The sequence below is a fragment of the Cnephaeus nilssonii genome, assembly GCF_951640355.1.
Source record: "Cnephaeus nilssonii genome assembly, chromosome: 13".
Lineage (NCBI taxonomy): Eukaryota > Metazoa > Chordata > Mammalia > Chiroptera > Vespertilionidae > Cnephaeus > Cnephaeus nilssonii.
The window spans coordinates 78,646,217-79,222,932 of NC_137084.1; the positions used below are offsets into that span (position 1 = coordinate 78,646,217).

General features: G+C 47.7%; 1 protein-coding gene across 3 annotated transcripts; it reads right to left on the bottom strand.

Moving 5' to 3' along the window:
* Positions 1-25,610: 25,610 nt before the first annotated feature.
* CADM1 (cell adhesion molecule 1) lies at positions 25,611-388,698 on the bottom strand. 3 transcript variants are annotated; one of them, XM_079787621.1, is made up of 11 exons: positions 388,561-388,698; positions 99,229-99,375; positions 97,116-97,268; positions 82,362-82,499; positions 80,330-80,488; positions 66,546-66,645; positions 63,432-63,604; positions 58,909-58,989; positions 48,122-48,154; positions 30,336-30,467; positions 25,611-28,477 (listed from the first exon to the last, which is right to left on the bottom strand). In XM_079787621.1, exons 1-11 carry the CDS (start codon positions 388,688-388,690, stop codon positions 28,359-28,361), a joined length of 1,365 nt encoding a protein of 454 aa, XP_079643747.1. In that variant the 5' UTR covers positions 388,691-388,698; the 3' UTR covers positions 25,611-28,358. The 3 variants fall into 3 exon arrangements, with proteins under 3 accessions (XP_079643747.1, XP_079643745.1, XP_079643746.1); XM_079787619.1 differs by lacking the exon at positions 48,122-48,154; XM_079787620.1 differs by lacking the exons at positions 25,611-28,477; positions 30,336-30,467 and adding an exon at positions 39,268-39,585.
* Between the last annotated feature and the right edge of the window lie 188,018 nt (positions 388,699-576,716).

Sequence of the window (576,716 nt, forward strand, 5' to 3'; positions counted from 1 at the left end):
TGCGGGCTGGGCTCTCCCTCTGGCCTGGGCACTGTGTGGATTCTTTATCTAGTTCATTGATTCCTCACAACCCGGCTGTGGGGACTAGTGACCCCATTTTTACAGATTAGGCAACTGGGACTCAGGGAGGCGAGCGTATGCAGTTTCAAAAAGCTGTGGTCCCAATTATGTCTGGCTCCCAGCTGCATTCTCTCCTCGCGGGATGACTCGCAGACAGCCTTCGAGGGCGGAGGCAGGTTCAGTGTCACTGAGTTTTAGGTGGAGCTTGCAACTTGGTTTGAGCCTTAGAAACTGAGCTTTAAATGAGTTTGTATGTGGGGCAAGAGGGGGGCTCAGCTCTCTCCACCCTCTTCTTCAAGCCATGGCCCCAGCCCAGCCCGCCTCCAGGGCCCGGACTCTGGTCTCTGCAGTCAACAGGTGGCAACGCTTTTGGTGGGAGAGCCTCTCACCATAGCTGGCATGCCTCCTCTCCTCCACCAGAAGCTAGGTGCAGGGCATCCTGCTTGCACAACTCCAGGGGGCGCTATTCACATAGAACACAATCTGCAATGACCACCATGGCTGCCCAGACACAGCCCAATCCCCAGCCCCGTCTTCCTCAAGGGCGCTGTTCTTTCCCCGTAGGTCGTATAAGGGAAAACCGTGCCCAATACAAGGGGCAAAGAGGGTAACTCCAAGTGCATTTCGACCTTTGGGATTCCAAGGGAGCCTAAGGTGGGCAGGCAGGGAGCAGTCCTTAGGGCAGTAATACTCACCCGCATCCTAATAAACAATTTAGTCCAGATCAACAAATACTGATTGAGCACCTGCTCGGTGCCACAGTCTGCGCTGAGCATTCCAAGAGGAACAGGGCAGTCCTCGGCCTCGGGAAGCCACTCGCAGTCTAGTGAGGAGACACAAGCGGGCAGCGTGGTTTGCAATGAAGAGAACTTCATCGTCTCGGTAAGTCTATTTCCCTTCCGCAAAGCTTCCCCTGTCCGTTTTGCATTTCCTTCCCACAAAGAGTAGGTGTTGTTATTCCCATTCTGGATAAAGAAATCCAGGGCCACCCTGGCTGGTTTGGCTCACTGGATAGAGTGTTGGCCTGTGGACTGAAAGGTCCCGGGTTCGAATCCAGTCAAGAGCACATGCCTGGGTTGCGGGCTCGACCCCCAGTGGGGGGCGTGCAGGAGGCAGCCAGTCAATGATTCTCTCTCATCATTGATGTTTCTATCTCTCTTTCCCTCTCCCTTCCTCTCTGAAATCAATAAAAACATTAAAAAAAAAAAAAAATCCAGAGCCTAATGTGGTTGTAGGACCTGCCCAGAGCTACCTATCAGCCCGGGGCAGCTTTGGTGCAGCCATGGGGGAGGGCCAGGCCTCTCCCTCAGCCTGGTGGCTGCCTGGTAACTCCACTGAGAGCCACGAGCCTGCTCTTGGTCGCTGGCGACCCTGGAAGGCTCCTCCAGGCCAAGTCACTGACCTGGCAGTTACAGCAGAGAGGCCCACTGAGTCGGGAAGAATGAAGCGTCCGGAACAAGTCCCATCTCCTGGCTCACTCCCTCCATCCTACTGTCCTTGAGCTCCGGGGCAATTGAGCAGGTGTGTTTGCATCAGTCCAGCAATTTCTGACGTGAACTCTACCGGGGCTCTCTCGGGCTTCCTCCCCTCTCTGACACCACCTGTCCTGGCTGCAGGAGACAGTGGGGGTGACACCTGAAGCCAGCGGGGAGACTGGCCCACTCCAAGCCTGACTATTAGGGAGCAGCCTCGTGGCTCTGGGGGTGGCCGGGGCCGTTGATAATGCACTTGCATTGCTTCCGAGCATCCTAGGGCAGGCGTGCCGAGGCCCTTTCACAAGGCCAAACCGTTGCACAAACGTTGCCTGACACCGGGATGCTGCCCACTGATTCCCAGGTTCAGGGTTTTTCCACTCTTCTTTCCTTTTTTCCCAAGAGAAAAAGCAGGACACCCCCGTTCTTCTCCAACAAAGCAGAACAAATGCTTTGAGGCCCAATGTGGCCCTGAAGGCTGCCCCCTTGAGGCCAGGTTAAACCATTCAGTGCGTTCTGTTCACAGGGAGGTCTGGGCCTCAGGGGAGGGGCCGGGCAAGGGGACTGGGGCAGGAGTCCATAGATATCTTGATACTTGACCAACTTACAGTCCTGCGGCTGCACTGTCAGCCCGGCCTGAGGGCGCTCCTCCTCCAGCAGCAATTGCAGTCACACTCTCCCCTCCCTCCCTCCCTCCCTCCTCTTCTCTCTCATTCTCTCCCCTTTTTCCTACACCTTTCTCTTCCCTTTTAATATAAAGATGAAAAAAACGACGTGTTCTTTCCGATAATTTGAGATCCCTCGAACGGCGTGAGGACATGCCAGGATTTGCGGGTGAGCAGAAGGGAATTTTCCAAGAGGCTGGAATGACTGCAGCCTATTAAAATCAGCCGGGCTGAAGCCGTTCTGACTAGCGGACAGGCCTGCAGCTCCAGGGAAGTGGTACTTAAGGGAATTTGCAATTAAGAGAAGCCTGGAGCCTTGCCACAGATTGCTTCCCTTGCCTTCTTTTTTATTACTTAAAGAAACACACAAGGCAGAGACCCAAATGGGAGATGACAATGATGTAAGGTGACAGATGCCAGTTTGGCAGAAACACCAGGAGGACCGAGGTCCCTACCTGTAGCCCCGTGCTGCTGCCACCCATCCCGTCTGGAAGGCAGAGCCTTGGTGCTTGTCCAGGGCCAGCGGTCCAGAGTCCTGAGAGCCAGGCTCAGCACCCCGGTGCCTCCAGCCCGCCGGGGTAGACACGGGCATCTGCAGGCTGGACCCCAGCCCCAGCGGGCCTATGCCAGCTGTCTGCCACCCACACCAGGCTTTCCTGGGACTTGGCAGCCTGGACTGCCAAGAGCCACATATACCTCTGAAGAAGGCTGATCACTCTTCAGAAGCAGTTGACACAGGGGTCTGGGAGAGATGGTTTGCAATTAGGGGCTGGGACACTCGGGAGAAAGGGGGGCTGCTCGAGAGGGCTGGGTCCCGAGGTAGCAGTGGCTCCTTTAGGGGCCCCGCTGGCTGTGCATCAGAATCCTCGGGGTGCGGTACGAAGGCCTGGCTTGTGGGCCCACCTTCAGGCATCTCGAGCCGGAGGAGCCTGGGGAGGAGCCCTGCATCCGTGTGCTCTTTTGTTCAAAACTCCCCAAGGGGTTGTGTGTGCAGAGAGGTTCGAGAACCAGCGGCCCCTGTGACAGGAGCTGGCGGCCTTCTCTCCTGGGAGCTTCCCCTCATGCCTGTTGCCTTAGGGCCTCCTTCTCTGGGTGACACGTGGTTAAAGTGGAGGTACCGTGACATCTCGATGGCCTTCTAGATGCTTTTCACCACGGCATCTGGCTGAGGCTGGTGTTGCTGGGGGGAGGGTGTGTGTGTGTGTGTGTGTGTGTGTGTGTGCGCGCGTGTGTAGGGGAAGGGGCTGACCACAAGGGGCGCAGCAGGACACTGACACGTGCCCCTCCCTCTGCAGCACCTGGCCTCCCGGCATGCTTCATGGTCACTTTGTTGGCCCCGCTTCGTCACCTCTTTGTGGCTGTCTCCCTCCGTAGCAGGCCTGGTCCTCCCCTGGTATCAACCTTTAATATCCAATCTTAGGCACAGCATCACGGTTTACAAAAAAGCTTTCACAGACATCATTTTATTTCATCTTCATGGCATCTGCTACGGACTGCAGTTCATGCGCGCCCCCCCCCCCCATTCCTACTTCGAGATCCTAGCCCAGTGTGATGGTATCAGGAGGCAGGGGCGTTGGGAGGTGCTTAGTTCTCGAGGGTGGAGCACTCATGCACGGGATCCGTGCCTCAGGAAAGTTCCCCAAAGCCCCACACCCCTTCTGCTATGCGAGGACACAGCAGCAAGACTCATCTATCAACCAGTGAGCACGGCCACACCGGGTCGCCAGCTCCTGATGCACTTCCAGACTCCAGAGCCGGGAGGCATCCGTGTGGTTGGGAGCCGGCGGTCTCTGGGGTTGGTTGCCGCAGACCGAGGGGACTAAGCATCTGTAGGGAAGCTTGCATCCACTTCACAGGGGAGGACACATGTTCGGAAAGGACAAGTGACTTGCCCAGGCCACATGGCAGGTAAAGGGCCTGACTCTAAATGCTGTGTTTTCTCCACAGATGGTGCAGGTTCGGATCAGGGCTGGGGCGAAGCGCTCCGCGGGTGGGAGGCCTGGTCTACCAGGATCAGTGCTGGCGTTCACTCCTAAGTAACCAGAGCAAGGGCCTCCCTCCTCTCTCAAGGAGACAAGAATCACAGGAGCATTCTAGCTCTCGCCTTGTCCCGAGGAGAGCAGCCTCTTGCCACAACCTGTGACCCTTAAGAAGGTTCTCAACTCATCCATTGGGGCCAGAAACCATGGGGCACATATGGCTGCCTCTGGCAAAGGGACGCCTCTTGGGCAGTGAGAGGAGAGAGGCTCGGGGTGAGGCCAGCAGCTGCCCCCACTTCTGATCATGACTGCTTCCTTGGAGAGCTAGGGCTCAGTGATGGGGCGGAGCACACACATGCACAAGCGCATGCATGCACACACAGGCATGCACACACATGCATGCACACACACAGAGGCCAGGCCTCTGGATCTGGGGTACGAAGGCTCTCCCTTCACCATACAAGAATCTCTGCAAAGACAAAGGCTCAGCTCCCCTCCCAGGCAGAGGCACGAAGACTCCAGGCTGCCGACCTCCATGTCCTGGGAGCGAGGTCCTGTCCGGGACTGGGGTGGGAGACTGGCTAATGTAGACATCAGCAGGCTCCACGGGGCTTACGGGCCCCGGACTGAAACCGGCCTCCGTGCCTCGTCAGCTGCGTGGCCTTGCAGTGGGTGCTGAACCTCTTTCTGCTTCAGCTTTCTCAACTGAAAAATGTGGTTTTGCTAAATGTTCTTTCAGGTCCAACACAGCGAGTCTAACTACTCCATAGCCTCTCACTTAAAAATAACAGCTACTGCCCAGCCAGAGTGGCCCAGTTGGTTGAGCGTCATCCTGTGCATTGAAATGTTGCCCATTTGATACCCAGTCAGGGCGCACACCTGGGCTGAGGGTTTGATCCCCAGTTGGGGAGTGTATGGAAGGCAACCAATTGAAGTTTCTCTCTCTCTCTCTCTCTCTCTCTCTCTCTCCCTCTCTCTCTCTCTCTCTCTCTCTCTCTCTCTCTCTCTCTCTCTCTCTCTTTCTCCCCACCCACTCTAAGCATGTCTTGAGGTGAGGATTTAAAACATAATAACAGCTACTATTTACCGAGCCAACTCTGCATACTAAGTGCTTTGTGCGCGTCATCCCATCTAATGCTCACAATGAGAGGGGCCTTTCACTAACCCTAGTTCGACACAGGAAGCTCAGAGGTTCAGTAACTTGCTCTACAGCGAATGGCTGTCAAGTGGCAGAGTGGGGACACCAGAGCTCTGGGTCTTACTTCGCCACCACACTATACTTTTTAAAAACTGCTTAAGGAAAGTATTTATTTCTTTCTCTTAGAAACAATAGTTCACTTCACAGAAATAAAATTAGTTTAGGTAAGAGGCCGGAAACTTACAGCATAATTAAATCCAGCGCTACCGTCCAGCCAGGACTCTTGTTGAAATGCACATGCCGACGCGATACCTTGCCTTCATGTTCTGTTCACAAGCCTCTTCTCCCAGAGTCTGTGGTGATGCCTTTTGCTTTTATGAACCAGCAGCCATTCAGCCTCGTTTGCGGGGAAGAACCCCAGTTTCCCTCCGGGGAATCACTTCTACCTCTGCTTTGGGTGCAGCTGGCTGCATGGAGTGGGGTTCCCTGGAAGGACAATCACTTCCCTGGCTGCAGCGATGGTTTCTGAGATGTCCCTGCCACCTAGACAGACCCAATGGGGCAAAAGGCATTGAAAAATCTGTTCATGAGCCTGTTGAGACTTTTCTCTCGGTGACATCGGACTTGGCCTTGGCAGGATGTGGCTCCGAGCTAAGGCTGGTCATCGCACCACGGCCTCAGTCCCGCCTGAGAGCAAGGCAGGTGAGTGGAAATGGCCCTCACCGCCGAATGCAGCGGCTCCCGAAAACCTGCATCTACCCGCTGGGATTTCAGCGACGCAGGCCGATAAAGCCCTCTCTTGGTTTTAAGAATATGTGAGTCTGTGGTCTGCCCAGGCGTCCACAAGAGTCCTAATGGTCTGGATCCCTGGTGGGGGGCCTGTGGGGGCGGGGGCAGCTGATTGGTGGTTCTCTCTCCCTTTCTCTCTGAAATCAATAAAAATATATTTTTTTAAAAAGAAAGAAAGGAGAAAGCAGAATGAAAGGGGTCAAGAAGCCCGATTACCTGGCTTCAGCCCCTCCTCGTGGCAGGTGAGCCACTTCCAAGTGAGACCTCCATTCTAGGGAAGACCACAGGGCTGGCGTTTCCGGGGATCCCTGCTCCTCTGAACCCAGGGGTGCCTGTGCTTTCTTCCCTGGCAATAGAGACCCCATCTGGGGCCACTGGCCCAACCAGGCTGAAGAGCCTAAAAGCCTGAGGTGGCTGTGACAGCCCTTCCCCGCCCGCAGAGGCGGAGACCGGCTGCTGCTGCCCGGGGGCCGGTGCCCGAGCCACTGCTCCGAAGGCCAGGCCTGGGAGCACTGCTGGAAGGTGATTTTACATACATGCAAGTCTAAGTGTCAATTCATCTGTTATGGCTGAACTGTGCCCCCCCCCCCCCATTCATATATTGAACCTTACCCCTAGTGCCTCAGAATGTGACTGCGTTTGGAGACGGCCCTTTAAAACGGTTATTACAGTAAAATGAGGTCATCTGGGCCTAGTCCACCATGACTGCCATGACTGATGTCCTCAGAAAAGAAAGGATTGGGACAGACACACAGAAGGGAACCAGGTGAAGACGGGGGGAGAAGGCAGCCTCTACAAAACAGGAGAGAGGTTTCGAAGAAAGCAACTCTGCACACACCTTGATCTTGGACGCCCAGCCTCCAGACCTGTGGGAAAATACACTGCTCTTGCTTAAGCCTCCCTCCCGGTCTGTGACACTCCGTATGGCCGCTGAGCAAACAGATGCAATATGGTAAAACCTCCATGTAACAGACTAATTCGGCTGTTAAAGCTGGAAGTCCATCTATACTAATAAAAGGGTAATGTGCTAATTAGACCAGATAGACCGGACGTCTTCTGGACGTCATTCCAGACCTCCTTCCTGACAAAGCCAGGGGTGTGGCCGGCCTGCAAACTGCCCAGGCCCTTCGCCCAGGCTGGCCCCACCCCCCAGTAGGGACCACCACCCCGATCCAGGCCCAATTCAGGACAGGCCAGCCGGCACCCACCCGTGCACCAGGCCTCTATCCTATATAATAATCCTATATAATGAAAGGGTAACATGCAAATTGACCCTAACGGCAGAACAACCAGAACAACCGCTGGGCCAGTCACTATGAGGTGCACTGACCACCTCTTGGTCCCTTCCCCCCCACCCCTCCCCAGCGGCAGACTCCGGTTGCCTGATGGCTACCCGCGGCGGGGGCGGGGCCGGCGAGCCGGTGGGAACAGCCCACCCCTGGGTCCCTCCCGGATTGTCCCTCTCTTGCCCCTCCACGTTGGGATCAAAGGCACAATTCTGTGCGCTCCTCCCCAGCAGAGCCCAGCTGATGGAACAAACAACAGCCTGGAGTTAAAGGACAGCAGAGAGAATAGCAGGCGCTCTCCACAGCAAGTTAGGCATTTAAAGCCAAGCACAGTGCTCTCAGAGATTAAATGCAGTACAGATTTGCTAAACGCCAGGTGAGCCTAAGAAGAGGTAGACAGGTCATTGCCGCCCTTCAGGCGGCTGGGTGGGCGGGGACGCGCAGGGCTTCACGGAATCAGGCCAGCACAAATGCAAGACGTGTGGGCTTAATTTTTCATTTGCAATCAAGGCCACGTCGCCCCTTCTCCCAGCCCCAGAAACGCCGGTCCTTCCTCGGGCTCCTTTCACAGGCCAAGTTGCAGAGAGAAGGGGAAATTATGCAGAGATAATGATGCTGATTATGGGATGGCAAGCGGTTGCGAAGTGCCACCAGCGCCTACAGATGAGCCGGAGAGGGGTACGCATCCCCCACGCACGGGAATGCTCTAAGAACTCCTCTGTCCCTCCGCACCCTCGCCTGTCCCAGCCTCCTGTGCCCCCCTCAACCCCTCTGGAAATGCAGCTGGAGTCACGTCTCTTTCCTGCATGGAGATATGTTAAGTCCTTTTCCCCCTTTATTTCATCCCCACTCTTCTTTTAATCCAAGAAAGTTCTAGAATGCAGAGAATTTAGAGAAGGCAAGCAGGTGGAATTATGGGAGTCAGATTGAGGGAATCTGAGGTGCTGGTCCTGGTCCCCACACCTGCCACCGACTCCCCTGTGCAGGTCTGGCTGAGGCACCAGCTCTGAGACCCACGGCTGCACCTCGAGCTGCGTAGCCCAGAGGAGCCCCGCCATCGGGAGGGGCTTCCCGGCCGGAGGGGCAGGCTGTGCTTCCCGGGGAGTTCAGGAGACGGGGCATCTCTCAGTCTCTTCGGAAAAGGAGGAAAAGAAAATCAACTTGAATTGCAGCGTGAGGGACTCGGGTTAGACTGAAAGAAGAATTACCACAAAGGAGAGTTGTTAAAACATGAAATTGGATACAACAGGAAGCTTTAGAACACTTCCTTTTCTCCAGAATGGGAAGAATCACAGCAATGCAGGAGTCTGGGATAGGCTGTGTGTGCCTCCTCGGAGGGCGTGGCTGGACCCCACCCTGAGCTTCCTGACCAGCCCCATTGTCAGGCTCCTTCTGCCGGCTGGGCACCCCCAGGCGCTCAGATACACGGCTTCATCTGACCCTGGGTTCAGACCCGCAGGTGGGTGTTCATCCCTAACACAAACACACAGAAGCGTCTGGCTTCGCCAAAGTCATGGGGGTTGAATCTGAACCGGGTCTGGCTGGTTTCAAAAGTCACATCCCCCCCCCCCCCCCCCCGCCCCACACACACACCCCCGAGGCACGCTGCCTCTCTCGTGAGTAAGGAGCCGGGAGGTGGGTCCTGAGGGCTCTGGGCATTTCCAGGCAGCCTGTTGGGAGCCAACTGCTCACCACTCTCCTGGAGGGACCGCATTCACGGCGAAGGAGGGGTGACACCTGAGAGGCAGGTCCCTCTCGCTTTGTAGGGGCAGCTGCAGAGCCTGCCTGGGGCTGTGGACAGGGACGCGGGGCCTCAGTGTTCCCAGCGCAGGAAGCACCTGGCCCGGGACTTCAGAGGCTGTAGGCTGCCAGCAGCCACCTGTGATCAAATATTCTTTTGCTCCTTCCTGGGGCCTGGAGAATGCTGCCGCGAGGCCATGTGATGTGACAGCGGGAGGAGCAGGCCGTTAAGCCCTGGGAGCGGGGCGGGGCCATCAGCCCTGGAAGGACCTGGAGTTGTGCTGGGTCCTGGGCAGCCCCACTAATGGCCTGGGAGCTTTCAGTGACTCAGTGGCTCTAAGGACCCAAGCCCTCGCCCTGGCCCTCTGACCAGGAGCAACACTCCTAGATCACGTGACTGCCAGAGAGAAAAGCCCACTGCGCTGGCTTCCTTCAACCCACTGGTTCCCGTAAGAACACATGACAGACATGCTTCTGGGTGCTGAATGGGGCCCCCAGGCCAAGGGCTCAGCGGGAGGCCGGGCTACAGATGAGCAAGGGGGCAGGGCAACTAGAGACAGACTGCAGGGGCAAATCCCCACCGGTCGCTGGCTCTGGGTCTTGGGGACGTGACTTCCTTTATCCTCAGTCTCCTCAGCCATAACTGGCCACAGCAGTAAAGCTCCGCAAGGCTGGTTAGGAAGGTGAAAGGGTCAGGCTCCCAGCTGCACCTGCCGCAGCTCAGCCTCTGTGGGTGGTGGCTGTGATTGCTCTTAGCATGCTACCCCTGCAGCGGCTTCAACAACTGCGCTCTGAAAGACAGCCGCGGAGCGGTACAAACGCAGGGCAGGAGGGACAAGACGTCTCCGTTTTGTTTGTAATGTGATGCCTTCCCACCACCCAAGAACCAGCTCCATCTGGGCCGCCAGAACCAGCCTTGCTCTAAAGCACGGCCTGCTGGGAGGCAGAACTGGGTGGACCAACGTCACCAAGTGGTCCAGGAGCCTCCTTACTTCCAGGCAAATTGGGGTGGTAGGTCATCCTGCATGGACAGGCAACTCTGAGAAGACAGGGTGGGGCACACAGACCATCACCTATGCAGGTGGTTAGTGTCCATCAAGCATGTCAAACTCGGCCGGCGGGCCGCATGCTTCGTCTGCCAGCTGTGAGTTTGACATGCTTGGTGTACATGGCACCGGGAGCCCAGCACCCTCCCTGTCTCCTTCTTCCCTCCTTTCCCCCTTCTCTCCTTTTCCCCTCCCTTCCTCCCTCCCTCCCTTCCTTCCTCCCTCCCCCGCTCCCTCCCTTTCTTACTCCCTCTCTTCCTCCCTTCTTCCCTCCCTCCCTCCCTCCCTCCCTAACCTCCTTCCTTCCACTTTCTCCCTTCTCTTACTTTACATATTTAGCCCAGATTCTCCTCTCCTTTCCCCCTTGATGTGCTTACCTGGCAGACCTTTGCACACACTTGTGCATCCGCACACGAGCGCGCGCGCGCACACACACACACACACACACACACACACACACACACGAAAAAGCAGAAACCAGAGCCAGCTATTAAGAGGAGATTGGGGAGGAGCCTGTTAAATCACGGGGGCCGGGGTGTGGAAGGGGCGCCGCTCAGATTTGCTGATTAATACAAAAGGTTCCTACTGGGGAGAAGGGAGGCAGCATTTTCCACCAAAGTCCATAGTCCATACTCCCTCTGGGTGGTGAAGATGCTGGAGGCCCTGGGCTCCTGAGGTGGCTGAGAGGGTGGGGGGTGGAGAGGAGCTAGCACCCGCCTCCAGCCCACACCCCCTTCCTCCCAGCATGGGTTTCAATATCTGCTAATTTCATAGAGCCTCTCCTGGCCTGCGGATGGGCTGCTTGCATCCAGGTGTCTGTGTGTGCTCATTTAAGAGAGAGATAGAGAGAGGGGAGACTGGAGAGCAAGCCAAGGGTTGGAGTGCAGGAAAGAGCAGACAGGTGTGTGTGTGTGTGTGTGTGTGTGTGTGTGTGTGTGTGTGTGTGTATGTGTGCGTGCGTGCAAGCCGACAGGTGTGATTGACAAAATCTGTGAGCAGAGCTCTCAAACAGTTCAGAGAGGCAATTAGGTGAGAGTGGAAGGGAGAACAGGAGAGGGAGGGCAGGGAGGGGGGCGGCTAGGAAAAGGCTCCAAACAGATGGGTCCCATCACCCTTCCCTGCCATTCCAGGGGTCAGGGATTAAACTCTGTGCCAGGACACTTCTGGCTGAGGATGCAGCGCACAGTAGGTGCACAACAGAGGTTCTGACACTGTCGCCAGGCCTTGGCTGCTCTTCATGCCCCTCTTTCCAGCCTCTCCCACCCTCATGGGGGTTGATGTGTCACAAGAGAAAGGACAAGCACAGTTGAGTGTCTCTATCCCCCTCACCCCCGACCCGCTGCCCAGTCCTGCTGTGCATTGCAGATGGGAAGCAGGGAAGGCATTCCCGAGGGACGTGTCCAGGTGTGCAAATGCGGTCTCCCACTGGCTGTGTTCTCTGACCTCCTCCTTGGGTCCCTGAGCTGCCTGGTGACTGGGCAGGCGGGCGGCCCAGGGGCTTCTTTCCATCAGCCAGGGACACAGCTCGGCCGGAGAGAGCACTGGTGTGTGCCCTCAGCAACCCTCGTTCTCCAGCGGGGCTGGCCGCTGCTGCCTCCTCATAAGTCCGTGATGTCACTCAGACTTCACAGGCAAACCACGCCTCCGGAAGGGAACCCGTGGAAGAGGGAGGCGGCCTCGGTGCTGGGCCATCCCCACAGCCAGGGCAGCCACCGCACGGCCTTTCCCAGGGCCGGGGTCTGGCAGTCAGGCCTGTCGCCCTGGAGAGTGCACGCTCGCCCCATGTCCTGCAGCGGCAGGGAGCTGACCTTGTCCAATAATCTAACCTACCCAGTATTGATTTGCTTTTCTTTCCCCAGGAAAGTCTCAGCCTCACTAGAGCAGGAAACATCCATTTTTTACAACTTCTGTCTCCCCGGCACCTGGAAGAGTGCCAGGCGCATAGTAGGTCTCAATAAAAATAAAAATATGAATTAGGCAGCATTACTATCCCACCTGCCCCCACCAGGTGATGACACTGAGGCAGAGATGGTTCATTAACTCACTCCTAAGCATCCCTCCTAGCGTTAGACTTTTAGGGAAGGCCTGCTTACCAGCAACCCTGGCTCCTGGGAGTCCTTCTACTGCTCTGACCTACTTCCCTCCTAATACAAGAACGGCCAGCAGGGAAGGTCGGCGGAGAGACTCATCCCCAGGGGTCCTCTCTTCACGTGCTGTCCCGGGCTCCAGGGGAGGCTGCCATCTTGGAGGGAACGTGGTCCCTCCCACTGCTTGGCTGTCACAGGAACCGCCTCCCTGCATATCTGCTTTACCGTGTGTGTGTGTGTGGGGGGGGGGGGGGGGGGGCTTCTAATGACTTGAGCCGTAGATCTCACAATTACACCCCCTCTCCGTAATTTGGATGTTAATGTATTAGCTGCAGCTTTGCCTCCTAGGCTAGAAATTGTCCCCCCGCCCCCGCCCTGAAATTATACATACAGATAGAGCCGTGCTCATTAAAGTGAGATGAGGAGAGGATAATACGTGAGAGGTGTGTAATCTTTTGCAAATGGTTAGTAAATTGGAGCTACCCCAATTACCGTCTTGCTCACCACACAGGGCTGCACTTCTCTGCCTGGGACGGAGCCTCAGCCGCCGCGCCGCTCGACTCCGTTTCATGAATATTGTAGACACAGGCACCCGCCGCCACCTGCGTCCCGGTGCTCGGCGCACTTCCTGGCTTTCTGGTTGACTGCGGAGGGGGCAGGGCAGGGCAGGGCGGCCTCCTGCTCGCCGGAAGCCCAGTGAGGACAGCCGCCACCGTTGGTCTCCGGCATGCTCCCACGGCCCACGCCAGGCCCATGGGGTCCTGTCGGCAGGGAGCTGCCCCTGCTGAGGCCTCAGTGTGGCTCCGAGGGCCTCCCTGAGCCGGGGCCTGTGTGCCGTGGGCAGCTCCGGCCGGGCCATCGCTAGCAGGGGCATGCAGCTGCTGGTGGAGGTGACAGAGACGCTCCCGGCCCAGGCTGTGGGGGGTCCTGGCGCCACCTGGGTCAGCCGTGAGGGTCTGCCTCCGCCTTGTGGGGCCAATGGCTATAACATGGGGTGATCCACCGATGGTTCCCCCGGGCAGTCTGCTCAGCGTCAGAGCCTGGCCCCTCTATTCCATTCACCCTTTGGGGTCTCTGATCACTTTGTTCCCCTAAAAATCCCACTTTTTAAAAGAGGCAGTGAGGGGTGGTGGTTAGGAGTGAGGACCTAGAGTCACAGTGTCTGGGGTAAGCCCTGCCTCGCCTCGATATTGACCAGCTGTGTGACGCTGAGCAAGCAGACTAACCACTCCGGGTCCAGCTTTCCCCATCAGGAAATAATGTGCCCCATGGGTGCGGTGGGTGAACACTTAGAACAGGGCCTGGCATGCAGCACCTGCTCACCACTGTGAGCTATTACTTCCTTGCAGGGGTAGTTGGGGTCTCTGCCTTCAGACCTCAGCAGCCACCTGAGGACTCGCTGGAGGGCGCGTGCCGGATGTACACAGTAAGCGGAGGGAACCAGACAGGGATGGGGCTGGAGCCTTCGGTGTGAACAGCGTGCCCGGCACCCTGCTTCACGGGGCTTATTGCATTCCATCTCACAGGTCCTGACGCATATGTACTACTGTGCCCATTGTGCAGACGAGGAAGGTAAGGCTCCAAGCATTTTAAGAAGCAGATTCCCTGGCAGTACCTGTTCTACAACTTTTAGTTTGTCATTTGTTTTAGGGTAAAAGCCCCAATCCTCGATGTGGCCTATACAAACCCTCTGTAACCTGGTGCTAGGCCACCGCGTCCCTCCCGCGTTCGCTCTTGGCTCTCCTACCTCCTTGCCCTGTTCTTCGTCCACACCACGCACCCTCCCCCTTCAGGGCCTTTCACGGGCTGATTCTTCTGCCTGGGCGTGACCTCCCTTTCCCGTTCTGCCGATATCATTCCTCTTCACTCCTTAGGTCTCAGTTTGCGCTTCTCCAGGGTGGGCCTCTTGGGATCCCCCAGACTTCGAAGGCCCCGCTAGTGTATGCTTTGTCAGCGCCCCCTAAGTCTCCTTCATGGCACGTCTTGTGACGGTAACTGAATACTCAGCTGTGTGTTGGGGGGAGGGGGGGTGCTTGCCTGCCTGAGTGCAGCCTGGGGCAGGGTCCATGCCAGTCAGAAAGGCTGGGCTCTGCAGGGGAAGCAACTCCCAAATCCACCTGGAGCTGCAGTTCCCTGGGACCCGCAAAGCCCCTGCTCCACGGGTCACGCAGGAGCCAGGACGGTGGGAGCTCCAGCATCTGGGGCCATCCCGTCCCCAACACGGCTTCCTGGGGCCCACAGTGCACCCCTGCTGCTCAGTTCCCCATTCTCTGCCCACTGCTGGGGCGGGGCATGCAGGGGAGCAGGTGGGATATTTGCTTTGGGAGAGGGACCTCATCCAACTTGTTCCCTCGAGTCTTCTCCATGCCCAGCACCTCGCTTGGCACGTAGCACGAGCCCCAGTTATCTGTGGAGTGAATGAGGGGTCAGTGCAAGTCTGTCAAGATCGCCAGTGAGCACGCGCGGTGTGGCTGGCCTCTGCCCACCACACCCCCACTGCACAGCCTCCATCCTGCATCCCCGCAGGCTACGGAGGGCTCCTCTCAGTGAGGGGAGAACCACTCATCCTTTAGGCACTTGACCCTTAGTTTTCCCTGATGAAGGTGATGGAGGTGGCAAGTCCTCCCATCAGCCTTGCAGTCAGCCAGTCGCTCACAGAGACGCGTGGCAACTCAACACCTCGAGTGCCCACTGTGTGCCAGGAGTGCCAGCGCGCTGTGCGCAGAAGCCAGGCCAGGCGGGCAGCTTCCTCAGGGGTAACGCCTGGCTCCCCTGCAGGTGCCCTGGCTTCCTGCCAGCCCTTCCCCCAGAGCAGCCAGCAGCTCTCCCACTGGAGGCGGGAGTGGGGTCACCTGGAGGACGCCTGCGGCCCCTGCTAGGCCCCGCCCCCAGAACTTAGAATCCCTAACATGGGTGGAGCCTGAAATCCAAATTTTTAATAAGCTCCAGGTGCCTCCAGCACGTAGGGCCAGCGGCCTGCAGTGTGCAGCTCATGGGAGATGGTGAGGAGCGTGCCCCTCTTTTACCTGACTGAGGGGTCTTGGTGGGAAGTGGGGGGGGGGTCAGTCACCGACACCTGGGAAGGGGGGGTCAGTCACTGGGGAAGGGGGGGTCAGTCACCGACACCTGGGAAGGGGGGTCAGTCACCGACACCTGGGGAGGGGGGTCAGTCACTGGGGAAGGGGGGTCAGTCACCGACACCTGGGGAGGGGGGTCAGTCACCGACACCTGGGGAGGGGGGTCAGTCACTGGGGAAGGGGGGTCAGTCACCGACACCTGGGGAGGGGGGTCAGTCACCGACACCTGGGGAGGGGGGTCAGTCACTGGGAAGGGGGGTCAGTCACCGACACCTGGGAAGGGGGGTCAGTCACTGGGGAAGGGGGGGTCAGTCACCGACACCTGGGAAGGGGGGTCAGTCACCGACACCTGGGGAGGGGGGTCAGTCACTGGGAAGGGGGGTCAGTCACCGACACCTGGGAAGGGGGGTCAGTCACTGGGGAAGGGGGGGTCAGTCACCGACACCTGGGAAGGGGGTTTGGTAACAAACACCTCGCCTGGGGCTGGTGTTTGGTCCTTCTCGGGGTGCTGCTGCAGAGAAGGGTGTAAAGTGGGGGTACCAGACAAGCTCCGAGGTGCTGCAGGCCTGTGTTCTGAGTCCGTGTACGTCTCTCCCTAGGTGGGAAGTGCAGGGCGACAGACAGCTGTGCAGCAATCACTGCCAGGAGGTCAGGGATTGTGGAGTGGCCACTGCGCTCAGCTCCTGCAGGCTCTGGGGACTGCGGACAAGTGCAAGCCGCGGCCCTACGACCCTGCGACCCTGCGTGAGGCACAGGCAGCGGAGAGGAACACACACCTGAGGGTGAGGGGGACGCTGCCGGCTAGACCAGGTGCTAATTGCTGCAGCCTGTTCAGGGCGCAGGCAGGGCGGGAGGCCGGGAAGTAGGTTCCTGGAGCCTGCAGTCCGATGACGGCGCAGCATTTTCACCTCCGCGTCCGCACCCCTGCTGTGAGGCGGGCATTTAAGGATGAAGAACACACTCAGAGACTTGCCCAATGTCGACTTGATTAAGTGGGGATGTTGGGATGAACCCAAGTCCGCTGGAAACAAAGGCTGTGTTCTTCCAGAGGTTGGGAGGAGCAAGAGAGAGGGCACAAGCAAAGGCCGCCACGTGGCCCTGCCCCCCCTGGTGGGTCCTGGCAAGGTGAAGGGCAGCCGAGGCTGCGGGGTGCATCCCGCCCCTTAGACCGGAAGCCTGATGCACCGGCACAACTGCAGTCCTTCCTAAGGATGGGGCCGGCGGTGAGACGTGTGAAGTTGCTCGCGTGGCCATCGAGGGGTGTTCGTGCGGAGTGGCCGGGGCCCAGATAGAGAGCGTGCAAGAGCGAGCTACCCGGGACCCCAGAGGTGCTGGGCCTCCGGCACCTGTCTCCAGGCCACCGTGGGCCATCCTGCGTGTTTGTGTGAATTAAAGATGGCATGCCTTCCTCCCGGATGCCACTGGGCACCAGGGCACTGGGCTTGGCTAGCAGAGGGTAAGCGGCTCCTGGTCCCTGTGCACCCCCTAGATCTGACACTCTGGTCAAGTGAACAATCTGTACAACTGTGTCTGCTAGCCTTGCCTCTCTGCGCGCCCCCTCCCCCCCACCCAAAAACACACATACACTCACTCACCTGCAGACCAACACCCTCCCCTGCCAGGAAGTCCACTTCCCTGGGCAATGGGGAGCCTCTGTGACTTCCAGCTGCTTCATGGCTCCTTCCTGTCCTTGCCAGCAGGGCTTCTAACTAAGTCCCTTCTACGAGGGCTGCTGGCCGGGCTGGAAGCCGCTATGAGAATGCAACCCACAAGGTCAGAGGAGGCAGAACTGGGAGCAGCGATGCTGTGTCTGACGGGAAGGCTGGAGCAGGGAAGGAGATAGTGCAGAGAGGCCCTGGCTGGGCAGCGGGGCTCTGGGGGGCTCCCCTCCTTCATCACACTGTGAACGTGGAATACAAAGCTCAAGTCTTTATTGCAAAAAACAAAAGAAAAAAAAGTGGCAGCAGCAGAAGGGTGTGAGGCAGCGAGGGGAGAGGAGCGAGCCGCTGAAATCGATACCAGCCAGGACAAGCATTATCCCATGTGGAACACCTCAAGCCTCTGCCTAGAAAATGTGATTGGATCTTCAGAAAAACCTATTAGTGTGTTGTCAGGACCTTCTGGTGATAACTGACCGGCGCTCCCAATCGATGCTCTGCACTTGTGGAGCTCCAGAGTTTTTAACAGCATAATTGTTTTTTTAATAACAGGCTGGCTCGCCCACTCCAGCAAGCGGGGAGTCCAAGTCAGACGCCCAGCGTAAAACACAGAGAAGCGAGGCGCCCAGCCACCTCTTCCTAATCGCACAATTACTTCGGGGAGCCGCAGGATGGGGGACAGGGTGGGGAGGCTTTTTCCTCGAAGCCAAGTTGTTAGGGAAAAGTCACAGAAGTAATCACACAAGTCAAAATTATTTACTAAACGCAATCCATTCTTCACAAAGGAACCTTTATTCATTTCTTTTTTTTAAAGAAAAAGGGCAAAAATGGGATGATCTCAGCAAGGCAAGGATACCGTAAAGCAACAGTGGAATCAGTCGTCAGTTATTACAGCTTTTACATTTTCAGCTCAAGAGTTGGCAACACGTTTTATTTGGGGTCTTAAATGCACTATAACAGCAGCAGTATTTTTGCTTGTTCCCATGCCTGGATCTGAGATGTCAGTGCACTTCACAGACAAACAACTAACCAATTTGGGATGGAGGCTCTTAATAGATGAAGAGCGGGGCTCTGGGAGGAGGCAATTTGCCCAAGGTCGTGGGACGGATCCAAGCCCAGCTGCTGGCTCCGGGAGTCAGAGCTCATGGCCACCCACCTCCCCTCCCTCCCACGCACCAAACACAAACCCAGAGCTCGCAGCTGCCCCCCGGCTCCCTCCTGGACCAGGTCTGTCTGCCCAGGGTTGGGGTGCAAAATCCAGAGAAAGAGAGAGGAGAGGGCAAGAGGGTGAAAGAAGGAGCAAAAGGAAAGAGAGCCGGGTGGGGCGTTTCAAAACCTCGGCAGGCTCTAGGACCTCCTTTGACAGAGGCTCTGTTCCGAATTATATGAAATACTTTACAACCCGCATCGAATACAATTTACACGTCGTTACCGGTTTAGGTTGGTTGCAGTTTGCTGGTTGCAAACGTTATGGGTTTGTAGGGATTTAATTAAACATTTAATCCTTTTGTTTGATAGTTTTCTTCTCTGCATTTTGGAGCCCTGGCGTGTTTACAGGACATGGGCACTGTCCTTATTGACCTTAATGGGCAAAACAACCCCGAGAGAGAGAAGGAAGGAGAGACGGGGGACACGATGCTGACGAGGACAGCAAGGAACAGAATCAAAGCCAACCCGATCAATGTAACCCAGCAGACAGAGGGCGTTCTGGAAACTGGAGTCGCTGGTTAGGAAGAAGAAAGCAAGCGGCTTACCGGGGTGTTTTCAGGAAGGGACGGACCGCTGAGAGGCCCAGCCAGCCACGGATGAAACAAAACCCTCTCTGATAATTTACTGGGCACAGGCTCAGATCCCGGCATGGCTGTGGGGACTCAGTGGGATCAGACACAATCTCTCCTCTCAAGGAACTTGCGGTTTTATTGAGGGAGACAGAAAGGCAAGCACACAGTTCAGGTATGTGATAAGGACACAAATTAAGGAAAGCGTGACACTCAGGTTGGGAAAGCTCAGGAGCCACGAGGGAGGACTCTTCTGGAATCGTCAAAGGCACAGAGGTGCGAATGGAAGTGAGAGGGGCCTGGGCAGGGGTCACCTGGTGAGACTGAACTGATGGGAGACTGTGAGGATTTGGGTTCATGCAGCCGTCAGAGGTCACCAGGAGTAGTTTCTGATCAGCGGAGGGACCCTGTTTAACACAGTGTAAGCTGGAGGTTGGGGCTGTTACATTCCTGTGGCTGGAGGCAGGGCCTGGGCAGGCCAGGGCCACGGGACTGGCGAGGCTGGGTGGAGTTGGGGGCGGGGGGCAGGCTGTGGGCAGGAACTGGGAGCCAGGCAAAGGGGAACTGGGGAAGAAGGAGGGATCTAGAATGACTCCCAGTTTCCAGGTTGAGTGACTGAAGGTGCTGTTAATGGAGAACTGGGTTGGAAAAGCCTCGTGATCTTAAGGCAGGCGCTGTGCTAGAGGGGATGCAATCCCACTGAGGCCCTTGAACGCCCGGCAGAGTCTCAGGGAGTAGAGTGGGGATGCGGAGGGTCCCTGGTAGATTACGATTTCCTTTTGGGCCCTCCTCGCCAAGGCAGGAACAGGACCCAGAGAGCAAACACCAGTAATCTACTCATTCGGCCTCGGAAGGGAGGGCCTGCAAGTCCACAGGGACCGTGAGGGAACTTGACTGGCACCCCTAAGGCCATGCTGAGCACAGGGCGGGGCGCCTGTCTGACTTCGGTTGGTGGGAGTTTATTGGATGTTAGCTAATGAGAGCGCCAAGCTACCCGCCCCCCCCCAGGCCTGCTCTCCCTGGGCAGTCTGCAATGGAGCAGCTGGTGCAGGGGAGGGGCTGGACTGAGACACAACTCTACCCATCACACCGAACTCGCTGGGGTCACCCGTCACCCGGAGCTGGCCCCTTCCTACGGGTGGAAGTAATGAGCTAGAAGTAAGTGCCACCTGAAGCCGGGTCTAAGTAAATCTGTAATCACAGACATTTCAAGCCAGAGCTTCAGACTGAGCCTTCCAACAGATGGACACCGAGCATGCCGTTGCCAAGATCAGAGAGAATGCTAGTCTAACGCACGTGCTGGGGGAGGGCCACGCGCTCCGTGGGGCTGGAGCCCCGTGCCCGGCCGGGCCCTGCTCAGCATTCACGGGAGGAAACAGCCCGGAGCAAAGCAGCCGCGCTTCCCTCCCGGTCTTTGATGTTGGCAATGTTGGGGACGACGTGAATGAGCCACGCGTGTCCATACATAAACCAGGGGGCCTCCAGACATGTTGCTCACTTGTTCACACAAAAGCCAGGCTGGCAGCCGCTCACCTAGGCATGCTCACAGCCGGATCCTTAATGCATTGTGTGCGTTCAATCAAACTTTCCGTGGGAAACGCTGGGAGCGGAGAGCCAGCTAAGCCCAAACGGTCCCTTTGCTTTTCCCTTTTGTGGCTGCCTGGCTGGGCTCTTACGGGTTTTGTTGTCAACAAACCCCTGGCTGGCCTTTGAGCGCTCCCAATCATCCACAATGACGCCGCTTAAGACTGGCAGGCTGATTGTTAAAAACAGCCCCGGCATTAATCAGAGCTTAAGAGCTTTTGGAAAATGATTCTAATTCAGAAGGGGTGGCTTACAAAGAGGCTTGTCGAAAGCGAAGCAGGCATCACATGTTGAAAGGCAAAATGCCTCCTTGGTCCCCACACCTGGCTGCTTCTGAAATTCAGCTGGCAGAAGCGTGTGGGGGCACCGCGTCCCCCACCAGCTCACCCATGAGCCCCCCTCAGGGTTTTCTCGAGTCCCACAGCACCCCTGCCCTGACCTGGGGCCCTCCCTCGGAAGGACTTCAGGGAGTGGCCAGTTACAAGTCTCACTGGCGGTCCCTGAAGTCAGGAAGAGGTGTGTGGGCGCCTCCTCTGTCAACAGGGGGAGCGCCTCTGCCCAGGCCTAAAATAAGCCGTGTGCAGAGGCAGCTGCGTGGGCAAACACATGGTCAGCATTTGCAGGAAGCCAGGCAGGGCAACGAGCTAATGCTTCTGCCTTTTGCCTGCCTGGCACAACAAAGGAGAATGATTTTTGCCATCAGCATTCTCCCTATCACAGAATCACTGCACAATTTAGTATGATTAATGGATTCCATTTAGGAGAAGCTGAGAACGAAAACAGTGGGGGAGAAGCGGCCACTGGGCTGCAACTGGAGTGGGAGGGCAAGAGGTGTGGCCGGGCCTGCCTCTACTTCCCCTCCTGGCATGGCCGGGGAGGCACTCGGGGGTGAAGAAGCACATGGCTTTGGACATGCATTGGCAGAAACAGCCTGAAAGCTGCAACCTTGTGATGTACTTTGGCTCTTTCATCCTCGCCTCCTCCCAAACATTGGTGACTGAGTGGCCGCGCCCCCTTGGCCTGCCAGAGGGAGCTTCGTTCTCAGAGGCTGCTAACTAAGGCTGGGCCCGAGAGGCAGCGAGGTGATGGGGCTGCATAGCTGAAGCTAGCTGAACTAATGACACCACTTCTTGGCCTTCCCGATGGCCACACGGGGGCGCCACAGAGGGAAGGACCCATCCTGGTGCTGGATGGGCGGGCCACCTGTCTCCGGAGCCCCCGGGCTGGTGGGCCCAGGCTCAGGTCTCATCGGCGGGCTCTCCTGGGCTCTTCTCCGCTCTGCAGCTTCCTTTCTGTTCTACTCCGGTGGGTAGGCACTGCTTCTTCCAGATCTCCCGGCTGCTGGAGGTGAGTGGCGAGACAATGGCGGTCACAGCCAGAGGCTTGTGGGTGCGGATAGAAACCAACCGGGAAAACACAGAGGAGTGAGGAGGCCCTGCGTTTTTTTAAGCAATCGCCTTTGTAACTAAAGGCAGAAAGGGAGGAAATTGGTGATCTTGGCTGGGTCTAACAGGACTCAACGCCTTCTCGATGCATTGGTGTCTCTGCAAGGAAATTATTATTTTCCATAAACCGTCTTAAGCATCTCCCGGGCTACATTTCTGGCTGTGTTAAGAATCAAGCCATCAAGAACAGCTGTGAATGGTTTACGCTTTCAGCAGCAGCAATGAGCTTTGGCAGGGAAGCAGGAGCAAAAACCCAAGTAGGACATTTCAGTTGACAGGGATGGCATTTTCCCTTCCTTGTCCAAACGATAAAAGATTCATGCTCCTAATTGCAACACTATGGCTGCCCCATCACTTTATTCTGGGGGAGGTTAGAGAGAGCAGGCCTAGAGAGAGGGAGAGAGAGAGAGAGAGAGATGGATAGTAATTCGGTCACTAGCTAACAAAGGCTGATTAGTGCGGAGACTTCCTTCCATAGCAACACTTTTTAATCAGGTCTGCAGTGTCTGGGCAAACAGCTTTCGTGGATTAGCTGAACTTGAGCCTGCCAGCATCCCGTGCAAGTTTAACGATGAAATACTCAACTACAGAGAAAACAAACCAAAAGGAGTGATCAAGTCGCACATTTCAACCTTCAGCAACCATTAAGGGATTTAAATATTTGCTTGCTATTAAAGGCTTGCATTAGGCTCTTCCAACACCAGCCCTGGAAGACTAAAATATCTATTTTGGATCCATTTCCCCCCCCTAAGTAAACACTAATGCAGGATAAACAGTATTAGAAGCTGCAATCGTAACATTGCTGACTTCAGGATGCACTCCCTGCTGGTGACAGCAAGTTTACGCCTGGTGGTTCATTAACCTGAGGAAGATGGCACTTAAGGAAGGTGATTTAAGGCTGGAATGTGGCTGTGAGCCTTGTGGGTTTGGAGGGCACCTGGAGAAGTGCTGGGCCCCGAACGTGCCTTCCCCCAGCATCAGCGCCCCACAGCTCAACACCTTGAAGGACTAGGACGGAGGTAAATGGCAGCTGAGGGTGGTTGTGCATGTGGAGACCCCAAGAGCAGGCGACTTGAAGTCGGGTTCCTTGTAGGAATGATTTCCAAATTTAAATGTGAAGCTGGAGTTGTATTTCCCAGCACTGACCACTAGGGGCAGTAGACATTTTATGTTCACTTTGGAATGAAACATAAAAAAATATAAAAATCAGAACAAATATAATTTCCTGTGTACAAAAAGAACCTGGAAGTGGAGGATTGGACCATATGAAACGAGAAGATTCCTGCTTTCAAGCCTTGGTTTTGGGGTGCTCACATTATCCTTGTGCCTAATATCCTGATTTGAGCACATGTTAATGTGGCGGTGTGTGTGCGAGATGTGGGTGCATTAAATCCCATGCTCCTATCAGAAGCATATTTCACAATTTTGAGATAAACACAGGGAAGGCGAGCAATATGGTTTCCTCTCGCATGCCATACCGCCTTCGGAAGGCCCCTCACATGTGCCAACAATGAAGCTCTGCTTACCCATTACCCATGATGCCACCCCCCACAGGCCCCGGAGAATGACGAGACTAACAGCACGAACTCGGGGCTGGAGGCTGATTTCTTCAAGGCCAACCTGAAAGCTGCTTGTGCTGAGGAGGGACTCACAGATGTCAGGGTCTGAGATACAGACTTGGTGACTAAGGACAAGGGAGGCGCGCACCAGGTGCTGCCTAGCCTCCCTGTAATCAATGCCACTCGCTCATGTCTATTATGTGCCCACCGCGGACTTCACATCTGGGCCCCCAAGGTCATTGGATGGTGGCCGCCAGTCCCCTCTGCCTCCTCCTGGGCAGGGTCAGGACAGCCAAGGGCTTCCTTCGGAAACATTTCCAAACTATTCACGTGTGGCTGTGGACACCAATTCCACTCTGAAAGAATCCGCTGCCAGTTATTCATGCCTAAGGGCTGGACCCTTGAGTCCTGGCTGAAAGGTGCATATCTGCCTTGGGCAGGATTCTATGCTACAGCGTGCCCTCCCCTACGCCGTCTGTAGTGTGGAGACGGCATGGCTGCTCTAAGGTTCTGGACGACAGAATCAAAGGAACACCCCTCCGGAGTCGGGCACAGCAGGGTAAGAATTCCACTTCACGTAGACGGGACAGTGAGAGACGCCAGTTCGCATCCGCACTTCACCTGGGGGTTCCAGTTGACTTATTTGGGGAAGGCGAGCAGCCCAAACACTGGAAAACTCCCCGGAGGAAACAGGGCCATTTTCCCTCCCAGACCAAACCAAGGTCCAGGAACGCATTAAGCTCCGCTAACCTGGACTCTTCTGGCGCCTTCTCACGCGCGTACCCCGTGGAACTCAAAGGCGAATGTGCGGGCCGCCGTGTGCCGCAGGGCAGGGACTTCCTGGGTCTCTTTGCCAGGTTTCAGCTGAAACTCCCACCTCACGTTACAGACGGGGCGGGGGGCGGCACTAAACATACCGTGTGACTACACAGGGTCTGGAATAACAGCGCTGACAAATGGTGAAGAGAAAGGGTCTAAGGCAAGTTCAGGGGCACGCAACGCGCCCACAGACCCGAGGTCTCAGCTAACGGGGTGGAGCAGGCCGGGCCCCCTCTCAGTCCGCAGTCTCCATCTCTCCTCAGCATCCCCTCCAGCAGACGGTCCACACAGCTGTGACAGACAGTGCTGCCCGCGGCTCCCTGCCCGCTGCAGGGGCTGGCAGAGGCGCCTGGCATCGCCACGCCTTGGGCCATGAGACTGCCCCACCTCCACACCTCATCCGATTTCCCTTTATTTTCCATGCAAGCCGAGGCCACTGGGCTCATTCCCTGTCCTCGAGACCCCTCTGAGGTCCCGCTGGGGCCCCGGTCCTCCGGAGAGCCTTCTTCACTGACTTCCCTGCTCCAAGCCCAGCTCGCCCGGGGCTCCCTAACATGCTGGCTGGGCCCCGGCTGAGGGCCACCTCCTGCCAGAGGTGGTGGGACGGACGCCGTGTTTCTTGCAGGGGCTCGCCCCTGCACATCTGGGCGACTGGTTTTTACAGACGGGCCAGAGACAGGCCAGGAGGGAGGAGGCCGAAATGAGATACCCAGCCTTTGGCTTTCCTGGAGCTCACCTGGTCTCCCGCTGCCTTTCCCCAGGCCCTGCCCAGAGGAGGGAGAGCGAACCCCGGGGGAGCTTGGAGGGGAAAGGGCACGCGGGGCAGCTCAGACACATCCGCACATTTGTCAGCTCAGCCCCGGGAGCCCGGCCATGGCTCACCCCGGCCTGCAAGGCAAGGACAGACGGGAGCGCGCAGTGCACGGGCCGGAGGTCCCCGCAGCCTAGACAGCAAGTGAGAACGATCTTCCGTGGGCGGCCAGCCAGTCCTTCGCAGCGCGGCTTTCAGTTAAAGGAGAGAACTTGAAATGAAGAAGGCAGAATGAATTATTAAGACACAGAACCCCAAAGTAAGAGACAGGTGGAGCAGCCAACACAGTGAAGTTGGTGGGGGGGGGGGGGAGCGGGTCCACGGAGGGCGGGCCTATCCCAGCTGGCCTGCCGCTGCATCCCGCACCTGCACAAACCGCTGATCCGCGCTGCCAGGCACCTGGCCCGCCTGGCCGCTGAGGGGGAGAAGAGAACAGGACAGGAAGGAGGAGCGGAGGAAGCGGGAGAAGTCAGATCAGAGCAACCCGCTGGCAGGTTTCCCAGCGCCTGCGGCCGGCTCCGGTCCGCAAGGTCCTGAGGAGGAAGCCGGACCGGGCCCACCATCTCTTCGCGCACGCGAAACATCCGTCAAAAAGTCCATAATGAGATTAAAGGATCACTTGGTAACATTAATTTTTTTATTAAGAAGACAGATATCTTATAGTACTTCTTTTTTTCTTTTTTTTTTCTTTTGTAAAAATGGTATACATGAACCAATACAAAATGCGAATGGGACATATGGATATGGAGTTTCTTACACCGTAACACCGTCCATGGACACCTTAGCAACAGAACTGGCCTAGAGGGAGATAGGACATCGGTGTGACTAAAGAACAAGCTTATTTGGCATCAATTATACATCCTTCATTATTTTATATTCCTTTAAAAAACACAAAAAACAAGTTTGTTCTTTCTTCACTCTAAAAAAAGTGACCGACCTGTACAAAGTAATACTCAACAATACATTTCAAACAGTGCACTGTATACTTAAGAAAAATACATGAACCAATATACAACTAAAATCCAGAATTTCCTGTTTTTGCTTTGTTTTATTTTATTTTTTTTCCAATGTGTGGGGCCTACACTTAGCAATCTACCTGAGACAGAAAACACCAATCGAAACACATGGACCTGAGACATGTCAACATTGTAAGCCATAAAGTTACATCAGGAACACTGCACTACTGTACACTTTTCAGAACAGAAAGATGGGCGGTCCCAAAACGGAGATGCCAATTCTGTGAGCGATGCTACGTTTCGTTTTTTATTTTCCTCAAAAGAACGACTGAAAAAACCCTGTCGACAACATGCCCAATGATTCTCACCCTTTGATCTGGTCACGCTAGGTCAGAATGGGAGCTAAGGGCTCGGGAGAGAGCTGCACGTTATAAAATTCCGTGAAAAAGGGACGTGGGTTGTGGCCTTTGTCTGGGTTAGTGCCTCGGACGGGAGAGGGAGACGGGGCTGCTCGGCGGATCTCCTCTTTCGAGCCAGTCCGCTCCCAAAGGCCCCGTATTGCAAATGGTTCTATCAAAGGTTAAAATAAAGACAAGAAAAATAAACACGCTTTCAAATAACAAAGAGTTGACACTTTTCCCCCTTAAATAAATCAGCGTAAGTTTTCCACATAATGTAACAATAGTAAAAATGCACCTTGCAAAATCCAAAGTTACTCACTGAAAATGTTATATAATATATATTTATATATATATAGATCTATCTTTTTTGATGCCATCTTTCCATAGGGACTGCGTTCTGGAGTCTGGAGCCTTACCAGGACGCCTGGTAAGAGTTTCGTCTCTGTCCTTCAGGACTACTTCTAGGTTCCTAGACGTACCTGCCTTTAGAAAATGTAGAGAACAACTGACTCCTCCCCTTTCCCCAAGGCTCCGCCCACGACGCCCTCCGGTGGCTTCTTTAGTAGCTATGCACTATGGCTGCTGTCATGCGAGGATTGGTAATTTTTTGGCAGATGGTTCTTAAGGCTGAGGAAAGAGGCCAAGGCTAGTGTATGAAAGGTAAAAAGATAAAAACACTCACATTTGAGTTTTGATTAAGTAACTGAAAAGCCCTGCATGCGGCTCCCCACCTCTGCGCTGACCTTTTGAGAACGGAGGTCCACGCAGACCAGCGTGAGAACAGCACTGGTCTCCTTCTGGACCTCCTGCCTTTGTCGAGCCCGATCGGGAGGAAGGAAAGTTTCACACGGGTTTGAGTTGGACACCCCAGCATGACAAATATCTGTAATATACAGTACATGCAGGCCACATCCCACCCCTTCCGGGCTGAGCACAAAGGGAAAACCTGTCCCACTCAGTCATGCTCCCATCGCACGGACTTGCTCTTGCCTACAAATTAGTGAGAAGTAAGGCCGACTGGGAAAGGTGGATGGAATCCTTTGGAACAGAAACAGCCGGAGCAGAACTATCGCTCCCCTCCCTGCGTCCCCTCCTGTGGCAACTCACATTTGTCCACTTACACAAAAGGAACAGCCCTCCCTGTCAGGTCTGTCAGGGCACTGAGAGAGGAGGAGCTCTTTCCAGCCCACCCCTCCTGGACAGTGTGGGGGAGCTACACTGAGCCGTCTAAGACACAGAATTACAGACAGATTCCACCTCGTTGCGACACACCTCACTGGCAGATAACCCTGTACAGTAATGTAGTTCCACAGCAAACAGAACAGTTTCTGAATCACAGTCTAAGTTTCTAGTCTTCACTGCTCTACGTATTTGAAACATGGGCAGCAGCAAAGAGTTCTCATTGTTTGTTCACCCAAATCTTTACAACAACAGAGAAGAATGCATATGGACACACTAAATTCCGAACTATGAAATCTAAGCTGTGCTGGTTCTCCTTTTATGAAACTGAATTTTGAACACAAAGCAGTTACTTCAGCAATAAACGAAAAAAAAAAGTAAAAACAATAGCAAAATAGGGGGAGGGAGGAAGATTCTAAGGAATCCCAGCAGGCAAATTCCAAAATGGGGAGATTTTGGAAAAAAAAAAAAAATCAAACAAATTTTTGAAAAATAAATGCGCACAAAGAGAAAATAAGGAACACAACAAACAAAAAAACAAGGCACAGAATTTTCTGCAATCTACCCAAACTAAATCCAAGCATCCAAGTTTGACTTGGTAGGAGGAAATAAAAATTTAAAAAACACAAAAAAAGAGGTGTCAATCAGCAGAGTGTACTTTTCAAAGAACATTTTTTTTTTTTATACAGCAAATCCCAAGCCTTCCAGGTCTCGCGCCTTTCCACCCATTCATAAAAAATCACACGAATGTCTCTCAAGTTCCAATGTCACTGTCTCTTTATCATCTAAATAGGGCCAGCGGGACACCTCATTGAAAGGAAAGGCTGCTCTAGATGAAGTACTCTTTCTTTTCTTCGGAGTTGTTCTGTCCTCCTTCTGCATTGATTATGGCTGTGTCTGCGTCTGCTGCGTCATCGGCTCCTTTGGCTTCATGAGTGAAGTATGTACCTGCAAGATGAAGGGGTAAAGCACCGTGACTGTCTGATGGCCTCTGTGTCAAGCGGTACAGAGATGGCAACTTGCTTTATGGCCATCATCAGCGCAGTGGTGTGCAGGCAGCAGAGGGGAGAAAACAATCGGAAGGAGAGAGCGGGGTGGGTGAGACAAATGGGGATCCGGGGTTCCAAAGGCACCACTCCGACTGAACCGCTGCGATATAATTCAGCAAATGAGACATTAGAGCAGTGATTATGACCAGGGGATGCCGGCAGAGAAGACGTGAATGGGAGCTAAAAATGCAGAAGCTGGAGAGCTGCTGGCTAACACATACACAGTCAACGCCCAGGACCAATGACCAGATATATGCACAGACATGGTTAAGGACCAAAGCAAGAAAGAGCAATTAGCCAGTAAATGAATTAGGGCCCTGACGACGTCACTGCCTCCTCGAGTCGTTCACCGAACCTGGCCTCCTGTCTCCACAGTCACTGGTGCCTCCGGGAGCGAGGAGGCGCTCGCCCTCGCCAGGGTGTCTGATTGGCTCCTGCTTCCGCTGCAGGTGGGTTCCAGGTGCAGAACTAGCCTGACGTTCGTCAAGGCTGGGCCTGCCTTAAGCTGCGGGCGAGTCTCTCTCATAGCAACCCTAGCCGGACCCAGATTCATGGATTTGCTAACTGGCACGGCCCCTTTATAGTGACAACAGACAGGACGGTACAAAGTTGGTGACACTCTTACCACCAAGTCCCAGGAGTTTACGTGAAGAAAGTATGTTATGACATAGGCCTGCCCTGCCTATGTCATCATCAGAGCCCTGCTCCACTGTACACCGCCTTCGTAGGGACTCTGAGGTAAAGAAGGCTGACCCGTTTGCTCTCAGGTTTCCCGAGACCCCCCTTCCTCTGCCTCTCCCCCGCCGCCCCAGCCGAGGGCAGACCTCTGCCCTGCTCTCTGGCCTGCCTTCCTGTCTCAACCCCGAGAGGCGGCGGGCTCTTGGCCAGTCCGCTCCTGGGTGTGGGCAGAGGGGGACGAATGCATAGCCCGAGATCCCAAACAGTTTCACACTTGAGACTGGCCCTTTGGATCCTGAAGGCAGTTGTCAAGGACCTTGGACTTCCATTGCTGAGCTTAAGGGAACCTCTCCAAACCCAAGTTCTACAAGCGAGCAGTATGCAAGCGCCTAGAGTCCATCTACTGGAAGCCCCGCAAGCTCATTGCACAGCACTGAGAAAAACAGCGGAGAGACAAGGGCGGACGAAGAGGAGGAAGAATAAATTACCCAGGGAGCGGAGGGTCAGAGCAGCGGGGGCAGGAGGGAAGCGCTGGAAAAGGTGAGGCCCATTAAGACTGCACAGCTGATAAGTGTGTGATTCATGGCAATTTACATCAATTGCACTGACAATTAAAAAAATACATATGTATGTGGGTTTCCAGGCACATCAAACCAAGGAAGTGTTCTGGCCACTGTGGGCAGGCTACCTGAGCCTGGGGCAGGCGCAGAGCCAGGCCACCGCTCCCCGGAAGCTGTAGGTCACGGGCGTTCTCTCTCCATGTCGGTGTGGTTCGCCCCCACCTCACACACCAGCCCCGACTCTGTGGTTTTCCCTCTATCCCCAATTATGGATTGTAGAGTAACAATCTATAAAGCTTTATATTTAGAGGAAACCCAAATCAAGGAGTGCTTGCTACTCATCAACTCTCAGAGTCCTAATCAGCAGCTGCTAGATTTTCTTTCTTTCCCTCTCCCTGCTTCAGGAATCAAAGAGGCCACACGGCCACATAACCCAAACTGCCCGTCCAGGACAACCTTGTCAAGTCCCCGGATGTGGGCGGTGGGACACGAGGCCCCAGCTGCCAGGCACCTGCTTACCTTTGTGTCTGGCGAAGTAGCGCCCCAGAATGATGAGCAAGCACAGCATGGCGAACACCACCACGGCCACAACGCCGCCAATCACGGCGTGGTCCACTGCCCGGATCGAGCCTTCTTCACCTGCTCGGGAGTCTGCGGAATCAGAAGAGGAAGAGGGATGTAGAGCTCATCACAGACACCAGAAGCCCCGGGGACACGGCCTCCAGGGCCGGAGGAGTCAGAGAGAGCAATCGGGAGGTGGGAGGAGCTACAGGCGGGACCAGACGGACCTGGCCAGTGCTGCCCTGGCCCCGCCGCCCACGGGCCACTTCACCAGAGCCGCGCAGGGGCGCTAATGCGCCTGGAACAGCGCAGGCGGGGAGCGGGGAAGGAAGGGCCCATCGCCCTGGCTGCTCTGAGCGTTCACGCTATCTGCCCGGGTGCCGCTCTACCAGGGCGGCCGCTCTGACCAAGGGCGCTCGCTCGGAGCGGATGGCACCTTTCGGCAGTAACGGGAGCTGTGGAGGGAGGCAGGCCACCCAGCGTCTTAATCTCTGCTGGGCATAGGCAGAGGAAAAGTGAGGCGCTCCAAGCCACAGCTGCCTAGAGATAAAGCGGGATTATGAGACTAAAGACAAGTGGCATGCTTGCTACATGTAGGATGTGTGAGGGAGTAAGCCTCAATCTAAAACCTAAAGACCTATTTCAAAACGACAGCGAGGAATGATTGTCCGTCACCACAGACGGCTCCTATTTTATTTATTTAGCACTCCACAATGCAATTAATTCTCCTCCATAAGCATCACTCCCTCAGGATGTCTTCTTCCGACGGAGGAGTGACGTGCTTGGCTGGGGAACAGCTCGGAATGGACCCGGAGTGAGCGATGGCCGTGCGGAATGGATGTATGGCAGGGTAAACAATTTTAATTTAGGACTGGCGACATCACCCCTTGCTGAAATCCTAATGGCACCCAGGATTTATAATGTAGTAAAAAACAATTATTCTCCCGTTGATTAATACATTAACATTTTGGAGTGGAAGCTAAACCATTGTCTTTCTTTTTTTATTGAGTCAAGTACGACACCTCCATTAAAATGATTTACTAGCTGTACCTTACAATTTAAGCACAGCAGCAACAGAAACGGTAAAAATCTTTTAACTTTACATGATTTGTGAAGTCATATGTGAAGGATTTACCATTTAAATCTTTCAGTACAAGCAGCACATGGCCTATAAATCTGTCCCTGCAGCTGCTGGACGCCTGAGGAATGGAGACCGAGAGCGCAGATTCAAGTCCATTTTTAAGAAAGATTTATCTCGGACTCTCGGCAAAGAACAGAGCAAATCTCTGAAGCCTCCACCTCTAATAATATTTGAAGTTTATCGATCAAGTGTGCGGATCCGTGACAGCTAAAGGTAATGGCGCTCTTCTGAGCCGAAGCCTGATAGCACGCTTTCAGCAGGAGGCATGGTTTACACTTTCTATCGATATTTCCAATTCTGCGCTCAGGTTCAGTACTGACGGACGTGGGCAAATGACTCCTGACCGAGGGGGTCCACGGAGAGGGCTTTAATGTAAAGAGTTTAAATTTTAAAATGAAGTATTTAAAGTGTTTCATTGAGTTACCTTCGAAAGGACGACAAAACCCCCAAATCCAACCCCAAACAGGAACGCCGAGCGAGCGCCGCGGCGGCCCAGGGCCACAGGCGATGCGCTGGAGGGGAGCATGGAGGTGGGTGCCCAGGGCCACAGGCGATGCGCTGGAGGGGAGCATGGAGGTGGGTGCCCAGGGCCACAGGCGATGCGCTGGAGGGGAGCATGGAGGTGGGTGCCCAGGGCCACAGGCGATGCGCTGGAGGGGAGCATGGAGGTGGGTGCCCAGGGCCACAGGCGATGCGCTGGAGGGGAGCATGGAGGTGGGTGCCAGCGCGCCCGCCAGTGAGCCCGCCCGCCGCGTGCCGGCCCCAGCACCGTGTCCAACGAGCGGGGCTCGAAATCGGCGGAGGAACCCGTCCCGGACAAAGCGCTGCCTGCGGCACACGCCACGGCCTCGGAGCCTTGGAAGTCACTTCATAAGACAGAACTCGGCCACGGAAACTTCCAGGAGGCACCAGAGCTTGCCGAAGGGCAGTGCTGCCCTTGGGGTGCCCTGGATGCCGGCACCCGCTGGGGGGCTGTGTTTGCACACCAGGGACTCTCGCCCCAACGGCACCGATTCAAACTGCTCACAGGGAGACACAAGCAACAGGAGAGCCAGCGGACTGTGACTTCCGCGGGGAGCTGTCGAAGCCAGGGGTCTGTGGGAACGAGAATGAGCTCATCTCCAACTGCCAGGAACCTGGGGGACCTGGCGAGGGAAGCTGAGCGGTTCTGGCCATGAGGAGAGGGTGCCCGGCACCGAGGCAAGAGGGGAAGGCAGGGCCCGCCCGGGGACAGCAGAGAGCAGCGCTGATGGCTGACCCAGCACAGACCTGGCCCGCGTGGAGAAGACTGCCTCCTCCACGTCGAGGCACAGGAACATTCTAGAAGCCCAGGAAAAGAGAGAGAGCTGTGGTAAAGGAAAACAAGAACCGCACGGGCAGTGTCTGGGCGTTCTCTCGCCCACACGATTCACCGGGCTCGGGCTGCTCGCGCTCACTGCCCACATCCGCACCTGGTGCCACCGCTCGGCCCGCCCTCCAGGCCAGGCACACGGCAGGCGCTTGCCTAGGAGGGCGATGGCTCCTGCTCGCTCCCGATACTCAGATCGGAAGGTTCACTACCACTGGGTAACCACCGCCTCCGATCACTGCAGATGCTTCATTCCCAGGGGACACTGCGGGCTGGGAGCCCCTCGTGCCTCCTCCCACCCCACCCACCCGGCTTCCTGCCCATCGGCCCGTGGCGGTTCACTAGCACCCGGGTGCCGGGCGCCCCTAGGAAGAGGGGGGCTGTTTCCAGCCTCGTCTCACGCTTTTCTTTGTTCCCATGAGTGGACCCAGGAGGAGAGTTCCCGGTGCTACTGACTTGCCCACGGTGGTGGAGCGGCAGGGTGAGCGCTGGTCACCCATCACCAGGGGAGGAAGAGTGCCTGCACCCGCGCTGGGGCACTGCGGCCGGGGCACCCGGGGGGCTGGTGCCTCGCTCAGTCGGTCAGAGGCACTGGGCTGATGAGTCAGGTGAAACCTGGAGCCTGAAGGAGATACCGACCCCGAAAGGGGCCTGGCTCTGGCGGGGCCTCCAGAAGCCACTTCTCAGTGAGGACTCGGGCGTGTCTGTGCCTCCACCATCACCCACGGATCCTGCTCCTCTTGGCTCAGACTTCGCTCAGGCCAGAGCCTCCCGCTTTCCTGGGGACGTGCTCCCGGTCCCCTGGCTCCTTTGCTCAACGAGACAGAAAAGAAGCCCAGGAGGTGGGCTCTCCAGCTGCCCGGCTCCTACGTGGGAAAGCCAACGTCTATAAAACCTGCTCCTCGGGCAGCAGCCTCTCTCGTCGAGAAGGGAACGTGCTCTTGTCGTCTAGCGGACGATGTGCTTCCCTCCCGGGAGCGGGGGTTGGTGCTGCACTCGGGACTGACTGCCCATCCTGCGGCCTCTGTGCAGGGCGCAAAGGGGCTCCAGCCCCGCAGAGCGAGCACGTGGGTGGCCGCCGTGCCGAGAATCCCATCAGGACCGCAGGTGACAGGCTAAGTCGCCGAGCCTGGTGTCTGCACGCGGTGTGGCACTGTCCGGCCTGCAGTCCCGTCTGCAGCTCGGTGTCACCTGGTCTCTTAGGATGGACCCCACGGACGGGGGAGCGTTCCCAGTTAGCTTTCCTTTCGGGAAAGAGCCGACAATCGAGGTCCCGGGGCGCGTTCATAAGCTGCTGGCGGAAGCTATGCGGGCTCCCCCTGCGCAGCCGCAGCTCCCACCACTGGCCTCGCGCTGGCCTCAGAGAGGGAAAGGACAGCCTGTGTCAAAGGAACGCCCGGGGGGGCCGGCCAGGCTGCTCAGACCTTCCCTCTGGCCAGGCGACTGGCCGCCCCGTCCTCAGGGCACTGTGCGGGGAGGCCTGCAGGCCCTGGCTCCCAGGCCTGACAAGAAAGGTGGCGGCTGGTGGGGGGCAGTGTCCCCCTCCCGGGCTCCCCTCTCCCGGCTGGCTGCCTTTCACCGCTCGTAGAGGCCAGAGCCGCTGCCTGTGTTAGAGCGCCTGCCCCAGGCCCCGGCTTCTGTGGCTACTTTGTGGCCTGGCCGGGGCCGCGGAACATAACCCGCCTCACCAGTGCCCAACCATGGTCTGTGAGAGCCGAGAGGCTCTGCTGCCAAAGGGGGGGCCCGCAGGGAGCCAAGGGCCAGGACACCCCAGACTAGCTCCTGGCAAACGGGGACCTGGGCACCCTGGCACCTTGCAGCCAGGCTGCAGCCTGAGGCTGTTTTTTTGACAAAGGGACACCAAGTCATCCACCTCAGAGGAGCCGAGTACGACACCGTAACGGATACACAGTGCCACACAGTGCTGCTTCCTTCCCCCGGGAACGCGCCCGCTCGGGCTAGCGGCACACTGAAAACTCGGGGAGAGCTAGACGCTCCCCTTGAACGCTCCACGTGTTCTCTCCTGGGTGACAAACGACCTTAGCGGGTTCTGAAGATAGCAGGCCTCCCACTTGAATTTATGGAACAAGTCAGATGCCCCTCCTCCACGCCCTCCTCTGCGGGGCCTGCAGGAGAGTTCGAATCGCTGATTCTTTGCAACTGTCCTGTCCCTGGCCCAGTCTCGTCTCCCGCACCGAGTCTTGCTGGATGGGCCAGTTTAGTGGAAAGCTCTGAGACCGGAGTTTAGGATGGAAAGGCTGTCTCCGGCTGGCGAGGGCTGGAGGGGGGATTAGTCTATCTCAGAAGCAGCTTAATGATCAGGGTGTCACTTGTTGGAAAAGAGAAAGCCTGACAGTGGATTTTCCTAATCTCTCGCAAAAACAAAATCTGACCTCTAACACAAAACAAAACAAACCAAAACCCGGGCACCATCTGAGTCACGTAGCTGCTCATTCTCGTCACCTATCGCAGCTCCCGTCACAACAACAAAAATAAGTGTGCATCTTAAAAGCACAACTTTATTACTCAAGGGGAACAAACTGAATGGCACCACTGACAAAATGCCACATTACTTGCTAATCCTAATATGTTGTTATTCTTTAAGATTTGCTTTTCTCAGCACCAATTCAATTACAAATGCTGCAAATCCTTCTGACATTTAATTCCCTCTTGTCAGAGAGCAGTAAATGCAGCCAGGACGCGCACAGCGCGCCCATTAAGATGTTAATACTCACTGGGCACACTGGCCGCTGTGCAGCTCACCTTCCTCTGCTCAGAGTGACAGGGAGGCGTCAGGTGGGCCAGGGCAACAGGAAGCCTCCTCCACCGCGCCCTGGGCATCGCATCCCTTCAGCTGCATCTCCTTCGTGCAGTGTAACTGCGGCTACACTAACATTTCACAGGAACTGTGTGCAGCCCGCACCGCGTGGTGATGGTGAGCCCGGGGCTCAGCACGTGCTCATTTGGGTGAGAACACCGCACCCAGCGAGCAGGATCGGGTGCACGTAGCTTTTCCTGCCTATGCCAGCCTCCAGAAGCTGGCCTGAGTGGCAGATCCGGGGAGACATTCGGCCCCACCTCCTGCGGGGTCCCCAGGCAAGTACACTGGCCTTGCCATCAGGGCGAAGCAGGGCTTCATCACTGTTCTGTGACATAGGTGGTCTGTCGGCTACTCTGAGCCCTGAGTACCACACATTTCCCAGGGTCCTTCGAGCGTCTGCGTGCTGCTGAGTGTGCTGGCCTCCCCGGCCAGGGCTGGCACAGCAGAGGCACTCTGAGTGTCTGCCGCGTGTAAGCCCGTCCTCTTAAAGCCTGAGGCTCCATTCAGTTCTTACCAGTGATTCAGGGCCAACATCTACCAGCTCTTTGGGGTAAGGTGGTACTGCACACGCGGCACTGTTTTCTGATGATGCGATGCCCATAAACCCCTGCCCAGCTGAAGTCACCACGCCCTTCCTTAAGCGGAACAGCACATGGGACTGTGGCCACCTGTCCTGCTGTGGCCAAGGCTGCAGCCTGGCGGCTGAAGGCCACCTAGTCATGATTCAGGTGAAGCATCCGAGTGCTAGGTATTAAGTACTAGTTGTCAGCTACACATAGGAACAAGTGGGCTTTTAATATCCACTTCTCTCCCTCAAGTGAACGGATGTAGTTAATCCAAGTGGCATTGGGGATGATGTCATGCAACAGGAGTCCCCCCAAGCGCCAGCGTTCCCAGAGACGGAGAGGCGTCGGGAGCCCGCTCTGCGGTCTCACAGGAACAGGGCTTTGAGGATGGGACCAGAGTTCTCCTTGAAGGAGGACACATCTGCTCAAGAGGACAGGGCTGCGGAGTAGTTTCAAGCGCACGTTTCCCGCTAGAATCTCTCTCTGGAGAAGGATGCTTCCATGGACCTCGGGCATTTGGGGGGTGAGGGTGGATTAATGAATATGGTGAAGTCACCCGAAAGCAGTGTCCAACCTGCAGACCTGGGCTTCGCAGTTTGCCTTGTAGCCCGCCAACTTTTTAATTTGGAGGAAAAGTTCCTATTTGATGGTCTCCTTGCTCCCAGTGGGGGACAGCAGCATGTTGGATCATGGGAAGATCAGCAATATGATGAGGTTCCAAGTCACACTGTGAGGACATCATGGACAAGCTGGCGTGGGCGGGCCCAATATGGCTGGTCAGCTATGCCTTGTACTAAATGGGATTTTAAAGTAAGGGAATCTACAGCTGTAACCGCTGCAATCAAGCACTGTCCCATGGTGTTCAGCGCCATCTCAGTGGGAAACGAATCCCACAGTTCAGGAGAGTCAGGGCTTTGAAGGGAAAAGCTGGATTGAATGCTGGGAGACCATCCAGGGCAGTCAGCACGCGCTCTCCGGCTGATGGGTCTGGAGGGCCCGACTCTCCCTCCTCATGTCCTGGATGCACAGACTGGATTGAAAAGGGCCCAAGAGGAAAAGGATTCCCAAGGCCCCAGAGCAGAGGAAGAATGGAATTCCCAGGGAAGAAAACGGCTTTAAACCAGCCTCCATCTCCTAGAGAGGCAGGAGGAACCAGGCGTTCAAATTCTCCCTGCCTCTGGAGTGAATCATTTAACCTCTGGAGCCCGGTCTCCTCATCTGTGAGCTAATGGACACTCTCTCATGAAAACCTCCCCAGGTCTGGCTCATCCTGGCCACGGGTCTTTCTGTTCCAAGGGCCTCCCCTGCCCGGCCCACACTCACTCTGCTGTCCCGCTGGGCTCTGTCTCCCTCACAGTGTTTGCCACGGATTTCCTGTGCTCTGAGCCCGTCTCTCACCAGACCCTGACTGCGCGTGGGCCCTGCGGCAGCTCCAGCGTCTGCTGGGCTTGCTCACGGCTGCATCCCCGGCGCCCAGCCCAGAGCTGGCATGTGCCAGGAGCTCCAACAGTTGTGTTGAGTGAATGAAGAACAAATGAGATCATCAATATATGTGAGAGCTTTCTAAGCTGTAAATACTAGTACTGTATAAACATGAGTAAACAATGCCACATTTTACGTTTATGGGGCAGATCTGACCGCGTCTACACCGCCCAAGCCCAGCTGGCTCTGGCTGTTTTATCATCAGCATTGTTACTAGTCTACCAGTGAAAAGAAATAGCCTATTTGCCAAATCTGAGCCACACGTTAGGTGGGGGCTAGTTAACAGTCCCTCAAAACACATTCACACTAACCAGACGGTCATGTATCCCCGCCCGGAACATCACCTGGATCCAAAGACCTTTAAATGCTCCCATTATCTAAACTCAGGCTCTGTGTGTAACCATGTTTTCTTTGTAGGCCACCTAGGGGACCAGAGGTGGCTCACCTGGCTGGATTCTTCCGCAACACCTGGATGGATTACCAAAGCCATTTAGAACTTGCCCTCTACCCACACTCTCCCATGGAATGCGAGTGACACATTGTAGGATTTTTCCAGATCACGCTCTCGTTCGTAGGGCAGGAGTTGAGAAAGTGTTTTGGGGAAGCAGGGCCGCTCTGGAACTTCCCGTCCACGCCTTTGCTTCAAAACCAGAAGACTGATGAGCTGCTCTAGGCACACGGAGCGCTTGCCACGGCACTCCACTAAACAGTCCCCGAGGCCCGGCCGTTGCTGAGGCAGTTGGGACCAGAGTTTAAAAGTTTTGAAGTAAAACGGAAGGATAAAGATGCTTAAAGCTATTCTATTCCACAGGGGTGGCAATACCCATCAGCTGTCACCAGATGTAACTGATAAAACAATTCAAAACTCTTGTTAAGTTAATACCCACAAAGCAAGTGAAAGGGCTCAAAGTCAACCTGTGTAAGCTCCCAGGTCTGCAACACTCACGGAACTATACACAAGCACAACGCTTAATGCCGAAGGACGAGATGGGCCACGGGCTGGGCTCGCTGTGTTGCTTAGGAAACGGTCGGGAGCTGAGGGGGTGGTGCTGAGTGGGGGGGTGGGGGGGAGAGGAGACAGACTATCATTATTTTGAAGAAAATGTAGAATATACCATTTATCCATATTAAGAAAAGAATGAAATTTCCACCGAGATAGAGCGGGAATGAATGGAAATATGATTCATTACCACAGTTTAGCATTAAGCGGGCAACACCTACTCTAATTTATTGATGGACTGTTTAAGGCAGGTGTTAACCTGTTTGTCTTGTATTATAATTGAATTCAGTCTCTAGGCTACAGAAATTTGAGAAGTTCATCCTTTCTCAATCAATATGCTCCCCTTCACTGACCCATTTCAAGACAGCTTCATAAAAAATAATGTATTTTGTTTTAATAAATTTAAACAGTATGACAGCTGCTCAATTTTTATTGGTTGTTTTTTGCCCCTTCAGATGTCTCTTTGCTGCTGAGTGAAGTCAAGCTCACAATCAATAGTAATTGATTAATCAGCATCCCCTTTGAACAAAGGTGCTAATCAGTTTTTGATTAGTTCATCAAGCCAGATGCAAAGGCAGCCTGGCCGCCTGATGGACGGGGGTGTTCAGCAGGCGCGGGCTCCTGAGCGGCAGGATGGCGCTCCTGGAGGCGGGGAGGGAGCAGTGCGATGATTAATTTAACCGCATTATGATGAACACAAACAGTTGTTGGTTTATCGCTCCCGACTTGGGGTGATTGAGAGGACTGCAGCAGGGCAGCGTCTGACTCGGTACGGCGCTCAGAGACCCAGAATGGTCCTTAATTGATGATGCAGTGGGGAAGGGGAGGATGGCTGCTTCATCCCATTTTCCTAGAGGAGAAAAACGACTTCTGCAAGGATCCTCGTGTGGCTAATATCCAAGAGGGGTCAGGGACAGAGAATCCCTTTCCTAGGACCCTTGAGAAGATCCAAACGCCACGGCCACCGTGTCGGTGTTTTCAGTTAGAGTGGCATAGACTGAGGCAGAGATCTCTCATGCCTGCATTACCTTCTATGCAGGGAGGACTTGTCTGCTCTCATTTTAACAGAAACTCAGGTTAATGCGTTTGCAACTTCTCCAAATATACCCCAAATAAGAGGCAAAAAGGAAGCACTTCCTTGATGGGCTGGTTGTCTTTCCAATCTTCTATTTACTTATCTCTGTAAATTCACTGGGGTTTGGAAATCACTTATTCATCCACGTGTCTTACTATTCATCCACGTGGGCATACTATGGGGTAGGCACACAGCAGGGAGCGAGGCCGGTATGTCCTGCAGCTCCCACTCCAGGACACATCCAACAGCTAAGCTCCGATTGAGATGCGCTACCTAACAGAAACCTGAAGGCCTCCTGGGGGCTGGCAGAGCATAGGAGGCAATACATCTATTGCCTTCGGAAGGATGGGTGGTGGGTGCTGTCTTCCTCTCCCTGGGTGGGACCCATATTTAATACTTTATCTCAACAACCGGCTCTTCAAGGGAGCTGCACGGAAGGGGCAGCACGGAGCCTTCTTCCCAGCAGGCTGGGGGGCATCTACAACGCCAGGTCTTGGTTCCTCCCAGTGAGGAGTGGGGCTCCCCCTCACTGATTCACCAAGAAGTGACTGATCAAAATGTGCACGAAGCCACAGCTGGTTGGCAGGGAAGTCCTGCAACCTCACGGGAGCTCATGAAATGGTTTAGCTCTGACCATTTTAAATGGCCCCCCTTTAGGATATGCTTCTTATTCTGGATTAGTAACACCTAAATCCTGGAATCAAGCATGAAACCTTCTTTTGCAAGAGCTCAGTGTGAGGTGAAAAAGGTCTGAGGTGGATCATTAGTTTACATCACAGTGTGTGACAAACAATTGCCCCCTTTCTTCCTGTCCCTCCCCACCCCACTTCCAAGAACACGATGACAAGGCGTTTCTAGTCTACTCCACGGCAGTAAAAGGTCAATGTGAGTTTTTAAAAATCAAGATCTTGCCTCATAACCCAACATCCTTAAATTGCTTTATAATGCAACAAAATTTCTCCTGAACCATCATATACCGAGGACATAAACTTCAATTAAAGCTACTGAACTGCGTGGCTTGCGCACAACCCCCACCATGACTTGACCTCCACTCCATTCATAGCATCAGCCCCTGCTTGAAATATACATGCCACTGCCACAGGGAAGAGAGGTGGGAGGGAGGAAAACAGTGTGAATAACATTGATTTTTCTTTAGTCTCAAAATCCACAATTGCTCATCGATTGCTCAACAAACCAAATGGGCATTTTGTAGGCGTGGACAGAGCACCCACAGGTCGGACACTGCAGTGCCTTACCTAATGACTAGCCCTTACCTGCGAGGTCCTCACTGTCCAGTTCTTCTGCGGAATTGGGCAACTGAGTAAGGCCTTACAAGTAAAAACAAATCGTTTTTCTTTTCATTCCTCAAGGGACATAAACAAAACACTTAAGAACTGAGGATGAGTGTCTCAAAAACATGAGCCAAATCTCTTGCTATCTCTTTCTTTTTGGATAGCTTGAATGTATTCATAGGTAAGTACATTTCTCCAATCATTTGATTTTGTTATTGATACACAATCAAGGCAGAAGGATTCCTCAGTCTCCACTTTCAAAGCACATGAAATATGAAGGTGAATGTCTAAAATCACTCATTCATAACAGCATGCAAAAAAGAAAAATAAATAAAGCCCGATTGTGACTGTTGATGCCGATATATCTTTTAAATACAAATATATTTACATGTTACATACTGATGTAAGTTTCATTTCACATTTCATTGTAAATTGAAATCCTTTGCCAGTACTGACAAATGCAGTTTATGATCAATTTATGATGCTCTTGTATTACTTGTTTTAAATGGTATAGCATCTGCTCACTGCAGATTGCAGGCTATGCCTTCATCAGAAAATCTGATTTGCAAAGTGGTTTTTTTAAAAAAGAAAATTTCAAAAATCAGAGGTATTCCTGAAAAATAGAACTCTCAAAGCTGAAAAAGCAGTTAGGTCAGGAGATACTCCAGTGGGGGTTTGACATGCCGGTATCCCCCTCACCACCAGTTTCGGCCAGCTGTGATGGCTCTCAGCTAGGCTCTGATTTGAGTTAAAAGAGCAAAGTAGAAAAGGAATGGCTGGGGCTCAGCCAGGAGATGGCTCCCATTCCTTGTGCTTTATGTTTACTAAACACCACTAAATGTTGGGCAATCCTGGAGGCCTTTACTTGTTCTTCGATGTTCTGCTTAAAGTCCTGTCTGTCCGACTGCTCCAGGTCCTCTAATTCACACAAGTCGCTAATATTTCTCTAATGGGACTTGTCACTTTTGAAGATATGTGTGGACCTGTTTAATGGCAAGGTCTTTAAGAGAGGGGACAGCTTGTTTATTTTTCCATCTTTCCCTTCTCTTGTAGCCAAGCACAAAGTACATGCCCAGTGTTTGCTGAATTAAGGATTTGGGAGTAACACTCAGTGAACTACCAACCAGAGCACAAAAGCAGCCAAAAGAAATGCTCGGGAAACAAGCCATGCAAACCGATGGCACTATTTTTGGAAAACCCAAAGTAACAGAAACACTCATGTAAAAATGTTCACAGAAGTTTGGGTTTTGTAAGGTGTTTTCTAAACGAGCCACATGACTATCATAGCTAGACTGGTGCTATCAAAGAAGTGGCCGCATCATCAGCTCTTGAGGCCAATATTCAAGGGCAGGGGCCAGTGAGCATCAGGAAGGTTTTGAGTCCATGAGTGCTCCCAACTATGGATGTAGGCAACTACAGGGAAAGCAGTGAGAAATGCAATGCATTATAGAGGTAGCTGAGGAAAGATGTCATCTATCCATTTGTTCTGAAATCTGATTGGCTCAAAGTGTCCCTGTTTCTAAGTGGCTTGATCCATTGTATAAAGACTGATGAATACAATTATTTGAATGATTGTTATAAATGGGCAACATAAAGTACTTCTCTGTAGTTAATTATGAGTCTGCACTTCTCAGAAGGCTAATCCCTCACGTCTGCGTGGCCAATGAATAGCAAAGCGTTCTACATACGTGCTTGGCGCCCACTGAACCGCCTTAACCAAGGATGTGTCAAGTAGGCAGCGCTACCGCTCAAGCGTGTTTCCTTGGAGAGGGCATTAGAAAGCTAATTTTAAAAAATAAAGACAAATGTGTTTATGAAATATCATTGATATGCAGTTTCCCATTAAAAAGCAACAGACAGTTGATATACACCTCATTAAAGACAGAACTGTCATTTTTAATGGCATAAACTTTAAAATATACCAAGTCATCTGGAATCTACTGCTCAGATTACATCTGAAAGTAGCAAGTCATTTACGTCAGTGGCATTAAATTTGTTTTTGCACCACGATTGTACTTTATGAATCTATATGCTCTGCCATAGTCGGATCATTTCTGAGTAAATATAATCAGGGAGAGTTTACTGAAGCACTGCATGTGCTGGTGAGGACATGCAAAATTTACCTCCCCAAATTGCTGTGACTTAGGTAGTTTTCTTCCACGCTAAAGATTATAGACCTCTCATTTTATCAAAGAAGACAGAGATACGTTTTATAAAGCAGAGACCAGTCTTCAAAAGGGGTCTTCACAGCTTAACAATAAGGGGAAAGCACATCTTGAATTTTCTGTTTAAACTTTTGTATCAATCGTGAAAGCCCTTTCATCACTTCTCATTAAAATCTATTCAACAAATTTCTTGAAATGTTGTTAAACAAGTGAAAGTTTACTTTTGGTCCATGGGATGTTTTTGAGCAATTAATAAAGTCCTAAGGGGCAAACATGATAATTTACTTATCTACACTACAACGGTCTCTTGTGAGGAGACATGGATTGCGCTTCTTGGTGTGCTGCGAGGCACTGCACACAGTCAGCCTCTTCAGACAGAGCTTCTGCGTGCTTATTCCTCCTCTGCATGGAGACTGCTGGCTTCTAAAAGCGCTTTGATTTTTAAACCGGGTTAAGGAACATTTCAAAACTTAGTAACAGCAAGAAATCCTAGATAGTTAAATACATTCAAGGTCAAGGTCAAGTAAAATGTGAATGTTTGTGGGTTCAGTTCATTAGAGTTTCCTTTATCTTTTAAAAAAGAAAATGTCAAAAGAGAATGATCCAATGAAACCTCTAGGAAACAAAACCTGAGCCGTCTGGCCCTGGTCGCATGCCCACTGTGAGAAGTAGCAGACGTCTCTCTTACCTAAGGCCCGCGTCTGCTCCCTGGCAGCCATGGAAACTTACTTCCATCACCAGCCATGAGAGATGTCAGGTGCCCCCGGTTTTAACCTAAAAGCTCAGGCCTCCTGCTCTTCCTGCTTGGTCAGCTTTGTGGAGAGTCCTCCCTTCTTCCCAGGAGCAGAAATTTGGTTCACGGTTGACAGCAGCACAGTTTCCAAGCCGCACGCCAGGGCCGAGGCGTCTGCAGCCTGCACCGCGCCTGACGCCGGCGGCCCGCGTGTCTGCAGAGCCCCGGCTGAACGCCAGCCTCGGGATGCCACTGCACGCGCAGACGGAGGTGTGCAGAGGGGGACACACAGGTGGCGGACATAGAGGTTGTAATAATGCGCACTGCTGGCCGCTTTCCTTTAAAACGGGCTTCAGAATTTCCCCACAATTAGAATAGAAAGGTGAGAATTTCATGTGCTTTTAGAATTTTATCATGGCTTACACTACTTATAAAATAAGTCTGGGGAAGGGAGATTCGTGGGGCGGTTACCTAAGGGCAGTGACTAAGGTATAAACATTTAGAAACTGAAAGGGAAAGTGAAAAATTATTTCAGAGGGGTTCCGAGTTGGTCTTACCACAATTACATGCTGAATTAAAAATATTTAAAAACTCATTTGGGAGATCAAAATTCATGAGATCGTCAGCATCCAATGTGTCAAGAGGTGGAAAGCAAAAGAACAGTTAGATTTGATAATAATAAAATAGGAGGGGAGAGGGAGGGATGGAGAGAGGGATGGGGGGAGGGAAGGACAGGGGGAGGAGGGGAAGAAAGAGGGAGGGAGGGGAGGAGGGAGGGACACCTGGAATCAGGAGAGGCCAGCTGACAGCAGTGCAGCAAAAGCACAAGCACTATTCCAGACCATGGGCATGCCGTCACCCAAACCCTCACACGGGGAGGCGGGTGGGGTGGAGAGGGGACACACAGGGCAGAAAAAGAACAAGGCACAAGACACAGACAGAGAAGCACCCACATTTGAACAGACAAGTAAAGACCGTCGCACGCACCCACACATCAATAACCATCATGACAGGTACACCATCCGTGCTGGAGGTCACTCATGCACTTCTGCCATCAGGTTCAGACCAGGTGGGACCAGGGTGTGGCGGGGTGTGCTTAGCATTGCTCGACATGCACACGTAGCACAGGAGCCTTCCTGTCCAGGCCTTAAGGATGAGCTCCAAAAACACAAAGGCTCAGGATGCTCCTTCAGGGAAACCCCTTCGGCTACCTTAGTCTAAAAATTCCATTCTTACACGCCCAGCTATCTTCCCTACCAATTAGATCCTTAAAAACACAGAGTGGCTGGTTGCTGTTTAGTTTCTTTTTGGAGAAAATCCATTTGATTTTGAATCATGCCCATGCACTTCTAACCTTACAAAACATGCTTATTGTTCCAATCAGATATTGGTAAGAACAAATGGTCAACATACATAAACAACCAGTTTACTTCATACATACTTTAGCAACACAAGCTTGAATAAAGTGTTTTAATGAGTCTTCAAAGGGAAAACTTTTTGTAAAAATATTTTTTTCTTTTAACAGAAGAGAAATATGGAAGGAAATCCAGTATAAAAACTCCTAAGACCAGTAAAGCGGTCACTGGCTGACCTGATGTGTCTTGTCATTTCAGTTGCCACGTTTCCCAGGCCCAGGTCTCCAGAGTGAACATAGTAAGATTGTTCTGAGGTGACTCTAAGTCAGACGGTAACTACACTGAAGTGGTGTTTTAGCCATAATTCACTCAAATAAAATCCGTTTTTTAGCTTCACTTCCTTGGAAATCTGGCCGCTGCTTTGAGGTTTCTACCACATTCCAATTACCATTTCATTCCCAACAGGGGACTTTCCCTCTCGGCCAGTAAAATTCTAAACAATAGTTTGGTTTTCATTAAAGCTCTTTGCCGGAGAATATGCTATTCAAAATAGTGGCCAGACCCTTTTGGGAGGATGCTATGAGGAGTTTAGGTGAGTTGGAGAATGTATTCATAAATGTAGCATATAGGGATCAGCCTGGGTTTTCATTTCTCTCCTGATGTTAAGGAATCATATGTATATGATTAAAATGTCATATATATACACATATATAGTGTCCCAAAAATGTATACAGATATTTTGAATAATTATAAAGGCATTGTTTATTAAAATACATTTCATTTTCAAATTGAGCTATCCACTGTTAAAGTGTGTATACATTGTTTTCGGACCATATATATACATACATATATATATATGTATATGGTTATTCTTACTGCCCGAGGACGGCCATAAAGCCTGCCCGGTGTGCCTTCACTGCACCACATCAGGAGGTCACCAGAGCGGAAGCCCTCCTCAGAATGGTGTCCTAAACTCGGGACTGGCCCTTGAGCAAACTTCTCATTTTCCTGGTCGGGGGCACGTTTCCTACTGTGAACGCCCCACACAACTCCAGCTTCTCCCCTTAGAGGCACATAAGAACAGAGACTTTAGGGAAGGGACCTAGAAAACAGAACTTTGGAGTCTTAGGAGATACATGATCAATATTTCTTCAACGATCTCACAAATTCAGGAATCTTATGGTTACATCTGACCCTGGAGTTAATTATGGGAAGCTCGGAACTCAAAGCATCTTAAAAAGAATAGAGCAAAATCTCTTGAACTACATTAAAATAGCCTTAAAGCTCTGAGAATAATCGATAAAAGTCAGGAAGTGCTCAATTAATGATGAAACCTACAAATAACTGAGCTTAATGGAGTGCGATCCTGGAGATGTAACAAGCACTATGGGGCATTAACCTTAGAAAGTGAAGTTTATACCTAATTGATTTCTCATGATTGTCAGTGTATTTGGCCCTTTAACTTACTTTATGAACTTTTCCCTTTGTGCAAATGGCAGGGAAGAGCCGGGTGAGCTAGGGCTGCACCCCTAAGTTGGGTTTGCTTTCTCAGAATCCCCCACCAGCGCGTCCAGGCACCAAACCTGCCCCTCAAGGCCGGCTCGGAGGACAGGTTCTGCTCGGAGATTTCCAGAGGGCAAGTCCTCCAATGCAGGTCTATGTAAGGAGCCAGTCTGCACGAGGAAGAGCTGTTTCTCTAAAGTTGAATGACCAGCACAGGGTTGGCTTGCCATTTAAGTGTTAGATTCCAATCCTGCAGGACATGCAGAGTGATTTAAGTAGGCCCTTTACTGAGTAATCCCCTTGGATCCAATTGTTAAATTCAGCCCGTTTTAAACGGACACGGCTGTCTGCTGGCACAGCATCAGCCCGGTGAGATCTGCGCTAAGTAGTGAGTAATCCACAGATGGAACATGATTGTGACTTTCTGATTGCAGGAACATGAAAGTTAATAGACTTCTTCCACCTTGTCAGCGGTGGAATGGGGAGAGGCTGTCGCCCTGCCCATCCTGAGCTTCACTCTGCCTTTATCACCTTTGGGTTAAAATCTTAACTAACTTTTTAATATTTTTCCTACAAGATACCTACACACAAATGATTTTTTAAAAATTCCCAGTTTATGCTGTTACAATATACAAACGGTGTCATTCTTGGTTTGGAGATGTTCCCTGCCAAATGCTAGCATAAACGCTTATGCACACAGAGGTGAAGGGTGAACCAGAACGGGCCGTGGAGGTATCGAGGGCACAGTTAACTGAAGAGCACGGCCCTCCTCAGCCCCCCGTGACTGACAGGACGCTTCACCCCCACCTCCAGCCTCAACTGCTAACGACACAGGTGACTCCCCTTCCTCAGGCAGCTGGGACTCTGGCCTGGGCCTGTAGTGCTGGCGCTACAATTTGTAGGCCAGTGTCTGTGTTTTGAAGTCCCTGGTGCTTGAGTGTCGGGTGGGTTATGTGACTACAGTGTCGGGCGGGTTGTGACTACAGCGTCAGGCGGGTAATGTGACTAAGGAACATGTGCAAACTGAGGGTCCTGCCATCTAGCCAGCGAGGAGGCTGCCCTCAGATTGCCACTCTGGCCACTGGGCTCACAACAGAAATGACAAGACTCGCCATCTTTCAAGCTTTAAGAATCGTGGCATGTTTGTGCGATCCGTCTGCTTGGAACACGGTCGCCCTTGAAGACTGCATTTGCTCTTTTCCCAGGCTTGCCTTGCCTCTCAGCAGTGCTGAGCAAGTAGATAAACAGTAATGTGATACCAACCGTGAACTGCGGGCTCTGTCGTCGCCGTTGTGTCTACAGACAGGAACAGAGGATTGGAGGAAGGGAAGAAACAGGAGGAACGGCATGCAAAAAAAGGGAAAATGGAAAAAAATGGAACAGATAATATATGAGCAAGCTTTCAGAGAACATCGCGTGACAAGCAATAATAAATGAAAAGCAAAAAGCATTTGAAGTGAGTTGCACTGTTTTAAGACATGCCTTCAGCTCAAAGCTGCGAGCCAGTGGGGAGGACAGTAAGCCCTTTGGTTCTCGGGTCCTGCCAGGACACGCCTCCTTGCTGGCGTGGTCAGGGAACATGCAACGTGACGAGAAACACCAGTGCAAGCCCAGTAGCTGGCGGACGGCTCCTAACGCATCAGGCTCAGGACTGGACACAAAAAGCTGGTTGGAAGCTGGCTAACGATGCATTCATACATTCAAACATTGCCTTTGTTCTAAACCCACCCGCCGGCACTGGCGTCAGCACTGCCAATCAGGCCTCCCTGAATCAGGGTCCCTGAGTCAGCTTTCGGGTCATCTATGGCTTATGCTCTGGTGCCCGTAGATGAGTATATGGGTCCCAGTTTTGCACTCAGTATTGTTTCAGCAGAGCTTAGCTGGGCAGTTCTGGTAATCGGGAGGCCCTGGCAAGGAACATGGTCAAGGTTTTCAGATTAGTTTATACACGCACACATGCACACACGTGCACACACATGTGCACACATGTACACACACGCACCACTAAGCCATTCCTCACTCTGCAGACCTTATTATGGCACATTTGAAGAGCAGGAGTCTATCATGGAAACACCCATGTCAACTTGCCAGATGCCACTTCTAATCACGTGACACTCCCAAAATTAAAAGTCTCCAGCCAACCCTCGGCTCACAACTCAGAAGCACATGCGTGCTGTGAGCCGCCAGAGTCCTGCCTGCGCGGCTGCGTCCGAAACTGCACGTGGTCTTGTCATTGCCAAGTGCACTTGCTGTGGGAGGAAATGTGGTCTGTCTTCCTTCTAGTCCCGATGCAGGTGCGTGTTCTCCTTCTTCCGGGCCGGCCTTACTGGCTCCTTTTCACGGGAAACTCGAGGCGCTCCATCAACTTGCTCTTTCCTCTTGGCTAGATGGGAAGGGGCATACAGATCTAGAAAATGCACAAGGACATTCTTTTCCCAGCCGCTTTAACACCACTCTTCGTGCCAGCTTCATACCGATGTCAGCCCGCCCGGCCAGCTGCCATTTCCGTTCTACGCCTCACAAGTGCATTTCCTCCCACGTCCCCTGGCGCGGAGGCGGGGCTCTGGGCAACACTGCGGTGGTGACCTGTCCATCCTATAATGCAGCTAGCGGTCACTATTTTCACAAGTTTTGGAGATTTCAAAGGACTATTTCGGACTCAACATAGGCAATGTTTCAATGCACTGGAATGCTACACATAACTTTTTTGTGGTCCAATGAGCCTGGCGCTTCCCATTCCCAAGTACGGCACGTGAACCGCACTGGTGTTCCCCTGCAGTTGGCATCGTTTCCTCAGGATCCCGTTCCATCAAAACACACAGCCCTTCCAGGAGCGAGAATTAACCAGCAGTCTGCGCGGCTCCTGTAGCTCAATCTAACTTTTAACTGGGTTTTTGAAGAACAGGTGAAGGAGAGAAAAGCATAACATTCACCACATAATAACATGATACTTACAAGTCGAGTCTGTAAGCATAAAACAGCAGTAAAAACACCCCAAATTGTACAGTTGAAACATCTACACCAGATTCTCATGACACAGTCCACACGTCTCTTTACTTGAAATACCTAAGTCAGATGTTAGTTTGAGACACTTCCAACTTCAAGGGCAAATGCAATGCACTTTGTGCTGAAACACGTACATGCATGTTCATACATTGTGTAGCTAGGCACTGCTCCTCTCAACGTTCACAAAAGGCAATAAACACCTGGGTTCGTTATTTTCGTAGTAGCGGTTCTAATCTGCTGCATTTTCACCAGGTGAATTGTTAGTAGTGAATGAAAGCAAGGGGGTGGAGCCCTCACAAAGAATAGCTTCGCGTTAACTGGTGACTCCCCAATGTAAATGTACTGTCTCCCTCCATCACCACCTCATGTCCGCTGATGACGAAGTCAGACTAAGTGGAGCTGGCCGTCAGCTTGCAGGTGGGTAGGAGAACATAAATGAAGGCAAGTTCACAGTGCAGCTTGCTTCCCCATTCTGGGGACGGGAAACCCATCAATTGGACCCAAAAGGGCAGGAGAAAGGGCGGGTGAGAAGGCAAAAGCACTTCTCAAACATCCCAGTGGAGCAGCACAGTTTCCGCAGCTGGTAATGGCAGACCCAGATCGGCTGTGAGCAGGGGATGCGGCAGAAAGGCGGCTGCTACAGAGTGTACACGCCCGAGGGGGTGTGCCAGGGCCGCTGGTCCCATTTCTCTAAGAGCATCTGGTATGCTACCTGAACGGAGGCTATTTCAAATAAAGAATTAAAAAAACAATTCTTTAGAAGTGGCTTTGCGCTCCCCACAGGAGAGCACTGTGACAGAATCTAATTCTCCTTCATAATTGCATTACGACTTCATGCAGAAACCAGCCTCGGCTCTGAAGCGGCGCCGCCTGTGCAGCGGGATTATAAGGGGATCTTAATCAGAAGACTGGGGCGATGTGCAAGCCCACTCCTGTGACTCAACGGGCGGGGCCAGGCAGGGCTTGGTACCGTTCTCGGTGTACAACAGGCAACTTGCAAACAGCAAATTCCCAATATGAGTTACAAATGCCGTGATGACTTGAAAAGTGAGAGTGCCTAATTACCCTCAGAGGCTTTTCCAACTTCATTCTGGTGCTGCCTTTCAAGGGTCACCTTAGAGCTGGGTCTACGGGAGAACCGGGCCCCGCGGGCTGAGCGGACTGCGGGGCTGAAGGGCTAGAAATGGAAAAGGCTTTGCCCAGCTACTGTCTCTATTTTAGTTTTTTTTAAATGTTAATTATAATGAGGGCAAACGTATTGTACATTTGTTTTATATGGTCAGCACCAAACAATCCCATGTTCTTGAAAACCCAGCACGTGTGCCCCTTCGTACCAGTCACTCCCCAGCTGCTTTAGGAGTGGCATCAAGGTGTCCAAGGCTGGGCCCACACTGCTATCTGAAAGACGCCATTTCACTAAATGTGGACGTTTCTTCTCAGTCTCCCAACCACACAAGCAATGCCTGGGACCCTAGCTTGAACAAATTAAACATCATCTATATTTCGTGTTGCGGTAGATGACAGTCACAAAAGGAAAGGCCCGACAATGTGTGATATTAGAGACACTAGCCATTTAACCAAGTAGAAAAGAAATTACTGCCTGAGAGGCAGCTGGGCAATATTTAGTTGAAACAGTCATGTGTAAGCTCTGCTGTGGCACATGCTAATCCTTTCATATGGATTCTCTCCAACTTAGAATTGTTCAACGAGTGTGACAGACTGGGGGTTTAAAGCTAATCCATAAATTAGTCCGTGGTCTCAAACACAACGGGGGCCATAAATGAAAATGAAAATCCTAGAACCAAATTAAATTCACAACCTTAAATACCTTCTCTTCTCCAGTTGCTCAGCGCAGCCCCTGTTCCGCCATGCAGCCACTGCGAGGCTGGGAGGGGGGAGGCGGGGGGAGGGAGGCGGGGTACATCACAATGCAGTGTAATAACCCAATCTGCTCCAGAGCAGCGCTTAATTGTAAAGAATTTAAATTCTCCCATTTTGATTGTCATAAGCTTAAATGAAAGCATACTAAGCAGTCCAGACACATTTTAATACACTTTCCCCCAGTTTACTTTCTTAACTAAAGTTAATAAGGAGCCAATGGTTTTCTTAATTGAATTCCCCTTCAGTTTGTGTGAGGGAGCTGCCTTTAATCCAGACCCCAGGGCAGGGAAGGAATCCCCCTGACAATTTTATTTTCATTGCTGTGCTGCACTGGCATGCATATATATATATATATATATATATATATATATATATATATAATCTTTCCTTTCAGTTTATTTATTTGTTTATACTTATTTGAAATCTATTGAAAGCAAAAGCACGTGCTGGAAAATTAAACTTCGAAATTTATTTTCTACTGGTTTTGCGGTTAATTTTCTTTCCATCTATGTTGTGCTTCCATTAAACTCTGATTTCTCAGAGGCGGGAGAAGTAGACAGGGACAAAGTGAAGCTAAAGGCCCGGTCAGAGCTACGACAAGGCTCCCGACTCCTGAATGCACCCCACCTCCCGCCCCCTCACCCCCCCCCTCCGCCCTTGAGTGAAGACACTGTGTCCAGAACAACAGGGCGGATGCTGGTTAAGCAGCTTCAAGTTTTGCTAGAAGCTTCTTCAGAAGTGTTCGCTGGTGCTGCTGTGCCCTGAGATCTTTTCATTTGAAAACCAGATGTTCTGAAACCATAGGAATCTGTACAGTGGCTTCATTTAACCAGGAAAACAATTCCGGGGTCACGTTGTGAGAGCATGCTGGTGGGAGAAAGGGGCAAGGCACAGGGAGGCGGGGACAGGGAGGGTGCTGCAAGGAGGTGATGGTGGGAGCGGGAAGCGGCGGCAGCAGCTGCTGTTCCCCTGGTTAGACCCGGGCCTGGGCCCTCCTGCCAAGTCCTCACTCTAGCTCTCGCCTTCCGCAGCCTGAGGAACCTGCCTGCATGACGTTACTGTCCGCACTGTTGGTAGAGCTTCAGGATGGAAGCATGTGGAGTCTTTATCTCTTGAGTTATTTTTAAACAAGGAGCAGAAAAGTATGGGAATTATGATAGAAGCATTACGTTCCATCTCTCATTCCTTTTTAAAAAAATGCAGAATCACAGGAGCTCCGTCACTATAGTATGCTAATTTCTTCCCTTCCCTCACAATCACTATGGGCCCAAACTGGCGGGCTAGGATGCTATTTGTCACGGGCTTATAATCATCAGTAAAATGAAAATAGTATGAAAAAGATGGTCATGTTCTTTGGGGGCAAAACTTGAAAAGGTGGTTCTTCCATAAAAGGCCGCGTAAGCAGTGACTAGGGTCCTAACAATGCGCCCGGCGGCGGCCACACCGGCGCGTCCGGGAGCTCGGGAAGCTCTGAATGGAAAGCCGTCTTCACAGAGAAGACGGACTCCAGAGGAGGCGGGGTGGGAAACACTCTGGGATGGCAGATGAGCACTTCCCAGCCCCGATGGCAGGTGTACGCCTGGAACAGCGCACACAGCACACACACACACACACACACAGCACACACACACACACAGCACACACACAGCACACACAGCACACACACATACACACACAGCACACACACACACAGCACACACACAGCACACACACACACACAGCACACACACAACACACACACAGCACACACTCACACAGCACACAGCACACACTCACACAGCACACAGCACACACACACACACAACACACACACACATACACACACAGCACACACACTCACACACAGAGCACACACAGCACACACACACACATACACACACAGCACACACAACACACACACAGCACACACACACAGCACACAGCACACACACACAGCACACACTCACACAGCATACAGCACACACACACACAACACACACACACATACACACACAGCACACACACACTCACACACAGAGCACACACAGCACACACACACACACACAGCACACACACAGCACACACACACAAAGCACACACACAGCACACACTCACAGAGCACACAGCACGCACAGCACACACACACAGCACACACACAGCACACACAGCGCGTGCGCACACACACATACACACATACACAGCACACACACAACACACACAGCACACACACAACACACACACACAGCACACACTCACACAGCACACAGCACGCACAGCACACACACAGCACACACACAACACACACACACAACACACACACAGCACACACAGCGCGCACACGCACACACAGCACACACACACACACGGACAGCAGTGCTGGAAGCAGTCTGGCCTTCAGGCTTCATTTCCAAAATGCCATTCTTTCTTCTCCCCCCACCACACTTGCCAACCTTGCTCTTTCTCTCCGACGGCTCACTTCCCAAAGTCACAAGGATGTTTCCTTTGCCAGAACAAAGTCTCTAGAAAATTCGAGTCTGGTTCCCTTTAGGGCGGGGTTTCAATCAGCACTGGGGCCAGATAATTCTTTCCTGTGCATGACGGGATGTTTAGAGCATCCGTGGCCTCCATCCATTACGTGCTATTAGTACCCCAGTGGTGACAAGCAAAGTGTCTCCAGACGCTGCCAACCGACCCTGGGAGGGGGCGGGGCACCGGAGGGGCGGGTGCATTAACACTGTCCTTGGCCGAGAACCCCTGCTTTAGGGGCAGGACCCAGGACCTGCTTAGGGCAATTCTGGAGAGAAGGGGCCCTAAGCGGGGAGGTGCCTGCCATCCTTCCTTATTCATACATACTCGTTCTTGGACCACCGACCTCTGACCCTGGCCTCGGTCTCCGCCTGTGCCCCTCCATCGGCTGACTACACAGCACCCCAACGTGCATGACCTAGTCCCCCTCAGCCAGTGTTAGGGCTACGGGAGGCTCCCGGCCCCACAGGCGCTAGCACAGTGCTGTGCGCATTAGGGGGCCTGGTATTGGTCGATGCATTCCTGACAGCAGACACCAGGAGACCGAGTGGGAGCCAGCAGCCCCGGCTCCGGCGCAGTGGCTCTGCGGGGCAGCCTCCCGCCCTGCAGCGGCCCTGTGCGCCCACCTGCACTCAGGCGTGTTTGAGAGACTGCACACCTGCCCGCGGCCTGCACCGCCCCCGCATCCCGCACAGGTGCTCCGGCAGACGGGCCGCATCACTTCCTCTGCTGATGCGCTGGACCACCGCGCACAGGGCGGCTCGTGCCACCGGACGGGCAGCGGAGGTAGCCGTGGGAACCTGAGGGCGGGACTCACTGCCTCACGGAAACGGGGCTTTCGGTTCTTAGGTGCCAATCAGACAAACCTTGCCATTTTCTTTTACAAGAAACAAAAAATTCTAATTGGATATGTACTTAAAAAACGAGAAAACCTCACTTAGAAATGACCTACGTCATTGCTATGAAGGGAGTTTTCAACGTGCTTCCGAATTTGGCCCCTCATTTCTTATTCGGAGGTGATTTCGTGTTTAAGGTACGGGGTCGCATGCAGTGCGACCTACGGGTCGAAGCCCTGGCCCGAGCGGCCGTGAGCCGGGAAGGTGTTAGACCGAGTGCGGGCGCCCGGCGGCTGGGAGCCCCTCAGGACGCGGCCATGGAGACAGCGCAGTGCGCTCAGGCCTGGGCCGCACGCCTGGAGCACCGAGGCGGAGCGTGACCGCACCGGCAGGCAAAGCCGTCACCGATCACCACGCGCAGAGCAGGACTTCCACGTGGACCTCACATGCAACGCCACCCGCCTTCGGAAAAGTTCAGACTAAACAAACGCGCCCGGCCCGCAGCCGAGGCTTCTGGTTTCTGGGAGGACCTCGCGAGGGCTTCCGACCAGCCGGGCCGTGTCTCTGTGTTCACAGGACTCTGGGGACCACGCCAGTCACGAAGTTTGCTCCTCCACATGAGAGCACAGACCCACCCGAATGAAACCACAACCTGGGTGACTTTTAAAAAGGAGGGGTGCCGGCCAATGGCAATGGTGGGAACAGAAATAGATGGTCAGGACATCAACCCCCATGAAGGACATCAAGACACCAGAGCGCCTCACGGCGGCTCCCTCTGTCTGTGCCTGGGTGTGCGTTTGCTTCTTAAGTGGGAAAGGGATTCTCGTGCCATTAACGGCCATATAGGCTTGGGAAGCCACATGCTCCTCTCAGCTCCAGAGCCTGCACAGACGCCCATGGAGGAGGCTGCCTGCCAGACAGGAGGCTGCACCCCCCTCCCCCGCCCCGGCCGAGAGAAGACGGGGCGCCCTGCTCCTCCCACCTGTGCCTGTGGCTCCCGGGGCCACCCGGAGCCAGACTGGGTGTGCAGCGCTCTCTCAGCGGCTCCAGGAGGAAGCTCTGGCTGTTCTGAGGGAGGTGTGACAGGCAACTCCAGGGCAGCCTGCCTCCTAAACAGGGGGAACAACCTGGTTACAGAAGATGAAAGGTAGCAATGGAATACTTCCTTTCAGAGAAACCAGAAATCAACTATGACCTGTGGAGTTTACAAATATATTTTTCTGGCGAATTTGTACATTTTCTTATAATGAAACTCTGACCTGGGAGTGGGTTTCAGTTATTGCATTCGACGGAGAAAAACAACAGGTGGCTGTGGGCTTCTTCTTTAAGTTCGGGCTTTATGTCACTGTCACCGGATTTAGCTGTTGAAGCTGTGAGGGCTAATGGTGGCTGTAATACACCGCGCAGTGCAGGAGAGAAGAGTGGACATGAACTTGGCAAGGCTCAGTTTGGACAATTTGTAGGAACTGATCCAAGTCCGGGGGACAGCCTGGACTCTATTCAATGGGACGCAGAACCATTCAGCTCATAACCTTTAATGTGCTTGGAGAAAGGAGCCAATGTTAAATTCCACGGGTGTACTTTCTGGGCAAGAGAAACAGACACAAAGCGACTTGTTAAGACACAGCGAGCCGGTAAGATCACACCCGTTAAGGCGGCAGATTCTCCATTGTTGTTTTAGTGGCCGTTTTTGTCGACTGTTCTGGGAATTCATGACCACGAGTGCACTGTGCGTGCAGAGGGGCCAGCGGCCGACCCCCGGAGCCACCGCGCGCCCGGGAGATCACCGTGCACAGCCGTGAACGAGGGGCCGGGAGCAGAGAGCGCGAAGCCGGAACAGGCCCTGTCACAGGCACCTTCGATGTGGGCAGCACATACACTTGTTTCTGAAGTGTCCCTTCAACGCAGGGTCTGCCGCGTGAACTGACAGCAGCGGAGTAAGAGCCGCGGGGGTCGGGGGTCGGGGTCGGAGTGAAGAGTGGGGGCTGGGGACCAAGCGCCTCTCCGGCCGCTGAGACGGGCTGTGGGGAGGGTCAGGGAACGGGAGGGCAGGTCTTAACCAAAGAAAAAGCCTAGGCCGGAGACAGGCCAGCACAGAGGGAGCGTGCCCCTCAGGGAGGGAATGGAGAGCTGTACAGGAGGCGGGCTCGGCCGCCCTGAGTGTGCGCCTGCTGGTTCCCCGGGCCCCGCCCCAGGGAGCTACCGAGGCCGGTGTGGGCCACGTCTACAGGACGGACGGACGGACCGCTGCAGGGCGCCCTCAACGGGCACGGACTCCCTGTGCGGGACCTGAGAACGGGCGACGAAACTGACGACACCCACAGGGCAGCTCCCAGGCTGTGGAAACCCGGGGACAGGAGCGCAGCCTGCGAGGGGCACCCTGGACGAGAGGTCAGAGGTCATAAGGCAGTGGCCTGGTTTGGAGGATGACGGCTGCTCTGGAAATGGGAGTGGGAAGGAGCACCTCAGTCAGTGACCCAGGAAGGGGAGGAATCAGCCAGGACACCGACAGACGGAGCGCCCTGAGCACAGGAGCGGGAGAAGCTGACCAGAAATCCCCAGACAAGGCAGCTGACGGGGGTGAGCTCAGTGACACAAGCACCGATGGACGGATTTCCCGAAGACCCTGAGTGAAGGCCCTGCTGCTCTTATAAACAACATTCAGAACAGCCTCACTAGTGCTCAGAGCTCTCTGCTCCACTGAAGGTGGAGAAAACCGTTTCGACGAGCCACCCTTTCACTGAAGACTTCGACTTTTTCCGTATCCACCTCACGGACTCGGGTGAGAACTGAAGTGTCTGCAGAAAGCCACCGTACAGGATGCGCCACAGCTGGGCGGTAAAGAGCACTGGCATGAAGGATGGAGAGCGGAATATTCCGGGATTTTAAGGAAGTCCAGTGCTAGGGCTGTTTACCTGGGCACATGGCTCAGAGACCTTGCAGTCTCATCAGGCAACGGAATGAAACAGAAAGTCATCTTTCAAAGAGTTTTTCTCATAGAAGGAATTAGGTGTTTCTGTGCAGTGGCAAAGGCCTTACCTAAGGAAACCCCGCGTGTCTGCTGGACACGGCACCCAGCCCTTCCTACCCTGGTGGACAGAGGCCTCCGAGGCTCCCCGATGGGCACCATCGAGCTGTGTGGGAGCCGCTGGGGTCCCCCCTCAGTGACGGAATGGGAGACTGTGAATCTCACTTTGAACAGGAGCTTCAAACGGTGCAGAGAGAAGGCCGTCAGCACAGCCACGGCGGCTCCACCCTCCACATTTCTCCGAGGGCAGCCAGGGTGCCCAGCACCGCAAAGGCAGCGACTCCCTCTGATCTCTTGTCACTACGCAGGCGACCCAAACGGGCAGCATGATCAGCAGGCAGTCTCGGGCAGGAAGGATGGCGACGCGTTGGGAACATGGCCACACGGGCACGTTAAAGGGTGTGCGTTTTCATTCACGTGGATTAAGATGAAGTTGAGACAAGGAGAAGACGCAAGGCCAGAATACTTACCATTCGACAACCATGGCTGAGCATAAGCCACCAGCGTGTCCTCTAAGACAGGCTGCCATTTCCCTAGCATTTTGCTTAAATAGTGATGCTTAAAAAAAAGTTCTCTTATGGGTAAGCCGCAAGATATCTGATCTGCTGTTAAGTGCTTGAATGTTAAAGATTGCCTGAGGTCCTTAAGATTCAACCTAAGAACACAGTCTTTGAGTTCCAAAGTACAGGAACAATGAAATCCCGATGATTGAAAGGGGACTTGGAGGCCTCATTTTATACATACCAGAAAGACAACACCATTCAGGACATTTCCATGGTAATGAAGTACCGTACCTGTGATGATGGTAAGGATGGTGGTGGTGGTGGTGGTGGTGGTGGTGGTTGTTGTGGGAGGAGGGATAGTTGTGGGGGGATCTGGATAAAAAAAAAAAAGGAAAATCAAACCCACAATGCTGAACACAACAATGACCAGTAATGACAAAACAAAGGCACGAGGACACTGAGATGTTTGTTTGATGACTCCCCTTTAAAACCAAAAGTCTCCTCCAAAGATTTGTGTCTTCCAATTAAATCCCAAAGCCCTGGTCGGAAGGGCTAAGAAAAGAATGACGTCAATGAAGATGACGAAATGTGAAGTAGAGAAGGGAGGAAAAATAAAAACATAGGGCACCCCACTGGATCCAGTTTCAAAGTGAGGTTAACCAGCTCCGCAAGTAAGGGTGCGATGGCTGCCGTTCACTTGATGCTTCCACAGACGGGAGGGAGGAAGCAGGTGGGACCGCTCTATCTGCAGGCTCCTGTGGCCTCGGGTGTGCTCCTGTGTCTTGGCTCTTAGGAACGCTAACCCTATTATTTTCATCAACACAGCGCAGCAGCAGGCGAGAAAGCTCTGCTCTCTGCACACTTCCACATGGAGAAGAGAGAATGCCACCACGAAATATCAAGTTCCAGGCACGGGAGATTTTCTTCCTTAAAAGCCAATAAAATTTTACAACTTATCGATACTGGTAAGTTAGTTGCCAATCGATATTGGTAAGTTAGTTGCCAATCGATATTGGTAAGTTAGCTTGACCTAAGTGGATGACAAGGATGAAACCGAGGAGCGCTTTCCATCTTGTGAACAAGAGAAGGAAGAGTCAGTGAGGCCGGACCCTCGGAGCCGGTAACCCCAGGGAAGCCTGTCAGACGCTGAGCGCTGTATATCCTTCTGTCATCTCAAAAATGATTTTGGGGAAAAGGGAAGGGCAGATATGAAAGAGAGAAATTCCAAGCCCAAATGATCAAACCGAATGTGTTAACTGTCAGCAAGACTTTGAACTAAGCCACCGTTCCGCTATAACAGAGCAGAAGATGACTTGAAGGCTTTTGATTTTAAATTTTATCTAAAGCACGTCAATTTTTTCTCCCTGACACATCTGGTGTCCTTTAATCTCCAAGTGAGCTCTCAGATGTCTAATTAATACATCAAAACTTTAATTATACTAGTATACTGCACCTTTACTGGGCTTCGTACAACTTCCTGAAAGTTTACGAAAACATTATCTTGGTTCTTGGTTGTAATGCCTGTTTAAAATGATCCCTACTATTGATCAATAATCTGAGGTTTTAATGTCCCTCACAGACTTCTCTCAGACATACACATATGTACTCATTTGACAGTGAGGAATCAACAGCAAATCGTTCCGTTTTATAGAAGACGTTATTTATTTAAGTTGAGGACACAAGGAGTTTAAGCTATTGTTAAAGCAGCCTCACATAAGACTAGAAGGAAGCCACTAAAAACAAAAAACAAAATCTCATTCTCCTCCAAGCAGAAATCGTTAAGTTGGTGATTTCAAAACTACCTTTTAAGAAGAATAGGCAGCATGCTCAGTCTGGCTCCTGAGACACTCTCAGGGGCCACAGGTGTGACCTGGCAGCTCACCTGGACGCACTGCCCCCCCCCCCCCCCCCCGCACGTGTCGGTGCAGACACAGATGAGCAAGGCGCGCTGGCCCTGAGCCAGCACTGAAGACGTCCGCTCCCTCCAGTCCCCAGCCCACTGCACCCTGAGAGGCGCCTGCTGCCCAGCAGTGGGCAGCTAATGTGCTGGTTCAATTACCATACTTATCACCGAATGGCCACATCTGTACCTGGGGCTTCCCCTGACACCCTAGACTGCTATTTCTGTACCTGCCTGTAAACGTATTGGCACAAATATGTGATGTCCACAAGTCAATCAAAGAGGACCTGAAGGTGATTTGAAAAAATGGTTATAAACAAGGACTGGGCCATCCTAATGAGGGCAGAGACTTCAGGTCAACAGTTCTTTTCATTTTGTGGACAATCACACGTTTTCAATTATTTTCATCGCTGCTGGGGAACACGTTGTCCTTCACATCTGGCTCCAGTGACCTAAATGAATTAGATTCTGCTAACAGGTAAAACCTCAATGCTCAGATCGTGTCCAGCATCAAGAGCAACATGAGCCACTATTTAAAAAATGCAGAGTTGGAGCTAATGAGCTGGGTTTGACACACAGAAGCAACGGAACAAAACAAATTGGGGCTCAGGCACGAAGCAGCTAGATTCTCGAGGTACAGAAGTTACTTCCAGAGAATTAAACATCGTAAAGGCATGTTAACTCTTAGCCCATAAAGTACTTTGTAAGTTAATGTAGTAGCACAGTAAATCGGCTTTGAAAAGAAAATCTATTCACCATCTTCTCAGATTGCTAGAATATTTTATCAACAGACTAGCAACACCTCAGGTGAGTATGCTAGCCTGCTGTCCAAGGCCTGCGAGGGGCCCAGAGGTAGGTGGTACAGTGTAGACCCCACAAGGCCCTCGTCAAGGACAAGGCCCTACCTGGTGGGGACATGTGTGGATGACATGTGCTAACCTAACACGCAGGTCTCTGTTTCTTGGCTTTCCAATAATGCACTCTGGCCCCGTGAGTTCATTCCAAAAAAGCAGTCTTATATTGGAGGGAATTTTTCTAGTGGAAATCAGTGAGAATAAAAGGAACTACAAAGAAAGATAGAAATGTCCCTGTGGACTTGGGAGGCAAAGTACCATGGCTCTGACTTAGTAACCTTGTGAACTTGGACAAGTTACGTGACCTTTCTAAGCCTCATTTTATCATCTGTAAAATGGGATGAAGACAATGCTTACCTCCTGATGTTATTGTGGAGATCAGAGGTGATTATGCATGTAAAACAGCCAGTCATCCTAGGGCGTGGAATAAATACTAGCCATGAGCTAGTACCCAAAATTATCCACATATAGCTGTTCACCAAACCCATAAAGTGTTTCTCATCTTGAGATGTGGGAGCGGCAAGTACAATAAATCAACATTGTTTTTCCTAGGTATTTTGAGTCTTCTGAATCAAGGAAGCATATAATAGACTGGTGGGAATCTGTCACTGCTTTTTAAAATCTGCACTTTTAAGGAGAGCTGAACCAAAGTCTAATCCTGGGTAATAGCAATGTGGGGATCACCTGAGGTTCAAACCCTGACTCAGAGAGCTGAGGGGCGAGTTTGGAAGCAAGAGGGAGGCATGTACCCTCTAGCGCTGCCAGTGGCACATTGTGAATAGTCTGAGGGACGGAGTAGCTCTGTGGATTGTCACCCAAAAGTAGGGCACCCACCTGGGAAAGTCATTTCCTCCACTCTGGCCTCCTTAGCTACTGGGGAGAAGGAATGCTATCGTGTGCAGATCACAGGCAACAGGGGCAGTGAGCAAACACCGACCCCTGAAGTCTACTAATGAGGGGATGAGAAGTGATCCTGTAATTTTGCATTATGCTAAGGACAAAACTCAGGGATGGGCTATAGATTTTATTTTAATATCCACCTAGATATGGTGTAAAGCCTACTTCCATCTCATCAAAAAGAATGCAATTTCTATTTTCTTCACAAGAAGAGTGGCCAGGTTCTAAGACAGTATGCTGTAAATAAGTATTTCATGTGTGCATATGTATATACTTGTACACTCACAGCGGGGTTATTTACACTGCGAACAGAAGGAAGACATGCACTCACATCCTCAGATATTTATGAGTCGCTGGCATTTTCCCGCCTATGGTTACTCATTCTGTGTCCTGTCAGTTCACGGCTCTTTTTCCTGGTATTGCCCTAACCAAGAGACTGCCACGGAGCAGAAGAGACTCGGTTTGTCGTCGTCAGGCTGGAGAGGCGGTGCTCCCTCAGTAAGGGGAACAGCCACCACACACAGCTGACGGGAAGATGTAAATGGGGAAAAGGTTAAAATGCCCGGCACACGGCGGGATGCTCACTAAAATGTGATTAGAGAATGAAATTCATTGTAACATGCTTTAACGATCCTGTAAAAAGATATTAAGAAAGCAAACAAATTTAAAAAAATGGGTCTAAAGCAGTACCTATAGGTTGTTAAGGTTGCTACCACGGACCTTCTGTTTTTTTCCCATTTATTTACTACCTAGCAACTTCTTGTAATGTAATAGGTTCCTGCTGAGAGTAGGGTGGTTTGCTCATCAAAGCAGGAGAAAGGCTAGCCCAGGCACCATAGAAAATACCAACGGGAATAAACTTTCTAAGCTGAAAAGCATTGACTGCTAAGGTTGGATTCTGCAGTCATTAGCTCTCACACCATCTCCCTCCCAGGTGCCTGGGGACACCGCTGTCCTGGCGGGAAGGCCCCTGATTAGAGGGAGAGGACTGGCGCCGCCCGCCCAGGGGAGACACTGGGGTCTGCCCCAGGCCCTGCTTCTTTAAGTTCCTGAAGGAAACAACTGGGTTATGGGTTTTCCACTCGACCAAAGACTTGGGGAGAGAGTTACAAGTAGCAGCAACATGTACCGAGGCTAAGGGAGGAGAGCTGCATCTCACGTACCATATACATACAGCGTATAATCCGAGTGCGCTTTCCCCACGACGTTGTAGGCTTCGCAGCGGTACGTCCCGTTATCTGTTTTGTTCAGGTTATTGATGAACAGGTTGGGCCCGGACAGCACGGCGTGCTGGGGCATTTCATCATCGACTCGCACCCAGGTTACCTTGACAGGCCTGCCGAGAAGAGGGGGGACAGGCGCGTTATCTCCCTCATTAAATCACACGCAGGGCGACACAATTAAAGAGGACTTACTGCAGGTAGTTTAAGTTCACAGAATTACCAGCTGTGAAGTCTCCAAAACATTTGTTTGGAATATAATTTTCTTTAAACGTGATCAGGTGTTGAAAAACTTTCAACACACCACAAGTGGGAGTCTCATTATTTCCAATTTATCTTCAACAAATCAGGAAATAACCAGCCACCCTATTTGTCTGCCCTGCTGTCTGGTTTCACACCAATTCAGATAGGACAGAGCTCACCCATTGTTATTCCTCTCATTAACGAGGGGAGACTGCACCCTTGGCTAGCGATACAGGCATTAATCTGGTGGTGACTGGCACAACAAGACACTTGCTTAGAAGACACGTGTGATATTGAAATGGATTTCAGGTTTCACAAAAAGGAATGGGCTTCCGCACCTGAGGAGCGCTTGCCTTGGGCTCTGCTCTATGAGGATCACCTTTTCTCATTCTGGAAAGATGCGATCACTTCCGCTGCCCTCCTCCAACCCAAGCCGTACCGCCCGCTGCCCGAGGCCACCTGGTCCTGTGCTCCCTGGCGGGCCTCCTCTGAGGCTCTGCCAGGCCCCCTGTCCCGCTCCGCCCTGTGTGCACCCGCAGCTGGAGGCCTCAGGGCATCCCCACAGGATCCTCAGTCCCAGGGGCGAACTCTGCAGGGAGCACGGTGCTTTAGTGATTTAAGTACCACATTCGCATCAATCGGGAAGAAGCACATTTCACAAGATGCACCAGAGCCAAAACTGCCCACACAAATTATCGTTCGACAGTATCTTTGCAACTATCACTCTTTCAGGCGGCTCCTTCGACCTCCAAGGAAATCGGGGAAATCGCGGCCACGATAGGACTCTGCCTGAATGGGGCTGAAAGGAGAGTGGCGCCGACTCCAGTGCAGGGGAACATCCCTGTCCCAGCGCCACCTCCGGGGCCACCTTCGGGGGCAGCGACGAGACAAAGGAGCCGCTGGGGGCGGAGACTCAGGCGCCTGTCCAGCAGCATTCCAACCTCCAAAGGGGACCTGAAGTTACCCTTTTCTTTAATGACACATGCACGTGCCGTCACAGCTGGTATGTCATTTAAGAAGCAGCACCAGTGGGCCTGCCTGCAACCAGACTGAGGTCCTGCACCGGACAGCTGAGACCACCAGTGGGGTGATTGCTGGGCACGTGCGCAGCTCTAAGGGCGAGTCAAATGACCGTTTTTATTCTATGGGATTTCTGGAGGAAGCAAACAGGTCACGTGCAGCAAGGGTCAGCAGCAGCGATGCCAGCTTGCTCATACTCGCGCCTGTTCCTATTTGAGAGGAACAAACACCCTCTCTGGCATCAATGTCCCAAGGAAACGTGTCATTTCTGTCCCCGTGGCACATTCAATCAAATACAGCACCTCCTTCAGCAGAAGAAATAGATAAACAAAATATAATTCAGCAAGCCATACACTGAAAATGCAGTTAATGTGGCTGAACATAGTATCCCAAGTGGCAAGGGCCCGTGAGAATGATTTTCTCTCCTGGGGATTGTTTGGGAGGCGGGTAAGCTGCTGACTAGGGCTTAGAGAGACATCGAGTCTTCCAGCGTTCACAGAGGAGAGGCCAGCCCGCAGCTGGGCGTGTACACCAGCAACTCTGGACACCAGGAGACGAGCAAGACGCCTGCTACTTCCTAAGGTCACCTTGCAAACTCCAGTGGCCAGGACAGAGAGCAGCCAGGCCTTGCCCTGGGAGAGAGACGCGGCCCTGGAGCGGTGGGGTGGGAAGAGAGCCTCCTGCGGCCAGGCTCGCTGGCTCCCGTCCCCGGCCACGGGCCGCTCCTTAGATGCTGTGGGAAAACCCTCTCCACAGCTTCTTGTTCAGATGCTCCAAGTTCCTCACATGAAGACGGTGATAATGACGCTGGTCAGCAACACTGAGAGGAAAAAATCATGCCGGGGGGACAGCAGGGGGAGCTCAACGCTGTGTCTGTTGGGGACACTGGAAGTTTGAGTGCCGATCCCGGCATTGACCCGAGGCGCCCCTTTAGGGTTCCGTGGATTACTTTCCCCTAAGAAGCAGTTAACACCCATCTTCACTCCGCTGGAGAGAGTCCCCCTCCTCCCGGACTACACTGAGGACACCTGCGGTGGGTTTTGCCGCATTAGTGATGACATGTAGTTTCTCTAATTTGCCTTCATTCGTTTAGCCGGGGCAAGCACCTTCTTCACACTTGCGATGAAACTAGAGTGTTTGTTGGTTCTTTTCACATACATATGTAGGGTGTCCCCCCAAAATGTATACACACACTTGGAGTAATTATAAAGGCAGTGTTTATTAAAATACATTCCATTTTCAAAATTGAGCTATCAGCTGTTAAGGTGTGTATACATTTTTGGGGGACACCCTGTATATATCTTGAGAAAAGTTCCTGAATCATTCCTTACTAACAAAAATATTTCCAGTAGTCACTTTTCTTTGCGGGAAAGAGAAGCAAAATTAAAGGTAGGGCAAATTCATTTGCCCCCCAGCTGGCCCTAAACACAGCAGCTTAATTTTTGTCTAAAAACTATCCTTCTAGACATTAACACGGGGGTAGTAGATCTATCATTAGATTGTGGGCACACTAACAATTGATTGGGATTATTTTTTGTGTATGAGAGAAAACAGTTCTGACAGTCATGTTGCTGATTATAAAATGGAATTAGCTGAGATTTCAATCTTAGCTGGTATTTCATTTTTTCCCCCCTAAGGTCACCATTAAGAACCACAGATATTTATTCCACTGAATATTCTTTTACTTCCTGAAAAATATTCCACCTTTACAGCAGGAGAGAGTGACAGGCCAATCTCTGCGTGGTGACCTTTACTGCTGTGACCCCCCGGCCAACCTTGGCCTTGAGAACTTACTGGGGTTTCCCGCTGACTTCACAGGTTAACTCAAGCGCGTCCCCTTCCCGGGTCAGGCCTTGTAGAGGGTAAGTCATCTGAATATGCACCCGAGGCTTATCTGTATGACAACAACACAAAGTACAATGTTTAGCGAATGGTATCGTCAGGCACAATCAGACGAGCTTCTGCCACACGCCCGGAGTGCCAGCCCCCCCCCCCCGGCCCCACCCTCTGCCTTCGCTAACTCCCTTCTAATTAGTTAGTAATCCTGGCATTTGCTCAAATTAAATTGACTAATAACGCTAAGGAGTGAACTAGAACAGATAAGAGATTCATAAGCCAACTGCGCCACATCAAATATTTCCTGTGAAATACATTTTGTTACATTGAAGTTTATCTCCAGACTCACTCAAGCTAAAGGAAACTCATTTGCTTTCATGCTGAGGTGAAGCCGCAGATATTTGTGGCGCTCGGAATTGATACATTTTATCATATATCATATGTTACTATGCGACAATACGTTGTGACACTGCATATTAATAAGTTTGCCTCTTCTAGGCTCCTTTTCAAACGGGAAAGGCAAAATTCCCCATTCTACTCAAACGGCTTTACAGACAAGGAGATGGGAGGTCCTGGCGGCTCGTAGTTACACTCCGACTGCTCCCTTGTAAACATAAACACAAAGGAGGGCTCCGACAGCCTCCTGAGGGCCTGTCCTGGGACCGAAATTGGTGGAGAAACAGCCCCAGTTTTGGGGATGAGAACACTGGTGCGGAGAATGAAGCAAAAATAAGCCTGAGAGAGAGTCCCATGAAACGCATGTTGGGAGAAATTTCTGATTCAAAACCATGCTTTCCAATAACAATCCATATTAAAACCAAGTGTGCAGGGAAGTACTTAGGTAGGTGATCTGGCTATTCTTAGTTCCACTAGCCACTTAAAAACTGAGTTTGTGCCCTAGTGGTTTGGCTTGGTGGATAGAGCGTCGGACTGCAGGCTGGGGTTCCCGGGTTTGATTCTGGTCAAGGGCACATGTCTGGGTTTCGGGCTCAATCCCCAGTAGGGGGCATACAGGAGGCAGCCAATCAATGATTCTCTCTCATCATTGATGTTTGTCTCTCTCTCTCTCCCTCTCTGAAATCAATAAAAATATATTTAAAAAAACAACACAAAACAAGAAACAAAACAAAACTGAGTTTGTAAGCGTATGAGAGCTGAATGAGGGAGGGGCAGGGACTAGGGAGGGGAGAGGGCAAGCTTGGAGTTAAATACCCAAGCAGATACATTTACAAATAAAACCTAGATGAAACTGGGGTTTTATTTTTTGTCTGTTCTGAACAAGCTATTAATCCCTAAATCAGTTTCTCATTTAATTTTGTGACTCTGTAAATGTATATTTTTGAAAATGTTCCCAAGAGTAATAAATGTGAGAGGGCAAGACATCAGTTGGCTGAAAGGTCAAAATAATTTCCATAACTCCCCTTTGTCAGACAATCACAGACCTAAACAACAGCCCCTTGGCCTTTACAAGCAGTGGCTGCTCATTAACATTCATCCTATGGAAGCAGGGAGGACGCGGGGACCGGGGCTCAGCCTCTCAGCCGGGACCCGCTGGCCAGCTGCACACGAGGTCTTCTCCAGGGATGGCTGCTTTCCGGACGCACTGGAGGTCTTGCTTCCCATCAGAGATCTTTCTCTTACGGCTGAAAGCCACGAGGCACGCGAGGCCTTTGGGGAGAGCCCCTGCCCACCCCCACGCTGACACAGTGAGGGGGTAGAGCTTCCCAAGAAGCTGGGTCACCTCTCAGAGACAGGCTCACCGGCCTGAGCGCCAGAGGAGCTGCAGGTGATGGCTCTATTCTTAGACCTGCTGGCGAAAGAGATGCGCAGCAGCAAAATGGCGAAGGTTTCCAGACTGATGACTGTGCAGGAAGGGAATCAGTAAAGAAAGGCGCAGGGCAGCAGGACGACTTTGACCGAGGACTGACTGCTGGTGGGCGCAAGAGCTCCTCTGAGAGCTACGGGCTCTACCGTAGGCTACATCCAACCCTGCCTGTTGGTTTTGGTGATATGACACACACACAGAGAGGCTGGCTGGGGAAGCTGATGAAAAACAAACACAACAACAGAGACCACACGAGACCCGCTCCCTTAGAGTTCATCCTCAGCAACAGCATCAGTGACAGAGTCCCTGGTCGGGAGCCTCTGTCATTCTCACCCGTGAACCATTCTGGGTGAGACTAAATGTAAAGCCCCAAATTCGGGCTGAAATGTAATGTTTGCTTACAGGTTAATCTCTGACTCACGGAAGGGCTACGTATTCCATGCGCTGCTGACTTCAGCCCAGCAATTAAGGGGAAGCAGAGGTTATGTCCAAGGCTTTCTTTCCCCAATGTGTAATTCACAAGCAATCAGAGAGGGTATGTTTTTCAGCATAGCCACTAAGGGTTCTACACGTTCAACGTCCATCCTACATAATAAAAGCCTAATATGCAAATTGTTCGACCGGGAGTTTGACCAGCAGCACACGTTTGACTGCTCGCTATGACGTGTGCTGACCATCAGAGGGCGGCGTGGAACATGGCGGGTGTTGGCAATGCGGCGCTGGCAGTGTGCGGTAGTGGAGGTACTGCTGGCCCCGATGGGCCCCAATGAGAGCGGGACCACAGTGGGATGGTAGAGCAGGTGAGCAGGCAGTGCCAGGCTAAGGCAGGTGTGAATGGGGGCCTGATTGCCTTGCAGAAGGCAACCAGTGGTGACGGCGGGGGTTGGGGCTGTTGCCCCACTCCCAGGCACTGAGGGAGCTGGGTGGGGGGCCCGGCTCTGACAGATTGCCTGGTAGATGGGATGGTGGAGCAGGTAAGGGGGTGGCGCCAGGCCATGGCAGGGTGCCAGGCGGGGCTGTGGGGCTGTGAGGCTGGGGGCGCGAGCTGGGGCTACAAGCCTGGGGGCTTGAGCTGGGGCCCAATCCCCACAGGCCACCCCTAGGGACCCCACCTGTGCACAAATTCATGCACCAGGCCTCTAGTTAATAATAAAGAGAGTGCTGAACATCTAATCCACTCTGCCTTTTCAGTACAACTGAGTTTGTTTTAGGTAAATGTTTCTTTATGTTACTAATGGCTGCTTACCGGACATCAATTACTCACATAAATTAGGAAGAACAAGCTATAAGTTTGCTATATCTGGAACTTACATTTAAAAATCATATACACATGAAAACATGCTCAAAGTCACTAATTATCCTAGAGATGCAAATCAAAATGACAATGCGGTACCATCTCACACCTGTCAGAATGGCTATTACCAACAAATCAACAAAAGACAAGTGTTGGCGAGGATGTGGAGAAAAAGGAACCTTCGTGCACTGCTGGTGGGAATGCAGACTGGTGCAGCCACTGTGGAGAACAGTATGGAGTTTCCTCAAAAAACTGAAAATGGAACTCCCATTTGACCCAGTGATCCCACTTCTGGGAATATATCCGAAGAAACTAGAAACACCAATCAGAAAGGATATATGCACCCCCATGTTCATAGCAGCACAATTTACAATAGCTAAGATTTAGAAACAGCCTAGGTGCCCGTCAGCAGATGAGTGGATTAGAAAACTGTGGTACATCTACACAATGGAATACTATGCTGCCATAAAAAAGAAGGAATTCTTACCATTTGCAGCAACCTGGATGGAATTAGAGAACATTATGCTAAGTGAAATAAGCCAGTCAATGAAAGAAAAATACCACATGATCTCACTCATTTATGGATAATAAAGAACATTATAAACTGATGAACAAAAAGAGAGATACAGAGACAGTAAAGCATCAAACAGACTATCAAATTACAGCGGGAAGGTTAGGGAGAGGTGGGGGAGATAAGAGATCAACTGAAGGACTTGTATGCATGCATATAAGCATAACCAATGGACGCAAAACACTGGGGGGTGAGGGCATGTATGGGAGTGGGGTGCGGGGGGGCAATGGTAAGATATGTACACATATAATACCTTAATAAAAAAATGAAAAAAAAAGAAAATAATCTCCCTGAAAAATAAATAAATAAATAAATAAATAAATAAAAATCATATACTAAGCCATAGAAAAGGCGCCTTCCTTTTTTGGTAACTGATTTTCCTAATTTACCCTTTAGGTTTCTGGAGACACACCACCATGTACTTATGGGTACAGCTGCCACAGTTACCTCAATAGCCAAGTGAGAAGGTAAACATTGATCTTGCTGGTGTTACACAGAAACATGTCTTCCCCTGTGGACACATTCAGGATCCACATTCAGTGTATGACCGACCGCAGGGCAGCTGGGCTCTGCTCACACCCAGAAGGGACCAAGCAGAAGGTCGAGGTGCCCAGACCCCTCCCTGAGTGAAGGAAACGTACAGACCAGTCCGGGTCCCTGTCCCTTTCACTGGGAGAGGAACGTAAGTCTTCTCCACAGGTGCCTGGAAGGAGACCCTGGGTCCCACTGGCACCTCTAACTCAGGAATGTTAACATTTCCCAGAAAGATCCAGACGGCAGTATGACCGTCAAAATACTGAGCAGTCAGATGGCTGACTCCATAGCCCAGGCTCATCAGTAATATTTTAATTATGTTCATAAATCAAATGTTATACCCCACCACATCTTTTCTGAAACAGAAGCAGACACCAAGATTTGTTTTTAAGTAATGAGGTAAGGCCCAGTCCGTTTTCTGGTGACCATTTTACGTATCGGCTGGTGGTGTCGGGCATAGGCTGAAAGCCAGGGGACACGTTCTATCCAAGGGCAGTAACTGTCCAGGAATGTAATGCTCAGATCGGCTTCATGTCATTGCAAAATGGAGCTGCTACTTGAAGTAAGAACAACAGTCAGGTCCACGAACTTTTGGAACTTTACAATTATAGAGATGGCATCACCCACAGCCAACGGGTTAGGTGGAGGAATCTGAGATTTTCATAACACACCGGAATTCCCCCCCCCCCCTTTCCCCCATAAAAGACACTTAGCAAGACTGCCATAGCATCACCGTCCCTTCATCAGTCAGAGGTGCATGGAGGGCTAAATACCGAGGCCTTAGGTCACACCACGGTAGCAGCCAATTAAAAAATAACATTAGAAAGGTGCTCTGATTTGATGAGCTTCCTTTAAATGCACTTTGCTCTCTCTGTAAAGGGAGCGTGTACACATATAAAAGGAAATTCTGAAAGAGGCGAGGATGGCTGCTGGCAGGTTGCAGTGGATGCCACGCCAGCCTGGCCTTGCCGCACATCCTATGATCTTCTCAGAAGATGAACCTCAAAGCCCCACCTGTATTTCACTCTCCTATGCAAATGATCAGCCTCCTCTCCGACCAACACCAACGCATCAGGCCTTTATTTAAAAGGGTGCGATGCCACCATTCTCGCATCCGACCAGCAAGAAGAGCTGCGGCCAGGGGAGGCCTGGCACCCCGGAACTCCAGGCACCCCCTTCTCTCCCTGAGATTCTAGGTCAGGAATGTGGGCGTCAAATGTCCCCGAGGTGCTGACTGAGCCAGGCTCAAGGGCTCGCGTGCAAATCTGCTTCGGGCACTGCGTTTGGGACTCGGGCTCTTCCTTAGCTTCCACCCGATCACCCGATGGTCAGGAGCACCGGTGACGTGGGGCTGGATGCCGTGAAGCAAGTGCCATTGTTTCTGGGCCCAGCGGGGAGAATGAGCGCAGTGTGTCAAGAACCCAAGGGTCCCACGGCTGGGGGGGTGGGAGGGTCCCACTGCGGTACAGCCTGGCCAGGGGAGGTCCCACTGCGGTACAGCCTGGCCAGGGGAGGGTCCCACTGCGGTACAGCCTGGCCAGGGGAGGGTCCCACTGCGGTACAGCCTGGCCAGGGGAGGGTCCCACTGCGGTACAGCCTGGCCAGGGGAGGGTCCCACTGCGGTACAGCCTGGCCAGGGGAGGGTCCCACTGCGGTACAGCCTGGCCAGGGGAGGGTCCCACTGCGGTACAGCCTGGCCAGGGGAGGGTCCCACTGCGGTACAGCCTGGCCAGGGGAGGGTCCCACTGCAGAACAGCCTGGCCAGGGGAGGGTCCCACTGCAGAACAGCCTGGCCAGGGGAGGGTCCCACTGCAGAACAGCCTGGCCAGGGGAGGGTCCCACTGCAGAACAGCCTGGCCAGGGGAGGGTCCCACTGCAGAACAGCCTGGCCAGGGGAGGGTCCCACTGCGGTACTGTGTGGCCAGGGGGACGGGGAGGTCCCACTGGGGTACAGCATGGACGGGGGAGGGTCCCACTGCGGTACAGCCTGGCTTGTGCCCTGCCTGAAGAGTCTCTGTCAATCATGGAGGATTGCCGCAGCTTGGAGTAGGTGACAATGCAAAGATTAACCTGATGTTTGGTGAGTATTAGGGGCTATTTGTGCTCAAAGCAAGAATCAGCCCCTAAGATGGTGCCTAGACTTATGGGAGAGGAGTCTGCCCTGAAGGAGGGCATCTCTAACACAGGTGTGGGTGGTTAGAGAGCAGGGGTGGGACCGGTTAGAGAGCAGGTATAGGACTGGTTAGAGAGCAGGTGTGGGTGGTTAGGGAGCAGGTGTGGGTGGTTAGGGAGCAGGTGTGGGTGGTTAGAGAGCAGGTGTGGGTGGTTAGAGAGCAGGTGTGGGTGGTTAGAGAGCAGTGTGGGACTGGTTAGAGAGCAGCTGTGGGGCTAGTTAGATAGAACACCCTGCCAAAGGCTTGCTTTCTCCTGTCAGACCTTCCCGAGTGATTTTCACGCCTTAGCTTGTTTGCCAGGTGAGGGCCCTGCTGCCCGCCTTGGGTCTGCAGGGCGCACCTCCACTGCTCTGCTTGAGGAGGAGGGCTCCTGGGAGTGAGCGGAGTCACACCTGGTGACGGACAGGGAGTCCTCCTTCTCAAGCAGCCGCATCGCCACAGCAGAACGCAGCTTCCTCTTGTTGCAACTTGCAAGTTGTTTCGTAGATTCTGCAATTACTGCTTACCCAACAGAATCAACCTGTGTTCTGGGATTTTGTGGTAGAAAGTTATGTTTCTGGTGCTTTTTAAATGGTGCACACTCACTACCATGGAGAAACCTTCAAGATTCTGAATGAACAATGGGCAAGATTTTCTGCATAAGACCTTTAGTGCTATAGAAAGAAAAGTTTTCGCGTTTTGTATCCCTGGTGGCACACAGTAGGCATTCAATACATCTTTGCCAAATGAATGAATGAATGAATGAGAAAGTGGAGAAATGTTAGGGTATGTGTTTCGATTCCTAGCTCTGCTAATTAAAACAAACAAGCAAACAAACCAAGCAACCCAACACGAATCCTCCTTAGTCCTGTTATCAGATCAAATAGGCACATTGCAATTTTTTGAGCTGATTTAAGCTCACATCAATCTGAATGGCGGCACAGAACTTAGCACTGTCCTACCGAGTTGGGAAAGGATGTTAAAGAGAAGATGCTATGATTTGATTGGCTGGAGCTGAAGCGGTGCCTGGTCGGTACTGCCCAGCTGGCTGCCTGCGATTGGCTGTGCTGAAGCTTCATGTTCCAGGGAATGCACCTCTTCACTGCCACGGCACTGGTATACAAGGCCCCCCATTTAATTGCTGGAACAGCCCTTATCACAAAATATCATTGTATTTCTCTTTTGGAAGTTCAATCCAGCTCCTAAAATGTAAGTGCAGCTCAGGTTGATTTATATTCTTCCACTTCGATACTCATTTACTTAGCATTTCTGGTGCATCTTATGGTGGCATCTTCAGGGAAATCACAAAGGAGGCCATTTCACCATTCTCTTTAGATTTCATGCCGGCTTCACAATCATTTAACCTTTCACAGAACCAAAATCTGACCTTGAGTTAAAAACCACTAAGTGAAGATTACAAATTAAGACTAGTTTCACTAGTCCCACTGCCCACAGGCGCAGGGACACCTCTCACAGACACACTAGGTGCTGCCCACTGCCCACAGGTGCAGGGACACCTCTCACAGACACACCAGGTGCTGCCCACTGCCCACAGGCGCAGGGACACCTCTCACAGACACACTAGGTGTTGTTCACTGCCCACAGGCGCAGGGGCACCTCTCACAGACACACGAGGCCAGACAAGGAGGCACAGGAAGGCAGTGGTAGGAAGAGGCGCTTTCTCTGGGCGTCTTCCGAAGGCCAGGAGGAGGCACAGGCGCTCTCTCTTCCTTCAGGCCATTCAAGTCTAGCTCGCAATGTGTTTGGCCAAACCTTTGCTCTTTGTGTGTGTGTGCTGGTCCCTCAGCCTCCCGCCTGCTCTGGCAGATGCATCACTGACTGTCTAGGAGCAGGAACGTGTGCTAATACAAAAACTAGAGGTTAAAACAATAGTGTGCTTCACGGGGTCGCCAAGACTTAGTTCTCATGAGGAATAATAAATACTGCAATGACTTCCCTGAAACTCAACGCATTGCTTTACACAAAATGAGAGAAAGGAAGAGTGGGAGGGAGAGTGTATTCCATTTGGGAAAGAGAGCGAGACAGGAGATCGGAGAGAAACAGGCCCGTCGGACCCCCGCTGTCTGCTGTGAAGAGTGCACCTGAGAGCAGAATTGCGGGGCGCGGAGGAGGGGCAGGAGCTGCTCCCGGAAACCGGTTCCACCCGCCATTCCCAACAGGATGCTTCCGATTTCCAGGTTTTCCTCCCTCCTTCCCTGCAGGGCCCCATGGACAGGGGAAATACTTACTCTGATGCAGATAAAGAGCAGGGTTTGACTGTCCCCTCAAGGCCCAATTTCCCCCAGTTGAGGGAATGAAAGCAAATCTAGCCTTCTTGGGACCTGGATGAGCGAGAATATGGGTTTACGAAATACCTGCCTGCCTGCCTCAGTGACATGCGCTTTGAAACCTGTCCACGTCCATGATTGACTGTCAGATGGTAATCAGAGCAGGGAAGGCACCCAAACACCCACTCCTGGGTCTGCTCATGCTCCCTTTCAAGACTCATCTCTTAATTTTTATTTTACTTTTACGAATATGCACACACACAAAACTCTCACAAAATGAGGAGTTCGGCAAGAACATCTTAAAGAGCAAGGCTATGATGGGCGAAAGCAACAGGCATGGCAGTAATTCAAGAGCCCGGGGTCACCTCAGTCCACAGCGAGGCTTCCCCATGGGCGGCGACCTGGCTTCCGCGCTGAGGTCCCAGCGTGCCTTTCAGCTCCCAGCTCAAGTCGCTGTGTGGCCACCTTGATGCTATTTAGACAGCTTTCTTTTAAGGCACAGACAGTGAGCTGCTCTCGTTCACACAGGCTCTTATGTGACCAGCGTGCGCTCCCCCTCGGATCGGAGGCCGCGCTAAGCGGTTACAATTGCACCGGGCTCTGCTCTGCTATAATTAACCGTAAACGCCAGCAACACTGCGCACCTCGCAAGGAAAAACGCACAGAGAACCCAGGGTCATATAGCTCAGAACATTCAAAAGCAAAACCGGCTTCTGCCCAACAGCTAAGGAAAGAGAGCTTTGAATTTCAGCTGGCAAGTACAATTATCTCCTGTTTTAAACATTTAGCTGCATGCTGCTGTGTCCTTGTCGGTCTCCGAACGAAAGCTTGGAAAGCTGAGAGCCCTACTGTATGCTCTTCGTTCCCAGCAACGTTCCTATGAGAAAACCTTACTAATGAGCTTGCAAACGAGCACCCAACAGGGAAATGTCACAAACAAGAGCAGCTAATGCCCCAGAAAATCAAATAACTGAACACTTGGCTGATTGTGGTGCTTTCATATTTATACGAAAAGGGGGGAGGGGCAGCTCTAATTCTCTACTTCTGAAAGGGTCAACACCTTGTGAACAAAACAGCTCATTTATTTATGTTCAGAAATCTCCAGATGATAAATTACACTGACGTTAATCACTTCAATGCATGCTGCACAATTAATATCTACACTCACCAAAAATCTAAGGATTATTAAAAATGTGACAGCATCCACTTCTGGCTGATTTTTCACATAATTGGGCAAAACAATTTCTCCTGATACCACAAATACAGGGTCCTAACAAAAAAACGCTGCAAAATTCTGTGTTCAGTTAATTAGGACTTAAATCCACAAGACAAAAGCAATTCCAAGTTGTAGCTCAAGCCTTGTCTTCTCCGCAGTCTGGGAGCACTGTACGAATTGTATCTCTTCTCCTTTTCCTGGTGCATTTAAAATAAAACATTTAATGGCATACCATGTAGATTCTCATTATTTCATTTCTTTTTTAAAAATAGTATTCTTAAGAGGACATAATTTATATAGAATTTAATCCCTTGTGTGTGATTTAACCCTGTTCATATCCTCTTAGATGAGAGAGAGGTTTCCATGTAACAAAACGGGTCCAGCTGAGCCAAGTGAGTATACTTAATGCTAATCCTATCAGGTCGGCGTTGCCCCCGAGGTAGCCGAATTCACCCGGAGTACAGCAATTCTTCCTCCGAGGTTCGTGGGTGAACTCAGTATTTCCTGGTGATAAGTTAATATTTATCACTAATAATATAAGAAATCTCTTTAGGTGACAAAGGAAAAATCACTAAAACATAATAGTTGTATATCTTTTTAAGTTGTGTATTTATTTAGGTAATATTTATTAGATATACATAGCAAATAAAACTCATAATTTTATAGATCTTTTATATGGGTCTTGGGTAGGCTTTAGCAATAAAGTGACTTAAAGATAAATTCTAATCGGGACAGGAACACAGATAACGTGTTGATATGGCAAAACTTGTGAAAGTGGCCCTCAAATAACTGAAGTTAGGAAAACTGTAGGGTCAACAGACTTCTTAAATTGTGAGCAAAATGTAGTGAATATGTAATTTTGTTAATCTTTTCCGGGTCTGTAGCTATCAAAGGTTTTTAAAGAGGTCAGTGACCCCCAAAAAAGTTAAGGACTGCTGACTCTAAGGGTTTGAGCCAATAAATAGATAACGGTCTAAAGTTACTTCTCACAGGCATCCAAAATGATTCCTCGTCCATGCAGATTGGCTACTGAACCTCAGGCATTAAAGTGCCTCTTCTTTCCTCACGGCCAACCAGGCGGCAGGGCTTGTCTGCGGAGAGAGGACTCCCCTGGGAGAACGGAGCCGAGTCACCAACACCACGGCCAAGGACTGAGAAAGCTTGGTGCCCAGTGACCCAGTGCCGTGGGCTTCTGAGGCTGAGGCTTCTTGTTGTGCACAGCTGCCGGGTTCCGGAAGATGCAGCCGCGGGAGTGATGGAGAGAATCCCTGTGTCTGAGGAAGCTACTGGGGCACTCCTGGGGGACTCAGCAAAGCCCTCAGTCGTGCTCTGGGAATGCAGGGGCGTGAGCCTGCGGGTGACTTTCCTGGGTAGAGTCTCATTTAGGGTGCCAAACCAGACTCTCAAGTCCACGCAGATTACGGTAATGCTTTGCGATTCTTAGCCTTCTTTTATGCAAGAAGACGTTTTTCTTTACAGACATTCCAAATTATGGAGTATCAGGGATAAAATGTTTGTGTGGCTGATGGGGGAGAAGGGAGCAGAGTCTCCCATAAGGAGATGCCGCCTCAGAGTGACAGGATTTTTGGAGGCACTGCAGTCCTTCCCTGCAGCTAGGGGCTGGCAGCACTTTGTAGCCTGAAGTAAAATGCATTCAGATGTGGTGCTTTACTTCTTTTCTTAAGGGACAAAAGGCCACTTGAATCTACACAGTAAGGAAGACACGGCTTATAAATATCATTATCACGGCTCCCCAGGGTCGGAGGGTAGTGCTTGGAATACTGTGCATCGGGTGTGAGTGTCATGTTGTAGGAGGGTGGGTTATATGCTGCTTAGAAGGTATTCTGGGGAAGCTACTGAAAGAGTTTGGGGTGGGAACTGGGTGAGTACCACTCAGGTCTCACAAAGGAGCTAATGTATTATTGAAGCTAATGGGCCCCTACAAGGGAAGTTAATGGATATTAAGTTTGCTTAAGTGAATTACATATTAACAAAGTCAAAAGAAATCTACTAACTGCCAATTTAGATAACATCTGATCATTTATGTTTTTCCATTATAGGGACATCACACCACAATAGTTTTAGTGATATGAAAATTATAAGCAGCTGCCATAATGAAGCTACATAATGAAGTAAGGAAATGAATTAACAAGGAAAACCCGCGTTATGTAATGTTAAATTGAGCCAAGCTCACAGAGTAAATAAGCAAAGCTTGGAATGGGACGGTGGTCTTTTAGAAGAAACTCTTTGTAAACTGCCTAATCCCTTGTTTTGCTCCATTTAAACACATAAATGCTGCAGGAGGTTGGATGGTGGTCCCCAAACTTCCTAACCCCTGGAGCCGGGGCCTGACCTCATTTGGAAAAGGAGTCTTTACAGATGTAACTAGTTAAAAGGATCTAGAAATAAGAATATTCTGGATTTGCTGGGGCCCTAAGTCCAATGACTAGTGCCCTTATAAGAGACAAACAGGAAAGGAGAAGCCACGTCCAGATGAGAAGAGAAGGGAGTGATGTGACCACGACCCAAGGAAGCCTGGAGCCACGAGCAGCCGCAACAGGCAGGATGCGCCTCCCCGGAGCTTTTAGAGGGAGTCCGGGCCTGCCAACACCCAGCTTTCCGACTGCGGCCTCCCAGGACCTGAGACAGTGCATTTCTGCCGGGTTAAGCCACCGGTTTGCGGCAATGTTGCGGCAGCCTTGGGAAGTGACAGAATTCACGGAGGCCAATGCGTTTCCTTACCGGCCCCCAGGCACTGCCACCCCGCCCAACGCTGGCAGCCTTTTCACTCTGCACACTCAGGGCCCCCAGAACCACCAGAGGCCAAGTTCCAGGAGCCTTTTGATGGACAATGAGAGGTGGTGACTCAGACACAGCCTTGGTGTGGGGACAGTTTTGTGCAGAAAACAGGTATTTTTTTCACCAGTAGGAGAGCCCAGAAGAGAAGACGGAGAGAACACCTTTTGTCCGCAGGGCACAGTGAGGAGATTCCTCACTCACCACGATACGGCTTTTATGGGTGAAGCCAGCAGGGCTGTGGCACTGAGCCCAAAGGGTTCCACTTTTAAACTCACTGTATCACGTAAGCTAAAAATGGAAGAGAATGTGCAACTTTAAGCAAACTGCTGCATGCAAATACAATCTCTCCTATAAAAACTTCAGTACTTACGACGGGGTTAAAAAAGGGGGAGAGGAGATTGCCCTAGATTTTGAAGTTGACACAGAAATGATTATAGTCAATATTCAAAAAATGTAATTAACTCATATGCTAGAGCAGATTGGAATCATTTTAAAGTTTCATATTTAGGTTAAATCTAGTATTTTCAAAATCCTCATTGGCACTCAGTAATATGGCTGCGTTTCAGTAAAATAATCCTTTGCTTATTTTTCTACCAAAACAACTAGATAAAAATTCTATCTATACTGCCTAAAGCATATGCATTCAATAAATGGCTTCTGAAATGTTTTAAGCAATTGCTGCTCTGGGCCCTCAGAACAGAACACATGGGTACTGCTATAGCTTGAATGTTGGTGTGCCCCCCAAATCCATATGCTGAAGTCCCAGCGTCCTGTGGAACAGGACCAGGAGGTGGAGCCTTAGGGAGGTGCTTAGGTCATGAAGGCAGAGCCCACATTAATGGGGTTAAAAGAGGTTCCATAGAGCTCTTTAGCCCCTTCTCGGTGTGAGGACACAGTGAGAAGGTGCCGGCTTTCACCAGAACATGACCGTGCTGAGCCTTGATCTTGGACCCCCCAGCCTCCAGAACCGTAAGAAAGACACTGCTGTTGTTTATAAGCTACCAGCCGCTCTGTCTGTGGTATTTTGTGACAGCAGCCAGCACGGCCGCGACAGGTACTCACACTGCACCTCCAGGTACCGCTGGGTCTGCAGGTTCCCGGTGACGGCAGGGTGCTCCACCTGGCAGATCACTGGGACCCCGTCGTCCTCCCTGCGCACCTTCAGCATCAGCTGACTAGTCACGGTGTACATGTCCGACCACTCTTCCACCTCCGATTTGCCTGGGGAGAAACCACACCAAGAAACCGGCAGCTGAGAGCATGTCTATCACTGGGTTCAGACCCTCCGCTCTCCTGCCCAGCCCAGCATTATTATACCAACGAGGATGGAAGCCACTTGGCATGAGGACAATCTGTGGGGAGATGGATGAGAAAATGATCATTTCCTACATTTCAACCTGGCAGGGTGGTCTTTCAGATATATTTCAACTACACATAACATATACCATTTTCACTTAAATACATTACACACGTTTCTTCTGTCCTAAAACCTCCCCCAAAGGCAGCTGAAGGTTGAACCTTTTTGACATCTGACTGCTCAAGGTGTTCAGGGAAGGAGAAGAGAAGAGCGTGCCACCCTACGGTCATCTGAACTTGACCCATCCACTAGGCTGTCATTTGGTTTAGAAATTCCAGGGCATCACCCAGAGCCCCCCAGTAACTTAATCAGGAAAGTATAAACGCCCCTGCCCCACCCCCACCAGCATCAATCAAGGGGGAAAGTAACAAAATGGATTTGCATAATTGAAACTGTAATTGAAATGTTTAAGCTCTGAGACCTTTGAAAGGCCACCACACACGCAGGGGTGTGGGCAGAGCAGAGCAAGCGCGGGCTTCAGGCCAGACGGGAGCCGTGCCCGCTGGGGAGGCTTCCGGACGGGATGAATAGGCCAAGCAGCCATTCCTAAACCCGCACTCCCTGGGACAAGATGCACCATTAACTTTCTTTTAATGTTTTGTACGTATCGGTACACATTTAATGGCTCAATTCACTCAGACAGAAAAGCAGAGGGGAAATGAGAAACTCCTTCCTTTCAAAACCACACCCAGGAAACGGGAGAGTGAAACAGAGCGAGCTTTTTGAAACTTGAGCTGCTGCACAGATTTATCTGGTTCTAGGTAGAGATTTTTACGTCCCCTTTCTAAGGACTGTTCCTTTCCTCCTGGAGCCCTTCATCTGCTTAACAAGCACCTACAGACACTAGCTCCATGCCTTGCGAATATTCACTCCTTCCATCTCCATAAGAACCCCATGCTGTATAGAATAGCAATATCCCCATAAGAGGAAATGGAGGCACAGAGCAGCATTTCTGTCACGTGACCGGGAGCTCAGCCGAGTCCTTTGTGCTGCCTGCGACTCGCAAGGCCACCTCCCAAAGGAGAGAACCGGATGCTAACACGTACAAGGGCTTAGGGTAACTGAGAGAAGGGGCGGGGAGGGCCAGGCTGCACCTCCAGCCGAAGCAGCGGGTAAGGCAGCAGCTCTCTGAGATCTAGGACGGAAGCCTGGAATGGCCGAACCGGGGAGACAGTGGGAGCAGGGTGCAGGGGCCGCCTGCTGGCCACCATACCAGACACTGCGCAAAAGCACAGCCGGGGAAACGGGTGATTGAACGGTAGGTTTCACACGCAAGGTGGTGTCTGCTAATTCACAAGGAAGGTGACCTTCTCTGCCCACTGCTTAGAGGGCACACTGGACAGCTGCCAGGGCAGCCGGTGGTAGGGTGACTTGCAGTTCACATGGTGAAGGCTGACATACATTTTTTAAATGGATAACGTGAGGACTTGGAGTTCTGACCACCCTGAGTCGTCGGGTAAAAGCAAGGAGAACGGAGGGAACAGCATGGACAGCCGGAGCCCTGGGGCAGCTCTAACAGTAGCTCCAGTTCACAGTGACACCCACCACCATAAACCCTCGAACCACAGAATGAGGACACGAGTTGGAACAAGAACACGTGGTTATGCTTTGCCCCCACGCGTATAGTACGTGATGGTAGACCACATCTAGACGAATGTCTTTGTTCTGGGGCATGGGTTGCATTTCCCTCTCGTTTCCCCAAACGGAAACCGCCCCTGGAACCTGGCGGCACCTCACCTTTGAGCTCCGTGTTGCCTTTGAACCACCGGATAGTCGTGGCTGGCTTGCTGGCCATGGCCGTGCAGTTCACTTCGATCTCCTCGCCCTCCACGGCCGTGTCTTTCTGGATGTCGATGACCAGATTACGTGGTGGGACTGCAAAGCAAACGTGTGTGCGTTTACACACAGAATCTACTCCTGCATGCAGCCTTCCATTCATTAGAAACTAGCACCACTGCTCTCAAATCAGAGACAAGTAATGGACATTTATGATGGGAATTTAAAACAAACTGACACTGGAAGGGAAAAATACAAAGTCATCATCAAATAAAGTGAATTATGCACAATCGCTCTATTCAGAATTTCTGTCCTAAAGTATCGTACAAAATGAGCAGTCTCCTACCCCTCAGTTATCGGTGACCAAGTTATAACAATATAGATATTAGATTAGTTACAAAGCAGTCATTTAAAGATTGACCAGAAGAAGAGATAAAAGCAAGAGAAGTACACACAATTCAAGGAATCATCCTTACCTGGAAGTCTCTGAAAGAAATCTTTCTCCTTAAACTCAACCCTTTGATTTCAATCGTCTTATGAAAGAATTTACAGTCAACCAGCAAAGATCAGAAACTTGGAGTCCCTTAAAAGAATCCCTCACCATGAACATCTACAGAAAAGTGCGCCTCAGAACCAGTTCCATTCAATCAAAACCACTCATAGAGATCTAGAATGTAATCATTACCTCCAATGGGCAGCACATAATAAAATCCTTCTATGACGATGAGGTAATGCAGGAAATGCCTGTTCATTTGCAGTAACTTTCCATACTCTAAATGCCCCAGATTTTGGAAATCAAAGGTAGAAAAGACCACTAAGTAGCTGCAAGTAGTTTTATTAATCAGAATTAAAACCACCCTTCTCTAAGTATATTAAACATACATGTAATAAAATAAAAATATTTTGTGGCTAAAATGCTGAATATCAAAGCAAGAGTATGTAGGATGATGACAATGATGAAGAAATCATGTTATTTTTTATGACACTGAGCGACAGTGAAACTTCATATGAGGCGCCAGCTTCTTGAAATAGAAGTCAGTAAGAATGCCGAATTCCGTGGCGTGAAACTAGGAGTATGTGCCCTGACCACCACGAAGAAGCAGGCAGTACTGAGACATGATTAATAAGTCCCTCAACTCAGAAGAGAAACAAGAAATTAAATATGTATACACATGCCATCCCATGATCAAGTTGAATAATAAATCTGACACTGCTTCAAAAAATTATGGGATTAAAGCACGTATTTGTGATTTCCACCTGCTCTGGTCCAATGTGGAAAAAGGAAGACTTCTTTCCACAGGAAGACTTTTATGCTGAGTTAAAGCAGGTGAAAATGCCTGTAGAGGACGATGGAAAAGGAAATGATTTGCTTCATGTGTTTCTCAGCAAGACAGTGTGGTGGGGATGGGTACCTACTAGATCAAAAGCAGGCCTCCTCGCTGTTCCCTGTGAAAGAGAAAAATAGCACATTTGCTCAATTGGATGTGTTGCTAAAGTGATATGGCCCCAATGAGTAGTTAAACATGAGAAAGAACTACCCTAGCTTACACTCTAGGAAAAAATAAGCATAAAGAGAGAGTCTGATATCCAATTTGGAGTTGCACATCTGTTAGCATTTTAGAGACACAGAAAGGCAGTTACAAAAGTAAACGGGACAACTTCAGCTAGCCATTTCCTAAACGTAGTTTATCTCTGCTGGATGACAATCAGGTAGCTTCTAGGTTCTCGTCGCATGTACCTAGACAGTTGGTAGGGAACACAGAATAGATGTCTGGCGCCAACCAAGACTACTGAATTGTGAGTGCAGTACACTAGGGATATTGAAGAAAATGCTGTTTAAGCAAATGTGAGAGGAAAAGTTGTCCAAGCCTAAAGATAATAAGATCTTGGTGAACTATAAGGAACAGAATAAGAAACGATAAAAGGCAAACAACCAAGGAGTAAAAAAAAAAAAAACCTAGCAAAGTCCTCCCCACATATGTAGAAATGAGAGTCAATCACTGTGATTGATGGGACGCCGCTCAGTGTAAGGAAACTTAGATCCAGTTCGGGGTAGGCAAGGAAGGTGGGCCCCTGAGGACATGACAGAGGAAAACAGCTAAGGCTGGTGTCATGCATGGAGCTCGCGTTCCTGGAAAGAGTAAGCCCAGAGTCGGTCAGAGCCTGGTGCCATACAGCTCCGGGAACACGCATGAAGGTCACTCTGTGTGATGGGACAGACCCAGTCGTGTCACTGTCATATCTCAACGGTCAACACGGTCTTTGTCAGATGTCTGTTTTCTGTGTGATGCTGGGTATTCTTCCTTCATTCTCTCCTTTTCTCATGCCAAGCCTTAGATACCTTAGCTTTCCTCATCACCTCCAACCAGCTGTTCGTCTCCATTGGTATTTCTTATGCTCTCCCTAACACTGAGATGGTCGGAACGCTGATGGCTTGCTCTTTCCACATTAGTACATTATCTGCTGGTTCCAAGTAGGGATGAGGAAGGGGTGGATAAAACGAGGCCAGAGAACTACCAATGCCTCTTAGACCTTGCTTGGGGTGGAAGGAGTGGTGGCAACAAACAGGTCCTCATCTGGATCACCTACTGTCAGTATTTTCCTGTTAATGCTTGCTTTTCTAGCAAAAGATATACAGCTGACCCTTGAATATCACAAGTTTGAACTGTGTGGGTCCACTTATCACAGGTTTTTTTCAATAAATACTGTAAATATAATTTATCTTCCTTATGCTTTTAATATTTTCTTTTCTTTAGCTGACCGTATTGTAAGAATCCTTGCTAATAAAAGAGTAATATGCAAATTGACCCTAACTCCGCTACACCTACAAGCCATGCCCACAAGCCACGCCCACCAGCCAATCAGGAGCAAATATGCAAATAAACCCAACCAAGATGGCTACAGCCACAGAGAGCAGGAGGGAGGCTTGGGTTTCCCTGGTAACAAAGGAAGCCAAGCTTTCCCCATGCCGTTGCAGGCCTAAGCCTCCACTCAAGGCTACAAAGTTTCAATTATAGAAGGTAAACAAATCCAAACAGAAATGGCGGCAGCCACTGAGCTGGAAAGAGCGGGAGGGTTGGGTTTCCCCCGGCAATGGAGGAAGCAAAGCTTCTGCAGCCCTGGCTGGCCTAGGCCTCCGCTTAAGGCTACAAAGTTTCAATTATAGAAGAACACAAACCCCAAAAGAAATGGCTACCAGCCACGGAGCGAGCCGGAGGCTTGGCTCTGCTCCAGGCTACAAAGTTTCAATTGTAGAAGATACATAAATCCCAGATACCAGGGCCTCTGCTTGGGTTGCCAGGGGGCATGGCCGGCCTGCAAACCACCACAGGCCCTTCACCCAGGCCGCTCCACACCCCAAGGGAACCCCCACCCTGATCCGGGATACCCTTCAGGGCAAACCAGCTGGCCCCCACCCATGCACCAGGCCTCTATCCTATCTAATAAAAGATTGACCATCACTCCAACACACAAGATGGCTGCCCCCATGTGGTCAAAGATCCTGCCCCCATGTGGACACAAGATGGCCACCACAAGATGGCCAGCAGGGGAGGGCAGTTGGGAGGGACCAGGCCTGCAAGGGAGGGCAGTTGGGGGCAATCAAGCCTGCAGGGGAGGGCAGTTAGGGGTGCCCAGGCCAGCAGACGAGGGAAGTTGGGGGTGACTGGGCCTGCAGGGAAGGGCAGTTGGGTGGGACCCAGGCCTGCAGGGGAGAGCAGTTAGGGGGGAGCAGGCCTGCAGGGGAGGGCAGTTAGGGGCAAACACGCTGGCAGGGGAGCAGTTAGGCATCAATCAGGCTGGCAGGGGAGTGGTTAGGGGGTGATCAGGCTAGCAGGCAGGCGAGCAGTTGGGAGCCAGCAGTCCTGGATTGTGAGAGGGATGTCCGACTGCCCATTTAGGCCCGATCCAACCAGGATCGGGCCTAAACGAGCAGTCGGACATCCCTCGAGGGGTCCCAGATTGGACAGGGTGCAGGCTGGCCTGAGGGACACCCCCACCCCTTCCCCCCGTGCATGAATTTCGTGCACCGGGCCTCTAGTTACTAGAATAATAACGTATACATATGGTTAAAACGCTCAATGTACTGAAAGTAGGGAGCTTTCTTCGAAGATTAGTTTGAAACATAATGTGCCAGAGGCTCCCCATAAGTGTCCCCAAGCCTGCATGCTCCCTCTTTACCTGCATAAAGGGTAAAATTTGCCCCAAAGTATTACCTCACCCTTTGTACCCATGCAGGATGTCTACCATTCAGAGGTTTCAGTGTCTTCACAAATGTAAATCAACAAGCCTCAGCATCACTTCTGTCCACAGAGATGGTTCATTTAAGTAACACAGAAATTCACCTAAATGGTCTACTCAGGATCACCTGACAAGGCCTTTGTGTCATCTGGTATTGGATATTCAAAGTGAAAAAATACCTTGCAGCCTCAATACAGTTCCAATCTTATTGCATCCTTAGCAAGTACTACTGAAAGGACGAATCATCTTCCTTCATCTTTACAACAAGGCTCCTACCACTTGGCCTTCCTCAGTCTCACCAAGAGACCAAATTCCTGGGAACCCAGACTTCAGCCCTCCTCGTTCCTATCTTATCTGCCCCCAAACCTAAGTGAGGACAGAACATGACTATTTTTTAAGATGTTTTAGGAATCACTTTGATTAAATAAATAGTTGGTCATATTTTCTTTTGTTCCCCAAACTCGTTATTAATCCAGTGAACAAATATTGATTAAATACTTACTGTGTTGCCTGCCACTCACTCTGCTAGACACAGGGAACGCTACAGTCATGCTCCTCCCTTCATAGGAAGGACAGACGGTAAACAAGAATCAGCCACACTGTGGTCAGTGGTATGAAGATGACAAATGTGATGGGCTGGGTGAGGCAGGTAGGAATGGAAGCTCACTAAGCAGGTGATATTTGAACTCAGACCTGGAGCATGAGAATAAGTCAGACTTTCCCTCCCTTCCTTCCTTCCTTCCTTCCTTCCTTCCTTCCTTCCTTCCTTCCTTCCTTCCTTCCTTCCTTCCTTCCTTCCTTCTTTCCTTCCTGATTTTCATTTCTAATAAAGTAAACATCAACTTTTAATATTCTATATTTAAAAAAAAGATCTTTGGTAGTCATTTTATTTTTTTTACCCGAGTATAAGGATCATGGGACCAAAAGAGATTTATTCACTCAAAGAACTGAACCATCCGAACATAACAAAATTATTTGAAGTGATTAACACCAAGCACCAAGTCTACATCTTTATGGAATATGCTGCTGAAGGGACTTTACATGAGTATATAAAAAAGTGTGGTCCTCTCTCGGAGAAGAAAGCGCGAGCCCCATTTCGCCAGATCCTGTCAGCAGTCCATTACTGCCATCAAAAAAATATTGTCCACCGGGACATAAAACCCGAGAACATCCTTCTAGACATGGGGCTGAATATAAAACTGGCTGACTTCGGACTGAGTGAAGTGTTTATGGAGGACAAACTAACCACCGTCTGTGGCACTAACCCCTACATGGCCCCAGAATTGTTCCAGCTTGAACTGTACGAGGGCCCGAAGGTGGACGTCTGGAGCGTGGGGATCGTGCTGTACAAAATGTTGACCGGGGTTCTTCCGTTTGTGGGTAAAAACTTAGAACAACTCACAGAGTACATCTTGAGCGGGGTCTTTTTTATTCCTTATTCTCTATCTGTACCGTGCCACAAACTATTACAAAAAATGATAAACATTGACGCCGGCCGAAGACCCACCCTGGATATTATCATGCGAGATCGCTGGGTCAATACTGGGCAGTCAGCGATAATGACACCGTACATTGAACCACCCTGGACTGACTTAGACCCCCAGGTAGCCCAGATCATGAGGACCTTGGGCTATCAGAAGGAGGAAATAGAAGAATCCCTGACGGGGAGAAAATTCAATAACATCATGGGGACTTACCGGATTTTAAATATGAAACTGAACATCAGTGGCCGGAAGGTAAAGGTGAGGCCCTGCTCCTCCTCTGACCCCAACATGAGACTTTCTAGAGCCCAGGGGATGTGGGCATCAGGGAAGAAGGGCAGAGACCCTGTGACTCCACCAATGGGAAGAAGGGCAGAGACCTGTGACTCCACCAAAGGGAAGAAGGGCAGAGACCCTGTGACTCCACCAATGGGAAGAAGGGCAGAGACCCTGTGACTCCACCAATGGGAAGAAGGGCAGAGACCCTGTGACTCCACCAATGGGAAGAAGGGCAGAGACCTGTGACTCCCTGTGACTCGAGCCCAGAATCCTTTGTACCCACTCCACCAGGGAGCCTTGCAAGGAGCAGCACCACTTCCTCAGGAAGCATTCGAGGGACGACCACCACGCCCTCAGGAAGCATGCGAGGGCGAGGGAGCACCATCAGTTCCCCCGGGAGCCTGGGATGGACCACCGACACCCCACCAATTAGAGTGCAGGTGAGGAGGATCATCGTCCAACTAGGCAACGTGCAACCGGGAAGGACCAGCCAGCCAGGAAGTGCACACCTGGAGAGGACCGGCCAGCTGGGCAGCGCTCACGGGGAGAGGACCAGCCAGCCAGGAAGTGCGCACCTGGAGAGGACCGGCCAGCTGGGCAGCACTCATGGGGAGAGGACCAGCCAGCCAGGAAGCAGGGAATTAAGGAGTAAGATACTAAGAAGAGCACTCCATCCATCGTGACAATAAGATTTTCCCTGCCACCCAGAGCAGCAGCAGCCCCAGAAGCTGTGGGGGAGCCCCAGAGGGGAGAAATAATGACAACTGTCAAGCTGGGCCATCTTATGAGGGGACCTCTTCCTCTGGCCAGAGACAGGGCCGACAAGGGGTGGCAAGAAGGGTCTTTGGATTTTTAAAAAAAATTCCTGTGTTGCACAGCAGGACCTAGAAAACAACACATAAAAATAACACAGGTGGCACCTATGTAATATTCATGAGTGGACAATGCTTGGCCAAACTCAGGCAGAATGTAAGAGAGGAGGACAGTTCACCGGTCCAGAGTGAAAGGGTAAAACAGTTCACTTGAGGAGAGAAGGAGAGGACAGTTAACCAGGCCAGAGCACCAGGGGACTAGAGTTCACAGTTCACCTGGCCAGAATGTGAGGGGGACAGTTTACCACACTTGACTCAACCAGAGGATGAGGAGAAGACAATTCACCACCTATCACCTGACCAGATCATGAAGAGAAGATAGTCCACTCGGTAAGAGAATGAGGGGGACAGTTAACCACAGCTCACTCGGCCAGGGCATGAGTACAAGACCCTTCACTCTGCCAGAGCATGAGGGGGACAGTTCACCACAGTGCACTTGGCCAGAGCACAAGCGGAAGAGAGTCCACTTGGCCAGAGGGCTGGGATCAGTTCACTCAGCCAGAGCATGAGGCAAAGACTGTTCACTTGACCAGAGTGCTGGGAACAGTTCACTCAGCCAGAGCGCAAGGGGAGAACAGTTCACCACAGTTCACTCGGCCAGAGCACAAGCAGAAGAGAGTTCACTTGGCCAGAACACGGGGAACAGTTCACTCAGCCAGAGCACGAGGATAGAACAGTTCACCACAGTTCACTCGGCCAGAGCACAAGCAGAATACAGACCACTTGGCCAGAACACGGGGAACAGTTCACTCGGCTACAACACAAGGCGAAGACAGTACACTTGGCCAGAGTGCTGGGAACAGTTCACTGGGCCAGAGAACGAGTGGAGGACAGTTCACCACAGTCCACTTGGCCAGAGCACAAGCAGAAGACAGTTCACTTGGCCTGAAGACTGGGAACAGTTCACTCGGCCAGAACACAAGGTGAAGACAGTACACTTGGCCAGAGGGCTGGGAACAGTTCACTCAGCCAGAGCGCAAGGGGAGAACAGGTCACCACAGTTCACTCGGCTAGAGCACAAGGTGAAGACAGTACACTTGGCCAGAGATCTGGGATCAGTTCACTCAGCCACAGCACGAGGAGAGAATAGTTCACCACAGTTTACTCGGCCAGAGCACAAGCGAAATACAGACCACTTGGCCAGAACACTGGGAACAGTTCACTCATCCAGAGAACGAGGCGAAGACAGTACATTTAGCAGAGCACTGGAAACAGTTCACTTGGCCAGAACACAAGTGGAATACAGAGGTGAAGTCTGTTCACTCGGCCAGAGTGCTGGGAACAGTTCACTCAGCCAGAGCTCTGGGAACAGTTCACTCAGCCAGAGCACTGGGAACAGTTCACTCGGCCAGAGCTCTGGGAACAGTTCACTCAGCCAGAGCTCTGGGAACAGTTCACTCAGCCAGAGCTCTGGGAACAGTTCACTCAGCCAGAGCTCTGGGAACAGTTCACTCGGCCAGAGCTCTGGGAACAGTTCACTCGGCCAGAGCTCTGGGAACAGTTCACTCAGCCAGAGCACGAGGGAAGACAGTTCACTCAGCCAGAGGTCTGGGAACAGTTCACTCAGCCAGAGCTCTGGGAACAGTTCACTCGGCCAGAGCTCTGGGAACAGTTCACTCGGCCAGAGCTCTGGGAACAGTTCACTCAGCCAGAGCTCTGGGAACAGTTCACTCGGCCAGAGCACTGGGAACAGTTCACTCAGCCAGAGCACTGGGAACAGTTCACTCGGCCAGAGCACGAGGGAAGACAGTTCACTCGGCCAGAGCACGAGGGAAGACAGTTCACTCGGCCAGAGCTCTGGGAACAGTTCACTCAGCCAGAGCTCTGGGAACAGTTCACTCGGCCAGAGCTCTGGGAACAGTTCACTCGGCCAGAGCTCTGGGAACAGTTCACTCGGCCAGAGCTCTGGGAACAGTTCACTCAGCCAGAGCTCTGGGAACAGTTCACTCGGCCAGAGCACTGGGAACAGTTCACTCAGCCAGAGCACTGGGAACAGTTCACTCGGCCAGAGCACGAGGGAAGACAGTTCACTCGGCCAGAGCTCTGGGAACAGTTCACTCAGCCAGAGCACTGGGAACAGTTCACTCAGCCAGAGCACGAGGGAAGACAGTTCACTCGGCCAGAGCACTGGGAACAGTTCACTCAGCCAGAGCACGAGGGAAGACAGTTCACTCGGCCAGAGCTCTGGGAACAGTTCACTCAGCCAGAGTGTTAGGGGAAGACAGTGGCCAGAGCGCAAGGGCAGGACAGTTCACCACAGTTTACTCGGCCAGAGCATGCGGAGAAGAGAGTTCACGTGGGAAGAGCATGAGCAGGACAGTTCACCACAGTTCACCTGGCCAGGGCATGAGGATAAGACAGTTCACCCAGCCAGAGCGCAATGGGGAGAGCTCACTCAGCCAGAGCATGAGGAGAAGACAATTTACTCAGCTAGAGCGCGAGGGGGTCAGTTCTCCCAGCCAGAGCACAAAGGGAGGGCAATGTATCACAGTTCACTCGGCCAGAGCACAAGTGGAAGACAGTTCAAATGGCTAGAGCATGAGGAGAAGACAGTTCACCACAGTTCACCGGCCAGAGCACAAGGGGGACAGTTCATCCGGCCAGAGCACAGGACAAAGACAGTTCACTCGGTCAGAGTGCTGGCAACAGTTCATCCAGCCAGAGTCTGAGGCAAAGACAGTTCACTCGGCCAGAGCATGAGGGGAAGACACTTTACATGGACAGAGTGTGAGGGGGACAGTTCTCCCAGCCAGAGTGTGAGGGGAGGCCAGTGTACCACAGTTCACTTGGCCAGAGCATGAGCGATGACCATTTACCCGGCCGGTGTACGAGAGAGGAAGGGGGTTTGGGTGGCTGGGTGAAAAAGGTAAAGGGATTAAGAAATAAAAATTAGTAGTTACAAAATATTCATGGATATGAAAAGTATAGCAAAGGGAATAGAGTCACTAATAACTATGTATGGTACCAGCTGGTTACTGGATATATCATGGGGAACATTTTGTAAAGTATATGATTGTCTGACCTATACTGTATACCTGAAACGAATAGAAAATAATGCTGAACATAAACGATAATCTATAATAATAGAAGTGTAATGTGCTAATTAGACTGGACAGCTGAACGACCTTCTGGATGTTATTTTGGGCATCCTTCCAGATGAAACCGCTGTGGCAGGGGTGGAGGCAGAGGCAGTTAGGGGCAATCAGGCATGCAGGCGAGCAGTTAGAGGCAATCAGGCAGGCAGGCAGAGGCAGTTAGGGGGGTTAGGGGTGATGAGGCAGGAAGGCAGAGTGCTTAGGGGTGATCAGGCAGGCAGGCAGAGGTGATTAGGAGCGATCAGGCAGGCAGACAGGGTGGTTAAGGGTGACCAGGCAGGCAGGTGAGCAGTTAGGGGCAATCAGGCAAGCTGTTTGGGGCGACCAGGCAGGCAGGTGAGTGGTTAGGGGCTATCAGGCAGGCAGGAAGAGTGGTTTGGGATGATCAGGCAGGCAGGCAGGCGAGTGGTTAGGGCCAGCTGTCCTTGATTGTGAGAGGGGTGTCTTACTGCTGGCTTTGGCCCGATCCCATGTGGGATCGGGCCTAAACTGGCAGTCAGTATCCCCTGAGGGGTCTCAGATTATGAGAGGGTGCAGGCCAGGCTGAGGGCCCCCCCATGCATTAATTTCGTGCACCGGGCCTCTAGTACAGTATATAATACATATAACATACAATATATGTGTTAATGGACTGTTTGTTTTATCAGTTAACAGTAGGCTACTAGCAGTTAAGTTTTGACTAAAAGTTCTTTGTGGATTTCCACTATGGGGGGGGGGGAGTGATAGTGGAGGGGGTTGTGATCCTAACCCTGTTGTTCAAGGGTCAACTGTGCTCTAAAGTTCCCTAACCCTTCAGGGTGATTCCCTTAACAATGCTAATCCCAGGACTGCCTTCCTGAAGAGCTGAAGTCATCTTTAAGTGGATGGCTGAGGTAAACTTGTGGAAAACTTCAAAAGTGTTGGAAACTGTGACCAATGTAGAAAAATAAAGGACTTGTTCCTTGTGGACAAGAGCAGCCTGAGACGCAGTCCACAGTTTTCCCAAGACCGTGGCCAGTGTCTCTGATCTTTACTAAGACTAGAAGAAACAGTCAAGTATAGGAGTTGTTTAGTTTACAAACATAAAATGAAATTTGATCATGTGAGTCCCAATGGCTTATATTGATGTCAGTTATAAAGTTGACTTCTCTCAGATTTTTTTTAACCCTCACTCGAGGATATGCTTATTGATTCTAGAGAGAGGGGAAGGGAGAGGAAGAAAAAGAAGGAGAGCGAGAGAGCGTGAGAGAGAGCGAGAGCGGGAGCAAGAGCGAGAGAGAAAGAGAGAGAGAGAGAGAGAGAGAGAGAGAGAGAGAGAGAGAGATTGGTTGCCTTATGTACCTGTCCTGACTTGAAATTGAACCCCTAACCTTTCAATGTACAAGACGACACTCCAACCGAGCCACTCTGGACTCCAACCGAGCCACTCTGGCCAGGGCTCAGTTTTCTTTTCTTTTTATTTTTTTAAAGAGCGAGAAAGCTTTGGAAAATAGAAATGAACTGATTTAGGTATATCTTTCCGAAAAAGGGGGCTGAACAAGAAAATCTTCAAGTCTACTTTGGTCTATTAAGTCTACACTATTTCCCCTTCAACTTCATAATGCCTACTCTAATACAAAAGAGGTTAGCAAAGTATAAAAATCCATTTAGAAAAAAATGAGTGAAAACTGCTACTAACCAGAGAGTACACTTACACATGGTCCCACTAAACAGGCACATTTAGTAAAAACTGCCTGCGGCCATTAATGCAAATAACCAAAACTATATCCGAGGAAGTGCGTGTGGATGAAAACCTGAATGAACGTCACATACAAGGAAATACTAGAAAATAGCAAAGAAATGGTACGGTTTTTCTTAGCCAGCCTCAAATCTATCCGAGTGCCAATTATAAGCATTAAACCTACAGCATTAAAAAAAAAAATCAGCAATTTCAGGATGCCACCTTAATTACAACGAGAGGGGTCTTAAAACTGATCAGCACGTGAAATCGCACTCTAAGACCATTTAAAGTAATTAGTTCCTCCTGTTCCTGGAATCCTAAGAGTGAACACTAATCTTGGAAGGACGGGGTATAATAATACTGGCTACTATTATCAGTAACTGCATTAATCTTAAAGCAGTGTATTTTCTCTCTTGTCCATCTCCTCCAATGAACAGCCGTACATAGAAGAGTCCTACACTGTGAATTGGAGAAAGAAATGCACGCACAACGTCATAGGAGTTTTCAGTTTTCACATGGGTAAGAACATAGACATGACAGTAACTAACAAATACCCATCTCTATGTCTTCTAATGATGCTGAGTTCTTTGCTGATGCTTCAAACGACTAAGATGCACCACAATGAGCATCTTCAACCCATCAAGGCAGGGCATGTGTGCATGGCCACACTGAGGCCTCTCCAGAGGACTGTGGGCAGAAATGGAGATGCTAATGCAGCCTTCTTCTTTCACTGTGTATCTACAAACTCCACGCCGTAGAAGAAAGGCTTGAATATTTGAGTATCAGTGGAATTTGCCAGATTTTGGAAAATGAAAGACTCAAACACTGATGACAACAATTTTACTCCATCAAGAAATCCTACAGTAAATTCAATAGGAAGAATATTAAATGAATGCATAATATCTGCAGAAAGAGTATCTAGTAGCATTACTTTCAAGTATATTTAAGTTAATGCTTCTATACAATCGGCAGGAACCTATTTCTTCTAGAATAATCAGGCCTCCAAAAGCATTACAGGTAGAACTCTCAGAGCCTAGTGCTGGCATGCTGACACCCAAGCACTGGGTGTGCGCAGTCAGACCACCTGCCCAGGGGGCCTGAGAAAGCACTGGGTGTGCGCAGTCAGACCTCCTGCCCAGGGGCCTGAGGAAGCACTGGGTGTGCGCAGTCAGACCTCCTGCCCAGGGGCCTGAGGAAGCACTGGGTGTGCGCAGTCAGACCTGCTGCCCAGGGGCCTGAGGAAGCACTGGGTGTGCACAGTCAGACCTGCTGTCCAGGGGGCCTGAGGAAGCACTGGGTGTGCGCAGTCAGACCACCTGCCCAGGGGCCTGAGAAAGCACTGGGTGTGCGCAGTCAGACCACCTGCCCAGGGGCCTGAGGACAAATGTGCTGGACGCTGGAAACGGACAGGCAGACCCTGCTTCCCGAGGGCAGGTACACTCCTGAAAACAAAGGTGTGCTCTTCCAGGGAAAACATCCGGAAAGCAGGTTCAGGACTTGATTGAAAGTAACCTAGGCTAGAAGACACAAGGTTCTGAGAAAACACGAGGTCTGGGTCAGCCTTTGTTCTTGGTTCTCACTCTGTGCTTGTCACCGGGCAGATGACCAAGCTCTGCTATTACCTTTTCTTTCTTAGAAATAAAGATATTCATACTTAAAGGTATATGTAACAAGACATTCTGAAAATTCAGAATCCGTAACTATATTCCTTTTTTTTGCCATCACTTGTTGAAAAGCCATAAACCATGGTGGGGAAGTGGGTGAATGGTGAAGTTGAGGTCCAGGCCACTAATGACTCACTCCAATCAGCAAACTGTGTTCTCAGAGGCTTCTGCACAAGCAGATGCACAGGAAAGGTCCAAAATACCGGAACAGCCATCTCAGCAAAACCTCCACGCTCCCTCCTTCTGCAGGTCTGCGTGGGTCAGAGCTACAATCAAACAGGCACACCTGACAGCTGCCATCATTAACACAGACCACATTCGAAACTGTATGGACAGACCTGGAACATGGCTTTCTGAAGTCAGTATTCCTCTTATCAAGAACATGTATGTAAGTGTTAGGGACATGTTTTACTTTAATGAATAGAAAAAATTTTCCCTCTACAGCTGTGTTTAAATAAAGTAATGAGGCAGTAGCTCAATATGTACATCAATAAATACATATATGGTCACACACACCAAGCAAAACCGTCCTTCATATTTATCTTTCCTCTTTAATCTTCCTATCATTACACCGAAAGCTGCAGCCTGCCGCCTCAAATAGACTTTGATTCATCACCTCCCCGAAGGTGCAAATCAGAGATCTTGCCTCACGCTGCAGTGTGCGTCCTTGAAAACTTGGTTTCAAAATCTGATCAGCTGGTGGTGTGCACTGGAGTGTAAGTCTGTCTAAAAGAACACCAATTCTGACCTCCTCCAACACAGGGGATCTGCGGATTACCTCAAAACACACACACACACACACACACACACACACACACACACACACACACACAGAGGAACCTGGACACTGGGATTTGCCGAAAGCCACAATCTGGTGACCATGGTGACCACAAGTGAAGACGGGGACTCTCCCGAGGTGCCCCAGCGGCCCTTCAGCAGCCTTCTCGCCCTGAGAGCTCCTAATTCTTTAATGTCCAATGGTGGCAATTCTGGGGCAAAGTATATGATCTCTACAGCATGATCTACAGTATAAGCAATGAACAAGGCAATAAGGAATAGGAGGACAATATTAAAGGAGGTTAACTCAGAAGGATAAACCATTAGGCGGATTTCATAGCAGAGCCCCTCCTGCACAGAAGGAAACAATCCTAGCAGTTAGAACAATGACATGTCCATGGTGAGGGATTCATCTGAGGTTCCAAATCCTCCTGATCTTTGCTTCTGGAGCCTGAGGTCTGCAACCCCAGAGCAGGTGGGATCTGCACAGACTGGTCGTGTTCCTCAGAGTGTTTGGCAAAACAGGTTACTTTAAAAATTCTGCCAGACGGGCGGCAGGCCTGCCTAAGACAAGAACAGCCCCCTTCCCCTTGACGTCGTGCCTCTCACCCAGCACTGTGATTGTGGTGTAGCTCTCCTGCGGGGGGTCGGTGTAGAGCTGGCAGAAGTATCTTCCTTCATCAGAAATGGAGACATTTGTCAGCGACACTTTGAGTTCACTGCTGGAAAAATTCAGCAGCTGAAACCTGCTGTCCTTCAAAGCTGTGAACAAAGCACAGGGTTTGTGACTAAGACAGGGACAGTCTGATTCCCTACCCTAGCGGAGGGAGACGCAGGCGCCTGGAAAGGCAGCGGCAGAGTAGAAACGCCGAGTCTCCCGCACCCGGAGGGGAGGTACCCTTTGTACTTCCTGAGTTACTGTCTGGGCTTCTGTACTAACCACACGTGGACAAATAACTTGTCCAAAGGAGACTGGTGCACGTGGGTGCACGTGTGAGTGTGTATACATACATGCACACACACTCACACACCTCCCCCCCATGCCCTCCGCCTCAGTGCGTCAGAGTTCAGCCCTTACTGAAATGGTTTTGGATGCTCTGTCAGACAGAGGTAAGATGAAAAGAGAAAGAAGGTGGGCCGGGAGTCCCCTTGGGCACTGGAAGTTCAGGGAGCAGGACTTATAAAAATCATTTAAAAAATTACAAAAAAATAATCCAATTTAATCTGGATGTATCTTTGTATTTGGTATCCTATATAATAAAACCCTAATATGCAAATTGACTGAACAGCGGAACAACCGGAGGAACAACTGGTGGCTATGACACACATTGACCACCAGTGGGCAGATGCTCAACACAGGAGCTGCCCCCTGGTGGTCAGCGCACTCCCACAGGGGGAGTACCACTCAGCCAGAAGCCGGGTTCACAGCTGGTGAGCACAGCAATGGTGGCAGGAGCCTCTCCTGCCTCCGCCGCAGGCGGGCGGTAAGGAGTGAGGGGTCCCAGACTGTGAGAGGGCGCAGGCTGGGCTGAGCCCCCCCCCCCCCCCCCAAGTGCATGAATTTCGTGCACTGGGCCTCTAGTTATTGATATGATTTGAGGTGGAACTTCTCAGGGATAGCAGGTGACCAGGTGCCCCCGGAGGCCTTGACGTTGCTGTGCAGTTTCCTAAGCACATTGGGAGCCAATTGGGCAGAACAGAGGAAAGTAATGTATGTGGACTTAACTTGTTTATAGCAAATTAGAGGCCCAATACACGAATTCGTGCATGGGTGGCGTCTGGCCAGCCCTCCCGGATCAGGGTGGGGGGGTGATTGGGGGCGGGGCCAGCTGGGGGAGGGACCATGGGTGGTTGGCTGGCCAGCCCCGCCCCCTGGATGAACTCTGGTCGAACTCCTGGTCTAGGGGACAATTTGTATATTAGTCTTTTATTATATAGGATATTCACGTTTAAAGTCCTCATATTAATATTGGCAAAGGCTAGGTTATTACATAAGGACAAAAATTTACTCTAAGAATGAAAACCTGGCTTCTCTCCTTTTACTCCCCTTTATCCTCTCAGATATTCTTTAGATTATTCAACTGTCCACAGGTCATGAACACTGCGGTGGGATGGAAACAAGGCAAAGGGGACTTTCCACACCTGTTTGTTGGGCACCAAGACTCTCAAACCAAGTTTCAAAAGACCTCTGGCTCTCCACCAGCCCGGGCACCCACCTGCACCCTTGCTGTGATATGTAGGTAAGTGTCCAGTATTCACTTCTGTGACCCTCCATTTGCAAAGGTTTTCGTACAGGGACACCTCCACATACCAGAGGTGCAATGGTGACAGGAGGTTTGGTTTTGTCTTTATAGGTTCAGATTGCCTTGAAAATTTCAATCTTCAAGCCAAACAGATTACCTTTCAGTATGCCCTACTTTCCTGGTCTTCCCCTATTTGAGTTGTTTGTATCAGTGAAGTATTGGGACTCAATTGCAATTCACCTTGAATGACTACAATCAATTCCTATTGCAAAGTAAGACCTCCTTGCTTTTAAAATGGACCATTCAAGGTTTCTATTAAGTAGAAAGATTATGACTGCACATCTCTTCCCCTTCTGAAGAACTGACTAAACTTTAAGCATCTAACATTAAGCTAAAAGGAGGAGTCTTGGCAATCTCTTTATCAAGACAACATGTAGGAAAATCAGCTGCCGCCGAACACTGTAGAGACAGACACTTACGCCTGAAGTCCCTGAAGTAAATGGTCTGCCTGTTGGGATTCAGGAGCTGAATCACAGAGTCGTCACTCTTATTGACTTGGCAGCTGATGGTTGCAACTTCTCCCTCGATAACTGTCACGTCTTTCGTAAACAAATTCTGTCCATCGCCTTAAAAAAAAGAGAGAGAAGATCAGAAAGAATTTTCCATAAATTAAAATTTGGTTAATGGGATCAATTAAAATGGGAAGCAGGAAGCGCATTAGGAATGGGAAGCCAGTGGCAGCACTGGGTCAGGCTCCCCTCCTCTCTGCATGGGCCGAAGCGTGAGTCTAATGTCCAAGTGGGTCTAGGGGCACAAACAGCAGCCTGGAATCCCCCTGCCCCCAGGGTGTGGCGCTCGCGGTCCAGCCCCAGGACCTGTGCGAGGGAGCCCCGTGTGAGTGGAAAGGTCCGAGTGCCGGCTTCTACGAGGAGCTGAGCTGTCACAGTGCGGTCGGGCGGCGTGTGCACTCGGCCTCAGCTCACAGGCCCTCGAGCTGAGCTATTTGGCCACCTCACAAAAGACTCAAGGGACCACCTGCAAAAAGCAGGTAGGACGGCCGGCCCACTGAACAACCTTGTCTTGTTAGTGGCTGTCAGCACTCCCAGTGCACAGTGGTTCCCCCGTATCCACAGGGGTATGTTCCACGACCCCCCGTGGATGCCTGAAACCACAGATACTACTGAGCCCTGTATGTACTATGTTCTTTTCTATACATACATATCTATGATGAGGTTTAATTTATAACCTGGTCACAGTAAAAGATGAACAACAACGGTAATACAATGGAACAATTATAACAGTATACAATTGGCTCTTGAACCACCCATGCAGTCGAAAATCCACATATAACATTTGACTCCCCAAAGTTAACCACTCGTAGCCTACTGTTGACCAGAACAATCATGTGAACATTCTAGTAACATGTACTGTGTATGTTCTATGTATGTATATACATATAGTAAGCGTATATTATATACTTGTAATGTTCTTACTCTGAAGTAAGCTAACGAAGAGAAAATGCTATTCAGAAAATCGTAAGAATGAGAAAACACATTTACACTACTATATGTATTTCTTAAAAAAAATTCATGGATAAGTGGGCCCACACAGTTCAAACCTGTGTTGTTCAAGGGTCAACTGCACTGTAATAAAAGTTGAATGTGGTCTCTCCTCTCTTCCGTGCTCTCTCTCTCTCTCTCCCTCTTTCTCTCTCTTTACATTTCCCAGCCCAAACCCAGTCCTGAATCTGTGACCAGCCCTCACTTGAAGTAAATGGCCTGGTGCCACTCGTTTCGGGGACCCCTTGCTGGTTGGCTCAATGCTTTGTCACAACACATGGCGTCAATCAGAACATGTCTTCCATCCAAGTCTTCCAGCCACAAATTTAACGCCTTTCCCATCCTAACTAATAAGCACTGAACGTGCACTGTGGCCCTAACTTTTGCAGTTGGAGGTGCAACAGCAAAACTAGAGCAAATTTCCTTTTCCTTCTCCACAATCTCAGGGATAGAAGTTTCATTCTTACTGTAGATCTTAGCAACTTCAGCACAGAATGTTTTTCTTTCCTTATGAAGTGGAGAACTTCCACCTGGTCACTACAGGAGGCCTTTAGTGCTCTCGGGCACACGGAATCGCCAGCATCCTCACTCTGGCGCTTTGGGGCCATTAGTAAGTAAACTGCAGTGACTTGAACACAAGCACTGGTGTTGATAGGCAACACCAATGTGACAACTGAGGCGGCTGCTAAGCGGCTGGCGGGCAGGGAGCATTGCGGTGTGGAGCTGCTGGGCACGGGGAGGACGCATGGCCCGTGTGGGGCAGAGCGGGACAATACGCTATTTCATCATGCTTATCAGAATGCTCATAATTTACACCGTCTGAATTGTTTATTTCTGGAATTTTCCACTTAATATTTTCTGACTACGGTTAACTGTAACTGAAACCATGGAAAGTAAAACCATGGACAAGGGGTGTCTACTGTATAAGCAGGTCAATTATGTACTGTGTGGGAATGAGGACCTACCAACTCTAATCCCAATAAAATCCTGAGAAGGCTCACAGTTCCGTTTCTTACAGTTCTGCTTTCACAAAGGCACACCCTCCTGACTTATGTGAAGTCCCAGGCAGTACTGAGCTGTGCCCTTTGGAAAACCCCTCTCAGAACACGCCAGAAAGGCAGGGCTTCTGGCCCACTGGCCTCAGGCGGACCTGCAAACCTGCTTTGGTTTGGTGCTTCTAACCTTAGTATTGTAGTTAGGGTCTCTCATCGATGTCCTAAATGCTCCACAGCACAGGTAGGAGGAGAGAAGAGTGCAACTGAAAAGCAAAAGATGAAGCCGTTGTCCAATGTCCAATCCCGCGGCCAGCATGGTAGGGGATATAGAAGAATATGACATTGTTCTGGCCCTTGAGAAGCTGCAATGTGGATGAAAACTGAGACCTAACCCCCGCATACAGAACGGAAGTGTAGTATAGGCAAAGGTATATGGTTGGTCAGGAAGAGGAAGAGAGAGATTGCCTTTGAGCTGAGGGATCTCAGGTAAATCTTTTTAAAGACCTTGGGCCAGTTTCTCAGCAAAATGGGGATGTAATTAAAAACTATCTCATAGACCTGTTGGGGGATTATGATAGATGAATATAAAGCATGTAGCACTGAGTCTAGCTTCTCATAAAACTGAATCCGTGGTGGCTGCCATCACCATCACCATCACCTTCACCATCACCATCACCATCACCATCACCATCACCATCACCATCACCATCTCCATCTCCATCACCATCACCATCACCATCATTTCTCTAGATGTCAAATCCAAACAGTTATTAAGCAACTAGTATATGTTGGGGGTAGGGTGTTTACAAGAACTAAGGCTCTGTGTCCCTGCTCTCAAGGAGCTCTCTATATAATTATATATCAACTCAGCATAGCTTAGTCACTGCCTTACAAAACTGTCACATTAAGAAACAAAGGTCAAAGGTAAATACTATTCTAAAAAAACAACAACACAACGAGACAGTACAGAAAGAGATGCAATTAGAGTAAATGAAGGGTTTCCACCTGATAACCCTGGTTCTGCTGGGGGACCCTTTTCGACAAGCCACAGTGGGAAAGCTTGCGAAGGGGTGTCTGAGGTGGCTTTCAGCCAAATCCACCTAGAAATAAACCAGCCACTGGTGAGGATCAGAACAGAGGAAACCAGAGGGATAAGGAGAAATTATCAGCTCCACCGATAAATAATTCTGGGTGCTTGAGGAATAAACTGAAATGAAACCCACCCTGAGATCTCCCATCCGGGTGTGAGAACGCGGCCCCCCGGGCTGGGGTGCGTAAGGGCAGGCCTACCTGGCTTGACGCGTAGGGGAAGCTTAGTGGGCTGAAGTATCGCAGCGTAGCAGCAGGAGAAAAAGTGACCAGGAGAAATGAAGGACTGCTTAGTTTTCCTCGGTAGGTGAGAACCCTTCCTCTGAAGGGAGCACTTCATTCCCAGATTTGAGAAAAGAACAAGGGAAGGGAACGCTTGCCGATCAAGCAAGATCCTCAAGGCGGTTCGGCTGGCCCTGGCAGAAGGATGTGCAGGAAGGACAATACCCCTTTTCCTTGGGGAAACCCAGTCGAGTAAGAAAACAAGGAAACATTAAACTGCGCGATTCAAATGCTGCAACGGTCTCAAGCCATGGGACTTGCCTGGAGGAGGTTAGAATACAAACTGGGTCTACTGGGCTGTGAGGGAGATCGCCCGTGTCTGAAGGAAGTTAAGTTTATTAGCGGCACAAATGAGAAGCTTCCACTTAAAAAGGGAACAGGTGGCAGGCCTTACTCACTGCAACACAACCCAGGCTTGCAGACGCCGCTACGCGCACCTACTGTGACTGAAAGCCGGTTGCAATTCGATTATGCTCTTCATACAGAGTTCTTGTGGAAATAACTATATACTCTTGGTCTTTACTTGGGATCCTAGCATATTCTGAGTGGCATGAATATGTCTATTCATATTCAGGCCACAAAATATTTGCCCAAGAGATGAGAGAGGAGTTGACCACGATTTTAAGCAATGAAGGTAATAAAACAAAATCCAAGGGGTTGTTTCTGAGAAAGCCTAAATATTCTTCATTATTACTTATAATGAAGTAATGCAAGACAAGATCACCTTAATGTGTCCTTATGGGGAAGCCGTTCAGGGACAGCTGGGCCTTTGCAGTGCCGGCCCTGGCCGTGCCCGGCACACGGCGCGCTCTGCGAACCCATGGCGGACCATCATTGCTGTATTAATCTTCTGAAATTTCTAAGGCCGACCTGAAATCCTGTCTCGGAAAATGCCAATTCCTAGCTATGTTAACATGGTTGTAAAACTAATCTAAAACTACTATAAGTGATAATGAAATATTTTGCTGAAAGATATCTAACTGCCTTGGCTGATGATGGTGGCCCAAGGATGTCACCAATAAATTACATGGGGCAGCTGGACAGCAGTTATATTAAATAGAGCTCCATACTTTGAGACGCCGCACGATGGCTGAAATGAAATAATGACCTATTTATGTGAGGCAAGGAAGTGAATGGCAGGGATGAAAATGTATACATGTCAGTACTCTGAACTGCCTGCAGCTTTTATGTAAAAATACTTTCTGCTCACATCCTCAAATATTTCTTCCAAACAGGAGACGTACTGTGACGTGATGAATTTCCCCTTGAAATAGATATCATGACAATTAGGTTGTTACAAAACGCACTATGACGTGCAGCAGAAGAGTACAAACAGGCAACTTTGGTGTCTTTCTTAACCCATTTTAAAAACCTTCCTGATTTTCTCAAACGTAATTAGCAGATACAGCACCTGTTCTGAGCAGAGGAAAGCCAAGTACAGACCACGCACCACAGCCACGAGATAAGGCTGCTCACAGCTGCACATCTGTTTTCAGGCTGGACGGGGCCTGACACGTGCGGACATTTCTCACCGCTGACTGGTACAGACGGGCGAGGGTCAGGAGACAGAACCAAACCCACTTTTAGTTTCTATCAGCCACTGTCTTCCCAACAACTTCCCTATTTGCCCCACGATTTCTACAAATAGAACTGTGGTATTGGGGAGGTCCATTCACTCACAGGCAAGTCTCCTGTAGTCAACTGGAAACGGCTGGGCACTCATTACCAGAAAGAAAACATATTATCTAAAAAAACAGTAGCATTTATTCTGACGATTAGAAAGGACCATTTCAAGCTCAGTTGGTGAGGACTGGAGTGAGGCTGGGGGTGTAGCTGGCTCATAAATCCCCTATTAACTCAATCTTCAATTAGTTTAACTCACGGATTCTTTCCTGAAACACCCGTTCATTATACACGCTATCTGAATGACACTACCCGAAGCACTACCATTGATGGAATCTATTCCGTCAACAATATGACCACCTGACAGGGGGAGGGGCGAATCTCCCAGCAGGAGCTGAGCTGAGAAAGGCCTTCTGCTGCACCCCAAGAGAGGAAGGGAGAAGGTTCCCCAGCGTGAGGCGCCGAGCTAGCCTAGCCGCTCTGCTCTGTGCACTCTTCCCTCTCCAACCCCCCGGACTCTTCAACATCCCCACTTTGAGGACGAAGCATCGAGACACGAGCTGTTTTAATAAGTTGCCCAATGTCCTCGGCCAAGTGGCCGCTGGCGTTTGAACTCAGCTCTGTCAGCTCCCCCAGCCCATACAGCCCGTACTCTGGACCCGGCCAGCGTGAGGATTCGTTGCCAGGCTCTCCTGGCGCTGCCTCGGAACATGCACTTGTTTTTCAAGGGGGTTATTTCCCTTTGAGCAACTTCTAGTTTTTTTTTATTTCGATAATTTATCCAGAACACAATTACACACTTGGAGATGACAGAGGAAGTGTCCTGCATGTAAAACGCCTTGTTTACTGCTGCTGCCTCCTCTCGGCCTCAGCACGCTGGGCCAGAGGACACCCGCCCCCACTGCCTGCCCTTAATAAAGCCCTTCATTTATGCGGGGGAGTCTCTCCACGGAGTCCCAGTTAGTGCAGAACCAGGCTTATCCTGTGGCAACTATGGAAACTTCCTGACACGGAGGGCCACCGAGGACTCGTAGCTGGGAAGACAGTTGCCAAGAGAAGGAGCAGGTCAAGTCCCGACCTACTTCTTCAGTAAAAACCATGTTAGGGTAACCTTTGTCCCCTCTGCTGCATGGAAGTCTGAACCCAGCGTACATCAGCACAGTCAGGTTGTCTAAACAGGCCAAAGTCTACCCCAAACTCCCACACTACAGGTACTCCCAAAATCCTCCTCCGGATGAGCAATGTAAGGCATTCATTTTTAAAAGCCACAAGAATTCTTGAAATTTTACACTAATTATTATAAAGGCTCGGGATTATTAAGTCTTTCCCTCTAAGAGGTTATCGAAGAGTCAAAAAACTTGCGTGTCTTTGAAAACCTAATTTTCTACTGTTGTGTGAGCCCTCTGTCTTCAAGCTCCCAACGGCTTTTCACCCACTCCTGCTTCTAGCGGATCCCATTTTTACAACCCTTGGTTATATCCCCAGCTAGAAAGAACAACCCCTTCCCATATCAAACCATCACCAAGGAGGCGCCGCAATTCCTGCGGAGGGTTCCGAGGGCTGGCACCAGAAGTGAACACATTTCAGGAAAAGAGGAAAACATTACGGTTCTGTTGAAAGCCAGAGGGAAAAAGCTTTCGAGCTGCCTATGTCCCCTCAAGTCCACGTAAAGACAGTGTTCACTACAAATCATTAACAAACCCATTAAGATTTGATTTCTATCTAAGCAAGTATTGTCAGCATATTTTGTACATTTCCTTTAAAAGACTCAATCCTATCTTTCAATTCATTAAACTGTTCCTTGCATTTACAGTTTTATATCAAATCAGAAACCTATTTGAATTAATAAGAATTACAATAAAAGTAATTTGAAAATAAATTATTTGAAGTTCAAGCCACGAAAGCTTTTGATGAAAGGATTTAGTTCCATTTAAATATTACAGTAACATTTTTAGCCATCTAATGTGCAGATGAGAGACAGTGAGAACCAGTGTCCGAAAAGAAGGGTCGGCCAACCGTGGATTAAGGTTAAGGGTGAGACCTCTTCAACATAAACACAAGTCTTGAATTCAAAGAGAGGTAGTACATCAACCTTCGTGAACACTTGAGCATTTATTTAAAATCGAAAGCATTCATTCAGTCTGCTGTTTGCAAAGATCCTCTTACCCTGTAGACCCTCCTCCATGGTTTGCCAACCCAAATAGTAAAGTTGAATATGTTGATTGTTTGCATCCAAAATAATGAACGCAAATCAGATAGCTGGTAAGCTTAGAGTTAAGCTAAAACCAACTCAACAAGTAACTGAGTGGGCAGGAGTACGTGACACTGACCAAAACATTTGGGTCACCTTCTTTTTCATAAAATCCTATGAAATCCAGGAGGATGCACGCCTACAACCACATGGCGAGCGGGAGGCGGGGAGGCCGCATCTCCTAACGCAGTGGTCGGCAAACTGCAGCTCGCGAGCCATATGCGGCTCGCGAGCTGCGGTTTGCCGCTCTGTTGACTAATGAGTTTGCCGCCCACTGCTAAGGCATTACCCTTACCCAGAAGTTTTGATTAATGGTAAGACATTTGTACATTATTAAAATGTTTTTTTTAAGTGTTTTTCCCTAGCAGTGGTCGGCAAACTCATTAGTCAACAGAGCGGCAAACCGCGGCTCGAAAACCGCATGTGGCTCGAGAGCCGCAGTTTGCCGACCACTGTCCTAACGGGTCATCAAGGCACTTCTGTTCTTGGCTATTTCTAAATAACCTTCAATGATTAGCTTAATTCTAATTACAAAAGCAATATATGCTCAAGGTTTATTGTTTTATATGTAGTATTTGTAACACCATGACATGGAAATGGTCAGGATCTTATAAGCGTCTCCCCTAATATAATTACTGTTGAGTCACTTGAGCTTAGGGAAGGAAAAAGATACTGACTTTAATCTAATCTCCTTTTATAATCAGTACAAGGTGGGGCACATTTTTGAACTGCAAGGTAAAGCGTAAGGCCTCAGTGCTGGTTTTTCTTCAATTAAAATGGTTGCTGTCCCCTGAATACAAAACAAAAAATACCATCTGACACAACATGAAGCTATTCGTGGATATTCTGTATGCACGTTCTTGTTGAGTTGACTAATGGCAAATTAACGTTCTCTATTTTAGCTTAAACACATACTATAGGTATGTTTGATTAGCACTGAATTCCAAAAGCTGATTACTATGCATGCTCTGATTATGTAATTACATAATAGAGCATAATGGCTCCTTTGGAGTCATTATGATCTATATGGCAAACATGTTTCAGTTTTGCTGGAGTTTAAATACACGTTGAGATGACAGCTCATAACAAGGCCCCACTTCTCAGTCTTATCAGTTAAGTGGGCATTCTCCATCCGTCCTAACATCTTCTCGACCCCAATTAAGCCCATTGTGTCAAGCTGCAAACACTTTGGAGAAATCCCCTTTGTTTTCTTAGCCTTCAAAAAAAGGACATTAATTTTAAAAGCTGCATTAAGCAAAAGGCCTGGGTTAAAAAAAAAAATAGCTCAGATTCCATCCTTCATCCACCTTTGAAAGGTCTGCAGGGAACCACATCAGTTCATTCATCACTGTTCAGATAGCCACAAGGGGGTTAAAGATGGAATTTCACCTTTAACTCCCAAATGCTCACGGGGAGACAGCCAGCACACCGATGCTCCAGGGTGGCTGGCCACTGTGCACGCAGCTCGGGGCTAACGGAGCGTCCAGCTCATCCAGCCATACAGAGGGCCAGCTGCCCAGCCTCGGGCAGTATCCCTTGTCTTCTGCAGCTCCCTTGGAAGAGATAGCTATGAAATAGCACAGCCAGTTCCCAACAGAACTTACCTAGATTGTTGTTAATCCCACCGTCACCTTATAAACTGGGAAGTAGTCAGGTTTAAAAACAGGACAAAAGTAATTTTAACGACCGGGGGAGAGGTCAATGGGGGAAAGGAGACATATGTAACACTATGTGTAATACTTTAAACAATAAAAAAGTTATTGTACCGAATTACGTTCAGCTTCGCTATCCCCATGAAGTCCTTTAGCCTTACACTATTTATCTGCAAGAGGAGCTGCTGCTTTTCCCTTCCAAGAACAGGCTCCCTCACTCCATCCAAACCAAAGGTGACCAAGTCTCAAGTTTGAAGATGAATAAGCATCGAGCTGTTTTTACCTTCCCATCTGTTGGTTTTCAACATTAAGGCTGAAGAACTGAGGTCAAGCACAGTCCAACCCGTATTTACATAGAGGATGCGCACCTCCTCGGGAAGGAAAGCATTGATCGGACGTGTGAAAACTCTTTTCGAGGAAGACTGTGACAATGGCAAGTGGTTATAGCAGCTGTGCCTGTGCTATTTCAATCTTAACCATCGCATTAGCCTCCTTCCTGTTAAAAGACTCTGAGCTCAATAGAACTTTTTAATCAATGCCCAAAGCACTAACGGGGCCAAACAATTATGATGTTAAGGTCTGAGCTGCATGATATATAAAATGCAGAGGTGCAATCCCAGCTGGAGACTGTTTGTGGAGCGATACCCACCCACTAAACAAGATCCCGATGAGCTTTTTCATTAAAATTCACGTATCCAAGAAGCGAAGGGCAATAAAAGAAACAGGATTATAAAAATAAACCATAAAAGATAATAATCATCACTAAGTCCCTTTGTTCTTCACACTGAAAGGTAAAAACCCCAGACTTTTCTCTCCTCTCACTCCTTTTCATAGCTGGACAGGTTTCATGGCCTTTTTGCTCATCAAAAAGATAGCATCTTTTTTTGGAGAGAAGATAGCCTGACCCTGAAGCCAACTCCCTCCAGTGGACAGGCTCTGTGAGAACGAAAAGGGGGAGAAAAGGGAGCCCGGCAGAAGCAGGGGGGTCACTGTGTATTTGCTGTGCGACGGCATTGAGATCACCTTGAGAGGCATGTGAGCCGCTTCCATCTGCTGTGGGCTCCGGGGAGGAAGGGGCTCTCAAAAGTATTAACTGACAAAGAACCACCGCCCTCGCCGTGGACTGGGGAGAACAGTCTGAAGCCAGAGGCTTCCTCCAGAACTAACTGCTGGTGAAGCAAGCAGTGCCTTCGCCAGGGTTTGGTTCTGAGATGCTCGTTCACGGCACAGGAAGAAGAGGACAGTCTTTGGAGGGGCTGCTACAGTAGCAACGCAAATCTGCGTGGCATCCCCGTTTCAGACTACACTGCTTCTGCCAGACAAAGCCTGTTGCAGGCCATCTGCGGGTCTTCCACATCGACCACTCGGCTGATGAGCTGATCAAGTGCGGCTACATTCTCTGGGCTATCCTGGCACCAAATGACTACTTTGCAAAGTGGAGACCAGTTGTACAAAACGTGGCTGCCCGTGAGTGTGGTATAGGGGAAGCAATTGGCATTCACATATCGAGATATTTACATTTCCCAAACCACGAGCTATTAATAACATAAACAAAGAGTTTACACGATCATAGCTCAAAATACATATTAAAGTATTTGAAAACCACAAAGGAAGATACACACATTAGGCCCTATTATCCCTATAAAGACTTAAGGGAACTCGGACTCTCTCTAACCAGAGCAGACCTTAGTGCCCGCAGCCGAGCTCCCACTCTGTGAGAGATGTTAGGTTTCAAAGCCGTGGAGATGCCGACTGGCTCTGCTGTGGCCACGGGCTTAACGGATTCTCCTCAATTCCCCTATGTCCTAAGCGTGTTAGACACGCAGACTGCTTGCCATACTTGCTGCTACTAACTGCTCTACAGCTTTTTACATTGAATTTCCTCCTTACAACCCCAACCTCAAATCTCAATGGAGATGGCACGTGTATTTCCCCGATTTTTATACCCTGCCTTTAAGTACTCAATTCAATATCCTTTCCCCTTTGCCAGGAGGCACTTTTTGTTTCAACTTACTATAAGCTGATTTTCCCCCTCTGCGGTTGCCTCTAGGGTGTATACTGACAATTAGTATAAGATACTTAAGATCACAAGGCTATCACAGGTAACAATGACTACTACCACAGGAAGAAAAGGGAAGTGATTGCTGCTTTTTCCACGACTGGAGGCAAGAGAAACACATTTTTTCTTTTCCAAAGGGTTCATTATTTATTTACAGTTTTTTTAGTATTAAAAAAGCCCCCACTGTTTCTGGAGGGGGCGTTATTTTAATCACCTGCATGATAACAATAGCGAACATAGTTTTCAATGCTTTCTCCGTGCCAGGTGCTATGCTTCATTTTGTACATTATCTCATTTAATCCTCACAGCAGTCCCCTGTGCTTCAATCTTATCATCATCCCCATTATAGAGCTGAGAAAACTGAGATTTAAAAAGGTTAACTATGTGGTTGGAACCAACATCTGAACCGATGTCTATTTAAGGCTAGCTCTGGTGCTATTAACAATCCTATATAATAAAAGGCTAATATGCAAATCGACCTAATGGCAGAACAACCAGTTGCTATGATGTGCACTGAGCACCAGGGTGCAGACGCTCACCACAGGAGCTGCCCACTGGTAGTCAATGTGCTCCCACAGGGGGAGCGTAGCTCAGCTAGAAGCCCTGAGCTGGGCTCACAGCTGGTGAGCACAGCGGCAGTGGCGGGTGCCTCTCTGGCAGTCGGACATCCCCCAAGGGTTCCTGGATTGCAAGAGGGTGAAGGCTGGGCTGAGGGACCCTTCCCCCCCCCCCCATGCATGAAATTCATGCACTGGGCCTCTAGTCTTACTATGTTAATGAGGCTTTATAACGCTAAAAGGAAAGGGAGGAACTAGTGGAAGAATCTACATCTCATTCCTGTGACTCGGGAATAAAACGAAAGCAATACTCTAGCATTTGAAGGAATTTGAAGCTATGAGCAATCAGGATGCTCCAATTTGCAACACTGATAAAATTAGCTCTATACCGGAGTCAAATACTGGGCCTTTGGTATTTAGAGAAAAGAAAGATGTCTATTCTGCCGAATGATCTGGACTCAAAAGGCCACTCAACTCCAACTTCAAGCATTTGCAGTATCTGCTTCAAGGGCATTCATTAGCACTGACGATCTATGTGGCTGAAATTTGGCTGTAATAGCAGTCTCTCTCTACAGCTCCTTGTGCATTCTTTCTGCCAACAAGAGCCATTGAAAACCTTCCAAATTTAAAGCTTAGAGCTGACAGGACAAGCAAGTAAGAATATCAGTTGGAAGACATCAGATATGGACTCAGAGTGAATGTCAGCTTCGACTAACATTACTACAGAAACAGAAAGTGGGAAACGGGGGTGGGGGGGGTTGTTCCAATTCTTATTCTAGAGAGTGTTCCGAGTGTGTGTAACATAGTTTGTTCAAGTAACAGCTGTGAATCCATGAGAATCATCATGCTGAATAATTCTGCACCATTCAGCTACCAAGAAGCCAAGCAGCTTTGGGCTATGATACGAAATGACCATTTCTTAGCTAGAAAAGTGGGTCCTGTGACGAAGCCCCTTGCTTTGGTAAGTTATTCCCTCTATCATCCGTCCATCATAGAGCAAGTGGTGGTTCTGAAGGCTCCGGGCTCTTGAGTTGCTGGTCGCAGCTGAGTCTGGGAAGAAACACCAGAGTTGCAAAGCTCTTTGCAAGCGCGAGTTTGATGAGGGGACTGCGTGTGGAGAGTGGCCCACGGAGGTGCCAGAGGCTACTTCCGTGATCGCCGAGTCCCAAATTGGTGCCACCGTGACAATACCTTGAGAATGACCACCGAGCTGAGAAATGTCTGAGAGGACGTGGCTGGGCCTAGTGTTCACTTGTGAGGGGGCATCCAGGGAGAAACGGGACCATCCGACTCGGAGAGCAGGAGTTTGCTGCAGTTCTGAGCTGACCAGTGGTGGAACTGGGAAAACTGGAAATCGGACTCTGGTTTTATACTTTGAAAGGGGTAAAAGCTCTCTCTTCTCCGGGGTTTATTGTGAGGATCAAGCGAGGAAACGTGTGCAGCAGTATTTGTACGCTCCAGCAACGCTAAGTAACGGTTACCGCTTCATCCTCCAGCTCCCTCATCAGCGTCAGCACGGTCCACGTGCAGCCTGTGTCTAGCTGATAGGACCTTCCTCTGACCTCCCAAACCTGCTGGGTTTCCCATTTCAGAGCTTTCGCCATTATTCTTTCATTCCAAGGCCGACGGAAAAGCAGAGTTAGGTAAAACATCTTCATCACTCCCAAGAAATCATGTAAATCCAACCATCACAACCTTGAAAAGTGGAAGGCGAACAGCAGGTGCAGGCAGAGGCCTGGACACTTTAACCGGCTTCAGTCTCTAGCACTAATGATGAAGTATTTCTGGCGCCCGCCTTAGCCAGGGCCACACGGGGCGGGGAGAGTGGTCTCCACGTTCCAAGGAGAGGAGCGTCACCAGCACCAGCTTGGGAAGGGAACACCAGCTCCTCGCGGGGGTCCGCCATGGCCAACCCCCCAGGGACCCAGCTGGCCTCGGGGGGCACGGCTCCTGGAAGGAGCTTTCCGCAGAACCGACTCTCCCGCTGAGGCCAACATGGAAATGGCATGAAACGTTAGAAACCAAACAATGTCCACCAGCTTTCTGCCTCCCCCTCCTCTGTCATATACAGGGAGGACCCATGAGCTAATGAAAGCTGTAGGCCGGCTTGGCCGTTCTCTGAGCAAGCTCAGCCTGCTGGGTTGTGTCCTCCGTGCTTCCCTTCCAGGCTGCTCCACTTCTCACTGACGGTCCTTCCTTCACGACCAAGTGCAAGAGCTCTGAGGAAGGTGATGACACCGCTCCTGCTCATAACGAGCCGGGGTGTCCAGGATGCTGGAGTCCCTAGAAACCTGACCTCCACTAAGTGGTGTGCTTCTGTGGCATGGCGGGGGGCGGGGGTGCTGGTGCTGTAATTTCCCCCTTCATGTGACACAGAGGAAAGAAAAGTGCACACACAAAATTTAATTAATTAATATTTGGTTTAGTTTGACAATTATATACTTTGACACCAATAGATACATTCTTAGGTAACAATATACCTTTGAATGCAGGAAGCAAGTCAATAAAAAACTGGTGACTGACATTAATTTGTTATTGCCATTAACATCTTATGCCATTTTCACTCACCAAACCCATCTATTACCATCTGTTACAGCAGCCGGGCCCTGACGTGGAGGCGTTCCCGCACCCCCAGGAGCCCGGCAGGGCCACTCGCCTCCCCTGGGCAGCTCTGACAGCCCCGCCCTCAGACTCTGACAAGCGTGTGCTGTTCTTGCCTCAGTCTCGGCACTCACAACTCGGACAGCTCCCCGATCATTCATCTGTTTATAGGGGGGTTTGCTTCTCGGGATTGGATCTACGTTCAGATGGCAGCTCTGCCAGTTGGGTAAACCTTGGAAAAGTTGCTTAGGCTCTGAGCCTCAGTTTCTCACGGGTGCATGAGTATAGAAGCATCTCCCTCACCAGGATAGTCTGCAAACTAAATGGGCTACTCAGCGCATCTGTACTGCATGAGAGCTGGCACATAAGGCTGTGTGCCCTCAAAATACTTACTAATATAATAATTACTTCTGCTCCTTGAGATAGTCTATCTTCTTCATCTTTGTCTCCTAAGGCATAATACAGTCAGCGTATACAGCAAGTGTTTAAAAATGCTCGTTGAATAGTTACTAAATGAAGGGCTGTTTAGACCTTCACGGGCCCTAGGCACTCTCCTTGCTGGAGATAACAAGTCTATCAACACCACAACATTAAGTTGCACCCATATCCCATATCGAATAGACTTTTGAATTTAAAATCTCAAAGCGTTTTTTATGATTTTGCTTTTGAAATTGTTCATTTCAATTATATTTTATTCTGAAGCCAAACATTTCCTTTTCCATGGCTCAAGCAGGTCCGCAAGGCTGGTGAAAAGAAACAGGCGGGCGCTGGGCCCACGGTGCTCAGGGCAGAGAACAGCCTGCTGCCGTGGGGGACAGCCGTGCGCAGTGTGGAGCGAGGAGTGAGGAGACTCGGGGCGCAGTTCGCTAACCTGTTTCGGGAACCTGGAGGAGGGGTACAGGCCAGGACGGGGTGCGGGTTCCCGAGGGGGAGAGAAATCTGAAAGGACTGGCATGTTTACAACAAAGGACGGAGTGCCGTGAGCTCTGAAGAGGACAGGAAGGGGCTCTTTCTGGAAAGGTCACCAGGTCCAGGTATTGAAGGACACTGTATGCCAGGCTAGGGAATTTGCACTTTATCTTGTAATTAATAGGGAGCCATTATGTGATTTGAATCCAGGGGGTGATATGATCACCCGTGTTTCGAAGATAACGTCTGTGAGGAGAAGGAGAGAAGGCTGGAGGCAGGGAAAGGCTGGAGCCAGGAAGATCAGTTAAGAGGCTTCTGCCCAGATTTCTCACAGCTGATAGGGGCCAGGCGAGGGAATCAGAGCGATGGCAGGGATTGGGGTGGGAGAACAGAGCGAGGAGTCGTCGAGAATCCTTCCAGGGGAGGCACGGGCCTCTGGCATCAGTAGGTTTTCCATCCGCAAAGGAGGCCCTAAGACTTACGCCCCAAGTGTGCCTTAGCCATCTCTTCCAAGCTCAGTTCATGCTGAGTGGCCTTCTAAGACGGGCAGAGAGCTGAATTTAAAGGAGAGTTAGACGGCAAATTGCACGTACCTTCTGGCCACTTCTGTTGTTCATATCGAAAGGGTTTTTGTAGCACTCACTTGTACCAAAAAAATGGTTAGGAAACCTGGGTGTCTCACCCACCCACCTCCACTAGAGCCTTGCTATTTAGTGTGGTGGACAGCAGTTTTGAAAATCCCTGGAAAAGTATTAAAAATGCAGAATCTCAAAGTCACACCAGACCTGAGTCAGAAGCTGCGTCCTAACAAGAGACTCGGGTCACCCTGTGCACAGACAGTCTGAGGAGCTCAGTCTGATGGCTTCGTGGTGCCCTGAACTAAACCCGAGACGAACTGCTTACCCAGGGAGACCGCAGAAGGAGCTGAGTTCCCGGACACCCGGTTCTGGGCCCTGGTGAAACAGGGTCATGGGTGGCGATGAACACCCCCTTCTCCTCCCCACCCACAACCAGGAGGCCCGTCTCCAGGAGACACATGGCTTGGACATCTCCTGACTTAAAACCAATCTTTAAAAATTCAAGTTGGCGTGGAGATGAATGGATGGGGGTCATTCATAAAGTCAACAGGAAGTAGAAGCTAGCATTCTTCCTCAAGTTTCACGGGACAGCCTTTCATCCGAGACACCCCTCCCGCAGCAGCTGCGGACCGCGGCCAGAGCAGACAGACTCTTCCCACTCCGCTGCAAGCCACCGCTGCGCCCCGCGCTCGCACACCCCAGGGCCCCTCGCACACCCGCAGGGCCTGGCACCCCCCAGGGCCTTGCACACCCGCGGGGCCTCGCACACCCGCGGGGCCTCACACACCCGCGGGGCCTCACACACCCGCGGGGCCTCACACACCCGCGGGGCCTCACACACCCGTGGGGCCTCACACACCCGCGGGATCTCACACATCCCAGGGCCTGGCACACCTGCGGGGCCTCACACACCCACGGGACCTCACACATCCCAGGGCCTCGCACACCCGCGGGGCCTCGCACACCCGCGGGACCTCACACATCCCAGGGCCTCGCACACCCACGGGACCTCACACATCCCGGGGCCTCGCACACCCACGGGACCTCACACATCCCGGGGCCTCGCACACCCGCGGGACCTCACACATCCCAGGGCCTCACACACCCACGGGACCTCACACATCCCAGGGCCTCGCACACCCGCGGGGCCTCGCACACCCGCGGGACCTCACACATCCCAGGGCCTCGCACACCCACAGGGCAGCAGTTTGCATGCTGCATCCTGGCAAGTGGCTGCTGCTGTGGTTTCCCGGCTTTGGTATGCTCTTTGCTCACCACACTGAGCTACGGAAGACACAACGAAGAGGGAAATGAAGCAAATGGTCCCAAATGAAAGCCGAACAGGCTGCTGAGCTGTGCTCCGAAAGTGATGCAACTCAACTATATGATGTTAAGGGGAAAGAAAAGAAAAGCCACACTACCCCTTACAGCAGGCTTCCCCTCGGTGTCTTCTGCAAACACACAGGTGACGACAGAAACAGCCACCTCCCCCGAACTCAGCTCATGCGCAGTGGCCTTGTAACTCAGAGGGAGCCGTTATTAATTTCTTTGTCTCCTAAAACGTAATACAGTCAGCTTGTACAGCAGGTGTTTAAAATGCCTGTTGAACAGTTACTAAATGAAGGGCTGTTTAGACCTTCACGGGCCCCAGGCACTCTCATTGCTGGAGATAACAAGTCTATCAACACCACAACATTAAGTTGCACCCATATCCCATATTAAATATACTTTTGAATTTCAAATTTCAAAGCATTTTTATGATTTTGCTTTTATAAAATTAGTTTAAGAGAACTAATAAGAGTCTTGAGCTGGAGGCAAAGAGCAGCAGCCACAGAAAGAGCCAGTGGAAGGCTCAGGGGACGAACAGGTAAGCAACAGTGTCCCTTTTCCACGCCTCTTCACGGGCACCCGCCGCGCGGCCTGGACCGCAGGCCTTGTTCTGGAGGCTGAGGGAATGCGCCTGCTCTCCAGACACGGCTAACAGCAGGCCTAGCAGCAGCTCACCGGAGGCACGCTCTCTCCCGAAAAGCACAGAAGCAAAGGGCTCGCCTATGAGCAGGAACCTCTCAGCTGGGAGTTCTTCACCATCACTGAAGCTTTAATGCCTCGACCTTCACCTCTATCAATTTCCTAATGGAAAAGCGTGCGCATTGTTTTTGGTGGGGGAGAGGGTGGAGCAGCGGAACGGTCACGCATGCTCTCCTTCCTGTTCCTTATCAGTCGCAACTGCAACTGCTGGCACCTCACTCCGGAGCCACGCGCTCCTGCTCCTGCGTGGAAGCGCCAGCGTCGCGGCCTCTGGGGCGCCAGCTGCTGCCGTGGGCGCGGGACTCGGAGCAGCTTTCGGCTGGTGACTGAAGTGCACTTGCAGAGAGAATAATGCTCCGAATTCCAGTCTCTTAAAAAAGTGGATAGGTTTATGGGCAGTCATGCTTGTCACATTCAGGGTGTGAATTACGGACTTCGTGGAAACACAGTGAAACCCCCACCGCCTGGCACAGCCACAATTTCTGCAGAAAAAGACCAACGATCGGGGGACTTTATTACTACTGTTCATGAATAAGAAGCCAAAATCGACTCTCTCAGCATTATAAAGTAGTGCTTTTTTTAAAGAAGTATTTTTTTAAAAACAAAGATAAAAGAAAACCCCTAATGGGTGGCTTGCTGTTCTATTCACTTTTTAGATTTGTCAATTTTTGAGTGACTGTCAGTCAGCACTAGGGACTCTTTGTATCACCTTGTACTTGGGATATAATAAAAACATGAAATGATTAAAAGTACTGTGAGTATAAGTGCAGAAGGGACTACATATTCCGGCCCCAAGGAGGGCCGTTTCTTCTCCGAGTCAGGCACACTCCATTTATGTTATTAAATTGCAGCAGGACTCACTGGCTGGGCTGAGAGCTCCCTGACATGTCAAAAGCACTAACGTGTCCCAGGCGCACGTCAGAATGTTAGCCCTCAGCACGCGGCACCCTCGGCCTGCGGAGTCCCAGGCGCACACATCCTTCCAGGTCCATGGCATGTTCCCATGTCACGAATGCGTACCTTCCAAAAACGTTTCCTTTTACCACTAACTCACCCAGAACCAAAAGCAAGTGTGAGCTATGAGTACTGCAGAGCTTGTCACAGAACAAGGTTTTAGTATGAATAGTGGAACTAAATAATCTATCTATATAAAAAGCCAGTGACCTTAACGCCATAACGACTGGCAAGACTGGTCACTATGATGCCCACTGTGGCCAACAAACCAGCCCGATGGGGGGGGGGGCCGACGGCCAACATCCCATGGCCCCTCCCCCCAGCCGGCCCCACCCCTGATCACCCCCCCTATACCTCCTGTAGGCCCGCCCTGCCCTGCCCCACCCCAGATCAGCCCCCCCACTCCGATCAGGGGCAGGGCCCCGCCGGCCAACCACCCATGGCCCCTCCCCCTGGCCGTTGGCCCCCAATTGGGGGTGGGGCCAGCCAGCCAACCTCCCACCATCTCCTCCTCCTGACACGCCTGGCCCTGATCCGCCCCGATTGGAGCCAGGCCGGCCAGACCCCGCCTCCCGTGTACAAATTCGTGCACTGGGCCTCTATATAATAAAAGCCTAATACGCAAATTGTTCCACCGGGCGTGCGACCGCTGGCCATGACATGCGCTGACCACCAGGGGGCAGCGCGGAACATGGTGGGCGTTGTCGATGTGGCGCTGGCAGCAGGCGGCAGTGGAGGCGCTACTGGCCCTGATGGGCCCTGACAAGAGCAGGACCACAGCGGGATGGTGGAGCAGGTGAGTGGGCAGTGCCAGGACAAGGCGGGTGTGAACGGGGGCCCGGCCACCCCACCCATTGCCCCGCAGACGGCAGCCAGCAGCGGTGGTGGGGGCAGGGCCGCTGCCCGGCTGCCAGGTGCTGAGGGAGCCAGGCGGGGGCCTGGCCCCAATCCATCGCCCTGAAGCTGGGATGGTGGAGCAGGTGAGGGGGTGGCACTAGGCCATGGCAGGGTGCCAGGCGGGGCTGGGGGGCTGTGAGGCTTGGGGCATGAGCTGAGGCTGCAAGCCTGGAGGTGCAAGCTGGGACTGTGAGCCTGGGGGTATAAGTTGGGACCCGATCCCCACAGGCCACCCCGAGGGACTCCACTGTGCACGAATTCGTGCACCGGGCCTCTAATAAAATGCTGATTGAGTGCTGTTCCTTTGCCCCCAGCTCTGCCCGGGCCCAGGGCTGCAGTGTCACATGTATCTGTGGGTCTCGGCTTCTTCTGGCATCAGAAGCCCGGAGCCAGCCTGCTGGACCCCACAGGGTTTCTAACTTGGCAGGGAGGGGGTAGGGCCCAGGGATTTGCATTTCTAGTAATTTCCCAAGCGCTGCTGTTTCTGCTGATCCAGGGACCACACTTTGAGAACTGGCGTGCATAACCCTCCTGAATCCTTCACCATGTCTACTTTACATCAGAGGGAACCACGGCTGAGACGGGCTCTCCCACCACCAGCTGCGTAAACTCAGTCCAGAATTCTTACTTTTTCCGGGTCCCTGTGAGGGAGCCCTGCCCACCAGGACTTCTCTCGGGCCAAAGGTTGTCCTTCCCATCTAGATGTCCCTGACTTTATCCTAATGTTAATCCGTGTCCCTTTTCTACTGCCCATTACCAATGAGCATCAGCTCAGATTTATGATCTGCCAGCAGCGTTGTGATTAGATGTCATCCCTGTCTTTCTATTACTCCGATATTGATAGATAAAATTCTGCCGTGATGCATCACCTGCCCTTTCAAAGGTTACTGCCAGCAGATGCCCGGAATCAATACAGTTCTTATCTGTCACAAACCACAAGAAAAGCATGGCAAACAGGCTCAACGGCAGGCCGGTGAATGGGTGAGAGCAAGAACTCCGAGTGTCACGGTTTTGTTTCCCGGCCTGCCCCGGAGCCCGGCTTTGGACCTGACGACCATTTCCGACGTGGCCCATGCAATGCTGCGGTGCTCACTCAGAATAAGGCTGGGCCCAACCACCTCTGCTGACCCTTGTCCTGGACCCTGGAAGCTGAGGCCAAGCGGCTAAAACTACTTCTATTATAACACGTTGCCAAGATCACCAGCGTATTTGAGTTCTTTTGGAGGCAAAGGCTAAATCAGTCTAAGGAGATACGGCAGGCTCACTTAAACTTTTCATTTTTTCCTTTCATTAGGAAGAGTCCTAATTTGGGGGAAAATAAAGATGAAAAGCAGAGTCTTATTAATGTTTTAGATGCTTGTAGCTCAACATACTGAGCTAACCAAATGGTAGTTGCTTTATCTACAGAAAAAAGCAGGCTAGGGTCCCCACCTGCCTGTCAGAAGCCTGCCCCTCACATCCGAGGACGGCCCACGTGGAGCTACAGGACAGGTCCTCAAAACTCCAAGTGGGCAAGCTTGCCGTCACCCCAAGGTCTCCTGAATGCTCTGGGTGCTCCCTCTCCTAGCCCTGGCTCTATGCGTCTCCACCTCATTTCACCTTGGTGCACGGGCCGTTTGCTTGGTCCTGTCTCAAGCTCTGGTGCCTTCGCCAGTTAGCTTGCTCCTCCACTATCTGATCCATCCTCAGGATGACGGCTCACCCCCCCGGCTTGGTCTTGGGACAGACTCCAGTGGTCTATGCACACAGAGCAAACCTGGGCGGGGCCCGGGATTCTAAGAACTGTCCCCTTCCCTCAGCATATTTTCAGGGAGCTCCCCGTGTGGTCAGCGGCCTCCATCCTTGTGTCTGGTGACCTGCATGGGCTAGGTCAGACCTGGGCTTTCACAGCGACGATGACTACAGTTGCCAACAACAGGTCAAATGGCCACAAGAGAATGATTGACGCAGATAGACGAGGGGCGGGGCTTGTTTGCCACGTTGTAAGCAATCCTGAGACAAAGATTTCCTAGTGCTTTTATTTATTTATTTATTTATTTATTTATTTATTTATTTATTTTTATTGATTTCAGAGAGGAAGGGAGAGGGAGAGAGAGATAGGAATATCAATGATGAGAGAGAATCTTTGATCGGCTGCCCCCTGCACACTCCCAACTGGGGATCGAGCCTGCAACCCGGGCATGTGCTCTGACTGGGAATCGAACCCAGGACCTCTTGGTCCATGGAACAATGCTCAATCCACTGAGCTACCACAGCCGGGCTCCCAAGGAGGCTACCAGTACCTTTCCAGAATTAGTATGTAGAATTCACCCACTTGATACATAGGCCAAATACTTTTCTTTAAACACTTGAGAGAGGAACCTTGAGGTGTTACCTATAATGAACATTGTTTTCCTACACAACCATCAAAGACATTATTTAAAAGCACAGAGAAATGGGGCGCGGAAAGGGAGTTACTGTGGAATGACTGTCCATGCTGCACAGGGAGCTGGCTGCCTGCCTGGGCTGCCGGAGGACCCCACTTCCCTGGAGCATCCGCCCCTCCTCTGCACCGCGCCCAGGACCTCCTGCCACGCCTTCTAAGAATCAGTACCTTTCTCAATGTCCTAATTTTTATTTCAATCCTAAAAGTTATACACACTCATGGAAGAACACGTGAAACAGAAATGTATAAACAAGAAAATCCCTCAACTCTGAGATAATTATTTCTAATATTTTAGTGTATTCCTTTTCCTTTCCATATACAGTGTAGGGTGTGTGTGTGCATACAATAATTAATGTGTGCTAGCACATCACATAAGTAAACCAGAAAAGTCACTTAGCCATCTACTCATTACATATTTAGATTGTTTTCAAGTTTTATTACTCCAAAAAATGCTATAATTAAAAATCATTTTGCATAAATACTTTGATTTCAGCATATTTTTTGAAATATATTTTCTTTATTTTTTTACAGAGAGGAAGGGAGAGGGATAGAGAGTTAGAAATATCGGTGAGAGAGAAACATCGATCAGCTGCCTCCTGCACACTCCCCACCGGGTAGGTGCCCGCAACCAAGGTACATGCCCTTGACTGGAATCAAACCTGGGACCCTTGAGTCTGCAGGCCAACACTCTATCCACTGGTCCAAACCGGTTAGGGCTCAGCATATTTTGAGGACGTCTTTTTAACACTGAAAATGTCATACAGACCAATATATTTTTATTATTCAATTTAAAAATCACAGCAGCATCTATATATTTTGCTACACATTTTTATTGCTAAATAAAATTCAAAATAATAAAGATTCCAACCCAAAATGATTTGAGTACTCTTACCCATTCAAATTCTGGAGCCTTCCCTATGATCCAAAGTACACACAAAAACCGTAACACTGTTCTTACTTTTAAGGCATTTAGAATCCAAGAGGATTTAGAACTCAAAATTTAAGTAAAAAGTATGACATTCCTACTCTGTGCGTGTGGCTCAGTTGGTTGGAGTGTTGTCCCGTACACCAAAAGATTGCAGGTTCGATTTCTAGTCAGGGCACATACATAGGCTGCAGGTTCGATCCTTGGGCAGGTGCCTATGGGAGGCAACCAATGGATCTCTCTCTCTCTCTCTCTCTCTCTCTCTCTCTCTCTCTCTCTCTCTCTCTGTCTCACTCTCCCTGCTCCGCTTCCTCTCTCTCTGGAAACATATCCTTGGGTGAGGATTAAAAACAAGTACACATTCCTACTGAAAACACTGAAAGATGAAACAACGGATTTACTGATATTACAGAGGTGATCAGGGAGCCCCTACGGTCTCTCACAGCTGGGTAAGTGCCACTCCTGTGTGTTTCCATAGCACCCACTTGTCCTATTTCAGCCCTCCTTTAACCGCCACACGCCCCATCAGGCTGCGATTCTAACAGAAACAGGAGATGGCCAAGCATTTCCTCTGGACCAGGCCGTGGGCCAAGCTCTGCAAGGAAGAGCTCACGACACCCTCAGCATTCCTGCCGGGGCGGGGAAAACATCGCTGAAGGAATAAACGGAGGAGTGAATAGTGAACAAGCAAATAAAAGAATGGATTCTATAACCTCTTTACTTACACTTGAGGTACCCTTTGTAAACCTTTTATTTTGAAATGCTTAAGACTTACAGAAAAGATGCTCAAACAGTAGAGTTCTCATCAATTCCCCACCCAGCTTCCCCTAAGGTAAACATCTGACTTAACCATGGCATGATGATCAAACTAAAAATGCACCTTGCATGATACTATAGCGCCTCGAGAGTTTGAGGAGCACTGGTTAGCTAGTCTGTAGAATGTCCCTCAGTTTTAAGTTGGATGTTTTCTCATGATTGGACTGAGCTGACAGATTTGGGGGAAGAATACTAGAGAGGATGTGCCCTTCTCCTCCGGTCAGATAAAGGGGACACCTGGTAGCAGTTCGCTACCCTTGATCACTTGGTTGGGGTGATGTGTGCCCCGTGTCTCCACAGGAAAGTACTGCTTTTCCCTTTCCAGGCCTTAGAATCGGGGTCACTAAAGTCCAGCTTATGCTCATGGAGAGAGGAATTCGGCTCAGCCTCTGGGAGGGAGAAGTATCAAAGACAATGGATATATGTATATCTTAGAACCACCAAAGCAATTAATAAGTATTTGGGTGGAGTTACTTTTGAGGCTATGCAACTATCCTGTTTTCTCCTTAAACATTTGCTCATTAATTTTAACAGTCACTGGTGGATCTTGCCTGCAGCAATTACTACTATGGTGTTCAAATGATACTTTTTATTTCTCTCACTGCTTAATCGGGATACTTTTGTACAGAAGAGCTTTCCCTTTTCTCCTATGTATTTATTTGTATGGACTCATGGGTGTTTATTCTTTGGTTTTTAACCCAATACTATATTATTAATATTATTGTTCAGACTGTTCCACCTCGGCCACTGGGAGCTCCAGTAAAACAGAATCAGGGAGAGTTTAAAAGTAAGTTATCAGGGACCAGCAGAAATAGGCCAATGATGAAAAGGATAGAAAATGAGCAGCTTTTCAGAAACAGATTTTAGAAAGAGATAAAGAGAGGAATAGTGCACTGTTTTGAAATAAGAACATCAATAGGGAAAGTCTGGAATGGGCTATAATATACACCCAGGTATCTTTCTTAATTCCAGGTTACACCAGGAGGCAGCTGGGCGGTGAGGACACTGTACCAGAGGAGGTAGATGAGATAAGAGTCAAATTCTAACAGATTCAGGTGCTCCCTGCAGACTGCGCCTCCACCCCTCCACCCGCATATATAAACACTCCTCAATGAGGACCAACATCTGCCTTTTAATAATGCTCTTTGGAGACAATGGCTCTTTTATCTGTATTTTATCTCCCAGCTGCATTAAGACCAAGGACACTCACATAAGATCTAAAGGAGGAGACCCTGATGAATTGGAAGTTTAAAATACAAATGGAACTTCCTGTGTCATCTTGACTTGTTTTATTAACATCTGAAGGTTGATTTACAGCAGATTAGCAGGCGGGAGAGGACTGTTTGTCCAATCACTTTACTTAACACACAATTAGAAAAGACAAACATTCAAAGCCCAGTGCACGAAAGCCTGGCCTGCAGGATCAGGCCGAAACTGGCTTTCCAACATTCACCAAGGGGTCCTGGATTGCGAGAGGGTGCAGGCCAGGCTGAGGGACCCCACCAGTGCACGATTGGGGCCTGGGAGGGACCACGGGAGGGCTCCAGGGCATGTCCGGCCCATCTTGCTCATTCCCAATTGGCCAGACCCCAGCAGCTAACCTACTGTTCTGAGCGTCTGCCCCCTGGTGGTCAGTGTACATCATAGCAACTGGTCGACTGGTCAACTGTCTGTCCCCTGGTAGTCAGTGCATGTCATAGTGAGCAGCTGAGCGGCCTTAGCATATCATTAGCATATTATGCTTTGATTGGTTGAACAGACAACTGGACGACTGAACACTTAGCATATTAGGCTTTTATCATATAGGATGGCTCCCTGCTGTGGGCTAAGACAGCACATTTAGTTCCAGAACAGTCATTCCATCTCTGTCATCTGTTGTAGTGACCAAGAACAAGTACACTCTATCTCAAGACCACAGAAAAGCATTCTGCTCAAAATTCAGGTTCAAAAGAACCAGTTTTTCCATCAACACCCTGGAAGTACCTGTACAAAGACATCTGTGGTAATGGTGGTGGCATCAGATGGCTCTAGGCTCAAATCCTGGTCCACTGTGTAAACGGTGTGACCTTGCGAGGAAGTTATTCAATCTAAGCCTCCACGCCCTCACTTACAAAACGGAAGTATGTATTGGGAGCCAATGCAGAAGACAGACGTGAAGATTAAAGGTGATGATGCATGTGCCTAGGGCCTGGCACTAAGGGTTCAATACACGCCAGCTAGTGTATGATAACGATGATGACTTCTCTTACTATTCCCACTTCCACACCTAAAAATGAGGAGAAGCTGGAGGTGAGGGGACCCCAGTCACTGAGCAGGAATGCCGTGATGTAAGGGAATTGTATTTCTCCATCTCTTTGTAAGGAAATGAGTCCATGAAACCATTGCACTAGTTATGAAAAGTCAGTCAGCATTAAGAAAATTTAATGCATTCATTAGACTGTGTTTGCACTTGAAACAAAGTATACTAGACTGCCTCCAACCTGCCACCCTCCTCCCCTTCCTGAGTACACATGCTTATCTTTGGAGAACAATGTTCTGCCAATTTTTAAAAGAAAAGAATCCTGACATTTCCCTGTTTTCAGGAATCCAATACCAACACTGAACTTTGCTCCTTTCTTATGAAAACCGTAAAGTGAGTGCAACCTCTAGGGGAAGTGCCCGCATGCTCTGTTCCTGCTCCCCCTCCAGGGCCTGGAACGGTGCCTGGCTCCTGCCTCTGGGCCAGGCCAGAGCGGATGCATTCCTGCTGCTGTAGGTTTTAAGCTCCTCTATTTTCGTCACTCCTCACAGAGACCTTAGCAGAGGGAAGATGCTTTTCTGTATGTGTTCTTACTTTTTTATATGCCCCACACTTATCACTTCATAAAATTGTGGAAAAAACTTCCATCTCCATCACTGACTATACCTATTTCGCCATGAGCATAAATGTTTTCCTAAATACAGGTTGTCTTATCAGATGTATTTGGGACCAGCAGTTCATTGGGCCGATCAAAAAAATGACTTAGAATGGGGAACCATAAAAAAGTACATGTTGTAAACATTTTATTTTTTGATCCTCACCAGAGGGTATGTTTATTGATTTTGAAAGAGAGGGAAAGGGGGAGGGGGTGAAGAGACAGAAACAGAGACAGAGAGGGGGTGGGGAGGAATATTGATGTGAGAGAGAACATTGATTGGTTGCCTTCTGTATGCACCTCGACCGGGAATCAAACCCACAACCTTTTGATATAAAGGATGATGCTCCAAACCAACTGAGCCACCCAGCCAGGGCTGCTTTAATTTAAAACATATTCATGGCTGTGTATTCATGACTAATCTCTTGGTGTGAAGTCCAACCTTCTCTTTGAGGTGGTTTACAAACCAATGAAGAATATAACTCAGTGATGGCGAACCTATGACACGCGTGTCAGCACTGACACGCGTAGCCATTTCTGATGACACACTGCCGCATGCCGAGGATGAAACATTTGCTGCTCCTGAGGATGAAACATTTGCAAAATAATGTTTTTTCCTCAAAGTGACACACTACCCGAGTTGTGCTCAGTTTTTTGGCGAAGTTTGACACACCAAGCTCAAAAGGTTGCCCATCACTGATATAACTCAACTACAAGGACAGCAGTGCTTAAATTTTGGTCCCTGGACCACACCTCACATCACGAGGAAATGTGTTAGAAATGCAAATTCTCCGGCCCCTTCCAGACCTCCAGAATCTGTAACCCGAGGGGTGGGACTGGGCGTGCTGTTTAACAAGCTTCCGGGTGAATGACGTCTCCTAAAGCGTGAGGACACTGCGGACAGACGAGATACGCAGCTGTGGGTAGATGGGCGACCTCCGCCAGCTGTACTCCGTGTGCCCTGAGCATCAGCCACGGGGTTTGCAGAGGGCCTGGGGTGCACCAGCCAGTCCAGTGAATCAGTTCCCGTACTTCAGATAATCATAACGTTAGTGAGCTGTGCCCTGGATTAGGCAACTGTTCTTTAGAGTGGAACACAGCAGCAAAATGGAACAGGAACCATGACTAGCAAGTCCCAGTTTCTCTGGGTCTCGGCTGGATCTCTGCACAGGCTCACTGTGCCTCTCTGCTCCGTCCATGACCTCCTGCAACGGCCCCTGTGAGGTGAGTCACCTTGATGCCAGCGCCCCTTCCGCCAGTAACACCAGGCGGGGACGTGTGCTGCACCCCAGCAAGCACGCTGGGCCAGAGCAGGCTGGAAGCAAACAGCACAGGCCCTGTGTGGCATCTGCTGCGCTCCCCGGCTCCCCGCCTGCTCTGTGCGAACAGCAAGCAGCACTCTTTCTCCTGCCACCAGCTAATTTACGGCCACACGAGTATAAGCGTTTCCTGGCTCTTTCATCATTCATAACTTTGTTCTGTCAGTAATATCTGTCACTCTCTGTAGTTCAGTAAGCTCTTTCAAACACAAGATATCTATATTTCTAAGTGGAATCTGAGATGAATTTTGATAAACATGCATTCTGTATCTTAATAAAAAAGGGATTCCCACCCCCCGCCAACTACAGGAATATATAAATGTTTTAAAAAGTTTGTGAAACCTGCCTTTTCATTAGATGAAAATTCAATGTCAAAATAATATTAAAAGTACACAACACTAGAGAAAATGGTTTTAACCGGGATGTGATGAATAAATCAGAATACAAGTTGCTCCGTGATTATGGCTGTTCCCCGTTCTTTAAGTTTCCTGCCTATCCACAGCAGCAGATGGACAGCCTTTTAGTTTAACATTTACGCACCGAGGCAATCTTGTTGGGACTTGATGGCACACGGTCACCGTCTTTGTCCCTGCCACGCAAAGACGCTACAGCAAAAGCTACGTGCCCCGCTGCCCCGCACAGAGGCCATGTGCCCAGACCAGGCAGTTCAAAGCCGAGTTCCGATGGACCGAGTGTACGGTTAAGCGTGTGAGGGTGAAGGTAGGAGCTATGAGCCCAATGTTACTTTGTTTGAGGGTGACTCTCCATCATTAGAGCCAGAGGGACTTTCCGCCCGCTGGCTGGCTGCACCACGGCCCTTTTGGAAGCGAATGCATTTCAGGTGCTGAGCCTTTTCCAGAAGCCAAGCGCCTGCTTCTTAAGCTGTGCCGTCTCAGACGAGGCCAGCAGCGTGCTATCTCCTTGAGGGATATTTACTTACATATTCCGTTCAAATTTACAGTGCCTGGCTGGCGAATGAAATGCCACTTAAGAGGAGAATGCCATCCCATTGTGGGAGATAAATCAAACAAGCACTTATTTTAGCAGCCGCCGGAATCACACATTTCCGAGCAGTATGTAGGTTATCTGCACAGCCTTCCACGCTCCGCCCTCTGCATTCCCTGGCTACCACACAAACTAACCTGAAACTGCTTTCTTCGGCAAAAGTCTCCTTCCTGAGATTAGCCCCTTGGTTCCTTTAGCGAATACGATGCTTATAAGGCAACAGAGCTGGGTGGAAGTTTTAATCGCGAAGGTCACTCGCAGGCGAAGTAAGGGTTAGGAACAACCCCCTCGGGGGTCAGAATCACATTTATGACAGTCATTGGGCTAAACGAAAGTCTCAAGGGAACAAAACTGAGTCAGGTTCCTCTTGTTCGCAAAGGGATGATTTGCTCCTGAGAATATATGGTTAACAGGCATCCAGCCGGAGAAGTGGAGGTTTCACACAGCTGCAGCCTTCTGCTGCTGGCTTCACGGTCATCTTCGTCCTCTTTACTCAGAGTGGTTTTTCCAGGGGCGTTGATGGTCTCGCAGGGAATCCTTCACACGCTGGCCTTGCAGCCACAGCCCACACATTCCGTCCCGCGGCAGCTGGCTGGGTAGAGGCCAGGCCTGCATGATAGCTGCTAACGACTCAGACACAGCCCTGGTCCTCAGAAGACATTCTTGAGTTTTACACCTGAGCTTCTCTGATTTGGCCACTGGACTAAGATGTTTGCAGAATTAGGGATGTGTATCTCAGCTTGGGGAGTGGGGGTAGAAAACGCTAAATGCTTGTTCTCTAACCATCCTCTTCGCGCAAAGAAAAAGATCCTTACCAGCACAATCACCATCTCCCTCACTGAGCGCATAGCTCTCTTCAGAGTCTTAGTCAGCCGGCAGTGCTGGGAAGGGGCCGCAAAACACAGGCCTGTGCTTGGTAAGGAGGCTGGGAGGAAAGGACCCCAGAGCCGGCCTGGCCTGGGGAGGGCTGGGAGGTGAGCGGAGCAGGCCCAGCCCCGCCTGCCGCTGGAGTTGTCCCATTTCCTCCTCTACCTTCCTGCCGGACTGTCACTCTCCACCCTTGGCAGCAGGCAGGGCTGAGCTGCGGTGCACCTTCAGGCGTCTGGTGGAGGAAGCCCGCACCCTGTGCAGGCAGTCAGGTGACGGCGACGAGGTGGCGTCTGACTCACACTGGGCACTGGACTCGGCAGGCCCAGCTGCCACCTCCGCACAGAACCAGGGGGGCACCGTGACAACACTGCCTCGTCCTGGCTGGGCACTGCCAGGAGGAAAGTGCTTGGGCCTCAGATCGGGGGCCCCCTTCAAAGTGTTTCTCTACCTTAATGTGGCTTCTAGACTGGAATCCCAAGAGCAACTCTCCACCCGTGAACACAGCGTGGCCACACTTCACATGCTAATCAGGAACCTCTGACCTGCGGCCGCTCTGCAAACCCAGCGGCCACACTTTCCTCCAGTGAAAGGCGACGTGGCAGGTAAAGACCTCGCGTGGCTGCTGAGAGCTGCCCAACTCTGAATCCCGCCAAGCCGCCACCAGAAGCAGCCCACAGCCGGAGAGCCTGTCCTTTCTTCCCAGGGCGGGGCCGGCCCGCGGCTCACCAGCCCAGGGGCAGGTGGTCACGGCCGCCTCTGTGGGGCCCCGCCCCTGTGTTCAGGTCTCCTCCGAGGCACACCGTTCAAGGGCAAAGTGAGGTTTATGCTCCCAATTAGTTGTTCTTGAAAACCGGGAGCTGTATTCCACATTGCAGAAGGAAAACTGCTTAGTGCACACGCTTGGGCCTCCGAACGGCAGGTGCCTCCTCACACCATATGTGATCCGCAGCTAGAGGCCCGGGGGAGGCGAGGGCAGAGCCACAGACCCGCAGTCACAGAAGCCAAGCATTCGGATTCCGAATTGCAGAGTGCTGTGAGATTCCTTACACGTTACCCAACAAGGCCCATGGCTCAGAGCACCTGTCCCAGCCCCGCATGCGTTCTCTATGAGGTGGAGCATCTTCAGCCATGCCCATCCAGATACACCTGGGAAGGAGCCAGCCCCAAGAAGAAAAGTGAGGGCTCTCTGGACTTCATGAGGCTTTTAAGGAACAACTTCTCTGCTCTAGCATCTGAGAAAGAAATCTGACTGCGTCAAAAAGGGTCATTTGCCAAGCAGTTATGTGCGTGCTTTTCCTGCTGGAAATCACGCCTGTGCGAGGAAGGTTAGGCGAAGAGGATTTGTGTGGAAACGTGCAGCAGTCAACTCCCACTATTTCCTTCTCCAATGCATCCCAAAAGGGACCTGTATTTAAGCAGCACGGCCGGCCGGGCTGACCAAGATGACAGCACTCTTTCCAATTTCTCCTTCGAAAAGGGAATAAGCAGACACGCATAACAAATGCCTTTAGTCTAGATCTCATATCAGGCACTTTGATGAATAGTAGCCTAAAGGGCAACATATGTATAAGTTTTAAGTCTCTCCTGCAACACAAACTGTCCTGATTTATGCCTAAGATAAAGGCGGTTCTGAGAGCTACTTCACCATATTTATTATTTTACTGAGGGGGAAAATGTTGATTCAGCCCTCAATCTGCCACTGCTGAAGTTATAGATGTTGGTAAGAGACCAATGCTGATGTCTATAAATATTAATCTATTTGCTATATGTTCTGGGCCCCTCCCTTTCCTCCCAGAACATTCCCCCTTATTCTTGCTGCATCTACACAAATGGAATGGGTGGCCTCTTTGAAACCCATCACTGACCGGGTAGCTGATTGCCCAGCAAAGCTCCAATTCAATGTTTATTTACAAGAAGGCTTTACGGACAAATGTTGATATCTCTTTTGCCAACTGATAGACAGGCACTCTTATCTGCCTGAATATACTCCCTCCTCCCAATAAAAACTTCAGCAGCAAGTGCTATCTACGATTTATTAAATTCCTTTGTTTAAAATATAATCCTCCTTACTTTGACCCTGGAATTAGAACAAGACACTCCCACTTTCTCTAACATCCTGTTAGCTTGGCTGAAGACAACGTGTCCTTGTGGGATCCACCTCGTATCCCTGCTGCTTCAGCTGCCCACGGAGCACTGGAGCTCCTCACTGGCAGGAATGAAAACACCTGAACACAGCCAGCAGCGTGTTTGTCCGCGGTGCCAGGTGAGCTGCTCAATAGCGTGTGTGAGAAACGATCGCGTCACCAAAGGGTCGTCGGCGAGCCTTGGTGCAGATAGAAGCTGGCGTGCGCATTCCCTCCCCAGGGTCTAACAGCAGGCAGTCCTGCACACTCCAGCTTCACTGAGCTCAGCACCCAGTTAGAAGCCATGCCCTCCCAGGACGCAAAGGGCCAGGACAGATGACACAGCCACTGCCAAGTAATTCAATGACACCAAGTTCCTCTACGTGTAAGATTTGGGGGTAGGTATGGCCCACTCTTTAACCTCTATTCAGCTGTGTATTCGTGCCCATTATAGGTGAACGCAGGTTGGCATCCTTTCTATTGTAAGAAGTACTTCTTAGAGATGGGGATTCTTAAGAGAGACTCTGCAATACAAAGAGGCTAAAGATTTTCAAGGCAGTTTTCAGAACCTTCACCAATAGCATTCTTGGCTAACTTTGGAAAGTACTTGGTATACACACTCCATGAGCTGGTTGGATTGGCTGCCAACGATCCACTGAGCTGTGGCATTCCGTGTGGATGTGCCCCTTCCATTAGCCGCAGTGAGTTCTGTATGTATTCAACATTCATCGGCACCGCCTGTCCCAGCCTACAAGCATGAAAACGGTGCTTCCTCACCCTCTGCCCCCGACAATGGCTGCTCCTTCTTCCAATCAATTCTGAGGATCTCTGGGAGATTTTACATGTCGGTTTAACATCACTTCTTCTACTAAAGACTTTTTAAGGAACTTGCAAAGACTATTGCTCTATGATCTTGTTAAAGGCAAAAGAAAGCAGTTCAAAGAAGTTATTAAAATCCTGACCTGAGACACAAGCAAGAGTCTCAGCCCGGCATTTTAATTGTAGTCGGAGCATTTCTCATTTCTATTAAGCCTCCCAGCCAAAGATTCCACTCAGTTGCAACCTTTCTTCCGCTGTATCCCAGCTCGGAAATCAGTTTGTTGAGCACACTCATTATTATAAACAGAATTTTCTGGCTTATTATCAAAAAGTTGACTTGGGTTTCGGATTATCTAGATTGATATAAATAACCGGTGCTCGTGTTTTAATATACAAGAGAAAAACAGAACACAATTTTAAAATCACTTAGAATTAACAACTGATAGACAGGCACGCTTATCTGCCTGAATATACTCCCTCCTCCCAATAAAAACTTCAGCAGCAAGTGAGATTAACATTAAAAATATTTTAACTCTCCAGCATTCCATGGAGCTTAATTTTTCAACAGGATCCAACATTAAATATGAAGAAGAGGACAAACTTCATGATATTCACAAGTAACTTAGTAAATGAGTTTCAGGAGTATGCACATTCAACAAAAACATTCCTATGACCCAACACTTGAAAAGAGACCTGTTTTGCTTCCGTTTTATTTCCTGAAGAAAGCAACATCACCAAGCATGTATGATGGGAAGGCAGACAGAGCAACTTGAACTTCTGCCCCCTGGTGAGCAGGTCAGAGGCCTGCACCAGGCAGGTGGGTCAGCAGGGCTGGGAGAAACCACAGAGGGCCTGTTTCCCAGAAAGCTCTCAGCCGTCTACTCCAGAACGCAGTCGATATTCTGAAAAGGTACTAAGAGCTGTATTTCCGAGGTGAAGGCTAAAGAACAAAACTCTTTTTCCCTACAAAGTCACCTAATTTATGGCCATAATCACTATAAAATTTTAAATGGCTATCTCTATGCTAGAGGTCATAATAAAAATAAGAAATAAAAAAAGAATCAAAAACAAAATAAAATGGCTTGACCACACCAGCAAGCCTGAAGCGTCATCGCTGTCGGGAAAAGTGCACCTGTACCACGTGGTGGTGGAGCCTTTGCCATCACGTTAAATCTAGAAACGTCTCTTAAATGTTCCTCATTAACTGAACACATTATTCAATTCTGTGCTAAATTTCAAAATAGCTCTTTTAACTAGAAACAGGAAGCGAGAAGTCACAGCAGACACCAGCCTGATGACTGAGCTCACCGAGGTCTCCCAGGCAGGGAGAGCAGCCCCCACTGATGTTGTTTCTGGAAGCATCGGGGTTTCCATCGCAGGTTTAACCACATGCTCGGTCCCTCGGATGCCAGATACAAAACAAATTGTGTTTGGCTTTTAATTAAGTCTTTATCTTTGTGTAAAAAAATAAAATAAAATTTAGGCCTGGGGGCTTATATTGTCATTTTTACACAAAAGTAAGTGGTAAATGCCTTTCCGCACGCAGGGCCATTAGATATAATTATGCAGCGGGTAGGGTGTGTCACAGTACAAATGCCATTTGGTTTCACAGTTATAAACTCATCAGCATTTATCAAAACATTGCCCGGAGAAAGACGGAGATGGCGACAGCTAGTGACAAATTCAATACCATCTCTGAAAGTACACGACCAGGAAGTGCCACAGGAAAAGACACTCGCCACAGTGGCGATCTTCATACCCATTTCAGGGGAACCGTGCTCTCCAGACATGCCCCCGGCCACAGGATACTTCGGTGGAGCTTCCAGGTCTAGTTCCTCCCTGAAAATCACAGCCCGCCGCTGCTTCTGAAGTGGATGCAGGTGTGCGACGCCAGCCACCCTCTGCAGGTAGAGGCACGTGTGAGTTCATGTGGATGAGCTTCAGGGCTGATTTCATTTGCTCACTCAACCACAGGCCTCGGTGCTTCTTAGTTAGGAACCCCTTAGTGCGAGCCTCGCCCTTCAAAGGGAAACGCAGGGCCTGTCCCTGCCGCTGCTGCGCTCGCGGCCTCCCCTCTGAGCGCCGCTTCCCAGTCCCAGTCCACCTGGTGGTCGCCCAGGCGGATTTGTCTCTTGAAAGACAAAATGGTTGGGCTTTGAAAAGTCTACTTCTTTCCTGTCCCCATTTCAGTCTCACACAACTTGTTAATGTGAAACCTTGCCACTGGTCCCAGTTAATGATGGCACAGTGGGTCCGTCAGAGCGCCTCCTGTCCTCCCTCAGAGTCCCTCCTGTCCTCCCGGGCTGGTGCCTAACACCTGGGGGGTGGGGAGGGAGAGGGGGGCAGCAACAGCACCCAGAGCAAGGGAGAGCCAGAGCTGTTCTTACCCAGGCCGGAAGGAAGCTGAGCCCAAGGAGAGACCCTGGTTTAGAGCCCTCATGCTGCTAACTACACCATCAGGCCTTCCCTTTGAGGCTGGGTGCTTCAGAGATCCACAAATACCGGACTTCTTGGGTAGAGAGCTTCCCAGAAACCCAGCAACTGCGCTGGAGGGCAGATCTGTGTCTCTCCCTGACCTGGGCCTTCTTATCACATGCGCCCCCCTTTCATCCCTGTCTGACCTTCCCCACATGCCCTGGCTCCTCCCTGAACCCCCTTTCCAGGAATTAGACTCAGAACCCCCACCCACCAGCATGGTCTTTACCAGCTGAGGGAACGGAGGGATTCTTCCCCTTCAATCAAGATTCAGCCACTCTAAATGGTCCCCCACCATTCTCTCAGTCAGCTCAAGAGAGAGAGAATTGTCCAAATACTCTTGGGAAAACCCAGTTCTTTCAATGCCACAAAAATCCTTCCTCACTTTGCATCGCGCCCAGCATCAGGCCTTGCCCCAGCTGCAGGCTCACAGCTGGTTTGCCATGTGCCTCAAGGCGACCTCGTGTCCCCCACTTCCTTCTCAGCCCTTTGCTGCCTACTTAACTCCAAGGGCTCAGCTCAGACACCATGTCCTGCATGAGGCCTGAAGTGACTCCGCCCTAGACAGCCTCAGGACCTGTTTAGGGTCCCAGGCACCTGTGCTTCCCCATCTCAGAACTGACAAGCTCGTAGATTGCTTTCCAACGGGCCTTGGAAAACAGATGCTTTCCTGTTTCCCTCCCGTCTATAAGCCGGGGAGAAAAATCTGTCAGTCAAATGTGTGCCTTAAAGACTGAAAATAGAAGGTATGTATAGTTCTTCGATAGAAAAGAAACATATGATTTCAAGACATTATAATCATTTGTTCCCTGATACTACTCTGGTATTTTGCAAGTAACTTATTCAATAAAAAGTGACACATAGCTACAACAAAAAGGTGTTTTAAAAGGGACTTTAGGGGGGAAGGAATAAGAATGTATTTTGAACTAAAGGTTCATTTTAACTATTTTAAGGCAACTCAGAGGACTTTATTAAGGTGATAAATAAGAATGCATTAGAAGATAATGGTGCATTTGCTATTTAAGGGTCTACATTTCTTGTTTCCCACCAACAGATGTATTTTTCCTGTACATTTAATCTGATCTTTTTGATTAGCCACACAATATCCAGGAAACAGAACAGTGTCTCTTCCGTGCCCAAGGGGGGCAGAAGCTCAGTGGTTGTCTTTACCTGTATTTAATTTCAAGCTTGCCAAGCCCTGGCTTCAGAGGAGGGAAGGAGAAACAGGTTATTTAAAATTGATGGGTGTTATCATTACCCGTCATTAAAAAGTGATGTGGTTTTGCCGTTTCGGAGGGAGCAGGCGGTGAATATTTAATGCTTGTGCTGGTATTTATTAATTTCACATTTCTACAGTTCTTTATAGAATGACTATTTTAAATGAAAATGACTATGATTTATATTTTTTACAGACTCCCTGGCATTTAATTCCTACTCACAACACATTTGTATTTGTCCTTAAAAAGCTACCCAGCAGCCCCTCTACATCCAGGAACTGTTTAAAACAATAGGCACCAGCAGGATTAGGACAGAAAAAAGTCACCTGTGTGGGCTTGGTACCGAGCTGGCGTATGGCAGAAGGCAGTCTCGGCAGCCGGCCACTCCGATCTCTCCGTGGAATACATTAGACCAATAAAACAGCCCGTCAACAGGCAGCGCTAAGTGGAGGCCAACCGAGAAATACACGCCAGAATATGCGCATCCGTCCTCATGGTGAAAAATAAAAGTGATGTGTTAAGTTGCACAAACCCACAGTGACTAGGAGGATATCAACACACACATTAGTTCTATAGTCTCATTACATCATAAACATCTGGAGGGTAAGAACTGCCTTTTACATATGCATTTCTTTATTTTTTTATGTATTTGAAACCAGCTCTGTTTTTATTGACAAGTCTGTTTCTTTGACAATTAGCCGTTGATTGGAATGCTGCAAAAAGCTCCCTGAGTGCAGAGGAGCGATTTCTCCCCTCCATGCTCACATCCTCTCTACATCACGCCAACATTCTGGTCTGAGCCCCTGAAAACCCCACTCCCCTGGCCCCCTTGCTCCCTGCACGAAGCATCCTACTAGCTCCGCAGAAGCGGACAAAGAGACGTCTGTCTGTGTGGAACACTAATAAAGACCACATTTTCTCAACAAGATTGCATCCAGCAAATTGGGGGCCTGAGGCAAAGTACAGAATGGGGGAGGCTTGTCAGCAAGGGAGTCCCTCGCAGCGGGAGCCAGCAGCCAGCTTGAGTAGACAAGAATATACTGCTGACCAGCAACGCTTGCCACCACGCAGTCCGCTGGAGGAATCGCTCTTGCCGTGGTGGGGTCTGGCGGGTTTTGTTGCTCCCCTACAGAACCCCAGCACTGGCCTGGGCGCTGCCCTCCGCCACCAGGGCCCCATGGAAGCTGGCGGCTCCCTGCAAGGCAGGCCGGGGAGCAGTGTGCTTCCTAACTGCCTCTCACAGGCGGGCAGGGCGCCTCCATCAACACGGAGGACCGAGTGCCGGGGGGCTGCACCGGCCGCAGCGTCCACGTGGAAGCAGTCCTTCCCCAGGAGTGAGTGCAGCTCATCCCCACCCCCCGCCGCGCCCCCCACCCCAGGAAGAGAGGAAAGCAATACAATGACTGGGGTGCAGCCCAGCTCCTGCAGGCTTCGCACGCTCCTCGCGCCTGGCCCGTAGGAAGAAGGCTTCTGTTCCTGGAGGAAAGACTGCCTGTTGTGACATTTTAATTTTTTGCTCCATAGTCACAACCAATGACAGTGACTGTGTGTCTACTTTACACCAAACATTGAAACGACAAACACAAATGAGCCATACTCCTCCTCCCCAAGGACCTTAGCGGAGTGGGGGTAGGCAAACAGGATGGAGGAGGGGCAGGAAGCCGCTGTGCCAGCCAGTGGCGGCCCGGAGCTCCGGGCTCCCTCCCCTCCGCTGGCTAGTGCACAGCACTTGTTCCCAGCGCCAGCTTTGCCCGCCCCGGTTCTCCCTGCCCCCATCACGGCTCAGCCCCTCTTCCCTCGGTGCCCTGTGGACTGCCACGAAGCCCTGCCCGGGCCTGTTGCATAGAAGGGACATTTTTTGCCTCTTTGAATTCCACATGCTCTTTATAAATAGAAGAATAATGATACACGCTTCATGAGCTAATAGGAGAAAAACACACAAAGCACTTAGAACAGCAACCAGCACATAGTAAATGCACCTGTAATTAGGATTGGTCAGCATTTGTTACAATCACCTGTGGTAGATATAAGCCTGCTGAAGAAAAATAACTTGTCCTCTAGCAATTCAGGATTTAGGAGGACAGATAAGACAGGTCTTTTTACAACGAGGATGCGGGAGAGGATCTGATAAACACCCAATGAGTATTTTAGGAAGACGCAGAAGTTAAGATGGAAGAAGGGGGGGCATAGTTTGTGATTACTGTGGAGGGCTCTGAATGTCAGAGAAAGCAGCAGACTTCAGTCTATGAAGCTGAAAAGTGACTGAAGGTGGTTAAGGTCTGGGTGTCATGGAAATGCAGTAAAGAGGTATCCGGTATCACACTTACTCCAGGAAGAATCCTATAGGGGTTTATCAGATGGACTGAATGCTGCATTTGTGATGAGGGTGGGAAGTGGGGACCGCGAAAGTGCAGAGATGAGCTAAGAGGCCCCTGGACCACTGCCAGGAAGCTGGTGCTGGCCTGCACGAGGGTGGGGGCGCAGCAGCCACGAACAGGAAAGGTCGGCTTCTAGAACCCTAAAGGGGCCATCTCCTGGTCAGTCCCTAAATGGCGGTGTGGGAGAGGGGAGGGAGGCTAGGTAACCGCCTGGAGTGAGTCTGGAGGGCTGGGACCGGAGTAAAGACGGAAGCAGGGGGATGTGAGCAGGGGAGAGCAGACAAAGCATTCAAGAAGCTCTACGTCTTCAAAATGAGCTCAAGAGCAAAGAAAGACGCAGATCTGGGGACCATCTAAATCAAGATGACAGTTGAGTCATATCCTCAGAGATCACTGGGAAGGAGGCAAATGCCGGGGATCGGTCAAGACAGTTGCTAAGAAAGCCATCCCTTTCCAACCCACCTCCCACTAGGCATTTTGTGGGCAGACACTAACAACCCACGGATCAGAAAACCAGACACGTTAGCACTTATTTCTAATTACAGTGTCATTACACCGACATTCCCAGGCTGCAAAAATGGAGCTGGGGTATAGTCAATGCCAACCAATGGATTAGCAAGTGAAATTAGACAAATTTAACACTGTTGACCCCTCAAGTCAAATAGTTCACTAAGACCACCTAACAGACAAGTGTCAGGCTAAGCAAGGGAAGATCCAGGATCTACTTTGTGCTGAAACTGCTCTTCTTTTCTGAACTGAACGCAGCGAAGAGCCGAGGGACGGGCCCAGGGACTGTGGTAGAGAAGGCAGGGCCATAGTGCTCTCAGTTTCCCAGCTCAGAGGAGAAGGCGAACTCTTCCCGCCCTCCATCCAAGAGGAGCGGCGAGGGGCCAGGGCACCTGCTTGGCTCTGCGGGCTCACGGTGCCGTCCGGGATCAGCAATGAAACCATTCCTCTCGGGCAAACAGATCCAAGGCAAGAGAGGGGGGTCAACCAATTGATGAAAATCTGCATAATTTTCCACACGTACCCCAATATATGAAGCACACATTTTGCCATGGGCACCAAACTCAGTTTAATGAGGACAATATTCCTTCCTACATCTGAAATGCTCTGCTCCTACCCAGCTAATGTGCGGCGATGTTCCCCTGCCCCCAGATAAAGCCCGGCAAGCCGGCACCCCCGGCCGAGCGCGTGCCCCGCGTGCTGTGAGGCTCCACAAAGCCCAGCTGCTCCTAACGGACAGCACTTGGCCCCCTGCACGTTACCATCAAGACCCTGGACTTAATCCAGTTACACACAAGCCCCGATTAGTACGGCACTCGCGATGCAGTCAGGGATGTGAGTCTTGGGTAGGAAGTCTTCAGACTGTCTCATTTCTGTGCTTTCCAAGTTACACAGAGAGAGAAGGCATACAGTGTGGAATGCAGGGGACTATCTCAACAAGCAGAGCCCTGTTCTGGGGTGCTGCTGGGGACCAGGACTCGGCGCTGCCGCCCGTGGTCCCCCTCTTCCAGCCAGTGGTCCCCCTCTTCCAGCACTTGGGGGTTGGGGAGTAGATGTAAATGTGGCCACAAAATGGAATGCCTTTTTTTCACTCAAATGGAGTCTGAGCAGTTTTCTTTCTAGAGGGGTTTTAAACAATAAGCTCTTTATTGCTTGCATCTCCAAATTGCTTTATTTGGCATGGAGATGAAAATGCTGGAATTTGTATATAATGTAGCCACCCGATAAGAAAGCAGAGAAAGAAAAGGAACAGGGGATTAATTATCAGTCCTACAGAATGAACTTAACCCTGATAAGGTAATACAGTCCCCACAGGCTCAAAAGATGAAAACATTACAGCATGCCTAATGCACAGACAGCGATTCACGTTGTGTACAAATCAAAGCGGGCCTCAGGCAGCAGCTCTGGCTCGGACGTTCCGGGTCCGCAGTGTGAGGCCGTCGACAGAAGGAAGCAGGCAGCCTGCTCGGGGAGGCGGCGGCCCTGCTGACCAGCCGGGCAGACAAGAGGACATCAAAAAGGTACATTCCCATCAAGATGTGGCTTTATCATCAAGTCTGCTGATTTACCCATGAATGTGGTCTCTCGGTGATTAATGATGAGGAACTCTTACCATGACAAGTAACTTATCCTTAATGCATCCTCCTAAAAAGCAAGCAGCAAGGAGCTGCACATCTCCCTAGACAGTTTGTCAATTTCAACTCCTCAATGGAATAGAAATAAGAGCTCAATAATGAGAACTGTGAGGGCCACGGCTCCTCTGGCCTTGACCTAATGTTCACTATAAATGGATTGGACTCCCCGTAGATTGGGCAACCCACCCCAGTCAGCCCCAGTCCAAACAGAATCAGTTTCCCTCATTGAAAAGGGGCGAAGAAAGGTTGAGGCAATCCATCCCTTTGGGCCTGAGCCTCCTAAGGCCACGGGTCATAGGAGAGCCTGCAGTAGTTCTGTTAAACCATCTGCTCCAGAGAGTGGGAGGCAGACTCTTTCAAACCATAGGGAAGGCCCAAGATCGCCCAATAAAAACAAATAATAATCAATAGGAGTACTGGGTCAACATCAAGAGTTCAGCTCTAGCGAATTTCCCCCCTCAAGACTTTCACTTAAAGAGAATACCAAGATAAATGTCACTTTGACCTCTCAGAGGGGAATGGATTTTTAAAAGGGGGAACAGAAGTATTTTCAAAACAGTTACCAAGTTTGTTTACCAATTTCCTATTATCTATTATGCATAAACTTATTTCAAAGTTTGGGGGCTTTTGAAAATCCTTGTTATCCAACTTAAGCTCCTGAATGGCTACTGCCAGATTCATTTGCCAAATAATGAAACTTGTTCTTCAAGGAAATCATTTAGTGCTCTGAGAGTTTAAGATGAGCCTGCTAAAGAAGATGGATCTTCAGACCCACGCAAACATGCAGTTCTCAGGACACCTTAAGTGGAAATACACGAGTTGTCTACAACTAGAGCAGTTTCCAAAGGGAAACAAGCTAACTTCCTAATATAAAGAAGAATTTACTTTTCAGCTAAACAATTGATGTGCAGAAGTAAAGTTAAAAGCCATAACACTGTATTCCATAGCTGACTGAAAGAGAGATGAAACACCATGTCGCCGACATTTAATCATGGGGCTAGAGAACTGGTTCATTTTTTACGTGTACTTGCTTCTATTTACAACACATTCTGAATCGCTTTACAACCGCTTCCACAGAGCTTAGAAATCACACATCAAAGATACACAAGCCATCCTCTTGAGAGTGTTATTCAAACTAGTTTATCAGACTCACCTTCAAATTATTATTTTTTGGTAGACTTAATAAAAGTAAGAATTAGCCCTGGCTGGTTTGGCTCAGTGGATAGAGCATCAGCCTGCGGACTGAAGGGTCCTGGGTTCAATTTGGTCAAGGGCACATGCCCGGGTTGGAGGCTTGGTCCCCAGTGGGGGGGGTGCTGGAGGCAGCCAATCAATGATTCTCTCTCATCATTGATATTTCTATCTCTCTCTCCCTCTCCCTTCCTCTCTGAAATAATATTTTTTTAAAAGGAAGTAAGAATTGATATCGCGGTGTTGCTGATTCTTGCATGCCAAGTACTATGGTGGTATTTTGTAAGGGTTACCTCGTGCTGTCCTCACAGTAATCCTGTGGGATAGGGTCAGTGATTAACCTCATTTTGCAGATGAGAAAACAACCTGAGGAGCAGGGCTGAGCAGGTGCCTACGCCAGGATTCAAACCCACTTCCATCTAACCTCCAGGATAGTAGCGCATACATAATTCTTAAAGTGTGATGATCTAGATACGGGACCACAGAGAAACACACAAGGCCAGACAAAGCACCTAACATCAGCATCCAAATATGAGTCACGATACAGGCGGCCTCCGAGTTTCACCGAGGACCCCAGTCAGCAATCTGGGTGACAGTCGCCATGAGTTCCTATGACCAGAGAAAAGCATGCCTGGGCAGTTCTCACTCGCTTCTAGGGAAATGCTGGTGACCTGCGCTGTGAGGGCCAGTGGCCCTGGGCGTTTGAGGGGTCCCAGGCTCCTCCTGGGGATTGCTGTAGCTGGCAATGACCAGGTGGCTCTCCAAGGAGGCTGCACTTTGGGTTTCTACCAGTGAATCTTCACATCTGCCGATTCCCTCAACAGGCGAAGGTAGCAAAGAGGCTATGATGAGGGGACAGCCAGGGTCTGGCAATTACTTACAGGGAGAGAAGGGCTTGTAAATCATCATACATTGACAATAAAATGGAATGAAAAACTAAGCGGCGTTAAGAACTAACCCAGGGTTTAGAGTAAAATAGGGTCTCCCACAGAGCTTAGAAATCGCTGGCCTTTACCATACACCCAGGCAAAGGGCCCCATGAATCCATCTTCTCCCTCTCCGTCTCCCTCCCCCTCTCCGGGGGCTGAATTACACTCCACACGACACCCCACAGACAGCCCCGAACAGCGTTTAGAGCTTTGATGGATGGCGCTTTAGATCAGGTTGCATTATGAGAACAAAACAAGTGGTCGTGAATCATAACATTTTATGGGGCTGCTGCTTCATATACTTTTCTAAAATTAAGCCTCTGAATTATGCTCCGCCCTCATTAGGAAAACAGCCCCAGAAAGAGGAAAGCATTAGGGCCTGCAAGAGGCGATGGCAGGTCTGCGCCCAAGCCCAAGACCTAATGACACCAGGGGCAGCCGGGAGAGTCGGGGGGGGGGGGGTGGGGGGGGGAGGGAAGGCAGTGCCCGGGCACGAGCGCAGACAGAGCTGCCAGCCGCTGGAGTCCACTTCTCACGGCAACAAGCTCCGAAGCCAGCCATTTGCCGTGAACAGACACCGGGAACCACAGCAAGGGGAAGCCCATCCCACGCAAGTCGAGGAGGAGAGGAAGGCAGAGGGTCTGAGTAAAGCGTAAGTGCTTACTGCATTTCCGCCCACTGACTGGTATGCAAGACCCACAGTTTTAAAAAGCAGCATAAAGAATAAAATAAAATAAAATAAAATAAAATAAAATAAAATAAAATAAAATAAAATAAATAAAATAAAGGCCAGTCCCCTCAGGTTACCAATTAGCTAGGGAGACAGCAGACAAGAAAGAGAACAATGCCAGGCAGCATGGAATCAAACACCCATTTTCCTGGAAGCTGCTACAGTCACTCCAGACACTCAGGATAGGTGAGATCCGGGAAGAAGACCGGCCACGGTCTGGGCAAGGTGCCCCTCTGAGCTCCCATAACACCCTGCACCCCTGTCTGGGCTCCTACCCCCTGCGGGGGATGCCCTCCTCACCTGCATCCTCAGCTTTGTGAGCCCTGAGAGCAGAGGCCACGCCCACCTGGTTCAGGGTGGGGCCCCCAGCGCCTTGCACTCAGTAATGGCTCTGGAATTGAATACTGTCCAGGGAAGAAGAGGGAGGAAAAGCTCTTAGGGGGGTTGGGCCTTGGACTGGCTCCTAAAAGATGATAGAATTACTGAGGCTGAAATAGGTCTTCTGGGCAGGGGCCCTGTGGGGGAATTGGGCGGGGCTTACGAGCACAGACTGCAGAGCGCAGGGAGAGAGGCAAAGCAGGCGGCTGGGGTTGGACAGGCCACACTTGGAGTTTGAAACTTTCTACTCCCAGAAATGGGTCCGTTACTTCAAGGCCTTGAGATGACTCATTATTACACTAGAGGCCCAGTGCATGAGATTCGTGCACTCAGGGGGGTCCCTCAACCCGGCCTGCACCCTCTCGAAGTCTGGGAGCCCTCAGGGGATGTCCAACTGACAGCTTAGGCCTGCTCCCCAGGAGGCTCCCTCCACTGCCGCTGCGCTTGCCAGCCATGAACCCGGCTTCTGGCTGAGCGGTGCACCCCCTGTGGGAGCGCACTGACCATCAGGGGGCAGCTCCTGCGTTGAGCGTCTGCCCGTGGTGGTCAGTGCACGTCAGCAGTTTGGTCAATTTGCATATTAGCCTTTTATTATATTGGATTATTACCAAAAGAAATGGGTGTGAGTTATTTAAACACCACCACGCCCATGTTGCCCCTGGCCAGCAGAAATCACTCCATTTCCACCCCCCCTCATCCCCAGGCGGGGCTACAAGCAGCCAGTCCCTTCCTGGAGAATGCTCCATCCCCCCCCACCCCACCCCCCCCCACACCGCCCCGCAAACCTGTTTTCTTCTGTGGATTTTAATGCCACTTTCCTTGCTCCAGTTTACCAATTATTTAAAGGTTAGAGTCAGTCAGATAGGTGGGTTTTTTTTAAGGAAAACATAAAGGAAGATAGCCTTCAAAAAAGAATAAAGCACATTCATTCATGTGTTTAGAGGCTGCCACTGACCACAATTCCCGATGCTGTTTTTCCTGCCCCATCTTCTCACCACCACACTAGCATCCAATCAACATGGTCATTCTGATAAAATTTTTTTTTAAAGAAAATTTTCTAAAGATTTAAAGGCATGTTTAGGCTTGCATGCTGAAGTCAGAGGTTATGTATTACTTTGTGCCTTAATATTTTCCTACTTCCTTTTTTAAGGCATTTAGCTCAATAACTATTATTTTCCGTCTTCATTTATTTATTTATTTTGGTTAATCATCACCTGATGACATTTTTCCATTGGATTTTAGAGACAGTGGAAATGAGGGGGGAGACAGGAGAGAGAAACATTGATGTGAGAGAGACACATCAATTGGTTGCCTCCTGCATGCGCCCTGACCAGGGCTGAGGATCAGACCTGCAACTAAGGTAAGTACCCTTGACCAGAATTGAACTTGGGACCCTTCAGTCTGTGAGTCGACACTCTATCCACTGAGCCAAATGCTAGGGCTATTCTCCTATTTTCAATATGTCTAAGTGGTGAATGGGATTTTCTAAGTTTGTTCCTATTAAATGAACTGACCGGTCTTTACTTCCTAGTTAAATGGACTCCATCCAAGAGTTCCGTGGAAGACAAAGAATCCAGCCGGTTTCATGGCTCCATCCCGTGCAGCATCCCGCCCGTGGCCTCTGACAGCTCCAGCTCCACGCTTCCTGACAGTATGAAGGATTGCTAATTTCTTATGCGCTCACTGGTGGTTCTTAAATGCTCACCAATGAACCAAATGTTGATCAGTCAATGCCAAGGAATCAGAAACCCAACTGCCAACCCCCTGATTTATACAGTCCAAAGACTCAAGTTTAAAATGAGATTAAGTGTTTTAAAACTTACTACAGTGTGTTAATAGATGCATTCACAGAAAACACACACACACACACACAAACACCTTGTTGATGCAATGTATAATTTAAAGGAGAAAGGCTAATATTATAGCTCATACCATCCAACGTGTGTTGCACTTTCTCTGTGATGGGAACAGATGCGTTAAGTCCTATGTGCTCAAAGCCCAATGAAGCTGTACTCTCATTCCCATTTTACACGTGAGGACACTGAGACAGAGAGCTTCCTAACTTGTTCAAGGTCACCGGCTCAGAAGTGTTGAAGCCTGGAAGCTCGAGAGAGGCTCACAGGTGTAAATAAGGGAAAGCATTAGCCTTTAGCTGGAGAAAGGAGAAAAATTAACATTCACTGAATGGCTGTTAGGTGCCTTCACATCTATCATTCCATCCAAACTCAAAGTGGGTCTCATTGTGATAGATGAGAAAGCAGAGTGAAGTAACTGTCCAAGGGCACCCGGTGGCTGAGCCCAGCTCCCCGCGGCTCAGCGACCCCTCCACCCCCACAGCTCTCCAGCCACTGCCTTCCTCTGGGACAGAGCCTGACTCTTCCCACCAGGAGCCCCCCAGCGTCGGCCTGGAGCCTGAAACCTTGGCTCTCTGCTCACTTAGTGATGGTGCCGTCTCCGAGCCTCACCATTTCATCTGTGAAATCACCAGACACGTGGTTGTTGTGAGGAGAAAATGCAATGATTTCTTTCCCCCCAGCTTTACTGAGGTATTACTAATGAATACAAGTCATACCTACAGCAGCCCCCTCATGCACAGGGCTGGTGCCAGAACCCGCGGTGACGCCTGACACCGCGGGCAGGACCCACCCTGGTCAGCCTCTCTCCGCTGGGAAGGCAGCTTCCTCATCGGCAGTCTCTCCAGCGATGGCTACACTTTGTGCAAACCTGGTTCTGATGTGTGACCATCCACACGCAGTAAACACGCAGTGTCACTCATTCCAGGGGACCCTTGCTGAAGTCTTCTTAGGCTCAGCGCTTTCTGGTGTGACACGCTGCCCTCGATCAGAACGCGTCTTCTGTCCACCGTCCAGCCACAGATTTAATAATGCCTTTTCTGTCTTAATTAGGCACTGATCATGCTCTGTGGCTGCAACTTTAGGTGCAAAAGCAAAACTGGCAGGAATTTCTTTTTCCTTCTTCACAATTTCACGAATAGAAGATTTGTTCTGACCACAGATCTTAGCAAGCTCATTCAGCACACGATCTTTTTCTTTTCTTATTAAGTTGAGAACTTTCATCTTTTCACTTAAAGGAAACACTTTCCGGCTTCTCTTCAGCATATATGAACCGTCAGCATCTTAACTCTGAGCCTGGGGCCCCTACAACGTAAAATGAGGTGAGCTGAACACAGCACGGGGCGCCTTGGCAGTGGGTCTGAGAACCAGAGGGGGAGGGAGCACAGAAGGACAGAAGGACACTGGACAGGGGTGACTCATGTCCTGTACACAATGGAGTGGAAAGAGAAACACTTCATCATGCTACTCAGGACAGCGCACAATTTAAAACTTGGGAACTGCTTATTACTGGAATGTTCCATTTAATATTTTCGGCTGCAGTTGACACAGGCAACTATAATTGGGGAGAGCAAAACTGTGGATGAAGGAGGGACTGCTGTATGTAGGTTGTACACGTGCTTTTTTAAAGGTGCACAGTGTGCTTGCTTACTGCATGTACACGCTGGGAGAGGGTTACCAGGCTCCCGTCAATCACTGCGCCCATCACCTCACATGGTCACTACCGTCTCTAAGACAGCATCATGCACACTCTAAAGCCACAGACAGTAATAAGCACAATCGGTCTTAGTTCTTCAGTTGTTCTAACGGAAGTGGTGTTTTAGATATAACTAACGCTTTTTAAAAATTAGCAATCTTAAAACTGTTTCTAGCCCCATACCCACCGAAGTTTATTTTGCATGTAAGACAAACCTGTATCACCCACTGTAATTAGTATTCAGCAAAGGGTAATGTAACACTATACTGTAATTCTCTTTTCCCCCATATTCACACACAGACACAAAAACCCACATGCACACCCCCCTAAAACAAACAAGGAAACCAAAGGGAGTTTCCTTTTTCTTAGGCCACTAAACACTGACAAGCCTCTTTGGTAAAGCCCAGGGCATTCGGCTTACATACAAACCTCGTTTCCACGTGCACTGTAAAGGGAACTTAAAAGCAGTGAGCTGACCATGGGCACAGTAATGAAGCAAACCCTCCCTGCCATGCTCTATGCAATAACATAACCTGAATAATATTTTAATGTTAAGCTAAACGCCTGTTCAAACCCAATCCCAGCTGCTAGGACTTCTTGTTGAAACAAAGCCTAACCAGGTACAGCGCATTCTGATAGTGCAATTTGTTCGGTTCTGGATAGCGCCTGTCTTTGCAGAACTACCTTTCTCCCCATTAAGGACCAATTCCGCCAATCAGCCTTCCTGGCGAGGAGCCGCATGGAGGAGCGAGCGGGCAGGGCAGGAGCGGGTGGAGGGTGGCCGCTCTGCCTGCCACACCACCACTGATTACAGAGGCTCTGCGACAGAAGGGGAGCGCATTTCAAGAACAACAGAGCCTTTCAGCCAAAGAACATTCGCCTAATTGAAAAGCGACTCGAAGCTGTTATTTTTATACCCCAAAATGCTGAGTCATTCCGCAATTTCACAAAATCCACAGAAGCAAAGCAGTCCCCTGCAGACCCCTACCTGCCCACAGCCTGTGGGACCTCCACCGCGCCTTCCTCCTGTGCGGGTCCGGCCAAGCATCCAAAGGGAAGCAGGGCCACTGCGCGCTCAGCTGAGAGCCCCTCACTGTGCACGGGAAGGGACGCGGTACCCTGCACGAGGCTTCCCCTGAAGTGTCTACACGGATAAGGGCACGCGGGGCACGAGCTGCCTGGGGCAGCGGGGAACAGGCCGCCGCAGAGGCTGCTTTACGACTGGTGGCTGCTATCCTGTGGAAGTGTACGATGGAGGAGGGAGGGGGAAAGCAAGCCCAGAGTCGCTATTTAAATCAGAAGCGCAGGGGTCCTCTGAGATGCCATGACGCTGCGCTCAAACACGCAACACGCCTGTGGCCCGGCGTCTGACGGTCGCACGGAGCTCCCTCGCCCAGGGGTTAGCTGGGGAGTGAGGGTGGCAGTGGCCTCTGAGACGTGGCTACAGAGAATGGCGAACTGCTCCAAGGCCATGTCTCAGTGACCTTTACAGAATCAAAGAAAAATCGGAAGAATGGCTAACCTAACCACTCCTTTGCAGATCTGTAGCATGTCAGCATAGAATTTTTCACTCACTATATACTTACTGAGCCCTACTATGCGCCACTGCTTCTTAGGCATTGGGTATGTGACGGTGAACCAGTGCAGATCCCCATCTTCATGGAGCTTACATCCTAATGGGAGTCAGACCCTAAAGAAACACTAATATACAATTCAGGGTGGGGCAAAGCAAGTCTATGGTTGCTCATGTGGAAATAATGCAGTAGTTAATAAACAATACAAGAGTAAGCTCTGGTTCACGTGATCACCACTGTGAACCTCCTTTTGCCGGCTCCGTACGCCAGGTGACCAGTGCTTTCAGGCTGAGGGGGTGGGAAGTGCTGTGTGCAGGCTGGTGGTTATGTAGGGTGGTCAGGAAGGCGGTGGGTGAAGTGACACGGAGCCGAATCTGGAGGACACGCAGGAGGCAGGCAGATGGATGTCTGGGAGGAAGCAGGGCTTAGTCCCAGGCAAATAGAGCGATAAAGCAAGGCGCTGGGGAGGGCGGGCTCGGTGTGTCCCCAGACGGCAGGGAGGCAGCAGGAGTAGAAGGTGAGAGGACCGTTCATCTCCTGGGGACTCACACTCAGCCCAGGAGAAACATCCCTTCCCTCCCAGAATACCCGCAGGAAAATTACATCTTACAGCAAATATTCCAAACGCACCACCAGGTTTTGCCACTTGAATTTTATAATTGATTATACTTTATATAATTGACAATTACCAACCTATTTCTATATAACCTAGATTCTAAACTAGCTTGCTCCAAAAAAGAATGCATTAAAGACAAAACAAACGGAATCCCCCAGACGCACCTCCCGCTCACTTCCCTTCTCCTCCCCGCTCCCTGGGAAGTCAGACGCCCAGGGCTGTCTCCTGGCCCTCACTGCACTGCCCTTCGGTCAGGGTTTGACACCTGTCTCCTTCCACTAGAGATAAAAAGGTTTTATTTACTTCACTACAAGGTCTCTCCTCAGGAAAGTTTGTGGAATGGATGCATGAAAAGTTGGCTAGGCACTCAGCTTCTGAACCTTGACCTGCCTCTCTAACTCCGCCAGGAGGTAGAGGACTCAGCCTCAGGCGGCCGTCCTCCCCCTCGCCCAGCTTACAAGGAGCAGGATGCTCATTTTGCTTACAAATGGCTTTTCTGGAGATGACAGCGTTATTTTTTAAGATTTGCCTCTTTAATACCTGCTTACCACTTTAAGGATGGGCAGCTCTGCGTAGTAACACTTTCTGTGATAATGGGGATGGTCGGTGTCCGCACTGTCCAGCAGGGAGCCCACTGGCTTTGCTTCTGCTTGGCTTGAAGTCACACCACCCTATGGGCCCAGAGGCTTCTGGGAGGCACGGCGGGGACCAGAGCCTCCTCTCGCGGGGTCCTCTCCTGCAGGCCAAAAGTGACTGGAATGCGAGTTCCATGAGGGCGGCAGGCCTGCTGGCCACCTCCCAGCGCAGGGGTCTCAGTGAGGGTCTCAGAGCCGACAGTGAGCAGATGGAGGGTGGCTGGGAAGGGAGGCAGAGTGCAGGGGCTGGCCCTGCTCACCAGGCATGTGCCGCACGTCTGTACATGCGGCTGGGAGGCCCAGACCTCCGGAGCGGGACATCTTTCTATGTGGCCTCCTGAATGCACCCCTGGGTGTTTTTAAACAGAATATTTTAAATGAGCAGAATTCCTGCTCTGTGAAAGCTGGCACTTGCCAGCGGATCCTTCTTGCTTAGCCTGCTGCTGCAGGCCTGGCAGGATGGGAGCGCTCAGCTCACTCCTGCTCCCCCACACCCCGAGTCGGGGACACTGCGGGAGAGCGCGTTTCTTCACCTCACTCGCGATTTCAGTAGGAAATGAAAACCTGTACACAGCAAGGGAAGGAAGCCTGGTGTGTGTGATCGGGGTGCTTTATGAAGACTTTATTATCAGGCAGGATATCAAATGAGAAATAGAAACTGCTCAGAAGCCCAATAAAACACCAGCATTTGACAAAATAAAAGACGCCGATGGACTTGAACTATTGATGGCTGAAGGGATAAAGAGAATAAAAGGAGGAAATTAGAACAAACAAGATGGATGGTGTAATTAAGAACTGAAAACAAGCAGAGAGGAAGAGAGATTTGAGTGTGTTGGCCATGGAAAGTAAACTACTTCACCCTTTTAAAATACCAAGTAAAGACTGTTTAGAGTTTGCAGGCACCATAAAAAATTCTACGTCTCGGATGGGCCAGGCGGGTGGAGGGTTGGCGGCGCTGGCATCCTGCCTTGCGCACGTCACCTCTGGCTGCCTGAGAACTCCAGGCTCCCACTCCTGCTCTCCTTCCAGACAGCAGGCCCACGTGGAAGGGTCGCTATAGCAACAGAGCGGCTTTGATCTGGGAGGAGGTGCGGGGAGCGGAGCAGGAGATCCGGAGGGCAGCCAGGAGGGGTGCTCACTCCCAGGCCTTCCTCCAGATCCTCAACTGGAGGGCGAACGTTCCAGAAAATGATTAATGCACTGAGAGAAAAATGTCTAATTGAACACAGAGTGATTGTGGATCTTCTCTCCGTGTGACAGACAAGATATGATCACTGAACTTCTCTCCGCAGAGGCTCCGCAGGAGAACCCTTTGTGGAGGCGATGTCTCCGTATCTGAGAGGCAGCCTTTCTGTATGAAACCGACTCGGCACCGGTTACTAACAGCATCCACCTGCTTATCAATCTAAAAGCGGCATCTCGAAAGGTCACGAGTGAAGGAAAATCAGATAGCCTCATTCTAATGCCCAGCCGAGGGGCGCGCACTCCTCCCCACCCGGCGTGGCCGACCTTTCCCTCACAAAGAGCAGCTCTCCGGCTCTCCGCGGCCGGCCGGCCTCCTCCCCGGGAAGCTGGCGCAGTGCTGATACTATCGTTACGCACTTCCATGATACGCCACCGAAAGGACCTAGAAATTAGCATTACTTTCCCCAAATGTCCAGCCAAATCTCTCCCAGCCACTTGGGCCTGAAAAGAAATATGTATTAATAACGATCATAAGCAGTTTAGTACACAGGACTGAGTCAGAGAGCTCTTGGAAAACCTGTCATCTGGAGCAGTGAGTGAATAAAAACATTAGAAATGAATATTTCATCGCGTGTTGCTCCTCCACGGTGGCTGACACGTCCAGCCGGGAAAAGCATTCCGAGCGGCCGCGGAGCAGCCTCTCCCCACACTCCGCAGAATGCAGGCATCTGAGCGGCCCTGGGCAGGGATCGGACCTGTCCGGGGCGCCTCTGGAACCACACTGGGAGAGAAACATGCCGGAGTAATGGTAACGAGGGCCTTGTCTTGGTTCTTGCCACCCACGGAAACAACAGCTGGCGGGGCCGTGACCTGGCGTGGCCGCAAAACACTGAGGTGCGAACAGTCCCTGACAACCCTGCTCAGGCCTGCAGCGGGGCCTCCGCACACACGCTCACCGCCAGGGAAGCACAGGTGGCGGCAGGCCGGCCTGGTCACACCAGAAAGGCAGGCCGCTGCACGGCTGTACCGTTTAGCCCTCAGAAGAAACCCTTCATTGTAGCTTCATGCAGTCATTTCAGGCGATCTGAATGTCACTTACACCGAGTGTATGAAGTCATTAATGACGGGCAGGGAAAACGGTTTAGGTGCAAAACAAAAAGCCATCAAGTTTATTTCTGCGTGCCTCAATTTCCCTACCATGAACGAATGGGACCACGTCACCTCCCTATCCAAGGCCAGGTTAATTCTCGGTGGAAGCCATTGCAAGTCAGATGCTTTAATATATTTTAAATTAGTAATAATTAGTAATCCAGAGACGACGTTTCTTCTGAAACAATAACAATCTGCACGTGTTCAGCGCATTACGGGGCATGGAGTACAAGGTCACATGTGATCCTCCCAGGACGCTGTGCACGAGGCAGGACAGACGTTAGCATGTCCGTTTGTAGGTGAGCGGGATGAAGCCAGGGGCAGCCGTTCAGCAAATGACGGTGCCAGCCCGCTCGGCAGGGCAGCGAGAGCACAAACCCTCATCAAATCTTGACATCAGTGCTCTTTCCACTCTCTCGAAACAAGTTAAACATTTGGTCAGAAATACTATTTCTTTCTGTACATGTTGAATCAATATTGATATTCTAATTTAGGGGACAAGAACCCCCTTGCTACTTGCATATTGTAATAGCCTTCAGGAGAAGTACTGCACGGATCCTTTGAAAAAAGAAGCCACATGCTTACACTCCTTCACTGCTTTTAGAGAAGTGGATACATGACATTTACCCAATGCTGCAGCACAATTAGCTGTCATTAAACTATTGTGAAGAAATAATATTAAAAAGGGAAATAAGCAGAAAACCGAAATTTTATATGACTTATTTATAGCTAAAATATTAAATATAACTATTCTGTCCTATAGAGACCCCACAAAATCCTTTAAAGATCTCAGGGAGCCCTGGCCGGTGTTGCTCAGTTGGTTGGGCGTCCTCCCATGCACCGAAAGGTTCCAAGGTTGCTGGTTCGAAGCCTGGGTTGCAGGCTCAATCCTCAGTAGGGGGCATGCAGGAGGCAGCCTCATGGATATTTCTTTCTCTCGCTCTCTAAAAATCCATTTTAAAAAGATCATAGGGGTTTTTATTTCTTATTCCACACTACATAAACAACAAAAATTAACTTTACTTAAAGTTTATACCCGACACGCTCATCTAATTCAAAACATTAATTTGACTCAAACACATAAACATTATACTGGACTACTCTGGAGTCAGTATTGCTGAACGAGACAACCACGGCAGTTTTGTCTCATCATTGCTTAATAGTATTTATTATAATTGGCTATGATTAGTTCTGTTACGCTGCTTAAGCTAAGAAACTGCCCAGAATTTTGCAGATTTCAATTAATAATCAACATGTTCTGATTCAAGTCCTAATTTCAGGCATAAGAACAGGATAAAAAGCAACCATTTCTTCAAAACTATCAGGCCAGTTGTTCTTGGTAAATAATCTTTCGGGTCAGGCTCTGGAATTGAGAGGTAAATAAAGCTCAGGGCAGCACCGCCTCAGGCTTTGCACAAGGACAGGTGGAGATCCGGTGCTGCAGGCGACTCTGGCTTCCCACGTCTGCCCGAATTTCAGTTGGGAACCAGGTGGAGAGACCTCAGTATCTTGGCAGCACAGGCAATAACCCAGGCAGTGTTCACATGACTGACTGGCTGGGAACATATTCAAAGCACCCTGCCTCTTCCGATGCAGCCTCTGGGGGCTCCTACCACCCCCACTGGAGGCCCCTCTACGGAATCTGAGCTGCTTTCTCAAGTCAAACATTTGCAAGAGGAGGCCTCAACTTAGACCCCAGATCCAGCCTCCCTCATTAATATGGTCTATACTTCACCAAACACTCCTTCCGTCCGTTCTTACAATTTTATTGCAACCAAACTATGGAAGCGAGTCTCATGAAGCAACTTCTTCCCGGGTACTACAGCCAACAGTCTGCTCTCAGCTCCCTCACCCTTCCAAATGGCACCACGGTGCTGACCCCCCCCCCCCCCCCACCTCAACACTCTCCCACCTCAACTTCAGGAGTCCCCATTATCCTGGCCAAAGTTTCCAGTTGTTGTATCCCTCCCCACCCCTCTGTGCCCATCCCATGTGGTGATTCCTCTGAGAGTCCTTGTAAGTAATAAAGTGGAGAAAGGAGTCTCAGGCAACTATAAAACTTTCAAAAAGTACTTGTGATAAAGCTCCTGACTTCTGCATAGAATTTTATCAGCTTAACTAGTGGCCTGGTGCATGGAATTCATGCACATTAAAAGGGAATTAATTAGAGGAAATATTTTAATATTGCTATTTGCCCTTTCTCTATAATAGAAGTGTCAGAGATGAAAGAAAATTAGTAAAATGTATATGAAAATCTTCCTCCTGTCAGAGTCTGGGGCACACCACGGGACCCAGAGTCAAGTCCCACTCACGCACATGTGCCTCAAAATCACATGAGACCCAGACCCTGCCGCCCCGCCCATTGGGCTAGATCCCCCCCCATTGGGCTAGATCCAGACCTGGCCAGCCCCACACCCGTCAAGCCCCATCGGGTGGGGGGCATGGCCTCAGGTCGCCTGGCCTGGGGCTGGGACGGGGGCATGGCCTGAGGTCCCCCGGCTTGGGCCGGGGGGTGCGCCTTGAGGTTCCCAGGCCCAGGCCAGGGGGCGCAGCCTGAGGTCCCCTGTCAAGCCCCACATGGCAGGGGGCACAGCCTTAGGTCCCCTGGCCTGGCGCCGGGGCGAAGTGTGCGGCCTTAGGTCCCCCGTCAAGCCCTGCTGGGCAGGGGCAGCGGCCTGAGGTCCCCCAGCCTGGCGCTGGGGCAGGGGGCATGGCTTGAGGTCCCCCGGCCTGGTGCCAGGGCGGGGGGGCATGACCTGAGGTCCCCTGCCCCAGCCCAGCACCACGCAGCCTCAGGTCCCTGCTGATTGCTCGTTAAAGCTCGTTACGGGAACTCGGCCTCTGCTGTGGGCGCAGCCATCTTGTGTTTCGGAATCCCTGCCTCCGCTGTGGGCGCAGCCATCTTGTTACAGCATGACAGTCAACTTGCATATTCCCTCTTTATTAGATAGGATGAGACACAATGCTTATTACTTAATAAATATAATTTAGTTACATGCATTTTCATCACAAATTTGTTATCAATTCAACTATTAATTCTATATAGAAGCCTCTGAAATCTCTCTCCAACACCCTAGCACACTTCATCCACTTCAATGTTCACACTGACAACAGAGTCTGGGCATTTCCCCTGAGCAAAGTGTTCCGTAAGTCCCACATGCCGTAAAGGGCATCCTCTCTGGTCATTCTGACACCTCTAATTTGCCAGCAATTGCCCTGACTTTGTACATTCTACATCAGGCAGGTCTTCGCATCTATTCCCCCCTGTGTTTGCCCTGCTTAGGGTTCTCACTAACTCTTGGCTGGACTGCTGAGGTACTCCCTTCTGCGATCCATACATACTTCTGTTATTTCCTCTTCCGAAATGTCTTCAGTGACTTCTGGCTTTCTTCTAAAGGAAATCCAAAGCTCCTAACATGCCCCTGAAATCTCTAAAGGACCTCCTACAATCCCCCAACAGCATGACTTCTCAGGATCACTCTTAGCAGGTTTCAGTCAACTAGCCCACGGCACACTACTCTCTCAACACGACCTGGCCCTCGTTTTATCTCATGCTGATCCCTCCATTTAGAATACCTCCTACTATTATATCTTATGTCACAAACCCTCCCCATTTGTCAATACCCAAATTAAGGGATCCTCCTTTCATCACGCCACTTCTTGTGGGCCCAACCAGAAGTGAGTTCTCTCTCTACTGGGGTATCATGCCACTTTCTGAGTATTTTCATACTGAAATCAATACATAATGGTTCTCTCATAATTAATCTATACATATTTCATCACTATTTAGAGTGGGAAACAATATCTCATTTTTGAATCACACACAGTCCTACATATAATAGGTGTGTCTTACTAAGTATTTGACAAATAAATTAATGAATTAAATCCCTGACTTCCTACTGCCATTTTTTTTAAAAAACAAAATCAGTGTTTAGCAGATTGCAGCGTCTAGGTAGAACAAGCTCCTTTTGGCTTTGAAGAATAAATTAGCACAGGGCTTCACTAGATATGCAATAGAAAATTAACTTCTCATAAAATGGTTCAGTTCAAGTTTATTAGAAAGCGCTCAGTTTTACTAGTTTTTTGCAGAAATGTTGTGGTAACTGATCAGAAATGGGGAGAGCAGAGCCGCACTGACGGAACTGTCTAGGATCAGAGAGACCTGGATTATGCAATTAAAGGTGGACAGACAGGTAGACAGATGTTCAGCGGCATGATCGGAACACGGCGGTATAAAAAGGCTTCTTTGATCATTAGAGATGCTGCCCTGACGAAGCCCCCAATAGCTCCTTGGCATTTCTGCTGGCTCTCATCTCCAGCAGGACTGAGAGAGAAAATAAGGCAAACACCGACAGGCCCACGGCCTGCTAGTCAAAGCTGCCTGGCATTTTCTCCTGTTGATTAAGCCACAAATAAAATCATACGTGTTGTGCTTCCGAACAGGCAGAGTATGCAGTTCATGAATCTTTACAGAAAAATCTTTCTGAAATATTTCGGCATCCATGACTCTGCCAAGAAGAAGCTTATATATATATTCAATAGCATATCCTATGCCATCCAAGACATCCCCAAGGGCCAAGAACATGACACAAACTGTAAGCACCAAAGTGGATACAAAAGCCAAACAAACCACCGGCCGATACATCTGGAAAGGGCAGGTAAACTGCGAACTAGGCAGGACGCTGGGGCTAAGGATAACTAACTCTTGGTTCCTTAGAAGAGTGGCGAGCGGCCCTAATGTGGACCCCCCGCCCCCCGCAGAATGGCAGAGCTAAATGCCACTCACATTTGCCTCTGGGGTGTGCCTCATGGCCCCTTATAAGTAAGTACCCTTCATTGCCACACAGTAAGTAGTGAAAATGAGGGCAGATTTCCTGACTGCACCCGCTGATAGGAATGTGGGAGGTGGTTAGGGACTCTTGGGGAGGAACAGTTGCTGTGAATAATCTACATAGTGGAGACCGAGCACGAGCCTCAGCACTAACAATGGCACCCTTCTGTTAGGCATACCCATTCATCTCCTTGTCTCGGGTTCCTCCTCTGATACGCAGAGACGACTGGCACCTGTTATGTGTCGGGGAGGGATTTTCGGAGTACAAATAAGATGCTTGTATATGGCACTGTTCTGTTTAGAAGAAGCAGTATGACTCATGGCATCATTTCTGAGAGTCTGTTGACTACCTGGCTGTAGGGTTTGGGAGAGGAGAAGGGAGAGGAGGAGGGAGAGGAGGAGGAGGCAGGGACAAGGCAGAATGAGGAAGAGATGCAGTCACTAGACCTATTTTTATGATCGGGACAGAGGTGAATGCCCCCGGAAACCCCACTCTCAGAGACAGATGGTCCTCTCTAACAGCTTCCCCTTCCAGAGTCATCACTTCATCTTGTGAAAGACGGTGGCTCCAGATGTTCATGAATCATTGATCACATTACAATTCTAATGGCACAACTCTGAGAGATCCAATTGCACATACCAGCATGGTGGGTCTTTGCTAAGGAAATGGAACGATACAGCATTTTAAGTTACAGGTCAGAAAATCAGCTAAGACACCAGCGTTTTCCCAGTTCCCTCTCTACGTGGCACAATTACAAAACCCATTTTCAACACCTTCAATTATGTCACGTGGCTTTGGCTAAATACAGAAGTATTCACAGAGCACAGGCAAAACGAGAATGCTTGCACTCCCCAGTGCCCGTGGTTCTCTCTGCACCAGACGGGCGTGGGCAGCCTTTGTGCCACCAGTTAAAATCGCAGTATCACCGCCCTGTCTGTGATGCCCCCTGAACGCTGTCAGGCCACACCCCTCAGGGTACTAATATTGGGGAGATCAGGACTCTGCGTCCTGTAGGCAACAATGAGCAACCATAAAGGTCATCTTGAATTGGGTTCTCTTTCAAGGTATCACTAACTCACATTGCTTCTGTCACAGTTCTTTAAAAAAAATTCAATTCAGGACTGGAGGGAGACATGAAGAGCAGCTGGCTGCCTGATGGGCACCGGCTGGGCAGAGGTGACAGGAGACGCACGCACGCTCCCCATGCTCAAGGGTGGCATGTGCTACAGCTAACACTGCGTTGATTTTTCCTTTTGACACGTCCAGAATTGGCCACTGCTTTATCTTCAGAGGGGATGTTCCCCAAAATATCGTTTCCTGCTGCACAGGAGAACAACTTTTTTCCAGAGTTCATTAGCAGCAAAAATCGGTGAACAATGTGTATGTACTTCTGCCCCTTCAATGATCAATGCCTCTTAATAAGGTCTGGAAACAATGGCTGAAAGTGAGTGAGAATGGCAAGCCTAGACACCAACATGAATCAAGTCACGGAAGAGCCAGTTAGGAGGTACTGCCTCTAAGTTAGAAAATACTTATACAGCACATGGAAGCTCAGAGTTGGGCCGCTGTATTATTTTTGAAATTCATTCTTTGATGCCTGCAGAGTTTCGTGCTTTGACCTATTTGTCTTAAGGCTGGACTGCATTATCCATTCTTAAGCAGCAGGAGCAAGACGGGCTCGGCCTCGAGCGTCGCCATCCCCACCGTAATCAGTGTCCCTGATAGAGGTGACGGAGCACTGACCGCAGCCGCCTTCTCAGAGATCGGTGCGCTCATTCGTCTGAAGACAGAGCGGAGGCCCTGCCTTGAATCTGCAATGCTTAAAAATGAAAGGAACATGCTGTTTGATTCCATGTTCAACATTAACAAAGTGCACGCTACGAATCTAAATCAGAAAAAAAAGGAAAGAACACTTAGCATGGAGTCATCTTCCGGAGGCGCCCGTGTTCCTCTCTGACTGAAGGCTGATTTCAGATTAGCTACTTTAACTGTATTGTTAAGGCAAATGCAAAAGATTTTCCAGTTGACCCGGCCTAAATTAGGCCACAGATAGGGAAGTTAAATTGTAACTTTAAAAAAAAACAAAACACCCAAATAGATACATAAACTCTCAGTACAATCAGCTGCTTGGTGACAATCATGACATTCCTAGGGACAAGTTACTGCAAGATAAGACTTTCAGGGCTTACAGCTAAGTGATGGCCAGAATTCCTACCCTCTTCATCATCAATGGTCACAAATAGAAGAAAGAAACTCTTTTACTGGCTTTTAGGCTTTTAATGCCCACATCTTCACCTCAAAAACAGACCTGCCGTCTGTTGTTACCCAGGAGCGTCTTTCTGACGGAGGGGAGTTCTTAGATGCTGCTTTGAGAAGAATCAAATTAAGGGATTAAAAAAACCCAAAACACAATTTCCCATTGATGTCTGGCTTCCTTCCTTTTGTCATTCCAGTGCAAGGTGGATCTTATTTCTTCAGCACAGACAAGTGCATTACACAGGCCCGACCTGCCCTGAAGAACTCTTCAAACTTTGCCGAGTGATCTTCCTGAACCTGTACAAAGGGTTGCATCTTTTATCCGCAATGTGTCTGTACAGCCTAGATCTGGTTATGTCAGAAGCAAAACCACGAGAAGGAAATAGGAAAAGGAAACGAGGTTACGTGGGGCTGTTTCCTCAGAGTCTCTGCAGGATCATCACTGACTACGGCCTCCGTGAACTGCTGAACACGCATGCAAGCTCTGGTCACAAAATCGTTCATCCTCGTCAAGCTCGATTTAAGGCACCACTCTAGACTGGGACACTGTTGGGCCGGGACCTCCTCTCCCCACCGAGGAAGCTCTAGCTTTCCCCGGAACAAAGCCTTTTGCCCATCCCCCTCCATGTTTTCCCTCCGGATAGAACCTCAGCACTTCCTTTATTGCTCACAGTTTCTTTTGCACTTCAGGGGATTTATACTGAATGATGGCAGAAGAATCCCTCGTCTAAAGCAAAATTCCATATTGATATTTAGGATGACTGGAGCATCAGCACATTAGAGTGAAAGCATGGATGAAAGATTCCGGTTATTATTCCTACAGCTGATTCACCCTCACAGAAGAGCCCAGAGCTACTGAAATGGGTTTTATTTTTGAAGAGAGATGGGATAGTGTGAGCTGACCAAGGCTAATGGAAAAGCCCAGCTTCGGTTTCTACGCGCAGCGGCATGAAACAGCCTGCGGGGAAATAAGCAGGGCCGCAATGAGACGCGGGGGTTGGAAAGTGTCGTCCAAAAAGCAAGACTGATCAATGGTTCCCTGCTGAACCAAGAAGATGGTCAATTCCATCCTCTTACCAGTCTTACCTGAAGTCAAAATAAAACACCAACAAAACCCTAGCCTGCTAATGACTTTTGAGAGTGCATCACATAGACATGTCTGTGATCCTTGACAAAATGCAACATCACCGTCTGTCATTTAAAACTCATACGTAGAGCCTCGTGTTCCACTGGCAATCTAGCGCTGAGCCGCTCCCGTGAGCGGTAGCGCGGCACCGTGTTGACAAGCTCAAGTTCTGGTCTGGGCCACACCCTTGACTAAGTTACTTAATTTCTCTGAGTCTCACTTTCCTCACCAAAAAAAAATTCAAATTAACTTAAAAAACAAAAAAAGTGAGATAATTGTACATATCCCAAAACATTATAAGAATTGAATAGCCAATGCATTCAAAATGCTTATCACATAACATGAGGGAATTTGGGCATGATGAAACTGTTCTGTAGCTTGATAACACACATACATGTTAAAACTTACAGAACTGCACAAAAAGAAAAACATGGAAATCTCACAAGATAATCATTTTAAAGTAAAATTTAAAACATGTATGGACGTATGTATATAAATTATATTGGGTAAAGCATTCAGCAAACACAAGTAAACAGCATAGAGCTTATCAAAGTGCCTAGCACATACTAAGTATTTAAAAATGCTCATCACCACTGTGGTTGATGCTGCTGCGGCTGCTGTTACCATTACCCGTGAGCCAGGTAGAATACATGGGCCAGTGGCAAAAACCAAGGGGAAGCTGGTAGACTAGGTAAGGCCTGATGATGAAGGGGACGGAGCGATGGAGAGGGCAATGAGCGGTGAGTGGCACCAGCTCATCACTGGGTCCCGCTGGGAGCTAGGCTGTGTGTGAGCAGGAACGGCTGCCATCTCTGTGCTGCTTAAAAGGAAGACACATTAGCAGCTGCAATTACAAGAAGCCCAAGGAAAACAGAAAAGAAAACGAGCAGCTATTTCTGCTGCAAGACATGAAAACAATCCAACTGAGAAAAGGGCTTTGATGAGCAGTGCACGCTGCTGGGTGTGTGGGCAGGAATCTACCTCATCTTCCAAAAGGGAGGGCCCGAACAATCCCCAGGTTCAGACGCAAAGGGGTGCGGTGCAGAAAAGCTAGCCAAGTGTGTATTTTATTCTTCATTACCGTAAATTCTGTTGCTGTTTAATGTAAAGGTTCAGCATACAAAGCTGGAAGAGGAATTTTTTTAAGGAGGCAAAGGATATGGGAAAAACTCAATACCAGATATCAGCATGCGTGCAATCACTGAGGTTTTCTGTGCCTGCATTTAAAAAAACGATGCTTTTGCTCAAGAGCCAGTAAGGCACTGGCTGCCGCAACACTGTGTTGCTGCTCCCGATGGGCAAGCAGACGACAAGGAAGCACTTATCTGGTCGTAAAAATGTGTTCCCTCTCAATATGCGAGTCTATTTTTCTTCCTGCAATAAACTGCATTTGTCTGATGCGGTATCTGATAGTTTTATAGTGTTTGTCCACATACTCACAAATTTGCAAGATTGGATAATTTGTAATGGGTCTCATAGGTTATTAAGGTAAATTAACAGCATTCTGTAAAAGACAAAGCAAGAAAAACTCAAACTGTCATAGAGCACAGTTAAGCATCATATTTCAATTTAGAAATCTGACACCTTGTATTCAACTCCTTCTCCTAGTAAAGAAGGGGATTTTACCCACCACGCCCTGGCCGGAGGGGCAACGTGAATGAGAGAGATTCTAGCCCACCTCTTTCATCTCGGGTTGTTAGATATTTTGAAAATATACTGCTGTATTAACATCCCTTCCTGGCACTGGTCCACCCGGAACAGTTTATTTATATTTGAACCTGAAAAGAAGGCACACAGGCCTCCTTCCTACACCATCCCCTAGGCCTTCTTTTTGGCACAGAAAGCACACACATTTTTGCAAAATTACTCAATGTATACAGCTGCATTCTCCAGCTTTCATTAGGAATTCAAGAGACAAAAACTGTTGGCTTCCATACGAAGGTGACCAAATCTACAGGGATATTATGTACAAATAGACTGTTTAGAATAATAAATGCTGCATGTGCTTTATAATGTTAGACAAGTGCAACACGGATTCATTTGTGATCTGAGTCTCAGATTTTTAAAAACAGACCCTCACTTGCCTTGAGATAAACTTAAGTAAATAATGTTTGCCATCAACTCTAAATGAAGAATGACAGTTAAATTTTATAATCATCTTCACAGCTTCAGGACTTATTTTATATTTTCTCAGGCTCATGACCCAAAGGTTGCCATAGCAACTAGGAAATCCTACCTTATCAAGTGCTTACATTTACATTCCTTGCAGCAGCTTCTCTTTATGAATTAAATCCATCATGGTTTTCTATTCTCAAAATAAAAAGTTCTTGGGATTATCTTGCAAAAAACAAGGATCAAATGCTTTGATAGAAATACACTATGCAAAAGTTAATACAATGTGGTTTTCTTTAGGGAGAGAGATAACTATGGCATCATAAACAGCTTATGTTCAAACTTCCTGGCTTCAAAGAAAACTTAAATAGAGACTGTGCTAAAAATGACATATCGCTTGCTATGCATTTCATCTTAGAATTATCAAAGAAATAATCTGATTGGATATCGTGCTTCAAACAGGTATACAGACATAGAGAATTAAAACTGCCCAAGATAAATAAATCCTTGCTACATACACATATAAAAATTAATAAAATGGGTAACAAATATATTTAAATTCACAACTCAAATAAAACAATAAAACAAATGGAAAGCTCCACTTTATTAAGTTTTTATAGGTCTTTTTCCTAAGTCAGCATTTGCCCTTATTTGTGGAGTCCTCAGGTTGCCTGATACTATGCGATCACTGCCTTCGTGCTATAGCTGTGCACAATAATTACGTAAACGATGGAGTGAAGCCTCTCAGCCTGCCGCCTCTGACCAGAGACGGAGAGTGAGGGATGACGGCTCCTGAGAGGTGGTACCGCAATCCAAGCCTGCGCGGCCTGTCTCCCCGTGCAGGACACAGACACAGGACACACAGAGGCTCCCCTGGTGAGATGAGAACTCACTCGGGAAAGTGAGACACAATGGAATCCAAATCACCGGGAGCCCTCAAGTCACTGCTTGGCAAGTGCTTAATGGCGATGATGTTGAGATAGAAAAAAATTTGATTCTAGCCTCACCTGCCATCCGACCCCCAGAAGGCCAGAAGATTATCTAGACTCCTGCTCATGGGTTCCTTCCCGCTCTGACAAGACCCTGGTTAAGTACACAGACCTCAAACCAGTAGGCATGATCAGAAAGAGCGGTTCTCTCTCACTGGTTTCAACATGTATCCATCCAATTCTGTCTTTGAAATTCCTCTCATTTTCTGTGTTTGCAGTCCTCGGCCTCCTCTAGTCAGTTTTTGCTTTTTTGTTCTTTTGGTCTCTGCCTCTTATCCACATTTTTATGATGAATCTTTTCTCTCCTCTAGCTTGGAGTCACAGCACAACGAGATAAAGAAAAAAACAGAGCATTGGCTGGCCACAATGGAAGAGGGTTTTTTTTTAAGTTCTATTAAAACCTAGTTCCTTCCACCACCTAGCGCCCTCCCTTTTGTATTTTCTGCAGCTAATAGGCAACCAGCATCTTGACTTCCAATTTCTTTCGGAGGAGCAACAGCCTAATTCTAAAACACTCAAAGAGGTGATGCACCAAGGGTGCCCTCAATGGTTTACTAGTGACTCATGTTAGAGCGGAAAACAGAGTGGTCATTCATTTCAGGATATTTAGTTCTGATCAAATTCTGTTACAAGAGAAATAAAAGAAAATATAATGTAAAATTTCAGGCAGTGTAGTATCTAATTTCAATCACATACAATTCCGGTACATTTTCCTTTGCATCAAAGAACTTTCAGCAATAAGCATCACTTAACCTCAAAATTTTATTTCAGGTATATCTGTGAGGGAAATACACAGCCACATACACATACATACATATGCATCCCCTGCTGAGATGAACAGACATTAGTAGATGCTCATTCACTTCAGCAGCACACCATTTTAAAGATTCCCATAGTCACTGATACAGAACAGAATCTGAGAAAACATTTATCTGTATACTGAGCACAACTGAGATAAAAGGCCTGTTTATGTTTTGTACATTTCTGAGTCACCGAACATTAGGATTATCTTACACAAATTAGTGAGAAAGATGAACAGTCACAGGATTATTTCCCCTAACCAATTTAGACGTAAACAAAAAGCTTTAATACAAGGGAAATTTCTGGGAAGCTCTTTGATAAACAAGACTCCAGTATACTATAATGAAATTCACAAAGACACATCAATAGCCAATATATAGACATGCAAGAGTTTTAATTTGGTTAATGCACTTTTTATTCATTACTGGACTGAGTAAAAACCTGGTATCCAACTTTGAGATGCATCGCTTAATTACTCCTGCTTCACTTTTCAAAATGAGAAGTATTTAAGCTGCCCATCAATACTCCTTGTGGAGCAGCAACTGCGATCGATCGAGTGAGTGGGTGGGTGAGCGTGCAGTCAGGATGTCAGCGCTGCATCATGCGGTTGCATCAAAACAGCTAAAGAAAGTATTTCAGGCCAATCAAACACTCACTGCAAGATATTTATAACGTATTTTAAATGCTTTCATTTCTGTTGATCTGGATTCCCATACTTGAAGGCAAATTGAATTTCCCACATGGCAGAGATATTTGTTAAAAAGATACGCCTCCAAGCCATTAAAAGTATGGTTGGTCCTGCCTGCTTGGTAAAAACTTCAAGCAGAAGTAAGCATGTGTAATGACTAGAGCCTAAATAGTTTTTTAAAAACATAACTTTCCGCTGCAAAGCAGCCAGAAAAGGTAGAATGCCCCAGGTGGACAAAAAAGGAAGGCCAAACCCCAGTTACTGTTTCCAATGAGAAGAGAGGCAAAGGTATAAACACAAGAGAGTAAGTCAGAAGAGCATCTGTAAAAGGATTTTCAACTATTAAAGCAAAAAACAAAACAAAAACCCACACAAAACCCACCACGCTGAGGCCCAATTCCTCCCATCACCCACCCCACACTGAGGCAGACTTTGGCCTCACGTTCTGGCTCAGTCCTTCAGGGCCAATGAGGCCCAAAGCACCCCAGTTCCCCCTGCCCTCGTGCTGCACATCAGTCTGTCCGTCTGCAAATGGTGAGACTTTAATTTACGAGGTGAAAACTTCATAGAAAAATCAGTGGACTTCATAGATTTAAAATTTAAATGTGTATTATCTTTCAAAACCGTTGCCGTGAAAAGCCCAGCACCCCTTGAATCACTCCATTTACCCTTCCCTTCATGACAGCCCGTGTGCCATACCTATGCCCGGGGTGTTACAGTTATACCCAGGCTTTCTCCTTTTTTAAACCACAACTACAATGGCTTAAAAAAGGAGAAAGCCTTTTTAAATTATTTTTTTAATTTTTCAATTACAGGTGACATACAATATTATATTTCAGGTATACAACCCAGTTATTAGACATTTCTATAACTTGTGAAGTGATCACCCCAACAAATCTAGTCCTCATCAGACACAAGACAGAACATTATGGATTATACTTCCTATGCTGTACTTTACAACCCTGTAACTATTCTGTAACCACCCATTTGTACTTCTCAATCCCTTCACCTTTTTCATCCAGTGTCCCAGCCCCCTGACCTCTGGCAACCATCAAAGTGTTCTCTATGTATGAGTCTTTTTCTGTTTACTTGTTCGTTTATTTTGTGCTTTAAGTCCCACATATAAGGAAAATTGTATGGCATTTGTCTTTCTCTGATTTTAGTCAGCACAATACCATCTAAATCCATCCATGTTGTTTCAGATGGCAAGATTTCATTCATTTTTATGGCTGAGTCATATTCCATTATATATATATACTAGAGGCCCAGTGCATAAATTCGTGCATGAGTGGGGTTGGGCCTGCCTGCCCCGATGGGGGGGGTTGGGGGGCCAATCAGGGGCAGGGCTGGCCAGGGAGAGGGGTCACAGGCAGTTGGCCGGTCAGCTCTACCCCCTGGTCAAACTCCTGGTCGAGGGGACAATTTGCATAGCCTTTCATTATATAGGATATATATATAAATCACTACTTTTTTATCCATTCATCTAATGATGGACACTTAAGTTGCTTCCATACTTTAGCTAACTAAATATATAAAACCCTAATATGCAAATAGACCGAATGGCGGAACAATGGAACAACCAGTCACTATGATGTGCGCTGACCACCAGGGGTGCACGTGAAATATGGTGGGCATCAACTGCGGTGGGATGGTGGAGCAGGTGAGCTGGGGCGCCAGACCAAGGCAGGGCACCAGTCAATGTCATTGGGGTGAGCCTCTGGTGGTTACTGAAAATTCTTTGCTCCCGCGCTCCCTGGTGCTCGCATCTGCTGCCAGCGCTGGCCCCACTCGCACCCGCTGCCAGTGCCCGGTGCCAGCTCCTATTGCTTGGCACCATCAGTGGGTGTGAGTGGTGGCTGCTGGCCCTGACTGCCCCTGAGGGCTTCTCCACCTCCCCCTGCTCCTGAGGGGCAACTGGGGTAGCAGCTGTCACTCATACCCGCTGATGGTGCCAGCCCCACTTGTACCCACCAATGGCGCACATTTGGGGCCAGTGCCACCAGCGTGTGGGAGTAGCAGCGGCAGGAGCAGGGCTGCCGGCAGAGAGAGGACTGGGGCCGTGGCAGGAGGGGCCAGGTGGGGGCGCAGAGGATGGGCCAAGACCCGCCCCTGTGTGCACTGTAGCCTCGCAGCCCACAGTTCCTTCCAAGGTGCACAAATCCATGCACTGGGCCCCTACTTGTAAATAATGCTTCAGTGAACATATGGATGTATCTGTCTTTTCAATTTAGTGTTGTGGTATCTTTGAATAGATAGCCAGATGTGCTGGGTCCTTCTTAGTCTCTTGTTGTAGCCTTTGTTTTAAAGTTTATTTTGTCTGGTGTAAGTATTGTTACCCCAGGTTGTTTTATTGTTGTTTCCATTTGCATGAACTGTCTTTTCCCATCCCTTTATTTTCAGTTTCAGTGTGTCTTTTGATCTGAAGTGGGTTTCTGATAGGCAGCATAAGGAAAGGTCAATGTGGGTTTTTTTCTTATCCATTCAGCCACCCTATGTCTTTTGATAAAACATTTAATCCTTTTGCATTGAAAGTAATTGTTGATAGATATGTATTTATTGACATTTTATTATTCATATTATTTATCCTTTTTTTCTTCTTCTTCTTAAAGAAGACCCTTTAACATTTCATGTAACACAAGTTTGGTGGTGATGAACTCCTTTAGCATTCTCTTATCTAGGAAGCTCTGTATCTGTCCTTTGATTCTAAATTATAGCTTTGTTGGGTACATTAATCTTGGTTTAGGTCCTTGTTTTTTTTATCACTTTCAATATTTCTTGTCACTCCCTTCTGACCTGCAAAGTTTCTGTTAAGAAATCAGTGGACAGTCTATGGGAGCTCCTTTGTAGGTAACTAACTGCTTTTCTCTTGCTGCTTTCAAGATCCTCTCTTTGTGTTTAACCTTTGGCATGTTAACTTTGAAGTGTTTTGGTGTGGGCCTCTTTGGGTTCAAGTTGTTTGGGACTCTCTGTGCTTCCTTGACTTGTATGACTATTTCCTTCAACAGGTTAGAAAAGTGTTCTGTCATTATATTTTCAAATAGGTTTTCAATTTCTGGCTGTCTCTCTTCTCCTTCCAGCACCCCAATGATGTGAATGTTGGTATACTTGAAATTGTCCCAGAGGCTCCTTAAACTATCCTCGTTTTTGGGAGGGGGGGATTCTTTTTTCTTTTTGTTGTTCTGATTGGGTGTTTTCTGCTTCCTTTTCTTCCAAACCTCTGATTCAGTCCTCTGCCTCATCTATTCCACTGTGGATCCCCTGGAATATATCCTTCATTTCATTTAATGTATTCTTCATTTATGACTGGTTATTTTTTATATTTTCTATTTCCATTTTTATGTTTCTCTTTGTTGAAGTTCTAACTAAGTTCCTCTACTCTTCCCCTAAGTTCAAGAAGTATGGGGCATGCCAAGTCCAGATGCTGCTTGTTTGAGATATTTTAGGAAAATCTGAAGCATGAGCCAAGACAGGCCATTCGTATGGAAAAGGCTTTTCCAGACAGTGCCCACTTGCTGGATCTGTGGGAAGAGGGCTCAGCAAAGGAACAATGGCCTCTGCCAGCACTTCTGTCCGGGAGAAAGCTTCCCCTCCAGTCCTCACCCAAATGCCAGACAATTCAGTTTCTCTCCATATGTCACTGGAGCCTTTTGACCTATTGCCCCAATGCTTGAGCTCACAGGAAGTGAGTAAATCCATGCTCAGGCCCTTTAAGAGGAACTGCCTGGGGCTCCAGGAGACTCTGTCTCACTCAGTCACATTGCCCACTGTTTTTCACAGCTAGATGTTAATGAGGACTTCTCTTCCTGGCACTGGAACCCTGGGCTGGGAGCCTGGTGTGGGGCTGAGACTCCTTGCTCTTCAGGGGGAAATTCTGCAGCTGAGATACCCCTCCCAAATTTTAACCACCAACTGTGGGTATGGGACCTTCCCTATTTGGGTCTCTGCCCCTCCTACCAGTCTCATTGTGGCTTTTTCTTTATAGTCTTAATTATAGGACTTCTTTTCAGCTAGATTTCAGGCAGTTTTGAATAATGGTCTTTCTGTAGTTTAGTAGTAATTTTGATATGGTTGTGAGAGGATGTGAGTGTCACATTTACCTATGCCGCCATCTTGAACAGAAGCCCAATGTCCACCTTCATAACATGATTCCAAATGACTGTGGGCTATTTCCAAATAAATCAAATTATCCCAACAAATGAAGATATGCTATTCATATAACCCAAATAAAGTTCATAAGGAGAAAGAGAAAAAGGATTTTGCTCAAATCAGCCTCAATGAAGTAAGTCTGTGTGACCTAAAATGATTACTGTAAAAGACACAAAGTATGTATATATGTGTGTGTTTGTTTTTACCTACCAAAAGGTTTTTGTCCTTAATAGGTGAAACTTATAAACATTACAATAGAAGAAGATAAGAAGATTTCAATACTCTGGAGCAAAGCATTTTCCTATCAGATCAAGAAATCTACCACTTTTCTAGAAGTAGTTTTTTGGAAACCCATGGTTGAAGTTCAGACCTCAGAAAAAGAAGTCAGAGACAGCAGTAGGTAGATTCGTACATACAGAAATCAAACCATGATTAGTTCTAAATCTGTTTTCATTCACTAAATATATTTAGAAGCATTTAAATAAAGACCACGAAAGATAATTTCCATTTAGTACAAAGCTGACCTTTGGGGCCCCTATGGAAAATTATAATCTTAGAGTGAAGTCTTTACCAAAATAACCTATTTTACTTTTCCTACTTCAGTTTTCTTGTAGCAAGGTACAGTTGTCCATGGCACTAAAAACTTTTTTGTAGTGTGCTTTATTCCTTTTACCATTAACTTTCATAAAACATAACTGGTACACAGAGCATGAATGATAATACATAAATGCTAATACATTACTTTTGAATGAAATTCATTCATTCATCTATTTATTTAATCAACAAATATTTATTAAGGCATTGTTCCAGATATAAATAAGTTCCTCTTAAAGGGCCTTTCTTCACTTTAAATTATCTACATAAACAATGAGCATTGAATTAAGCTACATGTTACATAAAAGGTAGATATTTGCTTCTAAAACCTGGCAAGAAGCATTTAAGCAAGGCGTAAACCTTATTCACAATTTAGAATTAAATCAGAAATGCTCTGCTGAAACCAATAATTTTGGGTTTCAATTTTCTTTTATCTTCTTTATTCTCATACCAGCTATAAATCATATCACTACCCATTCATTCTTCTGTGACATGGGAACATTTAATTGAAAGTTCTGTTTATTCTTTCTCCAAACCAGTAACTAAGTTTAAATAAAATATTCTTGGGGTTAAAGGAATGTGCCATTTCTTTTAAAGTTGTCAACCTTCTAAAAATGTGAAAAAAGGAAAACCAAAAGAAAGATTGTCAATGCACAATTTTAACCACAGATTAGCTTTAACCCATGGGCTTTCAGTATACAACCCAAGAATTCTGTCAAAGTGAAAAAGAAAATGAAAGAGTAGATGAATGGGGGGGGGGAGAGGCATGAAATATCAGTGCTTTTTAAATAGTTGATTTCATTTTCTTTGAGCTAGGCAGTTATGTCAATTCAATCAACCAGAGAAGTTTAATAGCAGATTTCAGTCAGGCCTTTTTTTCTTATTATTTTTGTCAATTAGGAGCTCAGTTCTTTTAAGCTATGGAGAATTAAAATGGCAGGGACAGTAAAATACCAAGTTTCTCTTGAAGCTGAGCAGTGAGCCTTACAGTGAATGCATAGCTGGCAACATGGACTGCTACTCCGGCTCCTTCTGCAGTGTGGCTGAACTTCCACATCCTCATCTGAAAATGGGATAAAAGTAGTGTCTACCTCAAACAATTGCTGCTCGAAATTTAAATGAAGTAGCAGCGGAGCAAGAAACAAACCAAGTGTGTTTTCTGATCCAGTTGCCACCTTATCCTGCTCACCTGCAGCACGTCACCTGCCTGTCACTTCCTGTCACATCCCATCGTCCTGCACTTTCCATGTGCCAGGCATGGTGCTAATCTGTCTAGCAATGCTCAGGAGAGTCATCCCTCACCTCCAGCTCGGAGCGGAAGCAGATGCCCATATTATTGTTTTCATGTGGCTGTTGTTATTGTTTAGCATTTGGGTGAGAGAGTTAATGCAGAATGGAATGCTCAAAACTAATAAAACAAATTTTGGTAAATTCGATATTCAAGCCACTTTCAGTTTCTCTACTATCCCTAAATGTTTATTTTAAATTCTTTTAGGAGGAAAAACAAGGTAGTGGAGAATCATATATGCACAATCATGAAAGGCAAAGAGGAAACTTAACCAAAAATACAAGGCCAAGCGTTCTGCCCCAGGAACTCGACGCCTGGGAGAGAATGCCAGAGAAAAGGGACTTCCCAGTTTACCTGCCATCATCATGAAGCTTTCCACAGCGTCACAGTTTCCTTCTTACTTAAATTATCCTGATGACAATGTCCCAAAAGTTTATATGGTCCCTGTCCTCTTAAACGGAGGAAATAAAAAGTGTCACCTTTGCTGCTGATCCAGGCCGCACTGGAGTCTTGCTCAGGTTACCAATGAGCTTGCCCTGCCCCTAGAGGCTGCCTGTGGCTAGCAGCATCCCCCATCCTGCACTTCTTGAACCTCAAATCTGGCTTCGAGGTGTGGAGACTGGAGAAAGGGTAACTAAGATAGGTAAGATTTTGTACAAGTTCTATAGGGTTATAAGCTTGATGAAAACTGGGTCTTGGTGAAGCATAGGGGCATTCTTTGAGTAATCTGCACCAATTTTAATGCAAATACTTTTGACATCTTTTATGGCAGTTCCAGAGGCCTTTCCGGTTTACTCTCTACCCTCAGCTGTGCCCAGACAGCGAGGTTATCGGTACATGCCCTCCAGTGAAGTGAGGCGGTTCTGCACACATCACTAGATCACGGAGAGAATAAAGAATATTCTCTGCAATTAAGGGGAAAGAGGATTCCTTAAGCACATTCCATTCTCTGACATAGAAATCCACACTTTAAAATAAAGAAAAACAAGAGCACCGTCTGCAGGTAACCCACAGGCTGTGGCATCTTTTCTCTGCGCTGTGAGCGAGCTTTTAAAACCGTCCCATAGCAGTGACTCCATCGGTTACATGCGTTACACATGGGAAAAACAAACAAACGCCACTTCACACAGTTCAACCAATTTGCGGTGTGACCTCTCCGTAGAGCAGGAAGAGAGCGATGTCCTGTATCCTGCTTCCCACGCCATGCAGCACTAACTTCACCCAACCTCCCACAGCCTTTCCTGGCACCGCTCAGAGGGATGCAGAGCGTCACTCGGTGAGAGCAGTTCCACTGAAGATCATGATGAAGTAAAACATCAGCAATAAACAAGTAACAGGAATTTTAAGTATTTAATCAAGGAAGACTGCTGAGGAAATGAACAAACCATAATATTCACCACCTTCATGGCTAGTGCTTGTTGGGAGCTGACTACATGCAAGCACTGGGCTGAGGCCCTGCTCAGTCCTCCCACTTCCATTTCACTGATGAGCCATCAGGCTTAGTGAGGGAGCAAGGAGCTTACTGGCGAGTCACACCCATCCTGGGAGAATATGCCCCTTTCTCATGAGAAGCTTTTGTTTTCTCAAGGAGGTGAATGAAGCAACAATTTTATCATTTTGACCAACATACCGCTGTATCTTTTCTTGATTTTTAAGAAAAGATGAAGTCATCAGATGGGCAGAGAAGGGCAACAAAAATTCCCTATATATAGAGAACAAACTTAGAGGGAGAGTCTTTGGATTAGTTCCCACTTACTGACACAGGGATAAGGTTTCCTAGTTTAAGACGTGTGTTCCTGCTTGAATTCACGCATCAGCCATTTACTGAGTAGCTGCGCCAGGCAGACAGGGACGGAGCGCGTCCCCCTCCTGCAGGAAGCGTGGTCCAGTACGGAAGACAGCGATGTAGACAGAGACGTGCAGGATGGTGGGATGTGAGAGCGAAGTGACAGGCGAGTGAGATGCTGTAGGTGAGCCGGGTAAGGTGGCGACTGGATAACCATCAGAAAACACACACGATTTGTTTCTTGTTCCAGTGGTACGTCATTTATATTTCAGGGGCTCTATTTTTAAAAAACCTCAATTTAATATGCCTTAGACATTAGACACATTCCCAATACACTGAAAACAGATTAATATCATCACTCAACAGGTGTGTTTTTCTCCCCCTCACCTTAGCAAGCAGTATGCACTGAATCTCATGTTTTGATCACTGGGGTAGGATGCTATATAAATATGCTGCTGAAATGCACTAAACCATTAATAGTTGCCTCAGTGTAGCTGAAATCACAAGACTATAAACTTACAGTAAATCATACTCAGAAAACACTTCAAAAATATCTACTACTCTATACAGTATCAATACTAGAGCAACAAGATCTGTATTTAAAATGAAACTACCTTCTTACATAAAATACAGAACCTATATTGATCCTGCTTAGATTACAGCTGACATTTCTTGCCCCTCTCTCACCAAAAACAAAACAAAACTCAAGGTGATTTGTGTCAGCACAAAACCAAACCGTCTGGTTGTGCTTATACTTAAAAAGCCAGATGACTGTCATCTAAACCCCATCTGAACACAACATTTATGGCACAGCCAGAACTCTGACAAGCCCTTACTTGAGGTGGGCTCTAGTCTCTTTGAGGAGACTAGAGCCCCCCTCAACACAGGTTTCAATGTCTCCAAGATCTTGGCATATTTCATCCCAAAGCAGAGGAGATGGCTGGGAGTATAATTTCTCTAAACAACATGAGCAGAAAAGCCAGACATTGTCTCTAAAATCTAACCAAGGTAGGAAAGTCTGTTGTAGATCCTTGCAGGAAATCTATAATAATAAAAACATAATATGTTAATTAGACCGGGCATCCTTCCACACGTCCTTCTGGACGACCTTCCGGACAAAGCTGGGGCTGCGAGGGAAGCCCAGGTCCCAGGTGCCTGCTGGCTACTGGAGGGAAGCCTGGGTTCCGGGTGTCAGAGTGAAGCCTGTAGCCGGGGGAAGGCTTACTCTTGCATGAATTTTGTGCATCGGGCCTCTAGTATACTAGAAAAGCCAAAAAGCAATGATATTGACAGCAATTTCTCATGTCAACTCAAGAACTATTCTTGAACAAAGATCCTGAATGGAAACCTAATTTTGTATTAGACAGTGACCATCTGTATACACTATACAATAATATTTGCAGACAATGGTGATTATGCTTGCTGGGTTTTCCTGAAAAATGATTAGCATACCAACAGTAAGTAGAATATCTTTCCAGATGACGGAAAAGGGATTGCAAACCTATCAAAATATCTCTGCTTCCCAGAAACAAAACCGTGGGAAGAAATGAAATGCTCAAATGTTATAAAATAATGGGTATTTGTCAGATTTGAGTTGAGATTTCAAAGGTAACAATGTGTGTGTATAAAGGACTTGATATTCACTAGAAAGAGGTGAGCCAGATGTTCTAGCCAGTTATGACAATCATCTTTATAAATAATTTGAGCCCCAAGAAACTAATGGGGTGAATGATCATCATATATCACATTAGCTACAGTTTAAGTCCAAGGTCAACGGTGGGACTTTGCAAAATAAAGCTGGTGGACAGCTAGTTGGTTAGGAAAAGCCTAAAGTCCAAGAGACTGCTAACTGTCCCCTAGGTCATCATCCCCTTCTCCACGCACCTGTAGGGGCTGGCCTGCTACTCAGCATTTCCCAGCCTTCCCTGCAGCCAGGTGGGCCAGGTGACTAAGTTCTTTCCAATGTGAGCAGAGGTGACGTGGGCCTAAAAAGCAGGCTGCTCGTCCTGTACAGGTGGTGGGACCTGTATGGCCAGAAGACTCCAGAAGCTTCTGTAGACGGTGTCACAGCCACCATCAGCCTCCGTCACTGAATGGCTCAGAGGAGCTAAGCTGTCCACAGACAGGAACCTATACACTATACTACTAAGTAAAAGAAAGAAGCTTTCCCCATACTCATGTCACTGCACATTTGAAGCTTTCTACCCTCACTAACACAGTCCCAGAGAACTGCCAATAGAGATAGATGCGAGAGTATTGCTAATATTATGGATAATGTTCTCAACTGAGTCATCGTGAGTGACCAGTTCACCTTCAAGTCAACCAGTGAAGTCCACTGGAGCCCGGTGCCCCAGAGCGGCCCTGTCCATGGGTAGGCCTAGGGAAGGCCATTCTCCTCAGACTTCCCTAAGCAACGCTCACTGGTAGTGCCGTGTAAGGGTAGGCGGTGGACACTGGGGGGAACACAGTTGTCAGGGACCACTAAGCAATTCAGTTAATGAGCTCAGCTCCCTATTGTGCCCCAACATAGTCGCTTTCCTTCTCATGCCCAGTAAAGCATTTCTTCCATGAATGTAAAAAGTTCACGCACATAAAATAATTGCCTCTGCCCTTCAACATCAAAGGACATGCCTCAGTATAATTGATGTAAGCGAGCCTCCCTAATGTCTAAGAAACACGAGCAGGGGTAGCCGAGTGAGCCCTGCAGGACCAGTGTCTAAGACTCCATATGATCCTGTGGAAAGCGCTCACTCCCCATTCATTTAGGAAGGAGCTACTGCAGGTGCCTGCCAGGTACTACGTGGGCCGGTGTGGATCTGACTCCTGCAGCTGGGCACCATGAGCAGGGGAGTCCCCAGAGCCTGCCGGTGAGACCAACACCAGAGAGAGGCGCAGTCCCGCAGTCCTCGCAGAGCCTGCGGAACGCAGCCCGCAGAGCGGATTCATCCCCAGGCACGGTGGCCGCATACGGACAGCAAGGCTAACGCCAAATCAATTTCGACCATGACATATTGGCATCTAGAACAAATGATCACTTTGAGTGAGAACTTGTTTAGTAAATTAGGGGTGGAAGTTCGTGAAACATTAAAATTGTGATCTGATCCGGAGCCGACACGTTGGACAATTTAACTCGGGCGCGCTCTCAGCAGCCGGGCCTGTGTGCAGGAGAAACAGGTGCCCTGGCTCTTGTCAAAGTACAGTCGCGTCAGAAGTGTCCTCTGTGACACTACAGGCATTTCCGACGCCTTCACTGCTGCTGTTCTAGCACCAGCAAAGGGGGGTGTTTTAATCAAATGTCCTCCCACTGGGGCAAAATTACCCAAACCTACACCACAGGACACCTTTATGCTCAGCTTTTATAGCTAGTGCTGCCGGATAGAAAGGATGGCAGCAGGACAGGGTGGGACGCGGCGCGTGGTCACTGTGGAGAACTGTCGAGTTCCTGACTTGTCCTGGGAGCCGAGGGAACCCCGACAAGCCTGTTGTGTGAAAACGAGAGCTCCTCTCTTGCCCAAACCAGCCCAGAGAACGGCCAGAGGACACACTCGGGTTTACTTAGGAACTTCTACCCCTTATCCAGGCCCAGAGCCTGGCCGCCCACCCCTTTGCAGACTGTTAAATCCGCGTGGCCACCTCACCCAAGAATCTGCAGTGCATCTTTAAAGATACTGCACGAGGGGTGCCTGTAGAGTTGGCTTGGAAATTCAATTAAACTCAAGTCTCATATGTTTAGTCAAAAATAAAATTAAAAACAAAAAATAAAAATAAAAATAAATTCAAAATGGCACCAAACAAAGCAGAAACAAGAATACACACTGAATATCTGTCAGGGGTGGGAACATCCGCCTGTGGGCTAAGCCCTGCGAAATCCTTTGGTCTGGCCCTGCCCAGGCATTAGGGGTGAGTTAATTAAATGTCTGACCAAATGCAGCAGGCTAATTTTGAAGCTGATCATCCTGTGTGGCCCAAAAATGGTGTGATAATACCCACATGGCCCTTGGCAGAAAGAAGGTTCCTGCCCAGATAGTGCAGCCCCTACATCTTTCCAGCCCCTACATCTCTCCAGCCCTACATCTCTCCCGCCCCTACATCTCTCCAGCCCCTACATCTCTCCCGCCCCTACATCTCTCCAGCCCCTACATCTCTCCAGCCCCTACATCTCTCCAGCCCCTACATCTCTTCAGCCCCTACATCTCTCCCGCCCTACATCTCTCCAGCCCCTACATCTCTCCCACCCTATATCTCTCCAGCCCCTACATCTCTCCAGCCCCCTACATCTCTCCAGCCCCTACATCTCTCCCACCCTATATCTCTCCAGCCCCTACATCTCTCCAGCCCCCTACATCTCTCCAGCCCCTACATCTCTCCAGCCCCTACATCTCTCCCACCCTATATCTCTCCAGCCCCTACATCTCTCCAGCCCCTACATCTCTCCCGCCCTACATCTCTCCAGCCCCTACATCTCTCCCACCCTATATCTCTCCAGCCCCTACATCTCTCCAGCCCCCTACATCTCTCCAGCCCCTACATCTCTCCCACCCTATATCTCTCCAGCCCCTACATCTCTCCAGCCCCTACATCTCTCCCACCCTATATCTCTCCAGCCCTACATCTCTCCAGCCCCTACATCTCTCCAGCCCCTACATCTCTCCAGCCCCTACATCTCTCCAGCCCTACATCTCTCCAGCCCCTATACCTCTCCAGCCCCTACATCTCTCCAGCCCCTACATCTCTCCAGCCCCTACATCTCTCCAGCCCTACATCTCTCCCACCCTATATCTCTCCAGCCCCTACATCTCTCCAGCCCCTACATCTCTCCCACCCTATATCTCTCCAGCCCTACATCTCTCCAGCCCCTATATCTCTCCAGCCCCTACATCTCTCCAGCCCCCTACATCTCTCCAGCCCCTACATCTCTCCAGCCCCTACATCTCTCCCACCCTATATCTCTCCAGCCCCTACATCTCTCCAGCCCCCTACATCTCTCCAGCCCCTACATCTCTCCAGCCCCTACATCTCTCCCACCCTATATCTCTCCAGCCCCTACATCTCTCCAGCCCCTACATCTCTCCCGCCCTACATCTCTCTAGCCCCTACATCTCTCCCACCCTATATCTCTCCAGCCCCTACATCTCTCCAGCCCCCTACATCTCTCCAGCCCCTACATCTCTCCCACCCTATATCTCTCCAGCCCCTACATCTCTCCAGCCCCTACATCTCTCCCACCCTATATCTCTCCAGCCCTACATCTCTCCAGCCCCTACATCTCTCCAGCCCCTACATCTCTCCAGCCCTACATCTCTCCAGCCCCTACATCTCTCCGGAAGGCAGGAGAGGCCCCACCCTCCCCCGGAGCTACACCAACTAAGGACACAGTGTGTCTTTCCTATTTTAGCTGTCTTGACCCACCACAAAAGGCCACACTAGCGAAAACCAGAGAAAGGACTAATACAATGCAATTTTCGTTGGGCTGGGAGGGTGTTTTCTACCGCAAGTCTCCCTGCCTCTTCCCAATGCTGACAAGGCCGAGCCACGCCCGCACGCACATTCTGTGAAGACAATGCCCAGAACGTCACATGCCACCAACCTCGTCTGCCAGCCATGGCCCTGCCTGGGGCTATCCTTCATCCTCTAAAGGGTTTTCAAGTTGCCCGGCTTTTAGAGACTTGACCCACCATGGGAGACAAGCAGGCTAACTTGTGTCCCATGATGTCTGATCACAATTAAGTTAGCTGGACAGAGCAGCGACTTACCCAGAGCACGAAGAAGGCCGCTTGGAGGAGTGAATGACTGGGTAGATGAGAGCATTTCACAGCAGAACAAGGCTGTTTCACACCTACGCTTGCTGCCATTTTTCATTCTCTCTGTGGCAGCCAAAGAAGGGAAAGAAGAGGCAGAGGTTCGGGCCATGGTGTGTGGCAGCGCTGAGGCAGAATGCCCACCCCTCCCATCCGGCACCTTCTCTTGCTAAAGCCAAGCGGAGACACAGGCATCAAAGCAGCAGTGAGCACACACAGGGAATTTTACTCAGACACGTGGAACAATAGGCTCATCCTTAAAACGGAGTGTTGCCATGAACAGTATTTTGAGCAAACCCCCTTTCTTCCCTCCCCCCGCCCCCCAGAAAACTGTTATTTCCTTTAGCGAGGATGTCTGGCCAACTGCGATATAAGGACACAAATTCCAACGCTCTATCCTCAGGGGCCCTCAAGAGAGGATTTAGTATACTGGACATGGAGAGGAACCATGCCGAAGTCCTGGGAAGTGTTCTACGAACACCTTCTACGGGGAATCCAACTTGACTTCATCGCGAGAGAAAGCCAGAGGCCACGCCACACGCCATCCTGCTTCCCAGCCAGCAAAGTCAGCGTGCCGCCGGTCACACGCCCTCAGTGTGAGACACAGGGGGTGCGAGACAGGAACTTACTCTACAAAGGATTACTTAAGAACTCACAGTAAAAAACAACATCAAAACTCCAAGGAAATGGGATGAATATAACTATGAAGCAATACCTAGGACAGTGATGGGCAACCTTTTGAGCTTGGTGTGTCAAACTTCGCCAAAAAACTGAGCATAACTCGGGTAGTGTGTCACTTTGAGGAAAAAACTAACTCCAAGACTCAGGTCGCAAACGTTTCATCCTCAGGAGCAGCAAATGTTTCATCCTCGGCATGCGGCCGTGTGTCATCAGAAATGGCTACGCGTGTCAGTGCTGACACGCGTGTCACAGGTCCGCCATCACTGACCTAGGATGACTTACTTTAAGAAGAAAAAAAGAAAAGATCCTCCATCTTCAACGACGACTTTTTCAATCTACCAAGCAAGATCTGCTAAGCACCCAAGATCTGCTAAGGATGTATAGTTCACACAGGCAAATAAGCCCAGAAACAGGAAACCGATCTCCCCCTGCCCCTTCTGCCAAGCAAAAACCCAGCCGGGGCACTCCTCCAGGGTCCAGCTGAATACACAACACCTGGAGATGAGCAAGAAGAATTTAAATGGGGCCCATGGGTCTGTGAAGCGCAGTCTTTACCTGGCCCATAAGCTAATCAGAGCAGCTATAAACGGTGAACCACCAGCGCCCGAGCAGGAGGACATTCATCACACTAACCTGCCTGGGCAGTGCAGGGGCTCCTCCACAGGCTCGCCGGCCTTTCCAGAATGCTAATTGTTCAAACTGGAGAAAAGGAGGCATAAGGAATGGCTTTTACCATCGTGTGTGAAGTTTATTTTTGTTCTCCTGACCAGTTCCCAAGGGGCAGGAGGCTAATGACTGTTCTTCATCATCAACGGCGAAGGCTATTTACATCCATCCTGTAGCCATGACAGCTGTGTCACTAATTCCCTGGCTGCCTCCACCACGTGAGCCAATCATCTGGCATGAAGCTGCAAGATGGAGTGCCCTGCAGTCATTATTCACCAAGCACTTTCATTAACAAACTGCCCTTAATTACAGCGGTAATTGCAAAATTATTTCATAGCAGCAATTATTTTTCTCAGCCAATCCAGGCTATTTAAGTAGGACATTGCCTATGAAAATGGCAAAAGGCCAAGTAATCTATAAGCAAAGATATGTTTTAATTGTACTACAAACTTAGTTTCAAAATATTGCATCAGAGGGATTTTAAATTATACATCCCCATTACGCATTCCATACACACATACACATACCAATAAAGCGAGCCTTCTCTACTTCCTTATTTTAATTTGAAAGCAAAATGCATAACATTCACATTAAGTAGCTAAACTAATGCTATTGTCTAGCAAAGTAAAAATAATGAGTTTCCAGATCTAAACCTATACCTTGAGAATTGCTGAACACACCACGCCATCCATTAGAGACCTCAACTCCCCCCACCCATCCCTGTCACTCAAGAGCCTTTGGACACCAGGTATGAAAAGCAGGGCTGGTATGCCTATCTATCTGCTGGCCAAATAAAATCAAAAAAGGTTTCTAGAAATCACACCTTGGTGTTCAAAATTATAAACTTGAGAATTATTCAACATTTATCCTGAAGATAAAACCAGAGTCACAGTGACCTATTTGGAGAATGTGAATTTTCATTGAAGTGGAGGAAAAAGAAATGTGTGACTTGGAGAGACTACTGAAGGGTGGCTGAAACACGACAAAGCTGTTAATACAGCAGTCAGATTCTAGAAATACTTAAAATACTATCCTAAAAAGTGTGGATGTTATCTGGTAGATGAAGACAGCTTGAATTCAGAGAATGGCAACGGACATGAGGGCAGGGTTGGGAAATCCATGAACAACATTTGTGGGTAGAATTATTCCTGATGATTGTTGGGTACAAACAGCAATAAGGAGCTATTCAAAGATTGCTCCCAAAGGAAGAAGTAAGATGTCATTATTTGCAGATAACATGATACTGTATATAGAGAACCCTATAGATTCTACCAAAAAACTATTTAATTTAGTAAAGTAGCAGGATACAAAAGAAATACCCAGAAATCAGCTGCATTTTTATATACCAGTAATGAACTATTAGAAAGGAGAACTAAGAAAACAATGCATTTGCAATTATATATTAAAAAAAATACTGCCCTGGCCGGTGTGGCTCAGGTTGAGAGTCACCCTATCACTGAAAGGTCACCAGGCACAGGGAGGCAACCGATTGATTCTTCTCTCTCACTCTCTCATATTAATGTTTCTCTCTCTTCTCTCTCTCTCTCTCGTCCCCCCTCCCACTCTCTCTAAAAAGCAATGGACAAAAAAAAAAAAAATCCTTGGGTGAGGGCTAACAACAACAACAACAAAATATCCTCAGGTGAGGATTAACAACAACAACAAAAATGAACAAGTACACAAATAATAAAATACCTAGGAATAAATTTAACCAAAAATGTAAAAGACCTGTACTTAGAATATTATAAGATACTGAAGAAAGACATTGAAGAAGACACAAATAAGTGGAACTATATACCATGTTCACGGATAGGAAAAATTAAAATCAGTAACTACCCAAAACAATCTATAGATTCAACACAATTCCTATCAAGATACCAATGGCGTATTTCAAAGAGCTAGAACAAATGTTCCAAAAGTTTAGATAGAAGCACAAAAGACCTCAAATAGCCCCAGCAACCTTGAGAAAGAAGAACAAAGTTGAGGAAGCACACTACCTGATATCCAACTGTATTGTAAAGCCATAGTAATCAAAACACCATGGTACTGGCATTAAAACAGACATACAGATCAATGGGACAGAATAGAAAGCCCAGAAATAAACACATGCCTTTATGGTCAATTAATATTTGACAAAAGAGGCAAAAACATACAATGGGATAAAGATAGTCTATTTAATAAATAGTGCTGGGAAAATTGGATAGATATGTGCAAAAAATGAAACTAGACCACTTTCTTACACCATACACAAGAATAAACTCAAAATGGATTAAAGACCTAAATGTTAGACTCATAATCATAAATATCCTAGAGGAAAACACAGACAATAAAATCTCGGACATTTCTCCCAGCAGTATTTTTCCTGATATATCTCGGGCAAGAAAAACAAAAGAAGAAATAAACAAATGGGACTATATAAAACTAAAGAGTTTTTGCACAGCAAAGGAAACCATCAGCAAAATGAAAAGACAACCCCCTAAATGGGAGAACATATTTGCCAATAATACATCTGATAAGGGGCTAATATCCAAAATTTATAAAGAATTCATACTACTCAACACCAAAAAATAATCCAATTAAAAAATGGGCAAAGAACCTGAATAGATATTTCTCCACAGAGGATATACAGATGGCCAATAGACATATGAATGGATGCTCAATGCCACTAATCATCAGAGAAATGCAAATTTAAACCACAATGAGATATCACCTCACACCTGTCAGAATGGCTATCGTCAATAAATCAACAAACAACAAGTATTGGTGAGGATGTAGGAATGCAGATTGGTGCAGCCCCTGTGGAAAACAGGATGAACTTTCCTCAAGTAATTAAAAATGGGTCTTATGACCCAGCAATCCACTTCTGGTAATATTGGTAAGAAACCCGAAACACTAGCCTGGAACACTGTTTTGAAAGAATATGCGCACCCTGTGTTCACTGAGGGTTATTTACAATAGCCCAGGTTTGGAAGCCGCCCAAGTGTACATCAGTAGGTAAGTGGTGCATTTACATGATGAAATACCACTCGGTCATAAAAAAGAAAGAGATCTTACCTTTTGTGACAGCATGGATGGGCCTGGAGAGCATTATGCTAAGTGAAATAAGCCAGTCAGAGAAAGACAACTACCATATGATTTCACTTACATGTGGAACTAATGAACAAGATAAACTATCAAAATGGAAACAGACTCATAGATACAGAGAACAGACTGACAGCTAGTTGTCAGTGGGGAGGGGCGGTTGGGGACTGGTTGAAAAATGTGAAGGGATTAAGCAAAAATAAAAATAAAAATAAAAAACTCACAGACACAGCCCTGGCTGGTGTGGCTCAGTTGGCTGGGCGTTGTCCTGTGCATCCAAAGTTTGCAGGTTCAGTTCCCAGTCAGGGCACATGCCCAGGTTATGGGCTACATCCCTGGTGGGGGGTGTTCAGGAGGCAGCCCATCAATGTTCCATTCTCACATTTATCTCTTTCTTCCTCTTTCCCTCCCTCTCTCCTCCTCTCCCTCTAAAAATCAATAAAAATATTTTTAAAAAAACCAACCTCATGACACAGACAACAGTGTGGTGATTACCAGAGGGAAAAGAAGGTAGGAGGAGGTAGAAGAGGATAAAGGGGGGCCGAATAGTGATGAAAGAAGATACTCAAAACAATAGGATCTGTGAATTAAATACTATTTTCACAATCATTTTTAAAGACAAGGAAGCTGTGGCTCAATGAAATTAAAATGCCCAAGGTCAATATGGCCCAGAATGCTAGTTGCTTAGCAAACATCCATTCTTCCCCTCTTCCTTTGCAACACAACCCTTGGTTTTTAGCTGTCCATATTAAAGACAACACTTATGCCCTAGCCGGTTTTGCTTAGTGGACAGAGCATCTATCTGCCTGCAGACCAAAGGGTCCCAGGTTCAATTCTGGTCAAGAGCACGTACCTGGATTGGAGGCCGGGCCCTGGTCAGGACTCATGCAAGAGGCAACCAATCGATGTGTTTCTCTCACATCAATGTTTCTCTGTCTTTCCCTCTCTCTTCCATTCTCCCTAAAAAATCAATGGAGCCCGGCCAGTATGGCCCAGTGGTTGAGCGTTGACCCATGAACCAGGAGATCACGGTTTGATTCCCGGTCAGGGCACATGCCCAGGTTGCAGTCTCGATCCCCAGTAGGGGATGTGCAGGAGGCAACAGATCAATGATTCTCTCTCATCATTGATGTTGCTCTCTCTCCCTCTCCCTTCCTCTCTGAAATCAATAAAAATATATTTTTTTAAAAACAATGGAAAATATCCTCGGGTGAGGATTAACAACAACAACAGAAAAGACAACACGTCCTTCCTCCCTCACATCTAGGTGACGGGCTCTAAGGAGAAGTGACGTGTGGGCAGGAAGAGACGCGGGTTGTGCGGGAGGAGGGCTCCGTCGTTCCGCTGCCTGCGAGGCTGCAGCTCTAGCTCAGGCTCCGGCAGTCACCCTGGGCCGCAGATGACCTCTGAGAAAGTCACCAATGGGGTGGGGAGGCAGAGAGCAAGGAGGAGGCTGAGTTCCTGAAGACTGGGTGGAGCCCTAAATTCCCATCTCCAGACTTCCTTTAGGTGACAAAATAAACTAGCATTTACACCACCATTTGGGGTTTCTTTTAGAGCCAAAAGGAAATCCTAAGTGACACAGCCACACAGCTCATAGCAGCACAGTGAGGACTGAAGGCCAGTCTTTCTGATTCTAAATCCTCTTAACAAAAGGGCAGAACTGCTTGGGAGAGACTGAAGCTGCAGGTGCGCGTGTCAGGTGTGTGCCAGCGATGTTCAACCATTTTCTTCTTGGGGCACATAAACTAATCACTAAAATTCTGCGGCACCCCAAAATGTGGTTTTTGATGCTCTGACCAAAAAAAAGGTATAATTTAGAATTTTAATTCATTCATGCTGAACGACTATTGCTGTGTGGTGTCACTTTTTTATTTGACAATCCAAGGGAAAAGAGGTCAGTGCCCCTGACTAGTCAGGAATTGCATGTTTTAAAAATTCTTGTGGCACACCGGCTGAAAATCCCTGGACAGATTTTCTTATTTCCTCCAATATGAAAATAATGTAAAATGCTGAATACATCATTGTTAGGTAAGCAAGCTGGATGATAATTAACCTATTACTGATTTTAGAGAATTAAAATAAATAATTCTAATACTCCTAAAATTCTAAGGAATAATTTAATCTTCCTTATTTTGGGGTCCATTAGGATGTTTTTATTAAACAGAGCTACAAAAGAATTGTAAAGGTACCTATATACCGAGTAAATGGGCAACAGTCTAGTGTTCCTTCTTTTCTAAATTTTAATTAGATGACAATCTAGTTCTGAGGGAAATGAAATACCAATAATTTTGCAATAAAGTATTGCAAATTATTTTCCATATAAAAATAATTTGCAATTTCTCCTGTCAAAGTCATTAATAATTTATAGGCTAAAATCAGTTATATATTAGATTTCCTGTGCAGTTACGTGTTTATAGAGATTTCCCTATAGTACACACTGGTGAGTATTAACTAAAAGGTTAACAACCTTTTATTCCTACAGGAAGAATTGCTAAGTAGTGTTTATACCTTCAGTTTTATAACCTATCCCCAATGCTTGAGTGTATTGAAGTTGGTAGGAATCCAGAAAAGAAATGCTTCATTTAATTAATTATAAAAAGTTTCCAAAAAGAATATCTGGTTAAGATAATGTAGTTTTGTGGCAACAACACCTTTAAAAATCAAAGGAAATAGTTTCTTTATATAATTTAGAAAAAAATCAATATAAAATGTGGGTTTTCCCAAAGAGAAATTACACCCTCTGTTAAAATATTACTTTTTGAAGTTCATGATTTAACTACAATTCCAAATCTAGTCTTTGTAGCAAAGAGATGAGACAAATAGATTCTTCTATCCAAAGCAATGAAATTTATATTTTAAAATATTCACATAGTTCATACTTTTAACAACATTACAGCCAGTAAGTGACTGTATTTCATTCTGATGATTTCATATATTGCATTAATGAGAAAATTTGAGGCCTATTATCTTAAAATCTAAAATACTGTGTAATTACAAGTTTTATTCCAGCTTTCAAGTAATTCAGTTTTTCAAAGAGAGCAATGGGAAAAGAATCTGAGCTAGACAGATAGTCTCTCCCTTAACAATGAGGAAGTAATTCAACTGAACAATCTGGTTCTCTCCCTGAAGAACTGCGTGATCGGTGCAAAGCACTGGCCTGATTCCATATTCGTTCTGTGTGTGTATGTTTTGCACATCCTCTGGAGTAGACATGCTGGCGGTAAGCACAGTACTTGGGGGAAATGCACACTGTAGGCCACTCTGGGCCCTTCGTAGTGACTAAAAGCAAACATAATAAAACAACCTGCCATAAATCCGGTGCTTCTCCATTTACCTATTCTTCTATGAGTACTTTAAGACATGCAAATCATATTCCAATGCATTCTTAATGTTGGACCAGATTACACAGAAGAATACCAGGGTAATAAAAGTCTTACCTGCAAATACTGAAGAGTAAAGATAGGCAGTAAACTACTACAACCACATAATGTCATGGATCCTCTTCCCAAAACGCTAGTCCCGATAGCCACTAGAATTTCCTGTGGTATTCAAGTCCTGCTGTAAACTGCCCCCCCAAGATTTTTCTGACAATATTAATACCACATGCTTGTCTTCCTAGCAATCTTGCAAAGGCGCAACACCCTAGGCCAGTGGTCGGCAAACTCATTAGTCAACAGAGCGGCAAACCTCGGCTCTCGAGCCGCAGTTTGCCGACCACTGCCCTAGGCAAAGCATTCCGTCGGGTTAGAGCATGGCTTGAGGGACCAGAGGAATGCAATCATCACCCACAAATACACCATCTGCTGTGTCTTACTGCTTAATTAAACTAAAACTGTAGGTTCTTAATTCTCATAGCTCATAAAAATAAAGGTCACACCAGAGCATTAGCATCATGAATCATCCACATAACATACAGTTACTAAAGTAAGTTTTGCCAACCTATCACTCAAAATAAAAAAGAAATACAACCTAGCACCATTCTATCAGTCTGATATCAGATCAACAACAGGACAGCTGAACCGATGAACAGTATTCAGTTCTTGGCCATGTTCTTTGTTCTTTACCTCTCCAATAGCACTTGGTAAAAAAAACTCTTCCACCATTGTAAGACCACTCATGGATTTGTTTGTTAGATCCATCTATATCCTTCTTCCTCTCTCCTTCCCTTTCTCCCTCCTCCCTCACTCCCATCCTTCCTCCCTCCCACCATTTTTCAATGATTTAGTAAGGCACTGTGTTCAGTACTTTGGACAATATAAAGATGAATCAGACTCAGATACTAAGTATGTACTGGTGCAAATGACCCCAATATATTGTGTATTATAATAGCTTTATTGAGATATAATATTTCGTATCCTATATAATAAAAGGGTAATATGCAAATTTTCCCCTCGACCGGGAGTTCGACCAGAGTTCGACCAGGGGGTGGGGCTGGCCCACCAACCTCCTGCGTCCCCTCCCCCCAGCCAGCCCGGTCCAATTAGCCCTGATCAGGGCGGGCTGGCCAGACCCCACCCGTGCACGAATTCGTGCACCAGGCCTCTAGTATCATATAATTCACTCAAAGTGTACAACTCAATGGCTTATTTGCATATTCAGAGTTGTGCAACTATCACCACTGTCTAATTTCAGAACATTGTCTTCATACTAAAAATAATTTTACACTCATTAGGAGCCCAAAGCCCGAGCAAACCACTAATCTACTTTCTGTCTCTATAGCTTTGCCTCTTCTGGACATTGCATATAAATGGAATCAAATAATATGGGGCCTTTGGGCTTCTTTCACTCAGCATTATGCTTTCAAGGTTCATCCATGTTACAGCATGTATCAGTACTTCATTCTTTTTTGTTGTGGAGTAATATCCCCTTGTATACTACATTTTGTTTATTTGTCAATTGATAGGCATTTGGGTTGTTTCCATTCATCAGTTGATAGGCATTTGGGTTGTTACTATGAATAATATTGCTGTGGGAACATCCATGTTCATGTTTTTGTGTAGGACATATGCTTTAATTCTCTTGGGTATATATCTAAGTGTATAATTGCTGGGTCATATGGTAATTCCATGTTTGAATTTTGAGGAATTGCCAAACTGTTTTGCAAATTGTCTACACTGTTTTACATTCCCATCAGCAACGAATGAGCATTCCAACTTCTCTACATCATTATATCCTCAGCCAACACTTATTATTGTCCGTCTTTTTATTTTAGTCATACTAGTGGATATGAAGTAATATCTCATTTTGGCTTTGATCTCCATTTCTCTAGCAACTAATAATGCTGAGTATCTTTTCATGTGCTTATTGGGCATTTATATATGTTCTTTGAAAAGATGCATTATATATTCTGAGCAACTTTTAATCAACCATTTGGTAGAAATATATGAAGTATGATATTTGTAATCTTCCAGCACCAATGTGTAATATTTTCCATCAAGTCACTAATATATTTTCTTACCCTAATGTTCCTTTTGATGTTTAAATTTATTAACACAAATGTCCAAATACAGAGAAGTCTTGAAATTCTATAGCATAACTTAGAGGGGTGATTGTGGGTGGATGGGTGAAATTTAATTTGACTAGTTCTTTCTAGCCAATAGCCCATTTCCCAAATCCACTGAAAGTCAACTAATAAAATTTTGGAAGAAGATACATGGCTTGGGAGTGGGTGAGTGATGGGAAATGCAAGAGGATGAAATGATAGCGAGAAGAATGAAGTGTAAGTCCAGCTTCAGAACAAGGAAATTGAGGCTCACAGAACAGAACAAGGAGCAAAACGAAGCTGATGTGGACTTCAGCAGTGGAGAGTGCTGAGGTAGCTAGGAGTCATCTTAGGTAAGTGAGTGCATTATGGTGTCACTAGAGGCCCGATGGACGAAATTCATGCAAGGGGCTCGGCCTTCGCAGCCCCAGCTGCCTCAGCCGGCCCTCGCAGCCCCTTGTAGGCTCGGCCAGCCCTCGCAGCGCAGGCTTCGTCCGGAAGGTTGTCCGGACGGTCGTTCTGCTGTTTGGTCTAATTAGCATATTAGCTCTTTATTATATAGGACCAGTGGTCCCGTACACAAAATTCATGCATGGAAGGTGTCCCTTAGCCCGGCCTGCACCCTCTCCAATCTGGGACTCCTCGGATATCCCTCTCGCAATCCGGGTCCGCTGGCTCCTAACCACTAACCTGCCTGACTGTCTGATTGCCCCTAACCACTCTGCCTGCCAGCCTGCTCGCCCCCAACTGCCCCCCCTGCCAGCCTCATCACCCCCAACTGGCCCCCTGCCAGCCTGCTTGCCCCCAACTGTCCCCTCTCCCCTAGCTGGCCTGATCACCCCCAACTGCCTTCCCCTCCTGGCCTGATCGCCCCTAACTGCCTCTGCCTCAGCCCCGCCACCATGGCTTTGTCTGGAATGACTTCTGCAAGGTCTCCCGGAAGGTGTCCTGGTCTAATTAGCATATTACCCTTTTATTAGTATAGAGGATTAGCTCAGAAGAAAAGGGAGGAGAACAACACACAACGCAGACCCCTGGAGGTGAAACAGTTATGTAGTGGTGGGGTCTGCTGCTCTTAAAGAGAGAAGATTTGTAAAAGAAAAAGTTACGGAACTGATCCAACCTGGGCGCAGTGGATTTGGTCTGGGAAATGTGAGGTGGTGTCCTAGAGCAGAGAGGGGAGAGCCAAACATAGAACCCAATGGGATAGAGCTCTGAAGAGGGTCTGGGTTAGAGATGCTCGTGGGAAAGGAAAGAGCTGCAGTGTGTTCACACAACAAAGAGAAAAGCCCTGCATCATCCTTAACTCCGTCCAAGCCAAATCCTTCTAGTTTGAAACAACGGGGAATTTAATTCCGTGACAGTGATGAGATACTGATGAATGAAAATAATTGATCCTACTTACTGCGCCTAAAAAAGTAATCACATGTCCCCCGTTAGACTTCGCAGAACCGAATCATGCACCTTAAACTTTCTTTGCTGTGCAGGTTTTTAAAATTTGTACCATTTTCCCCCAAATAAGACAAATAAAACAAATACACGACATCCACAATAAACATGCTTCGGATGCCACATTTTGTATGAGAAACAAAAGAAGGCAAAACTGTGAAGGAGTCAGCAGTACCTTTACACGCGTACACGCGGGGCCCCCAATCGATAGCTCTGTTTGCCGGTTGGTGTGTCCGTGGGAAAGGTGCTGGCCACAGAAACAGACAGAGGCCTTACAAAGCAGCCAAGGGTGAGGAGCCGCCTGCCAAACGGCTAGGACAGATGCAGGCTTTCATCGCACAGCTTAGCTTCACTCCGTGGCCAAGAAGAAGCTTGATAAACACTGTGTGATGAGCAAGTGATCAAATTTATAAAAACTAAGGATGAGGAATGACCATGGGAGAACCCAGGTGCTATGGACAGACGCTGAACTGGTTTCTGTGCTTCCTGCTTCCTGCAGGTGGCGCCAAACTCCTTGAAGAAGGAACAAAGCGAAGTTAAAAGGCTGGTGTGTGTCTATATTGAAGCGCTCAAGAATTTGCTTGTGAGTTGGCAATTTCTCTTTCAAGACAGCTTTTCTTTACTGGTATTGGCAAGCTTTAAATTTCAGAAGTTACTCACCTACACCACGTTATTTATGAGCTTCTTGTTCCCAGTGCCCAGCCTCACATTGACTATATGACCAGCTTTCTTTCAGGGAGCAACTGTGTCCATCATATAAATGGAAGGTTCATTACAGCAGCTATTAAGAAGATTTTGAAAGGTAAAATGGCATTTTAAAGCTATTTAGGATCCCTTAAGTTAAGATCTGTAGAAATAAATGGAACAAAACTGCTATTTACAACCATCAACGGGAAATAACCCTGTTTCCAGTACCTACAATAGCCACGGGTAACCAACAATAACTCGGATTACCTTCTCAGAGGGCTCTCCCACCCGCTCGGCTCCAGGTCTCTCAGGCCTTGTGGTAAAGGCATCAACTTCCAGGAATGCATCTCAGACACGCATGTCCTGATGGCCCTGGTCTGGGAGGAGGCCGTGGGCAGAGCTCAGGAGTCCTGGACAGGGCCCTGGCCAAAGAGAAGCAGTGGGAGCAGCAGGGAGACGGGCATGAAGGGAGGCGTGTCTCTGAGGGCATAGATGGGCAAGCGAGGTTTCACTATCGTTCTCCAGATCAGTTTTTATAACAAACAAACATTTCCTGCCAAGCTCCTGACGTTTTTAAGCAGCAGCAGCCAGGACTGACTTCCATTCGGCACAATTACATAAGACGGGCAGCGCGTCGCTCTCTTGTGGAGCTTTGTTTGAAGCTCCCTCATTAATCTTTCTGTCTGTCCCATCCCCGCCTGACGGAGACTGCCCTGCCTTTACCAAGCCTGCAGCAGGCCAGGCTCGCTGGTGCCTAAATCACCGCCAGCTGAACACACTCCACTGGCGGGACCCCACTGTTCCATCAGAAAGAACCAATCACAGCTCAGGAGAGGCAAACCTCTTTTTAATTGTATTCCATGATACTAACAGGCATTCATTACACATGGACCTTAAAACAAGATTTGCTCTTGGCTGCTCATAATTGTATTTCTACAGCAGTTTAAACCGTTGGCACCTGCAAATGCTAGAAGGCCTACACTAAGAATTTCTATTATCCCAGTTTCAAGGGTTACATTTAAAATAAAACTCAGAGGGGCAAAACATTACATACACACATATTTACACAAATTAAATACTATGCACAAGTCAATACCTTCTGCACACAGAACTGCATTAAACTCAATTAGCCCGAAGCAAAGCTGCGGGAGCAGGCTTCCCGGGAGCCAGGGAGCTGTTCTCTACAATCAAGACCATAAAGGCGGGCAGATTACCGCGCTTGCAGAACGGTCAATACACACTTTTAAAAATCATCATCGGAACTGATTTCTAAATTAATTGATGTAAATGAAATTAACATAAAACAATCCAACAACCTCTGACTTCTGCGTTCCAATAACTAATAACGAAGGCTTTTAAAAATGCATGTTGTCCTGGTTTCCAGAGGGTATTCCTAGGAGGCACAACAGTCACCAGCTAAAATACAATGTCCTTCTTATGATGCTTTCCTACTTGATTATGACCAAAATTAAATTATACAAATATTTCGCTAAATATCTTCCGAGCCTTATAAATATTAATATAAACTCAATTTCCTATGTGCCCAGCATTTAAAAATCCATTTAAAAATCTTGGAAGCTAATTTAAGATTTCCATCTAGAATACAAATTAGCAAGTTCCCTTCCTTGCTCTGTTTTGCTCAGCACCCATATCTGCACATTTACTCTGAATGTCAGTTGGTGGCACTTAAAGATGATGAATATTAAAAGCATGCTTCTGTCTGCTAACGTATTAGAGCCCGGCGATCATGGCATTTGTCATCAGCTACGTTTTCAGGGAACAACCACTGCCTCTAAAACCCCGAAGCCTCCTGTGAGCTCCCCAACTGTGAAAAGGGTAAAGAGGGGGGACATTTTACTTCAGGGGTTAAATACGTCAGCTGAGAGGACTGCACAAAATTAAAATCTTTTTAGAAACCTACCACCTTACAGCACTACTCGGCTGTAGTTTTATTTACTGGAGAACTGCATCTCAACGATGAATAGTAACACTAGCTGCTGTTAATCAAACAGCCATTATGTACATACATGCTATTTCTAGATACATGCTGTCTACATGCCATCTTTACAGACATACCATTTATTTGCATACATGCATGCTATCTTTACATTCACAGTTCCATATCTAACTTTCTACTCTGCAAGGTAAGTGGTATTGTTATCCTAAGAGAGGTATATGACTTATTTGAGATCATAAGCAAATGAAAGATAGAACGGGAATTCCAACTCAGGTTTATCTCTCTAATCCCCTACACAGTACTATGCAGCCAGCTTGAGGGCATGTAAAACCTCTTCAAGGGCTGACATTTGCTGGATACTGCTCACTCTCTTGGGTCCGGGAGTTTACTACTTATTTATTTTACATTCGCATTAAGAAGGCCTTCTCATACACAAATCTTATTTCTGCAAAGATCCATTCATCCAGAAGACTGAACAGAAGTGCGCCTTTGATTAGAATACATGAGTACTGGTATTATTATGATTTTTACTTAATTAAAGTGGCTTGTTGGGATCACCTATTTAGCATATGGGAGACCAGCTGGTTTACTCGGTCAGATTTCTGCACAGTATGCCTGTTCCACCCAACTGCCCCGCCTGGAACCACAGAGCAAGAGCAGTGGGGAGCCATTGCGATTGTGCTCTGCAGCCAGATTTCCAAATACAGCGCCACCTCCCACCAGCCACGTGACCAGCCTCCACATCCCCACCCATAAATGAAGCCGTCAGCAGACTGCTGAGCTTAAGTGACGTGATGCCACACTGTGCACACACACAGTATGACTCGATTCCTTGGGGACTGTACCATCGTCCCTCCTGCCGTACATGCTACGTAGTTCTGTCATTTTCCACTAAAAACTGTCTTACACTCAATAAGTGCTTTTCTACTCAATTTTATACCATCACTTCTACAGCTCTCCAAATCATTCTAAATTACCTTTCTGTTGCTCTGGGCTTAGAAAGATTCAAATTCTTTTCCAGATTATATACTAAAATATTCTTTTTGAGTTGATTTTTCTAGCTGCTTAATCACTTCTGTTGACCTCTGATTTTCTACCAGACCGGACAAATCTTTCTGACATGACAACATCCACAACAATCTGAGTTAACCTTCTGAGAGCCTGAAGTTAGTGCTGGTTTACGCTCTGATTCCCGCCTTCCCAGCACTCGCCACATCTATGAATGCTGGCTAATCACCACGCTCCCTCCAAGTCTTACCTCATGACAGATGTCTGTCCAGATCTCAGATAAATGTTCTTATCTTTCTCTCTTATAACAAGGGAGAAACAGTGCAATCACTTATAAAGCTATTTGCAGATGAAATTACATTTTCCAAGTATACAGTTAGTTAATTTACATGTGTCTTCATTCTTTCTTTTAACAAATATTTCTTTAGTGCCTACTATGTGCCATAACAGATGAATCATAGACTTTTTCATTATTTTTTTAATCATACATTTTGCAACAAAAAGACGGTATTTTAGATGCTAAATACTATTGTCTGCCTATATTACACAGTTGCTTAAAAGGAGTATTTAAGATTTTTAAGAGTCATATCAAAAAGGGAAAAAGGGAGGGGGAGAGAGAGAACCCAAATAAATAAAATCAGAAATGATTAGAGAAGTAACAATGGATACCAAAAAATACAAAGGATTATAAGAAAATATTACGAATAACTATATGCTAACAAAATCTGGAAGAAATAAATTCCTAGAGATATACAATATTCTAAGACTGAATCAAGAAGAAATAGAAAATCTGAACAGACCGGTTATAACCAACAAAACAGAAAACTATCAACAAACAAAAGCCCTGGACTGGTCGGCTTTACAGGTGAATTGTACCAAACATTCAAAGAACTAACACCTATCCTCTCAAACTAGTTCACAAAATTCAAGAGCAGGGAAGACTCCAAGCTCATTTTAGGAGGCCAGCATTATCCTAATTTCAAAACCAGATAAAGACACTGCTAAGAAAAAAATTGAAAACAGATGCTAAAATCCTCAAAAAAATATTAGCAAGCCGGATTCAGCAATACATTAAAAAAGATCATACACCATGATCAAGTGCGGGTTTTATTCTGGGGATGCAAGGTTGGTACAATATCTACAATCCAAGTGGAGCACCATATAAACAAAATTAAGAATAAAAATTATATGATCATATCAATAGATGCAAAAAAGCATTTCACAAAATCCAGCACTTATTTATGACAAAAACACTCAGAAAAGTGGGAATAGAGGAAACATATCTCAACATAATAAAGGCCATATATAATAAACCCTAAAGAACCCACCAAAAAGCTACAGAAATGATAAATGAATTCAGAAGAGTAGCAGGCTACAAAATAAATATCCAGAAATCAGTTGTATTTCTATATACCACTAATGACTATCAAAAAGAGAAACTAAGAAAACAATCCCATTTACAGTTGCAACAAGGAGGTAAAAGACTTGTACTCAGAATATTGTAAGACAAGAAAGAAACTGAAGAAGATACCAATAAACGGAAGCATGTATAGTGCTCATGGATAGAATGAACATAATTAAAATGTCCATACTACCTAAAGCAATCTATAGATTCAACACAATTCCTATCAAAATTGTGTTTTTCACAGAACTAGAATAATCCAAAAATTTATATGGAAACACAAAAGATCCTAAATAGCCACAGCAATCTTGAGAAAGACATACAAAGTTGAAAGTGTTACACTTCCTGATATCAAACTATACTATAAGACTATGGTAATCAAAATATATGGTACTGGCATAAAAACGAACACATAGATCAATGGAGCAGAATAGAGAGCCCAGAAATAAATCCATGCCTATGGAGTCAATTAATATATAACAAAAAAGGCAAAAATATACAATGGGGGTAAAGACAGTGTGTTTAATAAATGGTGTTGGGAAAATTAGACAAGTACATATCAAAAAAAAAAAAAAGAAAGAAAGAAACTAGACCACCTTCTTGCACCATATACAAGAATGAACTCAAAATATAATAAAGACTTAAATGTTAGACACAAAACTATTAAATTCCTAAAAGAAAACATAGGCAGTAGAATCTCTGACATTTCTCCCAACAATATTTTTTTGTGATATATCTCCTCAAGCAAGAGAAACAAAAGAAAAAAGAAACAAATGGGGCTATATCAAACTAAAAAGCTTCTGCACAGCAAAGGAAACCATCAACAAAATGAAAAGACAACCCACTGTATGGGAGAAAATATTCGCCAATGGTACATCTGATATCTGATAAGAGTTCTCTATAAATTTTGGATATTAAGCTCAACACCAAAAAAAACAAAAACCAAAAAAACCCACAGAAAAACATATTAAAAAATGAGCAAAGGACCTGAATAGATACTTCTTCAAAGAGGACATACAGATGACCAATAGATACTGTATATGGAAAGATGCTCAGTATCACTAATCATCAGAGAAATGCAAATTAAAACCACAATGAGGTTATCACTTCACACCTGTCAAAATGGCTACCATCAATAAATCATCAAACAACACATGTTGTCAAGGATGTGGAGAAAGGAGAACTCTCATGTGCTGTTGGTGGGAATGCAGACTGGTGCAGCCACTGTAGAAAACAGTGTTAAGGTGACTCAAAATTTAAAAATCGAACTGCCTTAGGACCCAGCAATTCTACTCCTGAGTGTATATCCTAAACACTAATTTGAAAAACATATGCAGCTCCATGTTTTGTGCAGTGTTACTTACAATAGCCAAGATATGGAAGCAGCCCACGTGCCCACCGATAGATGACTGGATAAAAAAGTTGTGGTATATATACACAATGGAATATTACTCAGCCATAAAAAGAAATCTTAACATTTTTGACAGCATGGATGGACCTAGAAAATATTATGCTAAATAAAATAAGTCAGACAGAGAAAGATAAATACAGTACCATATCATTTCACTTATATGTGGAATCTAAAGAGCAAATTAAACAAACAAACAAAATAAAAACAGACTCATAGATACAGACTGATGTTTGTCTGAAGGGAGGGGGGCTGGGGAACTGGGTGGAAAAGGTGGAAGGGATTGAGAAGTACAAATTGGTAGTTACAAAACAGTTATAGTGATGTAAGGTACAGCATAGGGAATATAGTCAATAATATCATATTAACTGTATGGTGCCAGGTGGGTACTTGAAATATCGGGGGACCACTTTGTGAAGTGTGTGATTGTCTAATGACTATGCTGTACACCTGAAAGTAATACAAAATAATATTGAATGTAAACTGTAATTTAAAAATTTAAAAATTTTGCCCTAGCCTGTATGGTTCAGTTAGTTGGAATATTGTCCTGTGCACCAAAGGGTTGAGGTTTCAATTCCCGGTTAGGGCACATACCCGGGTTTTGGCTTCAATCCCGTCAGGGAGCATACAGGAGGCAGCCAATTGATGTTTCTCTTTCATGTCGATGCTTCTCTCTCTCCCTCTACCTTCCGTTCTCTCTAAAATCAAAAGAAAGCATATCCTTGGGTAAGGATTAAAATAATAATAGTAAAAAGATAAAAATTTTCAAAGATTTTTAAGAGTTAATTATATATTATTTCAAAGTCTATATAGCATATTTCTATTTCCAACTTCAATCTCTCTTTGAAAAAGGAGTGGTACAGTTACACAATGGAATACTATGCAGCTGTGAAAACGAAGGATCTCTTACCCCTGCGACACCATGGAGGGACCTAAAGATTGTTATGCTAAGCAAAAGAAGCCAGAGAAAGACAAATAGCGTATTACTTTACTCATATGTAGACTCTAATGAACAAAATGAACTGAGGAACACCATCGGACCAGAGGCATGGAACAGAGTGACAGACCTCAGAGGGGCAGGAAGAGATGAACCGAAGAGCACATACGCATAGCCAATGGAAAATGACAGTAACGTGGTGGAGGCCGGGGTTGGGGTGGGGCTCAGGGAGGGACAAAAGGGGGCAGAAAGGAGGGACATCTGTACTAGTGTCAATAATTTTTTAAAAAGAAAGAAAAGGAAAAAGATATAAATGTGGGACTGCAGATAGGTAAAAGGAAAGGAATGTGAAACTATTCTGTTTTCTCCAGTGAGATGGGATTATCTGGTTTGATTCTGTTTCCTATATTGATTTTTATAGGCATCCTGTCTCTTCTACTAATTATAAGAACTTTAATCAACCTTAAAACACTACTATTTACTGACAATGTAACCTCAAACGATGACATTCGTCTTCTTTCAATTAAAGACTAATAAGCAAATAAGACTTTCCTTACTCTACTCACCAGTTTTCCAGTTAAAAAGAGAAAACTGATATAGCTGTTTTGGCTCGGTGGATAGTGTGTCAGCCTGCGGACTGAAGGGTCCCGGGTTCGATTCTGATCAAGGACACAGGCCTGGGTTGCGGGCTCGATCCCCAGTGGGGGTCAGGAGGCAGCCTTTCAATGATTCTCTCTTATCACTGATGTTTCTCTCTCCCTCTCCCCTCCTCTCTAAAATCAATATATATCTATAATAGTAAAAGCCGAATATGCTGATTATACCAGATGTCCTTCTGGACGAAACCAGAGCCGCGAGGAAAGCCCGGGTCCCAGGTGCCAGAGGGAAGCCAGTGCTGGCAGCCGGGAAAAGGAAGGCCTACTCTTGCACAAATTTCATGCACCAGGCCTCTAATATAAACGTGTGTGTGTGTGTGTGTGTGTGTGTGTGTGTGTGTGTGTGTGTGTGTGTGTATTTTAAGAGAAAATCATCAGGATACTTTTTAGCATTGCTCTGTAATTAGAACTCTGCCTGGATGTGGTAGGGCACATCATACCCAAGACTAGCTCTCTCAGACATGGAACATCTCCCTCCAACAATGATCACAGTTGATCCAAATGTTTTCTCTGTCTTCCTCAGTCACCTCTCTCGTTTCTAGGTGGGACCTCTGTCTAGGCTTCTCTGCTGCATTCTGGCATTTTCCTCAAGTTTATCCTCTATCGCCAGGTGGGTTTTTAAGTAAATCTGCTTTTTATTATGTACCGTGAAGACTTATTTTACCTATTAGGGCTTTTGTTTCAGTTTGCCCCTTTAAAGTTTTCACTTATTAAATACAACCTCATAATATATCTCATTGAGTTTACAAAGCACAGCTTTTCTAATAGTTTCTTGTTTCATAAAGCAGATCTGCTTCAGAAAGATCTGGCTGCAGATTCCTACAACTTTGCCTTGAAGCTGTTGACTTCTGTTTACTCGTCTGTACAACGCTTACCACACTTGAGGACTGCTTGAAAGCCCTTCCCCAAACCGGAGCTTCATTAATGAACTGACAAGTCTCTGCCAAGCTGCCCTGGGCTGGGAACTGCATGGTGCTGGGGACCCCTGAGAGGGGGGAATAGAGGGAACATATCTATCTCCCTTTCCCGCCCTTAAGAGCTTACTGATGGAGGAAACAAACAAAACCCACTAGTGGATCCAGGGGTGGGTTTGGGGGACAAAAAGTGATTCCTGGCAGGTGCAAATCCTGGTGCTTGACCTCCAGACACCAAAGGGCATAGACCAAGCCAGCAGCTGGGTGGGAGCCACGAGTCTGTTCAGTTACAGCAGCGCCCACCCCCCCCCCCCCCGTCCCCTGCCACACCCCCGCTCCCCCGACCCCCAAGTCAGTCGGAGCAGCAGCAGGTGGCAGCTACTGTATTTACCAGATCAGCTAAAGCCATGAACTGCATGGAGATGAACAAAAGGGCAAGCAGGCCGGTCTCAGGAGAGCAGGACTCCATGACTGGAGGCCGGAAGTGCTGGGGAGGGGTGGGTGGGCAGCGAGGGGATCTCGTCAGGATGGGGTGCTGAAGAAGGGGGCACTACTTAACCTGGCTTCAGCCACAGGGAGTAAGAAAAACCTCTTCCAGCACTGAGCAGGCGCACTGCCGGCCCCTCCTGCGGTTCCTTCTGGGGATCTGCCCCTTCTTCAGACCACGCCAGGGGCGTTTGGAGGCGACGAGGAGACAGTGCTCTCAGCACTTCCACTCCCTGCGCCACGTTCTCGGAAGTCGGGGGGTTCAACTCACATGACACTCCTCGCTAACGTCTGTCCAGTTATGTACGCGCCCTAACCCAGGGGTGCTTTCAGGCCACGATTCCCTGGCCTGTCCAGCTAAACACAAAGGCCCCCATCCCGCCTGCAGCCTGCAGCCATGCCTGTGAGGCCTGCCATCATAAGACTCATTCAATTTTAAATTATTTTAAAGGCCCAACCGGTCGCACGGTATGCAGGGTATTCCCACTACTGTCCTAAACTTTGTTTCAATGACTCTCCATCCAGTGGCTGACTCCTTCTCTAAGAAAGAATCCATGAACCGTGGAACCAACGGACACCAGTAAAATAAACAAATAAAATCACTCTCACTTAGAAGGAAGAAAAGGCACCTGCACAGTCCCTTTCCTAACTCACCAGGGGTAGGTATCTGGGGGGACTTTTATCAAGATCTTCTCCCAGTCTACACCAGTCTGCAAAACGGGGCACACAGGCTGGTTTTCTAATAAAACATAGTTAAGAAGACCCCAAATTTCTGAGCCATCGGTCGACACATATACAACTATTCACACACCCTTACAAATACTCACACAGGCAAAAGCCAGCAGAAACAACAAAGTGAAACTAAAATGAAATGCGGATCTATTTTTCCTTAGCACAGTTCTAAGGTGTGTGGATGCGAGGAGGGAGAGGGTATTTCATATTTTTTTTTTATTCAACATACATTTATTGATCCAGCTGCCCCAGTTTTTGTGAGGTTTTCTAACAATGTCCAGCTGCCTGAATGCAAGTAGGAGGGGAAACAGATGCTAAGGAAAGAAACTGGGTTGGAAATGATCAAGGAACACTGTGTGAGAAAATCTATAGGACCACGCGACTATTACCGACCCCTCTGATTATTCCTGAGCTGGTACTGAAACAGGATATTCGAAAGGTGTGGCCAGCCTCCACTCACCCATTTGCCACCCCCCACCCCCCCGAAAAACAAGGACAGAGCAAGTGACATGAACAAGGAATAGGAAGGAGGGACAAAGGGAAGAGGCAGGCTCCTGAAAAAGTGAGGGGGGGCAGGTAGAAGTTGGAGGGCTGTTTCAAAGAGGCACACTCACCGAGTCTGAAATGTGGAAGTGGCGCAGGCCCGCGAGTGTGGCACGTGTGTCCACAGCTGATGTGGACTGAAGATGGCCACTGCCCTCGAGGGAGGGGAACACGAGACCGTGTTAGCAATGTTCTCGGAAGGGAGGCTACACTGAGTGAGGACGTGTGGCTCCAGGGCTGTTACGGGGGAAGGAGAGTGAGGCAGGGTGTGGCCTCCCTAAGTTGGATGGACACATATGTTTGATAAGGTGTCAATTTCCATGTCTAAAATGGGGAAGATTACAGAGATTATTAAGCTACTGGTATACCCTCAACCACCCATCCTTGGCTTGATGTGCCCTGCTGACTTGAAGGCAGTTACAGTGGCATCTGATTTACATAAATTTCATTAATTTAAGGTCATCCAGAAATAATGGAGTGATCTGACAGTAAATAAAGGGAGTCGAGAAATATTTAATCCCTACTTCTCTACTCAGGAATAGCGAGAAATTTTTAAAAGCCATTGTTGGATTTCCCAGGGCTTTCCTAAAACCCTAACTCCAGCTAGCTGAACACTGGCTGGGTTTTCTCACTGTTCGCTCCCTAGGACGCCTCACTGCTCACCCAACACACTCTGAGTCTAAGCAACGTCACACCCACCTCACCAGTCCCACACGAGCACTGCAAACGCCTATTGGCCTTTCTGGATGTCCCATGAGTTCTTCAAGTCCACATGGCTAAAACCAAACGCACCATCTTGCTGCTTCCTCGCTTCTACTGCAAGCAGGCCAGAAAGTCGTTTTCAAAAACTTTCTTTTCCTCCTTTACCTTTCCCTTCCTCCAGCACCAGCCGGTAAATAAACCTGAAGGATTTCAATTATATTGCAAATCCACTGGCTCTTTTCCAATCGGACTGCCATGAACTTAGGGCTGACCGTCTTTTGTCATCTGGTCTTCCACGTGGCCTCCTAGCTAGCTCCCCATTCTACACCATCGCCAGGGCGGTCCCCAAACAACAATCTGATCAGATCACTTCCTCACTGGAAACCTATGGCTCCCTGAGCCTACAGATGAAACTCTAAACCACTTAAGCTCCCAGTCATGCTCTTCTTGAAGAGAATACCTGCCATTTCTCCCTCAGAAATGTTGGGAGGATCAAATAAAAACGCATGTAAAAGCACGTTGGAAACCACAAAGCAGTTTTGCTGGTTCTTAGCCTTTAAGGGGTCACAATCCACTTGGAGAGTCTGATAAAAGCTCCGGAGTTTTCTCAAACACACACACACACACACACACACACACACACACACACACACACGTCAAGTAAAATCTGGCATCATTTGCAGAGCATGCGCGGATGCTCAAAGACAATCCAGATTAAGAACTTGAGGAGATACGTATTATTTCACTTTGGTACACAGAATTAGAGTCGGCTTCGGCTCAACAGCATTTCCAGTCTCACAAAGAAGCAAGTGGCTCTCCTGTGGGCAGTCTGCATATTCATGCAGGTGTCGAAAGTATTTATCAGCAGGGTCACTGGGCGCTTGGCGACAGAGGCAGACAATGAGGACAGCAGTTAGCTAGTGTAGTCACTCACTTCATCTGGGCACAGCTGTCCCTCACACACAACCGCTTGAAAAGAACAGGTTATTTTGAAAACAATCAGCTGAATTGAGTTTTTTTAAAAAACTGGCCAGTGGGCCCTCCTCGAACGGAATGGAAATGAAACACGGTTCCTTCCTTTTCACGTGGCTCAGAGCCGCTCAGCCAGGCACGCTGACGCTGCTCCACAGCGTAGATGCTCATTATTCACGAGCCGGGTCCTTGCAGCTGCATCTTGTCAATTTGGCTTAGGCCCTATTTGTCCAAATGTCCTTCTACATGGTTATGCATATTTACACTCCCTGTTGTAGTCCTTCAGAAACGCGGAGGCAAGGAACAATGCTTACTCTGCAGGTCTGCACAGGACAGGCGACACAGCTCCTGGGTGCAGGGTCCCAGAGCAGCGAGTGCAAACACCCACCACAGCGCGGGCCCCGCACCCTCAACACAGAAGAATTGCTCAAGCCTGGTGTTCCTCACAGTGATTAAGCTTGAAGTCAGCCACAGGAGGTGGAGATATGCCAGCAAAGGAAAACACCATCATAAACATTTACCGCTATTTCAAACAGCAGCTACACATTGTGCAGCCTATACCATCACATACCAGGAGGCTCTGCGTATTATGAAATATATACATATTGAATACAAAAACTCAATGCGTTCTTACCATGAGATTGGCCTGAAACCAATGTTAGCCTTCAAAAATAGCCACTGAATTAACTCTTTTTTGCTTGCCTCCTAAAAATTAATATTTTGGGCACATATAATCTTAAGCTATTTCCCTTGGAAATATGAACACTACGTCTTTCTTTTCTCTTAATAAATTTCCAAGAAGCAGTCATTCCAAATTATTCTAAGGGCCTTTTCAAAAATGCCTGCATTTCCCTATTTTGTCACCAGATGGTAATATCACGTGTTGGTAAACCATAGAAATCATACGTTTTAATTTCTCAATTTAGAAGAGCAGCTTTCAAACTTCATAATGTCAGGACCCTTTAAAACTCTCAAGAATTATTGCGGACCTCAACGGGCTTCTGTTCATGTAGGTTATAGCTATCAACTTTCACCATTGTAGAAGTTAAAATTTTAAAAAAATTAAAGATTTTTAGTAATCCACTTAAAATAACAAATCCATTACATGTTAATATACATAGTATATTTTTGTAAAGGTAACTACATTCGCAAAGCAAAAAATTAATGGGAGACTTTTGCAAATCACTTTAATGTCTAGCTTAACGGGCAACAGCTGGATTCCTTCTATTGGCTTCTTCACCCAGTCTGGTGAGACAGGCTGGTTTTGACGGAAATATATGAAGAAAATCCAGCGTCATGCAGCTATGCGGTTGGGAGGGAGAGGGTTTTGATAGTTCTTGCGGACAATTAGGAATACGCCTCTGTGACACCACACCACGCTCAGCAGGTGGTGCTTCCTCCATGCAGACAGAATGTGGGAAGGACCGCCACAGCAAGCTCCCGCACTCGGCTGCCCTAACATCCCTCGTCCTGCCCTGCGCTTTGCCGGACTTTTTAACACCGTGCACTGGTCATTTGGAAAACAGCTCAGAGTGATGCAGCTCTTCCAGGTGTTGATACATTTCATTATTACTTTTAAACATCGCCTTCACTAGTATCACCACCCGTCTCACCGGAAGAGTATGAGGAAGTGGTTAAGTTCACAGTAGAGAATACAAAGCTTCCTAAGATTCTCATTTTCATTTGAAGTAATTTTATCACTGACAACACACACTGTTCCTTGTTTCCCTTAAGATGACGAATCCGGGCGCATTTACCTTTGAGAACACGTCTGCCTGACACCTGAGTCTGAAAACCGCAGCTTGCTGATGGGTCTGTCAAGTGCAAACAGTGTCCCATGAAACACGCCGAGTCCTGTGTGAGAGCTTCCTTTTCACCAGCGTGCCCACCGCCATGGCCAGGGTCCAGATTGAACAAAGGCAACACTGTGTCCTGCTACAATCCCAAGCACCTTGTGAAACATGTACGGTTGGTACCCTCACTATCCACGTGATAGAAAGTGAGGCTCAGGAATGTGTGATTATGTACTCAAGCTCACACAGCCAAGAATGGCACAGAGGAACTTAAACTTTGGGTTTTGTGCAGTCTGTAGTCTTTCCACTATATTAAACGACATAGAAAACTAAATTGGATTCACGTCACCATTTAAAAAAAACACCTGAGGGACAAATTAGGGGTAGAAGGAGCAGGGACTCCCAGCACAGAAAAGCCTCTATTACTGACACACCTGGTTAAGGAGAACCTTAGTTTAATTTTCTTATTAACTCTTCAATTATCCATACTCCTTTGGTTTCTATCCTTCTTAAAAATTTTAGATATACTTATTGGCACCAAAATATGAACTGAGTAAACACCAAATGTAAGTCCTTCCCTAATGTGTATATTACAACTTACTCCTTTAAAAAGGAGTACTAGATCTCAAAGCCAGAACTAGAAGCACTAACATTTCAAAGTAGTAAGGTAAAAAATAAGTATTAAGAGTGTTTTCCAACTTTTCTTAAAGTGGAACACTAATAGTTAACATTTTACACGGCATCTCAGTATGAAAGTAAAATCAAGTTATCCTATCTGGTTGAAACAGCCTGTGTTGCTGTTATTGTTAAGTGCTCACTATGCCTGAATTGGTGAGAACTTTACAAATATTATCCATCTCATTTAATCCTCACAGTTCAAAGTTACCACCTTCATGTTAACATCATCACCACTTTACAGATGAGGCAGATGAGGTTCCGAGAACTGATCAACCTGTCCACTAACAGGGGGAAGTAGATGAGCTGAGTTTAAAAGCAAGTCTGTCTGAGGTGACTGGCTTCCTCTCTCAGGGGTTTCCAGGGCCAGCAGCTCTGATAGAGCCTCGATGTTCTCCAGTTAGTTCCTTTCCTGTTGAGATTTAGCTGGTAGAATCGACGACGCTTAATGTAAGTGTTTATTTGATGTGCTGTAGACACTGAGTCTCACAGTTAACACAACTTTCATTCTCGCCATATAACTGTGTATCTTTCTAGCTTACCAGCCTGCCATTCCATTTTCCTCCACATAGACTCCTTTCAGTAAAACCAGGTTGCCCTGATTGTTTTGAATGCACCAGACACAGCCTTCCTCTACAAGTCCACCTGCACCTCTCCTCTTCTGCCTATTGAGGTTCTGCCTTTTACACTTCTGTGAAGTCTTCCTGTAACTAATCTACATGTCCTATGTACGTATGTACACACACAGACACAATTTTGCAGGCAGCCTAACATAAACTAACTTTTATTTAGAATTCATAACTGCTTAGATTAACCTGCAAACCCACTCAGATCGCCCTAATTATAAGATGTGCTTTTCTAATCAACCTGTGATTTGCTCAGAGTTTAACAGAAGGGCTGAGATTTAAACTCTCCTCCATACTGATGCCTTCCTGACACTGACAAATGCCAGACCTGTCTTTACAGGGACAAGCAGAGGGCTAATCCGGCTCAAACCACCTGTGGGTGCCCACAGCAGCCTACAGGAGTCTACACTGACCGGCTGCCTCCTGCACGCCCCACACTGGGGATCAAGCTCACAACCCAGGCATGTGCCCTTGACCAAGATGGAACCTGGGAACCTACAGTCTGCAGGCCGATGCTCTATCCACTCAGCCAGACTGGCTAGGGCAGCATGTTTCTAACTGTGCCTGTGCAGGAATGCCCCACCTGTATGTGATGAAGCTCACCTCCATGCTTATGCACACTCTCCCTGAATAAAGATGAACCCAGTCCTTTGCTTGGGGACGCACTGCTCTGGGAGCCACCCCCAGTGTGTCCTTGCTTGCTGGCTCACAATCGAGTTCCCACTGACCGTCACCTCCGCGGGTCTGGCAACTTAGGTGCTGAGACCCGCTTAGCCCAGCAACATGTGCCCAAGACTGTAGGTGGGTGCTCTTCCTTACTTGGGCTTCCCTGGGCTCTGTACTATGTTCTTTCTTAATGCTACTGAACTTTTCATATCATTTCTTGTATCTTTGCAACTAAGGTGTAATATTTTTGCCCTCTTTGTATTGCCCACAATTTCTATCACAATACTATAAATAAATTAGAGGCCCACAAATGTTGCCTTAATAGTCCATGACACTGTGATAATGATTTATTAAAAATCCATTTCTTAAGGAACTGATAATAGACAAACATCTATACTAATAAAAGCCTAGGTGGCATCTTGCCCTCGCGTCATCGTAAGATGGCCGCCCCCACGTCATCACAGGATGGCCGCCACAAGATGGCCGGCAGGGGAAGGCAGTTGTGGGTGATCAGGCCAGCAGGGGAGGGCAGTTGGGGATGAACAGGCCAGCAGGAGAGGGCAGTTGGGGCGATTGGGCCGGCAGGGAAGGGCAGTTGGGGGCGATCAAGCCAGCAGGAGAGGGCAGTTGGGGGCGATCAGGCTGGCAGGGGAGGGCAGTTGGGGGTGATTGGGTCGGCAGGGGAGCAGTTAGACATCAATTGGGCTGGCAGGGGAGTAATTAGGGGGCAATCAGGCTGGTAGGCAGAAGCGGTTAGGGGCAATCAGGCAGGCAGGCAGGCGAGCAGTTAGGAGCCAGCAGTCCTGGATTGTGAGAGGGATGTCCCAGATTGGAGAGGGTGCAGGCTGGGCTGAGGGACACGCGCCCCCCCCCCCGCCAGTGCATGAATTTCATGTTCTAATTTAAGAGAATCATAGCAGTGCTTCTAGTAATAAATCACTTAGAGATAACCAGAGATAAACAATGGCCACCACTTAACTGAGGTTGGATTTATAAGTCTTGCTTCCAAGAGACTGGTTGGGAAGAACCTAAGCACAAAGCTGGCAGCATACTGATTGGCCCTGAGTGGATTGTAATATCTTGGGTTATAAAATACTGGTCTGGAAGATTGGTTTTTCTGAAGCAGCGAAAGACTGAATTGAGAGAAAGCTCAATTCAAATGCTAAAGGGCGAGGGAGGAGGAACAGAAAGAGGAGGAGGAAGAAGAATACATCACCACCACCACCACTGTCACCACCAACACCACCACATTCACCATCACCACCACCACCACCACCACCACCCCCATGGCTAATACATGTACAGTGTTACTATTAGCTAGACACAATTCTTGACATATTTTAACTCATTGAATACTCACAAAAATCCTAAGAGGTAGGAACCATTGACTGTACTTCATATGAGAAAATTAAGTCACAGAGAAATTCAAACAATTACCTAAGGTTGCACAGCTAGTAGGCACAGCTAGTAAGTAGTAGTAGAGCTGGGATGCAATAAATTCATTTAAATTGTTTAAATATTCACCTAACACAAAATTACATAGTGCTTATGTCTCAAATTTGAGAAAAATTACCATTTGGAGAAAGATTTAAAGAACTACTCACATCTAGGCACACCCTGGTGTGCTCTCTCTATTTAACCTTGAATTTACTGCCTTTTAAAATAATTTTTTTAAATACATTTTTATTGATTTCAGAGAGGAAAGGAGAGGTAGAGAGAGGAAGAAACACCAACGATCAAAGAGAATCATTGATCCTGTACACTCTACACTGGGGATTGAGCCCGTAACCTAGGCATGTGCCCTGACTGGGAATCCAACCATGACCTCCTGGTTCACAGGTCAAAGCTCAACCACTGAGCCACGCAGGCCAAGCACCTTTGAAAAGAATATTAATAATCCTTCAGCCCAACCTTCGTGACCACTTAAGCCCTTGGAAGGCTCGCAGTGACCACGGCCATGCTTACCCACGGGAACAACACTGCGGCAGTCCCGGTCTCCGCGGCCTGCCGCAAAGGGCCCCAGCATCCCTGCTCTGCTCTAGCCACGGCTCAGCTCTCCTAAAATCGGGCCGTCGCATCTCCCTCTGCTTCCCTCCAAGTCCAGATTCCTCAATCTTTCCTGCAATAAAGCCGATAAATTGGGGAAAGGACACAGCAAGTGCTGTATATGCTATAAGATCCTATACCTTCTATTCTGAAGAGGTTCGTTCCATCTTTTTTACCACCTAAAAACCTTATGATTAAAAGAGCAAACAGATCTAATCATAATTTCATGGAGCTTTTGTCATACTCACTTCATAAAAGCCGCTCTTATCTTTTGTCTCTTCACAAATGTGACTTATTTCAGAATTTAGTTTTCATATTTTATATTTAAAGATGTATGTTCATACAGCAGCTATCTAATATTGGAATACAGGAAGTGGAGAAAAGAGCGTTAGATCCAAAGTTAGTTATCAGCTGGGCAACTTTGATTTTGGCAAGTCTCTTAGCCATCAACTAGAGAACGAGTTTCCTTTCAATGTAGAACACAATATGTGCACCAAAGCTTCCACCACAGCCTCAGCACCGAGCCCTCTTCATTCGGCTCCCTCTCGAGCCCAACTGAGATTCAGAATATTTTAATTCAAAAGAAGTAGAGGAGAAAGGATCGATCCTGCAGGTATTCTAAATTTTAATTGTTTCCTGTAAGATCACGAAACTACCTGGAATCCAATTTAAAAATCAGCCTATTCATCAGGTCTGCTCTGCCATCCCAGGCAGGGCGTCCACGTTATGAGGGTGGGAGTCAGCTTAGCCAAGGGCTGTAGAACCGTGTGACCTAGAGTCGCATTGCGCACTGAGCACCGGCTGCCTTACCGTGGCTCTTCCTGAGTCTGCTCTGACCAGGCCTTCCTCCCTCAATAACTGAAAAAAGCTTTGGAGCAGATTCGGATCTTAAGATTAAAAGTGTGTAGACTTATGGCTGCATTGCTGCTTTTATGTCATTGGGTGCTGTCTTTGATCATCTTTGGTCACAAATGCAAACTCCACTGTCCTGTGAGGAGATGCAAACCCTTTTTGACAATCCCTTGTGTGATGTGTTCCTCCTAGGAACTCTCTGACCAACAGCTAGCACTGGCTATACTAAAACAAGTTTCTAATGGTGATGCTTATGCAGCTGCTGAAACGTATTAGATTTTAGGGTGGGTTGTGGCAAGAAAAAACGTCAGATCATAATACATGTGGTATAATAAAATCAAATTTCCCAGTCTGAGAGTCACAGAAAAATAAATTTTTAATCCATGCAAATGAAAGAAAATCTATAATAATAAAAGCATAATATGCAAATCGACTGAACGGCTGAACAGTGGAACAAACGTCCGGACGACCTTCCAGGCGCAGCCAAGGCTGTGAGGGCCTGCTCTCGCACGTCTTTCATGCATCAGGCCTCTAGTATTGGTATAAAGTCTCTGAAATGTAACATATTTCAAAAACAACATTAACGAGGTCCCATGCCTACTTGAGAACTGATGACATACCATACCTCAGAAAACCTGAACTTCATCCCAGCTCCAGTAGAAGACAATGCCCAAAGTACCAGGCTGACAGAGAGAGCTGCACACTGTAACGTTCTTCCCAGATTTCTAACCTCCTAGGTCAGAGACATAATCAGTTTACTCATTCAACAAACATTTCTTTTTATCTTTCTTTTTTTTTTTTCAACAAACATTTCTTGAGTATTTTTCTGTGGCCAGGCATTAAGGTATCTTTAGTTTCAGAACAGACTTATACCCTGATCAATTTAAGTGGCCTCCTGCTGGACTATAGCAAAGAAAAAATAAGTCAGTAAACAATCAGGAATGGCAACTAGCTTTGATTAATAATATTTGAAAGTCTTAAAGAGGTATTTAGTCCACCTGCAGAACAGTTAGAGTTAAGTATAAGGTAACCTCTGGAGACAAAGCTCTCCACCAAGGAACGTGAGATCTAGAACGTTCTTGTTTTGCAATTTTCCGTTTGAGATAACGAAGTTTACAAAGAAGCCCGTGCTTTTGCTGAGGAGATAAGACATTAATCTAACTGCTGACCTAGAAATAACATGTAAAATGATAAACCTGTCACATGAAAGCTTTAAGGAAACAAGCAACCGGAGTGTCTCCCAGCACTGATTCACACTGGATTCAGGAGGCTGCTTCTAAGTGTGAGGCAGGGAATTATGTGAGAATCCTCTTTCAACTGTTTCTGACTGTTTGTAGAACACAAATGAAGTAGCAGAACTTCCTTACCTTTTCGAGTTCAAGTCTAACGTGTTGAAATGACTGTCAGCTCTCATATATGTAACTTAGTTCTCCGAGCCATGGAGAATTACCATTTACACTCAGTAAACCGGGTTGCACATTAGTATACAAACTGGATCAGAGTACAATTTACTTCCTGCTTATCAACATAAATGCTTTACCATCTAAGCCAATGTTCTAGGCTTAAATTTTATGAATTCATAAAAAAATGCAGATCTAATATAGAACATCTCCAGTTACACCCATCTACAAAGCAAAAATAAGTTATGCCAGCCATTTGTCATAACTGTCACTGAAAAATAAGTAACAATGGAAACGGCTTTAACTTTCCCTAAGAATTGCAACTACATTAAATACCAAAGGGTCCTCCCATTATAACAGGGGATCAGTTTTTCTTCAGCAAAATGAGATCACAGTAACCTCGCAGAACCTAGGACTGCGCGGGCCCGGATCACAGGGCCCGGATCACAGGCCCGGATGGGTCTTCAGTGATTCCTGGTGCAGTATCACATTTTTAAGAGAAACCAGGAAGTCCACAAGCTGCCTCTGTCCTCAGGCAGATGACAGCAGATAAAGAGCACCCAGGGGAGGAGCAGCGAGTGGAGAGGAGCAGATAAGCTCCTTACCGGTCCCTAAAGCTCCAAAGCCAATGGCTGGTGTACGTGCTTAAACCCAAGGCTCCAAGGCAGGAGGGCCACGTGCCGAGAATAACCTTCCCTATCTCCGTCTGTCAGCGTGCTGGGCATCATCAGTACCCGATTGTGTCATCTCTTTCGAGAAGCCTTTCCTGATTGCACTCAGCCAGAATTAATCTTCCCAATCGATGTGTTCCACAGGACTTTATCCCTTTTCAAAAACATGTCCTGTTGCATAATTATCACAGTTATTTCGTTTTACCTCTTAATTCTCACACTAGATATAAGGTCCTTACAGACAAGGAACTGTTCACTTTCCCATAATCTTCTACTAGGTATGCCTAGATTGGTAACTTGTGCCCAGTATGTGCTCAGTAAAACTTTGCTATTTTCAAAATATGCAATGCTTCATTAAAGACCTTCTTCAAAAAATTAAAGACATTTTAGACCTGGCCAGGTGACTTAGGTAGTTGAGCATCATCCCATACACAGAAAGATTGCAGGTTTAGTCCCCGGTCAGGGTGCATAGGGGAGGCAAGGGATCAATGTTTCCCTCTCTTCTCTCTCTCTCTCTCTCTCTCTCTCTCTCTCTCTCTCTCTCTCTCTCTCCCTCCCTTCCTCTCTCTCTAAAGCTCAGTAAACATCCTCGGTGAGGATAAAACCCCCACACATTTTAGAGGAGCACAGCAATTCCACATCTAAGAATTCACCCCCAAGGAAACACTCGCAAAGGCATACAGAGGTTTATGTGTATGGATGTTCATTATTGCATTATCCATAATTACGATTATAATGGTAATAATAAAAAATTACCACACATCGTGTCCTTATTTTAAGTCAAGCACTGTGGAAGTACTTTATATTACCTCAATTAGTTCTCAAAAGGTAGATATTATCTAAGCTCAGAGAAGTTAAGGTGATTGTCCAAGGTCAAACAACTAGTAAAAGATGGAGCTAGAAGTTGAACCCAGTCTGACTCCAAAACCTATGCTCTCACTATATAGAGCTGCTGGCCATGTATCAAAGGTTGTCCTAAGCACTTCACATATCCACCCTCACCATCTCTCATAGCAACCCTGTGAAGCAAGCACCGCTCTCCTCCCCATTTCACAGAGAAAGACACTGGGATACAAAGACTAAGAAACTGGTCAAAGATCGCACTGGCAAGAAGTGATAAACCTTGGGTTTAAATCTAGGCTAACTTACACTGCCTTTTCCTATTCATAACAACAAATGACTAGAAATGACTTAAATATCCAAAGACTGGTTTAAATATATTTATGAATATATGAATTAAGCAGCAAAATGTAAAAGGGCAAAAAGCTGGGGACTGCCATATCTCTATTTCTCCAAATTATTCCATCAGATTATGTACATGAATTACCCTTTATTTTATACATAAAGTTCAAATCTCTAACATACATGCTCTAGAAAAGATAGCATAGAATAACAGAAAGCACACTTAGAAGGAAAAGCACAGCCTGACTCAGACCCAGCCACACCACTAATTCTCTGTGCTGTTAAGCAAAACCTTAGCCACTCCGAGTCCTCGTTTTAACAGAGGTTCAGATTGAGTTTCTTCTTAGCATCATAACCTATATACTTCAAGATAGCAGAGAAGACGTTTAGCTCAAGTCAACACTAAAATTTGCCAATTATTAGACAGGGTAGAGTTTAAGAGTTTAAAATGAACAGAAAGTTCCATTGGAGCTTTGATAAAATTTAAATGTCCAGGCACAGCACCCTAAACACCAACTACTTCCAAAAGCTTAGTATTGCCAAGTGCACTTCTCGCAATGTGACCCAAGATGTGAAAATGTCCATGTTCAGAGTTCAGCGCCAATCCTATCTAATAAAAGAGTAATATACAGATTGATCATCACTGCAACACACAATATAGCTGCCCCCATGTGGTCAAAGATCCTGCCCCCATGTGGACACAAGATGGCCACCACAAGATGGCCAGCAGGAGAGGGCAGTTGGGAGGCACCCGGCCTGCAAGGGAGGGCAGTTGGGAGGCACCCTGCCTGCAAGGGAGGGCAGTTGAGAGGGACCAGGTTTGCAAGGGAGGGCAGTTGGAGGTGATCAACCCTGCAGGAGAGGGCAGTTAGGGGTGACCAGGCTGGCAGAGGAGGAAAGTTGGGGGCAAACAGGCTGGCAGGGGGGCAGTTAAGCATCAACCAGGCTGGCAGCGGAGTGGTTAGGGGGTGATCAGGCTGGCAGGCAGAAGCGGTTAGGGGCAATCAGGAAGGCAGGCAGGCAAGCAGTTGGGAGCCAGCAGTCCTGGATTGTGAAAGGGATGTCCGACTGCCCGTTTAGGCCCGATCCTGGTGGTGTCCAACAGCCCGTTTAGGCCCGATCCCACCAGGATCGGGCCTAAACGGGCTGTCGGACATCCTCCAGGAGTCCCAGATTGGAGAGGGTACAGGCTGGGCTGAGGGACAACCCCCCGCCGTGCACGAATTTCGTGCACTGGGCTTCTAGTATAAACATATTGACTCAAGTTGGTCCCTACTAATTTCCTTCCCAGACCTCTCCAGCTCCCCACCACCAACCAAACTGCAAGAGCCAATCAACGATCACATCTATGCAGATCGATCATCTCTGGTCCCAATCACTGGTTCTGATCTCAGTCCCAACTGCAGTGTCACATCTCTGTTCACCGGCTAGTCCTCCTTGGCTGGCACTTTTCTAAGCCAGGTCAGCCAGGCTTAAATGGCTGCCATCCTTTATTCACCCGCATCCTGACTCTCCCAGCGGTCTGCCACTAACTCCTAATTCTCCCATTGCAGTGCGGATTGTCTACCAGGGGCAAAGGATGCACAGAAGAGGTGCCACTGTCCCCTATTCGTTCACTACCTGATCACAGCACTCCCCATTGGGCACTGGGAGCCACAGCCACTGGCGGGTTCCACACGGTTAACCAAGACTGGGGCTGCTGCTCTGATGCAAACCATGTGCAGGCACACCATGTGGGACGCCCGCAGGCGCCCTCCACCCACACTCACACGCGAGCCTCCGCAGCTCAGCCTTCCTCGGCATTCCCATGACCTGTGGGTAAACTTGCAGGACTTCAGCTTTATAAATGGTAAAATAATAACATTCTCCGTTGTCAGATGCCCAAGATCCTCTACAATTTGGCCCAAATCTGCCTTTGCAAGTCTTTCTCAGTTTTGGAACCCTTTCACCAAGCAAAGTCTTAGGCAAAATCCCAGTGCAGGAAACTGACCAGAACAGCACCGTCGGGCTGAAGGGCCTAGGTGGCCCAGCGGCGGTGCACGGCCGTGGGCTCCTCACCAGGGGCTAAGCCGCGCCTGTAGAAGCGCCCAGAGAACAGGAGAACCTGCACTAGACCCCTCCCCAGCTCCGGTTCCTAAGCTCTTCTGAAACCACAAACCAAACCAAGGGCAGGCCTAATCGAAGGAGCCCAAACCCCGAAAACCAGAGACCAGCAACGCAGACACCCTCCTCACACGCACATTTGACAGAGTCTCTTCTGCTCTGAAAACGCCAGTGCTCAGCGAGGGAAGGGCAAGGTCGAGAGAGTCTGAGGGGAAGGACTGGATGGACCGGAAGGCTGAAGTCCGCAAGTTCACCTGCAGAGCAGCACGGTCCTCCTGGCACGTCCCAGCGCAGCCCAGCGCCCTCCAGGGGCTCAGCACCACCTTTGTAAATGTGCCTCCTGCCGTGTGGCGCTCCTGCGGGTGTTTGGAGGACTTGGTCACCTGTCTTTAATCTTTAGCTTGACCTCCAGTCCCACAACTGAGCTGGCAAGTACTAAGTCGCTGCTGTTTACATCCTGTTTGATTCACTGTTCATTTCCAAGGAGCACTTTTTGTTGACAGAGGCCAGCGGCAGGAGTGCCATCGGTCAGGGCTTAACCAGGTGCTCTCTACCCCACCGGGACCAAGAACCCTCTTGCTTTACAGCCCAGATGTTCAAGCATTTTCTTCACTCCATTTTGCTTGTTTGCATTTCAATTTGATTTTTAAAATTCTAAATTAAAAAGAAAGAAGTCCATACACTGATCCGTCCCCCTGAAACCATGAGCTGCAACCATCTTCGTTCCAGGCGCCCTTTCTTCATCCCACATTGCGCCCGGCCACGCGGCCTGTGTGGGTCAGTGGATCATCACCACGGAGACCAGACCACCTCCAATGCGCCTTCTGCTCAGGGGGAGCCTATTGTCTGAAGACGTTCCTCTCCCCAGAGACCCTGTTTGCTGGACAGGGCACCACAGACACAGTCCCCTCTCAAGTACCCACACGTGGCTGGGCATCATCCCGTCAGCCTTCTCATGGAGTCACACTGACTTGCCTTGCCGCCCACGGCATGGTTGGATTTGTATTCCAACGTTACGTGCTTAGGGACTGCGAATGAATGTCAGCATGAGAGTAAACAAAAACCAATCACATTAAGCTACAGGGGTTACATTTTATACACACTGCAAAGCCAACTCCAAGTAATTTTAGGAACCCACTGTTGAAAGACACCCCATGAAGGTTCTTTTCCGTTGGGGTGAATGGAGAGCTGACCAGTGTGCTTCTGGAACTCAATGTCCCCTGGCTTCTCTGGGACGACTAGGAGCTGACAGGGAGGGGCCTAGATTGGGCCAAAGGGAGAGGGACTCCCCCTGGAGTCCCCTAGGATCCATCATATCTGTGAGGGCTGGTCCCAAACTCAGTTCCTAAGCTTTGTTTTGTTTATTGTTAAATCATTACAGTTTATAATAGCAACCATTACTAGTAACAACTGTTAGCAAACCCTAAAGTAATCCCTTCTACCTAATCAGGTTTTATAAAGCCCTACTTTAAAAAGAATAATACCACCACACATTGTCAGGAAAAAATGCCTTTGGTATATTTAAAAAGTCAAAGAGATAGAACAAAATTGAGGGCACCTCAACAGAATGAGTACCTACGTACACATTTTCAATGCAACACCATGAAGTAAGGTCGAGCACACGTGAGTAACACACCCTCCTGGCCAGCACGACTGCCCAGGACAGACTGCTGTTAACAATCTACACTGCCTTTGCGTTCTCAAGTCAAAGGTCAAGGATTACGCCCCGGTGCCAGGTGACAGTCAGACTCCCTAGGCAGGGCTACCCACCGCCCAGAGCTTCCTGTTGTCCCAGTCTCCCCCTCCCTCCCCATCACACTCCCCACAATAACCCAAGGAGACTGAAAAGCTGAGAGCAGGTGTGTGCAATATGTTGTTTTCCTCTCCCATTTGGAGCTGTTAGCACCTCCCATCACTCAGCTTGGCAGGCCATTTTAATACTGGCATCACGCAGGAGCCGGCCTTGAGAAAGGAGCCACCTCAGACTTTTCTGGTGAACGGTTACTTAGATAACAGAACATTTATTTCATGGCATTATAAAATTAAACTACCTCTGGGCCTTTAAGAGGCTACTAGTTCAACTTCCCTTTTTGACATGAGGAAGGTAACGTTCTCCTCCAGGAAAACAGGAAAGGGCATTTTAATGCTGTGACGATGCTACCAGGCTGCTCAGGGGAATGCATTCTTTCTGTCACCTGCGTAAAAACATGCACATTCATACTTTTAAAACCACACCACGCCGCCCATGGAGGGGAAGCTGAATGCCCATGCTGCCCTGACATGCTACACCAGTCTTACGTCCAGTTCTGCACACCCGAGGTAGGTTTCAGAATCGCTCACGTCAATCATGTCCTATGACTCAGCTTTCCCCAACACTACCGTCCATTCCACGCAACCACAGCCTGTTTAAACAGAAAGGCAAAGATGTATTTGGCAAAGTGGTGCATGAAAAATAAGGTTAACATTATGCTCTGCTTTCTTTTATACACTTTTATATATGTTGAGGAAATTCTTCAGGAACGTATTAAAAACACAGAGCATTCATCTTTAGGAGTTGACTGCACGTCATTCTGCCGCAGGGAGCATGGGAATCAGTGTAGCTCTCGGGCTGTGCTTGGGGATTGAGATGAACCACGACAGGGGTTATTTGTGAAGGTGAGGTCGCTCACGCTGACCCCACACGTACCTGTGATTTCCAGAGGAACTTCACCGGATAGACTTCATATGAGTGAAAAAATTACTATTGGAAATTTTCTAATGAAGATGGTAAATTACTGGGCTGAAATCTGTCATTTGTTAATCAAATTGAATAGTGATTTCTTCCTGCAGACACATGCAGAAGACAAATTATCAATTTCTGTAAATCATAATTAGTTCAGAGGCAGGTTCCAATTCTCCTAAAGATGAGCTCAGTGTAGTTCAAATTAAAGGCACTCAGTTACCATACAGATTGTAGAAAACCTCCGCTTCGCTGCGGCGCTTGACTCTTGGGTTACGGCCACTTGAAGATGAGCAGTAATCACGCAGGATGCATTGACTTTGTTCTGTTCACCAAGTGCGCAGGCAAGAGGCGTGAGAAGTTTCCACCGCCTCTCCCCCTCCCCCCGCCCCATGTAGATGCTTCCCTGCCACTGAGACCCAAGGCCTTTCCAATCTTTAATTTTCTTCAAGAGTGGGTAAGTGCTGTGAGCAGAACTGCTCACCACTGCTCTTGAGGTGCTTACTTAAAAAGAAATAAAACATGATTACTTTCAAGTACTTTAGAATTAAAAATATATGACAGGAGGGTCATCTGGGCAATCTCACTACACCGGGCAGGGTCACGGGCCGGTGAAGACTGAGAACCCTGAGCCCCGCTCGGTGCATGTACTTCCTGCCACTGGCAGCCTATCCGATTATGAAAGGGACATGCTAATGTGACATTTTACTATCACAAAGGAAACCTGGTGCTCACATCAGAGCGCGAGTCAGACAGATCCGCAGTCAGCTCTGCCTCCCACTCGCCTCCCTTCACGCACCACGGGGCTGCACTGCATTTCCTCCGTACGCATTTGTTAACTATCGTATCGCTCCTAGTTCACCGTGAGGAACAAAAACTTCGCTGTATCCTAGTAAAACAGATTAAATTTAATGCAGATAAAGCAAAGCAATTAGGGGTGTCAGAAAAATATAGTTTAAAAATCAAGACTAAAATATAAACCAATGGTTTTGAATATGTATCTAGATTACATTTCATATGCAAGATTCTCTTTATTAAAGCTCTCTTCTTTATTGCAGAAAGTATTTCTACCCATAAAAATAGTAAGATTTGTCTTTGAAAAATGGCTTGACAACCCAACCAATTCTGGTCTCCAAACAATGGCCGGTTTGGGGTCTGGGTGAAGACGACTCGAAGCCATGCAGTAAATGATGAGCGACTTGGAAACTACCTCCCCCGCCTCCGCTGACTGCCGCACGAGTCCAGTTCCCGCACGATTTCAAATCTGACAGTCACCAAATGAAATTAGCACTTTCATTCCACAGGCAGGTCCTGCTGGTCTTTTTGCCCGGAAGGAGGGGGAACCACTCGGCTGTCTCACTAATCCCAAGCAGCAGAAGCTCGTCGTCTTTGTGGCTGAACAGGAGCTGCTCCCGGCTGGCAGCGGGCACAGTTCAGTTCCACAGCGTCCTCCTGCCGGCCCTCCCCACCCGTGTCCAGTCGCCCCCCAGCACAGACTAACGATGCACATTCCATTCCGACTCCACATGTGTGTACAACTCTGAGGCTGGGCAGTTCGGTGCCTGAGGCTCCTTAATAACACGGCCAAAGTCATGGGCCTGACACCCGCCTAGCCCCGTGGTCGGCAAACTGCGGCTCGCGAGCCACATGCGGCTCTTTGGCCCCTTGAGTGTGGCTCTTCCACAAAATACCACGGCCTGGGCGAGTCTGTTTCGAAGAAGTGGCGTTAGAAGAAGTTTAAGTTTAAAAAACTTGGCTCTCAAAAGAAATTTCAATCGTTGTGCTGTTGATATTTGGCTCTGTTGACTAATGAGTTTGCCGACCACTGGTCTAGCCCAATTGGTTTTCTTCTGTTTCACTGCCTTCGCCATCTCAGAAAGCCACCCCACGGAATGCATGCTACTGGTCAAAGGTGACTCATGAAGCGCATGAGCATGGCTCGTAGATCATCACGCGGAAGGCCGGGGAAGAAAGGGGACGAGAGGGAAGAAGGCAGAGGATGAGGCAGAGGAGGACCTGAAAGAAACCTCCGGCGCTGTGCCTTCCTGCCGAGCCCGTGCCCACCGCCGTGTTATCAAAAGGACAGCAGATCCAGGTCATATATATTTAAACATCAAACAGTGATTAAGAAAATGGCGAGCTGGCTAATTTGTTCTGAGTCTGTCCTATTCAAACTTTCAAAAAATTAACTAAATCTATATAAAATTAAACAATGCTTATGAATTAAACACTATATTTCATGCCTTAAAAGAACTCAACTCGGCACATTAGCAATTAGCATTTGCTTTGTGTTGAATTCATTGAATTCATATCGTCCTTCAACACCGTTTAGCTAAAGCAAACAAAAACAAGAAAATCACATTATTCTTTCTAAGCCATATAAAAGTGATCTGGAAAGTCACGTTTAAAATTGCTATCGTGGATTAGCTTAAGGCAATTATTTCACTTGCCGCATTCTTTTACGAGAAGTTAAAAAAAAAAAAAAATCAAGCCTCTTGCCTAACAAGAAAAATGAAATCCCATTAGTTGTGTCTCCAGTGTATATTAACATTCCTTTTGTTTAGAAAGGTTAATACCCCCCAAATAAAGGAGCATACAGTGCCTGTTAAAATAATTACATCATGACATTTTAGAAAGGTTGCCGGATAGACGTGGCTGCAAGCAACAAAACAAACAAAAGTAAAAGCGAATACTTTTAAAATTATCCATGACTTCAAAAAACGGGAAGCCGTCAAAGTCCACCATGTCTGCATTTCCTGCCCGCCTGCCCAGTCTGGTGTGTGGCCCTTCTCCTCCTCCTTCTCCAACACTTTTCTGTCACCGAGACTGCTGAAGGGCAGACTCCATGCTCTACATCACGTGCTCTACCATCTGAAAGGGAAACTACAGCTCTGACAAGGGAAGAATCTCACGGCAGGTCGGTGGTTGACAGCAGGAGGGACCACGAGCGAGTCTCCCATCCACTGGGAGTCCCAGGCAGGGCTCACACGGCATCAAACACAGCGGCCTCTGGGTCCTTGGCAAACCGACCTACAGGCCCCGCTCAGTGAGGCTGAAACCAGGGAACAACAGCCTTGGAATGCACTCCAGTAAGACCGAAAAGAACACACTTCACACTTCATGCAAATAACACGCACATCCCGACCCTGGTGCTTGCGGCAGAAAGAAGCGGTTCTCCACAGAAGTAAAACAAGTTATTAATCTTTCAAACACTGGATATGCAAACACTGTTTAAGTAAAAAGTAGGCACAATCGCAAAGTAAAACCTCGGGCGCGAAAGCCCCTCAGGAGTCTGGACAGGCGCCCGGTGCTGCCTCCGCTCCCAGGGAGAAGGCCCGGAGAGGGGCAGACGGAGGGCGGGAAGGACCACGGAAGCCTCCTCAGATAATGAAGCTCAACCTCTGGACAGCAGGGCGGGGAACCTAACTGAAGAAATACTTAAGAGGCTTATTAATATTCCCAAATGTCATGGACTGCTTTACATCAGCAATCCCCATTGATGCCAACAAGTGGTACATATGCAGTGATAAAAGGCTGCTGCCTTAAGAGTTCAAAAACGATAATACATACAAATTAAAGGCCCCCAGCTACCAAACAACTATCGGAAGGGTAGAAATCTATAGAAGGATATTCGGTGCAACAGCTCAGCGCCAGCCTCACACACAGTGAAGGAAGCCTGTGCTGTGATCAGAGGGAGGCGGGGGAGGGGGGGGGGGAAGAAGGCGGCCGTCCCCTGGGCAGGACTTGCCAGCACCGGGGGTGCTCCTCAGCCCCAGCTCACGTAGCCAGGCTGTCCTGCACGGAAGAAGCAACCCCTGCACGCTTGTTGGAGGAATGAATGGATGATTTATGCGGAATGGTCTCCAAAGCAACCTCTAAGACGGGTGCACTGACATTTTCATTTACTGTCACAGACTCTGTAGAGTGCTGGCTAAAACAGAGAAAACATTTTCCCCCTAGAAGCCACCCAAGAGCTCGTTTCCAGGAAAAAACATTAGAGAGTAAGCAAGGAATTCATTTCTCTTGCATATTAAGGAACATGTGTTTCTTAATAAGAAGACAGGAGATGATGATGGTGGTGGTGGTGGTGGTGGCAAATACATAGCATTTGTGCTGGACACTGTTCTCAATATCTTACACAAATTACCTAGTTTAGTCTTGTAACTACCATATGAAATAGGCATTACTGTTATCCCCACCTTGCAGTCAAGACAGAGGTAAGTTTCATTCAGCTCGTGCCCGGCACAGCCCCATTTCAAGGCCAAGCAGTCCAGCTCCACTCTGTGCTTTGAACCCACGCTGAACTAGGAGCAACAGCGCTGCTCAGCAGAGCTCTGTGACGGCGGGAGTGTCCACGCCTCACTGTCCGGCACAGAAGCCCCTGGGGACATGCAGCTCCTGAGCTTCGAAAATGACAGTGCAGCGGCAGAATGGAAGTTTTAACTTTACTGAAGTCTCAATGCAATAGCCACATGTCATTGTTTACACTTAAGTTTAATTCTATAACACAGACAATTTGTTCAGCTAACGAATCGCAAGTTATGTTATATATGCCACCCTTTGTGAATCAACTCTGCAATTTTGTCTATGAGTTCACAAGTCAAAGTTCAATAACTACTCAATGTGCCATGAGTGTGAAAGGAATTCTGACATGCACAGAGAGTGAGCCTCGTCTTGTCCATATTTCCCTGTAAATATGTGTGTGTGATGGGGTGGGGGTGGGGTGGGGGAGATAAAGGCAATAGCAAGTATACTCATTGTAAGGCTTTTTTCTTAAGGAACACAATCTTCAGGGAACATTTCACATAATTCATTCAACAAATATTACTAGACATGTACTACTGGCTATGGTGAGGATAAACAGACACAGTTGAACAAAAACACATTCTCACCCACTAACTATACAACATTTTTGGCTCACCATTTGACACACAGTATGTACCCAACAAATGTTGGACAGACAGATGAATGGATGGATGCACAGACCAGTGGACAAATGCGGGTTCCCTATTCTCAAGAAACTTATAATCCAGGAAAGAAGACACTATAAAATATTATCACTTTCCCTCACAAACCTGCTGCCCGTTTGCTTTATCAGCAGCATCCATTCCATCAAACAAGCCAAAAATTTAAAGTCACCTTGAATCATGCTGCTTTGTCTCCCTTCTGGTCTTCAGACCAATGTACAGACTAGTCCTTACTACCCCTGCCCCAGTCTGGCCCCATTTCATTTAGATCTTTGATACAGTCTCTGTCTCCCTTCCTCCAAGATTGCTTTCTTTACATCCATCTTTGACGAAAGTCCCAGAATTATCTTCTTAAAATGCAGTTCTGACCTGGCCACACTTCTGGTTAGGACCCTTTAGCGGGTTCTCTGTCTTCTAAGATAAAGTCCAAGCTCCTTAGCATGGGGCACCATGGCCACAGTAAATTGGCCAGTGGTCATTTTTTAGCCTCATCACTCACTTGACTTTTTTGCTAAATAACAAAGTCCCTGTGGTGTTGCTTCTATGTTTGCAGACCTTAATTTTTTTAAGGTCTGAAAATCAAGTCTTGTACTGCATACCGTCAGTGTCGAGAACAATACCTGACAGGCAGCAGGCATTGAACAGACGCTGACCGAGGTAATTAAAATATAAGGAAACTACAATCAAAGATGGAAGGTATATTTGTCATAATTTATACAAGTAACTTAAAAACTGCTTTGGGCTGATAGGGAGAGGAATAAAGCGTAAATTGGGAAGGCAACCTAAGGTTGAACGAGTAAATTTCAAGTAAAGACAAAATCGCAAACATGATCAATTACCTCAGGTTATGGAACAGAGTAGGAAGGATGGAACTTTTGTCTCATTTCCTCTGTGCCATTCACCTTTGCCACTGCCTTCCCAGCTACCATCCAACTCATCTTCAAGAAGGCTTTTTTAACCTTTTATGACAGCAGCTTCTAAGGCACTGAGGCTTACAAGAGGGCAGGATCACCAAGTGTTAAGGTCCGGCACCTATTTCAGCACGCTCTTGACCTTCTTGCTTGCTGACTTCCTGTAGCAAGCAGAGGTAGGCAAGGCCTAGGCTTTAGAGACTCACTTCCATGTAGCTGCGTACAATCAGTCTTCCTCTCATAAGCTCTGTCCCTTCTCTCTTCCAGTTTGTCTTTATTATGGTTGGCCAAAGGCAGTACAATTCCAAGATTAGGACTGGGAACAGGTTCAACATCCGCAAATCAATCAACATGCTATAACGCGTTAACAAAATGAAGGATAAAAATCATATGATCAGCTCAATAGATGCAGAAAAAAACACTTAAAAATTCAATATCCATTTATAAAAATTCTCCAAAAAGTGGATAGAGAGGGAACATACCTCAACATAATAAAGAGCCCACAGCTAACATCATAGTCCTACTATGTGCCAATCTTTTTTTTTTTTGCTAATCCTCACCCAAGGTTATTTTTTCCATTGATTTTCTGAGACAGTGGAATGGAGTGGGGGGAGGAGGGCAGCAATATGAGAGAGACATATCAATTGGCTGCCTCCCACACACGCCCCGACCAGGGCTGGGGATTAAGCCTTCAACTGAGGTACATGCCCCTGACATGGAATCAAACTGGAGGCCCTTCAGTGCATGGGCCGACGCTTTAACCACTAAGCTACACTGACCAAGCATGTGGCTATCTTTTTGGTAGTCATTGTTTTAATTACTAGAGGCCCGGTGCACAAAATTCGTGCATGGTGTGTGTGGGGGGGGAAGGGGTGTCCCTCAGCACAGCCTGCACTCTCTCTAATCCGGAACCCCTCAGGGGATGTCCAATTGCCGGTTTAGGCCCAATCCCACAGTCGGACATCCCTCTCGCAATCCGGGACCACTGGCTCCTAACCACTCGCCTGCCTGATTGCCCCTAACCGCCTCTGCCTGCCAGTCTGATCACCCCTAACCGCCTTTGTCTGCCAGCCTGATCGCCCCTAACTGTCTTCGCCTGCTGGCCTGATTGCCCCCAACTGCCCCCCCTGCTGGCCTGATCGCCCCAACTGCCCCCTCCTGCTGGCCTGATCACCCGCAACTGCCCTCCCCTGCCAGCCTGATCACCCCCAACTGACCCCCTACTGGCCTGATCGCCCCCAACTATGCCCCCCTGCCATCCTGATTGCCCCTAACCGCCTCTGCCTCGGCCCTGCCACCATGGCTTTGTTTGGAAGGACATCTGGAAGGTCTCCAGAAGGTCTCCTGGTCTAATTAGCATATTAATTTTTTATTAGTATAGATTCTTCACAGTTCTGTAAATTAAACATAACTATTCACTCGTTTAAGTTAGGAAACTAAGGACAGATCATGTGTAACTGACCCTCGGTCACATAGCTGGTAAGAGAGATAGATGCAAGCTTGGATCAGCCTGAGTTGGGGACCTTACAACCCTGATTCTCAAGACTTGGAAATCAAGTGGATGAAGCAGGGTGAGGGGGCGGGCCGAGAATGCAGGGAGGTGTCTGAGCCTTGGTGATGAAGCCTTCTGCTAAGTGAGCCAACAATCTCTACAGCTGACTGTGCCCTGATCAAAGGACTGGAGGCACAAACTTCAATGTGACGTAGTCTTTGCCTTGAAGGCAAGTGGCCAGATAATTACAGCATAAGATAAATTCAACCTTAAATGGCAATAGGGAGGTCATGAGAAAAAGCAAGTTTGTGTGCATAAGAAATTTCCCTGGAAACTCTTGGACTGTAATGGCTGGAAGTTTAGAACTAGCACTGAAATTAAGGGTAACCCACAGTCTCCAGAGCGTTCCTCAATATCATTAAAAAGAAGGACTCTCTGCCAATTAGTGATCATTAGCTTAATTATAAGATACTATGCATTCATTTAATTCACCAAACACTGTAGAGGGGATTTCCCTAAACATCTCTAATGTACCCACCTATGCCATTAAAATAAATCCTGTGCCTGTCCATTTCCCTTCTACTGGAACAAAAACACTCCTGTACATCCTGGAAAAGTTTAATTTGCTAGAATTATACTAATCAAAGTTATCAAAACCAAAAACTTGAATAATAATTATTATTATCCAAGCGGAAGGAAACAGAATCATCTCAAGAGAAATCAAGTTACAGGCGAAGTACCCAGAAATTCAAAACTAAATAGATTTAGTTCAACTTTAAATTAATCTCTCTCTCTCTCTCTCTCTCTCTCACTCACTCACTCAATAATGCACAAACTCAGAAAGTGGGTTGCTTGCTGAATTTTTCTTATACTTTATGTATTTTTATAACTCCCTAAAGTACATCATTTGTCATAAAATTCTCCTGGAGAAGCAGTTACTATGCCCACTTTATAAAATGAGAAATGAGGGCAGGGAGGTCACGTAACTGCACCTGGATGGCCTGTCACCTGGCAGAGCTGAGAGTAAACGCAGGCAGACCTTGTGCTGCTATCCTTCACTGTGCAGGACACAGATACCGCGTCTTTTACAGCTTGAAGGTAAGACCCTCCACCAGCAAAACGATGATGACTCCCCGAAGGCTCAGATGATGGGTGTTTAGCAGTTTTCAGCAATAGTGTATTTTTAAATTAAGGTATATACATTGTCTTTTTTTACGTCTAATGCTACTGTACAATTAATAGACCACAGTATAGTGTAAACCTTACTTTTCATATGCACTCTGGAACCAAAAACTTTGTGTGCCTTGCTTTATTGTGTTACTCGCTTTATTGAGGTGGTCTGGAACCATATCTACCACATCTCTGAAGTCTGCCAGTGTAAAGGTATTAACAATTCTGATATTCCTAATATCTCCAAAAGCAACACTACCAGCAGGAGGCAGAAGGCATTTATGGACATTCCCCATTTACCTTTCAACACCTAACAAGATCTGGGCACATGGTGTAATCTTCATAAATAATTTTGAATGAATAAACAAAAAAAATTAGAGAATGTCTATGAATGATGAATCTAATGAAGTCCATGGTATATTCCACTTCCCTATAAAGTATTCCTAGTAATTTTTTTTTTTAGTAGTACTTTCAGGGAAAACAGCAGTCCACATACACCCTCATGTGGCCTCTACCTAGCAGTATGTGAGCACACCACTGTTTGGAAACTACTAGTTTTAAGCTAAACTCAAAAAATGTTGGCAGTATTTTTAAATTTAATGCACTAGCATTAAACACACACACACACACACACACACACACACACACACACACACCCCTAGAGATAAATTCTCGTTATAACAGCTTTAAAATTTGTTGTTGTTGTTAATCCTCACTGAAGGTATTTTTCCATTGACTTTTAGAGAGAGTGAAAAGGAGGAAGGCCAGGGAGAAAGACAGAGAGAGAGAGAAGCATCGATGTGAGAGAGACACATCAATTAATTGCCTCCCGCACACGCCCCGACCAGGGCCAAGGATGGAGCCTGCAATTGAGGTACCCGCCCTTGACTGGAATCAAACCCGTGACCCTTTAGTCTGCAGGCCGAAGCTCTATCCACTGAGTCAAACCGGCTAGGGCCATAACAGCTTTTTTTAAATGTTTAATGCTATTACCTGAAAAAATTATATATTTTCAGAAATGTAACCGTTCTTTGTATTCTACAATTCTTACAAGTTGTTATTATAACCAAAAGGGGAGAAATGTGTATTCCAACCATGTTATATTACTATGCAAAATTCTTATAATCCCTTTTTGGAATTTTCATGTTGCCCTACAAAAAACAACTAGCTTTTGGAGAAACCCATCAAATAACACAAGTGTAAAGACAATTTCAACATATGCTGTTTCCCTCCCACTCCTGGAACAAACCTCAGGTTGACAGTGGAGGTGTTCCCCAGGCCTCCAGAGCAGCTAGACCTGCCAGCAGAAAGCCCCGCCCCCGGGCCCTTTCCTTCTGCTGGCCACACCCCCAGACTCACAGAGCTGTGGGTGAGGTGACAGCCTTGTTCTACTCCTGGGAAGATAAACAGAAGGCCAAGGACTTCCACCAAGAAGACCTTACCGGGTTCATTCATTGGTTTTCAAATATAACACACACACACACACACACAACTAGAGTTAAGTTCATTCGTTTATAATGTTGACTGAGCTCCCACATAAACCATGAAGAAATGCCAGAGGGCCTTGGCAGAGGCGATCACAGACTTTCAATCAGACAGCCTTGATTTCAGCTTTCTCCCTCCTAGTAGCCAGTGGTCTGGGGCATGTACTTAACTGTTGAAGCTCTGTTTCCTCGTCTAGAAAATGGGGATATCAAAATTGTCTCTTAAAACACATGTTGTAAAGAAGAATAAAATAATGTATCTGTAGCATAGTACAGTACCTGGCACATAGCAAATGCTCAGTAAACAGCAGCTGTCTGTGGTTTAGCTAAATAACATGGCCATTTATTCATTCATCACACTGCAATGAGTACTTAGCAGGTACCACGCACAGTTAGACACCGAGAACACAGATAAAGTAAGAACTGAGAGAGCCTGTCTTCTTGAGCTTACAGTGTAGTATAAGAGACATATGTTAAACAATTAATTAGTTGATTATAATGTGGTAAGTATTCTTTTTTTTCTAACAGCTTTATTGAGGTATAATTAACACACTATAAACCCCCACGTATTTAAAGTGTACAATTTAGTACAATCTGACATACACTGAGTGGCCAGATTATTATGATTTCTGAATACATAATAATCTGGTCATTCGGTGTATATCATATATAATAAAAGGCTAATATGAAAATTGTCCCCTCGACCAGGAGTTCGACCAGGACGTAGGCTACCCAACCACCCATGTCCTCTCCCCCTGGTCAGGCTGGCTAGACCCCACTCATGCACGAATTCATGCACCAGGCCTCTAATATATATATATATATATATATCTATATATATATATATATATTTATATATATATATATATTTATATATATATATACATACACACACACACACACACACACACACACACACACACTGAGTGGCCAGATTATTATGTGTTCAGAGATCATAATAATCTGGCTACTCAGTGTATGTATGCAGCTGGGCAAGTATCACCACCATCCAGAGAATGAACATATCCACCCACTAGGAGTCTCCATGGCCACCTACAATCCCTCCTTCCTGCCCCTGCCCCCGGCCCCCTGCCTCTCACAGAGCCACTGATCCACTTTTTCTCACTATCGCTCACTTTGCGCTTCTTCTATAACTTTACATAAAAGAAATCATAGAGTATGTATGTACTCTTTTTATCTGGCTTATTTCACTCAGAGTTATTATTTTGAGATTCATCTGTGCTACATCCCATCTAGTCCACCATACACAAATTTGTACATTTTCTTTCAAAAATCACCTCTCCCACTAAACTCACACCTATAAGCACTGAGGAGTACAGATACATCCAGAATTAGCCACTTTTCTAAGAGTGTGCCACATGCCAGATACTATTTCCCTATTATTCAATGCTTCACAAGCCCACTGAGAATTTCATACCGACCCCTGTTTTATTGTCAGAACAGAAAGATAAATGTTTTGTGCTCCTCACATCAAGCAAACAAAACCAAGATGAGTAATCTTGAATCAATCACCAAAGAAGACCCTCAGGATAACTGTGTGTGGATACCTCCATCACCATTTTTAAAAACACAACCATCTGAGAGCCACGTCTGTGTGGAGTGTCAGAAAATGGTGAAATTCCTCGAGAATCTGTTCTTTAGATGTTCCAGGATGTGAAATATATTCCCGTGGAGCCTGACAATCTCCCAGCCGAGTGGTCAGGTCACACAGCTCCCAGGCGGAGCTCCTCAGAGAACCAGCCGCCGCATCTCAAGGCAAGCAGCTCTCTTTCCAGTTTAGTGATCGGGTAATTTCAGGGAAAAATACTGGATTAAAAATTCTCCTCTGTTGCAATACCGAATTTCTTCTATTTCTAACCAGTTTAATATATCACGATGAGATGCTCTATCTCAGGCACCAAGTATAAGGGTTGCCACACAGGAGTGCCTCGATGAAGCCCAGCCCCTAGAGCACCATCCTTGTTGGAAGACCCGCCAGGACAGAGATACGCCATAGTCCTAGTCACACTTCCTTAGGGAAAGGGTCCCTTCCTTGATCACAGTGAACCCCCTTTTTCAATCAGTCATCCACAAAACTGCACATCTCCTACACAATCAACCCCGAGCTAGCTGGACAACAAGTATTTACTGAGTGTCTACTGTGTGCCAGCACTGAACAAGACTTTTTAAAGGATGGGTAAGGTAAGGTGGTCCAGGCTCAATCTTTATTGAAAGTTCTAAATGTCTCTGGTTTAAATATAAGAGAACAGCACATGCAAACACACTCACATGAACTTGGCACTGCTTCAGAGGCAATCTGTCTCCTGGTAGGGCTAAGTCTGAGAGCCTTGGACATAATAAGATATACACTAACCGTTACACTACACAAGCTTCAGCTAATGCTCCCCAGTTGTCCTCACAGAGCCTTGGTATCTCGGCTCCTAGGTGTTCTTCACTCCAAACGTTGTTGAAAGTCTTCAATAACCAACGGCCGAGAACATCGGCCGAGAACATTAATCACAGAGGAGGACAAAAACAAGCCTGTCTTTAGCAATACAATAATATACCTTGCTTTTGTGACTTTTGCTTAAACCACTTATCTAAAGGCTGACATTGATATTGTACTTGTTACTGAAGACTCCAAAGCAGATAAATCATGTAAGTACAACTACAATACAAATGAGCCCCCGGAAACATCTTGTACTTCTGCGGACTCCATGGCTGCATCCTCACCAAAACGTACAGTGAAATGAAATTACACTGCCGATAAAAGCTTTATGTTCTTGGGCACAGACGAAATGGAGCACCTGCCAAAACCTGCTAACACTGCTTACATGGTCATTAATGGTAGCAGGCTGTACACGAGCAGCAGCAAACACGGAACTGGGGGAGAAGCCACACACACACATTCCAGATGAAATCCCAGCATTAGTGCTGACACCCAGAAGGCAGGCAGGTTAAGCGACTGCAGCAGATGAAACTATTTCAAAGCCAGATACATTTCCTGTTGAAAATTCCTTACATTCCATGACGGGATCCTCACAGCCACGGCAGCCCGAAACCTCGGATTGTGCTGACGCGCAGAAAGGGACTGTGCTCGTGCGGCCCTGCTGTCAGCAGAAGCCCGGCGAACACAGTTGCAGTCTGAAGGCAAAATAAAAGTGTTTCAAAGACAGTGAGGACTGTGACCTTGAGCCCCTCCTAAAGGTGCCCTGACTTCCAAGCCTCACCGGGCTCCTGGAGCCCACACACAAGATGCAACAGGAAGTTGTTATTCTAGGATTTTAATTCAGCAGTTAGACAAAACTGCCCTGATCCTCTGTGGTCCTCAGGCCATTGCTGATATCTTCTCAGTACAAATGTCCCTGGCATTAAAGTAAACACACTATGTTTTAACCTGTAATTTACACTTTAAGGACCTCTAAAACAGGCTATAACATATACATGTGATTGAAAATGCCCTACTTCTTGGGTCTCAAATTCCACTAAAAGGTGGGGGGGCAGGGAGGAGAGCTTGCTGAAGACATGGAAAAGAAAAAGGCACCTTTATGTAAAACACCCTCCACACAGCACAACATTAAATCACCATCAATATCTAGTGCTTGTCCCCACAACCTCATTAACAAATAATCCTTTTAACACTGAGCTACTGACAGGTTTCCAGACACGCAAAGCTGGGTGCCTGCTAATTCTCTCCCAGAGCGAACTCAGTAGGCTGATGGGAAGCAGAAGCCAGGGCTGCAGTTGACCTACGCCCATAAAGGAAATCCGAATGCCTACCTCAGGTTGTACCGATGCCTACCCTGCTCTCCCCTGAAACATTTGAGACCCGGAGTAGATTCAGTGCTGGAGCCTCCGAATAGATTGGGTGACCCGTGTCTTGTGGAAGGTGCCCCTGCATGGTGTAGACAGCCATTATTTATGATTGCTTATGGTACTTCACCATATTTTACATCTGATTGAGAAGGAAGCAATTCTATAAACCAAATTCATTTCAAGGAAAATTCATTCTGTACTACACACACACACACACACACACACACAAACCTGCCCCAATCATACACCCAAACCTTATCTTTCCATATTCCGGACCATTTTAAACTCTGTTGATTCAGTTTGGGTGTGGGTAGTTTGTCTCATTTAAATAATGGAGTAATATTATTCAAAAACAAGTTCTAACAATGGCTTGTAATAAACTCTTCACTGAGGTTAATGACGCCAACTCCTGTGGAATACAGATGAGGCAGAATAGCCTAAGAAGCACTTGGTATAAAATAAAATAAGATCAAGTGTCCAACAAGGTCACTCACGGTGCCCCATCTTGTACCACCGAGAATTAACTAGATGAGCCATTTGGAGTGTTGATTCTCAAAAGAATGTACCTTGATATCAGAAAACTGACAGTTTTGTATTTTACCTTTTAAACCTGACGAGGCTTCTTGTTTTCTATCTTATCTTCAAGAGAAAAGATCGCTAAGTACAATTCCCTCAGGCCTCAAGAGCATTAAGACCTAGTCAACAAAAATAGTTTTAATTAACAGATAAATTTGTACTTTAGTTGGTAGGAAATGTACTTAAAACTGTTGTAGGGAAATGCCTGGAGAATAATTGCATGCTAACAGTGGTTTTTTAAGCATCTCTGTAATACAGTCCTCCATCTACGCAGATCTTGGCAGAGACAGATGGCTGAAGCCTCTATTATTTAGCAATAAATGAATAAAGCAAGGTAAAAGAGGCAAAGATTTAATCCTTCTTCACAAATAAGCATCAATAAAGCTATGAGGTCACTGAGTACTTTATGCTTATGACCCCAGGAGAAATTTTCCTCATCGCTTAAATGTGTACCAGCAACATCGCCACTTTTGAAATCCAAAGCAAATATTAATTTTATTAGACAGCTCCACGGTGCTCTTAGCCAGAAACTGTAGCTCAGCTGATCTTCCTTTCAACAATCAAGCACCTACTAGGTGCTCGGTGGCAGGAACACAGAGTACAGCTGTCATCTATCTGTTAAAGGGTCAGACCTCCTTCACTGACCTCCTCATATCCCAGCCAACAGAAAAATCACGGACACGCCCAGTGCGGAGGAATCTTCCCTTAAGGACAGATTGTACACGCCCAGAGCGCAGGCTCTTGAGCCTCTCGTCACTACACTCAGAATTCTCTTGGCCCCACAGAGCAAACCTGGCACGAGTTCCACAGCCAGCAGGATGTGGCCTAGCTAGCGCCAAAGTGCCACATGCATTCAAGCACCAGCGACCTTAAGCGGAGGTCATTACCACCATCTCCTGCCGTTTCTGACAGTTGGCTGCTGCTCTCTGAATGTCAGAACCCTCTGAAGTCTACAGAATCATTCAACTCGTGGACCAAGGTTGATTAGGAGTGCGGCAGGGAATGCCTTTTCAATATTAAAGAAAACAGCTCCTTCTCTTCTTACAAGAAATGTGTTAAGAAAGATTCAGAAACCTGGACAGTGATAGATTTGTTTGCCAGGTCCGTTTTAGGGTAATTTTCCTTTTAAGCAGCACTTTGGATGACTAAGTTAAGAATAATGGAAAAAATAAGATGAATGCATGCAAAAGCACAGCACAGGAGGTTTAAGATAAACAGAAATCAGTTTCCTTCCACTTAAGGTCCACAGATTATTGCATCAGTTCAACTAGGAGAGGCTGAAGGGTGGACCTGGTCCCCAATGGGAAGGCTGAGATTCCTGGGGAGTCTAGTGTTTTTACTGGGGCCGGTGTCAGATGACCTTGGAATTGCTTCTTATAATTTTGACTATATCTGTAATTCTTCTCAGTGAAAGTTAAGATAATGTTCATTCTTACTTGGGCAATGAGTGTGTCAGTCTCAGAATCAACAGTTCCTAAAATATTTGCTTCTATAACCTCTTCTCAGGCCAAGTTTTCCTTTCCAAAGTGTCATAACATTTATGTTATGTCCATCATTCTAGCTCTTTTATACTTGAAACCCTCCCAGTTAACAGGTGCTTGTATCTTTCTTTCACTCCTTTTTATTTTTAAGTAAACATTTGCTTAACTCAACTCCTTCCTCGCATTCCCAGGGGAAACACCTGGGCCTGAACCAGTGGAAGCACGCATCTATCACATCCATAAATGCCACTGCCCCCATGCAACTTCTACAGTGGAGTCCGCGATGAAGCAAGAGGGGGGAAGGGGAAGAGGAGGGGCTACAGACAGAGGAGGAGGAGAAGGAGGAGCGGGAGGAGGAAGCTGAAAAAGAGGAGGGGAAAAGCCTTTTACTTGTTTGGTAGAGGTCAGATTCACTCGGGTAACATACTTCTGACAAAGTACATGGGTTTCTATGATGTAGGAGTGTATGAGAATCTATGATGCTGCTAGAATTCTGCAACATCTGTACTACACTTAAGTCCTCGACAATTTCACCTCTCCCGTTCTCTTTTACATTTGGCCGCATATCACTCTCTACTCTTAAAAATTTTGAATAGCATCAAGTACCAATCAACTAATATAATACACTACATATGTAAATAAATACCCTAAACAGTAAAATACCCAATTCAGCCCTTACATCCACGTTGACAGGGTCTCATTTAACAAGTTTCATTAGCATTTACTTACCTACACTTGAATTTTAAGTTGGACAAGAGAAAGGAAAACAATGGTAAAAATTAAATTCCTGACCTGTCTTTAGCTGTAGCTATTTGTAGATGTTTACAGAAAACGCTGACAGGCTTGATTAAACAGCAGCCTCCATCCTTCTGTAGGACAAACTACCTGGCGCTCGGGGTATTCTGAACAGTCGTACCGGTGGGCTCCTCGCGCATGGCCATGCATGACTAGTTCCCCAGCTAAGCTGCGTTTACCCGTTTACCATGAACTCATTGGGTTTGTTTCTAAACCTGTTTATTTCAGTTATGTTTGTTAATGGACTTTCAAAATGTAATTAAACACAGAGGCAGAGAAGCATTGAACAGACTGTCAAATTACAGCGGGAAGGCTGGGGGGGGGGGGAGGGGGGAGGAAGGGGGGAGGTAAGAGATCAACCGAAGGACTTGTATGCATGCATATAAGCATAACCAATGGATGCAAGACACTGGGGGGGTGAGGTGAGGGCATGTGCAGGGGGGTAGGGAGGCTGGGGGAAGGTCAATGGGGGGGGAAGGAGACATATGTACTACTATTTGTAATACTTTAAACAATAAAAAAATGTAATTAAACATGATACCATGTAAAGCAAAGAAATATAAATGTAAAAAGAAGTAATCCATCATTTCTATCAAAATTAAGCAGAGTGAACATAAACGGTTTGGCTCAGTGGATAGAGCATCAGCCATACAGTGAAAGGTGGCAGATTAGATTGCCGGTCAGGGCACATACCAAAGATGCAGGTTCAAACCAGGGTCGGGGCCCGGCAGGCAACCAATCGATGTTTCTCTCTCACATCCATGTTTCTCTGTCTTACTCTCTGCCTTCCTCTCTCCAAAATCAATTTTAAAAAATTATCATTGAATCAGATGTAAGTTAGATAAAAAAAAGTTTCAGATGAGATTTAGTAAAATTCTAGAAGGACTCTGCACTGAGACTGCTTTGCAATCTCTTTAGATTACTGCTCTAACTTAGGCAGACCTGGGTAGGAAATCATAGACACTGAACTGTGGGTGTAGTTTACACAAGAAAGATGACAAGGATTCCAACTCTAAAAGAAAAGGTCCAGACCTAATATCAAATACTGGCAAATTGAAAATATACATGTATACAATAAATACAGATATAAATGTTAACATAAAAAGGCGAATTGCATATTTATAATTTGTTAGAAAATTTTTGATAAGCCAACTACTAGCACCAGCCAAACTGCACAAGAAAACTTCTGTTAACTTTTTAATCACCTCACATAGTATTAGCTCAGGTGTCCTAAAAAGTAGCAAAATCATACATTTTTATTTTCAAAACTAGAGGCCCAGTGCACGAAAATTTGTGCACTCAGGGGTTCCCTCAGCCCGGCCTATGCCCTCTCACAGTCCAGGACCCCTCAGGTGATGTCCAACTGACGGATGTCCAACTGACTCCCCAGGGGATCGGGCCTAAACTAGCAGTCAGACATCCCTCTGGCAGCCCAGGAGCGCTCAGGCCTACTGTTAGTTGGACATCTGACTAATGGCTTAGGCCTACTGTTAGTCGGACATCCTTAGCGCTGCCCAGGAGGCAGGAGAGGCTCCCGCCACTGCTGCTGTGCTGGCCAGCCATGAGCTGGCTTCTAGCTGAGCAGCGCTCCCCCTGTGGAAGCGCACTGACCACCAGGGGGCAGCTCCTGTGTTGAGCATCTGCCCCCTGTTGGTCAGTGCATGTCATAGTGACCAGTTGTTCCTGGTTGTTCTGCCATTAGGGTCAATTTGCATATTACCCTTTTATTACATAAGATATCAAACTAAAAATGCTAAAATGCCCACATTGCTAATCTTGTCTAAACCAAAAATCAATTTTAAGAACCAAAGCACTTAGAAATTCAGTCTCCATAACATGGGGATATTTTTGCTAAGTGCCCCCTACAGCCACAGCTGACACTTGTGGAACACACAGTAGGTCCACACACACGGGCCGCTGCCATGGAAGGACCAGGATTACTCCACACACTGGGTGGTAATATTTTCATCCAGATTAAGGGCTCCTTTTTGCCAATTCATATTTATTTCTGTCACCAGGGTGATGTTATCACACAACCCTCCGCAGAGGGCGTGGGCACGCCCCACACTCCGCTCCGATGGCATGAGGCCTGTGCATTGAGGGGCCTCGGAACCCCACATCACCATCCTCTGCAGCACAAAACCAGGCCAAGGAAAGGCGTGCTCAGCAAACTGCCCGTCTCCGGGCCTCCTTCATAGGGAAAGCCGGGAACCCACTTAAATATTTATTTTTACTTCCTCTGGCTAAGAGTCCAACATGCAAAAATGAAAGATGCATAACTTTTTAGTGTCAAGTGATGTCCACAGCAACAGGCAGGGCGTTTTACACTCAAGCCATCTGTACCGCACGTTGTACAATGGTAAGGAGGGTTGTTCCTAGTCCCTAGGAATTCACATCCATGGGACACCTTGGGAAAAGCCCCTTTCTAAAGGCAGGGAGTTTCTCGTCTCTTTCTCTGCTCATCACAACAGGCAAAGAAATAAGCCATTTTGTTACTGAGTCTGGGTGATGTGACAAGTGGCACTGGGGGGGAAGAAGAGAAACAGCATCCCAAGACCAGATTTGTTTCAAATTTCTCCGAACATGCATTGCTTCCAAACAGGTCAAAATAATTTCCCCTCAAAAAAGCTTCCTTAAACTATCACATGAGAAGTAATACAGAGGGAACTAGAAATATATGATTTGACTTACTCAAGGTCACAGTAAGTCAATGACAAAAAAAAAAGTAGGCCTAAATTACCTTCATCTCCGAAGTATTCCTCTGAATGATTTCACCAGGAATTAATGTGAAACGGGCAGAAAAGAGCTGAGCACTGTTAAACTCTTTTGCATGGGGACTGCCCTGCCCCTGAGCACGCTGGCACCCTGGCAGCTGGAGCATGGGGTATTTCAGACCTTGGATGGGCATGAAATGTTACTCATATATGCTGAAGAAAACAAAAGCTTCAGGATTTACGTAAGAATTGCCAAGACTTAATTTTTGCACGGCATTTTCGCTCAGAACGAGTCCTGTGAGAAGCTCTCCCTTCTGCCTGAGGTAAGTAAGGTATAAGTATGGACCTACTTTCAAATAAGAGTTCTCTTTAATATGTGCTTTTAAAAATAATAATTTGTTTTCTTTTTATTCTAATTATAAAAGTAATGCATATTCATCATCGAAAATGAAACAGAAAAGAACAAAGGAGCAGAAGCGATCACAGGAACCCCACTGCCCAGATCAGTCACTGCTAACACTTGTTTTCATTCCAAATTCTAATTTTCCTGTGCACTTTTAGCACATTAATATAAGCAGAAAATGCCGACCGGCGTGGCTCAATGGCTGAGCATCGATCGATGAACCTGGAGGTCATGGATCAATTCCTGGTCAGGGCACGTGCTGGGGTTTCGGGCTCGATCCCCAGTAGGAGGTGTGCAGGAGGCAGCTGATCAATGATTCTCTCTCATCCTTGATGTTTCTATCTCTCCCTTCCTCTCTGAAATCAATAAAAATCTGTTAAAAATATAAGCATAAACTTTTGTATATTAACATGATTTTAAGGAGATTATTCAGCTGCCTTTTACTTCCACTGCTGTAATAAATTTAAGTTAATCCTCTTCTGAAACTCTAAAAGTTTTTTGGAAATAAAACAGTAAGATCATCTCTAGAAGCAGACATTTTATATATCCAAATTTAAGTGAACCCTAATATAAGAAAATTTCCCGTTTTCCATATGAAGTCATTCCCTCAAAAAAGAAGTGTTTGTTCTGTGTGTGGAGTGGTTTTCTTTTCTACAGCTTGACCATATAAACTTCCAGGGCTGAGAATGAGCTGCTAAATGTCCAGGTATATTTTCTTTGTGTAATTATATGTACATATTCAAAATCACAGGGAATATTACAGAGCCCGTTTACTTTAGAAAAGTGCTTTGTTCTCTCTCCTCTCACATCTCATGAAGGACTCCCAGACACACAGGTGTTTGCATTGTCACTAGCGCCGCTTTTTAGGGATCCTTTTCAGGCAAACCTCCTTTTTTGGAGACACAGCGCTTTTTAAAACCCACGGATGGCACCGCCGCCATGAGCAGCAGTGTGCTAACAGGACAGCTGCTCGTGCATCTGGCAGGCACGGAACTGGGATCCCTGGCAAACACGGTGTTGCTCTCTCTGCTTCCTGAGAGGCCGTTTACAACGGTGTCCGACACGTGTGACGGAGAGGCCATACCTACATTACGAAATCGGTTAAATTTCTATCCCTCCTTTGTACATCTGACTTGCCAAGTGACTTCTTTAAGCATCATAAGCAAACATCCATGAGGGCCATTTTGATGTTCAAATGTAATTGAGAGATTGATCTGTAATATGAGATCTCCTGTAAGACCTTCTATATACACTTCTTCTTTTTGAGAAATAATACTCTGGATACCCAGGATGCAGTGTTCCATCCCCGGTCAGGGCATGTATGCGATGCAAGCAATGGATGTTTCATCTCACATCAATGTTTCTCTCTCTCCCTCTCCCTTCCTCTCTCTGGAGAATCAATGAAAAAAAACCCCACATATCCTCAGATGATGATTAAAAAAAAAAAAAAACCACACAGAAAAAAGTGAAATAATACTTTGGGGGAAATATAGTCCCAATATTAGGAGCACATACAGTGACAAGAACACATCAACAGGCCAGTTATCTTCCTCTCAGCATGGCTTTGTTTGTGCTTTCCTGCCTGTCCCCGGGTAGCTGTGACTCTAGGACTGGAAACGCACAGCGCCCACCACATTGGGCAGACGCAGCTGCGTGGCGGCTCCAGTGCGGCGCCTCCCGTGGAGCTTGGTGCGGTCCCTCATGGCGACCAAGCTCCGCGTGTGCCTGCGGGGCACTGCCAATGTGGCTATTGACCGAGGAACTACGTTTTTCCTTTTCGTTAAATTCAGACAGCACAGGTGGCTCCCCCATTTGCTGCCTGCAGCTCAAGAAGGAAAGGGGGTGTCCGTCCTTAGCTCCCTAGTGCAGAGCAGAGTGAAGAAAACCTGTTTTTTGTTCTGTTTTACTCTGTGGTTTTTGTAGACAATAATAATGTGTTAGGTGAAACCTATCTTCCCTAATAAAGGAGTCAGAGCAGCACTGTAAGAGGCACACTGTCCTATGTAAAGGGACCCAAATGTCAGAGAAGAACCCAGTCACACTGCAAAGCAGCCACCGGTGAAAAGACCGTTTCCACAATCCACGCACACGTTTCCTATGGCACCATCTGCATAATCTTGGGCAAATCTGCTGCAAAACATTAAAGAGGTCATTATTTTATTTTGAAATTGTCCTCGGAGTCCATCTGAGTGCTTACAGAACAAGCAATACGTAAACGGGACATGAATGTGTTTACAATCCCATTTGCTACTGAAAGCTGGCACAAGATGCATTTGTCAACAAACAATGGTCACAATTTACTTTTCAGTGATTAAAACTGGGAAGAAAAATCTCTCTCAGATGTTCAGAGAAAAGACAGCTAACAAGTTGTAGAGTAAATTAAGACACAAAATTCTGACACCAACATAAAATTCTGGAAAAATCTAAGGGCTTATTGGCATCCTGGAATCTCTGTAACCAAAGAAGAATATTTGCATTCATACAACATTAACAACTGACATAGAATCCAACCACCTCCCTCACAGATTTCTGCTTTCATTAATATCCTTACAGATTTCACCGGTCCGTAGCATTGATTAGGAAGACAAAATGGCACTGAGTCTGGGCAGGCTTCTCTAATCCTAACTGAAGGGAGAAGCACAGGCAAAAACAGAGCTACAGCCCATTATTCTGAAATGCTGCCGCAGGACGAAGACAGGGCACTGATTCCATCCACTTGCATTTTCTTTGCAACAAATCTGTCACTTAAGACTAAGATGTTATGATACGACTTATCCTTCCTGGACCATCTCCTTACAAACGCGGCTCTCCCAACAGGCTGCACAGCCCTGATCTCTCCCTACAGGATGCTCCTGATTCAAGGAGATAATTTTGCTCTGTTTAATCCAGTAGAACTGCAGAAGTTCTTGACACTTCAAAAGAATTATGGGAACAAAGCTTCTCTGACCAGGACAGTACAGGTACGGCTCTCGTCTATTAAGGGCAAGCGTTCCTTATGCTGCCACAAAGCCTGCCAGAGCCGAAGAACGAGATCAGCGCGGATGCATGGCTCAGGGGCCTTAATCACAGACGGCACAAGTTATGCAGAGAAAAACTGGGTTCACTACAGCTGCCGTTATGAACTGAATGCTTGCATCTGACAAGAGTCAGATGTTGAAAGCCTAAGCCCCCAGTATGACTGTATTTAGAGACGGGCCTCTGGGAGGTAAGCATGTTAGAGGAGGTCATGGAGATGGGACTCTCATGATGTATTAGATGCTCTTATAGAAAGAGACACCAGAGAGCTTGCCCTCTCTCCAGGCACAAGGCCATGTGAGCACACAGAAAGACGCCCCCCCCCCCCCCCCCACACACACACACAAGTCAAGAGAAAGGTCTGAGAATGAAATCTACTTTGCAGGCCCCTTGATCTTGGAGAACCCTGAGAAATAAACATCTGTTGTTTAACCCACCCAATCGATGGTATTTTTGTTACAGAAGCCCAAGCTGATGAATACAGATGCACCCTCAACTTCGGTTTTATAGTTGGCTACTCGGATCTCTTTATAATTACCTCTGAGGGAAGAGTCAGAAGCATCCACAGTGAATAATACCCAATGTTACCACAACCCAGCTACTAAAGAATTCGGCCCACATTCCTGGCTATTTAACTTACATTTAAAACTAATCAAGACTTAAGCTTCCAGCCAATATGGAGTAACAGGGACCAGATTTACCCTCCTGCCTGAAACAACAAACAACAAAGACAAAGTGAAAGAAACGATGGTTTTCAAAACACTGAACATGAGGCATTATTAACGTGATTCCTGAGACAGAAAGCGTATCACATGAGCCTCTAGCCTACCTCCTGCACGGTCTCCAGGGCACTGTCTAGGGTGCAGACCCTTGCTGGAGCCCAGAGAGACTTAAAGAGTTAGATTTTGCAGGACCAGGTGCCAAGAGAGAAGAGCTGTAGAGAGAGGGAAGCTGAGATCTGCAGAAGGTCCCTCACAAGTATTCAGCCAGCACCTGATCATTGCATGAATGTGATAACCTACTGGGGCCGGGGAAACTATCTGAAATGCTAGGCGGAATAGTGTGCACATACACTGGGCTGGAAACAGTACCTGTTCCCACTGGACAGAAGGCAAACCTCAGAATTCCCAATCATTGGACAGAGAACTCAGAAAGGTGCTGCCTCGGGAGTGGGAACAATTAGCCTTGAACTACAATCTTCCCTGGTTCCACCTAATAAATCTCAAAAGCAGAACCAAAAGGATCAAACTATTTCCAGTAGCATAACCCCATACCAGAACAAGGCTCTAAAGCACATACAAAAATCTAGCACCAAATACGGGAAGTTTCACAATGTTTAGCATCTAATCAAAGAGTAGCAGGAAAATAAGACCCATATTGAGAATAAAACATAATCAAAACCAACCCAGGATGACACAAATGAAAGAATTAGCAATGACATTAAAAGATATAACATATCTGTATTCCACGTGTTCCAAATAAAGACACGGAAGACTTCTTTTTTTAAGTACTAAGGAGCCTGGCTGGTGTGGCACAGTGGTTAAGCGTTGACCCCTGAACCAAGAGTTCACCAGTTAGATTCCTGGTCAGGGCACATGCCAGGGTTGCCAGCACAATCCCCAGTAGGGGGCATGCAGGAGGTAGCCAATTGATGTCTTTCTCTCATTGATGTTTCTATTTCTCTCTCCCTTCCTCTCTCTCTAAAATCAATTAAAAAAACACACATATTAAAGTCCAAATGAGCTGCTAGAGGTAGATTTTAATGAGTGAAATGAAAAATACACTGGATAGGATTAACAGCTGATTAGACAGTTCAGAAGAGAAGATTTGTTTTCAAGAATAAACAATAGAAACTGCCCAAAATGAAAGAGAAAAATAATGTAAAACAAAAATAATCATTAAGGTGTGGGACAACCACAGATGTAAGAAGTTTAAATAACTCCAAGCACCAAAACATAAAGAAAACTATGCCCAATCATGTCATTATAAAATTGTTCAAAACCAGTAATAGGAGAACATATTTGCCAATGTTATTTCCAATAAGGATTTAATTTCTAAATTTATAGAGAACTCATACAACTTAACAAAAGGAAGATAAACGATCCAATCAAAATATGGGCAAAGGACCTAAATAGACACTTTTTGAAAGAGGACATACAGAAGGCCCAAAGACATATGAAAACATGCTCAAAGTCACTAATCATCCGAGAGATGCAAATCAAAACGACAATGCGGTACCATCTCACACCTGTCAGAATGGCTATCATCAAAAAATCAACGAACGACAAGTGCTGGCGAGGATGCGGAGAAAAAGGAACCCTCCTTCACTGCTGGTGGGAATGCAGACTGGTGCAGCCACTGTGGAGAACAGTATGGACTTTCCTCAAAAAGTTAAAAATGGAACTCCCATTTGACCCAGTAATCCCACTTCTAGGAATATATCCCAAGAAAACAGAAACACCAATCAGAAAGGATATATGCACCCCTATGTTCATAGCAGCACAATTCACCATAGCTAAGAATTAGAAACAGCCTAAGTGCCCATCAGCAGATGAGTGGATTAAAAAACTGTGGTACATCTACACAATGGAATACTACGCCGCTATAAAAAAGAAGGAACTTTTACCATTTGCAACAGCATGGATGGAACTGGAGAGCATTATGCTAAGCGAAATAACCCATTCAGAGAAAGATAAATACCACATGATCTCACTCATTTGTGGAATATAATGAACCACATAAACTGATGAACAAAAATAGAGCCAGAGACATATAGAGCACTGAACAGACCGCCCAACCTCAGAGGGAAGGTGGGGGGGTGGGGAGGAGAGGAGATCAACCAAAGAACTTGTATGCATGCATATAAGCATAACCCATGGACATAGACAGTAGTGGGGTAAGGGCGTGTGCTGGGGGTGGGAACAGCTAGGGAGAGGTCAATGGGGGAAAAAGGAGACATATGTAATACTTTAAGCAATAAGGAATTTAAATTTAAAAAAAAAACCAGTAAAAGAAAACAGTGATGAAGTGAAGACCTTAAAAGGAGTCAGAGAAAAATAACGTTATATACATAGAAAAAAAGAACAGGATGACATAAGATTTCTCATTAGAAATAACTCAAGCAAAAAGGCAGTGAAACATCTTTAAAATATATAAAGAAAAAAACTGTCAACTTAGAATTAAATGTCCACTGAAATTCTCTTACAAAAACAAAACCAAAATAAAGACTTTTTTAGACATACAAAAGCTGAAAGAATTTATCATCAATAGATTTTCACTATAAGAAATGTTAAAAAAGATTTTCAGGCATGAGGAAAATGATATCAGATGGAAATTAAGTCTACACAGAGGAATAAAGTACACCAAAAAATGATAGCTACATGGGTAAATATATAAGAATGTTCTATTATTTAAAAGATGTATTTAAATATTTATTTTAATTATTTATTTGAAAGGCTAATTAAATGACTCTAAACACAAATAACAATAATGTGTTGTGATGGTTAAACGTATATGGCAAAAGTAAAATGTATGACAAAGTAGCAGGAAAAGGCTGGAAGAGGAAAACAGAATTAAAGGATGTAGGGTTTTTACACTACACGCAAGTGGTATAATACCACACGCAGATAGACTGACACGTTAATGACATACACTAAAACCTGAAATACCCATAAAATATTTTTAAAAGAACTATAGTTAGTAAGCCAACAGAGGAGCTAAACTAGAATCACAAAAGTACGCAATTAGCACCCAAAGGGGGGGCGGGGGGACAGAAAAAGAAGAAAAGGAAAACAAAGAACAGATGGGACAAGTAAATAAAATAGCAAGATGAATTAACCTAACCACGTCAATAATCACATTAGAAATAAATGGCCTTAATACACAAATTAAAAGGCAAAGATTTCCAGGTTGGATTAAAAGCACACACAAATAGGTTAAAAGTAAAGAGATGGCGCCTTGGCCAGGATGGCTCAGTTGGTTTGAGCACTGTCCCTTGCACTGAGAGATTTCAGGTTCACTCCCAGTTGGGGCAGGTATGAGAGGCAGCCAACCAATGTTTCTCTCTATGTATACCCTCCCCCTTCCTTTCTCTCGAAAACCAATAAACATATCCTTGGGTGAGGAATTTTTTTAAAAAGCAAAGAGATGGGGAAAACAGATCATACCAGCACTAAAACCTAATATGAGTGCTCCCTATAAGCATCGTATTTCTAGTGTTTTACATGTCTCAACTGTGAAACTCTGCCAATGAATTCACATGACATTGGTGAGGGAGAGAATGAAAATGGTTCATTGGAATTTATCTTTATATGTTGTACAAAACCATTGGTGAAGATGTGACACGCTGTCACTAATATCCCTGAGCAGGATCATACCATACACTCTCCACAAAATTCAGTGCCAGGAAAATGTCGGCATTCCCTATAAATTCATGAGGCTTCTTTAATCAGATAAGTATAACATGAGCCAACCTTTTTCCTTTATGTCTTGGCTAACAATCAGAGAGTTCAATTTAGTGCCAAAACCTAAAAATAATTCCATCTCAGGCACTTAGCAAGATTGTCACTCTCTCCTTCTAATTGGTTTTTGACCTCTCTTAAAATTATTTTACTTGCATTGTAATGCTGGAAGCTACTTTAAATTCTTTTTAAGAGTTGTGTTTTATAACAGAAAGAAGATCAAGAATCAGACAGGAATATTTGTTCCACCACTTATAACACACGTAAGTTAAATAGGAGAGGTTGCTATGAAGTTCCGTTTTGTACCATAAAGTGAGAATAACAGTGGTCACTTCACCTCCCTCTCAGAAACATTAATAAAATGTGAAAGTTTGCACATTTAAAAAAACAAAGCTACGTTAATATTAAATGAAATTAAAGGATGATCAAAAGTGATGTGGCTAGATTTTTAAAACCAAAATGTGATCTTAGGATGTATTCATTTCCAGAATAATGAACTTTTCCCTCCAGTTATCAATACTAAATCTATTAAAAGCTAAGTGGACCCACATAGACCTAGAGTCTGTTCTAAGAGAGGCAATAAAATAACCCGCCAGAGTCAGATTTTAGAACTCAATACGGAACAGGAGCACGGAAAACAGTGATGCTGGGGTGTGTATGGATGAAAGAAGGCGTGGCCCGCGCCTGGCCCGAAGCCTGGGAAGAATTAAAGGTGGCCTCCAAAGGCTTTGCACTCAGGGATGCACTTGCTACTCCTTTGACTGTCAATTAGCATTTCTGCATAAGGGGAAAGGAAAGGACAAGGGCGTAGGTCCATAAACGGCTCTGATATTTTATCAAACGCAGAACTGCCCTACAGCAAATCCACTCCATTACAGGCATTGTGCTCAGAGCAGAGGATCCCCCTCTAGCCTCAGGCAGAGCCTCAGTTGTGAGGCTCACCTGTCTCTCAGCACTCGCGTGGTCAAAGACAGCTGCAGCCTCACTGGCTCAGGAGGGAAATGCCTGTTATTACCTGTGCAGAGCAGCCAGTTAAGCCAGAAAAAAGAATTCACATGGCACATGGGTGGCTATAAGAATATGGGCAGTCAAGAGAAAAGGGGGAATTCTTAGGAAAAAATGGGAAGCACAGTTAGAACACCGAGAGCTTAAACTAGTTTCTAAAATAGATCAGTGGTTCTCAGTGGTTACTTTGGAAAGCAACAGAATCACCTGCAGAACTTAAAAATGCCGGTGCCAACCTTCACCTACCAGCAGCTGTAGCAGCTCATGTCTGGTGTATCTCTTTTTGAGAATCTTCAATGTTGGCATCATTAGGAACCAGGATTTTTAGCACAGTGAATGAAAATACAAATATGTGACTAAAGTAAAGGTGTGATGTTAAGTAAAAATTATATAGTTTTAAATTTGAGTTTGAAGAGTCAAGGTGAAGTTATTATACATTTTCTTCTTAAGAAAACATAAGGAGCCCGGCTGGTGTGGCTGAGTGGTTGAGTATTGACCTATGAACCAAGAAGTCACCGTTAGATTCCCAGTTAGAGCCATGCCCAGATTGCAGGCTCCATCCCCAGTAGGGGGCGTGAAGGAGGCAGCCAAGCAATGATTCTGTCTTATCATTGATGTTTCTATCTCTCTCCATCTCTGAAATCAATAAAAAACGTTTTTAAAAAAGAATCTAGCTGTCTTGTTACAGCAGATATTTATATCTTTATTTTTAAAAAAGAAAAGAAAACATAAGCATACATAGCTCTTATAAACTTTTAAAAGATCTCAAAACAATGATCTACCCAAAAGCAGTAAGTATGCCCTAGTGACCAGATTATGGTTTCTAATTAACATTTCACACTAAAAGGAATAAGCTCCTACAAGAAATAGCTGGATCCAGGCATAAAAAATAAAAAACAACTTATAAAGTAAACCTGGGATATCTTTTCATTAACAGGAAAGAAGGATGTTAACAAAGATCCCAGGTCATGTTAAAAGGTCTCAGGGAACAACATAAAGAGGCTCCTACTGGCAAAGCAGGGTAATGTGAGCAGTATTAGAACAACAGTAATGGACTGAAGCATAAGTATGTTAAAGGCTATGAGTTCAAAATAACAAACAAACAAAAAACCCCATGATCACCTTTGAGGGATGCTACAGAACCTAGCAGTTATTCGAAAATTAATAAGTAAATGTAAAGAACCAATCATTTATCTTGTCCTTCCTGTATTATTGCACCTTAAGGTAAATAATGAAAGTTTCTCTTTATGAAGAAGGAATTCTATCTTGCAACCACTACCGAAGGAATGAATGTAAGCAGTAATCTTCATCACGTTACTGACATCACACACATGCAAAAAGGTGCAGGCATTACCTGTCACCTCTGCAAAATTCTTGCCCTTCATACACTCATGCCCCCAAAACAGAAAATCAAACTAAACAAACATGTTAAACAACATCACGAGGCGATAAGTAGCAAAATCAGACTGTGGGAAACTATAAAACAGTTCCATTTCTTCAACAAATAAACTTCAAAAGAGAAAAATGAGGGATGGAGGGAAAGCTATATTTATCATGCAGTTGTAATAAATGGACTTTATTTAGACCTTGATTTAAAAAGTTTTTGTAAAAGGTAATAATAACATGAGATAATTATAGAATTTAAATACCAACCAGATATTGATACAAAGAAATTACTGTTAATTTATTTAGGTATGAAAATAGCATTGGGTTATCTTTTTAAAGAGGCCTGTATTTTAGAGATAATATACTGAAATATTTGTGGATGAGATGATACAATGCCTACCATTTGCTTAAAATGATCGGCTTGGGGGTCAGAGGCAGAAATGGATGAGAATGTAGATAAAGTAACCCTGGCCATGAGTTAATAATTGTTGAAATTGAGTGATGGGAGCATGAGGGTCCAATACATACTCCCTCTGCCTTTGTATATTTGACATTTTCTACAATAGGAAGTCTAAAAATGTCAAAAGCAAATAAAAAGTACAAAACTATGGCATTAAAGTTCAAATCTGTCTTATCTTTGAGAAGGAGAGAAGAGTAGCAATTTTGAGAGGATGTGAAGGAAAATTCTGTGGTATTGGCAAAATTCTATTTCTTGACATGAGTAATGGTTTTACAGGTGTTTATTTTGTGATAATTACTAAACTGTACATTTATATTTTTAGTGTTATACTTCAACCAAAAAATAGTTCATAGTAGTATGCATAAATCTAGCCTGGTATTCAGTGCTATAAATGCAGGAAATGTATTCCACAGGATGGAAGTATGAAGTATTTAATATTTTGTAACATACAGGGTGGGACAAAAGTAGGTTTACAGTTGTTCATATGGAAAATAACACAATAATCAATAAATAATACAATAATAAGCTCTGTTTTGTGTACTCACAACTGTAAATCTGTTTTTACCCCACCTGGTATAATACTTAGAGAATGTTTAAGAAATTATGGACCTTAATCAAAAGCAAAAAGACAAAGTGCTGTGAATGTTGTATTGTAGCCTTGAATCTTATGAAACTAATCATAAGACAGACCCACAACAGAATCAGGGCATATTCAATGCAGGGAAGATGCTAATGATAATAAAAGCAAACACTTATGAAGTATTGTTACTTCATATCGCATTGTTAGTTGAGTTGAAAGGTGGTTATAAAGTCTGTCAACTATTCTTTCAAATAAGGTATACTCAACTTTCACTTATAGTGGAAAGTTCATTTTTGCCGATATAATAGCTAGTAGACATTTATTTACTTGGTGTATTTTATAGTACATCAATGCAATTACTGTACAAAGCACAGCAAATAAATGTAATTTATTTTGAAAAAGCCAGAGTTGAGAGGCCATGTTTATAAATGGTTGCAAGCAAGATCTTTGGTATGGAGTCAGGATAGTAAGGAGCTAGGCAAATTCCTTGGTAAGTGGAATGAGGGAAACTGAGACAAAATAATTAAACAAGGCCAAACAATTCTAGCAATTTACAGCCAGCTAGTGAATCACATGGTCTTACCTTCCTTAACCAAGGACACTTAGGAGCAAATGACTCACACATCCCACACTGTGCGGGGTGGACCACCTTGGTCCTGGTCCCTCTTCAATGACATTCTTTAAAGATGAAACTGACCAGAGAATGACTCTGGTCCCTCTATACACTCATTTTGATGAATCAATATATTGAAGGATGTACCTGGAAAACTAATGAACATTCTGTTAAGAGCCTCCCCTGATGTCTCCCCTAGGATTTCCAGTCACAAAAGAGATAAAAGCCTCAAGACAAAAGACCCAGTGCAGACTAGAGCAAGCATGTCAAACTCAAAGGCTAACACGAGCCAAATAAACAAGGTTTAAGTTTATGTGGCTGCAAAAAACAAAAGCTTCAATTTTCATAGAAGCATAGGTTTATTTCGATAGAGACATGCTAAATACAAAGGGCTGAAATAAATGCGTAATCGTTAACATAAAATAATAGAACATTTTAATAAAAATTCATATTTTTCTTGAACATTAACTTACCAGACACTGAGTAACTGCACAAATAAGCTAACTCAAATAAACCTATTTTTCTTGTTCACCGAAAGCGAAATATTTCCTGTTGTGCACAACAAACAAGTCAGTCCAAGACTAATGACATGGCAATCGGCTGCTAAAATATTTGCTGCTAGTATTAGTGGAGAGAAATGGTGTACCTGTGCATAAGGCATGTAAGGGAAATGAATGCAACACGATTATAGTAATCAGTCATTAGTGAACGTTGTAGTTCGTTATTAATAACTAGAGGCCCAATGCACGAAATTTGTGCAAGAGTAGGCCTTCCTTCCCCCGGCTACCGGCACACCAGCTTCCCTCTGGCACCCGGGATCTGGGCTTCCCTCACAGCCCAGTTTCATCCGGTAGGTCATCCGGTCTAATTAGCATATTTTGCTTTTATTATTATAGATTATGTATAACAGGATATTGTAAAAATTAAGTTACAAAATTTTTATTAAAACATTTCTTACAGCCCTAACTGGTTTGGCTCAGTGGATAGAGTGTCGGCCTGCAGACTGAAGGGTCCCAGGTTCGATTCCGGTCAAGGGCATGTTCCTTGGTTGCGGGCACATCCCCAGTAGGGGTTGTGCAGGAGGCAGATGATTGATGTTTCTCTCTCATCGATGTTTCTAACTCTCTATCCCTCTCCCTCTCTGTAAAAAATCAGTAAAATATATATATATATTTAAAATGTTTCTTACATACCATTATATTGGCTGAGCTGCAAAAATATTCATTGTGGGCCGCATGCAGCCCGTGAGTTTGACATGCTTGCTCTAGAGCAGCAGTCACCAACCGGTGGTTTGCGGACCACTGGTGGTCCATGAGGTCCGTAAGGTTGGCGACCACTGCTCTGGAGTATGTCCATGCCTTTTCTAAGGAATGCACTTTTTATTTTCTTTCTCCTAAACTCTAAGGGTCCCCAGGAGACCTGCAACCAGGGGAGCAGCAGCAGCTCATCCTGGGCTTCCCCCCAATACTGTCTCCAAGGTCCGCTTTCCTCTGACTTCCCAGTGAGCTCAGAAAAGCCCAGCGTGGCTCACTCCTGTCCCTGTGACTTGCACTTCCCAGGGAATCCACGCAGCCCAGTGGCTCGCTTCTTTCCTACCAAAGTTTCCAGGGAACCAAAGCAGAGCACCGCTTGGCTCTCCTGCTGCTGCTTCTACCCTAAGCCCTCCCTGTTCCGCTGTCCCAGCTGAAATACACATCCTCTCACAATCACCTGGACTCATGCTGTGAAATCGCTCCTGCACAAAATCAAGAACCACACACTAAGGCCGGCCGAGGCAGACCTCTCCAGACCAGGTCCCCTTCTGGTCAGTAAACATCTTCCCTCGCCTACAAGCTGAGCGGCAGTGAGCAAGTACTTAATCTTTTTGTGCCTTAGTCTCCACGTTTGTAGGTGGAGTAGTAGTACTATCATTTCTGATTACTACACAGAGTAAATGAGAACTCTTAGCTCAGTGCCTGGTATACAGTAGCTGCTCAGTAAATGACCGCGTAACGACCGACAGCATAACGACAGAATCACGGATCAGCAGGAGGGTGGGGCAGCAAGCTACAAGCAGGTGGCGGAGAGCTAAGGAGGGGGCAGGGCAGCAAGCTATGGGCGGGGGAGGCGGGGGAGCTACAGGAAGGCGGGGCAGTGAGCTACTGGTGCACAGATTCGTGTGCAGGGCTACTAGTTATAATTATAAAAGGATATCCCTCTTTAATATCCCATTCAGTACTTTTAAAATATTCCTCTGAAAGGTATTTAAAATTCCAAAATAGAGATTGTTCCTACACAGGTTCTCTGGGGGGGAGGTGGGGGAGGGAATGTTTTATTTCAAATAAGAGGGAGAAAACCTAAAAAAATAAAGAGGATATAACATGGCATAGAGAAGCGGAGGCTAAGAATTTAAAAGCAAGATATCAGAAAAGCTAAAATCAAAACAGAACTGCTGAAATGGTTTCAAGCTGAAAAATAAAACTGCTCTTAGACTTAAAAGTTTACAAACCAAGGCAGATAGAAATTATTCAACAGTCATAAAGCACTGCTTGAGAGAATCGAGCCATGGGGCACAAAATCCCGAAGGGAAAAGCCGCCAGAACCAGAGAGCCATGCAAAGCCATTAGCTCTTATCTGAGGCAGGTACCACCTACCTGAATAGGTAGCAATAGGCCAGTTACTGGGGACCCCGTCAGGCAATTCCTAAGGGTGCTGGTGGCCCTGGTCTCTCTCGGAGGCACCACAGCCTCCGAGCCCACAGAACTCGGAAGGTGCTTAAATATGTGGTATATTTTGACAATAGCATGTTTTATAAGTCATTTGTCATCAGCAAACTTCAGACAAGGTTAATGAAAGTTCTGTCACTTTAATGTCTAGCTGGCTTTAAATTACAAATGTCATGCGCCGTGACTGAAGAAAGGGCACTGCAATAATGCCATAAACCATCATCTCCGGGGACACACAGGTAATTGCATAGCTCATTAAAAAACTGTTTTAATTATTAATTGACCATGTCAGAGTTGTCCTTTGAAGTCCATTTTAATTTTTTTCCTTGCAAGCATTATGATTCCAAGCTGACCTACAGAACTTGGTGTTCCACCTTAAAACCGCTGGCGGTCCTGGTGCAAAAGCTCCTGTATTTGGAATTATGTTCAAGTCATTTGCACATGATCTGCTTGTTGAGGGTAAGGAAACAGGAGAACATTTCTGTAGAGGTTTAACGTGTTCTAATCACCTTATAGGGAGAGAGAGACCACAAAACAAAAAAGACATGAATAAATAAGAACGCAAGCACTTACCTTTTTCTTAAGTTTTCTTCCATGATGATGCAAAACAAGGACGAAAAATTTTTGTAGGAAATCTGCTTAGGACTTAGCTGATCTTCTAAAGGGGCCAGCTAGTTAAATTCCTTATTCAGTAAGTCATTCTGGAAATAAGCTGGTTACAATCGCCAAATTATCCTTCATAATCGGCAACAATAACGCATATGCCTAAAACTAACATTAAGTCCCACTATTTAAGAGAGAAACTAGTACACTCACATTTTATTTCCAGGGTGAATCTGGAAGATATCTCACAGAAAGACAAGATTACGTCTACTCTGCAAAAGATGCCAACAGCAAGCTTAAATGACGATTCTACATTTATAAAGAGGCAAGCTGCCATGAGGTCAGATGGCAGAGTTCTCACTGATTTATTAGCAAACTGAACTTTTACTATAGGAGAAAAGAAGTGCTCAAAATTTGTATCTTATAAATTAATCCTTTCCTTCTTGAGAACCATTTTGAAAAGACAATGCCAACCTTAAGTTTAAATGATTCATTGTCTCATAAAAATTTGAGGTGAATAAGACTGGTAGCAAATGTCGGGAACAAGAGCCCTCTTACAGCACAACCTAAACTCTCCTGACACGAGTCCCAGCGGGGGTGCAGGGCTGAAGCCCGGCTCCACACTTCCAACAGCACGTCCCCGACGGCCACTGCGGCCACCAGGTGTGCAGGCCAGCGACTTCCCACGCAGACCTGGGACCAGCCTTGGACTCCGCTGTCGGTGACGGCCACGCGGGGAGGGTGGCACCGGGAAACGGACACGATCGCCTCCGGAGGTGACGATGACACAGCCGGTTCCGCTGCACGGTGGGCACCTCTGGAATCGAAGGGCAGCCCCAGCCGCAGCCGCGCGGCTCCGGGGCTGGGCCGGCCCTGGCCTGTGCGCCGGCAGGGACCCCCCAGTTCTCAGGGCACGGACGACCAGCGAGCAACACAGGGCAAACCACCTCAGACCGGTGAGTGAGTAAATCCACAAATGCACACATAAAATTAAAACGCAGTAAGAGACGCCTGTCGCCCAGAGTCGGCAAACAGGCTCAGACAGGAGCCCGCTGTCGGCCTCTGCTCGGCCGGTGAACATTTTTAAATGGTTGAAAAGAATTTTTTAAGAATAATATATCACAATTCATGAAAATGTTACAAATTTCACATTCGGCGAGCATAAAGTTTTACTGGAGCGCAGCCGCGCAGCGGAGGCCTAACCTACTTATGGCCCTGCCTCCCAGACAAGTGTGCGGCTGCGAATGGAGTGGGAGCCAGGCCTGATGGCTTGTAAGCCAGTTAGCCCATCTCCATCCCTCCAAGCAAGCGTGTACTTAAGAATTTAAAGACTTCCCCCAACAGAGGAGATATCGCAATAAATGATCACTATCACTAGCTGGAGGGTGCGGCATGAGTTTCCAAATTGATCACGAAGTTTTCTGCCTGGTGCATACATGTAGGCACAACACAATGTACACACCCTAATGCCGCTGAGCGTGGAGGCGGCCACGTTCCTGCAGCCAGGCCTTGGGTTCAGCAGCAGGAAGGAAGGCTGGAGCCGGTTAGGTTGTTAACCTTATCTGGCTTGTCAACCTACTGAAATTAGGATAATAAAACTGAAGATATGTAATACTGAAGACATTTAAAAAGAAAACTCATTTTTCTTCAATTAAAATATCCACATACTGACAATAAACGTAGTACTCCTCCCTGCAGAAAGGTTAGGTGGGAGGAAACAGCACACTAAGGAGAAATTCCGTTCAGCGTGGGGACCGTGGAGTTACATTTTAGACCAAAAATAGCCTGATTTTCTGGATGCCAGCATTCACATCAGTGAGAAAAGACAACATGCAGCACAGAGGCTCAAACGTTCTGTGACAAGGCTGCTGTAGGCTCTTCGCTTCAGAGAGGCTGAGGTTCCTCACGGCGAGGAGGGAAGGGCGGATGGGGTTCTGGAAACCAGCGAGACCCTCTGTGGGCGTGTGAAACCGTCTCTTGGTTGAGTCGTTGGGGGAACTATGTGGTCACTACCTCTGACAACTGTACCATCTGAGACTAAAAGTAAAATTCTAGCTCATTTCAATTTTCAGATTTTATGAGTTTATCGACATAAACATACAGAAAACAAACTCCACACTGAAACTGTATCAATCATCTTGGTATACTATAAAATACAGTATCTTTAATAGTATTTGTTTTAGGCACCAATTAATTTTATGAGGGAATAATAAAACAGCAGCTTCTTCACCCCATACAGTATAGACTATATCATAAAATCAACAGATACAGGCCAACTCAACAGGTGAAAACAACCCATTTGCGATCACTGTGAAGATGCATTAGTCCCATGGTCGGCAAACTGCGTCTTGCGAGCCATATGCGGCTCTTTGGCCCCTTGAGTGTGGCTCTTCCACAAAATACCACGGCCTGGGCGAGTCTATTTTGAAGAAGTGACGTTAGAAGAAGTTTAAGTTTAAAAAATTTGGCTCTCAAAAGAAATTTCAATCGTTGTACTTTTGATGTTTGGCTCTGTTGACTAATGAGTCTGCCGACCACTGCACTAGTCCCAGCCTCATAAGACACTGACTCGGACTCAGTAGCCCCATCCCATTCAAAAGCAGAGCAGCCAGACTCTCTACTCAGACAGGCAGACAGGCAGTTCTGCTATTTCCCCACTTCCCATAATTTAAAAGACAACGTGAATATGGTAAATAAGTCAGACAGCAAACCAAGAAAAGTACTATCTGGGAGAAAAAAAAAAGTATAAAATGCTTGGTGAGTACCTGAAGTTCCACAAAACCGCTTTTACACTAGCTCTGATGTCAAACGCAAACTAATTCACAGCCCTCACATGCCAGTCCTGATGATTCTCTTAAAGGCGCTACTGTGTGCTATCTTCAAAATATTAAACCATCCGTCAGTGTAAGTGGTCCCATTAAACAATCCCTGGGTACGCCATCCAGCTGCAAGAAAATGAAACCCTAATGATGATCTGAAATGGGAACCAAATGATTTAAGGGAAAGTTTTAAATGTTTTCTGAATTTGTCAAAAGGCAAATAGTAATTTTAAAACTTGTTTTCTATTCTCTACTACCAAAATAAATTAAATAAGCAAGCATTAGGATATCTTGCAACTTTTAAGTCCTAGGAAATTAGTCTTGAAGGACTACGGTTGCCTAAGCCCTCTTTGGTGTTTTAGTAACAGTTAGAGGACATGAGACTCTAATTGCAGTAATCAAGCACATGCTAGCTGATCACGCATGCATGCTGATCAGGGGGCTCGAGCACTCATTTTGGATAAGGGTAGTGAATTAGATGGGATCATCTCCAAACTTTATCTCATAGTATAACACAATTTGGACCCCATACAATAAAAACAAGGACGAGAGACTAGCTTTCCCTTAAATAAGGAGTTTAATATTTGTTCTAAGCTAATTAGCAACACTTAAAACAATGAGGCCACACCTCTCCGAAGGCTGGGAGGCTCCCTGGGACACAAGCCCTAAAAGGAAGGTGATGGCAACTCCCAAGACCATGCAAAATGCAATTCCCGGGGGAAACCACAAATACACACCATTCAGAGGAACTCCTCCCACCCCAGAGGCGAACAGTGGGAAGCAGACCTTTACACAAATGCACAGGTTAGCTCGTTAATTACTGGGAGTCAGTAACATGGGGCAAACACAGCACTGACCTTGCAATCTGATGCACCCGGGCTCATATCTCAGTTCTAATTTTTACTCAGCTATTGGACCTTGGGAATGTCACGTAACCTTTGTGAGCCTCGGTTTTCTTATTTGCAAAATGGGGACACCTTCCTCTTAGATTGTTAAAAGAATTAAATGAGAACATAGATATATGTAAACTCTTGAAAAGAGTATTTGACAAACTAAGTGCATAAATGGATTCCCTGCAAGGAAGGCAATGCTGGGTCAGTTTCTCAGGTGTGACACGTGGAATAATTCTCAGTGATACAGAAATAAAACTTTTAAAATCTTATTATTGCCGAAACCGGTTAGGCTGAGTGGATAGAGCGTCGGCCTGCGGACTGAAAGGTCCCAGGTTGGATTCCGGTCAAGGGCATGTACCTTGGTTGCGGGCACATCCCCAGTGGGGGGTGTGCAAGAGGCAGCTGATCGATGTTTCTCTCTCATCGATGTTTCTAACTCTCTATCCCTCTCTCTTCCTCTCTGTAAAAAATCAATAAAATATATTTTAAAAAATAATAATAATAAAGTCTTATTATTTAAGATTTTAATTTAAACACCTATTAAAAGAAAACACAGCCTAACAAACTTACAACTTCACGGCAAATACCAATTTGGATGAGGCTGGGTAACAAAATAAAATCAACTTAAACGGAAAATATAAATAATAATATTGGCAACATAAAGATATGGCAAAAAAATCATACAAGAAAAATACACTATGTTGTAGGAATATAAATACACAAGAAAGGGTTTCTGTCCTCAAAAAGCTTACAATCACCCTAACCGGTTTGGCTCAGTGGATAGAGCACTGGCCTGTGAACTGAAGGGTCCCAGGTTCAATTGCAGTCAAGTAGGTCAAGGGCACATACCCAGATTGAGGGCTCGATTCCCAGTGGGGGATGTGCAGGAGGCAGCTGATCAATGATTCTCTCTCTCTCTCCCTCTCCGTTCCTCTCTGAAGTCAATAAAAAAAATTTTTTTAAAAAAGCTTACAATCTAAGGGCTGAGTGGATCATAAGTGAACAAATGAAGTATCCTCCCATTTCAAGTTGAGTCATATTATAAAGGATGGTGTTAAAAGTCCCTCTCTCCTTGGCTCTGTTAACATGTACCACATACAAAAGCTCTTTAAGAATCGAAGGCAGTCCTCGAAGTTCGTCCTTTCATGGTTACGTCACCATCTCCCATCGTATCTAATAAAGAGGGAATATGCTAATTGACCCTCACGCCATCTCAAAGAAGGCAGCCCCCACAGCCAATAAGGAGGGAATATGCTAATTGACTGCCCCACCCTCAAAGATGGCAGCACCCACAGCCAATAAGGAGGGAATATGCTAATTGACTGCCCCGTCCTCAAAGATGGCAGCGCCCACAGCCACAAGATGGCGGCGCCCAGTCCCCTCAGCCCCACTGGGGTGGCAGGTGCGTGCCTTCCTCAGGAGTCCCCGTTTCCTCAGCCCCGCAGCCGCCCAGGGCCGGCCTGAGGCGCAGGTAAGCCTCGAATGGCGACTGCGCAGCCACCCACGGCCGTCCGAGGCACAGGCAAGCCTCAGATGGCGGCTGCCCGGCCAACAGGGCTGCCCGAGGCTCAGGTAACCAGGGCCGGCCGAGGCTTGTGCTGCCAGCAGTGGCAGCAGCAGCGATGTGATGGGGCGTTGCCTTTCCCTGATCGCCGGGTTGCCTCCTGCCCCTGAGGGCTCCCAGACTGTAAGAGGGGGCAGGCTGGGCTGAGGGCCCCCCTTCCAGTGCGTGAATTTTCATGCACCGGGCCTCAGTTTATTTATTTTTTTAAAAAGTGCCGTCATTTCGAGGTATGTACATATGTGCTTTATGTTTTTTTTATTATTTATTTACCACAAGTAAAGGTCAGGGATTGTTATCTTTCTTTTAAATTTTTTTTACTGTTTCACTTCATTGCTGCTGTGATGTGCTCCATGTGAGTGATGGAGGTGCTTATGTAGGTGGCTTCCGACTTTACTGCGAAAATAGTGTTACGTTGCGCCGGATCTCCAACATAACCCAAGGACCTAATGAAATGAATTTAATTATCGTGCTGTGTTGTAACGTAAGCTGATTCGGAAGGCCTTGTCTAGTAGAAACATGGTAGGGATTTATGTGGTATGTCTTCTCTTTGAATTATGCAAGAAACCATTCTCTTCTCACCTTTATTTTCTTGATAGGAAACTAACAAAGGTTTCTGCTGGTTTAACAGCCTAATCACTCAAGACACTTGCAGCAAAACAAGGAGCAATCTACTTAAAGCTATAAAGTCCACACACATGAACAGGTTCCAGGCTGCACTGAGTGTCATCCTTGAAAACTGTCCATGGGCTAGGAATAAGCTGGATATGCATTTGAAAACAGAGTAAAATAAACTAAGTGTCCTTTTCAAGGGAAACCAGCAGCAAAATAAGGGAGAGAAAGGAAAAGGCTTTATACGATGCCCAGGAAAAACCACCAACTCCTTAAAAGCACTCAAAACAGGCAGGGCCTCTGGAAACTCTTACATATCTTACAACAAAACAAAACAGATGTCCTGTTATCATCTCATAATTCATGCAATACATTAACGTCTGCTTCTTTAACCTCGCTTGAAGTTGTCTTACTGCATAATTCTTTGATAACATTTTAATAGTAAACCATCATCAGGTCAAAAGTTATCTATACATAGTATTCATTTAAAAATATTTTAGTAAAAAGCTACAGGTGACTGAAAGGGATCCACTGCCCGGGGAGCAAACAGTTCACAGCGGAGATGTACAAAAGGGGAAAGAAATACATAAAACTGAGCAAGCTAGTGCCACTCTCGGAGATACGAGACATGCTTTCTGCAGTTTGGACCATAGGAGATGGGAACATGTTAATGGCTAATGAGGAACCTGTATTAGCTAATAGGCAAGAAGAACAAAGCTTCACCATATCACAAAACCACTCTTCATACTGACATTCACTCCAACTCGTGCTAGAGCATCGATTTTCTTACAAGATTTATGATTCAGCTGCCTCTGACCCAGTCAGAGCAGTGCCCACCTGTGTCACGGGCTGAATTCGGCTGTAGAAAAGCGAACAAAGGTGGTAGAATTAATAAATTCTCATTTTTCTTCACAGCTCGCTTTTAAGAAATATGCAGTGCAAAAGAAAATCTGTAAGGATGGGTTTGGGATGGAATAGAGCTTCTAATAGTTTCTTAGATAGGAATTTTTAATATATCAAATAAAATCCAATTTTCTTTAAAAGTAATATTTTAGTCCAAACAGCTGGTCTTTACCCTGGTTCTTTTGCTGTTTGTTTTAGTCAATCATCCTAATTACCTTCCACACCAAAGCCAACAGTAAGGAACTAAAAACAAGTCGGGAACTAGTACACCCTAAGGACGCCATAAAAGTACCTAAAAGGGGGCGGGGGGATGCGGATCTTCGTCTGTGTAGAAACACAGACCCCAGGGGCACCACCACTACCTCAGAGGCCAGGGTGAGGAGAGCTGCCATCAGTACGGCTATTCCACCTTAACTTTTGAAAGTCAAAAATAATACCGACAGAATTGACTAAGCAGTCTCCGAGGTACTGCCTTTAAAATTTTTAACTTTATGGCCATTAAATATTGCACAGATAATTGGATTTATCCCCTTCAGTGCCCTATGGATGCACAGAGCACCTACCTACTCCTGTTTTATTCAAATTAGTGGTGCTCTGTAAAGTGCCTGCTTCGAGCACACACTGCAGCTGACTCATTAAAAGGATGCTGCGTCTTCTGCTTACCAACTCCTGTTCTCCATTTGAAAGGAGAGGGCAAAAGCCGCACTCAAACCCACACCCCCGGTTAAGGGCAAATCTATTGAGCATCACCCTGAAACCTAGAACTTTCCTCCATAAACTCAAGTACACTGTGTGGACTGTTACAGAAAACCACAACACACAACCCATTACTTCTGTTTTTAATGAAAACATTTATAAATGCTTCTTTGCAAGGAGGTAGCTCACTGCTACCTTTTAAAATCAAGTCTGGAGATCACAGGGATGCCAGTATCTCTCTAGGGCAGAGATTTTCAACTGGAGTGCCACAAGAATTTTTAAAACATGCAATACCTGGCTATTTAGTCAGGGGCACTGACTGACCTCTTTTCCCTTAGATTGTCAAATAAAATAACAACAGCCAACACAACAATAGCGCTCCAATGTGACTGAGTCAAAATTATACCTATTTTTTGGTCAGCTTGGCAAAAAATCTATTTTTTGGTGTGCTGCAGGAGTTTAGTGATGAGTTTATGAGTGCCAGGAGATGAAAAAGGTGGAAGATCTCTGCTCCAGAGGATCAGCCAAATGAAGCCTTGGATTGTGTATGGCACAGAAAAAAATGTACCCTCACACAGGCTGTGCGATTCACACTAGCAGTAAGGTATTTCTATCAAGTAACACCCACAAACGGACAATCTGAAAACAACTCTGGTGGAGGCGTGCGTGGAAAGGGGTTAATGGAAATAATGTTTTCATTTTAAACAATATAAATCCACAACTGGCATCCCATCGGCCCGTGACCTCCTCCTACCCAATCCTTGTTCAAGTCATTTGCTAGTGTAATTGAAACTTTCTTTGAGTCTTTAGATTTCATTTTATGTTTGGGGGACAATGCAGCTAAAAGACATTCCCCATCCATCTTTCTTAACATTCCTAATCTAAATACACGACTCAAATCCAAGACTGTGCTTTTGATGGATCACTGGCCTTTCTACACAGTAGAGCTTAAAGAGATCCCATTATTGCCTTCAGAGCCCTTACAGAAAACATACATTCATACTAATTTCAGATTCCACCAGCTAACTGAACAGCACACATTCAATTTTTAAAATATGTTTTTAAAAGAACAGATAAGTTTTCGATTATAGAATTCCAAAGAACAAGATAAAAACAACGGATAAAACGCATGTGGCATGAAAGACCCAACAACATGACATGTAAAAAAATATATATAAAATTGTTGAAATAGACTTGCTGCTCCTGAGTAAAATGCTATTGATACTCCAGAGCATTTCCTACATCTGAGTACGTGTAATACAGGTCTCCATGTTCTAACTTCTCTTATAGCGAAACGGGCTTCGTGTAAGGAAATGCCTCCACCTAGCATCAGCGCCACTAATCCAACTCTAGTAGGAGAAATACTGACAAGCATTTCAAAAACAATGGCTTTTATTTTAAGTTTGTCGTAAAATGTACCTCTATCAGGTCTAGCTAATATAAAGCCAAGTTCACTGCTTAGAGCCAGAAAACTGATGGACTAAAGAAAAACCCCACCTCCATTAGGCATATATTAGACTAGTGGCTAACATAATCAAGATTTCACAATCTGTTCATCAGAAAATCCTTCCCAAACATAAGTAGCTCAGGCAGTAACTTCACATTCAAATAGGCTCTCAGAACAGCTATTGGGCCGCACAAGGCGGACTGCACTCATATCCATTTCAACACCTTTGAGTTAAGGAAGTCACAACCGCACAGCATCAACAATGCAAGCAAAGCTTACTCCAGACACAAGTGCTGAAGTGTCTTTAGAGTACAAGCTACTTTAATTCTTTATGTGCACTGGAATTTTCCCTATTTAAGAACAGGATAAAATTGGACACATTTAGATATTAAGATTGCACAGCTTATCTCTAACAAAATTACCTGCTGGGATGAAAGGAGCAATTGCAAAGTGTGCAATGCCCTTCATTCTACAAGTCAAGGTCTGTCCCGGAACACCATTCCACCTGAAGCTATGGGGCAGTTACTTTAAGTCATTCAGGATTGACTGTTGTGAGTCCATCATTCCACAAACCCCAAATGTAACTTTGAATAAGAAGAGGATATAAGAATATCTCATAGGCAAAGTCCACAAATTCAAAATATTTAATTAAGTAAGCCTATAAATTGGGTCAGTTACAATTACCCAAAGTGTGAAGTACACATTTATCTCCCATTTGGAATGGGCGTATACATCAGCCTTTTATATTAAATGTATTTTAAGCATTTTGGCATTAAAAAAAAAAGACACTGAATCAGGAGCAACTCTTGAAAAATGCACACACTTGATATGTCCACCACTCAAAGACGTTTCAAAGTTCAACTAGAAGAGTGGGAACTGTAACATTCATCACTGGTAAACTTGTCAAGAAGTCAGAAAAACAAAACGCCAGACAAGTAGTCAAACAGTGGATGGAATCAGGAAACCAGGCATTAAGAGATGCAGAACGCAGACAAAGGGGTAAGAAAGGGTATGTCATGAAGTACCTGGCACTTGACCCGTCTGTGAATCAAATGTCTATTTTCTATTTTTTTAATTTAAATCACTTTTTTAATTTTCAGTTAAAGTTGACATAATATTATAATAGTGTCAGGTGTATACCCCAGTGATTAGACATTATGTAACTTACTAAGTGATCATCCCAATAAATCTCACACCCATCTGACACCACACAAAGTTATTAGAATATTACTATATTCCCTCTGCTATACTTCACATCCCCATAACTATTCTGTGACAACCAATTTGTGCTTTCTAATTGCTTCACCTTTTTCACCCCTCCCCCCAACACCTTCCATCTGGCATCCTCTGTAAGGAAGAGTCTGTTTCTGCTCAGCTTGTTTATATTTATTTTTAGATTCTATTCTTGATAGATATGTATTTATTACTATCATATTTTTAATCTTTTTTTCTTTCTTTTTCTTAAAGAAGAACCATTAACATTTCATGTGATACTGGTTTGGTGGTGATGAACTCCTTCAGCTTTTCTTGTCTGGGAAGCTCTTTATCGGTCCTTCGATTCTAAATGAGAGCCTTGCTAGCTAGAGTAAGTCCTTTGCTGGTTGTAGGTCCTAGCTTTTCATCACACTGAATATTTCTTGCCACTCCCTTCTGGCCTGCTAAGTTTCTGTTGAGAAATTGGCTGACAGCCTTCTGGGAGCTCCCTTGTATGTAACTAACTGCTCTTCTCTTGCTGCTTTTAAGATTCTCTCTTTGTCTTTAACCTTTTGCATTTTAATTATGATGTATCTTGGTGTGGGCCTCTTTGGGTTCATCATCTTTGGGACTATCAGTGCTTCCTGAACTTGTATGTCTATTTCCTTCCCCAGGTTAGGGAGGTTTCTGTCATTATTGTTTCAAATAGGTTTGCAATTTCTTACTCTCTCTCTTCCTTCTGGCACCCCCATGATGTGAATGTTGGTACACTTGAAGTTGTCCCAGAGGCTTGTTAAACTATCTTCATTTTTTTTGAGGGGGGGGGGATTCTTTTTGCTGTTCTGACTGGGTAGTTTTTTGCTTCCTTATATTCCATATTGCTGATTTGATTCTTGGCTTAATCTACTCTGTTTTTCTAAAAAATATATTTTTATTGATTTCAGAAAGGAAGGGACAGGGAGAGAGTTCTAGAAACATCAATGATGAGAAAGAATAATTGATCAGCTGCCTTCAGATGCCCCCCATTCGGGATCAAGCCCACAACTCGGGCATGTGCCCTTGACTGGAATCGAACCCAGGACCCTTCAGTCCAAAGGCCAACGCTCTATCCACTGAGCCAAACTAGCTAGGGCTACTCTATGGTTGATTCTTCATTTCATTTACTGTATCCTCCATTTCTGACTGGTTCTTTTTTATGGTTTCCATGTTCTTTTTTATGCTATTAAAGCTCTCTGTATTCACTGAGCATCCTTAGAACCAGTGTTTTGAACTCTGATCCAGTAGACTGCTTATCTCCATTTGTTTAGTTCTTTTTCTGTATTTTGTTCTGTTCTTTCATTTGGGACATGTTTCTTTATCTCCTCATTTTGGCAGCCACTCTGTGTTTGTTTCTCTGTGTTAGGTAGAGCTGCTATGTCTCCCAGGCTTGGTAGAGAGGCCTTGTATAGTGTTCTGTAGGGTCCAGTGGTGCAGTCTCCCCAATTATCCCACCCATGTGGGCTGTGTACACCCTCCTGCTGTAGTTGAGCCTTGATTGCTGTTGACAGGTCAATGGGAGGGATTTATCTCCAGGCCAAACAGCTGCAAGGACTGGCTGTGACCACTGACCACCACGGAGGATCAGCGGTGCTGGGGCCAACCCCACAGAGCGGGACTTACTTCAGCAGGGCTCTGATGCCCACTGAGTCCGCCCCTTGAGTGTGTCACTTGTGGAGGTGGTTGGGTGGTGCTTCGACATGGTATGAAGCTGTCCACTGGGTGTGCTGGCTCTGGGGCCTTCCTGGGAGATGCAGGCCAAGGTCAGCCATTGCCTCTGTTCTGCCAGGGGCCACCCGGCATGAGCTACACGGCAATCTTCAGATGGCTGCTACTTGTACTGCACTTGGGACCGCGTAGCAAGAGGTACAGGGCATGCCAACGCCAGATGCTGCTTGTGGGAGAGGTTTTAGGAAACTCTGAAGCATGAGCCAAGGTAAGCCATTCACATGGAAAAGCCAGTAGAAATAGTTTGGGTGGGCCCACAAATTGGGTGAGATGGAGTCTCAAGGAATCACCAGGGTAAGGTGAACAGTGTGAACCAGGTTGATGGAGACTCATCAACCAATATGGCTGGATAGGGACTGGGAGTGGGGGAGAGACTCAGAAAAGGAACAATGGCCTCTGCCAGCATTTTTGTCTGACAGAAACCTGCCCCCAGCTCTCTCCCTGATCACAGACAATTCAGTACCCTCCTTATGTCCCTGGTGCCTTTCAAGCAGCTGCCCCAGCACTGAAGCTTAGAGGGAGGGAGTCCCTCAGCAGTAAGTCCATGTGTGGGCCCTTTAAGAGGAACTGCCTGTTACTCCAGCAGCCCTGTCTCACTCAGCCACAATCCCCACTGGTTTTCATAACCAGAAGTTATAGGGACTTCTCTTCCCAGCTCTGGAACCCTGGCCTAGGACTTGGAACCCTTCACTCCTCAGGGGAACTTCTGCAGCTGAGATAACCTCCCCTATTTTTAACCACCGCATGTGGGTGTGGGACTAGCCCCTTCTGCATCTCCACCCTCTACCAGTCTTGATGTGGCTTCTGTAATTCCCTAGTTGTAGGATTTCCATTCAGGCGGCTCTAAATGATAGTTGTTCTATAGTTTAGTTGTAATTTTGATGTGGTTGTGGGAGAATGTGAGTACTGCTTTTTACCTACACCACCATCTTCACCAGAAGTCCTCAGTTTCTTATTTTCTACTACACAAAAACTTAGGTTATCTGCAAGAATAAAGAACGGCTTTTGCTCCCTTTGAATTACTGAGAACTATGCTTAATTAGAAAAACATTAGAATAAAGTAAGGGAATGATTTTGAACTTCAAGAAAATGAATCATATTTCCTTTAAATAAATGATGATGTCTCACTATAACTTTACACAGAGTTTGGAGTTTGGGAAACATGTTAGTGCTTTACTATTTATAATAGTAATATTCAATATATAATATTCAAACATTAATATTAAATGAACATGGGTGGAAAAAGAAAAACGTAAAATTGAAAGCAGACTGAAGCCATGTACTTCAAATCAGTAACATAACTACTATGAGTGCAGAGGAGAAAAAGAATAATACAAATATAAGCTCAGAATTTTACTATATACTTTATGCGAAGAAGGCATAGAGGGGACCCAGCAAACACATCCTGAGATATGTTTAGTAGGTTTGTTTTCTCTCGTAGTATAGGTGAAGCAATTCTGAAACTATTTTTAGATATACTTTAGAACCAAGTAAATGAGTGAGTGTGTTAGGAACCAGGGTTTTCAATGTGAAAGGAGAAGCAGATACAGGATGGAGATAAGCATCACCTGTGGAAATGGTGTGACCTTGGAAGTACTAGTCTGCACTCCTAATTTCTAAAATATGAGCATGTGCATGTGCCAGCAGGTGCATATTATTGTTCCTGCCTCTGACTCCTAACAAGGCCCAGAAGTGCATTGACTCCATTAGAAAGTAGCACACCTAGCACCCCAATGTTGGTTTCCAAGATCAATATTGATCTCCTCTAAAGGAGACCAGAAATCCTCCATAAATGGTTGTTTATGGGGCTAGAGCAGAGAAGATACAAAATAAACCTATAATGTCTTGTATCAGAAAGTTAAAACTCAAAAAGTCGTGGGAGCATGCCAAAGAACAGAGGAGATAACCCAGGGGCTCCAACTGATTAAATCTGAGATAATTTGAGAATAAAACATTTAAGAAAAGTATTAAGTAATAAACCACGAAAAAGGGGAGTTTATGAGTCAATATAAGTGATAGATGGATGGATAGATAGGTGGATGATGGATGGATGGATGGATGGATGGATGGATGGATGGATGGATGGGGAAAAGGTTGTTTAGAGGAGAATACTGACTACTACTGGTCAATGTTGCTGCCATAGTTGTGAATTCATTAAAAGAAAGACAGTTTCAAGCAAGAATTATCAACAGAAGTTAAACCAAAGGAGAAATTTTTGAAGAAGAACAGATATTTGCTTGATCTTAAAATGTGTTCCACAAATTGCTTACCGGTTGTAAGAAAAAATACAGTAACTATATAATGGAAAAATCAGATAATACCTCAACCAGTTAATCAAATTAATATCACCAATGAAGGGGACATTGGGTACGTCTGGATGTAATACATATAAGGGCGTGTCACTTAGGCATTTTTCCAGCTGGAAACGCACTGCCTTCATCTTCTCAAGAGGAAACATCAGATGAACCCAGCTGAGGGCCTCTTTATAAAAAAAAAAAGGCTCAGCCGGTGTTGCTAAGTGGTTGGGCACCAACCTGTGAACCAGGTGATCACAGTTCGATTCCTGGTCAGGGCACATGCCCAGGTTGTGGGCTCCACTAGGGAGCATGCAGGAGGCATCCGATGGATAATTCTCTCATCATCATCGATGTTTCTATCTCTCTCTTCTTTCTTTATCTATCTTTCGATCCTCCACTCTGAAATCAATAAAAATATATTTTAAAAATATTTTTAAATGGAAGGGAAAGGCTATGTGTGTTTTTTTAAATGTCACTGTCATAAAAGCCAAAACTATTCCCCCACTAAAGGAGACATTAACAACTAAATGTGACATGTTATCCTGCAATGGATGTTGTACTAAAGGGGGAAAAATGGTATAAAAACATGTCATTATAAAAAATGACCAAACTGAAATATGGACAGAAGATTAAAGCATGTCACTGTTAAATTTCCAGACTTTAATAATCACACCATAGTTGCATAAGAAATGTTATTCTTTGGAAATACACTTTCAAGTATTTGGAGGCAAAGGGACATGATATATGCATCTCACTCGCAAATGGGTCAGAAAAAGAGTATATAAAGATGAGGGAAGGAATGTTCACACACACAAATGATAAAGTATATGGAGCAAAAGTTAGTAAAAGTGAACCTGGATAATGGGAATATGGGTGTTCTTTGTACTATTCCTACAAGTGTTCAGTAAGTTTGAAACTATTTCCAAAAAAAGTTTAAAGGAAAACATACCAATCACCCCACCCCCCACCACACAACCCAGTGAATTTAAAATGACTTATGGCAGTATTTCTAATTTCATAATTTTATTTCTATTAATATCACCTAAATGTGGAGAAAAAATATATAGAGTAAGGTGTTTGCCATAACGTTATTTATAAAAGCAAAAAATTTAAAAATACCACATATATCTTTTTAAAAAGCAGAGTAATGGTTAATCAAATTATGCTGTGTAACTTTCACAGAACACTATGCAGCCTTTAAATGTGTATGAAAGTCTACAGTGACAACTGGAACCAGATGATGTGATACTAAGTGAAAACAGCAGGAATAAAAATATGTACAGTGTGATCATATGTAGTGAAGTAGAGACATATAAAGGGAGAAGTCATAGAAAAAAGAGTAGAAAGAAATTCAAGAAAATGCCAACACTGTCATCTGTCTCCTGGAGATAGTTTATGGATGACTTCCCTCCCTTCTGGTGCTGCACATTTCAAATATACTATGCTTGCATAATAATGTTATCATAAAATAAGCTTTATTCTTAGAATAATAACAAAGAAGTAAATAGAAATAAGTTTAATTCACTTGATTTCTTCAGGGACACCTGCTGTATAAAATAAATGCTACTGACTGTGGATGCTCAGCTCTACAAATCTAGTTCGATCTATTTCTGGCCCCAAAGATGGGAAATAAAACAAGGAAAGGAAATAAAATAAAATTTAAAAAGTCATGCTAGAAGGCAGTCTTCAGCAGAACCTACTTAGTTGTGAGTCCACACACACATGCATGAGCCACAGGTGCCTTTCTGCTTATTCTGAGGCATCAGAAGATGGTGAGATGAGATCGCCTGCTACCCCCCACTGCACCTCACCCCTCCTCAGAGCGGGGAGAGAAGCAAGGCCCTAAGGAGGATGGAGCATAATGGTGGCTTCAGCCTCACAGCACTGGACCTCGCTGAGCTCAACAGTCCCATTTCTTACCACTCCTGCTCACATGCTGGGGAGCAACGTGCAAGCTGAATGAAATTCTTCCATTCGGTCCTAGTCAGTAACTTTGGGGTTTTACAGGTGCAACTGGTGGAGCCCAATTATCCTGTCTATGGAACCTGTCTCTGCCTAGGGTTTGTTGTGGTATTCATTGAGAGAGAGAAGGAAGAAGAGAGGGGGGAAAGAGGAACAGGAGGAGGGAAAGAGGGTGGAGCAGAGGGGAGAAAACACCAGAAATTTTAAAAAGTATGTGACAATGATGAGATAAAAATGTCTGGTTAACAGAAAGGTTGAAAGTAAAAGTGAAAGAGCACCACCATTCATTTTCTAATAGCATGGGAGGTTCCTACAGTCACTGCCAAAGGTTGGCTATTTTTTAAGGGGTTATTAAGAGAACTGTGTAATAAAACAAAGGAGGAAGTTTCTTAATTAAACAATTATTCTAGCTCAGTTCTTGTTTAAGATATACACATTTGAAAACATCTTAATTACATTTATTTCTTATGATAGCCTGGTTTGAATAATCTTGAACTTCAACTGGATCTCATAACTCAGCCAATAAAATAATTAAAATTCTTTTGCCAACTTGATTTGGATAAAAAAGTCAAACATTTCATCTAAAATTTATGTGAGGAACATTCATAAGAATACACTAATTTGTCATTCAGATTTCACACTGAATCAAATAATGACTGTCATAGCAAAGCAATAGGAATGCAAGGAAGATAAATAGTCATACAATTGACAATTACCCAAAGTTCCTGTCATGTTTTATGAATCAACAATTGTCTCCAAACTTGTGAAATAAATCAATGTGCAACAGCTTCCAGAATCTTATAATTTATCTCCACTAAACTATAAAAAATGAGTACAATTAGACACAGAATTTAAAGACTTCATCAACCTGAGTGAGCAAAGATAAAGAGCTTCCCTCTGGTGCCCTGTTCCTTTTCCGGCAGCACAACTCTCAGGACTCGCTGGTTTACCAGTCTTTCTTCTTTGCACTCAGGTTGTTTATCAGCAAGACGGTCACAATGACTTTCAAACTTGGATAATGAATGACAAAACAACATAGCTCCACTCTAAAATATGACTGTCCTTGGAACCCAGCTCCAAAAAGCAACTGGTTATGCCAGAGAATAAATAATACCAGCAACACTACCACATTCTAAATAAGCAAGAGACTGAAGGAGTAGAAATAAAAGTAGGAGATGGCAAAAAAGAAAAAGAGGGAGATGGTGGGGAACCCTTGAAATTTCAACACATAAATAATGAAAAATGAAAACTCATCCTATCACTGTTCTTCCTGTTTTCCCTTGAGGAAAAAAAATGAACAGAGGCCTTAGTATAGGCTAGATGAAATTCTTTCTACTCAGTGGTGAATAAGTACCACACCAGTTTTACCTCTCCACCCTCAACTCACATTTACAAAACTTCTTTAGAGCTGTGTTCCTTCTGACATATAGAGGCCATAAAGCCATGGCTGCTGCAGCTGGTGGGCCTGACCAAAAGCAGAATTCCTGTTGATGATGCAGGCAGGATGCAGGCAGTAAGATGCACTTCCAAACCATCCAGCAATGGAGATGGAAGGTTCTGGACCAAGGTGACTCCTGTTGGCTATCCTTAAACATTGGGGGGGGGGGGGGGGGAGGGAGAGAATAACTTACATAAATTGTACATCTAATTGTATTCATTTTAATAAATGAGAATTAAACCTGATTTGTTTAAAAAATAGTAGGCCAACAGTGACAATATCACCACTAAACAAATATTTCTACTAAAGTATAAACAATAAATCCATACCTTGTCCAAACGTCATATTCTCATTATGCCAATCCTGACCATCCCATTTAAAACTGAGGGTTGTTCTCACCCTCAAAACACTAGAGAATTTGTTCCTTTAGTATTTAATGGTTTATATCTCACTTCTCTCCCTCCCTACCCTCCTTGAATATAAGCTCTATAGGGGGTGGGATATTTGCTTAGTTTACTAATATACTCTAGTTCCTGGCACATAGTAGATACTCAATAAATGTCTATTAAATGAATGAATCCTTCATTAAGCTAAATGATTTCTATTTTTTAAATATATTTCTTTATTGATTTCAGAGAAGAAAGGAGGAGAGAGAGATAGAAACATCAATGATGACAGAGAATCATCAATCTGCTGCCTCCTGCACACCCCCCACTGGGGATTGAGCCTGCAACCCAGGCATGTGCCCTTGGCCAGAATCGAACCTGGGACCCTTCAGTCAGCAGGCCAACGCTATATCCACTGAGCCAAGCTGGCTAGGGCAAGCTAAATGATTTCTTGAAGCTCTTCTTATTCATGCAGAAGAGGCAAAACTTGGGGAAATTTTGAAGAGTTATATTAGGATACATAAATGGCTATTATCTTTACTATGAAAAGCCTATTTACAAATGACCACACATACACATTCTTAAGCACTGACTCAGGAGCAGGTAAAGAACCTATACGACCACTAAAGGAATAGCGAGTGCTTCATACATGGTTAGAGAAAAATAAACTCACCAGTATGGTATAAACACTAATAGGATATTTTTCCTGAGTAATTAGCAAAGACTTTTAAAAGTTATTACTTATTTAAGTATAGTTGACAACAAAGACTTTTAAAACTAAGATCCCGACACAATGAGAGTGCAGGAAGATGGCCATTCCCAACAGTAGGAGTGAAATTAAAACCACTATTCTAGACAGTAATTTGGAAATAAGAATTAAGAGCTAAAAAAAAAAAAATCTGTATGTCTGACCTAGGCACATTAGTTGTGAAACCTTATTCCAAGGAAACACTCTAAAATATAGACAAAAATCAAATACAAATATGTTCACCAAAGCACTATTTACAATAGTGAAATTCTGGAGACAATCTAGACTCTAGATTCTAGAGGATTAACAATGGAGAAACAGTTTAATTATGGTACAACCACTAAGTCAATTATTATGACAGTCTATAAATGCATGCTTGAAAAATATTTTAAAGATAAAAAACAGTGGCCCTGGCCAGTGTGGCTCAGTTGGTTGGAGCGTAGTCTGGTTCACCAAAAGGTGGTGAGTTCAATCCCTGGTCGGGGTAAATACAGAGGCAACTGATCGATGTTTCTCTCTCTCCAAAAAGAAAAAAGACCAAAGACTGTGAGTAATACAATGTTAAATAAGGAGAAGCGCAAGCCAATGTGAAACCACTCAGGGCAATGTGAAAGGAAGGGAGCAGATATTATTACCAAGAGTATTTATCTCTGAGTGATAGGATTATAGATAAACTAGAAGCCCAGTGCATGAATTCGTGCACAGGTGGGGTCCGGCCGGCCCGGCACCAGTCGGGGCGGATTGGGGCTGGGCATGTCAGGAGGAGAAGATGGTGGGAGGCTGGCTGGCTGGTGGATCAGGGCCAGGGCGGATCAGGGCCGGGCCAGCTGGGTGGAGGGGCTGCGGGCAATTGGCTGGTGGGCCCTGCCCCCGATTGGGGGTGGGGAGGCTATTGGGGGCATGGCCGGCCATGGGGAGGGGCCATGGGTGGTTGGCCAGCCAACCCACCACTATTGGGGTGGGGGGGGGGGTGCAATCAGGGGCAGGGCCAGCCAGGTGGAGGGGCTGCAGGCCAATCAGGGTGGTGGTGGCCCATCCGGGGTGGGGATGGCCAGGGGGAGGGGCTGCAGGCCTATCATGGTGGGGCAGGCTAATCGGGGGCAGGACTGGCTGGGGGGGGAAAGGGGGGGAATTTGGCTGGAGGCCAGCTCTTGATCGGGGTGAAAGAGTCCGATCAGGGACAGGCTGGCAGGGGGGGAGGGGCTACGAGGTTGGCCGGCCAGCCCCACCCCCTGATCTGCTGGTTCACTGGCCACAGGGGGCGTCATAGTGACCAGTCATTATGGCCGTTACGGTCACTGGCTTTTTATATATATAGATTTTATTCTCTAGACTTTTAATGATTTTCTTTTCTTAATCAAAATAAACATGTTCTACCTTTATAACAAAAATGAATGAAAGAAAGATGTCATAGAGGAGTTAGGGTAAAATATGCTTTTGAGTTATTAACAAGACTAGTAAAGTTTTTGAAAAAGAAGTTCAAATGTTAGCAATATCCGAAAAAACGTATTAGTAGCATTTTAAAGAAGCAAAACATCCTTAATCCCCTTTAAATAAAAAATAGCAAATAATGAACCATATCCCTAAATATCCTGTATAGGGTCTTTTCATTCCAAAATTATATCATTTAAATTTTTATTTTAAAATGCAATATCAAATATGATAGGGACCGAAACACTTATAAGTTTTATTTCCTAACTCACAAAGCTATGAAAGAGGAACAAATCTGAAAAACAAAAAGAAAATATAAGGCATGTGTGGGATTAGCACTGTCCTTCCATGAATATAAACTAAAATTATTGAAAATAAATGGACTTTCCAATAAGTCAGCCAAATATGGAGTCACTGATCACAGTGATAAATCACCTGCTAGGAAAAGGCTGAATTTATGAAAACAGCTTTATCCATATGGATGGTTCAGAAGAAAACACTACCCAGGCTCTGTGGAAACGCTTTTTCCTAATCTGCACAGGCAAAGCAAACATTTAGACTATTCCCAAACAAAGGCAAACATTTAAAACAAAGATGTGCTTATAGATATAGATCTACAGACGCAACACCTGCATGTGCGCTTCGGAAATCTACAACACTATCTACAGAAGTATGGGCATCCTTTGTGGTCATCTGGCAGCTCTGCTTCATGAAATTGCATCAGAGCTCTATGGAATCCAAGTAGCAGGGCTAACCATAGATGTGAAAGAACGTACAGGAAAGGTAGAAAATTCAAGCAAGCCTATTACTTTTCTTTAAGCTCAAATATATTTCTTACGGCTAAACATCAGAACATCAGAAGCAAGATGCTTGGGTGCTAACACTTTCTTTTATAACCTCTGCTTTGACTCTAGATCCAGAGGGAAAATCATGTTTACAAGAACCACAAGACATGTGAAAAGCAATAACCAAGATAAATGAAAAAATGCTGGGCTAGGTTTTAGTCAGAACTTTATTGCAAAGGTACTTTGTTTTATGAGATGAAGAAATCTACTTTTCCGCCTCTCCTCTAGCGTTACATATTGAAAAAACACAAACATGATTAAACTATTCTTTTAATGCCATCTCATCATTTATAAAGAGCTTCAGGAAAACAATTTGCATGCCAGCTGAGCATGATGGTGCGTAGTGTAAAATGTCAAAAACTAAAGTTCAAATTCCAGTGCTAATCAAGTTTCTAAAATGAGAACTCTGTGCTCTCCCCTGCTACCTGCATGATTTTTTGTTTGTTTGTTTCAGGCTTAATTCCAAATCTAAAATTTTGAGTCCATTTTTTTTTTACATGACAAAAGCAACAAGCATGCCAAAGAAGACATCGGACACCGTGAGTGCTCATCAACTGCTCTCCTTCCAGAAGAAAGAAAAACATGGGTCAGAGCTTTCGGGTGATTTCATGGTGTATTTACGAAAGAGCAAGTGAGAGGGATCCTGGGGATCAACGTAAAGTAGGGAGCGGCCAAACAGACTGACAAAAATCAAACACATCTGGGACCCTGAGACTTGCCTGGGTCTTTCCGTGTTCAGCCTTTCCTACATATAAAGCAGAGGGTTGCAGAGCTGTCTGTGTATTAGAACCATCTGGAGTCTTTTAAAAATCCCAAAGCCCATGCCACACGCTCAAACAGTTAATTATACCACAATCTTTGGGGAAGGAAATTAGGCATCCAGGTTTTTGAAGCTCCCCAAGTTTGGTATAGAAACCAAATAATTCTTCTACCTCCTTCAAGATTTTCCATACAGATCATCCCAGTGAATAAAAAAGAGAGATAGAGATGATAGAGATAGAGAGATAGATGATAGAGATAGGAAGGAGAAAAATCACTAAAAATGCATTAATCTGTATCTGTGTTCTTTGAAGAAAACCATGAACACATATAGTCACTGCTGGTACTGAAGCGGGCTCAACAGAATGCTGAAAAAGTCATTATAAAGGCACATGCATTCTACGGGGACTGAGTTTATGCTGCTCAGCACCATTCCTTCAAGCACGCTGATTTGGGTGAGAGAGCAGAAGGGAGAGAGCCTTACTACAAACTCAAAACCAAGGGCTGTAGCTTCAAGTGGGCCACCACAACTTTCTAGTGACAAATGGCAGCAGTCAGAGAGACCCTCCCTACCTTAGTCATTCTTCTAATAAGGGAATGGACATTAAGACACTCTATGAAGTTCAAAGTTGGAGAAGGAGGGAAAGAAAAAAGTCTTAACCCTTGTAATTACAATTAAAAAAAAAAAAGACTTACTGAAGTTAATTTTCTGATGATACATATTATTTAAACATGATCCGAAAGATTTTACTCATTACATAACATTTGCTTTACCTCCAGCTCATTCCATCCCCTACATCCTTAACCAAAAAATGGTTGAAGGGTCAGGTGTTCTGCTTATACTGTAGGTTTATGATATGCAGAGTCCATCATGTACAGAGCACCGTGTGTGTACTTAGCTTAAATCTACAGAAATCCTTCATCCGTGGGAAAGAGTATAGATTATTTTTATGCCATAAATGGGAGAATGTCCCAGCTACCAGATGATGACGGGCCCTGAGGGGCCATAATGCTAACATGCTCATGAGCACTACAAAATTGGCCTCAAAGACACCTGTAAGCTTGGCAGCATTTCCAGGGATCGCCGTGAGAAGTGAAGACAGACTTGCTAAGCGGTGGAAGGCAGGAAAGGGCATCAGACTTCTAAGAAGCATGTCCTGTGCATGCGGCCACATTAGATCTCAGATACATGACATTCTCAGAAGAAATACAGAAAAACCGGCGCATCAATGTATGTGCTGCAAACAGGGTTGCGCTTCATTACTGCAGCATAGGATTAAAAACGTAAATCTCGACCCAAGGTCAAGCTAGATAACATTTTTTCCTTTGTACTGGCTTATGGCACTTTGGTGATTTCAAGGACATTTATAATGGGCCAACCTTCGACAAAGCACCACTTACCTAACATTTTAAAAATAGCACGTAAAGGTGAAGGAATGCTTCTTGGCAGAACAGATACGCTAGAGATTAACTTTAGAGTTGTTCTCGCTCATCCCAAATTTCCTTCTGTCTGCAGGGAAGTCAGGATACTTCTGCGACAGAATAACGCCATGCACAGACTGACATCATAAACACCAGCCTAAGACTTGGCTGCAAAGCCGGAGGGTGAGGGGCTGGGAAGGAAGAGGCTGTCATTCACACAAACCTCTTCCAAAATAGCGATGGGAATACTAAGCATGCAGTCCCAGGAAACTGCTTTGTGTATGCTAGTACGCGTTCCCTTTTTTGAAGTTTGGCCCAGTGTGGAAGTGTCTCTGTAAGTCAGAAGCTCGGCACTATTTTAATGTTCTGTTCTGTATTTAATAATCTCATGCTTCAGACATCAGTCTGTTACCAGGGGAATGACAACAGCACAAATGCAGGATTATGGCTATCAAGCAGGAGAAAAGAAATTTTGAATAAGCTTCGTTATGTTCAATAATTAACAGCTACATGGTAAAAAACAAAACCATGAATTTAGGTTGATGCATTTATCTCAGTGTTTGAATACAACTTGAGTGTGTTATTGCTTTAAAATGAGATTCTAACAAACTGCCAAAAATTCTTGACTAGCAGTTGCTACTCAGTGCTGGAATTTGAAAACTCATGCTGTCCATCTCTCACTTCTCCTATGTTAATTCTTTCCTGCAGAAGGCTGGTAACTAACTAACGGATACACACAACATCCCACAACGGGTTCCGGGACCTTGACCCCACGTTGGTAAAAGCATGGAATTACTAACACTATAGGCTCCTCCGCCCTCTCTGCCAAGGGAGCAGCTTCCAGGAGGGGCCGCCCCTCTCCCGGGACGAGACGCCTGTATTACCAGGAGGCCGGTGGCGGCTGTAGAATGGGGCTGCTATGCAAGAGGCATGCAAGTCACACTGGGACCAACATGTGATCTTTCTTCTAAAGTGACAATAAAGGCATCGTGCTCTATGATGTTTCCCGTAATGACGAAGAAAGCATTCCATGAAGTGAGAACTCGTAACAAGGCCGCCAACTTCACTAATTGCAGGAAAGATGAGCAAAATGCTGGTAAACATTCTGAGCTTATGAAAGACTGCTAAGGCAGTATTTCTCCAGACCAAAGACTACATCCAAATATAAAAGCATGCACTATAGTCATGCCAAAGCATCGTCTTCCCTGAATATTTGGAGAAATGAGCTCACCGCTAGACATCTGGCATCCTGTGGAGTCACCCGCACTCTCTACGAGCAGCAGTTTTAACATACCCCACCTTCACCAGGCAGCAAGAACCAAATCTTCACCTACCCCTACGCCGGTGAGCACCTGACCAGACGGTCCGCTCCCTGGCTCCTTGGTACTTTCAGGCCTCCCACGCCCCTCTTCCACAGGTTCCCACATTCTAAGGCAGCGGCTCAACACATCATTGGCGGAAAGTAATTTTAGAACGCACCATCCAATTTAACTGGTCATGAATAGGCTCTGATTAAAATATAAAGCACTTTTAAAATAATTTCAAATGATTCACTGGAACTAATTTGGAGACATTTTAATCTCTGAATGTGCAATGAACTGTGGTCTCCCTCGGCCCGGCCTCACCGCAGAGAGGGACATTTCCAGCTGGCCCTTTGTCCCTGGGTGAGCGGCATCGCAGCCATACACACAGAACCGCCAGGCATCCCTCTGGGGCCCAGTTCCCTTCCACGTTCCACACCAGACTGTGTACACTTCCCCTCCCCACGGAATACTGCTCATTTGTTTACCGGCTAGAGAGCTAGATCATTTTGAACACAACAATGTGACAATTATTTATAGAATCATATGAGATCAAAAGACCTCAGCTTACATTCTTTAGTCATTTGTTTGAATTCCATTTTAGATTAAACAAAGGAATAGTTTCCCAACATAATGTTCTAGCATTTCCACAAGGATGCAGCTCGGGCCACTTGTGACCCATACCTAAGCCGCACTTCACCAGCTTCGCTGCGGCTGGGAAGTTCAAGGGGACGCCTGCTGCCTCGGAAGGCGCCTCTGAGACCCACTACAGATTCCTCCACAAAAGCCTCTGGCGCCTGGTCTCCAGATTTCCTCAATCTCAGCCAAAGACACTTCAGATAAGAGGAGCGCCGATCTCTATTTCCTTGCTTTCTATACACCTTGTTCTCTCTTTCTGTATAAAATTTGAGTTAAAAAGAAGAAATGAGGGGGGAAAAAACCTATATATTGAAACAGTTTGAAACTAGATCTGTTGGTTATAAAATTCTAAATTTTAAAAATTAAAAATAAGAAAGCCAAAGAATTGTGAGGAAAACCTGGGGGTGGGGGGGGAGGGGAGCTGTGTGTGCGTGTGCGTGTGCTGTGTGTGTGTCTATGCTGTAAATTGATTGGGGTGGGGATGGGACTAGTCCTAATAGTACACACAGCAGATGAATGAAATAAAACAGAAATCTCAGAAACTGACATCCTCCCAGACTTATGAATCCTCCAGCAATCTGATGAATTAGGTATCATTATACCCACTTTAAAAACGAAGGCATCAGGGAAGACAAAGACATCCGGCAATTAGCGATGGAAGAGTGGGATTCAAACTCAACACAACAGGACCCCGCGTTCTTTCTACTGTAGAAATCCAGTCGTCTTGAAAGCAGGAACCCTGCTTTTTAATTTTCCTGTGTAATCTCAGAGACAACACATACAGAGGGTTTTAACAAACCACATATAAACACTCAGCGGCGAAGGATTTATGGGAAACCATCTATTTCACTTGTCAAGGCACACCTTGCCCAGACCAGACCAGAGCACACGGGAACTTACGCCGACAGCACCAGAGATGAGGACCAGCCTTAAACATCCATCCATCCCGAAGTGGATGGACCCAAGCGTGAGACTGTCACTTACCTAAAAGAGAGAAGAGAGAAGGCGCCATTATTGTAAATGCAGAGATTCTGCTCTTAGAGTTACAATCAGTGTGTCCCTCGTATACAAACTCTCTTCATAGCTCCAATTCTCAGGGCTATTCTCGGTTACTATTAAAATTCCAGCCATTTTCACACCTTAACCTAGAACAGTCTTTATGTTTTTGAGATGATAGAACATCTTTAGGAGACTGATTAACCCTCCCCAGAAAATTATATGTGGACACCTTTCACACAGTGGTTTCAAAGTCCCCCTGCAATCTCCCCTCTGACCCTCTAAGATAATATAAGACTACACTGTAGGATATCCCTGACTCTTAACATGCTTCAAATTGCTTCAGAATCCTACATAAAATTTAAATTCCTAAAAATGTGTGTGGTATATGTACAAAATTGTGCACCCAGCAAATAGAAAAGGCAGATTCTCTTTTTAAATCCTCACCCTATGATATTTTATTGATTTTACAGAGAGAGAAGGGAGAGAAAGAGAAACACTAATGAGAGGGAGAAACATCGATTGGTTGCCTCCTGTACTCGTCACGACCAATGATCTAACCCACAACCTAGGTGTGTACCCTGACAGTGAATCCAACCTGCTACCTTTTGGTGCACAGGACGACGCTCCAATCAACTGCCACGTGGGCAGGGCAGGCACGTTCTTTCTAAGCACATATGACACATAAACAAAAAAATTGGTCAAGACTAGGCAGGCAAAGAATGTATCTAGAAATAGCAAAGAACTGACAACTATGTATTTGGATGCCAACTAGATCTGTTGGTTGTAAAATTCTAAATTTTAAAAATTAAAAACAAGCAAGCCAAACAAAGAATTGTGAGAAAAACCTAAAAAAGAAAAGGTGTGTGTGTGTGTGTGTGTGTGTGTGTGTGTGTGTGTGTCTATGCTGTAAATTGATTGGAGTGGGGATGGGACTACCCCTAATAGTACAACACAGTAGACCAATAGACCAATGAAACAAAACAGAAAGCTCAGAAACTGACACAGAATACACAGCTTAGCATAAGGTAACATCTCAAATCAAAGAAGGAAAATATAAACTTCTTAATATCCAGTTTGGAGAACTGAATAGCCACTGGGAAAAAAAAAATTACGTTGCATCCATATCTCACATTTACACCAAGTACACATCCAAATGGGTCACAAACCTAAATTCAAAAATAAAGTCTCACAAGCATTGAAAGAAAACTTGGGTGAATTCCAGTATAAATCAAGAGTGAGAAAAGGCAGATGCAGAAATAATAAAAGATTAACCAATTGGTCTACATAAAAATTTATTTAAAAATGAAAATATTGTGCATAGCAAAAAAAAAAAGCCATCAGCCGAAAGACAAATATATATTTGCAACTTATCACGAAAGGATAATATCCCTCACATATAAAGAGCTCCTCAAAATATATAAAGAAAAATATCATCATCCCCAGAGTAAAACACGGCCAATATATGCACAGAGAGTACACAGAAATAAGTGAAAGACTCAACGTTACTCAACAAAGACGTGCATGTATTTTTCACTGATCAAGCTGGCAAAAACCCAAAAGTCTGACAACATACTGTGTGAGCTGAGGGGAAACAGCACCAGTGTGTACTGCCGGCGAGAAGGCAAGATGGTGCAAAGCCCTAAGGAAGGGGACTGGGCAGCGTCAGGCAGAGATGGAGATTCAGAAACCAGTGTAGAGGGAAGGATGAGTGAGTGAAGAAAAGTGGACTCCCCAATAGATGGTGCTGATAGAATTCCAAAATAATAAAAATATAGAGAGGATGACAGAAATAGAAAAGCATTTGGCAAACCCCACAAGCCAGAATAGATGCTGAAGTTAAAGAGGGGAAAGCAGGCACGTTACTGTGGAGAATGTGGCAGGCTCCACCTCAGCCTGCTGTGGCAGATGCTAACATCTGGGGAACCTGGATGAAAGGTCTATGGAGTTTTTTGTATTATTTCTGCAAAATTTTGGAAAGTCTGAAATTATTTTTTTAAATTAAATTGTGTTAAATTTTTTTAAATAAAAAGCATTTCTTTAAAATATATATATGCTTAGAAATACCGACACTGAGACAGAAATTCTCATGGAAAAAAACTAAAATTGAATCATTACTTCATAATTCATAACATGCACAAAAATTTCTGTTAGGTTAACTGAGCGTAAAAAACAAAGCTGAAACTTTTAGGGAGGGAGGAAGGTAGGGAGGGAGATAGACAGATAGATAGATAGATAGGTAGATAGATAGATAGATAGATAGATAGATAGATAGATAGATAGATTCATGATCTTGAGTTTGCCTACATTAAAATAAAAAACAACAAAAGATAGCATAAATGAAGTATAAAGGTAAATAAGCCATATACTTGAATTGCATATAACCAACAAAGGATTAGTATTCAGAACATAGTCTTTCTCCATATCAAAAAGAAAGACAAGCCCAGCCGGAGTGGCTCAGTGGTTGAGCATTGACCAATGAACCAGGAGGTCATGTTCTACCTGGTCAGGACACATGCCAGGGTTGCGGGCTTGATCCCCAGCGTGGGGCATGCAGGAGGCAGCCAATCAATGATTCTCTCTAGTCACTGATGTTTCTCTCTCTCTCTCCCTCTCCCTTCTCTCTGAAATCAATAAAAATATTTATTTAAAAAAGGGAAAGATAAAACAATCTAACGTAAAAACAGACAAAGATCTGATCTGGCAACTGATAGAAGAGAAAAAGCAAAAATGGCCAATAAATGTGAAATGATACTCAACCTCCTGAGTCGGGAAAATGCAAATTAAACCAAGAAGATAATGTTTTCACTGCAATCAAATTGACAAAAACTGGGTTACCTGGCAATATCAGTGTTAGAGACGATGGAAAGCAATGGTAGCTCACCCACAGTGCCTGTGAGAGAGTCACGTGGAAAAGGATAGATTGATGGAGGAAAGTAGAACAGGTCCAAAGTAACCCCACTTCTGGGGAGAGTACCAGAGAGAAATTCCTAAGGTCTCCAAAGTAGAAGATGCACAGGGAGGAATGTACGAGAACGTTCATCGCAGTACTCAGGATAAGAGTAAAAAACTGGAAATGACCTAGCAGCTCATCAAAAGGTGACTAAATAAATAGTGGTATATTCAAAAAATGGAACACTATACAGCAGTAAGAATAAATAAACCAGAGCTACATGCATCAAAATGAAGAAATCTCACAAATTTTTTAATATGGCTGTATTGATTGAAGAGAGGGAGGGAGGAAGGGAGGAAGGAAAGGGGGAGGAGAGGGAAAGGGAGGGAGGGAGGGAGGGAGGGAGGGAGGGAGGGAGGGAGGGGGAGGGAGGGAGGGAGGGAGAGAGAGAGAGAGAGAGAGAGAGAGAGAGAGAGAGAGAGAGAGATCGAAGTGAGAGCAAAACATCACTTGGTTGTGGCCTCTACTTACCCCTCCCTGGGACCAAACCCGAAACCTGAGCATGTGCCCTGACTGGAAGCGAACCAGCAACCTTTCGGTGCAGGGAACAACACTCAGCCAACTGAGCCACAATGGCAAGGGCATTATATTTAATACTTTTATCAAAAACATGCAAAAATACTGCATACTATATATGGACACACGTTTGTAGGAAAACGACTAAAAAAGACAAGGGACTAATAAACACTAAGTTCGGGATTAACCACGGGAGGAAGAGTGGAATGACGTGAGAGAGACGAATGGAAGGGAGGGCCTGCACCCAGAGCCCAGTATGAAGATGTGACAAAGCTCAGGATGGTTATGTGTTTCCTATGCATATTCTTTTCCATAAATGCAAAATATATAATTTCAAAAAGAATAAGCATAAATTATGGGCCTTTACTAAACAGATTCCAACAGGATTTGCTTAAATTTGATGGGTTTTTGCAGTTTTTTCATTACTGTATTTCTTGTTTCTTGATATTCATATTGATACAAAAGCATACAGGGTATCTAAGATGCCACATTCTAAAATTAAGGCGGCCTTTTGTTTCCTTAAAAATACCCAAATACTTACTTCCTCCCTCATTATCCATATATTCAGTTGCTTAAAGAGTTCTATTCAGAAAACATTTAAACAAATCCCTCTAGAGTATGCTGCACCCTAGAACATATTTAGGATGTTAAGATGTTTTCAAGAGGTTTAATTTTAAAAATAAATCAGATAATCTACAATGCCTTTAATGAAGATTAAATAACTAAATAAAATTACATTTTCCATAATAAGTGCCAGGTCATACATTACTGTGCAATTTTCATGTTGAAAAGCAATATATAATTATGAAATGCCCCGTGGTTGAGGAAGTATGATAAAAACTTAATAATCTAGTATCAGGTACATGAGAGGCAATTTCCCTCACACTCAGTACGACGCGCTGTTGCTGCTGAATTTCAGCAGGTGTAACTGTACTGAGTCACTACCTGGAAGGTCAACACACTCTAGGATTAAAGTGCAACACAGGTCTGGGTGAAGGCAAAGAACTTCCCATTCACCTCTTCGCTGCACTTTTCCCAAGACAGTGAGGCTATTGGCTAAGAGTGTTAGTAACGTGGCCAGGGACCAGAATCCATTTCTGTCACATAACAATTTCACAAAGAAAAAAGAAATCATCCTATGTTCCCTAACCTTTTCTTACTGACTTTCACATTGAACCACTAGATCGTTCACTGCAAATCTGCCATGACTGGAAGGAAAAGGAAGCAAAGCACAGCCACAGGAGAGCCACGCATCTGTGCGGGGCAGGCACTCGTGCTCACTAAGCGCCACTGAAGTGACTGGACGCACCCAGCAACGTGCGGACCACGTTAGGAATGATTAAAAACCCATGCAAGAGGATAACTTTGATTTCACGACTAACACTGAACAATGATGTGATGTCATCTAAACAGTCTCCGTTTTTATATATTGAACCAGAGGCCGGATGCACGAAATTCGTGCGAGGGGCTAGGCCCCCGCCGCAGCAGCTTCATCTGGAAGGACGTCCAGAAGGACATCTGGTCTAATTAGCATATTACCCTTTTATTATTATAGATAGGATACACATTTTAAATGGCAAATGAGTTCCTTAACTATCAAATTTCTAAAAAGTGTTTTTGTTCTAAAGGGGGGTTCATTTACCTGTGGCCTCAAAAACCGAGTGACCAATTTTAGCCCTAAATGAGTTTTCAGTCAGACATAGTCCCTTGAGAAAACTTTTCAAAAGACATGGGAAATATTGGTATCGGCAACATCATAAGCAAAAGCCACGCTCGTACTTTTACATGTGAACATTGGGAGTAAGGATAAAGCAATGATGCCCCCTTAAAAACAAAAACAGTCCAATGTATTAACTTTCCTCTGCCTAAGAAAAAAAATAAATAAATAAAATGTCAACTTAGTTCCTCAAACAACAAATTTTCCCCAACACATTTCTTTAGCGCTTTTCTTTAGGCTACGGCTAGCTGGCTGTCCCTGATCAGGTGAAATCCCTCCACAGCTCAAGGTCTGGGGCTGAAACCAAAGCGAGGAATCAGTGAGGCCCCGGGTTTCTGTCCGGCTGTGCAGGCCAGCGCTGTGCTGAGCGGGGGAGCGGCCAGAGCCCGGATGTCCACACTGCTGGTCAGGGATCTAAAATCACACGACGTGGCAGGATCCCCCCTCCACGCCCAGGCAGCCCCACTCCGTCAGGTCACTGTGCGAGACGGCATCACCAGGAGTCACAGAGCTCCCGCGTCCAGCAGGGACTTCCAGCAGGGGAGCTGGTAGGAAGACATCACGCGTCTGTGGAGGGCTCCTCTAGCTCAGAATCCCGAGATTTCAGTTCATCACACGGAGGCCGGGGCAGGGCGGAAAGTTGGCCAGAAAATACTCATTCCAAAAAGAAGTTACATTTTGATACTGTTCCAAAAGGAGAATATTGGCAGAAACCTCAAGATTTTGTTTTTCCTGCTGCTACTGAAATGAAATGGATTTCCTTTTTAATCCGGTCACATGAAACAAACCAAAGGCAGGCGGACGGGCAGATACTGACTCGAGGTGCACCGAGGCACCCAGCAGCAGTTCAAAGAGGTCAGTTAGAGGCCCAGGCCGCCACGAAGTACAGGAGGCGATGCACGGGGGACATTTTCAATCCTGACCCAGGGAGATACATAAAGGAGTCCTCCTGTGCCGAAGACTTCAAAAGCTAGAGAGGGGAGGTCAAAGGAAGAGGCTTAAATGGGAAATTCATCAACAAATCAAGAACAGAATAAAGCATCACTAAACTTCAATTTTTCCAAGAATACTGGCCTTCAGCACTCAGCGAGGACGTGGCAGCTTCTCTCTGCACACGCAGGAACCGTGAACCCCTGAGACCCTGAAATCCGCGCAGCCTAGTTACTGAGGCCAGGGCAGGTAGGGCTGATCCCCAAAGGAGCCGTCTTAAAGAAACCGCATTCTCCATTTTATCCTTCCCTCCCCCTCCCCCCCCCCCCCCCCCCCCGCCCTGGTGTTTCCTTTTGTTTTGTCTATCTCTTCTTTCATTGTTAAATATTAGAATCCAAAGAAAGGAATCTTGAGAAACAATCTTCATTCACTCAAGTCCTCTTGAACTCAAGGGGCCACCAAGATAAAGGGCATTAGAGTGATGGGTTTTTAATGAAGCAGTAGCCCAACTGAGTGAGTGGGGAAAGGAGAGGAGAGGTGCTGAAATCTGACCTGGTTGCCAAGAGGAAAAATCAACACAAACCCTTGGAGAATGCACGCAGTTTTAGGAATCTGAGCTCCTTTCGCCTCAACACAATCTTCCTCAGGGAAGGCTTCCTTCCACATGTGTGTTTGTGTTTTTTTTAATCCACTTTGCCTGCTCCCAGATATACAGCAGGGAGGGCAGGGATAAATTTCAAGCTGGCAAAAGTCCAACCCCAACAGTTGCAGCTGTAGTAGCTGCCTTGTTTACAGAGCAATTCAGGAAGCTTTTAGAGGGCAGAGGGCGCCACACAGAAGGGGGTCTGTAAGCAAAACATGGATGGATCCCAGTGCATCCAGAGCCCACAACACATCTGCTCCCAGGTCCCCCTGGGAAACACACCCAATAGAGACCAAGTCAACCTTCACTCTTCATGTTTCTTCAGGAAAGCACACCTCTCCTCAAGCACGCAAATCACAATGATACGCTGGTAGATACTGGGCCCGGGGCCGCCCCCAGGTTCTAACCGAAGCACAGAAACCACCTGCCCCGCAAGGTGTGGGGTGCACGCCAATCAACAGGACCTGGGGTACTGGCTCACTAAGGAGCCATGCCTCAGTGTGCCTCCTATCGCCGCTCACGCCTCTCAGAAGCCAAGCTTGCCAGCCTCCGTTACCCTGTTCTCCCTCACTCAGACTTCCAGGCCTCACCTGCTTCTATTCCCCTTTAGTCCTTTATAATGCTGCCTTGTCTTCTTGCCACTTTTCTTTCCTTGGCATAGTTTAATTCAGAATTCCTAAGAACAAGAAACACACAGTGGGGAGGGGAGAGGAGGGGGAGAGGGAAAAGAGCAATAGAATAAATGCCAAAGAGGAAGCAGAGATACATTATGCCTGTTTACAGAGCTTTAAAAAATGTGCAGTGATAATGACGTGGGCGAGAATACGATGGGCGCAGATGGAATAATTAAAGCAGAAAGGTGCTCTTAGATGTTTAAAAGGGGGTAATTTAGCTAAGAGGGAACACAACCAAACATATAAGAGATAAAAGAGAAAAACATGATTTAAAAGATGAGCTTATTTAGTTATTTAATTAAGTAAGTCACACAAAATAACAATAGGAAATGTGTGTGTTTGCGAGTGTGGCTAGCGTAGCCCGTTCACACTCAGGACCATCACACACATCACACCAGGCCCTTCTTCCGTGGGTTCCTGGGCAGAATATGTGACAGAGCCCCAGTAAAAGACATTCATAATCCCGTTGTTCCCAAGACCACAAAAAGACTTCTGTACTCAATGAGAAGCATGCTCCCTGACAGACCACTGCGATTTACGGTGGGAGGACATGGGAGCATAAACCCTAACTATGTCTTGTGCACACAGCACCGACACCACAAATCAGCACAGAGCACAGCCCTGCCATGCCTCTCACTATGCCATTACACATATTAATTACATGTTTAATCGCACATATTAATAAGACCTAGCCTATAAATGTGATGTACTCATGTAAACCGAATCAAGGAAACTGGTGTATGTGCATAAAACTTGCAATGAAAAATGTAAGGACTACACTAACACGATAGGGAGAGGGATGTGGATCTGTGGCAAACTGTTTATGTCAAGAATAGAATAGAAAGTGATTCTCTTTCCTGAACATTATTTCAGGCCCATTTACCACAATCTGTGCCACTCAATGAGTGTACAGTGTCCTACACACATCAAATCAGATCCGGATAATGCTCCTGACTTCAGATAAAGTGTCATTACTATATTAGTTATGACAAGATTGGAAGTGCTTACATTTTTAAATTTAATAAAAACTGAAATATGGTAAGAATTAGGAGAGCCTGACTCCAATCTATGGCGTTTCAACAGCACAAGCCCACCCATCGGTGACTTACGAGTCTCTGACTTAATCTCACCCTTAAAATAAGAAAAAGTGTAATTCCTGTAGAAAGAAAGCGAATATGGTGGGTGTCCTCTTTTAGAAGAATTTCACAAAGTCAAAGTTAATAACCAATTCTGATTTGTTGCCTGTGGTGTTTTATATACCCCTACTGGCAAACTGGAACTTCCTAATCTGCTGGTTTCGTTTGGAGAAATGAAACCAGAGTTTGATAAAAAACAAACAAAAACAAATTAAGACATAGAAAATACTTTGAACTCAAATAATAACTTAAGACGGTAATGACAGTTCTTTGTTCTAATTTTTGTTGTCTGACTTTTATGAAGCACGTCCTTACCAGACAAAAAAACAAAATCAATACAAAACCATAACTGACAGATGCCAATATCTGTTCAATGTAAAAGCCTGGAAATGTTCTAGTTTCATTTTAGTACTACACTGAGTGGCCTGATTATTATGATCGCTGAACGAATAATCTGGCCACTCAGTGTATATCCTATATAATAAAAGGCTAATATGCAAATTGTCCCCTCGACCAGGAGTTCGACCAGCAGGCAGGCCGGCCAACCGCCCATGTCCCCTCCCCCTGGCCAGGCTGGCCGGGCCCCACCCATGCACGAATTCATACACCGGGCCTCTAATATATATATATACATACATACACACACACACACACACACTGAGTGGCCAGATTATTATGCGTTCAGAGATCATAATAATCTGGCCACTCAGTGTATATATGTTGTTTATTTGCTCACAAATAAATCAAGTCGATGTGAGATAGCATACAAACAGTCCTATGAAGCGGACTTAAGTAACCTAAGAAATGAATACTGCATCTGCTTTTATAAACAGACATATGAAGCAAATGAAGTATTTTAAAATTATACTGAATCTGCCTTTCAGTAGGATTCCTGACTGCATGTCTATAGGAGGAAGAACTATGGTCTTGCAGCTGATTCTAAAGTAGAGGGCCCGCAGGTAGTCATGTGAGAGACAGCCCTCCTGCGAGCCGTTCTCTCTCAGGGAGAGAGAAAGCCAAGTCTTGTTGCTGAAATTTGTCTTGTACTAGATCGGCATTTAGGGCAGCCTCACTGCCAGTGAGCTAGGTCCCTACTTCCACGACTTCATTTGTTAGCATACTACGAGCCAGCTCAAAGCTATAGGTATTTTATAAGCAACAAGCACCCTTGCCCAGTAAAAATAACTAATAAATACCCATGCACCATAATGGGAGAATGCAAAAATTTTCCACAAGAAATTATATCACTTATTGTTTCCAAAATTTTATTCACACCTCAATTACTGTTCATCTGTCACCCTCACTCCTAAAACCCAAAGCAAGTAATCAACCGAAAGATAAATTCTCACTGAACTTCCAGTGTTTACACATTAGAAATAAATTAAAAACTATCATTTCCTCAGCCGTTAAATAGATCACTTCAAAGTTTCTTGGTAAAAACTTGAAGAAATACCTGGGGCTGAGAATACAGAGACATGAGCAGGAAGAGAGGATGTGCTTGGCAAAATGTATCCATTTAAATGTTTAAAATGGCTGGCTTGGGTCAGTGGTTAGAGCGTCAGCCCATGGACCCAAGGGTCTCCCGTTTGTGGGGCACGTGTGGGAGACAACCAATCGATGTGTCTTTCTTGAGTCCATGTTTCTTTCTCTCCTCCCCTCCCCCATTTTTCCTCCCTTTCACTCTCTCTGCAAATAAATGGAAAAGGTATCCTCGGGTAAAGATTTTTTAAAAATTTAAATGTTTAGAAAATCTAAAATTGTTTGCTCAAAAGTATTATGAGCTCTCATATATCATTCAACAGTAAACTGACTTTCTTCCTTCAATAAATATTTATAAGATTATTACTTTTCAGACAAAGAAACAAAAGATAGAACTAACATTCTCAGCCTATTTTAAACCAATTTTCTTGAGGTTCCTTCCGTCTGCAAAACTCTATGATATTAATAATAATCTAAGATAATGATAAAATCATAACTACTAACATTTAGTGAGCGCTTACTATATGCCAGGCACTGTTCTAGACACTTCGCAAATATTAACCCATTCAATTCTCAAAACAGCTGTGTGAGGAAGATACTGTAAGTATCTCCATTTTCCCTAATCACATACTTTCATGAAATCAAAAGTCCAGACAGGGAAATTGGGGCACAGTGAGGTTACATAACTTGAACATGATTACAACAGCTAGGATTCCAGGAAGTCTGGCTCCAGAATTTCCGCTTAACCACAGGCTAAAATTCATCACAGGCGATATCTAACATCGGTCTCATGGTATCTCCCGCAGGAGGAGTAATCCTTTACGTAAATACTACACTTACGCAAGACGTAACTGTTAATCCACTAGGTAATGCTGCATTAAAATGAAGTCCTCTTCTGGAACCATTTGCTTCTTTTTGTGTGACCTTAATCATATAACTTAATGAAATTTTATTTCATGAAAATAAAAGTCATCAACCTGGTGGACTTTTAATTTCATGGAAGTATGTGATTAGGGAAGAGAAAAAGAACCTCAACACTTCTACTATGTAAAGAAGACCATCTTTAGGATATATAAATATAATATTTTAGTCAGTTCAGGGAGTCCTAGTTATCTTAATATTCATCATGTGAGCCCCCATAGTTGTAAGAAGGCAAAAGTCATCATAACATAAAAACCACACCAACCACTTGTAAAATTAACCCTTACCCAATTAACACTACAGTCTGTCTCTATTCTTAGAGAATTATATTCTTTACTAGCGTTCCCGTTGCAGGAAAAATCCTGCAATAGGGTTTCCTGCTGCACTCTACCCCGGCCCCGCCTCCGCACCTCCCTTGTCCCCCCACCCGCCTTCACCGCCAGTCCGCCCCGCTCTCCTTCCTTCTCCCCCGGCCCCGCCTCCGCTCCTCCCTTCTCCCCCCCCCCCACTTGCTTGCTTCTCCGCAGCTTTGCTCCCTTCAGCATCTCTTGGCTTCTTTCTAAGCTGTCTTGATATGCAAATTAGCCGCCATCTTTGTTGGGGTAATTTGCATACTCGTCCTGATTGGTTGGCGGGTGTGGCTTGGCTGGTGGGCGTGGTTTGGGCATAGCGAAGGTGCGGTCAATTTGCATATTTGTCTATTATTAGGTAGGACTAGTAGCCCGTTTGCACGAAGATTCGTGCAATAGACCTTCATTCACCTGGCTGCCTGCACCAGTTTTCTGCAGGCACCAGGGACCCAGGCCTTGGCTGTGGCCACCGCCTTCTGCCTTTTTCAGGGTCGGGGCTTGGCCCCGGGCGGTGGCCTTGGGCTCCGCGGCACCCAACATCCTTGCTAAGGATCGCAGGAGCCGACCCCCAGTGGTTTCCTGCCATCCTTGCAGGCTGCCCACTGGTGCCCAAGGCCGGGAAAGCCTCCACCCCAGGCTTTCCTGGCCTTGGGCTCGCCGCACCCAGCGTCCCTGCTACCGATCACAGGAGCCGACCCCCAGTGGTTTCCTGCGATCAGTGCAGGCTCCCTGCCGGTGCCCAAGGCCCGGAAAGCCTCGGCCCCTGGGACCCCCGGGAGCGGCGGGAGGGGCGGAATGGGCACGGCCAAGCCCCCCCAGGTGGCCAATCGACCCGGAACCCCCGGGAGGGGCGGGAGGGGCCGGGCCACACCCCCCCCGGGTGGCCGATCGACCCCCGGGACCCCCGTGAGCGGCGGGAGGGGCGGGATGGGCCTGGCCACGCCCCCCCCAGGTGGCCGATCGCCCCCCCCCGGGACCCCTGGGAGGGGCGGGAGGGGCCGGCCACGCCCCCCAAGTGGCCGATCGACCCCCGGGCCCCCGGGAGGGGCGGGAGGGGACAGGCCACGCCCCCCCAGGTGGCCGATCGACCCCCGGAACCCCCGGGAGCGGCGGCATGGGCCTGGCCACGCCCCCCCGGGTGTCGATCGCCCCAGGCACCCCCGGGAGCAGCGGCATGGGCCCAGCCACTGGGCACCGCCATCTTGATCTTCTCAACGGCGGATATGCCACCCGGAGTCCCGCCCCCAGCCTCCTGCCGGCCCAATCGTGGGCATAGCGGAGGTGCGGTCAATTTGCATGTTTCTCTATTATAAGGTAAGATAGGTCTCTAGAAGATTCTACACTGCATATACAAAGACAAGGGACTGCAGAATAAAACTGTAAGTGTTTTCAAAGATGCAGAAGTTCATGAAATCAGTGATGGTGATGAGAAAGACTGCTTGGATCACAAGCAAAGTCACCAACCAATGGGTATCTGGCAAACTGAGACCAACAACAGCCAGGAGGGAAACTGCAAGGACAACAGGCTAAGCACTACAGTGAAGGGAGGACATGCTGTCATCCAACTTTATCAGAAAATTGGCGCTGCAAAAACCGTCAATGTGGTCTTTGCTCATTCTAAGAATTACAGAGTTGTAATTATACTTTAAATGTTGTTAAGTATAGGATAAAACAGATTCCAAATGTTTAGTTTCAATCTCCACAATAAAGTTCTACCCAACCTCTCTCCACTGACTCTGAAAATCTGGTCGCTGCTGTAAGTGAATTCACTTCAGTGACCTTTTCCAGTCACCAGTTACCTTGCAACAGGCGGATCTCTGCGCACGGCCTGCATTCTAAAGGGAACTCACAACTTGCGGAGCGTGGATGAGAGCGAGCTAGCACACCTTCCAGCAGAGTGGTCTAATGAGGCAAGAGTTTTGAGTCTGAGAAACTGGCTTCAAATCCCAGCGGAATCACACAGTAGCTGCATGCATCTGAATAATCTCTTAGCCTGTCTCAGACATTTTCACGCCTGCAAAATGGAATGTTCCCTACTCGAGGTGCTTTATGAAGAGAACATGAGAGATCACATGTGCAGCAATTTTTAGTTAGTCAACAGCTAACCAAATGTTGGTATTCTTGTTCGCAACCTCCATGTCCATGAGGTGATAGTTAATTTCACCTAACACTCATCATTCATATATTACATACTGATTGACTACTGCTTGCATATGTTAATGCTATGAGAAGTAGCTAAAAAATAAAACAAGATATTTTTTAAGGTCTGCTTGTTTTGTGAATTTTCGAAGGTTATAAGAGAAGACATAGTGAACAAAATTAGCATACAAGGTAAACATGACAGTAAAGCTGTAAAAACAAGAAACAATGGAAATCCTAACAAACAGTTTGATTCCACGTACGATAATCAGGGCAGGCTTCCTGGAAGAAGCTGCATGAAAGAAGGACAGGGCAGGGCGATCTTAGGGCTGAAAGACCTTATGTCCAACCTCACTATATTTGGTTCCATCTACTCCTGTTGTGCCCCTGTAAAAGGAGCCTCCAAAACACAAATGATGGCGACAAGGCACCATGGGGCTTGTGAAGACCTTCAATTCATTATTATCTGCTGTGCCACCTGCCATGTCTGGCATGCAGTGTAAATACTGTAGTGGCATCGCTCTTCGGCTGATAATGCCAAGTCAAACCATTAATACACAACTCCACTGAAGACACTGACAGGAAATTTTACCTCCAGGTCATGCGTTTATGAAGAGATAACCGAAGACACATTTTTGTAAAAAGCAGGAATCCTATTCAAAGCTGTGCATCTTTGGCCAATTGTCTGCTGCTTTCCTGTATTAAATCTCCAGAGTGAAAAAATATGAAACAATATATTTCTATTTTTGCCCATCAGAACCACTAAGCCCTGACATGAAGCGAACTGCTCAGACGGTAAACAGGGAAGGAATAGATCTGCTAGGTAACAGGAAACTCAAGTAGCACATATCACATCTAGGGTTCTTGTAGACTCTCCTTATCAGTATTTAAGCAGCAGAGACAGTGAGAACCAACAGCCACAGATAAAGCACACCACGCTGTTAGTTCACCTGCTGTTCCGGTGCTCTGCCATTCCGGCCCATACCAACCTAGAGGGTTTCTTTTCATGTAGCCACAGGACTAACCTGTTGGGTCTACAGTCAGAGACTGGAAGCACGGACCCCTGCTCCAGGCCGCTCATTGCAGGGGCTACAGACACGTACAGAGCAAAACTGGTAGGTTTTGCACTCAGTCTAAATATCCAAGCAAACAACAAGATGTGATCAGCTACTAAAGAAAAAAATTAGGAAATATTCTACATAGCCTTGTGGATTTTTCGAACTATTCAACTAATTGCTGAGACTGAATCTTCTCAGCCCCAGGGCGTTCAATTGACCGAGACAGTAGAGATGAGAAGGAGGAAGAGTGTCTGAAACAATATGGCAAAGGCAGTTTCCGTGGACGGAGTGGCTTTTGAGATGGACACATTACATATAAGCAGAGATTTTAAAGTCATCCAATGTGTCGGCTGTAGCTGCACTTAAAGAAGCGGGAGAGGAGGAAACGCGCGTTTAGGGAAAGATGTGGTCCAACACACGTCTTTCTGTAGCCATCCAGGGAAAGCAGATTTCAACTCACTAGAAAACTGGCTGACTGGAGACTACACAACTCCCCCCGGTAGCTCATTAAACTGTTACATCACCTTGACAGTCAATTCCTGCAAAGTTAAATGCAAATCAAAACACTTTTAATTGAATCATGCAATCCCTGACTAAGGGAGCTCACTGTTTATGGGAACATTGTGGTGAAGTCATTCATTACTGCGCTAAAGTAACTGCATCAGCTCTGACAGGCATAACTCAGATTTTAACACAGCAAGTCTGCTTAAAGCGTGAAAAGGTGCTGCATTTATAAACCTCAAATTATAGTGTGGCTCTGACTCTTGAACGCCTTCCTCAGAAGTGCGTTAGTAGCGGTACTGATGATTGGTAAAGGAATTCAACTTGACATGAAAGAAACGTGTTCTCCCTCCTCTCCTCTCCTCTCCTCTCCTTCACATATAAAGACGTCTTTCTTTAACAAAGTAAGGTTCTATGATGACACTAAGAGAAAAACGTTTGCCTTACCCACCCTGGCACACAAAGGTTACTTGTGGCTCGATGGTTATGCTGCGCGGTATATTTTGATAATGCACAGAAGAAAATGAAACTTCTTTAATCATGCAGCCCAAGAGTATAAGAAGAGTGAAACACTCAAGTGGTTTCCATGATTAGCCTTAACAAGAAGGGACAGTCCACTGGCCTACTGCCTCATGTGATCTATTTACAGTCAAGTGGCTATATTTAGAAAAATCTACAGTACATGAGAACTGAGAGATAAATATCAAGCTACTGTCCCTTCCAGACTTCCCAACAATTATATGAACCTGAAATGTTATTCCATATCATACACTTTAAAAAAACCCGGCTGCAAATTGTATTCAGGGCAATGCTTTAAATTGTTCCATATTTGAGATCAGGGTTTATACATATTAATGTCAAAGAACCTATAGCCCAAGCCCCAGTGTTTATCACTACCTGAAAAAGTAAATAAAATATACCACATTAAGCAACCAACCAAATTCTATCTCCATTAAACCCAAGCCAAGAGTGACACCTTGACAATAGGACTGAAAAGATTAGGGCTTAATTTAAACAGAGTGACTGCAATAAAACAATTCAAATGTGAGACTTTACAGTAGCAAGTCCTTAAAGCACTTCAAGACAAATATTTACATAAACTATACAACACCATAATGTAAAGATGAAAGACTCAGGAACCCATTAAATCATAATTTAGAATGCAAATGCTACAGAAGGGCAGGAAAGAAGACTGCACAGCTTCCTGGGCCCTACGAGTGAATGCACACTGAAGATTCTTTTGAAGGCACAAGGCAACATCAATAGTGGTGAAAACGTAAATAAAGGCATTAACAAAAATAAAAATGGGCCTCTAATTTTACATTACATTATACTTCCCACACAGACCCTTTGAAGTTTTTATAATTTAGAATTCCCCTCCCCTTTCATTCCAGCCTTAGACTCTCATAATCACACACCTTTGCTTTCTCCAGTCCCTAAATAATTTCCAACCATTTGCTTCTCTGTTAGACTGCCCCTTGGTTTCGATCCTTCCCCCACTCTCCTTTCTCAGCAGTGTTTACATCCCGTAAACACTCTGAAGCACTGGAGTAATTTTAAACTCCATTTCTACCTTTGTCCTCCTCCCCCAATCCCAGCACAAGGTAAGAGAACACTAGGACTTCCTCTGCTGGGCATTCCCTACCTCTAAGAAACACACCACAAACAGACATGGTCCTTTTGAACTTTTAAAACTCAAACTACTCATAATAAATCTTACAAATTACAATCATCAGAGATTTCCAGTTTGCGAAAATCACCCAGTTAACAAAGGCTCTATTTTTCAGGTTCATAAAGCAGATACCCCATCTGGTCTTTTAACGTAGGAAATTAACGGAGTCCTCTGAGAATGAAGAAGTCTTTGACCATGAACCTGAAAATGAGCCCCTGAGATTTAGCAATCTGATTAGTTAGACTGGGTGAACACGACAACAGCGTGGACCTTAAATGGCAAGAGCCAGAGCTGGAACAGATGCTAGAGTCAGGAAGTGGCTTCCATCCAAAGCCAAAGTCAGCCACTTGGCTCTCCCAGAGATTGGCCGAGGGAACACATTTTTGTCCTTAGCCACTTTGATCTCAACTGTGCCCAAGCCCCTAATGATATTTCTCTGCAGAGTGAGTTCATTCTGATCCATGAATCCAGTGTGAGACATCTCATGACCTGGTTCAGAACCTCTTACATTCTCCAGTATGACCTTGAGACACTCATATTTCTCAACTAGCTGTGTGTGTGTGTGTGTGTGTGTGTGTGTGTGTGTGTGTGTCAGAATTACCTGGAGAACTTATAAACAATGCACATGCCCAGGGTCCCATACCACAACTACTGAATCAGCCTTTCCAGGGAGAAGCTAATTTTGTAAGCTCCCTAAGCTACACCAAAACACACCATTGGGTAAGCACCACAGACATAGAATGTAGATCAATGGGTGTAATGTAACAAAGAAAGTTCCACACACAGGACACCACACAAGCAAGAGGCAAGCCGTAGCGGAGAATCTGACTTCCTCCTGATGAGTGTGAACATCCTCTGCTCCTCACGTGGTTGAAAGCATCCAGCCAGGCACTGGCCCCAAGGGCAAGGGAGGCATCCGTAGCCCTGGCACACCTCTGGACTCCTCAACAGGTCGCTCCAGGGGGTATGGACTTCGAAAGTTGCCATTTTCCTAATGGAGCTGGCATCCTGGGGTGTCACAGGTGTATTAATAATTGACTCAGTCTGTTTTGTTTACAATTTCCTGCCCAACAAATTGCACGTTTCTGCAGATGTCTCACAAATTCCGGGCACTTAATTTCTCAGCTGCCACCATCCTGCTGCTTCCACCCTCCTCATCCATTGGCTATGATGGTGTCCAAAGACACATTCACCAGCATTAGAAAAGGTCATTAAAACGCTCTTATAACCATCTGTGCCCAGATGGGCAGGTCTCTAGCCAGAAGGCGAGAGGTCATCCCCCAGAGGAGGCCCAGACAACCTGACTCCAAGCAGTGCCACAGTGGTTTTTTAATGACTGGTTGTGGGTCCTGAATTATTTACATTTGAGCTGTGGATCTTAATGACCCGTGCATGTTCTCCTTGGCCTACAGATGCCAGGCAAAGCCAAAGCAGCTTCGCTTCCCCGAGTCAATGCTGCTGCAGAATGGGGCCGAGTGCATCCTCCTAAACTGCCTTACGAGGGTTCTTGGAACAAGCCATTCTTGCTTGGGTCCTCTGTGGGTCATCACACACACACCTATCAGTTAACTCCCTGTCATACTATTTCATGCTCCTTAATATCGGCACTTTTCATGCAAACGACTCCCTTATGTAGGGATTTTTTAAATTCCTTGTTCCTTGAACTCTGTATTGCACATAAAAGCATGTTTTTGACTTTATATTAAATCACACTACAGTAACTTTTTGTGGCTCTGATGTTACAGATACTGAAAACGGTGGCACCATGGCCAGAGCACAGGAATGAAAGGTCCTGCTGCCCCTGCCGAAGTCTGGCAAAATCTTCACGCGGGAAAGCAAAGGTCTAGAAAGAGAGAATGGAACAGCTCTACTGAGACAAAGCTGCCTGGAGAAGGCAAGCCGGCGCAGGGTCCCAGTTCCCCTGAACCCAAGGAGGAAAGAAAGGGTGGTTTGCTCACAACCACTTGGCAAAACTGGAGATCTCTGTCCTCAGTACTGACCTTCAAAGCCCAGGAAACGGGAACCTGAAGTCCTGTCCTCCGACCTCTAGGGGGAGCGCCTGAGCCGACCTCTAGGCTGCAGCGCTGCCGCCCCGCGGTCCGCCCGCCCAGAAACCGCCCGCCAAACTGTTAAGACGCTTGGAGTCTATGAACACTGCGTACGAAATGCAAACACGCTCTTCCATAGGGGCAAACATTGGCACAGGAAACTTTCTTCCCAATGTTACCAGCAGGGAGCTTAAAGAAAAGTTCAGTTTCTAGAAGGGTGGGGGAGAGGACAAGCTAACTCTAAAAATATGTCATCCGCGCGTGCCGCCGCCGGGAAGACGGCGAGCTTCCCCGGAGCGCGGTTCCCTCCGCGCGCTGCGCCGCGTCGCGATCACTTAGATAAAAGAAAGAAAATGTGTTGCATGAGGCCTGCCAGACACAAAGGATCACATCTCAACAGATAAGGCTCCCCAGACCCTCACCTTAAATATGTCTGTGCACTGATTAAGAGCTCAAATTAGCACTGTCACAACCCGCAAGCTCATGCCCCGGGGCGCTCCTCCAGCCCATTCACGGAGTCCTTGCTGGAAACTGGCAATTAACTCTAAAATCTTGCCACTGCTATTAGTTCCTCAGAAAATAAATTAAAGGACATCTGGGCATACAAGTAAAAACCACACAGCTAAGCGTAAAATAAGCCGCTTTCCCTCGTCCACAAGTTAACTCTACACACAACGGTTTTAACTGGGTTACAAATTACAGGGGTCAGTGTCTTCTCTCACACTCGCCAAGCGCCTGGAAGGGCTGTGCATGGCAGACTAGTTCCTAAAGGGGCCTATTCGGCATGGTTTTCTATTTAAACATAACACTCAAGTTTACTGAAAATGCTGTAAAAGTCGGGTGAGAATATCTGCTCCTTTGACCGGAAGCTGTAGCCTCAAACATCTGATTCAAAGGAAAAGCAGGCAGGCATTACACCTCGCCTGAAAGCCACAAGAATAAAGGCCCCATGTTCAAGAAGATGACCTCCCATTACCCCACGGCTGGCCTGCAGACATGGCCGCCTCGCAGGCACAGGCACAGGCAGAGCCCGCTCTCCGGTCGGCCTCGAGGCCTGCCTGTCTTCCCTGCCTCTGGCCACAGCCCAGCTTGCTGGATCCTGCTGGAAATTAAAGGGACCCTTTGACAAGTGCAACTGCTTAGAACAGCACCGGTAGTTCACTTTGCCCTTCGAGAAGATGAGAGAAAACCTATAGGCTGATCTTTATGATTAAATATTTAATGTGTCTTTAACACATCAGCCCTTCAGATTTCATTCCAGGTTTAATGCGCCTGCCAGGAAGCTGACTGCTATGGTTTTATTGCAACTGTACATTTTTCTGACACTCAGTAACAGATTTCCAAAAGCTTCTGTACCCCAGAAAATTCCAAGCAAAGTTCAGCTTAACTGGTTTTAAAATACATGTTTGGGGAAAAAACAAAACATTTTATTCTACAGCAGAAAATGAAAAGTTACTAAACAAACTAAAATATAAATGTAGAAAGTGCTGCAGGCGGTTTTTAAAAGTACTTGTGCATTTTTAATACAGCAAAGACAAAAGCTAGTCCTCAGTGACAACTAAAATGTAAATACGTTTTAATGTATGTAGCCATCCACTTTCAACATTCCAGGGAGTCCCTAAGGAAAACAACTGTAATACTAGTTTGATGCTGGGAATCCCACGTTTCCATTAAATGGTGAAATTACAGAATATGCATAAATGATATCACCATATTTAGAAACTTCAGTGGACTTTTCCCCCCATAAAGAAAATCCTCAGTTATATGCTTTTGCACTATGTAGATGGATAAACTTAAAATACCCATCATTTAACGAGGAGGCAGAGAAAAGCACTTCTCTTTAGACCTCATGACGCCTAGAACTTTATTTTCTTGTTGCCATGCAGCAAGGAGAGGGGACCAAGGAAAGGGGAGGCACAGAACTCCGATTGACACGTTACAAGCATTTTAAAATACACAGCAATCTACCCACTTTTTAACGAGAAAGAGAATGTGGTATGTTCCTCATCCTTGTATCAGAGTTCTTATTCTATCAAGAGTATGACGGCAAGCTCCCTGTGAACATTACAAACTAATATTTATTTAAGTGAAGGGGAACTCGAAGTTCTTACTCATCTGAAATGCAAAGCACATACATATTTTACCAAAGGTTTACTATGCATATTAATCTTTTATGCATTTTATTCCTCCAAGCGTGAAGAGAAACAAGTTGAAGTAATAGAGGTTGCCAGGTGTTGGTGGCACCCATTCCACTGTAATGACAGCCATGACTTAAGGTTTTGTCTCACTCTACTCTTCCCCTGAATTGCAAATCCTCCGTTGCCACAACAACTCTACACACTGAAGGTAAGCTTCAGAAAGCATCCCGGTCAGGTCATCGTCCCCATCTTGTTTGCTTTGCATCAGAGCACCCCAAACTCCCTGCTGCAGGGGAGCACCAGGGTGGTGCCCCGGGCCCAGTTATTCCAGAGCACTGGCCAGTCGCAGCCATTAATCATTCCTGCTTCTTGAGCTGACATACCGAGGTGGGGAAACGACATCCTAAATGAGCAGAGCTGATTACCTGGGAAAGCAATTCTTCAAGATAGCACCGCTAACAGCTCCATCTGCGACCCATACACGCACTGCCACGCCCAGCACTGGCGGAATCCAACCAACCGCGCTGGTCCTGTGTGCCGGACTCCCCGTGTCCTCATGGGGTCTGACGAGCACAGGACGTCCTTCCATCTTTTCCACCCCTGGGGTAACTGGTGTGTATCACGTTAGGGTCACAGGCCACCCAGAGAGGACATTTCGGCGGGTTTTCTCAGTTTAATTCTTTAAATATATGTGAAAATATACTTTTAAATATATGTGAAAAAAATATATTCCTTCACTCTGCTTCAATCTGAAGTACATACAAAAAAGTGCTATGGCAGGCCTGTAGTAAAACCCACTTTCCTAAAATCAGACCAACAAAATTCATGATACACTAAAGAAAATCATCTATTTACCCAAGTATATATTGTAAAAAAAAATTTAAAAAAAAATGCAGCTTGTTTTAAAGTGATTAAATAAAAGCAGAACCTTCAAGGATCGTGACAGTGCAACCCAGTTCTGTACATTAAACAAACTGAAGACGCTGTGGTCAGAAGCCCTGGATACTCAGCAGCCAGTTAAACACTATCTGGCTGGGAGACGCAGGGCTTTAGCAAGCTATTATTATAGAGAAACTATAAATGGTCCCTGATTTCTTTTTAGAAATCTAAACAATCAGCTGCTTCTTAAATGACCCTGCAGATTCTGTCTGCTCTTTGCTGATGAGGAAATCTTTGATAATATGTATCGGATGTCAACCTCTCAATGCTGGGTGCTTAAGGAGGCTCCTAGCTTCTGTTTCCTGACCAAAGTACTGGCATTTTACAGTCGCTGCATTAACACTGCCTCTGTATCAAATGGGAACAGGCTCCAGCTCTTTCCACATTAGCTGTGATTTTAATAGCATGACAAGCAAACAGGCTAGCTTAATAAGTTTCATTGCACCCACTTCCACAACAGATAAGCACCTCATTTTCATAGTTTCCACTTGTTGCTAGGTAACCACACCATACGAGACATCTCTAGGCATTTTGCAAAATGCATCCTCTTCACCCAAATTCGATGTGCTTTGGGCATTAAATACTGTTATTCTACCCATATCTATCCCTCAAACAGGTGAAGCTTTGGTTTCAATTGCAACAGAGGTTTGGGGGATTGTTGCTCCTGAGGGGATTTTGATGTGCAGAGATTCTAAAAGATACACTACGACATGCTCCTCTCTCCCCCAGAGTAAACGCACTGCACTACCCAGTGAAGTGAGGGCCTGAAACTTCGCAGGAAAGTAAGCCCTCTCGGAAGACGTCCACACGATGCCCCTTAACAGAAGACAACGTCAATTAAAAAGTTCCTCCCTGCCCTACGGGGCCATGGAGGGAGGTTTGTGAGCAGGGGTCCGCACGCAGTGGGCACTCACCTGCAGGCTTCAACCAGAAACCCTTTCCCTAGGTGCATGCAGGCCAAAGCAGGCGCCCCATCTGTCAGCCCAACAAACCAGCTTTCTGCAGAAGGCAGGTTCTGCAGGAGCAGGTGCCCAGCCTGGACGCTGAAGCACGTGGCGCCGAGGAGGCGGGGCCGCCTGCAGGCCCGCAACAGACACTGACATCTCAAAGAAACCGCATCAGAGCACGCAGCACAAGGCGTCCCCCAAAACACAGGCCAGGCTGCCCCTCAGCCTCCTTCTGACCACCCGTTCCCACAGCGCCAGTGGCACCCACGGCAGGGCTGCCCACTCTCTTCAGAGGCGGGGCGGGGTGGGTGGGAGTCAAAGGCAGCTTCACTCCCCACCTTAAGCCTTCGCCTGCTGAGCAGTGCCGCCATTCTTACCCCAGAGCTCCGAGAAGGAGCTCCAAGGTCTTGGCCTCCAGGCCGTCCCTAGATGAACCAGGCCAGACACCTCTGGCAGGAGGACACCCTTTACCCTGTGCGTCACAAAAGGTCCTCGTGGACACCAGAGTTGGCTTCATTCATGAAATTCTTTCCTTCACTCTGCCTCCTGTCCTCCCTCGCCCTGGTCTCTGCCCCGCTGGACTGTGTGGCTGCCGTGGGTGCGGTTAGAATGTGGACAGTTAGTTGAGCTGGGATGGTGTGGCTGCCATGGGTGCGGTTAGAATGTGGACAGTTAGTTGAGCTGGGATGGTGTGGCTGCCGTGGGTGCGGTTAGAATGCGGACAGTTAGTTGAGCTGGGACGGTGTGGCTGCATTGGGTGCGGTTATAATGTGGACAGTTAGTTGAGCTGGGACGGTGTGGCTGCCATGGGTGTGGTTAGAATGTGGACAGTTAGTTGAGCTGGGACGATGTGGCTGCATTGGGTGCGGTCAGAATGTGGACAGTTAGTTGAGCTGGGACTGTGTGGCTGCCGTGGGTGCGGTTAGAATGTGGACAGTTAGTTGAGCTGGGATGGTGTGGCTGCCGTGGGTGTGGTTAGAATGTGGACAGTTAGTTGAGCTGGGACGGTGTGGCTGCATTGGGTGCGGTTAGAATGTGGACAGTTAGTTGAGCTGGGATGGTGTGGCTGCATTGGGTGGGGTTAGAATGTGGACAGTTAGTTGAGCTGGGACGGTGTGGCTGCCGTGGGTGCGGTTAGAATGTGGACAGTTAGTTGAGCTGGGACGGTGTGGCTGCCGTGGGTGTGGTTAGAATGTGGACAGTTAGTTGAGCTGGGACGGTGTGGCTGCCGTGGGTGCGGTTAGAATGCGGACAGTTACCAGTAGTTGAGCTGGCAGGACCCTTTCCATTCACAGGGAGAGACTGAGATGAAACGGGAAGAGAAAGGTGATGGATAAGGTGAGAGCTGAGGAAACCAACACTGTGTCTCCCATGACATGTATGTTAAACCTCACTTCATCTGTTCCAAAGCTCTGTGAAAGCCGGGGTTGCCAGGGCACAAAAACATAAGGGGCCTAATGAAACCATCTTTCTTTCTGCTCCGTATGAGAGCAAGACTTGGTTCACTCTATAAACTTAAAAAAAAAAAACCATCTAGTTATTGACAAAAACTTTAAAATGACCGGTAGCCAGACATAAAATATATCAATTAAAATTTAACATGTGCATACTCCATGGTCCAGCAATGATGTTTCTTAGTGTCTATCCTAAATGAACTCTCACTCATGTGCACATGGAGACATGTACAAGAATCCTCAGTGAAGTACGGTTTATAGTAGGGAAAACCTGTCTATCAAACGGAAGCAATGTGTGTGCTGTGGAACAGAAGGGAGCAAAGCGTGCCTGTAGCAGGATGCCAGGCTGGGCGGGCACTGCTGGTGAAGAAGGCGAGCTGCAGAATGGGGAGCACATGTGCCACCACACATGCCGGGCAGACAGGTTCTACAGACCTTGTTTACATCGATGGGTAGGTGGAGGGATGGATGGATGGATGGATGGATGGATGGATGGATGGATAGATGTCAGATGGAAAAGTAGAGAAGAAAACAGAAGTTAGCTAAGCTAAGATAGATTGGGGATCAATAGAGACTTCAGCTTTATTGGAAATGCCTTTTAAAGGGAAATATTTTTCATGTTTTACTTGACTAATTCAAAATTGAAGAAAAAGGAAATACATTTATAATGAACTGGAAAATAATGAAAGGGAATGTCAAGAATTAAAGAAAATATGTGTGAGTCTTACAAAGTCTATCAAAGGATTAGTAGATAAATGTATTCCACCTCCTTTGAAAGAGTTAATTTTGAAAAGCATTCCAAGACCAGGGACCAAGTATTTAGGAAAAATAGTTCTCAGTGGGTTGTGAATTTATTTAAGTTTAAAATATCTAGATGTTTATTTAAAATATCTAGGTATTTATGGGTTCCTTTAGAAAGAGCAACTTTAACAATATAACTACCCTACATGGCAATACATCAGTTAAATGGGAAAATGATAATAAAATAATAATTCTTATAACGCCTTCAGGATAATTGGCCATGGGAAGACATATATAAATGGGATTCATTTATATAAAAGTGAATCCATTAAGAATGGCAAGAGTCAGTCCTTGCATCTGGTAAATTTTTTTTAAGAGTTTGGAATTGTGCCGAGAAGTCATCAAATTTGTTGCTAGTGAACCCCCATCTGTCATAGCTTGAATCTGAACTATATATGGCTCTTATTCCCCAAATCAATATGTGTGTTCATGCAATCTAGTATCCAGTCTAGAAGCTGTGCAATTGTCTATAAGCTCCTCGATTTTTATTTTCACTATTCCTTGCTTTGTTATAATTCTTAATATACAACTGACAGAATGTAGAGATGTTAGTTTAAAGACTTTTCTCACCAAAGCTTAGCTGTAGAGAAAAACTAAAATAAAAGAAGTGTGTGTGTGTGTGTGTGTGTGTGTGTGTGCACAGAAATCCAAAAAGGATAAAATTATCACACATTATACCGGTTACAATTAAGAGTTTATTGCCTCAAAGGATTTCACAAGAACATGTCTTGGGCAAGATAGTTTTAGTAATTGCTCATCTCTGAGGCCAGGGTATCCAGGAAACCCAACCCTCAGGAGTGTCAGAAGGGAGGGGAGTGTCAAGCTCTGAAGGGATCGTCTGAGTCACCCAAATGGCAGAGACCTGCTGACGCCATGGAGGACACTTACTCTACTAAACGGAAGCTGATGGGCACTCAGAATTTACTCTATTAACATACTTTTCATATACTTGTAACACTCTTAGTTGTCTTGTTTGCCAGCTTACAACAGAATCAAAACCAATTTTTTAAAAAGGAAAAGAAAAGGTGAGCACAAAAGAAGAGACAAGAAAAAGTATTTTAAAAAATCATTGAGAACTCAGAAAGCACAGCAGTCTGAGTGCGGAATGGATAACTCATCCACATAAACAATCTCTAAGTAAAACGCGTTAATTAGTATTCTAAAAGGTCCCAAGTCATTTATTCAAAACAGTTCAATATGCTAGGTTTTTTAAAAGGCAGAGAATCCTGTACTATATTTTGGAACAATTTTCATTAAGAGGAAGTACTCAGTGTGGCTTGTTCCTGCTTCATCCCCAATGCCCAGAGCGGTGATGGCACTCAGCACATCCTGAGGGGAGAAGGTGTGGACTAGGTGAATGAGAGGTTGAAGACATTTACAAATCAGCAGGTTGAAAAAAAGGTAAATTCATGGTTTCTCCAAATTCTACAAACCTATAGTTTAAATTAAATATTAAAACACACACACACACACAAAACACATACCTATCAGGTATGTTTTGGGACAATAACTTGTAGGAATACATGCATGAGAAGTTACTATGAAAACAAGGTAATGCGAAACCAATGTAGAAAGAGGGAGGAAACAATAAATTGATGTCTTTACCTGGGTCGTTACTAAAGGACTCCGAAGCGCCCACATTTCCCAGCTAAGGAGTGGAGATGTGTTGCATGGGCACCCACCCCACAGAGACCCCTGAAGGTGGGTGCTCACAGGCCCTGACAGTCTCTGTGTACTTAAGGGTTCCCTCAAAACTTCATTGTTTACTTCGAAAGGCTTCATCCTACAACGTGTGTCAAAAATTAATTCCACCAACATTAAATCACATCTTCTTGAATTACAAACCTATCAAGCCCAGGGAATTAGCCTTACACTGCCAACATCAAAGCCAGGGTCCTGCCTGCAGTGAGGGCCCTGCCTGATGTACAGCTCTGCCTCCGCATTCAGAGTCTGCACGGTGAAAACAAAGAGGGCATCGCATTTCAGTAATTAATATGAGTAAACATGAGGTGAGCTAACAAAAGCAATTACTTGGAATTTTAGTACTATTATCTCAACTTTTCATGTTTTGCCTATTTCAATGGAAAGCAGGACTAAAATGAATGCCTCAGGACTGGAGATTTGGTCATTGCATTCAAAAGTCGCCATCCACCTGTGTAGCAGAGTTGACAGCTAATTTAATACTCTCCTCCAGATAAAATAAATTGCTCCAACTTCAGTTCAGGAAGAATAAAAGACATCCTAGTATTTTAACTCATTTTTTGATATTAGAAAAATCATTTGCGTTTTCTGAATGAACATCAGCAGGGAAGATAGGAGGCAGCAAATGTTGGTTTCTGATGGTGTCTTCCCAGTCTCCTGGCTTGGGTCTACTTCTCTTTGCACTTCTTTCTGGAGTTATAACTGAGTACTTCCACTACCTTAATTAAGGTGGAGTAAAAACTGCAATTTCCTTTCTAACAATAGAAAAAGTTCCAGAAAATTGGACAATAGATTGACAACTACTATAAAAAAAATATACAAAGTTTAATCTTGAAGTAAAATAAGCATTTGTTTCATGTTATTTAATGTCCCAGTCAATATAAAGTCACTAAATAGCCTCTGACTATATTATCCTTCATTCCTCACAGCCCATATCCAATCCATCATCAAACTTAGACCCTGGAAACGCTACTCAACTCTACCGCCTTCTCTCCACACACCCCTCTCCCCACCCCAATACAAACCAGGAGCCTCCGGAACTAAACATCTGTCTACATATCTACGTGAGACCCTTCCTCATTGTCGCCAGAAAACAACCAGGCTCACGCTATCACTCACTACCAGCTGAAAACCCCAAAAGCTCCCAATCTTCCCCACCGCCTGCGGGGCCCTGAGCAGCCGGCCACTACGCACTTCCCCACGCTCCTCAGCTCTAGCCACAGTGGCCTTCCAGTTCCTTCAATGCACCTGGTTCCTTCTGGGAAGCCGCTCTTCCTACCTTTAGAGCCTGGTTAACTTCCACCAACCGTGACCTTCAGATCACAGTTCAATCACTGCTGCTTCGCTGAAGCCCTTCTTGGCCAAGCAGTCCAGATCAATTTCTCCTAATACATGTTTTCACTGCACCATAGGTTTCTGCTCCATGACACTTGTACCACTTTATAACTTTACATTATGTAACTGTCTGGTTAATAAGTAATTATGTTAAACATATTTAATAATTGTTCCTTGACTGTAAGGAGCATGATGGCAGAGGCCAACCACTGTCCCTTTTCCCGCCCATCCCAGCACCTAACACATTAGATAAAAACTAGTTAAATAAAAGCATCTGAAGTTAATGGATGGATGTATTCCCATCATCCACATGAGATCTGCCTTCCTTAGTGGACTATGAGGTCGGAGATCCTGCCTTTTCCCCTCTTGCATCCTCAGTATCTAGCCTAGAGCTTGATACATGGTAGACAGTCAATCAATAATTGTTCAATGAATGCCTGAGAATTAAACAGATGTTTTTAAAACATAAAAGCAGTAGCTCTGCCCAGCTCTTGGAATGATTAAGAATTCCAGTATTTGTATTGCTCAGAAGAGTCAATTAACCAACCTTCCCTCAAGGTTGTAACATGAGAAGGGATTTGTTGAAATGAATAAGGCCTGATAGCCTGAGGGTATTACACATCCACCCACTTAAAACTGCTTCCTTTAGACAAGCAACATGCCCAGCTCACACATGACAAATGGAAATCTGTCCACACAAATTGTGATTTAAACAGGAGTCTATCTGTTCAACAGGAAACCAGGATGCACTCCTGTGCACGTCTGACTGCACAAGTCCACTCACTCAAACTAGCTCAGACTGCACAGTCCACTCACACTCAAATGGGCAAGGCCTAGCTTCCTGGTCCAACCCCGTGAACAAAAACAGTAAATACTCAACATTCCAAATCATGTTCACCAACCTCCACCTGGCCAAGTTCAACACCCCTTTAATGAGTTTTGTTAAGTCCAATGGGAGTATCCAAATAATGCAGCCATCTATCTGTCCTCGGCCTGGGGAGGCCAGACGCACGGACTCCAAACCACCGCAACGCTGTGAGACTTCCCTCTTGATCCGTCTTGTACAGTGGGCTTTTCTCCTTCTGCAAAGCCATGGACGTAATATTTCAGCAATAACCACACATCCCCCTGTGGTACAGACACGCACAAAATGCATTAGGAAAAGTGCCAGTAACTGAAATGCTTTTTGCAGTAGCTCTGCGCAACCGAGGGCCTCGCAGGGCCGCGGAGTGCACAGCGGCCGGTTCCGCTTCCAAAGGGCGCTCAGTCCATAAGCCTCCGCAGCCGTGGCGGCGAGACTAGATCACTCCAAGGGCAAGCCTTTCTGAGTTACGCGACCGTTTCGTTCGCAGAGGCTTACCGAAAACGCCATGCCATAAACCAATTTAATTCAAGGTAACCCAAGCTGCTGGATGAAAAGGAGCCAAAGGAATGAACAGAAGGAAGAAAATGCAAACGTTTCAAGTTACACAGGATCTTCAATCACACAGAGAAATGAGCACAAATGACCTGACCCAGAAGGTTCCCAGGACCTCTAAGGTATCATTCCAAATGAAATCCTCATTTCCCATCATTAAAATTAGCCTGTGTCACTATGTTGGGGAGTGGCCTTTTAAAGAGGTATAGCCAAGGAAATTCTTTGCCGGCCAGAATTACCCTGTGCAAACACTGGCTGGTCCGATGTCCAGAGGACATTCTAGAATGACTTTAAGTGGTTCCTTTGCGATCTGTGGGCAGGAGGACAAGGGAATTCCACCCTCAGAAAATACCCAGATATTTTAGCAGAATTTCATTTTAGACTGACAATGTTTAAAGTAGTCCCGTGCATTTATTAGCCTGCCAGCACTTCAAATGAGTAGTTTTAATGCTTAGATCTTTTAAGTTTAAGTAAATGACTGGCAAAGAGTCAGAAACCTCCCTGCAGCTTCCTATCATGACACCAGCTATCACACAGAGCCATGACCTTCACCTGGCAACCCCGGCATGTCGATGAGTTGCCACATTTTTAAATGCATGGGTTTCTCTGAACTTTCCCCCCAAAAAATAAAATTCCGGTTTTACTGTTGGACATTATTTCACGCATACATCTAACGGGCCAAAAAACATAAACAGCAACTTCATAGACAAAAAAGGGGAAAAAAGAAATCTTTTTATCTTTGGCCTTTTCAACCATCTCATACAAACCAACTACTTATAGTGCAGCTAAGTACCTACACAAAAAGTTATGGAATGCTTTGAGCAAGACTGTTTTTTGTTGTTGTTTTGCTTATTTTACAGGGTCTTTTTTTCTCCTTTGAGATTATAATGACCTTGGTCGCACCACTGGAGTCAGAAGGGGACGGAGAACACTCCCAGGGTGGTTTGGTCATCCCCAGGTCATTACAAATGGCTGACCCCTAACAATATGTGCAAAACTTAAAATGTAAATAAAAAATGCAAACAAGTTTTCCTTGTAAAAGTACTTTTAAGAAAGAAAATAAAAAGCAGGGCCTTAGAAGTTTTGGTTCTTTTTCCTTCCTGGTTGCAAATTCCCGTGGCATTCTGGCTGGGTGGGGGAGACGCCTGTCACCAGCGGGGGCGCTGTCCATGGAGAGCGGGCGGGACTCTGCTCCAAGGTGACCTCGTTTAGATCGGAGAAGGAAGAGGTCTCGGTGGCCTTCTCCTTTTCAGCTGTCTAATCATCCCCTTTGGTCTCCTGCTTGGTGTCAACATCATCCTCCTCCTCATCTTCAGCTGCCCCTATACTGTGGCTGCCTAAGCCTCCTCGTCTTCATCTCCATCCTCTTCCTCCCCATCCCCTTCCTCCTCCTCTTCATCTCCATCCTCTTCATCCCCATCACCTTCCACCTCCTCCTCCTCTTCATCTCCATCCTCTTCATCTCCATCACCTTCCACCTCCTCCTCCTCTTCATCTCCATCCTCTTCGTCCTCATCTCCATCCTCTTCGTCCCCATCACCTTCCTCCTCCTCCTTCTGTTCATCTCCATCCTCTTCCTCCCCATCACCTTCCTCCTCCTCCTTCTGTTCATCTCCATCCTCTTCCTCCAAACCACCTTCCTCCTCATCATCACCCTCCTCCTCCTGCTCCTCCTTCTCCTTCCCTCCCCCCTTCTTCCCTCCTTCTGCCTCTACCTCACTGTCAGCCTCCTGCTCCCCATTTTCCTCATTCGCTTTCTTGTGTCCACAGCTGCGTTGGACGCGGAGGGTCCCAGCACACCGGTGACCTGATGCGGCGGATTATTTTTATTTTTTTGATGATTTTTTGTTTGGGCGGAATATTTCTGAAGCGAGAGCTGGCGGGCCGGCAGAAGCTGCGGGAGTGGGCGGCGGGGGCAGCTGCCCGTGCAGAGGCTCCTGGGGAAGCCGTGGGCGAGCTTGTGGTTATTACTCTCTTGGGTTCACAAGCACATTCTGGCCTGGCAAGATACAGGCTGCGGGCAAGGTCACCTGAGCCTCCGAGGCATCGCTCTTTAGTCCCCGCTGCCTGTTCCTGCCGCGACGCCGCTTCCCGGCGCAGACAGGCCCTGAGGACTGAGGAGCATCCAGGACCTCCCGGCGAGGCACCAGCCAGGGCTCTGACCGCCCAACGCATGTTTCCTGCTCCGACTGCGGCCTATCCTCAGGGACCCCGGGGTGCCTTCGGCCAGTTTCTTAGCCTCCCAGCCTGGCTTCCTCCTGGATGAAAGGGGGTGAGAGCAGGGCTCCCCTAACAGAACCCTGTGGACCAAGTGAGGTCGCCTGGCTAGCACTTACCATAGGGCTGCGTCCAGCAAGAAGGCGCTGGCACTGCCCTGATCACCGGTTTTCAGCCCTTCTGCTCTTCAACCCCAACTCCTGCCCGGCCCCGGTTAAAACGGGATGAGCCACAGTTCTCTGCGGATTATCACAGGTGTTTCCTTTCCCCACCTGGTCGCCACCAGATTGGATTAGAACACGGTAAAGCATCGGAGTTAGTTAGCACCGCGGGTTGGGAAGCACACAGTAGGGTCTGGAACGGGCGTGAGCAAACGATGGCCAGGGGCCAAATTCCGCTAGAGAACAAAGAATAGTTCGTACATTTTTACGTGGTTGACGAAAATCAAAAGAAGAATAACGTTTGATGACACATGACAATTAAACAAAACTCAAATGTTCAGGGTCGGGAATATTGTCCGGGCGGCCGCACCGGCTCCTGTTCCCTGAGGCCGTCCCCCACAGAAGCTGAGCACAGTGGGCCTGGCAGAACCTCCGGCCTCAAGGCCTCCATGTTTACTATCGGACCCTTCACAGAAAACGTGCGCCCACTCCTGGTCTGCACTAATGTTTTCTGGTTTATAAAAGCTCAGTACCTGATGGTGACCATTTAAGCAACGTACAAAACCCTCTGAAAACCTCACCTGGTCCTACAAAGACACTGTAACGGTTTAGGCTCACTTATACCATGGTAACGGGGGCCCTGAACCCGACAAAGGTGACCACCTACTGCTCTTCATCTTACGCACCCACCCACCCCACCCATTAGCATAAATGAGAGCCCGGGGGGCGGGGGGCACAACTGACTGGAGGGTCCTCTGGCACACCAGACTGCGGGTTCCGTTCCGGGCGGGCGCAGACCCCTGCGCTGCTGCCATCACTGGTGGGGTGAGTGCAGGAGGCAACAGATGGATCTCTCACATTGATGTTTCTCTTCCTCCCCCTCCCTCTCTCTCTCTCTCTCTCCTTTCCTCTCTCTAAATCAATAAACATATCCTCGGGTGAGGATTAAAAAATTAAAATTAAATAAATAATTTACATGTTCCTCACATAAAGGAATGTTACTTTATATGCGACACAAAGGGGCAAGATGGCCCTGCATGGTTCTGAGTCCTTTATAAATTTTAATTTGGGTGAAGTAGAGCTTTTTCCAAGTGTTCCTAGAAACATGGTGGACCTTCCTGGGCTCCGGGGCTGCTTTGTTCTAGGGCAGCAGTTGGCAAACTGCGGCTCGAGAGCCACATGCGGCTCTTTGGCCCCTTGAGTGTGGCTCTTCCACACAATACCACGGCCTGGGCGAGTCTATTTTGAAGAAGTGATGTTAGAAGAAGTTTAAGTTTAAAAAATTTGGCTCTCAAAAGAAATTTCAATCGTTGTACTGTTGATATTTGGCTCTGTTGACTAATGAGTTTGCCGACCACTGGCCTAGGGTAATACTGTAACTGCACTTCTGCTATTCAACCCCACCCATGACCGAGTTTTGTTTTGGGGGGAGACCCACTGGCATTCTCTTCTTGACTCTGCTCTGTATCTCAAATTCCTCTGCCGAGTACTTTGACTCTTTTGGACTTAAATACAGCTGAGGTAATAACAAGGAATGTAATTGGTTAGCTCTGTCCCATGAATCCAGGTCTTCAACTTCATTCTCCACGGACCATTTAACTTCTCTGTCCCATGATTTGGCAATTTATGCCGCAGTTATCAGAACCAACTCAGAGAAGGGCCCCCGGGGGCAGGGGAGGACGGATGCATGCCAATCCCCCCTCCCTGCACCCCGCCCGTGCCTCTCTGACTGACAACCTGCGGGTACGCTTCTGAACAGAGGCACAGACTTGCCGTGCAATCCCTCCTGCTTCTAATGCAGAGCCTGGAGTACAGTGGTAGCGTACGTACTTGACGTTTGCTGAAAACAGGCCCCTTTCCGTGGTCAGGCAGGAAGCTGAAGAACGGCTACAGAAGGTACCAGGTCTGACTTGAACGTTGCCCTCTTCACTTTATCCCTATCAGCTTCAATGCTCTGAATAGCAACAGAGATATGAAAGGACAAGGGAATCTAAGTAATTCTTCTTGTGCGCACGATGTCTGCTGGAGCAATCTGCTGAGCAGCACCAACAATTAGCTCTGCTCATGAACAACAAAACCTGGCGGGGCAATACGTTCTAGGAGACCTCCCATCCTTGGCAGGAATGCTTCTTCCCACTTGCAAATATTTCTATCCAAAAGGAAGGTATCGGCGACAAATGCTAAACCTGCCCCCGGGCAGAGTGGGCAGCTCTGGCAGATGACGGAACACGTAATTCTGAGCTTGTTCGGTCCTTTCATGGTCTGAGAAGAAAGGGCTTTGCCTTCTTTTCCTTTTCTTGCTTTGTGGGGAGGGGAGGAAGGCTGGACCCCACCAGACAAGACCTAAGGCTGAGGCCAAATTCTCTCTGGACTGAAGAAACAAACACCATTTTAAATTACACTGCCAAACTGCATCTACAAGTTGTTGCTTATCTGATTTATTCTGAATATTTCTACAAAAACATGTCAACACAGCAAGGTTTTCTTAACTGGAACGCTATCCTAATTCCATCCAAAAGCTGGTGGTCACCAGCAGTTCCACAGAAGAGAAGCCGAAGAGAGAAACAGGAATATACCAAAGCAAAAGGCAAGTCACACCCTTGCAATTTCCTGTCATCAGAAAATATTTAGCTCCCAAATCCTAACCAAACGAAAATGAGAATTTCAAAGTGAGATTACAGAGGAACCAATGAAGAGAGCAGGCTTCCTGCTAGCTTGCTTTCCTTTCGGAGCCATTTTTCTACCACAGATTTTCTTTATTACCATAAAAATGACATCTGTAACCAGGAGTTACCAGGGTGGCATTACACCCAGCTCATTATCAGGGCGGACAAAAGGGGGAGTTTGAGGAGGTTTTTCTACCTTTGATCAAAGGAAGTATGTAATAGAGAAAGGAAAACAAAAACAGGAGAATCTCAGCTAGCAATACATAACTTGAAGGCCCCACATGAAAGAAAACAGAACTATGAGACTATCATGAAATGCCCGATTGCTGAGCGAATGTATTTTAACATACTAGTTGTCATACTAGCAAGTCGGTGGGATTTGCGAGCACATTTCTGTTTTGATATCTGGCCCATAACAAAATTACTATTGATCTGCTGTGTGCTTCCAGCAAAACAGTATAACCTAGTCTGAGAACAAAGCATCATCCACGAAATAGCAGGCAATAATCATCCTGTAGTTGTGCCTTTGGTACAAAAATCACACCGTGGCCAGTGTTCTGCTTGGTCCATTTGGGGATGAGCTTCCTACTCCCGAACAGAGGTGTCCAACCCTTTTTTAAACGCGAGTTTCCCCAGCGAAGGATTAATTCCGTCTCTCGGTGGCCTAGTGGCAGCAGCAGTGTCATGCTGACATCCACCTTGAGCACGCATTTAGGCTTGCTGCTGATTCTGGAAACTGACAGGACAGGCATTATTTTTCAACTATGTTCTACAGGCAGTGGAATGAAACGATGAAACAAATCAGACCATCAGACTGCTCATGGGGGTCCGGGAAGGGTAAAAAAATAGAAGAAGAAGAAGAGAGAAAGAAAAACAAACCATCGGTCTTATGTCTAATTTATTTTCACAGCTCTAAAAAAAATGTATAGGTAAGTGCCACTCACAACTGACACAGTTTTCATTAAAATGATCACTTAGGATTTTTAATGGGCTATATTTTCCCATGATGCCAATAAACTATTAGAGAACTTTAACATAACATGGTTTGTTCTAAAGCACCAAACTCCTTTTCTAGCCTAGTTTAGCTGGGTATTGACTATTTGTTGTCCAGACTGGTAAACACCTCCTCATCTCAGGCCTTGGCCATAAGCACCCCTAAATTCATCACTGCCTCCTTTTCAGAACAAAGCTGCCTAACCAAGGTGCTTCCTGGAGGTTTCTTCTGCTGCATCAGTCAAAAGAAGACAGACAGTATAGATCAAGCGCACCTGTGCTCCGGACTGCATTGATTTGTCGCATGTGTGGTTGCATCCTGTCAAGCAGTATTACAGGTGAAGCATGATCATCAGAGCACCCACTCCAAGAGGGGCGCAGTGAGTCATCAGCGGGTCTTCTTCCTGCCACACAAAGCCTTTACCCAAACCCAAAGGACTTTCAAACACACGATCCATGAGCCCCCAGCGCTACTTCCAGCCAGGGACTTTGCAGAATGCTTTTATAATAAAAGGCTAAACCGGTGTTCATTACCACCAAAGAGAAAACTGGCCAAGAGCTAAAGGAATGAGGTAGTGAGAAAGTTTATGGACATAAGGAAGGCCATGTTCCCAAAGGTTTGGTGCCACTGCATTTAAAAAGAGCCTCTGTGCTGGCCGGTGTGGCCTGTCTCAAACACTGAATGTATTTTAACATCCTAGTTTTCATACTAGCAAGTCAGTGGGATTTGAGAGCACATTTCTGTTTTGATATGAGGAGGTGGTGAGTTAGATTCCTGGTCAGGGCACATACCCAGGTTTCTGGTTCAATCCCCAGTCAGGGTAGGTGCAGGAGATGGCCAAACGATGTTTCTCTCTCACATAAATGTTTCTCTCTCTCATATCAATGTTTCTCTCTCTCTCTCTCCCTTCCTCTAACATCAATAAAAATATCTATATATATAAAAGCCTAAGCGACCGAACGACAGAATGACCAAACAACCAGTCGCTATGTTGCGCACTGACCACCAGGGGGCAGACACTCAACACAGGAACTTCCCCCTGGTGGTCAGTGTGCTCCCACAGTCAATCTCCCGTGGCTCCTACCCCAGGCCAACATCCCAAGACCCTGATCAGCCTTAATCGCCGGCCAGGCCAAGGGACCCCACTCGTGCACAAATTCGTGCACTAGGCCTCTTGTAAATAAATAATGGCGCCTAGATAGGTGCCCATCTTTGGCAGTTTAGGTCTTGACTAGGGGAAAGAGATAGACCAGACAGCTGCTCTCTTCCAGAAACTCTTCACTGCTTGGAGCATGCTTGCCATCCAGCTCCTCTGTACTGCCCTTGCTGCCTGTGGACCACTGATTGGTGTGGAATGCACTACAGCACTCCACATTTCATCTGTGGCCTCAAAGGATGCGGTCTGCTGAAAGACTGTAGCTTAAAAGGACCAATTCTTTAACTAATGTTTTGCAGAAATGTCTACATGCTGACCTCAGCAATATTAAAGGCATACAATTATTATGCAAAGTCACGAATGTACACTCATTTCGGTTATCTATGGGAAATTGTCAGATCAACGTTGGTGACAAAGCACAGCCAAGTGGTGTTTTGAGAGCAGAATCCATAACACTCCACAGCACAGAGACAGAGGCCTTTGATGATGCCTGCACTGAGAGCATGAACAATGGCTCATTTTTTGCTGGTTTATTTTTTCCCATCAAAACACTAGAGGAGGGTTCAGAATTTCTGAAGTAAATCAGATTTTAATAAATTCTGTTATGCCTTTATTATATGCCAGTAAATTTGTTTTAAAATCAGTTTCCTATATTAACAAGCACCACAAATTCAGCTCCACAAGTGGCAGAAAGTACAGCAACCGCTTGTCCTGGATTTACCAGGGAGGCCTGATTTCAATTATTGTATACTGCACCCCTTTGTGTTCATAAATCACTGACATGTTCCAGAGAAATCATATTTTTAATGCCCAAACTACATTTTAAACATTTCTATCTCTACACTTAGTCTTGGCAAAAAATTTTGTTTTTAATTTTGGCGTAATTTTTCCCCACAATCTTTTCTGCTCTAATTTTGGTTCAGAATATATAACCACTGTACCAATATGCTAATCAGCAAACATTTCATCTCCTGACAGAGCTTCTCTTACTAAACATACTACCCTGTGATTGTTTAATTGCCTGCATTCTCACTAGACTATAAGCTCTTGAAGGGCAGGGATCCTACCTGCATTGCTAACCATTATTTCCCAATATCTAGCTTGATGCCTGGCATACAATAGGAGCTCAATAAATACTTGCTAAAATCCTGAATAAAAAACAAATCTATACTAATAAAGAGCTAATATGCTAATGAGCAGGACGCCTTAATGGGTAATGACCAGGTCATTAGCATATTAGCTGGGGTGTTGCTCCAGAGACGGGCGGAAGCAGGGAGGCGCCCAGAGAAGGTGGGACCAGCCCAAGGCGACTGAAGGGACTAAGTTGGGGGCCTGATGCGGCCAGAGAAGGCCAGAGGGTTTGGGGGCTGGGACAGGCATGGACAGGTTCGGGTGTCAAGGCAGGGCTGCAGGTGGGTGGGTGGTGCTGCGTGATTTCGCGTGCTGGGCTCCTAGTCAACTATAAAGAATGAAATTATACCCCCACCTAGAAATACCTTGAAGCAACAGGATGCTTTACTACTACAGACATGAAACTGGTCCTCCTCAATGCAAGTATCCATGGATCGACGCCACGTGGCCAGCAAAGGTGAATGCAGAGAAGACATGCCACCCACTCCATCGAACGAGGCTCGAGGGTCAGTGGGAGCGGGAAGCCACCTTTTGAGAACAATCCACTGACTGACTTCTCAAGTGTTCCTTCAGAGCTTCTGAGAAAACTGTGGATCCTTTGCCTTTCTCTCCTCAAGGACAAGAACCGAAGTCATTTTAGCAATCACTCACTGCTCATAGAACTATGGAGTTTATTTTTTCTTTTGAAAAATATAAATAATAAAACAAATGACTAGGTCCCACGAGAGTGAAGTTCCTGCCTTCTCAGGCTTGTCCTGTAGGCTTAGAAACTGTACCTGCTGGCTGAGGGTTTCTCTCGTTATATGAAAAGGGCGGTATGTTTTGTACCTCCCAGGATGGATGGAACACACCAATGAAAATATTAACTTTTACCTCAACCCCTTGAGGGTTTGATCATACAAATATAAAATGGATAATGTTTACAGAGATACTGAATATGCCACAAGACAAAATCAAGATTAAGAAAAAACCTAGAATGTGGTTTTATTTCTACCAGAACATTTAACAATAATAATTTTAACTCCTACATGGAACTGCAAAAACAATGGAGAAAAGAGGAAGCCACCACTTGGGACAAGTGGGTGAGTTTTTATCATGGCATTCAAGATCAGATGAGGAAATTATTCATTGTGAAATTAAATTTATGAATATGATCAAACTTTATAGAAAGTAAGCAGGATACTGACTCTCACTCATACCAACCACCTGGATGCTGCAAAGTAATATTTTCAGAAAAAAATAGGGACTCTGAAAGCAATGAAAAGTTGCTCAGGGACACCTTCAGCACCCCTCTTGTCATTTTACAAACCCCAATATTATGTAAAACCTTTGTCAGGCAACTCTGAGAGTTTCTACTGATCCTGAGTTCAAAGAGCAAAATGTAATCCAACATCTTAAAAGCTCCACCTATACGAAAAAACAGGAAAAGTGATACTTACATTATAAGCTGGTAGGAACAATACATAGTCAGTAACATATATTACTAAGAGCAGAGCAGTGCACTAGGAACCCAAATTCTATGAGGCATTAAGATCTGACCCCTGTCTTCACAGAATTCAGTCCAGCATGGAGTCAGGTGAACAAATAGGAAATTATAGTATGCCTCGATTTTATATGTAAAGCAGGCATGTGCTTGCTAAGAAGGGGAGGGTGAATGGTGAACAAGTGGAAAGACCAGCTAATACTACCTGGGGATTAAAGGGGTAGAGAAACAATGTGAGGAACAGTTGTACAGAGGCACCGACTTCTGAACTGAGTGATTCAATGTTAGGATGAAAAGGAAGGCTGAGGGCACAGCATAAGGCAAAGACATAGGGACATTAAAACATCTGATATATAAGGGAACTTAAAATACGATGGTGCACAAAGATGTCACACTGAATGGACAGTGATGAGCAAGGATTAGACTCTGGGAAGAAAGTAAGGGACCAATGAGTGGACAATACAGATAATATCATAATATGTGAAAAAATCATTTTATTTCAGCTATCTAAAAATGAAAGATTTATTGCTGAGTACAATCGCTAAGGTCTCTTCCAACCCTGCGATTCTGGCGCTCACCAATTCCAAATCCCAACATCCACACCCCCCAAAAAAGCCACAAAAAAGTTCTCATTTATAATACAAGAGGACACACCGAGTATTACCATCTCTCCATCAGCGCAGGTACATTAGCCAAATCCAAGAGTTCTTCCTCCCACTGGAAGACCTAATGTAGCCTTAAAAAGACGCCTACCACAAGCAGTGATTTATGACAGATCAACTCATGGATGTTTAATTCATTGACTTGACTCCTCCTATCACTAGCAGGGAAAAGCAACTAGGAAAAACATTCCCAAACTTGCTGCTGTTTGCCAGCTAGACTAAGATATTAATATTCCCAATAAACACCATGCCTGAAAGTAACCTCATATTATAGGGACTCTCATAAAAAGCCATTTGCTCCTTCAGAAGCAGGAGTCCACAGGCATTAATAAGGATAAGTGCAGCTGTTCAGGCCAGTACCCCTGAGGACAAGATACAAGATCTAACACCTTTTACTTAACAAGGTTCCAAGCCAAGAGAGTCCTTTCATCAGCATATTTATAAGCTTACTTGCATGTTCTAATGGTAACCGGACCAGGTGACAGTTTTATAAGTAGATACAAGAGGGTATCATTTACCCTCTAAGCATATGCTAAGGCATACACCTGAAGAAAATGCTGCCTTATTGTTCATAATATACTCCAGTACCTCTTCTATGGGAAACTACTAGTAAGTTTAGCTATTCGGATGCTAGAGTCAAGTAGGCACAAACATTCTCTGGCTCTAGGCCAAAGGCACCCATTATTTACTCATTCGGTGAAAAAAAGGAGAACAGATTTGAACACCAAAACAAACAAAAAATCCTTATGTAAAGAGACGCAGCTAACAATCAGCTTCTCCACAAGCCAACAGCCGGGTGTTCTGTCGATCTCCCACCCCCACTTTGTATATTAATTATGCAACAGCAAACCACTGCTGCTTTTGATAATACACGTCATGGCAGACTGCAACCCCGCACAGAGCCCGGAGCAGGGGAACCGGGCTTTCTTCCTAACCTCTTGGGCTTGGAGACCAGGAGTCCATGGTTCCAATCCCAGTGACACCTCTCTCTGCAGTTCTTAGTATCCAGAAAATCATTAGTAACCTTGGATCTCAATTTATCTCACCTGTAAAATTCAAAGACTACCTGCCACATGCAAAACTGTTCTAGATGGAATAAAAATGACAAACACATGGTTATAAAGGGTCCTCAGAAGATGTTATATCTCAATATCATTGAAGAATTTTTTATTATAAATATCCCCTAAGTGAAAAAAAGCATTTCATTGATCTTTAAAAACTATCAAGCATTTTGCTACGTTTGTGAATGGGAAAAAACGAAAACAAAAAACTAAACACAACCACATCAAAGATGCCTATAGTCCCTAAATTTCAGATTACTGGGACCACGGTCATGATGCCAGATAAGGTAAAACATGGCATGTTAAATGCTGCAACAGAACAATGGACAACAGGACAGGCGCAGAGAAGGGAGTAACAAAGTGTTTCCAGATCGTGCCAAGGTAGGAGATGAGAGGTGGTTGGTTGGGTTTTGTATGTACATTACGTTTCTAATAAATTGCATTCTGAAATCCAAATGAGCGTAGTCTGTAGCCAAGATCAGAACCACAGCTCCAGTTGAAATTAAAGAAATATTGCTCCATGCAATTCTAGTAATCGAACATAAAAAATGAAAATGAGTATCACTGGCAGCCAAACCAAAGGGAAATTCCAACCGACACTGGGATACAGAGAAAATTCATTTGGAAAAATGCATTCCAGAAGAAATCAGTAAGGAGTTAATAAGCCTTCTAGAAACTTAAGAGAAAAATATCTCTATAAAAACGTACATGTAATAAGGCTACAGATCATTGGTTAGCTGCCAGAAAGATGATGGAATATGGTATAGTTTACTTATTTCTTTTTAATGGCTCCAACATTCCACCTGAAAAATTGGTCCTGGAGCAGTATAATTGGGGATAAAAATTAAACGACAGTTTCCATTTGTCATGATGAAAGCTGATCACTTGTGTTTTCTCCTCTATCCACACTGACTAGCGTGGCCCCTAACCCTACCGAGCCCCTCTCTCCTAACAGGGAAAACGCTGCTGCTACCACAGCAGAGGAGAAATGGGAAAAGCTGTTGGCATCTGAACATACACTTCATTCAGATCCTACTTCTTGGATCTCCACAGGAGGAGGGGGCCCTCGAATGTAAGCTAGGAATATGCCATGGGTCCCATATCCCTACTCACCAATACTGTGAAATTAAATTACCAACATTTTACGTGTCAGTAGAAAATCTTTGTCTTTCTCATGCTTAAAAAAATAGCAAAGATAATGTCATTGAGCAGAGTAGGGGCCCTTGAGGGAGGGCTAACCCTAGGTCCTAGGTAAGGATGAGGGAATCCATGGAGCTAAAGGTCCTTTTTGCTGCCATGTTCCAAGATCAAGGATGTGGAGGGAGAGGGCAGGTAGGGTCAGTTGAGGCACAGAGGAGGACTATGAGAGATCATGGAGTTAGTGACATTTTAATCTTAAAACATAAAATATACATGTGTTGGCTTTTGCTTGTCATGATCTCAGAACTTATTTAGGAAGAAGGCAAACCCCCCAAAATGTATGTAAAGGCTTAAAATTAGATTTATGTCACGCTGCCTTGAAGTCACTCTCTGTCATTCTAGACTCAAGCTGACTTGAGTTTGACTGGATTTCCGCCAGTGACCTCTGATGACGCGGTTCAGAACCAGAGTGGAACCAAGTAACGCAGCTGGGCGTGAAGGACCGCGGCGCTGGAGCCCCAGGGCTGCCCCCACTCGCCTGCTGGTGCCCCATTTTCTCATCTAGACGAGGAAGGGTAGAAGGGAGTCAGCTGTAAGTGCAAACAGCCTGGAATAATGACCACATAGTGAATCCCTAATCATGTTACTACTATTGCTATTATACTATATAGTAATGGTTTTAAAAAATCCAAGAACCATGCAGTCAGAAAGATAAGTGTAATTTTATCAAATTTCTTGTTAGTCAAGATGTACTGCTTTAAGACAGAAGAATGTGTGCCATCAAGCAGATTATTCATATGGAAAGTATTTACTTCCTAAAGAGATTCCGCTTGGAAAGTGCTCCCCTAGTGGACGGAAGCATTTCCATTCCAAAAGGTGCTACTGCTGAAGGCCTGAGATGGGGGAGCACCACAAGCAATGGGGTCACTAAGACAAGGCTCTGCCCTCAGGGAGCTTACAATGTCATGGGTAATAATAACTCCTACCATGTGTAGAGCACCTACTATGTGCCAGCGACTGAAGTGCTTTACATATATTATTTCTCTTGAATACAATAGGCCACACATTGTTGTTCCCATTATACAAAGTAAAAAACTAGGATACAGAAAAATGAAATACTGGCTGAGGCCACATAACAGCTAAGTTTTGGTGCTAAGATTTTCTACCCTTGCGGGTCTGACTCCAAAGCCACAATCGCACAAGTAGATCACTCTGTCTTCCATTTATTTGTAATTCATCAACTAGCTGCCAGGGACAGGATCAGGCGTCTGAACACTCATGCGTTTGGAACTGCTGCCAAAAGATGTTAAGCGAGAAATAGCCACTGAGTGTTTTTAAAATGAGAGGAGTGTGAGAAAGGCCATCCCCCTTTATAGATTAAAGAGTGGACGAAAGAACTAAGCCCCAGAGAGGTTAAGTAACTCGCCCAAAGCCAAAAGGTAAAGTAGTTCTAAAAATTACAGTGTAAATCAGAACAAAAATGACGCTTCTTTTACAAAAAACCTGAGGAATAAATCCACTCTCCAAAATGAGGTAAACACAGCCTAATAAAATCACGGAATTCCAAAAGAGCAGAATGCAAATCCAGTGTCAACCAGGACACCACCCAGGGCGGGTGCCCTGGAAAGGCAGTAGTGGGAGGGAGGCTGGGTGAGAAAAGCCAGGAGCAGCCACCATCCTCTGTCCCTACCCCCTAGAGATCCGGCTGAGGGCCCTGGAGCCATCAACTGGTCAAGCAGGGATGGAGCCTGAACTCGAACTGCCTAGCGCACAGCTAAGATATGGGTAAAAAGAGGCTCTAGGGACGCCTGGGAAATAGGTACAAGTTATTCCTTTAAGACTCAAAATCTGATCATCTATCACATGGCTACCCTTGTGTGTAGGACCAGAGGGAACGTGGTCTGCAGTATAATGTCCAGACAAGGGTACTTGGTACAATTGTCCGTTTCTAGATTGGTGTGTCAGTAACTGTATTTCACAGGGGCCAGTGGCAAGCACATGGGCCGTGGAAAATGACAAAGCTGAGTTTGAAATGTGGATCTGCCATTTATTAGCTATCTGGCCCTGAGCAAATCATTTGATCTCTCCACCTGGAAACGGGGATAAACAATACCTAGTTCTAGTCCCTTTAGGATTAAAGCAGCAGCACAGAATTCCTTGCTGGTTATTGGTTTACTGCCTCTCAACTTCAAATTCACCCTTTTTTGCCTGCTCTGTGAACAGGGATATGGGCCCTTCCAATGTTTCCCCTTTAGCTGGTGGCACAAGGCAAAGCTGTCAACAGCGGGTGCTGGAGGGTCACTGCAGAGGAACAGCATCCTCCAGCACCCACCCCCAAAGCTCCCAGGTCCTAGCAGGCAGGCCCGGAGCACCCCCCCCCCCCAAAGCTCCCAGGTCCTAGCGGGCAGGCCCGGAGCACCCACCCCCCCAAAGCTCCCAGATCCTAGCAGGCAGGCCCGGAGAGCCCACCCCCCAAAGCTCCCAGGTCCTAGCAGGCAGGCCCGGAGCACCCACCCCCCCCCAAAGCTCCCAGGTCCTAGCGGGCAGGCCTGGAGAGCCCACCCCCCCAAAGCTCCCAGGTCCTAGCGGGCAGGCCCGGAGAGCCCACCCCCCAAAGCTCCCAGGTCCTAGCGGGCAGGCCCGGAGCACCCCCCCCCCCCCCAAAGCTCCCAGATCCTAGCAGGCAGGCCCGGAGCACCCACCCCCCCAAAGCTCCCAGCTCCTAGCGGGCAGGCCCGGAGCACCCACCCCCCCAAAGCTCCCAGATCCTAGCAGGCAGGCCCGGAGAGCCCACCCCCCAAAGCTCCCAGGTCCTAGCAGGCAGGCCCGGAGCACCCACCCCCCCAAAGCTCCCAGCTCCTTGCGGGCAGGCCCGGAGCACCCACCCCCCCAAAGCTCCCAGATCCTAGCAGGCAGGCCCAGAGCACCACCACCCCCAAAGCTCCCAGGTCCTAGCGGGCAGGCCCAGAGCACCACCACCCCCAAAGCTCCCAGGTCCTATCGGGCAGGTCTGGAGTGCCCGCCCCCCCTCAAAGCTCCCAGGTCCTAGTGGGCAGGCCCGGAGCGCCCAGGGACTTGCAGCTTCCCGGGCACCCTCCTCAGGCACTTCTGTATCAGAGCGCCTCCAAAGACAAACCCTCCCCTGAAGTTTTCCCCAGAGGGCAGATTTCCAGCAGCTTCTCCACCGCAGCTGTGCCCGCTCCAACAGCCTGGACCTGAGCCTGGAGTGGCAGGAAGGGGCTCCTCCCCAGGGCTCTGCCTCTGCCCAGAGTCGTGGCTGCTGCTTGTATCTGCTGCACCTACATTCTTGAGAGTTCTCTTAACTTCCTACTAGCAAATCCCGCATTATCCTAATCCCGTTACAGTCAATGAATTTACAGTGAACTTTCCCCTGTTCAGGTTACTGTGTGGATGCTCTCTCTTCATGGGCCCAAATTATAGTTTCCTAGACAAGTGCCTGATACATTGTAATGTTCAATATGTAATGTTCAATAAATAGTCCATGTGGTCACAATAACCATCAATGATTGGGTTCTTCTCACCCTATTCTTAAAAGGCAATACTTTCCAATCCCTTCTCTGAACCTATTTCTGCTATAAAAATTCCTATATGGTGTAAGTGGAGTAGGGAATAAATTAGGAAAGGAATGTCCCAACAGTTTCTGTCAAATATCCAATGAGAGAAAAAATGAAGGCTGCCTACAATTAATGGTCCCCTAGTTAGCATGCAGCTTAGGAAGGCCGGTCTGCACCCCGGACAGTGGGACCAAACGTGGCATGCCTTCTTTTCCTTGGCAAGGACACTCCACCCTTATCTGAAGAACCACATTCATTACTGTACGGAGCTTTTACATTTTTAAATAGTAATCATTTTATTTCCTCATTCCTCAACTCAAGTTAACAAACTACAATATTTTGAAAAAGCATAGAAAACACGAGGCACTCCCTCCCTTAGCCTAACTGGTGAGTCTGTGGTGGAGGGTGGGGAGAGCGCACTCCAGGGAGAGGAACAGGGCAGGCTTAGAGGCAGTACCACACCGTCAGCCCGTACTTCCTCATCCTGCGACTGCACCGGCTTAAATCTCGGGTAAGGAGTGTAAAAATACAAGACTCAAGATGTCATGTATTGTCACATATTGTGAAATGAAATTAATATAAGACATAGAAAATCCTCAAATGTATAAGTTTCTGTCTTCCAATTCTTTACTTCCAATCCTCAGAATCATTCCTCCTCTGAAAGAAAAGCCGTCACCTCCAACACAAACCCATGTCACCTGTATTTCACTTCTGTCTGAAAGTCTCGCCTAATTATCAGTTTAACAAGGAGCAGAGACCCAAGGTGGGCGGGGATCTCATCATCTTTTGGGCAGGCACCTTGTCCAGTTCAAGCGCGAACCCCCATGTGCAAAAGCCCAAAATAGAGACTGTGAGCCACCACAGGGCCCACACATAAAGCAAGGCTCCTCATTAAAATGGACACGCCGGGGATGCCTGCAGGGTGCTCCACCATCGCGTACACCAGGCCTTTTCCGACCTAGATTAAATTACTGACAAAATGGACACACTACTCAAAACGGTGAGCAACACACTTTGCCAATGAAAATAATGACTGTGCTTGGTACAGCACACACACTTGCCACTCCGCTTGTCAGCATTGTCAGCTAAGGGGCTCAGTGGTCTTACCAGCCAACCTTTTCCCTGCCAAAGCCAATAAGGCACCTTCATTTCTTACGTCCCCTCAGGGCTTTGAATTACTATCCATTTTGCACTTCAGGTCAGTCCTGTAAACCTATTTCCCCCTGGAAGAACCATAATCAGAAGCAGTCTATCCTTAAAACTCAGGTGGAGAAAACCCAAGAATAAATATGTGAGCTTCTAGCAATTTCCCACTGTCAGTTTTTTACATTTGCATTCTAAAAAGTTGCATCTACTGCTCAAGATGGCAAGGTGCACTTCCCAGCAATGTTTTCACTTAATGCTCTTGGTGTTTTATATGAAAACATGGATTTCCCTAAGCCAATGTGTGACAGAGCAATGTTTCAAAAAGGCTTAACTTTACAGTTCCAAACATTCCGGTGAGCTCCATAATCTCACTGCATATTATTGTGACACATACACACACACACACACCTTAAGTATGCATTTTTCTGGATTTTAGCTTTCGTTTTATACCAGGAAAAACGAGATTATAGCAAACAAAACCTGTCCAGGAAAAACAAACTCAGTTATTGATTTTTTTTCATTCATTCAGTCATTCATTTAATTTATTTATTTATGGAATAATTTCTAAAATGCTGCTAAAAACTTTACAATAGAGACAAGAACCAAGATGGCAGTGTAGTTAAACACCTGCACTCACCACCTCCCACAACCACATCAAAATTACAACTAAAATACAGAACAGCCATCATTCAGAACCCCCTGAAAGCTGGCTGAGTGGAAGTTCTACAACTAGTGGAATAAAAAGAAAGCACACAGAGACTGGTAAGAGGGGCAGAGGCACCTAATGGGCTGGTCCTACATTCTCGTGGGCAGCTTTTTTAATCGGGAGTGGGATCATCTCTGCGGAGCCGCCCGTGAGGAACAAGAAGTCCCAGCCCCACACCAGACCCCCAGCCCAGGATTCCAGAGCTGGGAAGAGCAGTCCCCGTAACTATAGATTCTAAAAATCACCAGGGATGGTGGCTGAGGGACACACAGGCTGCCAGAGACCCCTCTTAAAAGGCCAGCACACAGACTTACTCAGACTCCCAGCACCAGGTGGCTTTGGGGGACCCAAACACATACAGTGAGAAGCTGGACTGTCTGACATCAGGCCAGGAACTCAGGGGCCGCTTTTTCCCAGATGGGGGTACTCACAGGGGTCATTTTCCTATGCTGAGATCTCCCTGTCACAGAGCTGACTGGCAGTCATATCTGAGTTGACCTTCACTCCAACAGCAATCAAGGCTCAACTACAAGATTGTGCACACAGCCCACACAGGGTCGCACCTAGAGTGCCCAGCTCAGGGTTTTGGGGAGGCTGAGCCACTGGCCCCTACAGGACACTGACTCCACAAGGCCACTCTACCAATTCCAGGAGACATAGCAGCTCTACCTAATACATAGAAACAAACACAGGGAAGCAGCCAAAAATTTGAGACAAAGAAACATGTCACAAATGAAAGAAATTGAAGCAAGCAAACTACTGGATACAGAGTTCAAAACCATGGTCATAAGGTTACTCAAGAATCTTCATGAGACTTTCAAGGATCTTAGTGAGAATATCAAAGACATGAAAAAGGACCAGCCTAAAATTAAGCATACAGCAACTGAAATAAAGAATAATTTATAGGGATTCAAGAGTAGAGAAGAGGATTCTGAGAATCAAATGAATGATTTGGAATATGAAGAAGCAGAAACCACCCAATCAGAAGAGCAAAAAGAAAAAAGAACCCAAAAATATGAAGATAGTCTAAGGAGCCTCTGGGACAACTTCAAGCATGCCAACATTCACATTATGGGGGTGCCAGAAGGAGAAGAGCAAGAATACTGAAAACCTATTTGAAGAAATAATGACATAAAACTTCCCCTACCTGATGAAAGAAATAGACTTATAAGTCCAGGAAGCACAGAGAGTCCCAAACAAGAGGAACCCAAAGAGGCCCACACACAGACACATCATAACTCAAATGCCAAGGGTTAACGACAAAGAGAGAATCTTAAAAGCAGCAAGAGAAAAGCAGTTAGTTACCTACAAGGGAGCACCCATATGACTGTCAGCTGATGTCTCCACAGAAACTTTGTAGACCAGAAGGGAGTGTCAAGAAATATTCAAAGTGATAAATAGTAAGGACCTACAACCAAGATTGCTTTACCCAGCAAAGCTCTCATTTAGAATTGAGGGTCAGATAAAGAGCTTCACAGACAAGAAAAAGCTAAAGGAGTTCATCACTGCCAAACCAGTATTACATGAAATGCTTAAGGGTCTTCTTTAAGAAGAGGAAGAGGAGGAGGAGGAGGAGGATGAGGAGAGGAGGAAGACAAAGGAGGGGAAGGAGAAGGGGTAAAACATATGAACAATAAAAAGGCAACAAAGCCCCACTGGAGTGGCTCAGTGATTGAGCATCGACCTATGAACCAGGAGGGCACAGTTCAATTCCCAGTCAGGGCACATGCCAGGGTTGCAGGCTCAATCCCCGGCATGCAGGAGGCAGCCCATTAATGATTCTCTCTCATCATGATTCTCTCTCTCTCTCTCTCTCTCTCTCTCTCTCTCTCTCTCTCTCTCTTCATCTCTGAAATCAATAAAAATCTATTTTTAAAAAATGGCAAAGAGTACATGTCTATTAACAATTGAATCTAAAAGTCAAAATAAACGAACAAGAAACCTAATGAACAAAATAAACTGGTGAATAAAATAGAATCAGAGGCCTGGAAGCATGGAACAGACTGACAAATCTCAGAGGGAAGGGGATGGGCCTGGGAAGAGATTAGCCAAAGATCTTGCCTATGGGCACAGTCAGCAGGGTGGTGAAGGGGTGGGGTGGGAACCGGGTAGAGGGGGCCAATGGTGGGGAAGAGGAGGAATCTCTAATACTCTCGACAATAAAGATTTCTTTTTAAACTTTACAATAAAATTTTAGCAAAACTATTTGAGTAGCCATCCACTAGCAAAAAGAATATGGCCTTATTTTTGGCTTTGCCAATTACTAATAAAATGACTTTAACACGTAACTTTTCTTTGCAGGACTCTAGTTTCTCCATTTGCAACACAAAATAATAAAGACATATAGGTTAGGGGGACAAAGAGATAATGTATAATGTATGTTGAATACTTGACTCATGGTAGAAACATAATAATTAGTAGCATTTAATATTATTTTATTACTTAAAATAATTCTGCTGAGTTGGTATAAATGCAGCCAAATAAAGCATTTTGTTTGCAAACATATAAAAATAAAAAGCTGTTAAAACTATGGATGGAAAGAAAGCTCCTTTCATGCCACCCTCTGTTTTCCATGCTGCACAGGAGTCAGCACCCGTTCTATCTGACCAGCAAGTTCAACCACTAAAAATAAGGTCCTCTGCCCGAAGGAGGAGTCTGACAGATGCCAGTTTCAAAAGATAACTTTCAGGCTTCAATAGAAGATGCTGACAAGAGCACCATTCATATGAAGTACTAGTCCCCAAAGACCCATCTTTCTGTCCATTTCTGCCCCCCTGCATCCAAGCTGGGGTTTCCAGGCACAGTCTCTTCTTGTTTTCCTACTGCCAGGCCTCCCCCATTCCTAACTTCAATCGCAGCTGTTATTCCTGGTTCTAAGCTGCACTTGTGCTCTAGTAATATGGTAGGAGGAAACCTCCTCGATGCTGATGTGATCTTTCCAGTTATTGAATGTTTCATTGAATTTTACACTATACAACTTCAAATGCAGAAAGCAGCCAATTCATTTTAACTTGTTCAGTATAGATAGCTAGGTCCATAACTACACACTTTGATTTGATACATGAGAAAACGTTATTTTTCATTACATCCCTTATCCTCCTAATGACATTTCCAAACAGGATTCTAAGAACTGTAAAGCAGAAATAAAATTATGCTCAAGTTCCAAATTGATCTCATGGAATGGAAAATGGCTCTCATTGCCAGTGAGCACTAGTGGGACTCGAAGCTAGCAAGTTTCGAATTCATAAACGTTTCTCCAGTAATGATCACCTTCCAGATGCCCCTTCTGTACCCACCACAGCAGGAAAGCTGAGGCAGGTCCGAGGAGTCCGCTGAGACCCCTCCCTCCACCCCATTGCTCCGTTCTGTAGTCAGACTCCACCCTCAGCACTGGGGGCCCCCTCCTTCTCAAGAATAAATCCGGGCTCACGTGTCAGTTGTCTGGATTTACACAAAAGCCTGAAGGAGCCATGAAATTGCTACTGGAAAGCATGTTCTATGGTGATTTTTAAATAGCTCTAAGAGTAATTTGGAAATAAAAATACTGCTGTAGTAAGTTTTATGTCTTCTATACACATATGCTCGAGCAATTTCTTTCTCCCAGAGACACAAGGAAAGGAAATGTCTAAGCTTCATAATACACAGCCAGTGACGGCCCTGTCATCTTGGCTGTATTAATTATCTGCCTTCCCCAAGTCACCAGGACCTGAGCGAAGGCTCACAGCCACTACTTCACCCGTTCCACTGTGTGACTCAGCTCAGGGTCTTTCTGCATTGACGCAGGTATGTCAACATTCAGCACAAGCCCCGAGGTTAGCCACAGGCAGTCATGTGAGATGCCAGTTACAGCCACGAGGCTCATGTCCCCTCTCTCTCTATTCTCCAGCATTTGCTGAGGACTCACAGGAAGTGCAAGACGAAAAGGATTTAGACAGGGATTTGCAGCTAAGCCCTAAACTTCATGAATTATATGGAGTGAAAACGTTCTGGGATTATTTATATAGCAGCAGCAACTGCCATTATTTATTCAAATTACCCTTACAGACCATATATAATTATAGACTCTTTATTAGCTTCAGCTTTAGACACCAGCAATTCCAAAAAAGAGGCTATTCTTGAACGTGGCGACACCATGACCACGGAGTGCAGAAAACACCTGCCCTTGCTGATTTAGACAGAAGAGTGGGTTCCTAACTGGGCTGGGCTTCGTTCCTAGCTCCAGGGAAACAATGGGAGGAGGAACTGTGTTCAGAAGACTGGCACGTAAATTAAGATTACACTCTGGAAAATTCCAAAAGCCAAGAGGATCCTGGGAGGAGAGACTGGAGTGCACTCAGAGCTAGAAGAAAACAGAAAGGTTCTCCAAATAGCCTCAAAGCAAGAATGAAGGGCCAAGGGGGGAAGGAGACATATGTAATACTTTCAACAATAAAGAATTTAAGTTAATTAATTAGTTAATTAATTAATTGAATTTTTTTTAAAAAAAAAAAAAGAATGAAGGGCCTGAAGATGGCTGGAAAGGATGAGGATGAAGGGATAATATAAGCCAGAGTAGTGAACTGCACTAATTTTCTTAACCACGTTAATTTTGTTGTTGTTAATCCTCACCAGAGGATATTTTCCATTGATATCTTTTAGAGGGAGTGAAAGGGAGGGAGAGAGACAGAGAGAGAAACATCAATTGGTTGCCTCCCGCGCACTCCCAGACCAGGGGTTGGGGATCCAGCCTTCAAGAAACGTATGTGCCCTTGACCAGAATCAAACCCGGGACCCTTCAGTCTGAGGGCCAACACTCTATCCACTGAGCCAAACCGGCTAGAGCTAATTTCTTATTTAACCTTAAGAAAGTTATATTCACTTTAAGAAATAAGATATTTTTTGTTTTGTTTTTAATCCTCACTCAAGGATTTCCCATTTATTTCCAGAGATAATGGAAAGGAGGAAGGAAGGGGAGAGAGAGATGGGAGGGAGAGAAGAAGGGAGGGGGGAGAGAGAGAGAGAAAACATCGATGTATGAGAGTCAGATCGATTATCTGCCTCCAGCAGAAGGGGGGACCTGCAGTTGAGGTACATGCTCTAGACTGGGAATCAGTCTGAGGGGCAATGCTCTACCCACTGAATAAAACCGAGCATGGCAAGAAATAAGATATTTTTAAAAATATATTTTATTGATTTTTTACAGAGAGGAAGAGAGAGGGATAGAGAGTTAGAAACATCGATGAGAGAGAAACATCGATCAGCTGCCTCCTGCACACCTCCTATTGGGGATGTGCCCGCAACCAAGGTACATGCCCTTGACCAGAATCGAACCTGGGACCTTTCAGTCCGCAGGCCGACACTCTAACCACTGAGGCAAACCGGTTAGGGCGAAATAAGATATTTTTAAGATTTGGGGGGGAAATCACTCCCAAAGACAAGCTGACTTACACAGGGAATAAACTGAAAATCTTGTTTTGATGCTCTCTCAACCCAAGGTTTCCTCTGATTATGGGAACTAGATTTCTGTTCCAATCCTCTTGGCCATGAGATATGAAGTCCACCTGAATTACAGCTCACCAGCTGCACTTGAACCTGGAAACTAGAGGTGATCTGCTATATCTGCTCAGATAGCGCTTCTCTGCAGATCAGGAGTATTTTAATGAAATGAGACTTAAGTGAATTGTTGACAAAAGCATTAAATGTTGTCATTTAATATCAACAGTATGTTTGATTTGTACACAGTTATGAAATGTCATTCGGACCAGAGAGTTATATTGAGGTTTACCACATTATAGGAATGGATTTCCAGAGGGAAGTGAACTAATCTGTCTCAAAATACAATGTGTTTACATTAACACTTGGGGGAAACAGACAGTCCTGCAAACATAGAGAAATAAAAATAAGACCAGCACAAAACTCATCTTGGAGGAATCGAAAAAAGTACCATTTCTGGGCACTGTGCATATGCGATATTTCACTATTCGTTTCTCTATTTCTTTAAAAAAAATAAGTACAACATTTATATAGAAAAGAAATATCACTACTGGGAAATATCTATTATACAATATTTCAATCCCCAAAATAATTTTTAAAGGGGGAAGGTGGGAGTGATCAACATGGAGATAAAAAAGAAATTATTTTAGTCCCACTTTTTTTTTTAATATATGTTTATTGATTTCAGAGAAGGGAGAGGGAGAGATGGATGGAGGGAAGGAGGGGGAGAGAGAGGGAGAGAAAGAGAGAAACATCGGTGATGACAGAGAATCACCGATCAGCTGCCTCCTGCACACCCCACACTGGGGATCGAGCCTGGCATGTGCCCAGACCAGGAATCAAACCATGACCTCCTGGTTTATAGGTCGATGCTCAACCACTGAGCCACACCGGCCGGGCAGTCTCACTTTCTTAACGGGAGAAACCAAACCTATAAGCATCTTACATTTGCATGATACAATTAAATAATTAGTTGGATTAATTACTTACCTACAATTACATTATTTGTCTAGTCAGTCCTGAAACCCACTGGCTGCCAGAGGGAGGCACTCACCATGGGGCGTGTGCCTGACTGCTTCCATCCAGAGGTGGTTGTTAGACCAAAAGCTCACTGATCACAAATTCACATCTATCCCCTCCACACAGCAGCCTAAAAACGAGTTTAATTCCTTGTTACCAAAATTCACCGGTTGTGCTAAACAAATACTGGCACATTCCAGATGGATCACCTTCGAGGACAGGGCCTCCTAGATCCAGAAGGCACCCCCCGCACCCACTTTTATTTTTTTAAATGACTGACCTATAGCTCATCATTTCTACACGAGAATGGAGATGGAAGAGAAGTAGTCCTTTGTTGGACACTTCTAGAATGTTCTTTACAAAAAGAAAGAAGGGGTTCCTTTTCAAGGACTTAGGATTTGGAATCAAACTTGACAAAGGTCTCTCTGCTGGAGTCTAAGTCCTCCAGTTCCAAGCAATTAAAGTTGGCTCCAAGGGGAAACTGGAAGAAAGCTCTCACAGGAAAAGGAAAACAGAGCTGTGATGAGCCTTTATTTACAGCAGATCTTAATTCCGTCCTTCACTGGAGGAAGCTGTGGGGTCTTTGGCACGAGGCTAAAAATAGCAGAAGTAGAGCAGGTGACAAAGATGAATGGCTCCCGGAGACACAATTCAAAGTGGAGGAGTTTAAGAAAACCGTCAGCAGTGTCTGCAAAGGCTTTCCTGCAGGTGCATCAGGCAGAGTAAACAGCTCCTGGGGCAGAATCAGTGTGCTGGGCAGTGCTCTCGGCACTCCCTATTCACATCTGCGCTATATTTTTAAAAGATTTTCAACCCCTGAGAAGCTGGTCTTGCCACAGGGTCAAGGAAAAGAGTTTCAGTATAACCTCATAAAACAGAAAGGCACTACATCACATCGCCTCTCAAATGCCTTCAAAGCTCTTGGCAAAATGACAAACCAAAAAGCACATTAAATCCCGATAGGAGAAGGGACACCAGGCGCATGCCCGGCCTTCCCGATTGAGGGCCAGCCCCACCCGCCCACCGTCAAGGCCCACCTCCTCTTTGTGAAGCTGGGAAGACTTGGGGTTCCAAGAGCTCTTTTCAGGGGAGGCATCACAAGAGAAGCTCAGACAATCCCTTTCGGCAAACTTCATCCGAAAATGTGCCTCTCGGTGGTGCTTAATATCGAGTATCTGTCCACCTGTCTATCTCCAAGGACAAGTCCTGCACCTCATCTCGGATATTTCTGACAGAAAGAAACCATCTCCCTGCCCTTCCCAGCGTTCTTGCCAGTTCATCAAATAAACACTCTCAACTTCTTGGAAGTACTGGGGAGGAAGTTTCAGGCCTTCCTTCCACCCCGCGGTGGGGAAAAGGCCCGGAAGGGAGGGCTGCCTGCCTGGCTTGCCTTCCGTCACTGCAGCAAACCCTTCCTGGGTCACACCAGCTACTGCTTTCAGTCCTTGCATTTTCTCACAATTGCAAAATCAAAATAGAAACTCAAAAAGCCCCAGACATTAAGCTCCAAAAATTACGAGCCACCTTCGCTGAAATGTTCAATAATTTAATCATTCCTTTCCAAAATTTCAATGCATTTGAAAAGGGGGATAAAAGGTGTGCCAGGGAGGTAGAAGGGGTATCTCTAAGAATAGAAGTATTTTAAGGGAAAAAATGAGGAGGGGAGAAAATATAAATACAATGTCTGTCGGAAAATCTCCATATGTACTCGAAATAATATCCACTAACAACTCAAATGTGAACAAAGCCCTTGGGATGCTCAAATGAGGCAGGCTAGTAAGCCGGGAATAGGGAAACTGAGACAGATAGTTTAAGGGCCAAGCAGTTTGCTGCCATCTACAAAGACTCTATCCCAGTGGTCGGCAAACCCCGGCTCGCGAGCCACATGCGGCTCTTTGGCCCCTTGAGTGTTCTATCGCCACTTCTTCAAAATAGACTCGCCCAGGCCGAAAACCGACTTCTGCGCATGGGCCACGAGTTTCAATCGCACTGAACGTGCGCACCCGCACGTGGTATTTTGTGGAAGAGCCACACTCAAGGGGCCAAAGAACCGCATGTGGCTCGCGAGCCGCGGTTTGCCAACCACTGCTCTATCCTAACCAGGGACACATAAGAGTAAACGGTTTACACGTCTCCTCCCAACCCAAAAGGTAAACAGCTTAAATCACCCTACTCAGGGGGACAGATAGTAGAAATCAAATTAGTGCCAATTGTGCCAAACACACCCAAGAAAGGTTCATTAAGGGAATAAATCTCATTTTGGTACATCAGCAAAGCTGATGAATATTCTATTGAGATCCTTCCCTTTAAGCACCTAGCCAGCCTTTAAAACGCTGCAAAAGGAAGGTCCCGGCCCGCTAGCTCTCCCTCCCAGGAGCATGCCCGCACCCCACCCCCCTATTTCCCCACAGGCATGCATCTCCTAAACTCGGGACCCCCCAAGGCTTGCCACCAGGGCAGCAGTGGGCGTGGCAGTCCATCCCGGGCAAACCCCCTGAGCCTGTCCCCAAAGCCCCCTTTCCTCTGGCTTCTCAGGGAGCCAAGGCAGCCAGCCGGGCCGATCCCCAGCCTTTCTTGTCTCCCTGTCCGCAGCGTCAATGAGCGTCCTCTAAGACTCACCTGGGCTCGTGTGGTGAAACTTCTCCTGCACCAAGTCAAGAACCCATACACTACTGGCCGGCGGCCGCAGGCAGACCCACTCAGGGCCAGCCCCGTGGTACCGCAATGCCTCTCTCCACTACGGGAAGTCTCCTATGGAGGGAAGCCCCGAGGAAAACCCTCAGTTTTCCAGGAAAGCCACTCACGTTCTGCAGCCAGTGGCGCCAACACTCCTGCCTCCGGGGCCTCTCCCCTAACCACAGGGACAATGTAAAATACCTTCGCTGTAAACCAAGAGAAGGCAGCCCTCGCCAGTGCTGCTCCCTGGGAGAGGAGAGGCCTGTCAGCCTGTGTGCCCGACACCGGGAAGCACTTCCCCACGCCGGGCTTCAGCCTGTCTGCCCACTCATAGCACTCCCACTCCAAGAGCAGGGCGACAGCAGGCCTGCCTGGCGTTCACGTTTGGAAGTGCAGGGGCAGGACCGGGAGCAGCCGGGTGCCAGCAGGAATGGGAGCCTCACTCAGCCTTCCCGGGAATGCCCTGCACCCGGCTCAGTGGCGTGGCTCCTAGAGAGCAAAGAACATGGAAGTCGTCTGGGCGTACTTTCCCGTTGTGCATTGCTTTTAAAAAGTTAGTGACGGCGTCTAGCTGGCATGGCTCAGTGGTTGAACATTGACCTATGAACCAGGAGGTCACAGTTCGATTCCCGGACAGGGCACATGCCTGGGTTGTGGGATCCATCCCCAGTGTGGAGCCTGCAGAAGGCAGCCAATTCAGTGATTGATTCTCTCTCATCATTGATGTATCTCTCTCTCTCTCTCTCTCTCTCTCTCTCTCTCTCTCTCTCCCTTCCTCTCTGAAATCAATAAAAATATATTTTTTAAAAATCAGTGGTGGCAAAAGAACTTATAACCTTAACAGTTTCTGCAAAAATCCAACATGTTTGAATCAAGTATAATGAAACAAATACCTTTTGTTGTCATTAATGCAGAATAATAGTAAGAACTGTGTATATATGGCTATTGGTTGTATACTCAGCAGATCTGAATGCGTATAAGCAGTGTTTTGTCCATTCTGTAACACAGTATAAGACATATCAAATAAAAAGGAACTAGCATTTAAAGTAAAGTTCGGAGGTGAAATCTGGACTCTATAACGCCCTAGCAATACGGAGGAAACAGATATAATTGTTTTGGGAGGTTTTAATTACAAGGTCACAAGTGATATACACAGAGGCTAACGTATAATCTCTATTTGATTTTGTATAATTTTATCTTACGTCAGATGAGTTTGAGTAAAAATGTTTCAGCTTAAAGTTTCATTAAATTATAATTAAAGGCTCATTAACCTATGTATATAGATTAAACATATGACGAGATGAATGCTACAGTAGAAAGAGCACTGGACCAGAAATGCAAACGTGAACTTTGATCCTAAACCCCCCACTACTTATGTGATTTGGGGCAAGTCACTCAAATCCAGTGTAACATAGAGACAGTCATCCCTGTCAGTCAAATAGGGTTTTCGCAAGAACCGAATGAAATAATGTAGGTCCCGTGTATTATAATCCTCAAAAAACCAAACCACCCGGGCAGGAGGCACAGGCACTGCTTCTCGTCCACCTCGGAATTCCTAAAAGTGGGCACAGCGCGTGGCACAGACTCACAGTTACTGCACCCTGAGTGTTCCGGAGACGCTAGGGACTGTGGGGCTTTGGCATGCGCTTCCTTAATCCCCGCCTCAAACCTCTGCGATGGGTCAGAGGGGAATCCAGTAAGAAGCTGCAAAGGTGACGGAGCCACAACACTGCCAGGGCCAGGACCCAAACCCAGGTCTTCCCGTTCCCAGACTGCTCTTTCCCCTCCGTTCCTCTCCGTTCCTCTCCCTTTCACACTGTAGGTGCTCAATAAGCAGAATTTCATAAAAGTCTTCTTTTAACAGTAACATTACACAGAGACATAAAGTAAGCATGAGTATACATTTTCACACTTGACTTTGAAAACCCATGCGCTTAGCCTGGGGTAAAATCTCCAGAAAATATGCCTGAATCTGCAGACACATCAAAACACAACGAAGACACCCATCTGCGGTTGGCCAGCCCAAAACAGGACGGAAAAGTGAGGGCAGGGGAGAAAATCCCAAACCTTTTGTCTTGCCAGAAAATCCTTAAATAAATCAACTCCTGTTTATTTAAATAATTAAGAAATTGCAACTTTATTTAAAGAGGGCTTCCATGAATGTAAATGTCAGGCTGCCACGGAAGCGGAACAGACTTTCAAACCTGCCCCCAACCTCCTCTCTGAGGACCAGCCCAAGGGGTTTCAGCCCAACAGGTCATTGTTTTGTGAAATTAAAAGCCACAGGACAATGGAGTTTAGAATGGGAAAATGCCATCTCAACCATAACGCCAATAAAGACAGTTAATGAATAAGTGCATTCTGGCAAGAATATATAAAAACTGCAAAGCCCAATGTGGACGACAGTACAGAACACAGAAGGAATCCATGTGAGTCAACATCAAATGGGGGATCAGCCTGATTTGTGGAGAATCTTTTCCAGCAAGAAATCGAACTAGACACCATCAGCATCCAGCGCAGCAGCCTCCGGGGCAGCAGGGAAGAGCATCCTGGGCGTGCTCTGTCCTGCCCCTCGTCAGTCTGACCTGGGGTAGTGAGGAGCTGACGTTCCAGGGGCAGCCTGTCGAGCTCTGATTAATTTTCAAAAACCCAGATGCCTCTCCATGTAGTAAGGAACAATATGACCAACTTGTAAAGGCTTTAAAACCATGAGCTCTGCCTTCCCAGTGTGTTCTACACACGGTGAGAGGCAGCCGGGATCAAGTCCCAGCTTTGCTGGCTGCGATCTCCAGACAAGAAAATGAAGTGGTCGAGCCAGGCTAGCTCTCCTCATCAGGAAACCGGGATAACAGCAGACACCAGAAGAGTGGTGAGAATTCCATGAGGCTTAGTACAGTGCTTGGCAGGCAATACGTGCTCATAAACGTTCGCAGTAATAATAATAAATATGACAACTGTTATCTGTAGGATGCTGGCCCTCCCTGTCCACACACGCTTTTCATCTTGCCGTTGGAAGAGTCTCTGGTCCCGGCCTCCAAGCGCTCTGCGGTCCTTTCCCGTGCACACTGCGCACTGCCCCTTCCCACCCGCTTCGGGAACCACTGCGAACAGACTCTCACACACACCAACGCCATCCTACCAGACACAGCTTCCTCTAACCAGTCCTCTGCACTCGGCCCACATCTCACTCAACTGCTATTTCCATGGACATATTTCTAAGTTAAGGCATACAACAATCTCACAGATTTTTTTAATCAAAGTCCTTCAAAGTAGGAGCAGACACCCGACTTCACGTCCAATGTACGCCCTCTTCGCGAAGGACGCCGAGCGAGGCTCCACGATTCGGTTAATCACTCATCGTGGAAACAAGGAAACCTCTCGAGAGCCGAAGAGCAGCATGTGCGTGGATTCCGAGGCAGGAGGTTATTTTACACAGAACAATGCCATCCATTCAGGAGGGAAGAGCACACCGTGCCAGCGCAATGCGCCGGCTTCCATAATTATAACCGCAATGTGAATGGGAAGGGGTGTCACTGCCCACAAGGCGCGCCTGTGTTCCAGCCGAGATTGTCCGGGCTGATGGCTCTGCTCGGCGCTGAGCCTCCCTGCACGTTCCTCTCCGCTGCACAGGCACTCCCGCCGCCCTCCCCGCCCGGCAAGGGGCAGAGCTTTAAGACACACAAAAAGTATGTTCCCTTTTCATAATTTAATACTTTTTAAACATAAAATTTGTAACTGCAATGTCACAATTACATTTTCCCGTGAGAAACCCAACGTTATACATGAAATTTCATTCACACCAGCTTTTCTCTCCAGAAAAGAAATGCAGAGATGTTCTCCCCGCCCCTCTGCTCCCCATGGAAAGCCAGCTCAGAGCAAGGATGGGCAGGGTCTCCTTTACTGCCTGAAAGTGCCTCTGAGGGGAGCACGGCCAGGGTCTTCTCACCACTGTTGAACCTAAAGAGATTACATAGAGCCTTTCACACACAAAGCTAATGCAACTCCCTTAGCCGCTGGCTGCTACCATCTCAGAAACCAGAAGAGTGTAACTCCGACCGCATGTGCATATGGTGTCAGGAGGTTCAATACATTTTGGAAATAAATGGCCTCCGAGTACTTCACCCCAACACCGAGACTTCCTGGCCTCGCGCACTCAGGCCACACCATTTCTGTGTGCATATGAGTCATCTGTTCAGCCCTCCAGGGATCTCCCACAAGGAGGACTGAGATTCTGGAAAGGCACATGTGCTTAGTCAGGTGCGGCGGTCCCTGCAAAGCGGCACCTGAGCCTGGCACGCTTCTCCAGCTGGCACGCAGGCCGGGAGCCGCTGCTTCTGGAGAAGCTCCCGCCAGAGGCGCAGGCTTTGGTAAGGGTTGCAGTCTTACCTCCTGGCAGCGAGCGCTGTGCACAGCCAGCAGATGCCTACCCTTGCCACCCAGGCTGCCCCGGAGCGAGCCTCACCCCGGCCATGCTGATTTGCCGTAACTGCAAATGGCTCTGAAGGTCAGCCCCACAGGCCAGGCTTCCCACGTGCTAGAAGCGTGTCACACGATGCAATGCTCACAGACAGCCCGAAACAACACAATGCAGCTACGCAGCTTTACCTGGAAGTCTGACAAAATCCTCTCCCACAAGCAATCGAGTGCCAGAGAAGAACATGTGACGGCCTGAAAGCACGCATTCACCCTTCATTACTGGGTCTCCGAAATCCCCTCTGAAGATGTACTCGCGCTTTTTTAAAGGGACAATAAATGGTGAAAACCGAGTAATAGCAATAATAAGGATGATGAAGTCATTTAGTTGATAAGTGCAGGCACTGTACCTTTTCCCTCATGTATCTTACTCTCCCTCGTCTCAGCCCTTTTAACTGTACTGCCGAGGTTCTGCCCGGGCCACTGCAGGTAAAAGCCACCTCCTACTGTGAATGTCCCGGGAGAAAGAAAAGGAGAACCACGTCACTTACATTGACAACTGGTCACTGGCTCTCTGTTCCCCGTTTTTCTTTTACTAAAACCCTCGCATGACCACAGTCTGATTTATTTCCAGTATAGATCAATTTCTCGCAGGTCCTGAGCCCATGAACCCACACTAATTTGCATGGCTAAGTAGAAAGGCTCCAAAAACAATTAGGCACGAGATCTTTAGTAGGAAGAGATCTTTGTTAATTTTGGGTTAGACTGCTAACCTGAAGTAGAACTTCAGTGTAGAAGTTCATTAATTCATTCAATAAATATTTATTGGACCCCTAACATGTCATGTAGATGGTCCTGTGCTAGGTGGCTCACAAGATTTAATTAACACATATGCTTTTACATATGTGCTCCTGAACAATAGTTCCGATCGGCCAGGGGGTCGGGAAAGGCTTGGTCTTCATAGAGAAATGCAAAGGGTGAACAATCGCTCTATCTAACAGCGATTTCCCACCTTTTTCACCTCCTGGCACACATACACACTCATTACTAAAATTTTGCAGCACACCAAAAAGTATTTTTTGCCAATCTGATCAAAAACAGGTGTAACTTTGATTCATTCACACCGGGCAGCTCTTGTGTTAGCTGTTGTCACTTTTTTTTTTTTTTTTTTTTTTTACAATCTAGGGGGAAAGATCAATAGTCAGGTATTGCACCTGAAAAGTTCTTGCCGCACACCAGTTGAAAATGGCTGCTACATAAGGATATGTTAGAAGACAAATATTTTAAAAATTCACAATAGTGAGAAACTACAAACTGCAGATGATGGCAAGTTGGGACAGCTGATGGACACAGGTGGGCAGCTGGTGAGCCCAGCAGGCCGAAGAATCTTGCCTTTAAAGCACTGAAGGCTTTGGAGGCAGACCGAGGTCAGAACCGCGTTTGGGGAAGATAAATCCGTCCGCAGTGGGACGAGTGGGGTGCACATGGACAAAAGCCACAGGGGGTGAGCAGCTTGCCCCGCGCGGCGGCGGCGAGGGGAGGCCTGCTGCGGGCATGTTGCGTGAGGCGTGCAGAGCTCAGCGGCTCAGAAGGATGGTGAGCGGTGGAAGGGAGAGAGAGATGAACGAGGACACACCGCTGAGGGGGTAGCTTTCGCGGACGGGGCAGGGGCAGCCTTTCTAACCGAGGGTTTGCCTTTTGCCTTTCGGGGATATCTGTCTACTTGTCTGGTGCCTGAGATGGGAATAGGCAGAGACAAGTTCTGCTTTAACAAGAAGAGTTTGAGGGACCGTAGGGCTCCGAAGGGTGGGAGAACAGTAGGCAGCTGGCAATGCAGTTCAGGGATGAAAACAATAGGCCGGGCTGAAGCACCCCCCCCCCCCCCCCCCGAAGCTGTGGAGCGAATGAGATCCCGAACCCGGAACCCCGAGGCTGGCTGTGGACAAGGAGAGGCCGGCGAAGCCTGGGGGGGGGGGGGGGCGGCGCGGGAGGGCAGATCTGGGAAGAAAGGCGGCAAGGCCTGGGCCCAGGGAAGCCCAGCGCAAACAGGGAGGGGCTGCGGCAGAAAGGGCACATTTTACAAGGAAACAGGAGATAATGGGGCAACTGCTGTAGGGCAGGCCCGGGACAATGCTGAGGCCGGAGTGGGGGGTGGCCTTCAGAGGTGGCATCTCAGGACGGAGGCGGTTCCACGGCCACTCTTAGGGAGCTGCTGCTTCGCCAGAGGGGGGCCGGTGAGACCAGGAGGAGCAGGCCTGCTGGCATTGCTGACCCCTGCAGCTAATTATGAGCGACTGGGGGAGCAGAGGGAAAGAAGAAGACGCCCCCTCTGCGGGCAGCAGTGCGGGTCTTCAGGAGCACCCGCGCTCCGCAAGGTGGGCCGCCACCCTCGGCGGCCTCTGCGGCCCAGGGGCGCATCTCCCCTCACAGAATTAAAACATGGCGCCGGAGCAGAGCTCACGAACCTATTAAATACCCTCCAAGTCATTTATTTTTGGTGGGGAGGAGGGGGAGGAGTGGGGGAAGGGGTGTTAGAAACCATCATCGGTTTGGTTTGGAAAGTGTCCGGGTACAACAAGCTAAGTGCACAATCAAACAAGACTTAATGTCCTGTCCCTGCAGGGCCCGGGGCCTGTTGACTTGAAAGCAGGAAGACTGAAGGAAGCCCTTCAAGTCCGAGTGTCCGTCCATACGGCAGGCGCCAGGAGCACCCTTTCCTGAAGGTTCTGCAGGAGACAGTGGGGAGGAGGGGGGACGTGGCAGGGGACATCAGTGTGGTCTGCAGAAGGGAGAGTGACAGGGGGGCAGGGGATGAATGACACGAAACTGAAGCTCCTGTGGCCCTGCAGAGAAGCCACTGAGACAGCTGGCAGGAGCAGCTGTTTCCGGCGCCCTTTCCAACCCTGCGAGGCGGCTTAAAGCACGGATCCCGCCAGGAAAGCACACACACAACACGGCATGAGTTCAGGAGGGACCTCCTGAGGGGTCCCAGGGACTCACCAAACTTACTTCTGACCGAAGCCATGGAGACAAGGCTACCCCACAAAGCCATCTCCGCCTCCAGGAGAAAGAATAGCCGAGACTAACGCCCAACATCAACATTTGCTACAATATCTATATTTCCTGGGCTTAAGTCATTTCTTAACATGCCGTAAGCCCTCTCCGATTAAAAAAATCAATTCAAACTAAAATATCAGTGTCACAATTATTTTCACCTTCACACAGTAGCCAATGAAACAACTTAAAAAGAGAATGAGGTAAACGCCCAGCCAGTGTGGCTCAGTGGACAGAGCGTTGGCCTGAGGACTGAAGGGTCCCGGGTTCAATTCCGGTCAATGGCAAGTACCTCAGTTGCAGGCTCCTCCCCAGCCCCTTGGGACATGTGCAGGAGGCAACCAATCAATGTTTCTCTCACATCGGTATTTCTCTCTGTCTTTCCCTCTCTCTTCCACTCTCTCTCTGAAAAAGCATCCTCAGGTGAGGATGAAAAAATAAAAATAAGAGAATGAGGTATACGCCCGGCTGGTGTGGCTCAGTGGCTGAACATCGACCTATGAACCAGGAAGTCAAGGTTCCATTCCTGGTCAGGGCACACACTCAGGTTTCGGGCTCAATCCCAGTAGGGGGTGTGCAGGCGGCAGCTGATCAATGATTCTCTTTCATCATTGATGTTTCTATCTCTCTCTCTCCCTCTCCCTTCCTCTCTGAAATCAATAAAAATGTATTTTTAAGAGAATGAGGTATATATGTACATTAGTCTATCATAATCATATTATAGGAAATTAATACAGATCTGCCTTCCTTTCCTTTATAAAAACCCAGGTACCTGACATTTCTCTACCACTGGGTACTACTTTCGGAAAGGTTATGTTTTCATAATGAAAAAATTCTCACTGACCCACTGGGTTACCTACTTCCTCACTCGTCAATTAAAACCATCAGCAAATGTCAGCCTGCTTTAGGGAAGTGCAGGTGAGTGTTCAAATGTCCCCACCTGAAGTGCCACATCTCCCTGCTCACCTCCCAATCTACACCCGGAGCCGGAAAACAGCAGGAAGAGCCACGTTTCTGTAGAAAGAGCTACGCCGTTTTCCAGCTCCAGGTGCAAGTTACCTTCCCCCCCATCTCGGCCCCATCGCTACTTGCAAGAAATGCTCTGCTACCCACAGGCTCCAGGTGAACCAGGCACCTCGGACGTCCGCGGTGGCGTGGCTCAGCACGCTGACAGACACGGGCACCCTGCACCTATGGCCGCTCCCTCACACTGACTCCATTAGCCCCGTTACATATCTAACACATTAGTCTTATTCCACTGAACACAACAGTCCACAAGCAGGTTTGGCAGCGGCGATGCAAGATGGGAAACGCAGCCGACCTGGAGGAAACTGAATGAAGGGGAGAGTATGTTTTAGGTGAATGTGTATTTTAAAAAATATAAAAACCTATTCGCAATCCACTGAAGATGGATTGCTTGTCTCTTTCCTTTTCCTGACAGGCCCTGAATCTTTATGGAGAACATTAAATTAAAGCACATAATGGGTTTATGTAGCGCAGTGCACACTGGAGACATCAGTCACATCCCTTAAGCATTTTTCTCATTTTCTAAGCCTGACTTAAGCCCGCTGCCCCCCGATGGGGGGAGTCCACACGAGCCCACCACCGCAGCTGCAGTCCAGGGTGACATGTTCACATTTGGTGTTGTCAGCAGAGGCTGTGTCCTCCCCTCAAAGTCAGCACAGGTTATTACTTTTCCAGCCCAGTTTACAGGAAACAGTGAAAAGCTAATAGGGTCACTCCAGGCTTAGAGGTTTGGTTTGGTTTTTCCCTCCCCCGCCTTTTAAAAACACACTGTGGCCTTAAAGGGGTGGGGGTGAGGGGGGACCAACTCACAGCCGCCCTGTGGACCCTGGGCGAATGAGTTGGGCCGTTTCTACGCAAGCGCACAGGCCAAATTCATATGCAATACAGCCAGAAGCTGAGAACCAACACTAGGTCACTTAGGGATGCTGTTTGTGTGATCCAGAACATTCTTCACCAGTATCAGCACACTTTATCCGCCTCCTAATCCAATAGGACACTTTAGAGTGATTACCAGGAGGCACTGCTGTCCATCAAGCGTGGGGCTTACAAGGTTACAGTGTCAGGCTGACCCACGGGAACGCTCCTTAGAAGATACCCAAACTGTAAGACCACTTAGCAGGGCAGATGTGATGCTAAGTAGGAAACAAAAGAACAGGCTGCTTGCCATGTAGCTAGATTTCATTAGCATTATACACACTCCTGCATCCTATTATTTTTACTGAGAAATAATTAGAGCCCTTGATCTCTGCCTAGAGCATTATACCTCAGCATATTGTGTCCGGGCTTGAAGGAAAAAGGCATTTTGATGGAATTCAAAGGGGAAAATGAGATCACTGCAGCAAGCATTGCCAGCACTCTCCTGCATGAATGTGGGGGTAACCGGCTCAACAAATCCAATATCAGATCATCATCTAGGCCGCTATGTTCTGAGTGACAGGAGAGGTTTTTATAAACTTAAAAATGAGCAGAAATAAGATGTCTGGTTAATGCCTTAGTATATGAAACCCACAGGTATCCAAAGAAGAAATAATTTCCATTGGTTACAATAGCTAACCTGGAAGGGCTCGGACCACGTGCCAAGTACTGTGATAAATGTTTCAGAGCTATAAATATAAACACAGACCTAGACAGACGTCCCCACAACCTCACAGGGGAGATGTTCCTATCCCCGTTTTACAGACAAGAAAATTAGGGCTCAGACAGGTTAAGCTACTTGCATAGGTCACACAGTCAGGGAGGAAAAAGTGAGATCTCAATCCTGAAAGGTTTTTCCTGACTCCGCCGCCTTCACTGCTTCACTGTTCTATTTACTTAATTTCATAGCCTCAAGGTTTTGTGTCCAAGTGGTCAATTTTCTTAATCCTCACCAGAGGATATGTTTATTGATTTTTTTTTAAGAGAGAGAGAGGAAGGGAAAGAGAGAGAGAGGGCTAGAGAAACATCAATGCGAAAGGGAAACACCGGTTGGTTGCCTCCCGTATGGGCCATGACCCAGGATCGAACCCACAACCTAAGTATGTGCCCTGTCCGGGAATCTAACCCGCAACCTTTTGGTGGACCGGATGACACTGCAACCAACTGAGCCACCAGACCAGGGCCCAAGTGGTCAGTTGTGATGGAACAGTGTAACTTTTTACAAGAATGAAAGTAGGACAGATGCTGTGTTAGCCTGGGAATTGAAATGCATTTGGCTAGATTTTTCCTGATGTGTTTGATGGGCACATTAGCGTTAATTCTAGAATAGGTTTCTGCTGAAATGGGTACCAGGTAAGCTCCTCTCTTCCAGGTCAGAGTGGGCAGCAAACATGACTCCCATGTAGCTAATCCATAATGCATGATGGGACTCCAGCACTACAACCATGATTTTTAGAGACTGCTCATTTAACCATACAGGTAATTAATAATGTATGTTACTCACTTTCTAGCAAAGACTTTAAGAGCCACACACAAAAAAAAGTTATGAAAAAGCCTCCATCATGTCCCCCAGGCTGGGTCACCCTGAAACCAGAGCCGCAAAGACTACAGCACCCTAAGTCTTCAAGGGTGCCAGGTCTCCAGTGACTGAAGACAGAACTAGTTTGACATTTCCTGCTGACTTGATTAGAGCATCTTTTAATGAAGTTCACTTCAAATCATTTTAAACCCATTTGCTTGTGTCAACATCAATGTACTCAGTATTATCTACCAATTAGTAAACCGGAAAATATTCTTCAGATAATCTGAAATCTCAGTAAAATATTCGGCATGCCATTCATTTACTGTAACTGCCCTGTGAAAACAAATCAGGGAAACCAGCTGCCACAGGACAACATAAACATCCACTAATACAGCCCAACCACTTCCGGCTCTGGTGAGATTTCTCAGGAAAGAGGAAATGCAATGGAAATATAAATCAAGAATTTCAAAAGCTTAACAAGCCTTCATACCAAGAAGTTGCATCAACATTAAAGTGTACATTTACCTTTCCTATCGTGAGATCAAACTTGGGCTGGGAAGGAAGGGGTTAAATGAAACACTGGACAATTCTTCCAATGAGGACCTCAAGTCTGTGCTTCCATATAAGTCTAGAAGGCCGAGAGAGTTCTAACGTATGTCATGCTTCATAAAGATCAGGAAAGTCAGAGAGTGTGAAAGCTCACCACATATGAATATGATTATGAAGATGCAAAGGGGCAATCAATCCCACTGCTGGCCCAGATTCTGCACAACTCGCTTCCATACAGGACAGAAAGCCCCGCCCAAGCTTCCAGGAAGCCAACGCGCATCGCTCACAGCCAGCACTGGCTGGTCCTTTCCCCAGCCAGCCGGACAAAGTTCCAGTTGAGATACTGCAGTGTTTCCACAGCCGCCTTCCACCCGGGGCCCTTTCAGGACTTTTCACTTGAACGCACTGGTTGTAAATAAACTGTGGCGGCACCTGTTAGGAGGGATGGAAAGCGCTTTTACATTATGAGAGAGCGGAGGCACTCGCTCTGAGGAGCACCCAGTGCAGGAGAGGCCGGCAGCGGGGGAGCCGCACCCTTCAAGGATTCCAGTTAAGAATCTGGATTAGGCTTCAGTCTCTGATGCCCCTTCTACCTTCCGCACAATATGGACCCTTCAGAGTGAGCACCTGACTCCAAGCCCCAACTGGGAGAGGGACCGCGCTTCAGTGACTGCCCCAAGGCGGGGGGGGGGGGGGGGGGGGGGGGGGGCTGGAGGGCGCAGCCCTGCTCTTTCCTGGGCAGAGCCAACCTCCCAAAACAGCGGGCGGCGGGCGGCGCCAGAACCTGTGCGAGGCGCCCACAAATAGATCCACAAAGTCCAGTGCGAGGCGCCCACAAATATATCCACAAAGTCCAGTGCGGAGGCGCCCACAAATAGATCCACAAAGTCCAGTGCGAGGCGCCCACAAATATATCCACAAAGTCCAGTGCGGAGGCGCCCACAAATATATCCACAAAGTCCAGTGCGGAGGCGCCCACAAATAGATCCACAAAGTCCAGTGCGGAGGCGCCCACAAATAGATCCACAAAGTCCAGTGCGGAGGCGCCCACAAATAGACCCACTAAGTGCTTCCTACGCGCTCCTGGGACACCCAGCGAGGAAGCCGCTCCATTTCTAGAACATTTCCATTTTGAGTTTTTCTAGGTGTATCGAGAAATGAGCACACTCTACAAGCAGGCAACTTGCCAGCAAGCCCCCCCCTCGAAGGCTGAGTCAGGCATGGCAAGAGAGGCGCCCTAACACGACCACTGGGAACAAATACCTTGTCATCTTAAGATTTTCTTAAAGGAGGAAAGGACTCAAAAATACGCTCATCCTTTTAAGAGTGAATGGGTTTGTAGACACACGAGGGTTTGTTCCTAACTCTACAGCAAGCCAAGGCTGAAACATAAGACCTTCCACAAAAGAAAAAAATCAAAGGAACTGAAAAAAAATCACTCACAAACCCAGTCACATCTATACATCCTCTGGAGACAAGTCATAAAGTTGTCGTAAGTTTACACTTCTCTTGACATTAATTATTAAGAAAAGCTTTTCATCTTGATTATAGCCATTAATGAATTAAAAGTGGGTATGTTTCTATAAGTACTTCATTTCCTAACCAGGCGGTACACTCAGCTTCCAGCTTTCATACAAAAAGGCAATTAAGACAAAAACATTCTGCACACGCTATCCATAAGAAAGACAAGTACAAACTTTAAGACTAATTTGCAGTTTCACAAATTTTAATTCCCCATTTCCAACGTTTACCAGAATTTTAATTTTGAAGAGTTTGTCCATGTTTCACGGAGGAAAAGCGTCAAGCCTCTCGGAAAATGACGAAGGAGAAGTGTGAGCACCGGGGCAGTCTGCTGTTCCTAGCGTGACCTGATATGAGAAGAAACAGCTGGAAGGCAGCCAGGTTTGGCGCTTCCTCTACCAGAATGAAGGCTCTCTTAGAACAGGTACTTTGCCAAAGCCAGAAGAAAAAGCAGACACAACTGCATGAACAGGATACCTGGTTCACTTGTGAAGATTCTAAAAGACAGACTAGAATTTCCAAAGAAAGCAAACAACTTAGTTATCATCGTGTGGGTGGTGTGCGTGTGTTTCTTTCAGAACGGCAAAAGGGCTGCCAGTATGGAGGTGGAGGAGGCACCTTACTGTAGTTCTTGTGTGACATTCGAATTTTTAGAAAGAGGGGCCAGGTGCTCCAAATGTTCACTTACCCCAGGGCAGTACATGAAGTTAAGTCTAGAGGAGGTGCACAGAGGCTGGATTAAGAATTAAATAGTTCTGCCAGAATAAATGCTTATATAAGTTCTGACTTCCATTTCTATAAATTTCAGTTATGCCTAAGCACTTTCATGTAAAACACTTCAACCACTCCACTATAATAATGATAAGAGTAAGAATAATAATAGCTAACACTTTTATGGTGCTTACTATGTCCAAGGACTGTTTTAATAGTTTTCTATTTATTAACTTATTTTAACACAATTCTATGAGATGAATACGATTATTCCCCTATTGACAGAGAGGTTAGACTTGCCTGAGGTTTCACAGAAAGAAGTAGTAAAGCCAGGATTTGAACCCCAAGTTGTCTGGCTCCAGTGCCACATTAATAAACTGTTCGAGACGGTGCTTCTGGAGGGCAGGAAGCTACTATCTGCATGTAGTGACCCGTGAGAGAGTGGGACTTTCATCATAACGGTGTTAGCCGCAATTTCCCAGGCTTCTGTTTTACCTCTGGTTCTGTGATCTTGGAAAAGTCATTAATCTGAGCATCAGTTTTTTAATCAGCAAATATAATAACAATAATGCCCACTTCATATGACATTGGGAGCTAGGATACAATGCACATTAAAGTACTTTGTAAACTATAACATTTGTCTGAAATGCCACTGTAATGATTAAACTTTTCATATCATCTGCTCACCTTCTCTATGTTAGACCATTATACAGTTCAATTAATAGGAACTGCTAGGAAAAGAATAAAAACTAAACAGAAAACCAAGTACCAAAGTAGTTTGAAACTGTCTTCAAATAATACTGATTAAACTAGTCATGTACAATGAAACACATTCTTTGGTAGGTAGGGCATTGTGTCAAAAAGCCCATTTAGCTGGCCTAATTTATTCTACTGGAAAAACCATAAAAACCTTTCAGATACTATTAGGAAGTAAGCTATCATCCATTAAAACTAAAGTCCAATGAAAAATTTAAGAAATGCAATAGATTTGTCAGAAAGTCAAGTGATATTTCTTACCATTCGTTAATGAGTGTAAAGCACTAAAACTTCAAAGCCCCGTACAATTAGGATGCCTGCACAGAGCAGAACGGAAAGCACCACATGTGCTGGTCAACACACGTACTAAGTGCCTACTGTGCAGAGAACACAAGGCTTCTATGGAATGATGGTCTTTTTCAAATGCCCTGTCCTAGCTGAGTTAATCAAAACAAAAAAAAAGGTACCATCTTTAAAGCCCCTTATGTAGGTCAGGGATTGTAGGATAACATTAATTACCTACCAAATCTCACTTAATCCTTGCAATACAACAATCATAGGAAGTAGGCGGTATTATCCTAATTTTCCAAATGAGAAAACAAAGGCCAAACATGTGAATCGATCACTGTAGCAACTCAGGGCACATGCTCCCATTCCCTGGAGTCATCCAAAGTGCCTCGGACTTTTTAACCAACATACTTCTAATACCAGAGCAGAAGGAATTAATAAAGACCCTAGGCAGCTTAAAACATAGCCAAACGTTACCTGGGTACAGATATCGCTACCCTTGAAAGTACATGCGTGTTTTGCATTCCATATGATAATACCTATTTACTAGAGGCCCAGTGCATGAAATTCGTGCACGGGTAGGGCCCCCCAGCAGCTGCCTGCCACCAGCTGGGGCCTCCCTTCCTGCGGTTGGCCGGCCATCCCCACCCCCTGGTTGAACTCCCAGTCGAACTCCCAGTCAAACTCCCAGCTGAAGGGACAATTTGCATATTAGGCTTTTATTATAGAGGATAGGATTGTTTTGACATTATTTAAATGTATTTTCCCAAATCTCCTAGTGAAATTGATATACCAAAAATACGTACCAAATACATCCTATGCTAGTCTGGAGGAACACATTTTACCATCCTACCTGTTGAAAAGACAGAACACACTTAGAGCAATCAGCCCAAGTCCATACAGAGCAGCATGATCAACAGGCAGAAGTGAGCACAGTAGAAACTGAATGCCTGCTGCTCAGAGTGAACTGGGCCTTTCTCAAGGAAGTGAACTTGGAGCCTGACATGTTAAATGAGGAATTAGAAGTAGCTGCAAAAGAGACTGGGTGTTCAAAATGGAAAAACTAGCATGCTAAAAAGTAGAAGTTGGCTAAGAAGCAGAGTAAGACTCCTCAGCATTTGGGACTGAGAATGTAGACATGGGAATACAGAGGGCAGTGGCTATCAAACAAGGAAGCATCAGAATGACCTGGAAGGCTTGTCAGACACAGACTGCCGCCCTGCTGTCTTCTCCACTAAGTTTCCAATTCCTAGGTCTGGAGTGGAGCCTGAGAGTTTGCACCTGTAGCAAGTTCCCAGGCCGTGCCGACACTGCTGGCCTGGGCACCGTGGGGGCTGTATTTCAGGAGATCAGAGAAGGCGTTCCAAAGATGAGTTAACAGTTGAGTTATGCCCTCGATTTCAATCTGCAGGTCCTGTGGGAGAAGGAAAGCCTTCTGGATGGAATGAATAGCATGAACGGTGGTAATAAAACAAGAAAGATTGGTTTGGCATGCATGGGGTTCATGTACAGGAGCTGGTAAGGCATTGAACTAAGCTGCTAGCTGTAAATCAAGGGAGAAGGAAGAGGGCAAGAGGCGTGGGAGGGACTGTAAGAAGTGAGAGGAGCGAGGGCCAATGCAACCAGGTGGAAACAATCAGAAATTGGCTCTGGACTTGATCATACCAGGGCCAGAGAAAGCCAGGTCAGAAATGATTCTGAGGGTCCAAAAAGTCTACCTTATAGAAAACAAAGAGGAAATCCAGAATGGTCTGTTATTTAAGAGGTGAAGAGAGAAGAGTTCAGTTTTGTGTGTAAGTATCCAGTAACATATGCCTCCTTGGGCAAAGATAACAAAAGCAAAAATAAAGAAATAGGACTACAGCAAACTAAAAAGAGATTTTGCAAAAAAAGAAAAAAGAAAAAATCCAACCTACTGAAGGGGAGAAGATATTTTCAAATGCATTTCTGATAAGGGGTTAATAACCAAAATATATAAAGAACTCATACAACTCAACATAAAACACACACATACACACACACACACACACACACACACACACACACACACATCCAATTAAAAAATGGGCCGAGAACCTGAACAGACATACAGATGGCCAAGAGACACAAGAAAAGATACTTCACACCACTAATCATCAGGGAAATGCAAATTAAAACCACAATGAGGTAGTACCTCACACCTGTGGGAATGGCTGTTATTAAAAGTCAACAAATAACAAGTCTTATGGAGGTTGTGGAGAAAAAAGAACCCTCAGGCACTATTGATGGGATTGCAAACTGGTGCAGCCACTATGGAAAACCAGTATGGAGATTCCCCCAAAAATTAACCATATGACCCATCAAGGCCGCTTCTGGGTATTTATCTGAAAAAATCGAAGACACTAATTCAAAAAGATAATATCACCCCTATGTTCACTGGCTGCAGCATTATTTACAACAGCCAAGATATGAAGCAACCTAGATGTCCATCAATAGACAAATAGATAAAGATAAGGTACATATATACAATGGAATAAATATTACTCAACCATAAAAAAATGAAATATTGCCATGAATGGACCTAAAGGTATTATGCTAAGAATAAGTCAGAGAAAGACAGATACCATATGATCTCACTTATATGTGGAATCTTAAAAAAATTAAATAAACAAAACAAAACAGAAACAAATTCATAGATAAGGAGAACAAACTCATGGTTGCCAGATTGGGGAAGAAGGGGTAAGTGGGAAGAGGAAAAAAGGGCGAAGGGATTAAGAAGTACAAACTGGCTCAGCCAGTGTGGCTCAGTGGTTGAGCGCTGACCCATGGACCAGGAGGTCAGGGTTTGATTCCTGGTCAGGGCACATGCCCGGGTTGCAGGCTCCATCCCCTGTCCCCAGCAGGGGGCGTGCAGGATGCAGCTGATGGATGTTGGTGGTTCTCTCTCATGGATGTTTCTGTCTCTCCCTCTTCCTTCCTCTCTCTCTAAAATCAAGAAAAACATTTAAAAAGAACTATAAACTGTCAGTTATAAAATTAGCCACAGGGATATAAAGTACAGTATAGGGAATATAGTCAATAATATAATAATAACTATGTATGGTGTCAGATGGATACTAGACTTATCATGGCAATTATTTCCTAAGTTATATGAACTATAATGAAGATTATATGAAGTTATAATCACTATGTTGTATACCTGAAACTAACATAATATTACATGACAACTATAATTTTAAAATAACTAAATAGTTAATGAAGATCTTTTAAAAGGCCATCCTAATACTTACCTGTAGAAGACATCAGAGCCCATAGAGTGAACGTCAGCTTAATAATGGAATGTAGATGTGGGTTTGGGAGTCATTGGCCTTTTGAAAAAAGTGAATAAATAGATTCCCAAAAGGAAAAGCATAAACAGAGTGTCATATTAAAAGTCCTAAATACAAGGAAAAAAAGGAAAAAAAAACATTTTTATGACGATATATGGTGACAGATATTAACTAGACTTATTGTGGTGATCTTTTCACAATGTATACAAATATCAAATCATCATGTTGCACAACTGAAACTAATATAATGTATGTCAATTATACCTCAAAAAAACTTTTTAAGTGCTTAGGCTGAAGTCATTCGAGATGACACTCAAAAATGTGTGTGTGTGTGTGTGTGTGTGTGTGTGTGTGTGTGTGTGTGTCTATATGTATGGCTAGTTATTAACCTATCAATGTGCAAGCTTAGTTTTTAAAAATTAGAAGTTAACTAAATATAAAGTTCTTCAAAATCCCTAAGTTTGCCAATATTAAATTGTTAATTTATTATTCACTGCCACATTAGCATCACTCTCTCACCTCTTACTGAGTTCCTCCCATAAGCCATCTGGATGTAAGTCACTCTTACCCCATCTGTGTTCTCACATTCACAAATCTTAAACATTATTTCTTACCATACAAGGAAAATATATTTCTACTGCTCTCTTTACAATAAAGGAAAATTGCATACAGCCCTCTGGATTTAGAAAAAAAAATGTTATATCTTGTTAAAGATACTGACAACTAATTATTATTTGATAATCAATAGTTAGGTAAGCAGAAAAAAAAAAAAACACACATACAAAAACCCTTAATACCCATTTCAGATAATTCAATGAGATCTACTTGTCACATCTACTCTTCCAAAAAATATACTGCTTAAATATTTACTTAAAACCAAGTATTTCAACCAGGAGCAAAATAACTAAGATGAAGATAGGTGCCAACTTAACTTCTCAGCACAGCGTAAGTTTGGGGTCACAGAGCCCTGGTTTGAGTACTGGTTCAGCCATTTGCTAGCTAATTTGACTAAGACTCAGTTTCCTCATCAGAAATCTGAGGTTACAAAAGTATCTACCTCACCTGGCTTGAGATAGGCATGATCAATCAATTAAACAAAGAGAGTCCAAAAGGAGAACCACACAAATGTGGCCAATTGATTTTTGCCGAAGATACACAGGCGATTCAAAAGAGAAAGGATAGTCTTAACAAGTATTTCTGAAACAATTGAACATTCATATGCAAAAAATATAAACTTCAATCTACACCTACTACCTTATACAAAAATTAGCTCATAATATATCACACACCTAAATGTGAAACTATAAAACTTTTAAAAGAAAATAGGGCAGAATCTTTATGACCTTGGAATTAGCTACCTTATCAAAACACAAGGCATAAAAGATGAAATTGTCAAACAGAACTGCATAAAAATTAAAAACTCAGTGCAAGATAGTACAGTTGACCCTTTAACAACAAAAGGGTTAGGGACCCAACCCTAGTGCAGTTGAAAATCCATTTATCAATTGTGACTCCTCAAAAATCTAATAGCCTGGCTCAGTTGGTTGGAGCATCCTTCTGTGTACCAAAAGGTTACCGGGTGATTCCGGTCAGGGCACATATCTGGGTTGCGGGTTTGGTCCCTGGTCAGGCATGTACTGAAGTCTCTCGCCTTCCCTCTTTCTTTCTCTCCCTCCCTCCCTCCTTCCCCTTCCCTCCCTCTCCTCCTTCCCCTTTCCTTCCCTCTCTCTTCTCTCTTCTCTCTCTCCTCCCCTCCGCTCCACTCCCCTCCCCTCCGTTCTTTTCTCTCTCTCTCTCTCCCTCCCTCCCTCCCTTCCTCTCTAAGTATGTCCTCAGGTGAGGATAAGCCAATCATAGAAAGACAAGTATCACATGATCTCACTTATACGTGGACTCTAATGAATGAAATAAACTAACAAAATAGATCCAGAGACATGGAAGCATGGAAGAGACTGACTAATCTCAGAAGGAAGGGGGGAGGGGGGATGGGAAGAAATTAACCAAAGAATTTATATGCATAGTGTGAGAAGAAACAAGTCATCTTTTCTGTCAAAGAACAGTTTAGACAGCCGCCATTTTGGACTACATGACTTGGCAGCCTCCATGTTGGCCACATGGCTTGCAGCTCTCCTGGGGGCCACTATATGGAAACAGCAAAGGCGAACCCCTCCCTTTGAATTAGCCAATCGCAAAAGACTGTGCGCCTGAGCTCCAATCAAGAGCAAGGGACAGGTCACGTGCATCAGGGATTATAAAGCCAAGCAGACTGCCTGCTCGGTGTGCATGTGCTTCCAGACCATATGTGCGCACCCTTCTATGTAGAAGTAAAGATGTTTGCCTTGCTGCCTGGTTCCCGAGTTATGTTCTGTGTTCTACCAGGACCCCGGAATTTGGGGGCTCGCCTTATTTCTAACAATAGCCCATGGACACAGACAATAGTGCAGTAGGTTTAGGGGAGGAGGGGAGTACAGAGTGGAGGGGGTCAATGAGGATAATGGGGAGATATCTGTAATACTTCCAACAATAGAGATAAAATTTTTAAAAAAATAAAACAAAAAACCCTTAATAGCCTACTGTTGACCAGAAACTTCATTGATAAACAGTCAATTAACATATGTTTTATATTATCCTATATAATAAAGAGGTAATATGCAAATTGCCATCACACCCTCACAAGATGGCTGCCTATGACCAGGCCGGCAGGGGGGTTAGTGAAGGATGACCAAACAACTGAACAGCAGGCTGTGTGGGGCAACCAGGCTGGCAGGGGGGTGAGTGAGGGATGACCAAATGACTGAACAGCAGGCTGCGTGAGGTGACCAGGCCGGCGGGGGCGCCGTGAAAGGCAACCAGGCTGGCAGGGGGAGCAATTGGGGGCGACCAGGCCAGTGGGGGGGCGCAGTAAGAGGCGACCAGGCCATTGCGGGGGGGGAGGGGGCAGTTGGGAGCGACCAGGCCGGCAGGGGGTTTCAGTTGGGGGCAACCAGGCCGGCAGAGGGGGCAGTTAGGGGCAATTAGGCTGGCAGGGGGGCAGTGAGAGGCAACCAGGCAGGCAGGCAGGTGAGCAATTAGGAGCCAGCAGTCCAGGATTGTGAGAGGGATGTCTGACTGCCGGTTTAGACCCGATCCCAGAGATTGGGTCTAAACCGGCAGTTGGACATCCCCCGAGGGGTCCCAGATTGGAGAGGGTGCAGGCTGGGCTGAGGGGACCGCCCCCCTGCACAAATTTTGTGCACCGGGCCTCTAGTATGTATTATATACTGTATTCTTACACTAATGTATGCCAGAGAAAGAAAATATTAAGAAAATCATAAGAAACAGAAGATACATTTATGTATAAGTGGACCCATGCAGTCCAAACCAATGTTGTTCAAGGGTCAATTGCATTCAAAGAACAAAAATACAAGCTATAAACTATGAGAAAATATATGCAAATCACACATCTACAAAGGGCATATGCCCAATATTCTCAATACTCAGCAGTAAAATAAAAGTTTTTAATGACAAAATACTTGAATAGACAACACTTTACCAAGGAAGATACACAGATGGCAAATAAGCACATGAAAAGATGTTCAACAGTAGTCATTAGGAAAATACAAAATAAAACCATATAAGAGGCCACAATATCTATCAAAAGGACCAAAATTAAACACACACTGACAATATTAAGTGCTGACAAGGATGCAGAGCAAATGGAATTTTCATGCATTGCAGCAAGAATGAAAAATAACACAGCCACTCTGGAAATTAGTTTGGCAGTTTCTTTAAAAGTTAGACATATATTTTAATGTATGACCTGACAATCCTACCTCCAGGCATATGCCCAAGAGACATGAAAATTTATGTCCACCAAAAGCCTGTACACAAATATTTATAGCCACATTACTCAGAGTGCCAAAAACTGGAAACAGCGTAGATGTCCTTTTATACATGAATAGATAAACTATGGTACATTTGTACAATGGAATACTGCTTAGCAACATCAAGGAATGAACTACTAACCCATGCAACAACGTAAATTAATTTCAGACGCAATATGCTAAGTGAAAGAAGCCAGATTCAAAAGGCTGCAACCAGTATGATTCCATTTATATGAAATTTTGGAAAAGACACAAAACTATAGTAATGAAGACCAGATTGGTGGCTACTCATTTCAGGGCTTCGTGAATTAACCTTTCGCACTCGGGTGTCGAGTGTGACTCGACACGGTTAGCATCGGTAGCAGCTCGTATGTCGAATTGTATTGAATGTATCAATAATTTGAAATATAAAAAAATCCAAATAAATAAGTTTGTATGAAAAGAAACTCCAGTTTTTTATTCTACTGCCGCGCTTTGTAAAATCTGGGGTATTTAAAAAATTAAATCCCGAGTAGAATAAAGGAATCGAGAAAAAAGCAAGCGAGTGCAAAGCGTTAAAAGTATTCTTTAGGTCCGCACTGACGACCTTAGAGGAGCAATTGTCACACGAGAGGAAGCAGACTTTCTATCCTGAGAGGTGCAGATGTGCATCACAATAAACTTAGACCTCCAGGTACCCACTCGAAAGATGCAAAGAGTATTTTTAAAATTTTTGTCTTCACTGTAGTCTTGGCACATTTACTAAACCCTTGCATAAAGAACAACATAAAAGCACACCGTATGACATTTTTTAACAGACTAGTCTTCTGGATGTTAACTGTGACTTTTTAATAATAATTCCTTTATATATTCACTTTGCATCATTGCAAAATTTTAGATTCACATTCAAAATGAAAGGTTTAGTTTACAAATTATTTCACTGAAATACCATACATCTCTCTTAAAATCAAATTAAACGATATAAAAATTGTAAAGGGTACAAGGGGAGCAGGAGGGAGGGGTTTGGGAAAGCGAGCGAACAGGACACTGACGGTGGCAGTCACACCCCGGAGTAGTTACAGGGTTCTATGCATCAGTCAATATGCACAAAACAGTACACCCTGGAAACAGTAAGTTTTAGCTTATGTAAATTTAATAACAAATTCCTAAAGTATCAATGAAACGAAAGTATCACTAGAAAAAGAGTACTTACCTCATGAAGAGTTGTGAGAACTCAACAGATGCTAAATGAACTACGCTCATAGTAAGCACTCAGTACATTTTAAGTTATTATAGTATCTAGCATGGAATTCATATTAGAATCAAATCAATGCATTTATCAAGGATCAATTATGTCCTGGCACAGAGCTGGCTTCTACAGTAAACATAAGATACATAGTGTCTATACTCGCAAGAATTTCAAGAATGTAACTTACGTTCTCATTATAAATCTAAAAGTTAAGATTAAAATTCAGTTATAAAATGTTTAGAAGCGAAATCAACATAAATTATCAATAATAAAGATGACCAAGCCCAGATCATCCAGGTGGGGTGGGGGGAGGTGACTGGCGGTTTGCCTCCACCTCACCTAGGCAGCTTAGGCCCAGGGCTCCGTGCCGCATAGCAGTGGGTGTGCTCTCTATGCAGCATCAGTAGATGGCAGCAGGAGGGGACCAGGAGCATGCTGGGTGGTTGGAGAAAGCAGCCTTAGAATTAAACCTCCATAGAGCATAATCCACTGAGAAAATCAGACTTTATTAGCATCTGTGAATATTCAGCATACTCAACATTTACAAGATAAGAGAATCAGAATGATAAAGATTTCCTGGTTTAAAACTCTCCTGGAAAAAAGAAGGCTTAGAAATCAACAACTGTAGACATCTCATTATAAGGCAGCTGATTTTGTCACCCTACCAAGCCGGAAAACAAGCCCTGGGATACACACCATAACTGAGAGTTAGCAACACACGGACTTCCCCAGAAAAAGACACACAGCACTCAAGAAACGAATATAACATCTTAGCAATCTTATTTATTACAATCTGTCATCCCTCTTATCAATGATTTTCCAATGGTAGGTCTTAAAATACTTGGAATGGGTCCCACCCAGCATTTGTTTAAATAAAATAAACTAGAAATGGAGTAATTGCAGTAAGGTCGGCTAGGATACCAAAATGAACGGATAGAGTAAGGTGGACAAGATCCAGTGGATAAGTTTCGATTGATGGAGAAGGAAAAGGAAAGAAAATATGGAAGCATACTGAAAGAAAGCATCAAGGCACACTTACAATGACTTATTGTGCATGAAGTATGGTAGCAACCATACTTAGGTAAAAACTGAATAATGAATCTAAGGTTTAGATTCATTCCCAAAAGACCAGTGGGGAATGAAATAAGGCTTTAAGGACATTCATACATTCATCTCAGGTAAAAATTGCTGTTTTAATTTTAACCCTGCTCTTTTGGTGCCTGCACGCACTTACTTGCTTAGACAATAGGGTAGTTACCTCAGCCCCCAGACTGAGACCTGGAAACTCACATTAATCCATCCCACATCACAAAGGTCATTTTCCTGTGCCTGTGGACCAGAACCACAGGAGATTGATTCCCACTGACTCAGTGGCTCCAGGAGTTGACTACCTTTAGAGATTATTAACCCTGCTCAGTTCTGCTTTTTGTACAATCTGCTTTCGCAAGGGAGGTCCGCATTCCAATGTCTAAAACTCTTGTGGTTTGGACCTTTAAAAGGACTGCCTACACCTGGGACGGCGCAGTCGTGAGGGTGGCCACCTGCGTGTGGTGCCCTCGCGGCCGTCCTGGCCAGTTTCAATAAATCCTTGCCTGCTTTTTTTAAATCAATTAGCAGCCTCTGGTGGTCTTATTTTTGACTCCAGGTTTCGACCCCATAACAGTGCATATATGCAAAGTGACTTATTGGGCATATATGGTTGCATAAATCTTGGTTAAAAAAATTTTTTTAAAAAAACACTTCCTCAAATCTTAACCCATGACATAGTAACCTCTTACCTGAAACCTCTTTAAAAATATGTTTGCATACTCTTCCCAAGGACAAGAATCCAATGGTTATTTCCAAGAAAAGGAATTACCTATCCAGCTTTATGTAGGCAAGGCAGAAGAGGGGAAAATAAAAAATTTAGGCTGTTTTCTAAATTTGTACTAAGTCAATTGATCCATAAAATATATCCACAATGTCAGCATTGTGACCTAAGATGTATCTCACCATGTAGCTTTGTAGTAGACAGTACAGACATGAGCAGAGCAAGGACGATCGACCAGGCACAGAAGGTCATGCGGGTGGAAAGCCCTGATGCCTAGCAAGGGGCAGTTGTAGGTGGGCCCTCCTCCCCAGGGTGACCTTTCCTCCCTTAGCATATCACTGGTCATGGGGTTTGGACCCCCTGACCTTTCCTCCGTGGAGATAACAGATTTCAGCTCCAGGCCCAGAAAAGCAGCAAAACCAGACAAGCGACTCCTCAGGACCAGCTGCTTTGGATAATAAACCCTCTGCTCTGGTGCAGACCAAGCAATCAGTGGAAACCCAGACCGAGAGAACGGACCTGGAAATCTGCTGAATATTCTAATGATTCTTCCCCGGAGACCTCCCTTAAAATCTCCACCCTTAAAACCCTAGGCCAGAGGGCCCAGTGCGCTCTCTCCGGCCCCCTAGCCTTTATCCCCACCCCCACCCCCGCGTGTCACCTTTACCTCCCTCACTCCCAAGCTCCAAGGGCCCTGCCTTTGCCTCTGTAACTTGTTTCCTAAGCCCATTTCTTCTATGAATTACTTCCTCTACCTCTATGATTTTCTAAATAAATGTTCTCTTATAGTTTGAGTCTTGGCTTTGAATTCTTTCTTAGCCAGAACTCAAGTACCTAGGTGGCTAAACCCAGGTCCTGTCTGACCTGACGGGCCCAACACCTGGTGCTGTTCTGCCTCCAGATTGCTGTTGCAGTTGGGGTCCAGGCAGAGACTCGGAACACACACACACACACACACACACACACACACACACACACACACCCCTATACTTTCAGTACAGTAGAGTCAGGATCTAGTAAATCACCATCAGATGAAACCCTGAAGAACATAAGATCCATTCCTAAATTCCCTGGTATACAGAGATCACAAAATTTTAACATAAAAAAATTCCAGTATTGGGGTCACCAAAAATTCTTTTAACAAAAAGCAAAAACCCATCAAAGCATAATAGATTGTAATGAAATAAAAGAAATAGCCTAACCAGTGTGGCTCAGTTGGTTGAGCATCTTCCCATGCACCAAGAGGTCCCCCTTGATTCCTGGATCCCCAGTAGAGGGGCGTGCAGGAGGCAGCCAATCTATGTTTTTCTCTCACACTTGACGTTTCTCTCCCTCTTCCTTTCCCTCTTCCTTCTTCTCTCTCTAAAAAATCAATGAAAAACGTATCTTAAAAATGATCATAATGAAAGAAATAAACAGGTTACCTTGCAAAGTGATAATCTAAAGAAAAAGGTATGTTGGAAAACAACTGAAATGTGAGAAAACAAAATAGCTGGTGGATATCTATAAAAGAGTCAAAAAACAGTTAGTATATAGGGTATAGAAAACATCCTATATAATAAAACCCTAATATGCTAATCAACCAAACGGTGGCAGCAATCAGGGGGGTGGGGCCGGCCAGTGAGCGTGTCAGGCCACAAGTCAAGGCAGGTGCCAGCAAGGGGACCCCCTCCCCCCAGATCGCCCCACAGATCGGCCTGATCGCCAGCCAGGCCTAGGGATCCTACCCTATATATTGGGAACAGTCTTAGACTTAAAAATTAAAACTTGGCAAGGCTACTCTAACATTGAAAAAAGAGGATGATGCAGCGATGACATGCATGGACTCTGGCTTGCACATTTTGTGTCAGCCCTGATTCTGGCACTTATAACTGTGTGACAAAGCCAGTTACATAACTTCTTCTCTGCTTCAGTTTTCCACCCATAAGATGGGGAAGATGGTACTACTGCCTCAGAAGGGTCATGTTATGTACTACTTTTTATAATCAGGGCAAAATAATGTAGCTGCCCACACAACAGCAAGATGCCTTTCACCTGTATGAAAAGTATCGTCACTGGTGCATGCAGTGTCCCGGATTGCAAGAGGGCGCAGGCCAGGCTGAGGGACCCCTCCCCCGCCCCGCCCCCACAAATTTCTGATATATATATATATATATATATATATATATATATATATATATATATATATATATATAATCACTTCAAAGTCCAAGGAATCTAGACAAAACCAAACAATAAATAAAAGGTTTCCACAAAGCTAATGTATTCACATGCAGCATCCCATTTCAACTGATTTTTTAGACCTTTTAAACAGCAGGCTTTGTATCACATTTTTTCTCTAATTACAAAAAATAACACATTCATTATAGAAATTTCAAACAATATGCAAATAAAATAACTTAAAAGTAAAAATCCTTCATAATCCCACTCTTCAGATATAACCATTGCTAATAGTTTTGTCTATTCTTCACATTTTAGTGAATATACTAATTATAGTATGTGTTACAGACAAATTATACATAAAATATAACTTTTTTTAAGAAAGGCAGGATCATTCCACATATACAATATTCTGCAAGGTGCCTTTTTTCAGCCTACTGGTATTTATCTTGAAAATCTTTTTCTGTACCTAGACACAGATCTACATCACTCTTTTTAATGGTTACAAAGTATTCCGTTACAGAGGCCAAAATTTATTTAACTAGTCTCCTATTGGCAGACATTTGGACGATTTTTTTGCTATTAAGAACAATCCAGTAGTTACATTTTTGTGAATATATATTTAAATTATTTCTATAAGCTGAATTTCTTGAAGTAGGTTTTTGTTTGGGGTCATAGAATATGCTAAACTTAAAAAGAAAAATCCACTTAGCTTTAATTCATACTACCAAAAATCTTCAAGGTAGCAATTGCTTTAATTGCTTAATTATTTTGATTTTCATCTTTAATACTGTTTTTGAGAATAATTTATTCTACTCAAAATCAATTGCATAGAAATTAAATCAAAAGGTATGTTTTAACACATTTCTGATCACTTATCAGAAAATATACTTTATCTGTATTCTATATAAAAATAGTCATTTTAAAAAATTTTATGTATCCCCAAAATCATTCCAATACTCTTAAGTCCAACTAGATTTGGAAGTTTTTCTTTAAACTCAAATAGATTCACTGTAACCAGTGTCCTGTTTGTCTCCCAAAGAAAGAAAAAAACACAAAGAACCCCATCACCGTACAGCTTCAAAATACAACCCCAAAGCACCCGACAAAGCTGTCACTCCTGAGTATGTGCATGAGGAACTCAAACACAAAACGTCATGACGTTCAGAGCAATTTCTAGTAAATTACCCAGGACACATTGCATGGCAAACAAAATACTTGCTGAAAAATACAGATACCAGGGCAACCATACCGACCTTTTATGTATTACCAATCATATTACTGAATTATTCTCATTCTTGAAAATGAAAGAGGAAAAGGTATTATAAACAATGATAATTAGTTAAGGGCCCCCTGTTCCACACTAAATCACTCCTGCCAAACCTATGTTTATCCAACAGACGTGCTATTATCTGCTCCTTAGTCCTTGTCTAGACAAAGGATGTAGATGGCAGATCCCAAAGCGGCATACACAAGTTACTGATATTAAACTCGATGTTCTAATGGAGAGAGTATAATATAACAGTCAGTTCTCAACAAGGTCTTGGATAGATATGGGAATTCTGTGCTACTATATCATCACAATTCCTGGCATCTAGTGGGAACTTACTCAAAATATGGAGTAAATAAAACTTAGACTAGGGGACCACCAAATGAGAAGATATTTGCAAACAACAGCTCTGACAAGAAGTTAACATCCAAAATATATAAAGAAGTCATACAACTCAACACTAACAAAACAAACAACACAATTAAAAAATGGTCAAAGGACCTGAACAGACATTCCTCCCAAGAAGACATACAAATGGCCAAAAGACATGTGAAGAGACGCTCCACTTCACTATTGAGGAAATGCAAATCAAAACTACAATGAGCCCTAACCGGTTTGGCTCAGTGGATAGAGCGTTGGCCTGTGGACTGAAAGGTCCGAGGTTCAATTCTGGTCAAGTGCATGTACCTAGGTTGCGGGCACATCCCCAGTAGGAGGTGTGCAGGAGGCAGCTGATCGATGTTCCTCTGTAATCAATGTTTCTAACTCTCTATCTCTCTCCCTTCCTCTCTGTAAAAAAAATCAATCCTATCTAATAATAGAGTAACATGTAAATTACCATCACTCCGCTACGCCCACGATTGGGCGGCGGGAGGTTGGGGGGCGGGACTCGGGGTGGCCTATCCGGCCATTGAGAGGCACGGATCAGCTGCCACTGAGGGGAGCTACCCTGCTGTTGGCCAGATCCGCGGCCACTGAGGAGGCCTGCCACGGACACCCAGCTGCGCCTCTCAACGGCAGGGTAGCCAGGTGTCCGCGGCAGCCCCCCTCAGCGGCCGTTGAGAGGCGCAGGGGGCGGGAGTCCCACCCCCTGCGCCTCTCAACAGCAGGGTAGCCCCCCTCAGCAGCCGCGGACCATCAAAAGTGGGGGAGCTGGGTGTCTGTCTGCTCTGGCACCAGGCCTTTCAGAAGCCTCCGCCGAGCCGGAGGCTTCTGAAAGGCCTGGTGCACCAGTGGACAGGCACCCAGCTCCACCGCGAAAAGCGAAAGCGTGTAGGGGACCCTACACGTGCATGGTTCAATCATGCACTGGGCCTCTAGTAAAAATATATTTAAAAAAAAAAAAACTATAATGAGATACCACCTCACACCTGTTAGGATGGCTATTATCAACAAGACAAGTATTAACATATGGAGAAAAAGGAATCCTCATTCGCTGCTGGGGCATAGCCAGTATGGAAAACAGCCCAGAAGCTAATAAAAAAATTAATAATAGAGTTACCACGTGACCCAGCAGCCCCTCTTCTAGATATCTACCCAAAATATTGGAAAATATTTATTCACAAAAATATATGCACCCCTATGTTCACTGAAGCATTATTCATGGTGGCCAAGACATGGAAACAACCATAAAAGTGTCCTTCAATAGGTGATTGGATAAAGAAGATGTTGTACATATATACAACGGAGTATTACTCAGCCAAAACAAAAGATGAAATACTGCCATCCGCAACAATATGGATGGATCTTGAGAATATTATGCTAAGCAAAATAAGTCAGGCAGAAAAATTCAAGAGTTATATTATTTCACTCATATGTAGGATATAAAACTCGAAGCAACAAATGAACAAACAAGAAAAGCAAACAAAAATTCATAGACACAGACAACAGTATGGTGATGACCAGAGGGAAGGGGGGTCAGGAAGGCAGTAAAGAGTAAAGGAGGCCCAATATACGGTGATGGAAGATGATCTGATTTTGGGTGGTGGGCCCACACTGCAATACACAGGTGATGTATCATTGAATTGTACACTTGAAACCTGTGTAATTTTATTAACCAATGTCGCCCCAATAAATTTAACGAAAACAATTATTTAAAAAACTCAGAATAAATATATGTATGAATTAATAAATCACCTATCTTTAAAATTAGACCATTCATAAGATTAGAAATTCCAAACATTTGACCATTTACAAGTTCCAAATATTCTCATCTAATAAAAAATCCATTTAGAAATAGATAAGCCTACTTATTTTTATCATTCTAGAATTTGGCTGTACCTGCTTGAACCTGGCACAGAAGGGAAAAACAAGTTGGATAAGAAAGAAAATGGTATAGGATTCCCAGTTCCAAATAGGTTAGTAAGAGTATTTATAATGAATGGGATTCATCCATTACCCTTATCAAAGAGGTAGCAAAGTACAGAAAAGAGAACCCTCGGGCTTAGCTCTGGCTTTGGATTTACTTCAATGGTCACTTCACTTTTCTGAGCCTCCATTTCCTTGTTTACAAGATGAGGAGGTTAGTCTTATGATCCCTTTAGCTCTAAACGTCTGTCATATACTAACCTGCCTTCCCTCTAAAAGGGAGGAAGATATCAAGGACACCTCAGTAGCAAAGTATCTACCTGGTAAAGAGGAGCATTCAGTCAGCTACCCAAGGAGGCCAATCTGCAGCAGCCAAGGGGACTGTGGTCAAGACCATGTCATTTCCAACCTCAGCTGGATGCTCTCTATAATCTTCCGAGTTTTCCCAGGGGATCTGAAATACCTTCTACAGTATTCCCTCCCTCCTGCTGTCTCTTCCATGGACAGTCAGCAGGTACTACAGGGATTCCTGCTTTCCCAAAGAGGTCCTCCCTCCAGAGTCCTCAGCCCTCCCACATACAGTTTAACTTACATTCACCCTTGTTCTCAAAGCCGGTTACCTTAACTCCATCTCAGGAAGAAAAAAGAAAAGGTCTCTTCTCTCCAAGCAAATGCCTCCTCATGGGCCTCAGGATCAACTCTCCCTTCCCTATATTCAATCTTTCTCTGTATTATATCTTATTATTTATATATATAAATATATATATATATAAATGGTCAAATGTTTGGAATTTCTAATCTTATAAACGGTCTAATTTTAAAGATAGGTGATTTATTAATTCATACATATATTTATTCTGAGTTTTTTAAATAATTGTTTTCATTAAATTTATTGGGGTGACATTGGTTAATAAAATTATATAGGTTTCAAGGTATATATATACCTTCTCAAGGATCCCTAATTTATAAATATACATATTATAAAATTCCCCTCAGTCCTACATCTCCTTATGTCCACTTCCTTCTCCCTGGCCTTACTTGTACCAGTCACACCTCTTAAAATTCTTGACTATACTCCCTCCTCCTTTTCTGCACTCTCCATTTGCTCCACCGGCTCCATTTGGTTTCCACCCTCCCCAGCACTGAAATTGTGAGGCAGGTTGTCCCTTACAAATGCTTAAGTGCTATGTCCATGAATGGCCTCCTTTATCTTATCAGACCTCCCTGTAGCATTTGACAGTGTTTCTCCCTTCCTTTCTGAGAACTCTCTTATTTCTTGGATCCCAAAACAAAAAACCTTTCCTCATGTTACTCCAAATCTCTGACAGTTCCTTCTTCATTCCTTCCGCTGGTCTGTTTTCTGCCTACCTGTAATCGTTGATGTTTCTGAAGTTCTGTCCTAAGCTCCTCTTCTCCTCCTACCCAGTATACACACTTGGGAGATCTCATCAATGACCCTGGCTCCAAGCGAGTGCTGCTAGAGATCTCCACCTGCATGTGCCACAACCTCTTTAAAAGCTGAACCCCAACACTGCCCATCTTCTCACCTCCTATCACCCACCTATGTGGCTAAGCCAGAACTTGACCATTAACTAGTCTTCCTTTTATCATTCTCTCAGTCATGAAACTCTACCCTCAAACACATCTTGAAACCAACTTCCTCCCAAACTGTATAGTAAGTACCTTAAGGGCACAGCTTCTCCCTAACTGTTCTCCTACCTGTGCTCTCTAATACTCCTAATCCGTTCCACCCACAGCCAATCTGACTCTCCCCACCCACTACTGACACACTCCATGGGATTCCTCATTATTACCCAGTTTGTGCTTCATTATCTGACTCCCACATACCTTCTACAGCTTCACCTTTTCCTCCTCTCACAAAGGCTTCCCCCCACCCCAGCCGTGCCAAACTATTTGCAGTTCCCAGAATACCCCATGTTTTTTATGCTTCCATACCTGTCCGCATACTCTCTCCCTACCTGGAAACACTAATACCATCTGTATGGCTATCTCCCAACTACCTTTCAAGACCCAGCACAAAAGAGGCCCTGAAAGTCTTTCCTGACTCAGTCTCCATCCTAAGTTAGATACTCCTCTTCTGTGCTTCTGCAGGACTCACAGACCATGGTATTATGGTTCTTAGCACATAGCATTAGGTTTTTGTTTTACTATCTCCCACACAAGAATCTACAGTAGCCCAGCCAGCATGGCTCAATGGTTGAGGATCAACCTATGAACCAGGAGGTCAAGGTTCCATTCCTGGTCAGAGCACATGCCCAGGTTATGGATTCGGTCCCAAGTGTGTAGGAGGCAGCCAATCAATGATACTCTCTCATCATTGATGTTTCTATCTTTCTCTCCCTTTTCCTTCATCTCTGAATAAAAAATATATTTTTAAAAAGAATCTACAGTATAAGTCTATGGAGGGAAGAGACCAAATTCATCTTTGTAAATCTAGTACTTAACACAGTGTCTAGCACTTAGTAGGTGATACACATAACCACAAATATGTAAGAGGGGGTGCATACATGCAGCATTTAATCAAAAGGCATTAAAAGGCTGAGAACAAAATGTATAATCACATTAACTTTTAACTCTTGGACAAACAGTTTCTCTATATTCACTATAGATAGTACAGAGCCTTCTCAAGTTGAGCCACTGGGCAGTTTCATAGTTTCATTTGTCATTGCACATAGAGGTGGAAGACCTATGACCTTATTTCTCTTATAAAATGGTCAATTTCATTTGAGAAATATCTGTTGTGCTCTAGACATCACAAATTCCCTTAAAGAGTTAGTTCCTTCAAGGCTTACAGTCTCATAGAATCTGTACAATATATTTCAAGAAAAGGTTTATTGTTACACACACACACACACACACACACACACACACACACTAGAGGTCCGGTGCATGAATTCGTGCACCAGTAGGGTCCCTCAGCCTGGCCTGCGGGATCCAGCCAAAACCAGCTCTCTGACATCCCCAAGGGGTCCCAGAATGCGAGAGGGTGCAGGCCAGGTCAAAGGACCCCACTGGTATATGCTTGGGGCCAGGGAGGGACACAGGAGGTTGGCCAGCTGGGGAGGGACTGCAGGAGGGCTCCAGGGCATGTTCGGCCCATCTCGCTCAGTCCTGATCAACAAGACCCCAGCAGCAAGCTTACCTACCGGTCAGAGCATCTGCCCTCTGGTGGTCAGTGCACGTCATAGTGAGCAGTTGAGCGGCCTTAGCATATCATTAGCATATTATGCTTTGATTGGTTGAACGGCCGACTGGACGACCGGACACTTAGCATATTAGGCCTTTTATTATATAGGATATATATATATATATATGCATTTCTGTGCATCAGTGTAGTGTGAAATGTAATAAAACAAATGAGGCCACACATAAAAATTTTTATTTCAAATGGAATATTCATTTCTTATGTTGAGTTTTAGATGTTAACTCAAGGGTCCTTTTGCTTCCTGTCAGGTTTCTTAGTTATTAAACTTCAAATCACTGTCATTGGGCAAGCAGTGAATGTGCAATAATTATTTCATATGTTTCTTTCTCACTCTCTATCTACTCTAAATCCATAATATCTCAATCCAACGGACGTCAGTAAATCCAGTCTGTCTCAACTTTTCTCTAAAACTCTTAAAACTATTTGAATGAAGTGTTGAGCACCTGTCAGTTATGGATTTGAAAATAAAAAAGAGCCTGAAAATTGTACGTTCAGTATAAAAAGATTAGGTGAAGCAATTCAGAATGTTTAAGAACTTTAAATCAAGTTAAAAGCAGTTACTATGGCCAGACCTCATGAAGCTCTGCTTAAGAGTCGCATTAACCTGGCAGTCAAAACTATTTAAAATGAATGATGTTTTTTTCACATTTCACTCACTCTCAGCATCGCACACACAGAAGATAACAATGTGAATGGGCATATGGTAGTACAGTCATGTAACAGTAACCTTCAGGACTCAGCTTTCTAAGGACAAAGATAGAGCTATTAATCTGTGCACTAGATGAGCTACACCCCTGTAAAGCCAAAAGGGGTAATTCTTCAAATGAATAAGAACAATCAAGAGATTCAAGAAGCTTTTAGACATGAAAAGCAAGAGAAAAGTAGAGAGAAATGGACAATTTGGATGCCCACAAAAGCTGAGTCCAAGATTCAATACAAATCTACTGAATTTGGAATGAATGTCAATACCCTAACTCAACCCCTCTTCCAACCTCCTCTCACCAGTTAATGTTATTGATGAGCATGACAATTTGGCATCCTAATTTTTAGTCTAGAGCTATGCCACCCAATATGGTAACAATAGGCCATATGTGGCTTTTTTTTTTTTAATTAATCCTCACCTAGGATATTTTTCCATCAATTTTTAGGAAGAGTAGAAAAGAAAGAAAAAGACAGAGAGAAACATCAATGTGTGAGAAATACACCGATTGGTTGCCTTCTGCACAAGCCCTGACCAGGGTCTGGGCTGGGGAGGAGCCTGCAACCAAGGTACGTGCCCTTGAACAGAATCGAACCCAGGACCCTTTGGTCTGCAGTCTAATACTCTATCCACTGAGCCAAACCAGCTAGGGCCCTATATGGCTATCCTATATAATAAAGATCCTATATAATAAAGATGTAATATGCAAATGGTCATTACGCTGTGAAACGTAACGACCAACCACATAACGACCAGATCATGGATCAGCAGGAGGGTGGGGCAGCGAGCTACAAGTGTGTGTCGGAGAGCTACAGGAGGGAGCAGGGCAGCAAGCTATGGGGGGAGCAGGGGAGAGGGGAGTGGGGGGAGCTACAGGAGGGCGGGGCAGCGGGCGGAGAGCTACTGGCACACGGATTTGTGCACAGGGCTACTAGTTTAATATAAATAAAATTAAAAAGTCAGCTTCTGCCCAGCTGGTGTGGCTCAGTGACTGAGCGTCGACCTATGAACCAGGAGGTCACAGTTCGATTCCAGGTCTGCGCACACACCTGGATTGTGGGCTTCAGGAGGCAGCCGATCAATGATTCTCTCTCATCATTGATGTTTCTATCCCTCTCTCCCTCTCCTTTCCTCTCTGAAATTAATGCAAATATATTTATTTTTTTAAAGTTACACTAGCCACATTTCAGGTGCTCAACAGACACATGTGGCTACCATCCTGGACGGCACAGACACAGAATATTTCCACCATCACAGAGCGTTCTCTTGGACAGCACTGGAGCGGCATGGCAGGAGGAAATATGCTAAAGGTGCTAGACCAGCCAGCTCGTTTCAGAACCCCACTGCTAAATTGAGCTACTTTCCGGTCCCACCACCTACCGAAGACCAGTCCTCTCCTAAAGACAACATGGAAAAATCCCACAAAGATGTATCTTTTACATGGAAGAGTTAAGGAAATGCAGGTTACCGTATCAGGCCTGAGCTATACTCTCATTACTCAGCTGTAAAGAAAAATGCTCCCACACATCCATTTAATCCGTGACCCCCTGCTGACTAATCTTCACTAAGGAACCATGCCCAGTCTTTCTGGACTTTGCACAGTATGTTGAAAACCAGGATGCAAACATTAATCTACCTGAAGAATAAGAGTTGCCAGTAAGTTGACCTAGATTCGTCCTGCCATCCTGAAAGTGCTCCCCTGCGCTACACTAAGATTTGTTTTTGTTCTCTGGTGGAGGTTGTTAAAGAAACACAATCCCAGACAAACAGCTTCTCACCATCCTCCCTCCATGCTTCTGCCTGCCAAAGCCGTCGTTCATTACATAAAATACAAGGACAGTTGTGAGGTTTATTAATTTGTTCTTTATTCAACATCACAACCTCAAGCATTTTAAAAACATTCTAAGGAACATGGACACTCCACAGTTCCCTATAGCACGGTGACGGCACGATCGGGTGTGCTGGTACACTACCAGGAGAACTGGAGTTCCAGTCCAAAAATCTGAATCTGGTTCCAGTGTTGCCATATCCTAGCTGTGTGACTGGCTGTTACCTAAGTCTAACTTCATTCTTACACAACCTCCTCCCTAGAATTCATTCACTTCCAAGAGAATTCATTCTTCTCCCCACTTTCTGACTCTTTGGCAACGTAACGAACTTCCATCCCACATCAGCAGGCCTATCTTCCATCTACTACTCCCTCCTCTGTCAGCAACATTAAGCTCCAGTCCTCTGACTAGTCCTTCCTGGTGTTCATCACACAGTTCCTTATCTTGCCTCCGAAAAACACACCTTCCTTAACATTCTACCTCGATGCATCACCCCTTCGGGACCTCTCATACACTCATCTCCAGCACCTAATACAATGTTTGGCACGCTTTGGTCATTTCAACACATTTATATCAAATAAATAACTGAATCAATGCATAATATAGAACTTCCACTATTAATTCTTTACAGATGACTTTCAAATCTTATCTCCAGCTCTGCTCCCAACTTCTCTCCTAAATTCCAGCACCACATTTCAAACTACCTTCCAAACATTTCCACCATGTTCTAATGGCAGCTCAAGTTTAATATATTCAAAACCAAGCTTATTGTCTTCCCTTATAAAAGCTACCATATATTTGTATTTCTGTTCATTTGAATAGCCATTCTCCTAAGCCACTCAAGTTCAAATTCAGAGCACAGCTTCATTTCCAGTCTTTATTTTTTCTCAATCCCCATTCTCCAGTTAGCCACCAAATCCAATCAATTTTACCTCTATTCTTCCACCTCCACCCTAGTTACTTGAATTATTACACCGATAACCAATTTCTCATTTCTCTCTGGTCACAAACAATTGCCAAATCACATTCCTACAACACCAATCCAAAGTTTCTTCATTGTTCAAAATCCCCATGATCTCCTAAACTAAATCTAAATTTGGCATTAAAGGTTTTTCACAATCTTGACCCCAGCTATCTTTTGCTAATCTCATCTCTCATTAGCCATTTTAGCTTTCCTTCTTCCTCAGCCTGGAATGTACCATCTTTCTTGATGAAAATCTTGCCCATGTTTGCAAGACTTCGTTTAAATGAAAAGCCTTGTAGATACTCCAACTCCATGTTAGCTCCCTTCTTTCTAACCTTCTGATAGAAAGAGGGAGATGACAGTGATCTGAAATCCCAGCTCCGAATCCAGTTCTCTGTTGAGGCTACAGTCACATTCCTCATTGCTGCCTGTGGTTTTGGCCTCAGCCCTGATATGCTCTAGTAAACTATCATTCATTCTCTCTAGCTTTGTCATTTTCAACCTGAAAGGACTCATTCTGTTTAGGCCCTTGGTTTTTAAACCTTTTTCAAAAGAGTTGAACATTTTTTCAAAGGGGATGCCTTGGCTATCCAATATATAAATGTAGATATCCTCTTGTTGAAATGGTAGAGCTTTGGGAACTAGAACCAGATAAATGTTATAAAATGAATTTTACTCTTATCAGTTATTCCATAAGTAGATTATATATTCATCTTTTTGTGTAAGTCTGTCTTTTTCTTGCTCCTTTATTTCATGAAAGGTCCAGGTCAAAATCTTCAAGGTGATGACTTTATCTTAAAAAATCCTAATACCTTAAAAATATTCTGTTAAAGTATAACACTGTATGCATTCACTTTATGAAACAAGAATGAAGAGATAAATCATAGGTAAATGAAAATAAAATGGGAGATATTTTTTGTTAAAAAAGAAAAAAAGTTCCATTACTATTTTAGGCCTGACTCATGCTACTGCATGGATGGAATATAATACTTGATGAATAACATTTTACAAGGAAAAGAACACTGAATGGGGTTGTTATTTAAAGAATCAACTTGTTTTCATGCAAATGACCAAAATAATGAAATAAATAGGACCTAGAGCAATTGTTTTTAAATAGGATGCTTGAAAGATTACTCACCTAATTCTAGAAGAAATTAACTAGCCTCTTCTCTCTCTTAGGGAATATCTATCATATACTATATATTAATAAACTGACAAAATTTGTGTTTGAAAGATACAATTTTTCTTAAATATCGCTATCAAACCATTCATAGTACTTGACAGTAGGCTATGCTAATAAAGATATATTTACCAAGATTCATGGTGGAAAGAAAGGGTTTAATGCCTCTACCTTGAAGGATTTCTTAAGAAGTCAAACCCCCCTAAAAATTATCTACCAACAAAAGGGAAATGGTACATGGAGCTATGTCATTCCCCTCAAAACCTCAACTAATTGCAGTAATCCATACACGATGCCTAAGAACTTCAAGCTGTGTAACCTAAGACAATACAGAGCTCTACAGCTACAAGGGAAGCTTCGATAAAATGCTACGATTCCCCTTACCTCGGAGCATTTTAAACACCAAACACAGTCTAGGCTGGATGCATGCCTTAGGCAGCGAAAGGAATTCTAAATGGGTGGATGGGAAAGTGAAGGGCACACCTTAGGAATAAGCCATGAAAACAAGTTCTGATGGGTCCTCTGGCCCCTCCCAGTTCTGACAGGGAGTGAGAGTTATTAAGCAGACATCACTTAGGACAGTGAGAAAAAAGCTGGCTCCCCTCCCCCCTCAAAAAAAACGCCTTTACAAGGTCACAGATATATCAGCGTCACTAATGCATTTTTTAAATATTACAGCAGTACACTCTGGTTAGAGTGGGTTCCACCTCTATGTCACAGGAAAAAACAAGCTCCAAACTTCTCCTAAATTAAAAGGTAATGTTAGCAAACTCTCTCCCTCTGCCTGCATATAAAATTTCCCCCATCTTCCATCAACGACCAGCAGGAAATCTTTGTTTAAAACTAGATTGGTAGTAGGCAATTAACTTTACAAGCTTAATTTTGCCACAGTTTTATTTAGCACCAACTACAGCCACACAAATAGCGCAGGCATCTCCGTAAAACAGACTGCCTTACCCATCTCATGTTTTTAAAACACAGCATCAAGCCATTTCTCACGTCTGATCCAACTACTGTGATCTGTTTTCTGATCCTGTAGCCACTGACTCCACATAGATCTTTATTACTGTATGGGAAAACCGTCACCCTGAGGTGTAAATCTCTGTGTTCCCCGTGCCTCTCCTGAGACTATCTCTCAGTTTTAAGAAAAGAATCATGAAAACTGAGCGGAAGAGGGGCAGATGGCCCCTGGGATAAGTTTCTTGGTTTGTCGCTTCAACTCTGAAGTGCCAGTATGGCCTTAGCAATGACAAAGTCTGGCCATCTCAGGGCTGTGGAGTGATTAAATAAATAGAAAGAGGTTTCCTATCTGGGCTGGTGGGCTAATATCTCTCCAACGATTGCCCAACAACCAAGTATGAACAAACACACTAAAAGTCAGTCTGCCAGACTGTGAAAAGCTCAGGCATTCCGATAGCTCTTCATCCACAATGAGAGAATAAACAACTTCCACCAAGAGGTACAGTTCTAAAAGCTGATAATAAGACAAACACTGAGTTAAATTTATTAACACAAAGGCCCAGTACAAATTCTATTCCCCAACTACCAGGATTCAGAACAAGTAAGAAAGGAGAGACTACATACATATTGAAATCAGATTGTGTAATAGGAAAATGTGAGTGAAAAAACAACCTTGAGGGATTCATTTTTACACTGGTCTTCATTTTGTCCTCTGCTCATACTTATTTTGAAAGGGCCAGAAACAATTTGATGGATACCTAATTTCCATTTCATTCATTGTTTCAACAAGCATTTATTGAGCACATACTATGTAGGGCATTGTGCTCTGTTAAGAGAACAAAGATGAACAATAGTCCCTCCTATAGAAAGGTTAGGATACATATATCCATAGACACATGTCAATATGTATGTAGAAGGTGTCAAATGTCATGGAATGGCTAGAGAAATTGTAATGGAAGTTGAAAGGAAGACATTACGTTCAGGCTGGCAATCAGATTAGATTTGAAAAACTCTGGACTTGGGTCTTTTGAATGCATAGGAGTCAAACATGCTGACACGGAAGACCAGAGGGTGCGACATTTCTATTGGTGAAAACAAGTTGGACAAATACGAATGCACAGGCATATAGAAGGAACACGGGGCGATTCAGAGAAAGATGCTTGATGGGAAGGAAGAAGGTAAGTCAGGAGGGGCACAAAGAAAAGGCTTCTAGCCAACCTGAAGAGTCATGAAAGTTTCTTTGCAAAATCTTGAGCTAAATCTGAAAGACATGTCTAAATCAGCCACATACATAAGGGTGTCTCAGGAGGAGCCGTAACATAAAAAGCAGAGAGCCTGTGGGATCATGGCTTACGTCGGGCACATTTACTTTGGTAAATAACAGTGTGTAGCACCTAAAGCAAGTCCTAAAGCAAGAACACGGTGTGTGCAGGTGGCAGGAGGTGAGCTTGAGCGGAAGACAGGAGTCAGGTGAGGAAGGGCACGGCTGGCCATGAGGAAACCATGCAAGCTTGGTCTTCAAGGTGCTGAGAAAACGGGCAAAGATTTTAAGCAAGAGAGTGACAATCTATTGTGTATTTTAGAAAGATCTGTCTAAAGCAGTATTAAGGATGCATTACAAGGGATGAGACTAGAGGTAAACAGACCAATTAAGGGGCTGTTATATTAATTTAAATCTTTCGTCGTCTGTAAAATGAGAATAAGGGTCAACTAAACCAGTGGTGGTGAAATAGATGAGTGAATGCAAGAGGTAGGCAGGACTTGGTAACTAACAGAGGGGTTAAGGATAGCAAAGGAAGAAACCTAAAATGTCTCCCAGATTTATTTAACTCATTGGGTCAATGGTGGTACCCTTCTACTCAAGAGTAAACACAGGATGGAGGGAGGTTTGGGGAGAAAAAATGCTAAGTTCCGTTGTAGACATCTTGAATTTTAGGAAAATATAGTTGTGTTTAAAACTATGGGTTTTGAAAATAGATCTGGTTTTGCTACTTATTATTTGTGCCTTCTGGACAAGGGATCTATCATCCTCTCCACTTCCTCATCTGGAATAAAGCAGCACGGGTCACTACTCATGGGGTGACAGTGGGAATTAAATACGATCATGAATGAAGACACTAAATAAGTGATAGTTGCTTTGTCAGTAATGTTATTTGAGGTAACTGTGGACATCGAGATTGAAATATCCAATAGACAGTTTTAGAACAGTCTGAGGTTTAGATGCGAAGGGCTGTGCAGAAGAACTAAGGACACCACAACTTAGAAAAGGGAGCGGAGTGGGGCAGTGAGGCCTGAGAAACAGATACGTCACTTGAGTGGCGGAGGAGAGGGTAAAAGATAACAGTGAGAAACAGAATAAGGCGACATTATTAAACATCAGAGACACACTGCACTGTATGGGAAGGAGCTATTTTCATATAAGTAATTTGGAGAATTAAAAGAAATATAAAGGCTTCTAAAGTAAAATAACGCCAAATGGGGGCAATTCATTAAAATAACTGAGAACCCAGGGTTTGTCAAATAAGGAGACAGAATATAAGCAGATGTTAACAGAGCTTGTGGAATGTGTGAAAAGAAAGAACAATACTATTATTTTTTTTAAAGGACAAATAGAAAGGATACATGAGAAAGGAATGGAATTGGCTACTATATAGGAAGATGGATGGGAATGGCCAGAAGGTAAGGGAGGAAGTGAGAATTCTCTTTATAGATTTGATTGTTGAGCCTTGTTACTTGTGATCTTGTGAACACAGTACTCTGCCTAGTCTCCGTGGGATCTCATTTAAAGGCAAAAAAGCGTGAGCTATACTTGGTAGATTCGTTGTCTACAGTGGTCTTAGTGGAGTAATTCCAAAACTATTTTGTATTAACTATAAGACATCAAATATATCCTAGTTCTGCCCACTGAAACAAAGATAAGTCTATAGCAATGAGCACTCCTCTGATATTTAAATACGAAAAGAAACCAGGACATCTGGGAGAAATAGCTGATTCCAGGTCTGGGGCAGAGAAAATACAATGTGAGCTTAGATATCTTGTGACATAAAATAAGAAAGTTCTTAAAAATTAACAGAGATATATCAAAAGGAATCGGAGCCAGACTAAAGGGGTTCCCACTGGCCAAATTTGATGATAATGAAATATAATCACACTGAATTTTTAAAATCTGAGTCCATTGTGATTTTTATCAAAGGAGAGGCGGCAAGGCAAGCTCTTCTTCAGGCAAGCCTGCCTCTGGCCAAGGCCGGGGAATGACAGAATTAGAAAAAAACCACAATTTAGTAACTACCCTTACATATATTTTTAATCCTCACCCAAGAATATGTTTTTATATTGATTCGAGAGGGAGAGGAAGGGGGAGAGAGAGAGAAACATCGACCGGTTGCCTCCCGCACGCATCCCGACCAGGGATGGAACCCGCAACCTAGGTATGTGTCCTGACTGGGAATTGAACCCCCAGCCTTTGGGTGTATGGGACGACACCCAGCCAGGGCCTACTGGTATAATATTTGAATCAGACAAGATTTATCAGTGCTGCTAAAAATGCTAGATGAAATGTTATTAGAAAACAGGATCTTCAGCTCAAAATAGCCCACAAATTATTTATTAATCATAAAGGGACATTAATAGACAAATCAATAAATCCACAGAAACGAAGTAACTAAATTTTTATCACTAACCAAGGGATCAAGCTTACCATCACCAATAATATGACAAACTGATATTACATCCCTTTGACGTGATTCTGTAAGAAGGTGGCGAAGTGGCAACATGAGCATGCAGCGTTCTTGCCCAGGTCTGCAGTGTGACTGGAGCTATGAGGAAACGATCCAACAATCTGTAGAGGAACTGTGGGACGGGACGGGACGGCCTATAAAACAGCAGGTCTGGACGCATCCAAATGTCCACGCCATGACAGACAGCCCCCTTTACAAAGCCTCGAAAGCAAAGGTACAGGGAGGGAACGGTACTAGGGAAAGGAAGACAGGAAAACCAAATCCAGTGTGTGGTCTCTGACGAAGCCTAGATCAGGAAGGATGAGGAAACATATAAAGGGTGTTACTGGGACAACTAGAGAAGTCTGGATATGGGCTGGATATCAGGTATTATTAAATCAATGTTGAGTTCCTTGAACACAATAATGGTACTGAGGCCGCGCAGGTACATGTCCTTCTTCTCAGGAGTTAGGAGCTGAAGTCACCCAGGGGGTAGTGTCACTGCCTTCAACTTACTTCCACCTGGGTCAGTGAAAAAAGAAATGTGTGTCCACATTATTCAGAGAGCTAGAGAGAAAGCAAACGGGCAGCTTGTAACCGTCTATGAACCCGGGGAAGTACACGCAGTCATTGTACTTTTCTTTCATCCTTCCTGTGGTTTGGAAAGTTTTCAAAATAAAAGTTGAAAAAAAATTGACTGTAAACTTATGGAAGACAGACATCAACCCACCCAACTATGGATGCGCCCAACATAATGCCTGGTGTAAAAGCAGCCGCTCCACTTAAAAGTCACTTTTAAATTCTCATTTTTCCACCAGGTGCCTTACCCAAGTTATTTTTTATTTTTAATAAAGTATTTTTAAAAAATACGTTTTTATTGATTTTTAGAGAGAGAGGAAGGAAGAGGGATAGAGAGAGAGAAACATTGATGAGAGAGAAATATCATCCATCAGCTGCCGCCTGCACACCCCCTACGGGGGATCGAGGCCACAACCCGGGCATGTGCCCTGACAAGAATCTAGCAGTGACCTCTTGGTTCCTGGGAACGACACTCAACCACTGAGCCACACCAGCCGAGCCAAATTCTTCATTTAAATATAGTGGATTAAAATACAGGAGGGTTAGGTAAAATAATATAGTCCCCTCTCTGTTAAAAAAAGGTCCAGAAATTTGAGATTGTAATCACTGTCAGTACTAGATGATTCCATTTAGTTACAAAAAAATTTTTAAACTCCAGGTTATTCTTCAGTTTCACCTTAGAGACGACAGTATATGCTGAATTAATCCCATCAGCATGGTATTTATGTTTCAGTATTCCCAAACATGTGAGATTTACAAACGTGATCAGCAGTAGTCTGAGACATAAAACCCGCATCACTCAATAGTGGCGGTTTTAATAAAAGCCACACATACACATAAAACTCCCTTTTCACGTATGTTCACATATATGATCTTATTTTATGTTTAGCCCCCTGTAAGGCAGCTTGTTTCTGCTCTTTCTAACTCTCTGGGCTTCGTCACTCGGAAACCTACGCTGGGTGTTCCGCTGGCCAGCTGGGCCGGAGACGGAGAGCTGCTTCAGAAAAGGGAAAGGATCAACAACCAACATTCACGTGATGACTAGCCAACTGAAAGAAAGGAAACTGAGGTCTCGGCTCCAGGCGTGCTCGCCGGACACGCACGGGGAAAAGTGAAGCTCGAAGTCATTTAAGCTCATCTTTATGTGAACCTGTCAAGTGATAAAACCATTCGAGCAGTGATTTAGTACTAGATTACCTGTTTTTCTCCCTGTTGGTGAAGTTTTATGGGGTGGGTAAGGGGTTCCCCAAGAGGGATGAAGCGACGTTCCTTGCCTGCTCAGACGAGGCAATCAGGCTGATGACTGTAGTAAGTCTGGGCGGCTCGCTGACCACAGGCACGTTCGGCAAAGAGCCAAATACACACCTTTTCCCCAAGACTGTCTCCAAAGACTCCAGGGCCGTGGTCAGCAAACTGCGGCTCGCGAGCCACATGCGGCTCTTTGGCCCCTTGAGTGTGGCTCTTCCACAAAATACCACGGCCTGGGCGAGTCTATTTTGAAGAAGTGGCGTTAGAAGAAGTTTAAGTTTTAAAAATGTGGCTCTCAAAAGAAATTTCAATCGTTGTACTGTTGATATTTGGCTCTGTTGACGAATGAGTTTGCCGACCACTGCTCCAGGGTCATCAAGTTTTCGTATCACTGAAGTATCATGCTATGTAACCTTCTACTAGCAAAAACTGAACCAGGCAGAGGAAGGATCCAAACAAGGAAAAAGTAAGGGGTGAACTGCGGCACATACCATTACCAGGTAAAGGCTGTGAACAGATCCTTCAGATAAAAGGTTTAGCAGTGAGAGCCAGTGACAATTCAGCCCCGATGTCATCAGCTAAAGTGCTGCGCTGGAGAGGACTGTAGGTAGGCAGCACTGCCCCCGGGGTCCAGGCCGATTCAAACACTGGCTAGCAAAGGCCTGGGCTGTAGCGCACTTCCCGCCGGCCCCCCCGGGAGGTACTTCTTGGTAACTGGACAGACCACACATGAGCACCAACCACCTTCTAAAACGGCTCATATTTTGGGCCATCTGCAGGGGCCTGGTCTCATTTACAGCACAGCAGCAGCTCCAGGTGAAGCCCCCTTGACCCTGACCCTGACCCTGACCCTGACCATTATGAGCCCTTCCTATCCTAAAGGGCTTGCCTTTGTGTCTGAAGGTTTTACTTTGCCGGCCTGTAATTTGCCCTCATTCAAACACATACCACCAAACAGGTGTGACACACTTTCCGCATTCTAACCTTTAAATTTTTTCAGTAAAATAATGGCCATAATATCTACACACTTCCGCTTACTGTAAAAAAAAACAACAACATATAAACATATATACCCGTAAAGCAGAAAAAGGATGTGTTAGTTAAACTGAAAGATGCAAAGGGAAGATGTTTATTCTCAAGGTAGGCAAGGAGAATCAGGCGTCTTACACCTATAAACCTAAGGAAAACAGATAAGAAAGCAGTTTTACGCAAAGGCAACAGCTGAAGACGGATCAGTGGAACCACTTTCTTCCTCTGGTTCACTGGAGAATCACGGTCTTCCAGTCCCATCAGAATTGGGCTAAAAAGTAATAAAAAATTAGGACAATTAGAGAGGGAGTGCGACAGCAATTGAGGAAGGAACAGCCGCAAGACAAAACAGTGTGGATTCTGAGCCGATACAAGAAGCAAGCATGTGAGACGGGGTTTTCAGAAAGGGACGCAGCATGATCCTGTCCGGAGAAGAACTAGCACGGTGGCAGGTGGACATATTCTGACAGAGTGGTCAGGGGGCCTGGCTAGGAAGCTTCTGCTAGTACTACATGATCTGCAGAGGCAGGACATTGGGGCTTCCAGAGAATGCTGTGGAGAAGCAATCAGCCCATTTTATTTCAGCCAAGAGTGGAAGTTAAGGAGGGAAAGGACTCCAAATTTAGGGGCCTTAGAGACCAGGGTGACAATGGTGTCATATGCAATGACAGAAAAAGATGAAAGTTCCATTTTTGACATGTTAACTTTTAGGTTAATCCTAGCCAAGTGGAGAGAGGGTGCAGACAATGGGAGATGAGATTGGGGCAGGTGAGCCCTTGGTGTTTGGGCAGATTCCTCCCCGCCCCCTCTAGGGACCTCCTAACTTAATTCCAACCTGGCATTACAGTCACTGCTGGATGCTGAAGAAGATCAGAGCGCAACCTTACCAAGGAAGACTGCCAAGAGCGAGGTACTTATTCTGGGCATTTTTAAAGGTCCATGTCATTGGAGTATCAACTTCAAACACTGAGTAGCATTTAAATATATATCAGAGCACTTTCATTCAAGCCTATTTAACATTTCTGAAATATCTAGATCAAAATGTTGGGTCAAATGACTATATTCCAGTAAAACATCTACTAAGAGAAAAGATTCTCCCCAGCCCACAACTCTCCTAAGAGATTCAAGACACCTGTCACGTAACATCTCCTCGGGGCCAGCTCTCTCCACCTGACCGCGGGCTTCTCTTTTGAGGAGGAAAGGCCACACATGGCCTTTGCTGTGCATGTACATAGACCCCTCCAGTGCCTTTTCTTCTCACCCTAGTTCAAGGCCAAGTGCACCACGCTTCTGAGACCAGCACTGGAAGGTCTTCAAAGAGAAACTGCCCATTAACCACAACAGCAGCTGCTGGCTGGAGCCTGCAATTTAAATCTCTGAAAAAGAAACTGTGGCTTCTGAAATTTAAACAAGGAGGTGCTACTTGTAATTACAAACATTCCAGTGGGTTCCTTCCTTCATTGCTGGTTTCCAAACAAAGGCTGTTTATTCGAATTTAGTGGCGCTCCCCCGCCCCAAACCTTGAATGTAGGCATTCTTTTGTGCTTTTCACCTGGCCGGGCAGCTCAGACCCCTCAAAACCATCCCATGTGTAATTGCTTGTTTGGCTGGAAACCAAAAAACCAAATGCTTCTGATTTATAGTCCACATTAAATACATTTGAGAAAGAACCTCTTAACACACAGCCACGCGCACACACACTCACACACACACACACACACACACACACACACACGCATGCGCGCACAGACTCACATTTCATGAACTTTGGAAAATGGAACAACCTATTTTCAAAAAAAAAAACACAAAGAAGTTCAGAAATTAATACGGAAGCATTTCAACATTTCTAGTTAAAATTAAAAGTTCATATTTTAAATCAATGGGGCAAATACTGATCAGTAAAAACAGTCACCTTTTTTCTCCCTACCTGGTGCCCCTATCCTACAAAAATCCAGCCCGAATACTCACAGCTTGTCGTACGGGTCTCCTGCAGTGAGGGAGAATTTTGCGATCACTTCAGTTACAGAATACAGGGAGAAAGTAGCACTAAGCCAGTCAGAAATGGGAAAAGGATTTTTTTCTTTTAAGCCTTATATTCAAAAAATGCAAAGGCATTTATATACCATGGAGGCATTTTAAGATAAACATACAAATGAAGCTATGTATCCCCCAGCCACCCTAACAGAAGTCCTCCGGTGGAGGTATTCATTATGAGAACTGGAAATGCAATCTCGCACCGTGCTTCTCAAAGCACACCACAGTGGCTGGATTAGCTACAATTACTGCATATTTACACAACCATATTTACACAACAATAACACTCATCTTACCCAATCCAAACAAAACCTTGCTCAAAATAAACCAAACCACGCAAACAGGTCTCCTCAGTACAGGCAGTAATCAAACTCTGGCTTCGTGGTTTCTGCCTCAGCTTTACCCACCATACAAGCCTTCCCTCTGGGTACTGTCCTCAGTAAAGCCAGGGAGGGCAAAAACTCTGTAGGCCAGTTGGGGAGATGTACATTGAACTAACGGTACTGTGATTAGGAGGGTGGGGGAAGGAGGAATGTACTGTACAGAGATTCGTTCTAAAGTGAATTATGGAAGGAATAATAGGATGTCCAGGATTTGTTTGAAACAAGCTGGGAAGGGGAGGACAGGCACAGAGGACAGAGGATGGGTTGCCGTGGGTGGATAATCACTGAACTAGGTGATGTGCACACAGGGTTAATTATGGTCTTTCTGCTTGTGTATATATTTGAAATTTTTCATAATAAAATGGGAAAGTAAAGAAAATATGATCAATGTAAAAAAGTCATCTAGCAAAAAAAAATATTTTTTTAAAAAAGAAACAAATCATACTCAGCTTTTCCTCTGCTTAGTAAAAAGGGGTGCGCACCTGGTAAGGACATCAAGATGTGTTCTTGTTCGTTAATGAAGGACCCTCCTTTTCCCTTAGTCAGGGGGAAAGAGTTCTACTGTAAGTATGAACCCTTGAAAAGGCAAGTCAAAAGCTTAAAAAACTAAAGCTGAGGATTCTGAAACCTGGTTTTCATGCACTTCACTTATCACAGCAACACAACCCTGAGCTCCCCCGTGGAGGCGCTCGGGATGGCGTTCACGCTGTGGCTGCCAGATCAAGTCCAGAGGTTTCGGAATCATTTGTCAACACCAAAGACAACCTTACCAAGAGCTGGGCCTTTCCTCCCAGAGGTCACTCCTCTGAGCCATGGGTTTATTACTTAAAACAGCAATAAATCTTGCTGCCTTCAGAATACAAACCATTCCGGGCCAAGATACTGTCTCCCCGTGATCCACATCCCTCTCTGGGCATCCCTGCTGGGAGGTGGAAGAGAAGGTCCATTGGCTGGGCATCCAGGGAACCCGCTCCCCGTCCCGGGTGCAGAGGTAACTGGGCCTCAGTGCAGTGGTAAGCAAGGCCCTGCCCTCTCTGGGCTGCGGCTGCCTCATTGGGAAGTAATGGGATTTCACCAGATGATTTCTAACACTGTCCTCCCCCTTCCAACAATGCCAGGATTATAAAAATCTCACATTCCCCAACAGGTGACATTAAGAAAAAAAGCTTCGGTGCTAAAGTGAACATTTGATATTAAATACTTTTAAAATGTGAATATGAATACTGTATTGGGTGAGTTTCTCCATGTGCATCTATGTACATATGTGTGTATATATACATATTTGTATGAGTACACACACACACACACAGTAATTGATACCATTAGGTGCTTATACGGAACTAATTGCTTCCAACTCAAAGCAGCAAATTTTCAATTCTGCAACAGATGTCGCTGTGTGATTTCTCCTTTCTGTGCTGGATTTTCAGTTTAAAAAGCCCAGCATAATGGTCAGTACTATTCTTCCCAAGAAGGAGATACAGCATTTGAATACTTTGGATTAATTTTTTATAAATTTCTTCATATGCTGGTAAATTTCTGTTCAAATCATAGCATCGATTAGTTTAGCCCAATTTAAGAAGGTCACTCAGGTAAAAATGGGCCTTTTATTAAACACACACACAACATTTTTTAAATGTAAATTCTAAGTGACTGATTAGCACACACAGAAACCCAGGGAATAAGACAGTTTATACTCACAGCAATATTATCAGTTTTTTAAAGTCTGAAAATCATTAGCAACATAAGCCAAGGAATAAGAATTCACATATGTAGGCGGCCAAAATGTAGCGAGTGGGGGCAGAAGGCACTGCAAACTTCAAGGGCACCATCAAATTTTGGATTTTGGTTTTCACAGCATTTCTTTGAAAATAAATAGTCAGACTAATATTATAATTGCAAGACATCTTGCCAATCGGACATTTCCTACCAACCACCTTCTTGACACATGTCACCGAAAGGTGACATCTCTTTCCCTTCAACCAATATATCCTCCAACAACCATCAGCCTCAGCGGGTAGCTAGCATTTTCTTCTGTTGAAATTCAGAGCTGGGAAGGATTTCAAAAATCTCCCTGTCAGACCCAGGAAAGCTGCTACCTGTTGAGGTGTTGGAGGGTGTGGAGTGAGATGAACAGTTAGGGAGGTGAGGACCCACTCAGATAAGAATACGAAGTCAGGAAGTGAGAGAGGATGCGAAAGTGTCCTGCCTGTTGGCTTATCCAGGTCCCACTCCCCTTTACCAGGAGGCCCATTGGAGAAAACGGGATAAAGCATGTACAACATCCATATGAATAAAGCTCTTGTTCCACAGAACTGCCTCCTCTTTTATTCCCCCCTTTTTCCGTATTTGTTCATTTCAAAAGATTGCTCAATGGGTCTCTTGTTCCTCCAAAATGTCCCAGGCAAATAATGCAAGCTTGTCTCGTCACACAAGTCACTAAATGAAGCCTTGTGCGTCTCCAGTGACACACTGTAAATATAAAGTGGCATTAATGAGGGATATTTTATCAAAGCTATCTCAGACAAGTGCGAGTCCCTCCTGTGGCTATTCAATTTGATGCACGGAAAGGCAACAATAGCGGGCGGCACTTCTGCAAAGTCCCCATCCTGGTCTTCAAGCCCCGACAGGCCAAGAAGCAAAACTCAGCCTCTGGGCTTGCCAGCGCCACCGCAAAGCCCCACCCAGCAGCCACCCTCTGGGATGCTGAGAACGGTAAGAGGACCTGTCTGCTCAGGATCAGGAACAACATCCTGCACCTAAAACCTAACAGGCATGACTTACACTGGAATGAGCTCAGAAGACCCCATTTTAGCTGCATTTCATCAGCATCCCAACACCACAGGAGGGCTGGGAGATTTTCTCCAAAGGAGGATGGATTCGGTTACAGGGGGAGACATAACCTGGAGCTACTGCACAATGGCCCTGGATTGCTACCCCAGCAAGGATGTCAATGAAATAAGGCCAATGAAGTGAGAAGACAGCTCCAACAGGTTTCTCTAATCCTGGGAGTGGGGCTGGAGGCCTCTGAGAACGCTTAAACTAAGAGGACTAAGGGAGAGAAGTCACGGTGGCCAGCTGACATCTTCTCTGGTAGGCTAGGGCCAGGGGCTAGACCAAGACCCCTTCTCAAACTGACCGCGCGCACACACAAAGGCATTTTTTTAAAGGATTTGAAAATCATCTACCTCCTCACTACAAATCAAACCCAATTACTTTCTAATTTGAACACAATCTGATAACCAAAATATAAACAGGGAGGTACACAAGAGCAAGAAGCTGCTTCCATGGTAACTGGCAACAGAATTTTCCTGTAGCTCTGACATGCACGGCTGAGTTCCAGACCGCTCCTTTCCAAGTCAGCACACAGCCCTCGCTAGGAAGGCAACTTCTTTCTTACCGCGAGAGAGGGACAAATATAGTACCGCTGTTACTACTCCGCGCCTTCAATGAGCAGGCTTGACGGAGGGGTGTCATCTAATCCTGCTCTGCTGCCAGGCGGCATTGCTCGGCTCCCATTTTTTGTCAAAAGGCAATATTCCCGGCCAGCGCTTCCCCCCTCCCCCTTTTTTGCAGCCAATACAAGTCTATTGTTGCCTCTATTATGCGCCAGTTACCCAGCCTTTACTCACGCTCACGTTTAACTGACACTGGCGCTTTTCACAATGCAGCAGCACGAAGAATCTCTTTCAGGAACATTTTATTGAACCCATCCAGTCAGAGACATTACCCGAAATGAAGTTGTAAGCACCCCGGCATCGGCTGAACCCAATTATCTCGTAACTCATAAATTAAGAATTCACAGGGGGGAAAACACATAAACAACATCCGGAGAGACAGACCGTGGCATGGAAGAAAAAAAAAATCCTCAGCTCTGGAACTGAAGCTGCTTGCCAGATTCCCACCCCTATACGTCCCCAATAGGTTCCCCGAACAGAGCTCCCTTGCAAGCCGGTGTTGGGGAGGAAACAAGCAACCCGGCATCCCCCAAATCCAAAGCGAGCACCCCCAGTCATCCCCATTTCATTCAGCGTGTCTCCTGCGGTGTTTACGTAACTGTGTGTCCTCTAGCGTGTAAACAAAAGGCACAGCCCGAGCGGAGCGGCGCCCGGAGCGGCACGGCGGCTCCCGCGCTGCGCGGGCCCGGGCCCAGGGCTCTGCAGGTGGGGGCTGAGCTCTCGCTGTCCTCCGCCACTTGTTGCTCGTGGGTCCAGCAGCTCCGAAGCTGCAAGGAGGGGCTTTGCAGGCGCCCAGCCCTGCAGCATTGCCTCCAGCACCTCCCCCCTCCCCGCAACCCCCCGCGGCCTCGCGCCTCGGTTCCCGGCTCCCCGCGCCAAGCCCGCCGCAGGAGGCCAGGGACGCGGGGAAGCTGCGCGACCGCTGAGCTCGGCGGTGGCGGGAACGGGAGGCCGGGTGCAGCCCCGCCGGCCTCTTCGCGGGGGAAGAGCTCCCTTTTGTTAGCAAAAGCAAACACTGCCCTCTTCTTTTCCGTCCGCGCCAGCGCGCCCGGCACTCCGGCAGCCACCGGGCAGCTCCAGCCGAGGGCTCAGCGTCCTCCGGGAAAGCGCGGGGCGTGCAGAGCCGCCCCCGGGCAAATTCCCCAGACAGCTCGGCACACAGGGGGCGCCCGGAGGCCCGAAGGGTGCCCGTGTGGCGCAAAGGCCGCGAACGCTCCCTCCACCACCCCCGGGCTGCTCAGAGGACGGGCAGCCTGAAATCTGGTGTCCCCACTCGCGGCAGAGGATGTCGCGGGGCAGGCCGACTGCGGGCTCCCGGCCCCAACCCGCAGAGGCGGCGAGAGCAAACGCCCCCCGCGGGGCCGGACCGGGTAACTTTCCCTACCTGGGGCCTGGCCACGGAGACCCGCAGCCGGGCGGAGGGGACCGAGGGGCCGCGGTCAGGCTGGGGGGAGTCCTAGGGGCGCGCGGTTCGGGGAACAGGCAGAGCGCGGGGAGGGCAGAGCGATCAGACAAGTCTGGGGATGTCCTGTGGAGCAGTGAGGGAGCTCACGGAGGCGGCTGCTAGACGCGGGAGGATTTGGGGATGGAGGACCGGGGAGTCCGCTGGAGAGGTGGTGGTGAATGGGCGGCCTGGGAGAGGCGAGGACTGCAAGTTATGGGGACAACAGCGAGTTTGGACGGTTGGTGGGGTGCCTAGGATCCACCACCTTCCTCCAAATTCTCTAGCCCCGCTCCCAACCGGGCTCCCCATTCTCACTCCACTCCGCGCCAAGCCGTGGAGAGAAGATGTGGGTGCAGCCATCCCTAAGGACTCTAATTCACACCCAGCTGGACAAGGGAGGAGGGAACGACCGATCCCCTCAGCCCCTTCCATCTTAGCCCTGAGTTTCCTCTCCACACTCTCAGCGCTTCGGATTTAGGAAGTGGGGGACGGTTGTCATGGAAACGTTTCCACCACCACCCCTCGGCTACGGCTACTGGGGTGCCTTAGGAGATTTAGGGGGCCGATTGGCCTGGTCCCACACCTACCTGTGGGGATCAATGCCGCGGCGGAGAGGAGCAACAGCAGAAGCCGGAGCCGGAGCCCGGGAGGCGCCGCCGCCACCGCCGCCGCCGCCGCCGCACACTGGGATCCGCTCGGCAGCACAGCACTCGCCATGTCGGGCACCTGCCTCAGACTGGCGGCGGCGGCTTCCTCCGGAGCCAGCGCGGACAACTAATGATATGCTAATGACATGCACTGAAGGCGGAGTCAGGACCGACCAATCACCGCGCTGAGAGCCCAACCCGGCTCTCGGAGGACTTCCCCATCCCCCACCCCGCCCCCTGGCGCTGGTGTTCGGCGACGCGCCCGCGCCACCTAGGGGCGGGACGAAGGGGAGGGGCGTATGCAAATATGTTTAGGTTAAAATTCTTTTTCGCTTCCTTGGCATCTAGGAAAAAGTGTTCTCCCTGCGCCGGGTGCGTGGGGCGCCGGCTCCGGGGGGCGGTTCTAGCTTCCCGTACACCTTTATTAAGAATGCTTATGGCAAGCGCGATATCCCTAGGAGGTTCCCCTGCGCGGTGCACCGAGCACAGCGGCCTGGAAACCAGACGTTGCAAATTTCCGTCCCTCACCTTGCGCTGAAGGAATAGGTCTCTGGGAAACTGGGGGTTTCGGGAGTGGAGAGTGAGAGTGCAGGTCCCCGGATTGACAAAACAATCTGGGAGAAGTGCATGCGTGCTATGCGCGTCCGGCGAGCAGGAGAGCCTGCTCAGCAACCTAGCGGTAGACTGGGGCATGGTTGGGAGAAAGGAGCCAGAGTCGGGCTCTGGGATTTTCGAGTCCGCGTCTTTGTGATAGATTCTCGGGAAAGGTAGCTGGAGGAGGATCGACGCAGGCTCCCCGGCTTGCTGAAGGTCGCCGTCCTGGTTTAATGTGTGTGTGTGTGTGTGTGTGTGTGTGTGTGTGTGTGTGTGTGTGTGTGTGTGTGTTTAATACATATGACCATATATAATATATATTTACGATTGCACACATTCAACAACAAAATTATTCTGTCAAGGCTGCTGGGTGCAGTCTGGGAGGCGGGGAGTGGTGGGCGCCCGTGTGAAGATAGGGTTTGCCATCTTCCTCCTTCAGAGTTCAAACCCACTCCTCCCTGCTCTACACCCCCAGGCCCCCCTCAGGCAGGTGGTCCAACAGGTGCTCTGAGCTTCCAGGGTCTCTGGGAGAGGCCCTCCTGGCTGGAGAGACTGGCTTCTCCCGACTCCACTCGCTCTGCCTCCTCGAAATTGCCTTTGCTTTCTCTTGAACCAGGAAGCCCACTCTCCTGTTTGTTTGCTTCTTAATTACTTATTTTCTTCTCCTCCAGAAGATCATGTGCGCTCTGACCCTCTGTTGCTCAAGCATCAAATTGAAGGACGAGCCATATTAAGTGTAAAGGTTTATAATAATTTAAGTATTCATAGAATGCAGAACAATAAGATGTAGGAAATGCAATTTGCATAATAAATATCAATATCACAACAGCTAAAACAAACCATGACAAATTATCTGTGGCTAAATGACCAAGAGATTACTAAATGTGAATTGCTAAGTCTGAGCTATAGTCTAGTGGAGCTGCACTAAATGACTTGGCCAGGCCCTCAGTCCTCATCATGTTAAAAATAAATAAATAATAAAATTACGTATCAAAAAAGGAAGTCGAGATCTGCACACCCAACAAATGAGTTACACTTAAAACAGCCTCCTATTACCCATTATGCATAAACTAATTTCAAGACTGCCCTGTCTCCACAACCCTGGAATTTCTGCTCTTAATTACAGGCCACATGCATGAACTGCAGGCAGCCCTCCAGAAGTGGGAAAGCTCCCGCAGGAAAATAGCAGGAAACCATCCCCACATGGAAACCATCACCACATGTCCAGTTTGCAACGTCCGACCTATTCTTATGTCTCTGAAAGTAAATCTACCTGCATCAGACTAAAATGCAAAGCAGAGTCAGGATAAACAATTGGAGGCCATATAAACAATTTGAGGTATGAGCCATAAAGTAAGGTCCTATATGTCAGGAACTCGGGCATCCTTGCACAGAGCCTAGCACATAATAATATTATTTGCTATTACTATTACTACTTTGGCATTTATTGAGTTCTTCTTTAAAAAAAATATTTTTTTATTGTTTCAGGGAGGAAGGGAGAGGGAGAGAGAGATGGAAACATCAATGATGAGAAAGAATCTCTTCCTGCAGGCCCCCTCCTGGGGATCGAGCCTGCAACCCAGGCATGTGCCCTTGACCAGAATTGAACCTGGGACCCTTCAGTCTGCAGGCCGATGTCTAGCCACTGAGCCAAACCAGCTAGTGCTTACTGAGTTCTTAATTAACTATTTTTCCTGCATAATCTCACTTAATTTTTGGAACAATTCCCATGGTACATACTATTATTATCTCTCATTTTATATTTTTTAAACATTGTTAGGAAAATTAAGTCATTGGCCCAAGGTCAAAGTTTCTAAAGTGCAGACAGAGCTTATGCAATTAACCACTATGCAATACTGTGCCTCTATAAATATTTGTTAAGTGGATGAATACATTTCACATTATAATGCATGAATCAAAACCATATCTACATTTTTAACATAAGGTGAAAATATGCCAGCAGTTCAGAAACATTTTTTTTTTTTAAATAACAGGATTTCATTTTACTCCCAAGGAAAAACATTCCTCATGAAGCTGCATCTCCACGAGAATCTCGTCAGGCCCCAGTCCTCCCACACTGAGAACACAGTATGGGACATTGGAAGAGGTGGAGTGGTTTCATATCCCTTCATTCTCTTGGCACATCCAATGCACACCTACTCAAATTTCCAGTTGGCAAAGAACAGCACGGGACATTTTTGTAGGAAATGCTAATGCTGTATGACTTACCTCGCCAGAGGAATGCAAATAGCTTTAGAAATTTCCACCAAAAGAATGCCACCTGTGCCATAAGTTTAAGGAACTTACACATCCAAATTCCCAGGCCATGGACATCTTTATCACTGCGTCTCCATGGAAGGAACTAGAGCTGAACCTTTAGGATTAAGCTGTTGCTACCCTACCCACTAGCCACACTCCTCTCCCACCCCAGCTCTTTCACACTAGAGATATCGCCAAGTGAGTTAACATATGGAACATGTGAAGCACGTATCAGATTCCCGCAGCCGCTAAATGCAAGTTATGACTACTCTAGCTTTCTCGGAGTAAAGCTCGTCATTTTCTGCTTTGTGGACTAGAACTCCTGGCCAACTCCAAGTTCCAACATTTCCCCCCTTGCTGCATGGATTGAACCAATTTTGAAAACCAGATGGTGTTTTCGCCATTTATAACTGATAATCAATTGTTTTGTGAATTTAATTTTTCAAGAAAGAACTGAAATACTTTTCAGAATGACAATCTGGGCGCTACTTGTGTTAGAATAAAATTGCCAGAAGCACCTAGAGCTCAGTTCTATTTTTTTTTTCCTGAGAAAACTTGAAAGAGTGAGCGGCAGAGAGGCCCTATATTGTTTGCTCTCACAGCTGAGAAATATGGATAAACATATATGAAAAATAAGCACGGAAGGGAGATTAATGTTTTAGGGACTACATCACAGATAATCAGTGAGAACCAGTAACATCCTGCTTTTAAAAATGCTAATTACTTGAGTACCCATATATAAAAAGCAATAAAGACAAATTATTAGGGAAAAGAAAACAATATTTGGAGTCAGCATTTGCCTACTACTGGATTCTCTGAGTACCAGTAGGGAAGTGATTTAATCACCTTAGAGACTGAAGGTTTTTGTCCTCCACCTCACCCCCAAATTCATGTGTTGAAGCCCTACCCCCTAAAATGATGATATTTGGAGGTGGGGACTTTGAGCGGTTATTAGGTTTAGATGAGGGCATGATGGTGAGGGCCCTATGATGGGGTTGATGCCCTAGGAAGAGACACCAGACCTCTCTCTCTCTCCACATGCAGGCACTGGAGAAAGGCCATAGCTAGAAGGCAGCCTTCTGCAAGCCAGCAAGTGGGTCCTCACCAAAACCCAACTATGCTGGCAGACTTCCAACCTCTAGAACTGTGAGAAAATAAATGTCTGTTATTTTAGCCACCCAGTCATGGCCTTTTATCACAGCAACCCGAGATGACTAAAATAATCCCTAAGCCTCAGATTCATTGTCAAAACTGATTAAAATTATAATAAATGTCAACTTTTTCTTAAATGTTTTCCATAAAGTAAATTAGTATTATGTTAGAATATTGGGCTGGATAGACTTTTTTTTTTTTAAATCCTCACCTGAGGATATTTTTCCATTGATTTTTAGAGAGAGTGGAAGAGATGGGGAGATACACAGAGAGAGAAACATTGATGTGAAAGACACATTGATTTGGTGGCCTCCCACACCAGGGCCCGCCGAGGTACATGCCCTTGACCGGAATTGAACCCAGGACCCTTCAGTCCGCAGGCTAATGCACTCTCCACTGAGGCAAATGGGCATGGGCTGCAGAGATTCTTGGTCTGTCCAGTAGACAGCTCATGTATACTTATATTAAGACTAAGTAATTCATCTTTGGGGGCACAGTCTATGAATCTTTATGAAATATAAAGCCAGCTAAATCCATATTCCTAAATGAGTACTTAAACACTTTGCCCACAGGTTTATTCTTCTAGATTCACAGAGGTGAGAGTAAACTCTTGAATATAAAGGGTTGAATATCTGTTTGAAAGAAAGGGAAGTGCTGAAGCAGATTGCAGAAACTGCCCATAACCCGGGTCAAGGAGCAGCCCCAATGCCTATGGAAAGGAAGTTTGCCATAGGGACCAAGCCATCGTTTCTTCCAATCAGATATCTAGGAATATATCTAGTTATACATGGCTGATCCAAATATATATTCAGTAAAAGACAAAAATCATAGAGCACCCCAATGGAACAGTCACTGTTAAATCTGGGACTACAAAGATGAATGAGAAACCATATCTACTGTCAAGGAACTCAGAGTTAGTAGGGGAGACAGACAAGTACCACAATTATTATATGTGACAAACCTATTTTTAATATGTGCACATACCTCTATGTGAACAGAGAAAGGAGTCACCCAACTATACCCAACTAAGGGGCAGGTGTGGATGTCAGTGTATGAGGGGAAAGTTCACATAAGAGAATGTTTATGAGCTGACTCTTAGCAGTTGAACAAGACTCCACAGAGTGCACATGAGTAGAGAAGGAAGGCCATTTGAAAGGCCCAAAAGCTTAGGAGAGCATGCTGTATTTGGGAGGTAATGACAAGTAGAATGGCTGGATCACAGCTTGCCAGACAGCAAGTGGCAAGAGAAGAGGCTGGAGAAAATATATAGGAGCAGGAAATGCCTTAATTGATATGCTAGGAAATTTTGATTGTTGATTAGAGGTAATGAGAACCCACTGAACTAGTAGAATTTCATGGTCAGATTTACACTCTGGAAAGAGTATTATATTGATACGGTTTTTTTTTTTTAAGTGTTAAAATGGATCCTACATTTGACTTTTAGCATTTCCGTAGATATGGGTACCATTCTCCCATGACATGTACAGAGGTATGGAACAGGTTCATTTGATTGCTTATTGTTTGTTTGGGGAATGGGCAGTGAGAAGAAGATGAGTATCTTACTTTGGGACAGGTTGGCTTTGAGGTGTCTATGAAATATTCAGCCGGGCAGTAAATCATCTGAAATGCTGGTTTAGAACTCAGATAAGTGACTAAGCTGGGAGTCAAGAGGTGACTAAACAAGGAAGAGGAGGTGATTAACCATCTCAATTGCTACAAAACAAGTCAAATAAATACATTTCACAAAAATTATGAAGAGTTGACATTAAAGATAAAATTCTGAGGTTCAGTATGTGACCAGCCTCACATTTGGTGTAAACAGTTTGATTAAAGTTTGACAAAATAAGGAGAGAGATACAGTATGTGCTAATTTTGCTTATCTTGCCAGTAGGGCAGGAAGATGTGATTTGCTAGTGATTTTCTAATATGGAAGAAATAGCTTTAGAGTTTTTCAATTTGACATTCAATTTCATTGATACTGACAGACAGCCTTGGGTGGCATAGAAGGATTGTTGCAACTGAGGCAACTCAACTAATTATCACGTCTAGACCTTAGTTTTACCTCCAAACTAAAATATGATTGGTCATGATGCTGCAAAAGTTTTCTCCACACTTTAAAAGTCATATTTCTCTGATATGATGTCATAATTGTCAGATCTAGCTCTGTGATAAGCCCACCGCAGTACAGCACAACTTCCCAGGCAGCCGGATTTCAGCAAGATCCATTAAAAACAGACATTGATATCTATAGATTTTCATAAAACTGCAAATATAAAATAGCCATATTATGAATATGAGATTATATCACTCATGCTGCTAAAATATGACAATGGCTATATAACTTTTTGTAATATTTGTTATAAACAGGACAAGCTCTGAATAGAAATTGTCTTGATAATCTATCTTGCAGTCCCAAACAGGAAAAGTTTTTAGGAGCCTGGTCTCAAAAAACTATCCTTGGGTTCTTAGGATGGAACTATGGTTTCAAATGACACTCAGATCGCTCTCTTGCATTTTGAATTGGATATCCTACGTGTTCCCTCTTTCGGGTTATCCCTGCATGACTAGTGGACTACTTAAAGATTTTGTATTTTCACACTAAAGTGCCCATGTTTATTCGTTCTTCATACTCTGTCAACTTAGATCAAACCATTGTCTGAATTATAGGAAACACCAAACCCTAAATTTCCAAAGGACTGCATGTAGTTTAGCAATGCAATAAACATGAAAGTCAATGCCAGGCCAAATCCCATGTAACTCTTTGAAAATGTAGGGGTTTGTCAAAAGGGTTCCAGAAGAGGAATAATCAGCTTCCTGTTTGCATTTTGTTTAGATTTTTTTTAAAAGTTATTTTGGCTCTCCAAGGATGCCCTTCTATCAGCTCGCAGGAACCCCACGTGCTTCTTTGAATATCTTTTTTTTACCAGTCCCCAGACTGTGAAAACTGAAGTTCAGTTTGTTTAAAGATTGTGTTTTGAAGAAAAGCAAGGCTTAATTTTAGTCTTTCATGTTCGCTGACAGCATTGTCACTTGCTAAGCTATTTCTCTAAGACTTTTGTTACTATACTAATATCTCTCTATATATTTTATTTATGTGGCCTGGTCTGAGATGAGTAACACAATTATGCCAAAACCTCGATATATCTACTATATGCCAATACACAGAACAGGCAGACCCTCTTGCACCACAGTTAATAAAATGCAGTAAATAACATAGTTTCAGAAGCAATTAGTACAGTTCATGACTTCAATTACCAAAAAAATAAGAAAAAGCCCTTATGATTTCTAATAATTGTTATTTATCTCCCATCTAAAGTGTTCCTCTTGTGAGTGTCAGCTTTAGCCCAGAAATAGCACTGCTGTTGCTTCCCATGCCAGACGAGGCAGAGGCAAGGATCGGGGCCCCAGAGCCCACTGCGCTTCCCAGAGCTACTCCCAGGGACTGTGGGCTGATGGTATTCTGCTGTGCCGTCCACTCCTGCCTCCCACCAGAGTCAATTACCTGGCTTCTCAGCTCACACAGCCAACCCGAGGAGTGCTTTCTGCTTGTTAATGCAAAGAAGGAGAAACGTCCCAGGAAGTCGATTCGAAATTCGGAATGGTTAGGAATCCCAAGTTGGGAAGTCGTCTGGCACATTATTTTCCTAAAGAGTCACTTTGTAAAGCAGATCATCCTAATATCAAATGCCACCGGCCCTGACCAGTTTGGCTCAGTGGATAGAGCATCGGCCTTCGGACTGAAAGGTCCCAGGTTCGATTCCGGTCAAGGGCATGTACCTTGGTTGCGGGCACATCCCCAGTAGGGGGCGTGCAGGAGGCAGCTGATCGATGTTTCTCTCTCATCGATGTTTCTAATTCTCTCTCCCTCTCCCTTCCTCTCTGTAAAAAATTAATAAAATATTTTTTTAAAAAATGCCACCAACTTCCTTCATCTGGTTGCATTCCTGCTGGAGCCTGAAGCCAGCCGGAGGGAGGGGCCGCTCAGCCATGCGCAGCCCTCGGTCGCCAGGCCCTGCCAAGGCCGGTGCTCTGCTCCTCCAGCATCTCCCAAGGAGGGGAAATTCCGGAGGACCCAGGAACATCATGCGTGGTATTTAAATGACTCTGCCCCCTCTGCTCAAACTTAACAAGGCATCCATCACACTCCTATTGCAGATACCAGCGTTACGCGGTAATACATATGCTCAGCGTCTCCTGCAAATAGAATTTCTGATTTATAACTTACAAAGTTCTCTCTTCTACCCTCTGGGTTTGCACTGTGGCTCATCCAGGAGGTTTTACCAAATATGTGTTTGGTTCTGAAGATAAAAAAGAAAAAGCTCTCCTCCTCTTTTCCCCTTCCTCCATTGACTGCACTAGTGACGCAGCCTTTTGATTTAAGAAAAACCCTATCGGGGACCTAAAACCTTGTCATCATGGCAGCATCACTTCTTCATTATCTAATTTCCCCCCAATTGGCAGGTTTTTATTCTTTCCAAACCAGTGATAAGGGGGTATCTGGAAGAAACAGAGAAGCCCATCGTCGGTGAATACCTTGAATTGCTATGGAGTGTGACTTTTAAAGCCAATTCCTAGGAACCCAGCCTTTTTATCTTCAAATGTTCAAAATTAATTTGCCGAGCCATACAGATGGACTCTCTCTCCTCGCTAAAATTGGCTTTAAAATCACTGAAGTTTAGACTGCACTTTCCATATGGAAACAGAGAGGAGGTGTTTTTTTCCTCTGTTTTAGAACTATATCATTGATTTATTTATTTTGAATAATTGAGAAAAGAGATCTGTTTTGCAGAGGGCAAAAGGGCTGCAGCTAATGCACAAATATCGAGTACACTACACTAGCTCAACTCAATCATCGGGGGCCTGGGGAGACTCCAACCTGCTTCTCAGAGGCAGGCTAAAAATCACGCAAATGGAACTGGTTTGCTAAATCAGGTTACAATGGCCAATTCCATATTGTCATCATTTTCAAAAGATTGCTCCTCTACTCTGAAAGGCATTGCAAAGGAACACACACGGAGGAGGAGGAGGAGGAGGAGGAGGAGGAGGAGGAGGAGGAGGAGGAGGAGGAGGAGGAGGAGGAGGAGGAAGGAGGGAAGGGGAGGGGAGGGGAGGGGAGGGGACCTATCTTCTTTCTGGAAAGAAGACCTGAAGGATATCTTGGCATTCTTATTCCCTAGCTTTCCTGCAAAGCCACAAACCTCAGAATCCCCAAAAGGCCACCAGGAGAACAACCTAGAAGTCACATTGGGAAGACTATGTCCACAGCCCCCTACTCATGGCTCAACTGCCTTTTTCTCTCAGAGTGCTTACAGGATGTCTTCTTAGGTCTCTAAACCCCATAAAAGTCATCATTTACAGACACTTTGCATTTCAGTGATACCCTCTACTCTTGAAGGAATTTTCATTTTTCTGAAGGTCGCACAGTCTGTCGACTATTAAGTTTGTTTATTAAGGTGAAAAAGCAAAAGGGAGAGCAGGAGTGAATTAATATTTTAGAGCGCTATGTGCCAGGATATGTGCCAGCCTGTCTTACATGCATAATGTATTCTGTTTTAGAAGCTCTCCCTTTCTTCCCACCACTGATAAGCATATCATAAAGGCTCTTTCTGGCAGAAATAGGCTTATTTTGATGCTAAAAAAGGTTAAGGGGACACTATTTGAATTTTTGCTGAGGGGATTCCAGATTGTCAATCTACTTCCCTGGATAAAAGGGATAATACAGATAGAATCTGTGTTCAAATACTTTATTGCTATTTCTCTTTGGTCAGTTTGAAATGCATTTTGACAACGATTTACAATTTTAATGAGAGCTGAGAAAAATGGAATGAGGGAGAGAAGCATCAATATTTCCCTCAAGGTTTAAGGTATATTTTCCTAATATCGCTCTCCATGAAGCTCAAGTGTTGAATAGATCTGCCTTCAACTTCCTTCACAATTGCTTTCCTGGGTATTTCAAAATTAATCAGTCCAGCAAATAGTTATTGAACAATATGTTTGGCACTAAGAAAGATACAAAGCTGAACAAGACATGATCTCTTATCCTAAAGAATTTATAATTGTTTTAAAGAGGCAAGATCTGTGAAAAGTTAACTGACAACTCAAGACAGTATATGAGAAGCATATAGTATGCAGAGGGAAAGAACTAGGCAGATATTTTAAAATCCTGTTAAATGATTTTTAATTCATTTTTATAGAGAGAGGAAGGGAGAGAGGAACATCCATCAATGTGAGAGAAAAACATTGATGGGTTATCTCCTGTACATGCCCCAACAGGGGATTAAACTCACAACCTAGGTGTGTGACCTGACCCAGAGTCAAACCCACAACCCTTTAGTGTACCAGACGATGCTCCAACTGAGCAACCCGGCTAGGGCTAAATGATTTCTTATTGTACAGTTACAGTTACTTCAAGAAGCAGTTTATGTTCCTATGCAAATGAAACAAAAGATCTTATATAACACTAGAGGCCCGGTGCACAAAATTCATGCATGGTGGGGGGGGGTCCCCTCAGCCCAGCCTGCACTCTCTCCAATCCGGACATCCCTCTCACAATCCTGGCCTGCTGGCTCCTAATTGCTCACCTGCCTGCCTGCTTGGTTGCCTCTAACTGCCCTCCCCTGCCAGCCTGATCGCCCCTCACTGCCTCTGTGTGCCGATCTGATCGCCCCTCACTGCTCCCCACCCCGCCGGCCAGGTCGCCCCCAACTGACCCCTGCTGGCCTGGTTGCCCCCAGTTACCCCCCCCCCCCACATCAGCCTGGTCACCCCTCACGGCCCCCCTGGTGGCCTGGTCACCCCACGTAGCCTGCTGTTCAGTCGTTTGGTCGTCCCTCACTAACCCCCTGCCGGCTTGGTCGCCCCATGCAGCCTGCTTGTTCAGTCGTTTAGTCGTTCCTCACTAATCCCACTGCTGGCCTGGTTGTAGGCAGCCATCTTGTGAGGGTGTGATGGTCAATTTGCATATTACCTCTTTATTATATAGGACTAGAGGCCCGGTGCATGAAATTCGTGCATGGGAGGGTGCATCCGTCAGCCCGGCCTGCACCCTCTCCAATCCAGGATCCCCCACTGGCTCCTAACCGCTCACCTGCCTGCCTGCCTGATGCCCCTAACTGCTCCCCTGCTGGCCTGATGGCCCTAACTGCTCTCCCCTCCTGGCGTGATTGCCCTAACTGCCTAACTTCTCTCCCCTGCTGTCCTGATCCCCCTAACTGCCTATCTGCTCTCCCTTACTCTCCGAGCCCTTCGAACCCCCGGCATAGGCATGCTGAGAGCTCTCCACCATGGCCCTGCCCCCATCCTGATTGGTCATTACATGACAGCATCCTGGCCAATTTGCATATTCCTCTATTATTAGTATAGATAATCCACTGTAAATACAACCAAATTTCAAAAAACATTATATACTTATACCTCCAAATGATAGACCTCCTAATACTGATGCCTTGTTATTCTGAGTTGCCAACTTAAAAAAGAATCCGCACTGGATGCCAAATTTGCATATAAACTCACTTCATATGGAAAGATACCCTCTCTCCTCCTGTTCTTTTCTCACATCTTTCCTACCATTCAAAACACTAAAGGACATGGTAGCAGCTGATTAAGGGCCGCCAAAATATGTAGGGCTCATTCCTGGAGCTTGTGAATGTTCCTTCATGAGGAACCGTCACCTAACATGAAAAGTGGTCTTTGCAGAGGGGATTACTGTGAGGATCTAGATGCGGGATGAGATTATCCAAGGGGGCCCTAAATGCAATCACAGTTTTCTTTATGAGGAAGGCAGAGCGAGAGGAGCTGATTAGAAGACCGAGCGGAGAGTGATTTAAAGGTACTGGTCTTGGAGGTTGGAGTGAGGCTGCCACAAACCAAGATACACTCGCAGCAGCCAGAGGCTGGAAGAGGCAAGGAGAAGATTTCCCCTGGAGCCTGTGGAGACAGTGCCGCTCTGCAACACCTGAGCTCGGCCCAGTGACACTGATTGCAGGCTTCTGGTCTCCATTTATCTGTCTTGTTTTAAGCCTCCAAGTTTATGGTGATTTGATACAGCAGCCGCAAGGAACCAATACAGACACCAATATTTATTAAATGTTCACTAGAAGCCAGTTACTCTATATAAGACGTCTCATTTAATTCTTGCAATAGCTATTATTATTATTATTATTATTATTATTATTATTATTACATGGTTGAGAAAATTGCAGCTCAGAAAGGCTAAGTAACGTGCACAGATCTATCTGACTTCGAAAGCCCATGCTCTTTGCACCAGGCCATACTTTCTTGGGACCTTTCTTTTTCCTCGACTGGCAATCATTCTTGTGCCAGTTAGAATAACCCAGCCTGATGTGAAATGTACCAGCTTCAACATGTACATGTGTCAACATTTTTCCTTCTGTCTGCTCCACGGGTTCCATTCCAATCCAACACAGACACGCAGATCCCGACTTAGTTTAAAGGACACAAATCAAAACAGAACACCATTGCCTCCTTGCTGGGGCACCTGACCGCGATTTGGGACTGTGACTCTCCCATGGAACAAACAGGCCCTGTGGCAGGCCTCCTACCTGCCTGGGGCCCAGATTGCAAAGTTGCTCCTGGCTCGTGCTGCAGGCACACGTGTCTGATGGTGACAGTGTGTGCTGCTAGTTCCCGTTCTGGCAAAGGACACTTGCTACTAGAGAAGAGGGGCTACCGGGAGAGCAGTTAATTTTGCCTTTTTCCTCCTCTTCCCTTTGATGGTTGCCCTGGCCTTTGAAGTTGCTCAGACACACAGCCTGGTGGGAGGGGTGCCAGCTGCCCAGACACTGCTGGCAGGAGCCTGAAGAGCTGCTGTCCTCCCTCTGCAGACTGGGAGGTGTGCCCTGTCACGCCGCTTCTTCCCTGAGGTCTGCTCACGGGGAGCTGACAGATAAGTCCCAACCTGTGTGCTGGTCTCCAAGCGTCTGCAGGATCAACGCTGGGCCAGGGTTTTCTGACTCCAGCATCGCCTTCTCGAGGGTCGTCCCTTCTGTGGGTCATCATCTGTGACATCTGAGAACAGTGGTGAAGGCGCTCTGTCTCTTTCTCTTGCTTCTTTCCCCCTCTTCACGGAGCCACCTCCTATCCAAACCTTTTTGCGGTTTTCTGGGCTAACCTTTCTATGTCTTCTCCTTTCTTTCCTGTTGAAATGTAAACTTCTTCATGGCCTGGCATTCATTAAGCACCAACTTGCTAGGGTTTATACTGTAATAAGGCTTAGCACGGTGCCAACGGAGTGAGCCCAGCGGCTTCATGGAAGGGGCAACAAGCAGGCAGCAAAGGGCTGCGAAGAGAATCCAACCTGGTTTTTCCTGCAGGAAAAAGAAAAAATCCTTTTAGAGAATAGCTCCCTACGGAAGCACACCCACCTCGAAGCCCCCAGAAGCGTCCCAAAGACTACAAAACAGAGCCCAGAGAAGTTCAACTCCACGGACCAGATAATTGGAAACAACCAAACGTGGAGATCCAAGAATGGAGGCAAAACACAGTCGAACAACCAAGAGGAAACCTTTGAAAGGGAGGAAGAATTGGAGACTCCAGGAAGGCACATAAAGACCGTGAGGGGCTGAGGAGAGGGGCCATGCTCAGCAATCCACAGATTAGGAGACAGGGAGGGTTAATAAGCATGTCCTCTCACAGAGACAATAATCAGCCACGAACAAACTCTGGTAGAAACTTCTAGAGCCTGGTACTGGATTCTACTAGTATTAGGTACCACCAACCACCTTCTCTCCTAGGGACTCAACTCAAACCTCAGTTTTTCCAAGAAGCCTTCCTAATTTAAGAAAACAATATTAACAATGCTGCTATGTTTATTAATAATAATAATTAAAATGTGCCCTGGCCAGGTAGCTCAGTTAGTTAAAGCATCGTCCTGATACGCCAAGATTGTAGGTTCAATCCAGGGTCAGAGCACATACAAGAATCGACCAATAAATGCATAAATAAATGAAACAACAAATCAATGTCACTCTCTCGAGTGCGCTCTTTTTCTTTCTCTCTCTCTCTTCCCTCTCTCTCTCTCTCAAATCAATTTTCTAAAAATTTCCAACTTTCAAAAAAGTAATAATTAAAATGTTTTGAACACTTACCATACCAGGGTTTATGCTAAGAGCTGTATCAAATTTAATACTCTCTGTAATAGGGAGCTGTTATTCTTACCCGCAGTTCCTTATTCACAGATAAGGAAAATGTGGGTTGGAAATATTAAGTACTTTACTCAGGGTAACCATTACTAATGGTAAATCCAGTAAGGAAACTGGACCTAAGTATTTTAATTCTAAGCTCCATGTTATATTGCCAAATGCATAATAAATAATATGGTTGTTCACACACACACAAACACACGTGTACCCTCTTTAGATCATTCTTATGAAGCTTGTTCTCTGCAATACATCTTTGGTTTTCTTCAAATATACCCATGTCATGAAATGCCTTTGACCAATTTCTTTCTTCTACTCTTTCTAGAAATGTTGGTCAGTTGTCCCAGGATGCTGTGATGCTTATCACGCATGCCCTCTGTGATATAAAAAATATCTACCCATCGTAATTCTCTGTCTCTTGGACCATGTTGTTGAACACACCTGATGCTTTATTTTAACACCCAGCATAATACTCATTCTCTCTTTCCTAAGATAAAGTCACTATTACTATGTGCAAAATGTTTTCTTAGTCATTAAGATCAAAACCAGAATACAAAATAAAGGCCGGATGACAAGCCATAGGTTTCTCCATGGGACAGTGGAGAGCTCAAAGGATGAGTGTGCTGCAGTCTGTGCCTCTGTGGTCTTTGGCTGAGAATGTACCCTCTGCCATGTTAGCTCAATAGTGCTCAGTGGCTCAAAATCCTTAACGTGCATCAGAATCACCAGAAGCGCTTGTTGAAATACAGGATCCTGTGTCCCGTCCCCAGAGATTCTGACTCAGTAGCCTGGAGTGGGGCCCTAGAATTTGCACTTCTAACAAGTTCCCAGATGCTGCTGATGCTGAGCTGGATGCCACATTATGAAAACCACGGGTGTCAAGATATGGATTTATGTACCTATTTTTGATCTAAATAATATAACCAATCTGGGCAGCTTGGGACAGTGTTAAATGGACAATATATGTAAACATGTGTATATAACTGTCCAAAGCGTGTACACTCAGATTGCTTCTTTTTCTCCTCATAACTTCCCCATGAAGTAGCATCATAACATGTGTGTCTACAATAGTGAACTCTAATGTCCAACAGGACTTAGTTCAAATATCCAATATCCCTGTTACTAGTTGTGCTACTGTAGGCAAGCCACACTCAGCTCTCTAAGACTCATTTTAAAAAATGAAAAAATAACAGGAGTTTGTACTTTGTGGTGGTGGTGTGAGGATGAATGGAGATAATGCAGGAAATGCGCTCACACTGTCTGACATTTGATAAATATTCCATGGAGGCCAGTGCCCTTGTTCTAATCCTACTCCAGGCACAAGGAATAAGGGAGTTGCTCAGGGTCCCTCGCCTGCAGGGCAGAGCTGAGCCTCTGACTTCGATGCCAGGCTTCTGGTGGGGTGGCTTCCTCACTTTGAGGACTCTACAGATGGCTTTACGGATGGTGGTATCTCCGTAGATGAAGCCTCAATGAAGCCTCGGGGGAAGGATCACTTTTATTCCACATTTCTTTAAAGGCAAACAAAAACCCTTCATAAATCATTTGAAGAAAAGTTTCATGTATTCACAGATGCCAATGACAAAAACACCCCTGAGCACAGCTTCTCTTTGTCCCTTCCCCGTCGAATGTAAGTAAGGCTCATCCCAGGCAAATCTGTACATGAGGTGCCTTTAGCCCACCTCAGGGGCAAGTGTCCGTGTTCTCTCTCCTCACTTTCCTTTTCAAAATAAGGAAGGGTCTGCTATCAGTCATTCACCCTTGTTAGTGGATTGGTGTTAGTGTGAATGAGTTTCAATATAGAGTTGCCTTTGTGTTTTAAGTCTTTCACATTTAACTATGGGAAATAAAACCTTTTCTTCATTCACATACATTTCAGGCATTAGCTGGCAGACAGGGAGAATGAGGGGAGTTCAGAGAACTCTGGGATAGCTTCTCTGTCTTTCTGAGACACTAGAAGGATGAACTGGGGACTGTCAAACTACTTCCTCCAAACCAGTGACTTGCTGGGAAATGGCACAGGATGGGGTTAAAGTGGGACCTCCCAGAATCTCCATTACCCATCCCCCTGCCAAGTTCCCCAAGTAAACATGTAGGTATGCAAACCCCACTCAGCTAAATTGCCGTCCCTCCACTTTTTCTTTATAAAAGTTCTGGAAGGGTGTTCCAGACCCTCTCACCTCCCCGCCTTTCTTACCTGACTATAGGTTCGGCTTCTTTCTCCAGTCCAGCACAGGAACTTGGATAGATCGCTTAGCCTTCCTGAGTTTAGATAACTAATTTTGAAAAAGAAATAGCATCTCCCTCATTGGGGCAACCTGAATGATAGACGATACTGTAGGCAAGACTCCTTGGACAGAGCCTGCACCTGGTGGACGCTTCATAAATGCTTATTCACTCATTCATTCCAATGGTCAGTCTGCTATTTGGCCAGCCCTTAGAATAAACATTATGTGCACCTACTAGGAGGCAGGCACTAAGCTGGCCACTGGAGACACAATGCAAGCAAGATATTGCTCTTCTTTCCTAAAACGTAGTCTTGTGCAATGGTTCTTATCCCTGGATATGAACCACAGCGTCTGGTGGTGGGAGCTTTTCCTGGATCCCACCCCAGATCTCCTGGCTGTGAGTTTCTGGGAAGGACAATGCTGTATTAAAAGCTCCTTTGATGCATAGCCAACGTTGAGAACCACTCTGGAGTTAAATCTCTTCCCTTCCCTTGACCACCCCAACATTAACTCTGCTTTTTCCCCCTCCTTTCCCTTGCCCCAGGGAGACAGCACGGTTTAGGTTTTCTGATACATTCTTTGTTATTTGCATTACTATTTTTATTTTAGTTAGCATTAAATATTGTTTTGGTCATAACGTTTGTTGATTAGTATCTTGGCACACATCTTTCTGATGCCCATATATTCCTATGTCTGGTAATAATGTTTATGACAGAGAAGTCTTTGTTGATAATGGTTATGCTTGTAGACTTAGTGCTGTCTGAGTTAGAGCACTAAGTCTCTTTCTAGAGCACTGGAATTCCTCTGGGTCTTTGCTCCCCATCTTCAGGCCTTACGATAGGGCTGGCTTCCTTGAGTCCCTATTAATCAATATAACAATTTGTGGTAGCTTGAAGCTCAAGTTTCCCATCTAGATCGGGGTAGTTACTGGTTGACAAAGCAATATCTCTGGGTGACAGAGGCCTTATAATTATGAAGTTCATACCAAGTGCTGTAATTACTAGGATGATTTATCACTCAAAAGACCCTTGATAGTTCAACCAGCTCCTTCAGAGAGCCAACCAATTTAGCTCTGAATCAATACCAAATGTTATCCAAAAGTCAAGTTCTGTTGTAAGACACTAGACCCTTGACTGATCAATAGACAGATAGACAGATACGCCAGTTTTAGGCTGGTCAGTTATAATTTTAAGCTGCCAGTTTTAAAAAAAGAAGAAGAAGAAGAAAGAAAAAGGTTAAAATCCCTAGATTGGATGGAATGGGCTGAAGTGTTTTCAAATGAATTTGAGAAACTGAACTGTTCCCAGGCGGAAAGATAAAATGTGAAGCTGCCATCAGTCTGGCTCTGGGCTTTCCTAACCTTTTTACTGCTGGATAATGAGGAATCGGCCATAATTTAGACACAGTATTCTTTTCACGGATTAGGTTGAGGTTTAGGGGGTAGAAGAGAGAAAGGGGAAGAGAAAGACTGAACTTATAGTCTTGCATTGTCTCTCTCCGGTGGAGAAGACTTCCCCAAGAGGCACATCAAGGGAGTGTTGCCCTCTGCGTGTAGTTGTGACGAATTTCAAGTCAAGAGGGCACTTAAATTAGATTTATTGCAATTGGAAGAAAAGGAATTGTAACTTTATGAGCCAACAACATGGAGCCTTATAACAAGAGAATGAAGGATCATTTCAAATTTAAAGCAAATTAGATTACTAGGGTCACCCTTCTGTGGGGACATCATGCCTGAGACTGTTGCTCATCTATTTGACATCCTTCATCCTCCTCCAGGTTTTGCATTAACATTTAAGTGCTTTGTAAAAATATATTGAATGCTCTTATGGAGTAAAGCGTCCTAAAAAGTCAAATAATGAGTGGGTGCAAATTCACTGATCCATGTGCTAAACCAGGGGATGCCTTCCCTTACTCCTAGACCTGTGAGGAGCTTCGCCAGGCCACCTGGTTCAGCACCACGCCTCTAGGTAGGACACACCCAAATGTTCAGGAAAAGCTGTCACATTTCCCAACTTTTCGTGGAAGGTGACTTTCTGGCTTTTTCAGTTGCTTGTTCTGCTTTACAATCTCTGAGCAAGACCAATGAATTCTGCCTTGTGTCCTTCTGAACTCTCGCCTTACAATTTAAGACCTTGTTTCTAACCTTCTCATTTACCCCTAGCCCTTCAAAGCACCCACCACCCGCATCATTCTGATCTCAGACATTGCCTGTAATTAAACTTCACTCCTAACCGAAGATCTTTACCATAATTATATCATTTAGCTTTTAAGGGGATGTCTGAATTGACATCCATGTGTAATATGTGCAATATGTATCCATCCTGTGATAGATCTGTTTTCTGTTTCTCCTCAAAGCAGGAGCTAGTATGGCTCCCCTCCTTCAACCCCAAGTCTAGCTCTGCATCCTTGTCCCCATTCTGGGCCCTGATTCCAAGCTTCTTGAAGTCGATCTACTTTTCCACTTTCCATTTCTTATGTCTCTCAAGAAGTTGGCAAAGTAATTAAAAAAAAAAAAAAAGATTCTAGTTCTAATCCAGCCCAGATCTATGCTTATTGAAAACTAAAATAAACCAGTTTTTGGTTATGGAATTAATAAGATTTTGGAGTGCAAAGATGGAAATAAAGAAATGACATTTTCCATTTCCCTGAAGTTTTAGCATCAGAACAATGTGATGGCTGGAAGTTCAAAGCTTTTTCTCTGTTAGCTCTGTCAAGTCTGTGAGTATAAACAATGATATTTCCCTTCTATCCAACAGTCTCAACATACTTTGTTCATGCATCTAAATAATTACTCCTGTTCCAGAGGCAGAGACTGAGAGACAATAATTAGGAATTGGGCCAAGTTGTTCTGGGAAGCGGTGACCAGAAGTGAAGGAAGGCTCTCTACCCCGGGACTATTTACTTTTAAGCTAATTCATCCCAATGGGACTTCCCTTGCCCCTTTCACCAGCATCTCCCTTGAAAAACAAATGGCCAAGAAGACCCACAGTCAGCTCTGGAATAGTGATTTCTCTGCTGCTAAGAAGGTTCTCTCTAGAGATTCTTTGTGCCAAGTGGAGGTTCAGATGATCTAAACATTTAAGTGCATATTGATTTCAGTCAGATACTGTACCCTGACCTGCATCACAAGCTCCGGGCTGTGTTTCTCGGGAATGCTCGCTTTTTATGTATTAACCTTCCAGCAGCTCCTTACGGAACAGAGTACAGAGGTCTGCACAGGGGTCAAAGTTTTACCTATTAAGCTGTGCAGGAGCTCGGCCTTGAGAACTGAGTTTTGCATTAACTTAATATTGCCACAATTCTTTAAAGAATCTAAACAACCAGGCAATCATTCTACTTAATTTACTCTTGTCATTGTTCTTTTTAAAAAACAAGACTTGAGGGGAGGGGGTCACCAAAAGTGCAGGTTTCTCTCTTTATCCAAGTTGTGAGGCTTTTACTGACATCCAGCCCTGGCTGTGGGAAGGGTGAGGTCTCTGAGAAATGCAGGCTCTGCAGACATTAGAAAGAAGGAGCTTACAGGTTATGTTGAGACATTAAAATATCGGCTGACTCAGTCAACTACTTTCGGACAAGGAAAATATTAGCCTTTTATCTGGGGGAAGCTGGGGTCCAGATGAGGTAACTGGTTACGTGACTCTCTCAAGGTCACACAGCTGGTGAGTGTCCGAAGTGACCTCACACCCTGGTGCCCTGCCTCCAGGGGCAGCGCTTGGCAAAGGAGAGTCCCCCTCACCCACAGAAGGGCTGCGGATATCTGGTCCTTCATCAGAAACCAACTACCTCAGAACAGATGGCTGGAGTTGTAAAATTAATATTAATTCCTTTCCAAAAAGCTCTGTTTGAAATGGAGAGTGGAACAGTGCGGCCGAGAGCCCTGTCCAAGAACCACGAGATAGATGCCCAGAGGACGTGGTGCTGTCGGGACAGGCTGGGAGAGGCCGCAGGAAGCTTCATGGACTTCAAACCAAATTATTACAGTGATTTCCATCAGCAGATGGGATTCCACAAACAAAACATTTACAATGTAATCTCCACTCTAAGTCATTGCCATTTTCCAAGAGCCAATGGTGGGGAGGGTATAACCATCCCAGGGAACAGCCTTCTGCCTCTGAATATCGTCCCTCCCTTCAATTAAACAGAACATTCTTGTGCTTACACACACACACACACACACACACACACACACACACACACACACACACGAACACGTAGGGCTCCTCAAAAGACCACAGGATAGCTCACCTGTGGTGTCTTAATATCTTAATCATTACATGTGTAAGTTTCAGACTTGCTCTACCAATAGCAAAGAGCAAAACAGTGCTGGGCAGCAGCGTTCCGGTATCAAAGAACAAAGTTGAAACTCCCATACAATTATGTTTGATCACAGTAGAAGGTGAAATCATTAGATATTAGCGAGGTGCAGCAGAATAAAAATGATGTGTTAGCGGGGGTTCATTACACTGTATTTTCAGAGCCAGGAAGATCAATGCGTTCATGCATCATGAATTAGGCTCTGGCGCTCGCCTTCCCTGCTCTCTGGAAACCCAACATGATCTATCACCAGCCATACATCACCGCTTCAGGACTGCACATTAACGAGAAAGCCGGCGTTTCCGCTTGTCAAGCTGACCAGCTGCCTCTCTCTGTGCAGAAGGGGGGGTTATTTCTGGTTCAGGATTTTACTTTTAAAACAAAGAGGGGCATAGGAGGTCAGTGTGGGCTAGGCAGTCACGTGGCCCGATCTTTGTGTTGAACCTAGGCTTCATCTGATGGTCTATCCTGGGTCCAGGCCTGCAGGAACCACTGCTCTGGCTTTAGATGTTAGGTGAGGACACAGCCCGTGACACACCTAGTCTGCTGGGGCCTGACCTCTATCCCCCAGGGTTTGCTTAACATCATCGTTGGGCATATATTTAGAAGGCTCAGAGGGAGGGGTGTATGTTCAATGTCCCCCTCTTCTATGCCCAGTACCCCTCTATCCTCCCACCCCCACCTCTTCCCTAAATAGAGGCTCTTTCACCAGCCAGCAGTTTGCCACTAACACTTTCCCTTCATTTATTCTCGGTCTACCTCACTCCCCCGCCTGACCCCCCCCCCCCCCCCCCCCCGCCTGCCAGTGTGGCCCCTCTTCCCTGCTGGTGTTCAGATGCCCTCGGACAGTTCTGATCGCTACTTTTAATCGGTGTTTAGCCAGTCTGTCCATATTTAGTTCTTTTAATCTCCCTTCATCATTCAATCCCTCCAGCCTCTCCATCATCTTTTTTTGTGTGTGTTGCTCTTTCCTGAGTTTTATCTAATTTGTCTACATCATGCCCACCGGCCCTGAACTCCGTCCTGCAGGAAGAGTGGTTGGGAGAGCCTGCATCCACCCTTCCCTTCTCTTCTCCTCCAGCACTCACTCAGGGCTCTTCCTCACCAAAAGCAGAAGCAGGAGTTTGGGGGTGACTTTTGGCGGGGCAAGACCTGCCCCTTCCTTGTCTAGCTCATTGCTGAAGCACAATTAAGGACAATAGAAGAGGCGATGTTAGAGCAGAAGAGACTAAAGTTAATCACGTGGAAGGATGGTCCAATGGTCCTTCTTGGGGAACAGAAGAGACTGTGACCTCATCTTCTGTGAACTCCGGGAGAAGGAGGCTACCTCTGGGGTCCCACTGCTCTCCCACTTCCAGGCAACAGGGCTGCCAGCGAGCACCAAGGTGGAGGTCTTGGCACTGTGATCATCGTTGCGAAACCAGCCTTCCCCTGGTAACATGTGAAATATGATGAAACTGAGCGCTCGGCAAGGGGTTTTTAGCTCTGCCTGTGAATGTGAGTAGAGCGGCTTTGAGGCCTCGAGGGCCCAGTTTGGGGGGTTACAACTGTATAGAAACGTGACCTCAGCCCTGGGAGTTGTGGACCAGGGGCATGGTTACCTGAAGAAGGTATTGAGCCAGATCCCAGCTCCAGGCGGCTTATCCCCCAGCTGTTGGAAAGCTGCCCCCAGGGAGGAGTTGGGTTGGGGCTGGTTGGAGGAGGGCAGATTGTGCTTTATCTGAAAGTAAAACATCCATGTGCGGGCGATAGGCTTCCTATTTGTTAGGAATCCGAAGCCTATTGTTTTATGTCACCCAGGCCTCTTCTGAAATATCGCTGCCTTCTGCAGAGCTTCCCTGAAAATACCATCTAAAATAGCACAGACGTAGCTTTCCGTCCTCTTCCCTGCAAATATAGGCTATTCTATTTGCTTAGCACGTGACTGTCCCATTCCCCCACCAGAGCGTAAGCTCCCAGGAGTAGGAGTTCCTTGAACAGTGAGCCCCACGTTGGATTGTGAACCAACCCACTGCTCCCCTGACCTTGTGTTGCAGGTCCCAGTGCAGACTGGTGGGATCCGGGGCACACGTGGGTTGGCAAGGTGTGAGTCAGCCTGGCTCTCCTGGGACCTCCAGTCAAAGCCTGGCCGAGTTCCTGGGAGACAGGATGAGTTGAGAAAACCTGCCCCCTCTATGTTGTTTCCTTCCTAAAAGCTTGAAGTGAGAGAAAGAGTCCATTGTGGAAAAGAGGGAGGGGGAAGGGTCCTTCCCCTCCGCCTCCCGCAGGCTGCCCTCAAACCTGTTGATCCTGTTTCTCTTCAAAAAGCCATACTAAGCGGAGCTCTGTCATTGGCTCTGTCCCCCAGGAAACACAGCTGCAGGTCTTTCCACGCCCACCCCGGTGTTATGAATGGTCTAAGACGCTAAGAGAGGGAAAGAGCTGACTCTCTGAAGAGTACTTCCCTCCTTTAGGCCTACCTCCGAAGGCTGGTGGGATCCCCGTCTCCACTCCCCGATGCTAGCAATCTACCCACATGTTCTGAAAACCTGAATCCAGGCTTCCTGAGACCCGTGTACATGTTATAAAAGTCTGCTTTGTACAGTTTATATTTTCTATTTCTCCAGCTATACGCTATACAAGTCTACTTTGCTTCCTTCCCCATTCCCCACCCACCATCGGAAACTCCATGAGAACAGGACACTTCACTAATTCACTGCATCATAGATTCTATGGCAGGTGCTAGTAAATACTCATTGAATGAAAGAACATACTCTTATATTTTCTAGTTTCCTTAGATCTGTAGCTCTTAATCCAGGGCACACATTAGAATCACTTTAAAAACACTCCCATACCTGAAACCAATCCAGATCATTTAAGTCAGAATCTCTGGGGACATGGTCTAGGAACCAGTCTATGTCTTTAACTAGCTCACGTGATTACGCAGGCTGGCAAACCCAAAATCTGCAGTGTGGGCCAGGAGGCTCGAGTCCCGGGGGAGCCTCTGGTGCAGGTGAGCTCTGCAAGCTGCTGGAGGGTTCCTGGGATCCGTTTGTTTAAAGGCCCAGCGCTGAGGCGAAGTGAGCAAGGACCGCAAGCTCCCACTCTGGATGCGTTTGTGTTTGTAAGTGACCTCCTGGCAGAGGTGGGACCGCCCCCCCCCTGTGTTTCGGATATAGCCCTGGGCATAGTTGTCACATCTTGAGATTCTTGGCCATGGCTCTGGGTTATCTCAGTTCACATAGTGGGGCGAGGGAGGCGAGGTGGTACCAGGATCTACTCTTTAGGACATATGACAGGAGAGCCAACCCATTTGCAAGCATAACTGAATAATGTGTTCTTTTGGTTGCAGTGCCACTAGGAAGTCAAAATAGGGGGTTCATACAAAGTAACCCCCCAGGAAGGTAAAGAATATGGGGAAAGTAAATCGGGGTAGGGTTGTTTAGAAATTCAGACAGTTGGGCAGTGGGCATCAGTGAGGTCTCTCCACAAAGGATCTGAACCCCAGACAATGGGATGGAGTTTAAATCAGAACCACTGAGCTTGGGTGGTTAGAAAGAGACTTATTAGTATAAAGCAGAGTCTTCTAGGACGATTGGAGGTTGGCAGGCTGGTGGGCTGGGAACTCTGGGCAGAAATGAAAGCAGAGACTCTGCCCTAGAATACAGTGCGGCCAGGAAGCTGCGACTGAGAAGTAAACCTGCACCTTACATTCTGGGGTCAGTATTAGGAAGAAAACCGAATAATAACATGAAGGGATGCCCAACGCTAACGCCGTCAGGTGGCTGGAGGAGGAGATTTAGGCTGCTTAAACAAGTCCTGCCAAGTCTCTCCCCTCCAGCAATGCCTTGCAGAGTACCTGGAAATAAAAGTTGCTTGATGAGCAAGGCAGGAAGACGCCACAACAGGCTTACATCTGCCTGCAGGTGAGGGTCATTAATAGACCTAATTTTTTTAACAGCTTTATTAACATATAATTCACCCCACCATACAATTCATCTATTTAAAGTGTATAATTCAATGAGTTTTGATATATTACATTATTAATTTTTAAAATTGTGGTAAAATATAGATAACATAAAATGTCATTTTAACCATTTATATGTACAATTCTGTGGTATTAATTACATTCAAAGTGCACATTCATCACCGCTATCCATTTCCAAAATGTTTTCATCTTCCCAAACAGCAACTGAAGCCATTGAGTAATCACTGCCGCCGTCCCTGATAGCCCTAATCTACTTCCTGTCTCTATGAATTTGCCTATTCCAGATACTTCATATAAATGGAATCACATATTTGCTTTCTGTGTCTGGCTTATTCACTTAGGAGACCTATTTCGGAGGGGCTGGGAAGGGTGGTATTACGGCAGGGAAGGTGGTAAAAGCTGACAAGTAGTTTTTCATAGTCTGCAGTGATCATCTTATTGCTGCCTATGCTCATAAGATCTTGTTTATTTTGTGTTGCTAATGCTCTGAAGGCTAGATCAGCCCTTCCAACCTCCCCTCCCCACCACCCCAATCACCTTGGACACAATTGATTTCCTCTTCTGAGTTGCTTTCCAAAGTAGTAACAGAGGCCGTTGCAGCCTCCCAATGAAGACACATCTCTAAGGTAGTCAGTTGAAGGGCTGCCTTGAGGTCCCGGGACAGAGTGTTGAAATAGTTCTCCTTCTAAAGGACGAGCCAGTGCTCCCGTTGTATCATGAGTCCAGAGGGAGGGTTACTCCCAGTCACGTAGTCAGCTCAGCTCAGGCAGCTCCGTCTTGAAGTTTCCATCACAGGGACTCCTGTCCTCATCTCTCTGCCTCTGGCCTTCTCTCTGCTCTTTCCTCCTGCCCCTCCAAGCCTCCTACCTCCCAGGATAGCCGCCAAGTCCCCTCAGTGCTACTGGGGGCCCGGCTGAGCTGCCAGGATTCACGCTGAGCCCTGTGATGCAGAAGTGTCCTCCTGGCAGTCACTGAGGCCTGAAAGGGGAGGGCGGGGGCATCATGGATGGTCACAACTTGCAGCAGAAGGCCAGGGCCTTCTTGGCAGAAAGGTGTTCCACTCAATCAGGCCAGGTAGGCAGGGTGTAGCCAATGTGACAACAGGCTGCTGGTTCCTTCATTCTGGAGCTCTAGGCAAGGAGAGCCAAGGACTAGTGCTAGAGAGGAGGATGGGAGGTGGAGTTGGCTGGGGAACCAAAGGAGAATAAGGCAAAGGAAGAGAGAAGTGAGAGATGGCTTTTCCTAAATGCAGAAACACCCACTGATAGTACTGCCCAAATCATAATTGTTGCTCAAGCATATACCTGGAACCCCACAAGAGTTATTGTGGGGGAACAGCTTTGGCAATCTGAAGATGCTTTCTAAGAACTCAATCATGCACTGCGTGTAACATACAGAATAAAACTTGGTTGAGGTCTCATTCTTTTAGAGGGCTGTGGGTTTGATCTCCCCACTCTTGGACACAGGAACTTGATTGTAATGATTAGCCAGTGTCTGTCGGTTCAGGTATCATCCTGAATGCTGTCTGACTGAGTAAACTGTACACATACCTCAAGCAGTACATCATGTCTAATATGGCTCTAACTCCAGTTCCCTTCTCACCAGGGAATTTTAAAAATCTTAACTAAGAAAGTCCTGTTCCTGTTTGAATTATTACTTTTTTATCTTCTTGATTCTGTATCTGACTCTACTCCCCACTACTATAGCTCATCCACCAAATTTTGAATGGTTGCTTCCTTTTATACCAATTGTAAAAATTCTCAGCTTCTCTGACAGCTACTTCTTAAAGTTCTCCCTCTAAGTACAGAATCTCCATCAGCTGTATTTCTATAACTCTAGCTACTGCTGTTTATAATAGCTACTGTGTAGATCCATGCCATACTGAACCAATTGTATATTCACTCTATGAGTTTTCTACAAACTTACCTGTAACCCCGAGGACATTAACTTCTTATTCTATAGCTATACTCTGTCTCTCTGCTCTGTGTGCCCTCTGAGCTCATGGGAGGTGCTGAGAGGAGTTGCATAGTCCCTGACTTTTATTTTGAAGGGGAGGTGGAAGAGAGTAAGTCCTCATTTAGTAATGACCAGAAGATTTCCTCACCATATAGAACTCATTGACTGCACATTACGTCTTGTACTACTTCATCTCCAGGTGCTTTTTACTGAACAATTCCATGCTCATGTCCATGTGAACATGTGAACATCTATGTGCAGGAAGAACACAGAGTTAAATGAGTGATCAGTTGCTTGTTTCTCTTAGAGATTTTATTTTGAAATCTAAAAATGGTCATCAGAACAAGCAATGCAAAATTCCCGCAGAGGTCTCAAGACTCGCTCAAGTGGGAGGGTGTGTGTTCTTCAGCAGGAGAACTGGTTCACAGAGAGGAAAGGGCCTTTTCTGCGTCAGAGTGCCTTTTGTTATCTCAAAGGAGACCCAGCCTGGCGTGGAGCCTGTCTTGGAATGAGTTTGGTGATGGTGGGCTAAGTAAGCTGCCTATTAGTTAGGTTAAGTAAGACTTGTTACTATGCTCCATAAACCTCTAAATCTCAGAGGCTCAACACAACAGGAGTTCTTTACTCACTCACACTGTACCCCAGGGAGACCGTCCCTAATCAAGTGGCTTTCTATGTGGTCACACAGGGACTCCGGCTTCTTCATCTCATGGTCTCGCCCTCTGTAGATCTTCAGACTCCCCTTCACCCAACTGGAAGAAGGGCGGGGAGATTGAGATTAGAGGGGAGTTATAGGGGGAGAAGACCTCTGGGCCAGATATGTAAGGGGGGACATCTCTTCTGCCCACATACAGTGTTTGGAATCCAGTCACATGGTGATATCTCACTCTAGGGGGTGGGAGGCTCTGCCCAGGATGAAGGAAATGGGATTCGGGGAGTGTAGAGCAGCCTCTGCCACAGGTGGACAGCCCTTTGGCTTTGACGGCTTCTCCCAGGTGGCCCGTGTGCCTGGCCTTTTCCCTCAGTCCCTCTGGTAAGGACAGGGCAGCAGTGAGCATGTACTTTCTGTCATTTAAATCTCACTGCTCTCCTCCTGAGAGGAATGGTGTCTGTGTGTTGAGTATGTGTTATGTACCAGGCACTGTGCCAGGGCATGTGGACGTGGCAAACACTGTCCCTGAATAGGAGGGTTTAGGAACAACCTGGTGAAAATGGAAAAACACCTCTTCCTAAAGCATTTCCAGGGATGTTTTCTAAGAGCCGTAGGAAAAAAGATTATTCCAGAACACACTCTCCTTCTTAAAACTCATCCATCTTCACTGTCTACATCCCCGCATTGCCACCCACCGATACAACATGATGAACTTAGCTTCCTGAAGCTAATATAGAAGGTCCTTCATGAGCTGGCCTCTGCTTACCCCGCCTCTCACCACGCTCTCCCACACACGCCAAGCGGGCTGATGGCCGGCAGTGCCCTCTGCACCAAGCTTTCTTTTCACGCAGGGCATCATCACGCAGTTCCTTCCTCTTGGAATTCTCTTCCCTCTCTGCTTGGTGAATCCTCTTCTTGTTTACACCTCAACCTGGATAGCATTTCTTCTGGGGAGCCTGCCCTGACCTCACTCCAGCCCTCACGGTTGATACAGGTGCTCCTTCCCTGTGCTCCAGGGCACTCTGTGCGTCCCTATTGTGCTTCTCAGTGCTGGCCTTTTCACTGTCTATGTCTCCAAGCACCGGCCACCTTGCTCATCGTTCTGTGTTCAGCACCCGGAACAGTGCCTGGACCACAGCTGGCACTCATGACGGAGTGAAGCGTGGTGAGTAGCAGCCATTGCCTATTGTCCTCCTCGCCCATTAGAGACTTATACCCACCAGGGAAATCAATGCATTCCCATCACTAGCCCTGATTTTGTTTTGTCCTTATTTCACTTAAGGCGGTAAGCATACTCCCCACCCCGTTAGCCCAGTTACTGGGTTTGACGAATTGCTCCTGGATCCCTCACTCGGGGTTCTGCAAGCTAGCACAGGCCGAGACAATTGACCATGGGGACCCACGGCAAGCTAGCCATTCCCAATTGGTCAGAGCTTCTCTCCCCAGCTGCCCCCGATCCTCACACATACCCGACGGCCCAGCTGAGGCCTGGCAGGGAGGGGCCTGCGCACAGGTGGACCGGAGCCTGATCCGGATTTGGGCTCCACCGCCCTCACGTAGTGTAAGTAGGAAGGCGGATCCACTGTAGGACCAGCACTCCTAAACCGGTTCGGCTGGCTGGGGCCCGGCCGCTCCAGGAAACACAGGACAGTTTTCTGTCATGGATCGGGAAGCACAGTGGCTGTGGAGCCCCGGGTCACTTCCCTGGCTCCCCATGCAGGCATTCATTCACTCAGCAGCTCTTACTGGGCCGAACTGCCATGGACGCTGAGGTGACAGAGGAGGACAAGACAGGAAAAACACTCGCTGTCTTCTAATGAAGAAGAGAGAAGCTAAACGATACTCAGAACAAAGCAGGAAACCATATGTACAGCTCTTTCAGACGGGGAGAGGTGCTTTCTCAGGCTGCCCGGGGAAGCCAGCTCCTGCCGCAGGCGCAGGACTTAGCCCTGCAGAGTCTGGGTCACCGTCTCCCGGCGGTTGATCAGCACCTCACCCCTCGGGGCATCTAGATGCCCTGACACCCTCGCACACTTCCCTCTTCTGCTCCAGGCGAGCCCGTTCCATGGTTCCTGAACTCTGAGCCAGAAGCCAGGCCGTGGAAGCAGCTGGAGGGGACCGGCAGCACTCCGCCCGCCTGGCGGGCCTCACCGGGGCCACACTCCCAGCCCTCTCCCCCGAAGCGGAGTCCTTGGCCCGACCTGCAGCTCCACTCTGCCCGGGAGAATTCAAGTGGCTGCTGGCCAACAGTGTGGCTTTGCTCCTGCCACCTTGGCTACTTGCTTTCTGTCCCTCACCCTGTGACTCATTCTGACCAGTGGCTAGTCTGACACACCTCTGTCCCTAAGGAGCACTGCCTATTCTGCTGCTGTCAGCCTCCGTGTGCAGAGGCTGAGGACATGCCTTGCTTAAGTGTCCTGCCCTGACCTCCAGTTCTTTTGGGGACTATATCTTGCCCTTTGACCTTGTTACCTGCGAAAGGACAATCCGGGATGGCTTTCTGCCTCTTGGTACTTTTTAGTGCTGCCTCTGTTGGACTTACATTGTACATGGATCTCTGTGCCGTCCACCAGCAAGTGACCCCCAATGTTTTCCACTGAAGCCCCAAAGCTGACTTCTTACCACCGGCTCCTGCGGCCTCTCACTGTGTTTATCGAATTCCGTGTTCCTCCTGCGGGACTGGTGGTTCTTCTCCCGCCAGGACCGTGGTCGGCAAACTGCGGCTCGCGAGCCACATGAGGCTCTTTGGCCCCTTGAGTGTGGCTCTTCCACAAAATACCACGGCCTGGGAGAGTCTATTTTGAAGAAGTGGCGTTAGAAGAAGTTTAAGTTTTAAAAATGTGGCTCTCAAAAGAAATTTCAATCGTTGTGCTGTTGACATTTGGCTCTGTTGACTAATGAGTTTGCCAACCACTGCCCTAGGCGCTTGCCCTACCTGCACAGATGAGTCTGATTCTACATCTCAGAACCCCTGCAGTCTTCTCTGTCCTAAAGCGGTCAATCAGCCCGTGTCCCGCTGAGCCCTGAGACCTGCCCCTGCCTGCCCCTGGGGACGTACCCTCCTTCTTCCGTCTCTTAAGTTCCCCCAGATGTCTCAGAGGGTAATCAAGGGGTGCTCCGGCATCAGGCAGCACGGTGCAGAGAGAGGGGCGGATGGAGCCCCGTCAGCGATTGTTGGGAAGAGAATTCAGAAGAAGGCCAGGCAGTGAGACATGGCAGCCTTGCTCAGTAGGGATCTCAAATCCCTGTGGTCTGAGGGCAGATGTCCCATAAACATGTGTGCAGCCTAATTTATACCCGATGGCTAGTTCTGCCAGGAGAAGGTTATCTCGCTTATGCTGGAAGCGAGGGTGTCCAGGGGGAGCCCTCCTCCCTCCAGCTTGCTTCCCATCCAGGAAGGGGCACCAGCCCTTCCCTCTAAGGGATGCTATTGAAATCAGCACTTGCCAGCTTTGTCCCAAGAGTCCGAACACAACAGCCCTGCTCCTTCTGTACTTGCTCTGTGCCTGACCCCATGCTTTGCCCTCTGGCTTCCTCTCTGCTCCAGCCCAGCCTCTGGCTTTGGTGCCTCCATTGGCCTGCGTCTCCTGCTCCCAGCTAGCTGCTGCTGTAGCCGCCCCCTAACGTATGGCATTCATTCATTTATTCATTTGCAATCCCTACTCCAAAGAAGCTTAGAGTCCAGACCAGTGATTTTCAACCCTTTTCACCTCATGGCACACATAAACTAATTACTAAAATTCTGTGGCACACCCAAAAATATATTGTCTTTTGCTGATCTGACAAAAAAAAAAATAGGTATAATTTTGATTCTTTCACACCGGACAGCTATTATTGTGTTGACTGTTGTCATTTTTTATTTGACAATCTGAGGGAAAAGCGGTCAGTGCCCCTGACTAAATGTTTTCAAAATTTTTGTGGCACTCCATTTAAAAACCTGTGGTCAAAACCTCTCTAAGAAGACGATTACGCCAATGTTCCTGGTTACAACTGTGCCAGCTGTCTCCCTGGAAAGCTTGAAGGTGTTGTGGGCGATGACCAACTGCATCTGGGGCATGTGGAACGCTTTCCCGAGGAAGGGACTTAGGAAGCCAGGTGCCCAGCTCCGGAGGCTGCGTTAGGGAGCGGGGTGGGGAGGCGTGAACGGCATTTCGGGCTCCGTGGAACAGCACAGGCGGAGGCCCTGAGGCCGGCAGGAGCTCGTTGGCGTCCTTCCTCCTGGAGGGACATTGCCCACACTGTCTACCCAGGAACCGCCTGCCTGCGTGGCCTCCTTGCCGGAGAACCTTCTCTTCTTCCGCGAAAGCCCTGAGGATACATTCTGGGATCCCAAGGATCCGGCCCTGTCCTCATTCTGGCTCTGGGGGGCAGAGTGGGAGTTGCAGGTAGCCTATCTGGGGGATTTGCTCCCTTATTCTCCACACTGGGCAGAAGGGGATGGGCATGAGGGTTTGTGGCCTCAGCAGGTTCACCCAAGGCTCTGGCTTTCTTTGTTCCCTCAGCCCTGGCTCCATGGTTCATCTTCTGTGTCCCAGGCCTCCGAGGTGAGGACTGTGCCGCGGAGAGACCGCTCACAGTCAGCGCTCCACAAATGCGGGCTGATTTGATTAGGTTTGATCTGGGTCAATGTGAATAGGTGCAGGAGGAGATACAGAGAGGGAAATCAAAGATGATGACTATAAGGGGAGCAGTGATGTAATTTCAACCTGAAAATTATCTGTGCGTAGACTGCACAGTTTATTCAAACCTCAGTCTTTTGTAATCTAATTATATGCAAATGCCCCTGTGGCCTTCCTAACCACAGTGTATATCTGACAGACAAGCATTTGGGGGAATCCCGGGGAGCTCCTTGAGGGAAGAAAAATATGAAGACAAGGGACTTGGGGTTTTTCAGGTGAAAGGCAACAGCAGTCACTTTATACGGAGTGGGCCGCCCGGGGAGACACCTCTGCCCACATCCCTTGCCCTCCCCTGAGATCCCGCTGCTTTGCTCCAGCGTGAACTCCACTGGGGGGCAATGCTGAATATTGGGGCCAAGTCATAATTTCTCCTGTTGGTCTGAGTCCTAGCTTTCAAAACCCCTTGGAATAAATCTGATTCCTTCTCCAAATGATTTCTGTTCAAATGTTTGTGTTTCCCACTGTGTCTTGAGCCCTGTCCTGCCAGCCCAGCTCCGCTCAGACACGGGGGCTGTGGGAGGGAACCCACAGGACCCCTGAATCGCAGCCCCATCACCAGGTCACGTCGGCTCAAGATGACCCAGCGAGCCCTGCTCAGGGCCCGGTACCTCGAATGGGGCCTGTCTTCTCTCACAGGCCTTCTTAGGAGTGAAGCCCAGCCCCCACCCTCAGGGACGAGCCCGGGGTCTGATGCCAGTGCTTAGCCTGCCCTCTCCTTGGTGTGCCTGCTGCCAGCTTCGCTGGTCCCTTGTGGCCTGCCTTTGACACGAACTCCCTGCAGGACCTCCGGTTCCCTGTTTTCTAGCCTATAAATTGAGTGAGTTTGAGTGTATCTGTGATTATAAAAACTGGCCACGTCTTAGAATTTTTCCTGGAGAAACTTTACAGAATGCCAGTGCCCAGGACAGGGGCTGGGGTGGAGCAAGCCGGGCTCCTGTGTGCCAAACAGAAGGAGGCATCACTCTCAGAAGATGCCCAGCACTTGTAGGACCCCGAGAGCGATAGCCTCTTAGCATTTCGTGCCCTAGGTGTCTGGCTTGCCTCACCCTCGTCCCAGCCCTGCCACTCCCAAGGCCATTCCCAGAGATTCTGGTCTACTAAGTCAGGAAGAGGCCCAGATATTGGAGTTCTTAAAAAACTACACAGGGCATTCACATGTGTAAGCAGGGTTGGGAATTACTGGACCATATCATCTGTGGGGTCTCTTGCCTGGACATGTACCCTGAGGCCCTTAACTTCCCTGCGCACACTCTGCCCGGGACCCTGTAGATCACTGTGACGCCTTCCTCCCCCTGGCCAGTCTGGCTTGTTTCCAGACCCCGGGCAGGCTCTCTCGAGCCCCTCCCTCCTGGCGGGCTTGTTCAGACCAACCCTTCTCTCTTCACGCAAAGCCCCCATTCAATGACTAAGGCACCAAGTTGACACATTGCTCGTTTTCCTTCGGACACGTCAGGTGCCTGTATACCTTTACGTACTCTGGTTTGAAGAGCTCGTGGTACTGGAGTATTCTTCCCATTCATTCACCAAGCATGTGCTGAGCACCTGCTGTGTGCCCTGCCCTGTGTGCGCTGAGCAGACACAAATGCAGGGGTGGGCAAAAGTGGGTTTATGGCTGTTTGTAGTGAAAATAATGCAATAATTAATAACTAATAACCTAATGATAAAGTCTGTGTTTCATGCGCTCACACTGTAAACCTGCTTTGTCCACCGGTGCAGGTATGATGTCCGCTACGCCGAAGCCAGCTTTCCCTGAGGAGTGCTCTGATTGTTGGCAGGTGTCACACAAAAGCAGAACCAAAACCATCTCCTGATAAAATCCAGGATGCCCTTTACAAGGTGTCTCACAAAGTTTAATATGCTCATGTGCACTGTGTACGTCTGGAAGGGGCACCCAGGCCCTGGCCAGTGTGGCTCAGCTGGTTGGGCATCGGCCTGAGCACTGGGAGTTGCCAGTTCGATTCCCGAGGCACGTGCTTGGGTTGTGGTCTCGGTCCCTGGTGTATTCGGGACGCAGGGGATCGAGATTTCAATTTCACATTGATGTTTATCTCTCTCTTTCTCTCACTTTCCCTTCTCCCTCTAAAAAACAATTTAAAAAATCTTAAAAAATAAAATAAAAGGGGCGCCCAACAGCTCCAAAAGGGATTCCTAAGTATATACACTATCAAACTCCCATTTCACCTGGAATATTCCAGAAGACACCTTGGGAAATGCTGTCCTAGATCCTAGAATGCCTAACGCGGGATGCACCTTGAGTGCGGATGTGAGAGCTCGTGGCTGTGGCCCGCGGCTCCAGCAGCCGCTGCACTCACTCTACTGACGCCGCAGGAGCGTGCGGCCAGCCTCACGGCGTGGGCTTTTTCACAAACCACCGGTTGGTAGGTCTTCTGCTTTCAGAATCTGGCCTATAGACGTTTTTGGAATCCGAGTGCAGGGCCTATCAAGTTTATCTATTGGTGTTGGCCATGGTTAAAGGCCGTTGAGATCTTTTTTATCTGAATCCTCCAACACATCAGCTAGGTTTCTCAGCCACCTGCCGTCTATAAGGTAAGTAGGCCTAGGAAGTCATATCCAGGTCTCTGAAGAACGTGCTGAATGAGACCAATCCCTGTATCACACCACTGTGGCTCCCCTTGGAATTGGCATTGATCCTTTTTTTAAAAAATTTCTTTATTGATTAAGGTATCACATATTTGTCCTCATCCCCCCATTCCCAGCCCACACCCCTCCCCACACATGCCCCAACCCCCCTGTTGTCCTTAACCGCTGGTTAGGCTTATATGCTTGCACACAAGTCCTTTGGTTGATCTCTCCCCTTTACCCCCACCCTCCCCTACCCTCCTTCTGAGGCCCGACAGTCTGATCCATGCCTCCTTGCTTCTGGGTCTGTTCTTGTTTATCAGTCTGTGTTGTTCATTATTTCCCCTAGATGAGTGAGATCATGTGCTATTAGAAATACACTTATAAGAACCGAAAATGAGACAAGCAATAATGGTTATGCTGACGGGCAAATGAATCAGTCTGTAGTGAGTTTCTTTCTGGGCCAACAGTTCTTTTGAGACCCAATTTCAATGTCACACAGTTCCTTATGTGTACATGTCAGCCATGACATTTCAGTTCTGGATGGTGGACAAATGGTGGTAATGCTGGTCTGACCCTCTCTGGTTTGGTCCTGGGCAACCTGTAGTGACGCACAGCTGTTAACTGCTAGTATGGCAAGGCCACGTCAGTGTCTTCCATCTCTGGACTGCTTCTCTTCTGTCTTGATGGCTGGAGTAGTCCTGTCGATTCCTCTCTGTTGCTGGAATCCACATGGTCTCGGAGTTGTTTTCTGAAAATATACAAACATATTCTCGACCAAAAGTTAATAAAGGAATATTTTCTATAAATTTGACTTGGGATCCTATTTCATTTTTTGCCCAAATGATTTTCCTCTGGCTTGTTTTGACACCTTGTGTGTTTTTCATGGGTGTCTTGCTTTTAGCCTTACAATTAATTTTCTAAAGTATTCATTTTCTAGATGTAATTACTTACAGGATATTTTTCCTTACATGATATTCTTCTACTACAACCCCCCTTTTTGATTTTAATATCAACACCATTGGGTTTAGTCTTTCAACAAATCCACCCAATTCAGCCATCACTGAGCCCACAACTCTTCCTCTGGGCCAAAGGGTAATGAAGGGAAGCACTTCACAGAAATCCACGTTTTCCCGTTTACCAGGTGGGGGTACTTTCAAAGAAAAAATAAGGCTAATTTTTCATGTGTAACTTTTTCTAAGAGGATAGTATTTTATGTTTGTAAAGTAACTCATTATAGAGAATATGGAAAATAGAGAAAAAAACTAGTATAAAGAAAAAAAGTAAAACCACCTGACATCTAACCACCCAGAGATAATCCTCATTAACTTTTGTTACATCTTCTTCTAGTTTTTTATTACGCACACATATTGATTTATTCAACAATATTATTGAGTGTCTTCTAGGTGCCAAACATTGTTTTAGGTGCAGCACTAAACAAAAGAACAAGTCCCCTCCCCACACAAGGACCTCCGCCTGTGTGAAGCTGACACACTAGCAAAAGTTTATAAACAGGTGAATGAATGAATGAATGAATAAGCAACACATATTTTAAATACAGTCATTATTAAAAGACTAGAGGCCCGTTGCACGAAGATTCATGCAATAGCCCTTCCTTTACCTGGCTGCCGGCACCAGTTTTCCTCTGGCACCCGGGAGCCAGGCCTTGGCTTCGGCCATCACTTTCCACCTTCACTCCAGCCAGAGTCTGCAGGATTCTCACTGACTCTGGCTGGAGTATGCAGTCTTCACTTCGCTTCGCTCTGGCCGAGTGCTGCTCCTGTAGCTCCCTCTGCCCCCAGCCCTCCCCCTCATAGCAGGCATCTTGCCCCACCCAGCCGCTCTGCTCTGTGCCTGGAGTGGCTGGGGGGCGGGGCTGCCACCATCTTTGTCATGCTAATTTGCATATTCCCTCCTGATTGGCTGGTGGACATCATGTAGGTACAGTCAATTTACATATTTCTCTTTTATTCGTGTAGATACTTTTAAAATATCCTGCTCACCTTTCACACCCAGGCAGGGTATCAGCCCAGCTATTCCTGGGCTGACTGTGTGGGGCCCGGCCAGCTTCTGCTGACCCTGCTTTCCCACCTCGAATAGGACCATCTCGATGTCACCACCTGCAGACAGAAGCAGATGACTTCCGAGGGGCTCCCCCGCGAATGGTTTCCACATGCAGCTTTTATCTCTCTGAAAATTGGGACAAAGGTGCTTCTCTCCAGTCACTGGGCAGCACTCTTTTTCACCATCACCCCACTATTCCGGATTGGCGTTTCCCAGCCCCACCTGTCTGGGAGGTGACTTTTCTAGGTTGGAAGGCTTGACCTCCTCTGCGGGTGCTCTTCTACTCTCTCTCCACCCATCATGCTTCAGTGTGTTTCTACTTGAGTGTATTGTCTCTTCCCAGACTGGAGATGCGTCTGCGCGATAGAGAAGGCACAAGTGTAAGGGGTTGGGACATTCTGCTCTTTCTCTGATGTCTATCAGAATGATGCCATCTGCCACGAGTAGTCCCACCGCTTCCCTTCTTGCACTGAACTTGTGGGGAAGGCTATGGAGGAGTCTGGAGAAAAACCCTTTTAGTTTACATTAGTCTCAAGAACTCTCTTTTTAAAATGCTGGTGGAATTATTATGGGGCTAAGTTATTGTGTTACTACATATTGTATTTGCACACGTTCTCATTTTACAAATAAGGAAACAGAGGCTTATGTTCAGAAAATGGCATGGCATGAATCTGACCTCAGACTAGAATTATAGCATTCATTTGAATCAACCTTGCAGTATCTGAGTAAAAAGTCTTGCAAGAAACAGATCGCTAGGGGAGAAAAAGGACTTCGGGGGAAATTTAATGAGAACCCATTACATGGGGAGAGGACAATGGATTTCACTGAATGAGCCCCAGATTGTAGCAAGTTTTCCCTGGTTGCAGACATCCCACTGGGACCATTCTGGTCTGTTCTGCTTGGGGGAATGGCAAAACCTATCCTCTTCGCCTTCAGTTCTGGCTTCCCACATATGAAGCCAAACAGCTGGTTCTTCTCCATATGTAGCCTCCCAGCCTCACTCTGCTTTCACTGAACCCCTCCTCAGGGGAGCCCCTGACAGCTCCCTTTGATTGGCTGTTGACAGTCAGGCTGGGGCTTCTAAGCAGCTCCTTGTTAACCCTGAAAGATGACTATTTTAGTTTAGTTTTTTTTTTTTTAGTGTTTTTTTTTTTTTTTTGAGTCTCTGTCACCACCTGCAGACAAAAGCACATGATTTAAAAGGTGAGCAAGTAGGAGTTCTGTGACCTTCAAACAGAGATATGCCTGGCATCGGTGGACACAGTCGAGCTGCTCCCTGACTTGTCTGTCTTTGTGTCCCGACTCTATCCTCAGCTCACTGCGTTAGATGAGAAGCTTCCTGTTACCCTCTGAAGGGCAGGATGGTCGGCAGGCTCAGAGGCATCTACAACATCTGCAAACGTTCTTTGCAAATGCTGTGCTAGTAACAGACTTGGGTGGATACCATTTGGCATAGAAAGTGCCATCTTTTAGGGCAAAGGGCGGGGGAGGCAGGTACATAAAAATACACATCAGGTTAATTTAGTCTATTTGAATGTATAAATAAAGAAAGCTACTTCACTTGTGCATTTTCTAAACCAAGACCAAGAAACATAAAATTCTCTGTAACATATAACAAGATATAAACTTCAGTTTCATTTTCTAGCCAGAAGAATGAGAAGAAGGCCAAGGAAAGGAGAGACTGTGGCAGTAGGAGAAAAAGAAAGCGGACAGGAGAGCTGCACAGGAGAGAAGAAAAGGGACAGCCAAGTGGGCACCATGTCCAAGGGGCGCTGCCTCCCCGATCTCCTCGCTCTGGTCACGTCCAGCTGCCGTTAATGTTGAAGGGCTTCTGGAAACAGCAAGAAGGAGGATCAGTTCAGGACTCACTTTGTGGAATGAATAACATGGCTTACTTATAGTTAACTAGTAGCCCGTTTGCACGAAGATTCGTGCAATAGACCTTCATTCACCTGGCTGCCTGCACCAGTTTTCTGCCGGCACCGGGGACCCAGGCCTTGGCTGTGGCCACCGCCTTCTGCCTTTTTCAGGGTCGGGGCTTGGCCCCGGGCGGTGGCCTTGGGCTCGGCCGCACCCAACATCCCTGCTAAGGATCGCAGGAGCCGACCCCCAGTGGTTTCCTGCGATCCTTGCAGGCTCCCCGCTGGTGCCCAAGGCCCGGAAAGCCTCCGCCCCAGGCTTTCCCGGCCTTGGACTCCGCCACACCCCAACGTCCCTGCAACGGTTTCCTGGTGGGCTTGGTTGGTGGGCGTGGCTTGGCGTAGCGAAGGTGCGGTCAATTTGCATATTTGTCTATTATAAGGTAAGATTGCTAGAGGCCCCTAGACACTTTGTGCTGATACTCTGAGCCCCCTTCCCTTAGCCCGCTGGACTGGCCACAAGTCCCCATCAGCATCTCCTGCTGGTGGAATTTGGGCCCACCCCTTCCTTGCTGCAGAGCTGATAGGCCAACTGCAGAACTGGCCCCCAACTGTTCACTCCAGACTTTACAGGTTTCTGTATTTCTTCTACTTTAGCTATTTCTGCTCCTATTTGCTACCATACATATTCATGCAAATGCAGAAATTTCAGAAGGTGCAATTCTCTTCCAATGTAAACCTGTTCCATGAATACCTTCTGCAACAAACGGCCTCTAGAAAATGCCTGTGGCTGTCTTCCCAGCTGTTGAAGAAGGGGTTTTATTGTCTGCCATGGGTTTAGACAGGAAAAGAGTAACTTTGGGCTGACGAGCTCCCTAGAAGACCTCCCCTCCACTAACTGCTCTTTCCTCTATGCTTTCATCCCATGTCCAACCATCAAATCGCCCTCAGCCATGGCAGCGGTGGCTGAAGGTTGTTTTATTTGAATTAACTATTTTATTCATATTATATGTAGCCTATGCTTTTATACTTTCCCCAACTTTTTATCGTGTTTGCCAGACTCCATTGTTGGTTCTATCCAGCGTTATCATCCCTTCTGTCGAATGGCACCCACCTTTCAGGCTAACCCAGGCCTCAGGACCTGGCTTCTTTTTCACTGGGAGTCTTGGCCAAATGGCTGTGGCCTCAAGTCCCCATCCAGGCCACAGCACAACTCTCAGGCCAAGATCATCCAACACTTCCACATGGACCAACACCCACCTGGACCACTCCCTTCCTGGCACGTCTGACCAACTTGTAGGAGGCCCAATAGCCCCATTAACTATGAGTGCTTGAAACTGGACAAAACCACCCTCTTCAAGACCATCTGTGGAACATTCACCATCATTCCTCTAAGCTATGTGCCCTTTGAGTTGCTGAGGGCGAAGCCTTCTCTCTACAGTAGAAATATACATACACGCAGTCAGATTCATCTTAATCTCCATGGATTCATATGCATGAGGTTGTCAGGAGCAGGGTGCAGGCCAGAGGAGAGATGTAGTCACCAAAACTTAGAGGGGGTCCAGGAGAATGAAAGCATGGGGATTCTGAGTTTGGCTATGTAATCTGGTTCCCTAGTCCAGACCTGGACTAATGCTTCTCCACCTGCAAAGGACAGTGAGTCACCTGGAGATCTTGTTAACTTGCAGATCTTCACTGAGCAGGTCTGTGGGAACAAGCCTCCATTTGATGCCAGTGCCACAGGTCCCACCAGTCTGTGGATCACACCGAGTTCTAGGGGCTAAGGCTTCTCCTCCAATGGGTCTCAAATTATTTCCATTGCAGGTTCCTCTTACCTACCTGAGATTCACCTTTTGTACAATGAAAGTATAGAACTACCTCATCTCTTAGCCACTTACAATGCAAATATGTAATGCCCTATGTAATGTGCTATATCCTGGTCAGCAAATGTCAGCTCTACTCTAAAATCTTCCCCAATTTTCCGTGGAAGTTCACACTCTGATATCTTTTCATGCTTCAATTGAGTTCAGCTTAGAACAGTTCAATTCAATAAAATTCAGAAGCTTTCACTGAACATTTTTGATATGTCAGGCAGTGACTTTCTTTGAGACTGAAGAGTGGAAGGTTTAACAAAAGTGCAAGATTTGGTTATACAAATGAAAGAGTGGACTTGGGGAGAAGAACTTATTTCATTCTACAAGATTTCTCGGTAGCCTATGCAGAGGTGGAGCGGCAGCGTGGTATGGCACCCTCTAGAGCTAGACCACATGTGATTGGAACTCAGCCTCAGTGCTCTCTAGCTGTGTGATCTTGGACAAGTTTCTTAACCTCTCTGTGCCTTGGTTTCCTCATCGTTGAGATAGGGATAATAGCACCCACCTCAGAGGGTTGTTATGTTCTTAGGAGAATTAAATAAATCAATGTTTAAAAAGCACTGAAACATGCCATTTTAAAGAAATGTTTGTTTGACAAATATAAGTTATAAGATGCCACTCAAGAAAAGTCGGGGTAGGAGATAGGATTGGGGAGCTGTCAGTGTGTAGGTGTTGTCAGGGCCTAGGAGCAAAAGATATTTTCCAGGGAGAATGTAAGTTGCAGAATGAGTGGCAAAAAGTTAATTCTTTGGGGAGTACCAATATTTAGGAGGTGAGCAAAGGAAGAGGATATGATAAAGAAGACTGAGAAGTAAAGATGACCCATGAGAAAGTGAAATCAGAAGCCAAATAAGTAGAGAATTTCAAGAAAGTGATAGTGGTCAACAATGATAGGTGACATAGCAACATCAAATAAGACAAGGAATAAAACAAAGCCATTTGTTCATGTGGCTAATAAAGCATGTTTTAGGCTACCCAGAATTCCCATTGCTGTTGGTCTTCACCCACTAAACCATGAGTCTAATATAAGGAACTGGGTTTATTATTCAGCCTTGTAGTCCCAGGGGCCAGCACTGGCTGCAGCCCAGCAGCGTTTGCTCAGTGGTGTTGAAATGCTGTATCTGTTGCTAGACTCTCTAATGACTCCTGCTCCCTAGTGGTGTACATCACCCTGCTTGTCTATCGAATAATGGGGCAATAAACAAAGGAGCAAATCTCAATTCCTGTCCTGTCCTTTATTTTCAGGGGCCCAAGGAGAAAGCAAGGCCAATACTTCTTGGTCCTGGGCATCGTTTTCATGCGATCTTGGGTCATTGTGGGAGTTGAGATGAGGTTATATGAAGTCTGGGGTCGGGGGAGAGCTGGCTGGTGAAAATCGCAGGCAAGGCCATCTTCTTGGTGTTCACAGTGCCTTGTGCCTGTGATGGCAGCCCTTCCTTTTAGCTCGATGTGCACTAGCAAGGTCCCGCAGCTTCCGGCTGGTCTGTCCACCTCCAAAGGCTCTCTGGTGACAGCATCTTCACTCTCAGGAGACCAACTGACCAGGTGTCAGTGGTGCTGAGGGAGAAACGGGTTGGGTTGGCTTCAAGATGCTAGCAGCCTGGGTAACCACTGGAGGGGATCAGGAGAGCTGAGCCCAGAGCTTGTCTAGGTGGTCAGCTGACAGCAGACTGGGAAGTCCTGGGTGTGCAAGTTTATGCTGGCGTTTAGGCTTCGGCAGGGTTGTCGAGTTAATTGAGACTGGCAGGTACGGGGGATGGTGAGCCAGAGGAAGGAGGGGGAAGCTGTGGGTTGTGCGACTACAGAGCCACCTGCTGAGAAACTGTAACCCGCCCCCTCAAGGTCCCCAGGTAAGAGGGAGGGAGTAGAGGCTGGGGCAGTGGGCTGGGACAGTGTGGGGAGCTCTGATTCATTCTGGTGTTGACAAACAGGCTGGATTCCTTTAGCTCCGCTGGACTCTGCCCTTTCAGGATGTACAGGCAGCGTCAGCACAACTGCTAATGGGGCTTTGAGAGTCTCCCTTTGATGAGCTTGTCCCAGAAAGCAGGTATTAGCCATTTCTGCTGGGGAGGCAATGAAGGCATTTGCAGCTGAAATCGGCTTTCCTGGATGCCCTAATCAAGCGGAGACTTTCAGAGCCCCATTAGCAGTGTGCTGACGGCAGCTGTACATCCGGACTGGCCCCGTTCAGGAGGGCAGTGCTGGGCACTCCTACCCAAACCTCCAGGAGTGAGCTCCCTTCGGACCAAGGCCAGCTTCTCTTCCATCAATAAGCTGTGAGCCGCTTAGGGGAGACACCTTGTCTCCTTATTCTGGGGGCCTAGTGTGGAAGCCGACACAAAGCAGGCTCTCGTATCTGCTTATGGAACTGGTGAGCATCTTTGTGGGGTGGAGGGAGCCTGTGGCTTAAGGGAGTAGGAGGTCACATATGGACGGCTCCTGGCCCGCTGCTGGCCCCGGGGAGCACTCGGTGTGAGTTTAGAGATGGGAAGGACAGGGCAGGGCAGGGACAGCACGAGAGGGAAGGAAAAGTAGTCCTTCCCTCTGCACCCCGCCTGTCCTGAGCAGACCTCCCAGCCTCTACGTCTCCCAAGAAGCCAGAGGACCTTCCAATTATTAGGTCCCAAAGGCGGGGGTGGCGGGGGAAGAAGGGCCCTTGTTGCCAGGCTCTTTGACAACTCGTGTAGCCACGGAATTAATAGAGAGAGGATGGCCTTTTTCCGGGAGAGGCGACCGAGCCTGTGGGAAGTTCTGTGCCGCTTCAGGGTCACACAGCTGTCCTGGCTAGTCCCCCCCTGAGCGCCGCCTCCCCAGCCACCTGCCGCTCCCCCTGGGCCCCGCGCTCAGGGAGGCTCCATCTGAAGGTGGGCTGTTCCTACACGGATGGCCCTGCACCTGCTTCCTGTGGGCACGTGCTCTTGGGCCGCAGTCCAGAGGTGGGTTGTCCCATCAGCTTGTTCCTCCTTCATGATCCAAAGCAGATTCCGGGGGTGGGAGTGGGGGGTGATGAACCCACACAGCAGCCCGGTTAGGCGTCAGTTTCCGCCTGACCAGGTGCGGTTCTCCAGGTGGATCCGCCTCCAGCCTCGCCTGTCATCTCCCTGAACCAAGGAGGTTTCTGAGAAGACCTGCCCGGAAGCTCGGGAAAGGAATGGAAACAATAAATAAATAAGTGGGATGAAACAGACAAACACACACATGCCTCGCCCACCGGAGCCCTGCCCTGGCTGTTATTCCAGCCATCTGACCCAAATGGGCCCGTCTCAGGAAGGTCTTGGCGAGCTGCTGGGGTGTGACGGGCCTCCTCGCCCGGCCCTTCTGTCATTTGAATATTTCCACTCAGGACTTAGTCACATCTCTGAGAGCCCTCTAATCAGAGAAATTAACTCTCAGAGATGCAGGAATTAATCTCCGTTAGTGTTGTTGTCAGTCTAACTTTGCCTTCTCAGTGCAGGATGCGGGGGGCACATCCTGGGAGGGAGCTGCCACAGGCTCGGTGGGGACACGCGGGGCTTCACCTTGGCCGTGGAGACTGAGAGGGAGGCCTGTGGAGCCGGGGGAGCCCTGCTCCGGCGTCCAGCCCCCGGCCGTGCCACGCACGGGGCTTTGAAAACGCTGAGTGAGGAGAATGTGTGACTACGTGATGGAGGACAGGACACGGGTGCACTGGGAAGGACCCCAAAGCCCCAGGACCACCAGAGAGGAGGGCGGCAGGTGCTGGGAGTCGTCGCTGCTCCCAGTTTGTTAAAAACACATACCTGTCTTTCGAGCCATCCTTCAACGGGTGCCGGGGTGGCGGGGCGGGCGGGGGCAGGGGACAGGGACGGACCCTCAGGTGCATCTGTGAAAAGTTTGGAGCCCACATCCAGGTTCACAGACCCCCGCCATCCTCAGGCGCAGAGAAAGGGTGATGGAAAGACTCCCAGTTGCTGACCAGTAAATACACATGACCAGCACCATCCTCCCTAGCGTGGGTCTCACTCCTGGCATTGCTCACGGAGGGTGCACTGCGGACAGCTGCCGGTGACGGCACGATGCTCACACCGCAGCGCCTGCTCTCGGCGCCACGCGCCCTGCGCCCGGCAGGAGCCCCGGTCCTGGAGCCGGTTTCCAGGGGAACTGCGGCATTCTCCGGCACAGTTTCTTTTTCGGGATCAGGAAGTCGGAGGGTCCTAGTTCCTGAGTGAGGTGCTCCGGAAAGCACGGGCCTGAGGACCCAGAGAGACGCTTTGCCACACTGTCCCCTGTGACCTTGGAAAAGCCCTTTTCCTCTGGTCCTCAGTCTCCCCATCTCTAAAATGTGGTTAGTAGACAAAATCTTTCCTGAGTTTTTGAGCAGCTACCGAGGGAGTAGAGCAGGGTGATGGCCTTAGGCGGCTACGGTGGCGGAGAGAGGGACGAAGTGGCCAGACGCACCACTTTCCCCGCCGCGCACCACGCCGCAGGGCCGCCCTCCCGGCAGGGCTCCTGCCTCACACCCTCCATTTCTTGGGCGCTTGCGTCCTCTGCTACTGGGATTGTGTAACAAAAAGAAAACCCTCCAAGACAAGTCACTTTGTCATTGGCCCGTGACATGCCACATGAACCGTCCATCTTACAGATGCAACCATGGAAGCCGCCAGCGTTGGCTCGCACCTTGGTGACGTCATGGATCACTGGCAGCCGTGCCACCTGGAGGGCCGCTGGAACCCCCCGGGGCCTGTCAGAGCCCAGCCGCACCTCCGACGTGCAGGCGACCATGGGCCCTGTGCCACCCTTGGGTTTCAAGCCTGTTGTTCTTGTTCGTCTAACCAACAATCACGTCCTCGAATCAAAAGTCAGGAATTTAAGAGGAGCAGCGCTGCTCACAGAACTGAGCGGTGGCTCACAGGAGTACAAGGAGGTAACAAAGCCTCTCAGACATCGTTTCATCCCCAGCCCTAGGCAGCGGGTCAACAAAGCGCGGCCGGCCTCCCAGGCCCTGCTGGTCGGCTGGCTGGAGCGCATGGCGAGGCTTCGTGAGCCGCCTGTTGGGGGAGAGGGCGCCTGGCCACTGCGGCAGAGCGCAGATTAGTCTGCGGCTGCGGATTCCTTTACCTCGTGCTGGTCTTTGTCTTATTGGGCCTCACAAGGCGGGTGAGCGGCTCTCTCTGGTTTTGGACACTTGCTTTTTAATCTTTGTTGCTGCCTTTGATTTTTACTTCTGGCTGCAGGGAAGGCGGTTGTCATGGATAGAGCCTCGTGCTGGCTTATCGCGCAGTGTGCTGGAGGAGTGTAGTAACTCGGAATGCTCCCCCCGTGGGTTCAGGGCCAAGGTCACCAGATCGCCTTTCTTGGCCTTTATGCCTAAATGATCTCATCGGATCAAACAGGGAACACAGCTACAAAACACGCCCCTCCCCAAAAACCATATCCACCTCCGCCACCCCCACAATCCTAAGCCTTGGCCTGCAGATCCAGTTGCAGGAGATTGAAGAAGGGGGAAAGGAAGCGAGTGAGTAGTACAGGTCAACATCATTTTCTGAGACCACTGCTACTTAGAGACCATTCGGCAGTAGGAAAAGTAATTATTTCCAAAATTTGCAAAGTGACCCCCTATTTATGGCCTGAGTCTTAAAAGAAATAATGCTACACACTTAAAATCCTAGATAATAAAAGCATAATATGCAAATTGAACAAATAGCGGAACGACCAGTCACTATGATGCGCACTGACCACCAGGTGTGATCCCACAGAGGGAGCGCCACTCAGCCAGAAGCCCGGCTCGCCAGCAGGCTCACGGCTGGTGACCGCAGTGGCTATGGCGGGAGCCTCTCCCGCCTCTGCTGCAGGCGGGCAGTCAGGAGTGAGAGGTTCCAGACTGTGAGAGCCCTGGACTGTGAGAGGGATGTCGGGCCTAAGCCGGCAGGCAGACATCCCCAGAGGGGTCCCAGACTGTGAGAGGGTGCAGGAAGGACTGAGGGAGGCCCCCATCTCCCCAGTGCACGAATCTTGTGCACCTGGCCTCTAGTACTAGTATAATAACAATGAAACAAAATTAAATTCAAAATAAGCATTGCCTTTTTGTTCTTTTTCCGTGGTCCGAGCGTCAGCAAGCGGTGCTGTAGAGAAAGAAGCCGTGATTTTGGAATCAAATGGAAATTCGTCTGCGTTCCCACCATCTCTACGTCCCCATGTACACGTCTATAATACCTTCTTTATTGTTGTTGTGAAGTTTAGGGCATTTGTAATGAGCTTGGCACATAGTAGGTGTTCAGTAAACAGAAGTGTTATTTATATGGGAGCATAAAATCTTCAGAAAAATATTACTCTCGGTTACCTTTGTTGCCCTTTCTGTTCAGATTTGCCAAGAATCGACAATCCCGGTTTAGTAACAGAGTTGGTCGTGAGTGGCAGAATGGGCCACTTTTCCTGCCTGGGATTTTCTTCCCTGAAGATTGTCCGGGTGAAGGGTGACTGCCTTGCAGCCAGCAAGGAAATCACCACTTTATGTATTTTTCTAGGTTAGGAGGACCCGTGGTGGCTTGGGTCTGGCACTGTGAGATTGGCCTGGCTCAAAAAAGAAGACTGGCCACAATCCCTTATCAAAAACCCTTGGGGCCAGATGTGTTTCAGAATTCAGGATTTTTTAAGTTTTAGAAAAGTAGCGTGGCACGGCTACGGTGTGTTATGTAAGATCCCTAGCGGTCCAGAGCAGCAGCTCATACAGGAAAACCATTCAGATTTCGGCAGCAAATATTCATCCCAGGTGGGATCAAGGAGGACCACAAGGAAACTTAGGTCAGCTCAGGGCAGGTCTTGCTGCCAAGTGAGTTATGAAAAATCTTTCAGTATTCAGAGCCTTTTTGGTTTCAAAATCACAGATTGTTGATTTATAATAATACTAAAGATGATGATAAATAATAACAACAGTTGCATTTAATAAGTGCCTTCCTTGGGCCAGGGACAGTGAGCGCCTTACATGTATTTATTTGTTCTCTAACAACAGTCCTGTGCGGTTGGTATTACTGTCTTCCTTTTGGTGACAGGGAGACTAAGGCTCAGAGAGAGGAAGCAACTTGCCCCAGGTTACACAGCCTAGAACCGTCTGATGGCAAAGTGCATGCTGATGAAATAGATTAACGTTTTTCCTTGCAAAGTAGGGGTTGCCGTACTCTGGGAGTCCAGAGAATTCGTCTCGTGGGTGATGGAATATTGCAAGGCTATTTCAGCTGTGTGATTTGAGCTGAGCTAAACGTATCTTAAACTTGTGGTAGCTGGGCGGCATGAGGCCAATGGAGTGTAGATGACACAAACCTGGCCATTTCAATATTGGCAAGCAGGCTGTGTGGACACAAGTCTCGCCCAGACAGCCTTTGACCTTGGCCTGTTCTCCTACCCTTAAAGGAAGGCTTCCTGCAAGGTCAAGTGGCCTTATTTGGAACTCAGCTTTCCAGAAAGAGTAAGTGAGCTGCCTCCGGCCCAGACCAGGCCTCATTGTGTGTGTGACCTCTATTGTGTGGGTAGAGTACTACAGAGAAAAAAAAGTCCTAATGAGCCTTAATGTGGGAGGAAATGGCCATCCTAAAAATAATGCCAGGCCCTGTGGAGTAATGGCATCATTAGCCAACTCCAGCCTCGAGGGATTCTAAGCACTTTTGACTAGACTTTTTTTTTTAGCACAAGATGCATCAAGTAGCTCTATTATGCTTGTCTGCCCAAGCAAGGGTTGCAAGGCAAGAATTAAGTGAAAGGCACGTGTGAAGGGCCATGACATTTCTTTTAATCACATTTTACATAAGTGGAGCAGTTGCTATTTCCAAATCCTTGGCTGGGCCGTCTTCATGACCACAACCAAACATCTGGGGAGAGAGGAAATGCTACCATCTGGAGAGGACCTGGCGCTTCCCCTGGATTCTGAGTCTTGGGGTGAGAAGAGGGCCTGGGGACTGGGTTAACCAAAAGCTGTGAGACAGACAGACGCTGCGGTCTGGAGAAGTCCTATTCACCAGCGTGTCTCTCTCTTTGCTGACGACTGAGCAGGTTTCCTTCCCGTGGTCCTTGGCCTCACAGTGTCCTTAGGACGGTGAGTGAGATAACAGGCGTGTCACCCGTCCCTGAGCCTCCTCTGCTGGACCAGGGCTCCTCTGGTGGCACCCCGAGCTTCGCCCCATGCTCACTCCGCAAGTGCCTTGGCAATAGTGGAGCCCTTGAGAGCAAAGCCCTCAATCAACATGTGCTCCCAAAGACTGCGGGCTCCCTTTATAATTGCTGAGGGATTATTTTGTACTCCTCTGTTTGTTCACTTGTAAGACATTATTATGAGTATACTTCAACCCCAAGAATGGAAGAGAAGGCCAGTCCTTCTCCAAGAAGTAGAGCAGTGAAGTGTGCATGGGGCTAGGAGCAAGGCGGCCTGTACCCTGTACCTTCAGTCGAGTCTTTTGTTTTGTTTGTTTTTTAACTCAGGCTTCCTTCATGTACGTGATGACAAAAGCCCTTGCATCTCCCAGCTTCACAGAGGGGCCAGCAGGGTAAATGACATTGAACTTTATTATGGTCCCAAGACAAGCCAGCCTACCATTGAAACTCAGACCTAAAGGGTTTTCCCCTTTCCCGTGGCACAGGCCCTACAGGGAGCCGGGGAATCCTCGCAGGGTCAGCTCCCTGAGGATGCAGCAAGGGGAGGCGGGGCACTCTGCGTCTGGTCGTGCACTTGTTTCTCTCCAGAACAGAATTCTGCTTCAGGTGCCACCCTCCCTCCCTCCTGTGCCCTCCTTTCCCACTGCAGTCCTCACTCAGCCTTCCCTCTCTGCTCCGGCCCCCTGGGGCCTATCATAATTAGAAAAGGAGAAAGGGGGGCGTCCTAGCTCACCAGGGCTTTAGAGGGAGCTGGGGACCTAGGGACGCAAAGGTTTTAGTGTTTTTCTTCTTTTCCAACCATAATACCTCCCCACACAGGCAGGGCCCGGGGCCAGGAAGACATGGCTTTGTGTGTAGATATGTATATAGCAAAATATGACTCTGTGTGTGTGTGTGTGTGTGTGTGTGTGTGTGTGTGTGTGAGAGAGAGAGAGAGAGAGAGAGAGAGAGAGAGAGAGAGAGAGGAGGGGGATGTGTGAAGATGTGGATGACTGTAGTTATGAAGTTACGATGTATTGAGCTTCAGATAGGGGAGCAATGCAGAGAAGGTGATCTTATCTGGAAACTTTAATCCATGCCCAGTTTGGAGTACAGAGTCTCTAGGGAATCCCTCTGTACTATCCCCTCCTCCACCCTCACCTGGCTGCACCCAGGTCCTCCACTTCACCTTGATGCTAACAGGAGAGCAGGAGTTGGAGTAGGTGGTCAGAGCTGCTCCACGTCTTTCCCCTGCCCCGGATGCTAGGTGCTGGCATGGGCTGAGCGGGTTCATGCTCCACACAGCCACATCAGGGGACGGAGGCAGGTTTCCCAGTGTCCACTGTGCCAGACTCACTCGTGCGCTGGCATTTCCTGGGCGACGCTGAGGGATCATTCATCTGTCTCCTTGCTATTTTTCTGCCCAGCTCAGAGGATGACTCTGGCCTGTAAATCGACTCGGTCTGGAGTGGGAAAATTCAGGAAGGGATGCAGTAAGGAGGAGAGCAGCCACTCAGAATGAATGCAGACCTGAGGTGTGAGGCCCCAAGAGTCAGGGAGGAAGGGAAGATGATCTGTTGAGGAAATAGCATGAAGAGAAAAGCTTGTGCCACCTGGCAGGACCAGATCTGGAACAAAGGAGGTCTGGAAACTGGTCTTCAAGATGTTATTCTAAGCTTCTTGCTTCAGCTAATCTCTTGGGGCCACACCTAGGCCATCTCTTAAGGTGGGATCTCTCCATGACCCCATTCGCATCCTGCATTCCCGAGAGCACAAGCAGAGAAACAAAAGCAATTCATACATGCAGACCATGCAGACCCAACACGCTTGCTCATGCAGCTTAGTAAAAGGACCCTTGGCAAAGAGTCCTAAGCAACGTGGTAAGTGCTGGCCCGGGGGCTGCATGGCCAGGAGGGAGGACATGGGCTGCTACTGATTCTCTGAGTCTCTGAATACCAATCCACTGACCCCGGGCTAACACCTCAGTTTCCTCGTCCTTTCAGATCAGTTGGGAAGAAATGCCCTAGGTGGTTTGGCTCAGTGGATAGAGCGTCGGCCTGAGGACTGAAGGGTCCCAGGCTCGATTCCAGCCAAGCGCACATGCCGGGTTGCAGGCTCAATCCCCAGTAGGGGGTGTGCAGAAGGCATCCGATCAATGATTCTCTCTCATCATTGATGTTTCTATCTACCTCTCCCTCTCCCTCTCCCTTCCTCTCTAAAATCAATAAAAATATATTTAAAAAAAAAGAATTGAGTATTCTCTCCTCTGTCTTTCTCTGCCTTTAACTAGGGAAGCAGAAGCAGGTGGAGGGGTTAACTGTATGAGTTCTAGGCACACTTATCATGGGTTTGAATTGCAGCTCTTCAACGTGTAGCTAAGTGATCTCAGATGAGTTACCTCACCTTGACGTTCCTTATCTGTAACATGGATGTACTAATGGTGTCTCCTAGGGTTTACATGTAGAGCATTTCACACAATACCCGCTATGTAATAAGTGCTCATCTATGCCAGGTATCATCATTCCTTCTCCTACTGTATTTGCCATATAGGATGATAATATTAGGATGTTTCATTTACATGTTCATTTCCCCCAATCTGGGAACTCTCAGCGCAGGCTTGTATTCTAGCATCTACCCAGCAGCCTGATACCCAGGGGCAGTCTTGTATTTGGAAAGGAAAGTATCACTTATCTTTCTCTGCTCTGTTTCTCATTTTTTTTTCATCCTGGGCCTGTCCAGACTCCTCTTCAAGTTCCCAGAGGCAGGCCTGGGGCTGGGGTGCAGCCTTGTCCCCACACAAAAGATGTTCCCTATCAACACAGAGGACCCACGCGGCATCTATACTTAGGCGGCATTCGGCTCGTGCATGCATTACATCACCCTGGCTATTTTTTCCTGCAGTCGTCTTCAATAGCCTCAATTGAAACACTAGGAAACCCCTTCTGGCTCTTCAATGAGTCCCAGGCCAAACCTTCTGGTAGGACAACACACTACTGTTGCTGCCTATAGAAAGTGCCCTCAGCCACCCCGATCTGCTCATTCCCCAGATATGCAACCCCAAACCAAACTGCGCCCAGGGAGAGAAAGGGCCAGCTCACCAGGCAGAACTGACCTCCAGACGCCGCTCTGCAAAATGCATACAAATGAACCATTGTGCGGAACCTAGCTGTCAGTCTCCCTGTTTGTTATCCTGCCTTAGTTTTCTCCCATCTTCCCACCTCCCAAAGGAATTTACAGGTGAGCCTGCGCTCCCTGGTGCCCAATACAGTCTTCAATGGGGCACTGGCCTCTGTCTAACCATCTGGTGAGACTGGAACTACTGAGTTATCTTGGACCCAGGCTTTGGTGTGTTCAGATGAGCCCTCGCGACCCAGAAGCCTACTAGGCAGAGCATTTCCTGTGCTTCGGCCATTGTTCAGTCCCTACGCCAGGACCTGGGCCTGATGCCCCACTCTGGAGTTTTCTCCCACTCTAGAATCTTCTGGGCTTCCTGTCTAGGATGACCAAGCCCCTTGCAGCTGAGACCACTGCCGTGAAACTTATCCGTGATGGGATCTCTAAGAATGCTTGTTTATCTTGCTTTCTGGGGCTGGTCTATCTCTCTACATACCTCTGCCCATTGCAAGAGCAGTGCTGTGTATAGTTAGTCAGTGCCATAGCCTTCTCCTTGGCCTTACATGAACTCTAATCTTTAGACTCCCTTAGACTTGTGTTTGCCTTTGTCCAAACATATACACACTAGACTTTTTGGGTCCATCCCAAGGTTCCAGCCAACAATGTTTACCCAGTTGTTCTCAGAGCACAGAGGACTACACGAAGAAGTGCAAAGCGGGATGGCTGCTACCTCCTTGTCTCTACTGTTCCCTTAAAATAGTGGGGTATGGAGTCATTGCCGAGCAGGAGTTTTGGCTGCGTGTGGATGCGTGTGCGTGCTTATGAAATATTCTGAGAGATTTCCAGTAGGCGATTGAATGTATGAGAGTAGAATGCAAGGGACAAGTCTGGGCTACAGCCGCAGATTTGGAAATCATCAAGACATGTGCAATGGCTGAATGCATGTGTCTGCCTAGGAGTTATCATGCCGAATAAGGAGAGTGGGAGCTGAGTCCTGAAGATTCCCAACACAGGGGATGGGCAGTGGAAAGGAGCTGCAGTGGAGTCTGAGAAGAAGGAGCTGAAGAACTAGAAGAGAACTTGAGAAGAGTGACCCCTCAAAGCCAAGGGGAAAGGAATGTCAGGTAAGGAATTCTCCATGGTAAGGAAGGTGAGGGCTGAAAGCGACAACTGGATTTAGTCTAGCATGTCGCCGGTGACTTTGGGAAGCGTGTTTCAGTGGCCCTGGGGCAGGAGCCAGGAAGTCAGCTTTGAGTCAATGGGAAGAAGTGAGATGCTTTGGAAAAGCTGGCTCAGAAGGTAGGAGGGTGGAGGAGTGAGGGCTTCAGGGAGCCTGGCTTGGCTGTTTTGGTTTTAATGGAAGAGACCTATGTATTTTTAATCCCCGAGGGGAATGGACAGAGAGAGTTTGATATCGCGGTTAGAGAGGAGAGAGCTGACGGAGAGAAATTCCAGGTGAAACGGCAGGGCCCGGATGCCAAGCACAGGTGGTCCTGAGATAAACCTTTGACAGGAGATGACCTCGCAACTGGCTGTCAGAGGAAGAGAATGGCTGGAAAGGCTGTCGGGTGGCCGACGGTGGCCGGCAGCCTCACGTTTGGCAGAGGTAATCCACACAAATTAGAGTTGCCTGAACTTGAAATATCTAAAATGATGCAACTCTCACAGTGGCAATTCAGGGTGCTGACCTCCGGTCTCAGTCACCCCTGATGGGACAGGAGGGATTGCTGGCGGCCCTGAAATGCCGCACCTGGCCCTGCCTAGGGCTAAGGGGAGATGAGAAACTTGCCAGAGAAGAGGGCACGGGCTGCCCTGCGGGGACTGACGGCGAGGCTCCGAGATAGGCCTCCCTTTGGCCGCTGCCATTTTTCTTCATTATTTCTGCTGCGTCACCATCACTTTGTCAGCTTCCTCTCAGGATGGGATAAATGGTGCCTCTCACGTGGTGTCCTTAGGGGACACCTGCTATTTGTTTTGATGATGGGCAAGAGGCCATGGCTAATTAAGAAAAATTGAGGGCTGCCCACAGCCAACCCATAGTTTCTTGTCAGCCCAGCCCCACAGTCCTTCACCCCACATTGGAGCCATGTCCTCTACTGAGAGCTTGGGGGACAGGGGTCAAGAGCTAATGAGCATCGCTCCCTCCCACTGTCCCTAAAGAACGTTCCACCCTCTTCCTGCTGGAATACATGGATGTCATGGCCTACGCCGGTCACCTTTCCCAAGTGTCAGGCCTCTGGGTGGAGGGGTGTCAACCAAGTCCGTCCCTTTGTCCACCCCGACACGGGGAGACAAGGCCCGCGGAGTGGTTTCCCCCTCGCGATGTGGCAGGGAGGAGAGCCAGCTCTGTGACAGGGCCACTCGGACACAGGGACCCAGGGGACTGGAGTGACCCCTGTCTTGCTCTCTGAGTCAGCCCAGCCTGAGTTTCTCAAAGCAATGATGTTAAGGTGCGCCCATCACCGCTCGCGGAGTCGGGCCTCTGAGAGCCGTGGGAAGGGTTGGCGTGCGGGCAGCGAAGGCCTGACCCCGGAGGGCGCTCCTGCCGCTGGGCCAGTGGGAGGAAGGGCAGTCGCGCTGAGGTGGGGCGGATGCTGTGGGGGTGTAGACTGGAGAACGGAGTGCAGAGGGATGTGAGCCGTCTTCCTGGGAGACTTCCTAACCAAGGGGTCCGTGTACCCACAGGAGGCCTGGAGTGCAAGCTTCGGGCCTCAGGGCTGCCGGTACTTCTGGGCTCTGGGCATTTTGGAATTCTTGGCAGAAAGTTTATTGTAACATCAGGTGTCCATGTCACCTCTGTGCCTGATGGGCCCTCTACAGTGTTGACAGGGGAAGGAAAGGGTCGCTCGGATTGAAGAGCAGGGGAAGGGGAGGGAGGCATGACTGGGCTTGGGAGAGGGTTGGCTGGAGACTGGGGTTGGCCGGCGCCGTCTGTGCCCCAAATGAGAGCCGGCAGAGACCGAGCACAGCCAGGAACCAGACATCAGGCTCACGGGCCTCCTCCCTCTGTCAAGTTTGCAGGCTCCCAGGCTCCCAGCTCCCAGCCCTTCCTGCCTCAGACGATCAGCACGATGGAGAAGAAATTACATTGTATCGGGAGCCTGGCTCACACAGCGGCTGTGTTCGCGCTGGGCCACAGCAGCGCCTCCCCTTCTATCTCTTCTTTGGTTTCACATTGTACTTGCTTTAGGGCCGTCACACAAAGCCCTCTGTGTGTGACTCCCTCCTCGCTCACCCCTGGCCCCTCCCTGCCCCCATCTACCGGTGACACACTCCGGCAGCCCTTGGCGATGCTATCTGGGTTGGCATTCCAAGGGCCCGGCTGCTGCAGGAATTGCAAATGTCTCCGATTAAGCCCAGCAGGGCTAATCTGAGCACAAGTTGCTACATTACTGCAGGAAATAACCATTTGCTGCGTTTCTCTCATCCCCCGGGTCCAGGAAAGAACACATTCACAGGGAAAAAAGAAACAAGAAGAGGAAGATACACCCAGATGCAGGGGTTGGGACCCCATTCTGCCCGGACTACACCAGCCTCACCTCCACCCAGCTTCCTGGGCAGATGGAGCTCTTAGAAGCCACTGGGAGCCCCTGGAGAACTTGGCCTTCTAGATCCCAGAGATTGGGGTGACCCCTTTTCAGGTCCCGATCAACCTTGGCTCAAGAGTCACGCGGGCAGGGAGGAGGGCCCGCGCGGCGCGGGGATGAGAGGAGCCCCTTATCATCCCTGTAGGTCAAGTTTTTGAAACCTTCAGCTTCTCTGTTTTGCTGTCTGTAAGCAACTTTGCCTCCGAGCACTGGCCAGTTCTTGTGAGGCCGAGTGTCGGGCTGACGTGGGCCGGGAGAGAGCACAGGAATGGGAGCGTGGGGCAGGACCCGGGTACAGAAACCCAACCATCCTTGGAGGCTCTAGGAACCTGAGCTCGTCTGGTGAACTTGAGTTTGTCGCCATTAAGATGAGTGGATTGGGGGAGTAACGTGGACTGGGGCGTAGGCTCCCCCAGGTCAGCCCTGCGGCGTAACTGCGCTTTGCCTGTGCCGGCCCTTGTCTGAGGTCTGGGGACACCAGCTGTTCACAGCCATGCTCAGCTCCTCGGAAGTTCTGACCACGGCTTCCCCCGGCCACCTTCAGATGCTACTTCACGCGGGTCTGTGGGTGTAGAACAGCACACATCCATGTGGAGGCCAGCTTGGCAGAGCTTTCTGCATCCTCATGATTCCGGCAAAATGTCCCCAGGATTGGGGGCTCCATCCTGGTCCCTCATTACTGCTCTCTGAAAGAAACCTGTGTTTGTATTCTCTCCATATAGAGGGAACTGGGTCTTAATGCACGTCTGAGAGTTCACTGGACAGATGGTATTCTTCTTGTGTCCATTCCACAAACGTGATTCTGAATGGCCAAGTACCGTGCAGGTGCTGTGTCTACAAAGATGAAGTCACTGATCTCAAGGGAAAACGTAATGCAAGAGATGCACACAGACGTAGTTAACCAGGATAGAAGGCTGAGCGGAGCGGGGGCTAACCAGCAGCATTTGAAACGGTTTCTGCCTGGAAGCACTCTGCTGCTGCCCGAGTTTAGGCTGAGCAATGGCTGCCTGAGAAGCTGGCCGTTGTCCTCTGGCTCTTCTGCGCCAACTCTCACCCTCCGGTCCCGTCCTCTGCACGACTGCCCTCTTCCTCCTGCCCAGGGTGCCCTGCTGCGGCCCTCTGTCAGCCACGTGGTAATAATAATCATTTCTCAACGCCCAGTGCTTCACACATGCCTTCGGGCCTTGGGGAAGTCCCTGTGTGGGTGAGTGGGAGAACCTGGATTCACACCCCAGCAGTGTTCTCACTCCTGCATCACCGTGCTTCAGTGTAAGTTTTAGGGTTGAAATGAACTACTCAAAGCCATTTTGGAGTGAGATGAGCTATAAATAACTTGAAAAAATCTTCTTTAGTCCTTATAATGATTTTATGGGTTAGATCTTGATATATACTTAAAAGTATAGAGACTTACCTTGTTTAAAATGGAATGAGGGCAATGCCAGACAATTCGTAGTGCTTTACATTTTCTAAAGAGCTCGCATCTACATTATGCCATTTCATCAGATTAACTATCACACATACAGTCAGATGACACCAACATTAGTTACCCCAAATGTACCATCTATTCAAGTAACATGGAATAATGGCTAACTCATCTCCGTGCTTTACATATATGAATTTATGAGCACCTAAAGGAGTTGTAATTGTGGTTACCATTTCAAAGATGGAGAAACTAAAGCAGAGTAACTTTCCCTGGACCACAGAACCAGCGAAGTCAGAGCTGCGATTTGAACCCAGGCAGTTTATCTTTTATGTCCTATGCTGTACTGAGAACTTCTTCAGCGATTTTTTGAGTCAGGCTTCCAGCTATCAGGGGTCAGCTTTTTATCCCAGCTCCTGGCTAGCCAACGATCCAAAGCTTATATGTTTGACTTATTTCTTAGGGATTTCCAGGGGCAAGATGTGCTGTAAGTCTTGAGCGGTAACCAGGCGGCTCCAGGCAAGAAAGATTAAACAGAAAGTTGTATAAGAGCACGACATTTTGAGGGAACAGTTTCCAGAAAGACTGGCTGCAGGTGCCAAGACTAGAATAATGTAGACGAATGTGAACAGTAACTTGGAACCACATTGGGCATCATATAGGTTACACTGAAAGTGATGGGGAACCACAGCAGGGTTTTAAGGAGGGACTGGCACTTGTAGCTTTGTGCTTTGCTATTCTGTACCAGAATAAGAAAATTATTCCTGTGTCAGTATGGAAATTGCAATAGAGGAGGAGGCATCTGGCTATCACTGGGAGGCTTTTGCAATGGTTCCAACAGGAGATGATTACAATGTAGAATTAAAATGTAGAATAACATTTATTCATCTGAAAGGAAGACATGGAGTTATGACTACCACCAAGCTAAGACAGTGACTTGGAGAACAGAGAAGTTGGGATAGATTTGAGGGCTGTTTGAGAGTAAATGGACACAACTTTGCAACTGGATTAGAAGAGGGGGTGGTGATGTGCTCATGTTCAAAGCTGATGTCGTAGCTAATTTGGGAGACGGTGGCGCTCTTAACTGAGAGGGGAGACAGGGGTAAGTGTTGTTTATGCGGAAGATAATTACCTGGTTTTGGAAATTTTGATCTTGAAGTCCTTAAAGGAAATCTAGTTGTAGTCATCTCACAGGGCTTTAGAAATAGTACTTAGAGGTATTTACAAACCAATAACTAAAAGAACATCTCTTACAGAATAAAATTAACAAAAATGCAATTTTCAAAGAAAGACATACAAATGAACAATAAGAAAACAGGAAAAAAACCACTATTGAAATGGTAGGAAAAAATAGGCAAAATAAAAACAATGCTATGTATTCTTGGCAAGGGGACACTGGCACCCTCCCTCACTGCTGGTAGAAAACACAGTATGCAATCTTGTCTGGGGGTAATTTGACAATATCGATGGATAGCCTTAAGAGTGGTTGTACGCTTGCTCCCAGAAATTTGGCCACAAGGATGCTCATTGCCATGTTGTTGATTTTAGTGGAAAACGTTGAAAAAAGAATTTTAATACAGTTTGCCATGGAATTCTGTACAGCCATTAAAATGTAGAGTTATATTTATTCATTTGAAAGAAAAAGATACAAAGAATACAAAGTCATATGTGAAGTTCAATAAAAACTTTTGAAAACGAGAAATTTTACATCAAAAATTCAGTATTCAACACAAAAAGCCCATAAAGTATGAAACTGGCAGAAAAGTCCTGAAGGTATACACCAGAATACCAACAGTGATTATCTCTGGAAACTTGAATTTTAGGTTTTTGCATTTCGTGTTCATCTTGCTCACCTCTATTTCCCAACCTTCTATAGAAACCATGCATTACTTTTGTAACTTAAAAAAGTAACTTGATACTTGACGTTTAGGTGGGTGATGAAGATTATTTTTACAAAAGGAATGGATCTGAAGATTAGGAGGAGGTGGTACTGACGATGAAGCCTTGAGAGTCTTTGGCTGATGGGTGAGGGTGAGTGAAATCAACCAGGAAGATCAGGGAGAGAGAGAAGCCAGCACTGAGTCCTGGACAATGACAATCTTTGTGGAGTTAGTGAAGGGGAGTCAGGGAAGGGATGTGGACGATGTGGAGAAATGATGGTGGTACAAGAGCAAATATGTTCTGTGACAAGAATCCAAGCAGGAGGGATGTCTTAAAGAAAGAGGTGACCAGCTGAGTCTCGTGGAGCCCAGAAGTCAGGCCGAGCGCAGCCACTGGGCATGAAGATGCGCAGTCCAAGCGGGCTCCGTGGGGGACGCTGCCGGAGAGTCTAGGAGGCAGCAGCCAGGTGGCTCCGGGCTGGGAGTCCACGCACAGTGAGGACCTGGAGATTGCAGATGGAGCCTCCGCTTTGAGAGGCCTGGGTGGGCAGGAAGATGAGAGGACAGTAGCTGGGGAAGCAGAGGTCGTTTGAATGGGAGGAAACAAGTATTTTGTAAGGCTTCGTTAAAGGAGCTGCTATTGGAGAAGAAATTGAGGCGGTGAGGAAAAGTGGGGATGGTTAATTGGAGGAGATCTGAGGAACATCGCAGAGAAAAGAATAAGGAGCATTTGTGGGAGGAAGGACTGGCTATGGGCCGAGGAAGAGGTTCGTCCTAGAAGAGCGGGCGATGGTCTCTTTCCTTAGGGGGTGAGGGAAGGGGACTAGATGCTGGGCTGAGCTGCCCACAGATGCCCTTTAGCACTGTACCATTCGCCCTCCTTCCTGGCATTCCCCACTTTTTTGAGAATTGCCTCTGTTGACAATGGTTGCCTCAAGCAAGGTCACACCCTCTCCTAGGGCATCTGATATCCCCAAACGGGTTAACTCCGGATGGGATAGTCCAGCTCCAGCCTCTTAATCCAGACAACTCAGAGGGCCATCCCAGCTCCAGAGCTTCACGGGGTTGGCTGAGACCTCGCTGAGATGGCACCACAGCCCTGTCTCCCCTGCTTCCCTCCCACCAGGTGTGGCTCCTGAGAGCATCCCCTAATACATGTCCTTCCAGAGACTGCTTCCAGGGAACCCAACGTGGCAGAGTGTGAACTGGGGCAGGGACATAAATTTGGGGCAAAGGATTTCGTACCTGCTTTGTTCTATTTCGTCTATAAAATTGGAGGCAACCATTCTGTAAGAGTGAGGAACACATGCTGACATATTGTTTGGAGAAAATATATAATTAAGAAAACAATATATCCACGTAGAAAACTGATTTAGTGGGTGGGAGTGAGGAGACTCATATCTAAAGAGGCTGGAAAGCGGGTAGGAATGGCCACAGGAGCGTGAGCTGACCGGAGCCTGAGAAAAGGAGGCCGCGGAGCCTGAGGGCCCACCCAGCTGGCCAGGCTGGTGGCACCAATGATGCTGACGTGGAAGCAGTGGTGAGGAAGACAGGCCAAAGCAACGAGAAAGGCAGTGCTGTTTAACTGAGGAGTGTGGTTGTAGTGGCTCAGAGCCTCCCCTCTGGAGGCAAGGTCTTGGCTTCAGATCCTGACACCACCACTTGAGAATTAAGGGCAGGGCTGGCTTTCTGGGCGTGTGACAAGCGCCCTGGACAGAGTCCTGTTCTCCGGGTCCTGTGCTTGGTTAAAAGCTCTGCTGATACTATCTTTTTTTTAATCCTCACCCGAGGATATTTTTCCATTGATTTTTAGAGAGAGTGGAAGAGAGAAGGGAAAGACCGAGAGAAACATCGATGTGAGAGAGACACATAGATTGGTTGCCTCCTGCACGAGCCCCAACCAGGGCCCAGGCCAGGGAGAAGCCTGCAATCAAGGTATGTGCCCTTGATGGGAATTGAACCCGGGACCCTTTTGGTTCACAGGCCAACACTCTATCCACTGAGCCAAACTGGCTAGGGCTGCTGACACTGTCTTGAAGTTCTTAATAATTTTACCTTTGAACATGTGTTTTGTTCCCTCTGATGGGACGATAGAGCATGCAGGTGAGCAGAGGAAACGTGCGCACGTGCGTTACCCTCACTCCTGGTGCCTCGCCTGCATGGAGCATCCGGGAAGCTATGCAGCCCCATAAAGTGCTTAGTTTGTCCTCCGAGTCTTGCTGATGTCAGGCACTGTGGCCCACCAGATGCTGCGCTCCTGTTTCATATCAACATACCTGCCACCGAGTAAGTGGGCACCGGCAGCCCTAGTCAGGGCTCTCCTTTCAGCCAGAACTTGCTTGAGCACAGCCAAAGGCAGTGGCTTTCTAAGGAACACAAACACCCAAGGAACCTATCGCATCCTCTCTTACTGGCATTGCTTCCCTGTATTGGCCAACCACGGATGCTGAAAGTCACGACGTCCAAGGAAAGGAAACAAACATGGCACGTGCAGCTCCCTTTCCTTTCGGGCTCCCCTCGCTCACCATGTGGTGAAGGTGCGGAGTGTTGGTGTGCATGTCACCGAGTAAAAGGCTAGTTTTGTGCAGTGTCCCCCTGTTCTGGTAAGAATAACTTACAAATGCACGTGCAAGCTAATGCTCTTATATTTGCATTTAAGGCTGGCATTGCACAATATAAAGATAAACAGTAAAACTTATGCTAATAATTAACATTTTTAACTTTACTTAGAATGATGATTTCTCCTATTACATTTTACAAGTAATAAAATTTTTTAAAGGAAAAGCTTTATCTATTAGTACTTTAAGGGCATTTCCCCCCTGATTTTTGAAGGAGACCTGCATTTTCATTTTGCCCCGGGCTCTGCATGTCATGTAGCTGGCTCTGCCTGGGAAGCACTGGGCAAGTTACTCAACTTCATCTTCTTCTTGTGTAAACTGATGACAAGGAAGAAGAAAGTTAATATACAGAAAGGCCTTTTACCAGGGCCTCGCACAAATAATGCCATGTGTTTGCCACGCTTGTTAGAGAAATGATTACATGGCTGGATCTGGAGGTAGAGGAAGGAAAGGCAGACAGACTGGCTGAGAGAAGCGGGGAAGGTCTGAGACGAAAGGTCTGGGAGGGCGAAGAGCGGCTCTGAAGGAGCCGGGGCGGGAGGGCGGGAGGTCGCGTCTGGAGAGCAGGCTGTCTGAACTTCAGAGTTTGGCGATGGACCAGCTGGAGGTGATGACAAGGTCTAGGGTGTTGCCATGGAAGTGGGTCACTTAATTGGAATGGAGTTTAAATTTGTTGAAGTAAAAGAAATCAAGAACCTTTGGGGTTAAGTTATTAGATGAGTCATCCACTTGAAGACTGAAGCCACTGGGGACGATGACAGAGATTCAGGCGGGGAGAAGGCGTCCGTGCCAGGGGTCGAGCTCTATAGGCATCTGTGAATGGTGCGGCTGGACTGGGACCGGGGTGAGGGTAGCCCAGCTGGTCGTGTTCGAAAGCCTCAAGAGAGGAGGAGAGGGGAGCACACAAACAGTGCCAGCCTGAGGGGAGGCCCCAAAAGGCTGAGCGCACGAGCAGCTGAAATTCATACAGGAAGGACCAAAAGCATATGCTCAATCCTAAAGGCAAGTAGGCCGAAGCCAGGGACAGAGCGAAAGCGCCAAGATCTCACTGGAGGCCATTGGCTCACAGACACAAGTGAGAGCCAAGGATCAGGGAACAGCAACGCAGGCAAAGCCACGGACAGTCAGGAAACGAGCAGGGAGCGGTCCAGTAATTGGATGGATGCGGCCATCAGACTAATAAGGATCCGTTAGACGCCGGATGGCCCTGCGGCAGGTGTCCTGAAGCAGCTCCCGCGAGCCTGGATGAGCCCCTGAAAGCCCACCCTGACCCCCAGAGGTCACTGCTGCGCTCGGTTCTCTGAGTCCAGCAGCCTGCCGCCCACCAGTGGGCTGGGGGACACCTGATAAAAACCTGCCGCACGGACCCCGAGGTTGCCAATGTCGGCATGTTTTCAGGGCATCCTCACATTTAGTCAAAGAACGCTCAAAAGGTGGGGGGAGGTGTCAGTGTGCTCCTCGGTCTGTGGGGTCACTTGGCCGTGCTCCTGGCTCAGGCCTCAAGGCCAGCTGATGCTGTCTGCGCTGCTCACTCCCCGAGGCCTTCCTGGCATTCCCAAGCCGTGGCCAGGGGGCCCAGTTCTCTCAGGCACCACGCAGCTCTCCCCACCGCGTCCTCCCTTCTCAGAGGTGCTATGTTTGCTGGGGCTCAGGCCTCTATTTCTCTAGACATTCTGGGCCTCTTGCTCCCCCCCAGCCCCGCTCCCTGGGATCCAGGCCCTGCCCTGAAAGCCACCAAGCTCCTCCTCTATATGACAAACCTTATTTAATCGCTTGACTGTCCCTGAGTTTTCACAGAATAATGGCAGCCGGCAATGTCTCCTTTGTGCTGTGAAACAGAGGTAAATGTTGTTAAACAAGTGAAGAAACTTAGACCTCAAGGACACAGAAGCCAGGGGAGGGGGGGCAGGAGGGTGGGGAGGAGGAAAGGAAATACTTTCTTGCCTTTGTGTTGTCTCCGCTGCAGAGAAAAACAAGACCCGGGGAATTTCTGCGTCAGTTACTCTGCTCCATTCAAGTTCCAATCCACTGCCCGGCTACACGCTAGTTTTGTGGGATGTGAGCATGGTCTCGGGGGGTTCAGAGATCACCCGGTGGGGAAGCAGCAGGAAGGTGTGGCGCTCGGTAGGTTCTCAGAGGCCTGTCACGGGGGCTGGGAGAAGGCTGCTGAGCCCGAGGCCGAAACTGACCAGGCCTTGGGCATGGAGGTCCCCTCCGAGGAGCCAAGTTCTTGCTGTGCCCAGTGACCTTCCGCTTCCTACGGTTCCCCAGCAAATGACATTAAACCCAATTGCTCTCTGTGCTCAGGCATACAAATGGAGATCAGAAAGCATTTGCCTGAGGTTGGGAGTGATAAAGAGAATGTATTTCTGAGCCAAACACAATAAGCAAAGTGCACAGACCTTCTCGGGGATTACTTATTAGCCAAGGGAAAAGGGAGTTGGGGGAGGGCGATGAGGCTGGGAGTCTTACAGCCACAGAATCCAGCCCATTCCAGTCTTTCATGCTCATTTCTGGTAACGAGATAGAAAAGTTAGAACTAACTCTCTCTCTCTCTTTTGTGTGTGTGTAAATTTAAAGACAGCCCCCCTGTTAACACCAACCGCCCTGAGTGCTTGCCTCAGCTCAGGGTCCGGGAGGGACGGGACTGACCGCGGCTGCAGAAGCCACATCTCTCTCTCTTTGTGATTTCCCTTTCCTCCCTCATTCAGTCCCAGAAGTGGGAGCAGGTCCGTGCTTTCTGTTTGCTATGGCCGTGTGTGTGTGTGTGTGTGTGTGTGTGTGTGTGTGTGTGTGTGCGTGTGTGTGGTGTGGTGTGCCTTACAATCTGGCAAGGGGCATTAGTAAAGAAAATCAATATTTGTTTCAAATGTGAAATTTACAGGAAGGGGAGGAGAGAGAAGTTGAAGCCCGTTGCATGAATGCTCAGGAAGCGCCCTTCTTGGAAAAAGGCCAGCCAGCTCCTGAGAGAGACACGGGAGGGAGGGGCTCTCCCTGGTGCTCGGGCCCAACAGGGAGTGGCTCCCTGGAGCTGAGACAGTGTAGGTACGAGCCCACAGGCAGGAGGGGCCCTGAGCAGGAGGCCAGCGGGTAGACTGGCTGGGCCTAGAGGGTTTCATTATGAGAAATGGGGGGACAGTAACCCTGGGCTCCCCTCCGGGGGGATGAAGTCAGAGTGGCCCAGGCCACTCTTTCATCCAGAGCAGGGCTTTGCAGAGAGAGAGGTTCTTGACATCGATCAGGAGGCAGAGCCTTGCTTTGGGGTTTCTATTGTTTGCCCTAGAACCTTCTGCAGTGGCTCCGATTCGGGGCTGAGGAAGCTGGTGAGGGCTGGGTGAGATGACGGAAGCTCGGCCAAGGGGCAAGGGTTCAGGGTCACTTTCCATCCCAGACTCTAGCAGGAAACCCATGCAAGAGCCCCTCGTACTGGTGGGGCAGGTGAAACTTGGTGAGCACGTAGGGGACCCCGGCCCACCAGGCGCTGAGTGTAGGAGAGCAAACTAGACGTGCCTCCTGGGAAGGATGGCTGGCACTCCCGCGTGCCCTATGTGGGGTCAGCTTCCACTCAGAGCCGAGGGGGCCTGAGCCTGCAGAGCGAAGGTCTAGACAAGGGGAATGGAAACCAGGCGGGACTGACAGACCCCAGGGAAGACGAGAACTGGGAAATCGGCATCCAGTGGTTCTCCCAGTGAAGGGATGGAGGAGCCAGCCTGCCCTGCGGGTGCAGAGGGTGTGGAGTGAAGCAGCAAAGCAGAGCTCGGCCCGGCCCCCTGCCGAGTCCTCAGTGCATGACTGAGGCTCGGTGCCACTTTCCTCCTCAGGGAAATCAGACTTCATGGATGTGAATCTCATGTGCAACTTAGGAGTAGAAGAAATACATTTTTAAAAAGCCAACGTGAATCCAGTTCTGAATTCCTATTCTTCTGAGCAAGTTGAACATTTAGTCTTAGTCATTAACGGGACACCCACCCTAAGGCTGTGCACAGGCCGGGGAGTCCAAGGCATCTAGAAGGCTCTTTTATTCATTCAACTGATACTTTTTGACTCCTACTTGAACCCAAAACTGTCCCAGGCACAGAATATATTCAGAATTCTTCTCTTCAGAGAGTTACATTCTGCAGGGGATGATAGCAAGAGAGAGGAATGTGTGTGTGTGGGGGGGGGGGGGGGGGAGGGCGGGGAGCAGGGGAGGGGAGAGGGGCAGACAATAGCCATGCAAACAAATGACTCGATCAAGAAGCATGATGTTTTCAGGAAGAGGTAAATGCTGTGGTTTGGCCCATTGATGACGTAGCTATTCCAGGCCTGAGTTCTGAGCCAGAGACAGACCTATGAGTCAGACAGTGAGACCCACACACTGGCTCTCGGGCTCAGCAAAGCTGGGCTGGAGGACCTGGCTGTGGAGCGCAGCAACACGGGCTTCAGGGTGCGTTCCCTGAACCAGACAGCCTTGCACATCCAGTCCCATGGTCAGTCCCCACCCCCGAGGGGCAGCAGCTTGAGCACTACGCCTGCTTTTCGGTCCAGGGCAAACCTGTGCTCAAGCTCTGCAGGAAGCAGATCCAACAAGGAGAGGGAGAGGCTGAGCCAGGGGTCTCAGCAACTTCTTTAAAGTTGCAAGTCAGATAAGACACACCCACCCTGCAGGGCAGTGAGTCAGGACCGGGGAGAGACCAGTAGCTTCTCCTGCCCAATGAAAAGATCCCCACGTTGAAGGAAACAGCAGAGGGCTCCCCAGGATCCCCTCCTACATCTGTGAAGAAATGATATAAAATCAGGGTCCAGAGAGCAAGGGGTGGGGAGCCGGGACCTCCGGGATTACGTTAGCCAGAGCGGTTAGGAGAGGCTCTCTGGGAAAGTGACATTGGGTTGGAGACCAAATGATGGGAAAGAGCTCTCCAGTCAGGGGACAGCATGGGTGAAGGTTCTGAGAGGGAGGAACCTGGTGCGTTCAGGGAACAGAGAGAGACCCAGGGTCACACACAAAGCAACAAAGCAGGGAGTGAGAGCAGATAAGGCAGAGAGCTAGGCAGGGCCTGCGTCACGTGGGCCCTTTGTGGGTGCAGGGGGGAGACCAGCTGCTAGTCCAACTGCAGACGGTAACCGCCTGAGCGTTCTAGGTGGGGGGGAACCTGGCGCGAGGGGATGGCCGGCCTGGAGGAGAGAGCGCATCTCTTCCCTCTTTCAGTGTTCTTTCTGTTATGTCTCCTCTCTTCCCAGCAAGGGGAGCTGTGTCATCCCTGCCCTATTTTCCTCCGGAAGTCGTGGTGAAGATGAACAGCCAGTGCCTGTGACATGCTATGGGATGTTGCACGTGCAGTAATAGTCACAAATACCTGCATAAGGAATGACCTTTTAGTCCTTGCCCAGCTGCCATAGGCCAGAACGTGTGACCATGAACTTGGGGCTGAACAGCCAGGGAAGTTGAAAAAGAAAGAGATGCGCGATTCAAGAATTGGAAGGAGCCCCCAAAATGATAGACCCCAACCTCCGCATTTTCAGAGCAGCCTGGTCCAGCAAGGTGAGGCTGCCCCATGAGGTAGGGCAGAAGTGGGGTACCCGCCAGGAGGTTGGGGTCCTAGTCTAGAGTTCTTTGTGAAGGTACTGTTCTCATTGAACTAACACATTTTTTCTTAGACAAACAGCGGGAGACACACAGCACTTATGGAGCATCTGTTATGTCCTCACTCACATTCACGCGCTCCTTTCTCTCTCTGTCTGTCACCCTCTGTCCCTCCTTTTCCCTCTCTCTTTTCCATGCTTCTCAAGACCCTACACGTGTTGAGCCACTCGGAGTCTCCCTGATATGCGGCTTCCCCTTCGACACCCAGGCAGTCACTATGGCCCTTCCTGGCACTGGTGGTTGTGAGAATTAAATGCGGTAACCGGTACAGAACTCTGTAAACCGCGAGGTTTTCACGGAGCTGCAAGGAGAACTATTTTCAATCAGAAGCTGACGGAAGGTAAGACATCCTCAGCCGCGGCGATGCCTCGTCCCCACTTCGGGGCCGCCTTCTTCAACGCCCAGCTCCTGGCCCTGAAGTTTATCCTCCCTGCCTCTGTTTTCTTTGTCCTTCCTCTGCCCCACTCCCAGGGGAAACCCAGCCGGACACAGCAGCTGGCAGCCAGCCAAGTGTCTGCGTTTCTGACCTAATTATCTCGATGGGCTTGCCTGGGGCCAGGGGTCAGGGCTTGGACCGGAGGTCACACCACAAGCCTCAGGCCCGCGGGGAGCGGGCGTTCCCTGGGCAGCCTCCCAGCACTCTGTCCAGCCCCGCCACACAGGACTTCAGATCCAGGCGAGCCGGGGAGCAAGTGAAAATAGGAGCATGCTCGCCCAAGTGGTATAGCTCAGTGGATAGAGCATCGGCCTGTGGACTAAAGGTCCCAGTTTTGATTCCGGTCAAGGGCACATGCCCCGGTTGTGGGCTCAATCCCCGGCGGGGGGCAGCGGGGGGCGGGGGAGGGTGTGCAGGAGGCAGCTGATCAATGATTCTCTTTCATCATTGATGTTTCTATCTCTCCCTCTCCCTTCCTCTCTGAAATCAATAAAAATATTTTTTAAAAAAAGAAAAGAGAAGAAAAAGGGGCAGGCTTCCCGCAGGGTTTCTCAACTTCCTCCGCTTTGGGCTGGATGCTTCTTTGTTCTGGAGATGAGACGGGCTTGTAGGACGTTCAGCAAAATACCTGACCACTAGGCGCCAACGGCACGCCCCACAGTGTGATAACTGACACGTCCCCAGACAGTGCCGGTGTCCCCGGGGGGCAAGGTTAGTGCCCCTAGACCCACTGCTCCAGAATATTGCAGATCCACATGTAAAAACAGGAAGCGAACAGCTCAGCCTTCTCATTGTTTTCACGTTAACCTGTGTGTCTGTTTTCTTTTTTCTTGGAAATCTTATTGGTCCTGAGGAAGGAGAGGCAGGCACCCCCGAATTGCCATCCATGAGGCAGTTCTCGAGCTTGGGGGAGACCAGGAAGGCCTGGAGCATGGGCGGGCCCAGAGGCGAGCCTTGTAGACAGGCCCAGAGCAGGGGCGGGAGTCCCGGCAGCGGGGCCAGGCCCGGTGAGTCAGCAGCAGGGCCAGCAGGTGGTAGTCCGAGAAGGAGATCGGCCTGGCCCCTGGGTCTGGGCAGCAGGGTCTCGGGAGGCTTCAGGGCCCCCTGCTCCTTCACGTAGCCTTCCTTGCCCGCCTCGTAGTTGGAGTTGCCCCGCAGTCGGTGTAGATTGGGGCTGCTGTGTTTGCAGGCCTTCCACGCCCCCGGGGCGGCTCCCGCTGGTCCTTCCCATGTGCCCGAGGGAGTGGCCCGGGTGTCGCAGGATGGCATTGGACTGGTTCAGGATCAGGTCTCCATCTGAAACTTGGGGAACTGCCCAGACAGATAGGAGGCCTTGAGTGAGCCTCCTTGGTCACCACCCCTCCTTCCAGCTCTAGTCCTGGTCAGCCGGCAGCATGTGCTGGGCCTGGCCTGCCCTGGAACAGGGAAGCAGCCTATGGTGGCGGGCGGCATGGTGGGTGCAGGGCGGCATGGTGGGGTGCAGGGCGGCATGGTGGGGTGCAGGGTGGCATGGTGGGTGCAGGGCGGCATGGTGGGTACAGGGTGGCATGTTGGGGTGCAGGACGGCATGGTGGGGTGCAGTGCGGCATGGTGGGGTGCAGGGCTGCATGGTGGGTGCAGGGCGGCATGGTGGGGTGCAGTGCGGCATGGTGGGGTACAGGGCTGCATGGTGGGTGCAGGGCGGCATGGTGGTGTGGAGGGCATCATGGTGGGTGCAGGGCGGCATGGTGGGGTACAGGGCTGCGTGGTGGGGTGCAGGGTAGCATGGTGGGGTAGAGGGCATCATGGTGGGTGCAGGGCGGCATGTTGGGGTGCAGGGCGGCATGGGGTGGAGGGCATCATGGTGGGTGCAGGGCTGCATGGTGGGGTACAGGGCTGCATGGTGGGGTGGAGGGCATCATGGTGGGTGCAGGGCGGCATGGGGTGGAGGGCATCATGGTGGGTGCAGGGCGGCATGGGGTGGAGGGCATCATGGTGGGTGCAGGGCGGCATGGGGTGGAGGGCATCATGGTGGGTGCAGGGCGGCATGGTGGGGTGCAGGGCGGCATGGTGGGGTGCAGGGCGGCATGGTGGGGTGCAGGGCATCATGGTGGGTGCAGGGCGGCATGGGGTGGAGGGCATCATGGTGGGGTGCAGAGCGGCATGGTGGGGTGCAGGGCAGCATGGTGGGGTGCAGGGCGGCATGGTGGGGTGGAGGGCATCATGGTGGGTGCAGGGCGGCATGGGGTGGAGGGCATCATGGTGGGTGCAGGGCGGCATGGGGTGGAGGGCATCATGGTGGGTGCAGGGCGGCATGGGGTGCAGGGCATCATGGTGGGGTGCAGGGCGGCATGGTGGGGTGGAGGGCATCATGGTGGGTGCAGGGCGGCATGGGGTGGAGGGCATCATGGTGGGTGCAGGGCGGCATGGTGGGGTGCAGGGCATCATGGTGGGTGCAGGGCAGCATGGGGTGCAGGGCATCATGGTGGGGTGCAGGGCAGCATGGGGTGCAGGGCATCATGGTGGGTGCAGGGCGGCATGGGGTGGAGGGCATCATGGTGGGTGCAGGGCGGCATGGGGTGGAGGGCATCATGGTGGGTGCAGGGCGGCATGGGGTGGAGGGCATCATGGTGGGTGCAGGGCGGCATGGTGGGGTGCAGGGCATCATGGTGGGGTGCAGGGCGGCATGGTGGGGTGGAGGGCATCATGGTGGGTGCAGGGCGGCATGGGGTGGAGGGCATCATGGTGGGTGCAGGGCGGCATGGTGGGGTGCAGGGCATCATGGTGGGTGCAGGGCAGCATGGGGTGCAGGGCATCATGGTGGGGTGCAGGGCGGCATGGTGGGGTGCAGGGCGGCATGGGGTACAGGGCTGCATGGTGGGTTCAGGGCATCATGGTGGGGTGCAGGGCGGCATGGTGGGGTGAAGGGCGGCATGGTGGGGTACAGGGCGGCATGGGGTGGAGGGCATCATGGTGGGTGCAGGGCGGCATGGTGGGGTGAAGGGCGGCATGGTGGGGTGCAGGGCGGCATGGGGTGGAGGGCATCATGGTGGGGTGCAGGGCGGCATGGTGGGGTGAAGGGCGGCATGGTGGGGTGCAGGGCGGCATGGGGTGGAGGGCATCATGGTGGGTGCAGGGCGGCATGGTGGCATACAGACAAAGGTGGCCACAGAGCTCTGGTGTCTATTTCCCAACTTTGTCCTTAATGTCCTCTGTGTGAGGACTGCGGGTTTTCTCTAACTAAAGGTGGATTGTTGCGATAAGACTGTATATTAGTGAACAAGGTAAGCATGGTGCACAAAGTGCATTGCTTATGTGTGATCCCACCTTCAGAGGTGCCGGGAGAGCACAGAACACCCAGCCCAGGGGACTGAGCTGCATGGGACACAGGAAGTGAGGGCGCTGGGGGCGGGGCAGCACTTTCCTTTGGGCAAGACAGAGGCCTGGGTCTTTTTACAACCCGCCTCCTGTTCTTTCCTTTCTTTGCCCAGCAGATGGGGACAGAGAGGACTGGAGCTCATTGGAGGCAGGAGACTGGGCGGAGCTGAGTTTGAGGACAGAAAGTCTCTGGATTGTTAGGAACCCAGAGTAAAGTGACGGAGCAGATAGTTGGGAGTAAAAAGAGATGATTTGAACCAATGGTTGGAAATGATATAGAAGACCGTCAAGTCCACCTGGGAAGGATTTTCTAACCATTAGGGCAACAATGGAATGGTCGGCTTGGGATGGAATGAGTTCCTCATTCCTGGATGAATTCAGAGGAGGGGTGTTGTAGAAGGGAGAACAGCAAGTAGGAATGTTGACACAAGGACCCCCAGGGTTTCTCCTGACTTTAAGATTCCACACCTTGTGAAAGGTGCTGCAGGTGATGGGGTCTGAACAGAGAGCGGGTTCCTGGAACTGGCGTGTTCGGAGGAGGAGTGTGGACGGTCTGAGAGGTCCTTTAGATGAGGAAGCGTGTGGAGGGGCTCGCAGAGGGAAGCAATCATCGCAGGGGGCTGGGCATGAGGAATAGGCCCTGAGTGTGTGTGCTGAGGCAAAGAGCAGGCCAGAATGGGCACAGGATGCTAAGCAAGAGGAGCAGCGGGGTTTGGGGATTGACCTGATTTGGGGCAACTGTAGAGAAGATGAACAAGCAATGGGCAAGCCCCCCGACTGTTATAAACATGGATGACTAAAATGATTGTCAGCCCCGGGGGGAGAAGGTGGGTCGGGTTTTACGCTGTGCTATGCTTGATGATGGGTGGTAGCAGTCATCATTGCATCTCAAGAAGCATTTGCACAGTGCTAGGCACAGAGGGCACCAAATGAGGATTTGTTGACTGTTGGTTGAAAGGTGCTGGTATTAAAATGTAGGCCCTGCTAACCCTCTATAGACAGAGGTATACAGAAATATCTATTTAGCTAGACATAGATACGTAGATCTCCATCTCAGCTGATGCATTTGGAGGGATAAGCAAGCTCATGTGACTTTCTGACAGAGAGAGACCAGGCTATTTGGGGGTGTGGAAAATGGGAGAGGTGTTTTATAGTTTCTCAAGATATTTGCAGCTCACATGATACAAAAGGAGCAGTCACGTGGTTGAGACAGAATGAATGCTGTTTCAGCGAGGTGTCCAAGTAGAATGTCCAGGGTGGTTGGAGACACTCAACTGCAGCTAAGGAAAGGAGTGAGGCTGGAGCTTGAGATACAGGAGGCAAGGTGGAGTGTGAAGGCTGGAGAGTCCAGGGCCACACCTGAGCCGCAGGCAGGCCCTGGAGGGAGAGGAGTGGGGGCGGGGGGGGGGGCGGGGGGAGGGGGAAGGGAAGGAAAGGTACATCATTTAGGAAGCCACAGGAGGGAAGTGAGAGTGTCTAGGAGGACAGAGTCAGTGCTGTCAAGTGCCAAATGCTGTGGAGCATGAGGGAATGGCGCTCCCAAAGATGTATTTACCCTGGCACTGAGGTAAGGCTGCTGTAATGCCAGAGAATAGAAGGCTAATGGAGAGGTGAGGATTGCAGGATGTCACCAAATCAGTGGGCAGTAAGGAGATGGAAGTAGGGGGAGACACTGACAATTTTGTCTGTGAGTGGAAGGCACAATTTAGAAGTGTGTGGTTAAAATAAATAGTTCAGAATGTAAGGCTTCAAAGAATACAGAAAAAGGCTGTTTAAGAGGATGTCTTAAAGGAGACTGGATTCACGTTGGGTTCTAAAAATGAGACGTGGCTGGGTGAAGAGCAGTGGGTGGAAGTAAGGGTGTGTACAGTTGCCTCTTGGTAAAATCTGAAGCTCCCAGGTTAGTACATTGATTTGAAAAGCCAAGAACTCTGAATACAGGTCCAGTCAGGAAGCTGTTCTTAGAGTGGTACCTCGTGCTTTGTACCTCCAGGGTCCTTCGAAAGTTGAAAGAAACTTAAATACTGTAATTAGTAGCAACATCAGCTTACACATGCACATTGTTGAGATGATTGGCAGCTTAGACTTTGGGGGGGGGTGTAAGAGAGACAGACAGAGCCTTGAGCTCCCTCACCTGTGAATTGCACAATACTAACTCTTTCGTAGGGTTGGTGTAGCGCTAGGCTAATGTCTGTAAAATCATTTAACTCTATTGACCAGCACAAGATGACCACTCAGCTATTGTCTTTAACACCATGATCAAGCCACCGGCTACATATTACCTTTTGGGAGGGAGAAAAAGTTATTAACCAAGGCTGCCCAGTCAGAATGGAGAGGATGAGATTCCAAACTAGTTCTTCAGGTGCCAGAGTCTGTCTTCTTCACTAGTTTTCCCTCCTCCCTCCTTTTAGTCGGGAACGTTAAATGTTCCCCCCCATCTTTGTTAACTACTTCTTGTGGGTCGGTCATTAAACTGTGCATAGTCCTAGCTCTCTCTCTCTCTCTCTCTCTCTCTCTCTCTCTCTCTTTCTCTCTCTGCACTTGTTCAGTGGCATCAGTGCGAGTGGGGTGGAGAGAAGAGTATGAAGATAAATAAGGCATAGATTCTGTCCCCAAAGTGTCCACAGCCCAGGATAGTGGGGAAGTACTCTGTAGACAGGTAATTAAACTAAAATGTGATAAGCACCAGAATAGACTATAAACAGAATGTGGTGGCAGCCCAGCCGTGGGAGAAACTCCCTCTGGGAAAGCTGGGCACGGCTTCACAAGAAGAGGTGACGTTCACCTTGGATCCTGAAGAATAACCAACAGTCTCATCAGGTGGAATCAGAGAGCAGGAATTCAGGGGCAGCGACAAGATGCTGAGGCAGGTTCCGTGGCAGCAGCAGCATGATGCTCCAGAGCCGGAGCAGCCTCGGGGCTCGGGCTCAGCTGCTCATCAAGGAAAGTGCAAAGTGAGGCTGAAAACCAGGGCAGAACCAAGTTGTCAAAGCAGCATATCCGTGGTGGCCAGAGAGCTGGGGCTTCATTTTTGGGTGATGGGAAAGCAGCAGATGTCTTTGTTAGGGATAAGAGCAGATTTAAAATATTTTCCCTCTATTTTTTGGTAGCAGTTCTATCTATCTAATAATAGAGGAATATGCAAATTGTCCAGGATGCCATCACAGTAACAGTAACGACCAGCAGGCTGCCTGGGGTGACAAGGCTGGCAGGGGAGTTAGTGAGGGACGACTACATGACTCAATAGCAGGCTGCATGGGGCAACCAGGCCGGCAGGGGGGTTAGTGAGGGATGACAAAATGATTGAACAGCAGGCTGTGTGGGGCTACCAGGCCAGCAGGGGGGCAGTTGGGGGCAACCAGGCCGGCAGCGGAGGGGGAAGTTGGGGGTGATCAGGCCGGCAGGCAGGGGTGGTTAGTGGTGATCAGGCAGGCAGTCAGGTGAGCAGTTAGGAGCCAGCAGTCCCGGATTGTGAGAGGGATGTCCAACTGCCGGTTTAGGCCCGATCCTGAGGATCGGGCCTAATCCGGCAGTTGGACATCCCCTGAGGGGTTCTGGATTGGAGAGGGTGCAGGCTGGGCTGAGGGGACCCCACCCCATGCACGAATTTTGTGCACTGGGCCTCTAGTTGAGATATAATTCACATACCATGCAATTCACCTATTTAAAGTGTACAAAGCGATATTTAAAAAACACATATACTTTTCGATTGATTTCAGAGAGGAAGGGAGAGGGAGAGAGAGACAGAAACATCAATGATGAGAGTGAAACATGGATTGGCTGCCTCCTGCATGCCCCATACTGCGGGCATGGTCCCCGACCTGGAATTGAACCATGACCTCCTGGTTCGTAGGTCAATGCTAAACCAGTGACCCACGCCAGCTGCAGTGTTTTTTTCTATACTCCCCAAGTTGTTCAATCATCCCACAATCAGTTTTAGAACATTTTTATCACCCCCAAAAGAAGCCTCAGACCCTTTAGCACTAACATCCACCCTGGCCCTCACATTCTGCCAATATCCTCCCAGCCCTAGGTTACCACGAATCTGCTTGTTGTGTTTATAGCTTTGCTATTCTGGACGTTTCATATAAATGGACTTATTTACTATGTAGCCTTTTGTGACTGGCTTCTTTCATTACCATAATTCTTTCAAGATCCCGCCACGTTGCTGAGTAATATTCTACTACATGGATGTACTATGTTTTATCTATTTATTCATACTTTAATAGACATTTGGGTTGCTTCCACCTTTTGGCCATTATGGACAATGCTGCTTTGGACAGGCTTTAGTGTGAGCCTGTGTTTTCATATTTCTTGGGTGTACACCTGGGAGTAAAATAGCTGGGTCATATGGTAACTCCACATTTCACCTTTGTGCCTTTTCCAAAACAGCCGCACTGTTTTATATCCCCACCAGTAGTGTACAGGGGTTCTCATTCCTCCACATCCTTCCAACACTGGTTATTACCTGTCAGCTGTATTTTTCAGGAGGGTTACTGGGTAGCAGTTGAGAAGACAGACACAGGAGAGAGCATTAGGAGGACTTGACCATGGCCACATGAAAGACGATGGCAGAATCGGCTGCCTATCTAGCTAATATTGTTACCAACTATGAACTTCTTGACTTCGTCTCTTACCAATTTGCAAACGGGGAGGTGACCATTCTGCTTATGAAGAAGTCTCCACTACCCTTACATGGTTGGCGACCTGTGCCTTCAGGGTCCCTGGTAAGCCAACAGGAATGGCTTTCAATCGAAGACTAGCGTTGGTGGTTACGTTGTTCGTGTCCCGGGCCAGATGGTTGGGGTGAGAACTTCCCTCGGTCACCACGTGACCCGCGGTTACCTTGCCTTGCCTTTGCCGGGAGGGGCTCCACAGAGACAGCGAGCTTCTCTGGGCAGAGAGGGAGGTGAGGCAGTCATCCACCCTCTGGAGAGCAGGCGGGGCTCCACCTGATGGGGTGACATCCACTGGGGGAAATTCCTGGCCCGTTTCCACAAGATTCCAGATCAGCAGCCCTCCACACGGCCAGGCTCCGAGCGAGCGAGGTGCTGTCTGGCCTGAATGTGAAGAAGGTCGCTTTCCAGTTCGGTCCTTGCTGACTCCTAGGCTCTGGGTCAGCGGGTCCCAGCCCCGCGGCAGGGGCCACGCGCGGTTTTCTTCCTCCACGGGAAGGAGGGGCTGAAGCTCACCCACAGAGTCCTTTCTCCACGCTCAGCTCAGCCGAGGCTCAGGACCCGGCGCCACCACTGCGTCTCAGCTGGGCGTCTGCTCATTCGCCCAACACATACTGGTCCCAGCCATGTGCCCAGCCTGTGCTAAGCGTTCAGGGTGCACAGAAGGGACCGAGCTCCGCGCCAGGGGGCCGCATCCCGTGCCGCCTCCGTGAGCGAGCATCTGTGAGTGTGTGGATGCAGCTTTGAGTACAGCGAGGCACTTGCTCTTGAGTCAGTTAGAACTGTGCTCTTGATAAGCTGGGCTCTTATCAGCATCAAAGGGGAGAGAGCACTTTCCTCCCTGAAACAAAACGGAAGGGAGTGTGTGCGAGTGTGTGTTTCCTCCAGACACAAAACCCCGAGGGTCTAAAGCCACCTTCCTTCCATCTCCATCCCCCCAGATACCCAGTCTGCTACAGGACAAAGGGAACGGAAATTGTGGGTCAGCAAAACGCGAAGTTTATACAAATAAAACACACAGCAGTGCAATAAAGCCTTTGTGTAAGACAAAGACTCGCCTCAGAGCAGGAGGCAGAAAGTGCGGGGATCACACAAACAGGAAAGCAATGCTTCTCTCCCAATTACCGTGCACTCTCCTGCATGTTGTTGACCTCGCTGATTTCAGTCAGCTTCAGCACATCCAGCCTTCACCTGCTATGAAGCAAAACCCGAGGGCTCTCTGTTCTCCGTGCTCAGAAACCCCCTTGATAAGGTTGTTGTGGATGCGAGGCAGTGCGGGTTGGGCTGGGGGCTTCTTGGGCTGGGGCTTCTTGGGCTGGGGGCTATCTTGGGCTGGGGGCTTCTTGGGCTGGGGGCTTCTTGGGCTGGGGGCTATCTTGGGCTGGGGGCTTCTTGGGCTGGGGGCTTCTTGGGCTGGGGGCTATCTTGGGCTGGGGGCTTCTTGGGCTGGGGGCTTCTGGAGCTGGGGGCTTCTTGGGCTGGGGGCTTCTTAGGCTGGGGGCTTCTTGGGATGGGGACTATCTTGAGCTGGGGGCTATCTTGGGCTGGGGGCTTCTTGGGCTGGGGGCTTCTTGGGATGGGGGCTTCTTGGGATAGGGACTATCTTGAGCTGGGGGCTATCTTGGGCTGGGGGCTTCTTGGGCTGGGGGCTATCTTGGGCTGGGGGCTTCTTGGGCTGGGGGCTATCTTGGGCTGGGGGCTATCTTGGGCTGGGGGCTTCTTGGGCTGGGGGCTTCTTGGGCTGGGGGCTATCTTGGGCTGGGGGCTTCTTGGGCTGGGGTCTATCTTGGGCTGGGGGCTTCTTGGGCTGGGGGCTATCTTGGGCTGGGGGCTTCTTGGGCTGGGGGCTATCTTGGGCTGGGGGCTATCTTGGGCTGGGGGCTTCTTGGGCTGGGGGCTTCTTGGGCTGGGGGCTATCTTGGGCTGGGGGCTTCTTGGGCTGGGGTCTATCTTGGGCTGGGGGCTTCTTGGGCTGGGGGCTATCTTGGGCTGGGGGCTTCTTGGGCTGGGGGCTTCTTGGGCTGGGGACTATCTTGGGCTGGGGGCTTCTTGAGCTGGGGGCTATCTTGGGCTGGGGGCTTCTTGGGCTGGGGGCTATCTTGGGCTGGGGGCTATCTTGGGCTGGGGCCTATCTTGGGCTGGGGGCTGTCTTGGGCTGGGGGCTATCTTGGGCTGGGGGCTTCTTGGGCTGGGGGCTTCTTGGGCTGGGGGCTGTCTTGGGCTGGGGGCTGTCTTGGGCTGGGGGCTATCTTGGGCTGGGGGCTGTCTTGGGCTGGGGGCTATCTTGGGCTGGGGGCTATCTTGGGCTGGGGGCTGTCTTGGGCTGGGAGCTATCTTAGGCTGGGGTCTATCTTGGGCTGGGGGCTATCTTGGGCTGGGGGCTATCTTGGGCTGGGGGCTTCTTGGGCTGGGGGCTTCTTGGGCTGGGGGCTATCTTGGGCTGGGGGCTTCTTGGGCTGGGGTCTATCTTGGGCTGGGGGCTTCTTGGGCTGGGGGCTATCTTGGGCTGGGGGCTTCTTGGGCTGGGGGCTTCTTGGGCTGGGGGCTTCTTGGGCTGGGGACTATCTTGGGCTGGGGGCTTCTTGAGCTGGGGGCTATCTTGGGCTGGGGGCTTCTTGGGCTGGGGGCTTCTTGGGCTGGGGGCTATCTTGGGCTGGGGGCTATCTTGGGCTGGGGGCTATCTTGGGCTGGGGGCTGTCTTGGGCTGGGGCTATCTTGGGCTGGGGGCTTCTTGGGCTGGGGGCTTCTTGGGCTGGGGGCTATCTTGGGCTGGGGGCTGTCTTGGGCTGGGGGCTGTCTTGGGCTGGGGGCTGTCTTGGGCTGGGGGCTATCTTGGGCTGGGGGCTATCTTGGGCTGGGGGCTGTCTTGGGCTGGGAGCTATCTTGGGCTGGGGTCTATCTTGGGCTGGGGGCTATCTTGGGCTGGGGGCTATCTTGGGCTGGGGGCTGTCTTGGGCTGGGAGCTATCTTGGGCTGGCAGCTTTTTGGGCTGGGGGCTTTTTGGGCTGGCATTACACATTCACAATGCAAACCAGTGAGGAAGCGATGGATCTGAGCACAGGGTCTGCAGAGGGGCCGCGTCAGAGGCCCTGAGGGGGTGGGTTATGACTTGGGGAGACTTGGACACTCGCCCCTGTTTGCCGCACTCTGTGACACCAGGGCAGCTGCTGGGAGGACGTGACAGCAGGTCCCATCGGGGGAGCTCCTCATGTGAAGCTCCTCGGGGTCTGACGTTTCCTTGAGGAAGGCCGTGGGCGACGGCTCTGCTCACTCTAGGTCTCCTGGGCAGAAGGCCATCTGCATGAGGGCAGGGTGGTTTTCTCTGCTGTGTTCACTGGTCTGTTCTCATGTCTAGAAATGTGCCTGGTACAGAAGGTGCACAATACCTGTTTTTAGAATAAATAAATGCTAGGCACCCTCTTTTTCAGAGGTTCCGCCCTGTTGGGGGTGCACAGAGTGTTAAGCCATCTCTTCCGGGCGCTGGTGAAATGAGGGACTATTCTGGGCTCTAGGCTGCTCTAGTGGCTGGGGGTGGGGGTAGGGTGGGGGTGATCACGAGTGGGAAGACAGATGGCTTCATAGCAGCCATCATAGCAGGTGAAGGCTGGAGGAGAATCAGGTGGGTCAATTAGCTTGTACTGGAAAATGCAGATGCTCATATGCATTTCACCCCATAACCCTCAACTGTTCCCAAGGGGAGGAATGGAACCCTCCCTTCGTAGTTTCTCTCACGGGTGAGCTCACAGGCATGAGTTTTATAAATGCCTTTTCTTCTTCGAGGCTACCCATAACATTTATTTATTCCTATCTGGATGCTGGTGATGGGTGAAATTCTTGGTTTTAATCTCTAATATATCAGTTTCCTCATTTGCAAAATGGGGCTCATACAGTTGCCCTCATAAAGGAGATGAGAAGAATGATGAGTAGATGTGCATAAAGTCACCAGCACTAGGACATGCTCTATGGATGCCAACTGTCACCCCTCCCACCGCGGCAGCTGCTGCGCAGAAGGCATCACAGCTTCTACAAACCTGAGTCTAGCACCGCCCTTGCGATTCAACTGCCTGAGGCCTGAGGAGGCAGTTGAAAGGGGCGGTAGTCATTGCCCACGGCTGGGACCAGGCATTCCCTGCGCGGGGCTGGCACCTCCTGTTAACAGAGAGGTTCCCTTCCAATCCCTCTGCAGGCCCACGTCCAGCGTGGGGCTCCGTGGGTGGCAGTGCCATAGCCCGGGCTGTTCTCAGTCCTCTGCAGTGGAATTGCTTCTCCTTGGACACCAGGTCTCGCCACCTTAGTGCTTCCTCAGCTTTTGTAGGGTCCCCTTGTATCTGAAGCCACACAAAGTCCCTTTGCCACTTTTTGCACACAGAGTGGTCGTATATAGTATTTCAAATTGGAAATTGGACCACGTGATCTGATGAAGGATTTGGTGTTGCTTTCAGGTGGAAAAGTCCGTCGAGGAGCCTTGTGGAGAGGCGGCGGAATGAGGTGGGGAAACGCGGGCTGTGCTGGGCAGGGTCCGGCAGGCAGTGGCAGAGGTAGGTTGCCTGGGTTCTCATTCCCATCAATCCCTCACCAGCTGTGTGATGTAGGACATGCTCTGAAATATCTCTCTGTGTTACATTTCTAGTCTAGAAAACAGTGTGGTGGTTCATTCAATAAATATTTATTGATCACCTCTGTGCCAGGTACTGTTAGTATAGCACCTACATCCTGGGTAGTTGCAAGGATTAGAAGGGCTAGTGACTGGATCACACTTAGAATTTGTTCATAGAGAGCATGAAACAATAGCAGCTATTGTTGTTATTTTAATGGTTCAGGTGCCAAAATTATGAAACTTCTAGTACCTGTCATTGGTTCTCTTTTGTTAAAGAGAATATTTAGAATTGGAATTGTCCAGAACAGTCTAAGCTATCTGGTCAGTGGATCTGTCTACAACATTAGTTTAGCACCCAGCAACTTGAAGATCCCCAGTAATGACTTGTGTCTTCCATTGTTCTGTCCCTAATATATTCCTAACTCCTCTCCACTGAGTCATCACCTCTGCGTTTTTAGGTAAAAACTCGCTATTTTAACTGCAGTATTGATGACACCACCTTGTAAGTGCTGTGCTGAAATCCCACCATTTTTGAAATGCTTTTGAGATATGGTACCACACTTGCTCCATGGCGGGGGGCCCGGGCCTGCTGGGAGTGTGTCTAACGGTGATGCTAAACCCCTGCGACTTTATATAACCATGTCCTGTTTCAAAATTGGGAGGGTGATCATCTAGCCTGTGTCGCTGACAGTAGGATCTGGGCTCTTTGCCCAGAAGAGCTGTTAAAAACTCACCCAGCCACCCACCCACTGTGGACTGTGAATGAGTTTGGGGATTCCAGGTCTACCACTTAAAAGGGAAAAGGCCAAGTAGATGACTGACTTCAGTTTTCTCTGAGAGAAAATGTGGCAACAGCATATACTCCAAAGAGAAGCATGAGGGTGGCAGAAGTGCCTTGTTACATAGGTGAGCATCTCGATAAATACAGGCATGGGCAAAAGTAGGTTTACAGTTGTTCATATGGAAAGAGACACGCAGACTGCGATGGTTGCAAGAGAATGTCACGCACAACTGTAAACCTACTTTTGCCCACCCCGGGATTACTTCTCTTCCTTCTCCTCACCTCCCCCCTCCCCCACACTGCCTTCCCTGGGCGCCCTCTCATGCTCTCTGGGCTGGATCATTACCCTCCACCAGGCCTGAGCTGTGGAGTGTGTGTGTGTGTGTGTGTTAGCGGGAGGGAGTGTGTAGGGACAACAAGGAGCCCGGCTCCTCTCTGATGTGCCCCGCGGGAGGAGCCCAGCCCCGCAGCCCACGTGGCTCACACAGCACCACGAGTAAAACACAAACAAAGCAGAGGTGGTTCTGCTTGTCAGCCTCCGGGACCTGATGGAGCTGAGACAGGACTGCATCGCCTCTGCTGTACTGCAGTCGATCTCAACAAAAAAGCCACCGTGGACTATGCTGGGCGGTCCCCGAGCGCCGCACACGGAGCACAAGCAGATCAACAGGAGGGTGGCTGCTTGCTTGTTTTTAAAAGGAAGGAGCACCAGAGAGGAACAAGGGAGGGAGAGTGGGGGAAAATGGAGGCAAAAGAAGAAGAAAAAAGAGAACGGGAGGAAGCGGAGGGAGCCACGGTGCAGGGCCATTCGGTGGGATGGCCTCGGCGGGGCTTTGCCTCTGGAAGGGCTCGTGCCCTTTGGGGATCCCTGGCTTCACCAGGTGGATGGTAAAATCTAGCTGTAATTTTGGCTCCTCATGGTGTAAGTCTATGTTTGTGAGGAAGTTAGGAGTACTAAGGAGAAAATTCAAAATGGCATGCAGGGCTATGTGGAGCAGCTTTCAATTTCCTCATCACACTCTCCTCTCCCCCCTCATGCCTCTCACCCTCACGATTCCCGTCCAACAGGCTGATGAGACCATGTCTTCTGACACTGACCAGGACTTTCTCCTCCTCACACGGTTGGGCAAAGTGCTCAGGGAGTCTGTGTGTGTGAGAGAGTACAGGAGCGGGGGTAGGTGGGTGCAGGGGTACATGGTTCAGATAGAAGCCACATTGCTTGGGCAGGCTGTATGCACACTGGAAGTCTTCCAAGACTAAGGGAGAAAGGTGGAGGAAATAAATAAATCACGGAGGAAAACCACCCACATCCAGCAGATGTTGCTTCTGAGCAAAGCCTTACAGGAGGAAGGAAGGTTGCCCAAAGTGGCAACAGGAGGCTTGTCTGCGAGGCTCTCTGAGGTTAAAGATAACTCCCTGCGTGCATGCTGTGCTCCAGGTGCGAAGAGCAGAGCCCAACACTCACACTCGGAGAAGTGTCATCTGTTTTGAAAGTGTGTGCGAGGGTAGAGTTCAAACGCAATGCGGCCATCAGCAGTTACTACCAGGCAGCAGCTTCCTCCCGCTCAGGTTCATAGCGACTCTCTGGAATGCTTGACTTACAGAAGCCCCGTGGCACGGCAGCGGGGGTGTGGTGTTTGATGTAGGCAAACGTGGGCTCAAATCTGAGGCCTGACCCCTGCTGTGGGGCCTGTGGGAGTCCAGTCTAGGAAGATGGCAAAAGCAAAGTTCTGGGGCAGCAGCGCTGCCTCTGGCCTGGAGGGGAACAGCCCAGATGGGAGTGGCGGGATGGAGGACTGATCAGTATAAATATTTGGAAAATTTTTGCTGGGTGATCCAACAGTTGGAACCTTTGGAGGGGGAGAGGAACAGTAGTTGGTTCACTTAAAACAGCATGCATTTAAAAATCATGCATTTACAAACTCCAGGAAAAACAACCATGTTATGGTACAGTGACTGGCTCAGTAGGGAACAATACTTATGAGGAGCAGAGTTTGCCACCCCAAAATATGCCTTTTTTTGGATACTTATTATTTTAAGCTGGTTATTTTTAAGAAGCCAATGATTCAGAAAGAACCTTTGACCTCCCCCCCACCCCCAACTGCCTAAAAGAACTTAGCAGAGACCTGCTCCAGGAAGGGAGCTATCTTCGCTGACAGCCATAGTTTCATCTGAACTAGTGTGACCGACAGGGAGGAGCCCAGCAAAGGCCATTTGATTGAAGTCCTCCCATGTCCAGTGTTAAAGAGGGCCCAGCAAACATTTAGTTCCCAAGCGTTTGCATCCATCTCCATAGGAATTGCCTTTCTGTCCTTGAAGTCCTAAACCACTCCCTCCTCCTCCCTTCTCCTCAGCTCGAGATGGTGTATAAGCCTCAACTGCCTGATGCGTCCTCTGGCCCTATTCTCTTATGGACCCCCATATGTACATACGTGACACATTTGGTTAATTGGTCTCCTGTTAATTGGTCTCCTGTTAATTGGTCTCTTGTCAATTTGATTATTAGACCAGCCAGAAGAACTTTGAGGGGAAAAATGTTCCTCTCTCCCATACTTAGAGTCTGTCACAGACTCTCACTTCAACCCCAAATACTTACACTGCAAGGATAGGGGAGAGGTAGTAGGAAGGAGGTGGCAGTGTAGCAGAGAGCAAAACCCTCAACTGCAATCATGGGGATTTAGTAGAAACAGTCTGAAACGGATAGCTCGAGAAACAGCAGCTCGACTGTGCTCTTTAAAAGTGGAGGTAAATGCCAATAGAAAGTACTAAGAGCTGCGAGAGGTTACCTCTGTGGGACTGAAGAGGTGAGGAGGGTAAATCAGCGGCTGCTATTGTTGGATGTGAGTCTGTTAGTACTGTTTATTTTTTTAAAACTGGTGCACAGATTACTTTGATAAATGATTAGTACGTTAGCTATCATTATAGAACTGGAATGGGTATGAAAGGTTTATCTTGTCTGTTCTCTTGCCTCCAGCCAGCATAGTATCTAAACGCCCCCACAGGGTTGGCCATATCACGGGGGGAACCCAGTGATGCTGTGGTCCCAGCGAGCTGTGTGGCACTGGCCAAGGCAGTCTCCCGTATTCCTCAATGACCACAGCAATGGCGAATGTCAGGCCAATCCTGGATACAACTGTCAAATGGGGAAAGTGGCTGTAATAGTTTTTCTATCCCCATGAAAGGCTGAATAGTGCCTCCCAAATAGGCCCATGCGCTAATCCCTGAAACCTGTAAATCCTATATAATAAAGAGCTAATATGCTAATTAGACTGAATAGCTGAACGACTATCTAGATGACCTTCCAGACGAACCCGGGGCTGCGAGGACCAAGCCCCTTGCACAAATTTCGTGCATTGGCCTCTAGTGTTATATAACAGAAGGATTTCACAGATGTGATTAAATTCAGGTTCTTGAGATGGAGATATTATCTTGAAGGGCCAGATGTAATCATAACAGTCCTTATAAAAGGGAAATGGGAGGTGTCAGAGTCAGAGATAGGAGATGTTATAATAGAAGGAGGGGACTGTAATGATGAACTTTGATGATGAAGGAAGGGGCTACAAACCAAGGAATGCTAGCAGTTGCTGGAATGTGAAAATGTTAAGAAGAAGGATTCTCCTCTCGAACCTACGGAAGAAATCAGTCCTACTAACGTCTTGAGTTTAGCTCAGTGTAACTGGCTTTAGACCTCTCATCCTTAGGACTGTAAGAGAATGCATGCATGTTGTTTTAAGGCACTTGAAGTTTGTGGTAATTTGTTACAGCAGCAATAGGATAGCAGTGGGATCCTAAAGCATAAACATTTCCCATCCTTTCTCTTCAGCCTCTACCATCCCAAACCATATACATTAAGTCTGGTAACCAGGGCCTCCCTGGGAAATGTGAAAATGTATTTGCATTAAGGTGTTATGAACTGTTAAACATTCTTCCAAGAAATTGTACCTCTTCAAAAGAGATTCCAGGAAGAAGGTCTCAAGGGCAGAGAGTTATTTCTTCCTCATATTTGTATTTCTAGGACCCAGCAGAGGGCCTGGTAAATAAATGAATGCCGAAAGAATAAGTGGTTAAATGCACAAACATTTAGTAGATAGAGACCCTAGGTTCAAAGGAAGACTCCATTGCCTTTCATTAGTCAAATATATTTAATACTCTTTCCTGTTAAGAGAGTCTTCTTGTTGCCTAACTGAAATCCCCTAAAATGAATCTTTTTAATCCTCAGTGGATTTAGTGAACATTTGGTCACCAAACAAGATCTATTAAGTTACTCTTAGTTTTTTTGTTTTGTTTTCAGGCTTAATAATCCCAATTCAATGAACTATTCATACAAGTGTTCTGTCATGGTCAGAGCAAGCCAGTTTCCTTGATGGGTTTTGCTTGGGCTCCCACCCAATGGACCTGTGTTGGGGCAGCGCTTCTGGTATATTCTAGTTCTCTAACCTGCAGAAACTTGACTAGGGACTCTGGACAGTGGGACTCCGGGCTTTGCTGTCAGCTGTGAAACCTGAGTCTGGCGGGGATGGGCCTGCGGCCTTGGCCTATCTCTGTAACCTGTGGAGGCAACACAGTGAGCGGTTCAAAGCATGGGTTTTAGCCTCTGATGAACCTGCATGTTAAGCCTGGGTCTCTTGCTGACTATGTCTGTCACCAAACCTCTCTAAACTTTACTGTGGTGATTTCTAACTCAAGGCCGTAGAATATTGATTGGAGGATTCAATCAGATGATATAAATAGTATCCTTAATTGTGCCTGGTACAGGTTAATGCTTGCCACATGGTCACTATTATGGTGAAGACGTTGGGAAGGGTGTGGCAAAACTTGTTTTCTCCTTCCATGACATCCAGAGCCATTTGTGAGGTCGGGGATCAGGTCAGGCCGTCTTGGGCAAGGCGTTGCAGCATTCATTCATTCAGTCTAGAGGCACTAATCTCGTTCCTTTAAAGGAGTTCTCAGTGTAGCAGGAAAGTACGGTATATAGATAATTTCAACATTTATCTTCGCGATGAGGAAGTATTTGAATGAGTCTTAGAAGATGAATAGCCTCTCTCTGGGAAGAGGTAATGGCATTCCAACAGAAGAAACAGAATGTACAAAGCCACCAAATGTGAACAACATGATGGGTCCAAGGAAGGGGGAGCCATGCCTTACTCCTGTTCTCCGCATTCTAAACATGCGGTTTGATTGCTTTTCTTGAGTTGGGTGTGACGGTGTGACCATGTGACAATGAGTTGTGAGCAGAAGTCACGAGTGCCACCCCTAAGCCAGAGCATTTCATTATTGATGCAAAACAGTCCCAAACTGTCTTCTCTTATCACAGTGACTGGTAATATTTGAAATGGTGGCTGCTCTGTTAGTCCTAATCCTAAGGTGAGGGAAAATAGAACAAAGTCCCTAGCTCTATTCTATGTTCTATTGTATTTTTCTCAGAATAATAGCATTTGTTGTTAGAAGTCAGTAGGACCTTAAGGTTGTTTGTTACTGAAGCGTAACCTAGCCTATCCTGATTGATAGAATAAATAGAGTCTGAGGAAATACTTTTTCCTCCTCTTCTCCAAAGACACAGAGATAGAGTTGAAGAGATAAGAGATAAGGTTAAATAAATTTCAAGGGTGGCTTTGAATGGGAAATAGAAAAATGAAGCCTACTGATGTGTGTAAAGTCACAGTTTCCATGCAACTCTTTGCCTTTGAGGTCGGAAGACATTGTTCAGGCTTTGGCTTTAAGTATAGGTGCCTGTGTTTCCCTTGGAATCACTGCCTCTCTGAGTTTGCCCAGCACCAGTAGTCTGGGCTCCCAGGCCTGAGGTTCAAGGTCATTCTTTATAATAAGGAGGTCTCTCCTCTTTGCACGGTTCTCTGCCCAGGGTGACGTGCTTCCACATATCTTATTTCTTTGATACATCACAACAATCCAGTGAGGCTGGTGCTATGATTAGTCTCATTTTACAAATGATGAAATGGGAGGTCAAGGTCAGAAAGGTTACATGACTTGTGCAAGATCACACAATTAGTGAATTTTAGACACAGGTTTCAATGTGGTGTGTGCTCACACCAACTTATGAATTCTTTCTGCTCAAATGCTTGCCTCCACCTCCTCCTTTTCTTACCCAGAGATTGGTTTAGTCTGACATTCTAAATACACTCAGAAACACAGAGTTTTCAATTCATAATAGTGATGGCTTCAGGAACAAAGCATGAAAAATACCAATTCATAGGAAGGTTTCCCCAGCCATCAGCAGGAATGTGTGGAGTATTGTTATAACCATCAAGATGTGTTTATTAATATGTCCACATCTACTGCTCCATACCACACAGACCTGGACTTTAGCTTTGAGGACCTTAGTCTTTTCTACTCTAGAGCTTTCACTCATCCTGGAATACCCTGGACTGGAGCATACTTGCTCCACATCTCTTTGGTCCAGCTCAAATGCCTCCTTTTCCATGGAGCTTTCCCTGATTACCTATAATCTCCATGTCCCTGTAGCACACACGTCTGGTTTGATTCTTATCTGACAATGCTCTCTACTGTGGTTAGTTGTGAACATGCCTGGCTTCCACACTAAAATGTAAGCTCTTGGATAATAAAGAGCGTGACTTACTCATTTTCTTGGTGTAGCAGGTAAAAGGCCCTGGGTTCTAGTCTGGGTTATGCCACTAGCTAAACTCTGTAGCCTTTGACAAGTTGCATAACTTCTCTGGGCCTCGATCTTCTCTTCTGTAAAATATGAGAGTTGAGATACAGATTTCAAAGGTCTATGACCACCCACACCCAACCATTATATGCAAAAAATACCTTTAGAGAGAGATGGACCAAAATATTCATCAGATTCTTAAAGGGGTCTGTTATCCAAGAAAGATTACAAACTGATACATTAAGGACTTTCTAAGTTTCCATCAAGCTCTAACATTTTAAGAATTTGTTTTTTAAAATCCATCAATACATAAAGCAGAACAGAGAGCCCAAAACAGACCTACACCGACAGTCATTGGATTTTTGGCAAAATTGCAAAAGCCACCTAACAAGGAAAAGAAAGTCTTTCAACAACATTTTTTCCCCCTGAAACAACTGGTTTATTATATAAAAAACTAGTGGCCCGGTGCATGAAATTCATGCACGGGGGTGGGGGGGGGAGATAGTGTCCCTCAGCCTGGCCTGCACCCTCTCCAATCTGGGACCCCTTTGGGGATGTCCGACTGCCGGTTTAGGCCCGATCCCACAGGGCCGTCAGACATCCCTCTCGCAATTCAGGACCCCTGGCTCCTAACCACTCACCTGCCTGCCTGCCTGATCGCCCCTAACCACTCTGCCTGCTGACCTTATCACCCCCAACTTCCCCCCCACCGACCTGATCGCCCCCAGCTACCCCCCTTGCTGGCCTGATTGCCCCCAACTGCACCCCCTTGCCGGCCTGCTCGCCCCCTACTGCCCCCCCCCTGCTGGTCTGCTCTTCCCTAACTTCTCCCCCTGCTGGCCTGCTTACCCCCAACTGCCACCCCCCGCTGGCCTGCTGGCCCCAAACTGCCCCCCTGCCGGCCTGCTCACCCCCAACTGCCCCTCTCCACCAGCCTGCTAACCCCCAACTGCCCCCCTTGCCAGCCTGATCACCTCCAACTGCCCTCCCCTGCCGGCCTGATTGCCCCTAACCACCTCTGCCTCAGCCCTGTGATCATGGCTTTGTCTGGAAGGACATCCAGAGGTCTCTGGAAGGTCTCCTGTTCAAATTAGCATATTACCCTTTTATTAGTATAAGCTACCTTGACCCATGACTCATACCATACACAAAAATTAATTTGAGATTGACCACAGACCTGTGTGTAAAAGCTAAAACTCGAAAGCTTCTACAAGAAAACCCAGGACAGCTTCATGACTTGGGAGTAGGTAAAGGCATCTTAGAGCACTGACAATAATGGCCATAAGAAATAATTATTTTAAGTTAGAATTTATCAAAATAAAAAAATGTTGCTCAACAAAAGACATAATTATGAAAACAAGCCACCCACAGACTGAAAGAAAATATTTACAAAACATAATCTGACAAAGAACTGAGATCCAGGATCTATAAAGAATTGCTACAACTCAAACATGAAAAATAAACAGGATAACCAAAAAATTGGGAAAATATTTGACAATTTCACTAAGGAAAGTTCACAAATGGCCAATAAGCACATTAAAAAAAAGGCTTGAGACACAAGTACACGTCCATTAGAATGACTAAAATGAAAAAGGCTGAAAACATCAAATGTTGGCAAAGATGGGGAACAACTATAATTCTGGTACATTGTTGGTGGCAGAGTGTAACCACTTTGAAGGAAGATCTGTTAGTTTTTTTTCAAAAAACTAAACATAAATCTATTTTATGATCAGCAATACGACTCTTGGTTGTTTATCCAAGAGAAGTAAAAGCATATATCTACAAAGAGCCTTGTAGAAGAATGTTCATAGCAGCTTTATTGATTATAGCCCCCAACCTGGAGACAGCCCAGATGTCCATCAGCAACAGGAGCACGGACACATACAGAGAACTAGGGCTCAACAACAAAAAGGAACAAACCGCTGAGACGGGCATCAACATGGATGAATCTCAGAAACGTTTGCCGTGCATTGTGAAAGCAGCCGTATACAGAAGGTACATCCTGTACCTGTCCATTTAGATGAACTTCTGTAACAGGCAAAACTAATACACAGTGAAAAAAATCACAACAGTGGTGGTTTCTGTACGATGGTGGATTACACAGGTGTATGAATTTATCGTTGAATGATACCCTTAAGATCTGTGCATTTCATGGCATGTAAATTTTACTTCTCCCCCCAAATGAGCCAACCATGACCACATGTTGCACTATAATGATATGCATGATCAAGTTTGAAGGTGACGTGCGCTGATGTCTGAAATGCATCCGAAAACACCAGCTAGATTGATGGAGGGCACAGAGAAGGCGTATGGACAGGCACATAATAAAGGAACACAGCAAAATATTAATTGTAGATATAAGTGGTGGCATATGGGGTATTTGCTGTGCAATTCTTTCAACTTTAATGCTATGTTTGAAAATTTTCTTAATGAAATGTTGGGGGGGGGGGCCGATTCTATCAGTCACAAAGCCACCAACCAACCAACTAATCAACCAACCAACCAACTAATCAACCAATTAGTAAATGAGCTAATACAGTGTTTCCCAAACTTTACTCATTTGGATACTCCCTGTACTATTATTTTAAAAAACAATTTACCTAAACTTGACTCACTTTAAAATTTACGGTCTGCCTTCACCTCATTCTGCGTAATAATACCTGTGAAATGATGTATAATGTATTAGTTATATTTCTTATAATATACATTCACATAAATATCTAAACATTAACTTTAAATGTTCACTGATCCGCCCATTGTAAAGGTATTGCACTCACCCCAAAGTGTGGATTTCACACGTTAGAAGCTCGGATCTCGTCATGTGCCTGGGGGACTCGAAGCGGAACGTGTGGTCCCTGGTCTGGAGGAGCCTTGGTGGCAGCCCCATAAGTCTGCAGAAGATGGGGGGACAGACTGGGCCACGGGAGCAGCAGCCCCGGTGGGACACCAGCGTCTGTGAGATGTGGGCAGCAGGCCTGACCCCGAGAAAAGCAAGGACAAAAATCACGGGTGACCCCCGGTCAGCGGCCCGCCTCCTTGCTCTAGACAAGGGGGGAAGAGGCTCTGAGAAGCCTCCGGGGCTCAGTTGGCTAGGCCCTCGGATTTGAAGCTTAGCCACAAGCTTTTGAAGAGGAGAAAACACACCAACACGCCAGCCACCTATTCACAGGCCCCCTGTGGCACCCACCCACTCTCTACCCTCCACCCTCCACCTATTCCACTCCTCTCAATTGTCAATTAAAATAAACAGCCTGATATTCTCAGGCCCGGCTTCAATCTCTCTTGGCTGCGAGGAGACGCACAGATCCCTGGCAGCGCCCGAAAGTCCTTGCTCAACCTTTTTAATATCTGCACAAAGCAATCAAACCCGATAAGATCTCACGAAGGCGAGATCACTCTTCTGTCCCTGGGATGAAGCTTATTAGTCTGTGGCCCCATCATCAGAGTTATTGTGCCATGTTAAATTTATTGGTACTATCTCACCTCATTAAATACTTAAATAGACCTGACAGGACAGAAAAACGGGCTTTTTAATTTTTTCCCCTAGCCAAAGGGAGCTGTGTTTCCCGTGTCCCAGTTCACCTCTGCTACAGCTGCTGGCAAAGAAATGAGACAGGTCCCGGCTCCTCCCACCGGCCGGCCTGGGGCTGCAGGTGAGAGCAGCACCCTGAGGTGCTCGGTGAGGCTGAGGGAGAGGCAGAGGGCAGCTCCGTTCACGCCCTCACTGTGTTCCCCACACCTGTCTGACCACAGTTCCTAGGAGGAGCTTGTGGGTCAATTAGCCAGGACAATGGCTAGAAAGAAAGGCCAGGGTGACTCTGCAGAGGGTACAAAGGGTATGTGTGGGTATGTGTGTTGGGGGGCAGGTGAGCAGCAAAACAGCCCATCCTCAGGGCTGGGTCTGGGGCCTTCAGTTAGCAGTAGCCCCGGTGTCCAGGGCTGGACAGTGGCCAAGGCCAGGATTCCCCAGATCAGAGCCGGAGAACTTGGCCGGCTGGCGGCGCCCTGCGGGGACCCACTTGCCTGAAGGCCTCAAGCAAGAGAACGTGATGAGAGGTGGCTGACTGGGTCCCATGCCTTCCCCAGCCCCCAGTTGCTTGTATGTGTATGGTTTGGGGATAAGGGGGAAGTTGGAATGGAAATTAAGGACCTGCAACCTAGAAAATGTTCCTTAAAGAGTTTCATCAAGAGGCTGATGATTTTATCTCATTCATCAAGCCAATTTCCTTCCCAGCCAAGGTGATTTGGGACACAGCCTCACTGCATCGCTCCTCTCCTCATCTCTCCACCTGCAGCGCAGGTCTCTCCTCCAGCTGTTTCCCTCGCCCAGCACAGGTCCTTGTTTGCACCTTGTTAATAAGGTGGGCAAGGGGCCAGGCAGCCGCTCTCAGGCGCCTTCCATTCCTAATGCCCTAAATGGCCATGACAGCGCACTTAATTTCCGTTTTAGTGCAGCTGCTGGTGAGACATCGCAGGCCGAGACCCGGGGCCTGTGCTGGTATCTTCAGCTGTGGCCATCAGCCTCCCTGCAATTAGACACGACTTGGAGCCCGCCGTCACGCAGTGCCAAAGCTCCGCGGACTTATGTAACTGTCCCCCGTCCAGAGCTCCAGGCTCTTTACAAGCTCTGTGTCTCCCAACCTTAAAACAGTGACAATCTCCAGGCCCACCTGGGAGGGAAGGCTGGCCCAGACCGGCTGGGTTATCTGTGTTATCAGCTTAGACTAGTGTGGGACACCAAACACCAGGGCGTGTGCAGAAAACCTAGGTGGTGGACTTGTCCCCCCGGGGAGCGTGGTTCTTCGTCTCATTTGGAATGTCCCCTTGTAGAGGGGAGAGTGAGGTGGTCCTCAGCCTCGGGCAGGGCTGCTGCTGCCTGCAGTGCACGTGGGAGCCGTGTGGGATGCTAAGGGGGCGGAACTGGGGATGAGCTGTGGTGGAGTTAGAGAATGTCACCCATGAGGATCTTGGGAGGGGACTGGGAGTCTGCTGTGGATGTGGATATAAATGCCTGGTTTGGTCTGAAGCACATGCTGTGGGGGAGGGGCGGGCAGAGAGGTGATTAATTGCCACCTGGGTGGCAGAAAGTCTTCTTTTGGAAGCTGGAACCTCAATTATCTTTAATGACTCTTCCCGTGGCCTTAAATCAAGGGTGAGTACAGAATGGGGGCCAGCAGCTGAGGTACATGCCCTGGGTGGGCTGGCCAAAGATGAGCGAGGTTTGGAGAGTCATCTGGGCATGCGTGGTGCCAGTTCAGATCAGCCTGTCTTCAAAGACTGAATAATGAAGGGATGATCATTGAAACAGGAATCAATGATAGAACGCCTTCAGAGGAGCCCACCGCCTTTTCTGACCCATTGACCTGGTTAGTCTTCACTGGCTCACTGGGGAGGGTGGAAGCCCAGAGTGGGGGGACCCCTTCCCATTGTATGGGACAACAGCAGTCAGCCCTATACACCCGTGCACCTGGGAGGTGAGCTTCCCTGATTCCTCTGGCACGCTCTCCTGCAGGGCAGGGCTCCAAGCCCAGTGGCTAGGACTTGCCTGAGGTGCTGGGGAAAACGCAGATTCCTACAGAGGTGTGGAGTCAGAGCTTCAGGGCAAGTTACCTGCACTTTTGACAGGCTCTGCAGGTGCTCCTCAGGTGCCTGGCACTTGGGAACCCTGCCCCAGGCTTACTGTCCTTCTAACTCTCTAAGTGGGGCCTGCTGAGCCCTTGCCCGCCCCCCCTTTCCCCTCCCCCCCCCTTCCAGTTTTCAAACCTCCAGGGCTGGTGACTGCATATTCACATTCCAGGAATGTTGGGAAGGTGGTAGAAAAAAACAAACAGAAAATGGTCTGAGGTGTGTTGAGTTTTACTGGGACATCAGTAACTCCTTGGGGAGGGTGGCATGCAGGTAGGAATCACGGAGTTCTGTGGAAGAGGAGGGATTTCAGGCAAACAGTGCCTCCCCTCTCTGAGCAGGAGTCTCCTCATCTGCAAGGGAGGGGCCCGGGAGAGGATGATTTATATCCCTTCCCTCCTTGACACTCAGGGATTCTCTCATCTTCAGGGCAATTGTCTCCACCAGGGAAGGTATTTCTGCTTCTAGGCAAGGGGTCACTCTCGTATGTGTAGCCTGTGGCCTCTCTCCCATCCTTCACTCTCTCCCAATGAGTCAGAGGAAGAGTCCTGAAGCAGGTCCCCTCCCCCTGCCCACTGAAGCCACAACAAAGACCTGCTCTGGCTGCTGGGGCCTCTGGCTCGCTTTCTGCTTTCATGTGGTCTTTCCTTCCCAGGCTGGAGGACTCTTTGGCTTCCTGCTCCATGGTTGACCCCCAGGTGGCCCTTCCCAATTTATTGATTACAAGTTTGCTCTCAGAGGCAAGTATTTCTACCCCTCTTGCTCCTTATGATCTTATTGCCCTCAGATCAAAGTGCACATCACTCTCTCTTTTTCTTTTTTTTAAATGCTTCTATTAATTTCAGAGAGAGGGAGAGAGAGAGAGAGAGAGAGAGAGAGAGAGAGAGAGAGAGAGAGAGAGAGAGAGGAACATCAATGATGAGAGGGAATCATTGATTGGCTGCCTCCTGCATGCCCCCAAATTGGGATCAAGCCGACAACCTGGGCATGTGCCCTTGACCAGAATAGACCCGGAGACCCTTCAATCCTCAGGCCAATCCTCTATCCACTGAGCCAAACCAGCCATGGCAGGACACTCTCTTAACAGATCTTATGTACCTATTAGTAAGTTCTCAGCTACCGTAAGGTATTAGGAAGAGCTGATCGCCAAGTTTCTGTGTCTTACGCTGGTTCCCAGTGCCAGTGGGATTTGTGAGTGACATCTCAAGGAGAAGTCCAGGATGCCTTAGGGTATTTGTCTTTAAACAACAAAGTTGCTATTTACAAATGACCATGGCTCAACATCTGTATGTCTAAGAAACATGGTCTTTGGGAGAAAAGCTGAAACTCTGGACATGACTACACTAAGCCCAATTCCAGAACCATCTGCCGATGGCCACCATGCTCCTGCCATGGTGCTCCACTGGTGATGCTGGGAGACACCCAGTGGAAGGAGACCTAGATCTGTCCCCAGAGGAGTTCGCCTTGCAGAAGAGCAGGCCCCATCACATCAGTCAGTAATGGGAGGCTGAATGGGAGGCTGGAAGGGAGTGGGACCTGAAACAGGCTAAGGAGGGAAGCGCAGTTGAAAGAACCTTCAAAAGTTGAACACTCTAAAGTCTAACCCTGCCTGCCCTGGCCCGGTGGCTCGGTTGGTTGGAGCATCCTCCTATACATCAAAGGGTTGGGGGTTTGATTCTGGTCAGAGCACATACCTGGGTTTCAGGTTCAACCCCCGGTTGGAGCAAGTACACGAGGCATATACAGGAGTCAATGTTTCTCTCTCACATCGATGTTTCTCTCTCTCCCTCTCCCTTCCTCTCTTTCTAAAAAAATCAATAAAAACATAACCTCAGTGAAGATAAAAAGTTAACCCTGCCCGTGGCTGAGTGAGGCTACAGGTTTGAGCTCAGGATATTGGAAACTATTTCCTTCCCTTCCTTTAAAAATGTTGTTTCTATGACCTAGAACTTATGTACAACGGGTAGGGGTCTTTCAGTATTTTTATGAGGACATAGCTTGATGTAAGCCTTGCATGGCACAGACCTTTGATGGTGGTAAATTCCATGGCTTTTTGTTAGTTGGGTTTTTTGTTTTTTTTATATCAACTTTGTCAATAGCCAAAAATAAAGAGGTTTGTATTTGGGGGCAGGAGGTTAAAAAATCTGAGTGTTTATGCCAAATTTGCTGATTCCCTAAATCATTCCTTGAGTCAAGTATTGGTACTCTGATATAGTGGCTGATAGACTAATGATTAATTCATTTATTTATTCAATAAACACCAAATGGATTTCCTTATCTAAATTCTTAATTCAAAAAAATCAAGATGGATGTTTTTCTTCCTTCTAGTTTCTCTTTTCTTGGTTTCCTTCCAATGCAATTAAGAGGAGGTAGAGAGAGCAGGGGAGCGATGTCAGGCGGCCGCCCCTGGGACGCACGCTCTTCCCAAGGCTGGTCCCCAGGGACGAGGCCTTGAACGTGGGGAGAGAGGGCAGCGGCCTCTTGGAATCCAACTTTCTCTCCTTTTTTGTCCTCTTCTTCTCCGGTCCTTTGGTCTCCCCTGGCTTCTTTGTTCCCTGAGTTGTTCAGCCTGGGGGTGGGTGGTGGGTGGGTTCCCCGCTAGTATCTTAGCCGCCTCCTTCCCCCTAACACAGGGAGCTGAGAGCTTCTGCTGCTCCTGTCTCCTGAGATCCCTTTTAATATTATTTCATTTCTTTTAACCTTTATTAAGACAAACATTGAGCAGAGAACAGTCTACACTCCCCCCAGAGACGCTCTCCATTTCGGTATTAAAAAACAACACAAAAGAAAACCTAAACCCACCAACCTGAGGCCCGGAGGAGAGAGAGAGGAGAGAAAAAAAAAAAAAAAAGAAAAAGGAAAAGAATATCCTAGAGATATTTTTACCTTCAAAGATCCATCACTCCTTATTGCATATCACAGACATGTCTGCAATCTCATCTTCTTACAATTCTCCGTGAAATAAGTGTAAATGGAAAATAATACCCATTTTGAAAGTTCAACAAAATGTCTTTATCCACCAAATGTAGCCCCAGCTGTCTCATTTTCAGAAACAAAGCGTGGTTTTAAATAGCAGCTCGCTACCCAGATAAACAGTGGCAGCTCCACCCAGCCCGCATGGAGCTGCTGGGGACCCTTGTGATGGCCCGTCTCTCAGGACAGAGTTCTGTGGAGGCCAGCACCCCAGCTCCAGCAGCCCATGGGGAGGGAGAAATGGCAGAAGTCTGCAAATATTTAAAGCACCTCCCCCCCGCCCCTCACCTGGGAGAGTTACCTGGGTTACCAGCTCCCTCTGGACCAGAGCAGGAAACACTGTCCCCCTCGTCCAGCACCTCGTTGCCTTGTGATGTACAGATGGTGTGAAAGTGGCCTGGCTCCCCTATCCCCCCACCCCACTGCCCCACCCCGAGAATGGAAATGTGCTGAGCAGGGCAAAGATGGGGGAAAGCTCAGGCGAGAAGGGTTTAACCCTTTCACTAATTAGCTCCATGACATTGAGCACATCCTTGAGACTCAGTTTCTGCCAGGCTCATCTCTCCTACATCTCGATGTCCGGTAGGAACCCCGGCCCCTGCTCACCCTCCTTCCTCCAGTTTCTCTGCCTCAGGTAAAAGCAGCTCCATCTGTCCAGCACCTGAAAACAAAAGCGTGACTCCTCTCTTTGCTTCCACCCCACAGCTCACCCGACAATAAAACCCGTTGGTTCCCCCTTCAGATACAGCCAGAAGGGGGTCCGCTCTCCCCCCAACACCATCAGCCCGTGCTGACGTAGGCCTGGGAGGGAAATGACCGAACCTGGAGCTACCTGCCTCCACTCAAAACCTGGCTCTGCTTGCGAGCTGTGTGAACGAGGCGAGTTCCTCCTAAGGCCTCTGAGCCTTTGTTTTTCAGCCGGAAAACGGGAGCAACAATAGACTGGACTTTGTGGGGCTGCTGTGAAGACCAGTTTAGATGTACAAGGAACTTAAAATGGGCCTGGCATGTCGGAAGTGCTATGCAAGCATAAGTTGTTATTGTTGGTATTATTCTCAATACAGCACCCGAATGATCCTGTGAAAATCGGAATCACACCACATCACTCCTCTGTTCAGCTCCTCGCGTCTCCCTCGGGAGGAAATCCCAAGTGCTTTCCTGCAGGAGCTGCGTGCGTTGGTCTCCGCACGCCTCCCGATCGTATTCTGTCCCGGCCACGCGGAACCTGCATTTCCTGGCACACGGGGACATTCCTCCCGCAGCGTCTCTCACTGTCTCCTCTGCCGGGAACCTGCCATCCCCAGGGAGCCTCACAGCTTGCTCCCTCGCTTCAGTCAAATATCATCTTCTCAGTCTTCAAATATCACGTTCTCCATGAGGTCATCCCTAACTAGCCTCCTTAAAGTTAAATCCAAACACTCTCCATTCCTTTCTTTCTGCTTTATTTTGCTCCCCAGCACTTATCACCACCTAATATGCTATATATTGTACTTATTTATGTTGTTTACTATCTGTCTCTTTCCATTAGACTGTAAGCCCCAGGAGTATAGATTTTTTTTTTTTTTTGGTCTATTTGCTCACTGATATATTCCCAACACTAGCACATAATGGACATTCAATAAATATTTGTTCAATGGATGAATATAAATACAGTTAAACCTGACGATCTTGAAAACCTCCCTCCCCTTTTCAGTTAACATTCTCTGATCGTTTAATGTATCTTCTTACCGGTGGACAGAGATGTCTGCAGTTATATCATCAAAAAGAGGTTCGGTGCCTCTTTAAGAGCTGCAGGAAGGTTGGTGGAGGGCCAGCCTGGGACCCAGGCCTCTGACACGGACTTCAGATCTCCTCCTCCCCTCATCTTGGCCATCAGTACTCATGTCTGGCCATGAGCCGCCCTGGTGATCAGGAGCTGGGAGGCATCTAGGGAATGTGGGATGGAATTGACCTATCCAGGTGTCACTCTCTCTGAGTTGCTTATCAGAAGTGGCACTGGGGGAGATTGACAGGTAGTCACTGGACAAATAAGCTAATCACAGGCTCACAGACGCATGGCCGCCCTGCTGCGTGGAGACTGGAGGAGAGCCTCTGAGGAGGCCTCCACGGAGCTTGTCTGACACTGACCGCCGCGCAAGCGGAGCGCTGGGACACATAGTGGCCTCTCTTGGGCCTCATGGGCCACTTGGTTGGGGGTGTTCCTAATTATTCTCAGATCTGTCTATCTCTCTATCTGTCTATCCATCCATCCATCTATTATCTATCTATCATCTATCTATCATCCATCTATCTTCTATCATCTATCTATCTATCTATCTATCTATCTATCTATCTATCATCTATCTATCATCTATCTATCTATTATCTATCTATCATCTATATCTATCTATCTATCTATCTATCTATCTATCTATCTATCTATCTATCTATCTATCTTGCTCTTATGCCTTTTCAGAGAACCAACTGCACCACCCCAGGTCAGCCTTTATGAAGTCCCCATGAACGGAGCCCATAGGCTATATAGAGAGCGTGGATTGGCCAGAACCCAGCCTGCCATTGGGCCAAGGATGTGGGGACCATTACATCTTCTTAGACCTGCATCGACCTGCTCTTCACCTCCTTTCAACATGAGAACGATGCCTAATTGTTTCTGAGCATTTACTTCTGCTGAGCCCTTAACACACTTTAGCTTATTATATCTTCACAGCAATTGAAGAAATGAGACTCTAAAGGTCAAATCACTTGTTTGGGTCCTGTGGCTAGACCTAATGGCTAAGCCAGATTGCGATCCAGGCATCTGTGACCCCAGGGCTCATCCCTGGACTGATGTCACTCCAGGACGGTCAGGACCAGCCCGTCTCCCTACCACTTAGCCAGGTCTTTGAAGGCCATCACTCAGGCACTTCTCCACTACTTCCCACGCTCCCTACACAGATGCTCCGCTTAACCCAAAGCCCCGTTCCTTCTAACTCCATTCTGGTGAGTGTCACAAAGACCTTGTCTTTATACCTCAGAGCTGCGCACAGTGCCTGGCCCTTCATGGTTAACAAACGCTCATTGACTAAAGGAATGACTTGTTCAGCCTCCATCTCGGTGCCTCATACGTGCTTTCCTTCCTGCCAAAGTTGTCTCCACGCCTAGTGTTCAATCCACATCTCTCTCTACTTTCAAAGCTAAATCTAACACTTGATAATTTTCTGTTGGTTATGAGTGTACTTTGGTGCAAAATGTAAGGGGGGATTTGACAGAGTATAATAAATGCCTTAGAAACATGTTAACCCTTAAACTCAATAATTTTTTTCTAGGAGTTTAGCCTACAACCACAATCACATGTATGTGAAAAGGCGACTGCCAGGGTGCCACACAGTAATGTTTGAGGTGGCACAGAGCTGGTGCTCTCTGGATGTACAATATTAGAGGACCAGGAACAAAATGACACATTCTCTTTTATATTCGTACAATAGAACACTTACTAGTCATTAAAAATAATGAAGATATATATATCTATTGATATAGGAAATTAAGTTTAAAAAGTAGGTTATAAAATAATACACCCAGAATAATTTGATTTTTATTAGAATTGCATGAATATAAATGCATGCATCAAAAATGTCTAGAAGGACATATATCAACCTATAGACAGTGGTTATCTTCAGATAGGAATTATAGGTGATTTTTCCTTCTTTTCACTTATTAATTTTCTTATTTGCTACAAAATACAAGTTTTAAAAAAATGACACTCTCTAAGAAATATTCACTGATTCCTTTAATCCTCGCCAGATCTGAGGCCCGTCTGCGTGGTTCTGTTTTAGCAGGAGCGGGACAGGAGTGTAGGGTCTAGCATTGTTCCCATGGGTGAGCGTTTCCATTCTTATCAGCTCCTTCAAGGCTGGAGACCTCTCTTCAATCTATAGCTGGTTTTTGCTGCAGAATTTACGACATAGCATAGCAGTGCTTCAATTTGTTCTCCCTCCCCATTATTTATTCCTGTGAGGTAGAAAAGGAAGAGTGGAACTCACCCAGGCCCAGGGGAGAAGGAGTGAAGCCATTTGCCCAGGGCTGGGCAAAGGCCCAAATGAGCCCATGACGCCAGAGGCAGTAAATAACTCAGGGAGCTCTGAGGTCCGGGCCTGGACCTCCTCCGCTGACACCCTGACCTGCATAATGGGCCACACGCGGTTATGGTTCACGCAGCCGCTGGTGGGGCTCCCGCCAGCCTGGCCTGAAGCAGCTCCACGGTGGGGCCTGGATAGGCCTGACAGTATGGCCCCTGAGGGGCAGCCTGGGCCACCCCAGGGGAGCTGGGCGGGCCAGAGCCCTTCGGGTTCTGAGAATCAAGAATGAAGACACGTGGCTGTCCCAGCCTCGTCTGTCTGTGCAGCTGCAGCCCCAGGGAGAAATCTACAGCCCTCGCCCAACCAGGCCGAGCGGAAGGGGATGAGTCAAAGCGCCAGAAAGAGGACTTAGATAACAACAACGTGGTGAGTGGCTTGGGCAGCAACTGTTGCAGTGATGTTGCCTCCCATTTGTACAGGGCTTTCCTGTGCATAAATGCTTTCACGGCTCTGGCTGGCGTGGCTCAGTGGATAGGGCGTCGGCGGTGGATTGAATGGTCCCAGGTTCAATTCCTGTCAAGGGCACATGCTCAGGTTTCGGGCTCCATCCCCAGTGGGAGCGTGCAGGAGGCAGCCAATCAACGATTCTCTCTCATCATGGATGTTTCTGTCCTTCCTCGCCCTTCCTCTCTGAAATCAAGAAAAATATATTTTTTAAAAAAATGCTTTCACATATGTCATAGTATTTGACCCTACAGCAGCCTTGTGAAATAGACACTCTTCACCTGGGCTTTCAAGGGAGAAAGCTGGGCCTCAGAGGGAGCCATCATTTGGCCAAAAGCCACACAGCCAGTGAGAGGCCAGTCTCTGGACTCCACTGTGCTGAGAGGATCCGCCCGAGTGAGGGGGCAACACAGCTCAGTGTTGAAGAAGTTCCCAGGTGTGTTTCAGGCATTGAGGACTCCACCAGGTTTGGATGAAGTGTAGACAGAACCCGGCTTGGGGTGGGGGTGGGAATGAAAGGATCATGAGGGCCCCACACCGTGCCAGGGCAGCTGGGAAGGCAGAAAGGCCATAGCCATGAGCCGGGGAGATGCCCTCCGGCCTCACACGCACACCCGGCGGCACAGAGATAACGGAGACCCTGCTTCCACTTTCAGCCGCCGGTGGGTGAAGGGGATGAGGTCAGCCACAGACTTCCCTGCCCAGGCTTCAGGCAAGACCCCACGGAGCCGCGGGTGAGCTCAGCGGGTGTAAAGCAGGGATACAATGAACTAGTGTGGGGGGTCAGACTGGCACTTGAAAGGTCTCTGGAAATTAGAAAGAAAACATCTCTGAGTGTGTCCCTGTGAGTGCCACCGGGGGGTGACAGCTGGGCAAAGCCAGCAAGGAAAACAGCTGCTCTGTCCGGTCTATAAACAAAGATACATTCCAGTGGCCCATTTTCTTGTTCTCAAGGGCTCCAAGAGCAAAGGACTGACTGGATTTATCCTTGTCACGTCTTAAAGGTGCAGTCATTCTATCATGTCCTCCCAAGTGGGTGTGAGGGCTCTGCGTTCTTTCAGCCACCCCCCTCACAGTTACTCTCTGGCATGGCTCCATGGGACTCCTGGGCTCTGTGAGCCTCAGGAATGCAGCCCAGCCACTCCCCAGGGTCACCTTTGCTACCGGATGAAGGCGAATAGAGCCCTCTGCTCAGGACAAGTTTGTTTCAAGGAACACATATCCTTTGGGGTCCAGGCATTGCTTCTGACATGAGTTGACACCGGGGATTGGCTCAGCAGAAGCCAGCAGTATTGCCTAGATCTGGATGAACGAAGATACGGATGAACAAAGATCTGGATGAACAAAGATCCGGATGAACAGGACCTGAAGAGCTGGGCTCCGGGCCTGAACGGAGCAGTGCTGCGGACACACCTGGAGCTGGAAGGCAGGCCCCAAGCCCAGCGCTCTGAGCTGGCTGCGCCCGCTGCCGCTCCCGTCTCAGGAGGCGCGAGACACACAGGGCTCCGCAGAGCGGGGACTCCGCCTTCCCAGGGGACACTGCCCGGCTGGTGCTGGGACCTGGGGGCTGCGGGGAGGCTCGTGCTGCGAGAGCCACAGGAAGTTGGAGCCTGGGAACCACTGAGCCGCTGGGCAAGGGCACCTGTGCTGGGGCCACAGAGGCAGAACCAGCAGGTGGATAGGAAGGAGCAAATCCTTTCTCCCCGCCCCCAGCTTTCGGGTCTCGCTCTAGCTCCTCCTATTGGCAAAACCAAACAGCAGCCCAATGGCCAAGGAGAAATGCTATTTGCAGAGTCCCAGCCCAGCTTCCCAAAGCAAAACACAGAAAGGTGGGTTTGGAGCTTAGTATCTGGCACGGAGCCTTACTCCCAGAGGATGCCTTCATGGGGGAATGTTTCCCAGACACACATAAGGAATCTCAGAAGGTGGTTTGCGCGTGCTTATAGCACATGCACTTGGCCAGCTCCTTGAGTCCCCATGTCTGATCTCCCGTTTTTCGCTTCCTAGGATACGTCCGAGGCTTTCATGCATTGCATTGAGAAAGTCTGGGGTGGGCACTTCGCCCTCTCACGCCTTTTGGATCATCCTGATCCTTTGCCCCTTGCCCCAGACCGAACAAAGCCTGCTTCCAAGTCATAAGAAAAAGGGAGATTCAAGTGTCAAACAATAATAGCACGATATTATCAATCCAGGCCTGTGATTGTGTCATATAAAAATAAAATACACACCAGTTAATCAAAGCACTACAGACACTTTTAAGTAATCCCACTTTGGCTTCACATAACTCCATATACCGCCGGCAGCGCTCTTGTCTTCCACCAGAGACCATAATGTACATCAAAAATTCTCCTTTAAATTTATTTTCAGTAAAGATTGGTCTTTTGAACTGCGGCTGTCGAGGCTTAAGGGTACAAAATCTCTCTTGCCTTTTTCTCTTTCTTTTTCTGTCTCCCCGGTCTTTCTCTTTGGTGGGGCGGCGGTGCTGGGGCGGGGGAGGAGAGCAGCCGTGGCTTCCACACGTCTTGTCAAACCTTCTGTCCTCTGCATGGATCAGTTCCTCTCACCTGCCACTTGATTAAGACATTAAAGCGGGAAGGTGAAGGAAGGTTGAGCTGCAGCGAGAGGGAGCGAGGACGGGAGAAAGGCTCCGGCCGCTGGCCCCCGGAGCGCAGCCTCGGCGCTTCCCCAGAGCCCCCGGTGTTGTGGGCACGGTGCTCGGTGCCGAGGGGGCCGCTGACACCCCCATGCGGAGCCCGCCTCCCTGCCCTCACTCAGGGCGTGTCAAACAGGACGGCCTTCCCTGCTCACAGAGCAAGTGGCAGTTTGTCAGGAGAAACAGTCCATTTTAGTGGCTAAAACCTAGTCCTGGGTTTGGACAGGAACTTATTACTTAGTAGTTGTGTGTCCGGATGTCAGTTTTCGGTCTCGTTTTTCCTGTGGTAAAATAGACATGACACAAAATGTACTACTTTAAGTGTACAGGTTAGTGGCATCAAGTACATTCCTCATGTTCCCAAACTGAAACTCTGTCCCCACTAAACACCAACTCCATTCCCCCTCCTTCCAGCCCCTGGAAACCATCGCTCCACTGTCTCCCTAGACGGGACTGCTCAGGGGTGTTGTATAGGTGGAATCATGTAGTATTTCTCTTTCGTTGACCCGCTTAATCCGCTCGGCAGAATGTCCCTTCCTCCGTGTGGTGGCCTGTGTCCCTGGGTCAGCTTTTGTTCTACGTGTCCGCAGAGCTGCCAGCTCACACACGCTGCTTCCTTGCCTTGTCAAAGGAAGCGTGGGCTGAGTGAGATTCCTTGGCGGAAAGATGAAACTATAACATGGACTCTTTGAAGTGGAAGGGATCTTCAGCGTCACCTGGCTCTCCCTCCCAGCACGGGGACACCTTCCTTGTCACCTCTGAGTGGGAAGGTGAGCTGATGAGAGCAGTAATTCTACAAGTGATTTATTTTACAAGTAAATCACATATCTCCTAAGACGCTTGTGTCCATTATCTCACTTGTTCATTACAACACTACTTTTTTAAAAATATAAATATTTTTTTTATTGATTTCAGAGAGGAAGGGAGAGGGAGAGATAGAAACATCAGTGATGAGAGAGAATCATTGATCGGCTGCCTCCTGCATGCCCCACACTGGGGATCAAGCCCACAACCTGGGGATGTGCCCTGACCGGGAATTGAACCATGACCTCCTGGTTCATAGGCCGACGCTCAACCACTGAGCCACACTGGCCAGGCCATAACAGCGCTTCTAATGCAGGTCCAGCCAAGTCTTGTTTCCCCCATTTCGCTGAAGGTGAGACCAAGGCCCAGAGGGCTGAGCTGACTGCCCCTGGCCCGGCGTGCGGAGGCCTGGTTTCCAGCCTCCTAGCCTTTCCCAGCACGCACCTCACTGCTGCCAGGGGCATGCAGAGTGGTTTCTAGTTCATTCCTTCTCCCAGTTTCACTAGCCTCTTTCCTATCTTCTTGGAGTTGTTACCTCAGAGTCTCAAGTCAGCTATGTGAACGTCTTGGAGCAGGTCTCAGAAAGGAAAAGGGGCTGGGCGGCGTGTCGGACAGGAGCGGGGTGTGGGGGAGCTCCCAGTGAAGGGCCCACTCCACTCAGACTCCACAATGGCACCCGCACCACCTCCCTGTGAGGCGGGAGGTTCTTTCCAGCGTTTGGCCCGAGTCCTCCCCCCTACCCTGAGGTCAGTGGGAACAGATATGAACTGCAACTGTCCTTTCTGCTGGGAGGCACATTCCTCCTCATCCTCCCCTGTCCTTGGCCGAGTCTCCCAATCCTGAGCTTCACGGGGAAGAGAGGACGTGGGCAGGGAGTCTCCTCATCACCCCTGGCAGCCTGGTGGGGGTGTGTGTTCTGGAGGCCACCAAGGTCATCCCAAGGGCTTGCTCCCCAGGGGGCTCCCAAGTGGTTCATGAGATTTAAGAACCACAAGTTGCTTTCCATCTGCCAGCCCCAGGGGTCAGGTGCCCTCAGATGGTGCAGGGCGTGTGGGGGCAGAGGGCAAGGGGAAGAATGTGGACTGGAACATCAGATGAGTGTAAATAAGGAGTGTTCTGTTGGCTGTTCTTGTCTTTCTTTTCATCTCCTGAAAGGAACATACCCCTGCGATGAACACCCAGCCTTATGTGAACAAGCACCTGCCTTCAGCCCCTCTGCAGCCAGTCCCCTGGATTCTCAGGAATGAGATCCCAGGCAGATTCCCTAAAAAGGTGTCCTGGCCGGGACCTAAAGGGTCACCACCTCCCTCAGTGAAGGTGGGGAGACCACGGTGAGCAGTGAGATGGGGTGGGGTGGGTGGGAAACAGGGTAAGTAGCAGAGCCTCGGCTTCTCTGGGGACGGGGTTGTTCAGGACCAGCGCTGGGAGGTGGGGGGAGAGGAGAGGATCTCAGTTGGGCCCGGCCCTCCGGAGCATCCTCAGCGGCCGCAGCTGCGCTCCTGAAAGCCAGCAGCTGTGCCGCACCTTCCGACTCTTTCAGGAGTCACGCCAACTTTTTAAGGGCTGATCTCTTCCTGGGAAGGGAACCCGGCGTGAAAAGCCACGTGCTGGAAGGTGACCACGGACCTGGGCCACGGCAAACAGACCCTGCAGCTCCCGGACCACCTCTTTCCCGAAGCCCCCGTGAGCGAGGCGGGACCAGCAGCCATCACTCACACCCTCACCCGGTGGAGAGCAGGCTGCCCAGTGCCCACTGAGAGGCCAGGGAAGGCTGGGGAGGGGCAGCCAGGGAGGGGCAGCCGGGCAGGAGCAAGAGGTTCTGCTTTCCCCTCAGTCTGGGGCTCTGGTCTTGTTTTTGTTTGTTTTTTTAAATCCTCATCCGAAGATATTTTCCCCAATGATTTTTAGATAGAGTGGAAGGGAGGGATGAGGAGGAGGAGAGAGAGAGAGAGAGAGAGAGAGAGAGAGAGAGAGAGAGAGAGACATAGATGTGAGAGAGACTCTCACACATGCCCCAACCACCTGGGGGTGGAGCCCATAACTGAGGTATGTGCCCTTGATCAGGAATCGAACCCATGACTCTTCGGTCTGTGGGCCTATGCTCTAACCACTGAGAAAACTGCCAGGGCTGGCTTGTTTTGAAGCCCACACCCCATTGTCCTGAGGGGCCGCTGCAGTTGTGGGGATACCTGGACAGAGGAGCACGGGAGCTCATGCTCAGGCCCCGTGCGTTCCTGTGGTTAACAACTCACGTCCCGTTTCCTTGAGCGGCGCTGCTGAAGGGGCCGCGGCGTCCTCGCAGTCCGCTGGCCTCGGCGTCGGGGCACCGGCCGGCAGCAGGGAAAGCGCCAGCGCCCCTCAGTGCCGGAGCCGCACCCAATGGGACCGTGTTCTCCCCTAAGCAGCCGGAAAACCCTTGACATCACATTAATGGTGTCACGTTTTATTGGCCCTCTCATTTAACATGATATTAAACTTCTCAGACTCTGTCTCAGCTGAGGGACAAGGTTGTTGAGATGCAGACAGATTGGAGCAGTGGGAGATGCGGCCGACAGGAGCTGCCTGCGGGGTGTGTGTGTGTGTGGGGGGGGGGACCCGAAGGCGTGGGCCACGGGCTCCGCAGACAAGCCTGGCCCTGAGGAACCTCTGTGCCCCTCCCTCCCGGTGCTGTGCTTCCTGACATCAGTGGCACCTCAGGGCGGGTGGGGGCATCGGGCACTCCTGGTCCTCCGCACGTCCACTTCTCGGACGGAGGAAGGGAAACACGGACCCTGACGCACGTCACGGAGCTGGAGAAGCACCGCGCGGTGTGCTGCTCGGCTGTTCTAACTGCGTGGCCATGTGGAGCCTCCGGGCTCCTCACAACAACCGCTGAGCTGGACGCTGTGGCTGTCCCCGCTGTCCCCCTCTTCAAGATACAGAACTGAAGAGAGAGCTGCCCAAACCTCCTGGCCAGTGAGCAATGCGCCCAGAACCCGGGCTGCGGGGCTGCTCTGCGCTCTGTCCGAAACGCCGCGTGTCACATCCGGAAACGCCGCGTGTCACATCTGGAAACGCCGCGTGCCACATCTGCAGAGGCTGAGGACCCGGCCTGGCTCTGGGTCTCCCCTCTCCCTCTCCCCGCAATTCTCGCGGGCCGAAGCGGGCGCAGGCAGGAGTTTCCGGCAGGCAGGCAGCGGCACTCCACCTGTCAGGCGCAAACCATAAATAACATATTTTAAGCAAATAACACCGCAGCAATCCAATAACGCATGTCTACAGCCATTCCCACGTTGGAGAGATGCAGGAACACTTTCCTGCTTTGTTTAAAGAAATTGTTTCCAGCATATTTGTAGTGAATCACTCCAAAGAGTTGATTTTGGATGATTGATTTATAGGAATCCAGCTCGCACGCCAAAGGATGACACTTAAATCATATCTTCTTTTCATTTACAGCGAGGAACAAAATGATCATATTTTGACAAGTCTGATCATTTTGGGGGCTGAGCAGATTCCCTCCGTGGGCTCCGTCTGCAGCTCGTGAAACGGAGAGAATGTTATTTCCTCTCATTAAGACCGGCGGGCTGCTTCGGCGCTGCCCCGGAGAAAGCCAAGGCCGCGGAGTGTTCTGCAGCCGCCTCCCTCGGACGCTGACGAAGGGGTGTGTTTTTAGTTGTGACCCTCAAGGCCCATCTTCCGCGGGTGTGCATTTAGAGCACCCCTAAAAGAGGCCCCCGTCCCCCACAAAGGAGTGACTTGCCCACACAGTCCTTCTGTGTCCTCCACCCCTGACGCTACGCAGGCTCTGACCTTCTGACCTCGGACCCCAGAGAGGCCTCCTCGCAGTGCCAGGCCTGGGGGCTCTGACTGCTCCGGTGGTGGGGAGGGTGACCTTTGCCCTTTGGTGCCTGGCCTCTCACTAAACCCAGCAGGGGGCCTGTGGCCTCATCCATTCAGATTCCCAGCTGGCTCAGAAGCCGCCCGCCTCACATTCCGAAATCCCGGTGGCTGTGCCCATGCTCGGGTCCTGCCAGGTCCTGCCGGTCTGCGAGGGCGGGTCCCCCTCTCAGCCTCCTGCGCGACGGCCTCCCGCTCTGCTCTCTCTCCGCAGGGCCAGCGCCAGCGCCACCGCCACGGCCACTTCGCGGGGAGGAGAGTTCCGTCTGACAGCCTCGCTGGGGAAGTTCTCGGGAACAAGCCTCGCAGGCTCTCGGGGTCTGCGGAAGAGCATCCAGCGAAAGATCTTCCTTCTCTCATCTCCCTCTTTCATCCTCCCCCTCCCCTCCACTTATCCTCCTTTTCCTCCCCCACCCCCCTCTCCTTTCTATTCACCACCTCGAACAGCTAATGTAGCGGGTGGCCTGAAGCTCCGGCGAAGTCCAGGACCAGCGGCTGCAGGGAATGGCACAGCCTGAGGGGAACCAAAGATGAGTGGGCATTGGGGTCCTGCCGACACTGGAGCTGAGCACCCTCCGTGCGCCCTCACGGGCACAGTCACCCCTTCTCTACCTCTCCCCGAGCCACGGCACCCCTCATCCTCCTGGATTAGAAATGCTTTGTGCCAAGATGCTGACCTGCCCCAAGCCTGCACACAGCCCAGCGCGGCGGCGGGGTCATCTGGCTCAGGGGCGGCTGCAGGCCAGCTAGGCAGACACTTCAGGCAGCAGGTGAAGTCTCCTTTGGTGTCCAGTGCTCAATACCCAAACCAAATGTTCATATTCCTGCTCGAGCAATTGGCCTCTGTTTGATCGGTTTGACCTGTGAGTTATTGACCTCGGCAAGTGACATTCCATAGCTAAAACGTGGGGCTCACAATGGCTTCCTCGCAGGGGCGCTGTGTGAGAACCGCATGGGTTTACCCGTGTAAGTGATTTGTAAACGGGAATGTGCTGAATGAACACAGGCGGGGAGAAAGGCTGAGACGGACTGCGGCTCGCGAGGCTGCCCCTTAGGTGCACACACTAGCTCAGAGATCACCATCAGCGCCCCCTTGCTTACAGATGAGGCCTGAGGGGCTCCGAGAGGCTAAGGAAAGCCCGCGGCTCTGAGGACACAGCTGGACGGCAGCCCACGACGCCCCGGAGCCCCCCTTTCCTCTACCATATGGATCGTTATTATTGCCAGTATTATTACCATAAGTATCACTCTCCCTACCATCCCGCAGCACCCATTCCAGACTGAGAGGCAGTTTATCTCGTAGCTTTGCACACAAACACAAACATTGATTTTCCACCACAGCAAATATTGTTCCCTCCCCAGAATGCCCCTGGGCTGGAGACAATTACACATCCAGGGGCTGTTGGCTCCTCCGTTTGTACCAGTTCTCCAGCAGCTGTTCACATGGCTGGCTATAGCCGGGATTCCTGGGACAAAGGTGCTTTGTCCTCCCCTCGCCCTGTGGACCCCAGCACCCATCTTTTACCCATTTCCTTGGAGTACATTGTGGGAACTACCCCAGGGGCAGGAGTAAGCCCCTGTCTCCACGAGCGAGTAGAGAACATCAGGAGAGTTAGGTGGAGGGAAGAGATGGGGCGAAGGACACTAAGCCTCCCTCCCCGCATGGCACGATTTGGAGTAATTACCCAGGGCGGGCTCACTCAGAGGGGCAGTGAGCTGGCTAAGCTCTGAGAAGGCAGGCCTCATGACATCCTTATGCACCCGTCCCAGCTCAGGACACGGCAGGATCGGGCATTAGCTGATTATCTGACTGTCAGCAGAGAGCTTTCGGCGCGTCTGAAGAGCCAGCCCCAGCTTTCCGTGGGGGAAGGCTAAGCTCAGATGCCCACGGAGGGGCCCTCAAGTGGAGCCCTGCCCCTGGCACTCGCCCTGGGGACTCTTTTTCCATTCAGAGGTGGCCGCGAAGTGCCGCACGTCTTCCAAGCTCCACGTGGCACAGGGTTCCGGGAGGCTAGAGGCGGACTCTGGCTTCCCTCCCTCTTCAGCTGGGCCACAGAGTCCCCCTCCTGTGAGGACCTTCAGCCTGTCCCCTGTCAGACCCTGTTTTCTGCCGTTAAAGTGCCCCCTGCAGCCTTGCTGGGGCTGCAGAAGGAGGTGGTGATGGCTGGTAGGAGGGAGAGGGAGAGCCAGGCTGTAACAGAGCGCAGGGTCCAAGGCAGGAGAGGTGCCGGTGGACACGCGGGGCTATGCTTTCCAGTCCGGAGGCCCGGGTGGCAGCAGGAGGCACCAACCTCAGCTCTAAAGAACTTACTTGGCTTTGAAGGCAAGCCAGGATGCCTCTGACAACTGCATTGCAATAACTGCACTTTATCACTTACGATATTTTCTGTGCTAAGAACTTCTAATATCATTTAATCTTTCTGCTCTAGGAGAGAGGTATGCTCATTAGATTTCCATTTAGTAGCGGAGGAAGCTGAGGTTCAGATAAGTTCAATAGCGCACCCAAGGTCAGCAGCTAGAAAGGGAGGGAGCCAGAAGTTAGGCCCACGCAGTCCGAGGCCCCAGCCCGGGCTCCTAACTCCTGGAGAGAGGAAAGGCCTGCGGAAGCTGCGCCATCGCGCTGGCTGGGCCACACCCAGGAGACAGGGCGCTGGGTGGGGACTTGGTGGGTCTGTGGACCTTGGAGGAGTGGGGATTCTCCTTCCCACAGTTCCCCGCCAGGAGGCTTCCTGTGGCGGCTGAGTCTGGCCTCGGATGCTTCTGCCCATCTGCCCTCTCCTGCAGTTGCCTGACCTGCACCTGCTGTATTCGGTCATCAACTGCCAAGTGGGCCAAGGGTCCGTGCCCTTTCCCGTCGTCCTGGGTCCTGACCTGAGCTACCGCACACAGGGGTGCCGCCGGCCCTCCTCTCTCCTTGGCAGCCCGGCAGGCTTTTATCTGGCCCAGGAGGACTTGTCAGTTTCAAGGGCCTCCCCCTGACCTTTTAATAAACATTGCCTATGTTATCGGAATATTCTTTAATTCATTCCCTCCTGTCCCCGAAAGTCTAATCCTATTTAAGTTAATGCCCTCCATTTTCATGTATAAAGACAGATACAAAATAATTATTTCCTCTCTCCGTGGCTTCCTTATCTCTAGTCCTAATAAGCCTTCGGCAGACAAACGTTCCCGTCGAAACAGAGTGTTTGTTTTTTGTTCTTTAAAGAAGAAAAATAAAATGCATTTGTGGGCTTTGTCTCATCTCTCCTTTCTCTTTCAGCCTTTCTGGGCCTGTCCTGCCCCCGTCTGCCTGCCTGCCTGCCTGCCTGGGTACGCCCCCCCCGCCCCCCCCCGCCCCCCCCCCCCCCCCCCCCCCCCGTCCTGTCCTGCTGCTGCCTGGCCCTGGCAGCCCAGCAGCTCCCCTCGGTTTGGTTGGTGCTACAGTCACTCTGCAGCCTCACATCTGAGTTTCATCAGCCCCCGAGCCACCTTGGAGCTCAGCCCCCAGCTAGTGAAATGGGTCTGGGCGCGCAGATGCAGTCTCAAAGAGAAACACTCTGGTTTCCTCTCATGAAAACTAGCGAGCAGAGAATTCACAGTTCTCGTCTCCAGGCATCTCTTTGAAGTGTCTGATTGAAAGGAGAAGGGATGAAAAGGGGTGGTGGGGGGGGGGTAGGGGTGGGCATACGGCTTCCAGGTTTAAGTAGTACCTCTGAAACCTGGGACCCAGACTCCCGGGGACCCTCTCTGTTCCTTGCTATTTGGGTCGGGGCAACATTGACTGTTATTTTTGGCTGTTCTAGACCCGATCCATTCTTTCACCTTCCTCTCTTTTATTTTGAGATAAAATTTACCACACAATCTAAATCTGGAGTTTGGGAGAATGTCATTGATGGAAGCAGGGTTTTAAGGGGATCAGTTCAGTTCTCAGCAAAGAATTGTTCAAACCCAACTGTCGGACCTTGCCAAGTGCTTTCTTCATGTCAGCTGCAAAAACGATCTCATTTATTGCTCTCAACACGCTGTACCTAGTGCCGGCATTTCCTATTTTACCCATGACAAGGCAGAGGCTTAGAGAGGCCCACTTGCTCATGGCCCTCAGCTCGCAATGGTCCAATTGGGCTTAGAACCCCGGTCCACCTAACTCCACAGCCTGCCCTCCTTCATTCAGACATGAGCCTTCCTTCATGCCCCCATTCTCTCCCCGCACCTTGGCCTTCAAGAGGAAACCACTACTGTCACTCTTCCAGCTTCACAGCCTTCGTCCAGGCAAAGAGGGGAGTCTGAGGGGCTCTTCTGTGAAGGCACCTGACTGTTGAACCCTGGACTCCTTATCATCCATAGGGAATGTGGGTTATGAGGCACAGAGAGAAGCCACAGGGAACAGTATCTGAGAGTCCGGTGCTCGGGAGAGGTCAAAGACTGCTGGCCGGCACCTTGGACTGTCACTAAACCAAACTCCTTCATTTTACAGTCAAGGACACTGAGGCCTAGGAAGGGACGGGCTAAGCCTTGCCTTCACTTGGCTCAGCAGCTAAAACCCACTGATCCATCCCAGCCACAGAGGGCCCTGCTCCGTCACTGGAGGAACAAGTGGAGGCCATGTGGGGATCTGCGGACAGAGGCCGGGGGTTTGGGCATCTCTCTCTGTAAGCCCCAGACTCGGGGCTTATGGAGGCCAGCAGCGGCCATAGGCCTACAGATAAAGAAGGAGCAATCAAGAGGCACACGCTCCTAGACAACCACACTCTGAAAGGGTGGGCGGCCCGGAGGCCTCGGCTCTAAGAGCAGTGCCCGTGTTTGGTTAGTGGCTAGGCCTGACCGTGCAGCGCTGCCCTTCTTCCGGCTCCCCGGAAACTCCCAGGGGACCAGCTACCTGGTTGCCCAGAAACCTTACAAAATATCATCAATACAGTCTTTGTGCAGTTCAGGCCAGAGGGCAGAAAGGATAATGTCACCAAGAAGGTCCCATAGCTGAAGGCTATCTCCAAAGCAGCCGAACAGCCGTTCTCTGGAATGGGCCACCTCAACGCTGGCCAGTGATAACATCTTCCAGTGGCTGTTCGAAAGGTGATAAGAGGCCTTCCTGTCTCCTTGTCTCATGATGCTACTATTAGGACTATTCTCTGGCTCCTAGAAAGTACCTCTAAAAATAGACATGTCACTAGCAAAGAGAAGCCTACCAAACCATTGGGAGAGTGTAATTGATTTGAAATGGGGCCACAAGTGTGGTTTGGTAGGTGTGTGGGTTGCTAGTGGTGGGAAAGATGGGTTTTGAAATGATCTGAGCATCAGGTACCTCACTGGGGACTCAGGACCTTGGAGGCGGGAGAATGGGAGAAGACTTGGGGAAGGGAGGGACAACCCGCAATGTGGCTTCCTAAATGCAAAGGGAACTGCCACTGGGTGCTGGTCCCGGGGGTGCCGGTCTGAACTTCAGATTTAGTCCCACAAAATGAGGGTGGTGGCCAGCAGTATGTTCCAAACTTCAGTTCCTTCAAGTACTATCTTCATGAGTTTTGTCAGATCTTCAAATGTTTTTCTTTCAATTGCTTACTTTTCAAATTGCCCTCACTGCAAATATACTATCCATAATACATGGGTTTGGTGTGCATGCTGTCTTTTTTCTAATGCATATTAAAATAAACAGAACTGTTAATTTTCCTCAAGGCTCATGTGCGTATCACCTGAAGTTAGTACCTTTTGCACTCCCTCTGAGGACCTCTGGGTTGAGTGGTGGCAGCCCCGGGCTCTGCGATGCCATGGTGTCGGGGACGCCTTCCTTTTCCCTTTGTAAGTGGAGGCTAAGCTTTGCAGAAGCCCCGAGTCTCTGTTGGGAAGGAGAGCAGGATCTGTGTGTTTCACGGATGCTGAAGACAGATTCTGAGAGGAATGACAAAGTCAACGCTAATTGCAGCCAATTACTCTATCGGTTTGTGCCAGTAAGGAAATGACTTCAAGTCTGGAGTTGTCTGGGAAAGAATTACCATACTGGTAAATAATTTTGACTGGAATAATTTTTAATGCTAAAATTTACTACAAGTACTTAGATAATAAAAAAACAACAACACCAATGTCTCTATTAGAGCTTAATAAGGCAGTTTTGTAATGAATAACCCACCAGTCACACCTGTAATTTTGTGTATGAAGAAGGAGTAACATTAAGTATGTGGTTTTTTTCTGAAGGGAAGAATTATTTTCTCTCAGTGCTCTTGGGCTTGAGAGCACCCACTGCAAGTTGTCCTAGGTTTTTCCAATTCATCCCTTATTAAAGGAACAAAAATCCATCAAGGTTAACTACATGGTGTATCTTCAGCTAGCCCTCAAATTTCTTCTGTGTCTTTTCCTGGCCATGAGATGATTGGTTTCTTTTCTCTGCACCTCAGTTTTATCATCTGTTAAATGAATATGAAGTGAAATGAGAACTGTTATGCTTAAGCAGTGTGTGTGTGTGTGTGTGTGTGTGTGTGTGTGTGTGTGTGTATGCTAAGTCACTGCTGCATGTTTGAGCAAATACTGACACTAAATTACTTGGAATAATTTTATTAATTTATCATTTTATTTATTCTAATTCATTAAGTACCTATTAAACACTGTCATTCATTATCTGTCCATCCACCTATTGATCTACATTTCCAACAAGTATTTATTCAATATCACTTATATGCTATACCCTGAAGGAGCTACAAAAGCACATAAGAGAGAATTACCACGCTCTAAGACCTTGGAATCTCTTTACCAAGAAGATATTGGCAAATGATAGTTAATAGCAATACCCCTCAGCAAGATAATGTCATGAATGAACAGAGGGTAAACAATTTAAGAAGTCAATGTTTTAAGAATTCAGAGAAAGAGAGATCTTTGTAGGGTGGTAGATTAAAACATGTATTTGAGGAGGAGGGGAGACTTGTGCAGGGTATTAAAGGATGAATTGCCTTTGGGTTGGCAAACAAGATAGGAAAGGGTAAGAATCGAGCATTTTAGAGAAATAGCTCTGCCATCTACAACTGGTCCTCATTGTTTACCCCTATAAAATGGGGGATTGGACTGGTTGCTCTAAAAATTTATGCTGTCAGAAAATCTAGACAGGGGGAAGAGCATGAGTGATTTCAGTATGGAGGCAGGGGAATAGCTTAATGACCTTTGAAAGACCTTGTTTGATTTGCCCAGTGTGACTGTTCTGCATCAGAAAGAATGGGCTCTGTTTGAACTGAGAGCCATAGCCTGGAGGTCTGATCTGAATTCCCTCTCCTCTGACTGGAAGAAACATAGTCTCACTATCTTGCCAACAACCGCCTGTGGCAAATTCAGTACCCTGCTTGTTGTAGCATTTGGGGGAAATTTTTCCATGAAAAGAAAAGTTTTTGCTTCATTATTCAGCACATTCGTGCATTTTAAAATACTGTCCACTCTCTAACTAGCTGTCTTTTTAACAAAGCTTCGTGGCTGCCTAGGAGCCTGGCCTCCATTGTCTAAAGCTTCCTTATAAAGAAGTTGAGCCAGGCACAATCCCAGCTGACCCTGGGCTCAGAGAGAAGCTTCCTCGGGCAGAATGAGGCATCTATAGTGCCTTTCCGCAGAGATATGAGAAAGGCACATCCAAGCTCCCTAGGGACTGGCATAGGCAGAGTGTGGATGGGGGTGAGACAATAAGACAAGGTCATTTGGTCCAAGTGTAGATGTTGAGTTTTAGGGGATTAGAGAGGTCTTTCTCCACACTGTCTCTTGATCTGGTTTTATTTACCTAGTCATCTAACATCCATTCATCCCATCATCCATCTAACATACACTCATTGCCTACTCTGAGCCCTACCTACACTGTTCTAGCTCCCAAGACCCCTGTGTATAAAGAAGAACCAGTGCAGACAATGTTCAAGGGAAATTGGGAAATTTTCTAGTGGTCTAGAGGACACGTTGCAATTTCTGCCTTGCCCAAATTTAATATCATTGATTTCTTTCTTTGTAGTTTTATGGCATTTAGGGGTTTGGCTCAACAGATGGAGGTTATCCACCTTGAGGAGGGGTCAGACTCAGCTCCCAGAGGGCAGAACCATGTCTGTGTCACTCACTTCACACACAGCTCAGCTCAGCACTGGACCAGCAGAAGACCAATGACTAAAGGATTCAGATGATGAAAATGCTATTCATCAAAACAGCAGCCCACTTAGATGCCACAGTTACAGCATTTAATGCAGTCATCAGCCCACACATGTCCCCTTAATATTCTAGCCTGCTTCTCCAACCCCCGTGCTGAAGATGCCAGGAATGGCAACATCAGAAGAAAGAGAGGATGCCTGAAGTTGGAATTGTGAGTCACTCTAGAGGATTGGGAGGGATTGGCACCTGGCCTGTGATCCTGCTCGAGGGTCTTTCCACCACCACTCATATTTTCCGGGGAGCTGCCTTCCTCCCACTGTGGTGGAGGCATGGATTGAATGATGGTGGGAGAGGGTAGGTATGAGGCGGAAGGTAGTGGTAAGAAACGGGATTGGCAGCCATCTCCAACCTTGGGCCACAGAAGGTAGCTCAAGCTTACCAATCATTGGGTTTCCAGAGCTGGAAAAGGAAAGCATTTAAGGAACTCTGTTTGGACTTCCTGACTATTAAGGTCCCCAGCTAGCATGAGACGTTATTAAAGTAGCCATGACCTTTGGTTTCCTCTCCTGTTAAATTGGGATATGAATACCTGTCTTGAAGGCACTTATGGTGATGGGACTTGAAGAGATCATGTATATGAAGGCAACTAGCCTAGTGGTTGGTACATAATATTCACTTAATATTTGCTGCTGGAATCTGAGTCTGAACCTGAGAGAGGAGAGGAAGATTCGCAAAGAAGGTGGTCTTTAAGTTGTACTATGAAAACACTTAAGAATATTCTGGATGCTGGGTGCTAGTTCATGTTTCAAATGGCTCTTCTGATATTAGCTTTAAAAATGAAATGGTTATCTTGAGCTTCGTTTGCTGATGCCAGGAGCCAGGAGGCCTCATGGGCCACGGACACTGAGCCCTGGACACCAGCATGGCTCCTGCGCAGGCCAGAGAAAAGAAAAGCCCAGTGTTTTGTCAAGAAGTGTCTTCATGTTGTACTTCTCAGCTGATTCTTTCTAATCCTCTTTCCTTTCTTGCATCCAAAGGTGTGAGGGCAGAGTTTCTCACCAAGGACAAAACAGTATAGAAGAGGCTGACACTACAAAAGTGAAGCTGAAAGATAGACATGGGCAAGAACTTCCGAAGAAAAGGAGCAATTAAAATGAGACTGGACAGCCAGGGCCAGGTCCTTTCTCAGACATCTTCAGCAATGGAGGAGGCTCCCAGCTATAGTAAGCTCGCACTTAACTTCGTCCATGGGTTCTGCGACTTTCAGGGGAACAAACAAGGAAACCAATTTTACCATGGGCTAGTTGATAGTAAGTAAGTTCCTACTCATCAACTTTATAAGGACGTTGAAGGAAACGCTATTTGAATATCTGCTATACTGCCTTCCCCATTCAGGAACATCGTAAGCTCCCCTTGTAAGATTTCTTCCTGATTCTCCAGAGACAAGGCTGGGAAGCTGCTGCCACACTGAACTTTTGAAGCTGCTGAGTGTGGTTGGGGGTAGAGGCAGTCCCTTAAAAGGGCTGGAGATTCACTTGACAAGTGAGGTCAGGAAAATGGCAGCTGTTGATCCCAGGTGGCCAGAAAGGCTCCCAGTGAAGGTAAACAAAGTGGAGGTAGGTGGAGAGGTGAGGGGTCACTCCATCAGGAGGCCATCAAGGCCAGCTGTCTCCTGGAGTGTCTGGAGAGAGGGATGCAGGTGTGATTGGTGAAGGGGGAGGTGGGGGACAAAGGACAAGAGCAGAGGTTGGAGGAAGGGGACCCCAGCGAGGGTGAGAAAGGGGCATCTCTAGCCAGGCAGTTTCTGCTTGAAGCATGGATACTGCTAGCTTTGGGCAGGTATGCCTTGTGCTGCGATTGTGCCAAATGGAGTTGAGTGGTTAGCTAAAAAAAAACTCCCCTCACTCATTTGCATGTGGTTTTGCATTTCATCTGCATACTATTTACTTAATGTAATATGCATACAACTTCCAGGCTCCTGCTTATTCTCCTCCCCAACCCCCACCAAGCTCCTTCATCTCCTTCCTTTCTCAACACCTCTGCCCCCATATTTTTTCTCCACAGTTTGTGCTTTTCTTCCTCCAAAGTAGTAGAAAGAGCAGGGCTTTGGGAGCTGGGTAGATCTGCTTTCTAATCTAACATCCTCTGCTTATCTATCTTTTGAGCTTCAGCCAATCTGAAATCTTGCTTAGTCTCATCTATAAAATGGGAGCAGTAATACCCATGTCTCAGAGTGGTTGGAAGAATAAATTAAGTCAGCAAAAAAGCGCCTGGCCCTACAGTAGGAATTCGACAAGAGACACCACACTGGTCCTGACTCTCTCTCGATGCCTTCTACTTTGGTTTGGGGAAACATTAAGGCTCTGGAGTCCCTACTAGGTGCTTTCCTTGGAACTTATGAATACGCCGGATGTGTCTTCAAATTGTCCTTTTTCTCAGGCCCATGTCCAGGCTGCTTTTACTAGTAGAGCCTGGGCATGTGGCGGAGAAGCCCAGGGACAGAGATCACATAGCTCTGTGCACCTACTCCCAAGAGCCTACTGTTAGTGGGGAGACAGACACCTCCAGAAGAAGTGGCACCATGTCCCCACATCCACCCTGGCACCAGTCTCTGGTGTTTTCCAGAGTCCTCTAACCGAGGGCTTTTCTCGTTCATCTTCCCCAGCGACCGGAGCCTGAGGGTGCCCTGCTGGCTACTCTCCAGGCGGGCTGGCTTCCTTCCGCTGCAGCCTCTCCCAGGCCTCAGCTCAGCCTGATCCCCAATCCCCACGGCACTGCTGTCCCAGACTGGGGAAAATGCTGTCGTCAGCTTCTGAGAACCCCACGCCTCCTTCTCTAAACAGCACCCTGGCTTCTCTCCAGGCCTTGGATTCAGAGTTTATATTTTGAGAGATGAACAGTGAGAAGAAAACTATTAAATCTCCACTCTGCATCCTGACAAGTCACTTCTGTGAAACTCTCTTTTTATCTCCTCATCACTCTCAGTCAATCCTCTTTGTTTTCTCTTCTTCTCTGAAGCACGGGCAAAGGATTACTTTGTAAAATAATAAGAATAGCTAACCCCCAAAGAGCATTAGCTATGTGCTAAGCACTGTTCTAAGCACTTTATGTATATCTTCTCATTTAATCCCCATGACAACCCTGTAGAGTAGCTATCACTGCTGTGCCCATTTCACAGATGCAGCAAAGAAATTCACTTGTCCAGCTGGGGTGGGTGGAGCAGGATTCTAACCTGGGCAGCTAGCTCCCAAGTCCATTCTCTTGACTATTTGTCATTGTGGATCAACACATGGGAGATGTGAGTAGGGTGAAAAGCAGTTCTTCTTGACGCTTTCCACATTTGGGATAAACAAACAAACAGACTTTGTTGTAGTAAGTGGAATTAGGTTAGACATCAGGTTGAACTACCTGTTTCAAAGAATTAACAGCAGAGCCATCACAACTGTATGAATGGGACACAGTGGTACGAATGGTGGCTCTCTTGGGTCTGTAAAAACCATGTATCTCTAAGCATAGAGGAGGGGTGGTATTTATTGAGTAGAAATAAGATTAAGACCTTCTGAAAGATGACCAGTGAATCAATCAGTCAATCAACAGAATAGAACCTTCTTTGGTTCTTTCCAGGTTCAGAGTTTGGGCAGACAGACAGCAGACTCCATAGCCTTTACTTCGTCTTCTTGTTTCAGCCATCACATGGTCCAGGTCTCTGCCCATATCTGCTCAGGTCCGGGAGCCCCTGCCTCTGGGCTGGGGTAGCCCCACACTTCTGGACTCACTCTACACTCACTCCCAATGCATTTACCTGGAACCATATCCCTGGTCAACAGGCCTATGAAGAATTCTTCCTGTAAGTTCCCTCCGTGGGCCTCTGAACCTTGTCCAGTTGGTTCCTAGGAGGGTTGAGTGTCAGTTCTTTCTGACCCTATCACTTAGGATTGTAAGTTTACAAGGGAAACATTCATTCACTCAGCCATGGGTTCACGCACTCTACAGACACTTGTTAGCAGACTCACATCAACCAACCCTGTGCTGGAGCCCAGGGACAGGGATCACATGGCTCTGTGCGCCTGCTCCCCAGAGCCTACTGTGAGTGGGGAGACAGACACCTCCGGAAGAAGTGGCACCATGTCCCCACATCCATCTGGCTCAGGGGGACAAGCTGGAGAATCTGTTCCTTGATCAGGGTCCCTCATGGGTCCTGTGTTTTTAGTATGGTTGCATTTGCCATCCATCATACCAATTAATTAATTAATTGCATTTTATTTTATATTCTGGGAGTTTGGCTGTTTTGAAGGCAAAATGCAAATACATGCAAATCAGCACACAAATTTATGCAAAGACAACATGGAAATGTGTCCCCAGATTTCCTGGGGAAAAAATCTGGAAGCCTCACCAGTCCCTCAGCAGGCTGCCTGTCCCCAGGCCTGTCCTGTCTTTCCTTTTGTTTGGGTTCTTAATCTGTGCTGGGCTCCCCGCCTGACCCCTCTGAGGTCAGCGATGCAGGTGGGCAGCAGGCAGCCTGGTTATGTATTATCTCAAACCTCTCAGCTTCCTGAGCCACCAGACCCCTCCCTCACTCCCTGTAATCGGCTTTCATTGGAAACAATCAAGAGATTTCCTACCACCTTCCCCTCTGACCAGGTCTCGCAAAAACACCCAGAGTTTCAGGCTTGGGGCTTGGCTTGACTAAGGAACTTAATAGAGGAGGTTGGCAATGTCTGCTTGTTATTGAACAATAAATCCAAACCATTTCATTGACCCTCTTCTGGGGCAACAGCCTGGGTTCCCCGAGAGCTGGGCGACAGCGGCTGGGGCTGGGGTGGAGAGCAGAGACCTGTGGCTTTGCAAAGTGAGGCTGCCCAGCAGGAGTCATAGCGATAAACAGCCCGGCTCCTGCCCTGGGCGGGGAGCCTCCTGGAAGCAGCTTGGCGGGAGCAGGGGCTCAGGGCAGAGGCTGACAGACAGCAGGAGAGGAGAGTCAGCCATCAACTGGCAGAGCGTCATAGGTACGGCCTCGCAGTGTTGGAGGGCAGCACCAGCCTGGCCGGGCAGGCTCCGCAGTCGGGGTTGGGAAGGACAGAGAGAGGGAGAGAGGGCTGGGCTGAGGGCGAGCTGGCTGCCAGCTCCTGTACACACCTCCTCCTCCCGAGAGCGAGGACATGGCGCTATGGCCAGGTCTTGGCTTAGGCACACACAGGCTCACGTGCCATCAACTTACCAAGCATGGCCAGACCCTTGTGAAGATGTGTGAGCTGAAGGCCGCCTGAAGGACTGATTTGGGCTGTCAGAGGGTGGGTGTTGTGACACTAGAGCAGGTGACTCAGAGAGGATGTGCCCTCTCCTTCCCTCGGAGCCTTGGGAACATTAGAAACCCGTTTGCTGAGTGGGAGCGGAGGCGCAGTTCTGTCTGGGGCCGGGCAATGGACTAGATGGGCTGGCGGTCCCAGGGCACGACGGGTGGGTCTTCCCCAGCAGCGACGGACAGCGCTGACTTCCCTGCCCGAGGTGGCCATTCCCACAGGCGCAGAGCGCATTCTCTCTTTCACTCCCTCCTTCTGATGAGCGTCGCAGATCAGCAGGTCACCGCCCCCCAGTCCCAATCGGAGTCTGTCCTGTGCCGTCACGCGTGCCCTCTCCCTTCCTGCGGGCGGAGGTAGAGCTTCTCCCGTCTCGGCGGGCGCTCCCTCGGGCCAGCCGCGCTGGGCAGCCTGGTTGCCATCCCTACCAGCTCCTGGAGGGGCACAGGGCAGCGTTCCGGCAGGCAAGCATGTCAGAGCGGCCCTGGCGTCTCCCCAGAACAATTCCAATTGCTTTTTTTACACCTCACTGCACTATGCCAACCCTGATCCACATTATTTGTGCTCTCGCTAAGTGCACATTATCTGATCCGTCACCCTGTGAAACGTGGCAAGAGGAATCCAGGGCTCCTGTCGGCTGCTGACTGGGGGTCAGGCACGAAAGCCTCTGTACAAATATTTTTGCAAAATGGGAAGGAAGGAATCAGCCCGATGCCACCACCACCAACAGCCCACCGTGGCCGTGGGCCGGCAGAGGAGTCCATGCCTCCTGCCTAGTAAGTCAGACGCTCCTGGAAAGACAGCTCGACCGGAAAGCCCAGCAACGTCGCCTCCATGGCCTCCTTTCTGTGTCACGTTATTTAACAGGAGGAGACAGGCGGGAGGGGAGGGGAGTCTCTGAACCCAGCGATGCAGATTTCCTCGGACTGGAGCTGACGGGCCTGGAGAGAGCCGCAGGCAAGAAGCAGAGTGGGGGTGGCTGTGCGAGGTGACAGGCTGGGATGGTCTCGGCTCCTCCCGGGGGATAGGACTCCCTGTCCGGCTCAGCCCAAGGTGCTCTCACAACTGACCAACGCCCTGGAATCCACCCATGCTGGGTGGTCTGGGCGCTCCGCTGCCTGCCCGCCAGGTTCTCCCACTGCCCCCGGGAGACCACTAAGCCCAGGGCTCTTGGAAAAGGGACCCTGCTCTTGAGCAGATATTCTGCCTCTCGTTTCTCTCCCCTACCATCTGAGTAAACGGGACACGTTTTTGTCCTCGGAGACCTTGCTCTGTCCCAGAAAGACCCTGGCAACCCACCCACCGAAGATCAGGTCTTATTTCTAAATGGGAGCAGCCAGGATGTTCTGTAGATTGGCCGAGAGCCCTGAGTGGATGGATCCCTTTCTCTGCAGGAAGAACTTCAGGTTCATCTTCACCTTCAAGACAGATGAGTTGTTCTGCAAGAGTCCAGGTTTCCTGCAGCATCTCGGCGCCGAGTTTCATTCCCTGCAGTGAGTTCACAGGACAGCACCCAGGGCGCCCGTGAGCCTGTCCCGGGGCCTGCCGCCTGGAGGCAGCAGCACTGAGATGGGTCCCTGCGCCCGGCTGGCTTCTGACCTGCAGGGACCCACAGGGGCTGTCTTTCCAGCTGTTCCCGATGTGGCTCCAGCCCCAGGCACTGTGGGGCGCTGGCGGCAGCAACGTCCGGGGTCGCCCAGCCGAGAACCACATTTCCTCTCTGTGGGCAGAGCCAGCAGCTTTGAGTGGGAGCTCACATCCTCAGAAAACAAGGACTCTGAGGTCTCATGACGACTCATTTTCTCAGCCCTCATGCTGGGGAAAGGCGACTTTGTGTTCCAACTGCCATATTGGAGCTGCAAGCCCTGATGCAGCAGCAATTAAAAGCAGCAACCATCGTGCACGAGAAAAAGCTGCGGATCATAGGCTCCCATTAGATTAAGTAGTTGTAGGGATAAAAAATAAAACCTATACTTCAGCTAATTAAACCCACTCGCCATCTGATGAAGATGTGTTGTGAGGCCATGGAAAGTTCCAGCCGCTAACTACAAGGAATCTGGCCCAGATGGGAATGAATCATGTATTCCTTGGCAGAGAGATAATGGATCTCCGTAGAGGTTAATCAGAATCATTAATAAGCATTGACAAGATGGACAAGACCAAATAGTCGGCACCTGATGTCGGGGTCGGGGTCAGGGCAGGCCGTGCTCCTAATGAGAATGGCTTTTCAATCCATCCACCCACTGAGATCAGCTGCTGAGGAGGGAGAGGAGTCTGACCTCTTGAGCTGCTGTCAGATGGGAGGTTCGAGATCTGCCGCCTGGGCTCAAGTGAGCGGAGGAGAGCAAGGAGGCAGGACCCCGCTGCCCTGCCTCGTAGGGGGTCTCTGTGCTGACCCTAGTGCCCCAAGAGTAAGTAGGAACCAAAGCAGTGGATGCCCTGGGAAGGCGGCATGCCCATTATGGAGAGCAGCACTCTTCTGGGAGTGGGGCTCGGGTTACCATGGGAACCAGACATACATCAGGGCTTAGGGCCAGAGTAGGGGCTCAGTGACAGCCCAAGGCTGAGAATCAAGGGCAAACCCAAGAAGTAAGTGCTCATAGAAGCAGCTGTGGGAGAGCTGAGCTTGCCCACAGCATGGGGAGTGAGAGGAGGTCTGGAAAGGGAGCTGGCTGGTCAGAGCTCTCAGCGTGTGTCCGAGGCCCATTTACAGCTTCTCTCTAGCCGGCCCTGTCCTCCAGCAGCTGCCTGGAGAGCACCAGGCCTTGCCTCCTAATTACCACTAATTGGGTAAATGCTGAGACGATCGCGCTCTCCCTTCTCCCCCTCCCTCCCCCCACAAAGCCCTCTGAGAGACAGAGAGGTCAAAAAGAGACCTTCCCAAATGGAGATAGGCAGGGTGCCGAGTGCATACCAAGCAGCCACTGCCCTCAGAGAGGGAGAGGGACAGACAGGAGGGAGGCGTCTGGTGTGGCAGCTGCCAGGAGTCGCTGAGTGAGGAGAGGGAAGAAATGGGGAAAGGTGGGGCTGCATTTGGGGCCCAGGCCACCGCCCAGGCCTGGCCTCCTCTGTCCCCCTTGGAGCAGCAGGGATGTCTTGCTTAGGTGGGAAGTGAGGGCCTCAGGCGTCTGGGGCTTGTCCTCTAACTGTCCTCAGATCTGCACCCTGGAACTCCTGGGCTTTTCTGGGGCAGGCTCCTCTGGCCCCTGGGCGGGTAGAGGCCAGCGGGCTCGCGCTCTGTGCGGGGTCAAACGCGTGAACACCAGTGGAGCGCCTCCTGGCAAAGACAAGAGTCTCTTTTCCTTCCCCTTGGGCTTGGTGGGAGCACGCCTAAGTCTGACACAGGCAGGAAGGTTTGAGCTAATAAATTAGTTGCAAAAAAGGTTTTGTTTCTCTTTATTTTGATTTTGTAAAGCTGGGAGGTGAAAGGGAATGGCCATCCCAATTTACACATGGAAAATCAGAGGCCATGCGTGAAGTGGCCTGGTCCCCGTTCATTTCCATATTATTTTATTATTACTATTATTATTTTTTACAGGCAGGCAGCCGAAGGAAGGCAAAGGGAATTATGATTACGGTCTCCCCGGAGAGCCGGAGGCTCGTGGGTGTTATTCCCAGCAGCTACCTCCCTAAGAGGGCACTGCCTGCCCGGGGAGAGGGAATCACCTTAGTGCGCTCATTTCTATTTCAGAGCCAGGACAAGAGTCCAAAGCAGCTCAGGTTCTAGGCCATCTACTACCATCCATAGTGTCTAGATTGCTTTGGTTTTAAGTTATGAAAGGAAAACATACTTGTTTAAAAAAAGTATTTAAATCATACAGAAGGGTTTAAAGTGAAAAGTAACAGTGCCCAAGCCCACTCTCTCCTTCCTGGTCCTGTTCACAAGGACCCCGGGAGGAATGTCTCATGGCTGCACAAGCACGCATGGTCATGCCGATGTCCCTCAAATAAAAATGCTTTGGCTCTGAATTTTGACTTTATTTTTTCATTTATCTCTTATAATTTCATTGTTCTTTACAGTTTACAAAGTGCTTTCACTCTCCCATTAAGCCGTCAGGGGACGTGGAATAGGTGTTACTGAACTAGTGATCAGATTCAGGGAGGTTAGGTCAGCTGCCTACATGCTGTGAGGCATCCGCTTATTATGGAGCCAGAACTCAAACCTGGGTGTTCTGTATTCAAACCCAGTGCTCCCGCCACAATGACCACAGCAGCAAGTTCGTAACAATGATGGCAAACATTCCCGTGGCCCTCACGGAGTGCCCCTGACTTCTGTGTGCACTGGAAGCACCATCTCCGTAGCCATCGGACAGGCACTGCCCTTACCCTCTCCGCTCGCAGACGAGGAAGCGGTCACAGAGCGCTTGGGTAGCTTGCTTGGGGCCACGCCACTAGAAACCAGTGGTGCTGGGGTTCAAACCCCAGAGTTTGCCCAGAATCTGTATTCTTCACTTCTGCCCTACACTCTCACTTACGCTGTGCCAGACACTGCTAGATGCTCTTTACATATGATAGCTCCTTTAATCCTCATGCCAACACTGTATCAAGTACTGCTAACAACATTGGACCACTGGACATCTTCACCAATGTTCCAGACTCAGAAATAAGGCATCTTCCAGAAGCTTGGGGACACTTCTAGGGCGACATGGCCTATCTGGATACTGAATCAATCAATCTGTGGCCCAAAAGGAACACCCAGGTAAATCTTAGCTCGGGACGCTCATAATCATATCATCTATCATCAAGTGCTCACTCCCTCCCATCCAGGTGCTTGCTAAAGGTTTGCCATACACCTGCTTCATCTTTATAACAATCTGTGATGGATGGCTTATAATCCTCGTACTGCAGATGGAGAACCCAAGGCTCAGAGAGGTTAATAACTTCCCTAAGGCCACACAGTAAGTGGGAGAGCCGAGACTGGACTCAGGCCCACCTGATCCTACAGTGTGACTGTTTCTGCCCAGCCTGTGTCTTGTTTTCCAGGGGGATGGGACCGCCCAGCTGAGTGCCTGGGGAGAAGCAGCCGGTCTGCGGTCAGAGCTGCTTCTTTTCCAGAAGAAGAGTGGCTCCTGGTCCCAAGGCTCCTGGAGAAGCACCCCAAGCCATCAGTGTTTGTAGCGGGCTTGGCTGGACCGTTGCTTGCCCTTTGAACCCTTACGGCATTTGAGATGCATCTCTTGACACTGCGTCTGCCCTGTATTACAGTCAGTTGAGTCCTTGGCGTCTGCCCTCCTAGACTGGCCCTGCAGACACCGAAAGCATGTTGTCAAGAGTGTGCACATATAGGTGCCCTGCAGGACACGCCGACTGGAATGGTCAGGGTCAGACTTTTCCGGCAGGAGCTCTGTGTGTGAAACATTCTTCATGAGCTGCTGCCTTTGAGGCTCCATCCCTGACTACCCTTCCTCCTCGCGGTCTGTGCTGGAGAAGAGAGACCATGCCAGCTCTCGCTCTGGTGCTCCGGATCGCAGGCTCACCTGGTTCCCACCATGCCAACTGCCAGCACCTGGGCCTCCACTGCAGATGGTCACGAGGTTGCAGTGAGGAGGTCCTGCTAAGAGTTCGTGGGTTCAGGCCAAGGAAGCGGCTGTGACTTTGGGTTCCCAGCATTGATTTTGTCACCTGCGAAGTGGGGGTAATTACAGTACTAAACTTACGGGGCCGCTCAAGTGAAACAACACCGGTGAAGTGCTTAGGGCCAAAGGGGATGAGCTCTGCTGATCAGGACAGCCCTTCCGAATGCAGAGCCTGCAAGTTGACGAATGGCTCTACTTTTGTGCAAATCAAGGAACAAAAATGTGAGTGCACATGTCTATCTCTCAAAGACTGTGTGTGAGGCAAAGGCCTGGTCCAACTTTCCACTGGTTTTACCGGGGAAGGGGAGGGTAAGCTGGGCCTGATCCCACCCAGGCATGTGTGATGTCAGACCCCATGCTCTGCAGCTGTGGGGGAGGGGGCTGTCCCACTAACTCAGGGGGCTCCCCTCTGCTGCCTGCCCTCTAGAGAGGGAGCCTTCCTGATCACTCCTCCCCACCCCAGCCCCTGGCAACCACCATTCTACTTGTTGTCTCTGAGTTTGACTACTCTTAGTACCTCAAACAAGTAGAATGGTGGTTGCCAGGGGCTGGGGTGGGGAGGAGTGATCAGGAAGGCTCCCTAGAGGGCAGGCAGCAGAGGGGAGCCCCCTGAGGTAGTGGGATAAGAGAGAGAAGAGGATAAGAGACAGAAATCCTAGCTCCAGCGTCACCTCCTCCGTGAAGCCCCTCTCACCGCGCTGGCACGCCAGCCTGGAATGCCTCTTCCCAGTCCCCAGCGATGCCTCCGTTCCCTCAGACTGAGAGATCGGGTTCTTTATCTTCAAGGTCTCTGCCAACTCTCAGACTGCAAGCTTCTTGATTCACTACTAATTCATTCCTTCGCCACTATTTAAGGAGCATCTATTTGTGCTAAACAGTGTTCTGTTTACTGCGATCAAAATGCTCGGACCCCTTGCCTGCTTGACTCTTGCTTTCTAATGGGGCAGGAGGGAACACATATGCTGGATGAGGACGTTACAGAAAAGCTGAAGTTGTACGTTCTATGGAGAACTGGAAAGCTGGGTGAGGGGGATGGTGGAATCTGGGAGAAAGGTCTGACAGTTTAAGTAGGGAGGTGCTCTTGGGGCCAAGGGGGTGGAGAAGTGAGTCTGGGAAAGTCAGACAACATATTACCGGACATGGCAAAGGAAGAGCAAGGAGTACCCGGCCCTAGTGCACTGCAAGAGAGAGCGCAATGTGGAGTGTAAGCCCTCTAGCTGCGGTCCATCTCCCCTCTCCCGGACCCGTGTGCCTGCCCCCCTGTCCCCAGTCCCCCTGTGTCCTGTCCTGGCCAAGGTTGCCTCGCCTGGGAATAGAGGGCGCTGAGGACGTTTCTTTTTAAATGGAACCATTTAAATGTTATCAATCACTCTGTTGGGTAGAAGCAAAGCCCCCGAGCTGTGGTTGGGGAGGAAGGACTGAGGAGCGTCTTCACCGGAAGAGAGAGGCAGGTGACAACGGTGGCCAGGGCTGAGGAAGCAAGAAGGGCAGGTGACAGCTGCTCCCACTAGTTCTGCCTGGTGGAGGGAAGAGCACTGGACGGGGAGCCGGAACCCTGCTTTGGCCGTGACCCTGCCAGCAGCATGCTGTGAAACCCTGCTTGAGGCACTCCACTCTAGACCCGTCTCCTCTTCTCTAGAATTTGGGGGTGTTGACCTTGGAGATATGTAATGTTCTCCAAGTCCAACGGGGCTATGTCCACATTTCCAGAGTCTATCAACTCCTAGAAGGGTCAGCCAGCTTCACTTTGAATCCTCAGCATCTGTATCACAGGGACCATGTTCGGTGGATGAACGGAGGGCTTGGGCTTAGGGAAGGGGCTTCCCTATGATGTGGAGCCTCTGTCAGGCGGCCCTTTATTAGGAGACCACCCTCAGCACCAGCCTGTGCTGCTCTGGCCTCAGATAACCTGCTCCACGGAGGGGTCCACTGGACCCCTTCAGCCCAGGGACCTTCTCTCAAGGTGGAGTTGATGGGAGAAATCAGTGTGTGCTTTCCATTAACTTCTCTTGGGCGGGTAGGGAGAGGGGATGTGGGCACTGGTCGGATGGGTGATAGGCCCGGGTCAGCCTCTCGCTGCGAGAGGCCCTCTTCGGCCCGTTTGCCTCTGCTTCTCCTTACTCCTCGCCTCCAGAGGCCTCCGGGCCTCAGTCCTGGGAGTCCCCAGCCTTACTTACTCTGGGCTCCCCTGGAGGCCGCTGCCCTAATGAAGGGAACCTGTGTTCCCGCTTGCGAGGCCTGCAGCGCCCTGCTATTGATCTGCAGATGGGAATTCTGAAGCAGCACAGGTGCTCCGCGGCGGGCTCTGGAGGACCGGCCCTGACTGCCAAAGAGTCCGGGTGAAGGGCAGCGGCTGTCAGCTCGGCACGGCGCTTGGGGGTGGGACCGCTGGGCCCCCTCCCCGCTAGCTGTGGCGGCAGAGAGGGTGAAGAACCAGCTGAGGGGTCTCACTCCTTGTCCGACTGGTTGACCTGGTGGGGAAGCGGGGGCGTCAGAGAGTGGGCCTTCACTAGGGACCTGCCAGTGTCTCCTCCCATCAAGGCGCTGAGGCCGGCTGGTGACCTGGAAGGGACATTGCAGGCTGGTGTGCCAAGGGCCGTCCTTCCCGCGGGAAAACCGCTCCGTACGAGGGTGACCTCCAAGCCCCAGCAGTTGACTTAAAGAAATAAGGGGTGCAAAGAAGATAACAAAGCCCCGTTTCAGCACCGTTTTCGTGTCCTCAGTCCCACGTGGAGAAATCCCTCGAGCCCCACCGGCCCCCGGAAAGGCTGGAGACACGGTGGGGAGAGGCTGGGCCCGGAGCCGTAGGCGTTCTAGTGACAGCCTGCGAGGCCGCTGGGGAACCCTTCGCATCCTCTGAGTCTAGGTTAGCTCCTTCGAAAATGGGAATTCCAACAGAACAGGGGAGGTGAGAGAATGAAGTGAGAAAGCAGATGCGAAAATGCTTTATAAACGCTACAGCACGAAGGTAAGTTAGCGTCTCAGTTTTGTTCACTTTTAGCAGCTGCCAATAAGTAGCATTTCAAATCGAGATGTAGAGTACAAACAAGGTTTCTCTCCCTCCACCAGCAGCCACCGTCATCTCTGTCCAAAAAGCCATGAGCGCTCCGAGGGTTTGACTCGCTCCCCAGCCCTCCCAACGCCAGCCCATTCTCATCCCCACCCCTTCCAGCTCTCACCAAATTCACGAATTCACCGGAATATGCATCTTGCTATCTTCTGCCACTGCTCTCCTCCATTCCTTCCCCATCCCGACCTAACCTTTCCCTTCTCTCTGTGGCCCCACATGGGCCGCCCTGAACCCCCTCTTTGCTGCCTTTATCCACACACACGCTTTCTGTATATTCTTCCAGGCTTTGGCCAGAGAGATCTGTGTCAGCCTCAAGAGATGCTCCTGAGAGTTCTTCAAGCCGATGGGAGGGGGAAAGGATCGTATATATTTTTGGTTACAGAGATAATCAGATAATTGTGCAATTAGCATCAATTTTATCGCTCCTTCAATTTCCTTTTAACAAGAGCCCCCTATAAAAGAATAAGTGGACTTTCTTCTCCCCGCCTCCCACCCCCGCCCACCTTGTTGTTGTTTTGCCTGGAGTGTCTGTCCCAGGAATTTGGCCCCACACCCATGTGCATCCCCTGAAAGGTGGGGAGATGTGGAGCAGGGCTCCCGGGAAGGAAACCTGCCCAGCGGGCGGCTCTCCGCAGCTCCCAGCACAGATGGCGGAGACCTGGAGCGCATGAGGCTGCTCTGGTCTCCAGGGACTGACTGGCTCCTGCTTCTAATGGCCACTCCCCAGACTGCCACCAACTGGTGCCGGGCCCTGGGGAGGGGCACTCGGAAAAGACAGCAGAGGCTGGGAGGGTGCAGCTGGGCTCACTGGGACTTGGTGACCTGGAGGGAGGCCTCCTGTTCCCCGCAGCAGCTGGGGTGCAGGAGACCACGCTCGGGCTCCCCGGGCCCAGGGTCAGAGCTAGGCACTGCTCATGCCCCCACCCCTGCCACCTGGGCTGTGGCACCAACGGGGCAAACAACCCCAAGGCCTTGGGCAAATTCTCGCGATTTCCTCTCCCTCCCACCCCCCAGGGGCGGCAAAGCCCGATTTGATTTGCCAGTTGTGCAGGCAAGGCTGGGTGACCTGCTCCCAGCAGTCTGGGGCTTTGCAAGGTAAGCACACCAGCCCAGCGCCTGGCGCCCGCCCGCCCCGACCGCGGCTGGGTGTCCGGATCTGCAAAAATGTGTGTGTGTGCGTGCGTGCGTGCATGTGTGTGTGTGTGTGTTGTGTGTGTGTGTGTGTGTGTGTGTGTGTGTGTGTTGGGGGGGAGGGGGGAGGCGGGGGCTGCGCCTCACCAAGTGGGGTGAGTCCCACTCCGCGCCGCTGAGACAGCCACGCTGCCCTAATGGGACTGGGTGGGAGGGGAAACTGGTGGAGACATGAGCGGCTTGTGGCAGGAGAAGGGCCACCACGCCATGTCCCTGGGGCAGAGGGCCTTAGGGGACATGGGATCCTCCTGTCCCTTTTCTCCGGTGGAGAGGCGTCTCGTTGATGAGCCTTGTCATCATCCTTCAAGTATAATTTTTTTAAATTGCAAAAATCTTACAGAGCTATTAACCTCAAAAGAGTTTAACATATGGCAGACCGAGTCTCCCTCTTACCCTAATTATAAGGCTCGCAGTAATGGGGCTGTCTTTTAAGTTACAGCTGCTGCGCTTTTGGCTTTCGCTAACATTACATCCTATTAAAGAGCTACATTAAATGCATGCAAATTGCCTGAGCGACCAGGCTCTCCCGACCAATGAGGGGACCGGCTGCAGCCCAGGCTGCGCTACTGAGGGTCAGACTCACCCCGCTGCGAGCGCCATATGATCTATCAATCAAACTCCTCTCATTAATTAACGAATTCATTAAATATCTTTATATATGAAGGCCCGGCCAGGCGGAACATTGTGTTGACAGGGACGGCCCGTCAGCACTTAGCTCTGCGCGCTCCCTTCCCCTCCCGCACAAATAGCCTGATGACTAAGAGGTCGGCTTCCCGGGGTCTGCAGGGAACAGAAGCTGCCACCGTCTGTGCCCATCTCTGGGGGCGCCCTCCTTGGGTCTCCAGAGCACAACCCCACTCCCTCCCCAACCCCTTCTGGCTCCTCCTTGTAAGATCATAAGGAGCTGCATGTGGTCTGGGGCCTGGGTTCCTGGTAGCCGTAAGGGGCAGGCACTGGACTGGACCTGGCTCCTCTGGTAGCCCCGGTGACTAGCACAGGGCCTGACACGTGGCAGATGCTCTAAACATTTGGGATTTAGGAAGACAAGCTCTCTATATGGCAGTGCTGGCCTCCCTCCAGTGACCTCAGCACCAAGGAGGCCTTCCTTTGCAATGCTCTCCTGGAAAACTGGTCTCTCCAAGGAGACCAGCACAGCCAGTGTGCAGAGGGTGCCCTGGTACGCGGCCAGAGGAGGAGGGTTGGAGGAGGAAGAGCAGGAGAAGGAGGAGGGATGCCGCAGTGGTAGTTCGGGGGGAGGACAGGGATGGGGAGAAAGGAACCTTTTTTTTAAAAGAGATTTTAATATATATATTTTATTTGTTTCAGCGGGGAAGGGAGAGGGAGAGAGAGATAGAAACATCAATGATGAAAGAGAATCATTGATTGGTTGCCTCCTGCACGTTCCCCACTGGGGATTGAGCCCACAGCCCGGGCATGTGCCCTTGACCGGAATTGAACCTGGGACCCTTCAGTCTGCAGGCCAGTGCTCTATCCACTGAGCAAAACAAGCCAGGACAAGAAAAGAACTTTTGAAGTTCAGAGCCAGTAGACCACGTAGCCACAAGACACAGATACTGAAGCAAACTCTTGCAAGAGGAATGATGCTGTATCATTCTATAAAGGAGAAATGTGTTAGAATGGAGGGCGGGCTTCCTCAGTTGTTTATATGCATGCATTTATTTTCTGTACTTCACATATACATCTAAAAAGTGGGGGAAAGGTTTGTAGTTGTTCATATGGGAAATAACACAATAAATAAGAATGTAAGAGTGGACTCTGTTTCATGTACTCACAACTGTAAACCTACTTTTGCCCAACCCTATATATATATTTGCTGAGCAACCATGATATAATCACTCCTTTCCTACATTATCTCATTTAATGTTGATATCAACTTTGCCCGGTGGTTATTTTTACTTCTAGGCTATAGAAGAAGCAGAGGCTCAGGGAGAGTCAGTAACTTACCCAAGGTCAAGTGGCAGAGCCGGAATTCAGACTTGCTGGATCCAGGACTAGATGTAAACAATGATGCGAGAGATCAGGATGTGCTGCTCTGCGCTGTCACCTGCTGTTCCCCTTTGTTCACAGGATTGTCTCCCCTTGTTTTGCTGCAGCCACTGTCACTGTCCGCTCTGCTGGGCTGGGGGTCTTTGCTCTGTTTGGGGAGATGGAGATCACAGCACACCCCGGATCAAGGCTGCAGCTCTTGACTGTGCTTAGAATGGCTGGGAGAGGTTTCCATATAGAGCACCTCTGGCCAACACAGCCAGCTGCCTCAAAGCCGTGTGTCTGCAGGGACCTGGGCCTGGAGCGACCGGGTACCAGGAATGGGGGTGGAACGGGCACCTCCAAGCCAGCTCCTGAAGAGTATTCCTGACCCGGGAGGGCAGCACAGTGAGGGCCACCGGCCAAAATAAAGAGGGTTTAGGCGGTGTTAGCTGTAGTGCCTGTCCCTCAGCTTATGCACGTTTCCAGTCCACCCAGAGGAAGTGAGGTGTGCAGGCCACTGCCAACGCCTCAGAATTCCTGGGAAACACACGCCCAGGTCCTCTTATCCCCCCTTTCTCCCTGCTGCTCTCCATCTCACTCACTCTCTTGCCCTTCTGAGGCATGGGTTAATGGACTTCGGCTGTTGGCACCTGTGATGTCGGGCACCAACCTCACCATGGGCCTCTATAGCTTCCTCTGGCCACCTCGGTTCCCAAGAATAGCTGTGGAATGGGGCGTGCTGTGCTAATGGGGGTTAATGGTAACCTCGGAATCAATTTTCCCACCCAGAAGAAAATTCTCCCGGCTTAGGCTGCACAGACTATAATAGTGAAAATGGCTCTAGATTTGAAAAATTGGCACGTTGTAGTCCAACAAGGCAATTTTTGAATTGTTCCATGCAGCCGCGCACCTCAGGATGCTCTGCGGCTAGCGTCCCACAGCGACAGGATGGAGAGCACTTTGAGCCCAAAGCAGGTCTGAGGTGGCTGTTTCTTCTCCCACTCCAGCCTGAATTTGTTTGTTTGTTCACCTGCCCCCAATCCTTGGAACTTTGGCCTCTACCTTAGCATCTGCCAGAGCTATTGGACAAGGAGAGAGTGTTCTGGATTCCTGCAGAACCTCAATCCTGAGGGCAAAGGGCCAGGGGAAGAGGGTTTTCTGAAGGCCATAGGCCTAGGTACAGGCAGAAGGCACGACCGGGAGAGCTCAGGACTACCGCTCCCAGCAGGCTTTTCCTGGCCAGTGTCAATGCTGGGCCTTTCTTAATGAGAAACCAGAAGAGGCCATGTTCGTGGTCATTGTGCAAGACACCCGGTTTTGATGGGCTGTGTTTTCTCTATTATAAAAGGCAAGTGATGTTACCTTGTTTTTGTAAGCATCAACGTGCAAAGCAAGGAAGGCATCTTAGTATGATATGTGCTTCAAGTAACACACTACAGAACGGGAGAACTGCAAGGCAGTTTACCAGTTACTGAGCAAATGTCCTCACTGTACAGATGGGGAAATGGAGGTTGCTCAAAGTCGCACATCTGGTTGGTGGGAAAGAACGTGCTGCTACTCTACTGAGCTCCAGGCATGTTGGGTAATGATCTGAAGGGCCTGTGGTTTGATCACTCTGTTCCCTGAGGCCACAGCTCTCTTTTTCCAGCTCATCCCCCTTCCATCTGCTGACTCAAGATTGGGACCCGGTGACGTGCTCAAATAGAACACGGAGCAAGTGCTAGCCTAGGGCGTGGCCTGCTAACTGGACTCCCTGCTGCCCACCTTGCTCCCCTCTAATCCATTTCCTTCAATACATGCTGTGACCTCTACCATGCCCATGGACCATCTCATTCCCGTACTTCTCGGATACAGTACCGGCTCCTCTCCTCCTCTCTGTGACTTACATGTGATTCATCATATGACTTGTGTCTCTTTCTCCAGCCTCACGTCTCATCACCATTTGCCTTCCTCCTTGCCCACCTTATTTTCCCTCATTATCCCAGTCTTCCTGCTAAGCTGATATCGTCTTCATTTCCTCAAATGCATCTTGCCCTTGTTCACCTTGGCATTCCTCAGCTGCCTTTGCACATTCAGTTTTAAATTCTCCTAGAAGTCTCTCTACCCCAACCTGTCCCCCTCATTCCCACCTCCGTTCACCTGGAGAGCTCCCACTCATCCTCCCTTTTCAGCTGAGACAGGTTCTCTTCTCTGAGCCCCACCGTCTGGGTTAGGAGAGCCTCTTGTGGCCCCCTGTGGCCCCTTCTACTTCCCTATGCTATCCCTACCACTGTGCCTTGCAATCGCCTATTGACTAATTTGGGTCTTCCGTTGGAATGTCAGCTCCAGGTGGCAGGGTCACATTATGTTGCCTGTTTTACACGCAACGCCCTGAAGACTGCCTGGCTCATGACAAGCACTCCATGAGGAGCTGAATGATGTATCAGTGTGCTGCTCCTGATACAACAGGTAAAGCAGCCGATATTTAGAGAGTGCCTTCATTGCCAGCCAGTGTGTTCGGCGCTTGATGTGGGTCATCTAATGTACAGCAGCTCTTGTATGACCTGAATGAGCCAGGACAAGGGTTCTCATGCTGGCTCTGCAGCCCGCCGACTGTGTGACTTTCAACAATTATCATGGTTTCCTCATCTTTAGAAAAAAAGGGGGGGCAGCTTTAAGAACTTAATTTCTCCGTTCTTTTTCCTAGGCAAAGAGGAAGTCAAGAGTTAGCCCACGTGGGCCCGGGAAATCAGCCCTCAGACCTGAGAGAGGCAGCAGACTCGAGGGTCAACTTTCTAGTCTGGGAGCAGGAGGAGAGGGTATGGCGAGAGGCTGGGGAGGGCAGCGGGTTGCTGTCCCATGCTGCGGCGGAGCTTCAGAAGAGAGGAGCCGCTGCTGGCGGAGTCATTAATGCTGGTCCCCTCGCCGTCACCTCGCATTGTCTGATTTAAGTGGAAGAGCGTGTTTGGTGGATTTTGCCTTCTATAGAAATCCCCCCAAGAGTGAAGTGCTGCATTCAGCCCACAGAGCACAGGCCTTTGTGAGTTGATGGCTGGGCCTGGCCGAGCGTGTTTGGAGTTGGTTATCAAAGGGCCGATAAATTAGAGCGCAGGGCTGGAGAGAGAGGAAGAGGGGTCTTTTCATGAGCAGGGCTGAGCACTTAGGCAGCTGACTTGGGGCTGGGAAGCCCCAAGACTGGCCTTCTTGCCTTTTGGCCATGGCACTGGGACAAGCATGCCTGGCTATTCCCTGGCAGAGCCCAAACTCTGCGATCTGACCAGGCCCTGGGGGCAGGAGGAGGGGTGGCGAATGATGCTCAGAACAGAATGATCTCCAGTGCCTGGAGGAGGCTGCTGGGAAGTTGGGAATGCAGCTGCTACCCTCTCGTCCCACTCTCTCTTACAGCTGGTTTTGGTAGTTTTACAGCCTTAACCCCCGCCCCCCCCCCCCCCCCTTGGGACTTATTGAAACCATGCTCTGATGGTGTTGAAGGCTTGGAGGGCCTCTTTTGTCTTGTGAATGCTATTCAGGGGCTTGGACCTTTCTCTTTATTGACCCAACCCCCACCTGCCTCCCTCCAGTCCCCAACACACACCTACCAGCGGGTTCTCCGGACAGCTTTATGAGTGTTCTGACCAGGCAGGTCCTGGGCACTTGCCCTTCTCCATGGACTTGGCTTCTGATGTCCAGAGTCAGAGGCCAAGCTGGGCACGGCTGCCAGCTGAGCCACGGGCAGGGCTGCTTAAATAAGAAGTTGTGCCGAATGCCTGGGTTTTTCCTGCAAGAACACCTCCCTTGCTCAGAGGGCCTGCTACCCCTCATGTCCCTGGGCCCCTCATTGACAGCTTCTTACCTGTGGGATCTGGATCAACAAGGTCATTCCTCCAGGAACCACCATCTGCCTTTCGTTTGCCCGTTAGTGACGAAGCCTTAACAACATCCTGAGAGCATATCATTTTCCATCTGGAAGGAACCTGAGACACCAAGCTGGAGACCTGTTATTAAAACCTGTTTGGAGTTGCAGATACTCTAAAGAGTTGTCTGAAAGTTATGACCCCTCACCCAGCAAAGCAAACATATCCTCATACACACAAAATGTACCTGCTATTTCTAGGAGCTCACGCCCTTCAAATCTATGTGCACATCTCACCCTGACTGCACATCTGAATCACCTGAGAGCTTCTGTAACATTCCAGAGGCCTGCCTGGCTGGCGTGACGCAGTGCATGAGCATTGACCTATGAACCAGGAGGTCACAGTTCGATTCCTGGTCAGGGCACATACCTGGTTTGCAGGCTCAATCCCCAGTAGGGGGCATGCAGGAGGCAACCTATCATTGATTCCCTCTCATCGTTGATAGTTCTATCTCTCTCTCCCTCTCCTTTCTTCTCTGAAATCAATAAAAATATATTTGGGGGAGAAAAAAGAAGATTCCAGAGGCCTGGGCCTTACACACAAAGTCTCTGATTTAATGTGTTTATGCTGTGTCTGGTCATGGGTGCTTTTTTCTAAACCACTCTAGGAGAGTCTAATGTAACCAGGATTGAGAATCCTTGCCCCAGGGCCTCTTAGACAACCCTCTCCAAGATTAAGAACGACAGCCAATGTCCAAACAGAGAGGCTTATGGGAAGGCACATGCAGGGGCTGTCGCAGGAATGGGATAGACGCCATGAGCAGATTTGTCCTTTTGCCCACTGTGTTTTAGATCCGTTCCTTCTTGCCTCACCCCTGGAGGGGTGCCTCCTTGGTGTTGACTTAAAAGAACTGAAGCTCACCACAGCGGGGAGGGAGCCTGGTGGCCGTCGTGTGCGCCTGTCATTTCAAGGAGCTCAATAAAAATGCAGTTTCGCTGTCCCAGCAACGCAACTTCTGCACAGAGGTCTTATGTTGCAAACCAGATTTCTCTTTCCATCTGGTCACCCCCGGGGAAATTGTGTATTTGAAATTCAAACAATATTTGGGCAAAGAGAATTTCTCATTATATGTGGTGGGGAAGGCCAACGAGAGAAAAGCACCGAGAAGTGATTGAGTGACATTTCTATTTGCTAGTTTGACTTTTCTGCCCGTGGCCCGCGTGCTTTGGGGCTGCCAGAGCACTCCAGCTCCCAGGTGTGGGCCGGGAATGCCAGACCCGCACAAAGCATCCAGAGGAGGAAGTGGGAGTGGGCGGGAAGCAGGTCGAAGACTCAATGTGACCTCAAGCTGATGTCATGGCAGCAACGAGTGTAAGGCAAACTCTGTGTTTTGCACAAGTTCTCTCTAGAGAGCAGATTGCTCGAGTTCTAGACTCTCAAGGTTGATCAGAACGCAGGAATCATTGGGATCTACCTTCTTTGGAAGGTGAGTCCCGCTACAGCATCCTGACACTGGTCAAGCATTGAAATTGAATCACGCATCGACTGAGCACCAGCACTAGGCAAGGGGTGTTGGGGAGTTCAGAGACTGACAGGCAATACCTGTCTAAGTTACCGACAGTTTCCTGGGGGCCTGAACAGGGGGCCCTGGTACATGCTGTGAAGGCAGGAAGCTGAGGGGAAGAGAGGTAACCTTGACTACGTCCAGGAGGAGCCAGGCACTCTCCCCAAAGCGATTCTTTTAATCACCATAACAACTCTTGAGAACGCATACTATTATCATCACCCCTTCACAGACGGGGAAACCAAGGCTCAGAGAGGCGAGCTTGTTTCTCGAGGTGGCGGAGCCAATGACGAGTGTGAGCACAGGGCCCCGCATGCTCCAGGCCAGGGCAGTTGCCACTCTGGCAGGTGCTCTCCTAAGAGGAGTTAGGAGTTAGGGGCTGAGGAGTTAGGATCGTGGTGGGATAGGTAGTGAGAAGCTCCTAGAAGCTTTTTAAAGAGGCAGTGAAGTGTGATCCTTGCTACTCTGGACTTCGGAAGAAGAGTGGAGATCTGAATCCTGCTCTGTAATTTCCCAGCAGATTATGTAAACTCCGTGTGCCTCAGTTCCCTCATGTCTCAGGTGGGAATGATAAATAGTACTTACCTCATGGAGTCCCTGTAAGGGTCAGGTCAGTAATGAATGTGGAGTGCGTAGAGGAACGCCTGGCACGTGGTAAGCTCTTCCTAAACGTTGGGTGTGAGTTTTCCCCTTTGGGGATTTAATTCTGATAATGGTGTATGTAGCAGGGGGTGAAGAGGGGCGATGAAAGGTATGGGTGTTAGTTATGAGGGCTTCGCCTGGAGTGGTACCTATGGCCTGGTGCGGGGTGAGGAACACGGGAGGTGGAATCGTGTTGTTGGCTCTGATTGGTGGTGGGGTGCGGTCAGGAGTCCGCCAAGATCACTCTCAACTGCGGGAAGAGAGGTGTCAGTCACAGAACTCAGGGCACGGTGAGAAGTTTGGTCTAAACCTGTGTTAAACCAGAGAAGCAACCACAGAGCTGAAAAAGGAGGGGAGGGCAGTCCGGCTTTGCCCCAGCTGCATTCTACGTGGCTGCTCTGCTTCTGGGCATGCCCTGGGGCTGGGAACCCGCTTCCAGGCTGTTCCTGTGCTCCTACCTCCGCGGAGCCCCTCCCAAGCCCCCACATGCCCTCTGCAGCTGCTGCCCCGGTGGCAGGGCACGGGAGCCTGGGTGCCTTCCACACGGGCCACGTGTGCTGCTGCTGCTTGGGTGGCTGGGTGGGAGGCATGAGTGGGCAGAGTGCCCAGGCTGTGTGGACGAAGAGGAGGAGGGGTTTTTCGGGGGAGAGTGGTAGGGAGAATAGAAGGCGTGCTGTGCCTTGGAGGAGAAAACCGATGAGTGACTAGCTCTGGGGCTTTGAAGGGCTTCCTGCTGCCACAGAATCCCTTGATGCGGGCCCAGTGCCCTTCTGAACCCCCAGGCCCGTCTGATGGTGTGCACCTGACATTGTGAGGGTGGGGGACATGGAGGGAGGCCGGAGGGCCGCTGATGAGTAGGGGCACTCAGAATGGAGCCCCAGCCCTCCCTCTTCTGTTTGATCTCACCCTGCCTGTTGGCCACATCGCTGTTGCTGCCACCATTGCCATGGATTCAGAGGTTTCCTTGTTACATGTCAGGGATTCAGACAAAAGAAGGCCTGAACTGAAAGGCGGGGGGGGGGGGGGGGGGTGTCTTCTGACAAGGGCACCAGACTGCTGCCCCCCTCCCCGCCCCTCCCCTGTGCCTGCCTCTCCAGAACCGTCTGCGGGCAGGTTGCAGCATGTGGGGCTGGGCCGGGCTGGGCCTGGCGGGGGCCTGTGGGCAGACAGCACCAATTACCCAGGAAGATTCCACTTAACCTCTCCCATTTGCAGACCTCGCCTGGCCTCTGCGGCTTTGCTGGCCTTGGCCAGAGCACCGGCGGCTGCCCAGGGCCTGCCAAGCCTGGCCTCGGAAGGTCTGGTGCCCCTGGTTCCAGGGCCCAGCCTCCTGCCCTCAGCTCTCAGCTGCCTGCTCGGGCCCTTGGCCAGTGGCCTGCGTCTCTCCCTGCAGACCTCACTGATCACTCGGTGGAGGCATGGCAAGAGGCTGCCCTTCTCGCAGGTTCCCTGGGCGGAGGGTCTCCTGCCCCTCTGAGTCACATGGTCCTGCTCCTTAGTCACCTGACCGGGGACAGGGTAGCTACCATCTGAGCTCTGATATCAGACGTGGGTTGAGCCTGGATGGGCACACTGCTGTGTGACCTGGCCCGTTAATGTAACTTCTTTAAGCTCCAGTTTCACCAGCTGTAATATGAGAATAATATACAGGGGTGGGCAAAAGGAGGTTTACAGTTGTTCTTATGGAAAAATATATAACACAGAGTAAATACTAATACAGGAATTAACTCTGGCTCATGTATGCACAACTGTGAGCCTACTGTGGCCCACCCTGTACATCTCAGGATTACTGTGAAGAGCAAAGAGCACAGTGGGTGTAAGGGCCCGAAGGGTCAGGTCCTGGCTAAATGCCTAACATTTCTCCCTTCCTCTTCGCCTCGCCCCTCCCCCTCCGGATCCTCCTAGCCCTCTTCCTTCTTGCCTCCTATTTTTCTTTTGGATCCTCACTTACCAGGAAGCTTGCTGTTTGACTCCTCTCTGCTATAGGAACCTGAATTGGGAGAAAACCTAGCTTCTAGGCTTACCTACCAATTCTCTTCAGACAAATTTAGTCCATGACGCTGGTATATATCCCGAAATCAGGGTGCATTTCCAACTGGTTAACGCACAGGCCCAGGACCTTGGGTTGGTTTATGTTGTAAGGGCATTGGCTTCTCCTGTTTAATCACCAAAGGTCGTATTTCCCTGACATTTCCTCTCTGTGCACCCTCAACAGCCCAGTCACCTCCCCAGTGTTCCCCGTTGGTCCCATGGGGCTGCGAGCTCTGCAGAGTGGGATTCAGCTTTAGACACGTGCCCGGCGGGTGGAAGGTCATTCAGTCACTCCTTCACTCAATACTTATTGAGAGCTTACTATGTGCCTGGGAGCTGAGGGCTCAGGACACAGCTCAACCCTCAACAAGTGAGCATCTGACGGGGAGGTGGGTCAGTAAACAGATAATGACGATGCCAGGTACTAACCGCTCTGACAGGAGAACAATGCAGCTGAAGAAGAGGGGCCGGAGGGGCCTCTTAGACTAAACAGGAAGACACATTCTGGTAGAAGCTGGGAACGTGGAACCTAAACCGTTCCTCTGACGTTTGAGGGAGGGCTGGTACCCAGTGATGGAAGCAATTGACTGCTTAGTGAGGTTCCATCCAGCCACCGGTGATCTTGCCGATGCAGACTCTTCCTGCCACCCATTCCCAAGGCCCTCTGTCCAAGGGCCCTGTCCCTGATGGCTCCCGGGCCCAGCCCTGGGGGCCACAGCTCTTCCTGCGCGCATCTCCGGCGTGGGGCGCACCCCACCCAGCTGCCCTGCTTGGAGGAGGTTGGTGAGGTGGGCTGAGCAGATGTGAGGAGCGCCTGCACCCAGCACTGTACTAATTGTGCTAGACAGAGCTGCTCAAATGCCACCAGACAGAGTATTACTCAAATTAAAATGAGGCCTTAAATGTCATTATTTGTGTCATTATTAATAGCCCCTAATTGTGTTCTCTAATCATCATGAAATTATGTTAGTATTAATATTCACGTCAAAGCTGCCCAGGGAACTTGGAAGATTTAAAAAAAAGTATACCATATGTCAGTTCCCATGAATGTGAAGCCAGTGCCGGTGTAGTTGGGGCTGCAGATGAGCCCGTGGCCCCCAGGGCTGGGCCAGGGAGCCCCTGATTGCAGAGACCCTCTTAACTCCTGCTCCCCAGTGCCCACCCTGGACCCGCCACCGGGCGAGACCCTCCCAGGCACTAGTAGAACCAGTTCTCACAGACACTGTGCCAGCCGCTCTGGCTGGCGAGGGGTCGGACCTGTTCAGACTGGCGAGTGCCCTGTGGTTGGGGCCCACACTCCTCCCCTGCCCTGGAGGGGGTGACCTATGTGCCTAAACACCACGATTAAGACCGGGAGCTACACCTGTCCTCGCTCCCCGCATGGACTCCGAGGGGGGCACTCGGGGCTGCCACAGCCACGCGGGCGTCAAAGCTGCCCTTCGCGGCTCAGGGACGTGGTGCAAAAGGAATAGTTTGAGTCTCCAGAGAAATTTGTTGCAGAATATAAGACAGAAAGAACTTCCCAAAAATGTCCATAGAGACTCAGAATTTAAAAGTAGGTACAGCCATAAAACATGGATACAGGCGACTCTACCTCTGTCCTCCAGGGATCTTCGTACTGTGAGGAGTAAAACGGTGCCATTCACGCCTCCACATTCTATGACTACCTGTATTCTGCCCTGTGCTGATCTTGCTGGGGCTTTCGGGGGACACTGAGTCCCAGGATTAGGATGGGGGCTCTCTTTTTATCAGAGGCATCTGGAGTGTGAGCCTCAGTTAGGGGTCAGCGGGCCTGCGCCTCTCCTCACGTCACATGCTCCTCTAGCGGTGTCCCCTGCAATTAGACACCGGGTGTAAGAGGGGAGGTGGTGACAAGGAGGCGATATTGCGGATTAGTGTTTCCCTCCCTGTGGGGGGTGGGCGGCGCCCTGGTGCCTGGAGGCAGTGCCTCCTGCTGACATCACTGGCTGGCTCCTCACCATCCCTGCTCCAGTGTTCTCTAGGCGGCTCCATGCTCAGTCACCCACGAATGCAGTCCATGTGACCACAATGTGTCAGACGAATCTGGGGCAACTGCCTCACTCTCTTCCCAGAGCCCTTGGAATTCTCTGGAACTGAGAATATTCAAATGCTTTTCTTGGTGAAACAGCCGGCTTCCAACCCCCCAAATATTATGACTTGAGTTAAATATAACCCAGAGCATGAACATAACGGCACAGCAGAGGGATCGGGGAAGCCATGGAATGAGCAGCTCTCACACAGTCACGGGTCTGTCCCCCGGGGGGCAGGATGTTCACAGACCCGCAGCCACACAGACAGAAAGCCCTCAAAACACGCAGAGACCCTCCTGCCGTCTGGGCAGGTGAGTGGCTACTGGAGCCTGGGCGGGCCTTCAGTCCGCTGGCTGCTGCATAGATTCTCTCCCTGGTCAGATGTGGCGTGCCTTCAAGGGCGAGGAGGGACCTCTGAGCCGAGGTGTGGACGCGGACTTGCTCCTTCCCCGGACGTGAAGGGGTCGGGGGAGCGGGGCTCAGCTATGACAGCCTGCTGCTGCTATCTTTAAGCCGGAGGGCAAACAACATGTGCTCCTTGGTCGCTGGCCTGCCTTTCAGCATAATCAGATGGAGAAGCTTGATCTCCGCCGGAGGGTGGGCAGGTGTGCTGTGGGACCGTGGGCCTGCTTCTCCATCCTGGGGGTGTGTGGAGGGGGGGGGGGTTCTCCTCTCACAGTATACACAAGTGTGTGGGGGTAAACTCAGGGGGTAACAGATAAGCAAAGGTCTTCTGAAAGTCAGATTCTCTGAATTCCAAACCCAATGATTACAGTAATCGGCCTAGGGCTGGATTTGAACCGGTGAACCCAGAATAGAATAGTTGAATAGGCCCCTCAGAGCCATTCTACCACTGGGTTACCCAGCCACATGGCCGTGTGGCTGCTCTTCTCTCCTCTGCTTTGGACCAAACAGCAAAAAGTTCAGGTCGGTCTAAAAGGGCAGAGATATTGGCATTGTCTTGGTAGAGTGAATGGATACCTCATTGGCGTAGGAAGACGGATAGGGTTTGCAATATGCTCTACTTCAACTGCCTCCTCTGATCCTCGTGATCTAAGTAGGGAAGGTGGAATCACCCCCACTCGAGTCTCAGTACAAGTACAGGCCAAAGGCTAGAGGGCTCACAAGTGACAGAAATGCAGCTGAGCCAAGCTTCTGGTTGCTAGCGCTACGTCGGAATAGCCCCCTTCCATCAGGGATACCGCTCTTCATCCCTCCAAAGCCCCCTCGAGGCATCTTGGGAGTTCCGGGGCAATCAAGGGGCTAGCTAGAGCCTGGCTTCTATAAAGACAGCAGCCATGATGTATTAAGCTCGCTGCCCTGCTCCAAATCGGGGTTTATCCCAGCCATATCTCAGGGGTACATGAGAGGAAGCCCAGAGGTCTGTGTGGGGAGGTGGGGATGAAGATGGTGAGAAAGATTTTACCCCGTCAGGGCCTTTGCTTTGTTCCCCATGGCTGCTTCCCTAGAGACTTGTCAGCGTAAAGACCCCTTTCCTCCCGGACCTGACAACACAACCACAGAGCACGGCTTCCCCTCATCTCCCAGCCCTTTGCCCAGATCAGCAAATCCCGAGACGCTGTGTCTGAGAGGCGAGGGCTTGGGTGGAGGAAGAGGGCTTCCATCCCTCGCTGCTGGGGTGAGGGTTTGGGGAAGAGACGGAGCCTTGCGCAGACGCTGACGGAGGACACAACTGGGGCTGCTTACCTGCCTCCTGCTAAGGAAGACAGACCTAAGGCTGCTCTGGGGGACCCACAGGTAGCACACAATGTTTCCCCCTCTCCCACCCTGACGCCCATTGTCCAGCTTCCCACTTCTGTGCCCCCTAATCCTCCTCCACCCCCATCTTCCGCTCTACAAAGCCCCAGCTAGAATTTGATAAAGCTGACTGGCTGCTTAATGTGCTACAGGTGTTGTTGCTAGGCAACCACCCCACTCTGCAGCTTAGACTCTGTCAGCCCAGATCGAGCCCCTGGTAGCACTTAACCGGTCACTGCTTAATGCAAGCGCTAATTACCCAGGCCCACCAACAGCACATTTGTTGGCCCTGACCAAGGATCAGGAGGGTGGACTCTGGGCACCTTCAGTCCTTCACCCGCACTTCTCACCACTGAGCCGGGACCAGGCCGCCGGGGCAGGGTGTGGAGGCCTCTGCCTGCGCGCTGTTCCTCTTCCAGCCCCATCGCTGACACAGACTTGGTGTTGGCCGCCTCACGGCCCGGCTGCGTTCTCCGGGAGTCAGCCGGAAGCCTCCGCAGCTCTCTGGTCTCCAGGAAAGAGGCTGCAGAGGTTGTTCTGCATTTTAAACGACTTGCAGGTTAACACCTTTGACTGCAAACATCGTGCTTAAGAGTGAAATTCATTTCTCTGATGTTCGGACGCGGTTGAGCTGGGGATGAGCACAGTGCTGCGGTTCCGAGGTTTTCACGCTCCTGCTCTGGGGCTTCGCTTTCCCGGATGGAAGGACTCCAGCCTATAGCTGGACCAGGAATTACCGGAAGCTACAGACATACACGGACAGACACTTCCATCAGAACGTGGGTGGAATTCTAGTGGAACTTGAGCTGTCCTCCCCTTTCGCAGACGGACACACTGCCCAGCTCCAGGCAGGGCCGCAGCAACTATTGGCAAAGGTACAAACACAATTCTATTTTCTAAACCACAGAGTCGGGTTGACCAGGACTAGAAAGACCATTAAGGGCCCCGAGCAAACTCCCCATTTCTTCATCCTGCCTTTTGCTCAGGAGCCCAAATCTGCCGGCAAACCAGATTATAGAAAATTCCCAGGTGGCACGGAATCTCTTTTCTGCTAGCCCTGATTGTGAGGGGCAGGTCTAGGCCTGCTGGGCCATGGGAGTGGAGAGTTCCACCCGTCCCCCCAAAACAGCTTCTCTTCAGCAGGCTGGCCACCTCCCTATGAGGCCTGAACACCGAGGGGTCCTACCACTCCCTTTTCTAGCTGGGAAAATCAGTTAACCCTTCCCCTGCTGGCAGTCAGCTAAGTATTTAGGGGTACAGCAGCAGAGAAAACTTACTTCTTTTGAACATTTGTGTCCATTATTTACGTAAGAGCAAATATTTCAATCCCAGAGCCCCACCGCCAAGCAAGTATCATGCGCCCTGTGAGTGGAATATGTCAGGCTTATGTACATATGCCCAGCTAACCTTCACGTGGCTTTAGCATGTGGCATGGTAACCACACCGTCTCCCGGAATATTTGAAAAGCAGGGTGGGGTGGGGGAGTAAGCAACTTCCTGAGGTCCCATGCCAGGAGGAGGTGGGCAGAGATTTGAATTCTCATTGGTCTGACTTGAAAGGCCTTTTTTCTGTGTTGTCGTCAATATCACAGCATTGTGAAGAGTTATTCCTCCAGTTTCTCATTGGATGGTGCCTCCTTAGTGGCAAAAAGTCCATGTGTCCAGCATGGAGGAAAGTGGGTTCTAGGAGCAGTATAGCTGCCCCTGAAGAGGCTGCTCCCTGAAGTGAGGGCTCCTGTCTATCTCCTCTCCATTTCCTCAGAAGGACCCCATTGGAGAGGGAGGGAGGGAGGGAAGGAGGGAGGGAGGGGAGGAGGGGAGGGAGGGAGGGAGGGGAGGAGGGGAGGAGGGAGGGAGGGAGGAAGAAAGAGGAAGAGGAGGAGGAGGTGGAGGAGGGGGAGGAGGAGAGAAAGGAGGGAAAGAGGGACAAAAAGAGACTCAGATAGAGGAAAACAAAGAGACAGAGAGAAAGACACAGAGAAAGAGAGAGAGAGAGAAGGAGGGAGGGAGGGAGAGACACACACACTCATGCCTGCAGATCCCTGTTCCTGCACTTCCTTCCCACGGCCCCCAGCTTCCCTCCTGCATCCGGAGTCAGTAATGCTCTGGCTTTGGGCTAAGCCACTGTTGCCAGCTGGTGGCATTAAGAGTTGGGAGCGCCAGTTCAGTCACAAGTGACAGGTTTGGGAACATCATCGTGGCCCTGGCTCCTTCCCAGTAGACCCGATGGGTCATGGAAAGCCCCAGTTGGGGAATTAAATGGGGGCAAAAAGAGACCGCTTATTATGGGTTGGTGTGGGGAAGGGAGTGGCAAAGGGCTCACCCCGTGAGGTTTAACACTTTCATGCAAGTGGTTTCCCCATAAAGTATTAATAATGTTCCTATAATTGATACTTCAGGGCAATAACCTCTGACAAAATGGCCCTGATTAGCAGATAATTGAGTGTGTTGGATTGTGTCCTGAGAGAGAGGAACGCCAGGCAAGGCCCATTAGCCCATCATAATGACCCCTTTTGTCAGGTATTAGTGTCATTACAGCCTGCTCTCTGAAATCAGGCTCTTTATTTAACTCTTTTCCCTAATTATATGGATCATTTTACAAATCAAAGCAAATGTTTGCATACAGCCTTGGCACGTAATGGAGTGAGGTGCCTGCGGAGCAGGCCAGAGATTTCTGAGTGCCGAGTCCCCGGCAAGGAGGACTCACGTCGTCGCCGGGAGTTGTCCAGAGGAGATGGGCCATTGTCCCCAGGAGGGCACGGCGCACCCTGTCCGGGCTCGCATGGGGGTCATCTGGATAGGGCTACCTTGCCAGGAGAGCTTGTAGGCCATACACAGGTCACCACCTATGCACCTGAAGCCACCTTGGACCAACATCCGGCCGCCTGGACTCAGAGTAGCTGGGTCTTTGACACAAAGAACACTTAGATGGCGCAGGTCAGCACCTGAGTCCGGCCGCAGGGCACCCAGAAGACATGCAGCACTGGAGTTAATGATCCGGGTTTTGCCCAGAGCCGACTCACATCCCTGTCAGGCAGCAGGAGCCTCTGGGAGTGGCTGGGCAGGACAAGTAGGGGCAAATTCTCCGGATCCGGGGAAATGTGGCCATAGTGGTCACGTGTCCGTACTCAGAGCTGGCGGCGAGGAATGCAGCAGTGCTTCTGGGACTCCCAGGGACTGAGAGCATGATCAGCCCCCAGGCCACACACGCGGAAATTGACACAACAGGGAGCTCAAGGGACAGAACGTCACTTCTGACCTGTTCTCCCTGGTGCCTTCTCCCTCATTAAAAAATATAGATAGTTTCCCATTTATTTGAATCCAGTTACTGCCTGACACCTTTTCCACCCTCCCCGCTCAGTACAAAGCGTTTTATCCCAGGGCAGGTGCAGTGTGGGTGAATCAGAAAGAGGTCTCAGTCTCCAGCTTGACTTGCTTAGAGATGAGGGACTGAGAGCTTGTTGGCAGGTAAGAAGGTATATTTTTATACATACCAGAGACGAGGCTCAAAGGGTATCATCTGTTGCAGGACAGGCCCAGAGGTTGCTGAGCAGGGGATAATTTATGTATTTGGCAAAGATGGGCGAATTTTCCGAGGAGAGTTAGGACCTTCTGTGGGTCCTGAGGTGGGTGTCTGGACCATGTCTCCTCTCCTGCCCCACTTCTGCAGAGCGACTGCTCCCCGAGTTTGCTTCCCCGGTTTTAATCACAGCCGACCGAGCTTGCGCTCCCAGGATTTGCACTGGGCCTGGGGAACTGCCAGGCATTGGCCTTGGGGGGAGAGAAACTGCCAGCGTGCAGAGAAACTGTTGGGGGTTTTGCCGAGGAAGCAGAATCTTGGTGGGAGAGTGTGACATTCTCCTCTCAGAAATAATACCTTTCATTTAAGGTAGGAGAGGAGGTTTGACATCCCGTGGAAATAGGATTTTCAGCCCTGTTCTGCTTGGGGCTGAGTCTTTGTGCAGGGCCTGGTCACAGAAGCTGTGAACAAAGCCCCTCAGCTGCAGGGGTGTGGTCTGAGGCTCACGCGGGGCGCCTCTGAGAGTGGGGCTGGACCTGGAGCGTCTACCTTCTCGCTGCAGCTCCCCTGAGGTCCAGTTTTGCTTGAACCCCAAGGAATGCTGCTTTTAGGGAACAAAGGATGTATACTTCACCAACCAGAATACTAAGAATAAACTGACATTAGGTATGTTTAGACAAATAAATTAACAAATACCCTATATTATGGCAATTTCTAAGTAGTAACTTAGAATTCTATGTCTGTTCAATCAACAGAAATGACTTAAACATTATATTGCCTAGACCAGTGATGGCGAACCTATGACACGCGTGTCAGCACTGACATGCGTAGCCATTTCTGATGACACGCGGCCACTGAGGCGGCCGCATGCCGAGGATGAAACATTTGCGAAATAATGTTTTTTCCTCAAAGTAACACACTACCCGAGTTATGCTCAGTTTCTTGGCGAAGTTTGACACACCAAGCTCAAAAGGTTGCCCATCACTGGCCTAGACCCTGCAGTAGGCTCTGGATGGAGACTTAGATGAGCGGAACATGGGACCTACTGGTAAGCAGCCCCCGGCTTCCTGTGTGTGGTGGTCTGGGGGTGGGGGGTATACACTAAATCAATCCATTCTATTGATGCTGTGATGGAAGTGTAGGCTGTGTGTTATAGGAATGCATAGGGGAAAGAACTAAACTCCCTCTGGCTGGCAGAGAAGAGAAAGCTTTCCCAAAGCTGTAATACTTACGCTGAGATTGAAGAGTTTGTCAGATACAGGAATGAAATAAAGCACCATAACAACAAAGAACAGCTACAATTTATTAGGAATTCTAGTAAATAGTCATAATACCTAATTTTATGGAGCACTTACTATATACCATAACACTGTACATCACTTACCTCATTTGATCCTCACAGCAACCCTGTAAGTTAGCTATTATTGATACACCCCACCCCCTTTTCACGGTTGAGGAAATGAAGACGTCGAGGGAATTGATAGAGATTAAATACTCTGCTGGGCCATTCATGCCTTAAGTGTTGGAATCCAGATTTGAATCCAGACTTTGGAGGACAGACCACAAGCTCTTTTTCATCCCCTGTTCTGACTTCCCAGGCAATGCACAAATGGACATTGCATGCACATTTAATTCTCACAACAGCCCAGTGAGGCAAGGCCCTTTATCCTCATTTTCCAGTTAGAAAATTGGGAGTCTGAGATGGTGATCTGTGTTATAAAGAAGTACAAGAGGCAGGGCATGCTGGGAAACTTTTAGAGGGCTCCACCTGACGTCACTGGCTTTGAAGATGGAGGAAGTAAGGAAAGGGCATCTCTGGGCTGGAAAAGAAAAGGAAATAGATTCTCCACTAAACCAACACCTTGATTTAAACGCAGTGAGACTGACTTTGGACTTCTGAACTCCAGAGGTATTCTATATAATAAAAGCGTAATATGCAAATTGACTGAACAGTGGAACGACCGTTCGGCGGGGGAGTGAGGGGGGAGGGGGGGCAGGGCTGGCTAGGAGGCAGCACTAGGCCAGCCAAGGTGCAAGCCAGTGGACAGAGGGAGGGGACGGCAATGTGGGGGGTGGCGGCGACCAGCGGTGGTAGAGGGGCGATGGGGCGGGGGGGGGGGGGTCAGTCGAACATGCCGGGCTGAGGGACACCCCCTCCCTGAGTGAACAAATTTTCATGCACTGGGCCTCTAGTAAGGTAATAAGTTTGTGTTGTTTTGAGCACAACCAGGTGCTAAGTTTGTATCAACTGGTTATAGTAGCAACACAGTTGGAAAACAGAATAAGTCAGCCTGAGAAAGCCATTGCACTGGACTAATGAGTTCAGTTATTAATTAATCAATCACTTCTTTAAAATCAACCTTGCTGAATATATCTGTGACCCACAGTGATTTAACCTTAGGAGATGCTAACCAAATCCCCTTAGGAGCCAGGCTCAGTGAGACCACCCTAGGCCATCAAGACCTGCATGATTTTGCAGAACTCAATAACAGAGCACTATAACCACATCGATAGGAAGTGAGGGGATGGGAGATGGTAAGCCAATTCTGTTACAGGCTGAGTCTGCTTATCTTTGAAGGTATATTTCAGGGCAAGAGGTTAGGGGGTTAATTTTTCATTGATTATTTATTTAACAATTATTGACGGGTTGACATATTATTGGCCAGATACTCTGTGCAGATGATACAATGGTGAATAAACATGTACTCCCATTCTCCTTAACTGTCATGGAGCATGGAACTTCAACGGGAGTCAGATGTTAAACAAACAAACAAACAAAAAACACCCCCCAAAAAGCAAGATAAAGATGTAATTTCAAATTGTAGCACATGCTATAAAGCAAGGGAGCAGAGTACGATGGGATATATACCAGAAGGGCCTTGTTTGCATTGGATTTCATGGGAGGCCTCTGGGGAGGTGTATTTAAGCTAACACCCAGGCATGAAAAGGATTTTGTTGGGTGAAGAGTGTGAAAAGAGCCTTCCGAGGAACAGGAGCAGATTGTTGAAAGGCCTGTGTCTGGTAAGAGCATGGCTCATTCAAGGAACCCAGAGAAGGCCAGTGATACAGGAAAGTGGTGCATGAAGGGAAGAGCAACACAGGATGTTGCTGGAAAGGTAGGTAGGGGTTAGATTGCAGTGAGTGTTGTAGGCCCCTTTAAGGTGCTTGGACACAACCCTGAGCAATATAAGCAACTGGGTGGCATGATCTGATTTGCACTTTGTAAAGAACACACTGGCTGTAGTGTGGAGAATTTTCTAGAAGGAGATAAGAGAGGAAACAGGGAGAAAGGGGAGAAGGCTATGACAGTAGTCTAGGCAGGAGATGATCATGGCTTAGACAAGAGTGACAGTGCTGGTAAAACTGAGTATATTTAACATTATTTTGAAGGTAGATTCAAACTTGGTGAAAGTTCAAATATGGGAAGTAGAGGAGGGGGTGGAAAGAATTTCCAGGTTCCTGGCAGAAATGACTAAATGGAAGGAGGTGTCATTTATTGAAATGAGTTTCCTTAAAACTGAGGAGAGAAATTATGATGAGGGAGAACTCCAAGGGTTTTGTTTTGAATATGTTAAATTTTAGAAGCTTTTGAGATACCCTTTTAAAGACGTCAAGTAAGCAGTTAAATAGGCAAGATTGGAGCTCAGAAATGAGGCTGAGATCTGGGCTGAAGATTAAACTTGGAAAATCTCAGTATATAGGTACAGGAATGAATGAATAAAGAGTGAAAAAGATGATAGCCTAACACAGGCTGGAGAAACTCCAGCATTTAAAATTTACAATCTCATATACAGTTACCTCAGCAAATGTTTTAATTGCTCCCCAGTATTTTCCATCTTGCAGTTAGGTGGGGTTATGGGACTAGTTCTAGTTAAGTGGTGTCATGTGACAAGTTCTAGTCAAAGAAATATGAGTGGAAATTCTAGGAAAAGCCCATATGCGATTTTTCAATCTTTCTCTTTCCTTCCTGCAGCTACAAGATGGGGTCTTTATCGTCTGGGTCTCTGAGTGACTGTGTGGAGCAGATTCCTGCAGCAGTGTCTTGGAAATTCAGCATGAGATGGAATCAACTCTTATTATATTCAGCTACTAGGATCTTGAAGTTGTTTATTATCAAAGCCTATTCTATCCTATCCTTGTTAATATAGTCAGGTAAAGAGACAGTATAACGTAGTGATTAACTGCATAGCTCAGGACCCAAACTATCTGTTCAAATCTTGTCCTTTGCAATTTCTAGCTAAGCTTTTCTAGAAAAGCTTCTCTACGTGTCTTAGTTTTCTCATCTTGGAAATGGGGCCAATATCATCTATATCATAGGATTGCTTTGAGGATTAAAGCAGTTAAAATATAAAGTACTTAGAATTTTACAAATAATAAGGAGTCAATAATGTTTGCTCAAGAACAAGGAGGCTGCCAAAAAGCACAATCAGAGCATTAGGAGGAAAACAAGGAAAATGTGACATTACAAGAACTGGAAGGAAAGTGCCTCCAGAAGGGGAGAGGGGTCAACTGGTCAGACTACTGAGGAACAGGAGAGACTCCAGGGAGTGTGCAGGAGATCCAGCACACTGAAGTCACCGAGGTCTGGGCGGAGCAGTTTCAATGGTATGTGGGGGTGGGGTATGGGCAGGGAGGGGCTGGGTGTGGGTTGAAGTCAGAAATTGGAGAAAGCATCTGTTCAGAGCCTTTGGGGCAATTTGATTGGAAAGGGAGTGAATACAGAGATAGAGTGGTAGTTAGAGGTGGGTGTGGGGTCGAGGTTTTGATTTTACTAGTAATGTCTTCTGCAGCCATCTTCTTGCAACTAAACCCGTCATCCCTCACAGTTAAATTCAAGTGCCAGGACTGTGGAGAGGTCTCTCCACCATTTCGTCCCACAGTGCCCCTCTGCTTACAGTGCTTGGCATGTACCACCTCCTGCGATTCATAGCACAGCTTGGGCATCATCCCCAGGGCCTCTGTGCTGTGCTCCATGTGAATGAACTCCCTGGAGTTGTGTAGTTTGTACCTAAGTAGCCGTGGATGTATCTCCTCAAACAGCATAGATTTCTTCATGTGAGGACAGGGATCTTGTCTTATACATCCCTGAGTCTGGCATGATGCCTCATTCATAACAGGTGCCCACTAAAGGCTAGTTGATGGATTTGCTAAGGTCAGTAGGTATGAGGAAGGCTCCATCTGGATTGGTTCTCTAACTGGCAGCACTTTGCTTAAGCTCTAAGCCTAAGTTGCAACATCTTCAATTTGAGAGAGAAGCAACTCTATCCACTCCTCTCTCCTGCTAGAGAATTCTTGCCTGCAGCATTCATGGTGACTTGGGGTGAAGGGAGATGGTATTGGTGTTAATAAAGTGCTTGTACTGGTCAGGGCTTGCTAATTGCTAGCAAAGAATGATACTGGGCAGCAGTCCGAGGCAGTAGAAGAAGCATGTTTGTACAGAATCAGGGCGAGATGTGGTTCTAGGCTGTCAGGCTGAAATCTTGCTTCTCTGCTGGTTTCCCATCCTAGATGCTCCTCAGAGCACCGTGTGGGTGTGCAGTTTAAAATAACAATGTTTTGGGTTTGTTTGGCTTTGAATGCAGTGCCCTGGAGGTATGTAGCAACATGGCCACCTGGAGCTTGTTTGGGGCCTGGAGCCATATCCAGTTGATTAAGTAGATGCAAGTGAGCCGAGGGAGCTGTCAGCTTTTCCATAGCTAAGCCCTCACCTTCAGGGACCCTCAAGGTCACCCAATGCAAGCAGCACTCTAGGAGACAGGCTAATGCTGAAGACAAAACCAAGCCAAGCAAGAACGTGAATATCAATGAAGAGGCCCGGTGCCCATCACTCCTTTCTTTGGCTCCTGCCATTGCCCCTCCCCCTCCCCCTCCTTCACTATCCAGAGCCATTGTTCTCCAGAGGTGGAATCCTATTAAAGAGAAATAGGCATTGTTCTAGCAAGAGAAAGGTCCCCAGTGGCAGGAGAAAGAAGAAAGCCCGGAGTAGGTGCTCAATGACTTTGTTGAAATGATTGAAGAAGGCGCAAGCGGTGGGCTCCCACCAGAGCGGTCCTGGGCTGCCCACTACAAGGAGTTCCTTAAGAGAGGAGAACAAGGAATTGCTGGTTAGGAGCTGCAAAACCACTCTGTCAGCCCTTTCAAGGAGAGAATTTCTTTCTCTAACTGAGGCCCCATTTAGAGGGAGAAGGGCCCGCCCGGTCTGTCCCTGACCCATTCCCTCGCTGACGGCTGATGGCTTCATAGCCTGCCTCCCATGCAGCTGCCTTCTTGCCTTGCATGCTCCTCGCTCCCCCTGTGCCCCAGCAGGTCAGCAGGCTGTCTCTTACATTTTTGTCTGTTTCAGTTAACGGGGCGCCAACAGGCAGGCTCTTCCCCTTGCCAGGCAGATTGTTGTGTCCACAGCGAGGCTGCCTCTGTCCTGAGTGCTCAAATCAGAGCCAGGTTTAGGGACAGTGTGACCATATCTTGAGGTGCGGCTGATAAGGAACCTGCTGAGATGGGGAGGAAAGTGCTTTTTGAATCACAGGTGGAAATTGCTGCTGTTTCTGGCTTCTAGATCCCTCATTTACTTGAAAGAAACTGGTGGTTCTAAACTCATCTTTTCTAAGAAGATGCTCCTGGTGAACTGGCGCCAGCATCTGAGAACCATGATTCCTCTGAAGCTTGAAATTCAATGGTCCCGACAGCGAGGGGCCTCAGGGTAGGCTGGGAGAGTTCTCTGGGGATTCACAGCCCCTGGTTTACCCTGACTTTCAGTTCCTGTCAATGTGGAGGCCTGAGATGTGTTTTGACAGGGAGCATTCTTTGTGTTCTGCCTGTAAGGGTGATCGGTAGGTACCATGCCTTCACCTCTCCCATTGGCAGCCTGAAGATGAAGCATACAGCAAAGGAGACATGAGGGAGAAGGAAAGGAGGGGAGCTGGGTATGTGGACATGAAGCTGGGAGTCCCTGTTTCCTCCATTCTTCCTACAAATGACCTCATTCATTATGGGAAAGGTTTAACTGATATTGAGTCACATAGGCCAGGAGAAACAGCCCAATCAACACCTCTCTGGAGCACCTGAGAGTGGTGGATGCTGGGGGTGGGAAGGGAGGAGGCTGAGAGGGAGGAGGAGAGAGTATTTAGAAAATGACCTGGCTTGAGAACTGGCTCTGGAGCATCTGTGCTTTTTTAAACCATGGAACATGCGCATCTAATCCCAATTAACTCCTGCCACCATCTCCAATCTCAGATTTCCATTCAGGCCCATGACAAGGCTTTAGCTGCAGGTGAATAGGCTGGAAAGACCCCACGTTACCCAGGTGGGAAGAACCAGATGGCCCTGTCTGCTGGGGCGTTGGTGGTGGTGGTGGAGACAAGGCAGAAGCAGCAGCTGGGTTATTACTCAAGCTCTTGCGCTGGCCTCTAGATCTTCCTGGTCCAAGCTTATCTGGGAACTGGGGAGGATCTGCTTGGCCTTTGTCCTTGGGCCTTACAGAGGGATTCCATTTCTGGGAGTGGAACCCCTCCACAAACACACTGTCGATGCACAAGAAAGCCATCACAGGACTGAGTCTTAATGTGCCATCTGTGAAGGCCTACTGTATGAGCTCGGGTGATGAGCTCTGAGCCTCAGCTTCCTCCTCTGAACAAATAGAGAATTTGATTAGATGGTCTCACCTCTACGGTTCAGTATGTAGCCACCAGTGGCATGTGAATTTAAATCAATCAAAATTAAATTAAATTAAAAACTTAGCTCCTCAGTCACATTAGCTACATTTCAAGTGCTCAATAGCCACATGTGGCTCGTGGCTACGGTATCAGGGTAGACATTGAACATCTCCATCATTGCAGAAGTTCTATTGGACAATGCTCATCAATACTCTCGTGCAACTCTGCCATTGCATTATTCTGTAATTTTCTGTTACGAAGAGTCCTGCAAGATTAGTTCCTTTGCCCCCTTGAGTTTCCTCCTCCCACCAACTGCCATCGTCTGCTACCACATATACGGCACACAACATACATAGCAATACAGGGACACACACACACAGCACACGAACATTGCTTTCTTCCATCAGGGCAGTGTCCAGAAATCTGATAGCTAGGCCTAAGAACAATTGACTAGCTGGTGTTGCTCCTGACTCCTCCTTAGAGTTTATGGACTGTGTGTAATATTTATGGTACCCACATTTCCTAAAGGCCTGCTGTGTGCCAGGTGTTGTTCAGGGCAGGAGTAGAGTGTAAAGTTGGGGAGGACCCTTAGCAGGTATGATTCCTTTGTAGCAGAGGGACATCCTTACTGTGAGCACAAGCAATTGTCTCAGTGTCTCCTTGCTAGTTGTACTGAGAGCTCTGCATAGGTGGCCTTGAGCTTGAAGGGCTTGCTTTGCCCAAACAACGCTGACTCTGTAAACACTTGCTATAAACAAATAGGGAGGCTGTGAAGAGTTAATGATGATGTAGTGTGATACGTGCCCTGTTAGAGGCAGGGACGGTGTGTTATGGGAGACAGGAGAGACAAGTCACATTCCCCTTTGGCCTCAATTTTCCCATGTGAATGGAGGGGCGGGGCCCATCCATGTTGTGGCTAAGGGCCTCTCCTTCAGGAGTCCAGATGTCTGAGAGCTCTTGAAAGAAAAGGCTTACTGTGTGCAAATTTCAGGTGGCACAGGTTTTTCTCAATTTCCCAACAGTGCTGCCCTTTACTTCTTTTAAATCCTGGAGGCTCCGTCCCTCCCAGGTGCCCCTCCCTCCTTTCAGGTTGCACAGCCCTAGCCAGTCCTTGTCATATTTCCTACTGGATCGGGTGTTTAATTAAAATCATAATTAAAATTGATCTCCTCATTAGCATGCACCTGCTCTGCCTCTCACATCCTTGCGTTCCATTATCCACTGAAGATGTCAGGAATGACAGGCGAGAGCCAGACCCCAGGCCAGCCCCGCCGGATGGGGTTGGCTGATGACAACATCTGGACAGAGAGGACTTTGGTGGAGAGGTCTGGTTGTGTGGAGGCCTTCAGGCAGCTGGCTAAATCTAGTGGGACCATTCCATCTTCCTACCCCCACCCCATGCACACACACACACACACACACACACACACACACACACACCCCTCCTCTCAGGTGATCTGTGACAAGCCAACAAACTCCTTTCTCCAGAGGGCCTGGGGGAGGTGAAAGAGGATGGGGCCTCTGATTTCCCTGGGCTGAAACCTGATTGTGCTCTCTTGGAGTCTCCAGTAGGACTGTCATGCTCTCACTGCTGTCCTCCAGGGGGCAGCAGTGAGAGCAAGGCAAGAGACAGCCAGTCAGGAGAGGAGCTGGCCTGACCCTCCCAGCTTCAGATGTGCATAGAAATGCCAAGGGTGGTAGGCTTGAGTGTGCTGGTCAGGGGACTGAGCCCTGAGGCTACTTGACCTCTTCCTTGGCCCCTCACAATGGAAGGAGGGGGGGCCCAGGAGGAAAAGCCAGCAGGACCTCAACCAGTGGGCATTTCAGAGAGCAGGAACGTAAGCACCACAGGAGCAAGGGATTTCTTTTAAAAATATTTTTTAAATTGGTAAAAAGCGCATAACGAAGTCTACCATCACCCAGCCAGTGTGGCTCAGTGGTTGAGCATTGACTTATGAACCAGAAGGTCACGGTTCAATTCCCTGTCAGGGCACATGCCCCGGTTTGGGTTCAATCCCTGGTGTGGGGTGTGCAGGTGGCAGCTAATCGATGATTCTCTCTCATCATTGATGTTTCTATCTCTCTCTCTCCCTTCCTCTCTGAAATCAATAAAAATATTAAACACAAACACACAAAAAAGTTTATCATCTTATCCATTTCTAAGGGTACAGTTCAGTAGTTCTAAATATATTCACATTGTTGTGCAATCTTCTGCAGACTTCTTCATCTTGCCAGATTGACACCTTATATCCATTAAACCGCAACTCCACACTTCCCCATTCCCTAGCCCCTGGCAACTGCCTTATACTTTCGGTCTCAGTGTCTGTGAAGTTGACTAGTCTAGGAAACTCATCTATCCTATATAATAAAAGGCTAACATGCAAATAGACCAAATGGTGGAACAACCGAACAACTGAACAACCGGTCGCTATGATGTGCGCTGACCACCAGGGGATGCGCATGGAACATGGCAGGCATTGGCAGCAGGCAGCAAAGCGCGGAACATGGCAGGTGTCGGCTGCAGTGGAATGGTGGAGCAGGTGAGCGCGGGCACCAGACCAAGACGGGATGCCAGTTGCTGTCATTGGTGCGAGCCTCTGGTGATTACTGAAAATTCTTTGCTCCCTTGAGCTGCGGTCCTGCCTGGCGCTCACACCTACTGCTGGTGCCGGCCTCATTCGCACCTGCTGCCAGAGCCAGAGCCGCTGCTTGCATCTGCTGCTGGCACCTGGCGCCAGCCCCGATTGCTCAGCACTGTCAGCAGGTGCAAGCGGCGGCTGCCCGCCCCTATGTGGCCCCTATTGCCCCTCAGGCCTTCTCCACCTCCCCCTGCTCCTGAGGGGTGATCAGGGCCAGCAGCCGCCTCTTGCACCACTGCTGGCATCGGAGCTGCCGCTCACACCCACTGCCAGTAACTGGCGCCGGTCTCGATCACTCGGTGCTGTCAGCGGGTGTGAGCGGCAGTGGTTGTCGGCCCCTATTGCCCCTGAGGGCTTCTCCCCCTCCCCCTGTTTCTGAGGGGCAATCGGGGCAGCTGCCGCCGCTCACACCTGCTGACAGCTCTGGCCCTGCTCATGGCTCTGGCCCTGCTCATACCTGCTGCTGGTGCTGGCCCCAATCACTCCGTGCCATCAGCAGCTGCAAGCAGCAGCAGTGTGAGCGGGGCTGCCAGCAGACAGGGGACTGGGGCCTGCAGCGGGAGGGGCTGGGTGAGGGTGCGGAGGATGGGCCAAGATCCGCTCCTGTTCCCACTGCAGCCTCACTGCCCACAGTTCCTTTTGAAGTGCACGAATTTGTGCACTGGGCCCCTAGTCTACATATATCAAAGCCCAGTGACCGTTATGGTGGAACGACCAGAACAACGAGTCGCTATGATGCACACTGACCACTAGGAGGCAGACACTCAATGCAGGAACTTCCCCCTGGTGGTCAGTGGGCTCCCACAGCAGGAGTACCACTCAGCCAGAAGTCAGGCTCATGGCTAGTGAGCATAGCAGTGGTGGTAGGAGCCTCTCCCACCTCTGCGGCAGTGCTTAAGGAGCAGTGAGCCAAGCAGTAAGGAGCAAGCAGGAGGACAGTAAGAAGTGGCGAGCCAAGTGATAAGGAGTGAGCAGGCGGGCAGTAAGGAGTGGTGAGCCAAGCGGTAAGGAGTGAGCAGGCGGGCGGTAATGAGCGAGCAGGTGGGCAGTAAGGAGCAAGCAAGGGGGCAGTTAGGAGCGAGCAACTGGGCAGTTAGGAGCGAGGGGTCCCGGATTGTGCCTAAACCGGCAGTCAGATATCCCCTGAGGGGTCCTGGATTGCGAGAGGTTGCAGGTTGGACTGAGGGACCCTAAACCCGCCATGAATGTCGTGTATTGGGCCTCTAGTATAAGTATAACCACACTGTGATTGACTTTCTGTGACTGGCTTATTTCACTTGGCATAATATCTTTAAGGTTCATTCATGTTGTAACCTGGATCAGAATTTTCTCCCTTTTTAAGACAGAATAATACTGCATTTCATGGATGACGAGGGTTGCTTCCCCCTCTTAGCTGTTATGAATACTGCTGCTCTGAGCATAGCTTTGCACATATCTCTCCAAGATCTTGCTTTCAGTGATGTTGGATATATGTACCCAGAATTGGAGTTGCTGGATCACATGGAAATTTTATCTTTAATGTTTGAGGAACCACCATGCTGTTTACTATAGAGGCTGCACCATTCTACACTCCCAGCAGCAGGGCACAAGCGTTCCGGTTTCTCCACAATCTCGCCAACACTGCTCTTTTCTTCTTTTCTCTTTGGTTTGTTTTTAATAACAGCTGTTCTAATGAACGTGTGGTGATAGCTTGCTGTGGTTTGGATTTGCATTTTTCTAACGATTGGTGATGTGGAGCATCTTTTCATGTGCTATTGGCCATTTGTATATCCTCTCTGAAGAAATTTCCATTCATGTTTTTGCCCATTTTTTAATCGAGTTGTTTTTTGTTGTTGGTGAGGGGTAGGGCATTTCATCTATCTTATTGAGGGGTGTATCTCTGGCACCTAAAGCAGAACCTGACGTATAGTTTGCACTGTTCCTTATTGAACACTGTGGAATTAGCGAATATCGTTCACTCCCGGAGATCACTCAGTGAAGTGGGATTCTTCCAAAGGGGAAGATGGATATGACACGAAAGGCGACATCCTACTTGCTTCACCGTCTTACAAACCCCATGCAAGTTCTTTCCTAGAAGAACTTGGTCAAGTTGAGCTCACATCCAAGGGAGTTCGGGCCAAGGGGAGCATCCCACAGTGAAGGGATTCAGGCTTTGGGGTTAGACCTCAGTTCACATCCCAGAGCTCCTCCACTCACTGGCGGATGCATGAAATGGGAATATGAAGGCCTGTCCCATGAGGCGAAATGGGAAAATGAGGGAGAAGTGAGGTAATAAGGCTCTGTAACTGATGTTTTCTTTCTTTCTTTTGTTTTGTTTTTGTTCTTCTCCCTTATTATTCTAAAACTCTGATTATAATATCCTACAAACAACAAAAACACCGGGACTTACATTGTCCCTAGTGCTAAGCATATAGTATCTATTGAGCACCTTCTCTATAGAAGATACTGCACGTAGGAGCAAGGAGACTCGGAGACCTGTAAGGAGTGGGCCCTATCCCTGGAACGAGGCTGGGTGCCAGGGGAATGGGAGGCCAGAGGAAGAGGGAGCACTATGTCTGGAGCCTCAGCTGGCTTGCAGGGAGGGGAGGGCTTGGTTAGGCCACGACAGTTTCCTGAAGTGGGGAGAGCAGGGCTTGAACTTCAGGCCCTGTGTTTGGATTTCTCCTGCCCAGTGGAGGCCGCTGAGAGGGTTTGAGCAGGAGAGCGCAAGGGAGAACTGGGGAGGACTAGCTGGGCTGCAGGGGATGCGTGGAAATCATCCAAGGAAACAAGTCCTCACGGTGAGGAAGTTCCTCCTCCAGGCTAAGTTCCTGCCACTGGAACCGAAGTTTGTTTCCCTTCTGCCGTGTGTTAGGGGGAAGGAGAGGAATGCTAATGACTCTCCTCCATGCCCCCGCCCCCCCCCCCCGCCCCCGGCATTGATCTGTGGAAGGGGAGCTCCATCACCCCCTGCTCTTCCTTCCTTTCCCTGTGTGACTGTCTGCATGTTACTAATAAGGGCTTAACCAGGGTAGAATAAGCGCCAAGGCAGCTTTGGCTTACAGAGCTTCTCTCAAATTCTCCCTCCCTCTTTTTCCCTCTCCCCTCTCCTCCCACCCCTTTACCTTGCCCGTGTCGGTCCTTAGAGGCTCAGGATAGAGGTCACCCTCCTGAGGGAGGTGATCCCCCCAGTCCTGCCCAGGTGGGCTCATGTCTGCTCCTCCCCAGGCAGCCCAGGCGCCCTGGGAAGTCAGGTCAAACGCAGACGACGTAGGAGCAGGAGCCAGGGGGAGGCTGGGTGTCCACCAGGGAGGTGATTAGCTCTGTGGCGCCTCTAATAAGCTGCGAGGCTAACAAACAGCACAGAGGCGGTGGGAGGCAGGCTCTGCCGGCTTTCTGTCCTTGTTAAGGTGAGATGTGGAGGAAGACCTTGAGAATTGCGGACTTTTCCTGATTACTACCTGCTCCCAGTCAACAAGCTGCAGGAGGCAAAGCCAAGGCTTAGTGAGGAGACTGAGCAGCCAAGTGCTGCAGGGTTGGGTTTCCTCCAGACCCCTGGGACCCAACTTTTGAGAAAACCCAGGGATTCAGAAATGCAGCTTCTCTGTCTGTCAATATTGACCGGCTGCAGTGTGTTCTGTAGAACATTCAAGGTAGTCCTGAATTTTACTCTTTTGGAAGCTATGAGATGAGTCAAGAAAGATGATTCTCCATCTAGCCCCTTAGAGGACCTCCACAACACACCCAACCCCGCCCCCCCGCACGCCCCCCCCCCACACACACACACACTCTTACACATGCACACATACTTGGTTCAGAGCCTCCCATGTTAGACGCTCTGTAAATATCTTGGACCTAGGGAAGAGTGTGGCTGTTCCTATTCTGTCTTCCTGGCCTCCTTTGCAGTTGGACCCTGTGGCTAGCTGGAAAGGAGGAGAACAGAGTGAGTTGGAAGGACTTATCTCAGCTAGGGGGTGAGTGAGGCCTCTGGGCCCAGCTGGCCCATCATGAAGGGCCACAGCTAAGGCAAAATAAGGGCCAGGCTGGGGGCCAGGAGCTGGGAGAGCAGGGACAGGACACCCAACCAAGCCTTAAAGCAAAAGCAGGATTAGACCATGGTCAGAGCAAGAGCCCTGGAGAGCATCACACAGAGCACGCCCATGGGCAGGAGCCCAACAGACCAAGCAGGGAGATGAGGTGTGGGCAGTGAAGGGTACTGGGCCTCAATATAGGCAAGTCTTAAACAATGCAGTTCCCTGAGGCTGGCCTCCAACAGAGAAGGAGTGAGTCTTATCCCACTGGATTGTAACATAACACCTCAAAGAGGCTCCTGGGAATAAGAAGCTGTATGGAGGATGCTAGAGAGAAGGGGTTAGAGTTCCCTGCCTGTTGGAAAGCTGGGGGCTTTTCCCATAGCACCCGACACTCCTCTGGATTGGTTTTCAGAGTTTCACTGTGACAATATACTGCTTACTTGTCTCATGCAGAGATCTCCCAGTCCAGTTGTCTCTTATATCTGGGCAGTGCATGGGACAGCAGCCCTGGTTGGTTGGCCATGGACCACACATGGCGCTCTGAACTGCCCAATCTTCTGCAACTGCTCAGAATTTTCTTTAATCTCCTTTCCCCCTGGCCGCTCCTCCCTTCTCTGCAGACCCCGCTGCTACCTGCCTGGAACCTGCTGCTTCCCCAGGCTCCCATACTGACATCCCTTCGAAGAACTATGTATGGTACCAGGACTAGTAGTGGTTCCATTAAAGAATCCCAATATATAAAAAGCCAGGGGCCGTCACGACCAAAACAACCAGACGGATGATTGAACAGCAGGCTGTGTGGGGCGACCAGGCCAGCAGGGGGGCCAGTAAGGGGTGACCAGCCTGGCTGGGGGGGCAGTTAGGGGTGACCAGGCTGGTGGGGGGGGCAGTTTGGGGTGACCAGGGAGGCAGGCAGGCAGGTGAGCAGTTAGGAGCCAGCGGTCCCAGATTGTGAGAATGATGTCTGTCTGCTGGTTTAGGCCTGATCCCTGGCCTAAACTGGTAGTCAGACATCCCCCGAGGGGTCCTGGATTGGAGAAGGTGCAGGCTGGGCTGAGGGGACCCCCCTCCCATGCATGAATTTTGTGCACCGGGCCTCTAGTAATGATAATAATAATAAATGAATGAATGACCATTTATTATTTTCTTTTTATGTGCCAGAGCCCTGTGGTAAGTGCTTTATAATGCATTATTTCACTCTAGCGATCTCATGAAGAACCCTTTAATCATTATAAGGCCTGATTTATAAATGAGAAAACTGAGGCTCAGAGAGGTCGCACAACTTGCCCAAGGTCACTCAGATAGCGTATTGCTGAGCTGGGCTTGGAACTCTGAAGCATGCACTCTTTCTTTGGCTATCCATGGTCTTTTGTGGTTCCATATAAGTTTTTGCTATACTTGTTCTAGTTCTGTGAAATACATTATGGTATCTTGATAGGAATTGTGTTGAATTTATAGATTGCTTTAGGTAGAATGGACATTTAAATGATGTTAATTCTTCCTACCCATGAATATGGTACATGCTTCCGCTTCTTCAATATCTTATAATTTTCCTAGTACAGGTCTTTTACATACTTGGTTAAATTTATTCCTAGGTATTCAATATTTTTTGAAGCAACTGTGAATGAGATTTATTTTCTTACTTTCCCTTTCTTGATAGTTCATTGTTGGTGCATAAATATGCAACTAATTTCTTGATACTTATTTTGTATCCTGCTACTTTACTGAATTCATTTGTTTTAGCAGTTTTTAGTGGAATCTTTAGGGTTCTCTATATACAGTATCATGTCATCTGCAAATTATGACAGTTTTACTTCTTTCTTTCCAATTTGGATGCCTTTTATTTCTTCTTCTTGCCTGATGGTTGTGATGAAAGCAGACATTCCTGTCTTGTTCCTGATCTTATAGTTTTTGCCCGAGAATGATGTTGGCAGTGGGTTTGTCATACACTGAGATATGTTCCCTCTAGTCCCACTTTGCTAAGAGTTTTTATCATAAATCGGTATGGGATTTTATTAAATGCTTTTTCTGCATATCTTAATATGATCATGTGGTTTTTATCCTTCATTTTGTTTATGTGGTGTATCGTGTTTATTGATTTGTGGATATTATACCAACCTTGCATCCCCAGAATAAGTCCCACTTGATCATGGTGTATGATCTTTTTAATGTATTTCTGGATCCAGTTTGCTAATATTTTGTTGAGAATTTTAGCACCTATGTTCATCAGGGATATTAGCCTATACTTTTTTTCTTTGTAGTGTCTTTATCTGATTTTGGAATTAGGATAATACTAGCCTTGTAAAGTGAGCCTGGGAGTCTTCCCTCCTCTTAAATTTTTTGGTTTGAAAAGGATAGGTGTTAGTTCTCTGAATGTTTGGTAAAAGTCACCTATGAATCCATATGGTTGAGGAGTTTGTCTTGCTGAGAGTTTTTTTTAATACTACTTCAATTTCCCTGGTTGTAATCTGTCTATTCAGATTCTCTGATTCTTCCTGATTCAGTTTTGGAGCATTGTATGTTTCTAGGAATTTATCCAGATTGTCAAGTCTGTTGGCATACAGTTGTTCATAATATTTTTTACAATCCTTTGTATTTCTTTGGTATCAGTTGTTACTTCTCTTTAATTTATGATTTTATTTATTTGGGTCTCTCTTATTTTCTTGATGAGTCTGGTTAAAGGTTTGTCAATCTTGTTGATCTTTTCAGAGAACCAGTCTTGTTTTCATTGATCTTTTGCATTGTGTTGTTTTCTTTTATTCCATTTATTTCTGCTCTGATCTTTATTATTCCCTTCCCTTTACTCACTTTGGGCTTCGCTCATTGTTCTTTTTCAAGTTCCTTTAAGTGTAAAGTTAGATTGTTTATTTGATATTTTCTTATTTCTTGAGATAGGACTGTAATGCTATAAATTTTCCTCTTAGGTCTGCTTTCACTGTAGTCCATAGATTTTGGGTTATTGTGTGTTCATTTTCATTTCTTTCAAGGTATATTGTGATTTCTCCCTTAATCTCATTGTTTACTGAGTCATTGTTTAGTAACATTATTTTGCTTATATGTCTTTGTGTGTTGCTCAGTTTTTTTCCTGTGATTGATTTCTAGTTTCATACCATTATGGTCAGATAAGATGCTTGATATGATTTAAATTTCTGAAATATATTGAGACTTGTTTTGTGGCCTAACATGTAGGTCTATCTTAGAAAATGTCCCATGTACTCTTGAAAAGAATGTATATTCTGCTACTTTGGAGTAAAATGCTCTGAAGATATCAATTAAATACATTTGATCTAGTGTGTCATTTAAGGCCATGATTTTCTTATTGATTTTCTGTGTGAAAGGTCTATTTATTAATGTCAATGAAGTGTTAAATTCCCCTTCTATGACTGTTACTCTCAATCTCTCCCTTTATATTCATCAAGATTTGCTTTACATATTTAGGTGCTCCTATGTTGGGTGCATAAACATTTACAAGGGTTGGGTTATACTTTCTTATTAAGTTGCTCCTTTTATCATTCTGTAGTGTCCTTCCTTGTCTCTTACTATAGCTTTTGTCTTAAAGTCTATTTTGTCATAAATGAGTATTGTTATCCCAGCTTTTTTTCCTTTCCATTTGCATAAAATATCTTTTTTCATTCTTTTACTTTTAGTCTGTGTGTATCTTTGTTCTGAGGTGGGTCTCTTGTAGACAGCATATATGTGGGTCTTGTTTTTTAATCCATTCAGCTACTGTATGCCTTTTGATTGGAACATTTAAGCCATTTACATTTAAAATGATTATTTATAGGTATATATTTATTGCCATTTTGTTCTTTTAACTATGCTCCTCTATTGTTGTGTTTTTCTCTTTTTCTTCTTAAAGCAGGCCCTTTAACATTTCTTATAATACTGGTTTTATTATAACAAAATCCTTTAGCTTTTTCTTGTTTGGGAAACTCTTTATTTCTACAATCTTATTGGGTAAAGTAGTCTTGGTTGTAGGTCCTTACTTTTCATCACTTTGAATATTTTATGCCAATCACTTCTGGCCTAAAATGTTTCTATTGAGAAATCAGCTGCCAGTCTTACGGGAGCAAATACCTGTCTTTCTCTGCAGCTTTTATGGTTCTATTTGTCTTTAACCTTTGCCATTTTAATTATGATGTGTCTTGGTGTGGGCTTCTTTGGGTTCACTTTCTTTGGGACTCTCTGTGCTTCCTAGATTTGTGAGTCTTTTCCCTTCACCAGATTAGGGAAGTTATTAGCCATTGTTTCTTCAAATAAGTTCTCAACCTCTTGCTTTCTCTCTTCTCACTCTGGTACTCCTATGATGTAGATATTTTTATGCTTCGTGTTATCCCCAAAGTCCCGTAAACTATCCTCATTTTAAAAATTATTTTTCCCCCCTGCTCTGAATGGGTGTTTTTTCCTACTTTGTCTTCCAAATAGCTGATTTGACCCTCTGCTTCATCCAACCTACTGTTTATACCTACTGTTTATTCCATGAGGGAGAAGTGCTAGTTAGGTTTATGGGAAAGTGGAGGGATTGGCCCCCATCCCAAGCCACACAACTCAGTTGCTAACACCCCCTGAGACTGCCCAGACTTCTACACGATGGCCCAGGCAGCTGACTTCTCAGCAGGGCATAAGCACCACAGGGTGGGGTAAGAGGGGGTCCAGAGGGTGGGGCTATTGCTTTCCCCCAATTGATGCTGCATGGAGGGGAGTGCTCCACCCAAGAAAGATGGCATCTGTGGCATGGGAGAATGACTCAGCACAGGGATCCTGGTGACTGTCCCTTCAGCTCTCTCCCCAGAGCCACAAACCCCAGATTCTCCTGATGAAACTCTTATTCACTCTGCCCTTCCTCCACCAAAGCCCAGGGTGAGTGGCTGCAAATGAAATTTTGTGCATTGGTCCTTTAAGAGGGTTTCTGTGTCTCTAGTAGAGTCCTGTCTCTCCCTGGTAGATGGAAACCCCAATGCTTTTCATAGTTAGATGTTAGGTGGGCACCTATTCCTGGCTCTGGTGCTCTGGGATTTCCCCCATGCTTCTCAGAGGAAACCCCCCACAGATGAGATATCCCTCCAGAACCTCAGCCACCACCCATGAGAGCAGGGCTAGCCCTTTTCAAGTCTCTGCCCTTTCTACCAGTCTTGATATGGCTTCTTCTGTAATCCTTGGTTACAAGACTTCTGTTCAGCTAGCCTTCAGTTGGTTATTTAGGATGATTGTTCTATAATTTAGTTGTAAATCCAGTTTGGTCCTGGGAGGAGGTGAGTGTAGCTTCCACCTACTATGCAGCCATTCTTCTCTGCACGCTCTTTCTACTCCAGGGAGGATTGGAGAGCTGGGGGGCACACTTCCTGGCCTCCTCCTTTCCCTAGGGTGCCCAGCCTGCATCTATTATGGCTCCTCAACCCCCTTTAGTCTCATCTCTAACCTGAGATAGCCAAAAACCTGGCTTCTTCATCTGGAGAAAGTACTTCACATCAGTGGTCTTATATGTGGTCTTTGCCTGTTTGTTATGATACTAATCAATAAACACAGGAGGAAGTCACTTTAATCCCTTGATCCCCTTTGTTGTTGGGGAAGAAATTAGCCCCAGAAAGTCTTGTCTTCAAGGATGTCAGAGTGGGCTCCATGTTCTTTTTACTTTGGTTCCCAAAATGAAAGGTCCCAGGCAGTTTTCTCGGAGGAGCTCAGTCAGCAGGATGACCCTCTCAGAATTCCACACCTCTTCCCTTGTGCTCCAAGTTCCCTTATTACTTGCCCCATCTTTCCCCAGCCTTTTGCCCCTCTGGCTCTGCCCTGAGCTCATGTGTCATAATTGGCTCAGAGCTGGTGAAGGGGTTAGGAGATTGGGAGAGGCCACCAGAGCTGGGGGCTTTCCCACAGGACCCTCCACTCAGTCTGGGTTGGCTTTTGTAGGTCCACATTGACAATTATGGTTACTGCTTATCAAACACTTGGTGCTACTCTGAGTGCTTTATTGCCATGTATTCATTTAAGCCTCACAATGATTTGGTAGGGTGTGCTTTGTTCCCATTCTCCAGATGAGCAAATGGAGGCAAAACAAGATTAGAAACTCATCTTGGTCCATAATCTGTAAGTGTTGGAGACAGTGAACCTTTGCAACCTGAGTCCTCCCAGCTTCTATTCTTTGCTCTTAGTACTGGATGCTGGGGGCATTTTAGGAGTGGTTTTGAGGGGGGCGGCAGGCTGGCCTAGGAAACTTTCTATTGTGAAACACATTGCTGTTCTACATGCCAAGTTGTAAGCAGCTGATGTATTAATGAGTATACAGTGGCCAGTGGCCTGCCCACTCCTTTGTGTCTCTCTCAGAACTTGAACAAAAGACATGTTCATGGCTGTTGGGTGGGTGGTTGACTGAATTTTTTTCACCTGCAGGAAGCTCCACTGGCTCCCACAGCTGCTGCGGTTAGAGAAGGGAAGGAGGATGAAGGTGCAATAATGGCCCCTGCCAACTTGGTATTTCCCTCCAGTGGGCAGGTCAGTCCTGGGGTGCGTGCCACGTCTCTTCCTTGGGTAGACTTTTGAGGCTGGCACTGTGAGTGCCTGTGAAACAGGTGAGGCAGATGTGCTCACCCCTCCCTCTCAGTGGACTCTTCATTCTTCTCCTGCCTGGAAGCCGGCCCCCCAGGGAGCAAGTCTTCACTATGAGCTGCATTGGCCTTTGATTACGGGAAGGTAGTCCTTAGGGCCAGCTGTTCCTGCATTTTTCCGGCTGCTGTGGGTTGGAACTCTATGGACCTCCCGGGTTTAGAGACAGGAATGGGGAACCAGAGGCTTGAGTCTTGCTTCCAACTCAAGGCTGAGTACAGAGGCACACAGGTTAATTCTCACAGGCATTTGCTCTGCCTCAGGCTTAGGGTGCACGCCTGCTGCTACTTGTCTAGGTACTCCACTGGCAGACCCCCACTGGGAGGAGGCTGGGGCGGGGAGACGGGAGGAATGGGAGGAGAGGGAAGAAGATGTAATGTACTGAGCTGAGAACACTCAGGGGAAGAAAGGATCTATTTTTTTCCATTTGTTCTCAGCAAACATTTGTCATTTAATTTTTTTTCTAATTACGCAATTATGTAATTATGTAGTATTAGTAAAATAAAGCCTGAAGACGTTTGAGGAAAGAATTACTTAAGTAAATAATGTCTGACTGGGGTAATTACTTCCCAGGTTTTCTTTTTTAAAGTAGAATTGGGTGAAATTAATACAGGCATTGTTGCAAGAGCTGAGTGAGGGTTGGGAGCTGGATAGCCTGGGGGCAGAGCTAAGGCTCCCCTGGCCCCTAGAGTTTCACTCCCAGCATCTTGCCATCTTCCCTTTTCTTTCAATGATGCTCTGACTTCAAATTCCAACTCTGCTTTGGCTAAGTGGTTTGGGAACCGGCTTCTGTTTTGAGTCTCACTGGGCCTCAGAGGGGAGAGTTCGTGGCTCAGTGGGTTGGGAGGATGAGGACAAGAACTCAGCTCCATGTGAGGCCACTGGTCCACTCCAGCTGCAGGATTAGGGGAGGGTCTTAGGGCTGCAGTCAGCCCTGGGTCTGAGGTGATGCCAAGAAGGCAGGCTTGTTCAAGGTTGGCACACAGCTCCTGAAAGCCCTGTGGGCCTGACCAAGTTTTCTGGTAGACGTGGATCTGGCAGTGTGTTTGCCGGGGCAAGGAACCAGTCCTCCCAGAAGGGGCTGGTTAGGTGTGGGATCAAGAGAACTCCTGGAGGGGGTGTGGTGATGCTGCCAGGTTGCCTCCTGGCACCCGGCCCAGCCTGCCCTTGATGAGACCGAGGCCAGCTCAGGCCTGGGAGCCCATTTCCCCACACTTCAGTCTGATGAAGGACTGACTCAGCAGCTTCATAAACAGGTGGGGAACCAGCCCGACCCATGCTCCCTAAGTCTTGGCCATTCCCCTCTTCCTCAGTGCTGTGCGCCCTCAGCAGGAATCTGTTATCTGGATGTCTTTCCACACTCTGGAGTCTCCTGTTACAATGCTAGGAACCCTGGACAGGGCGAATCCTTAAGGCTTCTCAGCTCTCTCCTTAGGAGAGCGGAGCCTGTTTTTGAGTTTTCCAATTCCGTGAGGTCCCTGCCTTGTCTCTGGGAAACTGGGGTGCAGTTCAGGATCCTCAGCCTCCATGTGGCATGGGGTGCTGGGCAGGGTGGCTGTTTGTGCTGCGGCCTCTGTCAGCCTCTGAAATGGAGCACGGGGCGTGGAGTCTTCTCACTGGCATGGCTTTGTGTCCTTGACTATCAGCTCACCGAGCCAGCAGCCTTTGGAAGGAAACACCAAAGAGGCCCTGGAGGGTTCCTATATATCCCTGTGAGTGAGATGCCAAGGTCACGGGGTGACTGTTGGGTGAGGGACGGTGGAGAAGACCTTAAATAGAATGTGTGGTGTGTGAGAGTGTGTGTGTACATCCCTGTGAGATGCCAAGGTCACGGGGTGACCGTTGGGTGAGGGACGGTGGAGAAGACCTTAAATAGAATGTGTGGTGTGTGAGAGTGTGTGTGTACATCCCTGTGAGATGCCAAGGTCACGGGGTGACCGTTGGGTGAGGGACGGTGGAGAAGACCTTAAATAGAATAGGCCACAGCTGGTCCTGGAAGTTTTCTGGATTAAATACTTATTCAATAAAATTCCTCTCTTCACACAATATTTGCCTACACAAAAAGCTAAATATTCATTGAGTAATTAGCCAGTTCAGATTTGTGCTATGAAAGACAATTTTTTCTAATTATAGGGATGGCAGTTAAAGGTGCCACACTAGGATGCCATTCACTGCCAAGCGAGCCTTACTAAACTTCTCGCTGTGATTCAGATTCAAAGAGGTGGAAAAAAAAAACAACAACAAAAAACAGCATTATTTTTTATAATTAAATATTTACCGGAGCTGAGAAAATAAATCACACTAATGTTTCAGGCTAATCAAAAGCTTTTTAAAAAAAAGTCCCAGGAAAGATGTTGCTCTCAAAGCTTTGCTGCCAGTTCAAGGAGTTTCTGGGTGACACAGCTCCACGTGGCCTCCCTGGGGGTCTGCGCCCGCTCCCACCACCGCTAACTTCACAGGCCGCCCGGCTTACACAGTCATCCCTCCTGGGGACAGCGTTTAATTTATGGTTACTTTTCTGCTTTGTCATTTTAAATAGCTCCACTGTTGTCCCCCCAGCCCCACCCCCCAGTAAGACGCTAAGTGTCCTTTTTAGGGGGTGGAGGTAGGTTTGGGAGAGGAGGTACATCATCTCAAATCCAGTTCTCTTTGCAGGAAGTTTAATAACTGATTAATTGTCGGTCGGTGTTCAGTGATTGCACCCTGATCGGTGAGCCAGCTCCGATACGCCCCAACTGCGAGCCTTTGGACAGGACTTACCTCTCGCAGGCTCACTTTGGTTTTGAAAATGCAGGTGCTATGTAACTACCTTACAGAATTCTTGTGAAAATCCAATGAGGTAATCACTGTGAAAACAGATTGTCTGCTGTAATTTGCCACATAAGTGTAAGGCCCATACAAACATCTATACTAATAAAAGGGCAATATGCTAATTAGACCAGAAAAGCTTCTGGGAGACCTTCCAGACGTCCTTCTGGACAAAGCCATGGTGGCGGAGCCGAGGCAGAGGCTGTTAGGGGCCATCAGGCCAGGAGGGGAGGGCAGTTGGGGGCATGCAGGATGGCAGGGGAGCAGTTGGGGGCAAGCAGGCTGGCAGGGGGGGCAGTTGGGTGCGAACAGGCCGGTAGGGGGGGTAGTTGGGGGCGATCAGACTGGCGGGGGGGGGGGGGGACAGTTGGGGGCAATCAGGTCGGCAGGGGGGGCAGTTGGGAGTGATCAGACTGGAAGCGGGCGGGGGGTGGGGCAGTTGGGGACAATCAGGCTGGCAGGCAGAGTGAGTGGTTAGGAACCAGCGGTCCCGGATTTCGAGAGAGATGTCTGACTGCCAGTTTAGGCCCTATCCCTGTGGGCCTAAACCGGCAGTCGGACATCCCTCGAGGGGTCCCAGATTGGAGAGGGTGCAGGTCGGGCTGAGGGACACCCTCTGCCCCCCACCATGCAAGAATTTTGTGTACCGGGCCACTAGTAAAGTAATATTACAGATGACAATACTGTGTGCTGAAAATGGGGAGGTTAAGGCGATTCGAACTCACCCCTCCTTATAGCAGACTCCTGGGCATTGTCTGCTTCATCTCTCTCTTTACCCCAGGACCTGCCCTGCCCTCCGCAGGCAGTGGCCAGCATGGGAGCTAGCCCGGCTCTCCCAGTCCCTGGCCTTCCTCATGTGCCCATGACCACAGCTGCCTGGTCCCTGGACAGTACCTGAGCCAGGCTGGGCCAGCCTGAGAACTTTCCCAAGATTTTAAAAGTAAGACTGAGAAAGCCAGTCAGACCCGCTCTGCTTAAAGGTGCAGTGAAGAGAAACACCCTAATTGTAGTCAGGCAGTGAAGACAGCTTTGTCTGCATTTAACTAAAGCCCCCACCCACCCATGCCACAACAGGAAAAAAGGAAACAGAAAACAGTGGTCACATAAAATAGGCATATAGGCTGCTTTAAGCAGAGAAGTTCAGAGGTGGGCAGCGCCAGGCTGGCTGGAGAGCTGCAGGCCCGCCTCCCATCTTCCTGCTTCTCTGTCCTCCGCATCCAGACATCCCAGGCGTCTCTGTTTCCATAGGGTGCAGGCACTTCAGGGAGCCTACTTGCTGTCCAGGCACTCGAGAGGGAGAAAGAGAACTTGTCCCTCCCTTTTTAGAAGCCCTGCCTAAATCTTCTGATTACAGCTCACTGGCTGGAACTTAGTCACATGGCCAAGCCCACCTGCAAGAAAGCTGGGAAATGTAGTCTCATAGGTGGGAACCTAATAAAACTGGCTCTGTCCCTCAGGAGGGGAGGAAGACTGCCTGTTGAACTACGAGACTAGAAATCCCTGCTCCTTGGAGTAATTGTGCCACATGGAGGAAGCTGGGCTATCGCATTATCTCTGCATTGTCCACAGTTTGGTTATTCAGTCTTAGCTCTGATTAGAGGAAATACTCAGGATCCTTTTAACAAATTCCTTCTTTTCTTTAAGAAAAGAGTCAGCCACTTACAACTACAAGGGTCCTGATAGTCCTCTGCTCTAAGACCCCTTGGGGGTCCCTGTGGCTCTGGCTTGGGAAATGAAGGCAGTTCCTGGTGTTCAGCTACCTTTTTCAGGGACCTCTGCTCATCCAGAGCCACAGCACTAACTCATCCAGAGTCACAGCACTTAACTCATCCAGAGTCACAGCACTTAACTCATCCAGAGTCACAGCACTTAACTCATCCAGGGTCACAGCACTTAACTCATCCAGAGTCACAGCACTTAACTCATCCAGGGTCACACACTAACTCATCCAGAGTCACAGCACTTAACTCATCCAGGGTCACAGCACTTAACTCATCCAGAGTCACACACTAACACATCCAGAGTCACAGCACTAACTCATCCAGAGCCACAGCACTTAACTCATCCAGAGTCACAGCACTAACTCATCCAGGGTCACAGCACTAACTCATCCAGAGTCACAGCACTAACTCATCCAGGGTCACAGCACTAACTCATCCAGAGTCACAGCACTTAACTCATCCAGGGTCACACACTAACACATCCAGAGTCACAGCACTAACACATCCAGAGTCACAGCACTAACTCATCCAGGGTCACAGCACTAACTCATCCAGAGTCACAGCACTTAACTCATCCAGAGTCACAGCACTTAACTCATCCGAAGTCACAGCACTTAACTCATCCAGAGACACAGCACTTAACTCATCCAGAGTCACAGCACTAACTCATCCAGAGTCACAGCACTAACTCATCCAGAGTCACAGCACTTAACTCATCCAGGGTCACAGCACTTAACTCATCCAGAGTCACAACACTAACTCATCCAGGGTCACAGCACTTAACTCATCCAGAGTCACAGCACTAACTCATCCAGAGTCACAGCACTAACACATCCAGAGTCACAGCACTTAACTCATCCAGGGTCACAGCACTAACTCATCCAGGGTCACACACTAAAACATCCAGAGTCACAGCACTAACACATCCAGAGTCACAGCACTAACTCATCCAGGGTCACAGCACTAACTCATCCAGAGTCACAGCATTTAACTCATCCAGAGTCACAGCACTAACTCATCCAGAGTCACAGCACTAACTCATCCAGGGTCACAGCACTAACTCATCCAGAGTCACACACTAACACATCCAGAGTCACAGCACTAACTCATCCAGTCACAGCACTAACTCATCCAGAGTCACAGCACTAACTCATCCAGAGTCACAGCACTAACTCATCCAGTCACAGCACTTAACTCATCCAGAGTCACAGCACTTAACTCATCCAGGGTCACAGCACTAACTCATCCAGAGTCACAGCACTTAACTCATCCAGAGTCACAGCACTAACTCATCCAGAGTCACAGCACTAACTCATCCAGTCACAGCACTAACTCATCCAGAGTCACAGCACTAACTCATCCAGAGTCACAGCACTAACTCATCCAGTCACAGCACTTAACCCATCCAGAGTCACAGCACTAACTCATCCAGTGTCACAACACTAACTCATCCAGGGTCACAGCACTTAACTCATCCAGAGTCACAGCACTAACTCATCCAGAGTCACAGCACTTAACTCATCCAGAGTCACAGCACTAACTCATCCAGGGTCACAGCACTTAACTCATCTAGAGTCACAGCACTAACTCATCCAGAGTCACACACTAACACATCCAGAGTCACAGCACTAACATATCCAGAGTCACAGCACAAACTCATCCAGGGTCACAGCACTTAACTCATCCAGGGTCACAGTACTTAACTCATCCAGAGTCACAGCACTTAACTCATCCAGGGTCACAGCACTTAACTCATCCAAGGTCACACACTAACTCATCCAGAGTCACAGCACTTAACTCAACCAGAGTCACAGCACTAACACATCCGGAGTCACAGCACTAACTCATCCAGGGTCACAGCACTAACTCATCCAGGGTCACAGCACTTAACTCATCCAGAGTCACAGCACTAACTCATCCAGAGTCACAGCACTAACTCATCCAGGGTCACAGCACTAACTCATCCAGAGTCACAGCACTTAACTCATCCAGAGTCACAGCACTAACACAACCGGAGTCACAGCACTAACTCATCCAGGGTCACAGCACTAACTCATCCAGAGTCACAGCACTAACTCATCCAGGGTCACAGCACTTAACTCATCCAGAGTCACAGCACTAACTCATCCAGAGTCACAGCACTTAACTCATCCAGGGTCACAGCACTAACTCATCCAGAGTCACGGCACTAACTCATCCAGAGTCACAGCACTAACTCATCCAGAGTCACAGCACTTAACTCATCCAGGGTCACAGCACTAACTCATCCAAGGTCACAGCACTAACTCATCCAGAGTCACAGCACTTAACTCATCCAGAGTCACAGCACTTAACTCATCCAGGGTCACAGCACTTAACTCATCCAGAGTCACAGCACTAACTCATCCAGAGTCACAGCACTAACTCATCCAGAGTCACAGCACTTAACTCATCCAGAGTCACAGCACTAACTCATCCAGAGTCACAGCACTAACTCATCCAGAGTCACAGCACTTAACTCAACCAGAGTCACAGCACTAACACATCCGGAGTCACAGCACTAACTCATCCAGGGTCACAGCACTAACTCATCCAGGGTCACAGCACTTAACTCATCCAGAGTCACAGCACTAACTCATCCAGAGTCACAGCACTAACTCATCCAGGGTCACAGCACTAACTCATCCAGAGTCACAGCACTTAACTCATCCAGAGTCACAGCACTAACACAACCGGAGTCACAGCACTAACTCATCCAGGGTCACAGCACTAACTCATCCAGAGTCACAGCACTAACTCATCCAGAGTCACAGCACTAACTCATCCAGAGTCACACACTAACTCATCCAGAGTCACAGCACTAACTCATCCAGAGTCACAGCACTAACTCATCCAGAGTCACAGCACTAACTCATCCAGAGTCACAGCACTTAACTCATCCAGGGTCACAGCACTAACTCATCCAGAGTCACAGCACTTAACTCATCCAGGGTCACAGCACTTAACTCATCCAGGGTCACAGCACTTAACTCATCCAGAGTCACAGCACTAACTCATCCAGAGTCACAGCACTTAACTCATCCAGAGACACAGCACTTAACTCATCCAGAGTCACAGCACTTAACTCATCCAGAGTCACAGCACTAACTCATACAGAGTCACAGCACTAACTCATCCAGAGTCACACACTAACTCATCCAGAGTCACGGCACTAACTCATCCAGAGTCACAGCACTAACTCATCCAGAGTCACAGCACTAACTCATCCAGGGTCACAGCACTTAACTCATCCAGAGTCACAGCACTAACTCATCCAGAGTCACAGCACTTAACTCATCCAGGGTCACAGCACTAACTCATCCAGAGTCACAGCACTTAACTCATCCAGGGTCACAGCACTAACTCATCCAAGGTCACAGCACTAACTCATCCAGAGTCACAGCACTTAACTCATCCAGAGTCACAGCACTTAACTCATCCAGGGTCACAGCACTTAACTCATCCAGAGTCACAGCACTAACTCATCCAGAGTCACAGCACTAACTCATCCAGAGTCACAGCACTTAACTCATCCAGAGTCACAGCACTAACTCATCCAGAGTCACAGCACTAACTCATCCAGAGTCACAGCACTTAACTCATCCAGAGTCACAGCACTAACTCATCCAGAGTCACAGTACTTAACTCATCCAGAGTCACGGCACTTAACTCATCCAGGGTCACAGCACTTAACTCATCCAAGGTCACACACTAACTCATCCAGAGTCACAGCACTTAACTCATCTAGGGTCACAGCACTAACTCATCCAAGGTCACAGCACTAACTCATCCAGAGTCACAGCACTTAACTCATCCAGAGTCACAGCACTTAACTCATCCAGGGTCACAGCACTTAACTCATCCAGAGTCACAGCACTAACTCATCCAGAGTCACAGCACTAACTCATCCAGAGTCACAGCACTTAACTCATCCAGAGTCACAGCACTAACTCATCCAGAGTCACAGCACTAACTCATCCAGAGTCACAGCACTTAACTCATCCAGGGTCACAGCACTTAACTCATCCAGGGTCACAGCACTTAACTCATCCAGGGTCACAGTACTTAACTCATCCAGAGTCACGGCACTTAACTCATCCAGGGTCACAGCACTTAACTCATCCAAGGTCACACACTAACTCATCCAGAGTCACAGCACTTAACTCATCCAGGGTCACAGCACTAACTCATCCAGAGTCACAGCACTAACTCATCCAGAGTCACACACTAACTCATCCAGAGTCACGGCACTAACTCATCCAGAGTCACGGCACTAACTCATCCAGAGTCACAGCACTAACTCATCCAGAGTCACAGCACTTAACTCATCCAGGGTCACAGCACTAACTCATCCAGAGTCACAGCACTTAACTCATCCAGGGTCACAGCACTAACTCATCCAAGGTCACAGCACTAACTCATCCAGAGTCACAGCACTTAACTCATCCAGAGTCACAGCACTTAACTCATCCACGGTCACAGCACTTAACTCATCCAGAGTCACAGCACTAACTCATCCAGAGTCACAGCACTAACTCATCCAGAGTCACAGCACTAACTCATCCAGGGTCACAGCACTAACTCATCCAGAGTCACAGCACTAACTCATCCAGAGTCACAGCACTAACTCATCCAGAGTCACACACTAACTCATCCAGAGTCACAGCACTAACTCATCCAGAGTCACAGCACTAACTCATCCAGAGTCACAGCACTAACTCATCCAGAGTCACAGCACTTAACTCATCCAGGGTCACAGCACTAACTCATCCAGAGTCACAGCACTTAACTCATCCAGGGTCACAGCACTAACTCATCCAGAGTCACAGCACTAACTCATCCAGGGTCACAGCACTAACTCATCCAGAGTCACAGCACTAACTCATCCAGAGTCACAGCACTAACTCATCCAGAGTCACACACTAACTCATCCAGAGTCACAGCACTAACTCATCCAGAGTCACAGCACTAACTCATCCAGAGTCACAGCACTAACTCATCCAGAGTCACAGCACTTAACTCATCCAGGGTCACAGCACTAACTCATCCAGAGTCACAGCACTTAACTCATCCAGGGTCACAGCACTTAACTCATCCAGGGTCACAGCACTTAACTCATCCAGAGTCACAGCACTAACTCATCCAGAGTCACAGCACTTAACTCATCCAGAGACACAGCACTTAACTCATCCAGAGTCACAGCACTTAACTCATCCAGAGTCACAGCACTAACTCATCCAGAGTCATAGCACTAACTCATCCAGAGTCACACACTAACTCATCCAGAGTCACGGCACTAACTCATCCAGAGTCACAGCACTAACTCATCCAGAGTCATAGCACTAACTCATCCAGGGTCACAGCACTTAACTCATCCAGGGTCACAGCACTAACTCATCCAGGGTCACAGCACTTAACTCATCCAGGGTCACAGCACTAACTCATCCAGAGTCACAGCACTTAACTCATCCAGGGTCACAGCACTAACTCATCCAGAGTCACAGCACTTAACTCATCCAGGGTCACAGCACTTAACTCATCCAGAGTCACAGCACTAACTCATCCAGAGTCACAGCACTTAACTCATCCAGAGTCACAGCACTTAACTCATCCAGGGTCACAGCACTAACTCATCCAGAGTCACAGCACTTAACTCATCCAGGGTCACAGCACTTAACTCATCCAGGGTCACAGCACTTAACTCATCCAGAGTCACAGCACTAACTCATCCAGGGTCACAGCACTAACTCATCCAGGGTCACAGCACTTAACTCATCCAGAGTCACAGCACTAACTCATCCAGAGTCACAGCACTAACTCATCCAGGGTCACAGCACTAAGTCATCCAGAGTCACAGCACTTAACTCATCCAGAGTCACAGCACTAACACAACCGGAGTCACAGCACTAACTCATCCAGGGTCACAGCACTAACTCATCCAGAGTCACAGCACTAACTCATCCAGAGTCACAGCACTAACTCATCCAGAGCCACAGCACTTAACTGGAGGATTCGCACCAAGATGTTAATTGTCAGAAAATTGTGGAGCTTTGCCCTTTTATTTTTGAGCTCCTCTCTGCTCCTTTAGGTCCCAAATCCAAGACTCTAGCTCTCTTCTTTGCTCCGGGTTTTGGAGCATTGCAAGCAGCTTGGAGTTGGTTTCTGCTTTCTTGTTTCTTCCAGTTTCGTTTGAAATCACTGTTGTTTCTCTTCTCCATTCAGAAGATCGGGGAGAGAACTGGAGCTCCAGCGACTCAAGCTATGACATTGTTCCCACTCCTCCTGCTGGGCAGGACCCCAGGGAGGTCTCCTAGTCATCAGTGTGTCTGCTTAGGGAGTGCCAGGGGCCAGGAGAGAGCAAGGTGGACTACGGGGGAAGCTTTCCTTAGCCCTTCTTGGACTCTGGACAGTCGCTTGTACCACACCTCTGGTGATATCTCGGTTGACCTTGAGAGAGCCCGAAGGTGTGTTTAGGAACAGGGCTAGACATCCTGAACATTATGTTTTGGCAAACCTGGTAACAGCGTAGAAACAGTCCCCTTCTCTCCCCCGCCTCCCATCCCAGGAAAGCTGGAGGTGGAGCTCAGAGCTGACCATGGGATTTGCAAGGGCAGGTCATTGCGGTTAGTTGATGGACATTTGAGAAGGCATTTTGTGCTGAGTCTGTGGGTAAAAATACTTCCCAATGAGCGGATTTTATCGCTGCACTGAACCTCGTCCCTGTGAGTCAGGAGGTCATGCTCTGTGGCAATCATGTGACTGGGAATCAGAGGAAAGAGGAATTACCAGAAGCAATTTTATTTTTTTTAAATATATTTTTATTGATTTCAGAGAGGAAGGGAGAGGGAGAGAGAGATAGAAACATCAATGATCAGAGAAAACCATTGACTGGCTGCCTCCTGCACACCCCCTACTGGTGATGAGTCTGCAACCCGGCATGTGCCCTTGACCGGAATCGAACTTGGGGCCCTTCAGTCCACAGGCCGATGCTCTATCCATTGAGCAAAACCAGCTAGGGCCAGAAGCAATTTTATACACCCCTTGCATCTATTCCATTAAATCCAAGTGCCTCATAACTAACATTATTGAGCACTCATTATCTGTATGTAACATGCTAAGAGCATTAGGTAATCGTCTTACCAACCCTCTGAGTGTGGCAATGTTAACATTCCAGTGTAGCAGATGGAAAACCTGAGGCTCAGGATCAGCCATCAAGTTGACAGAGTTGAGATTTAAATTCAGTGTCAGTTTGCTTCTCAAGCCTACCCTCCAGCTGACCATGCTCTGCCACCTCCTGCAGCGTTTACCTAGGCCCACCGTGCTTCACTCCTCCTTCCTGTGTTCCAGTGTGCTGTCACTTAGAGCTAACACCAAGTCATCCAATGGGGGCATCATGCCAGCCACATACATCATTACGTGTTTTAGTGTACAAATTAAAATAATAAAAAGAGCCCTGGCTGGGTAGCTCAGTTTGTTATGGAGTCGTCCCAATACATCAAGGTTGTGGGTTCAATCACTCATCAGGGCACATACAAGAATCAACCAAAGAATGCATAAATAAATGAAACAACAAATCAATCTCTCTCTCTCTCTCTCTCTCTCTCTCTCTCTCTCTCTCTCTCAAATCACTAAATATAAATTCAAAAAGTAAAATAATAAAAAGAAACAGGTATCATTGTAATTCATGCTATCTGTATAAAATATTCAAATAATCACATTACAATAGTACATGAGTGCATAGAAAAAAGAAATCATTCAAATGGAATCAATCCATCGACACGGGCTTCATCAGTGACATGTTTCTCACTAGAAATGACATGTTCCCCACACACGCATGCACTACAACAATAATATCTTATGGGATGCGATGGCGAACGCGAGGTGTGGTTCTACAAAAACAATAAAAGTGTGTCTAATGCTAGAATATTTTACATTGCTTCTGCTATTTAATGTAAATTAAATAAAAGGAAAATTCACTTCCTCAGTAGCATCAGCCACATTTCAAGTGCTCAATAGCCCATGTGGGCAGTGGCTCCCATTTCTGACAGTGCGGGTGTGGGGTGTGGCATCTAAGTGAAATTCTTCGTGATGCCAATGCCGGACAGAGAGAAGACCAATCAGGTGGGAGGAGGGTGTCTGAAGAGTCGTGGAGAATGAGACTGGGATGGTGCGGGGGCCCATGGGAAAGGGGAACCATTGTCAATTTTTGAAACAGAATTATATGAAGTGGCTGGTGTTTTAAGAAGATTACCCTGGGTGCATTGGGAAGAATGGGTTATGGGGCACAGGTGAGAGTCAGGAAGATCACATGCGGAGGGAGGAGAGAGGATGAGTCTATGAACTACAGCGAGAGTAGCCAGAAGAGGAAAAATTAGGTCTGCAAAACCTCATGAGGAGGCACTATGAGTCAGTGGCTGGATGCATAAGGGGAACAAGTGAAGAAGAGTTCAACTTGATCCTGAGCTTTTAAGTTTCAGAGACAGAAAGTGATAATAATGCTGTGGGAACAGGGAAGTCAGGAGGGGAAGCGTGCTGGGGCCAGGGAGGGAGGAAAAGACGGAGTTTGTGGTCATCTCTCTCCTTGTCTCCTGCTTCTTACCACTCCTTCTCCCCTTCCTTCTCCCCCTTCCTTCTCCCCCTTCCTTCTCTTCCTTCTCTCACTTCCTTCTCCTTTCTTCCCCTTTCTTCCCTTGAAATCAGTTAATTGAGCATCCATCATGTACTAGAGACAAGCTAGTTAACATGCATTCCCCAGGCCTGAGGGAGGACCATTAACAGGGGTGTTGAGTAGTTCAAGACAACAAAGTTCTCTCTTAAGCATGCGCGTTTGCCATACCTGCTGTAACTCTTGGAACTTGGCCTGGAGGGGGAGCGGAGGTGGCAGGATCCAAGGGAAGTAAAAGTGGGTTGTGTTGCTTCAGCATTTGGTATGGCTCAGGCACAGTTCTCAACATCTGTGACCACATCTCACATAGGGACTGACTAGCATTTCTGGTGAGGAAAATGAGGCCTGGAGAGATAAAGTTAAGTTACCCCAGGAAATACTGCTGGTAAAGGTTTGACTCTACCGTGTGGTAAATAGTCCACTGGCAATCACCTTCTTTTTATTTTTTAAATTATTATTATTTTTTTATTAATCCTCATCTGAGGATATTTTTCCATTGATTTTTAGAGAGAGTTGAAGGGAAGGGGAGAGACAGAACGAGAGAAACATTGATGTGAGAGTCACATCGATTGGTTGCCTCCCACACGTGCCCTGACCAGGGCCAGGGATCGAGCCTGCAAACCGAGGTACATGCCCTTAACTGGAATTGAACCCAGACCCTTCAGGCTGCAGGCTAACGCTCTAACCACTGAGCAACCCAGCTAGGGCACAATCGTCTTCTTATGGACTGATTTTATGTGTGTTCCCCCCCCACCTCAGTTTATATGTTGAAGTCCTAACCGCCAGTGTGAGAGTATTTGGAGGGGGGCCTTGGGAGGCAGTAGGTTAGAGGAGGTCATGAGGGAGAGAGTGCATGATGGGATGCGTGCCCTTGTGTGAAGGGGTGGACAGCGGGACCTCGCCCTCATGTGCACACACCAGGGAGGCCATGGGATCACATGGAGAGCGGAGTTCCTGCTGAGGAACTGAACATCACCCCGCCCCCCCTTGATCTGGGGCCTCCCGGTCTCCACAGCTGGGGTGAATGTCTGTCTAAGGACTGGGTCTGTGGCACTCTGTCCAGGCAGCCTGAGCTCAGACAGGGGAGCCTCACCTCTCCAGGTCCTGCCGAAGGGCAGTCTCTTCTTAAAAGCGGCAGCTCCCATGCAGCCGCTGGAGGGTTCCCTTTGCCAGCAGGACAGGGAGCTGGGTGGCAGGCAAAGGGCTGGCGTCCTCCTCCCCTGGCAGCGGAGGCGGCTGGGTGCGCTCCTCGGTGCTGAGCCAGCGCCTGCCCCCGGGATCTGCTTCCTGCTCTAAACGCTGTGTCTGATGGTTGTTCTAATAGAGTCACCCACCTGCCAGTAAACCCCAGGAAACAAGGCCTTCCAGTGAGCTCAGGCGGGAGGCAGAGCAGGGTGGGGAATATTGCACTCTTCCTCCCGCTCAGGGGTGGACCTGGCCGCGGAGCCTGGTGGATGTTGCGTCTTCCTGTGCCATCTAATCCTCTGCGCCCAGGGCAGGGGGGGAGGGCCGCCCCGAGCAGGAGCATCATGGGGTTGGCCAGGCCTGTGTACTCTGGGAGAGCGGGCCTTGGGAGAATTTGCCAAGGGCATGGCTTGGGGGTGCAGGGGCAATGAGGGGAGGGAGGGATTACGAGCTGGTGGTTGGATTGCTGGTCAGAGATAGGCTCCCTCCATGGGCTGAGCCGCCAGGCGCCCCCGCCCTGCCCCTGGGAGAGATGGCAGAGCCTCGATGGATGCACACGCCCAGGCAGAAGACGGCTCAATAACCCACTCGGCTGGTGATGGATCGGAGGAGGAGCAGCGAAGCCAGGCCTGGCCACCCGAAGCTCCGACTTGACAACCTGTGATCATTCACTCAGGGGAGCCGGGCAGACTTCCCCACTGTGGCTAACCAGCATCGAAAACCTGAAAACAGCCCCTCGGGACTGCTTTTACGCTCAGAAGCCGGCTTAGAGGCAAATGCCGGAGAGAACCTGGACAGAGATCAAACAGATGTGCCGGGAGCCGCATGCCTGCCCAGGTCTGCCATGCCCTGCTGAGGCCCGTGTGCCCGCCGGAGGAGGGGCTGGGGAGGGGAGGCCTCCCTGACAGCGAGGCCCTGGCACGGGGTCGGGCCTGGGCAGACATCTGGAGCGACAGGCAGTCCGTCTGCAGGCGCAGTGCTTGAGTGGGGCCATAAAGCGCCCTTTTCTGAGCAGCGGAAGCTGAGCGGCCAGAGGCCAGGAGCCTGCTGTCTGGCCACAGGCGCTGTCAGGGCCTGGGTGGGGGCGGCTAAAGGAGAGCCTGTTTTCTGCGGGAGGGAAGGGCTCCCGAAAGCCCCAGGCAGAGGTGAAGGCATCTTCTTACCAATCCACCTGGTGTTGGTTTTTCCTCCACCTCCGGACAAGCAACAACCTGCAGTGCTTTCCTTTAGATCCACATCTGACTTGGCGTGGGGGGTGGGTCCGTCCTGAGGGTATTGTAGCCAGAGAAAGGTCTGCTCCGCCTGAGGTGAAGGACGGAACGGGCGTTCGGGGCCAGAAGAATAATGGAAACAGACGCGGGCATCGTGGTGGAAGCTCTGCTGTGTGCCAGGCACTGCGCGGCGTGCTCTGTGGACATGGTGGCGTTGGCTCCCCGGCCCCTGTGTTGGCACACTCATCTCCTCCAGCCACACCCCTGGGGCCGAAGCATCTGGGAAAGCCTGCAGAAGACCAGCCCGGAATCTCCGAGCACGTGGCATCACCTTGGGGGCTGGGGTGGGGGGGTGCAGAACAGTGAAGCACCTGCGCAGTGAGGGCGCTCAGACACCTGGCAGCGAGTTTCAATACTGCGGCCACGCCAGGGAGTTAGAAACGTAGCTTGCCCTTGGGGAGGTTTCCTAGGCTGACAACAGTACACGAGAAGTAAACATTCTTAGCTCCCATTTTACACAGAAAGCAACCGAGGTTGAGAGAGGTGGGCCCATTTTGCCAAAGCAAGCAAGTTGCACAATCAAGATTTGAACCCGTGTCTGTCTGGCACCAAAACTACACATCTCTCCCTCTAGACCAAATCCCGGCCCAGAGGAAGCACCAACAGCCCCGTCCTGGACTCAGGGGCTCCCGGCCCAGCAGAGCTCACTCCTGGGACAGATACCGCCCCGGGGATGGACAGGAACAAGAACGTGTTCTGTTGCTTTGGTAGGAAATGCCTTTCTGTGCTGGAGGGCCATTTCCCAAACCTATTGCTCTTTCCTTGGCTGAGAGTCCCAGTTACGACTCTCAGACACAGAAGGGATGCTGGAGAACATTTAGCTCCATCTCCTCTTTTCACAGTAGAACAAGAGGCCCCGGCAGAGGAACCAGGCTGGATAGTCACATAACTAGTAAGTGGCATGGCTGAGCCTTGAACTCAGGAACCCTGACCCTTAGGCTCAGGTTCTTTCCATTGCTCTGAGAACTTGCTTTTCTTATATCTTTGGATTCTTCTCACCAAGAAGAATAAATGGCAACTTACCCCAATCTTACACGATCGCCACCTCATTTACGGTAACGCTGACCTCAACGCTTGGGGGAAGGCTAGCCTTTGTCAGTAAGTGGTGCTAAGTCTTCTGGACATCCTCACTGGGGAAAAAATTTTAATTTCTACCTCATAGCAAGAAGATAAATCGTAGTTCTAAATGACGGAGGTAAAGTGCTGAAAGCTTTAAAAAATAGGAGACTATCTTCAGGACCCAGGCTAGATAAGATTTCTTCAACAGAATGTGAAAGCCTAATCATAAGGGGAAAATGATTAATTAAACTACATAAAATTAATAACTTCGATTAATCAAAAAACACAATAGCAAAGCCAAAAGGCAAGCCAAAATGTTGGAGAAGATTTGCAAAACACGGGTTATCAAAGGACTCCTGTCCAGAATGTGTAAAGATTCTACAAATCCATGAGAAAAAGCCAGCCAAGTCAATAGAAAATGGGCAAAAGGCTTGAACTGGCCTTTTGCAAAAGAAGATCTGTAAGTGACCAATAAACATGAAAATGTGCTCAGACTTCTGGTCATCAGAGGAATGTAAATTGAAATCACAGTGAGACATTACTGCATTTCCAGCAGAACAATTAAAATAAAAAAGACAGACAATACCAAGTCTTGGCGAGGCTGAGAGCCATCGGGGCTCTCAAACACCACCGGCAGGCGTGGGAATTGGAACAGCCATTCTGGAAAACAGTCTGGCAGTCTCCACCTCTGAGGAGTGTGTACACACCTCACAGAAAAGGCACACACAGAATGTCCAGAGCAGCATTTTAGCAACAGCTAAATACTGGACACAGGACGGACTGGGTTGATAGGTTGAGAATATGCACACTCAGGGATACCATTTAGAAGTGAGAGCAGGAACTGTCACCATGGCAACAGGGATCAATCGTGCAGGTGAGGGAAAGGAAAGAGAAACAGCCAAGGAGGTACCATATGATCACATTCATGTAAAAGTCGGAAGCAGGTGAAGCTTACTTGTAACGTCAGAGTCAGGGTAGTGGTCATCCTTGCAGGCAGGTAGTGACAGGGAAGTGATGGGGGGTGGACAGGGGCAGAGGGGAAGGGGCAGAGGGGGAGGGACCCTGAAGAGAGGGAGGGCAGAGCATTTTGATTCTTGGTCTGGTCTCTGGGCATATGGATGTGCACACTGGGTGAAATTCATTGAGTTGTGCATTCATGTTAAACTACAATAAAGCATCTTCACTTCTCTTATAAAATGGAGAAAAGTGGGACGAAGGGAAGTGACGTCCGCTCATACTTCGGGCCTGCCTGCCCTCACGCCTGATTTACAGGCAGGCACCCATGTCCTCCCGAGGCATCCTCGGAGTGGGCGTCAGGGCCTCCAGTTCATGGATGAAGGAACCGAGACTGAGAAAGGTCACCGTCAAGGCCACGCCACTAGCCAGCGCGGGAACCAGGTTTAACCAGGACTCAGACCAGGTGTGTCTGGGTCCAAAGCTCATCTTCCCTCCACATCACGGTGCTTCAGGAGGGAGCACTAGCCTTCAGGAAGCCTGTCCTCCACGTCCTGTGACCTTGGCTTGATGTTGTCACTGGTGGTGGGGAGTTTGGGGGGGGGGCGTGGAGAGGGAGATGCTGGGGGAGGGAGACAGTCCCCCAGGCGCACAGCAGGGAGTGGCACTCTGGTGCAGAGCGCCTTCTGCCATCTCCGCCCTCCTGGGCCTCACCCCCCGCGGGGCGCATGCAGCTGGGCCACAGGTCCCCGTGCTCCCCTGCCTGGCCCTAGTAAGCAGGCAAAAATGGACAGCAAGAGCCAGTCGGGAGAGAGGAGCATGTTGGGCATGTGATGTGGCCGGCAAAGGGCCCTGGCTGGCCTGGCGTGGAGGGAGTTAGGGACGACCTCAGGCGCATGAGTCCCAGGGGTGTTCCCAGAGGAACCCGGGGGACCGCGGGAAGGAACCTCCCGGCCTGCTCGCATCACCCTCTCAAACATGCGGCTTCTGCAACTCCCTTTCACAACGGAACTGAGCCAAACATTTTCTTAGTCCTCTAAGAATAGTCAGGAAAAGGGATGGAAGGTAAATAGCATCTGTATTTGCTCAACATTCTGTCCACTGTCCCCAGGTTTCCCTGTGTCCGCTGAAGACTCGGGGGCTCCTTGGGAAGGGAGGGGAGCGGCACGCGCTCCGGGTGGTGCCTTCAGGGAAGGACACGCACATGGGGATTCCTATGAAGTGAAGACCATGCGCACGCTCTGTAAGTGAGGAACATGGAAAAGGAGGTGCAGTACCTGCCTTGCCTTCTGT

Bases quoted from the DNA above. Each gene is read 5' to 3' on its own strand.
- CADM1 (XM_079787621.1), bottom strand. From the start codon at position 388,690: ATGGCGAGTGCTGTGCTGCCGAGCGGATCCCAGTGTGCGGCGGCGGCG. The intron at 82,500-97,115 runs GTGAGAGGCACG...TTTGCTTTGCAG, and splicing joins CACCACAATCACAGTGCTGG to TCCCACCACGTAATCTGGTC. The intron at 58,990-63,431 runs GTACGTGAGATG...TTTTTTATCCAG, and splicing joins TTATACGCTGTATGTATATG to ATCCCCCCACAACTATCCCT.